Source organism: Panthera pardus, unplaced genomic scaffold (genome assembly GCF_024362965.1).
Source record: "Panthera pardus isolate Hobbes unplaced genomic scaffold, ASM2436296v1 HiC_scaffold_22, whole genome shotgun sequence".
NCBI lineage: Eukaryota > Metazoa > Chordata > Mammalia > Carnivora > Felidae > Panthera > Panthera pardus.
Window position 1 is genome coordinate 19,759,026 of NW_026526788.1, and position 576,716 is coordinate 20,335,741.

The 576,716-nt window shown below is 37.6% G+C and overlaps 1 protein-coding gene and 1 pseudogene across 5 annotated transcripts; both read left to right on the forward strand.

Annotated features, from left to right (window-relative positions):
* The first annotated feature begins 29,572 nt into the window (after positions 1–29,572).
* Positions 29,573–318,726, forward strand: BICC1 (BicC family RNA binding protein 1). Of its 5 annotated transcripts, XM_053910293.1 has the most exons (22): positions 29,861–30,311; positions 134,896–134,942; positions 207,812–207,881; positions 279,516–279,595; positions 281,220–281,378; positions 283,247–283,300; positions 283,740–283,934; positions 284,151–284,402; positions 286,449–286,580; positions 288,991–289,177; positions 291,017–291,178; positions 291,780–291,976; positions 292,114–292,246; positions 292,774–292,930; positions 294,899–295,064; positions 297,693–297,732; positions 298,190–298,344; positions 304,075–304,231; positions 307,986–308,146; positions 310,761–310,860; positions 313,585–313,663; positions 316,070–316,180. In XM_053910293.1, the coding sequence occupies exons 1-21, from the start codon at positions 30,122–30,124 to the stop codon at positions 313,638–313,640; spliced, it is 2,850 nt and encodes a 949-aa protein (XP_053766268.1). In that variant the 5' UTR covers positions 29,861–30,121; the 3' UTR covers positions 313,641–313,663; positions 316,070–316,180. The 5 variants fall into 5 exon arrangements, with proteins under 5 accessions (XP_053766269.1, XP_053766268.1, XP_053766266.1 ...); XM_053910294.1 differs by lacking the exons at positions 29,861–30,311; positions 313,585–313,663 and adding an exon at positions 29,573–29,663 and having other exon boundaries at positions 316,070–318,726; XM_053910291.1 differs by lacking the exon at positions 313,585–313,663 and having other exon boundaries at positions 316,070–318,726.
* LOC109258867 (5-hydroxytryptamine receptor 3C-like) lies at positions 185,078–187,469 on the forward strand (annotated as a pseudogene).
* Positions 318,727–576,716: the final 257,990 nt, after the last annotated feature.

A 576,716-nucleotide genomic window follows, 5' to 3' on the forward strand; every position in this document is an offset into this window, starting at 1 on the left:
AGTTTGAAGAGTATAAAAATGTATTGAGGAAAAGAGAGTCTCATATAACCTCACCTACAAGAGACAACCACTGATAACAGTTTGGGGCATTTTGGTTCAGTTGTTTGTTTGTTTGTTTTCTGGCAATGTTAACTTCAGAGGTGTAATTAAGCATAATGGAGAACGGTTGGTTTCCTGAAACTCTAAAAAGCCTTTCAAAAAGCCCAGACCTACTTTTAAAAATCAGCATAAAGCTTCCAATAAAATCTGTTCTTCCTCCAACCAAGCATTCAAATACATAAAAAGAATTATTACTCAATTTACTGTTTTGTTTAATAATTACCACTTCTACAGTATTGTATTGTATTTTCTTAATAAACAAAATGGATTTCAGACTCACAATAGGTAACGAATCTTGAAATTAGTTGAAATCTTGAAATAGGGCCTAATCTTGAAATTTGTCCACCATTAAAATATTATTTCTGCAAGAAATGTGTACCAAAAAAGTTTTGGAAGATAATTTGGGAACAGTTAATATTTACTTCCAAGTGAATGCAGATTTTGGTCAGATGCAAGCAGAAAAGGACCAGATTTGGACCAGATTTCACTTTGTTAGGTGGTAAAGAAACCTGGCTTAGTATCAAGTTCTGGCTTAGATGACAAAACCTTGGGCAAATCATTAAACTTTGCTTGGTTGTTTGGATCTTGCTGGGTAATATTGTAGAGGATATCATCTTTATGCATGAATATTACATTGTGGCTGCCAGGAAGGAAACAAATAATGGCTTGAGAATGAAAAAGGGACTTTTTTTTTTAAGTCCAGTCAAGTTATTTTATTTTATTTTTCTTAATATGAAATTTATCGTCAAATTGGTTTCCATACAACATCCAGTGCTCATCCTAACAGGTGCCCTCCTCAATGCCCATCACCCACCCTCTGCTCCCTCCCACCCCCCATCAACCCTCAGTTTATTCTCAGTCTTTAAGAGTCTCTTATGGTTTGCCTCCCTCCCTATTTTTCCCCCTTCCCCTCCCCAACTTTTTTTCCCCCTTCCCCTCCCCCATGGTCTTCTGTCAAGTTTCTCAGGATCCACATAAGAGTGAAAACATATGGTATCTGTCTTTCTCTGTACGACTTATTTCACTTAGCATAACACTCTCCAGTTCCATCCACGTTGCTACAACGGGCCATATTTTATTCTTTCTCATTGCCATGTAGTATTCCACTGTGTATATAAACCACAATTTCTTTATCCATTCATCGGTTGATGGACATTTAGGATCTTTCCATCATTTGGCTATTGTTGAAAGTGCTGCTATAAACATTGGGGTACAAGTGCCCCTATGCATCAGCACTCCTGTATCCCTTGGGTAAATTCCTAGCAGTGCTGTTGCTGGGTCATAGGGTAGATCTATTTTTAATTTTTTGAGGAACTTCCACACTGTTTTCCAGAGTGGCTGCACCAGTTTGTATTCCCACCAACAGTGCAAGAGGGTTCCCGTTTCTCCACATCCTCTCCAGCATCTATAGTCTCCTGATTTGTTCATTTTGGCCACTCTGACCGGCGTGAGGTGATATCTCAGTGTGGTTTTGATTTGTATTTCCCTGATGAGGAGTGACGTTGAGCATCTTTTCATGTGCTTGTTGGCCATCTGGATATTTTCTTTAGAGAAGTGTCTATTCATGTCTTCTGCCCCTTTCTTCACTGGATTGTTTTTCAGGTGTGGAGTTTGGTGAGTTCTTTATAGATTTTGGATACAGCCTTTTGTCTGATATGTCATTTGAAAATATCTTTTCCCATTCTGTCAGTTGCCTTTTAGTTTTGTTGATTGTTTCCTTTGCAGTGCAGAAGCTTTTTATCTTGATGAGGTCCCAATAGTTCATTTTTGCTTTTAATTCCCTTGGTTTTGGAGATGTGTCAAGTAAGAAATTGCTGTGGCTGAGGTCAGACAGGTTTTTTCCTGCTTTCTCCTCTGGGTTTTGATTGTTTCCTGTCTCACATTCAGGCCCTTCATCCACTTTGAGTTTATTTTTGTGAATGGTGTAAGAAAGTGGTCTAGTTTCATCCTTCTGCAGGTTGCTGTCCAGTTCTCCCAGCACCATTTGTTAAAGAGTCAAGTTATTTTAGAAAAAAGACTATTTTAGGGCTAAAACTGTCAAAGGGCAGCAAATTAAAAACAACTGAGTCATACACGCAACAAAAGTGAAAACCTTTTCAAAGGCAGCATGGTCTGCATTTTTGCACTTTTCTCTGCACACTGGTTATCTCTGCTCTCCCAGAATTTTGACTTATAGGTAGTTGATCACTCTGGCCATGAGCTGGACACTGACTCAGATTTTAATGTCCTTTGAAACTTGGTTTCCCCAGCTAATTAATCTAGTCTTTCAGTGTCCCAATTTCAAATTTACTGGATGCAAAAATCTGATTGGCCCAGGTTGTGTCAAATGCCCATCTATCATCCAATGACTTGTGATAAGAGATGCAGTAGCTACTGGGAGTGGAAGTAGATTCTCTTGGAAAAAGTTGTGGCAGCAATGGCTGCCATCTTTGATATAACTTAAGAGAAATAAAATGGGGCTTTATATATTCTAGTTCTACTTCTTCTTTGGAGGGTTTTTATTTTATTTTAATTCAAGTCAACAAATAATCAAATCTCTTCAATTCTAAGACATCTTTTTTTCAATTTTTTTCAAAATTTAATGTATGTGATATCCAGTCATGCCTCACAATCAATGTGTTCATTTGATAGTTTATGTTGTAGTATTTCTCCTTCTTCCGCCTCGACAGCCAAAAACTATTATTAAACTGGTGAGATTTTAAAACCAAGGAATTACCAAATATATTATTGACAGAAAATCAATTGCTCTCCATGGAGGTCATAATAAAGTTGCCACTAGATATTGGGCTGGGTTAGAAGGTGGGGAAATATTCCTCTATCTTATTTCCACCACCCCTTAAGTCCTGCACCAAAAGAAAAAAGACACTGTATTCCTCTTTGCTGTAAGAAACGAAGTCCACGGAAGAGCCTGAGGTGGTCTCAGGATGTATAGCCCTGGGAAGCAAACACTTATTTTATAGAATAATAACTATCTTTGCTGACTGAACAGGAAGTAGACACTAGAGCACAAAATGTAGCTTTGTATGCATCCAAGTTCCAGGTAATTGCCTTGTCTAATTTACTCAGAAATTTAAGAAAAGAATGCTTCCTTTGGAACTGAAGTTCTTTCTACTTGGTTTCAGCCCAAAGGTGAGAATTTTTGGAGGTTAAATCTTTTCAGATGTTTTCTGAGGTGTACAAAGAGGAAAAGCTAAGTCATTCTCTGTTATGCATACTTCTAGCTTCTGTTACCCAAATGTGTTTAAACTTTAATATTTTTATTCTAGTTTGAGAATCCACGATGTGCTCAAAAAGTAGCTTATGGAAAAAAATTCATCTCAAATCAGTCCTGAAAATAGTTATATTTGCACTTGCTTAGAAGTAAACTTTTCAAACTATGTGAGAGGTATACATAAGATACGCCTATATATAGAAACTCATCAATTGAAAAACTGGCAGAGAGAATCTGTTAAAGTTGCAGAAAAAAACCTTGAATCAAGTTAAAAATATATAGTTAACCTTTAAAGCATACATGGATTGGAAAAACAGAGCACTCACACTAATTATTAAGACTGCACTATATAGTGGGTCAACTTTGATGTGTATGGTTGCTTAAATTGCTTGTTCTTTCTCATTTATAAGAGGATCATAATAAAAGAATCTATTTCAAAAAATTGCTGTGAGCAATAAATAAATCAGGTAATAAATATAAAGCACATACAATAGTGAGTGACACATTGTAAGCTATCAATAACTATTTTCTATTAATTACACTAAAACGACCTTAAGCACATAACATTTAATTAAGAACTAGACATTGCCGTTTTAGTGATCACTCAGATTTTAACTCATCATTTTCAAACTCAGTAACATCTTTTTTTTTTTACATTTTTTGTTTTTTTTAATTTTCTTTTTTCTTTTTTAAAATTTACATCTAAATTGGTTAGCATATAGTGAAACAATGATTTCAGGAGTAGATTCCTTAATGCCCCTTACCCATTTAGCCCATCCCCCCTCCCACAACCCCTCCAGCAACCCTCTGTTCACCATATTTATGAGTCTCTTCTGTTTTGTCCCCCTCCCTGTTTTTATATTATTTTTGTTTCCCTTCCCTTATGTTCATCTGTTTTGTCTCTTAAAGTCCTCATATGAGTGAAGTCATATGATATTTGTCTTTCTCTGACTAATTTCACTTAGCATAATACCCTCCAGTTCCATCCACGTAGTTGCAAATGGCAAGATTTCATTCTTTTTGATTGACGAGTAATACTCCATCGATGGATGAATGGATAAAGAAAATGTGGTATATCAATAGCATCTTTTTTATTTCAGTGATTTCAAGTTTTTCCTTGCAGTGAGTACAAGTTCTCCCTGCCAAATTGCAGATAGATTGGACGATTTGAAAGTGGGAGAGTTTTTGAGTATGAGCATTCCATATGCACAGTAAAAATTCCATGATTCTCACTAGACCATACATTTGGAGATACTCTTCTGACATTTGATATGGAAAACAAATCAAAACAAAAGATGACTCATGTCGGAACAGTAGATTCTGTTGGCTCCTGGGCCCATCAGTGCTCCCCAGTCTCCTAACTCCAGTGTTAGCTTTGCCTAAGAACTAAAAAAGCATAGGTATCACTAATACCACCATTTAAAGAACTTTAAATTGTTTAATACATTTATTTTGTATGATGTATGGAACAAGGCAGCCACTGAATTTGATCAATGTGTTAATAAATGAAGGACAAATTTCCACTACAGATGAATGTTGATTTCCTATCATATATGTTCCTAAAATTTATGCTATATATTATTTTTTTACTAAATGGAATACGTGCAGTATTGCCTTTTCATAGACATAGTTTCAGATAACTTTACTTGTCTACAAACATTTAAAACTTAAGGTTTAAAGTGTTTTTTCCCTTTTCTAATTTTGTGAACTACTAACCCTCTCTCTGTCAAGAAGTTCATGATATGTGGGCATCTCTTTTGAATTAGAATAACCAGCTCCTCCAATTTTAATTTCCAAGTGAAAGGTTGTCTTAAAGTAGGGGCATACTTATAAATATATTAATTTCACCATTATAAGGCAAATAGAAAACAAATTTCAAATGTACATAATGTCTCAAGTATTATAACCTAAAAATTTGTGGTTAACAACAGTATCATCCTGACAAAATAAAAGATGAAAATTTGGGGTAAAATTTCTTAAATGTAACAAAAAACCTTGTTACATTTATGACACAAAACCAGGGTATCTATTTTCACTTGGCATAAATAATATGTATTGGCTGGCTAGCAATAGTTGTAATTATGTGGTACACAAGAAAGAATTCTGCTGATGCCAAAAACAGAAAAATGGGTGAAGCAGACCAGAAACCATGCATTGGGTAAACAGATTCTTAGACAAGTGAATTTAGCTGATTTTAAGAAAGCAATTTCTTTTACTTTCAGTTTTATGAGCTTTATGAATAGATCCAAACTCTTTATTTAAAAAAATTGAAGTACTAAGGGTGAGTGTCACATATTTAATTCCATGAAATTGTGTAGTCACATGTTTAACAGAACAAATTGACTACACTTCGGATACTATTTTCAGGACTTTAAATACTAACCAACTTAAAGCTAATCTTTGTGTAAGTTATAAAACAGGATAGGGAGCTGGTTGGGTCTCTGAATTATGACATTGATATCTTGAGGGTTTTGTCTGTTTGTTTGTTTGTTTGTTTTTAACTTCTTGAGAGAAAAATTGAAGTCAATTTAATTCTCTTCGCTAGGAAGACGCATAATAATTATGATTTTAAAAAGTGATCATCTGGGACAAAATGTATATGTATATGTTTAAAGTTCAAAATTTCAGATAATCTGTATTTTCTTAGAAGATAAAGTAGAAAATACAAATAAGCACCCTCCCAATTTTTATTCTATAATCTTATTTACCCAGAGATAATCACTGTTATTGGTTAATTTTAATACATATACATCTATACCTTCATTCCCCCACCATTTAAAAAATAGCATTTATTTATTTTTTATTTAACTTAAAAAAACTTTTTAAAATTTCAGTATAGTTATCATATAGTGTTATATTAGTTTCAGATGCACAATACAGTGATTCAACAATTCCATACAACACTCAGTGCTCATCACAAGTGTGTACTCCTTAATCTCCATCACCTATTTAACCCATTCCCTCAACCTGCTCTCTGGTAACCATCAGTTTGCTCTCTATAGTTAAGAGTCTTTCTTGGTTTGTCTCTCACTCTCTTTTTTCCCCCTTTCTTCCTTTATTTTATTTCTTAAATTACACACGAGTGAAATTATATGGTAATTATCTTTCTCTGATGGATTTATTTCACTTAGAATAATACTGTCTAATGCAAGATTTTATTCTTTATTATGGCCTAATAATATTCCATATCATATATATATATATATATATATATATATATATATCTCACATCCTCACATCTTTATTCATCTGTTAATAGACACTTGGGCTGCTTCCATAATTTGGCTATTGTAAATAGTGGTGCTATAAACATAGAGGTGCATGTATTTCTTTGAATAACTGTTTTTGTATTTTAGGAGTAAATTGCTGCATTGTGAGGTAATTCTATTTTTAACTTTTTGAGGAACTTCCATACTGTTTTCCACAGTGGCTGCACCAGTTTGCATTCCCACCAACACACATGAGGGTTCCTTTTTCTCCACATCCTCACTGACACCTGTTGTTTCTTGTGTTGTTGATTTTAGCTAATGGAGGTGAGGTGATATCTCACTGTAGCTGTGATTTGCATTTCCCTGAAGGTAAGTGATGATGAACATCTTTTCATGTGTCTGTTGGCCACCTGGATGTCTTTTTTGGAGAAATGTCTGTTCATGTGTTCTGCTCATTTTTTAATTGGATTATTAAATTTTGGGGTTTGGAGTTTTATAAGTTCTTTACATATTTTGGGTACTAACCCTTTATTGGATACGTCATATGAAAATATTTTCTCCCATTCAGTGGGTTGCCTTTTAGTTTTGCTGACTGTTTCCTTTGCTGTGCAGAAGCTTTTTATTTTGATGTAGTCTCAATATTTTAATTTTGCTTATATTTACCTTACATTAGGAGAAGTATCTAGAAAAATATTACTACAGCCTATGTCAGAGACATTACTTCCTATGTTCCTTTCTAGGATTTTTAAGGTTTCAGGTATCACATTTAGGTCTTTAATCCAATTTGAGTTTATTTTTGTGCATAGTATAATAAAGTGGTCCAATTCATTCTTTTGTATGTAGCTGACCAGTTTCTCCAACACAATTTTTTGAAGAGACAGTCTTTTTTCCATTGGATATTCTTTTATGCTTCAACAAATATTAATTGGCCATACAGTTGTGAGTTTATTTCTGGGCTTTCTATTCTGTTCTATTGATTTATGTGTCCTTTTTTTTTCTTGTGCTAATATCACACTGTTTTGATTACTACACCTCTGTAGTATAACTTGAAGTCCAAAATTGTGATGCCTCCAGCTTTGCTTTCCTTTTTAAAGATTGCTTTGGCTATTTTGGGTCTTTTGTAGTTCCAAATGAATTTTAGGATTTTTTTTTCTAGCTCTATGAAAAATACTGCTGGTATTTTGATAGGGATTGCATTAAATGTATGTATTGCTTTGGTTAGTACAGGCATTTTAACAATATTTGTTTTTCAAATCCATGAACACGGAATGTCTTTCCATTTCTTTGTGTCATCTTCAAATTCTTTCATTCATGTTTTTATAGTTTTCAGAGTACTGTTTTTTTTTTTTTCCCCACCACCTCTTTGGTTAGGTTTATTCCTAACTTTCTTATTTTTGGTGCAATTGTAAATGGGATTGTTTTCTTAATTTGTCTTCTGCTGCTTCATTATAAATATGTAGAAATGCAATAGATTTCTGTACATTGATTTTGTATCCTGTGACTTTCAGGATTTCATTTATCAGTTCTAGTAGTTTTTAGGGGAGTCTTTAAGGTTTTCTATATATCTATATCATGGTATCTCTACCTAGTTAAAATTTTATTTCTTCCTTACCAATTTGGATGCCTTTTATTCCTTTTTATTGTCTGATTGCTGTGACTAGGACTTCTGATAGTATATAGAATAAAAGTGGTGAGAATTGGGATGCCTGGGTAGTTCAGTCGGCTTTGTGTCTGACTCCTGGCTTTGGCTCAGGTCAGGATCTCACAGTTTAGTGAGTTTAAGCCCCATGTCAGGCTCTGTGCTGGCACCACGGAGCCTGCTTGGGATTCTCTCCTCTCTCTCTAACCTTCCCCCACTCATGCTGTCTCTGTCTCTATCAAAATAAATAAAATAAACCTAAAAAGAAAGTGGTGAGAGTGGACATCTTTTTCCTGTTCCTGACCTTAGCGAGAAAGTTCTCAGTTTTTCCCCCTCTGAGTGTGATGTTCACTGTGGGTTTTGATATGGCCTTTAAAATGTTGAGGTATGTTCCTTCTAAACCTACTTTGCTGAGGGCTTTCATCATGAATTGATGTTGTACTTTGTCAAATGCTTTTTCTGCGTCTATTGAAATCATCATATGGTTTTCATCCTTTCTCTTATAGATGAGATGTATTATATTGATTGATTTCCAAATATTGAACCACCCTTGCATGCTGGGAATAAATCCCACTTGACTGTGGTGAGTGATTTTTTTAATGTATTGTTGGATTTGGCTTGATAGTATTTTGTTGAGGGCTTTTGCATCTATGTTCATCAGAGATATTGGCCTGTAGTTCTGTTGTTTTGTGGTGTCTTTATGTCATTTTGATGTCACAGTAATACCGGTCTCATGGAATGAATTTGGAAGTTTTCCTTCTGTTTTTTGGAATAGTGTGAGAAGAATCAGTTTTAATTCTTTAAATGTTTGGTAGAATTCACCGATGAAGCTACCTGGTCCTGAACTTTGGGTTCTTAGGAGTTTTTTGATTACTGATTCAATCTCTTTGCTGGTAATTGGCCTGTTCAAATTTTCTGTTTTTCTCCTATTTTACTTTTGGTATGTTATGTTTCTGGGTATGTATGCATTTCTTCTAGTTTGTCTAATTTGTTGACGTATGTTTTTTCATAATATTCTCTTACAGTTGTTGTGTTTCTGTGGTGTTGGTTGTTATTTCTCCTCTTCAATTTGTGATTTGTTTATTTGAATCCTTTCTATCCTTTTTTTTTGATGAGTCTATATAGAGGTTTATCAACTTTGTTGATATCCTCAAAGAACCATCTCCTGGTTTCCTTGATATGTTCTATTGTTTCTTTGGTTTCTATACCATTTATTTCTGCTCAAATCTTTATTTCCTGCCTTCTGCTGGTTTGGGTTTTGTTTGTTGTTCTTTTACTAGCTCTTTTAGGTATAAGGTAATGTTGTTGATTTGAAATTTTTCTTCAGAACAGATGCTTTCAACAGAACAAGATGCTTTTCTGTTGTCAGAAAAGATGCTTGGTATGACTTTGTTCTTTTGAATTTGTTGAGGCTTGTTTTGTGGCCTAATATATGATTTATTCTGGAGAATGTTCCATATGCACTTGAAAAGAATGTGTATTCCGCTGTTTTAGGGTGGAATATTTTGAATATATCTGTTAAGTTCATTTGGTCCAGTGTATCATTCAAAGCTGTTGTTTCCCTGCTGATTTTCTGTTTAGATTATCTATTTTTTTTAAAGTTTATTTATTTATTTTGAAAGTGTGTGTGTGTGTGTGTATGGGGGGGGAGGGTAGGGCAGAGAGAGAGAGAATCCTAAGCAGGCTCTATCAGTGCAGAGCCCGAAGTGGGGCTTGGTCCCACCAAACCATGAGACCTTGACCTGAGCCAAAGTCAGAAGCTTAACTGACTGAGCCACTCAGGTGCCCCTAATCTGTCCATTGATGTAAGAAGGGTGTTAAAGTCCCCTACTATTATTGTATTGCTATCAATTAGTTCCTTTCTGTTTGTTATTAACTATTTTATGTATTTGGGTGCTTCCATTATTGGTGCATTAATATTTACAATTGTCATAATCTTTTTGTTGAATTGTCTCCTTTATTATTATATAGTGTCTTTCTGTGTCTCTTTTTACAGACTTTGTTATAAAGTCTATTTTGTCCAAAATAAGTATTGCTATCCTGGCTTTCTTTTGACATCCATTTTCATGATAAATGTTTGTCCATTCCCTCACTTTCAATACAGATGTCTTTAGGTTTTAAATGAGTTTCTTTAGGCAGCATATGGATAGGTCTTGTGTTTTCATCCGTTCTGTCATCCAGTGTCTTTTGATTGGACATTTATTCCATTTACACTCAAAGTAATAATGGATATATATATATATATATATATGCACATATATATATCCATTTTTGTTACTTGTTTTGTGGTTGTTTTTGTACTTTTTCTCTGATGATCTCTTTCTTTCATGGTTTGTTAGTTTTCTTTAGTGATATACTTGGATTCCTTACTTTTTATGTTTTGCATATCTATTACTATTTTTTGATTTATGGTTACCGTTTGGTTTATATATAATATCTTCTGCATATAGCAGTCTATATAGGGGTGATGATCACTTTATTTTGAACTCAGGTTTTACTCCTCTCTCCTCCACATTTCAAATATTTAGTATCATATTTTACATCTTTTTATTCTGTGCTTCTCTTTACTTATTTCTACAGATATTCCTCAATTTTCTTTTGCATTCATCTTCTTCTCTACACTTAGTTGTGTAGCTTGTTATGCCATTCTTCCAAATGCTCTCTGGTTTAATTACTCAGATATGAGTGATATCTAGTTGCAAACAGGCAGAGTGAGATTAGTGTCCTCCTACTCCACCATCTTTTCAAGCTCTCCATAGCATGTATTTATAACATGATGCCATTAATATCTTTTTTTTTTAACGTTTATTTATTTTTGAGACAGAGAGAGACAGAGCATGAATGGGGGAGGAGCAGAGAGAGAGGGAGACACAGAATCGGAAGCAGGCTCCAGGCTCTGGGCCATCAGCCCAGAGCCCGACGCGGGGCTCAAACTCACAGACCGTGACCTGAGCTGAAGTCGGACACTCAACCGACTGAGCCACCCAGGCGCCCCATTATCTTAAAGCTTAAAGATTCTTAAAGCTGCTTTTTAAACCTAATAGTATATGGTATAGACATGTTTCCATGTCACTGTTTGGAAATTTCGGCATTTCCTACTTATGTATAGGATCCAGAAGGTCAAGGAGTATTGATGGCTTTGGAGGCATCCAGTTACTATAAACTTAGCATAGACATTAGCACTGAGATATCTTCAAAACAGTTTTGTGAAAAGTGGACATGGATAAGTGGGACCTGGGACATTACATTACTCACAATGGATTGTGCTATTAGATTGATATGTGCCCATCTATAATGTCCAAATAAACTTCTTTAGCAGGTGAGGAAGTGTTTCTTTATAAACGTGACCCCCGTTTACATCACAATCTGCTGAAGGGAGACCAGATATCTTTGTTTCCTTATGTATTAAATATACATTTACCACCACAATCAAACAAGGCATCAGCACCCAGTCAAGGAAACAAATAAAACCATACCAATTATTTTTAACAGAGTATTTAATAAAGAAAATTGGTTAACAGTATTGGATGTAACCAAAAACAGACGTTAAAGTAAAGCAGGTAAATACTTGCAGGGAGAAACTATAACCCTGTGCCTGGGAGAACATAGGTAAGAGTTAGATTAGCAAAACCTGCAAGCTTGGAGAGTCCCTGAAAGCTGGGAATAAGACCTCTATAGAGGGGATGCCACCACTTGCTGGTGGTATCTCTGAGTATAAGGCTGGTCCCAGCAGTGATGGAAGAAGATCAAAACTAGAACTACACTTTGATACTAGGGCAAAATGATATTGCTGAGGCAGCAATGACAGGAACAAGGGGCACGAGGGAAAGAGAAAATCTCTTCTTCCTTCAGGTTTCTTGTCTCACTCTATTGCTTCCATTTACAGAACCTAAAAGGAAGTGCTCTCTCAAAAGAGAATGGCATTTGCAGAGCCCAGGTCCCAGCTTCCTGGAGTAGAATAGAAAAAGGTAGGTTTGTAGCTGAGAGAAAATAGGTTAATCCAGAACAGAGAGTGCTTGGATGTAAATGGGATTCCCATTTTGTAGTCACAGGGTGCTAAAGCAGATTTGGACATTCCAGTTTCTCTGGTTATGAATTATTCACAGCCACAAGCAAAGAAGACTATGAAATAGACAAATTGTCTAAGTAAACATAAGTTCATGGTAATGGAGTTCTCCACTAATCTATGCTTAGTAAGTAAATCTAATTGACTTGTCAATAAACCCATAGCAGTAGTTTCCAAAATAATTTTAAAAACATTTTTGGTAGAAAAACTTAGTGAAGAAATTCATATATTAATTTAATATTTTTAAATAAATTAGGGGAAAGTTTGTATTATTTGGACTTGAAAATTTCAAGGTTTAGCCCAGCACTGCATTCTACCATACATATTTAGAAAACAACATCAAGCTAGTAGTAAATGGCCAAAAAGTTTAATAGGCACCATATACCAAACAAAGGCTATTCCTTTTTATCTACTTGTTATTCTACTTGTTACTTTATTTCTTCCATGAGGTACCTTTCCTTTTAAAGTCCATGAAAACAGCCAGCAACTTGAAAATAAGGCAAGAAAGAAATCTTATGTTACTTTGTGCTTGAGCAGCACTCTTGGTTATTTTATTTTTTTAATTTTTTATTCATTTTTGTTGGAAAGTAGAACATTAACTCATTTACTTTATTTAATACCTTCAGTGCAACTTTAAGTACTGGAGATATGCAGATAGAGACCATGCACTTAAGGGACTTGTGACCTAATAGATGAAGATAGATATGTGTGCAGCAACTGAATTATCAGAGATACCATGACACAGTCAGGTAGGCAGTGCCATGAAGACATTAGAGGAGTGGTCAATTCTGTCTTTGGGTTGGGGATGGTCAGGAAAGCCTCCACTGAGGAGTAACTTTTTGAGAATAAATCAAGTAGATAGTGAACATAAAGGTAAATAGCTTTAATTGATTCTTCTTTTTACTTTGTGATCAGATATTGTATGTGGAAATGTCAGAGATACTCTACTGGTGAAAGAGTTAGAAGAAAACCACAGTGGTATCAGGGCCAAAAGGAAGAAGAAAGAATTCAGAAATATAAAAATATTTACCAAGAAGAGCAAGTTTTTTAAATTGTTTGAGAAATTTCTGTATTAAATTTGTTGGCATTGAAAGAAGTAGCCAAAGATAAGCTAAGCTTTTGTATATCTGACCTTGAGCTCTTATAATACATTATTTTATATTCAGCTTAGCTAATCACATGTCCCCTTTGAATGTTATTTTAGCCATTTTGCCTTTGGCCTTATAAAATACAAATTATACTGTACAACAGCAATTTTAATGTAGAAATTAAATACAGACTCCGTTTGTTTTCACGTAGTATGTGCTATAATCAGAGAATATTGAGCTGTATAACTGATGGTAAATTTTGGCTGGAGTTAAAATATGGCAGTAACTGAAATATTTGAGGAGAAATTCAATTACAAATATGTAGGGTTTGTGTAGTTTGGATTTTTGAACAGCGTCTTTAAGCATGGATTGAAGGATAGGTCTGGGAGTTTTCTAGTGATTTTCAATAGGAAAAATATCATCAAAAGGTTTAAATTCTCTCTCTCTCTTTTTAAAGATTTATGTAAGTAATCTCTACACCCACTGTGGGGCTCAGACTCATAACCCTTAGACCAAGAGTCACAGGCTCTACCAACTGAGCCAGCCAGGTGCCCCTCATTTCTTTTTATTAAAAAAAGGAATACGTAATTGGATACCTTATTACTTCAGTGAAAGACATATTGCAGGTACTGATTATATTCCATTGCAATTTGATCTCCAGCCAGCAAGACCGGGCTTTAGAGGAAGGGATTATACCTGGACATAGAGATTGTTTTTTGGAGTAAGACTTCAGAGTAGTGATTTTCAAAGGACTTTTGGGCCTTCTGGAAAACATGTTAATATGTAGATTTTCAAGTACTCTCCCTTCACTTTCACTGTGAGATTCAGATTCAATTGGTTTGGGAAAATTTCCATAAGTATGCATTTTTAAAATAAGCACACCAAGTGATTCTAATACAGATGCCCTTGTACTATATTTTAAGAAAAATCATAGAAATTTCTTCCTTCTAAATTTTTTCATATCTAAATTTATTTTTCATAGTGCGTAATAATGTCTATAAACATGAGGGTGATGATTGTGTATGGCCTTGTTGGTGATGTGTTCCATTTCTTTTTCTTCAGGTTTTTCTATTTTTCCTTTAAAAAATTTTTTTAAATGTTTATTTATTTTTGACAGAGAGAGAGACAGAACGAGTGGAGGAGGGGTGGAGAGGGAGGGAGACAGAGAATTTGAAGCAGGCTCCAGGATCTGAGCTGTCAGCACAGAGCCAGACATGGGGCTTGAACTCACAGATCGACAGATCATGATCTGAGATGAAGTTGGATGCTTAACCAACTGGTTTTTCTATTTTTCATACACTCTCCTGATTCTTCCTCCTTTCTTTAGTTTGTATTGTGTCTACATTGTCAGTATGTATAGACATTACATACTATACTATCTCCTTTATGACCATCATTTAGACTTAGCTCTATAGGTAATGTATATTTAATGTTAGGTCCTTATGTTGGATATCTCCCATATCATTTTGTATGCTGAAAGCTTAAAGTAGATTCTTTAGAAGATTCCGTAAGAAGGGCTCATGGGAGCAATATTTCCTAAGTATATTCATAACAGTTTACCTGTAGCCTTTTTATACTAGTAAATAAGTTTAGCTCTATATAAAATCCCTGATGTGGGACTTTTCTTATTTTTTTTTTTTGGAATACCTTAACTTTTCTCTTTTTGAGTACTTTTGTCTTGTGGCATAAAGTGTTGCTGCTGAACAGTCTAATGACAATTGTATTGTTATTCCTTATAAATGACTAGGTTCTTTTGTCTGGTAGTCCATAGGATTTTTTTTTTTTTTTTTACTTAAAATCTAATACCTTTTACTAGAATGTGTCTCAGCATTGGCTATTATAGGTTGATTTTTCTAGGTTCAAGAAATTTCTTTAAAATATGTAGATTTAGGGCAGGTTGGGAAGATGGTGGTGTAGGAGGATGCTGGGCTCAACTCATCCTGCTGATCACTTAGATTCCACCCAAATCTGCCTAAATAACCCAGAAAACCACCAGAAGACTAGCAGAATGGAATTTCTGGAGCCAAGCATATACAAGAGGTCCACGAAGAGGGTAGGAAGGGCAGAGATGGTGCATGCTACATGGCCTGGCAGGAGGGAACTGGGGCAGTGGAGGGGTAGCCCACCCAGTAAGGCAGAGCCCCCGAAGTCTGATTTGCAAAAGCGGAGGGGCCGGACTCCATGAGTTCTGACCGCCAGTAGGACTTAACATCTGGAAAGTTAAAAGTCAACAGCCCTGAGCGTGGAGGGCAAGAGGACGCTGGAAGGGAGAGTAATTGAGACCCGGAAGGACAGAGCTCAGCTTGGCCGGAGAACAAAGGCGCTGGCAAGTGCCATTTCCCTCTCCCATCCCCCAGCTGAAATTCCAAAGGGAACCAGGTCCCCTCACCGAACGTGCTTGCATCACGCAAACACCCAATGCTGTGCTTCCGTGGATCCATTCCTCCCACGGGCCTATCTCCCTCCTGGTGCTGCAGGGCACTTCCCGAAGGGGACCACCAATGGCAAAGTGAGCTAAGCCTGTCCCTCCCACCCCTGTGCACCTTGTGGATCCACCTCAGCTAATACACCCTTGGCCAGATCCCATCAAAGCAGCACCACAAGCCTGGCAGTGTGCAAGTAGCCCTGACAGGGGCCACACCACTCCACAGTGAGTCCTGCCCCTGGGAAAGAGGAAGAAAAGGTACACACCAGTCTGACTGTGGCCCCAGCAGTGGGCTGGGGGCAGACATTGAGTCTGACTGCGGCCCCGCCCACCAACACAAGTTGTTCCAGACAGCACAGGGGAAGTGCCCTGCAGTTTGGAGCTACCACAGGGACTACCCAAAATGATGAAGTGGAAGAATTCTCCTCAAAAGAAATTCTAGGAAGTAGCAACAGCTAGCGAATTGATCAAAACCGATTTAAGCAATATAATGGAACAAGAATTTAGAATAATAATCATGAAATTAATCGCTGGGCTTGAAAAACACATAGAGGACAGCAGAGAATCTATTGCTACAGAGATCAAGGGACTAAGAAATAGTCATGAGGAGCTAAGCAATGCTATAAATGAGGTGCAAAATAAAATGGAGGCGACCACAGCTCAGATTGAAGAGGCAGAGGAGAGAATAGGTGAATTAGAAGATAAAACTATGGAAAAAGAGGAAGCTGAGAAAAAGAGAGATAAAAAAATCCAGGAGTATGAGGGAGGGGAGAATTAGAGAACTAAGTGATGAAATCAAACGGAACAATATCCGTTATCATAGGAATTCCAGAAGAAGAAGAAGAGAGAGAAAGAGGCTGAAGGTGTACTTGAACAAATCATAGCTGAGAAGGTCCCTGATCTGGGGAAGGAAAAAGGCATTGAAAACCAAGAGGCACAGAGAACTCCCTTCAGACATAACCTGAATTAATCTTCTGCACGACGTATCATAGTGAAACTGGCAAAACACAAGGATAAAGAGAAAATTCTGAAAGCAGCTAGGGATAAACACGCTCTAACATATAGAGGGAGACCCATAAGACTAGTGGCAGACCTATCTACTGAAACTTGGCAGGCCAGAAAGGAATGGCAGAAAATCTTCAACGTGATGAACAGAAAACATATGCAGCCAAGAATCCTTTATCCAGCAAGTCTGTCATTCAGAATAGAAGGAGAGATAAAGGTCTTCCCAAACAAACAAAAACTGAAGGAACTCATCACCACTAAACCAGCCCTACAAGAGATCCTAAGGGGGATTCTGTGAGTGAAATGTTGCAAGGCCCACAAAGTACCAGAGACATCACTACAAGCATGAAACCTACAGACATCACCTTGACTCTAAACCCATATCTTTCAGTAATAACACTGAATGTAAATGGGCTAATTGCTCCAACCAAAAGACATAGGGTATCAGAATGGATAAAAAAACAAGACCCATCTATTTTCTGTCTACAAGAGACTCATTTTAGACCTGAGGACACCTTCAGATTGAAAGTGAGGGGATGGAGAACTACCTACCATGCTACTGGAATTCAAAAGGAAGCTGGAGTAGCCATACTTACATCAGACAAACTAGACTTTAAATTAAAGGCTGTATAACAAGGGATGAAGCAGGGCATTATATAATAATTACAGGGTCTGTCCATCAGGAAGAGCTAACAATTATACATGTCTATGCGCCAAATACAGGAGCCCCAAATATATAAAACAATCACAAACATAAACAGCCTTATTGATAAGACTGTGGTAATTGCAGGGGACTTTAATACTCCACTTACAGCAATGGCTCGAGCATCTAGACACAGGATCAATAAAGCAACAAGGACCCTGAATGATGCAGTGGATCAGATGGACTTGGCAGATATGTTTAGAACTCTGCATCCTAAAGCAACAGAATATACTTTCTTCTCGAGTGCACACGGAACATTCTCCAAGATAGATCACATACCGGGGCACAAAACAGCTCTACATGAGTGTAAAACAATTGAGATCATACCATGCACACTTTCAGACCACAAAGCTGTGAAGCTTGAAATCAACCACAGGAAAAGTCTGGAAAACCTCCAAAAGCATGGAGGTTAAAGAACACCCTACTAAAGAATGAATGCGTCAACCAGGCAATTAGAGAAGAAATTAAAAAATATATGGAAACAAATGAAAATGAAAATAAAACAGTCCAACGCTTTGGGGACGCAGTGAAGGCAGTCCTGAGAGGAAAATACATTGCAATCCAGGGCTATCTCAAGAAACAAGAAAAATCCCAAATACAAAATCAGACAGCACACCTAAAGGAACTAGAAGCAGAACAGCAAAGACACCCCAAACCTAGCAGAAGAAGAGAAATAGTAAAGATCAGAGCAGAAATAAACAATTTAGAATCTAAAAAAACTGGAGAGCCGACCAATGAAACCAAGAGTTGTTTTTTTATGGGAAAAATAAAATTGATAAACCTCTAGCCAGGTTTCTCAAAAAGAAAAGGGAGATGATCCAAATAGATAAAATCATGAATGAAAATGGAATTATTACAACCAATCCCTCAGAAATACAAGCAATTATCAGGGAATACTATGAAAAATTATATGCCAACAAACTGGACAACCTGGAAGAAATGGACAAATTCTTAAGCACCCACACACTTCCAAAACTCAAACAGGAAGAAATAGAAAACTTGAACAGACCCATAACCAGCAAAGAAGTTGAATCAGTTATCAAAAAACTCCCAAGAAATGAGAGTCCAGGACCAGATGGCTCCCCAGGCGAATTCTACCAGACATTGAAAGCAGAGATAACACCTATCCTTCTCAAGCTGTTCCAAAAAATAGAAAGGGAAGGAAAACTTCCAGACTCACTCTGTGAAGCCAGCATTACTTTGATTCCCAAACCAGACAGAGACCCAGCAAAAAAAGAGAACTATAGGCCAATATCCCTGATGAATATGGATGCAAATATTCTCAACAAGATACTAGCAAATCGAATTCAAGAGCATGTAAAAGGAATTATTCACTATGATCAAGTGGGATTCATTCCTGGGATGCAGGGCTGGTTCAACATTCTCAAATCAATCAATGTGATGCATCACATTAAAAAAAGAAAAGAAAAGAACCATATGATCCTATCAATCAATGCAGAAAAGGCATTTGACAAAATTCAGCATCCTTTGTGAATAAAAACCCTCGAGAAAGTCGGGATAGAAGGAACATACTTAAACATCATAAAAGCCTTTTATGAAAAGCCCACAGCTAATATCATCCTCAATGGGGAAAAACTGAGAGCTTCCCCCTTGAGATCAGGCACACGACAGGGATGACCACTCTCACTGCTGTTGTCTAACATGGTGTTGGAAGTTCTAGCATCAGCGATCAGACAACAAAAGGAAATCAAAGGCATCAAAATTGGCAAGGGTGGAGTCGAGCTTTCACTTTTTGCAGATGACACAATATTATACATGGAAAACCCAATAGACTCCACCAAAAGTCTGCTAGAACTGATACGTGAATTCAGCAAAGTCTCAGTATATAAAACCAGTGTACAGAAATCAGTTGCTTTGTTACACGCTAATAATGAAGCAACAAAAAGACAAATAAAGAAACTGATCCCATTCACAATTGCAGCAAGAAGTGTAAAGTACCCAGGAATAAACCTAACCAAAGATGTAAAAGATCTGTGTGCTGAAAACTATCGAAAGCTTATGAAAGAAATTGAAGAAGATACAAAGAAATGAAAAAACATTCCGTGCTCGTGGATTAGAAAAATAAATATTGTTAAAATGTCAATACTACCCAAAGCTTTCTACACACTGATTGCAATCCCAATCAAAATTGCACCAGCATTCTTCTCGAAGCTAGAATAAGCAATTCTAAAATTTGTATGGAACCACAAAAGACCCCGAATAGCCAAAGTAGTTTTGAAGAAGAAGACCAAAGCAGGAGGCATCACAATCCCAGACTTTAGCCTCGACTACAAAGCTGTCATCATCAAGACAGCATGGTATTGGTACAAAAACAGACACATAGACCAGTGGAACAGAATAGTAACCCCAGAATTAGACCCACAAAAGTATGGCCAGCTAATCTTTGACAAAGCAGGAAAGAATATCCAATGGAAAAAAGACAGTGTCTTTACCAAATGGTGCTGGGAGAACTGGACAGCAACCTGCAGAAGGATGAAACTAGACCACTTTCTTACACCATTCACAAAAATAAACTCAAAGTGGATGATGGACCTCAATGTGAGACAGGAAACCATCAAAACCCAGTGGAGAAAACAGGAAAAAACCTCTTTGACCTCAGCCGCAGCAATTCCTTGCTTGACACATCTCCAAAGGCAAGGGAATTAAAAGCAAAAATGAACTATTGGGATCTTGTCAAGATAAAAATCTTCTGCACTGCAAGGAAAACAACAAAACTAAAAGGCAACTGATGGAATGGGAAAAGATAGTTGCAAATGACATATCAGAGAAAGGGCTAGTATCCAAAATCTATAAAGAAGTCACCAAACTCCACACCCGAAAAACGAATAATCCAGTGAAGAAAGGGACAGAAGACATGAATAGATACTTCTCTAAATAAGACATCCAGATTGCCAACAAGCACATGAAAAGATGCTGAACATCACTCCTCACCAGGGAAATACAAATCAAAACCACACTGAGGTATCACCTCATGCTGGTCAGAGTGGCTAAAATGAACAAATCAGGAGCCTATAGATGCTGGCAAGGATGTGGAGAAACAGGAACCCTCTTGCACTGTTAGTGGGAATGCAAACTGGTGCAGCCACTCTGGAAAACAGTGTGGAGGTTCCTCAAAAACTTAAAAATAAATCTAACCTATGACCCAGCAACAGCACTGCTAGGAATTTACCCAAGGGATACAGGAGTGCTGATGCATAGGGGCACTTGTACCCCAATGTTTATAGCAGCACTTTCAACAATAGCCAAATGATGGAAAGATCCTAAATGTCCATCAACCGATGAATGGATAAACAAATTGTGGTTTATATACGCAATGGAATACTACTTGGCAATGAGAAAGAATGAAATCTGGCCTTTTGTAGCAACGTGGATGGAACTGGAGAGTGTTATGCTAAGTGAAATAAGTCATACAGAGAAAGACAGATACCATATGTTTTCACTCTTATGTGGATCCTGAGAAACTTAACAGAAGACCATGGCGGAGGGGAAGGGCAAAACATGTTAGAGAGGGAGGGAGGCAAACCATAAGATACTCTTAAATACTGAGAATAAACTGAGGATTGATGGAGGTTTGGAAGGATGGGAGGGTGGGTAATGGGCATTGGAGGAAGGCACCTATTGGGATGAGCGCTGGGTGTTGTATGGAAACCAATTTGACAATAAATTTCATATTAAAAAATGTAGATTTATGCCATCCTTTATATCATGAAAGTTTTCTTAGTAAAGTTTTTAGTGTTTGTTCTGCCCCATTGCTGTGATTTTCTTCTTCAGCGACTCCTATTAGATAGAAGTCCCCTTCCTTATATTCTATCGCTATTACTTTCTCTCAAATGTCTTAAAATGTTTTTAAAATTACTTTTTGCCTTAAAATATTTTATCCTTCCATTTTCTATTTCTCTTCAGGTATTTTCCACCATGTTTGCTTGCACCTCAGTATTTTCTAACATAATGTTAATTTCTTACTTAAACATGTTCCTGAGTTCCTTATCCTCTTTTTTAAATCTCCCCTTTCACTATTCATATTAAAGTTTTTTTTTTTTCAATTCGAGTTATTTCTTCTTTTATAGCTTCTATTATTTAAAACATTTCTTTTTGCTTGTTTTGAAATTTTAAGTTGGAGTGCATGTCTTCCCGGCATGATTTCATGATCTTTAGGGATATCTTCTACATTATTTGACTTCTTTTTTTTCCCCATAATTTAGCCTCTGTCATTTTCTGTTGCTCATTTTTAAATGCAAGTAGATTTCCTTAGCAAAGTGATAAAAAATATGTGTCCCCATACTTCTAAGGTTTACCTCTTCTGTTTATTTCTTCACTTATATCCTGACCTTTTCTCTTGGTCACTATTTCTCTGTCCTACTTAATCTGATCCTATTTCCAGGAGTTTCTACTCAGTATATGAGGAGAACTTTGGTTTCTTAGTTTTGAGAGTTCAGCACCAGTCATTCTTGTGCCCTGAACTACAAATTTGATCCTTCCGGGCTCCTGCTTAGGTTTAGCTAGGTTCAGATTAGATTTTTTGCTTTCCAAGGAGTACTTGATGGAAGTTTTGGAGTTTTTCTGATACTGTTCCCATTAACCTCTATTCTGAGGTTTGTGGGGATATGTAGTCATCTATTTTTCTTGTATACATTCTTTGCGGGTTTTTGGGTTTGCTAACTAGTTGTTATGTCTGGAGTGTTTTTGGAGGGGGAGGATTCAGAGTTTCAGAAAATGCACTTCTAATCCCACCTCAATCTTCCTTTTTATCTTTTTCACGTATATGAACATGTCTTCCTTTTTCAAGGTGATGTCTCGATTTCTCTAGGTATATACAAAACAATTATGAAAACTAACATCCATTATTTATTGAGTACTTACTACATCCCATGTACTGAGTGGATTAAATGCTTTATAACATGTTCATAATCTTTACAACTATCTTTGGATGTAGCTACTTTATGCCCATTTTAAATAAAGAATAACTGAGGTCTAGAGAGTTAAAATAGTTGGTTCCAGGTTGGGATAGGCAGCTTCTAAAATAGCACTAATTACCCTTCTCTCTTGGTAATCATGTCCTTGTATAATCCTTTTTCCTGACATGTGGGCTGGACCAAGTGACTTGCCTCTAATGAATAGACTGTGGAAAATGTGATGTTATGTCACTCTGAGATTAGCCCCCCCACCCCCCCCAAAAAAAATTCTGGCTTGAGTACTCTCTCTCTTCCTTTCGCTTTTTTGTTTGTTCATTCTGATGGAAGCCAGCTGCCATGTTATGTTTTGCCCTAGGAGAGGCCCATGTGGAAGGAATTGAGGGAGACCTCTAACCAACAGCCAGCAAGGAACTGTGGTCCTTCACCCAATAGCCATTGAGGAACTGGAACCTGCTAACAGCCATGTGAATGACTTGGAAGTGGATCATCCCTCGATTGAGCCTTTGAAAGAGACCACAACTGCAGCTGACAACCTGATTGTAGTATTGTGAAAGATTTGGAGCCAGAGGCATGTGGATATGTTGTACTTGGATTCCTGACCCACAGAAATCCACAGATAATGTTTGTTGTTTTCAAACGTTAATTTTGGAGTAATCTGTTACATGAAAAGAGATAACTAACATAAAGGTCATAAAAGTAATAAGTGTTCCTGTTCTCTTGGAACCCAGGGGATCTGATTTCAGTGAACAGTCTGTTCACCTGTATGTGACACTGACTTTGATTAATCTGTACCTTTATAAGACACTATTTCTACTACACTGAATTTGACAATGTTACAGTTCTTTGATTCTATTCATTCTTCTTTGAAAGAAACTTTTTTTTTTAACGTTTATTCATTTTTGAGACAGAGAGAGACAGAGCATGAACAGGGGAGGAGCAGAGAGAGAGGGAGACACAGAATCCGAAACAGGCTCCAGGCTCTGAGCTGTCAGCACAGAGCCCGACGTGGGGCTCGAACTCACGGACGGTGAGATCATGACCTGAGCCGAAGTTGTACGCTTAACCGACTGAGCCACCCAGGCGCCCCAAGAAACTTTTTTTTAACATTTATTCAGAAACTTTTTTTTTTTAACATTCATTTTTTGAGAGACAGAGCATGAGTGGGGAGGGGCAGAGAGAGAGAGGGAGACACAGAATCCAAAGCAAGCTCCAGGTTCTGAACTGACAGCACAGAGCCTGATGTGGGGCTCAAACCCACAGACCATGAGATCATGACCTGAGCAGAAGTTGGATGCTTAACTGGCTGAGCCACTTAGGCACCCTTGAAAGAAACTCTTCTAACTGGAAACTGCTTGTTCCTGAACTGAGTAATAAGTATTTCCTTTAAGTCATGAAAATTTATAGTTAGGAGGAACCTGAAAATTCACATAATCCAAATCAATCTGGTCCTAATTTTTACAGATGAAAATCCAGTTTAGGGCTGTGAGCAGGTCCATGCTGATAGTTCTACATGGTCATAGCTCACTACCACATTCTGAACGTGGAGTAGATTCAGTGTGATTCCCATTAATTTTTGCTGTACCAAAACATAGGGATCCCTAAGGGAACAGCTGACAAATAATGAGTAGGATATTTATTTCCTTTGCTTTTAGGCTCACCTCCCCTGAAAGAGGGATCAACAGCCTGTATCCATCTTCCAATCCCTTAACCACAGCACTGAATCCAACATGGCAATGAAATTTCATACTGAGAGCCAACTCCAAATGATTTGTCTTGGCTCTTCAGACTGTTCATTGAGAAGTTATTTCCTGAGCTGGAGTGGAATGGGGTTGTGTTCAACCAGTAATGTCAGCCATGGGAGGAGGTTGAGGGTGTGGTGGAGCATGTGCCATGTATTTGCCCATTGACATTTCTGCAGATTTAGCAGCCTGGTCCTTCCTTTGATGCCCCACACTTTTCCTGCTATGAACACTTCTTGCCTGCCTATGAACCCTTCTTAGCTGCCTAAGAAGGGTCACTTTCAATGTTCCATTGGCCTGCATTTCTGGAATCTTTCTTTTCTCATTTGATGGTGAGCTTTAGCATATAAGTGGCATGGGTGGAATTTACTTTGTAACTGAATGTAGTGTTAGAAGCAGAGCCAGTTCTCACATCCCTGAGGTTGGATGTTTTTATAGCTTCATAGACTTCATTTCTGGATGGAGCTAAAAGTCACATTTCCAGCAGACTTTCAGCCCATCAAAAAGAAATGCAGGAAGATACAATTATGCACATGCTTATATTGTTGTTTTTTGCAAAACACTCCATCTTCCTCAATCCCAGGGAGTCATGAGAATAAATTTACAGGTGAGTGTTAGTCCAGGTCTCCTGGATGACAGGGTAAAATATTGATCCTGTAGATCAAAAGCACAATTAACGTGTGCCTTGGAACTTGGACAACTGCAGGAGTTGTGAGGCTGGGGCTGAAATATCTCCATGGGTGGCAGTTTCAACATAGTACTATCAACTTTTTCTTTTTCTTTTTTTTTTTTTCCACTTAGGCAAAGCTAAGTGTTGAAGTGTTGGGCAATGTTAGAATTCAGGTAAATGCCTGGGGAAGTTAATTTCCTTCTATTCTTCTGCCTGCTGCTTAACTTTCTTCCAATTCAAATCATTCTATTTTCTTTTCAGTGACTCACGTTTTCTCTATTACTTTTCAGCGTTGGGGTATTGAAACCTCCATGAAAATTTTTACTTTTCCAAATATTTTTTTTTAATCAGAAGTCTATATTATTGAAATAGTAAAAGAACCCGCGGATGCCTTCTGGCAACTAGATATTCTCTGCTCTTGACTTCTGGAAAACACAAAACTGCTCCTCTTTTGATGAGAAAGCAATAAAAGCCTGAACATGACTTGTGCTTTGTGTCATGGAACTTGGGCAAGTCACTTTGGATCTATGTGCTTCATTTGTCCATAGGTACAAATGTGTGTGTGTTGGGGAAGAAAGACAGATTAACAGAGAGCAAATGAGATCAGTAGTTTTCTGAGCCTTTAAAACCCTAAGATTGTGGAAGAAAAAGTTTGAGCTAGTGAGAATCCTCTGTCCTTTTTCAGCTCGAACAACTCTGTTGTTATTAGTTTTCTGTAAGGCCTTTCTGTGTTCGAGTTTATTTGAAAGATGGTTTCTGTTGTTTTAAATGTGAAAACTACCAGCATCAATGAGTCTTAGACTCCTTCCACTTCTAATATTTTATGTTACCTACATGTAATCAGATAGTCCCAAATTGGTGAGAAAGCACTGTGTGGTTAAGAACACCATCTCTGTCAGATGTCCTTGTCTTTGAATCATAACCATACCCTACAGAGGGTCTTCAGTAATGTTATCCTCTCAAGGACCTAGTCATTATCTTATTTATAATGGAGATAATAGTTGTGTCAGTCTCATAGGATTGTGGTGAGAACCAAATTAGATAGTTAACAGTGTTCAGCAAATCATAAATATGCAATATGTGATAGGCATTATTATTAATCTGAAGAAACATTGGCTTTATCCATGGTATACAAATCTTCCTTTATTACATCATTTATGTTTATTCCAAGTAAGCTTCTCCTAGAACCAATTCTCAAAGCATTAAAATAGAATATCTAATACTCTGCTACACGTTTATCTTGACATCAAAAGTACATTTATATAATTTTAGAATGTTCACTTAAGTGCAAACTGATCTGTAAAATATAATTCACCATAACATGGCTATGTAGGTTTTCAGCCAAAAGTTTTGAGTGAGAAGTTAGAATGAAAAAAATTTAAGATGAAATGAATGGTTTCTATGGATGATGTTTTGCTGAAAATCAGCTTTTCATAAAATTTAAGCATATATTTGCAGAACTTTATTTTTCTTTTAGTCTTTGGGTCTCAATTTCTTGATCTGCAAGGTAAAGGGACTGGACCTAGTAATTTTTCAGGTTCAATATTTATGATTTTCTAGGTTTTCAGATTATTGTCATGGAATATGGCATTCCAATCAATTTGTCTCATTTCTCCAGGCATCTGTCTCCTCAGCTGTAAATTGAGAAAAGGATGTTTTTAGCTTTCAGCTACATTTAATTCCAGCATTAGAATTTTGACTTTTTATGATGGTCCTCAGTAACTCTTTAGATACATAATCATCTGAAGTGTATCACAAAATAATTTCTAGGTTTAAATTTCTAGGTGCATAGTTAAAAGCTTATTAACCTGTATCAGGCAAAATCTGGGTGCCCACCAGGACAAAATGATGGAAGGACACATTTTCTGCTATAAGGAACTCAGACATCAGACCTATGATGATGATGTGATAATGATGATAATCATGGCTTACGTGGGCTTACATGATAAAACTTTATTTTTTATTTTCTCCTTCCCCTCTTACTACTACTCCTTCTAGCTCCTTTTCTATTACATTGTCATATCCTTGATCACAAATGTTAGAATTTGTGAAAGGCTCTTTCCTTGGTTCTCCCTTTTTCTAATTCTCTTCTCTTTCCCTAGACGGTTTTACCCATGCGTATGGCTAATTACTAACCTATAAACAAATAAAACGTTTTTATCTCCAGTCGAGATCTCTTTTCTGAACTCTGGACCATATATCCAGTTGCTTACTTGATATATCTTCTTGGGGGTCTCAGTGGCACCTCAAATTCAATATGCCCAATTCAACTTCATCTTTCTTCCAGAGAAGTCAATCCCTTTCCAGTGTTTCTATTTTAGCTAATGGTACCTATCTTTCTCCAATTATGTTAGCCGAAACTTGAGAGTCATTCTTGACATTTCTCTCTCCATCACCTCTTGCCCAATCAATCACCAATCAGTTGGTGACATTTACAATCACAATATTTCTCAAATCCTCTCAGATTTCTCACCTTCACCACACTAGGTAAGCTACCAATATCTATTATCTAAACTTCCTAGATAGTCTCTTAATTGGTCTACTTCTGTCCTTGTTCCTCAATCTACTCTGCATATTGTAGCCATGTCATCTTTTTATTTTTTATTATTTTTAATTTTTTTAATGTTTATTTATTTTTTGACAGAGAGAGAGAGACAGAGCATGAGCAAGGGAGGGGCAGAGAGAGAGGGAGACACAGAATCTGAAGCAGGCTCCAGGCTCTGAACTGTCAGCACAGAGCCCTATGCGGGGCTTAAACTCATGAACTGTGAGATCATGACCTGAGCCGAAGTCAGTTGCTCAACTGACTGAGCCACCCAGGCGCCCCAGCCATGTTTTCTTTTTAAAATGCTATCTAAGAGGCTTTACTTAAAGCCTCTACATGGCTTCTTTCTGTTCTAAGGATAAAGACAAAACTGAACTACAGGGCTTACATACTCTACTCTTTCCTTCTTGTCCCTCAGCTAGCACCATCTAATTCCTTGTTTTCTTGTGCCAGCTTTGCTGATTTTCTTTTAGGTCGTCCAATGGAGGAATGTACACTGTCTCCTCCAACCACAGGACCTTTGCTTATGCTGATCCTTTTGAGAACCAATATAGTTTAGTGGCTAAACATACAGCACCTGAAGTCTAATATTTAAGGGAGACTTCCCGGGTTCAAATCCCGATTTTACAACTTACTTAGTAGGGTAAACTTGGGTAAATTATTTTACCTCCCATGCCTCAGTTTTCTCAACTGGAAAACAAGGATAATTGCAATATCTACAGTCAGGGATGTTAGGATGATCAAATAATCATTTGCAGGGAAGGCCCCACTCTCCTCTTTCTTGCCCAGTTAATTTCTTCTCAAACTTCTGTTTAGTCCCAGGGTCACTTTCTTTGAGAAGCCTCCACTGACCTCTCTGATCGAATCTAATTATTCCTTTACAGCTTTGCTCATATCTTGAATGTCTTATTTGTAATGCTTCATATAGGTACAATTTTATATTTTTCTGAATGATTTATTTTGGTCAACAGTCTTTCTCCCTGGAATGTCAGCTCCAGGAGCCTGGGGATGGTGTTTGTTTTTGTTAACTCTTCTTTCCGCCTAACACAAAATCCAGCACACTCGTTTCCCCCAAAATAGTTCTTGACAGAAAAAGATGCTAAACATCCCTGATTGAAGGCTCCTTGATAACCTCTTTCCGTGTTTAAGTCAGTGCTTTGCATACTAATTAATAAGTTCAGAGAAGGAAAGCATGGTAGTCAATCAAGCAGTTAAGCTGTATATCTGCTGCCAGTTCTTCAGCAAGGGACTCTGAGCAGGAGGGTTTTCTGCTTAATAAAGTAGGGATTTTGTGGAAATTATGTGTCAGGTACATGGACCTGGGTTTGATTCTTGGCTCCATTATTTGATGCTGTGTGACCTTGGTCATGTCACTTGACTTCCCACAGTCTTAGTTACCTCATCTGTCAGTACACCACAGTACACAGCACAGTCAATTGTTGTTACCTAGGCAACTGAGCCTAATGAGTTTCGATTGACCTGAAGTATACCTTGCCCCTTGTGTAATCCAGTAATTCTCCCTCTGTGGCGCAGTAAGAAACTGCCTTCCCATCCAACCCCCACCCCCTAAAAGAGTTAAACAAAAATTCCATGCTTTTGGTCAGAAAACAAACAGGGATACATCAGTGCGAATGCAAAATAGAGTCCCAAAGGCATCCCTAATCAAGGAAGTTTCTTCTCTGGTGCTTCAAGTCTCAAGTTTGAAGGTGACAGTGGGTGGGGCGGCCTGGGCAGTTAGGATTATAGGGTCATTTGCTGGTTCTCATCTATGAGACTGACCCTGAGAACAGAGAAAAGCCCTCCGTCCCTGAGGCTGCGCAGATGCCAATTGGATCCAGCTAACCACCATTTCGATCTCTGAGGTTCTTTTATCCGCCCCCACCCACTGCCCCTTTTAAATCAGCTGAATCCATTTCTTGAGAATCACATAGAAAATGACTCCTTACTCATCTCATTCAGGAAAAAAAATCCCTTTCCTCACAATAAAGACTAAGCCCCTTGTCCGCTTCTCTTGCAGCTGGCCACTTTGCTGTGATGAGAGGAGTAATCCGGGTTTGAACTTCAGTGAAGGAATGAACTGCGTGTAAGCAATGACCACAGTGATGTCTGCAAGCCATGGATATTGTTTCTTCCGCTAGTCTTCTCTTTTCTCCCTCCTCCTGTTTCAAACTCGTGCAACCAACCGGGGCTGTGAGTTTCAGGGTGTAGTGTAAGTAAAAGGGAATCGTGAGGGCGCTTGGTGTGCGTTCAGAAGGTGTTGTGCTTAAACCTGGCGAGTGTCTGTGCGTGAAGAACTATTAAAGTATGCGTGCGGGACAAGACTTGTGCAAGTAAGTGCAGAAAAGCGGTAGTGTGTACGTGGTGAGTGTGCGCGCGCGAGTGTGTCCGAGCGCCAGGGGCGGCCCGCCCGCGCGCCCGCCCGCCTCGGCTTCCCGTGGGCCGGCGGGGCCAATGAGCGCGCGGCGGCAGGGGCGGCGGGCGGGGAGGGGGCGCCGGAGCCCTGCGGATGGAGGCGCGGGCGGCGAGGCGCGTTCATTCCGCGCGGGCGTTGCTGGCTGGGGGAGGCGCAGTCACTGGCCTGGGATTGGGGCCGGGACTTGGGGTGGCGGGCGGCTCCCGGGGCTGGGATGCGCCGGGGGCTCCGTGGCAGCAGCGTTGGCGGAGGCGTCGGCGGCGGCCGGGGGACGAGCTAGCGCCGCGGCGCGGGGAGCCAGTCGAGCCGGGCCGGCGAGCGGAGGCGGCGGCGCAGGCAGAGCGGCGGCCGGAGCCCGAGCGCCGCGAGCCCACCATGGCCGCCCAGGGAGAGCCTGGCTATCAGGCGGCTCAGTCGGACCCGGGCTCCAACAGCGAGCGTAGCACTGACTCGCCCATGCCAGGTTCCGAGGACGACCTGGTCGCCGGGGCGCCCTTGCATAGTCCTGAGTGGAGCGAGGAACGCTTCCGCGTGGACAGGAAGAAACTTGAGGCCATGTTACAAGGTAGGCATCCCCCGCGTTCTCCGACTCCCCGTCGGAACCCGTACTCCTTCCCGGACATCCCTGTCCCGCGCCCAGCTCCCTACTCCAGGGACAGCCGACTTAGTTCCCCGGTCCCCTCCCCCGCGGAACTGCAGGACACCCAAGGAGTGAAGACCTCACGGGACTCTCCACCCTTCCACACCTCTCCGGTCTCCAGGCACCGGGAGCCTTGTGCTAACTTGACCCGGCTTCAGAAAAGCCAAAGGCCGAGTTTGTACCGGCGCGCCCGAGTTGTGTTCTTGGATACTTTGGAGATGCCAACTTTAGTCCGGACACCCGGGCTGTGCCATCAGGACCCACTAGGACCGCACAGAGTATGCGTGACTCTATCCCCACTCGCTGATAGCCTTGAATTCTACCTCTGAGCCCCTCTCTGTTTCTCCTCTTGTCAGTATCCACTTCCTCCAGCTGAGGGGCCTTGTTTAGCTATTGGGAAACGCTGCCCGTGTCAGAATTTAAGATAGGAGTTCCCTCCCCTCCACCCTCCACGGGGCGGTAAAGAGGGGCCTGGATGGGGGTAAGCAGCCAGAGTGTGGGGATTGTGTCAGCTCAATGCTGCTGGGTTGGAGGACACCGTGTGTTCAGCTCCTGACAGGCTTATAAAACAGATCCTGAGTTACACTCAGTTCATGAAAATCTTCCTGTACTATGAATATCTGTCTTACACAATTTGTGTGTGTGTGTGTGTGTGTGTGTGTGTTTAATTACCTAGTTTCTCTGGGACTTTCCCAGGCACAATAGCTTTAACCATATCGGACTGGAAACAAATGGTGAGTTTTAATGGGATGGTTGGTTTCTCAGAGTGAATGCTAAAATGTCCAAGGTCATTTTGACCTTCCTTAAAAATGTTAATTACTAGCCTACCTGTAAAGCCACCAATGTGGTCATTTCCCTTCTCCAGAAAAATAGAGTAGTTTGAATGACTGTGATTCTGTAGAGGACCAGGCATTAATTTGATTAAGGATGTATGATGGGTTCATTCAGTGGCTAGTACCCTTATATCATTAGAGGATTGGAGCTTTCCAACTATCTTTTGTGGCTTTGTGCATAACCTACTTTGACTTTATCAGTCAATGCATCACAACATGGAGATTTTTAGCCCTCCCTGGAGATTTTAGCCTCCCCAGTGGCTTTTAAAACAATTAAGCGGGTTATTTTAAGAGAGAACAACATATTTTCCAAGACAATAACTGGGTAGAAACAAACGGCAGGAGTGTTTGGCTGGCGATTGTGGATGAACTGCAAACTCATCTCCCTTGTTGCTTATTGTTATTGATAAACATCCCTAGTGCTTAATGTGTCTTTCTCTCTTGTTCTCTCCCCCGTCCCCGCTTTAAATTATATAATTTTCTAGAGAGTTACTTCTGTGATAAACTGTTCAAATATGGATAATGTATTGCAGATTTAGAAATTAAATTATAGTAGATTTGGAAATTAAAGTTGTATTTCAGTAATACATTTTATTTCATTTGTTCCCTGGTTCTTTTTCCTAGTTTCTGATTGTAAAACAAAGTATTAAGTTTATTCGTAAAAATATTGTGAGATTGTTTGGATCAAACTGATAGAGTACATACCCATCCTTTGACCAAGTTTCCAGTTTGTTTCCTACACGAGTGTGGAATGATGTGAAAGGTGGATCTTATAATAATACTATATCTTCCTTACCTGTTCACACAGGTAGTGACAGTGATGTTAGTTTCTAGGAAACCCTCGTGTATGACTTGAGCTTTAGAAGTGGCTTTCTTTGTTTTTTTTTGTTTTTTTTGTTTTTTTTTTTGAGAGAAAGAGTGAAAGAGCAGGGTGGGTGGGGGGAGAGGAGGGGAGAATGGCAGAGAGAGTGAAAAAGAATGAATCTTAAGCAGGCTCCATGCCTTGTGCAGAGCCAAACTCCGGGCTCCATCCTGTGACCCTGGCATCATGACCTGAGCCAAGATCGAGTGTTGGTTGCTTAAGTGACTGAGCCACCCTGGCTAGAAGTGGGTTTCTTTTTTGAATAAATTAATTTTTTCATTTCGAATAAAATGAAATATGGGTGATACATTTCTTAAATTTGAAGGCTATCCCCTTGTAGATATATTCTGAGATGAGATGGTTTAAAATTGCTTCACAGAGATAGTTTCTTTTATAGAAAGTCCTAAAAGAGTTAATATTTATTCAACAATCTGTATATAATGAAATATTTACATTTCAGCCCCAAAGAATTCTTTAATGCTTGAACATAGCGCTTTGATTAGCTTCCTAGAAATCATCAAGAAGTGGATTATGCATTCCGAGAAAGTAAATTTTGAACACGTTTGACAACAGAACCTAGTGCACAGTGTACCAAGGCATTTTGTGATGCATGCTTCCTAGTGTTAAATTATGTAGAACTACTGTGTTTGAAGGAGTAAGACTGGTTTTCTGAACAAAACATAATCCTGTGTCTCTTTGTTTTAAACCAGATGATTATAGCAAGAGTGGGCAGTAGAATCACTCAAACCTAGATTCAAATCCCACAGACCTTGGGACAGTTCCTGGGCTTGCCTTTGTCTCAATTTGCTCATCTCTAAATGGGACTGATAATTAGTATTTCTTTTACGGTAGGTACTATGAGAATTAAAAGAGATATGCCTGATAAGCTAAAAACTTGCCACACTGTTGGTAAATAAGAGCTTAATATAGATTAGTTGCTTTTATTATTATTAATAGTAAGTGTTACAGCATGGATTCAAAAGATTTCCAGCACCTGTTATAATTTCTGACCTGTAGTGCAATTTCATATTGTAGAAGTAAAATATACACCAAGATAGGAAGTTTGGTAAGTCAACAAATATTCGAATATTGTTAGATATTCTTGGGTGTAAAACTTTTCATTTGGAAAGTTCCAAATTAGTATTTGCCTGGTTGGATTTCTCATTATTGTGAATTTGGTTTGCCATTTTTCTTTCCATAATTGCCTTAAAATAATGTGTAGAATTCCAGTTCAAATCAGGATAAATAAGATGATCTGTCTTTAAGTCTACATAGTACAAATTGGTGATTATAATGCTTGGAATTTGTTTCTAGAGAGACTGTCCTGGGGGCAAGTTAATCTTTAATGGGTTGCATTTTTATTAGTAGAGAAATTCTTCTACGCAATGGACCAAAAATTCAGTGATGTTAAAATATGGGCAGTAGGGCACTGATCAAAGAAATTAAATACCATTCTTGGATGATCAGTGAATCTCAAAAGAATTGATACACATAAAAACCACCAGGCTGAAAATGAAGGGAAAAAATCAGTAATTTTTCTTTCTTTCTTTCTTTTTTTTTTTTTTTTTTGGTTTAATAACTACTTTGGAACAGCCATGTAGAGTATCTGACATTTTTGTTCAAGTGTAAATGAAGATTATCAACTTTATTAGTCAATGGTTTTATAAATGGGAATTATTTTCAAGTTTATTTAAGTTAATGGTCAGCCTTGGAATGGATACCATGGACAGCACTGTTTAATCATAAAGAAAAATTGTTTTTAATTTATTTACTAATTTTCAAAAATTAGATTTCATGCCTTGTGTGAGATAATAGTATTAATTCATTTAAGTCAAGGAAATGTGAGTTATAGTATAGAAAGATGGAGGAGAATGGTGTAAAGTCAGAAGAGTCAGATATACAGTTTTGGTGTTTTCTAGAGACCCTGAGAGGCAAATGTAGAATTTGTATATTTATACTTTTCTCTCTCTTTCTGTCTCTCTTTGAGGCTGTTTTACATCTTACTGTTACACTTTTCTTTTTATGTTGAAAAACATAACACATGTGCCATATAATTAAAAATTCCAATAGGTGCCTGGGTGGCTCAGTTGATTAAGCATCTGACTCTTGATTTCAGCTCAGGTCATGATCTCCTGACTGGGTTCCTGAGATTGAGCCCAACATAAGGCTCTGTGCTGGTGGCACTGAGCCTACTTGGGATTCTCTCTGTCCCCTTCTCTCTCTGCCCTTCCCTCACTGGTACTCTCTCTCTCAATAATAAATAAACATAAAAAATTAAAAAAATTCCTACATATAGTTTAGAAGCATAGGCATTTTCAAAATTTCAAATCCCTTGTTTCATTATAGAAAGAATGGAGTGTTACAAGGTAGGAAATGTCCTGTTTTCATGAACTGAGGTTGACATCTGGTGGGCTTTTAGGATATTGCTATTAAAGACTTTAAAAACCATGTTGCATTTTTACAATGATAGGCAAAATGGGAATCATTTACTTCTGCTTGCTTGAGTAGCAGAACTAGCCACTAAAACAGGTTATCACACATCATTGATTAAAAGTAAGAGCAGCATTAATGTTATTTCTTTAATTCAGCAAGTAAAATGAATCTTTAGTGAAGATGGTCTTATTTTTTAGATGTTTTGTGTGAGAAATACGAAGCACAAATATGTGAAAATTAGGGACTACTGAAAAGGAAGATAAATACGAGCTCAGCTGAATATAGTTTTCTAGCTAATGCTTGATTAAGGCTAATACAACAAGAGCAAATCTAATAACCTAATGAAGTTTAGTGGTTAAAAGCACAAGACTCTGGGCCCAATGTGGATTTGAGTCTCAGTGCTGCCTTCTAATAGGGAAATAGGGAAAATTCATCACCTTCACTCCTTTTTCTAAAAGGAGTTGTTAATAGTTCTTGCATCTTGAGGTGGTTGTGACAATTAAGAGAAAAAAGATGTATGTAAAACATTACGGGGCTGGAAGTGCTGAATAAATGGATAATAACTCTATTATAAACCGTAATTCATAAAATGAACATTCTTATATTGAAAATAAAAATCAGGTGTACTGGAAAATGAATTAAAATGGTCTTATGATAAGTTAATAATCATAGCTATCTAAATATTATTGGCCTTCCTGGCAGCTCACAGTATGATGAGTATATTAGCTTCTTGTAAAGGTGGTTGAGTATATACTGAGTAAAATTATATTAGACATGAGTGTGAAATTCCAGATTTTGCTCAGGATGAGATGGCTTTACACCCTGTTTAGTTGTCCTTGCCTTAAGTATTTTTCATTTTTTGAAGGGTCCTGAGCCAGTCACTTCTGAAATTTTTACTAAAGAGTAGATGAAAAATCAATCTCCTTTCTAGTTTTATGTTGCTCTGAATTTGTCATTCATCGGTATCTGGAAAGACACTTCTTTCAAAGTCTGTGTCTGGGCTTACATGTTCTATTTGCTCACTTGTAAAATGGGGACAGCAGTAGTCCTATCTTCTGGGAATGTTGTGGGCACTGAATGAGACACTGCATGTGAAAACCTTAGCCTAGTTCCAGGCACATGGTGCTTAGTAGGTGTTAGTGCAACAGCAGCTCTGTGCCCTGTGATGGATAAAGATTTCAAAACCTTAGAAAACAAATGCTTGCCAGTTTTGTTTGTTTGTTTGTTTGTTTGCTTGCTTGTTTTTTCAAAGCTGCCTGTAAGTCCCTTTTGTTTAGGGGAAGGGGAGATTTAATTTTTAGGTGTAGTCTTTCTCCAGTCAGAAAGTTAGGACAATTGTAGTGGAGTCAGAGAGCAGAACTGAAGGTTAAGATCACTTTATAAACAATGAAAATGTACGTCAGTGGTTGTGTAGCTTGACAGTAAAGAGCTCAGGAGCTGCCGTTAGAGTGGCCCATATTGGGGTCTGCACTTTGCCTCTAGTAGGGTTCCTGTAAGGATAAAAGGAGATGGGTGTTAAGTCCCTGCCCTCATGGACATCGAGGACACACTCTCAGTAAATCTTAACTTTGTGAAGACTGGAGTTTTGGTGAAGTTGATCATTGATAAGTTAAAACAGAAAGGTTTGTCATATTGATGATTTTAATGGGTGGGAATGTATTTGGCTGTGACTAACAGAAAACTCAACACAGAGTGGCTTAAACAAGCCAGAGGTTTATTTTCTCCACCTAACACAGAACCTGGAGCTAAGAGGTCTCAGCCCTACAATAGTTGTCCCAAGGGCATCAAGGAGCCCAGCGACTACTCTCCTCACCTCCCCACCCTCAAGTGGCTTTTGGCCTCATTGTTGTAGACTGGCTATAGCTATGCCTGGAGGTGCATCTGGGGGTCTGTGCAGGGGAAATGAGAATAAACATTGTTTTCTATTTAAGATTTTGTCAAAGAATTCTCTCTCCTGAAACTTCCATCTGTATTTTTTTTGGCCACTCTTTGCTATAAGAGATGCTGGAATTATAACTTTTTTTCCAGCTTCTCTAACCTAAGTAAAGGAGAAAGGGAACCAGAATGGATCCAACCCATTATTTCCCTACAGCGGATGAAGCAGGGGGAATTGTAGCAAAATACGAAGTTGTGATTGAAGCAGCAGAGGCTTGCTTGTATTTGGAGACTGGCCTGCATGGAGAATCCCTAGAGATTTAGATTATTTAGTGGCATTATAGGTAGGTAGAGTTTCTTTCTTGGCATAATCCAGGAATAAACATAAATTCCAAAGACAAAATATCTTTGATCATATAAAGCTCTTCTCATCCTGCTACTGCTTTTACAAACAGGACCTAAGGCCACTAAGTATTGTAGCTTTTTCCTCCACTGTTTTCTCCATATCAGGTACTGGTTTTTTTTTCTTTTTTTGATTGATAATTACACAACAGTACAAATGCCCATTTTTCCTTTTATTACCCAAGATATCCTTTCTCTCTTCCCTTTTCCTTCCTGCTTGTCACCCATCTCAAATTGCTTTTGGAATTGACAGGTTCAGTGTAGTTCATGTTTCTCTCCTTTTGGGTTTTTGTAGATTGGTTACTGCAGTATTCCGGAATTTGTTCAGAAAGATGAAGTCATTTTGGAGGCAGTTTGATAGTAGAATTATCATCAGATTTGTGCCATGTTTTGCTGTTTGAAATTTTCCAGAATGATGAGCTATTAAAATATACCAGTTGGCTCATTCTTGTTTATTCTGTTTATTTTAAATATAGTTCTTAAAAAATGCTTGGGATAACAGTGACCATATGTATTCCTTTATGTAAAATGCTTAATAAACTACCAGGGATGAGGCACAATTGTAATGCTAACTTATAGTGGCTTTTGCTGTGCATGGGGATGACCTTGGCAAGAAACCCTTGTTTTGCTGCAGAAGCCACCAAATTTGATTTTTAACCCTTGTGATACTAACATTTAGGGCAGTATCCAAAATGCATAAACCATTAATAGAAACATTTTGTAGATGTTATTTATACATTTGTAAATACATTTCCTGCCTCCCAAGCTACTAATAACTGTAGGCGATGAAAGCATTTAGTTGTTACCAGTATTAAATCGGTGCTGGCGTATAAAAAGAGAATGCTCACGTTCTAACTGTAAAGTAGTTTTTCTGTTAAAATGAGTAAGATAAACCAGACGTTAGTTTGCATATTGAGTTTATGTGAAGCTTAATTGCATCTCTTGTGTAGCAAGATGCTTAAATCTAGGATTTGAAAATTAGCCGTTGCAGTTTTTTTTCTCATTATGAAAGTAATGTGAACTTCTTATAGAATATTCTAAAGTACAAACAAATGTAAAAAAAAAAAAGAGAGAAACCAAATGTCATTCCTAATCTAGCAATAACCACTGATAATATTTTGGGAATCTAGCAATAACCACTGATAGTATTTTGGGAATTATTTTCTGGTCTTTAAAAAATATGTCCACACATAATTTATTTTTACAACAGATATTGAGTTCCTACTATATATCAGGTACAGTGTTAGGCTTTGGGGATGCAGACAAAACCAAGGTGGATATAGTCCCTACCGTTCTGTGTCTTGTGTCCCTTGCATTCTAAAGTGGGATCACACCCAGTTTTCACTTAACATTGTGTCATGAGTATTTTCCATTTCATTAAAGATTTTGAAGAGCATGGTTTTAAATGGATATGAACTCTCCCCTTGACATATCATACTTTGCTTAAACATAGCATTTTTTTGTGTGTGTCTGGGAGTGGGAAGAGCCTATTGTTTTTACTCAGGTTGCCCAAGATTCAGATCCTGAGCAGATTAATAATTCCTGCCCGGACCAGTAAATAACTTCTCTGAGCCTCAGTCTTCTTATCTCTAAAAGGGGGATAAAAGTATCTTCTAAGTTGTGAGGATTAGAAATACTGTGTGTAAAGCACCTACCAGTGCCAGATGCAGTGCATATACTCAAAAAATTGCAGATGATAAATATTAATACTGCTGTCCTAAACACTCTTGCCTAAAAATGTTTTTTGCATCCTTGATTATTCACATAGGAAAAACTCTTACTAGTGAAATTTTGGGGGTAAAGGGCATGGGCATTTTAAGACTTTTGATAAAGTTTGTAAAATTATTTTCCAGAAAAAGTTTCACAGGTTAGGCAAGAAGAGACAATAGATTTGCAGGATGTCTGCTCCTTGTGCTTGTGCTCTTACAACCTGGCTTGTTTGAGCTGATAGTGGTGAGAAATTAGGATGTAATTGAATTACCTATCTAGAGTTAGAGCTCTGTATGTTTCCTTCACTGAAAATTTTGAATGGTGTTTATTTTACTGGATTAACATGTCTTTGGATCAATAGTTCTTAAAATCTGTATGCATAAAAATCTGTATGCATAGAAAGGCAAATTCTGGGCCTCTCTTGGAGATTCTGATTGTGTAGGTTTGAAGATTGTAGTGGTGGTTGGAATCTGCATTTTGAAAAGAATCTCTTGTGAGTCTGATGTAGGTGATCCTAGGACTTTGTACTCTTTGAGAAATATTGCTACATAGATGATGATGATCAGAATTAAAAAGCTCCAGATCCTTTTCTTTCTTTGATTTCCTTTATGTTTGAAGCCAGTACTTTCTCCATGTTAAACCATCTTGAAGCATTTTAGTCTAGCATAATTTGTTACTGGCACACCATCGTTTACAGTGGCTTGTTGTAAGGGACTTGAGAAGAGCCCAAGCCTATATATTCCTTTGCGGGGGTATATTGTCTTTATTATTGCACAGGAGTCTCAGAATAAATTTAATTTTCCTACAGACTCCCATTAAGTTAGGTGTAACAGACACCTACCTATTTAATATATTATGAAATAATCTAAAAGGACACATTTGTTGTTACAGAAGTTTAAAAAGCAATATGAAGGGAACTTTTTTTAATTTTGTTTTTTTAATTTACATCCAAATTTAGCATGTAGTGCAACAATGATTTCAGGAGTAGATTTCTTACTGCCCATTTAGCCCATCCCCCCTCTCACAACCCCTCCAGTAACCCTCTGTTTTTTCTCCATATTTAAGGGTCTCTTATGTTTTGTCTCCCTCCATGTTTTTATATTATTTTTGCTTCCCTTATGTTCATCTTTTGGTGTGTCTTATCTCATATGAGTGAAGTCATATATTTGTTTTTCTCTGACTAATTTCACTTAGAATAATACCCTCTAGTTCCATTCACATAGTTGCAAATGGCAAGATATCATTCTTTTTGATTGCCAAGTAATGCTCCATTGTATATACATACCACATCTTCTTTAACCATTCATAATTCGATGGACATTTGGGCTCTTTCCATACTTCGGCTATTGTTGATAGTGCTGCTATAAACATTGGGGTGCATGTGCCCCTTCAAAACAGTATACCTGTATCCCTTGGATAAATGCCTATTGGTACAATTGCTGGATCATAGGGTAGTTCTATTTTTAATTTTTTGAGGAACCTCCATACTGTTTTCCAGAGTGGCTGCACCAGCTTGCATTCCCACCAACAATGCAAAAGAGATCCTCTTTCTCCACATCCTCGCCGTCTGTTGTTGCCTGAGTTGTTAATATTACCCATCCTGACAGGTGTGAGGTGATATCTCATTGTGGTTTTGATTTGTATTGCCCTGATGAGGAATGACATTGAACATCTTTTCATGTGCCTGTTGGCCATCTGGATGGCTTCTTTAGAGAAGTGTCTATTCATGTCTTTTGCCCATTTCTTCACTGGATTATATGTTTTTTGGGTATTGAGTTTGATAAGTTCTTTATAGATTTTGGATACTAAGCCTTTGTCTGGTGTGTCATTTGCAAGTACCTTCTCCCATTCTGTTGGTTGCCTTTTAGTTTTGCTGATTGTTTCTGAAGGGAATTTTTAAGAATAAAAACAATCATCAATTATCTCACTATCCTAATGGCTGTTTTCACTTTTCTGCCTTGAAAAGTAGTCTTGACATAGAATCCTTGACTATTTGCATAGAGTTTATGTAGTTCATGCTGTAGCATTAACTATTTTGTATTTAGCATTTAAGCTAATAATGCTTTATATTTCTTTTTGATTCTTTTCAGAATTAAAATTTTATAGTTGAATACATTTGGTCAAAAAAATTTTATAGACCACCTTATAGTAAACATGAATTACATTGCTTTTTTTTTTCCCCTTTGGAACTGTATTCTGAGGGAAAAAAGTTGAGGAATATGGTTACCGAAGAATGGTAGTGATTTTGAAAGCAGCAGCCAACTTTAATTGAGCACTTATGTGTGAGACACTGTTCTGGTGCTTTAGGCCTGTTCAGCAATCCCCACCTCTTATGCTACAATCTGTGAGATACCAGTGCTGTGGGGATCCGTGTTTTACAGACAGAAAGGCTATAATGATCCCTTTAAACTTGGGGCCTGGTTTCTTTTTGGAGTTTTTAGTGGATTTAGATACTCATTTTCTCCTTAGGGTTGTTGTAGAATTGAAGCTCTTATGCAGTGTGGAGACATACCACATCTGGATCTAAGATGAGAAACTGTACTCCAGAATAGGTTCATGTTTCCCCAGCTCCCTGCAGAAATGCAAAGGAATGTGGTGGTAGGCACAAAGGTAGGTTAGAATTCTCAGTGAGAATGCACGTGTTCCAAAGCTCTGCCTTCTAGTAGCTTTGGTTAACTCTTCTGGTTTCTTCTTCATGAAACAGGGTAATCACATCTCTTTCCCAGGGCTGTGGTGAAGATTATATGATCATGTATACAAAGTTGGCTCACAGTTGTTCCCTGTACATGGCCTATATGTTTCAAATTCATCTCCCATTCTCTCCAGCATCTAGTCCAGTGCTGTGTTTATAGAATAAATGACCCATGGTGGAGCTCGATTGAAAACTGTTCTATTTTGGGTTGTGGACCTGGCATTGACCTCCTGGAATTGGACTTTAAAGGTAGGGCATGTTCTTGGCCTTAAAAAATACCAACAGTTCTGCCTTACACAAGTAAAGCATAGTAATTGACCACATGCAAGTTAGTTTTACTTTACCTTTATTCTAGGGACTGTGTAGAATCTTGTATGGTTAGTGATAGTATTTTAGTGAGAGTATTAAATGAGAATATGCAGAATAATTCAGGGAGGTTAATGTTGAATAATTTGTATCTGTATCTGATCTCAATTAATTGTATACATTGAAATTTATCAAGGTTAGCCTAATTATTTGCAGATACTGGATTATCTTTTTCTTACAGGAATACATCTTCAGATACTTGTTTAAATATGATTTTAAAGCATCTCAGATAAGAGACCATCCATTCTTGACATAAGTGGTCTTTTATGTTAGTTTGCTCATTGCACTAGGATACTCACTGAAGTCCTTTTGATTAGAAGGAAATAAACCATTCCTCTCAGAAGAGTGGGTTAGTCAGGCAACTTGAGTTCATGATCTAGTCTTGCCATTGACCATGTACAAATCATTTAACCTCTCAGGATTTTGGATTAGATGCCCCCTCAAATGCCCTCCAGTTTTAGTGTTCTGAGTCTTTTGCACAGCATACACTACAAGCCCAGCAGTGCCTGGCATGTGGTGTTGGAGGCTGAGTCTACATACATGAGTGGTTTGGGTAGGATACCACACATGAGCTTTCACAGCAAATGGGGGAAGAGGGTACAATGAAAATGTTTGGAATATCTTGGTTTTGGAGGAGCAACTGCTCAAAAGACAGCTGACTGTGAGCTGACATCTTGGCAGTCAGGTTTACAGTGCCTATGGGCTAGATGTTAGCTAATTTAAGGTTTTTGATAGTAAGGTTTAAGGTTTTTGATTTAAGGTTTTGCATTAGATGAGCAAAGGATATTGTATGCTTCCCTAAGTAGCATATTCTGGTCACATTTTCCTTCTCTGCCAAAATGTCCAATTATCAAGCTTCATGTGCCAAGATTTGCATATGTCATATAAACCACTAGAGAAGTATAGTAGGGGAATATAATAATGTTCATTAGAGTAAAATCTCAATTAAAAAGATATCTATCTGTATGTCCAAATTTTAAGTATTTTCAGAATTATTTTAATTGCTTGTTCATTATTGAGAACTAACACAATATTTCTTTTGTACAGAAGACCACCATAGCTTGTGTTGTTTATTTTTTGGGTTGGTCCCTTTATCATATTCTGAGCTTTTGAAGTACCATTTAGGCAAAATCAGTATTTTGGCAAGAAATTGTTATCTCTTGTGTTTTTTTTAAAGGTTATTTTATCTTGAGAGAGAGAGAGAGAATGCGAGCCTGCTCAAGTGGAGGAGGGGCAATGAGAGAGGGAGAGAAGCCCAAACAGGTTCTACACTGTCAGCATGGAACCTGACACAGGGCTCAATCCCATGAACCATTAGATCATGACCTGAATCCAAATCAAGAGTCAGATACTTAACCCACTGAGCCACCCAGGTGCCCCTAGATATTGCTATCTTTTAAATTGTTTGATTATAATGATCTAATTTAAAAAGCCAGAAAAATATATGTTTAGCTTGAGTGTTGCAGGAGGAATCATATAATGGAATGTTTATTTAATCCAGGGGGAATGCTTTTCTTAATTTTTTTTTTTATATTGGTAAATGAAACCCAAGATTAGCATCAATCTAAAGTTTTAATTTTTATTTTTTTATGGGATTTATAATTTAGTGTAACATTGCTGGCAGTCATATTTTCACCTAAAAAGAAAGATTGCTTTCAAAAATATATTTACAATCAATGAATGGACTTCTGAGATGCATTATCTATGGAAAATATGTTTGACCAAGTCAAAACATCTAGTCTTGAGCAACAAATTTATAAAAGTGGATTTGAATTTGAAGGAAGTTCTGCATAAATTATTAGCTTTCAAGCTTGTAAAAATTATCTTTTATTATAAATCATTAGGAATAGTGAGCCATCTGAAAAACCCAATGGGAAATTACTGTATGTGTTAAAAAAATCATGAGGTCATGTTATGAGACTTCACAAGTGAATAAGGATTTTTACCTTTAAGAGGAATACAGTCAGGTGGAAGAGAAGAAACCCACCTATACTCAATAACAGAAAAGAAAAGTAGATCCCATGGAGTAAGGCCCTGCTTACATAATGTGCTTCTTAGCCTGGGGTCGCCTACCTCTGTCCCTCAAGGCTAGTACTTGTAGCAGCTAGTTTATTTGGGAAATAGTCTCAAGGAGAGGAGGTGAGGGAATAAGGAGAGTCAAATGGGGAAGAAGAAGCCAAAGCCAATACAATGATACATTATTGACTTGGTTACTTCTGAGGGTGACTATTATTTCTGCTGAGTCACAGAGACTACATCCCTAAATCACCCATCCCAGGGATTAAAAGGAGAAGCCATTTGTCTAAAAGTTTCTATCCCTCTTTCAAAAGGATTGAGGGTTGCCCCATGAAGTTTGCCTTCTCAGAAATTCTAGGTTACATATGTGTGATACCTCTTGACCTTGCATGCATCCAACAAACTTCGAGAACAGGAAGTGATAAGTCTGTTTGGAGTAAGATTGAGATGAGGCACTGTTAGCACAAAGTGGGTTGACAGCTGCACAGAGTCATTAACTATAGCTGACTGGAGTCAGAGATGAAGTGTGGTGGAGGTGAGATGGTATATAACATAGTCTGTACAGTATAATAATTTTGTATATTTTAGGTGCAAAAAAATTCAGAAAGAGAAGTGGGTGTTTGAAATATGTTATACCTTTTCTAAATCAAAGACCAGTCTTCACTATAAATTTTTGATGACTGCTGTTGTGTATGTTTCCACTGAGTTTGTTATAATGTGACATTACAGAGATAACTGGTCTGTTCTCAAAAAGAAGGTGGAGTAGACAGCTCTAGAACTCACTCCCTTACAGAAACACTGACTTAGCAATATACAGTCCAAAAATCCATTATGAGAATGCTCAAAGACAGGAGCATCTGCATTGAAATGGGTCAGAGAAATGGTTTCATTTAATCTCCATCAGCCCTTCCTGTAGGCCAGTAAAACTCGTAATTAAAAGGAAAAGCCCCATATTCTGCTCATCCCTTGGAAGGGAAAGAGAGTAGTGGAACATGTATCCAATGTCCCAGGGTTTTTTTTGGGGTGAGGGGCTAGGAGGGGTTTGTTTATATTTTGCTTCACTTGGAGTGCTGATGGGGAACTGGCATACTTTGGATGCTGGGGGCTATTTAGAACCAAAGAGAGCTCAACTGTATGTGGTAGTGCTAGAGAATCTGCACTACTCTAGATAGACACCAGAAGGTGAAAGAGACTAAACCCTCATGAAAAAGAAACTGGAAAACCTCTGTAATTGGAAAATTACACAAAGTCCATAGAATATGTATCCTTATAAAGCGTTTGAGAATCTCTAGCCAGGCTGATTGATAGAAGTCTTCCCATATACAAAGCCACTGGGGAGGTGGCTGCTTCTGTAAAGTGCAAAAATCACAACAAAAAAATATGGCAAATAACAAGGCACATGAAAGCAGGGAAACGTGGCCCAATCAAAAGAACCAAATAAATCTTCAGAAACCAACACTCAAGAAATAGAGATCTGTGAATTACCAATGAAGTCAAAACAATTGGCTTAAAGAGGCTCAATATGCTCCAGGGGAACACAAGTAAATAAACAAGTAAATAAAATAAGGAAAATAATGCATAAATAAAATGAAAATATCAACAAAAGAGGTAGAAACTAAAAAAACTAAGCAGAAATTCTGGAACTGAAAAAGTAGCTTAATTGAAAAAAATTTAGTAGAAGGGATCAATAGCAGACTTGATAAAGCAGAAGAAAGAATGAGTGATCTTGAATACAGTTCATTTGAAATCAGAGGAATGGAAAGAAAAAAAATGAAAAGTCGAAAAAAAAAGTCTTAGGGACTTATGAGACACTGTCAAATGGATCAATTTATACAACATCGGAGTTCCTGAAGAGAAGAGAGAGATGAGCAGAGCTCTTTTAAAGACATATGCCAGGAAACTTTCTGAACAAGGGAAGAAATGAACATACAAATTCAAGAAGCTTAAAAGATTCCAACTAGGATGAATCTAAAGAAGTCCACACTGAGACATATTATAATCAAACTGTGAAAACTCAAGACAATCTTGAGAGCAGCAAGAGAAAAATATACAAGGAAAAATATATAAGGAAGCTCCTGTACAATTGTCCGCAGATTTCTTATCAGAAACATTACAGGCCAGAGTGCTGAAAGAAAAAAACCTCTCAAACAAGAATACTATATGTGGCAAAACTTTCCTTCAGAAATGAGGGAGAAATAAAGACTTTCCTGGATAAATAAAAGCTGAGGAAGTTCATGACAACTGGATATGCCTTACAAGAATGGATAAAGGGAGTTCTTCAGGTTGAAAGGAAAGGACAACATGAAAGCATGTATAAATATAAAGCTCTCTGGTAAAGAAAATACCTATAGAAGATGCACAAAAGAAGAAATGATAAAGGAAGCAAAACATGTCACTGTAAAAAAAAAAATGAAACACGAAGGCAGCAAGAGAGGAAAGAGGGATAAAATGCCTATAAGACATATGGAAATCAGTTAACAAAGTGACAGTAAAAAGTCCTTCCCTGTCAGTAATTATTTTATTTCACTTTAGTTAATTTTTAAGTGTTTCTTTATTTTGAGAGAGAGTGTGATAGACTGCACATGTGTGTGTGTGTTGTGAGTGGGGGAAAGGCAGAGAAAGAGGGAGAGAGAATCCCAAGCAGGCTTTGCACTGTCAGCATGGAGCCCATGTGGGACTTGATCTCAGGAACCATGAAATCATGACCTTGTTAGCCAGGAGTTGGACACTTAACTGATTGAGCCAGTAATTATTGGAGTCCCGTCATTACTGGAGCCAGCACTCCAGTAATTATTTTCAACATGAACAGATTAAACTCCCCACATAGAGTGGCTGAATGGCTTAAAACAAAAAAAGGCCAACTATAGTGGTCTACAAGAGTTTACTTTAGATATAAGGACATACACAGGTTGAAAGTGAATGGATGGAAAAAGATACTCCCTTGCAAATGGCAACCTAAAGAGAGTAGAGGTGACCATACTTACATCAGACAAAATAAACTTTAAGGCAAAAAATGCCACAAGGGATCAAGAAGGTGATTATGTAAAGATAAAAGGCTCAGTTCCTAGGAAAATGTAACAGTTGGAACAGGAGGGAAGATGGCGGCGTAGGAGGATGCTGGGCTCAACTCATCCTGCTGATCACTTAGATTCCACCCAAATCTGCCTAAATAACCCAGAAAACCACCAGTAGACTAGAGGAATGGACTCTCCAGAGCCAAGCGTAGACAAGAGGCCCACGGAAGAGGGTAGGAAGGGCGGCGAGGTGTTGCACGCTACACAGACTGGCGGGAGTGAGGCAGGTGGTGGAGGGGCAGCCTGCCCGGCAAGGCAGAGCCCCTGAAGTCTGATTTGCAAAAGCGGAGGGGCCGGACTCCATGAGTTCTGACCGCCAGTAGGACTTAACATCTGGAAAGTTAAAAGTCAACAGCCCTGAGCGTGGAGGGCAAGAGGACGCTGGAAGGGAGAGTAATTGAGACCCGGAAGGACAGAGCTCAGCTTGGCCGGAGAACAAAGGCGCTGGCAAGTGCCATTTCCCTCTCCCATCCCCCAGCTGAAATTCCAAAGGGAACCAGGTCCCCTCACCGAACGTGCTTGCATCACGCAAACACCCAATGCTGTGCTTCCGTGGATCCATTCCTCCCACGGGCCTATCTCCCTCCTGGTGCTGCAGGGCACTTCCCGAAGGGGACCACCAATGGCAAAGTGAGCTAAGCCTGTCCCTCCCACCCCTGTGCACCTTGTGGATCCACCTCAGCTAATACACCCTTGGCCAGATCCCATCAAAGCAGCACCACAAGCCTGGCAGTGTGCAAGTAGCCCTGACAGGGGCCACACCACTCCACAGTGAGTCCTGCCCCTGGGAAAGAGGAAGAAAAGGTACACACCAGTCTGACTGTGGCCCCAGCAGTGGGCTGGGGGCAGACATTGAGTCTGACTGCGGCCCCGCCCACCAACACAAGTTGTTCCAGACAGCACAGGGGAAGTGCCCTGCAGTTTGGAGCTACCACAGGGACTACCCAAAATGATGAAGTGGAAGAATTCTCCTCAAAAGAAATTCTAGGAAGTAGCAACAGCTAGCGAATTGATCAAAACCGATTTAAGCAATATAATGGAACAAGAATTTAGAATAATAATCATGAAATTAATCGCTGGGCTTGAAAAACACATAGAGGACAGCAGAGAATCTATTGCTACAGAGATCAAGGGACTAAGAAATAGTCATGAGGAGCTAAGCAATGCTATAAATGAGGTGCAAAATAAAATGGAGGCGACCACAGCTCAGATTGAAGAGGCAGAGGAGAGAATAGGTGAATTAGAAGATAAAACTATGGAAAAAGAGGAAGCTGAGAAAAAGAGAGATAAAAAAATCCAGGAGTATGAGGGAGGGGAGAATTAGAGAACTAAGTGATGAAATCAAACGGAACAATATCCGTTATCATAGGAATTCCAGAAGAAGAAGAAGAGAGAGAAAGAGGCTGAAGGTGTACTTGAACAAATCATAGCTGAGAAGGTCCCTGATCTGGGGAAGGAAAAAGGCATTGAAAACCAAGAGGCACAGAGAACTCCCTTCAGACATAACCTGAATTAATCTTCTGCACGACGTATCATAGTGAAACTGGCAAAACACAAGGATAAAGAGAAAATTCTGAAAGCAGCTAGGGATAAACACGCTCTAACATATAGAGGGAGACCCATAAGACTAGTGGCAGACCTATCTACTGAAACTTGGCAGGCCAGAAAGGAATGGCAGAAAATCTTCAACGTGATGAACAGAAAACATATGCAGCCAAGAATCCTTTATCCAGCAAGTCTGTCATTCAGAATAGAAGGAGAGATAAAGGTCTTCCCAAACAAACAAAAACTGAAGGAACTCATCACCACTAAACCAGCCCTACAAGAGATCCTAAGGGGGATTCTGTGAGTGAAATGTTGCAAGGCCCACAAAGTACCAGAGACATCACTACAAGCATGAAACCTACAGACATCACCTTGACTCTAAACCCATATCTTTCAGTAATAACACTGAATGTAAATGGGCTAATTGCTCCAACCAAAAGACATAGGGTATCAGAATGGATAAAAAAACAAGACCCATCTATTTTCTGTCTACAAGAGACTCATTTTAGACCTGAGGACACCTTCAGATTGAAAGTGAGGGGATGGAGAACTACCTACCATGCTACTGGAATTCAAAAGGAAGCTGGAGTAGCCATACTTACATCAGACAAACTAGACTTTAAATTAAAGGCTGTATAACAAGGGATGAAGCAGGGCATTATATAATAATTACAGGGTCTGTCCATCAAGAAGAGCTAACAATTATACATGTCTATGCGCCAAATACAGGAGCCCCAAATATATAAAACAATCACAAACATAAACAGCCTTATTGATAAGACTGTGGTAATTGCAGGGGACTTTAATACTCCACTTACAGCAATGGCTCGAGCATCTAGACACAGGATCAATAAAGCAACAAGGACCCTGAATGATGCAGTGGATCAGATGGACTTGGCAGATATGTTTAGAACTCTGCATCCTAAAGCAACAGAATATACTTTCTTCTCGAGTGCACACGGAACATTCTCCAAGATAGATCACATACCGGGGCACAAAACAGCTCTACATGAGTGTAAAACAATTGAGATCATACCATGCACACTTTCAGACCACAATGCTGTGAAGCTTGAAATCAACCACAGGAAAAGTCTGGAAAACCTCCAAAAGCATGGAGGTTAAAGAACACCCTACTAAAGAATGAATGCGTCAACCAGGCAATTAGAGAAGAAATTAAAAAATATATGGAAACAAATGAAAATGAAAATAAAACAGTCCAACGCTTTGGGGATGCAGTGAAGGCAGTCCTGAGAGGAAAATACATTGCAATCCAGGGCTATCTCAAGAAACAAGAAAAATCCCAAATACAAAATCAGACAGCACACCTAAAGGAACTAGAAGCAGAACAGCAAAGACACCCCAAACCTAGCAGAAGAAGAGAAATAGTAAAGATCAGAGCAGAAATAAACAATTTAGAATCTAAAAAAACTGGAGAGCCGACCAATGAAACCAAGAGTTGTTTTTTTATGGGAAAAATAAAATTGATAAACCTCTAGCCAGGTTTCTCAAAAAGAAAAGGGAGATGATCCAAATAGATAAAATCATGAATGAAAATGGAATTATTACAACCAATCCCTCAGAAATACAAGCAATTATCAGGGAATACTATGAAAAATTATATGCCAACAAACTGGACAACCTGGAAGAAATGGACAAATTCTTAAGCACCCACACACTTCCAAAACTCAAACAGGAAGAAATAGAAAACTTGAACAGACCCATAACCAGCAAAGAAGTTGAATCAGTTATCAAAAAACTCCCAAGAAATGAGAGTCCAGGACCAGATGGCTCCCCAGGCGAATTCTACCAGACATTGAAAGCAGAGATAACACCTATCCTTCTCAAGCTGTTCCAAAAAATAGAAAGGGAAGGAAAACTTCCAGACTCACTCTGTGAAGCCAGCATTACTTTGATTCCCAAACCAGACAGAGACCCAGCAAAAAAAGAGAACTATAGGCCAATATCCCTGATGAATATGGATGCAAATATTCTCAACAAGATACTAGCAAATCGAATTCAAGAGCATGTAAAAGGAATTATTCACTATGATCAAGTGGGATTCATTCCTGGGATGCAGGGCTGGTTCAACATTCTCAAATCAATCAATGTGATGCATCACATTAAAAAAAGAAAAGAAAAGAACCATATGATCCTATCAATCAATGCAGAAAAGGCATTTGACAAAATTCAGCATCCTTTGTGAATAAAAACCCTCGAGAAAGTCGGGATAGAAGGAACATACTTAAACATCATAAAAGCCTTTTATGAAAAGCCCACAGCTAATATCATCCTCAATGGGGAAAAACTGAGAGCTTCCCCCTTGAGATCAGGCACACGACAGGGATGACCACTCTCACTGCTGTTGTCTAACATGGTGTTGGAAGTTCTAGCATCAGCGATCAGACAACAAAAGGAAATCAAAGGCATCAAAATTGGCAAGGATGGAGTCGAGCTTTCACTTTTTGCAGATGACACAATATTATACATGGAAAACCCAATAGACTCCACCAAAAGTCTGCTAGAACTGATACGTGAATTCAGCAAAGTCTCAGTATATAAAACCAGTGTACAGAAATCAGTTGCTTTGTTACACGCTAATAATGAAGCAACAAAAAGACAAATAAAGAAACTGATCCCATTCACAATTGCAGCAAGAAGTGTAAAGTACCCAGGAATAAACCTAACCAAAGATGTAAAAGATCTGTGTGCTGAAAACTATCGAAAGCTTATGAAAGAAATTGAAGAAGATACAAAGAAATGAAAAAACATTCCGTGCTCGTGGATTAGAAAAATAAATATTGTTAAAATGTCAATACTACCCAAAGCTTTCTACACACTGATTGCAATCCCAATCAAAATTGCACCAGCATTCTTCTCGAAGCTAGAATAAGCAATTCTAAAATTTGTATGGAACCACAAAAGACCCCGAATAGCCAAAGTAGTTTTGAAGAAGAAGACCAAAGCAGGAGGCATCACAATCCCAGACTTTAGCCTCGACTACAAAGCTGTCATCATCAAGACAGCATGGTATTGGTACAAAAACAGACACATAGACCAGTGGAACAGAATAGTAACCCCAGAATTAGACCCACAAAAGTATGGCCAGCTAATCTTTGACAAAGCAGGAAAGAATATCCAATGGAAAAAAGACAGTGTCTTTACCAAATGGTGCTGGGAGAACTGGACAGCAACCTGCAGAAGGATGAAACTAGACCACTTTCTTACACCATTCACAAAAATAAACTCAAAGTGGATGATGGACCTCAATGTGAGACAGAAAACCATCAAAACCCAGTGGAGAAAGCAGGAAAAATCCTCTTTGACCTCAGCCGCAGCAATTCCTTGCTTGACACATCCCCAAAGGCAAGGGAATTAAAAGCAAAAATGAACTATTGGGATCTTGTCAAAATAAAAATCTTCTGCACTGCAAGGGAAACAATCAAAAAAACTAAAAGGCAACGAATGGAATGGGAAAAGATAGTTGCAAATGACATATCAGAGAAAGCGCTAGTATCCAGAATCTATAAAGAAGTCACCAAACTCCACACCTGAAAAACATAATCCAGTGAAGAAATGGGCAGAAGACATGAATAGACACTTCTCTAACGACGACATCCAGATTGCCAACAAGCACATGAAAAGATGCTGAACGTTGCTCCTCATCAGGGAAATATAAATCCAAACCACACTGAGACATCACTTCACTCCAGTCAGAGTGGCTAAAATGAACAAATCAGGAGACTATAGATACTGGTGAGGATGTGGAGAAACGGGAACCCTGTTGCGCTGTTAGTGGGAATGCAAACTGGTGCAGCTACTCTGGAAACAGTGTGGAGTTTCCTCAAAAAATTAAAAATAGGTCTACCCTATGACCCAGCAACAGCACTGCTAGGAATTTACCCAAAGGATACAGGAGTGCTGATGCATAGGGGCACTTGTACTCCAGTGTTTATAGCAGCACTTTCAACAATAGCCAAATGATGGAAAGAGCCTAAATGTCCATCAACCGATGAATGGATAAAGAAATTGTGGTTTATATACACAATGGAATACTACCTGGCAATGAGAAAGAATGAAATCTGGCCTTTTGTAGCAACGTGGATGGAACTGGAGAGTGTTATGCTAAGTGAAATAAGTCATACAGAGAAAGACAGATACCATATGTTTTCACTCTTATGTGGATCCTGAGAAACTTAACAGAAGACCATAGGGGAGGGGAAGGAAAAGAAAAATTAGGGTGGGAGCCAAAACATAAGACACTCTTAAAGACTGAGAACAAACTGAGGGTTGATGGGGGGTGGGAGGGAGGGAAGGGTGGGTGATGGTATTGAGGAAGGCACCTGTTGGGATGAGCACTGGGTATTGTATGGAAACCAATTTGACAATAAATTTCATATTAAAAAAATGTAACAGTTATATGCACCTAATAGAGCACCCAACTATGTGAAGCAAACATTACATTGACAGAAATGAAGGTAGAAATAGACAGTAACATAATGATAGTGGGAGATTTCAACACCCCACTTTCAGTAAGGGGATAGGTCAAACAAACTGAAGGTTAACAGGGAACAGGATTTGAACAACACGATAGACCAATTGGACCTAATAGACATATATGGAACACTCCACCCAACAATAGCCAAATACACATTTTTCTCCAGTGTATCTGGAACATTCTTCAATATAGATCACATATTAGGCCACAGAACTATTCTTCACCAATTTAAGAAGAATTGAAATCATACCAAATACCTTTTTCTGACCACAGTGGAATGAAACTAGACATCAGTAGCAAAAGGAAAACTGGAAACTTCACAGAAATGTGAAAATTAAACAGCACACTTCTGAATGAATCAGTGGGTCAAAGGAGAAAACACGGGTAAGTGGAAATTATCTTGAGACAAATGAAAATGAAAACAATATAATAAAACTATGGGCTGCAGCAAAAGCAGTACTAAGAAGGAAAGTTATGATGATAAATGCATATATTGAACAAAAATTTTCTGTTTGAGAGTCTAACAACTCAAGAACTAGAAAAAGAAGGACAAATTAAACCCAATTTTTAGCAGAAGGAAGTAAATATTAGAAGCAGAAATTGATGATAGAATAGAAAAACAACAGAAAAAGGACATTAAGAGTTGGTTCTTTGAAGATTCATGAATTTGAAAAGTTTTGGCTAGACTGAATAAAAGGAAACTCAAGAAAAATCAGAAATGAAAGGAGTTCTTACATGTGATGGCACAGAAATAAAAAAGATCAAACAGGAAAACTGAGGAATTATATGCCAGAAAATTGGGTAACCTAGAAGAAATGGGTACATTTAGAAACATATATTATCTACCAAGACTAATCATGAAGAAATAAAAAGTCTGAACAGAGTTATAACTAGTAAGGCGATTGAATCAGTAGTAACCTTACAACACGGAAAAGCCTAGATCCATACCAAACATTTAAAGAATTGATACCAGTTGTCCAACTCTTCCTAAAATTTGAGGAGGTTGCAACACTTCCATACTCATTCTGTGAGGCCACCTGATGCTGAAATCAAAGATACTACAAGAAAAGAAGACTGTAGACCAATATCCCTAATGAATATTGATGCAAAGATCATCAACAAAATATTAGGAAACTAAATTCAACAGCATATTAAAAGGAGTATACGTTATGTCTAAGTGAGATTTATTTCTGGAATGCAAGAATGGTTTAACTTGTGAAAATCAATCTGTATAATATACAACATGAACAGAATGAAGGACAAAACCGATATGATTATCTCAAATGGGTAGTAAAAAGATTTGACAATATTCATCATTCTTTCATGATAAAAACATTCAATGAACTGAGAATAGAAGGAAATTACCTCAATGTATGGAAGGCCAAATATGAAAAGCCACAGCTAACATCAATCAGTGGTGAAAAACTTTCAGTTTTTCCTCTAAGGTTAGGATGCTTATTCTCACCACCTCTATTCAGTAAAGTACTGAAAATCTTGGCCAAAACATTCAGGCAAGAAAAACAAATCAAAAGGCATCCAAATAGGAAGGGAAGAGGTGACATTATTTCTGTTGCAGATGACATGATCTTATATATAGAAGGCCTAAAGATTCCACACACACGAAAACTGTTAGAATAAATGAATTCAGCAAAGTTGTAGGTTATGGGACGAACATACAGACATAAATTGCAGTTCTGTACAATGACCAATCCAAAAGACAGCTTCAAAAGAATAAAATACTTAGGAATAAACTTAAGAGGTGAAAGATTTTCATATTGAGAACTACAAAACATTGCTGAAAGAAATCAAAGAAGACACAAATAAGTGGAAAGACATTTTGTATATATGGTTGGAAGACTTAATATTGTTAAAATGCCCTACTACCCAAAGTGATCTACAGATTCAATGCAAATGCTATTGAAATCTGTGTCATATTTTGCAGAAAGAAGAAAAATTCTAAAATTCATATGGAATCTTAAAGGACCCCAGGTCGTGAAATCAGTCTTGAAAAAGAAGAACAAAGCTGGAGGCCTTACACTTCTGACTTCATATTATAAAGCTACAGTAATCAAACAGTATGGTGTTGGTATAAAGACAGACATATAGACCAAAAGAACACCATAGGGAACCCAGAAGTACACCTTCCCTTATATGGTCAAAAGATCTTTGACAAAGGTGCCAAGGGTACATGATGGGAAAGGATAATCTCTTCAACATGTATTGTTAGGAAAACTAGAGATCCACAAGCAAAAGAATTAATTTTGGGGCCTTACCTTACACCATACACAAAAATTAACTTGAAATGGTTCAAAGACCTAAATGTAAGACCCCTAAAAGAAAATATAGGGGAAGGGCTTCCTGTCACTAGGTTTGGCAAGTATTTTTGGATATAACACCAAAAGCGTAGGCACCAAAAGCAGTAATCGACAAATGGTATGATATCAAACTTAAAAACTTCTGTGTAGCAAAGGGCACAATCAACAGAGTGAAAAGGTACCCTACAGAAAGGAAGAAAGTATCTGCAAACTGTGTATCTGATAAGGGATTAATACCCATATTATAGAACTCCTGCAACTCAGTAACAAAAAATAAAATTGTTAAAAAATTGATAAAGGTTTTGAATAGCCATTACTCCAAAGAAGATATACAAATGACCAACAATCATGAAAAGATGCTCAACATCACGTAATTATTAGGAAAATGCAGTTTAGAACCACAATGAGGTATCACCTTACAGCCGTTAGGATGGCCATTATCCCCAAAGCAGAAAATAACAAGTGTTGGCAAAGATGTGGAGAAATTGGAACCCATGTGCACTGTTGGGAATGTGAAATGGTGCACATGGAAATATGGAAAATAGTATGATGGAAAATAGTATGATGTTTCCTTGTCAAATTAAAAATGGAATTATCATATGGTCCAGCAGTGCTACTTTTGCGTATATATATATATAAAAGAGTTGAAAGCAGCCATTCAAAGAGATAGGTGCATATCCATGTTCATTGGAGCATTATTCATACAGTAGCCAAGAGATGAAAGCAACCTAAATGCTCATCAGTTGATAAATGGATAAAGCAAATGTGGTGTATATATATGCACAGTGGAATGTTATGTAACCTTAAAAAGAAGAAAATCTAGGGGAGCCTGGGTGATTCAGTTGGTTGAGCATCCAACTACTGCTCAGAGCATGATCTCACTTTTCATGAGTTTGAGCCCCACATCAGGCTCACTATTGTCAGTGTGAAGCCCACTTTGGATCCTCTGACCCCCTCTGTCTCTGCCCTGCCCCTGCTCACTCTTTCTTCTTCTTCTCTCTCTCTCTCTCTCTCTCTCTCAAAATAAACATAAAAAACTCTGCTTGGTAAAATCTTTAAAAAAGAAAATCTTGTAATATGCTGCAACATGAATGAACCTTAATAAGAACATTAAGCTAAGAGAAAATTAAAATAAGCCAGTCACAGAAAGATAAATACTGTATGACATGATTCCGCTTAAATGAGGTATCTAAAATAGTCAAAACTCTTAGAAAAAGAAAGTAGAATGGTGTTGCCAGTGGCTGGAGGGAGTGGAATAGAAGAGTCTAGTCTTTGCTTAGTTACAGAGTTTCACTTTTGCAAGATGAAAAACATGTAGAGATCTGTTGCACAACAGTGTACATATAGTTAACGCTATTGTACTCTTCATTTAAAAAATGGTTAAGATGATGGGGTGCCTGGGTGGTTCAGTCAGTTAAGCATCCAACTTTGGCTCAGGTGATGATCTCCCGGTTAGTGAGTTCGAGTCCTGTGCTGGGCTCTGTGCTGACAGCTCAGAGCCTGGAGCCTGCTTTGGATTCTGTGCCTCTGTCTCTCCCTGTTCCTTCCTCCCGCTCACTCTCTCTCTCAAAAATAAGTAAACATTAAAAAAAAAAAATTAAAAAAATGGTTAAGATGGGAAATATCACATATTTTTGTCTAAAACAAAAACCGAAAGGGGCGCCTGGGTGGCTCAGTCATTTGAGCCTCCGACTTTGGCTCAGGTCATGATCTCACGTTTGTGAGTTCAAGCCCCACGTCGGGCTCTGTGCTGACAGCTCAGGGCCTGGAGCCTGCTTCAGATTCTGTGTCTCCCTCTCTCTCTCTGCCCCTCCCCCTCTTGCACTCTGTCTCTCTCAAAAATAAATAAACATTAAAAAATAAAATAAAATCCTGTGTGTTGCCCTTTGATTTTTACCCCATAGGACAGATTTGCCTCAGGTAAACCTTTTGAATAGTCATAATTTAAAAAAAAAAACTTTTTAAAAGTTTTAAAAATATAAGAGCAAAGGCATTTGAAAAGTCATAGTAGTTCTTTACCTTTCGTTAATAGTTTAAAAGGGAGAGCACTTTCTGTATTTCATAAGGGTGAAAGCACTCATCCATTGAAACTCAAACCATGAGTATTTCCTTCTGAGAGATGCATAAAAATAAGTCGGCATGAAGGCAGAGTCCTGCGGTAACTGGAACCTCGTAACAGCATTTACATTTGGTGTTAGCATGCACACACAGGGAAAAGGATTCAGTTATTTTCAAGCTCTCAAATCCCAAATGTGCTGAATAGATATTTCTTTTAAAAAATAAATACACAAAATAGATTTGTGTGACTTGAAGTTTGAAATAAATGTTCTTACATTCCATAGTTAACAATTGTAACAATATCACTTTCTCAAGTTTCCATATTTTTAAAGTGGACTACTATGGTTTGGCTCAGCTACTAAATTAAATTATTGCTGGCTTGCACATTCCTATTGGTTACACTATAATCTTTACCTCCATTGGAAAATATGCCCTATTTTCTGTGTTTTCAGGCTCCTTGGCTTGAAATACCTCTGTTTAGCAACAAAACATGGATTTGTATGTGTGATCTGTGTTATGTGTATAGAAGGAAAAGAAACAGAAATGTGTTACTCTGTGAATGTTACAAATACACATTCAGAAGTGGCATGAAAAACATTTAGTGCAATTATTTTCTTAATTGTTAGGAGTGATTCTAGTTATATACGTATATACATACATAATATATATAACATACACACGTGTATAGATGTTATATATTGTGTCCACCAAAAATTCATATGTTGGAATTTTAATTCCCAGTATCTCAGAAAGTGAGCTTGTTTGGAGATAGGGTTTTTATATAGGTAGTCAAATTAAAGCAAAGTCATTAGGATGGACCCTAATGCAATGTGACTGGTATATTTATAAAAAAGGGGAGATTTGGGCATAGACACACAATGGAGGGAAGATTTTGTGAAGAGCCATAGGGAGAACCTGGCCATCCCTCATAGCTCTCAGAAGAAACCAACCCAACAGCACCTTGATTTTGGACTTCTAGCCTCCAGAACTGGGGACAGTAAATTTGGGTTGTTTAAGCCACCCAGTTTGTGGTATTTAGCTATGGTAGTACTAATAAATTAATGCAGTATATTTCTCTGTTGTGAAAATCAGGATATACCCATTTAGCTGAAATAGGTAGTCTTTGAACAGTTTAACATTTTTTACTTTGTGTCTTGTAAGTACTCTTACGAAATTCAGGTTGGTCATGATGATGGAGCAATTGGATTTGGAAAGTGGGTCCAGGACTTCTGACCTTACTTTGCATAAATATAAATCAGACCTGTTTTTAAATCATGAGTTTATGAGTTTGTGCAATTTGTAGCAGTGCCAGAGTCTACCAGAGACCTAATCATTTGGAGAGGCAGGATCATAAATAAACCTGTCCTCATCTAGCACCAAAAAGAAAAAAAAACAAACCAAAACAAAACCTTCGAAATTACACATACTAGATTTAAGTTTTCTGCAGATTAGAAATAAAATTGTTCATGTGACCAGATTTTCCACTGCCCTAAGCTGTAAGTGCCTTTTTATTGTGTTCATGTTATCATCAACAGAAGGGACACTTGAGTTCAGTGCTTGGAAAAGCGGAAGAATAAGCATTCTTTCAGCTGTTTGCCTCTGCCTTTCCGTGGCAGACCCAGACTTCCCATACCACACATCTGAATAAACCCCCACCTGAGTTAACTATGTTCAACCGATGTGGGAACATACCAGCATTCCCCAAACCTCTGGGGAAAAAATAAAGATAGTGATTGGGAAGAATTTTAAAATGTTAGGTAGTTTTGTTGTTGCTGTTGGAGGTTGGGAGAGGTTAATTTTTGGGTGAAAAAGTTCTATATCCACTTGACTTTTGTAGACTAAGATAATGAAGGCTGTTAAACTGGCTTGACCAATGATTTTCACATTAATTTTTAATTAAACAAACAAAAGAAACCATATTATACAAAGCTAGAATTCTTTAAATCATGTTATTGGCTCTTTAAGTTGTCCAATATTTCCAGTAACTCAAAATATACCAAGGTATTTTTAAAAGGTCTTACACTGATGTTTAATGTAAGACTATAAAGTTTTGGAGTAATGAAGAACCCAAACCTTTGGGAAAAATTGACCTAGTCATTGGTAAAATTTTGTTATCTATTCTAAAAAGTGAATTTTGTATTTAGAAAATAGCTAATCAAGGGATGTTATATGATTTATTATGCTTATGAATATGAGAATTTTGTGATAGTTACTTTTGGGGTAGAGTTATTCTGTGTATTATCACCACAAATGCCCTTTTCAAATACATATGCTTTTTGTGCTTCTCTTATGACTATTTCCATTCTATCATTTTCAAACCCACAGTTTTTAGTTATGAAATGATCAAGTCTGTTCAATTTTATGTTTTTGTTTTTAACATTTTAAATTGTGACATATAACACAGATACAGCAAATGTAGCAGAATAATGAATTATTTACACCAGTGAGGTCAAGAAAGAAAATATTGTCAGTACCCTAGAAGCATTCTCTTCATTCTATACCTCACCTTTGAAGGTCACAGCTCTCCTAATTTCTCTGCTAATGTCTTAGTTTGCTGTGTAGTTTTACCACTTATGTGAATCCCTATATGCCTCGGTAGGTTTTACCTTCTTTTAAACTTCATGTAATTATACAGTATGTAATCTGTTAGGTCTGGCTTTACTCCCTCAAAATTGAGATCTATCCATGTTGTATGTAGCTATAGTTTTCATTGCTGAATGTTTTCTGTGGTGTGAACATACCATAGTTTATCCTTTCCAGTCTGTTAATCCTTGCCATTTAACTGGAGCATTTAGCTTCACAAATATTTTATGTAATTATTGATATAGTTGGATTTAGATCTGTAATTTTATTAAGCATTGTTTGTCTCATCTGTTTTTATTTCAATCTTATTTTAATTTTTAATAGACTTTTATGTTTTAGAGCAGTTTTAGCTTCACAACACAATTGAGCAGAAGGTATAGAGATTTCTCATATATTCTGAGTCCCCACACATGTATATTCATTATCAGCATCTCCCACCAGAGTGATACATTGGTTCCAGCTGCTGAACCTGCATCGACATATCACAATCACCCAAAGTTTATAGTTTTATGTTAGGGTTCACTCTTGGTGTTATACATTTTGTGGGTGTGGACAAATATGGTATGTTCTTTGATTTTTCCTGTCTAGTCTACTTTTGGGTTAATTGATTACTTATAAAATTTCCACCTAACTTAATGTAGTAGTTTTTTAATAATAGCTTTTTTAAAAAATTTGTAAATTGTTGCTGTAGGATTATACAGTATACATCTTCAGGTTGTCACAGTCTATTTAGGATCATTATTGTACTACTTTATGTGAAAGAAAAGCCCTTACAACCATGTAGGTTCATTTACCATCATCCTCCCTCCTTTATGATGTGGTTACCATATGTGTTATGTCTACATACATAACATACATAGTACGATGGTACAGTTTTTTAAGTAATTTTTTATTTTAATTCCAGTTAGTTAACATACAGTGTTATATTAGTTTCAGGTGTACAGTCTTGTGATTCAGCAATTCCATATATCATCTGGTACTCATCAGGACAACTGCACTCCTTAATCCCCATCACCTATTTAACCTACCCTCTACCCCCTTCTTCTCTGGTAACCATCAGTTCTCTATAATTAAGAATCTGTTTCCTGGTTTGTCTCTCTCTTTTTCCCTTTGCTCATTTGTTTCTTGAATTCCACATATGAGTGAAATCATGTAGTATTGGTCTTTATCTCACTTATTTTGCTTAGCATTATACTCTCTAGTTTCACCCATGTCATTGCAAATGGCAAGATTTTATTCTTTTTTATAGCTACATAATATTCAATTGCATATCTATATACCACATCTCCTTTAACTATTCATCAATTGATAGACACTTGGGCTACTTCCATATCTTGGCTATGGTAAATAATGCTGCTTTAAACTTGGAGGTGCATATATCCTTTTGAATTAGTATTTTTGTATCCTTTGGGTAAATACCTAGTAGTACAATCGCTGGATTGTAAGGTAGTTCTTTTTTAAAATTTTTGTGCAACCTCCGTACTGTTTTCCAGAGTGGCTGCACCAGTTTACATTCCCACCAACAGTGCAAGAGGGTTCCCCAATCTCCACATCCTTGTTAACAACTGTTAACAACTGTTGTTTCTTGTGTTGTTGATTTCCTTTCTGACAGGTGTGAGGTGATCTCTCATTATAGTTTTGATTTGTATTTCCCTGGTGGTAAGTGATGATGAACATCTTTTCATGTGCCTATTGGCCATCTGGATGTCTTCTTTGGAGAAATGTCTGTTCATGTCTTTCCATTTTTTTAAGTGAATTATTCAGTTTTTGGGTGTTGAGTTTTATAAGTTCTTTATATATTTTGGTTACTAACCCTTTATCAGATATGTCATTTGCAAATGTCTTCTCCCATTCAGTGGGTTGCTTCTTAGTTTTGTTGATTGTTTCTTTCACTGTGCTGAGTGTTTTATTTTGATGTAGTCCCAGTAGTTTATTTCTGCTTTTATTTCCCTTGTCTCATGGGACCTATCTAGAAAAAAGTTGCTACAGCCAATATCAAAGAAGTTACTACCTGTGTTCTCCTCTAGGATTTTTATGAGTTCAGGTTTTATATATATGTCTTTAATCCATTTTCTATTTATTTTTGTGTATGGTGTAAGAAAGTGGTCTAATTTCATTCCTTTGCGCGTTGCTGTTCACTTTTTCCCAATACCATTTGTTGAAGAGACTTTTTCTTATTAGATATTTCCTGCTTTCTCGAAGATTAATTGATCATATAATTGTGGGTTCCTTTATGGGTTTTCTATTCTGTTCTGTTCATCTATGTGTCTGTTTTTGTGCCAGCACCATTCTGTTTTGATTACTGTAGTGTTGTAATATACCGTGAAGTTCAGAATTGTGATTCCAGCTTAGCTTTTCTGTGTGAAGATTGCTTTGGCTATTTGGGGTCTTTTGTGGTTCCATACAAATTTTAGCATTGTTTGTTCTAGTGTGTTAACTAAGTGGAAGGAAAATAAAAACTTAAAATGTAAAAAAAAGGAAATTTTGACTGATTATGTTTAGAGTATATATCACCATGGGCATGAATTGTGTGGGTATCTTATGACTCCTTTGTTGGATATGAAAGTATAAGATTTGACATGACTTGTTCTGTTTTCCTGAATCTGAGATTTGCTCATTAATCCTGTCTGTTGGGTTCGAATAGTTGTGACTAGCTTGAACTGGGTTGTCTTCAAATTTTTTCTTAGACTTTTTAGAGTTATATAATGGAAATAGAGAATGTCTAGATAAGTATGTGCTCCTTTCAGGGTAACATTGGCTCACACTCTTTAGCTATTGGTTGGACAAACATTTCCTGGAGAGGCAAGGCACTGTATGAAGTTAGCCTTCCAATGACAGATCCAGGCGTGCATGTGTGCGTGTGTGTGTGTGTTTCAAGAAATTTTGCTGCTGCCCAAGCTGGCATACACCATCTAACAAAACAAACCCACCTACTCATTTAACTAGTCCTGTTTTCCCCCAGAAGCCTCTTTATGATGTCCTTTGTGGAATTCACATTCTATTCTTAGCTTATGTAAAGAATCAGTAAAGTGGGCTGGAATACAGAAAATAGGGAAGTGCTGGGGGTTAAGGCATGTTGGAGAGGCTGTGCCATGCCTTAAAGGGGCCACCTTTGCTCTGCTACATCAGATGTTGCCTATGGGAATGCAGGTGAGACATGGCCAGATCTTCCTATGATTTAAATAAAAAGGTAGAAATTTGTAGTTTTTGTATGTAGTCTCTCAGATTTTATTGTTGGCAACAAGTTCAGATTGAAAAAATTATGGCCAAATTAAATACCATCTGTTTTCAGCCTCCAGTTTAGCTTATATGAAGCCAGCTTGTTGCTCTTTTAGGTAGCAGGTGATACTCACAGAACATTGCCTTCACTGGGATTTCATGGTAACCAGTCCTTGTAGGAGTCAGCCCTGGGGCGTTTTGTAGTGAATGCTTCTTGTAGTTGCAGGAAAAATTCAGGTCCAAATGATACCGATGCATGGTTGACCACAATTTTACCTAAAGTGAAACCTTTATTGTTGTAATTATCTAATATGAACTCTTAACTGTTGTAATTTATTTTGTTATCCTGTCTTATCAGCAGTTTCAAATGCTTAAGAAAAAAATCAATAGCAAAGTATCAGTTTTGCAATCCAGAGGATGTTTTTATTTTTTTTAAATAATAGACTTTACAAACTGATAACATTGGCTTCTTGCCTTATGAATATATCAACTTTTATTTTTTAATGTTTAAGGAATGAATCAGATTTTCAAGTGTGCTCAGTTAAGTTGGTACCTACAGAAATAATGGAGGATTCTTATTTTCTTCACTGGTAAGAATTTATAATTCATTCCAGTAGAATTTTTTAAAATGTTTTATTTTAGAGCAATTTTAGATTTACAGAATAGTTGCAAATATAGTACAGAGAGTTCCCATATGTCCCACAGCCAGTTTCCTCTTATTAACATCTTACATTAGTATGGTATATTTGCACAATTAATGAACCAGTAATGATGCATTATTATGACCCAGAATCCATATTTTCTTCAGATTTCCTTAGTTTTTACCTAATGTCCTTTTCTTGTTTCAGGACTCCAACTAGGATACCATATTACCTAATTGTCATGTTTCCTTAGATTCCTCTTGGCTGAGAGTTTCTCAGACTTCCCTTGTTTTTAATGATTTTCACAGTTTTGAAGAGTACTGGTTAGGTATTTTGTAGAATGTTCTTCAGTTGGGATTTGATGTTTTTCTCATGGTTCAACTGGGGTTATGTGTTTTGGGGAGGATGACCAGAGGGGTGAAGTGTTACGGAAACCAGTCTGGATCACCCAGCAGAAGAACCAAGCAGCACTTGGAGATCTTGGAAGGCAGGAGGTTTATTTTACACCAGTGGGCTCAGAGTAGATCATTTTCCAGAGGTCTGAGCCCAGAGCATCAACAGAGGGGACAATTTAGTCTGTTATACTTCTGCATTCCTCATTATTAGTAATTTGGTGCTTGAAGCAAGCAGGGTTGGAAGAAGAACCCGGAAGGGAAGTCTTCAGGCAGAGATTGAAATTCCCTTATCACTCCTGCCGGCCATCATATAACAGATTTTTCCCTATCAGAAGTACACCATATCAAGGGTACACACTGCCAATATGACTGATGACTGTTGATAGTAATCCTGGTTACCTGACTAACTTAATGTTGGCCAGGTTTATCCATTGAAATGTTATTCTTCTTAAAATTTTGCTTTTCTGTACTAGACTTTCTGGAGGAAGTCATTTTGTGCAGCCCACACCAGTAGGGAGTCCTGCTGTATACCCCCTTGAGAGGAGAGAACCTACACAATATGATGAAATCCTTCTTTGTAGGGCATTGGCCATATCAGTATGGACCATGGGTATTTATTTTATTCTTTTGGTAGTAATGTAATACTGACTTATTTTCTTGCTCAGATTATTTTGGCTTTGAGCATTGAAAGCTCTTTCAGTTGGCTTCTGTGTCCCTTTGACATACTCTCATCATTGTGCTTTTTTTTTTTTTAAGCACCTTTGTACTTCGTGGCACTGCATGATACTCATGCCCATCCTTTATATTCCCTGTCCCAGCTCTAGAAACAGCCATTTTCCCAAAGAATGCTGGTTTCTTTTATTGGAGAATGGTATTAGAAACCAAGATCTGGTGTCCTCCTGGATACTGAAATGCGTTGCTTCTAGGCCCTTTAAGCTGACAGAACAAGAAGTTGTGTATAGTAACCAACATGTATGCACATATTTATAACTGTTTCCACTTGTATCCATGTGTATCTATATTCAGCTAAATTCCCTCCAACCCTAATCTGTTACCACATGGATCATTGGAGCTTTCCCATTGTCTGTAAATCCCAACTCTGCAGAGGGAAATCTGGTTTCTGTGATCCATTTACTTAATTCATTTACTTAATTGTTCAATTTCAGTATGCAGTGTCTATTGGTTTTAGAATTGTTTACTAACACCACTTGTGAAAAATAATTTTATCAATTTTACTTGCCTTTCTTTTCTCTTGTTGAAAGTTAGGTGTTAATGATCATGCCAGGTAGATTGTGTGACTTTCTCCCCACTGAATTTTGAGTTCCTTGAATTTAGAGACCAAATCTGTTTATCCTCATAGCCTTGTATAGGGATTGAGGCTTAGTTAAATTAAATGTTGAGGGGTGCCTGAATGGCTCATTTGGTTTAGCATCTGAGTATTGATTTCGGTTCAGGGCATGGTCCTGGGATTGAGGCCAGGGCTGGAGTCTGTGCTGAGAAACTCTGTGCCTGCTTAAGATTCTCTCTCCCTCTGCACCTCTCTCTCTCTAAAATAAAATACTAAAAAAATAAAAAAAAACCCAAGATTTAAAATTGGGAAATGTTGAAAGAGTGAAAAATGACATTTATTTTTTAGTATACACAGGTAAGGAAGCAAGTATAGTTCTCAAGGTGCTTAGCCTAGATGTAAGGAAGCATCGTTCTTAAGATACTTAGCATAGACATTCTTGTGTGTGTCTCTTCTGGTAATGAGAGTTTGAGAGTAATTATGGAATTACTGTTAATAGATTTATATTGCATACTTATTGCTTTATTTTAATGACTTATAATAATATTCCTAATAACATTTTAGAAGCCTGAAAAAAATAATTGTTTCCCTAAAGGTCCCTTAAGATTGACTTCTGTGCATGTTGGTGGGAATGCAAATTGGTGCAGCCGCTCTGGAAAGCAGTGTGGAGGTTCCTCAGAAAATTAAAAATAGACCTACCCTATGACCCAGCAATAGCACTGCTAGGAATTTATCCAAGGGATACAGGAGTACTGATGCATAGGGGCACCTGTACCCCAATGTTTATAGCGGCACTCTCAACAATAGCCAAATTATGGAAAGAGCCTAAATGTCCATCAACTGATGAATGGATAAAGAAACTGTGGTTTATATACACAATGGAATACTACGTGGCAATGAGAAAAAATGAAATATGGCCTTTTGTAGCAACATGGATGGAACTGGAGAGTGTGATGCTAAGTGAAATAAGCCATACAGAGAAAGACAGATACCATATGGTTTCACTCTTATGTGGATCCTGAGAAACATAACAGAAACCCATGGGGGAGGGGAAGGAAAAAAAAAAAAAAAAAGAGGTTAGAGTGGGAGAGAGCCAAAGCATTAGAGACTGTTAAAAACTGAGAACAAACTGAGGGTTGATGGGGGGTGGGAGGGAGGGCAGGGTGGGTGATGGGTATTGAGGAGGGCACCTTTTGGGATGAGCACTGGGTGTTGTATGGAAACCAATTTGACAGTAAATTTCATATATTAAAAAAAAAAAAAAAAAAAAAAAGATTGACTTCTGTGCAAAGGAGTATAAACATAAAATCCCATAACATAAACACAGTCTCAATGGTGATTGTCATTTGAGATTGTAAACATTGCTTATCAAAGTATGTAATAGTGAGCCTGTTGCGTATTCCCTACTTACAAATGTACTCTAAATGTGACTTTAAGCCACTTTGCAAAACAGTGGCCAAAAGAGTTAATTTGTCACCCAAATAACCTGATTAAAGGAGTAGTTGAGGTTCTAAATAGAGTCCTTAATTTTACTTATTCATTCAATTTAAAATAAACTCCCTCCCCCCCCCCCCCAATTTTGTAAGGTTCTCTTCACTAGGGATTGCTTCAAACATATTGTTCTAACAACCTAATAAATATTTTGTTGAATTTAATTCTCAATTATGTACACAACCTAACATATATTGTTAGTGAATGGACACCTGAATGATGTTAATCTTCTCTATTCATAAAATGGATAACAAGATAGTAATTCAAATTTCAAGAGTTTGTTGTGTCTCTCTATTATCATAAATCACTTACAGTTGTAAAATGTTGTGTAGATCATACTTTGGTTTGGCTATCAACTGATATTCTCAGAATAAACTTTCTTAAAGACATTGTGTGGATATTTGTTTTGCTTTTTAAGGTTTTTGTTACTGTCATTAAGTAAAGGTTTTTCAGTTTAGGATTGATAACTTACCTGTTTCCAAAAAGGAGTTGTTGGCTTTGTTAAATTAAAAATTAAGAACATGGAACCAATTGCACAAAGATACTTGAACACAAAAATAGATTTTGTTACAGTTGAGTAATAAGAATATATTAGAGTTCTGCTGTCAGTTATATTTTATGTTCTTTGATGAAATAAGGTTGCATGAATCATATTTTATCGAAGAACATTTCAGTCATTTCTAAGAATACAGTGTGTGTGTGTGTGTGTGTGTGTGTGTGTGTGTGTGTGTGTTTTAATTGTAAAAGTAGTACATGATCTTTTAGGAAAAAAATTCAAAAGCATAATAGTACCCTTTCCTCCTCCTCTCCATCTCCTAGGGATAGTCACCAGTAACTATTCCTCCTGCATCCTTTTAGGTTTTTGCTTTTGGGCACATAAGCACACTAACACAACTCTGATTTTTTGTACAAATGCATGTATCAGCAACTTTTGGTTTTCATTCTGTATTATGTAGTATATCCATATTTTTGTGCTTATGAGACACTTCATTCTTTTAAGAAACTGTTGTGTTAGGGGCACCCTGGGTGGCTCAGTCAGTTAAGTGTCTGACTTTGGCTCAGGTCATGACCTCGTGGTTTGTGAGTTTGCCCCCTGTGTTGGGCTCTGTGCTAACAGCTCAGAGCCTGGAGTCTGCTTCAGATTCTGTGTCTCCCTCTCTGTCCCTCTCCCACTCATGCTCTGTCTCTCTCTCTCAAAAATAAGTAAACATTAAAAAAATAATCCGTGGTGTTCTATAGTATGGATGTATCATAATATAACTATTCCTCTAGTGGTGGATTTTTATATTTTCACTATTTTTTTGTGATTATAGATAATGTATTAAACATTTTTGTACATTATAGTACACCTTACACATCGTGCAACATTTTCTATAGGGAGGTTTCACCAAAGTGTAATTGCGATCAATTTAAATTCCCAAAGCTTGCCAAAGTTAGCATGAAATCCATTTTCTGTTTTAACATTTGACATGTACCATTAATTTCTTTCAAAGGTCCTTAGAGCTTCAAAAAAATAGTTGAAATCTGCTATTTGTTTCCTGATCCAACTAAGGATATAGAAATGAGGTAGTCTATAGGTAAAAGAAGAATTTAAACTGATGTCTATTTTGGCTTATGGTCTATTTTATTAGATATGCTCAGAAACTAATTGACTTAAAGTAATTTGAAATTTACAGAAAAGTTGCAAGAACAATATAGAAAACTTAACATTTTGTGGAATTTCTCTTTCTCTTTATGCCCATTATTTATTTTGAGGGAACTATTTGAGAATAGGTTGCATATATCTTGCCCCTTTACACAGTAGTACTTCAGTGTGTATTTTCTTTTTTATTATTTATTTATTTATTAAATTTTATTTAAATCCAAGCTAGTTAACATACAGTGTAGTAATGGTTTCAGGAGTAGAACTTAGTGATTCATCCCAGTGCCCATCCCAACAAGTGCCCTCCTTAATGCCTATCACCCATTTAGCCTATCCCCTCACCCTCCTCCCCTCCAGCAACCCTCAGTTTGTTCTGTACTTAAGAGTCTCTTATGGTTTGCCTCACTCACTGTTTATCTTATTTTATTTTTCCTTCCTTTCCTGTGTCCATTTGTTTTTTTTCTTAAATTCCACATGAGTGAAATCATGTTTGTTTTTCTGACTTATTTCACTTAGCACAGTATCCTCTAGTTCCATCCATATTATTGCAAATGGTAAGATTTCATTCTTTTTAATGGCCGAGTATACTCCATTGTATACCACACCTTCTTTATCCATTCTTCAGTTGAAGGACATTTGGGTTCTTTCCATAATTTGGCTATTGTTATAGCACTGCTATTACTTATTTTATTTTAGAGAGAGCAAAAGAGTGAGTGAGCACATGTGCGAGAGGGGGAAGGACAGAGGGAGGGGGGAGAGAGAGAATCGTAAACAGGCTCCATACTCAACACAGAGCATGATGTGGGGATCAATTCCTCAACCCTGGGATTATGACCTGAGCTGAAATCAAGAGTTGGACACCCCCAGGCCTGTGTCCCCTCCCCAGAAAAGAAAAGAAAAAAAAGAAAAAAAAAGAAAAAAAAAAAAAGAGTTGGACACTCAACTGAGATACCCAGGCACCCCCATACTGCACTTACTTTAAGGATACTTAGAACCTTCTCACTTTCTCCTTTAGTGAGTTTATTTAATACATTTGTTAGATTCCTTTGTGACAGTCTGCATTCCATCCTAGAATTCTTCAACTTTTTATTTATTTAATTTATTTTTAATGTTTATTTATTTTTGAGAGAGACAGAGACAGAATACAAGTAGGTTAGGGGCAGAGAGAGAGGGAGACACAGAATCCGAAGCAGGCTCCAGGCTCCGAGCTGTCAGCACAGAGCCCCACGCGGGACTCGAACTCACAGACTGTGAGATCATGACCTAAGCTGAAGTCGGACGCTCAACTGACTGAGCCACCCAGCTGCCCCTCTTCAACCTTTTAAATAATCTAAAATGTGAATACTTTAAGGTTTGCTCTGTATGCTGTAAAGTTTTATGGGTTTGACAGATGCACAATGTCCTGTATCCATCATTGTAATACCTTACAGAGTAGTTTCACCATTCTAAAAATTTCACTTGTTTTACCTGTTCATTCCATACCCTTTCCCAATCCTCTGGCAATAGTTTGTGCCCTCTTCAGAATGTCACATAGAAGTAATGATATAGTATGTAGCCTTTTCAGACTGGCTTCTTTTATTTAGGTATGTGCCTTTAAGAATCATCCTTGCTTTTGCCCGGCTTTTTTTACCCCTACCCCCTCCCCCCCCCCCCCCCCCCCCGCCCCCCCCATAGTATTCCATTGTATGCAAGACTACAGTTTGTTTACATATTCACCTATTGAGATTGTTAACATATTTTTGGCCATTATTAATGAAGCTTCTATAAACATTTTCATGCAGGTGTTTTTGTGGACATAAATTTTCCTGTGAATTGGGTAAATACCTAAGAACAGGATTGCTTAATTGTATGTTCAGGCTACATTAGCCTTATGGCACTGCCAAACCACATTCCAAAGTGTCTGTACCTTTTGCCTTGCCACCAGAAATGAATGAGAGTTCTGTTGCTGTGAATTTTTGCCAACATTTGATATTGTCAGTGTTTTGGATTTTAGCCATTCTAATAAATATGTAGTGGTATCTTATGGTTTTAATTTGTCCTGTATTTCCCTAATAATGTATGATGTTAAGCATCTTTTCATATGTTTATTGGCCATCTGTATAATAGTTCTTTGGTAATTTTGGCCCTTTTTACATTGGGTAGTTTTTTTCTTGAGTTTTAGAAAATCTTTTTTTTTTTTTAAACATTGGAAGATATTTATTTTCTTTAAACAAGGTCATAAATAACAAAGAAACAAAGTAGGTCCCAGACTCTGGACCGTGCAGCAGGACAGGGATAGGAAGTTGTTGGGTGGAAAGGTGGAGGGGGTTACGCATCACCTAAGACAGTCACAGAAAAGATGGGCTGCAGGAGACTGCCCCTTCCTGCCCTTGGAAATGGCGTGCCTGGGCAGTAGGGGGAGGCCGCAGTGCTGTGATGAGGCAGCCGGAAGAGGGCAAAGATTGAGGATGCTGGGCTGTACTGTTTCCATGAAGAGTGACATGGAAACCACAAATAGTGAAGATAAGCTGTGGGTCTAGAAGAGGCAAGCGGGCACTCTGCACACCTCCAGGGACCAATTATGAAAATGGTTAAATTTGATTCTTAAAAACAACTCCACAGGCTTTGGCCTATGGCTTTGTGCATGGGCTGTATTTAACCTGGGTTGTTCTGTGGTAGGTGAGGGCTCAAGAGGCCCCTGGAGCAGCCTGGCCTCAGCCCAGGGCAGGTGCCCAGACATGTGGGAGAGGGACAGTGGGCTCTCCCCAGATGGGAGGCCATGTGCTTGGACTGGCTGGACCTGATTTTCATAAAGAAGTTATGTACAACTTCTTTATTAGATATGTATTTTGCATTGGGTAGTTTTTTCTTCTTGAGTTTTACATTGGGTAGTTTTTTTATTCTTGAGTTTCAGAAAATCTTTGTGTATTTTGTGTGCAACTTCTTTATTAGATATGTATTTTGCAAATATTTTCTTTCAGTCTGTGGCTTGTCTCTGTTCTCTTACTAGTGTCTTTCACAGATAAGTTTTAAATTTATCAAGTCCAACTTCTCTATTCTTTTGTAGATAGTGTTTTCGGTATTTAAAAACTCATCACTGAACCCAAGGTCATGTAGATTTTCTTCTGGAAATTTTATAGTTTTGTATTTTACATGTGGGTCTGTGATCCATTTTGTGCTAATTTTTTTAAGGTGTAAGGTCTAAGTTTAGGTTCATGTTTTCTTTTTTGCATATGGATATCCAGTTGTTGTAGCACCATTTGTTGAAAACACAGTTCTTTTTCCTTGAGTTACCTTTGTGTCTTTTTCTAAAATCAATTGCCTGTATTTGTGTGAGTGTCTTTCTGTTCTGTTCCATTGATTTGTGTGTCTGTTCTTTGCCAATTCCACTATCTTGATTGAGTTTGACTCAAATTATTTGACAAAATAATTGGTATTAATTTTCAGTTAGGAGTTGAGAAAGGGGTTCTCGTGCAATTTTATGACAATGCTTGTGTGTTTGAGTGTTCTTAAGGCATTAGCTGTTGAATCTCCTTCATCTATCATAAACTCTTTTTTTTAAAGTTAGTTTTATTTATTTTGAGAGAGAGAGAGTGTGAGGTGGGGAGAGAGAGACAATCTCAAGCAGGCTGTCAGTGCAGAGCGCAGCGCAGAGGTTGATCTTACAAACTTTGAGATCATGACCTGAGCTGAAACCAAGAGTCAGACACTCAACCGACTGAGCCACTCAGGCACCCCTCCATCTTAAACTCTTAACATTCCATATTGTTTGTTTTCAAGTGATAATGAAAATGCACATCCCTGGTCTTCCTTCATATCCCTGTAATAGTAAATATAACCTCTTCCTGACATGCAATTGTATTTATTTATTTTTCATGTATTCCCTTTATCTTTCACTAGAACTGAAGATCTATAAGAACAGGAATTTTCTTGTTTACTGCTGTAGCCCTTTGCCATAGGATTTTCCTGGTGTATAATATCTCAACTATAATGTGAGCTAGGTGAATGAAATACAGTGTTTCATATTTGTAACACCCTTGTGCAATAGGAAATTATACAAAGGTGAATTTGGAGAATAGCTAAACATGATTTAAAATTGTAAAAGCCTGCAGTTGGTAGTTTCAAAGTGGTATTGCATGTTACCCTTATTTCTTAAACTGTACTGAACTTGATTGATAATGACTCATTCTTTGTAGATTATCATACCAGGTACTTTTCCTCAAGATGATAGTCCTATGTGTAGAATTATTATCTGTAACAGCATGTGGCTTCAGACAGTATTTTTAATTACTTAAAAAAAAATCAGGGACACCTGGCTGGCCCTGTTGGTAGAGCATGTGACTCTTGATCTCAGGTTCAGGCCCCATGTTGGGTGTAGAGCTTACTAAAAAATAAACTTAAAAAAAAAATCTCTTGTACATCTGCCTTTTGTTACTAAGTGTTCCTATGTTTATCTCTATATGTTTCTCCCTGAATTTAGTTTTACTTATTTTTTTGTCATCCTCCTTAAAGTGAGTCCCATAGGGCTTGTTCATCTCTGCTCTCTGTTAGTAGGCACTCTCAATAAATGTATGACAGATGTTGTGGGTGGAGTAATGGCCTACTAAAGTTACCCACTGCCTAATCCTTGAAACCCATGAATATGTTATATTGGCATGGGGGCGTGGTGGATTAAGGTTGCAAGTGGAATTAAATTTGTTAATCAACTGGGAGATTGATTTGTTAATCAATAGGGAGATTATCCAGGTGAGCTCATTGTAACCATAGGGTGATAAGTGACAGAGGGAGGCAAGAGAGTTAGAGTCATAGGGGTACAAGGGAAAAAACTGTACTGACCCTTGTTGGCTTTAAAGATGGAAGGGATCCTGAGCCAAGGAATGTGGGTGGCCTCCAGAAGCTGGAAAGGCAAGGAAACATTCTACACTAGAGTTTCCAGAGGAATGCGGCCCTGCCAACATCTTGACTTTAGCCCAGTAAAACTCAGTTTAGACTTCTGACCTTAAAAATTGTGGTATAATAAATTTGTGTTTTTTTTTAAATTTATTTTTTAATTTTTAACTCTTGAACCGTGAGATCATGACCTGAGCCAAAGTTGGATGCTCAGCCTACTGAGCCACCCAGGTGCCCCAAAATTTGTGTTGTTTTAAGCCATTAAGTTTGTGGTAGTTTGTCGTAGCAGCAATAGGAAACTAATACAAACACAGATATCTAGTACAAAGAGCACTGTATAAATTAATTTCAAAAGTTAACGTTCTGAAAACATATAAAATATATCAAGACAAATAATTTTGTGGGTCTCCCTATTTTTAGCTTTCTTTAATGAACATCAGGATTTTAATCCTATTTTTGTATGCAGGAACTTCTTGTGTTATTTTCAGGGGTTAGCTTTTGAGTAGTTTTGCCAATAAAGTATAAAACCTATAAGAAATTTGAAGGTGTCTGCCTAATGGGTTTGGATGAAAGGGAGTTCATGTGATAATGGTTTTAGCTTCCTTGTTACTTCCAGTATTTGAGGGGATTGGTGACCTATACAATTAAAAACATTGAGGGGCACCTGAGTGGCTCAGTTCGTTAAATGTCCGACTTCAGCTCAGGTCATGATCTTGCAGTATGTCAGTTTGAGCCCCGTGTTGGGCTCTATGCCAATAGCTCAGAGCCTAGAGCCTACTTCACATTCTGTGTTTTCCTGTCTCTCTACCCCTGTGCCGGTCACAGTGTCTCTGTCTCAAAAATAAACATTAAAAAAATTAAAAACATTGAATAATTTATATGTGATTTTGGACTCTTGGGTAATTTAGAATGAGGATTTTATTTTAAAAATAATTTGTATTTAAAAAGTAGTTAATATTAAAATCAATTATTTTTTTGAGATTTTAAATGGACAGATTTCTTACTGAGTGGTAAGTGGAAGTCAAGATTTGATTGAATTCAGAGTTGCTAATCCCTTATTAGAATCAGGAGGAGCTCTGAAGATTTGTAGATGTCCCACTAATTCCATGGTTGAGGAATGCTGAGATTCAGAGAGGGTAGTGTAAGGGATTAGCTCATTAGTTTACCCTGAGCAGAATATAGGTCTGGGTTCTAAATCCAGTCTTTTCCTGTCTTGCTGCACACAAAGGTAAGGTAAAAATTGGAAAGTTTTAAGCCTTAGAGTTGCACTTCATTGATTCAGTCAATTCTGTAGTTATGTGCTTTTAATAAAAGGCCTGCAGTATATAGATTCCCTTTTAATATACAGCAGCCATTATAAACATCGTAGACAAACAGGCGTTCTTACTGTATTGTTCAGTTTCTGAATTTCATACTTTTTTGTTTTTCCTGTGATGCCATTCTAAATTGCAGTAGTTTTCAAAGTACAAAAAGGAAAAGAATCAGACAAAATGCTGGTTTGTTGGGACAACATACACAAGATAAGAATTATTTTCTTTTCTAGACCCATATAATGTGGGCATTTAATATGGCAAAAAGAAAGACCTAATTTTTAAAATGTAATATTAATATTGGTTTAACTATCAGATTTTTAAAATTCGTACATGACTTACATGTGGATATTTTGCTTCCCCAGCTTTTTTAGACTATTTGATTATGGTATGAATTCTATGTATACTTCTTTTTCTATAATGTGTATTATTATCATACTACTTTATTTCCTCATAAGCTTAATTCAGTTACATTTGTTTCTTTCTTGGCTTTCTGTCTGATCAAGAATATAAAAGAATATGTAAACTCTGAATTCATTAGTTTCAATTTCCATGTTTGTCCAGATTTTGTGGTAAATACTTCAAAGTCTTTTTTAAAAGTAAAGAGCTATTAAGTAACACACACATGATGGGGAGGGAGAGAAAATCACTGTCTTAGTTCATGTCAATTAGATCTAGGAAAATCACTTGGGAAAAAAGTGCCTTTTTGAGATTTTTTGCTTGAATTGCCATCAGATAGTGTAAACTCCGGAAACTTGGTATAATGCACATTCTTTTTTTTTTATTTCCTTCTTTTCCTTTTTTTTTTTTTTTTTTGGTGGTAGAGGCTTTTTATTTTCTAATTTTCATTCTTTTTAGGTTTTTATTTAAATTCCAGTTAACATACAGTATAATATTAATTTTAGGTGTATAACATAGTGATTCAACACTTGCTTACATCACCCAGTGCTCATCACAGGTGCCCTCCTTAATTCCCATCACCTATTTAACCCTTCCCACCACCCATCTCCCCTCTGGTAACCATCAATTTTTTCTGTATAATTAAGAGTCTGGGGCTCTTGGGTGACTCAGTCAGTTGAGTGTCTGACTCTTGACTTAAGCTCAGGTCATGATCCCAGGGTCATGGGATTGAGCCCTACATAGGGCTCCCTGCTGAACATGGAGTCTGCTTAAGATTCCCTCTCTTCCTCCCTCCCTCTCCCTCTCCCTCTCCCTCTCCCTCTCCCTCTCCCTCTCCCTCTCCCTCTCCCTCTCCCTCTCCCTCTCCCTCTCCCTCTCCCTCTCCCTCTCCCTCTCCCTCTCCCTCTCCCTCTCCCTCTCCCTCTCCCTCTCCCTCTCCCTCTCCCTCTCCCTCTCCCTCTCCCTCTCCCTCTCCCTCTCCCTCTCCCTCTCCCTCTCCCTCTCCCTCTCCCCCCCTCTCTGTCTGCCCCTCTTCCCCACTTTTTTTCTCTCTCTCTAAAATAAAAAAAAATCTTTAAAAAAGTCTGTTTCTTTGTTTATCCCTCTCTTTTTTCCCCCCTGTGCTTTTTTGTTTTGTTACTTAAATTCCACATATGGGTGAAATCATATGGTATTTGTTCTTCTCTGACTGACTTATTTTGCTTAGCATAATACTCTCTAGCTCCAACCATGTTGTTGCAAATGGCAAGATTTCATTCTTTTTTATGGCAGAGTAATTGTGTGTGTGTGTGCGTGTGTGTGCGCGTACACACCACATCTTCTTTACCCATTCCTCAGTTGATGGACACTTGGGCTATTTCCATAATTTGGCTAGTGCAGATAATGCTGCTATAAACATTGGGGTGCATCTATCCCTTCAAATTAGTATTTTTGCATCCTTTGTGTAAATACCTAGTAGTGTGATTGCTAGATTGTAGGGTTAGTTCTATTTTTAACTTTTTGAGGAATCTCCATACTGTTTTCCACAGTGGCTGCCCAGTTTTCATTCCCACCAACAGTGCAAGAGGGTTTCCCTTCCTCTACATCCTTGTCAACACCTGTTGTTTTTTGTGTTGTTGATTTTAGCCCTTCTGACAGGTGTGAGGTGATATCTCATTGTAGCTTTGATTTACATTTCCCTGATGGTAAGTGATGATGAACATATTTTCATGTGTGTTGGCCATATGGCTGTCTTTGGAGACATGTCTGTTCATGTGTTCTGCCCATTTTTTTTAAATTGGTTATTAGTTTTTTGATGTTGAGTTTTGTAAGTTCTTTATGTATTTTTTGGTTATTAACCTTTTATTGGATATGTGATTGGCAAATATTTTTCCCCATTCAGTAGATTGCCTTTTAGTTTTGTTGATTGTTTCCTTTCCTGTGCAGAAGCTTTTTTATTTTGATGTAGTCCTGATAGTTTATTTTTGCTTTTCTCTCCCTTGTCTCAAGAGACATACCAGGTAAGAAGTTGGTATGCCCCACGTCAAGGACGTTACTGCCTGGGTTCTCCTCCAGGATTTTAATGGTTTATCTCACATTTAGGTCTTTAATCCATTTTGTACTTATTTTTGTGAATGGTGTAAGAAAGTGATGCACTTTTTTGATTCCTGTTGTGACAACCTAATGGATGTCAGGATTTTGTTTTATAGCTGAAGAGATTGGAGGCCATTGGATTTTTTTTAGGTGATTGCCTTAGGACATGAGTAGCATATTAAAAGTTGCAGCTTGTGGTCTTAGACATTGCATCTATTTGACTGAATCAGTTACTCCAGCATTGCTTTTGTGTGGTGTCGAGGACAGAATTGACCACCCAGGTAGTTAAAAAGTAATCAGTAATCCTGGCAGGAATCCTAGAAACATCAGTATAAATAAGCCAATTTTCTCTTCTGATCATCAAGATCGAAAAAGGGAAGCTGAGGTCTGGGTAATGACATTCTCTGTATGTGAAGTCAGTTAATTTTCAGTGAGGTAGATCAGTATTTTCATCTCTTATGGTAATGATTAGCAACTCTTGTTCAGGGAAGTTTCAGTGAGTGCTTGAAAAATATGGGTCAGTGAAGTCTCTCATGTGAAACTCAATGTTGGTCTGGCATCTCTGGAACTCAAACGATGGCCAAATGGGTTTGGCCTCTGTTAAACAGTTTTAATCATTAAATGGAAATGGATAAAATTGGTGAACAAATACAGTGGCTTCAAAGCCCTGATTTGGTTTTTAAATAGCCCCTAACTTTGGTTGGAGGAGAGTCAAGTGAAATATTTCACCACTGGAGTTATCACTAAAGAGAATTAGTTTGGTAAATGGTGCTAGTTTCTCTAAACATAGTGTTCTACACTAAGAATCAGAACTGTCATTCCCAGTTAGGTAGCATTTGCATGGAGAAGTAATATGAAATTATATGTTTTATAAAAATGCCTTCCATTTATTTGTTTAATTATGGTTCTTTAGATAATTTATAAATTATAGAATGAGAAAATCTATTTTGTAAGCCTGTGGAACTTCTATTTAGATGTGATGGGGGATTGTTAATATTATGGCAAACTATTAACTTGGGATGAAAGTTATATCTCCAAGGTTGTGTGCAAAATGCATCTCTTATTGCTGAACAGGAAGCCTTGATATAATTTTATTGGCATGGGTGTATGCGTGCAAGGTAGAAAAAGAATATTAATCATTTACAGTTTCTCAAATTCTGAAATTGCATTACTAGTTCTAAAGTAAATATTATAATAAGTCAATTTGGTGATGCATTGAAGCATTTCATGTAAGGCAAGAATGTTAGAGTTATTAGAATTCTTGATGGGCTATAAATTCACTTAGCATTCAAGTTTGCAACTTGGTTGACAGTATGAAGGGGAAAAGAAACTTTATCAAGAAATATGACTTACAACATAATTGACCTAGAGTTAAGTTAGCATAATTTCAACCCCTCAAATGCCAAATTTGGTCATTGAAACTAAGAGTAATTTGGTTGAACATTGATGCAGCAGGAACCTTAGGTTTTTTCAAATCACTGTTCTGATTATTTTTGAGTTATTTTTGTAAAAACAGAAATTGCAATGTTATAATTATGTGGATAGTATTTGCAGAGATAAGTATTATAGTTGGAGTGGTTAGGAAGAAAACAGTCTTAAATTACTAAATCTGCAGGTCAAAGGAGAATATCCAGGCATCAAAGTCCAGAGGAGTCCCACTTAATTTTTTCTCATGTCTCCTTCTTCTCAGTTATACTCAGTTTCTAATAAAAAAATAGTCTATTTTTTTTTCATGATTTTTTGTTAGTGGAGTGTCTTCTTGAGTAGTTTCTTCATATGGGGCACATGGTTGGAAAAATAGTCTCTCAAAGATATCCGTGTCCTCATTCTTAGAACCTGGAAATGTTACCTTACGTTGTAAAAGGAACTTTACAGATGTGATTAAATTAAGGATCAGGAGACTATACTGGATAATCATTTCTTCCCTGAAGAATTTCCTTTAATATTTCTTATCCTTTACCATTATTATTTTGGTTTTATTTTTGAAAGAAATTTTCATTGACTAATTCTAGATTGACAGTTTTTTCCTTTCATTACTTTACAGATGTTCTACTGTCTTCTGGCTTGCATTATTTCTAATGAGAATTTGGCCATTAAGTATAAATTAAATTTGCTCTGTAAATAATGTGTATTTTTTACTCTAGTTGTATTAAAGATCTTTTCTTTAACACTGGTTTCAGCACTTATGATGGCATATGTCAGTATTGTTCTTTAACACTAGTTTCTGCACTGTGATGATGGCATATGTATCAGTGTTGTTTTATTCATGTTTCTTATGCTTTGAGTTCATTGAGCTTCTTGAATTTATAGGTTTATATTTTTTCATCAGATTTAGAAAATTTTCAACCATTATTTTAAAAAAATATTTTCTGTTCCCCTCCTTTGGAGACTTGATTTATATTTATACTAGTTTGCTTGAAGTAATTCCATAGCTCACTGATGTTTTGTCCATTTTTCACCAGTATTTATTTTTATCATTGTATTTCATTTTAGATAGTCTTTGTTACTATGACTTTAAATCCACTTATCTTTTTTAAATTATTATTATTATTTTTTTTACAAATTTTAATGTGGCTTTTAATCCTATCCAGTGTGAAACCCCATTCATTGTAGTTTTTATCTCTAGAAGTTCAGTTGGAATCTTTTAATATCTTAAAAATTTCAAATTTTCTTTGCATTTTTTCGATCACACAGAAACCTTTAAAAAATATTCTTGTCTGCTATTTAATTTTTTTATGTTTATTTTTGAGAGAGAGACCAAGCATAAACAGGGGCAGAGAGAGAGGAGACACAGAATCCAAAGCAGGCTCTCGGCTCTAAGCTGTCAGCACAGAGCCTGACGTGGGGCTTGAACCCACGGACTGTGAGATCATGACCTGAGCCAAAGTCTGATACCCAACCGACTGAGCCACCCAGGTGACCCTGCTATTTCTAATATATGACAGTTCTGGGTTGGCTTTACTTAACTGATTTATGTCTTTATTATGGTTTGTATTTTCCTGTTTCTTTATATGCCTAGTAATTTTTCATTAAATGCCAGACATCGTGATCTTATCTTGTTTAATGCTGCATATTTTTGTATTTCTTGAGCTTGGTTATGAAATATAGTTAAGTCACTTGGAAAGGGTTTGACCCTTTCATGTCTTGTTTTTAAGCTTTCTTAAGTAGGACCAGAGCAGCATTTAGTCTAGTACTAGTTCTACCTTCTACTGAGGCAAAATCCTTTAAAATTATCTACCTGATGTCCTGTTAATTATGAAACTTTCCACTGTAATGGGAAGAGGAAGAACCATTCCCAGCCTGCGTGAGCTTTGGATATCATTTACTCTCATTCTTTCAGGTGGTTCTTGGGTAGTTTCCTTCTATATATGGGTTGATTAGGGAAGACTGGAGGTGGAACCCCAGCATATCTTCAGAATTCCCCTGTCTTCATAGGTTTCTTTTCTCTGGTACTCTGTCCTGCCAACTCTCAGCATCTTGGTCTTCTTGCACTCCCAGACCCATCTCCTCAGCTCAGGGAGACCACCAGGCTCTGCCTGGCTCCAGGTTTTTTGTGCTGTAATCTTGAAATTCCCTCCAGGCAATAAGCTGGTTCAATTGTGTGGTTACCTTGTTCATTTCCATCTCTCACTGCCCTTTGTTGTTCAGTGTTCAATGTTTTAAAACTATTGTTCAAAATATTTTGCTCATTCTTGAGTTGTTTCAAGTGTGTAGGTAAATCTGGTGCCTGTTTCTCTATCTTGGCTAGGAGAGGGTGTCTCCAACCTATGACATCTTAATTATTTCCAAGCAACATTCTCAGGACCACCTTTTTGTTGTTAACTTCATTGTGCAGTTTGTTTAGTAAAGATACCCAGACTTTTAGTCTTACTTGGGACCTGAAAAATAATGTCTTTATATATGTTTAAGATGATTTATGATGGCTTATCTGAAGGTGTATAAAATATAGTAAAAGTGTTTAGAGTTCAGTTATAATGCTGAGATATATTAAATTTTGAGTTCTAAATGGTTTACAAAACTGAAAAATGGTAGCATACTTTGTGTGTGTGTGTGTTTTAATTTAATATTGAAATACAGCCATTGGATGTGTTGATATATTTGTTTCCTGGAATACATGAAATTTAAGTTCAGAAGCAATGTAATAAACTTTGGTGTCACTTAGTTTTCTTTGGATTGCATTTTTATAAGTGATAACATTTTTAGTGATGCAGTGAGATATTTGAAATTTTTTGAAAAAAGTTGCCTGAAGTTTTCCTACTGTTTGCTATAAGAAACACGTTGCATTTGGAAGCATGCATTTAATTATTAATAGAATCCTGTGCCACATTTTATTATGTACAACTTTTTCCTTTGGCTTTCAAGTAGAAAAAAAATAAAAGCTCTGTGCTGTTTTGTGATAACTATGTGATCAAAGTTTGAGGTGAATGAAAGCTGATGACATAGTTTAAGCTGATTTCAATTAAAAATCCTTTCGTTTTAGCTTTATTTTTGTTGTATATCTAGTCACAGCATAGTGATTTGGGGTCATTTGCAGTCGTTTTCTTTTTTTCTCTTTGTGGACTGCTTTAAAAATTAAATGGTTTTGAAGCAAAGTCTTTTACAAAGTGCTTTGCTCTCAGTTATTGTTTATTTGCCATGGCTCTAAATCAAGTCCATAAATGAGAAGATGGTTTTGGCTCCCTGAGTGAGGCCAGAAGTGCTGATTGCAGTGGGGCAATCTGAAACAGTGGGGCTCTCCTTCGTTTTGCAGGCAGCAGGCACTTTATATCATCTCAGAAGCACTGTGGGACATGCAGTTATCTCCCATGTTACAGATGACGGACATGATTTTCAGTGAGGTCACAGCAAGCTGCCCCTTAAGTCATTCCGGTAACAAAGGGCTGACTCTGTAACACTCATAATATTATGCTGTCTCCTACTGTTTCCCCTTGGACATGGGCAGAAGCAACTGCTGGCTGTTCTGGTGCCCCTTGTCCATTGGCATAGAGCTGTTCGTACCCTCATCCAGGGGAGCGCTGGGCTGTCAGTTACAGTCCTGAACTAGTCAATAGGGAAGACCATTCATTTATTAAAAGGGGCTTTAAAAACATCATACATGATTTTAGTAAATGTGGAGGTGAATAGTTCTGGCTGTTTAAGAAAAATCTATGAAATGAGGTACTTTTAGAAATAATCAAAGAATATACATGAAATGACATACTTTTATGTACAATTTTATCTTTCCCATTTTAAATAGTATTGGTATAAAAAGAGAATAGGAAAGAAGAACTTATTTAAGAATCTGAGTACTGATCATTTGAACACCATCTTTTTTTTTTGATTCTTACCAGATTTACCTATGTATAATTTTTGCTTCATTTCACCTAGCTATTGGAGAAACTTATCATAAGCCAAATCTTCCACAACTTTTCAGTCACTGATTCACCTCCTAGATATAATGTGAATATTCTGCTTATGTCTTTCTAGGTGATATGATTCGCGAATTGATAGATGCATTTTACATTTAGGATTTTATGGGGTCTTTATGGTTAATATATAGCATTCAGGGGATAGGCACATGTGAAGGACTTCTACCAGTCATTCCTTAGATCATTATTTTATGTTTGTGCTTAGGGAGAACAGTGTGAACAAGGCAGAGCTGGGCTCTCATCTCCAAAGTCAAGGATTGCAAGTTTTGAAACTTAGAGCAGGTGTTGAGCAGAGCCTCTTTTCATCCTGTCTGCAGGGGAGCTGGTCAGTTAAGTGAGCCAGGATGCTCTGTCTCTATGCAGTCTGTCCCTTGGGTGATTAGGAAAGCGGGCACGCTTCTGAGCGAGAAAGCAGACCACTCCTCATCTTCAGAGTAGCTGGGCATTACTGACCCCCCATCACTCACTGCCTGCCCTGGAAGGACAGTACTCAATTATAACAGAAAGGCAAAATAACTGGGATCTCTTTGTCATAGTAAGTAGATCTCTCTTTGCTTCAGGCTGTAAAATTGACTAATGTTCTGAAAATCCTTGAGGAGTCTATGCTAGCTATTTTGACTGATCTAGAAAGAAAGGGGAAAGATGGCATTTTTAAAATGAGAGATTAAAGTGTTAGTTAGGCTGGTCCAGATAAGTGTCCAGGGCAAAACTTGATTTTTCTGTTTTTTTTCTTCTTTCATTTTTCTCCTCCTTTTCCTGTTTTTTCTTTCCTTCTTTCTCTCTCTCCTTTTCCCCCCATAAAACAAGAGGGATAAGCAGTTCATGAATAAGTGTGCTGTCTGTTCAGTATTCCCCATTTATAAATGGAAGTGTGCACATATGAATGAAATTTCAGTGAGTGTAAAGATAGGGTATTGATTTTATATCTTTTGAGGGTGTGAATACATATATAATTTAGAGAGAGAGAGAGTGCATGCATACACGCAAGCAGGGGGGAGGGGCAGAGGGAGAGAGAGAGAATTTTAAGCAGGCTCCATGCTCAGCACAGAGCCTGATGTGGGGCTCCATCCCACGACCCTGGGATCATGACTTGAGCTGAATCAAGAGTTGGATGCTCAACTGTCTGAGCCACCCAGACACCCCTGAGGGTGTGAATATATTAATGCTCAGCTTACCAGTGTTCTTCTTCTTTGGTCCATATCTATCAATTGACTTTGTGATCTATAAACATGTAACTATTAAATATTGTGTATATATGTGTACATAAGTCTGATAATCATATTAAAATGCATTCTTTTTTTTTTTTTTTAATTTAATTTTATTTTTTTTTTGTCTTTAAACCTTCATACTAGCTTTATTTTTTTTTATTTATTTTTTTATTTTTTAATATATGAAATTTACTGTCAAATTGGTTTCCATACAACACCCAGTGCTCATCCCAAAAGGTGCCCTCCTCAATACCCATCACCCACCCTGCCCTCCCTCCCACCCTGCCCTCCCTCCCACCCCCCATCAACCCTCAGTTTGTTCTCAGTTTTTAACAGTCTCTAATGCTTTGGCTCTCTCCCACTCTAACCTCTTTTTTTTTTTTTTTTTTTTTCCTTCCCCTCCCCCATGGGCTTCTGTTATGTTTCTCAGGATCCACATAAGAGTGAAACCATATGGTATCTGTCTTTCTCTGTATGGCTTATTTCACTTAGCATCACACTCTCCAGTTCCATCCATGTTGCTACAAAAGGCCATATTTCATTTTTTCTCATTGCCACGTAGTATTCCATTGTGTATATAAACCACAATTTCTTTATCCATTCATCAGTTGATGGACATTTAGGCTCTTTCCATAATTTGGCTATTGTTGAGAGTGCCGCTATAAACATTGGGGTACAGGTGCCCCTATGCATCAGTACTCCTGTATCCCTTGGATAAATTCCTAGCAGTGCTATTGCTGGGTCATAGGGTAGGTCTATTTTTAATTTTCTGAGGAACCTCCACACTGCTTTCCAGAGCGGCTGCACCAATTTGCATTCCCACCAACAGTGCAAGAGGGTTCCTGTTTCTCCACATCCTCTCCAGCATCTATAGTCTCCTGATTTCTTCATTTTGGCCACTCTGACTGGCGTGAGGTGATATCTGAGTGTGGTTTTGATTTGTATTTCCCTGATAAGGAGCGACGTTGAACATCTTTTCATGTGCCTGTTGGCCATCCGGATGTCTTCTTTAGAGAAGTGTCTATTCATGTTTTCTGCCCATTTCTTCACTGGGTTATTTGTTTTTCGGGTGTGGAGTTTGATGAGCTCTTTATAGATTTTGGATACTAGCCCTTTGTCCGATGTGTCATTTGCAAATATCTTTTCCCATTCCGTTGGTTGCCTTTTAGTTTTGTTGGTTGTTTCCTTTGCTGTGCAGAAGCTTTTTATCTTCATAAGGTCCCAGTAATTCACTTTTGCTTTTAATTCCCTTGCCTTTGGGGATGTGCCGAGTAAGAGATTGCTACGGCTGAGGTCAGAGAGGTCTTTTCCTGCTTTCTCCTCTAAGGTTTTGATGGTTTCCTGTCTCACATTCAGGTCCTTTATCCATTTTGAGTTTATTTTTGTGAATGGTGTGAGAAAGTGGCCTAGTTTCAACCTTCTGCATGTTGCTGTCCAGTTCTCCCAGCACCATTTGTTAAAGAGACTGTCTTTTTTCCATTGGATGTTCTTTCCTGCTTTGTCAAAGATGAGTTGGCCATACGTTTGTGGGTCTAGTTCTGGGGTTTCTATTCTATTCCATTGGTCTATGTGTCTGTTTTTATGCCAATACCATGCTGTCTTGATGATGACAGCTTTGTAGTCGAGGCTAAAGTCTGGGATTGTGATGCCTCCTGCTTTGGTCTTCTTCTTCAAAATTACTTTGGCTATTCGGGGCCTTTTGTGGTTCCATATGAATTTTAGGATTGCTTGTTCTAGTTTCGAGAAGAATGCTGGTGCAATTTTGATTGGGATTGCATTGAATGTGTAGATAGCTTTGGGTAGTATTGACATTTTGACAATATTTATTCTTCCAATCCATGAGCAGGGAATGTCTTTCCATTTCTTTATATCTTCTTCAATTACCTGCATAAGCTTTCTATAGTTTTCAGCATACAGATCTTTTACATCTTTGGTTAGATTTATTCCTAGGTATTTTATGCTTCTTGGTGCAATTGTGAATGGGATCAGTTTCTTCATTTGTCTTTCTGTTGCTTCATTGTTAGTGTATAAGAATGCAACTGATTTCTGCACATTGATTTTGTATCCTGCAACTTTGCTGAATTCATGTATCAGTTCTAGCAGACTTTTGGTGGAGTCTATCGGATTTTCCATGTATAATATCATGTCATCTGCAAAAAGCGAAAGCTTGACTTCATCTTTGCCAATTTTGACGCCTTTGATTTCCTTTTGTTGTCTGATTGCTGATGCTAGAACTTCCAGCACTATATTAAACAACAGCGGTGACAGTGGGCATCCCTGTCGTGTTCCTGATCTCAGGGAAAAAGCTCTCAGTTTTTCCCCGTTGAGGATGATGTTAGCTGTGGGCTTTTCATAAATGGCCTTTATGATCTTTAAGTATGTTCCTTCTATCCCGACTTTCTCAAGGGTTTTTATTAAGAAAGGGTGCTGGATTTTGTCAAAGGCCTTTTCTGCATCGATTGACAGGATCATATGGTTCTTCTCTTTTTTTTTGTTAATGTGATGTATCACGTTGATCGATTTGCGAATGTTGAACCAGCCCTGCATCCCAGGAATGAATCCCACTTGATCATGGTGAATAATTCTTTTTATATGCTGTTGAATTCGATTTGCTAGTATCTTATTAAGAATTTTTGCATCCATATTCATCAGGGATATTGGCCTGTAGTTCTCTTTTTTTACTGGGTCTCTGTCTGGTTTAGGAATCAAAGTAATACTGGCTTCATAGAATGAGTCTGGAAGTTTTCCTTCCCTTTCTGTTTCTTGGAATAGCTTGAGAAGGATAGGTATTATCTCTGCTTTAAATGTCTGGTAGAACTCCCCTGGGAAGCCATCTGGTCCTGGACTCTTATTTGTTGGGAGATTTTTGATAACCGATTCAATTTCTTCGCTGGTTATGGGTTGAAGCCTGTACTTTTAACTGCTAAATTATTGAAAATTATATTTCAATGTGTATTTTCTGGTTGTGAAGATAATGCATGTTCATTATAGAAAAAATCAGAAGTGGTAAGAAAAAATAAAATTACCTCTATTTTAACTGTTCAGCAATACTACTAGTAATTGCTGTTAATTCTTGGTTTTATCTTTGTAGCCTTTTTTTCCCCATGACTGTATTCATATGTTCATGTACTATAAAAATCAGTCATGCTGCAAAGCATTTAAAATTTTTATTTTAGATGCTTCTAAAATTCTTTATACACATCTCTGTCTTCTTTATACACATCACTAACCTTCTTGGTGTTTTAAGGTCACTATGTTGTACTCTAAGGTGTCTGCCATTTTATTTTTATGTTTCCTGTTCTGATGTTAGTCTGTCTCCTAAAGTTAGCACCCTAAACTGTCCTCTGTTCTTCAACTTTGTGGTTCACTTGTGCTGTTACCTGGTTTTAGTAGGTAATTGAACTTCTTAGGAACTTTGTTAAAATTTGATAAGATTCACAGAGAAAACTTGAAAGAGTGGGATCCTGCTGAAATTTCTGGTTTTATTTCCATCAGTCTCCTGTGGGAAGCTGAATAATGGTTCCCCAAGATGTGCATATCCTAATTTCCAAACCTGTCAATATGGTAATAAGGTAACCCTGTTACCTTGGCAAAGAGACTTTACAGATATGATTAAGTTAAGGATCTTCAGTTTGGGAGATTATTTTGGATTATCCAGTGGTCCCCGTGTAATCATCAGGGTCCTTATAAGAAGAAAAGTCATAGTAAGAGAGGAAGAGATGGAAGACAGAAGCAGAAGATGGGATGTTATGCTTTGAAGCTGGAGGAAGAGGCCATAAGCTAGGGAATGCGGATGACCTCCAGTAACTGGAAAAGACAAGGAACTGATTCTCCCTGGAGCTTCCAAAAGTAACATTATTATTTTAGCCTGTAAGACTTATTTATGATTTCTAAACTCCAGAACACTAGATAAAAATTTTGTGTGTTTTAAGCCACTAAGTTTATGGCAATTTGTTAACAGCAGCACTAGGAAATGAACATACCTCCAAACCAGTGAGGTGTTTGGAGGACAGAACTATAACCCTTACATTTTTAAATCCAGTACAGAATACAGTGTGTGCTAACTAAAGGTGTAATAGAAAGCATGAGTGAATAAATAAATGAATACTGACTTTAACACTTGACTTTTTAAATGTATAGTCAAGACATTGTCAAAATTCACAAGAATAAGATTGGGAAGTAGTGGGTTTCAAAAAAAAAAAAACACCTTCCCTAAATTTAGAGGAACTAGTAATAGATATCTGTTAATGAATTAAAACTCACCTGTGCTCAGAGATGTAATTTCCCTGTTCAATTAAAAAAATGTGTGAGGCAAAGTCAAATCTTATGAAATTGCCAATATCACCTATTTTTGACTGAAAGGAAGGAAGAAAGGCAGGCAAGCTTGAAGAAGTCAGAGCTGAAATTAGATAACTACTCATCTGTTCTGCTCTTTGATAATAATTATTATAGTTGATTGAATGCTTTCTCTGTACCAAGCAGTGAGCTGAGCAGTTTTACATATATCATCTCACTCAGTGATCACAGCTGTGTTAAGTCCTTCCCCACTACCCAACCCGTTAAATTATTCCTATTTTTTTCCTTTCTCCAAATTTTAATTTAAATTCCAGTTAGTTATCATACAGTGTAATATTAGTTTCAGGTGTAGAATTTAGTGGTTCATCTCTTAAATACAATACCCAGTGCTCATCACAAGTGTCCTCCTTAATGTCCATTATCTCTTTAACTCATCCCCCAGCCCACCTCCTGGTAACTATCAGTTTGTTCTCTATAGTTAAGAGTCTGTTTCTTGGTTTGCCTCTCCTTTTTTACCCCCTGTGTTCATTTGTTTCTTAAATTCCACATATGCGTTGAAAGCATATGGGATTTGTCTTTCTCTCACTTATTTCGCTTAGCATAACTTGTTTCTCTAGCTCTATTCATGTCATTGCAAATGGCAAGATTTCTTTCTTTTTTTAAAATTTTTATTTAATAATTTACATCCAAGTTACTTAGCATATGGTGCAACAGTGATTTCAGGAGTAGATTCCTTAAGCTCCTTACTCATTTAGCCCATCCCCCTTCCCACAACCCCCCCCCCCCAGCAACCCTCTATTTGTTCCCCATATTTAAGAGTCTCTTATGTTTTGTCTCCCTCCCTGTTTTTATATTATTTTTGCTTCCCTTCCCTTATGTTCATCTTTGTATCTTAAAGCCCTCATATGAGTGAAGTCATATATTTGCCTTTCTCTAATTTCGCTTAGCATAATACCCTTTAGTTCCATTCTCATAGTTGCAAATGGCAAGATTGCATTCTTTTTGATTGCCGAGGAAAACTCCATTGTGTATATATACCACATCTTCATTCATCCATTGATGGACATTCGGGCTCTTTCCATACTTGGGTTATTGTTGATAGTGCTGCTATAAACATTAGGGTGCATGTGTCCCTTCTAAACAGTATATCTGTTTATCCCTTGGATAAATACCTAGTAGTGCAGTTGCTGGGTCGTAGGGTAATTCTATTTTTAATTTTTTGAGGAACCTCCATACTGTTTTCCCGAGTGGCTGCATCAGTTTGCATTTCCCCCAGCAATGCAAAAGAGATCCTCTTTCTCTGCATCCTTGCCAACATCTGTTGTTGCCTGAGTTGTTAATGTTAGCCATTCTGACAGGTGTGAGGTAGTATCTCTGTGTGGTTTTGATTTGTATTTCCCAGATGATGAGGGATGTTGAGCATTTTTTCATGTGTCGGTTGGCCATCTGGATGTTGTCTTTGGAGAAGTGTCTATTCATGTCTTTTGCCCATTTCTTCACTGGATTATTTGTTTTTTGGGTGTTGAGTTTGGTAAGTTTTCTATAGATTTTGGATAATAACCTGATACTAATCTGATATGTCATTTGCAAATATCTTCTCCCATTTTGTCAGTTGCCTTTTAATTTTGCTGATTGCATGATCTCCTTCACTATGCAGAAGCTTTTTATTTTGATGAGGTCCCAGTAGTTCATTTTTGCTTTTGTCTCCCTTGCCTCTGGAGACGTGTTGAGTAAGAAGTTGCTGCAGCCGAGGTCAAAGAGATTTTTGCCTGCTTTCTCCTGAAGGATTTTGATGGCTTCCTGTGTTATGTTTAGGTCTTTCATCCATTTTGAGTTTATTTTTGTGTATGGTGTAAGAAAGTGGTCCAGGTTCATTTCTCTGCATGTCGCTGTCCAGTTTTCCCAGCACCGCTTGCTGAAGAGACTGTCTTTATTCCATTGGATATCCTTTCCTGCTTTGTCAAAGATTAGTTGGCTGTATGTTTGTGGGTCCATTTCTGGGTTCTCTATTCTGTTCCATTGATCTGAGTGTCTGTTTTTGTGCCAAGATTTCTTTCTTTTTTGATGGCTGAGTAATATTCCTTTGTGTGTGTGTGTGTGTGTGTGTGTGTGTGTGTGTGTGTGTGTACTACAACCTCTTTATCCATTCATCAGTTGATGGACATTTGGGCTCTTTCCATAATTTGGCTATTGTTGATAATGCTACTATAAGCATTGGGGTGCATCTATCCCTTTGAATCAGTATTTTTATATCCTTTGAGTAAATACCTAGCAGTGCGATTGTTGGATCATAGAGTTGTTCTATTTTTAACTTTTTGAGGAACCTCCATACTATTTTCCATAGTGGCTGCACCAGTTTGAATTCCCACCAACAGTGCAAGAGGGTTTCCCTTTCTCTACATCCTTGCTAACACCTGTTGCTTCTTATGTTGATTTTAGCCTTTCTGACAGGTAAGCGGTGATATCTTATTGGAGTTTTGATTTGCATTTTTCCCTGATGGTAAGTGATAATGAAGATCTTTTCGTGTGTCTGTTGGCCATCTGGATGTTTTCTTTGGAGAAATATCTGTTCATATCTTCTGCCCATTTTAAAAAAAATGTTTATTTATTTTGAGAGAGAGAGAGTGTGTGAGCAGGGGAGGGGCAGAGACAGATGGAGAGAGAGAATCTCAAGCAGCCTCCATGCTTACTGGGAACTCAGTCTCATGACTGAGATCATGACGTGAGCTGAAACCAAGAATTGGATGCTTAACTTGACTCAGTCACCCAGGTGCCCCCTGCTCATTTGTTAATTAGATTATTCATTTTTTGGGGTATTGAGTTTTATAAGTTCCTTGTATATTTTTGTTACCCTTTACTGGATATGTCATTTGCAAATATCTTCTCCCATTCTGTATTCCCATTTTAAGGATATAAAAACTGAAGCTCAGAGTTGTCAAGAGACTTACCCAAAGTTCTTTAACATTTGACCACAAGAGCCTGGCCTCATCTGCTATATGAGAAGGAAGACAGACAAACCATTAGCATCAAACAACTTCCACCACCTTTTTTAATACTGTATATTTGTGGTTATTAGAGTAATAGTGTTCAGTACAGGAGATTTGAAAAAATGTAGAACACATGATAGAAAAAATAAAAAATGACATCAAACCAAAGATGAATTCTCTTAAAAAAAAATACTTGTATCTTTTACAACACTTTAGCAGCACAAAAAGTGAAACACATTTTTCAAGGGAGAAATTCCTCGTGACACTGAATTTTCTCAGGTCTTACCAAGAAGTGGCTAGAGACATCAAGAATGGAACTTACTTTCTCATTGCCAGCTGGTGCATGATCACTAGCAGTGTCGTTAGTTGGAAAAATGACTCTCAACACATTCTCCTATTTCACAGGTCAGTTGAATTACCTAAGCAAGAAGTTCTGTGTCTGTAGTTACCATCCATGTCTGTGAGATTCTGGCTTCTGTGAGAAGTAATTGATGGGTGATGGTGCTACTTGGCATGGCCATTCTTAATGACAGCCATGTAGTTGTCTTGTTGGCAGGTAACCCTTTCCTGTCCACGTATTTATGAGAAAGGTACTTACTTGGAACTTGTGTGTATTCTTCTATTACTCAGTTTCAGCAAGTTTTCTTACCTGGCATTTAAGTTCACAGCCAACTTAAATGGAGAGTTGATACTTAGGCCAACTACTGACATCATCAACATGAAGTACAATTGAAAACCTGAGCAAAGAATCATAAAAAGGTGTAAAAACGGATGATAGGCTGGGGCTGCTGATGCTCACATCTCTGGAGTCCACATAGCATTGTCATTAATGTCCATGATGATGACTTTACACCTTATGAAAAATATGGAAAAAGTGTTTAACATGTTCCTAGAACACTACACACTTAATGGTTAACTTAAATGTTGTTGTTTTGCTTAAGGGTATAAACTTTTCTATGATGACTTATTCCCTAGAAGTTCCCCAAAGCTGAGTTTTTAGTGCATATCTTGTGAATCAGCCTTCACCATAAACTCTTAAAAATGATTTGAATTCACTTTTCTCCCCTATGAAAGCTATGAAGAGAAAGAAAAATGATTTGTCATCCCTTAAAAATAATATATTTATAGATTTTCACTCTCTCACCTCATAATTGGTGTATTTGACCTTGATACTTCAAAATGTGATTGATCTGTTAGAAGTTTTATTTGATTCTTTTAAAGCTCTTTCTGAATGCTGTGACCAGAGTTACATAGCCAAGTAAGAATTAAGATAGCCACTGGCAGTTTGAAGTTGAGATTTAAATGAATTGCTTATAGTTAAATAGATTACTTATAATAGCATTTTTCAAGTTCCTGGTGTCTAAGGATCCTTTGACCAGCTGTACCTGGAGAGGTGGTAGAGGCTTACAGGGGAGGAGATAAAATCATCTGATTCTGAAATAGGCTTCTTAAGGCTATTCAGGTGGAAGAAAAAGGCCTGGAGTTTGGAAAGGGTGTGGTCTGTTTGGAGAATACTGAGAGATGTTATGTGACCAAAATCCTGCAGGGATGGAATGTGGACAGGAAGGAAAAGAAAAGAAAAGAAGAAAAAAAAAGGAAGGAAGGAAAAAAAGAAAGAAAGAAAGAAAATGTTAATTTTCTTTTTCAGAGTCAGAATTTTACAGCCAGTGACATTTTTTTTTAATGTTTATTTAGTTTTGAGAGAGACAGAGACAGAATGCGAGTGGGTTAGGGGCAGAGAGAGAGAAGGAGACACAGAATCTGAAGCAGGCTCCAGGCTCCGAGCTGTCAGCACAGAGCCCGTGGCAGGGCTCGAACCCACGAGCTGTGAGATCATGACCTGAGCTGAAGTCTGATGCTCAACCAACTGAGCCATCCAGGCGTCCCCAGCCAGTGACATTCTAATCCCAATAACTTTTTGGTCGTGTGAGTTTAGGTAATTTACCCTGTGGCTCTACCTTGATTCTACATCTGTGCAATGAATGGTACTAATAGTGTCTGTCTCTAGGAGAGCTTCTGTAAAGAATAGCTCACAAGACACAGAAGCCTGTATATTATGCTACCTGAAATTGAGTGCTCTCCATGGGTTATTCCTCTTTTTTTTTCCTTTTTCTTTCTTTTCCTCACCCCTGGTGACCAGGAGGCCAGATCAGACTGGCAGGTGCCAAACAGAGCTCCAGGTCTTTGATGGGAAATGTATGGCTTGGGAATGCCCTTTTATAAGCAACATTTGGTTTGTTCATTCAATTTTTTTTAATGTTTGTTTTTATTTTTGAGATTTTTTGAGAGAGAGTGAGAGTGAGAGAGAGAGAGAGAGAGAGAGAGAGAGAGAATGCGAGTGGGGGAGGGGCAGAGAGAGAGAGGTGGGGGGAGGGGAGATACAGAATCAGAAACAGGCTCCAGGCTCTGAGCTGTCAGCACAGAGCCCAACTCAGGGCTTAAACTCATGACCTGAGCTGAAGTTGGCTGCTTAACTGACTGAGCCACTCAGGCACCCTGGTTTGTTCCTTCAAAGAGGAGTTCTCCTTGAGAGCATCATACCCTAAACCCATGTCAGATTTGCCCCAGGACCTTCTAAAGCTAATTTTGCATTATGTAGCATTTACTTAAATGTTTCAGCGGGTTATCTCTTCACCCCAAAGTTTAAACTGAGAAATCCTTCTGGCAAGGATGAAAGGAAAGGAAGAAGGGTTGCTGGCCAGCAAAAACAGAAGAGAAACTTGTGCACAGATCGCCCACATCAGCACACCACATCCACTCCAAGGAGGCAGGAGGTTTCTCAATTCCCAAAATCCAGCCAGGTTTTTTTTTAGGTAAGGACTGACCTTTGTGTTCAATGTTTATCTTGGACCTCTTCACACATTTCCTACTCCTGGCGCTCTGTCCTCTTCTCCCCATATCCCCTGCCTTCTCTTCACTTAGTGTGTTATCAGAGGAGACAAGGTAAGAATCACATCTGAACACCCTTTGTAAGAACTACAGGAAAATACAGGTTTTTCTAAGGAAGTGGGCTTTTGCCCCAAAGCTGCTGGGCTGTTGGCTCACCATGCAGTGAAGTGCAGAGACTTCCCAGGCTTCCCCTACTTCTCTTTTGTGTTCCTAAGGGAAGGTTTTTGCAGAAAGACAAATCAAGACATTTCACTTCTTAGGTTATGCTTAAGAATTCTCAGTTTGGGCTTTAAAAGTTTTTTTCCTTCTCCAAATAGCATTGGCAGGGAAATGAATGTGGATAGGTTTGGTAGAAGTGCAGTGTAAGTGCTGTTTGGGTGTGTTTTCAGGTTACACTGGAACAGAGAAAGTAGCACATCAAGTTAAATAAGTTTCATGATGATACAGCCAATAACATTCATTTGAAGATGGTGTAACTGGTGTCTTTCTGTCTGCACAGAGTTTCCTGGAGGTTCTCCAGTATCAAACCTTTTTAATTATAGTGTTTCATTTTCCTTCTTGTTGCTGTTCTCCTCACCGAAGGAATATGAGTCTGTGTTATAATATTAAATGTCTTGAGGGTTCTATACTGCAGTTGAAATGGAATGTTGGGAACCTTTTGGGGGAAAATATTTACTTTTATGAATTTCGTTTAGGCCGGTAGTTTTGGGAACTATAACTTAAGGTAATTTAAAAAAAGTGTTTATTTATTTATATTAGAGAGAAAGAAATAGAGAAAACACACAAGCAAGGTAGGGGCAGAGAGAGAGAGAAGGAGACACAGAATCCGAAGCAGGTTCCAGGCTCTGAGCTGTCAGCAGAGAGCCTGACGCAGGGCTCGAACGCACAAATCATGAGATCATGACCTGGGCTGAAATCAGATGTTTAACTGGCTGAGCCACCAAGGCACCCCTTAAGGTGATTTCTTAATCACCTGCAGTAGTCAGTAAATAAGCAACATGACTGCCTAGCTAGAGAGCAATAGGAAGAGGAATGTCTATGTATTTCTTGGTTCTGGGAAGCTGAAAGCTTGCTCATAGGAAACTTATTTAAAAACAATAGATACAATGTCTAGTTTTAATGTCAAGGTTAGAGAAATTATCTTTGGCTAAGGTTATCTTCCATTTTGCCTTGTAACATTGAAATGCATGCTGTAGCATGATGCAGACATCTGCTTTTCCTGGCTTGCTGCTCTTATAGGTTTGGCCGTCATAGATTTAAAGGTTCTCCAAGTTGGCCAACCCTCATGATGAACTCTTTGAGCATGATAGGCTGGTTGCAAAGGCAGGAGCAGCCAAGATGACTGGAGCTCTGAGTCTGGTGTTGATAGAGGATGAAGTGGAGCTATTCAGAACAGATGCAGACTCACATATTTCAATTGATCCCATCTTTGTAGGCTTCTTTTCAACTTTTAGAACTGCTTCTTTGGCTTTGCATGTTTATCTTTCCCTTAGCTTTCTAGCCATAATATATTTGAGCCAGCGGAACTTGGAATTTGTGCTTAATTTGTCTGAATACAGTTTGGAAACTTAAAGGTTAGGGAAGTTATGTGTGAATAGGATATTTAAATTAAACCAAAACTGTTTGTGTGTATCTCCCAGACCTGAACCCATTTAATCTGGAATTAGTAAGCCAACCGCTCATTTAGCATTGACACAGCCTAAAGAAAAATAAATGGGTAGCAAGTCAGATTCTTCCAGATGCTCTTGCTTCCAGATGCTTCTAAGCTTTATATAATATAGGATCTTAATCACCTTTGTTAGTGAAATGTTTTATGACATCATTTTTGTTTTGTGTTTATAAAGGTAGTTCTACTCATCTTCCTTTTTTGTTCTTAGTAGAAGTATCTGCTTGACTCTGGTCTGTTTCAGTACTCAGCAAAGGTATCCACTTCACCAATTTCTCATTTCCTTTATTTTCATCTGTCATTGCTATGTATCCAGTGTATCCTAGACATCAAAAAATTTGAATTATTAGTCCCACTTCTCAGATTTCTTATTTCTGCTACACCAACTGCAAGTTTTTGGAAAGGCAGTCTGACCAAATTCAGTTTGACTATTCTGAATGAAGTAATGATAATTTAGAGACTTGTATAATTTTATTTGAAAGAACCTCTGTCATTTTACTGAGCCTATCAAAGTACCCACCTAATGGAAGATGCTTGATTAAATACTTGTTGAATTGAATGGATATGGTCAAACAGTGCATTATTTTTCTAGATGGTCATGATGGAGGCCAGACTTATGGAGATTACCTGGTGGCTAAGGATATATTATTTCCATGGGAATTCCATTATTGATGTAATGTGAAAATATTGTTGCTTTGAACAAATTTCATTAAAAATATTGTTACAATTCTTAACATATGCACAAAACTGAAAAGTGTAGAAGTCTCCTCTAAACATTGATCTGTCATGGGGTGCCCTGGATGGCCCGGTTGGTTAAGCGTCTGACTTTAGCTCAGTTCATGATATCATGGTTCATGGGTTTAAGCCCCATGTCGGGCTCTGTGCTGACAGGTCAGAGCCTGGAAACTGCTTCAGATTCTGTATCTCCCTCTCTCTCTGCCCCTCCCCCGACTCACACTCTGTGTCTCAAAAATAAACAATAAAAAAAATTTAAACATTTATCTCTTATATTTCTATCCCTATCTATATATGTGGAAATATATAGCACATATATTTGTATTTAAATATATAAAAGAAAAAATATAAAAAGAAGAAATAGAAGAAAAGCTAGAGAGACAAAATATCAACAAGGAATATCCCTGGTATTGGGGAGTGTGAGAAAAACAGCCATCCAGAGGAAAAACACCATGCTGTGTGTAGCTGGTGTGCGCTCCCACTTCTTGGTGGGGTATGAAATGTGGTGAACATTTTTCATTGTCATTAGGGTTTTTTTGTAGGATGATTTTCTGTTGTGTGATATTCCATTATTATAGATATTTTGTTCATTTTGGTTATATAGGGAATGAGAAGATTTGGTGCTTAACTATTAACAGTTTGTTCATCAATATTTATGGGAGGAAGCCAGAGCAGATAGTTCATATTTGACTATGGATTCCATATCATGTGAGGTTTTACCCCAAACAAAATGATGGCACAACACCTTGAATTTTGGAAGCTGCAAATTTTCCTGTTGGAGCATGTGTTCCTCAACCACCCCCCCCCCCCACTACCCTCCCATCCTCTGCCACCAGCTTTGTTTTCTCCCTTCCCTGCTTCCTCTACTTATAAGTAGGGCTGTCTTAGTGGTTGTGTAATGCTGCCTTGAGATGAATTGCTGTCTTCTGTGACATTGGGTCATTTTGTAATATTCTTATAAAGGTATAGCTCGATGTTGGCATGTTAGAGAATTCAGTAAGTGTTTATTCCCTTAATTCCTTTTTTTTTTTTTTTGAAGAGGTACCTAGATTCCTCACAAAAGGCTGATAACTAGGTTCTGTATTTCATTCAGTGGAAAATAAAATTTGGCCTTTGAATCCTGCAGCTTTTGAACCGTCCTGGGAGTTCTTTGCTGTTAAATGATAGTCCGGGACAAGAAAGAATAAGCATTTCTGAGGCTCAGATGGTCTGAAAGACATTTTACCAATACTCTGAAACTAAACTATTTTGATGGTTTGTAATCTTTCTGGTAATTATCCATAGCCTAATAGCATAGATGAGGGCTGTAGATTTCCTACTCAGCAGCCTTGTTACTGGGTAGTGTGTAACTACTAAGGGTCCAACGTGTTTATTTCATAAGCTCAGTGAGGTGTGAGCTCCCTCCTTTTGGTGGTGTTGCTGTCCTTGTAGGAAACGTTCACTTGAGGCAGAAGGGAAGTTGCCTAATTGTCCTTTGGTCTTCCCTCAGAGTGAAAATACTAAACCTGGGCTGCCAGTCCAAAGGGCTTGGGCCAGTGGACTTTCTCAGTGCATATACCTTGTTTACTCAAGGACAAGGGGTACCCTACAGTATTTCCAGTCATTCACATTTTAAAAACATTGCTATTTGACCCATGAAAATAATTTTTAGCATCCATTTTGCTAATTAACAAAACCTCTGATACTTATGAAAGTTACAGAAAAATTCAGACTCTTCAACAGCATGTCCTGAGTGGCAGCTTTCAGATACTAATACTCCTGGACTGTGTTCTTAGCTGGAGTAACCAACCATTCTGGGATATGGGTCAGAACCAACCAATAGGCATTTGTCACATGAGCTGTGCTGAAATATTTTAAACATAATTACAGACAACACAATAGGAAGATGTTTTGTGATTATTCTTGTATGTGAGAACCAGATTGGGAGATGCATTTGGGCACAAAAATGTTGAAATATAAAGAGCATTTTTGTGGTTGATGGGAAAAATTGGAAACACATTTGATGTTAAGACTGGCCTGGAAACCTGGGACACATGGTTGCCAGAGAACAGACCCTTTCAGTGCTTTTTTTCTGGATGGTGGCAACTTGAAAGTGAGGTAAAAATAGAGGATACAGTCTAACAAACTTCTTTGCATAAATATAAATTCATACTAAAGTGATACATACTAACAAATACAAACTTAATTATATTACAAGGAATTAAAATGGATTTTAATATAGTCATACATTTAAACATAACACTAACCCCATTGCAGGCTAATGAAAATTATTTTTTATGAAACATTCTATATTTTCTAAAACAAATTCAGTAAGACAGGTTAATCTCTTTTTCTGTCTTTGTACATCTCTTTAGTATCTGGTGTCCTAGAAGACAACTGGGTTTGTGTGACTTACGTGTGCCGTCTGTCGCAGTCACCCGACACGTAGCCTTTGGAAAACTCCAGTGTCCACTTGTGAGGAAATGAGAATGAAAAAGGCAAAGAATACAGCAGTATTATGAAAACCATTTTGATCTTGCAGATCATCCTAAAGGCCTAAAGGGTATCAGAGAACACCAAGGGTCCTGGATGGCCCTCTGAGAACCACTGCTCCAAAGTTTCAGAAAGTGCTCTAGCACCAATTATTTGATCTGGTCCTTAAACTAGCCCTGAGAAGTAAGGGATCTCTCTATCACTGAGGAAGAAGCTGAGACTCTAGCAGGCTTGCGTTTGAGTGCTGTGAAATTTCCTCATGACTAGTGCAGCCAGTTTTTAAATGAAGGTCTTTTGATGGTTCTGCTTATGTGATTGTTCTTTTTCAGTGTATGTCTTTGTTTACCCTAACTTGTGCCACCTCAAACTGAGAATTCAGGGAGGTGGAAGCATTTGTCATAACTGATGCAACTTTGTGGTATTAGATTAATTGTTTGCAAAGACTTACAGCTTTGGAGGTGATATTTCAAACATTTTCATATCGAGTTCTCACTGTAAATTTTAATGCTTGATGAACATGTATGACAAGAATAAGTGAAACTATTTGCTATTTTATTTACTTATTTCTGGTGTGTATCTTAAATAGGTTATTTGAGGGCCATTTTTATTTTTTTGCCTTATGTGGATTATATTTCACACATTAGAAGAAGATTTGGTAGAATGTCACTGGCCTCTAATTATTTACGCTCTCTACAAACTTGTGTTCTCTGGGGAGGTCAGAGCAGGATCCTCCCACCCCAAGTCTTTTAGGAATGAATCTGTTGTATAGGATTGGTGTTTTGAAATTTCAAAGTTGCAGTTGACAGATACTTACTGTTCAATGTACTTTTCTTATAATATTCAATGAGAATGAATTAGAAAAATGAAAATTACTAGAAAAGCAACAAAGACAAGTCCCAATATTTATTAGTTTATTCCATATACTTACAACTTCTTTTTAAGTTACTGTAAAAGTTTCTATGGGCGCCTGGGTGGCTCAGTTGGTTGAGCGTCCAACTTTGGCTCAGGTCATGATCTCACTGTCTGTGGGTTCGAGCTCCACGTCAGGCTCTGAGCTGTCAGCACAGAATCCTGCTTCGGATTCTGTGTCTCCCTCTCTCTCTGCCCCTGCCCTGCTCAAGCTTTGCCTCTCTCTATTAAAAATAAACAAAAATTTAAAAAAAGTTTCTAAGTGCTTCCCCTCATTATCTGTATTACCTGTATTATCCTGTGTTGTCTCCTTGGTGTCTGGGAATACACGGTTCACATCCTGGCAGCAGACCACACTTGGAGTAGACCTGATGTCTATTATATCCACTGTGCCTTCTCATGTAATTCAAACCTGGAAATTTTTTTTATCCATTTTATTTCCTGCCTCCCATCTTCAACTTCAGTTTAAACCAGGGAATTCTTATTTATTCTTTTCTGATTTTTTCAAATAATATTTAAATAGGTTTGTACATTGGAAACTATGTTATAAAAGTAAGGTATGTGTATTCAAAGTATAATATTAAAAAGGATCACTATTATAAAAATATAATGAAACATAAGTTCAAATAACATTGTTCTGAACCTTATTTTCTCACTTAACAAGGTGAGCAGCTCTGGCTTATTTGTTTGAGGAAGACAAAATAACAAGGTAGAGAGAAAGAGAAAGTTATCCCAGATGGCTTGAAGTAAGGGAAGGAATGAGTGGTTGCTTAGTTTTTCTTTATGGGGTCCTTTGCAAATCATTTCACTGAAGACTTTTGAGTAGGTTAGGGAACAGAGCTACAGCCAATCAGAAGGGATAGCAGCTGAGAAAGAGAGAGAAAACAGTCTGCTAGGGGCAGAGGAGGAAGCTCTAGGGAAAGCTACTTTATAACAGATGTGGTTGGTTTCCAGCCTATCCAAAGGTGTGCTAGACCTGTGGTTATCACAGTCAGTGCTGGGGTTTCTCTGAGCACTTACTATTTATTGTGGCCTGCCATGTGCCAGGCAGGGGTTGGTTCCTTTTCATAGAACCTCAGTTCTCACAATGGACCCAAGGAGGACAGGAGGATAGTGAGGCTCAGTTGGAGGTAAAATATTTGTTCAAGGGCATACAGCTAGTCTATAGTGAGGCTGGGATTGCAGCCTCACTGAGATGTCAAAGCCTCTTGCTTTTTCCAGATCTGCAAATTTAAAAGACTGGGGGTTGAGACTGAAATAGGCCCTGGTGAGAGCTGTAGCATGTCCAGTACTCACTTGCTACAGTGTAGTTTCCTACCAGTTTTTACGCTACTTCTCCAGATAAAGAAGATGGAAGATGGTGGAGTATCTGTTTCCAGAAACATTTTTAAGGAAATCAGAGAGAGGCCAAAAGGGACTTAAATTTCTCCAGAGAGGAAGTTGAGAAACTCAAGTATAGCAAACCCCTAATGCCAGATGTTATTTATCCAAAGGTTTTTGGCTACATTGCAATACTTTCTGGATCTCTGCTAGTTCTCTGCAATCTTTCTGAAGCTGCTTTGAGTTTTAAAAATATACATACCTGAATTTGAAACCATAGTCATTTAATTCAAAATATGCTTTTAAAACCCTAAATTCTTTGCAATAACAATGTTGGAAGCACAGAAGGAATCACTCCAAATGATTATTTGAAGTATTATTTTATTCCAAGTGGAAAAAATATTTCTGAACTGGCAACTGTTTCAGCTTGAGTAAGCTGTGTTTTTGCCTTAAAAAAATCACATTTAGCACTCTCTTACTCCATACACATGGAATGTTTTCTACTTAAATTTTTAATTATTATTCCTTAATGGAAGGCTAAAAGATTTCCCTGTAGCTGTCTTTGATTTTTCTACCTAAATGATAGCAAAAACTTTTATATTTGGTTGTAAGGCAAAAAAAGAATTACTTATTACCCTGTAGAAGCTGTAGAGAGGTGGATGGGAATAAGGGCAATTAAAATTTTCTCTTATAATAAGGACTATTGATTTGTAGTCTTAAATCCCTAATTATCCTTTTCCTGAATGGCACTTTCAGAAACATTCTAACTTTACTTTTAGTTTTGATAATCTTTTTCTCTTTATTTAGAGAGTATTTTCAAGTTACTATTTTTTGCTCCTAAGACTTTAGCTAAACAGTCTCTTCTAATTACTTTTTTATTTTTCTATCAGCACAGTCTGCTCCTCTGTTCCCCAATAAAATCCATACATTCCTGGTCTAGGGCCCACGTTGTATTCCAGTCACTTCCTTAATTGATAGGAAGCTTAGGGGAATGTATTGTTCTAGTTAATCTATTTTTCTTAATAAAGAATGATACAGAAACTTTTTTTTTTCTTTGACTCTGGTTGTTGAAAATGTTCCTAAAATAATAGCCCACATTCCTTCCTTAGTAAGCACAGTGGAAATGATTGCCTCCTGATGGCTGCAAACCTTGTAGTGTTTGGGAGCAACTTTTCCAGATACCACTTCTTTCTAAATGTGTGGTAAGTGGAGATTCAGAAGGATTGGGGATAAACAGCTTCTGGCATCATTTCCAGAGAGGCGAGGGATCTGGTTGCTGTGCCCTCCCTCCCCTGCATCAGAGAAAAGCTCAAGAATTCATGTCTGAGACATGCTCTTCTCCCACCTGTGTGTGCACGAGTTCAGCCTCCCTTGGTGTGCATATGTGCCAAGTTCTCTCTGCTGCTCCTTCTTGAAAGCTAGTACTCTCTACCCTGTCCCTTGTGAATAAGAATTGGCATAGGTTGAATGGCCAGGAAGCGGCTATTTTGAAATCCTCATGACACCAGATTTCTTATGAGTTTGTTTCTCATGAAAGTTTGGGCTGATGAAGGGCCCAGAGCTCTCCCCATGTGGTACCACTGATGGTCAACCACACTGGAGCCCTGCCGTGCTCCTCCTGGGGCCTAAGGTCTTATTCCTGGTGAGTTCACAGTTTCTGCCCTGATGTCTTGGCTCAGTCTTGCCCCTGGCCTTGTTGGGACTTTCCTTCTAGCTGCTTTGAAAGTGAAGCTCAGGGTGTGTCTTCAGGGGAATGGCTACTCCATGTTGAGGAAAAGATTCTGTGCCCTTTTTCTCAGGTTATGCTGCTTGCTCTTAGGTTCCTGCTAGTGCAGAGGTGGTCTTGCAGCCAGAGTTAACCTCTGTTAACTTTTCCTCACTAAAGAAGTAGTTTGCACTCATTGGTGACAAACACCTGAACAGTAAGGTCATAACCTTACTGAACACGTAAATGGTCATATCTTAGAGCCTGGCCTGGTGGGGAAGAGTGTTTTCCTGGTGGTATGGTTCTGTCTACTTTTACAGTCCATCCCTGGGCAGAGAAGTTCAGAGCTCTTGCTGGGTGTCATCACTACGAGGATATTATTTCCTTCTTTCAGGAGAGAGGCCAGGGGGGCTGCTCATTCTTAATCCTTCCTAATTTTTGAGGTAATGAGATTTTTTTTCTTCTCATTTGCTGAGCCAGTTGTACAATGTAAAGAACTGCACTTTTTCCCTTTCCACCTAGATGGTTTCTGGCTGACTCTGCCCATTTGGTTGAGTTGATATGTTTTTAGAGGGAATCCAGGCTAATTTTGCTTACAGGGAATTTGTTTTATAAAGGTCAACCTACAAGGCAAAGAAAGCCTGGATGTTTTCCAAAGTATAAAAGAACAGGTTTTTGGATTAGCTATTATTTTGGATAACAGGATGTATACACTGTTGTTTAATCACTCCATGGGACCAGTTTAGTTCCATGGCTGTGTGAGAATTGACTCTCTTTTTCCCTGAATCTTATGCTTTGGAGTTTTGGTCTCTCCCTGTCACCAGCTTTCTCTTCCCAATATCAAGCAACATTTCCATGAAATTTGAAAGCCTCAGTTCCCAATGAAGTACAAACAAGAGAAATTAAACTCAGTGTATAACAGAACTGGTGGTTTTTCAAGATCAGACAATATCAGAGACTTCTGTGTTTGGTAAGTCTGCTAAGGATGTCTTAATGATGGGACTAAGAACAGAAAAAAATTGACAACTACAGGATTTTAGGAAAAGTTTTAATCAGTGAAGAGAGGTGGTATTCAAGTTTTGAAGGTACTTATGTGCAAAAAAGTTGCTAGAAATAGCTAAGAATTTTATTTTCCTTAAAAAAATAAATGGCAGCTTTATTTCTAGGGGTCTTGAAAGCAGGAAAAATAGTTCTATTGTCTGTACTCATTAATTAAAGGAAGTAGTAAGAATCTCTCTATACTCCTTTTTTAAAAAGTGTATTTATTTATTTTGAGAGAATTAATGCACAGGACCGGGGGTGGGGGTGGGGATAGCAAGTGAGTGAGAGAAAGAAAGAAAGAAAGAAAGAAAGAAAGAAAGAAAGAAAGAAAGAAAAGAAAGAATGAATCCCAAGCAGTCATTGCACTGACAGTGCAGGGGTTTGAACTCACAAACCATGCAATCATGACCTGAGCTGAAATCAACAGTCAGCTGCTTAACTTAGTAATCCAGGCACCCCATATATAGTCCTGTTTTTTATAAGAATGGTTTGAAGTCTCAGATAATGTAGCCTAATTGTGAAAGTTTTATGTAACTGTTTTTAATAATTGTGCTTTCCTAAATAGTACTGAAGAGCTACAAAAAATTAAGTGGTAATAATATTTATATTCAGAATATTTATTTATTATATTAAGTTATTCATGGTCAACATCTTTATTACCATACATATACATGCTTAGTACTACTTTTAAGTGTTTTATTTTTCTTAATCCACATATCTAGATGGGTACAGTCTGAGAGAATGTAATAAAAATATGCCAAGTTTTTTAAAGAAGGCATTTCAACTTTTCATGTGCCTGTTTTGTAGTTTTTTAAAAAAAATGAAAACAAGGGAATAACAAACATGAGCAGGGATTCAGTTCCATTTTGGGGAGAAGGAGCAAATGGATATGAGATACTAGAAATATTTCAGGTTTTGACATCAAATGATGGATTTCAGCTATTCATCATTAGAAGCAAAAAAGGAGGAGGAAAGTGTTGAGGAACTGACACCCTTCTCCCCATTTGGGAAGAATTAAAAAAGCATATCTATTTGCTTTGAATGGGTAATATATGCACATGGCAGATTTCTAAAGATAAAAAATATATAAATTAAAAATCATAATTGTTTTATATTCCTTTAATTATCAAGTTACTGTCCCCTCCCTCCTTTGTTTTTGAGGTAACCATTTTAACTGTGTTTGTATGATGTTTCCCTCCGAGGCCATCTATTCATATATAAGCATATGTTCCTATAACCTGTTTTGTTTTCAGACAACAATTGTAGCATTCTCTACACACTTGACCTAGCTTTTTATTTTTTACCTAATTTCTCAAAGATTTTCTCTTATGAGTACTCATTCTTTCCAATGTTTGGATGGATAGACTAATAATATTTAGCTGGTGCTCTATTGGTGGACATTTCTGTTTCAGTCTATTTAGGCTGTGTGCATATCGATTTCAAATATTACAAAATTGCTCTCCATAAACTGCATTTTTTTATTCACAGCAAGGAGGGAGAGTCCTTAGTTTTCTACATTCTCACCAGCATGAGGGAGTCTAACTTTGTGACCTTTTCTAATCTGATAAGGGCAAAATGGTATTTTAATGAAGTTTAAATTAGCACTTCCTTCGAGGGAGGTTAAACATAAAAGAATATCTTTAACTGTCAAGATAATAGATTTGATTGCCAGACTCTTGGGCCCCTTTCTTTCCAGTTTATATTCTTTGTGTAGATGATGTTCTATATTCCTAATTAATTACCATCCACTTAGATGTCTCAGAGGCCACTTGTATTTGTTTCCTTCGGCAATAAATCGCCACAAACATAATGGCTTAAAACAGCACCAACTCACTATCTTACAGTTAATAAATTTTGGACTTCTGACCTCTAAAATTTTATTGTCTTACAGTTTTAGAGGTCAGAAGTCCAAAATGGATCTCACTGGGCTAAAATGAGGGTATGGGCAGGGCTATGTTCCTCCTAAGGGCTCAGAGGAGAATCCATTTGCCTTTTCTAGCTTCTAGAGGCCACCTGCTATTCCTTGCTGTGGCTTCTTCTTCCATCTTTAAAGCCATTAGTGAAGCCTCTTGAAATATCTCTGTGACCGACTCTTCCATCTTTAAGGACACTTGTGATTTGTGTTGGGCCTACACAGAGAATCTAGAATAATCACCTTATTTTAAGGTCACCTGTTAGCAATCTCAATTCCATTTGCCACATTCATTCTCCCTAACCATGTAACATAACATACTGAAGGATTTCAGGGATAAGGATACAGGAGCCATAGTTCTGCCTACCATACTGTTTAAACTCCACATACCCCAGACAGAATTCATGGTTTTTTCACCCTAAACTTTGTTTTCCCTTAATGCTGTGTGTCTTACTTAGTAAATGATGCTATCAGTTGTTTACATTGCTACCTCAGAATTATCCTTGATTCTTTCTTTTCCTCACTTTTCATATATAATGTCATCAACTTTGGTGGATTTTGCTCCCAAGATAGCTTTCAAATCAAAGACATTTGTCTCTGCCACACCAAGATGTATAGGAACTTCCTAACTGGTCTCCCAGAATATTTTATTTTTCAGCTTTACTGAGGTATTATTGAAACACAAAAATTGTATATGTTTAGGTTGTACAAAATGATTTTTAAAAACTTTTTTGAATGGTTTATTTTTTAGAGAGAAAGACAGAGTGCAAGCTGGGGAGGAACAGAGACAGGGGGAGATACAGAATTGGAAGCAAGCTCCAGGCTCTGAGCTGTTAGCACAGAGCCCAACATGGGGCTTGAACTCACAAACCATGAGATCATGACCTGAGCCAAAGTCAGAAGCTTAACTGGCTGAGCTGCCTAGGTGCCCCATAAAATGATTTTTTTAAAGGTGTACAACAGATGTTCTTTTGACCTCCTTCAGGTGTTCTCCATACTTTAGCTACATAGATCTTTTAAAAATGCAAATATACTAGCGTCACTTCTCAAAAGCTTAGGGATAAAAAAAAATCCTGATGTGGTCTCAAGGTTCTACCCTTTATTCCTTATCCTGCCATTCTCTGTTGCCCTCCTCCCAGTCTCTAGCCTGCCTTAGGGGCTCTGCATAGGCTCTTCTCTCTGCCAAGGAGTCCTCTCATCTCCCCACCCCTTGCTGTCTTTATTTACACTCATTCTTCATGTTTTGATCAACACACTTCTTCAGGGAAAACTTCCTTTTGCCTGTTGGTCTGCAGAAGGACCCTGGTTGAATGCTTTCAATTTATCTGTACTTTTCATTCCTAACTGTTGCTACAGTTTGTGGTTGTGACTATTTGTAACAGTTTTATGGAGTAGTTCAGTAACCCTCCTTTGAGTGCAAAGGTGAAATGGTCATATTCATAATCACACACGTGTGCACACACACACACACATACTTTTTCAGTAATTTTTCTCAACTGGACTATGTTGAAATTCCTTTTTTTGTGATGTAGAATATACCCTATCCCTTAATGATAAGTCAGCCAAATTTTATAACTTCCTATCTCTATGTTTAAAAATCAATCCTATTCATTCTAGCTTCTCTGTCTGCAAACCTGGAAGGGTAAGAAATAAGCTCTTCCCCCATGAATTTCATTCTCCTTAAAAGGTATCTGTCATGTGTCTCTGTTCTCTTTTTGTATTGACTGGAGTTTGGACAGGAAAATGGGTGGTGGACTTAGGGCCAGGCTGGTGTTTCTTAGTATAAACTCTGGGAGGAGGGGGGTTCCCCATATCTGTGCTACTTGGCTTACTCTATGAACATGTGTTGTGGTATACTTAGTTCTGGGCTTTAGCCATTATTCTAGCATAAGAGGATCATTGCTGTGATGCTACTGCATAGTTTCTCTTTGTGATTGCTAATTCATTTCTCTTTCCATCATTGGGCAGTAAGGTTCATGAGTGTAAGAGCCATACCTGTTTCTTCTTTGTCTTCATTTATTTCACAATGTAGGGTGACCAACTATTCTAGTTTATTTAGGAGTGAGGGGATTCTGAGGACATAGAATATTCAGTGCTAAAATGGGGGAATTCTTCGGCCAATTGGGATGCTGGCCAGACTGCTTTAGTGGTTTCCTAGCATTGTGACTAACAAGGTCGTATAAAATGTTTGTTTGGAATAAATGAGCACAATAGTTTGAGGCTAACGAAGCAGGTTATAAATTTATTAATAATTGTGTTTCTGTTCTCCATTAATAAAAATCAGAATAAATAGAAGTAGTCCTTGTTCAACCTCACCTGATAGTTACTAATGTCTTTCCTTTTAGATCTCTAATTTACAGGTGTGCTTGACAAGTGGTAATGGGAAGTTACAGAGATAGAGTATGAAAGTGGAATTCAGTTGACTTAATGCTGTGTGACCCGGGTCAGTAATTTGTGATATTTAACATGCTGGAGTAATGGAGATAGCATTGTAGCATAGCTATTTTTCTTTTTTTTTTAATGTTTGTTTATTTTGAGAGAGTGAGTGAGTGAGAGTGGGGGAGGGGCAGAGAGAGAGGGAGAGAGAGAATCCCAAGTTGGCACCATGCTGCCAGTTCTGAGCTGGACACAGGGCTTGATCTCACGAACCATAAGATCATATTCTGAACTGAAATCAAGAGTTGGATGCTTAACTGATTGAGCCACTCAGGCACCCCTAGCTATTTTTTTCCTTTGGTTTTGAAGAGTGTTTTTCACTGGCACAAAAGGATTAGGTAGTCTGTGTGGTCTGTCTTTATCCAGGACTATGAAACAACTCTTTAGTCATTTAAAATTCAATTTTTAAAAATTCAGCTATGATTCAGTTTTCTCAATAATTAAGTCGTTCATTTAATTATAAAAACTTAGGTAGTGTAGGTATTATTCTCCCACTGTGACAGATAACAATGTACTTTCAGAGAAGTGGTTAAGTTGGTCTGTTACTACATATTAACAGACACACAACTTTTGTTCTGAAGGATAGGGGTTGGTAAGCCATACACAAAATATACAATATTGCCGATACTAACTTTGCTTATTTTCTTCTAGTTAAACTTTATCATTTAAGAGATATCTTCACCTTTTTAAAATTTTTCTACAACTGGATAATGATAGTTTCTATGTGGAGTTTTCCCTGAGTATTATCAATCCATTATAAGTGAATACTACTTATTTGATTCTTGATTTCTTAAGCCATCTATCCATCCATCCATCCATCTATGTAATTTGTACTGTATGTCTGCTACATTTCAGATATTGGTATAGATTGGGGGACACATGGGTTAAAAAGTAAAGTAATTAAGATCCAGTTCCTATCTGGATGAATTCAATTGAATATTTTGGCGACCTCTTATTGACAAGCAGTTAATGCTATAGATATTTTCTGAGTACTTTGTGTCAGACATGGTTGTTAGGTGCCTGGAATACAATGCCAGTAAGAGCTGTGTAGAATTCCTATCCTCACATGGTATATAGATATAGACACACTCATGCAGTACATGTGTGTGCTATTCATGTGCACTGTACACATGTACCAGACTCTATACACACACACACACACACACCATACACACACATGCAAGCACATATATAGTCACAAAGCACATAAAAATTTGCATATCATTTGGAAATACATATATTTGTGTGTGTGTGTGTGTGTGTGTGTGTGTGTGTGTGTAGGTGTGTAAATCAGTGAGCTCACTGAATTGAAGTGAGTTTAGGAATTAGGCATCAGCCGATATCATTAACTTGTGGACTGGATCTTCTCTGGTCTGGTTTGTCCACTTGTTCTCTGCGAGAGTCACAGGCATCTGCCAGTTAGCCTTCGATAGCTATAGGTTTTATTTGTATGTCTTGTGCAGAGGAAGAGAGTGGATGTTACCCTGGGTAGCCTAATTAAGATCTCATGAATACTGATTGCCATATGTCTCATATATAGTTTGTGCATCATGAATATTTAGTGCTGCAGGTGCCTCATGCATATTTGTTGCCTTATGAATATTAGGTGCCTCTTGTTTGGTTAGTGTTTCATGAATTATATGTGCCTTTTGGTTCTTTCATCCCTTTCTGTGTTCTCACTTTATCACATCCCATTAAGTATCTGTGTTAAACACACCTGATGAGTTTCATCTGTCCATTTATTTTCCTTTGTTACTGAGCAGCATTTCCTGCCTTATTGAGCAGAATTGAATTTTCTTAAACATAGCAAGTGTATATTACAGCTCTCCAGTTACAAAGTTCCACGAGCCTACTGCCCAGGAGATTCAGGGAAAAGAAAAATATTTTTCATTTTCAGAATTTCAAGTCAGTAATACACATGTAGATTTTTTCTTTTGTTTAAATATAGATATTTTCTAATGTAGGAATTTTCAGAAAAAAGAGTATAATAGGGGAACCTGGGTAGCTCAGTCAGTTAAGTGTCCAACTTTTGATTTCAGTTCAGGTCATGATCTCAGAGTCATGAGATTGAGCCCTGCGTTGGGCTCTGCACTGAGCACCGAGCATGGAGCCTACTTGTGATTCTGTCCCTTTCTCTCCCTCTATCCCATCCTTGTTTGCATGTGCTCACTCGCTTGCTCTCTCTCTCAAAAAAAAACCACCCTTGAATGTAATAAAGCTCAAAAATAAATTGAAATTCTTATGAAAAAGACTATTCTTGAGCAGTTTGTATTACTTTATGGTTTTGCTTAAACTTGTATCATGAAGTTAGTGGAAGGAGATGGCACTGCCAGTTAATATTCCTTACTGCCTTGTGGGTTTTGAACTTGAACTTGCCAGTTTTACTCCTCTCTGTCATAAAATTTTTTGATATGGTTATGATTCAAAGTTATAATGTATGCAAATGTTATTTTATAAGATAAACTGGCAGACTAATGTGAGTAGGTTTTAGGTGGCTAAGAAGCTCCAATTCATTGTGACCAAGAGCCAGATCCTAATTAAGTTCCTGGCTTTTTAATAATCTGAAGGCATGTTTAAGGTTGGCAGTGATTGATAGGATGGTTTGTATTTTCTTTGTATCATTCCATTTCACTAATAACTGGTCAGGAAAGGACCTAGGATTTGGTGTCTTCTCTACCATCTTCAGAGAGGGTCTCACATAGATTGTTTGAGAAGATGCCTTGAACAGACACACCAGCTATCCCATATGTACTGGAGAAGTGGTATGAGAGATGGTTGTGTAGAGTAAAATGTGATTGAAACCAAATAAGCTGGGAAAATTTGGGGAATCATAAAAAACACTATAAATACTTTGTTATACCCTTAAAATATAAATATACATTCACTTTTTTGTTATAGGGCCAAGGCCTTCTCTGAATATGGGGGTCTGATTGGAAACATTCATATTTTTCGGGATTATTTATTTGACAGATATATTTGGGAATACACGCAGCTGGCTCTTGACACAGCTGGTGGTAGCCAAGGATCCCGGGGGTACACAAATGTGTCTTGCAGCCTTGAGGGTTTAAGATCGTATTGTGCATAGGTCACTTCCTTTTGCAGGAGAAAAGGGGATTGTTGGTGATGTGGAAGATGATTAGGAAATCTCCTGATTTTAACATCTTCAGTTGTCTTTTATGTCTGACTTAAATTTCATACTGATATTCTCTGCTCCGTGTCAGTGGCAGAGCAGGTAAGAAGGCATTTCTTGTATCAGCGGCTCTCATTTGTGGCGTTCGGGAGCCATTTAAGCAGGCAGGGCTGGGCAGCTGAACCCTCCAGTAGACCCAGGCTCCAGAGGGCATGACACCTGTCAGGCACAGCATGGCACATGTGTTGCATGTTTCCTATGGGGTGAGAACAGATCCATGATTCTTAAGTTGTTTCAAATATACAAAAAGAGCTAACATCCATTAGTGACTGCCCCAGGCTAAGTGCTCTGCAAGGAGGAGCTCATCTGATCCTCATAACATTGAGGGGCAGAGCAGAAGCTGGCCCTTCCCACACCCCTTGCCACTCAAGCACTGGATAGGATGAGCAAGTCTCCTGGTTTTCCCGGGACTGAGGGTTTTCTTGGGAGGCTGGACTCTCAGTGCTAAAATCTGTTCATGAGTTAGACTGCTAACCCCTGTGACTCTTGTCTAAAGGCTCTGTGGCCAGAGTCGCTCCCTCACAGCAGATGCTGTCCATAGCTAGTGACGTGCTGGAATTGGTGGATGGATAGCAGCGTCTGCCCCCCCCCCCCCCAGGGACAGCTCTAAAGCATCTCCCCACAGTCTCTGAGAGGTCAATGCAGAATGGGCTCCAAGTCCACAGAGAGACACCACTCAGACATCTGTGCAAACTTCCCTCTTGCTGTCTTTCCCAAACTTCTCTAACAGCAACCCTTGGAATCAACTTCTAAGTAAATTACTTTTACTCAAGTACTTGTCATAGAGTCTACCTTTGGATCAATCCAATGAAAGATATGAGTAAGAACTATTTTTACCACTACCTTTGGATCAATCCAATGAAAGATATGAGTAAGAACTATTTTTACCACATTTCATGGTAAGGAAAATGAGGTGTTCTGGGAACTTAAGTCATTTTGCTCAAAGTTGTTCAGCTAGCAGAATTAATAAAGAATACTAGTTACTACATCATATATAGTATACTACATCATATATACTACATCATATATAGATTTTGTTCCCATCCCCCCATTTGTAATTATTTCCAGAAAACCTAAAGGTCAGTTTTTTTTTATATGTAATTAACAATAGGAAACCATCAGTTCATGGGATTATGGATGGTATGTTATTCTATCCCTACTGAATTCATCATCAGAGAACTAAGTGTAGAGCAGAAAATACCTCTTAGAGGATTTGGGCTGCTTTTTTTTTTTTTTTAATCAAGGAGAAATCCATTTTATATACATAGAATTTCTAAAACCAGAGCAACTGACTAAGGACCCAGTTCTGACCTTAGCGATGATCAGTCTGGCCTTAGCTGGAAGTAGGACTTGTGATGTCTCTGGATGGGATGTAAATGGCCTGCTTCTGCTAAGAGTTGTGTCTTTTAGTTCTTGGCTGTCATCCTCGAGATCTCTATTTATGAAATGACTCATTATAAGGAAGTCTATTAAAAATAAATTTCTCCCTGTTTTAGAACATCTTTTAAAATTTCTGCTTAAAGAATTTTGAAGTTTTAGTTCCAGTTACTGCCAAGAAATGAAGTGTGCATTGATGAAATATAGTACTTCAGTCTTGTAAAGATGGATACTTTGGGAAGTGAGTGCATTTCCCTCTTACTTGAAAGCAAGAAGCTTGGGAATTATAACAGAATTAAAAAAATAATTTTTTTCGCTGCAAAACCCCACAGTGTAAATGAATGTGCTCCACATTTCTCTAGTAGAAGTGATTCCACTTATCTGATCTCTTAGGATTCTTTCCCATTGTTCTCAATCCTTTGTTGTCATTTTACAGGTTCTTTAGATTATCTATTTTTTAAAAAAGCTGCCTGGCGAATGATCCACAGAAATAAAATAAGATAGTGCAGAAGTGTAGAATATAACCATATGTCCATGTTTAGGAATCAGTGGGAAGTATTTTGCTTTGGAGAAGCTGATCTTTGACCACAGGTGCTGTCTCTGATTTGAAATGGGCTTGCCTTTACTGGACTGTCTTTTTTTTTTAAGTTTATTTATTTTGAGAGGGAGAGAGTGCACAAGCAGGGGAGGAACAGAGAACGAGAGGAGGATCCCAAGCAGCGCAGAGCCAGATGCAGGGCTTGAACTCACCAACTGTGAGATCATGGACCTGAGCCAAAATCAAGAGTTAGATGCTTAACTGACTGAACCACCCAGGCACCCCTACTTGTGTTTTCTATTAGTACACTTGTTCCTTTCCTCAAGGATCTAAAAACACACTCCCCAATTTTGGGAAATATCCCCTCACTGTCACACCTGGCTTTGCGTTTTTCAGCTCCACATCTGCTTCCCATCCTGTACTCTGAAGGTGCCATACACACGAGTACACTTTCATGTTGCTCTCATGCTGTTGGGTTGTAAGATAAGAATTGCTAAGAAGGACTCAATCCAGTGTGGATGTGTGGTTGAGACTTCAGAGGAGATTCATTTTACATGGTGCATGGTGAAAAGTATAGAAGTGTGGCCTAACTGGTGGGAAGGTTAGAAGATGCAGCAGGAAAACTGTATTTTCCAGTGCTCTGAATATTAGGCTCCAAGAGTTGTTTTCAAAAGGCTAGTATGTCCTCAGGAGTTGGCGTGGGTGCTCTTTCACCCCACAGACAGCCAGCTTTTCCTAACACACTGCCTCTGTGGATTGCTGAGTGAATGAATTGCTCTGAATTCTTCTTGAACTCCTTTCTGTTTCTAGCCTCTGCCATCAACTTTCATAGGTTTACTGTAACCACATATAAAGTAGAGCTTTGTAACGTTTCTCAATATGGGGTGGTGGTATTATTTTTCTAGAATATGTAGAATATATTTTTCCCAGAGTATGGCAGACCTTTGTATTCTCTCCATACCCTTTATAATTTAATTTTTATTTATTTTATTCACTTTGGGAGAGAGAGTGAGAGCATGCGTGTGCACTCAGGTGGGGGAGAGGCAGAGAGAGAGAGAGAGAGAGAGAGAGAGAGAGAGAAAGAAAGAAAGAAAGAATGAAAGGGAGAGAATCCCTAGCAGGCTCTATGCGTTAGCAAAGAGCCTGACACAGGGCTCGAACCATGAAATCATGACCTGAGTTGAAACCAAGAGTTGGACACTCAACCAACTGAGCCACCCAGACACCCCCCTTTATAATTTTATAAATGTGATTTTATAATGTCTTCAACTTCTCCTTACCAGAATGAAATCATCCACAGAAAACTTTGTGAGAGGAAAAATATCCTCTAATAAATATCTCATTTATTATATTAATTGCCCTTGTCTGGACACAGACCTTTCTTTAGGTGTTGTAATGAGAAATACAAGCAGTATTACATGTGGCTGAATATTAGTTTTGATTGAAATTGCGGTAATATTCTTTGCCCTCTCCTTTGCCCTTGTCAGTTTGTTGTTTTTTCCTTTTGTTGGGGGAGAGGCTGTGGAGGATGTTGGAGACAGATTTTGAGTTAATATCTTTAGAAAATAGTCTGCTGTGATGTTGATTTTCTTCCTATTGTAAGTCCTTCAAATAATTAAAGAACCTTCTGAATTTTCTTTTAGTTACCTGTCCTCTGCCTGTCTCTCTCCTCTCATTCCCACTGGGAAAAGGGTTGGACACAGTATCAGATCCATGTTGATTGCTTGATCAAGGCATGGTCTTTTGTACATAGAATTTCTAAAACTAGCAGAGCAATTGACTAAAGACAAAGTTCTGACCTTAGTGATGATCATTCTGGCCTTAGTTGGCAGCAGGACTTGTGACATCGATTTAAAAATTCTGAGACCGAAGCACCTGGGTGGCTCAGTTGGTTGAGAGTCTGACCCTTGATCACAGTCAGGTCTTTATCTCAGGGTTGTGAGTTGAGGCCCCGTGTTGAGCTCCATGCTGGGCATGGAGCCTACTTAAAAACAAAACAAAACAAAATTATGAGACCAGTTTCTATCCATTTCGGGGACAGGAGGGTCATGGATAAGGGATACTTTTTTTTTTTATGGGAATATTTCATCATAAATGGTAGCCACCTGATTGTAGCCACCAAATAACACTCTTGCTCAAACCAATGCAGTTTAGGTTGTCTTTCGCAAGATCTAATACAAGAGAGATGGGAGGAAACAGTGCACTTCACTATATTTTGTGGTTCATTTTTGAAGTTCTTTGGGCAAAGATTGCTCAAGGATTACTTTAAGATGCATCCTCTAAAGCTTAAGTTATTCTTTCCTAATTGCTGGCAGTGAACCTTTTGCTTTGTGTTTGTCTCTGTGTATGAGTGTCAGGGGAATTTCTTATGGTTCACACAGCAGCACTATTTTGAGAAGTTGACTCCCAGCCCTTGCTGTTATAACAGGCATGTAACATAGCACCCCATTTTTCAAAATCATTTTTGTTGGCTTGTGATTGTGCTTGTAAAAGGTGCTTATTTGGAAGCCCCCCAGCTGTAGTGTTCTGTTTATAACCACTGAGTAGGTACAGTTAAGCTGACAGCATTGTACACAGGGCGAGTGTGTGTGGATTCAGGGCCAGGGAGTGAGGAGGCAGGCTGTCTCTCTGATAGCATGGTGGGAGAAGCTTGGCAGGACCTACAGAAAGCAAGCATTCTGGCTTGGATAGACAATTGAAGAATTTTGGCAAAGTACTATTTTGTACATTCATTTTGACTTTGTTAATCTTAAAATATCCTTTGGAAATCAGAACTTACTGGGTTTAATTAGGTACATAAGTGAACACAAATTCGTAGAGACCTTATTTTCTCATGAATAGATACTTTAAAGTGATTTGACATGGTAAAGACTCAAGTTCTTTTTACTTTTACATATGTATGTGTCTATACTTTTTTGGGGTCATTTTCAGAGTATTATAGCTATACCCCAAGAAAATTTGGGAAATAAAGATAAGATATATTATAATACTCATTTCTAGCATATACATTTTGTCCTTTTGATGAAGTCCCTAGTTTTGTGTCTGTATTTAAAGGATAATAGTTATAATCGTATCACACATAGAATTTTATGACTTTTTTCTTTTTTTAACTGCATAGTTTATTGTAATCATTTTTCTTTCTGCATCAGAGCTTTTGTAAATCAGCAAAAACTGTCTTTTAAAATAACCTTAAAATGTTTGAATAAGTGCCTGTGTCTAAATTTTCTTCATTCTCATATTGCTTTTTCTATGTTCTTACTCATTTTAAATATTATGAAAATGAATACGAAAGTGAACATGTTTGTGCCAGTAGTTTTTCCTCTTATATTTTGGGATAGTCTTAAGACCTAATCTCCTAGAAATAGAATTAATGGAAAGTACATGGAAACGATAGTTATTCTTTATATAAGCCAAATTACTTTTTAAAATATTTGCATGAATTTATACCTCTACCACTGTAGAGTCACCAAATCCTTATTAGTGCTTATGGTATTACTGAATTTCAGGGTTATTGTAGTATAATTATATAAATTACATAAAACCTTCAGCTGAGATTAAAATCTTTGTATTCTCTGCAAAAATAAATACACCATTTTAAAAAGGATGGATTCATGTATTGTATCTGACCCATTAAGGAGCAGAAGATTTTTTCAAATATTTCTGAAATTAACCTGAACTTGTTTAGCAAAATCAGGAAGATATTCTAGAGAGTTTTTACACTGTATATTTCAGGATAGGTACCTCAAGCATGTGCATTCAGAACTTGATAGAGCATTGCCAACTGTCATTACCTTTTTAGAAAGCCTTGAATGTTTTGAGACTGGTGAATAATCTAGGCCTAAGACATTTCAGTTTCTTGAACTTAAGAAAAATAAGGTTAAACTTTCCAAAGTAAACAGAGCACAAAAAACAGCTGAAAAGATAGAACTGTTTAAGAAAATGAATACATACAGGCCACTATGCTGTTATAGCAGATTTATTTCAATTGAGATAGAATATGACTCTTTAACCAAAGCTAAAATTCTGGGAATAAGAATAAAGCTATGGCTTAGAATGCGACCACTGTGTTTGCATCATAAATATACGCATATATTTTATGAAAGGAAATTGAGGTAATAGTGTCTGTTACAACTTTTATCCTAGGCCAAAGACTATTACCTTAAAATTACTCTTCTAGCATTGTTTGAGATGAAAACCACATTTAAAGGTGGATTCTGCCTACTGATGAAAAATGAATTCATGTTAATAAACCAAGGATTTTAAATGAAATAAATCATAATCAGATGTTAGATTTTGATCAGCTTCAACAAAAACAAATGATTCTTTTCAGAGATGAGAATTGATGGGTTGGCCCTCAAAGAGTCTATATTTATTTCAAATTAAATGTTTTGAGAGGAGGGAATTTGTTTAATTTCATAAAAGTAGACTTGTGATTTATCAGCAGCAAACTGCTGAGTTTAAGAAATAAGAGCTCCCCTAAATGTTTCCTAGACCTTCTGAATGAGGATGCCTTGATCGGTAGTAACTTGGTTATGCAGAGCCACATTTTACAGAAGGTTGAGTTGTGCAGGTAGCTATGGAAGCAGGACCCAGTAGGATTGTAGGTCAGATCCCTTCTCAATGAGTACCTTTGCTGCCTTCTTTTGCATATTAGCACTCATTCCTTAAGCCTGTAGATTATAGCCTTGGTCCTCTTGAGTGGAGAAATAAGTCTTTCAGGACTGCTGGATATCTGCTGATTGTCTTAGCACTTCAGACCTCTTCTTTTTTTAAAAATTTTTATTTAATTAATTTTTTAAATTTATATCCAAGTTAGTTAGCATATAGTGCAACAGTGATTTCAGGACTAGATTGCTTAGTGCCCCTTACCCATTTAGCCCATCCCCCCTCCCACAACCCTCCAGTAACCCTCTGTTCTCTATATTTAAGAGTCTCTTATGTTTTGTTCCCTCCCTGTTTTTATATTATTTTTGCTTCCCTTCCCTTATGTTCATCTGTTTTGTATCTTAAAGCCCTCATATGCGTGAAATCATATGATATTTGTTGTTATCTGACTAATTTTGGTTAGCGTAATACCTTCTAGTTCCATTCATGTAGTTGCGAATGGCGAGATTGGATTCTTTTTGATTGCCAAGTAATACTCCATTGTATATACATACTGCATCTTATTTATCCATTCATCCATTGATGGACATTTGGGCTCTTTCCATACTTTGGCTATTGTTGATAGTACTGCTATAAACATTGGGGTGCATGTGCCCCTTCGAAACAGCATACCTGTATCCCTTGGATAAATACCTAATGGTGCAATTGGTGGGTAATAGGGTAGTTCTATTTTTAATTTTTTGAGGAACCTCCATACTGTTTTCCAGAGTGGCTACACCAGCTTGCATTCCCACCAACAGTGCAAAAGAGATCCTCTTTTTCTGCATCCTCGCCAACATCTGTTGTCGCTTGAGTTGTTAGGCATTCTGACAGGTGTGAGGTGGTATCTCATTGTGGTTTTGATTTGTATTTCCCTGATTATGAGTGATGTTGAGCATTTTTATGTGACTTCAGACCTCTTCTAATGACATGCAGTGTGAGGCAGTCTTGGCTCAACTGGCTTTGAGTAGAGCAAGTTTAGGAAAGGAAGAAAACAGTTTTAATAATAAATGTGAGTCAGTTACTGCTTCTGTCATACTTTGGTTAAGCCTGAAAGTCAGCTTTTCTAGGTTGTTTTGAATTATGTGGAGTGCCGAGAGCAATGTCATGACTCTAATGTGTACAGTGATTTATGTTGTCATATTTATGTAGATATATATGTACAGTTGACGTAACGTTATATAAGTTGTGTTGTTGTATTTAAACGTTTTACCTGCCTCAAAGTAATTGTATTTCTCTGTGGTCCTGGGGTTAAGGTAAAAATGTGGCATTGTCACCATGTGATTTCAGTGACATCACGATGCTTTGATACTTAACTGTGTAAGAATTTTCTGGTATGTTTACAAGAATGCAGATTCTTGGACTCCCACAAAGATTAAGATTTGGTGGGATCTGTGGGTGGGTACAAGGATATGATTTTTCTTTTTTTTTAAGTTTATTTATTTATTTTGAGAGATGGGCAGGGTTAGTGGGGCAGAGAGAGAGGGGAAGAGAGAATACCAAGCAGGCTCGGTGCTGTCAGCACAGAGCCTGATGCGAGGCTCAAACTCATGAACTGTGAGATCATGACCTGAGCTGAAACCAAGAGTTGGATGCTTAACCGACTGAGTCCCTCAGACACCCCAGGAGTGTGATTTTTTTTCATGAGCATCCCTTTCTCCCACCATATCTTCAAGTTCGTTTGCCTTCAGTTTGCTGGAATAATAGATAATCCTTATCCAATTGGTATGTTTGCTTAAGCAGCTTTGTCTTATTTGTGCTTGTGGGAACATCTGATGAAAAAGATAAATTTTGTGATCTAGTTAAATTTATTGACAACCTAAAAGAGTATGGAAGGATCATGCTAATTGTTCATTTGGTAGTTCATTGACAGTGTAGAAAGAAGTGAATAGATACATATTATTTGGAAAATCATTGCCTGAAGAAAGGATATTGTTAAAAGAAACACCCTATTAGTAATGCTCAACTAGTGGTATTGCCATGATGGATGGGACAGTTCTTCATTGAGCTAGACTCTTTTTGACTGCCCCAGCCCTAGACACTAAATGTCTGCACCACTGTCCCCAGCCCCCATCCTGTGACAACAACACGTTATGTGTTTCCAAACGCTTCTCTGAGGAGTGGTGCTTACCCTTGTAAAGAATCAGTGTGAGCCAACCTGAAGTATTCATGTCTCCAGTCCCTGGAGAGCTCCCCTTTCTCTCTGCTGTCCTGACCTGTGGCCCCTTCTAGGAACAGGTGCTGTTTCAGTGCTTTGAGTAGACAAACAGACATGGGTATTCACAATATTCTCTCTGCCCGGAATTCACATTCCCCATTTCCCATGTTTTAGTCTTTTCCCATGCTAAGCAATCAGCTCTGAAGCTTCTTACCATGTTTATTCTTTGAGTTTTCTTTTTATCTGTGATTCTCATGTAATGTTTAACATTTTAGAGAATTTATAGTTGAGTGAGACTGTAAGTTCTTTGAGGTCAAGGTTGATGGCTTCCATTTATCAAATGCTTAAAGAGTGCTTATTTACACATTTTTCAAGATGAAAACAGAGCCTTAGGGAGGCTAAATCATGTGCTTGGGGTTATCCCATTAGTAAATTGGCAAACCTAGAGTTGAACCCAGGTTTCTCTGACTCTACAATTTTTAATCTCCTCTTTATATGCCTCAGGTGCTAAGTAAGTTTTGTTTAAATGAATCAATAAATGAGTTTTTTAGCTTTAAGATGAATTGGGGTATCCCCGATGAAAGCCAGTGTTATCTTTGTGCCCTCCTAACCCTCACACATTGGTAAGGAGAATAGCAAAACAGGCTGCCCTTTCATAGAGTTTTGCACATACTGAATTGTAAGCATGCCTGGAACACATTTGGTTCTGATTTAAAACAAGTTGGCTTGCCCCAGTGCCATGTTATTACAAACACAAAAGAAATATAAACTTCATTCCATTAAATAACCATCTACATAAACTCTTAAAGAGTTTCACGGTTTTGGGTTGGGCCAAAGCTAGATATTAAGGAAATGGTTATTAATGTTACGTATTTTATTCAAACTACTCTAATTCTTTAACCCTCTCTCCACTCCCTCACCCCCAACATACTAACCAATCTTTTCCTTCCTCAAAATGTTTACAGGAGGTTAAGACAGGTACAGGTTGGATTATAAGCTGCTGACTCCTGCTGTTTGGAAATACTCTTTGTAGCCTGTCATACTGTGTTCTCTATTGAACCTTTTTCAGTCGTCTTTGGGTAATAGCTAAGTAAGTTATTATCCCCTGTAGTAGCATTGTATAATGGAAATATAATGTGAATTACAAATGTAACTTAAAATTTTATAACCACATGAAAAAGAAAAAGTTGAGATTAATTTTAATAATAGTTTTCTCTAACCTCATATGTAAAAATGGTATCATTTCAATATATAAGGCAAACATTAGTGAGATTTTTACTTTTTTTCTGTACTAAGTCTTTGAAATCCAATGTGTTTTTTTACTTTTACAGCACATCTGGATTCAGATTACCTATATCTGAAGTGCTCAATAGCCACAAGTGGCATGTGGCTATTGTTTTGGATGGTGCAGCTCTCTGGGAAGACCAGCATAAGCCTACTGTGGTGTATTAAGTTTTCATAATTCCATTAAACTGTATAAAGGCCATGAACATGCTTTAGCTTTTGATAAAGCTAGAAGAGTGTTGATTTAGAAAAACCCTAATATGTAAATACTCAAAGTTGTCAAATAGTGTTTATGACCCAGGCCAGACTAAATGGTGCTTCAGGAATTTCTTATGTAAGAAGAAATAGAGCCTAAAATGAAAACATTTGACATTACCAAAGTTTCTGTTAATCAGTTGGACTGAGATTATGTTGACATATGTTAGGGTCATCAGTCCACAAGGAAGTCTTCATTGTCAGGTCAATAAATTTGAAGTCTGAGTAAACTCTTAGCCAGAGTTGCTTGAAGAGTTCAAATTAAAAGTTGCTTGAAGCAATGAATAATGTAATTTAGATTTTCTCAGATTTTTGTGAATATTTGTTTTCCTGCACTTGATAGCAGTAGATGCTTTCTGAAACTAAAAGCCTATAGACTAGAGAGTGTTGGCCTTTGCTTGAGGCTGCTGCTGTATCCTAAGTGTGGCAGGGCCACCACTGTCTTAGATTTTCCCCAGCACTGGAATGAAGGCAAAGCTTTACTGCCCTCAGATTCAACATGTGAAAAAATCCTGTGCAGTCTGCATTGTGAGAAGTGTACTTCTACAGAGGAGTTAATTGTTGGGGTTAATAGATGTAAACCTTAAAGAGGCAACAGCAGTCCCATTGTTAGAATAGATTAGGACTGCCCCCCAACCTCCAACATTGTCTTTGTCATTCCTGTTAGACTGGTTGAATATTTGGTGGTAAATGAAATTTTTAAAAAAAGGTCTCACAGGATGTATTGGATTATTGGTGTAGTTCCAATAATGGCTCATGCTCTTGGCCCAAATAATTATAGACGATCCCCTCTCTTTGCTCTCGTAGTCTTAGCTATTGAGCCATTTTAGAATGTGGTAAATTAATAAGGTGTTGTCTGTTTTATTTCATGTTTCATTTGATGTGACATTCCAGTAAAAGTGGCCTTCTTTTAAGCAGTCTATAATTAGAAATGTATACATAGATTTTTCTCTTTTTGGTTCATGCATTTCAGAGAGTATCTCTTTCTTGAGGCTAGAACTATAGTTGGATGTGAATCACAGATGTTTTCCAGGTATTGGATTGTTTAGGGTTTTCAGCTGTGAAGTTTCTTAATGTGGCATAAGTTGTTAAAAGTCTTCCACTGAGAATTTCACAGAATCAGTATTTCAATCTAGAAAGTGGTAGGTTAATTAAGGCCTATGATAGTCTATCTTTGGTATGATTTCATTGTCCATTATTCATCTCTGGAATTGCTTTAGTCATTCCATCCCTTAGGTAGCTTATATCCACATTTGACCTTCAGACTTTTGCCAGATTGTTTATACCTTGTGGGCTGAAAATGATGCTGTGACAAACCAGTGCAACCTTGGTTCACTCACAAACAGGAAGAAGGATCTCAAATATTTTACTTGATTTATTTGCATAATTAAAAAGTTCAAGCTATTAAAATTTTTTTGTTTATTTATTTTTGAGAGACAGACACAGAGTGTGAGCAGGGGAGGGTGGAGGGGGAGACACAGAATCTGAAGTAGTCTCTAGGCTCTGAGCTGTCAGCACAGAGCCTGATGTGGGGCTTGAACCCACAAACTGTGGGATTATGACCTGAGCCAAAGTCAGACGCTCAATCAACTGAGCCACCCAGGTGCCCCAAGAAGTTCAAGCTGTTTAAAGGCATTCTGAAAAATACAGAGGTGAAAGTGATAAATGACCTAGTAATTCCACCACTCAAATAATGATTTTTAATATTTTGATGTTTATCCTTGTCTTTTTTCCCCTAGCATGTACATTCTATGCATATGCATGCAGTTTTGATATAGAATTGAGGTAATTTTGTACATCCTGTCTTATAGTCTCCTTAAAAATAATTTATTGCATTTTTAAAGGTGGGGATTTTTGTGTAAATTTTTATGTTAATTCCAGTTAGTTAAAATACGGTGTTATATTAGTTTCAGTTGTATAATATAGGGATACAACAGTTCCATACATCACCCGGTGCTCATTACAAGTGCATTCCTTAATACTCATCACGTATTTCCCCCATCCCCCTACTCACCTCCCCTCTGGTAGCCATCAGTTTCGTCTCTATAGGTAAGAGTCTTTCTTTGTCTTTCTCTTTTTCCCCCTTTGCCTTTTTTTTTTTTGTTTCTTAAATTCCACATATGAGTGAAATCATATGGTATTTGTCTTTCTCTGACTTATTTTGCTTAGCATAATATACTTTAGCTCTATCTGTATCATTGCAAATGGCAAGATTTCATTCTTTTAGATGGCTGAGTAATATTCCATTGTATCTGTATATACACTGCATCTGATTTACCCATTCTTGAATTGATGGACACTTGGGCCGCTTCCATAACTTCGCTTTTGTAAATAATGCTGCTATATAATACATCAGGGTGCATGTATCCCTTTGAACTACTGTTTTTGTATTCTTTGGGTAAATACCCAGTATTTTGACTGCTAGATTCCACAAGAGTCCTATTTTTAACTTTTTGAGGAACCTCCATCCTATTTTCTGCAGTGGCTGCACCAGTTTACATTTCCACCAACAATGCAGAAGGGTTCCCCTTTCCTCACATCCTTACCAATGCCTCTTGTTTCTTGTGTTGTTGATTTTAGCCCTTCTGACAGGTATAAGGTGATATCTCATTGTAGTTTTGATTTTCATTTCCCTGATGGTAAGTGATGATGAACATCTTTTCATGTGTCTTTTGGCCATCTGGATGTTTTCTTTGGAGAGATGTATGTTCATATGTGCTGCCCATTTTTTAATTGGATTATTTGTTCCTTGGGTGTTGAGTTTTGTACGTTCTTTATATATTTTGGATACTAACCCTTTATCAGATATGTTGTTTGCAAATTATGTCTTCCATTTCATAGGTTGCCTTTTAGTTTTGCTGATTGTTTCCTTCACTATGCAGAAGCTTTTTATTTTGATGTAGTCCCAATAATTTAGTTTTGCTTTAATTTCCTTTGCCTCAGGGGACCTATCTAGAAACAAGTTGCTATAGCTGATGTCAAATAAGTTACTGACTGTGCTCTCTTCTAGGATTTTTATGGTTTTGGGTCTTATATTTAGGTATTTAATCCATTTTGAATTTATTTTTGGGTATGGTGTAAGAAAGTGGTCCAGTTTCATTCTTTTGTATGTAACTGACCAGTTTCCCCAAAATAGTTTGTTGAGGAGACAGTCTCTTTCCTTTGGATATTCTTTCCTGTTTTGATGAAGATTAATTAATAACAACTATTAATATAGTTGTTAGCTTATTTCTGGGTTTTCTATTTTGTTCTATTGATCTATATGTCTATTTTTGTGTTAGTACTGTACTATTTTGATTACTACAGCTTTGTAATACAACTTGAAGTCTGGAATTGTAATACCTCCAGCTTTGCTTTGCTTTGCTTTGCTTTGCTTTGCTTTGCTTTGCTTTGCTTTGCTTTATCAAGCTTTGGCTATTCAGGGTCTTTTGCCTTTCCATACAGATTTTAGGATTGTTTGCCCTAGTTCTGTGAAAAATGCTGTTGATATTTTGACAGAGATTTCATTAAATGTGTGGATTGCTTTGGGTAGTATAGACATTTAACAATATTTGTTTTTCCAATGCACGAGCACGGAATGGCTTTCCATTCCTTTGTGTCATCTTCAGTTTCTTTCATCGATGTTTTCTAGTTTTCAGAGTACTGTTCTTCCACCTCTTTGGTTAGGTTTATCTGTAGGTATCTTATTTTTGGTGCAATTGTAAATGGGATTTGTAATTTCTCTTCTTCATTTTTAGTGCATACAAATGCAATAGATATCTGTACATTGATTTCGTATCTTGTGACTATTCAATTTGTTTACTTCTAGCAGTTTTTTGGTGAAGTCTTTCAGGTTTTCTATATATAGTATCATGTCATCTGCAAATAGTGAAAGTTTTACTTTTTCCCTACTGATTTGGATGACTTTTATTTTCTTTTTGTTGTCTGATTTCTGTGGCTAGGATTTCCAGTAGTATCTTGAATAAAAGTGGTGAGAGTGGACATCCTTCTTTTGTCAGTATTTCCTCATTAAGGATGATGTTAGCTGTAGGTTTTTCATAGATGGTCTTTATTATGTTGAGGTATAATCCCTCTAAACCTACTTTGTTGGGGGCTTTTATCATGAATGGATGTTGTACTTTGTCAAATGCTTTTTCTGCATCTATTGAAATGATCATATTGTTCTTATCCTTTCTTTGATTGATATTATGTATCACATTGATTGATTTGTAAATATTGAACCACCTTTGCAACCTGGGAATAAATCCCACTTGATCATGGTGAATGAATTTTTTTTTTAAGTTTTATTTATTTACTTTGAGAGAGTGAGCAAACATACAAGGAAGGGCAGAGAGAGGGGGAGAGAGCCAAGCAGGCTCCACGCTGTCAGCACAAAGCTTGACACAGGGCTTGATCTAATGAACCATGAGATCATGACCTGAACTGAAATCAAGAGTCAGACGCTCAACTGAGTGAGCCACCCCAGTGCCCCAGGGTGAATGAATTTTTTAATGCATGCTAGATCCAGCTTGGTAGAATTTTGTTAAGGATTTTTGCATATATGGTGATCAGAGATATTGGGCAATAATTCTTTTGTGGTGTCTTTATCTGGTTTTGGTGTCAGTAATACTAGCCTTATAGAATGAATTTGGAAATTTTTCTTCCTTTTCTATTTTTTGGGACAGTTTGAGAAGAATGTTGACTCTTCTTTAAATGTTTTGTAGAATTTGCCTGTGAAGCCATCTGGTCCTGGACTTTTGTTTATTAGGAGTTTTTTAAATTACTGATTCAATTTCTTTGCTGGTTATGGGTCTGTTTAAATTTTTCTCTTTCTTCCTGTTTCAGTTTTGGTAGGTTATAAGTTTTTAGGAATTTATGCATTTCTTCCAGGTTGTCCAATTTGTTGGCATAATATTCCCTTATTGTTATTTGTATTTCTGTAGTGTTTGTTGTTACTTCTTCTCTGTCATTTATGATTTTATTTATTTGGGCCCTTTCTCTTTTGTTTTTGAGAAGTTTGGCTAGCAGTTTATCAATTTTATTGATTTTTCCAATGAATCAGTTCCTCATTTCATTGATCTATTGTGTTTTTAGTTTGTATATCATTTATTTCTGCTCTAATCTTGATTATTTCCTTTCTTCTGTTGATTTTAGGTTTTGTTTGTTCTTTTTCTAGCTCTTTTACATGTAAGGGTAGATTGTTTGAAATTTTTCTTGCATCTTGATGTAAACCTGTATTGCTATAAACTTCCCTCTTAGAATGACTTTTGCTACATCCCAAAGATTTTGAACCATTGTGGTTCATGTTCATTTGTTTCCATGTACTTTATTTGTTTTTTTATTTACTGGTTGACTCGTTCATTGTTTAGTAGCATGTTATTTTATCTCCATGTATTTGTGGTCTTTCCAGATTTTTCTTGTAGTTGACTTCTAGTATCATAGCCTTGTGGTCAGAAAAAAATGCATGATGTGACTTCGATCTTTTTTTAATTTGTTGAGGCTGGTTTTGTGGCTGGCCTACGATCTATTCTGGAGAATGTCCATATGCACTCAAAAAGAATGTGTATTCTGCTATTTTAGAATGGAAATTTCTGAGTTTATCTGTTAAATCATTCTGGTCCAGTGTGTCGTTCAAATCCATTGTTTCCTTGTTTATTTTCTCTTTAGATGATCTATTGTTGTAAATGAGGTGTTAAAGTCCTCTATGTTTGTTACTATTTTATATGTTTTGGGTGCATTAATATTTACATTTGTTATGTGTTCTTGTTGGATTGCCCCATTTATTACTATATGGTGCCCTTCTTTTTCTATTATTCTAGTCTTTGTTTTAAAGTCTAGCTTGATGTGAATATTGTGAGTTTGGGTTTCTTTTGACCTCTATTTGTATGATAAATGTTTCTCTATCCCCTCACTTTCAATCTGAAGGTGTTAGGTCTAAAATAAGTATCTTGTAGGCAGCATATAGATGGATCTTGTTTTTTTTTTTTTTAACCAATTCTGTCACCCTATGTCTTTTGATTGGAGCATTTAGTCCATTTAATTATTTATTTATTATTATTTAGTCCATTTAATTATTGGTAAGTATTTATTGCTATTGTATTATTTCTTTTGTGATTGTTTCTAAAGATTTTCTTGGTTTCTTTCTTGTCTTTCTCTTTCCTGGTTTGCTGGTTTTCATTAGTAAGATATATGGATTTCTTTTTCTTTATTTCTTACATATATATTAGTGATTTTTGATTTATGGTTACCATTAAGTTTGCATATAACATCTGCAGATAGCAGTATATATGAAATTGATGGTCATTTAAATTTGAATCCATTCTTTACTCTTCTCCTCCCTACATTTAGGTATATATTGTCATATTTTTCTTTCTTTTATTTTGTGAGTACCTTAACTGACTTTTTATAGAAATACTCATTTTTAGGGGCACCTGGGTGGCTCAGTCAGTTAAGCATCCAACTTCGGCTCAGCTCATGATCTCATAGTTCGTGAGTTCAAGCCCCATGTTGGGCTCTGTGCTGACATCTCAGAGCCTGGAGCCTGCTTCAGATTCTGTCCCTCTTTCTCTGTCCCTCCCCCACTCATGCTCTGTCTCTCAAAAATGAATAAACATTAAATTTTTTTTAAATAAAAAAAAAAAGGAATACTCATTTTTACTGCTTTTTTGTTTGTTACCTTCATACTTTCACTTTTGGTCTTTCCTTTTTTCTCGCAGAGTTCTCTTTGGTATTTCTTACAGGGCTGGCTTAGTGGTCACAAATTCCTTTATTTTTTGTTTGTCTGGTAAACTCTTTATCTCTTCCTCTGTTCTGAATGATAGCCTTGCTGGATAGAGTATTCTTGGCTGCAGATTGTTCTAGTTCAGCACTTTGAATATATTATGCCACTCCCTTCTGCCTTGGAAAGGTTCTGCAGAAAAAGCCACTGATAGCTTTATTGGTTTTCCCTTGTAAGTTACTATCTTCTTTTGTCTTGCTGCTTTAAAATTATTTTTTTCTTGGGGGGCACCTGGGTGGCTCAGTCAGTTGAGCTTCCAACTCTTGATTTTGGCTTGGGTCATGATCCCAGGGTTGTGGAATTAAGCCCTGTGTCAGGCTCTGCTCTGGGTTTGGAGCTTGCTTAAGATTCTCTCTCTCTTTCCCTCTGCCTCTCTCTTCCATTTGAGCATTCTTTCTCTAAAATTAAAAAAAATTTTTTTCTTTATCACTATATTTTGCCTTTTTAATTATAATATGTCTTGGTGTGGATCTGTTTTTGTTGATTTTGTTGGGTGTTCTCTGTGCTTCCTGGATCTGGATATGTTTCCTTCCTCAGATTAGGGTGGTTTTCACCTATTATTTCTTCAAATAAATTTTCTTCCCTGTTTTCACTCTATTCTTCCTCAAGGACTCCTGTAATATGAATGTTACTACTTTTGATGGAATCATTGTGTTCCCTATGTCTACTCTAATTTTGCATAATTCTTTTTTCTCTCTTTAGTTTATCTGGATAACTTTCCATTACTCTGTCTTCTAGGTCATTGGATTTTTTCCTCTACTTCTTCCAGACTGCTGTTTATTTTATCACGAGTGTATCTGATTTCGTTTATTGTGCTGTTAGTCCTTATCTTTGTGTTAAGTGTTTCACTCATTTCTTCTACTCTTTTCTCAAGTCCAGTGAGTATCTTTGTAATCATTACTTTAAATTCTTTATCACGCATATTACTTATATCTATTTCACTTAGATCTCTGGCCGTGGCCTTGTTCTATTCTTTTATTTGGGACAAATTCATCTTTCTCTCATTTTGTCTAAGTCTCTGGGCCTGCTTCTCTGTGTTAGAAAATTCAGCCATGTATCCTACTCTTGAAGGTAATAACCTTATGACAGAGAGGTCCTGTAGTGCCCTGTAGTGTTGTATCTCCTGTTCCCAAGGGCCTCGTGCTTCAAGGAATATCTCTAATGTGTGCTGCATGTGCTCTTTGATGTGGCCTCTTCTCTACCTTGTGTTGTGGAGTTTTTTCTGACAGTCTTCAGGTTGATTCGTGGGGGATTTAGCATGATTTAAAAGTTACCTAGTTGAATTTTTGGAACAAGGTAAGCATAGGGACCTCCTGCTCTGCTACCATCTTTGTCCCATCTCTCCTAAACGTGGGAATTTTTAACTGCAAAAAACCCTGACAAAAAAACCCTCCAGTATTTAAGAAGAACATTGAAGAAAACTGTCCTCAAATTATCAGCCACTGTTTTGAGAAAAAAAATTATTTTCGACTGTTTCCCTTTTCTTAACAGGCCTACATGTGTTTTTTGTTTGTTTGTTTTGTTTTGTCTTTAGAGCAGGTGAGTTTGATTTGTTAATTGTGGACTCTGAAAGCAGGTAGGGAGTTTTAGGAAAGATGAGGCCTGAAATTCCTCATTCTTAATGTGATATACAACATTCAGAAGACACTATTCATTACTGATGTTTAAACTTGGAGTGTTTTGGTTGACTAGGGTATTTGAATGACTTTGAGAATTAAAGAAACTTTAAAAATAAGCTTAATGTCTATTTCTTCAATCAATTCTCAGAACTTTTTATGCCACTCTAGAGTGTTAGATATGAATCATGCATGTAAAGTTTTCTGGGAGTATATAGCAACTGCATCTTCTACATCTTTTTGTGATTCGTCTTTCAGTGAAGTTGGCCCAATTGTCATGGAAGTTTTCTGAAAACTGTGTTATATAGAATAAAGTATCTGGCAAAGCTCTTTAAGCATATTGATTAAGTTGATATAATAAGTGAATGTTTTGAAATTTTAGTGAAGTATTTTTGTGGGAGAATGAGGCTACCTACATGGTTACATTTATCTTTCAGGTGACCTTAACATACAACAGCCTTCTTAGTTGCAAATATGCTACAGTTGGTTTGTGTTAAGAAAAAGGGAGGAATGCCTTGAATCTTTATAAATTTGAAGTATTATTTCTCATTTATTTTATAATTTGAACTTTTTTTTTGGCTCAGTTTCCACAGGGTTAAGGGAAAAACCCATTGCCTATCACGGGAGTGTTTAAAGATACTCCATACTGTTTTTAGTCCTTGTGTTTTTAGATTTGACTCCAGAAAGCATCAGATGTTATAATGGAAAAGCATTTCAGAGTGAAAAGGATATTTAAATAAGTTTCCATATGCCCTACAAAGAATTTAAAATCGAGCTTACCCCCTCCCCACCCTTTAATTCAGTAATTAACTAGACTTGCCCTGTAGTTTGGGGGAGTATAATAGTTTACACCTGTTTCAACTTTTGCTATTTTTATTGGCTATGGCTTTTGCCATCCCATATTTCTTGTGAAGCAAAAATATCAAATAAAATATGGCAAAACATTGGAGAAATTATAATAAACATAAAAATGAATTGTTCAGCTTAAAATGTGAAATGCTTTACCTGCACGATCTATGAAGCTATGTTTCAGTAGTATTGAAGTAATTTATTCCTGGAATTCTATGTCATGAAAATAAAGACAACTGCTTTCATTGGCAAGTATAGTCCAGGGATTTTACAATCAAATGATTACATTTTGGAACATCAGGCAGAAGTCTGTTATAAAGACATTAGGAAAAGCCTGCTAAGTCATTATGTGTGTATTCCTGTTACTATGGAATATAAAAGGTAGGAGTGTATCAGTGTGTAAGAGTGTGAGGACTCAGTAGAACTGTTATACCACAGAATAGAATTAGACTTCAAAGATCAAGGAATGCTGTGACATCAAGTATGTCTTGGCTCATTTCACAGGCAACATTTGCCCCTCCAACCATAATGAAAGACAACCATTGAGTCAAGATATTATCATATCTCATGTTTTTCTTACAATCCAGTTCTTAGATGGTCTTCCTAGAAGCACCCTTCACTCTTCAGGCCTGGCAGTAGCTGCCCAGCTGTAGTGTTGGATTTAAGAGTAAAATGAGTAGCTTTTTAGTACATTGTCCCAAATGAGAACAGCTAAGTTAAATTTCTAATAAGTTTAGTTTGGATAGAGTTGTGATTGTGAAAAGATATTTGGGAAAGTTGTCACTAAAATTAAATTTTGATTTTGGCTTTATCTCACTAGTGGGAGGCTGTGAAAATATAGGCCAAGATCGTAAGTTGAATGTCAGGGCCTTGCCAATGTTGATTCACCAGCACAGGACTTAAATATTCATGGAATGAAAGAGTGAACTTTTTGTTCTTTTCTGCATCTCTAAAATGAACATATTAACCATGGCAGCTTTGCTTGCATGGGGTCAGTAAAAGTCCTTCAGGAGACCCAGCAACCCGGAAATGAGATAAGGAATAGTCACTGTAACGTGCCAATGACTGGGACTAACCATGGTTTATACCTAAGACAGTGATCTCATTAAGTATCCAACCAGAGTCTTTTTATTAGGGTAATTGTGGGCTTCAGGAATGGACATTACTCTAGATTTAGGGGAAAATCTGTCTCAGATTTGGAGTTTTTTATACATAAACACTTGGAATGAAAAAGGCCAAAGAATTTTGGTATGAGTATTTTTGGTGCTAATGAGTATCCCTGCCTCCTCTTCCCCTGGAAATCGTAAGGTGGTTAAATGTGCAGGTTTCTGTTAAATTTTAGATATTTTTCTGGAACATAGTTATAATTTGAGCCTAAGGAAATCCCACCGCCTCCATTTTTTTATTCATCCAGGGATTGAAAGGCCATTCTATGAACTCTATTTAGCTGGACTTCAAATGAAGGGGGATTTAAAGGTTGTGACATAATGAGTTTATCATGAGCAAAATAAATGCCCTAAAGGAAATGTCTGTAATGAACTATAATTGTAATATGAAATTTAAAGTGATGAATTATAAGTTGTGAAGGAGTTCCCTGTGGGTGAATCTTTCTTGCTTGATAGGCTTTTGGAAATATCTTTGATTCTAAAGTTTCTTTTCAAAGAAGAGTTTCCTTGGTGTCACTAGAATTTTCTCACATCTTTGTGCCCTGCTGTGCAATTTTCATTGCCAAGCAATTTTGTTATCGAGTAGGGCCCCTTCAATTTTTTTTTTTTTTTTTTTGCTTTAGAGATAAAGGCAGCCTAAGAGATGGCTGAGTTGAAGTTCCCCCAAGGCACTTGTTATTAGGTTTGTGTCATTAGGTTTGGGCACTGTCATTTTTATCTTGCCTAGGTTGTCCCTTTAGCTACAGTCAGCCACATTTTCCAGTTTATTTGGAAAGTATGAGCTTTGCTTTTTTGGTTCAAATTTGCTTTTTGTATTTTTAAAAGTTTTATTAATATTGACATATTTCCAGATTAGAGAGTAGAAATCATAATTTGTAGAGTTAACTACCAAGAATGTATTTGTGAAAATGTGTGCTTGAAATGCTCACATGTCTTTGCTCAGTTCATGCTGTAGAAAGTATGGTACTTGTGCAGAAAGTAAAAATAGTATTGGCATTATGTATTAGGTTTGTTTTGTTTGTGTGTGTGTGTGTGTTTGTTTTTTTGCTTCTGTAACAAATTGTCACAAGTATAATGGTTTATAACGTAAATTTATTATCTTACAGTTCCAGAGGTCCAAAGTCTCAAATGGGTTTCATTGGGATATACCAAGGTGTTGGCAGGGCCATGCTCCTCCTGGAGGCTCCAGGGGAGAATCCATTTCCTTGCCTTTCCCAGCTTCTAGAGGCCACCTATGTTCCTTAGCTTGTGGCCCCTTTCTTCATCTTCAAAGCCAGCAGTATAGCATCTCTAATGCCTTTCTCCTCTGACCTCTCCTTTCTTTGTTACATGTCCTGCCCTCCCTTTGCTTCTGTTGTCACATTGCCTTCTTGAATTCTGACCTTCCTGCTTCCCTCTTACAATGAACCCCATATGATGACATGCGGCCCACCTGGGTAATTGAGGATTATCTCCCTGTCTCAAGATAATTTAATGTAATTTGATCACACCTGCAAAATCCCTTTGGCCACTTAAAGTAACATATTCAGAGGTTCCAGGCATTAGGACATGACTATCTTTGAGAGGCTATTGTTTAGCCTACCATTAGAATACAGTTTTAAATTTTTTATTTCTTTTTAGCTCTTGTTGTCATACATTTATTCAGAATGTCTTTGGAAATCACAGAAACATGTACTCTGAATTGTTTTTTGGATGCAAACATGTGGATAAAAATACACATTTTGCAAGACTGTAGAAGGTGTCTTTAACTGTGAGATTAAAATTGGTGAAAAAATTTATATTTTAGTACTTGCTATTTTTTTTTTTGAGGGAATTTATTTGAGTTTTGAGTCTTCCACTTAACAGAATCACCTGCCACATTTCTTGGGTCATTAATAATTTTTTAAATTGAAGTATAGTTGACACACAAGAGTCTTCAATAATTTTATAAGTGTCCTGGACACACATACATGCATGTATATGCATGTACATGCAGTGCCCCTTGATAGTGTTGACCAGTAAGTGTTTGGGGTACCATGGTCTTCCAGGTTTCATTGCCTAAGAGTTCTTGCTCCAGCTTGTTTCCTTGTCTTGGCCAGTGGCTTCTCCAGTTAACCACTATTCCACCCTGCACCTGAATTTGAGACCCGTTTGGTGTTTGCCTTCTGAAAGATGCAATTTGAGGCTATTGTGAGCAAGGCGCTTTTGTCTCTTTGGTCCCTCTTTCCTTTTAGTCAAATTGCCTACTCCTCTCTACAGATTTAAAAAAAGGTTCACATCGGGTGCCTGGGTGGCTCAGTCAGTTAAGCATCTGACTCTTGATTTTGGCTCGGGTCATGATCTCACGATTTGTGAGATTGAGCCCCACATCCGGCTCTGCACTGACAGCACAGAACCTGCTTGGAATTCTCTCTCTCTTCTCTCTTCTCTCTCTGCCCCTCCCCTGTTCACACACACATTCTCTCTCTTAAAATAAATAAACTTTAAAAAAAAAGGTTCACAGAGTTGTAAGACTTTCGAATGTAGAAAACCGGGTTTCTCATGTATTTATAGGCTACCATTTACATATAAAAACAATTTGTTCAAATGTAATGACCTTTTAATTAATCTCCCATGAAGTTTTATTGTTGTCTGTGACCTTCGCTATTACTATTTAATCCTCATGTTGTTTTGTCTTTATCTTATAAATGTGAATTAAAGTGTGAATTGAAGTAGTATGATGCCAGCTGAAACCCAAGTAGATTATATAGTCTCTGCAAAGCATAGAACAAAAAGGAAGTGCTTAGAGCACTATAGTTGGTTATATTGGTAGTTGCATTTCTTCATGTAGTTCCTTAACTATGAAAGGATGAGATTATAATCATCAATGTGTGAAAAGAGAGACCTGAATCTTTCAGACCAAAAAAAAAAAAAAAAAAGTGTGAAATTATCTAAAGATGTATAATTGATTGGATTAGTGTTTTGTTTTTTACCAGCTTTGCATCAGAAATGAAGTCTGTTCTGGCAGTCACTGAGCAAGAATGGCATCTTGCTTACTTTTGTATTCTCATACCTGATACTTGAGAGGTTTTTGAATACAGAGATTGAAAAAGAAACTATTTTAAATGTGTATGTTTTTATTTACAGCTGCTGCTGAAGGAAAAGGCAAAAGTGGGGAAGACTTTTTTCAGAAGGTAAGTTGCTTTGTACTCCTGCCTTGGTGATAATTAAGGAGAAATCAGCATGTTGCAGTGGCTATACTCAAAACTCCTAAAAACTCCCCTTCCATATGAAGGGGAATAGATTTTCATGAGACAGCTGGAGACGTTTAGGGGAAAGAAAGGGTGAGATGCTCTTTGGGACATAACCATTCTAACTTCTTGCTCCTCCTGAGCAAATCTAAGGACATTTTTGCTTGGAGGCAAAGAGGCAATGAAGGCTGCCGGGTGGGCTGTCCTGATTATATTCTTTCTCTGCTGCCCCCTATTTCTTTTTACCCCTATACATACCTGACCTGAGACATGGAGAGGAATCCCTCACAGCTTTCCTCATTTCCAGTAAGCATGACCACAGGTGGGATAATATAATCGACAAAAGATGCACCTTTAGACCTGCTTGCTCACTCTTGGTAACCATATTCAATCTGTCCCTGTCTTCTGAGAGTTCTGAGTTTCAGTGAAGCCAGTCTGGCTAGTCATATATAACAAAGGGAAATGAGAATGGACCTGACTGAAAAAGGAATAAGGGAAACTATGAATAGCAGTTGATTATTTCTAGTCAGCTCTGTTTTAAAATAAGTGCTTTATATAAGGGAAGATGTCTGTCCTTTCAAAGAAATTGACTCAAGTGCATGTTCTTCTTTCATTTATTTGGATTTATTATATTTGTGTCTTTGTTGTTGGGATTCAGAAAGCATGTATGTAGAAACAAATATACAGGTGTCCTGGAGTGAAATAAAGCAGCAAGTATAGATGAAGTTAAATAACGCTGGGGAGGGTCGTCAGCCTTTGGAAAAATCAACCTGTGTGTAACCAGATGTGGCCTTTTATGGCCTCTTTATTCTCTTGCCTCTGTGTGAGCTACATGTTTTGTTTGCTAACTTTTGCATTCTCTTCCAGGAATATGTAAGCAAATATTTTCAGAGCCGATGCTTGTGTTGGCATTTCTTCATTCTGAAAGTATTTATTTACTACTTGCTTTATTCCACACACAAAAGAGACTAAAACGAACAAGGCATAGTCTCTGCCTTAAAGAAATTAGTCTGGTGTCTGACAATATTCATATAAATAGCAGGAGAGTCTGGGGCTATAGAGGGTTAAACACTTGACTGGGGCTTTAGAAGATGAGAAAGGACTTCTTGGGTTCCTGAGATGAGGTAGGCTTGGGAAGGCATTCTAGGCAGAGAAACACAATGTAAGAAGGCTAACCAGGGGTGGAAGGATTCTTGTGGCATTCACACTTCAGACCTTTGGCTTGCACACAGGACATCTGAGGAATTCATAGTTCATGGTGAGATATAATATCCTATATGATGAAGTTCCTTATTTGAATGGGGGGGCCCTTTTCAAAAGGGAGTTAAATTTTTAAAATTTAAAAATGCTGTGCTGGCAGAAATAGTTTTCCAGCCCTTCTTTAGGCTCAGGCTGTTGAAGTTTCTGTACTATACCGGAAGCTCCTTACTTGGCATTATCTCTTAGTGATTAATATCCAACATATCAGTACCTGAGCATTTCAGAATGCCCTGCCCTGCCTTTTACCTAAGGCAGGCTTGCCGTGAGGAAGAACAAAGAAGACACATAGCAAAAATGACAGATCTGCCTTGGGTTGACTGAGAAGGTGCAGATAGATGTGATCTGTGGAAGGATTTTATTTCATTGTTCTTTAACTTGTGGATAGATGGAAAAAGCAGATTGTTCAGCTTTGTGTGACTGAGACATTTTAAAAGCTGAATCAAAACACGGTGTATGTGGTCATAAAGGACCTTCATTCTTAGAAGATTTGCTAATATTTATCACTCTTTGTGGAGCCATATATACATTCCAGCAGTTTAAACAGAAACACATGTTTGAATCCAGGAACATGTGTGCGTCCACCAAACCACGAATTGGAATCATAGATTCCATCCTTGGTCACAGGTTAATGAGGTCCTGAATAACTAAATGGGAGTAATTTACATCTCTTCATTTTCTTCTTTAGTTCAATAGCGTGTCTTCCTGATAAGTGTCCATACAGGATTTGGATAAACACCCTCGGGAAAAAAACCTGTAACTTAATAAAAGGCAAACACCCCAAATTCCAGAAGAGTACTTTTCAGTGTTTTGACCAGACAGAAGTAGACACTATGGTTCATCTACAGTAGAATGAAGTAATGGAGAAGTATGGAATTGTTCTCCAAGAACTTGCTTCTAGTTTCACACGTATTTCAGTTTCACATAATGGCATTTTGGAAGAATTTAAGAACAAGAAATAGGCCACATTGCTGGTCATTAGCATCTGTGGGAAATTAATTTTCTTTTCTCAGAGTAAGGCAGATATGAAGGCTCCATATGCTTATTATTAAAATATGTTTTGGTTTTCACTCTAGGTGTGTATCACAAACCCAAATTAAAACCTCTCTTGAGTTGATTTTAAAACTTGACCACGCTTATTATTTTATAACCTCTAAGTCTGGAAGGCTACCTTCCTATCTTTATTCTGGCTTTCCCTAGAGAGGAGATTGGAGGAGTATGAGACTTTTATATGTCACTTTGTTGTTGTTGTTGTTGTTGTACCATTAAAATATATGTAAAATCATATACTAAATCTATTCTCATGAAAATATTTGAAATTAAAAATAAATTTAAAATATCATTAAGAAAAAAAAAACCTTTAAGAATAAGGATTGGCAGATTCCCTCAAAGGTTTTCAATTGTAGCTTAATGACTACTAAGATCATCACATACATTGTTTCAGATTTGGAGCTGTAGCAGTTTATACTTAAATTTCTCCTATAGAGTCACATTTATTGTTTCAGAGATTTACCTGGTTTTCTATATGCTCTTTTACTGCATGTGTTAGGAATATTTTATTTCTCCTGATGCTCTCTTAGAGCAAAAGACTAACCTGGTATTGCAGAGAAACCCAATAATTTAGTGGCTTAAAGAACAGAGTTATTTCCTTTACTTTCATGTGACATTGTAAGGAGCATATTCCTGCTTCATGGGTGGCTCTGTCCCATGCTGTCAGTTAAAGACTCACATTCCTTCTAAGAAGTAGCTCTGCTACTCCTTAGGGCATGGATCTCATCTTTGTGGTTGATCTGGGTGAGTGCCATGTTCAAATGTGAGCTGGGAGAAAGAGGAAGAGTATGAAGGGGGTGTGCCCCAGTCTTAAAGCCTGAATGTGGTGTATGTTACTTCTCATATTCCAAAGGAGAAAACTTAGTTATGTAGCCTTCCCTAAATGTAGCAATGGACAGGGGGGAGGAGGAGCATATGGAAGGAGGATTGATTTTGCAAGCACTATCTACCAGAAGACCAATAGTTATGACAAAACTATTTGTGTGTGGTCAAAGTGTAATGTCTTCCTGTGGTGTGCTTTGAAACCTTTTGTGTTAGTTTGTTAGGGCTGCTGTAACAGTGTACTGCAACCTGGGTGGCTCGAACAGCAGAAATTGGCTGTCTCACAGCTCAGGAGGTAGTAGTCAAAGATCAAGGTGTCAACAAAGTTGGTTCCTTCCAAAAACTGTGAGGGAGAATCTCTTCCATTCCTCTCCCTGAGCTTTTGGTTGGTTGCTTGGCATCTTTGGTGTTCCTTGGCTTGTAGATGTGTTAGCTCTATCTCTGCCTTTGTCTTCACAGGCATCCTCCCTGTGTGTGTCTCTGTATCCAAATTTTCTCTTTTTTTTTTTTTTTTTTTAAATTTTTTTTTTTTTTTTCAACATTTTTTATTTATTTTTGGGACAGAGAGAGACAGAGCATGAACGGGGGAGGGGCAGAGAGAGAGGGAGACACAGAATCGGAAACAGGCTCCAGGCTCCGAGCCATCAGCCCAGAGCCTGACGCGGGGCTCGAACTCACGGACCGCGAGATCGTGACCTGGCTGAAGTCGGACGCTTAACCGACTGCGCCACCCAGGCGCCCCCAAATTTTCTCTTTTTATAAGGACAGTGGTCATATTGGATTAGGGCTCACCCCAGTGATCTCATCTTACTAATTATATCTGCAGTCACCCTGTTTCCAAATAAGGTCACATTCTGAGGTGCTGGGAATTAGGATTTCAACATAAGAAATTTTGTGGGGCACAATTCAACCTATAAACACTTCTTTTTTTTTTTTTTTTAATTGGGTCATATTCTTTTTATTTTTTATTTATTTATTTTTTGAACTTTTATTTTTTATTTTTATATAAACACTTCTTAATGGAGGAAATCATTCTGTAGAAAAATTTACTATAATTAGAAAAAAATTGCTAAAACTGTAAATGTTATTTATCACATTTTCCTCTGTATATTTAACTGCCTAGTCGTTTGTACTAAATTTGTTTTTTTTCCTTATTACAAGTCATTTCTAAATTGTCTAGAACAAATCTATAATTAACACACAAGAAGGATTAAAAAAATGTAATCTGTCATCCCATCCTTGAAAGAGAACTACTGTTTATAAACCCTTAGCATTTTTTCTGTGTATATTAAAAATGCATATAAAGTGCTTTTCAAAAATATTCTCTGATTGGCTGATGGAATTATAAATCAGAATGTTTTCATTGGATACATTCCAAATGTTTTCCTATGTGAATACTTTGCAAGATCTCCAATAATTGTACTTTTTATTCTTTGGCTTCTAACTATACTTACAAAAGGGAGGGAATGGATACAACTTTATCAATATTCTCTCTAGTTCATTTTCCACCTCTCATGGCAACTTTAATTGAAACACATGGAAATGATTCTGCCAGGATTTTTACAGCTCTTTGGGCAGTTGTTCATGGCTTACTCACTGTCTGTCCTGTTTCCTTTTAATCAGTTCTTTTTTTTTTTTCCTTGTGAAATAACTATGGCCAGATCTGGGAGGGGAAAATGTGTTACAGTGTATTAGGTGGGGATGAGTGTAGTGATTGTGCTGCAAATGTGACTCATCAAAGCACCATGCTTTATTTAGGAATCCTGAGTCCCAATGGCTGAAGAAGACTAAATCCAGTCAGCATCATAATTGAAAGCCAACTTTTCCATTGCATCAGATTATATACATTATTTCTCCCCAAAGTATACATCACACATTTTTAATGTAGGGATATTTTTATAGTCTTAAAATGTGTCAGTTTGGAAAAATGACCCATAAACTATGGCTTTTCATGAGAGCTAACAGTAAGACTAACATAAATAAGATACTATTTGGTGGCTTATGTAGTGTATTTTTAGTACCCTCAAACTCATCCTTTTAATTCAGACAGATTACTTTTGTCATTTGAGACTGGAAAGTAGGAAGTGTTGTCTTTGGGGGAAAATTGTGGAAGGAGTATTTGTTTCCCTCTACTCTACCAAATGAGTGTTTCAGGTGATCTTAGATGAGGAATTCTTTAATCTTTTTACTGGGGCGGGGGCTAAGGCAGAAATTAAAGAATTGCTTCTACTTTTTCGACTGGTCATTATTTGTGTATGTTGAATAGATCATATTCCTCTGGTAATAGAAATAAGTTTGGGTTTAATTATTTAAAAATGAATTCAATTAACTCACACATGATATACTTTCTCTAACACTGAGAATTTATACTTAAACAATTTAAATCAAATTTAATTAATTAAAATGTTTGTTTATTTTGAGAGAGAGAGTGTGTGCATGTAGGAGCTGGGAGGGGCAGAGAGAGAGAGAGAGGGAGAAAGAGAGAGAGAGAGGGAGAGAGAATCTCAAGCAGGCTCTGTACTGTTAGTGCTGAGCTAGACACAGGGCTCCATCCTATAAACCTTGAGATCATGACCTGAGCCAAAATCAAGAGTCAGACACTTAACTGACTGAGCCACCCAGGTGCCCTTGAAATTTGATTTAAGTAAAATTGGTATATTTTAAAATTCTAATCTTACAGGTAATGTTTTAATATGGCTCACAATTCAAATGTTATGAAAAGATGTGTATTCAGTGAAGAGTATTTGGTGTCATGTTTCTGAAGATATGTGGAGAGGGCTGTTACAGTGTTAGTTCTAATCTTATGCAAAGGTGATCATTAATGGATGTCATTACTAATGGGCAGTTAAGCCTTGAAGCTAATGTTCAGAGATTATGAGTGGCCCTAAGAGTGAGTTTCAGTGAGAGAATTTGTCATCATGGTTCTCTCCTATTACTGGCTAACTAAGGATAACTGACCATGTATAAGACTTAGAAAAACGGAACAACCCCTAAAAGCAGGTTGGTTATCTTTTTGAAAGTTGTCAAAGATAAAAATCAATCCTATTTTTATGCCTCATAATTTTCTCTCTCTTCTGTCTAGCAGATAAAGGTGAGTGAGAAAAGATTAAGAAAAGGACCATCTCAGTGACTTATTCATCATCCATTCTTCTGGTCTTCTCAAGTCTGCCTTGGTGTTTTATCTGGCATGAGAAGCTTAGCTGTTGGGCCCATATTTGTAGCATGCTGTATAATCACCTGTAGATTTCCATCATCATATTGTATTTTGGCTTTCATTTCTGGCTGCCATTTCATACAACTGCTTTATGAAAACCGTATTTTGTTTTTTATTCCTCTTTCTGCAACCATGGAATGGGGAATGTCATTAAGATTCCTGTAAAATGTATGTTGATGGTAGTCAATATGCCCTAATTACTACCACAGTTTTTTTTAAGTGACTAATAATCTTAAATCAGTAGCTGGTGAGAGTTTAGGTTTTTCCAGTAAAAATATTCTTCTTTCTTCTTGAAACCAAACTCAAAGCATTGGGTCATATGGAAAATCCAGTTGAATTCATGAACATAGGTTTGTTTAAGAAGGGTCACCAGGCAGGACTCTGGATTAAATAGTGACACTCAGCATACCTGGAGTAGAATTACAATTGAAAGGTCTAGTTAAATGATTTATTGGTCTTAGTTTAAAAAAAAGGCTTTTGTATTATTTTGTAAAATGTTCTCCTTGAACGGATTAAAGTCCTTAATTCCTATAATTGTCAGCATTTCTCTTAAAATATTGAGATACAAACTTCTTTATTTATGGTTGATACTAAGATTTCAGGACAATATTCACACTATACAGATAAGCCAGAATTACACTAAAAAATGGATATAAGCATATTTGTGTGGGTCAGAAGCAGTTTTTCAAGATAGTGGCATTACCTGTTTCTGAGGAAGGATTAAGTTTGATTAGTTCTCGTCACAGGAACCTTGCTTTTGCTGTGGTAGTCTGTATCTGTGTGTATATTTAATTATATCCTTTGGTTGTCATATGATTCAAATTGTTTTTATACCTAAGATAGCATAAGACAAATTCAGTCTTGTACATACATACAGCATCATTGGAGATGTGTCTGAAGATCAATCTAAAAGGATATTCATTGTGATAATATTTGTAATAACTAAAAATAACCCAAGTGCCTAATGTATGCTTGAAATATGCTAATATGCTATATACAAACTTTATATTTCTAGATAGGCATTAAAAAATCTTGCTTTTTTTGGTAAATATTTAACAACTTGAGAAAATGATCATATAAATGCAAAAATCAGGACAAAAGGTATAGCTTGACTCAAATTTTCTTATATATATTTATGCCTTGAAAAATGATTGGGGCAGGAATTATGCCAAAGGTTAACAGTGATTATCTTGGCTGTGAGATTATGGTTCTATGGTTTTATTCTTTCTCTCTACTTTCCTGCAGTGGACAGCTAATATTTTTAAAACCAAGATCAGCCACTACCAACTCATGGAGCAAAACAAATCATGATTGCTAAAAGTTTGAGGTTTGCTAAAAGTTTGAGGTTGCTCATGGATGCATGAATTGTTGTCAGTTTATAGCATATACAGTATTTTGGTGAAAGAAGTCTGAGAAGTCATCTGGTTCTGCTTCCCATCAAGTACTGAAGTTCCTTCTGTATCACAACAGTTGCACACTATATATATATATTTTATATATATATATATATTATATATATATATATATATAATATATATATATCTGGCACATCATTTTTAATGAATGCTAACTTTTTAGAAAGGCTCTCCCCATTTGTTTTTGTTTTGCTATTTGGAGGTGTAAAATTTTTTGAAGATGGTTTTTTACAACATCTCTATGCCTTCTTTTCTTCCAACTAAAGATACTTAGTTTCTGATTTATCATATGACTTAATTTTCAGACCTCTCACCATTCTCTTCACTTTCAGGAGCAGGATCAGTGTTCCATCTTAAATCTGACAGTGATATCTGGGTACAACATTTTGGATATACCCTGTACCGTTATAGGGAGGTCATAATATCTGTGATATTGATAGGATCCTCAAGTAGCTAAAGATTATATAATCTTCAGGTGCTGTGCATTGGTACAGACATGAAGAATTGGCATTTATTGCTATTCTTCACCCAATTGAAGAAGAAAGGCTGGCCCCAATTCACTGCTAGCTAATATTTATGCTAACATAAAATGAAGATACTTGATTTCAGACTGGCAGGTCACGGCCCACTTAGGTATTGCTTACTGCTCTGTCTCTCACTCTACTCTCTCGACCTAACATTCGGCTTGGAGATGATGTGGCCATTATGGTGGCCAGCATATGGAACTATGGAAAGCATCTCTCTGAAAGGTTTCATCTGGCTTCTGTGACTCACTAGTCAGAACTCCTGTATGATTTTCTTTCTTCACTATGGACTCCATAAGGTTGTTCTAGAGTAAAGGACTCAGTGGAAGGATTACAGTCCATAAAATTGATGGGGTCATTGTAGTGCCATTTAGTGTGACTCAAGTGAATGCCGTGATATTTAATAAAGAGCTTAAACTTTGTTGACCTAAAATGGGCTCACAGAAGAATTAGCACATTTTAAAGTTGGATGTGGTGATGGCATATTTTTTCTTCTAAACAGTGCTCTGAATAGTCTTGGATTGATTTTTTTTTCAAGGTCAGGCAGCTAGTTGGTGGCAGCTCACTTGAAGAGTGCTTTTCCAACTTTGTTTGACTGGTTTTTTTTGACTCCTGTTAGTAAAACATAAATGATTTTCTTTAAATCAGCAGTTCTCATGCCCTCTTGGGTGGGCTATAAGCTTCTATAGTTGAGAGAAGTTCTGTCAAGCTACAAGTTTTGCTAGGTAGGGTTCTGAGTTAGGGTTGTTGTAGTGCATGAGAGGAGACAACTAAAAGGCTGGAGGCAAATTAATGCAGTAAAATAAATGGCATGGATTTTGTAGTCTTTTATACCTTGTGTAATCAGATTTCAAAATCACATTAAGTTGGTTGTTGTGAAGTTTGTACCTCTGATACTTTGCTATTATAAAACTTGAAATAATGGTTTGTTGTAATCTCCTGAATCAGCCCTTTCTTGAATTTTGGGACTCTTTTTTTTTTAAGAACAACTTTTTTCTTGATGTGTTTAATATTTTGTGTTTTCTTTTAGAAAAGGTAGATTATTTTTGGAATTTATTCTTTGGGGAATTCAACCCTTAACCTTGTTTGTATGTCTGAATCGTACTTCATTACATGCCTGCCTTCCTACATAGCCTACCGTGAAAAAGAAGAGGAGCAAGCCATGTTTTGTACTACCTTACTCTGCTTCCCAGCTCATCTAGCCACCACTGATGGGTCTAGATGTGGGATCCAGTGATGGCCATGACCAGTGTGATGGGCTCTGAAAACTCACCTAATGAGATTAATCTCTAACAAATTGGGAAACCCAATTTGTTTCCCAATGGTCTTGGGAAACCCAAGACCCAGAGTGATAGTGGGAACAGAATGGAAAGGTCATGATGTTAGCACGGGGTGAGGGAGAATCCAGGGGGACTGAGTTAGACATTTAAAAGCTGGAATGATAAGGGAGAAGCAGCTGTGAGTAAGCCGAAGAAGCCCATCCACAGAAGGGAACATGGAACAAAAGCCAGAGAGAGAAGCAGATAGGCCAGAAGTGAGAGAGCCCCTACAGAGAGCAGGCAGTTTGTGCTGCTTCTTAGATTTTGATCTGTAGGTGTACTTGTAGCTTCACCCCTTCTGATGTAGTTGAGAAATAGTGAGGCCTTGTATTCAAGATTTGGATTAAAATGCATAAAAGCCATTCAGTTACTTGAATAATTGTACAATTGCCCTCTCTTCAAAAGGTTTAGGCATTCACACTTAACAAAATTTGGTGTGTGTGTGTGTGTGTGTGTGTGTGTGTGTAGAGTAGTTTAACTCCTCAATGAATGGCTCCAATTATATTTTGTGTTTGGGGTGCCTGGATGACTCAGTTGGTTAAGCATCCGTCTTCAGCTCAGGTTCCTGAGTTCGAGCCCTGTGTCGGGCTCTGTGCTGACAGCTCAGAGCCTGGAGCCTGCTTTGGATTCTGTGTCTCCCTCTCTAGCTGCCTCTCCCCCGCTTGTGCTCTGTCGCTCTCTCTCAAAAATAAATAAACGTTAAAAAATTTATCTTTAAAGGAGCAGTGCTCTTTAGATGGGGCATAAGAAAATTTTCTTAAAACCTGTCACTAAACTATGTATATAGCAGCAATACCATAGTGTGTTTAAAGCATGAAAAAAAAAAAAAACCACTACACCAGTGTATGATGAACACTCTTTATATATGTACTATATATGAATAGTACTCTTCTTTAGGGTGTTTCTTTTTGCTAGTCAGTTGCCAGCATTATTCAAGGAAAGGTCACCACTATTAATATCTTAGGTGGAAAAAGCTTGTGCTGTCCCTGTTTTCCAAAAAGATTTTGTTGTGGGATTTCCTTCTTCTTGGCCATTAACGTTAATATTGTTTCAGTCAACATTATACCATTTGTGGGAAATTGTAGTCAGCCAACATGCAGAGGGATTAGTACAGCATGAAACGTTTTCTGTTCTTAATTGTGGTTGAGAAGAACTTTTTGTTACTTTACGTCTCTTTATGTAACATGATCCTTGAATTAAATTATTAAATCCTCTGAATGTTATTCTCTTACTTTGTATGTTTAGCAGTTGTGGCTTATCCTAAACTAGTTCTTTTGTAGTTTTTTATTTCTTTGGGCATAAATTCCTTCTTGAAAGAGCTGTCTTTACACTTTAAGTGGTAAAAAAAAAAAATAGGTTACATAGCCTTTCTTTTTTCTTTTGTTTGATGTAATCAGAATGCTAGGAGAAGTGTGTAAATAAATATGTGTTTTCTTTGTTAGCATTCACTACTTTTAGTACTTTGGTCGCCCTAGAATATCGGTCAGTCATTCAAATTTTCTACTTCTTAATGGTTAAAGTGATGATAGGTGGGGAGTGAAGGAATTTAGAGATGAAACCAACTATTGGCAAATCTATAGAACCTTTAGTGTTGCTTTCTCAGTTTTTTCTTGACTTCACCATCAATTACTTTTTTTAAGAGGAAAAAAGAAAAACCCAGTTTCAATTCCCATGTGCCTGTTTACTTTGAGAGTTACCAGGAAACCTTAATCCCCTGTGAATGAGAAAACGTTTAACTTAGTTTGAAGTTGTTTTCTTAAATAGAACTTATTGTTAATTTTTCTATGAGATCTTTGAAGACAATGGTTGTAAGTCAACAGGGGGTGCTGTTTGAGAAGCTCTGTATATTCCCTAGGTTTGCAGGTTTGGAGAGCCTGTTTTCTTGTCTTCAGTCAGTACCTTGAGAGGGAGATATTAACAAAATTGAGGAAATAGTGTATTTCAGTACTTACTGGGAACATGGATATGTGTTTCTTCTCATTTGAGTACCACTCCACTTTAGTATCCCTCTCATACATGAAAAATATGATGAGCTAACTCATAATCTGTGAATCTAAAAACTTTCCTGTTGTCTACTAGGGTCCATGGGATTGCTAAAGAGGAAATAATTACCACCTTAAAAGGGTTTTCAAGCAAAGGGGGGAAATGCTTATAAGAAGGGGCTAGAGTGAATGATTGTGTATTGGCCTTACAATAGGATGACACTCATGAGATACTGCCTTCCCTGGGAGCTAGGCACCGTCCATGTGCAGGACTGTAGAGGGAAAAGGTGGCCATATAGCTTCTGTCCTTAAGAAGGTCACAATCTAGAGGAGAAAGTGTTTGAGTAGGATATGAGGGATAGGTGAAATGAGTATGTTGAGTATATTGGGTAAGATTAGATTAGGACTTTGTGGAAAAATTTCTGACAGAGAGCAGGGATTAGATTAGGTTAAAATGTCTTCCAGACCTGTGATTTCATGACTTCAGTGTCTTAATGGAGGCAAAATGGAAAGTCATTCCTGACAGAAAGAACCAACTAAGTGCCTTTGCAAAGGCAAAACAAAGGATGGGGAGACCATTTCTCTGTCATATGGTCCAGAAATCAAATGAGTTGAAAGTGATATATATATATATATATATATATATATATATATATATATATATATATATATATATATCATCATATCATTTCATCTAAGTTAGTTATGCACAGATCCAAGTGAAAGGTTGAGAGGGTGAGTAGAAGGATTTGAAATTCAGATTAAATTTAGGAGATCCTGTTATCTATATTCATTGTCTACTGAAAGATGATGAAATTTAAAAAGATAACTACACATTTTGCAATATAAATTGTTTTGCAACTTTTGACTTCTTTGTAAGTGCTGGGTTTAGTGACATGTTATTACTTTCTTCTTCCCACTACTTTCCTGGATGATAAATGCATTCCCAGGAAGATGAGTTTTTAACTATGCTTTGAAACTATGAAGTTTTGACTACTGTAATGCCTTCATTGCATTTTGGGTGATAAAATTTCTAAGTTTGGAATGATGGCTATAAAACAAATAGCATCATTTAAGTAAGTCCTGAACCTTCTTTGATACGTATTTTTTTTTTTTAAATGTATTTTTCAGGAAGACAGTTAAAAGTTTTGGCTTTGCAGTTTAGTTCTGGCTGTGTTTTATGGAAATCAAACTAAAACTTCTGAGACCAACAGTTCAAGTTTGGCAAACAATAGAAAATTTGATTCTATTTGTATAAAATTAAAGACACCCTTAAAGAAATCTTTGACTATCAATTTATCATTCTGTAGTATTAGGATGAAACCACCAACATAATGATGAACAAATAGAAGAGAAAGCCAAGAATATTTGAGATCCAGTATCATGTGCAGAATAAATATAGCCAATACTCAGTTTTTCAGGAATAGATTTTCTAGTTGAATTAACTGGAATTCTTGTTCCTATTCTCATTTCCCAAACTCTGAGCCATTTTAGTGTTGGTAAACTGAACCTATAGCAGTGTTCTTAACTGTCCTTGGTGTGTGTTTGCCTGAGGACCTTTTAAAAACTCTTGATGTTCAAACTTAGAGATTCTGACTTAATTGTTCTGGAAGTAAAGCTAGGGCATTAGTAATTTTTTTTTAAGCTGCCAGCGACTTTAATATACAGCCAAAGTTGGGAACCAGTGATGTGGAGAATGACAAGTGCAAACAGAAATTATAAGTTCATGTTGATCTCTAATGCTGATAAAAGGGAAGTAATTGTATGTTTTGTGTGTGTTTGTGTCAGTTATTAATAGATTTCATTTTCTCTTGAGTATCATTCTCCTAGGACTAAGTGTTATTTATTGGTATTATTTCCAAGAGGGTGTACTGTGAAACACTAGTTCTGCATTATGTTAATAAGTATCATATTTTTAAAAGTTCCATGATAAGTTTTGAGGAATGCTGTCATAGACAGTTAAAAAGATTCTTTCCTGTGAGACTGCTTATAGCCTCTAATATGCTAGTTATTTGCATTTTGTGAATTTGTTAGGTAAATCTCTTATATGCAGCACTTCACAATATCATTTGATGAAAAACTTTTTTGGGAAAATCTAGTCTACAGAATTCAGCAATCTGTGAATCATTTGGAAATTCCTTTTGTTTCTTTTGTTTTCTTTTTTTTTAAAACCAAGATGTGTTTTGGGACTGGACGTGATATAGTTTATACTTTTTTAAAAGATATTTTTTAAGTATATTTTTACTTTTAGTAAAAAATATTTTTGCTCAGTGGGCCTCATGACAGGATGAGAGTGTAAATCATTTCAGAGTATGTGATTCTTTTCTAAAACACAACTGTTATCATTTTATATCTGTGCTCTGAATTTCTTTAACATTTCTCCATTGCCTCCCAGATAAAGCTAGCTTTCCACTTTTGGCACTGAATATTAATTATATTTGGTTCTTTCCTACTTATGTAATTTTGTCTCCCATTGCTCCTCAAACCATTCCAGTTTCATAATTTTAACTGGTTGATATCAGCTCTTGGCATCCCCAAGCCATGATCATTCTTTTAAAAAAATTTTTTTTAATGTTTTTATTTATTTTCAAAGGAGAGAGACAGAGCATGAGCAGGGGAGGAGCAGAGAGAGAGGGAGACACAGAATCCAAAGCAGGCTCCAGGCTCCAAGCTGTCAGCACAGAGCCTGATGCAGGGCTCCAACCCATGAACTGTGAGATCATGACCTGAGCCGAAGCTGGCAGCTCAACTGGCTAAGCCACCCAGGCACCCCCAAGCCATGATCATTCTTGACTGTAATGGCTATAGATCAAAATATCACCCACCTAGAAAGTCATTTTCTCATTTTGATCTCTGACCTTTCCAGTTGTATAGCTAAAAGTCCCGCCATTTTGTGGCATCCTCTGGACTGGCCCATCACACATTGACAATTTTCATTTGTTTACGTGTTGTATTAATATGTCTGCATCACTTTGGATTTTATTGAGAAGTTAATTTGCTTACCTGTTGTCCTGTTTCTTGAGTTGGTATACTAATAGTCCAACTAGTTTCTGATGAGAGACTCAAGTATTTTGGGGCCTAACACATTACTTTGTGTGCATGGTTGGAGCTGAGTAACTTCTTAGAATCATGAATGAAATTGTAGGACTGAAAGGGACCATAGAGATTTCCTAGTTTAGCATACAAATGAGGAAAGGCCTAGAGAATTTAAGCAATTTGTCCAAGTCTTATAACTGTCTGATTGTTGAAGCATGGGAGGAAACTCAATTCACCATCTTTCTTTTCTTTTTGTTTTTGTTTTTCTTTTTAGTTACACTGACAAGTCACATCTTTTAAAAATCTTTGTGCTCATCAGGAAAAATAAAAATCTCATGTCTTTGTTGTTAGTGGAAAAACACAGTAAATTAAATATTGATATTTAAAACAGATAAAAGCAATAAGAGATAGAGCTGTCTTATTCCCCACTCTGCCAACATACACAAAAAAGATGCTTTGGAGGTTCTTAGGGAGCACTTGTCTGAGATGATAAGACAGTCTAAAATTTGAATGTTCCAGAGGTGCTTATATTGTATATTTCTTCATACCTTCTCCTCTTTATCCCTTTTTCTTTACCCTGATTCAATGTCATGCCATGCTTCCTTTTGAAGCAGTCAGCAAGTGAAACAACTAAGAGAGATCAGTATTAAAAAGAACACTAAACCAGGAGCCATGAGATCTGTTGAATCTCAGCCCATTAACAAATGACTTGGGCAAGTCATTTGTCATTTGAGATTCCATTCTCCTACTTACAAAATGGGGACAATGCCTCATAGATTTGATGTTAAAATCAGTTTAAATTGAACAGTTTCAAATCATTTGAAATTGAAAAGCATTGGGTGAGAGATTATGTGATTTTTCAGAGAGACCCTTCCATGTCAGTGCTTAAGGAAAGGCTGCAGGGTTTTATCATTTTGGGATGGGACTCCGTGATTTTAGTTGCTTGGAAAAAAAACCATAATACTGTTGGCAACTCTTCTTAGTTTAGAACTGAATGATTATAACTTTTATTTTGGGATACTACTTTCTGGATTCTTATGTTGAGAAAAGATTTCATTTGTTTATTGAAACATGTTTATATTTTTTGCATTTTACAGTAAATGTTTTCTTTCCTTAGTGGAGTTTTTTTTTTTCTTTCATTTTTTTCTTGTGGTGGTGTTGATGGTGTTCAGTTCTCATGCAATAGGATAGTTCATTACTATTAGAAATACTGTTATTCCTTTGTTATGAAAATGAAAATTGTCAGGGAATGATAGGCTGTGGCTGGATAAGGTTTGCTATCAATAAAGAATTATCGGGGCATGCTGAACTTTGATTCTGGATCCAAAACTCTTTTAGTTTTACTTGGCATAAGAGGATAAAAAAAAAATCCAAGCAGCTTGATTCAGGAGCTGCCAGTTCTCTCTGTGGCTCAAGGAACATTTCATGTCTCAGCCACAAGCATCTGCCATCTTGGTTCTGATGTGCATTGTCTTCCTTCCTCACACAGGCTCTGCTTTTAGCTTGTGGCTTCATGGCCCTTTGCTCTGAGGCAGGGAGAGTCCTTTGAAGACTACTTATGAACTCCCCATTCTATAGCCCATTGACCTGCTGGGATGGGTAGTGGGAGGCACGTATCATTACTGGTGTGTAGGCTTTTAGTGAATATGGAATGCAAAGCACTTTTATACCTCTGCAGGGACATGCTAAGACAGTAGATTCTATTAGTTGTTGACTGTGAGTGGCAGTACTTATTGGGAATCTATAGGTCTGGATGTTGTAACTGACAATTAAATTAGTACAGGCACAATTGACTAGATGGGGGTCAGGTAACTTAGTGTTGTGGTGGCTGGAGGAAGCCACTTAAATAGTATCTGTAAGGGGAAGAAGGCCTGAGAACTTTGGGGAGGTATGAGACAGGCAGGAAGATAAAGGGATGGATATGAGGAAATGGGAATGAAGAATGTCTTTTATGTAATTTTTATTTTTTAATTTTTTTCTGATTGAAATATCATTGACACAATGTTACATTAGTTTCAGGTGTACAACATAGTGATTTGACAATTCTGTGTTATACTGTGTTCACAAGTGTAGCTACCATCTGTCACCATATAGTGAGTGCTGTTATATACCATTAACTATATTCCCTGTGCTGTGCCTTTCATCCCCATGACGTATAGGAATCAGAAATAAAATGAGGAATATTGGTAGGATCTGGTGGAATGAAGAACACAGGAATTAAGGATGACTTCAAGGTTTCTAATATGAAAGGGCAGACATAGTAACACCTAGTAGGAAAGCTATTCTAGAGAAAAATGTTGACTTGAAGTCATGGTGGATATGTAGGTAGAGTGCTCAGGAGAAAGATCAGGGCTGAAGAAATTGTGCCTTTTTAAGAATCACATGCATTCTAGAAATAGTGAGGTGCTTCATGTAAAATTGCCTGTAAGCTAGGAGTTTTTGTTTTTATTCATCTCCTTAACATTCCAGAAAATAACAGTTGTGTTTCATAGTAAGTATGGCAAGGTTTTTAAAAGACCATTTGAAAAAATGTCTAGAAAATATCCAATAAGAAATGTGGTTCTGAATTTGGAAGAACTCAAGTTGCAGTTAAAGAACACTTGATTTATTGGACTCTTGCCTTCTCTGCTCTCTTCCTGCGTCTGGCTCCTCTCCCCAAGCTCTCCTGCCCTCCTTTTGGTCTCAGAGCTTCCAAGACATAGAACAGTGTCTCACTGCCACATATGCATCTATATGTGGTCACCCAGAGTTCATAGATTTGAAAGTTCCTTCCTGCAAAAGCTATGTGTGTCACATCAGCCTCCCCAGTGTTTTTGTGGCATGGTGGTAATGAGAAAAGAGGCTCCAGGCTACTGTAGCCGTTTACTGACAGCTAGTTGTTATGAAAAGAGCATTGGATGAGGGGAAAGGAGGAGATAATCCCAGTGCCAGATATCTCTTCTAGGTCTCTGGTTCCTTATTCATTAAGGGAGGGCCAGAATTATCCAGTCTCTAAAGCTATGATGCTCTGTTTTTTAGTGCACAGAAGTAAGAGCCATATCTATATTGTAAGTGTTCCCAGTAAATCAAAGCAGGGTCCAAGTAGCAGCTCACAAAACAGATTTGTTCTTCATGTGAGATTTATGTAGCATTCCTAAATTTTCTAAGGCTTTTCTTTTCCTAAACTTCCCAGTAAGATAGGGCAGCAGGAAGGCCTTCAACTGTTAAAGCAGTTTTGATAAGCAAGCCCCCTGTTGAAATTAATCCAGGTTAATCTTCCTGGAAACCATGGGGGTAATGAGAAATGGGGTCAGGTACAAAAAAGGGTTCAAGATTTGTCCCTGGCCTCACAACTAATTCTTGTTAACTAAATTTTAAGCAGAAATAGTAATTTCTCATTAAGCATAAGAAAACATTATTTTGTATTTCCTTTTCTGGTAGAGGCAATGTATATTAAGTTAAGCAATATAAGTGGCTCGGAAAGGATTGGGTGAGAAAAAGAATCCACAGTTTAGTTTTCACTCCAGGCTCATAACACAATGCCTGCCTTTGTTTAGTGACAACATTTCTTACAGATTTTGTTTACTATTTGGATATTGAAAGGTATTGTTTTTATAGAAAGAATCATTATTGTAGAGTGTTTGTACTAAAATGTTCACCTGTATCAGGTAGGGCTATCATGAAATGTAATAACTAGTCTTAATTCATATGAAGGAAAGCTGTATTGTGGCTTCTTTACATGTAAAATTTTAAGGTGTTATAACTTAATTAGATTCTAAAGAAACTGCAGATTGTCTTTCTCTGCTTTTTCGGAGTTCTTGAATCCCAGAGACCAAAATGCAGCTTATAGACATTTGTGAAATCTTAATATGGTTGTTGTAGCTATGGAGTAAAGTTACTCAATACATAATTGTGGATCAAATGAGTGAAGTGATGAATTTACTCATTAAAAAGATTTTTTTTGAGCCTTTTAGTGTGTGCCACTGTATTGGGCCTTAGGAATACAAGTTTTGGTGAACAAATCAGACATAAGTTCTGCTGTTATAGAACAAATAGAAATTTTACTGAAGGATACATACAAAATACAAGAAAATAAGCAAATCAAATAATGAATGCTTTTGAATAACTATGAAAGGAACAAGGTACTGAAATGGGGAAAGGCTTGTTAAATGATGAATGCATCAAATAGAAAAGAACTCAGTTTTTTTAAACAAAGGCATTTTAGGAGACAGCTAAATTTTAATAATTTGCTTTGAATAGACTAGAAACTTTAAGTATTTACTTCATCTTTCAAAAGCAATTCTTTACCCTCCCACTTAAACCAATACATTTAAGGAATCCTACCCATTAAGGATATAATTATATTTTCTTTCATTTGTCTTTATTGGAATTCTTTTACAGTTCTTCCAAAACACTAATACATTCCTTAGAGTTAAGCCTCAGCAGGAATAATGAAGCATCTCATTTGATATATTATTCCATTACCTATGATGTTAAGACAGTTGGTAAATAATTTCTTTTTACAGAGCAGCCAAAGTGCGGGGTGGGGGGGGGTGAGGGGGGGTGGGGGGGGTGGGGGGGTGGGTGGGGAGTGAGGGAGGGAAAGATTTAGCCCAATCTAAAAAGCCTGGTCCCCAGAAAATGATTTACGAAAGGTCTGTCATGTGATGGCTGCTATTCATTATCAGGGTTTTGTTTGCCTTTTAAATCAGGGCAACACTTGGATTGTGGTTTTGCTGTCATGCCCTTTCTTCATTTTGGAATTTTTCTAGGGCTTTTTGCAAATTCTCAGGCAGATGTTTGTCTTCCTGATGTAAGGGGGTGATTTGGCGCCATCTAGGTTGATTTTTTGCTTTGCCTGAATGAACACTGTTGCTGAATAGTTTCAAGCAATGACAGCATCTGAAAGGAAATGTTATGGCGGTGCCTTCATGCCCTGGCTAGTCAAATATTGATTAGTCTTACAGAGACTAATCAATTGTAATTTTAAGTTCTAATAGTACAGTGAAGGTTATCACTTGTATTTTAGGAAACCAATAGCTTTTATACTTTCCAATGAAGAATAAATTGGCCACATGGTTAATAATGTGGTTATATGGAGAGAACCTCACTTAAGGGTTTTTTTTTCTTTTGGGGTAAAATACACATAATTAACATTTACCATTTTAACCATGTTTAGGTGTATAATACAGTGGTGTTAAATATATTAACATTTTTGTGCTACTTTAAGAGATTCTTGCTGTGAAATAGCACCCCACCTGAATTGATATTTTGACATTAAGGTGGCCATATATTTATTAAACAATATAGGGAGAAAAGTCTAAACTTGAATGACAGGTACAAAATACTTTGCTGGGAAGATAAACTTTGAAATTGTAGTAACATTGTTGCAGATTTACAGTAAAACTGGAATAGCCAGGGCTCTTAGAGTCTAGTGTTGCACATTTAAATGAACAGTAACTGGTCACTCTAAAGCTGACATTTAAAATATTAAGTAGTTGGTAGGCGGTTGAATGCTTAGAAAAAAGTAAAAGGAGTTCTTTGCATTTTGTGAGGAGTGGGCTAGGCTCTGTGTTTCAGGGGTACATAAACATGAGTGGCAGCTGCTCCCTGTGACTTCTTAGTTCCACATTGTGAAAGATGGTGGTGGGCAGTCACAGAGTACAGTCACATGGAAAACACCCTGTCTTTCCTGACATGTTTATTGTATCCGTGTGTTTTGTGTTCTGGGATGGAGCATAGAGACTCTGGTAGGGCAGAGGAGGAGGTCAGAGAGATGAATTCTAGGCTGACATTATTCCTGGAACTCTGTGGAACTTCTGTAATGAGTTCCTGGTGACTTGAGACTATCTGCAAAGCGTTGCCCTCATGTCTGGGCTGTACAGTCACCATTTTGATTCCACTTGTCTATCTTGTTGTCCTCTGTACAGTGAGTGGTCTTGCAGGAAAGTGTTGTTGAGCCCAACATTTAATTGGACAAATCAGCAAAAACACTCTTGCTCCTAAAAATATGGGCCATTCATTTGTATTATTCTTATACTTTAATGTTTCCCAGGTGATATTTACTAATGGGGCTTATAAACCAGGTTTCTCTTCTCTTGGACACCACTGAATGAAATTTTGGCTTTCTCACCTAATATTATTGAAAGGGAAGCTAAGTTGGCTCTCTCAACTTAAAGCTGGGGAGTTGAAAGCCCTCCTGGTCTGTCAGTCTTCTGAAGGCTTTGTGATGGTACCACTGTCAGATCGGGACACGAGCATTTGAGGGAGGGATAGTATTCTTCCTTAAAGGGTGACTGCATACATCCATGAGCATTTGGCAACATTCATTGTTTTGAAGCATCCTCCTTTGATTGCATAGCTCTTTGCTGGCTTCTTCTTTTGCATCTAATTTTGTCAAGCTCCCCAGATATTTCGTGAAGCACTTTGCTCCCTTGTTGTCTATCTCTATATGCCCATCAGAGAAACCTTTCCATTACTGCCAAACCTGAGTTTGGCTGGATTAGGTGGAATTCTTGTATTTTTAGTGTGAATTCAGAATGGTCAAACTTTAAGATACATTGTGTTATCTCTTCTTTCAAAAACAGATTTGAAGTGGCTTAGTAACCTGCATTAGTAGCATAGACTGAAAAATAAATCCAAGAGGAAATTGTTGTGAAGGGAAAGTAAGGGTTGGAAAATAGTTTGATGTGAGGAACAATAAGTTTATATACAGTGCATCAGAATGTCAGCTTCCCTCATGGCCAGAGCTGAAAAGGAAACTGACGAGTTATAAGAATCACAGGGTCTATAAGATTAAAATGGAGTCAGTGGCTCAGGAAGATCACAGGCTTATTTGCTACAGGAAACCTCAGAAGACCTGTGAGTCTGCTAAAGGAGACACTGCTGCATGTGTCTGGTGGAATATGTTGTCAACAGCAACCATTCTAGCTGCAATATGATTCTTTCTTGCTATGTTTCAGTATAGGAAAAATAAAGTTGCTTCTTTTTATGTCCTAATGTGAGTTAAAATAATTCTACAAAGGTTAGAAATTAAGAATATCTAGGATGACCTATACAATTGTGGATATATCTATATCTACATCTATATCTATATATGAATATATGAATATATATAAATGTATGCATATATATATATATATATATCCTGTGAATATTATTTCTCCCAGCTGAGTTAGATAAAGTAGTTTTCTAGCTTTTAGTATTGTTGATTTCTGTTACTAATAATTCTAAAAATAGCAGCGCTTACAACACATAGCTACCCTTTTCTGAGTACCTCTGGTGTGTCAGACATTGTACGAAGACACTTGCTGCAGAAGAGATCTCTTAATCCTCACAGAAACCCTGTAGCTTTATTCTTATTTTAGAGAAAGGAAATTGGCTCAGAGAATTTGACTGACTTGGCCAGGTTCACATGGCTGTTGCTGCCTGTGTGCCTTGCACTCTCCACCACCTGAGACTGAGACATTGTTGTGCAGGGGGAGCCAGTTTAGCTCATTTGAGCCAAATCTCATAAACAGTCTGGAGAACAGTGCTTTCTCACATTAGCCCAAGCAGCACAGAAACAGACCCTGGCCGCCCCGTGCCCTGGATGCCTGTTTTCGGTTCAGTCCCACGTGTCACATACGAGCTGTGGCATTCTGCAACTGCTTCCCTTTAAGACTCCTTTAGGGTTGTGCATCCAGGGCCACATTCCAGTGATTGGAACTAGATACAAACAAGGATTTTCTCTGACTTGTAAATATCCTTAAGCTTTGAATATATAATTGAATTTTATTTGGCTAATGTTGTCAGGAAGGGCAGTCTTATAAAAAGGAAAAAAATAGCATTCCATCGAAAGATATTTGAAATCTGATATTTTTACCATGTCCTCTTGATTAAAAATTTAAATGAAAAACAATGTAGAGATTGTCTCCTTCCATCATTTTGACAGTATAGTGTATGTTCAAAAGTACTGTATCTTTAGTACGCCCGTATGTATTTTAAGCCACAGGCAAGGTTACTTTGAAATGTCAACTTTTAATAACAAAAGTTTCAGCTGTGTTTAAACAAAGCATTTTCTCTTTACATGGACAGAAAGGCATCCTCCCTCGCCCCAACATATGCAATTTGTTGTACCCAAGTCAAGGCAGGGAATCTGATGATAGGTAAAGTTTTAAAAGGAAGGAGGTATGTAGTTAGAACCATATTGGCATTTTGGCAGCTCTTTATTTTTCCAGGGTGAACGTGCTCTCAGAAATGGCTAGTAGTTGCTAGGCAGGCTTCAACAAACACAAAGGACACTACCCAAGTGTCCAACCTGGCTGGTTTCTCAATTTAAATTTTGTGATCCTGGCTCAAAATGTAGTAAACTCTATTACTATTTGAACTTGGAATACAGAATTTTGCCAGAAATCCTACTGGCATTCTGAGGCAGAAGTGAAGTTAAGTTTTCTTCCCCAGGAGGCCACTGACTGACTTTAAAAGCAAGGGCATGCTGTCCAAGATCTCAGGCCAGGTCATTTGAACTGCCTTAAAGGTGAATGGAAACTATATAAAGAAAACAATTCCATCTTTCCAGGAGCACTTGCCTTTTCATTTGGTGCTTTCCTTTCTGATTACTGGATTTTCCTGCTGAGTATATGCTGGGTTTTTGTATCTTTCTCTTTCTTCTGGCACATGTACAGAATTTTCACACACTCAGTTACATTCAGTCCTTTGCTTAAATAACTTTTCTAGATGAATTTGGAGCAGCGCCAGTGAAACTGAAGAAATACATGTTCTTCTGGAATAGCCATGAGATGGGCAAAGTTTTAAAAAAATAATTGTTTAACCATAGGTCTGTCCATTGTTTTCTTTTGGTTTGCACCGCCTCTCCTGGCCAACTTTTCCTGAGAATAGCACTGTGCCATTTACTATTAGATGAGAAATGCAGACTAATTATGAAGTGTAAAAGTTTAAAAGACATCACCTTTTAAATGTGTCTTTTGTGTAAGGGGCAAAATGCTGATAAATATAACTTTCCTTTCAGCTTTCCCAAATGGAATAAACATGCAGAGTTGGGATAGCAATAATAAGGTGACATATGAAATTTACCTTGATCTGTGATGGGAATCGGTAACCTATTATATATCTGGGCTAAAATTCTCCATAATGCACTAACAGAATTAGCTTTACCATGTTTCCTACTGAGATATGAATATCATACATCCTTCCAAATAGGCTTAAGGTGTTTTAAGCTGCCTACATTATTTGTTTGAATATCATTACATATACATGAGGTTGTGGTGATTACTGTAAAGATGGATTTCCTTCTGATGTGTAAACTCTGATTGCTCATAACCCTTTTTCTTTAGGCTTCTGTATCTGGAACATTTTGCTTGGGACTAGCATGGTATCTGCATGTCTCCACAGAGCTTTTTAGAAAACTCACAGGAGAAATAATGGAAGAAACAGCCTTATCCTAGGCCATGGGTAAATTCTCTTGTGAAAAATGCAGGAGGTAGTGCTGCATTTGGGAGATGTAGTCTCTCTTGCCAGCTCCTGTATTAATGCTGACTACTCTGTTGTAGTGAGTTTACATGCTAATATAAGAGAAAATGTTTCTTTCCATAACTTTATATTCTATTTGGAACAAATAGCTTTTTTGTTATGCACTCATTGAAAAAAAGTACAGGAAAGTACAGAACAGATAAAGAATAGCTAAATTCCTCCCAAAGATAGTATGCACATGTTTGGAAGCATCTCTAATTCTCTTCCTATGATAGATATACGTATATATAGCTTTGTTTGCCATTTACTCTGTAAACTAGTCTGCTAGCTAGCCACCAACTTTTCTTGTTCATAGACATAGATTTATAGCTTTCTACTTGGTGATCATGGAATCATTTAATCATTTTCCCAATAAAAATGTGAAAATCCTTTATTTAATGAGGAAATTAGCATTAAACATTGAATATTTGCCTTCTACATATGTAGTGACCATTGAAAAGAGGAGATGTCAAATTTTTGCTGAAAGAAATTCCAGTTTATAAAGCACTGAAATTACATTGTTTCAGGGAATAGCACGAATGTCAAAATCTCTTTGCTGCTTTACAGAATCAAAATCCTTGGCCTTTAGCTTAATTCAGAAATTTGAATGAAATTAAGGAAAGTTCAGGGTTTAAGGAATATTTTAATATTCTATAACATACTAGTTATCTGAAATCCAGAGGAATGAATCATAGTGGTTATAGTATCAAAGACTGAAGGACTGATTTTTCCCAAGATGATTTTCCACACTCCTGAAAACCATTGTCTTCACAATAACCTGTGTCTTTTGGCTTGTCAGCACTTTGAAAAATAAGACTTTTCCAAGTCACAAAACCTTCTTTGGCTACTCAGAACTACTTTTTGTCTTGCTGGGGTATAAAGGACTATCCTTCACCATTACAAAACGTGTGCTTAAGGGATTCAAGAACTTTCTTTAAAAAAAAAAAAAAGGTGTGTGTGTGTGTGTGTGTGTGTGTGTGTGTGTGTGTGTGTGTGTAATCATGGGAGAGTAGCATAGCTCTGCAAACAAGAAACTGGCTAAAGTTTTCCAGGTCCCTTTGGTGTTTAGCTTTGACTAGAAGTGCAGAGAAAAGTTGACAGGAACTGCCATGATTGACTGATTTTCTAAGTGTTGTAAAGTGTTCAGAGGATACACTACATTCAACAATGTATTTTCCAGAAATCACAACATTTTTTTTCCCAGCTTTAGGACATGCTGAGTTTTTTCAACTTGATCTAGTATTTTCATGCCTTATTTGAATTGAAGTAAATATGGCCCACTCAACCGCATTAAAAAAAACTACTTTGCTTTTCTGCTAGCCACTGGGCCATCTCTAAGGGTAGTATTGGCACTTAGGACTGAGACCCTGTCCTACGTTAGAGAATGGCTGAAGTCATCTGCTTTAGGAGCTTGTGGTACTTGGCAATGTTAGATGCTCACAATATACAAAAATACTCCCAACAACTATCCTTTTCTGAGCTGTGCTCTCATATGCATCACAGTGTGCATGGAGTCAATGTCCCAATATTGTACAGGTCCTTCAAATTTTTCTTGTGTTCACCCATTGGAAATGCCATTTTCTCCTGCCCTTTGCCAGAGAAGCCTTTGAATCCAAGCCATAAAAGGCATTTATCATACAGAGTTTTATGTTGTGGTGTGTGCAACACTCTTGTGTGCTAGCCACTGTGCCATGACTTAGGTTATTACTGTAGAGATATGATTTCAAAGGCTATGGTATGGAGAGAATAGTACCATGTTTAGTCTCTCTGTCTCTCTGTCACTTTCTCTCACACACCCTGTATCTTTGACTGCCAGAGCACTGAGGTACAGGATTCCTCTCCATTATTAGAAATCCTTTCCATGATCTGAGCATAGGGCTACTTGGCACTCCTTTCTCTCCTAATCATGGTCACTTCTAATCACTTGCTCTCTCTTTCCTTTCTGCTTTTCTTTTTTCCTTGCTTGTTCCCCTACACAGGATTTGGGTAGGACCTTTTCTATTACCCCATAATTGGCAACTAGGATGCAGATCGAAGGGTCTATGGCCCTGGTATTTTGAAGAGAGCTTTGGAAAAACTGCCAATATTGAGTCTGCACACATTTGAGTGTGTTACATTTCCTAATGGGTGTTAGAAATTGCTCTGATACCCATAGCCACCACTGCAAACCACCCTGCTTCCCTGCAAACCCCACCCCTAATTAAGAGTGAAGTGGGAAGAAAGAGGTGGACTATCATTAGGGATATTGAGCTGGTGGGAAATGGGTTAAGAGATTATTTCTTGGGAGAAGGGGCTTTCCAAGGAAATCTCTCAAAGATTAGGCACACGTTCAAAAAGAGGAGATCAGCGTTTTATTACCCAGTGGCATAGCTGCTTAAGCAACAGGCTTGCTGATGTGCCCTAATGCCTGTGTGAGACTGGGCAAGAAAACTGGGGAGAAACTCTCCCATTGGTTAGTGTGAGCCAAGTAGATACCACTCAGGGTAGCTGGTCTTGAGCTGTCCTTCCAGTAACCCACTCATGAAGCCTGACTGCTAGGTGAGTAGAGGCCAGTGTCTAGAAACCGTTAGGTATTCTGCTGGTGTCAGGGGTAAGGAGACATGGAGGATTTTGGTTCTCTCATGTCAGGGAAGTGTGCAGTGGGAACCCTCATGAGTGCCTCTCAAAAACTCAGAGACTCTGCACAAGAGAGCTTCTTGCACACCTTCCCTGTAGAGGCTGTTAGTAGCTTGTTGGTGTTAGAGAAGCACTCGAAAGCAGTGGAGAGAGGATTGCTGCTGCAATCCTTTCCTTCTCCTTTCTTCCTTTCCATCTCCTACCCCAAGAGCTGATCTCTACTGGCATATTTGATAGACTATCATGTGTTAACTCCTCTAATCCTCCTAACAACTTCATGATATAGGTTTTATTATTGTTCACATTTTATGTATGCAGGAAACTAGGATATGGAGAGATTTAGTACCTGGAATTTGGATCCAGGTGGTCTGGCTCCCAAGACCATGTTATAACTACCATATTGTATTGTCCCACCATCTGAGATAGAAGGAAAGGATTTCTTTTTTTCTTTCTTTTTTTTTTTACTGTAACCAGCAATAAAAACATCTTACATCCTGACCCACTACACATCTACCTAAAAATAAAAAGTTAAAAAAGTTTAATGAGATAACACATGTTCTACAGCGTGATTTTTTTTTTCCATTTTCTATTCTGTTAAAAAAATGCTAGTTACCACCTACTAAATAGATGATCTGGAGCTCTGAAGAAGTTTTGAGGTGGGAAAGAATAGCTCGCCCTTCCCAGTGTGCCTGTCTCTCTGTCCCTCTGTCCCTCTCTCCTCCCTCTTCTCCCCTGCTATCCTGAGTTTCCTGAGCTGTGTGTGAATCTAGCTGGTCATGGAGAGTGGGATTAACTCTGAATTGGTTGTCAGAATGGAGTCTTACACTGCACTGGACTGAGTTTCTTTTTTTTTTTTTTTTTAATTTTTTTTTTAACGTTTATTTATTTTTGAGACAGAGAGAGACAGAGCATGAACGGGGAGGGTCAGAGAGAGGGAGACACAGAATCTGAAACAGGCTCCAGGCTCTGAGCTGTCTGCACAGAGCCCGACGTGGGGCTCGAACTCACGGACCACGAGATCATGACTTGAGTCGAAGTCTGCCGCTTAACCGACTGAGCCACCCAGGCGCCCCTGGACTGAGTTTCTAATACTGAAAGTGACCAAACCTTTATGGACTCTTACTTCATAATAAGAGATGAGGAAGGAAGAGGGATTCCAGAGAGCACAGTTAAAAATAGTGATGGTGGGGTTCATGTTACTATCTCTACTGAATAGTGATTCCATTGTGGACTAGTTATATCAGGCTTCAATTGTTTGGACTATGTGGGTTGCAGTCCATCTAGGACAACCCTGTCTTCCATGGATCATGCCTATCCTCCTTGAAACAATGGTTGCACTCTTCTCACGCTCTGTCAAACTGGAGCTGTTGGGTTCTGATTTTAGACCTCAAGCTATGTGGTATTATTAGCCCAGAGCAGGTTTTATTGAAATGGCTTATTTTGCTAATTTGGACTTATTTATTACTCTGTTACTTACAACACATCGTATTCATTCATTCCTCCTTTGTGTAGAATTTTTTTCAGTAAAACTAAGCCTCTGTATATCCTTTTAATGAGATTTTATAGCCAACCTGGAGCTTCCTTTGTTAAAAAGAAATAAGATGAAAAGATGTCATAGCAGGAAAAGATGAAACCAACTGCAGTTAGTCCTTGAAAATTTATGAGAAGTACAAATATTAATGGCAAAACTTCTGTTAGAATTTGTTGAATCATGCTTTCTAGAGACTAAAAAATTACTGGGCTCCCTCTTCACCCCACCCCACCCCCAACTTACAAATGACTTTTGTAGGCAAGGAGGAATGCCTACCTTGAACACTTTCCAGACTAAAATGATTGTGACCAGGCTCTCAGCTTTGTGACCTTAATCGCCCATTTGTCTGGGAGTTGGAGTGAAGCCAGACCCTTCTCCAAGGGAGATTTGGCCTCCCTTGCATGCGCTTCCACAGCCCAGCGAGATGGGTTGTCTCTCTTTTATTTGGCACTGTGCCATCAGCCTGTGTTGAGAAAGACTGTGAGCAGGAAAGTCCCAGCACATGCCAGTATTGTGGAGGACATCCACCCCATCACAGACAGGACTTTTATGAGGAACCACTGGGGAAATTGCTTGCAGAAATTGCTTACTACAAGCAACCTCTGTGCTTCCACCCTGGGAAACTGGCTTACTTTTTAGCTTATGGACACTGTGAATCCTGTACAGATGTGGTTTCTCTGAGAGAGGCAGGGATCAACCTTGCAGCCTAGGATAGTGACCATTTAAGCCCTGATGTGTGAAATTCTGTGTTCCAGTCTTCTGTTTGGCCTTACTATTCTCTTATCCTAATATTCCTTCTGCAATTCTCTCAGTTTTTCATTTGATGCTTTTGTTTCCTACGTGTTTTTTAATACACCTACAATCCTTACGGTAAAGTACTTGTATCCAGAGGGCTTTTGCCAAGTAAATATAACATGTGTTTTTAAAGCCTTAGCCTTTAAAAAAAAATCTACTGCCTTAGGGGCGCCTGGGTGGCTCAGTCGGTTGAGCGTCCGACTTCAGCTCAGGTCACGATCTCGCGCTCCGTGAGTTCGAGCCCCGCGTCGGGCTCTGGGCTGATGGCTCAGAGCCTGGAGCCTGCTTCCGATTCTGTGTCTCCCTCTCTCTCTGCCCCTCCCCCGTTCATGCTCTGTCTCTCTCTGTCCCAAAAATAAATAAACGTAAAAAAAAAAAAAAAATTAAAAAAAAATCTACTGCCTTAAATAGTGGTTAGGATTGAAAACAAATTATGGTCTCAAAATGTATGGTGGAAGAGCAGGACCACAGCTTTTCTAAAACCTTGAAAGCTGGTTCCAGGATTGGCAAGTTTGGCATAACTAAAAGAAGAATGAAGTTTTCTTGAGGTAACAAGATTAAGATAATTGAAAATCCATGTTAATTACACAGTAGAATCACCTGATACTAAGTTTTAAGGACCCACCCAGAGGGGCACTCCAAATGCAATAATGAATTGGGACAGAAAATATATTTAAAATTCATACTCACCAGTTGAGAAAAGAAAAGTGGAATGAGAGGTGTTTCTATTGAGAAAGAAGAGAACTGTTAATTAGCCATGCTACTTTGAGAAACCATTTTCCCTTTTATAAATTGGTGCTCTCATCTATTAAATGAAGGAATTAGATTAAATGAATATAACAATTCTGCCAACTCTAACGTTTTCTGATTTTTCAAATGCGGTTAAAATAGAACCTTGAAAACAGACCATCGCTACTTACATAAGTGAAAATCTGAGAGTCCTGAGTTTTGAGGCCCTTATTGGTAGCTGAATTAACATATTAATCCACAGACCCTCATTGTCCTCTCTTGGCACAATGATTGGACCTTCATTTGCTTTACTAACGAAGGTAATGATATGTGCTTTACTAATGAAGGTAATGATTATAGTCCTTCCCAGGAAGGTTGCTTACTCCTAGTCATGTTTTTGGTGAGCTTTGATATGCCCATCATAGTTATTCAGTAAAGGTTTATTGTTTTGACTTGGTATTTTACAGCATTATCCATTTAAAATGTTCAGTTATGTAATGCCTTGTTACCTTACTTTGGAATTAGTTTTTAAAAACTTTATAGAGATGCAACATTTTAAAGTTTGAAGGGACCAGAGGGTACTACCTTGTTAAACGTTTTTGTTTCGTTATTTCTGGGAGAAGGGTATTTAATATTGATACTGTCTGGCAGGATGTAGCTTGTTTTTACTTGTTTATTTGATTACAGGACTTTTAAGCACTCTGTATGTATAATAAAAGAAAATAAGCTTAGTTGGAGCTTAGTGTTAGTTCTTTTCTTCCTTAAGTGTGTTTTGCTGTTAGTGGAAGGCTTCATAATTTGAAATTTGTACACAATGGAGGCCGAGCAGATAGCCTATTGTATATACTAGAACATTTTGGCCATGCCAATAAAGATATTAATATACTAGGTCACACAGCAGTACATAGTTACTGCCTTTAGAACCTAATCACAGATTAGTTTTAATAGAGTGAGAATATTGTATTTAAAAAGCAAGTTATTCTCTAAAATGTGGAACATATTTAGTCAAGGTGAGTGAACCTTGATGTTTTGTCCTGCTGATGGTAGCTGCCATATTTCACAAAAGAGAATGCATTTTCACTGAGATGGGCAGACACAAACACTGCCCTGAGTTTGGCCAAATAGCCAGAAATAGTTTTAGGATTCATGGAGTTGTCTCCAAAATTCCAGGGATATTGCATCATCTTCATGGGCCTGGTTTGTTTTCAGTTCTTTTTGAAACTGAGCCCTGCTGGTGGGATAAATACTCAATAAATTACACTCACACTAAGACTGTGCACACCAAAGACAGTAGCAGAAATTTAAAGCCCCTTTCATAAGCATCAAACTTCTCTGCTGAAGTGTGGCTTTTTTTCCCTTGAAAATGTAGTTTAACATTTCTTCAAAGTATGCAATGTTTGAACTCAAAATAGTCCAGTATGGAAAATTGATGAAGTCTATTCCTGATTGGCTCTGTGTTCAGTCCACAGGTCTGTTTGAATCAGGGTACTGTTTATCCTTTATGAAGTGTCACTGTCCTTGCTTTGTTCCAGTGAGTATATGTTTAGCAGGCACAGAATTTGACCTCACTAAGAGGATATCATTGTGTAAATCATAGAGGTTCTAGTAGGTTTGGTCTTCCAGAATTTTTATTCCTTAAGTTCCTTGATCTGAGAACACAACTCTATTAATTTCTTCGTTTTTTATAACCAGCTGAAAGAATTAAAATAAATGACATCTTAACATACTGCCAGGACTACTTAAAACCTTCAGTAAATTGCAGATGGTTAACTGCATCTGGGCATGCTGACAATTTACAATCTTGACAATGTCTCCATGACTTACAGTGTTAAATATGTATTGAACATCTATTATGAGCCAGGCACTGACCAGGGTAATTTAAGTGCCTCTGCCTTTTGCCCTAGCCTCACTTTCCAGCCTTTTCTGTCTCAGCTTCTTTATACTAACCATGTGCTGTGCCAAATGGGCTGCTAGCTATTCTCTGAATTCAGTGAGTCATGTCATTTCATCCATCTTGAATGTCCTTGTATCCCAACTTTTGCCTTATTTTTGAAAGGCCAACTTAAATGCCATCTTTTTCATAAAATCATTCCTAATCACTGGGAGCTAGACGTGATCCTTCAAATGCTCTGTGTTGTGTGCAATCTGTTCCTCATTGGAGTTTTCATTTGCAAGCAGCACTGCATTGTAGTATAGTAGATGTGCTATATCCAGATAAAGGCAGGGATTGCTGTTTTGCATTTTTGGTATGTTCCAAAGGAAAGTGCCCTATGGTAGTTTTTGTGTCTCAGTAGGACTCAGTGTAATTGAATGAATGAACATTCCTATAATTTAAGGGCACCTACTTAATATACACAGTGATTTTGGAGAAGAGTGGGAGTAGTCTGGAGCCACTGAAATTACCTTAGGGTAGGAAGATTTCTCAAATGTACTAACAGTCCCTGACTTACAATGGTTTGACTTAAGATTTTTCACCTTTACAGTGGTGCAAAAGTGATACGCATTCAGTAGGAACCATACTTCGAATTTTGAATTTGGATCTTTTCCCTGCGCTGGGCGGGGCTGCACTGCCCTGGTGACGTGTGGTACAATACTCTGTTGTGATGCTGGGCAGTGGCAGTGATCCGCAGCTCCCAGTCAGCCATGCAGTCTTGAGGGTAAACAGCTGGTACACTTGCAATGATTCTGTACCCATGCGTCCATTCTGTGTTTCCCTTTCAGTACAGTATTCAATGTTTCATGAGATGTTCAACACTTTATTATAAAATAGGCTTTGTGGCTTTGCGTTAGATAATTTTGTCCAGCTGTAGGCTAATGTAAGTGTTCTAAGCATGTTCAGGATAGGCTAGGCTAAGCTATGATTTTGGTAGGTTATGTGTATTAAATGCATTTTCGACTTCAGATATTTTCAACTTATAACGGATTTGTTGGGTTGTAACCCCATTGTAAGTTGAGGAGGAGCTGCAAAATTGTTTTATGTATATGTTAGTTAAAATTTTTGCTTAGTTCTGTTAACAGGAATCAGGATTCAAAATAATACAAAAGCAGATGTACAAAGTAAAATGATCTTTAGTCTCTTTTCCCTTCCCCACATTCTAGTTTTGCAGCTTGCTGTATTGTTAACTTTAAAAATATATATGGGAATCTATTCCAATTGAATCTGAAAGTTACCTTCATTTTTTTCTTCCTGCTGCATATTACATGTTACATTGTGTGGATGCAGTTTAAGGCAAAAAAATCTTAAAAGGCTGGGGAGCGTTTTAGCTGTTTACAGCTGTTTATTCTTACAAAGATGAATTTTTAGCCATTTGCAAAAGGAGGAGAGAAAACGAAAACATAGAAGAGGTATAAAATCTTGAACTAGGAGGAGAATATTCTCTGAACCTAGAGACAGTTTTAATAAGGTCTTGCTTGTTTTATATAAATTCTCTTTTTTAGTAAAAAAACCACAAACACCCAAATAAAGTAAAATTTAAGTTTTAAAGAGCCATTCAAAAACGCATTTGACACAGTAGCTGTCAGTTATATTTGCTCATTTTGTTTCCTATTTAAATTGATATTTGTAATTTCTGAGGATTCTGTGGGCTAATGCTTGTAATAATTTATATCCTTGTTTGACATCAAATTCAGTAACTGTTTTGTGATACCAGTAGACATTTGAGAGATTAAAGACTTGCTTTCCTATCATTATTAATATTTTACTTATAAATTTTTAGTGCTGTCTTTGGTAACAGTATCATCAACCTCATTGCCTGTGGTGGATCTGTGCAGTTTCAGATAGGTCACAATTATTCAAGATTGTCTTCTTAAAAAAATGTCAATATGTTCTGCATATAGACGTGAAGTTATGCTAAAAAGTTTTATGTAGCAGCAGTATCAACCATTTATTTAGCAACTACTATGTATTGTAGAGTACAAATTTGGTGGATTCTCCTAGGTGCATTAAACACTGGCCTCTGATTTCCACCACAAGTGGTTTATTTAATTGAGGTAGTCAGGGTATTGTGATTTTTTAGCAGATTCCCCAGATGATACGTTGATTTTATTTTATTTTATTTTATTTTATTTTATTTTATTTTATTTTATTTTATTTTATTTTATTTTATTTTTTATTTATTATTATTTTTTTTTTGGAGAGCCCGCAAATTTATCAAGAAAATGCCTTTTTTTTTAATATATGAAATTTATTGTCAAATTGGTTTCTATACAACACCCAGTGCTCATCCCAAAAGGTGCCCTCCTCAATACCCATCACCCACCCTGCCCTCCCTCCCACCCCCCATCAACCCTCAGTTTGTTCTCAGTTTTTAAGAGTCTCTTATGCTTTGGCTCTCTCCCACTCTAACCTCTTTTTTTTTTTTTTTTTTTTTTCCTTCCCCTCCCCCATGGGTTTCTGTTAAATTTCTCAGGATCCACATAAGAGTGAAACCATATGGTATCTGTCTTTCTCTGTATGGCTTATTTCACTTAGCATCACACTGTCCAGTTCCATCCACGTTGCTACAAAAGGCCATATTTCATTTTTTCTCATTGCCACGTAGTATTCCATTGTGTATATAAACCACAATTTCTTTATCCATTCATCAGTTGATGGACATTTAGGCTCTTTCCATAATTTGGCTATTGTTGAGAGTGCTGCTATAAACATTGGGGTACAAGTGCCCCTATGCATCAGTACTCCTGTATCCCTTGGGTAAATTCCTAGCAGTGCTATTGCTGGGTCATAGGGTAGGTCTATTTTTAATTTTCTGAGGAACCTCCACACTGCTTTCCAGAGCGGCTGCACCAATTTGCATTCCCACCAACAGTGCAAGAGGGTTCCCGTTTCTCCACATCCTCTCCAGCATCTATAGTCTCCTGATTTGTTCATTTTGGCCACTCTGACTGGCGTGAGGTGATATCTGAGTGTGGTTTTGATTTGTATTTCCCTGATAAGGAGCGACGTTGAACATCTTTTCATGTGCCTGTTGGCCATCCGGATGTCTTCTTTAGAGAAGTGTCTATTCATGTTTTCTGCCCATTTCTTCACTGGATTATTTGTTTTTCGGGTGTGGAGTTTGGTGAGCTCTTTATAGATTTTGGATACTAGCCCTTTGTCCGATATGTCATTTGCAAATATCTTTTCCCATTCTGTTGGTTGCCTTTTAGTTTTGTTGGTTGTTTCCTTTGCTGTGCAGAAGCTTTTTATCTTCATAAGGTCCCAGTAATTCACTTTCACTTTTAATTCCCTTGCCTTTGGGGATGTGTCGAGTAAGAGATTGCTACGGCTGAGGTCAGAGAGGTCTTTTCCTGCTTTCTCCTCTAAGGTTTTGATGGTTTCCTGTCTCACATTCAGGCCCTTTATCCATTTTGAGTTTATTTTTGTGAATGGTGTGAGAAAGTGGTCTAGTTTCAACCTTCTGCATGTTGCTGTCCAGTTCTCCCAGCACCATTTGTTAAAGAGACTGTCTTTTTTCCATTGGATGTTCTTTCCTGCTTTGTCAAAGATGAGTTGGCCATACGTTTGTGGGTCTAGTTCTGGGGTTTCTATTCTATTCCATTGGTCTATGTGTCTGTTTTTGTGCCAATACCATGCTGTCTTGATGATGACAGCTTTGTAGTCGAGGCTAAAGTCTGGGATTGTGATGCCTCCTGCTTTGGTCTTCTTCTTCAAAATTACTTTGGCTATTCGGGCCTTTTGTGGTTCCATATGAATTTTAGGATTGCTTGTTCTAGTTTCGAGAAGAATGCTGGTGCAATTTTGACTGGGATTTCATTGAATGTGTAGATAGCTCTGGGTAGTATTGACATTTTGACAATATTTATTCTTCGAATCCATGAGCAGGGAATGTCTTTCCATTTCTTTAAATCGTCTTCAATTACCTTCATAAGCTTTCTATAGTTTTCAGCATACAGATCTTTTACATCTTTGGTTAGATTTATTCCTAGGTATTTTATGCTTCTTGGTGCAATTGTGAATGGGATCAGTTTCTTTATTTGTCTTTCTGTTGCTTCATTGTTAGTGTATAAGAATGCAACTGATTTCTGTACATTGATTTTGTATCCTGCAACTTTGCTGAATTCATGTATCAGTTCTAGCAGACTTTTGGTGGAGTCTGTCGGATTTTCCATGTATAATATCATGTCATCTGCAAAAAGCGAAAGCTTGACTTCATCTTTGCCAATTTGGATGCCTTTGATTTCCTTTTGTTGTCTGATTGCTGATGCTAGAACTTCCAGCACTATGTTAAACAAGAGCGGTGAGAGTGGACATCCCTGTCGTGTTCCTGATCTCAGGGAAAAAGCTCTCAGTTTTTCCCCATTGAGGATGATGTTAGCTGTGGGCTTTTCATAAATGGCTTTTATGATCTTTAAGTATGTTCCTTCTATCCCGACTTTCTCAAGCGTTTTTATTAAGAAAGGGTGCTGGATTTTGTCAAAGGCCTTTTCTGCATCGATTGACAGGATCATATGGTTCTTCTCTTTTTTTTTTGTTAATGTGATATATCACGTTGATTGATTTGCGAATGTTGAACCAGCCCTGCATCCCAGGAATGAATCCCACTTGATCATGGTGAATAATTCTTTTTATATGCCGTTGAATTCGATTTGCTAGTATCTTATTGAGAATTTTTGCATCCATATTCATCAGGGATATTGGCCTGTAGTTCTCTTTTTTTACTGGGTCTCTGTCTGGTTTGGAATCAAAGTAATACTGGCTTCATAGAATGAGTCTGGAAGTTTTCCTTCCCTTTCTATTTCTTGGAATAGCTTGAGAAGGATAGGTATTATCTCTGCTTTAAACGTCTGGTAGAACTCCCCTGGGAAGCCATCTGGTCCTGGACTCTTATTTGTTGGGAGATTTTTGATAACTGATTCAATTTCTTCGCTGGTAATGGGTCTGTTCAAGCTTTCTATTTCCTCCTGATTGAGTTTTGGAAGAGTGTGGGTGTTTAGGAATTTGTCCATTTCTTCCAGGTTGTCCAATTTGTTGGCATATAATTTTTCATAGTATTCCCTGATAATTGTTTGTATCTCTGAGGGATTGGTTGTAATAATTCCATTTTCATTCATGATTTTATCTATTTGGGTCATCTCCCTTTTCTTTTTGAGAAGCCTGGCTAGAGGTTTGTCAATTTTGTTTATTTTTTCAAAAAACCAACTCTTGGTTTCGTTGATCTGCTCTACAGTTTTTTTAGATTCTATATTGTTTATTTCTGCTCTGATCTTTATGATTTCTCTTCTTCTGCTGGGTTTAGGCTGCCTTTGCTGTTCTGCTTCTATTTCCTTTAGGTGTGCTGTCTGATTTTGTATTTGGGATTTTTCCTGTTTCTTGAGATAGGCCTGGATTGCAATGTATTTTCCTCTCAGGACTGCCTTCGCTGCGTCCCAAAGCATTTGGATTGTTGTATTTTCATTTTTGTTTGTTTCCATATATTTTTTAATTTCTTCTCTAATTGCCTGGTTGACCCACTCATTCGTTAGTAGGGTGTTCTTTAACCTCCATGCTTTTGGAGGTTTTCCAGACTTTTTCCTGTGGTTGATTTCAAGCTTCATAGCATTGTGGTCTGAAAGTATGCATGGTATAATTTCAATTCTTGTAAACTTATGAAGGGCTGTTTTGTGACCCAGTATGTGATCTATCTTGGAGAATGTTCCATGTGCACTTGAGAAGAAAGTATATTCTGTTGCTTTGGGATGCAGAGTTCTAAATATATCCGTCAAGTCCAGCTGATCCAATGTATCATTCAGGGCCCTTGTTTCTTTATTGACCGTGTGTCTAGATGATCTATCCATTTCTGTAAGTGGGGTGTTAAAGTCCCCTGCAGTTACCACATTCTTATCAATAAGGTTGCTTATGTTTATGAGTAATTGTTTTATATATTTGGGGCTCTGGTGTTCGGCGCATAGACATTTATAATTGTTAGCTCTTCCTGATGAATAGACCCTGTAATTATTATATAATGCCCTTCTTCATCTCTTGTTACAGCCTTTAATTTAAAGTCTAGTTTGTCTGATGTAAGTATGGCTACTCCAGCTTTCTTTCGGCTTCCAGTAGCATGATAAATAGTTCTCCATCCCCTCACTCTCAATCTGAAGGTGTCCTCAGATCTAAAATGAGTCTCTTGTAGACAGCAAATAGATGGGTCTTGTTTTTTTATCCATTCTGATACCCTATGTCTTTTGTTTGGCGCATTTAATCCATTTACATTCAGTGTTATTATAGAAAGATATGGGTTTAGAGTCATTGTGATGTTTGTATGTTTTATGCTTGTAGTGATGTCTCTGGTACTTTGTCTCACAGGATCCCCCTTAGGATCTCTTGTAGGGCTGGTTTAGTGGTGATGAATTCCTTCAGTTTTTGTTTGTTTGGGAAGACCTTTATCTCTCCTTCTATTCTAAATGACAGACTTGCTGGATAAAGGATTCTCGGCTGCATATTTTTTCTGTTTAGCACACTGAAGATATCGTGCCAATCCTTTCTGGCCTGCCAAGTTTCAAAGAGAGATCAGTCACGAGTCTTATAGGTCTCCCTTTATATGTGAGGGCACGTTTATCCCTTGCTGCTTTCAGAATTTTCTCTTTATCCTTGTATTTTGCCAGTTTCACTATGATATGTCATGCAGAAGATCGATTCAAGTTACGTCTGAAGGGAGTTCTCTGTGCCTCTTGGATTTCAGTGCCTTTTTCCTTCCCCAGTTCAGGGAAGTTCTCAGCTATAATTTCTTCAAGTACCCCTTCAGCCCCTTTCCCTCTCTCTTCCTCCTCTGGGATACCAATTATGCGTATATTATTTCTTTTTAGTGTATCACTTAGTTCTCTAATTTTCCCCTCATACTCCTGGATTTTTTTAATCTCTTTTTCTCTCAGCTTCCTCTTTTTCCATAACTTTATCTTCTAGTTCACCTATTCTCTCCTCTGCCTCTTCAATCCGAGCTGTCGTTGTTTCCATTTTGTTTTGCATTTCGTTTAAAGCGCTTTTCAGCTCCTCGCGACTGTTCCTTAGTCCCTTGATCTCTGTAGCAAGAGATTCTCTGCTGTCCTCTATACTGTTTTCAAGCCCAGCGATTAATTTTATGACTATTATTCTAAATTCACTTTCTGTTATATTATTTAAATCCTTTTTGATCAGTTCATTAGCTGTTGTTATTTCCTGGAGATTCTTTTGAGGGGAATTCTTCCCTTTGGTCATTTTGGATAGTCCCTGGAGTGGTGAGGACCTGCAGGGCACTTCCCCTGTGCTGTGGTGTATAACTGGAGTTGGTGGGCGGGGCTGCAGTCCGACCTGATGTTTGCCCCCAGCCCACAGCTGGGGCCACAGTCAGACTGGTGTGTGCCTTCTCTTCCCCTCTCCTAGGGGCGGGATTCCCTGTGGGGTGGCGTGGCCCGTCTGGGCTACTTGCACACTGCCAGGCTTGTGGTGCTGGGGATCTGGCATATTAGCTGGGGTGGGTAGGCAAGGGGCACGGGGGCAGGAGGGGCAGGCTTAGCTCACTTCTCCTTAGGTGATCCACTTCAGGAGGGGCCCTGTGGCCGCGAGGGAGTCAGATCTGCTGCTGGAGGTTTGGCTCTGCAGGAGCACAGAGTTGGGTGTTTGCGCAGAGCGAGCAAGTTCCCTGGCAGGAACTGGTTCCCTTTGGGATTTTGGCTGGGGGATGGGCGGGGGAGATGGCATTGGCGAGCGCCTTTGTTCCCCACCGTACTGAGCTCTGTCGTCCGGGGGCTCAGCAGCTCTCCCTCCCTTTGTCCTCCAGCCTTCCCGCTTTCCGAGTAGAGCTGTTAACTTATGACCTCCCAGACACTAAGTCGCGCTTGCTGTCGGAACACATTCCGTCAGGCCCCTCCGCTTTTGCCAGCCAGACTCGGGGGCTCTGCTTGGCCGGCGAGCCGCCCCTCCGCCCCGGCTCCCTCCCGCCAGTCCGTAGAGCGCACACCGCCTCGCCACCCTTCCTACCCTCTTCCGTGGGCCTCTCGTCTGCGCTTGGCTCTGGAGACTCCGTTCTGCTAATCCTCTGGCGGTTTTCTGGGTTATTTAGGCAGGTGTAGGTGGAATCTAAGTGATCAGCAGGATGTGCGGTGAGCCCACCGTCCTCCTACGCCGCCATCTTCCCTCTCCTCTCCGTTGTTTTTATTTTAAAATAGTGTTGGATTTCCAAAAATGTTGCACAGAGCTCTGGCATTCGTATGACTCAGATTCGCAATTATTAATATTTTATTTAACTCTCCCCCTTTTCTGTTAATCTGTGTAGGCTTTTTCTGACATGTTCCATCACCCCTAAATGAGGAGGTTGGTACTGTTACCAGAGACAGCACAGTGAGAGAAGATGGGAAGGCGTGGACAATTGTCTGTTATTGTCAGGAAATCAGTGTTACACAAAACCACCATGCAATCCACACATCCCATTCCAATTTCATCAAATGCCCCCAGTAGTGTCTCTTTTTCCCTGCCTGGGCCAGGACCATATGCAAGAATATGTGTTGAATTTAGATATCATGTGTGTCAGTCTTCTTCAGTTTAGAATCTATTCCTCTGTCTTTTCCCTGTTTCTCATGTCTTTGAAAGGCCTTTCATTCTGTACAACCCTCAATTGGAACCATCCAGTGTTTTCTCATGACCAGATTCAGGCCATGCTTTCCTGGCAGGAATGGCACCATGCTCTTTTCAGTGTATCACATCAGGAAACATATAGTGTCAATCTGTTTCACCACTGGTAAGTAATATTAAATATGATCACTTTCTCAAGTTGGTAAACAGTGCTTTCTCCATTATCACCATTATCCCCTTTCTATTGAACTAGTATTTTGTGAGATGTTCCCATATTATGCCAATATCCTGTTCTTCATCAAATCTCCACCTGGCTTTTTTTTTTTTTTTTTTTTGAGACTACCATGATAGTTACTGAATGATAATTATTTTCAATGTTTCATCCACATCTATTAGTTGATATTCTATAAGAAAGAACTTTCTTCCCTATTTATTTATTCATTTGCTTATTCATATCAATATGGATTTATGAATTACCCTTTTATTCAGTGGATTATAATTTGATAATCTCATTATTTTGATACTGAAAATTGTCCTAGATTTGAGCCTTTCCTAATTGATTCCTGTTTTTGTTTGTTTGTTTGCTTGCTTTTGACTCATTCCTATCATTCTTTGAGCATTGGGACAAGATGTTCCAGGCTTGTCTTTTACTTCCCTGTCCTGACCCTCCTTCTTTTGAGTAGATTATGGTAACTAAAATTACAATCTGGGTCTCAGTGCTGTCATTGCTCCTACACCCTCTCAGCAAACAGAACTAGGAGATGTATATGTGTATACATAATACACACATGTATATCTGTGCTATTTCTATACCTGTATCTGTATAACTTTAGAAAGATATGTTTATTCTGATAATTCAAATTGTAACCCAGTACCTCCAGTGCTTTTTCTAGCCTTCCCTCTTCTTCAGAAATTGAGAAAGCTGGCTCCCATTATCCTCAGTATATTACTTTTTTGTCCAGTTAATTAATTCTGCTTCATGTAATCAATATTCCAATCACTCAGGAATCCTCCTTCCTCTGCCACCTTTGTGTTCCCCTCACCTAACCCCTTTCCTTAGCTGCCAGGCATGCTGCCCAAGAAGCCTCTTCATGGCACCCCCTCCCATCATGGTGCTATTTCCTAAGTCTTTCTCATCTTCACGCCAGGGAGGAGGAGAAGGGAAGGGAAAAAGAAAAGGTCCTTCTAAGTGACTTAATGTGCTGTAAGTTGAAGATCACTGTATTAACATGTTACATGCATTGTCTTTTTAAATTTCAAGCCATGTATTCTTTCCTCATGAAGTATTTGAGATTTAACAAATATATATTTATTGTCAGCTTCTCTTTTTATAATTTGTCCATTTCTCCCATACATGGAGTAGAGGTAAATTTTTACTAATCGTGAGACTATAGTGGGGTATTGATAGCTGGATTTTTATTTTAATGTTTTAAATTTCCTTAGTGGTAATAGGATGTGGTTTCTAAAATGACATGACCTGGTATATTGGTAGCAACCTGGCACTGTCAGGTTTTTTAAGGAGGAGATTCTTTTCTTCAAATGTGTGACATTAAAAAGGCTCACATACTGATCTTGGACTTTTTTTTTCGCTTCTGAAATCTCTCATGCTTCTTCCTGCTTCTTCACCGAATTCAGGGGCATTGTCATCAAGAGGTTCCCTGTTCCTTCTCCCTGGAGCTTAGATATGGCATTTAAAGAGGTCAGGCACCCCTACCCTAATTGCACCCCCTATCCTAACCTCATTGCCTTCAGGAAATCTGAAGGGAGAAGTAGTCTGGAGCCACTGGCTTAGATTGTAAATACCAAAGCCTAAACCCCATTATAGTTAGAAGAATCCTAGGAGTGATCTAAAGCTAAATTCCATTGCTGTGTGATTCATGATGATCTAAGACTTTTCATCTGTTTTTCATTTTCTAAAGATTGTTAAGTTGGTTGCTATTATCGACAATGTTTAGGTTTAAACAATTAAAATTAAGGTATAGAGTTACCTTTGTATGCCATGCTCAGATTTTGCTCATTTGTTGGTACAAGTTCATTTATGCAAAGGTTATATGGCACAGGTTTACCTTAGATAATCTCTTACGTAGTGGAAAATACCTGAAGTCAGCTGGAGGGTAACTGAGTACTTCAAGTAAAAATTCACTTACTTAAAAAATTGGATTAAGTATTATTGAATTTATACAGATTTAAAATCTGATAGGATTTGGATTTTTAAATATGAGGCTTTGTAGTATGATTCGTTTGACCAAAGATTAAATTCTGTAACTTTGATTTGTTAGAGTTTTGAAAGATTGAAATCAAGAAAGCAAAAACATAAAAATTAGAGTGGAGTTTGAAAAAAATCGGAAAAGTAGAGAAATATACTTTTTAACATTGAGAAAGTTCATATTTTGGAATTATAAATAATTGTTATGAAATATGAGGGGTAAAAAGTTCCACCTCTTACATTCTAAATTTCTGTTCATTGTTTTCTCTGTAATGAGGTCCTTTGTGAGACACAGATGGTCATGCAGCTCTCATCATCCATAGTGTGTACATTTATGCTGAGTGGCAGCTGTCATATAGTGGGTCTGAAGCAAACTTCAGTGACTCTGGAATTAATTATTAGCCCCTCTACAGGCCAGAATACTATCATCGCAGGTCATGAAAATATCCTACCAAAAGGATATAAATGTCCCAGTGGGTTATAAAAAAAAGTGAAGATAGTGTTAAAGTGCAAAAATTGTATTTTTTTCCTGAAATTATCTGCATGAATTATACTATCTAAAATAGATTCTTTAACAAAATGGTATTTCATGTCATTTTTTGATTCTGGAAAGTGTATTTATTTTTCATAGGAATAGTCTATTTTAAAATGCCTGAATTAAGAATGAATTAAACTTCATGTTTTCCACTAATGATAAGGAAGCTAAGTATAAGACTTTTAACTAAAAATGGGAGTAATTTTGTTGTCCTTTTTAGTTCTTATGTCAGAAACATGAAACCAGAGGTCAGTTAAGTCTCCATAGCAATCATCTCTGTTTACAAGATGAATAACACATTTCAGTCCAGATGTCGGGAAAGTTCTTAACAAGTGAAAAAACAAAACAAAACAAAAAACACTCACCAAAAATATCAGGTGTTTTGACCAGAAACTAAGCTAGTACTTTGCATTACAATGAGGAGAAGGTGTGACATTACCACTGATGACTCCCCTGGCTTCTTAGGTCTTGTCTATGGGAATACAGGAAAGAAATGTTTTGTTGATTACATTGCAGTTTCATATGGTTCACCCTAATAAATTTGTAACAAACTAGCATGCGAATATATAGGATATTTTGTGAGAATCTGGAGTATTGAGTTCTGACAACATTCAATCAGCATGTAGAAAACTTGTATTAAATGAGTTTTTGTTGCATTTGTTCCCATCACTTCTGAAAATTCATACTTGTGCAACTGAAAGAAACTTTTTTTGGTACAGTGTCTGTAATAGTGCCTGCTACATTGTGGGCGCTCAGTAAATATTTTTTGAATAAACAAATGAAAGATATTTTTATTTGTATTTACACGTCTTGAAAATGCAATTTATAAGTTTTTATTAAAAGAACAGTTTCCTTCCCATAAACTTCCAGTACCTGACAGCCGCTGATCTGTTTCTCTCGCTGCAGTTTTGCTTTTTTCAGAATGTCATATAAGTAGAATCACACAGTGTTTAGTCCTTTGTGTCTTAACTTAGACTAAATCTTTGGGATTCATCTAGGTTGTTGAGTGTACCAATAGTTTATTGCTTTGGTTCTGAGTAGTAGTCTGTTGTGTAGATATACTAGAGTATTTCTTGTTGGTCATTCACCAGTGGATGAACATTTGAATTGTTTACATTTTATAGCTATTATAAATGAATGTGCTGTGAAATCCACATACAGGTCTGTGGACAAATATTTTCATTTCTTTGGGTAAATGCCTTGGAATGGAATTGCTGGCTCCTTTGGGAAGTATATGTTTCATTTCAATCAGAAAGTGGCTCTTTTTGGATTCCCACCAGCAATGTATGAGAATTACCATTGTTTACAGCTTTTCCAGCACTCGGTAATTTCTTTTTAAGATTAGCCATTCTAGTGGATATGTAGCAGTTTTTCATCATGGATTTATGTTTTTTTGAAGATTGATGTTGAACAGTTGTTTATGTGACTATTGGCCATTCTTATGACTTCTGTTAAGTGTTCAAAATTTTGCTACTATGTTGTTGGGTTGTTTACTGAGTATTAAGAGTTTTGGATACAAGTCTTTTATTGGATATATGATTTGTAAGTATTTTTTTTTTCCCAGTCTATGACTTTGTTCTGCATTTCAAGCATTTTTATTTGATCCTTTACATAGTTTTCATCTCTCTGGTAAATCCCTCACCACCATAAGCACATGTTAATCTTTTTTTTTTTCAATTAGATTTTTATCATATTTATAATGATTTTAAATGTCCCTTATTTTATTTACAATACCTGGGCCATATTGGAGTCTGGTTCTGTTGACCAGGTCATCTGTTAGCAATGGTTTAATTTTCCCTTTTTGTGTTTAGTAATTTTTTAACTGAATATAAGGTTTTGTGTCCTAAAGAACAATAGAGACGGGGTAAATAATACCCATAAATGGCCAATTCTGTCTTTCCTTCAAGGCTGTTGATATAGGCATTTGTGTCAGTATTATCAGTAGTTGAGCTAGATTTGAATTTTGTTGCTGCTATAGTTACTTTGAGGCCAACACAGACTTCAGATTTCTCCAGTATTAAACTACTAGTACCTTGAGCTTAGTAGGAGGTCTCAGTGCATTAGGGGTTTCTCAGCATTCCTAATCTACCCTCGGTTTTCAGTCCACACTGCATACCTGGGCCCCCAGCTCTCTCCATGTTCTTGCTTCTTCACCAGCAGTGGGCTGCTGCTGCTGCTGCTGCTGCTTGTTACTTGGTGCAAGGTTCTTGGTGGGTGGAGGGTGGATTGGTATGCCCCCTTCTCCCCCAGCCTCAGGTTTAGGTAGGTCTTATGTACCTGAGCTTTAGGAAAGGGACTTACTCAGTGTTCCTGTCCTTATAACTAATTATTTTTAAAATCTGCATGATTAGTTTTGATAGTATCTTGTTCCTTCAACATACTTGTAATAAATCACTACTCATGGCTTTTCCCCTTGTACCTGTAGGGATTTTTTTTTTTTTATTGTAAGCTCATGTACATTAGAATTTTATCCATGAGACTTCTTTGAACACTACTTTTAAATTGCTTTAAAATTTTTTTAATTCTGTCACCAAGAGTGCATGAATATAGACTTGTATTTAGGAATTCTCAGGAGACGTTTTTCTTTTTTCTCATTCCACTGAGGCAAAGCCAGACACTCATTTCTACTGTTGATCACTAAGGGGGAATTTATATTTCAGTCTCTGGGTGGGGCTTTATGTGTTTCTGTTGTGAAATTTATTTTCTGTTCTCTGAACTTGGTTTGTTAAAATCCACACTATAGGCCATGAGGTAAGAGACATTTCTATGGCAAATGCTGACTCTAGCCTTCACTTATTTATTTCTTATCACTTCTGATCTAAGGAATATTCTTATTTAGCAAAATATATTTTTATTTAAGATGTTTTCTACTTAAATAGCTTTATCTGAATGTCCAGCTTACCCTTTTCTACAAGCACAACTTGTATATGCTATCTTCTCATACCTTTGGTGTAGCAGTTGATATAGTATATCATAATCACATGGTTCTTTTTTCTTCAGCCAAAACTAAAATTTTAATAAGTTGCTGAATGTGACTTTTTAGTTTTTGAAACCCCTGACCAAGCACAGAGAAGGTGGGGGGGGAGGGGTAGTATAAAGAGCTTAGACTTTTCATTTAAGTATATATTCAAATATATTTGAGCTGGAAATACACCAGCATTTATTAGCTGTGTGACCTTGAACGAATTACCTAGTTTTTGAGTCTCTTTCTTCACCTGTTGAATGCAATATGATTCCTACCTTTTTTAGGACTAAATTAGAGTGTGATTATTGTACACCTGAATCTAGTATAACACTGTATGTTAACTGTACTGGATTACAAAAATAGACTGATTAAGCAAGGCAACCTACATAAAACCTCCCTGTCATGTCACATAGTAGGCATTCAAATGTTAATGTTGTCATCTTCCTCTCTTAAATACCTGGCGAATTATTCCCTATATTTTTCCCTTGATTTATTCCCTGCAAGGAATTTTATTGTAATTAATTAATTAATTAATTTAATGCTTATTTATTTTGAGAGAGAGAGGGAGTGCATGTACAAGGGAGCACGAGCTGGGGAAGGGCAGAGAGAGAGGGATAGAGAGAATTTCAAGCAGACTCCATGCTGTCAACACAGAGCCCAATGAGGGGCTCCATCTCATGAACTGTGAGATCATGTGGGCCCCAAAATCAAGAGTCAGATCGTTAACCCATTGAGCTACCCAGGCACCCCCTTGCAAGGAATTAATAAAATAGTAAAAATATCTCAGGCATTTGCTCATGTTTAATCTCTCTCCTGTATTTAATAAATAACCCCCTTTGACAAATATATTGGAAGTGATGGCTTTTTCTGACTTTTCAATAATAAACAAGAGGTTTGTGATTAGGGCCAATGGAAAATTCTCAGTTCAGTTCAGCTTGTCAATTTCAAGGAAGGCACAGATTATTACTTACCAAACTAGAATTTTACTTTCTAATTAATTGCTGTGAGTTTGTACCTCTGTAGATTATAAACAAGATATAGAAGGAATTACTTAACTCTCTTTGGCCTTCTAGTCCTTTAAAAGCTAATTTGTAAAGTAGTATCGTAATAGCATTGTATGGTGACAGATGGTAGCTAACACTTGTGCTGAGCAGAGCATAAATGTACAGATTTGTGGAATCACTGTGTCATACACCTGAAACTAATGCAACATTGTGTGTCAACTGTACTTAAGTAAAAAAAAAGGTAATTTGTTAAGAATGACTTAAATTTAGTCTAGACACACAGTTTCTTACTAGCTACTATGATGGTTCTTTACCACTTGTTATGGGAGCACAGTAATATTTTTTTTTTATTTTTAAGCAAAGATGTCAGGCATTTGAGGGAATTTTATGAAGTCAGTTCTCATTTGTTCACTGTAATTATGAAAAAGTACAGGGTAAAGTCATTAATGCTCTAGTTTTAGGAATTAGTTTTAACTTCTCTGTATGAGATTTTTCTCCTTTAAAAGTTAGATGTGTTATCAGGTATCTAAAACAAAACTTTTGGGGTGCTTGGGTGGCTCGGTCAGTTAAGTGTCCAACTCCTGATTTCAGCTCAGGTCATGATCTCACAGCCATGAGACTGAGCCCCTCATTGGGCTCCACACTGAATGTGGAGCCTGCTTGAGATTCTCTCTCTTTCTCTCTCTCCCTTTCCTTCTCTCTTTCTCTCCCTCTCCCCTGCCCCTTCCCCACTCGCACATGTGCTCTTTCTCTAAAAAAAAATTTAAGTAAAACAAAACTTTTAAGTACTCTTTTTTTTGGGGGGGGGGCAGAGGGAGGGCAACTCCCTTCCCTACCTTCTTGTGGAATGAGTGAGGAATAGTAAAATTGGATAAAGACAAGGAAGGGTAGAGGTAGAGGGAAATTAGGAAGTCTGACCATCTGTTACCAGTCTCTAAAAGATCAAAATCACCTTTTAATGTAGTTAAAATATTCAGTTGTCTTTTATTTTGCATATGAGTGTCAGGTGACTTATACTGATAAGAACATATAGCTAGTTAATTGTAGAGCCAGGAATAAAAGCCTCTCCAGACTCAGCTTTGTGATCCTAAGCAAGTTCTTTAATCTCTCCAAATGTGCTTTTCAAGTGTCAAATGGGGATCATGCCTGCTTTATAAGGTTGTATGGAGAAAGTGGAGCTCATGTATATTTGTGTTTATGAAGTGCTGGTGCATACCAGGTACTCAATAAATGGCTTTTTTCCCCATTGTATCATCTTGGTTTGCTGTAAATTAATTTTTTTGTGAACATAATAAATAATAAGTTTGCCAGTAAACACAGAATTGAAAATTTTATGGTCTTTCACTTTTTAACAGAATGTACAGGGTACAGACTGGGAGTAAAACTTGGTTTAAAAGATTCCCTGAATCATTTTAGCTTGAAAAAGTGGAAGTTTTACATTATCTTTAGATGCTCTGATTTTGATCAGTGCATTATTGCCTTGGGTCAGATATACCAATTTATACAAAGAGCATTCTCAAAGACATTTCCTTGCCTTTTCCTCTGTGAATTTTTCTTATGTGAGCTTTGATGCTCACTTGAATGACCTTATAAAAGAAAAGGAAAATATCAGTGATGTTTAAAACTTACACTTTCCACTCAATTTTTTTCCAGATAAATTTACAGTGTTCTGCATCTCACCTTTCTGTTTGACCCTGGTTGAAAAACTCAAAATTTTCCTTTAGCATAACAGCCCGTATTCCACTGGTCACATTTGAGCTTTACACCATTTCATTTTTCCTTTTAACAAACACACATTCCAAGGATTGCATCAGTTTAAAATGGATGGAGTGAGTTGACATTCTCTTATTTGGGAAAACTTGGTTTTATTGATGAAATGGAGTTTGATGTTTGTTTACCACATTTATGGAAAGCATTTTGCTTTAGGCTGGTTACAGGGTGCAAAGCAAAACCCAGCAACTTATAAAACAAGATTTCTCTTCCCTCTCTAAAACTTGTGGCTGTACCTAGTTCAATATTTTTTCTGATCAGGCCAGGGAAGAATTTAAAAACTGAGAACTTGGAATTCAGAGGGATACATGCACCACTGTATTTATAGCAGCATTATTTACAATATCCAAATTATGGAAGCAGCCCAAAGTGTCCATTGATAGATGAATGGATAAATGTAATATTATTCAGCCATAACAAAAAAAGAAAACTTGCCATTTTCAAGGACGTGGTTGGAGCTAGAGAGTATAATGCCAAGTGAAATAAGTCAAAGGCAAATACCATATGATTTCACTCATATGTGGAAGTTAAGAAACCAAACAAGCAAAAGAAAAAAAAAAAAAGAGAGACAAACCAAGAATCAGACTTTTAACTATAGAGAACAAACTGATGGTCACCAGAGGGGAGGTGGGTAGAGTGTTGAGAGAAATAGGTGATGGGGATTAAGGAGTGCACTTGTGATGAGCATTTGGTGTTGTATGTATGAAATTGTTGAATCATTATATTGTACATCTGAAACTAATATAACACTGTATGTTACCTGTACTGGAATTAAAATTAAATTAAAAAAAAAACTGAGGACTTAGAACCAACGTTAGGCTCATTTAGCTATTTCTTTTTTTCCTTTAACAGTGGGGCTCTGAAAAAGACATAGTATCTAAATGTTTACTTGAGAGATTAATATACCTTTCTTTTGACGTTTAAAGGTATTTTATTTATTTTTGAAAAATATTTAATGTTTATTTATTTTTGAGAGATACAGAGACAGAATGTGAGTGGGAGAGGGGCAGAGAGAGAGGGAGATACAGAATCCGAAGCAGGCTCCAGGCTCCGAGCTGTCAGCACAGAGCCCAACACAGGGCTGTGAGATCATGACCTGAGCCGAAGTTGGACAATTAACCGACTGAGCCACCCAGGCGCCCCTAAAAGGTATTTTAAAAGTTTAGTATAGGGTTGCCTGGGTATTTCATGGTTTGTGAGATGGAGCCACATGTTAGGCTCCACACTGGCAGCAAGGAGCCTGCCTGGGATTCTCTCTCTTTCCCTCCCTCCCTCTCTCTCTCTCTCTCTCTCTGTCTCTCTTTCTCTCTTTCTCTCTGTACCTCTCCCTGGTTCATGCTTTCTCTCTCTCTCAAAATAAATAAACATTAAAAAATGTTTTGTACAGTTAAAGTCTAAGTTGATGGCATGTACAGTAAGGAAAGCTACTTGTCTTAGAATATTCACCAGACTGTATGTTAAAGACTTCGTGTACTGAAAATGAGCAACATAATATCCCAAGCATAGTGTATATGAATATGTAATTCAAACACTTGTGCTACTAAGTGAAAACTCTTTTCTTATAGTAGTATCTATAGTTGTGCTTGCCATGTTAGAAACTCTCTGTATCACCTGAAAATAATAAATGAATGAGAGTTGATTTTGAGCTTTTTAATTGGTAGTTGGTTTTGAAAAATCATTTCATAAGCTTTAATTAAAGGGATAATTTGAGCCAGCGCTCAAGGTGTGGCCTGTGGTCTGTTAAGAACAGTATTGTTGCTGTGTCTCCAGAAAAGAGCCAAGGAAAGGAAGATGGAAAGAGATTGGCTGCATGGGAAAGGATTCCTCCTCTGCCTTATTCTCCACTGGCTGCTTCAAGGAAGAGGAGACCATTTTACTACCAATCACTCAGGCTTTGACCAGCAGTGGGGGGAGTCCCTATTATTTTCTAAGCAGTGTTTAACAGAAAAGTTTCCATCCAGCCATCAACTACAGGATCCCCACTCATGTCTACATCTCCATCACCCTGTCTGACATCCTGGAAGTGGGTGATGCATAGCTTTAACTGATGACACAATTCCTGTGGCTAATTATGGTCTGGTACAATCCATTCATCAGGTGGAATCCAGAGGAATATGGGGGCATCAGGAAGCTCAGCATGGCAACTAAGGAGCTATGACTTCCGGTTATCTTCATTGAGTTCATAGATGTGGATTAGGTACCTACAGGTCACATGGCTTATGTCACCTGTGAAGGTTGCAGCAGATTAGATAAACCAGTGTGAGTCATCAGCAAATGTAATATGGACTATTTTCCATTTACCCTTTGATGAACAGACCTGCACACTCACCTTCAGCTCTTTCATCTCAACAGGTAGCCATCAAGGCACATCCCAGCCTATATATGATGAGGCTTCTGGTATCCTTCTGGTATCCAGTGGCTTTCTGGCTGTCATCCATGCCTTCAGCTTCTACCTACCAGCAGAAAGAGAATCATGCCCCATTCAAGACAGCACTGCTACCGGACTACACTGTCTTTCTGCTTATGACAAATGACTTATTCCCAGACATTGGCATCCCCCTCATCAGTATCTCCTTTGCCCTGTGTTCTTCTCTGATGGTGCAGATCAGCCAACTGGAGACCATTTTTATCACCTCCCTGCTACACACCTGGCTACCACCCAGCTACCACCCATGAGTTGGTGGCTCTAATGCTTGTTTCTGCATTGTACCAGCCCAAAGAAATGCTGCCCCACTGCAACCCAGAGGGGAAGTAAGGGCCTGTGTCTCATTCCTATCTGCCTGCCTGGCCCTAAGGAGCCAGTGGAGTTGGTGGGGAGGGTTCCTGGTAACAAGGAGGCAGAGTTAAATGGATGCTCTGCATCAGCAAGGGCCAGTAGGAACACAAGGCTCAGAAGCAGCACCTGGGAGTGCAGTTCAGCCACAGGATGGACATTGTGCTCTTCCACCTCTGCCTGCTCTTTATGGCCTCTTATCATCATGGTCACTGTCCTCTGGAACACTTCTTCAGACGCCCACCTACAAACCCCAGTCTTGAGCTTCTCTTGCCTCTAGAAACCATCCAGGCTCTCATGCCCATCCAATCCCAGCCCCTAGCCTCAGCAACCACCTTGTTGTTTTTAACCCAGTCCTTCCATGTGGTTTCAGACCAGACCCAGGTAGTTCCCAGAACTTCGCTCTAGAAGTTACTGAATGTCATCAACTCCCCTCAGCTCTCCCATGAGTTCTGCCTCACTCCTCAGGATTCCAGTTCCTAAAATACTTCCTTGGTTGAATCACCCTCAGTAGGCCTCATTTCAAGGGGAAAAAAAAGACAATTTGTCTTTATTCTTTGAGGATAAATTTTTAGTAAAATGCAACTAAGTCTCTAATAATTTTAAGTAATTTTAGTTGCTAATTTTTGCTAAGAAAGACATAGGGGTTTTCTTTAAGGGAAAGAATTTGGGTTTGATAGTGGAAATTAAGGATATAAACAGTATTCCTAGGGAGACATTTAAAAATACATTAATGAATAACAATGTGACATTTGGTATGCCAGTGATAGTTATTTCCTTATTAAATGGGTCCTAAAGAGCTACCAAAGTATGGAAGTAAGAAAACAGTATACCTTAAAATGTTACATGATTCAGAATGACCATTATTTTCCCTGTATTAGCTGAAATTTTCCCGTTTCTTTATTCTGAATTATCATGGTTTCATTGCTTAAAATGTGGTAAAATATTTCTATTTAAGTATTTTTCTGCAAAGTACATATTTTAGATACTTGGTAATGATTTCAAATGGTATTAAAATGATAATATTTCTTTGTGATTGAATTGGTTATGAATTCTATAGTAGTGAACATTTATAGATTCACAATAATAGTGAAGACGTGAAGGAAAAGGAGGAGGAGGATGTGTGCTTGAATCTATTATTGTTAAGTTTTAGTTAGTGCTTTCAAAGAAGTGCAGATTAGTTACTTAAAGCTTTTCTAACATTTTATTATAAAAATACAAAAAAGTTGTAAGACTCAGGGAATACCACATACCCACTGATTAAATTTTACAATTACTTCTTTATATTTGCTTTATCTCATATGGATGTATCTATCCTTCTATTTATTTATCAATCTATCTTATTTTTTTGTTGCATTTCAGACTAGCAAGCAGACATCAGCACACTTCACCCCTTCCCCATGCATACCAGTAATCAGCATTCAATATTTGGAGTGTTTTGTCGTTGTTAAAGTAAATGTACTATTCATTGTTTTTTGACAAATGTGTACATCTGTGTAACCCAAACTCTTATGCAGATATAAGCCATTACCATTACTTGAAACAGTTTCCTCCTATCCCCTCTCCCAGATCCACCCCCAATTTACTGTATCAACCACTTTTCTGAGTTTTTTCACCAATGATTGTTCTAGAATATTATACAAATGGAAACACGTGGTATGTACTTTATGGTATAAGGCTTCTTTCACTGAGCATTATGTTTGTGGGGTTCCTCCTATCGTTCATATATCAGTAGTTTGTTCCTTTTTAATAGTGAGTTGGATTACATTGCACATCACAGGTAATCTGTTTCCCTGTTTATGGACACCTGGCTATTTCCTGTTTTTCACTATTATGAATAAGCTAGTGAGAACAAGTCTTTTACTTGCTGGATATTTATTTACACTTGGTTGTCTCAGGAACTTAAAAATTAGAATGTTAAAAATTGAACTTACCCAAGTGTTTAGCTTTTCCACAAGTCCCCAATTCAGTGAGCTATACCACTATTCACAGTGTTGTCCAGGTCGTAACCTTGGGTGTCATCCTTGACTGCTTACTGTCCCTGATCTGTCATGCATAACACATACAAAGTGCTGCCAGTGCTGTCTTCACATTTACTCACTCTGCCATAGGCCATAATCATTATCTTGCCCAACCCCGTATTTCAGGTGGATTGTCAAAACAACTTTCTACCTAGTCTCCTTGCCACCTGTCTTGGCCCTCACTTCATTCCTTTCTTCAAATTACTGTCAATGATCTTTGAAAAAAAATACACATTGGGTTATATTACTTACCTATTAAAAATATCTAGTTTCCCAGTGCTCTTAAGATAAAAAAGTAAAATCCTTATCCTACTTTGCAAGTCTCTGCATGATTGAACTCCTCCTACATCTTACCTAGTCTCATCTTTCTAGCTGTGCTGGGTTTGCATCTCTCTCATGCTTTTCTCTTTAGATCCTGCCCCCCTCTGTCATGAGTCAGGCTTTCTAGTTGGACCATCCCCATTTCACACAATTGTGTTCTGTTGGCTCACATACTAAAGATAAAAACTGCCTATGTTAGTTGAGGTTAGAGTTGTCTATGGAAACAGAAAATCAAAGCAAACCCAAATGATTGCTATTTAATAAGTTGGAAGATTACGTCTCATAGTACAGGCCTGGTGTGGTGACAGTGCTTCCCAAAGACTTAGCAAATCAAGGTGCTTCTGCCTACACATTTTCCTACTCCTAGTTTATGGCCCTTATCTTCATAATCCAAGTTGGAACCGCAGTCTAGTGAGCTGGATGGAAGAAGGGACAGAACATATTGAATCATGGGATTCCCTAGAATCTCCTAGCATCCCTAGGCAGAACTTAGTTTTCTGGCCATCCCTGTCTTCGAGGAAGTCAGAGTACTTAATTTAGGTGTCCATGTGCCCAGCTGAAAATTGAGGGTTCTAATTGGGAGAAAGTGGACATTGGAGTAGGCTCCTTAGAACTGTCATATCTCCCTTGGCATCACATTCTTCTCCAGCCACCCTCCTGTTTTTCTGCTTTTTGTCAGAGTCAAAACTTCTTAAAAAAGTCATCTAATCATATTCTACTTCTTAACTCACTCCAACTCCTGCACTTACCCTTCCACTGATGTTTTAAAATTCCAAGGGATACTTTGAAGTCTTTCATTTGACTTAATTTCTCAGGAGCTTTCAGTTCTTCTTTCTTTAAGGAACTCTCCTGTGTGGGGATTAGTCTGGAGTTTTCCCTTTGTTCTCTATGACTTCCTCATTGTCTGCTACCATTCTGGAAGCTCATTCCCTCCCTGGTGTTTTCAGCATCTCATGTTCTACCCAATGTCTAAATGTTGGAATTCTTGAGGTTTAGTTTATTTTTTTATTAAAGTCACACTACGTAAGATTATTTTAACCATTTTTAAGTGGCATTAAGTATATTCACCCTGTTTTGCAACCGTCACCACCATCCATGTTCAGAACTTTTTCACCTTCCCAAAGCGAAACTTCGTGACCATGAAACAATACCTATTCCCTATTCCCCTGACCTCCATTCTACTTACCATTCTACTTTGTCTCAAGGTTAGTTTCACACCCAAATTAGGAGGACCTTTGTTTTTTCTGTCTTTAGTAGGTGAGAGTCTCAGATTCCATGATCTAAAATATCTAATTCCAAATTTATAGTTCCAATTAAATTTTTTTCCTTCTGATCACTAGATTCTTATCACCTTAGCCTGATATTTCCACTTGGCTATAAATCTACTAGAGTGGCTCATAGACTTCAAAAATGTAACTTAACTAAAACTTTTATTTTCTTAGTCTCATTTGGTCTCTTTCTTTCTTCTAGTCTCCGTGATTGCATGAGCCATCTAGTTATTTGAACCAGAAACCTGATTGACAACTTGATAACTCCTCTTTCATCACTCCTCTCCAATCAAATCAATCAGTAGTCTTGTCAGTTCCACCCTCAGTATATGTTGATTTGCTTCATTTTTCTTTGTCTCTGCCATCCTGACCCTTCTTCACGCTCCCATCATCTCTTGCTGGACAGTTGCAGTGCCCTCCTAGCTCTTCTCTCTACTCCCAGTCCTGCCTTCTTCACTGTGATCTGTAAAAGACAAATATGGTCATGTTCCTCCAAGGCTTAAAGCCCTTCATTGCCTTCCTAGCTCTTTATATTGAGATCCAACCCCCTTATCGTGGATCTTTGGACTTGGCCCTTACTTCCCTCTCCGCCTAACCTATTGCTGTTTCCTCCTGCTTTCTGGTTGCCTTTCAGGCCTTTAACACTGAGTTCCCTTCTGCTTCAGGGCCTTTGTGCTGTATTGTACTCTCAGCTTGCAATGTTCTTTATGTTTTCCTTGGCATCTTTCAGTGACGCTCTCAGAGAGGTCGTCTCATGTAGTATAAAGTACTGCCCCTCTTACTGTTCTGACTCAGAGCATCCTGTTCTTTTTTAACCCCTACCACACTTAAAAAATGATTTCTTCCTGCTGCCTTTTCTTCATTTCTCCCAGTAGATTTATTTTATTATACCTGTTCATTTCCCCCAGTAGATTATAAGTGTAATCAGGGACTATTTAAATTCTATTCACTATTTATGCCTAATGTTTACTGCAATGACTGACACATATCTGGCATGCAGTAAATATATTTAAAAATGAATGAATGTTGCTCCCTCTCCCAGGCATGATTTTCATTACCCACTTTGATGTAACTATGCTTCATATTGTGGCTCATTTCATCAAGGCATAGCCTTCCCTTGATTAATAGACTACATGGCATCTCTATGTTAGGTGAGATCATTGCAACATGTAAGTTTCTTTCATGAAACTTCTTACACTTTGTAGTTAAGGGTGTAAGGGTTCGCTGTTGGTTTCCCTGAGTATAATATCAGCCTTGTGAGAGCAGTGGCCATAGCTGTCCATCGTTGTTGCTCGTAGGTTGAGCATAATGTCTCATACTTACCTTGTTTGATAAATGAATGAATGCATAATGGTAAAAATATACCTCACCAACTGGTTCATATTTCATAATATAGGATAATTATGCCATTTTATCAGGTGTGAATAGGTTTTGGAATTTGAGTTGTATCGAAAGAATCTTAATTTCTTGAAACCAGCATTTGGAAAGTTTGGTGGTTTTTAATTGGATTCTTTTTAGATGTTTAAGAACCTGAAAATTCACAAGGGAAAAACTGTTTGAAACTTTTATTCTAAGAATTACATGAAGACATCTGAAATATTGCCAACTCTAATTCTACACTTTTGCAAATGAATGAAACCTTAGTATATCTGTATGTTTGTCTTTCCAAGTCTCCCTTGTGACATCGTTAGTGCACTTAAGTCTCCGGAGTAGCTTCTTTGGAAATTTTCATAATCAATTAAAATAATTTTTGAAATGTATAAATCCTTTGAATATTACTCATAACTTTTTATGAGCTCTATACTTTTTCCTATATCAGAAATATTTAAAATTACTTTTGCAGAAAAATACATTTATAGTACAGTAGATATTTTCTGTCATGCTGTACCAAATTCAACAGGGTAATACTTTATTTTTCTGGCATCCTCTTGGAAGTGTTAATTTAACATTAATTCAGGAAAATTTAGTGGTTTAAAAATTTCTACCAAGTGCAAGGGAATTCACATATAACCTTGTATGAGGCTTAATTGATCTCAGCTTCCCAGCAGCCTTTAGCCCTGGGCCTCCCCACCAAATGCCCTAGACCCGTAGTCAGGTGCTGGCTTGTAAAGCTGCCTGTTCCTTCTTCCTAAGATCAAAGCCCAGCTCTTTATAAAATGCCTGGGGCACAGAATTTTCTGATTCTGATAGAAGCACCATCTATTCACTTTTTGAGTATTACCACATTCTGTTATTTCTCTTTTAACCCATCTCAGGTAAACAGAAAACAAGAGAATGGCTTGCTGGTTGTATTTGGTATATCAACATTTAGTTTAGGCCATATCATATTTATCTAAATAGTGATTTTTAAGTAAATTATTTAGCTGCGTTTTAAAATTAAGGAGATTTTACATGCCAGTCTGGTTTGATAGCTTTTCTTGGAAAGTTGGAAAGTCTGGCTACTTTGGGCCAGTGTCTACACATGCTGGTTGGAGCTAGTGATGTGTCTCTGTTTGCCACATGCTCTTCCACTCCCTCTTATTCTGTGACGGTTGGTGTCAGTGCACTGTTGGTTTTCTCATGGTGGAGTAATTCTTGTACTCATATTTATAGATCAAGGGGAAATATGAATAAGGGGGTGGTGAATTTCAGGAAAATGAGAGAAAATGTATTTGTTTGGGGCAATGAATAATCTTTGTCTATTTGTGTGTGTGTGTGTGTGTGTGTGTGTGTGTGTGTGTGTGTGTGTGTGTAATGTATATTTGAATTAAAAGCATGCACTCTGCCCATCCATTCCTAACTGTTCCTTGCCTGACTCCAGTTGACATCTGAGCCAGGGACTCTTGATTTAGATATATGATCCTATTAAAATAATGTGATTCTACCTTTGGTTTCCTCAAAGGGTAATGGATTGTTCTTCTAGAAGCTTAAAACTGTCTTGCAAATGAAATGCCCAGACATCTTCTTTGTGATTGTCAAAAGTGTAACTTTCATTGGCTTACCAATAATTAGGCCTTGCAAGACCTGGCAAGTTCAGTATAAGTAAAATAGACTTTTCCCTCAAAGATAGTTTATTCTAGAAGGGGGTTGATCCAGTTTAAAAATAGAAATATAAGTGGCATAAGAAAGACAATATAGCAGCTCAGAGGAGGGAAAGATTGTATTAAATTGAGGGGATCTTGAAGTTGCTTTTATGCTTTGTGATGAACAACAGATAGAAATTGAGTGCAGGAGACCGTGAAACAATAGAACTGCTTATATAATGCAAGAAAACCATAGGGATTGGGTGTGGGCAGGACAGTGGATAGTGGTGGTGATGAAAGTAGAGGAGACTGAGGAAAAGTAAAACCAAAGAGGTGGGTCGTGGCCTGGTATGGACAGCCTTAATGTTAGGCCAAGAAGTTTGTGCCCGACTTAAGAGATAATGAATAAACACTGGTGGATTTAGAGGAGGGAAATATCCGCACTTAACGACTTGAAGGGGAGAGAGCTGGAAGTGCTGCTACCACGTGTGAAGCCCTTTGTGGAAATGCTCAGGAGTGGTAATTACCTGGATGGAAGGTTGTTTTAGGTTCTGGGCACAGTTTGGGGGAGAGAATCACTAGGTCTGTGCAACTGATTGGGTACAGTAGTATGGGCAGCGAGGGAGAAGCTATGGGAGGTGAGAGGACAGCTTTGAACACATATCAGAGAAAAGTGTGGAAGTCAGAAGGAGGACCAGGTTTGGAATGTGCATCCAGTGGGATGCTTTCCATTTCCAGTAACAGGCTGGCTTCACCAACATGAACGTGTACCTGCTCTCATTACTGAAGTGTGCACAGGTAATGGCTTCAGGGATAGTTGATCAAGAAGCTTTGTGATGTTATCCAGGACTCAGATGTTCTCTGACTCAGCTCTGTCTTCCACCCTGTCAGTTTTATCCCAGAGCTGATTCTCTTCTTGTAGCATCAGGGCTCCATGTGTCTTTGTTTCCCATCTAGTGGGAGAGAGAGAACCTTTTCAGAAATTCTCTTTAAAAAGCCAGAAAGCTTCATTCTCAAAAGTGCCCATCAAACCTTTTCTTATTTATCTTTCACCCAAATTGCATCACATGCCTGGCTGTTCTTTCTTTCTGTCTTTTTTTAATTTTAATTTTTTTTTTATTTGAGGGAGAGAACACACATGAGAGGGGGAGAAAGAGAATTTTTTTTAATGTTTATTTATTTTGAGAGAGAGCACAAGTGAGCAGGGGAGGGGCACAGAGAGAGAAGGCAAGAGAGAATCCCAAGCAGGCTCCATCTCTCAGTGCAGAGTCCGATGAGGGGCTCTGTCCGACATACCATGAGATCATGACCTGAACCAAAATCAAGAGTTGGACGCTTAACCAACTGAACCACCCAGGGGCCCTGAGAGAGAGAGAATCTTAAGGCCCCATGCTCAGCACAGAGCCTGACACAGGGTTCGATTCCATGACTCTGGGATCATTACTTGAGCTTAAATCAAGAGTTGGATGCTCAATTGGCTGAACCACCCAGCCACTCCTCTTCTTTTAATTGTGGTAAAATCCACATAACATAAAATTTACCATCTTAACCATTTTTAAGTGTCCAGTGGTAATAAAAACATTCATATTGTTGTTCAACCATCACCAGCAGCCATCCCCATAGCTTTTCGCATCTTGTAAAACTGAAACTCTGTACCCATTAATAAATCCTCATTGCCCCCTCCCTGTAGCCCCTGAAAACAAGCCACAATTCTACTTTTTGTCTCTATGATTTTTGACAACTTGAGGTAAATTTTCTCATGAAATGGAATCATACAGTATTTGTATTTTTGTGACTGGCTTGTTTTACTTAGCATAATGCCTCAAGGTTCATCCATGTTGTAGATATGTTAGAATTTCCTTCCTTTATAAGGCCGCATACTGTTCCATTGTATGCATGTACCACATTTTGCTTTTCCATTCATCCATCGATGGACACTTGTATTACATTTCCACATTTTAACTATCATGAATAGCACTACTATGAATGTGGATGTATAAATATCTCTGTGCGACTATGATTTCAGTTTTTGGGTGTATAACCAGAAGTGAAATTGCTAGATAATGTGCTAATTATATTTTTAATATTTTGATGAATTGCTCTTGGTGTTCCACATTGCTGTTTTCAACAGCAGCTGTACCATTTTACATTCCTACCAACTGTGCACAAGAGTTCTAATTTATCCACATCCTTGTCAGCATGCACTTTCTGCTTTTTTTGTGTGTGATAGTAGCCATCTTAATGGGTGTGAGATGCTGTTTCATTATACTTTTGATTTCCACTTCTGTAATGATCAGTGGTGTCAAGCATCTTTTCATGTGCTTATCAGCCATTTGTATATCTTTGTTGGAGAACAGTCTATTCAGGTCTGCCCATTTTGGGGTCAAGTTGCTTAGTTTATTTTGTTGTTGTTGAGCTTTAGGTTCATGCCTATTCATGCCTATTCTTAAATCAGTCCCTGGCATTGGGAGTGGCATCACTCTATTAGGTAACCAGGTTGATTCCTGGATCCTGGATAGACAACTTATAATGTCCTGTTGTGTGGAGAAGATTGTGCACAGTTTAAACATGTCTAAGGAGCTGGTGGGATATCAAGGCAGAGATATGTTTAGGAGGTTATGTGTACAAGTCTGGATTCTGAAAGGAGCAAGAGTAGGTTTTACTATATGATGTTGAAGCTTTTAAAAGAACCATCTGGCAGAGGCGACTGGGTAGCTCAGTCAGTTAAGCTTCCAGCCCTTAATTTTGGCTCAGGTCATGGTCTTGCAGTTTGTGAGTTTGAACCCCACATTGGGCTCTGTACGGATAGTGCGGAGCCTGCTTGAGATTCTCTCTCTCCTTCTTTCTCTGCCTCTCCTTGCCTGCCTCTCTCTCTCTCTCTCTCTCTCTCTCTCAAAATAAATAAACTTAAAAAATAAAGAACCATCTGGCAGAGACAGTAATGCCCAGCAAATACTCTAATTGCCCCCTGCATGACCCAGCTCCTTTTGAATTGGTAGAGCTATGTGTGTAGTTATGGTCAATGGAATGTGAGGGAGGTAATGTGTTTTTCTTTGAGGCCAAGGTAGTAAAAGTTCAGCACAGGATTCTTCCTATTTTTCTTCCAAAAGGAGATAGGAGGCCATGGATTCTAGATGGGCAGCCATAAAATGGAAAGGCCTCCATAAGCTTGGCTTGCTGAATGACTGTGGAGAACCAAGCCCTTTGCTGACCTATGCAGTCCATTTAACAGGAGAGAGGAACTTTTGTGTTCATCAACTGACATTTGGAGTTGTTACAATAGTAGCATAACCAATATGTACCTCTTCATTATTCCTTTTTTAAAGCAAACTTTTCTCAAACCTAGTACTTCGTTTCCTATTTACCCAGTACAGCCTGCATAGAATTTTATGTTATTAATGTCTTAGGGATGCCATTATAGATCTGCTTTTGTGCTAATCTGTCATTATCAGTCAGCATTAATCCTACTGGGGTTTACTGAGCTAAGTAGGATTGTTTGCTTGAAGAAGATTAAGGTGATGTGGATGGTAAAATGTGTTGCCTAAAAAAGCATATAATGTGAAATCATGTAACTAGAATAATGGGCTTATGAAAAATTAGAGGCTAGAAAGTTAACAAAGTTTGGTAACTTGATTTTGTTAGAGATATCAATACTATTACATTTTTTACCCAAGATATGTACTATTAAACCATTATATTCAAGTTATATACAACTTAGATAGTTCAGGTTTAACCTTTTTATTATACACTTGTGATAATAGATATGATAAAGATATATTTAAACTTTCTGGGGAATTATAATAAAGTGATAGTTGGGGAATGAAATAACATTAAGAATCACAGATCCTTATGTCCCAGGGGAACCAAGAAACCTGTTCTTCATTAACATAGATCATTACAAATAACCCACTCATACCCCATGAAAATTCTTGTTGGTTTGGAGCACAGGTCAGAAAGTAGTAGGGTCCATGCTTTCTCTGGCCCACAGTGTTTTTTAAATAATTGAAATAGGTCACATTTAGAAATCAGGAGATTTAGGGCACCTGGGTGGTTCAGTCAGTTGAGTGTGTGACTTCAGCTCAGGTCATGATCTTGCAGTTCATGGGTTCAAGCCCTGCTTCAGGCTCTGTGCTGACACCTCAGATCCTGGAGCCTGCTTCAGATTCTGTGTCTCCTTCTCTCTCTCTGCCCCTCACCTGCTTGTGCTCTGTCTCTGTCTCTCAAAAATTAATATTAAAAATTTTTTTTAGAAAATCAGGAGACTTAATACAGAAATCTGGCTCATCTTTTACAATGGGCAGATGCGGGCCCCTGAGCCTGTGCCAGCCATTGGCTAGAGTGGAAATGACAGAACTTAGGCTTCCCACTGTCCACAACCCGTACTTGGCCCAGCTTGCCACTCACTGTACTTCTCCACCTCAGACATTTTAGTTGGAGAGTTTCTTTATCCATTAGTATGCAGACATACCCTGGGAGAATGAATTCTGTCAGTGATACAGAATTTACCTTCATTTAAGGAATATTGACTCAGTTCATTTATTTTGATAAGCAGATTCCTAACAGATACCATTTTTTGTATGAGTTAAAGGAGACTGTGTAGATGGAGCTGCTCTACTCTGTCTGATTTACCAAGTGCCAAGTAATTGGAAAGTCTTAGATAATTGTTGCCTCTCCTTTTGACCTTTCTTATCTCCATCACTGTATTTTAACAATGCTTCTTAGATCCTAAGTGCTAGATTCAAATGTTTAGAAGTGAACAAGATACAGTTTGTTGGCCATTGGGAGGCCACTTTATTGGTGGGATTGGAAAAACAAGCAAAGAAATAAGTACTATAATGTTGCCACAACAAAGTTAGAGTGTGGAGGGGAGAGAGAAAGATGACTTCTGGCCAGGAGGGTTGGGAGAGTGTTCAGAGTGGAGGGTATATTTGAGCTAGATTTTGGTTGATAAGGGGGAGTTCTCTGAACTTCTAGAAATGAATTATTTAAGCTTGCCTATGGTGTGGAACAGTGTGAAGCCCCTTGTCAGTTATTCTCAATAGGACATAAAAGGTAGTCCTCAACTTGCACAGCAACGTGGGACCATAAAAATGACTGTGCAGGCTGAAACTGCAGAGTGTTTTCAGTAATCACTGGGAAACTTGAATGATGTTCATTGTTCTAAACACTTTTAAACATGTTCTAAACATGTTCAAACTTCTAAACATTTTTGTGAAAATATTAAAAGTTTCTGTTAGTGATAAATGTATAGGAAAATGAAGATATTAAAGCCAATTATTTAATGCACTGTATTTAAATGTTAGAAATATTGAGAATGAATGTATTTCTTTTTTTTTTTTTGGTAAAAAAACTTGTCAAAAATAGTTGGAACTTGGGGCGCCTGGATGGCCTAGTTGGTTAAGGGTCCAACTTTGGCTCAGATCATGACCTCACAGTTCATGAGTTCGAGCCCTGTGTCAGACTCTGTGCTGACAGCTGGGAGTCTGGAGCCTGCTTCCGGTTCTGTGCCTTCTTCCCTTTCTGCCCCTCTGCTGCTCATACTCTGTCTCTGTCTCTGTCTCTCTCTCTCTTTCTCTCTCTCAAAAATAAATACACATTAAAATAATTAAAGAAAAAGAATAGTTGAAACAGTGCTTTTTTTATTGTATAGCGTATGATACTGAGGGAGCATCTTTTCTGTGCCTTGGTAACCGTAAGTCTAGATCCGACTCCAACATGTCATCCTTTGTACTTTGAAAGTTGTGAAATATCTCCCAGAGTTTCTTTAATGTGTAGTATTTTGCCGGCATCAGCTCCTCTTTGTCACAACCACTTTCATTATTTACGTCACTAGGCTTGTATGCACTGAGTTTCCTCTGGCTGCATATCACAGCCTCTCTAATAGCGATGGCGTCTTCATTCCCAGCATCCCAGATTCTGTACCCCTGACATTTGACTCAGATTTCACTTCCAATCTCACTGTTTGTTTGCTGTACTTTCATCTTGGTTGGCCAGTTTCCACTTTTGATTATCCATTTTTTGTAAAATGTCATTGTTTCTTACCTTGGGAGACAAGGAGTCAGTACAACTCCTTGGTCTGCCATCTGTGCATGAACTGATTACAGATGTGCAGTGAGTAATCCCCCACAGACTTTGAAAGAAGTGGCATGACTGGTCAGTGATAAAGATGTAGTGATTTGTATCCTGAAAGAGAGGGCAGCAGAATGTGTATTTGATGCAACTACTCACAATTAATGTACTTTGTTAACTGGTATGTAATCTTGTCTTGTTGGGGGATTGGCACCATTTACTTAAGCTATGGCAACTTTATGGCTCTTGGAACTGTGCCAAGCCAGGATGCGTATATGGACATCTTGAGTGGGTTTGTCCTGCTCTTTGTTGGAAGTTCAGCTTCTGTAGCCCTGGCCAGTGAGTGCCAGTGTGGCCCTCTGTTGTGTCATTGTGACAGCCAAAATGCATCCGATATGCTGCATATGTTCATGGAGGTGGTGATCCTTTCCTGGATTGAACCATTCTGGGGCTATCTCTGGATTATTCTGTCATTAGTTAATCAGAGTGTTGAGGGGCAGCCACTCTGCTGCTAGTGAGCACTTCATGGTGGAATTCTGGGAGGTTGGGCTTTCAGATGTCCCCCCCGCCTCCATAAATATGTGGTATTTTTCACTTACTTTGTAAGCCAAGTGGGGCAGAAATTTCCCTTGCCAGGGAGTCATGTGATTTAGATTCTCACTGGACTTTGCCACATGCCTATCTGCAAAATAGGTTACACTTATCTGATTTCTAAGATTATTGTGAGGAATACATGGGAAATGTATAAGAATATTAGACAAATGTGAGGAATTGTTCTGAAGATGACAAATAACTGAGTCGGTGAGATGCATTTCGTGGATTTAAAATGAAATACAACAGAGCCTGCTAATGTCTCAGCAAAATAAACATCCCCAGCTTTTAGACACCCCCTCGTGTGAGAAGTTCACTACTTTCCCATCTCCACTTTTCAGGGCTTTCTAGTTGGCTCTTTTCTCACGTAGCTCCCTTCATTGTGAAATGCAGCAAATTGACTCACAACCCATTAGTACCTGAAGTAACTTGAAACAGCCTTCTCCATGAGGATAGACCTATTTCTCTATTGATATAAGGAAACTAGAATCACAGATGAGCTAGTTTTTTGGGGAAGCAGGCTGCAGATGGCTCCCAGCTGGCAGCCATTTTGAATGATGAATTTTCAATAGTTTAGAGTATAAATGTCACGTTAGAGTGTTCAGTGTTCTTTTCCTGGTCCAAGAATAAATATTTCGAGTAAAGACAGCGTAAATAGACTTGTCGTTGGTTGATCTGAGATGCTGTGTTTACTTACCTGTGGATTTTTAACTTTATGTCTGGGTTGAAGAATTTGGTGAAATAAGCATGTTAGTAGAATTGTTGGTTTGGCAAAGGTTTCCATCATCTGTAAGATATTATCCTGTAATTGCTGCAAACTTGCAGAATCTGTAGTATAGTGAATATTGGTAGATATGTTCTCTTTCCACATGGTATATTAATATGGAATTTGTTGGAGATGGAAAAAACATTTATTATGACTTGAGCATTGAAAAATATAAATTATTTTTTTTATCATGGATGAAACTCCATGTAGATTTTGATTGGATTTTAACTTATTTATTTTATTCTAATTTTGGCAAAATATTTTGGCTAAGTGAAATTACTTAAATTATCCCTTGTAAATAAATCTGTGATGAAATTTTTTTCAATAGCTGATAGAACTTTCTTCCAATTAAAAAAATTTAAAATTCCAGGCCATGTAAACATTATGCTCCCTTGCCAACTTTCCTTCTCATACTCCCCATAGAAACTAAAACCAAAACAGGAATATATGATTCCTTGTTTATTAGGTACCTTTTTAATATAAAAAAAAGCAGTGCTATTACTCTTTGATCAGGGTACATTATGCCCTATTTACAAAATACAAATATGAATTAAAAAGATGTTAACAGAGCTGTTACATATCCACAGGATACTATCTTCATCACATTTTTCATCATGAAAAAGTAACTTTTATTTGGTTTTTATTTTTAAAAAAATATTTTAAGTTTATTTGAGAGAGAGAGAGAATGCACACATGAGCAAAGGAGGGGCAGAGAGAGAGGGAAACAGAGAATCCCAAGCAGGCTCCGTGCCGTCAGTGAGGAGCCTGATGCAGGGCTCAACCTCATGAACTGTGTGGTCATGACCTGAGTTGAAATCAAGGAACAGATGCTTAATTGACTGAAACTGACTGAGCAGGTGCCCCATGAAAGAGTAACTATTAAAGATGAACTAAAAAGTATATATTCTTTCTGATGTCAACAATCTTAATTGCTTTATATGTTTCAAAATTGATATTCTTGGGTTAAATACTTTTGTTACTGTAAATATTTCTGTTCATCAGATCTGAAATTAGCATAAGAATTAAATTACATTTCCATTATTAATCCTCTGTTAGTAATGAGTATAGCAAGTTTGACAACATAAACTTAAAATAGTTATTTTTCAAAATATTTCATCTTTAGATAAGCTCCTCTAAAATCTCATCTCTCCTCATGACATATAGAATTGCTGCTTATAATGAAATAAAGAAACCTAGCTGAAATTGACAGAATTGAGAAGATACTGTCTTGACAATGGAGGTGTCCTAAAGTTGAAATTGACATATTTGAAATGGCTTAAACATATAGCACCCGGAATTATGAGTTAGAATAAACATTTAAGGTGTCATTTAGTGTTTACTGAAAATGATTCAGTAAACATTTGAGCTTCGATTTTTTTTGAAGGTAGAAACCAGGGCAATGATAATTAAAAACAAAACCAAGAAAACTAGCTGGAACTCACTCCAGGATTTTTCTCCCTGAGACAGAAGATAATCATTTTCTTCTTGGAGATTTTGTGGTTTGCACACCAAAGCATTTGCTTAACTGCCATGATAATGCATGGCGACCTTGCTCTACAAGGAAGCATTAGCCATTTTAAGTGTGTTTCCCAACTTTCAGTTCAAATTTCACACATCTTATTTTTTTTGGAGAGGGGTTGGTCACTGTTAGCCACTTAATTGAATTATTCCTTGAATGCAAATTGAACATTTTGGACAATATCCTGACTTGTTTAAGAATTAGGGCATAACATGGGTTTCTGTAAAGTGATTTCCTTGTAGAAATTAATTGGATTGTGGAAAGTATATAATGTTTTTTTGAAAAGGTGTCAGTGTTTTCATCCATTATGAGATCCTTAAGATTAACTGCTTTAGTGGTCCCATTTCTGTGATTTTTAAAAAACATCACTTTAACACTTTAAACATCACTGGTCAACAACCCAGTCTACTCAGTGACATTTATATCGCTTGTATCTACACCAGAGCTCTTAAAGCAGACATGGCCTCTTTGAAATGGAAAGTAAGCACTTACGTCAGGGTTGTCTGGAAGCCCAGGGACATCTTAAAAAATATATGTAACTCATCTGTAAGCTTTCTAGCTGCTCCCCGCCCCTGCCACCGCCGCCACTTTTTTCCTCTAGGAGAAATCCCAGTTTTTCCACTGATCTCCTTTAGCTGCTTTATTAATGTACATCATCCAGAATAATGAGTTAATATAAGTCTTTAAAATATTTAAAGTGTGATTTAATGTGTGTAGAAAATGATTCAAAATTAGTAGTGTGTTCTTTGGGCTTTGATTTTGTGAAGGTAGAAACAAGGCCATAATAAGATTGTTTTTAAAAAGCTAGCTGGAAGTCACTTTAGAATTTCTTTTTTTTTCCTTTTTTGAGACATAAGAGAGTCATTTTCTTCCCAGAGGTTTTGTGGCTTCTTTGATTTCAGGCCTCAGCTTCTGGACCTCACCTTTTCCAGCTCCCTTATTTACCTTGATTTACCTTCCTATTTGTCTTGATGTCCATTTAAGACATCTTTTTAAAAAGTAGCTTGCTGTACACAGAGCCTTTCTTTCACTTGCTTAGTGCCCTGATTTCTGCCTCTGCACCCTGCAGTCTAGGTCCTCTTCTACCAGGGCTCATGCTTCAGCCCCTGCTCTGGTAATCCAGCTTCAGTCCTGGCCTTCCTGGACCATCCTCCCCCAACACTCCCACCAGAGAACTGGTCTTCCTCCTCCCCCTGATTAGAGGCCCTTTCACACTCTACTATTCCATAACTGGCTGAGGCTAAAACCAACTATTAGTATGCAGTGACTGTGCTGTAGGAACTGACTTGGAGTCATTGGAGGTGATAGTTTAAAAAGCTTCATTGATAACTTCCTAAGGGGAATTTTGACTTCCTAAAAGTGAAGTAAGTATTGCCTCTTCCTATTTGCAGTTACTTTCCTGGTTCTTAGAGTAATGAGCAGTAGCCAAGCACAGGTCCTGTATGTCTTTGATTTATGTCATGTCTTCAAGTCTTTGTGAGCATGTCCATGTGCACATCCATAGGAGGGAGGAGAAGACGTGAGACACATTTGCTGTCCTGGATTTATGAAGTGAGCCTTGAAGCACCTCAGCCACACTGAATCACCCTCAAATCCTCTGGAGTACCTACCCTCCTTCCTTCTAGACCTTTCTTTTTTTTTATGTTTATTTATTTTTGAGAGAGAGACAAGAGTGAGAGCAGGGGAGAGGCAAAGAGAGAGGGAGACACAGAATCTGAAGCAGGCTCCAGGCTCTGAGCTGTCAGCACAGAGCCTGATGCGGGGCTCAAACCCACGAGATGTGAGATCATGACCTGAGGCAAAGTCGAACACTTAACCGACTGAGCCACCCAGGCACCCCTTGACCTTTCTACATGTACTCGTCTATGTGGGATGCTTTCTCCTACCTTTTATCCAGCTAGCTGTTTCTCTTCCTTCAGGTGACAGCATTAATAGGCATTTCTTTGGGGTAACTTTCCTTGACTGCCCATGACTGGGCTAGGACTCCCTCTATATATTCTCATATTGCCCTGTCTCATTCTGAAACTTGACACACAGTACATAATAATGGGTTAACCTGTCCTCTCCCTTGTTAGACCATGAGATCCTGGAGGGAAGCACCATCTTGTTTGCTGTCATATCCCTAGTTTCCAGGACGGTGCCTGACCAAAAGTAATGTATGTGTAATTAACACAGGGGTTAATATTATCTAACAACCACTGTGGGCCATGTTCTGTGTTTGAGGTTTTCCACATGTTTTCTTATCAAAACCAACGATTCTATGAGTAGGTACTATAATTATAATTATACAGAGAATAAAAGGCTGATAAAAGTAATTTGCCCAAAATGATAGCTAGAAAGTGGCAGAGCTGGTATTTGACTCCCTCTCTGAATGACCAGATTACACACAGTGATGAACAAATAAAGGGATGTCTGAGAAGGCATCCATTTGGAGCTCTGTATGGGGACTGCAGCCTGGTGAATGACCTGTGTGGGTGGCATTGACTGGCTACACATGATATTCAATGGAGTCGGTTTTTTTGTTTGTTTGTTTTTTTTCCCCCTAAACATAGAGAGAAGGTCAGCTACAGGTGCTAGATTCCAACAACTAGCAATTTGTTTTCTCTGTAAGGTTTGACATTGACTGCCAGTCATAGAACTTTGGAGAGCATGTGGTGTGGAAGATGAAACTCCGGTTTTAGAGGTAGGGATACTAAGCTTGGGATAGTCTCTTTTCCCCTCACAGAGGGTGTCGAGGCGGGTAGGTTGTGGAGACTCCAGACTGGTGGGAAGCTTAGAGGGAGTGTGTGTAAAGTAGCATTTTGACTTGATGGCTGTTATTTACTACTAGGGTATTATCTCTGGCATATTATTTTCTATCATGGAGCATCTATTGGTATTTAATAAAAAGATAATACTTATGCAGGGTGATTTCTAGGAACTTCTGCAAATGATTAAGATTTTAGAAAGTTATGTCTTGCCACCATATGTTGACAAGGAGACTTCTCTATAATAGTATTATAATTGTGGCACCCAACATAACTTACTGGATTAAATGGACAAGTTATTTAATTCAGAAAAAGAAAAGTATGCAAATTATAATGCTTCCCCACCAACAGCATTATATATAGTATGGTCTCATTTTTCCATTTTATGTCTTTGGCATAAAGCAACTTAGAGGAAAATTCTGAATAAATTTTTAGTCACTTTGAAGATATATGTACGTATAGTAGCTGGAACTATAGCTGGACTATAGGAGAAGTCCCTCCTAATTGGAGCTTCCTCCCCTCATTCAGTGACTGTTGAACTTACCCAGAAATTTACTTTTACTTGGCTTCAGGACTTAAGTGATTTTATAGATTATATTTTAGGGAACCTTTATTAACCACCTCCCTTAACTGGCCCTTTCAAGATAGTGGCTGTGAGCTGCCCTTGTGAGCAGATCCTGTGCTAGCAGCTGGTTTACTGTTAAGCAGTTGGCTTTTTTATCTGTGTCCTTGACTGGACTGTAAGCTTGTGGATGCCAGGAGTTGTATCTTATTCATAGCTGTGGGTCCTGGAACTTGTGGAACCTAGGTAGGCTCTTGATAAATATTTGTAAGATGTTAAAGCCACTTGTTATGCACAAATATTAAAGCATATATACATGTTTTAAAAAGAGACCCTATGTTCTGTATGGTTTGGTCATTAAAATATGGTCTTTACAAATAGCCTGGCATTTTTATCTCCACTCTACTGCTTCCTGCCTGTGTGAGGAATAAAGAAGTCTGCTTTGTAAGCATGCTATGAAGATTCATTTACCCAAATATATCCTGTGCTTGCTGTGCGTAGGATAGAGAGCTTTTATTTTGCAGAGACAGATTATAAACAAGTAAATACAGAAAACAGGAGAATTTCAGAATACAGTAAGGGATAGGAGAGAAGTCAGCACAGAGAGATGGGAAGAAGAATTCCAGTTGGGGTCATGCAGGAGTGGAAAGGGCGAGTGAGCGTGGACACAGAAGCCCTATGGGGGAAGCCTGCTGGCATGTTCCTGGGAAGCAGAAGAAACTGAAGAGGATAATATTTATTTACTTAATTTTGAAATATGGATTAGAGCACATTAACAAGGACAACATGAGATGGGAGGAGAAGAAGCAGGTCCAGGTCTTATAGGGTCGGGGTAACAAGTTCACCTACTTTCAGGGCCAGGCCAGTACATTGACTTAGTGAGGACTGTGTGACCTCATTTTTGTTTTTCAGTCTTTAATAGAGATACACAGGTATAGAGAAATATTTCTCTGAGAAAAATAGCAGTATAAACACCATGATAAATGGCAAGTGAGTAACACAAATGTGATGATAATGGCAAGTGGCTCTTGACCTCAGTGTGAGAGACCCAGTGGGGGCTGTGGGGTACAGCCCAGAACCTTCCTGGACCTGACAGAAGAGGGCATCTGGTCCTCAGTGCCAGCCAAGTGTTGCCATGTGGGAATGTGAGCTCCAGGTGCTAATCTGTCAAGTTTTCCAGAGAACCAGAAATCTTAATTTCTATGTGAAATTCCCAGGGTTAAAAATGTTGGCTCACATTTTAAAAACCTTATGATGGGTAGACAAAGTGCATCTGTGAGCTGCCTGTTTGAAACATCTGCTGAAAGTTCTTTTATGCTGTGAAAAGGGGGATTAAGTGAAGTACAGTGCACGTTAACATGTTAAGCATGTAGCCTTATGTCTACATAAGACATAGACTGTGCTGAAGGGATAAAGGTATTTTTTATTAATCTCACTGTGTTTAGTTGTCTTCACCTTTAGTTTGTTTAGTTAACTAACACTAAGTCCATATTAAAAAGTATATATTACTCTACTATTTGAAGTGGTTAATGTATGCTAGTTGCTGTTATTTGCCTATTAACTTGTTTAGTTGTTTGCTCTATCAATTTCTTTGGTGAATTTTGTATTCATGGTACAAATGTAAACCTTAATCTAGTCTTATTCATGTGATAAGAGAGGAACAAGGATGAACATTTTTTGGTTATTCTTTTTTAATTGCCATCTACTGCCTTTGCTCTGTGGTTGTTGTTTCCCTCACTTGTTCTTGCACCTTGGCACATTTGGGTCCAAGGCCCCCTGGCCTGTGTTAGCTACATGGAAGCAGAAAAGAACTGGGGCAGAGATGCCATTTTGCACTAGGCGAAGGATGATGGGAATGCAGCCTTAGGACATGATGTCGTATTTAGAGGTTTTTCATCAGTTTTAATGAAATACAAATGTGACCAGAGCAAGTTGTTATTTTTTTTCCCAGAAAAAAAAAATCTTCATTTAGTATGGCCTAGCCCACGTAGTTTTGTATTACAAGGATTATGTTTGGTGTGTTGCAATCTGTTGGCGATGGTCTTGGGGAATTTTATTCAGCGCAAGCATCTCTGAGAGTTCTGGCGTCAAGTGGGGTCAATTACTTGTTCATGTACTTTTGGTTTTGTTGTCTCTATGCTAAAATTCTGGAGCACCACGGAGAGGAACACTGGGAGTAACAAAATATACTTGAATATTTTTAATAGATTAAAGGCTTATAAAAATGAGTATCTCTTTTCACCAAGTTTTTCTTTTGCATTATTTTAAGATGAGGTCACTTTATCAGCATGAGACTAAAGACTTGAAAATAATTTTTTTAGAAGAATCTTAACTGTAAATACAAGCTCTTAATTGAATCAATATTTTTCTCTCTTAATTTTTGTTACAGATCATGGAGGAAACAAATACGCAGATTGCTTGGCCATCAAAACTGAAGATTGGAGCCAAATCCAAGAAAGGTAAATCATGAGAGATGGTGCAATTGGTGGCTTTGATAATGGAGACTGGAATTACTGGGGAAAAAAACCCTGGAAGTTTGCCGGGAGAAAATCAACCTTTATTCTTACCACATATGTCCCAGAATATTTGTGTAATAGCAATATTTTGGAAGGCCTATCATAATTGAAAATTATGCCTTTTATCCAACAACCAAAAAAATTAAGTATTTTATTATAATGGAAATGTTTTTATAGGAGATACCATAGCAAATTATAATTTCAGTGATGCCCTTTCATTCAGTGGCCATAAGTAATGGTAACTCTCCACGTGTAATAAAGTGTTTTCAATACATAAACTTCCAGTGTTTATACAGTAGGCATCTTTTTTTGTACCACACAGATTTAATAGCTAATTTTTTTTTCTTTCCAATGTAGTACAAACCTTAGATTTCCTTTCTTGCACGCTTCTTCTTTTCATCTGTCAAAGAGTGACGAATGTGCTACATTTCTCTTTTAGGCTGAGAATTTCCCTTGGGTGGCCTTTCTTCTGCTTTATTCTAGAACACACTATCCAATGCATGGATGGTCAGGAATGGAAGTACAGGCACCTTGAGTTTTCTTCCAAGGTTACATAGTAGTTTCAAGTGACCTGCCAGTATATGTTTTTATGAATCGTTTTCCAAAGTATAACCTTAGTCTGAACAAACTTTGTTGTGTATACAGTCATTAGGAGATAATGAGAGATACCATCAAACAATTCAAAAACAATGATTATGCAAGCTGAACATTATCTGTTGTGGTCTAGTTTTTTTGTTGTTGCTGTTTGGTTTCATATTTGCTTCCCCTTCTCCCTATGACTTTTATTGCTAAATAATAATAAACATTGCGGGATTTCTCAATTTCTTTTCTTATTTTAGTTTAGAATGCCTTCCTTTAATCTCATTTTATTAGTTACTCATCACATGGAATGTAAATTATTCTACGGTTGTTGTTGTGAGTACTGTTAGCGGGACTTCAGTGGACTGATTGTGGTGGCAAGAGCTGGGAAGCCTGGGTTCTCACCAGTCATAAGAAAGCATGGTGAATTTCCAAGTATAATTACATAGCTAGTATACACCTTGCATTTGCCAAGTGCTGTAGGATATATGCTCAATCTTCAGTGTGTTGAGATGTTTTATACTCATCATGCTGAAGAAGAAATTACTCATTAGTGGATTACCTACCTGTTTGGTTGTTTGTGGCCATTTAAAAATTCCTAGCCTACTACTTGAATAAATTGGAACTTGAGCATAAATTGGATTCTTTTTCCCTATTGTCAGATATTTTTACTTAAAAAATGTGATGGACTTCATTACTATCCTAATCAAAATGTAATTTGATCAGTCTCTAAAAATCCCCAAGGAAACATGAATATTAAAATGATTTAAGATAATTTTAGATGGCTTATTCTCTTGCATTACCCATGCTGTGTTTTCCCCCAATTATCATGAGAAACTTGGAATTGATTTTTTTATTCAAAATGTGGTTACAATTTTAGAGATTTTTAGATAATATGGAGAAAAATAGATGAGGTTAATGTTTTAGCTTAGTTTCCAGTCATTGACACACTTAACCCATTCAGAATAGCCAACTATATTCCACATTTTGATTATAAATTTTTCTTTGAAAATAAAAATATTTCGGCAGTATGTTTTGAGGGCATTTAGCATAATTTCCCCATGGTTAAAGTTAACCATTGGAATTGTGCCTAAGAATTGATCCCTCCAGGCCTATGTCTACAGACATCATTTTATTTTTCTATTATTTATGAAGTGCTATGAATGTACACAGTACTGTATTATGAGTAGAATGTGCCAAAAGAGAGAGATTGAGCTCAAGGAAGAGAGAAAAAATCAAAAGTTTTCCTCAGAGGAATTTACTATTCAGAATTTATTTGAGTTGCTCTTGTTACTTAAACACACAGCTGCTGAATCAGTTTTGGCTAACATCCCTGATATGTGTATACCTATATTAAGTTAAAGTTTTTTAAATTCAGAGATGAAATTTGTTTAATTATGATTTTTAATAAGTAAAAATAAAATGAAAATGACAGGAGGCACTTTTGAAGGCAATTCTCCCATTTGATGTGGGTATCTGCCTCTGAATGTTGTATAGAAAACAGTTGTTAGTCTTTATTTTAAACCTTCTTTATTCTAAAGTATTACTACTCAAGATATCCAATAACATAAATGTATCTAGGGATTCATGCCATGTTTTAGATGGTTATTAAATTCTAAATCCCATGGTGGTGTGATGACTTGGAATATACAGACGATCCCCAGATGATGCTAGAGAGAATATAGCCATGGATTGTGTTGTATTTCACTCTCTAGACTTTTGATCTTATTGGTTGCACATATAAGCCTAGAGATACATTTTTCATGGCTACTGCTACCAGTCTGCCCCTTTCTTTACCCCATTGGAATTTAGTCCTATGCTTTATGTTTTAAGCCATCAATCCTTTAGTAGAGTGGCCAAATGAGTGGCTGTATGGCTACTTTGGTTGAATTGCTGGTAGGGAGCTGCCTGGCAGAAAGGCAAAAAGCCAACTACCTGAATTTGCCATCACTTCAGAAATTCAGATTCTTCTCTGGAGATTCTGGTTCAGTACGTCTATGGTGAGATTAGGAAACATATACTTAACAAGTTCCTTTGGTGGTTTTTATGGTTAAGCTGACTTTGTAAGCCAAAATCTCACCATCTGACTTGGAAATACTATGACTTAGTTACTGAGAAGACCATGTTGAAAGGTAGTGGGTGATGATTGCTATTGAAAAACAGGCAAAAGTCCTTCAACAGTCAGTCCTTTTTTTCTTGATAATGTCCATCTTGGTTTCCAAAAACTGCACTTTTATGGATTCATTAATTTTATGTTTCTGTCATCTTTGTAGTTAGCATGAATAAGTTTAGAGTGATGAACCATTGTTCAGTGCCTGTGTAAAGAATAATTTTGAGTAAAATTTGTCCCTCTCTCTACCCCTCATTCGTCCTTCTCTCATTCCCTTTTACTCCTCCATTCTCTTTAACCATATAGAATACAGTGAAAAAAATGTATTAGAAATATTTCCACTTAGTAAGCATGGCATTTTGGGAAAGGGCATGTTTTGTCATACGAAACTAAGGACTATGGAACTTTTAAAAATTTATAAGCATTTGAAATTATTGGAAGGTTGATTCTCATTACAGCTAGAAAGAACTAAGAATTTAAGATTCAATATAATTAACATTGAAGTAGGCAATTCTAGGGTTGTCCTAATGGGGGTGTCATGAAGAAGAAAAATAAAGCAATATATAGTATTTCTTCTATATAGCATACATTTATTTTGAGTGGAAGAAAATAAAAATCTTTCCAACTCTTAGGTTCAGAGTACTAGAATATTCTGCTTTGAATAGAAAAATCAGTGGTTTATGTCTCTGAGGACAGCACTTAAGGATTAAGGTGTTTAATACTGTAAAACCTTACTAACAGAATAACTTCAGGCACACATTAAAATTTTTAATATGCTATTCTGAATCACAGCCTATTTTAAAGTAAATGCAGCTTCATTAAAGTATAGATAGCATTTTGAACAAGTTTGACTGTTTTTCCAGCTAGAAGTCCTTCCAGACCTGCCTTAATAGATAAAAGTGATTTATAATGAGAATTTATCACACTGTTATGATTGTGTGGCATGCAATGCTAGATGAGTTTGTTCTCTCTTAATTAAGGTAAACATTTTTCTTATGGTCTTTTTGTCCGTAATTTGCTCATTAGTCTCTTTCTTCCTAGACTGGCAAAGTTGTAAATGTGGGTGAAAATTGTTTAAAGTTTTTATGCCAAATTCCAAATAAATGTGGCCAGCATTAGTGAAGCTTTATTGTCTTTTGTTCTGGGAAGTTGTCATCTTACAGAGTTGAAGTGATAGAAACTGTTTCTTTTATGACTATTCAGGATGCCCCAGAATGATCAGGAATGAGAGGTGTGGCTAAATTGCTTGATGTTTCCTAGTTTCGAGGCGATTTGGCACCAAGTTTGGCTGTTCTCTTCCTCCTGGAATAAACAAGAGGATCATCAAAATTAGGTTTTATTATTTTTGGTTGCATTCCATCAGAACAAGTGATATGTAATAGGAAATCTTAGGTTGAGAAAAATTGAAGACTGTTCATTTTATTTTTTCCAGAGGAAAATGTTGAATGTATGTACACTTTTGTTGAGTATTCACATTGAACTAGTTGAGGCTTTTAACACTGTACTGCTCAAATGGGGCAGAGAACAGAGAAGAGGCATGGCATGGTGTGCCATGCTACAGTGTTTCCAGTGGTGAGTTAGTGTCTCAAAAATTATTTTAGTCATCACAACCAGCATATAAAAAAATACCACTAGATTAGAAAAGAACAGAGTGTAAGAGTATTGTTTTATGTCATATATGTCACTATTTACATGTATATATAAACATATAAATATTACTAGCTCATGGTGTAAAATGAGTGACAAAGACAGGTTGGAGAATGCTGTTCTAAGTGATCAGTTACCCAAAGGGTAAAGAGTATCCTTAGCACTGTAACCAGTACATAGTTGGCACTCAGTAAGTATTTGCAGATTTTCTGATACCTCGTTCAGCTCAGTCATGGTTAAAGTGAAACCACTGGTAGAGATGGAGTTGTAAGCCACTAAGCTGTGGTGTGTAGTAGAAAGGTTTAAAATCATGGCCTTTACACAGGAGTGGCATTTACTATTATGAAAAATGCTAATAATGTCTTTCCTATAGATCTTTTAAGTGAATGAATGTGACATAATTTTTGGCTGACACCAGTGTGTCTAAAGCTCCTTTCAGTGGTTTTGAGTAGTAAAAGGAAACTTCAGGGAAACGATGAAATGACCTCATCTTTGTCATTCATGGGGCACCTGAATGAAACTCTCTGCCTTTCCTAGTAAGCTTGTAAATGAAACTTAACAAGATGCAGCCTCCTGGTTGTCTTCCAGCCAGAGTTGTTTTTGTTGTGGCTGCTTTATTTATAAAAAAAAATTTTTTAACATTTACTTATTTTTGAGAGACAGAGCGCAAGTAGGGTAGGGGCAGAGAGAGAGGGAGACACAGAATCTAAAGCAGGCTTCAGACTGCAGGCTCCACAGTGTCAGCACAGAGCCAGAAGTCAGGCTCGAATGCATTGACGGCGAGATCATGACCTGAGCCGAAGTCAGATGCTTAACTGACTGAGCCACCCAGGCGCCTCTGTTGTGGCTGTTTTAGTTAGTGTTTGGTTACATAATTGACATATCACCAATAATATTGAATACTACTGTTTGTTGAGACTGGCTGGGGCCACATACTGTGCTGAATATTCTATATATATAATCTTATTTAATGATCAGAGCAATCTATGACTTCGATGGTGATATTTTCAGTTTATAGGTAAACAAACTAAAGCACATGAAATAGAATAACTTGCCCAAGGTTTTATGTTTAGTAGGTAGCAGACCCCAAACTTGAACTCAGGTCTATTTTCAGAGCCCAAATCCACCTCGGTGAGAGTGTACCTTTCTTAATACCTTTCCTTATTCCAGGGTTTTCTTAGATATAGTATTCCTTCGGTGACCATTGCCATGTACAACTGATTATAATTAGTACTGATAATAATCAGTTTCATAATGCCTCAATCCTTGGGAATTACAGTAATTTGAAAGTAGGCTAAATTAGGCATATCCTTACTCTTGTAGATAACATCTCCTGTTTTTCAGGAGGAGTTAGATTTAACAGTTAAGAAAAACATGAAACCATTCATAACTGTATACATATTTTAAAAATGCCTGCTTCTGAATTTTATCTTTATATTTCATATCTTCATGTGTTGTTTCATTAGGAAGAGACTTTTTGATTTGTCAATAAACTAAAACAACTTCTAAGATGAACTTAAAAGGAAAATAATCTCAGAACATGTTATAAATTCCTTGGAGGATTTTTGCTTGCTTTTTTGCTTTTCAGTCTTCAATAGCAGTTTCTTTGACCTGCTCAGTAGCCATTGTATTTCTGCCGGGGAGAAAGATTTTGTATTTAACATATTTGTATATATTGTTAATGCAACTGATCGTCAGTTGGTCAATGATAACTGGGAACCAAGAGTAGGAATTCATCCAAAGAACTAGATAAGTTGTATGCGGTGTACTAATAGTCACTCTGGTTAGAGAGAAGTACATCTCTTTCTACATGAATGACCCTATTTGTAGACAGTGCCAAACATGCAACTTTGAAATCCTTTCTGAATATGACATGTGCTCACACACACAGACACACAACACAAACACTTATGTGTGCGTGCACACACACACACACACACACAGTCCTGCAAGTGAAATGATTTATGCAGTGTGATACATTATCATAACTGAAGGCCCAAGTTTGGGTTCATATCTTGACCTCTCACTGGCTCCTCTTTCTTCCCTTCTGCAGCCCCCAAGAGTTGGCTTACTCATTCATCTCATAAATGCTACAGGCTAGCTGCTGCGTCCAGTCTCTCCTCTCTCTCCTATACCAGGGCCACAGAGGAAGGTGGTTTTAGCTTTTCAGTTGTTCTCTAAGCCTGAAATAAGCAAACATATCTGGAAAAATTTTTAAAAAGATTTCTAATTAATTAGGAAACAAATTTGGAGTGGAATGGAGAGGTGAGAAAGTAAGTAGGAAAAGTGAAAGCATCAAGAGAATGAGAACACATGCCAGAGACAGGGAGAAAATACTTGCACAGGCCCTATATGACAAAAGAACTATTACCCAAAATATACAAAGAGCTTCTAAAACTCAACAATAAGGAAATGAACAACCAATTAAAAAATAAGCAAAAGACCTGAACAGACACCTCACCAAAGAAGATGTACAGATAGCAAATAAGGTTATGAAAAAATGTTCCACATCATGTTTTTAGGGAATTGCAAATTAAAATAATGTGATACTACTATGCACATTATTAGAATGGCCTAAATTCAAAGCACTAATAACACCACATGCTGGCCAGAATGTGGAGCAACAGAAACTCTCATTTCTTGCTGGTAGAAATATAAAATGGTACAGCCACTTCGGAAGAAGGGTTGGCAGTTTCTTAACAAAACTAAACATATTCTTTACGTAGCAATTGCAGTCCTTGATATTTCACTAAATGAGTTGAAAACTTATGTTCACACAAAATTACACACAGATGTTTATAGCAGCTTTATTCATAATCACCAAACTTGAAAACAATTAAGATGTCCTTCAGTAGGTGAATGGATAAGTAAACTGTGGTACATCCAGACAAAGGAATATTACTCAGCACTAAAAAGATGAACTATCAAGCCATGAAAAGACATAGAGAAACCTTAAATGCATATTACTAAGTGAAAGAAGCCAGTGCTCATACTGTGTGATTCCAACTATATGACATTCTGGAAAAAGCAAAACTATGGAGATAGTGAAAAGATTAGTGATCACTAGGGGCTTGAGGGAAAGGAAGGGTGAATGGGCAGAGCACAGAGGATTTTGTAGGGCAGTGAAACTATTCTTTGTGATCTAAAATGGTATGTGTGTATATGTGTGTGTGTGTGTGTGTGTGTGTGTGTGTGTGTGTGTTTGCATGTGTGTCTCTCTATATGTGTATGTATGTATTTTTTGAAACCCTTAGAATAGTGAATAGTTTTTTTTTAATTTTATTTAAATTCTAATTAACATATAATGTCATATTGGTTTTAGCAGTAGAATTTAGTGATTCATCACTTACATACAACACCCAGTACTCAACACAAGTGCCCCCTTAATGCCTAGAATATGTTTCGATGTCAATATGATATTGGTGGTGGGAAAGGTGGTGCCCGTGTGTGGGGAGGAACATATGGAAACTCTCTGTACTTTCCACTCAGTTTTTCTCTGAACCTGAGATTTCTCTAAAAATTAAAGTGTATTTTACAAAAAAAAAATAGTCCTAGATCCTGGGCACAACACTTTAATCAGCATTTTAAAGTATATTACATGAAAAGATAATGTTACAGGAATCCCTGGTAACTCCTTAAGTGTGAGCTTAAAAGGACCATAAAATCTCTGAAGAACCAATGAAAAGTTTTATGAAATTAAGAATGAAAGAAAGATGGTTAGGGGTGTCTATGTGGCTCAGTTGGTTAAGTGTCTGACTCTTGATTTTGACTCAGGTTGTGATCTCATGGTTTGACAGTTTGAGCCCCATATTGGGCTATGCACTGTGCTTGGGATTCTCTCTCTCAAGAAAGAAAGATGGTTAAAGAGTGAATCCCACTCTGTTATTCCTCGAAAGGTGACTGGAGCCAAATCTTGATCTTCCATCTCTCACCTGCCTCTGTGACCGCTGTCTTTCTTTTTGGGATATCGTCCTCTCCCTGTCTTCCTTTTTTTCTTGAACAGATGTTTTTAAGTCCCTTTCCTTTAGTGAAGAAAGTACCATCCCAGGATTCCATCTGCAGTTCTTTCTTCTGTTAAATCCTGTGAGGAAGAAGGATGAAAATACTTTGCCTACCTTATAATAGGCATTGTGCTAGGTGTGTTATCTGTATCTCTTAATCCTTATAATAACCCACATGAACAACTGTTATCCTCAGTATACACATTAGTGAGTGATGTGGAGAGATGATATAACTTCTTGAAGGTCATAGAGTTTGAAGTGATGGAAGTAGCATATAACCTTTGATTTAAAGATCAAGGTGTTTTCTGTCAGTCCATAGCATGCACATAGGTTGCTAAAGGAGGAGTGTTTGGTCACTAAAGGAAGGGATATTCACCAACACATTCATTTAAGAAAACTCAGAATTTTTTTTAAACTTACTTACTATTTATTTATTTATGTTTTTAATTTACATCCAAGTTAGCATATGGCGCAACAATGATTTCAGGGGTAGATTCCTTAATGCCCCTTACCCATTTAGCCCATCCCTCCTCCCACAACGCCTCCAGCAACCTTCTGTTTGCTCTCCGTATTTAAGAGTCTCTTATGTTTTGTCCCTCTCCCTGTTTTTATCTTATTTTTGCTCTCCTTCCCTCATGTTCATCTGTTTTGTATGTTAAATTCCTCATATGAGTGAAGTCATATGATATTTGTCTTTCTCTGACTAATTTCACTTAGCATAATACCCTCTAGTTCCATCCACATAGTTGCAAATGGCAAGATTTCATTCCTTTTGATTGCCGAGTAATACTCCATTGTATATATATACCGCATCTTCTTTATCCATCCATCCATCAATAGACATTTGGGCTCTTTCTGTACTTTGGCTATTGTTGATAGTGCTGCTATAAACATTGAGGTGCATGTGCCCCTTTGAAACAGTACACCTGTATCCCTTGCATAAATAACTAATAGTGCAATTGCTGGGTCATAGGGTAGTCTATTTTTAATTTTTTGAGAACCTCCATACTGTTTTCTAGAGTGGCTGCACCAGTTTGTATTCCCACAAGCAGTGCAAAAGAGGTCCTTTTTCTCCACATCCTCACCAACATGTGTTGCTGCCTGAGTTGTTAATGTTAGCCTTACTCAGAATGTTTCTTAATTAGCTTCAAGAAGAAAGCAATCCTAACTCCTTATCCTCATTTTAGAAGCTTACTGGATGTCCATCTTTTTAAAACTTTCAATCTAGATTTATTTTAATCATTTTTTGTGCTGTTTTGCATCATCTTTCTTTCCTTTTCTCCTCTTTTTAAATCCATTAATGGTTTTACCCAAATTTATACTTTTTTTTTTTTTTCTGGAGTATTGGTTATCAACCTAGCATAATTTTATCCCCCAAGATACATTTGGGAATATCTAGAGATATTTCTGGTGTCACAATTTGGAGGTGGTGTTATTGGCTTCTGATAGGCAGAGCCAGGGATTATGCTAAACATCTACAATGCACCAGACAGTTCTCACAAGAGTAATCTGGTACAAAATGTCAATGTGTGAGGTTGAGAAACACTGAGCTGGAAGAGCAGGCTTGACATCAGGGGACTGCTGTGTGCATAACACTGGATTCTTAGCACATTTCAGGAAGCTCAGTGCATGTGTAACTGGTTTCCTTTTACAGCACTAGAGATAGGATAGTCACCCCTAAAGGTTCAGTGCACATATGTAACATAGGTGAACTGACAGAATTCCAGTGAAAGATAAAGCATGGTCATGGTTAGGTTGGCAGGTGTACACATTTGGAAAGTCACTTGGCAGTCAGTTTTTAATTATATAGTTTGTACATCTTTAACTGCTTGTTTATTCTCCATGAATGTTTTAAACAGCATCCCCAGTTGTGCCTTCTGGCTCCACTGCTGTGGGGATGGATCTAGTTCTTGCTTGCCTGTTCTTGCTTGCTCTTTTCTGGAATGTGTAGCTATGATGTTGTGATGGTGTCTGAGACTTGTGACTGTATTTGAACACCCTGATGGTGCACTTGCAGACATCATGACCTAACCATGTGGCATTTTTCATTGACTAAAGGAAATACCTTAAATCATGATGGCATCCTCATTTCTTCAAATGGCCTTTTTATGCCATTATGGCATGGTTTGAGGTTTACTATAACTCTTTTTATAAACATGTTTTATACAACTATACTAACAGACATTTTTATCAAAAGATATTAGAGAGATTTCAGGAATGAAGAGTTACATTCTCTTTATATCTTGTTGCCAAAAATTACTCTTAAAGCAAAATAAGTCCTGCCTGAAATAAAAATAAAATGAGAACACAGCATATGTATGTTTTGGGCTGTTTGGTCTATGCAAATAGTGATTTTATTACTTTATGAAAATGGGTTCACTTTATACAGGTATACATTTCTGCAATTGGATTTTTCCTCTTAAAAAGTAATAGAACATCTTCCATAAAGCACAAGTAAAGAAATACCATTGGGTGTGTGTGGGTAAAGATATATCAATAGTATATTTTGACAAATCTGTTTTGATGGACATTGGGTTTTTTCTTTTTCTACAGTGAATGTCAAATGTATTGGTCTACTTGTACAAGGTTTTCCATTGCAAACATTCTTACAAGTAGAATTTTTAAGTCACAGGTAATGAACAACTTTAATATTTTTTTACAGTTGCCACCTTTTCCTCCAAATGATTGTTGAACTCCTGACAGGCAAGGTCTGGATTCTGGAAAGGGAAGATTCTTACCTCCCATCTTTGTGACCATCCTTGGCCAGCCTTGATAGTGTAAAATATGGTGTCTTCTGTGCTTCCTTAATTAATAGAAAAGCTGTGCATTTTTTCATGTGTTCATGGGACACTTATTTGTACTACTATGTGGATCATTTTTCTTAACCTTGGTTTATTAATATCCTTTCCCTATTCTAGTTAGTTTTTCATCTTTTTGGCTAATGAAATAATTTTTTAAAATGAATTTTTTTTCTTTAATTTTTTGTATTCAGAAGTTTAAGATTGTTAATGCTTCTCTCTAATTTTAGTATAGACACCTCATTTCTTACCATTAATATTTATTTATGAGTAATTTGTGGATCATTTCTATTTCAAACTAGAAAGAAATGAATTGACCTTAAATAGTAATAATGTATTAATTTTTGAAGGATTGTAGAAAAGTATGCATTAACTTTTAGGACATTGGATTTACAAAGTAAACTATTTAAAGTTTATTTTGAGAGAGAGAGAGAGCACAAGTGCGTGCTCAAGTGGTGGAGGGACAGAGAGAGAGAGGGGGAGAGAGGGGGAGAGAGAGGGGGGAGAGAGAGAGAGAGCGAGAGAGAGAGAGAGAGAGAGCGAGCGCATCCCAAGCAGGCTTTGCGCAGTGCAGGCCCGAACCCAGGAACCATGAGATCATGACCTGAGCCAAAGTCAGATGCCTAACCAACTGAGCCACCCAGGCACCCACAAAGTAAACTATTGAAAGATTATATCTTCAGTATTAGCAGTATGGAAATTTAATATGCACATATACATATATATGTATCTGTGTATGTTTATGTGGCAGATGAGAAATACTTAATTCAGTGATTCTTATATAATGTTATAAATTGTTTGACTTTATTTCTGTGTATTGGGCTTTGGTTTTGTATATTAGAAGTTTCTGAAAATTTTTCTTTCCTCTCATAGTCAAGGGAAGGTTGTGTTCTGTTTCTACACATTTCTATAGTGTATCCGTAAAAAAGAGTATTTAGGTTTTGGAATAATTTACTTCCTCTTCAACACTCAGCTTACTTAAGAAAATAAAAACCACTTTTGTGTATTCCAGAAGTACCCTTTTCCTTTCTTAGTCTGATCCAAGCTCTTTCTCAAATCTGACCCAGCACCGAAGGCCTGATTTATTTCATTTACCTTGGAGGTATATGTGAATTTAGGAAAGTGAGGGAGAAGAAAGGAAAGAGGACTTTCAGTCCAAATATAAATATTTGAAATCAAGCAGTATGTCCCTGTTTCCTTTGTTTTCACCATCAAATGCATATATACTACTCTAACCCTCTTCTGTTTTCTCCTTAGGTCAGTGACTAATTGAGTTTTTACATTATAAATTATGTAACAGTCTCTCTTTCCACACCTACAAAATGTAATATCTACATAGTCAAGGCTTGAAAATTCATTAAATTCCGTTGCAAAATATTTTTTAGTTTTGAGTAAAGTTTGTTTCGGCAACACTGACTTTACATTCTGTTTCCCAATCCATTATGCCATCTCACACCTTTATATATGGTGTGTCTGCTGCAGAAGGGCATCCTCCACCCATCTTTTTCCAGGTGATCAACTCCTAGTCACTTTTCTACATCCTTCTCAGATGACATGTCTTCCTGGAAAGCTTCACTCACCCTCCAGATGGAGTTTAATACTCTGTTCCCTGCACTAACTCAATACCTTCTACATATTTAGATTTTGGCACTTTTTGTGCTTGTGTTGTGTCAGCCTAGATATTTGTCTTTCCTTCTGGACTGTGAGCTCATAGACCCGTGTCCAAGGCCAAGATGTCTTATTCCCTTCCATGTGCATGGTGCCTGCCAGGAAGGTGGAGTTAAACATTATAAGTTAAAGCTAGCATTATCATTTAAGTTTAGAATAAATTTGAAATTAATTCAACAATGATTTAAGTCATTCTGGTATCTTTTGAATAACCTGTGAGAAAGTGAAAAATGACTCTGGCAGCTAGGCCACAGTGTTCCCAATTGAACATAAATGCCTCTCACAGAGTATAAATAATCACACAAGGCTACTTCCTTGAGTATACATGAAGCAAGGTGGAGACAAGGACACTGAACCCAAAGAAGTAATTAAACATCCTTCTCTTATAAGTGATTGCTGTTGCTTTACCAATGATGACTCCACCTCAACTTCAATCCTCTGTCTTCTAGATTAAATTTGCCAAGATAATGAATTGCCCCTACTTCCTGATAGCTTCCATTCCAAACCTGGCCTCTACTTTCCTAGGCTATCTGTGGAATCACCCAGAACGAATCTAAATTCTGCAATAAGCTTCTTGCAGTTTCCTCTTAAGATGCCCCAGTTCCTTTGGTGAACTCTTCCTCTTGCTGCAGCAAGCTAAAGAAAGCTTGTTTTATTTACTACAAATGTGTTCCTGGTGGTATTTGGCTAGTGGGCACTCTAGTGAGTGTTGGTGGAACTTAAGAAAGAAGTATTGATCTCAGTTTCTGCCTGTTGGATACTTAGAGTTTGGCCAGGGCTTCCTGCCCTACTCACTTTAAACATTTTTTTTAAATAGTATTGTTTGACATCAGGACTAGAGTAGTTCACAGGAGGAAGAGAGTGCAAGCCACAGCCAAAGAAACTCTTCAGGAGTTGATAGTTCCTAGTATGGGTCTCAAAAGGATGGGTAGGGGTGGGGCATTCTGTATAGGAAAGGCTCAAAGCTTAGAGGGATCATTGTTTGATGGAGGAAGGGAACAGGCTGTTTGGTGAAAGGGAGAAAGTTGGAAAGTTGGTGACCTGTAAGGTTGGACTGGTGGGGGCAGGTCAGTGAGGGCCATGACCTCATGAGAACCTCATCCATTGTGTAGACAGTGGGGAGCCTGGGGTAGGGGTGGTCACAGAAGGTAATTGATAGCTGTCATGGGAATGGGGTAAAGACTGGAAGATAAGTATAGTAGATTGTATTTAGATCATATTTGGTGATGGTGCAATCAAGGAGATTTATTAAAAAGTGCACAGCAGGACGTGGTGGCTGGACAAAAACAAGGAGTTCGCTGCTGTAGCAGATGCTGTTGATACGCTTTTTGCCCATCCCTGAGTTTGCTGGGGGTGGGCATTTCCCATTCACATTGACAGCTTCCCACTCTAAGTGCTGGGTCCCTAAGCCTCTCCACCAGAGCACTTCGTGCACCACTGTGGGAGCTTCCTCTTCTAGTTCAGAGCAGCCTAGAAGTGCGGGTGCTGCTGCTGGCAAGTGAACTCTCCCAGGGACAGCCTTCAGCCAGTGAAGGACTGGAGTCAGAAAACGAATGTTCACTTCCCCCTTTTGTCTGTGGGACAGTTGTGAAGTACATTACTCATGTCTCCTCAGAATCCCCCAGGGGGATTGAGTCCCAGTAGTGACTGCTCCATACCACTCCCTTCACTGGCTTTCCTGTCTCTTCAGTCATATTTTCCTTTCTTCCTAACTGGTGCTCCCTGGGATCACCTCCCAAGTAAACTATCTCAAGTAATACACGCTAACCCAAGTCCTTGTCTCAGTGTCTTTTGCGGGGAAACCCACACTAAGATATGTCTCCTGGATGATTGGGATAATCATTATGCTGTGACAAATGGAGTCGGTATCCTTTCCATTGTTAATTAACGACACTGTTTAGTGAAAAAATGACTGCAGTCATCCCAAGTGTACTTTATATGTCAGTGCAGAAATATGGCAAAAATGATTTAGAGTTCACGGCTCATTCTGAGAAAAAATAATGCTCCAAACCATCTGCAAAAGTATTAAAATGATCCCAAGTGTAACATAGGCACTTGAAGCAGTTTCCAGGCACATTAGATTGTTGTCGACGAAAGGAAAAATGTATACCAAAGGGAGAAGCAAGAAGAGAGAAAAGGTCTGAGAACTCATGATTCTGGCAGGTCAGGGAGAAGAATGTCAGTGGGTAAGCAGGGCAGGAGCCCTGGCTCCCTCACCTGGGTATGATCCAGGTGGTTTAAGGATCCCAGGCCATTGGCAGCTATACTGTGATTCTTGCCTGGTTAGGGGAGCATTGATTATTGATCACAGGGGAAAGAACCCAGCCATAGGCCTATTTCTGTCCACTTGTACTCTCCTGAAACTCATGGTGATTTGCGCCAAGTTAGGAAAAATATTTCCGTTACTAACAATATAGTTGTTAAGTGTGCTCTGTGGGGATTCTGAAATATTTACTTGACAGTAATAAGCATTAGAATTTCATTCTTTTCCTATTTTTCCTCATGATCACATTAGCATCAAAATATTTTAAAAGTCAGCACTTGATGGAGTTTTATAGATAAATGGCACAAAAATTGCTTATAACTAAAGGAAGCCGTGTATCCATCTGGTTTCCATGAATAATCATACCTGTGTTCTTCAGCATTTGGAACTGATGCCTGACTATAAATATGCCCACACAGGGGTGGTCCTGTCCATTACATTCTCTGAGGAAATGAAGCCATGGCTTTCTGGAGCCTTGTGTTGTATGTGAAACTTTATTCTAGAAGGGAAAGAATAGTGTTTCTTGTTTATTTTTCCTTCTAAAATCTATTAGAGATTCTTAATTCTGTTGAAACAAGTTTAAAACATGTATTTTTTGTTCATTTAATTTTGGAGAGTTCTTAGGTATTATTTATAGTCTCATCCATCATTTGAATTAAAAGGAATAAAATAAACTTACTTGAATTCTTTTTAGGAGCACATTCTTTAAAAAATCAGAAAAAGTACACCTCCATTGTAGAAAACATCATATGCAGGAAATCAAATTAAACTCATGGTCACGTTAATGACCATTGAGGGAACAACAGAATCTAGAAAGGAATAGGCAGCAACTGATATTTAGGGGTGCCTGTCTATGAAAGAAAATGTTAACAGATGGAGTGGTTGCTTGAAACCGTTGTGAAGTAAGTTTACTTTTATTTTCCTGTTTCTTATTCATATTCTTTTATAAGAATAAAAGTTACTTGAGTGAATTAAGTGGAGAAAGTATAGAGAATGAGAAAATAGGGCAGAGCTTAGTATCGAGTTACCTCTTGCAGGGTGGATACAGGCTTTAACAGGTGTTGGGGCTGGGTCAATTAGCCCTGGGCTGTTGACCTCACTTTGTGGGTCCTTCTACTGGCACTGTGCTCATTTTAGTGAAATAACTCCGATTTCAATTTCTGATTTCTATAGTCCCCATTGGACTCTGCCAGGTATGCTCATGGATTTAATGACTGAGGTCACTGATTCGGCCAGGTACACATTCAGTAGAATGCTTGGCTTATATAGCATGTACTACATAAAATGTTTATTAAACTGGTTTGAACATATATTCCTGATTTGGTGAGAAGAAAGAAGAGTAGTAATTATGATAGATTTAAGGTAAAGGGGAGAAAACTGAGTGTAACTTTCCTTACTTTGATTAGTCTATTTGGAAATAAAGTTATCTCCTAGGAGTATAGGGGGTTGGTTTGGAGACTTGAAGAAACTAGGAGAGATTCAGAACAGCTGCTTATGTAAAATGCAATAGAAATGATTAAAAAAAACTTGTCAAGCCAAATTAGTATCCAGCTGAGTCTGCATAATATGACTTTGTAGTCAGATTTTTTAGAACAGTTATATGATTTTTCCAGTTCTTTGACTTATCAGCAATGGAAAACACAGGGGGAACCTATGGTGGAGGGTGATAAGATGGGTATGTCAGAAAACCAGAGAGCAGGAATTTTAGGGCATGTGGTGAGAGGGCACAATGGTTGATCTTGGAGTGTGCTGGCACAGGGAACTTTGAAGCCAGCAGGGAAGGTGGAGAGAGGCAGGGAACTGGGAGTCATACCAACCTAAAGAATTTACAGGGTTGAAGAGTATTCAAGAGTTGCATTGGTAGGAGGTTGTGGCCACAGAAGTAAGTGTCAAGTTAGAAGTCTTAAAAGCGGAATGGTTGGGATTGTAATAAGGTCTGCTTCAAGGCTGGGTTTGTGGGTTACAAATGTATGACCAGTTTTACAATTTGGCAATTCTCAGCACCTTTAGGACGATTTAGCAAAAATAAATTGGATTCTTTAAACAAGCAATAAGAAACTTGTTAATGAGTTAAAACCAAGTAAGATGGAAACAGTTAAAATCGATATGACTCCAGTTTACTAAAATGTGATTTTAAAGCTGAGTAGCCAAGCTAGTATTCCTGTAGTAATTGACTTTCACGTATGGAAGAAAAACTTATGTAATAGCAAGCAGTGCTTTTGCTAGTCAGTTTTAAAATGTTACATGTGCAACCACCTCATAACTTATGCATGTTTTCCAGTGAGAATTACATCATAGGTCGAAAGAAAATAAATGCATCCGTGGTTCTTGAATGTTACATAATCTAGGAATTTCATGACTTCCTAGTTACATAATCTGAAGTCATTGTATAATCTCACGGCTCCTTACAAGAGGGAAAAAAGTTATACATATAGAAGTTCAATGAAATGATTGGATAAAGAAGTGTGTGTGTGTGTGTGTGTGTGTGTGTGTGTGTGTGTGTGTAATTTTGAAAATACACAAATACTTAAGTACTAGTTAGGGTTGATCTGACATCTCTTTGGCTGCTTCCCAGTGAACATGTAGGTCTCCTTTCATTTCCACAACATCAAAAGCTGTGACCTGTGTCAGCCCAAAGCTATGCACAGGATTCCTTGGGGTTACAGGGAGTGTTCTCCACCCTCTCAGCCTTTCCTTCTTTTCCTGGACTTTGACTCTGCCTGAGTAGCCATTTTTGCTCATCCTCTGAATTGGTTGAAGAGGCAGGGTCTGTTGGTGGCTTCCAAGATGTGTAGGGTTTGGCTTTCAGACTGGTAGTCCCTAGAACAGATCTGCCCAAAGCCATGGCTGCCTCTGTTCTGGTGAGGCAGATGGTGTACCTTCAGGTTTTTTATTCTTTTATACCTCCAGTTACTCATCATCGGATCCAGCCTCCCTTGAGAAGGATTTTCAAGAGATGAGGGCAGTACAGAGTCTCTGAGGATCTTGTTGTCTGTCTGGACTGTCTGTCTCTCTTCCTTTACTGCCTAGAGTCTCATTTGAACTCAGAATTCTGTCTGATGCAGGTGTAAGCTGCAGTACACTGAAACTCCCTTTGAAATACAAATATACTTTGCTCAAATCTCTCCCCATTTGCACTGAGAATTGGAGTCTTTTATAGCAATTTGGTGAGGATAGGTTTTGGGACACTTTCAAGTAGTCACTTCTTATGTAAAGTGTGGCTTAATTTCCTGTCCTGTACCTGTTACTATGTATTAAAGACAAGGACACAGCCTTTTCTTTTGGGTTTTCTTCTTGCAAACATCAACCATACAAGACGTGCATTTGTGGCTGACATAAATGTGTGCAGCAGCAAGCGATTTTGCTTAGCCTGCTCTTTCTGTCTGAGACTTTTTCTGGCAGCCCCACCCTACTGTAGTCCCCCGACTCCAGGCTATGCCCCTGTGTAATTCAGCAGACATTTAAAAACATCAAATTATCTCTCTACCTTCATTTTGTCTCAGGTCCCTATTTGGGCTTCTTTGAAGTATAGATCATCTGTTCTAGGTCCTAGCTTGTGAAATGATCTTCTCTCTCATTTGCCAGTCTTTAAAAGGAGCAAGGTGGAAATGTATTCTGTCACTGGTATGAGCACATCATATAAGAAAGGCAGGATAAAGCTATTTTTGGAATTAAGTAACATGTGTTTGTGTTTGTATATTTGCTTGTTTTGCCTTTACAAATCCACATGATTCTTGAATCTTTTACATTGTGGACCTGTGGTCCTCTGTCTAATCCAAGGTGCCTTCCTGGCTACCTCAGGTTTGTTAGCCTGGATTGCTACTCTTAATACAATAAATGTGGCACTGTTTGAGGAGACATTCTATATAGGCTCTTGGCTTTTCAGAAACATGTTTTTAGGGAAAAGTTAGTAAAAAAAAATTTATACTGTAAGTTATTGAGGACTTGCCGTGTTTCAACTGATGTTTCTTAACAACTGTGGGGAATGGTTGCACACTCTGCATTAAAAATGCTCTTTATATTTGGGGATGCCAAGACCAACTGTAATGTCAATGTTAGTGTTATTTTTACTTCTAAAATTTAATTACTTAAAAATTTCTACTATTTTTTCATATCCACAAAGGATTAGAATCTGTTCCTTGTGTAATATAATTTTAATTAGACTGAAAATTTACTAGTTTGACCACTCTTCCCTTCCCATTAAAATTAAGTCTTTGCAGACTTAGTTGGGAAGCATTAGAAATAAAATGAGATCAGTTGACAAGCATGTCTATTTTCATCTAGATAGGACTATGTTAATGTGTTGAATCTTTTAACCTGTTTCAATAATACTAATATTAATAATAAAGTCAAAAAAATAACCGCTATCACTGATTGGACACCTACCAAATCAAGCATTGGATTATGTGAGTTTTATAATTTATCTGACTCTTACAAATAATAATTCTCTGGAGTGAGCATCTCAGCTGCAGAAACAGAGGCTCAGAGAACTTTGTATGGTTATACAACTTCAGGTTCCCTGACAGGGATTTGCAGTTACTCTTCGTTTGGCTGGGTAGTTCATCCTCTTCTACAGTGCTTAGAGCTTGTGGACTAGAACCCTGGACCTGATGTGTACTCAGATAACACTTGCATATGTTGAGCACTTTAATAGTTTAAATCTTTCTGATTTAGCAGATAATGTTTTTATCACATGTCATATGCAGATGTGCAGCCCCCATCCGTCCTGTGTCTAATATTTACACACTGGAATTAACTGATTGCATTTTCTTTTGGAACAACTGGAATTGTCCTCTCTCCCACTTTATGTATGTATGTATGTATGTATGTATGTATGTATTTAGGTTGTCCTCTTAAAAATACACATCTATTATCAGGGAATGTTCTGCAGTTACTTTTTAAGGTTGAATAACTCAGTTGATGGTAAATATCTTTTTGTCTGTGAACAAAGGAACAAATTTCCCCGGCAGAGAAAATCAGATCTTCAGGCTATTGTTATGTAAAATGATACTTTTTCCTCCTAGAATTTGGCAGAATTGAATCTAGGAGGAAAAAAGTATGTGTGTGGGTGGGATATGGAGGAAATCTGAAGAAGCTGACTGAGAAATGTAAGCAATTGATTAAAAAAGCAAGTCTAAATGCTAATCTTAAAAAGCTTTACAACTGTATCTCACTAATGTTAATGTTGGCCTTTAAAAGATGATAGAATTTGGTGTTCTTTTGTTATAAAACCCCACTGAATTTTACAGACAGAAAATGGAATTTTCTATGGGATAGTAACAAAATATTATAAACATGATTAAAATGCTATATTCTGGCTATATTATATGCATTTACTTCTCCTTAAAAAGCTTAATGCCTAAGTGTCCAAAGTTTAGCCAGATAGATAGTGGTTTTCATACTTTAGAATTGCAAGAGGATTCATAGCAAAGTTCTGTTAATTTCATCCTGAGAATCTTTAAAAAAACAGATTTATATTCATTTAGCACACCTGAGTCATACCATTTAATAAGTTCTTAATCAACAAACTATTAATGTATAAGGAGATTAGATAATCATGATGTAGCTAAAATAAGGATAACCTATAATTCTCATTTTTATGAATCACTGAAAATAAGACTTTGTGAAACAACCACCAGTCCTTGAAGTAGTGCCTTGTGCAGAATAGTTGTTCAGAATGTTTTTCGTGTGTAAATGAATGAGAACGTGTGTGATTGATGCCTGGATCATTGAGTTGACGTATGAATCCATGAGCTTAACACCACCTTTTGCTACGATTACAATTTCTTGTGATTCTAATATGCAACAAACTATCCTTCTTCTCTTCCTTGTCTCTTTATTCTGGTATATTTAGATTCATGCTGATAGAACATGTTGGCTTAAAACTAGAATGATAATCCCAGGCCTAAAATCCAGATACACTTTGGTGGAGATTTATGTTATGGGGGAGTGGTGTTGGTGGAATAGCCTGAAATTCGCCCAGAATCGCCTCAGCCCCCTAGACAGTCTGATGCCATAAGGTTTGGCTGGTTTCTGTGGCTTGCTGCTGATGCAGATATTAGTGCTTATTCTCTTGATGACCTGCTTTACCCACCTTTTAAGATTCAGTTAAAGCTAAATAAGTCAAAATGGCTAATTGGCCACTGAGTGTTGCGGGGTCAGTCATTCTGGCTTTGTGAATACACATCTGGCTGGCCTTGACTGTCCTGGAAAGACTTTTTTCCTGCCATAAAGATCTTTCACTGTAATACAGGTAATGGTTAGGAGCCTGATGTCTTGATCCAGAACTGCATATATTGGACTTCTGGCTTATTACTGACTAGCCATGAAACAGTGGGCTTACTGTAAACCTCTAGATTCCTCGTCTGTAAAATACGAACACAAATAATGGTTACTTCTTAGGGGATTTATATTGATGTCTGCCTTAGTAGAAACTATTCTTCCATCCATGGGAAAAGTTGTTGAGTGTTGTCACTAATCTGCACAGGGGTCTAGACAAAAATGAGGAAGATTTTAACACATAGCCAGAGCCATATTTAACTATTTGTCTGTCATTGCCTTTCATCATCTACAACTATTAGGGAGCAAACACCCTTTCTTTGTGAGTTGCCAGCTTGGCAAGGACTTTAAGTCACTGTTTCCATCCAAGTGCCAGTTTTTAATTAAACTCATCAGAGTCTGTGATCATTATGATAAAAATGTCCATTCTGGAAAAGTTTGAAAATGCTTTCTGGTTAGAATGAGATTTTTGGCATGCTTTGATTGTGGTCTTTGGCTATAAATTCTTGAAATGCTGACATAGTTGAATTTATTTTGTTTAAACGAGATTGCTAACATTTCCAAGTGTCCATATGGACTCGATAAATACTTTGCTTCTGCTTACTGTATATGTGAACTGGATGAAGAGGAATGATTATGATTTGGGGAATCCTGAACATTTTTCTTCATTTAGCTTGATGCTGAAGTGAATTGGAAATATTTCTTTGTCATCATAATTTTGGGGTTTCAAAACTGTTTGGATTTTCAGGAAATTGGTGGTAACTTTATACTAACTGAGAAAAGTGACTTAAAATTTTCAGTGAAGAGGCAAATGATCCATTTTTCATAGGAAAAACTTTTTCAAGGGAATTTGCTGCCAAGTTGTCTGCAGCGGCTTCAGGCATTATTTGACCTTCTGGCACATCAAGAGATTGTTTTCTTTGTCTAAATATTAAATAAATATTTTAGGAAGGCTGGGTAGTATATGGTATGTAGTGCAAGGGCACAAAAACAATCAGCCATGTGTATTTCCACATCTGCCAGCAGATTTGGTTTCTGTAACTGTCAGTCAAGCAGATCTTATGGAATGAATTTTCATTCCCTCATTGGTTGATACAAATTCTAGTTCTCCAGTAAATAAATCACAGTGGCCTTTCTGACAAAGGTAGACAGTGAAAAATAGTATAAGGATACAGTACCCTCACTCTTAAGCAGAAGTAAATTGCTTTTTTGTTTCCTTTATGCTATAAAAACAATTTAATAAAAGTTTCTTCTAAATATGTGTTATCTATAATGTGATGGACTATGTTCTTCTCGTGGCTGTTTTTATTTCTGACTGCAGTAGGTACTACTTGGAACACGTAGGCTCCTGTTTGGATGCCATAGTTAGGATGTGTTTTCTTCTTTTTGCTTTTGTTACTAGAAATACCCTCTCTGCCTTAGCTGCGGCCTATGTGGAGACGCCTTCAATTGCGACATGCTACACACTGTTAAGGCATTTTGATGCTAGCCAAGTTTTACAGAGCAGTTCTTACATGTGCATTTAGGACCATCTAATGAAGGGGTTAGTATTACTTGTGCTTAACAAGCATGTTTATTGAGATAGGAAAAAGAATACAAAATAAGCCTTTAAGAAAAAAAAAAAGTGCCAGCTATATCTCTGTCAACATACTGGATCACAGTCACCCTGTCAAGTAGGAATTACCACCCTCAATTATGATTGGGAAACTCTCCAACTAATAGGTGCTGGTTTTCAAAGCTGTGTCTTTTAGAATCTAAAGTCCACATACCACATCAGCCACCTGACTGGAATTCACACTGAAGTGAAATATTCAAAGTCATTAGTAAATATTGTCAGGCTGGAAAGAAATTCACAAAATTCCAGTCTGCTTCCCAAACTACACCCTTTGTACCCTTAGGTCAGTGGATGAAGGTGGATTTTTCAAAAATACCCTACTCTTAGCCTGACCCAGGGTAGACTTGGAATCTCCTTAAGAGATTTGTTCTTCTTTCAGTGTTCCCATTTCAGGTGCCTAAGCCAGAATCTCAGGAGTTATCCTTGACCCCTCTTTCTCTCATCCCCCACATTTCATTAGGACTAATGGTTCTCCATGGTAAACATCACTGTGTGTCAGTGGCAGGAATGCCCACAGTTCAGATCTGACTCCTGTGAAAGGAAACATGGTGGGGGAGGGACAGAGGTAGGACAGGACTGGGCCAAGACCCCCAGATTATGATGCAGATTTGACAGCATCTCAGCTGGTCCAGCAAGAGCACTGGAACAAAAGTTGCCTTTACAGAATTCCCGTTTTGAGCAGAAATGATGAGATCCTAATATGCTGCTGTTCTGGGGGCTGTTAGGGAAGAGTGTGGCCTGGGCTTAAAAGTTGAGGTGAATCCTGAAGACGCTGCAGCTGGAGACAGTCCACTAGCTACCCTCTTGCAGATGTTCTACAAGTTCTTTCTTAAAGGGAGATCCGAACAGCACCCCTCAGCAGCCACCATCGCGGCTCTTAGTCTCTTCACCCACAGCCAGTAATCTGACCAGTGGGTCCCTGTTGGCATTCCATTGTAATCCATCCACTATGCTCAGACCTTTGTTTTCCTTTGATTTTTAAGAAGGTGGCTTTATTAAACAAATGCAAATAAATCAAAAAGTTGCTTCTTGTAGGGTATATCTTGAATTTGTACAGGTCATATTGAAGAAACTATCTTTGCCAGAATTATGGCTTATTTGCTAACACATTTTAGGTGACTTGTACACTGAGAAGTAAAGCCCCCAAAGTAATTAATTACAGCGTACCAAATGGTAGTAGCAACGGGGAGAAATTTTCAATAAATTTTTTCTGCTGTGAGTTTTACATTGCATAAGATATTAAAATCCCAAAGCCTTATTCAACATGAAAGGATTTCTTTGTTCTTCTTTTCTCTTTTTTATTTTTCTTTTCTGTTATAGTGTTTTCCCTAGAAAATACCTGCTTTGAATGGGATCTGTTTTATCCTCATGTAAGTCCGTATAAGAATTTTTTAATGAATACTATCTTATGCTTCTAGTATTTCCAACCTAAAGCCTGGAGCATCATAATACCTGTATGACAGCCAGGGTTGGATGACTACCAGGACACAAACTGAGGTATAGTCCTATTATATCAGAATTTCAAGGTAATTTCCTTCCCATTTTAGGTGTGTCCACCAGGCCTCATGGCTCAGGGAGAAATTCCATAGTGGGTGATTATTTCTTTTTTTCTTGTCCTCTTTTTGGAGGACAATGATGTACTTGTGTGATCTTGTCACACCTTTATTTTAAACCCTTGGGCTGAATTTCGGATGGGGCCCTGAATGAGTTGTCCTCTATCTGCCTTTCAGCCTTTCATTCCAACTCACACTAGATCCCGGAGTTGGAGAGCACTCTGTGAGGGAGTTTCTTGTGTAAGAATTTGTTTGGGGAGTGCCCTTGAGATCAATACTTTTGGGAAAGAAGGGTGGAGAAGAAAGCCTAACTGGCTAGAAGGAGAAGTCCAGCTTTCCCTTATGCCAGTGGAAGCTTTGGAGTTGGGAGGCCCTTGAGAGCTGCTCCAGGTTGAGTCGAGGGGCCAGGTATTATACCTCTGCATTGGATAGTCCGTAAATGCCCTTGGAAGGAGGCATGACCAGGCAGGGTAGATTTCTTTAGCAGAGGAAATCCACAAAAGAGGGTTACAGTTGAGGGATGTTGGCTGGCAGTACTCCCAGAAATCTTGGGGGGATGAGCCCTTCAACCCAAGATGAGCCCTTTAATCCTACAGGATCTCTTTGGCTCACCATATGTGCTTTTCTCCAGGCACACTTGACTTCTCCCTGAAGCCTCTGGGCCTTCTTGTCTGTTATTTCTTTCACTTAAACTTCTTGTTTACTATTTCCCCTTACTTTGTTTACTTAACTCCTGTTCATTGTTGAGATCCTATCTTATAGGTCTCTCCACAGGGAAGCTCTTACAATCTAAACTCTTTGTTATGCAAGCCCCAAACACCCTATATTTCTTTTCCATTTTAGTGTCCATCATATTTTCAATTATTTGTTTACTGTTTTTATTCCCTATGTGAGTACCTTAGGAGAGGGATGGTGGTAACATATCCATCCCACTGCATCCCTAAGGGGTAGTAGTACGTGGTCTATATAACAGGCACTCAACAAATACATGTTGACTCACTAAAATGGTAAGAGTATTAAAAAATTTTAAATTATTTTCTGCTTACCAAATATCCTATCATAGAAAACAATTTAAACAATATGCAGAAATCTGTGATTACTTTTCATACTTTATTCAGCACTCCATCAAGTGTAGCATGCTATTTTTTTCTTGCACTCCTTATTCTTGTGAAAGATCAAGTACCATATAACTCAGGTGAGTCATCACAGAAGTGAAAATACTGGTCAGTTTGGAGTATTTATGACTGACTAAATTTCCATAAGATATGAGAAGCACTGCAATGCTATCTTTCCATTAGAATCTCTATGATTTATTGATGCATTTTTAGAAAGTATAAACAAGCAGACATTATCTTCAAATTATCTCCATTCTTATTAAAGACTGTATGAAAATAAATATATACGTACAAAATAGTTAAATTCAAGGTCCTTGTTATGGTGTGGAATTCTTGTGTTATCAGAGGACTTAATGTTAGAAAGTGGGGGTGGACAGTAAAGTATCACCCAAACTGAGAAGGCACTTTGAAACGGGGAGCAGGCCACTCTGTACAGTTTGCTTAGAATTTTATCCAGGGTAAAAATAGAGTTTTATTACAGTGGGGATTGGACAGATGATGATATAGCTGAGAATAGAATAACTATTCTCTGCAATGTCCAAACCTTAGTCCACAGACTCTATAGAGCAATGGGACACATAGAAGATCTCATTGTAGTGAGATCACAGGGTTCACATGCACCTGAAAGAGTTTGCATGGGCCTAATTGATAGCGAATCTTTAATTAGATCTCATGGTGCCACCTGTGCATCGGGAGGGAGAAAGACTATGTTATCTCTGCCAAATTCATGGGAGGCCAAAACAGGCCACTCCCCATCCTGGCCTTGGTTGGCATTTCTAAGGTATGTATATTAATCTCCAAGGGGTGCAGAACACATACCTCAAGAGAGGTCATCAGGTGAACATGGACAAGATGGAAGGCCGAAGATGGAGCCAGTACTGTCAGCATTCTTGCACTTATTAAAGCACAGTACTCTTTGTTTACAGTTATCCAGTACTTGTCAAAGAGAAGTGAGTTGAGTAGTTCAAGGGAAATATAAATCAAAATTGTCATGTTCAGCCAGGATGAGAAACACTGATTTGGTTGAAGTGAAGAAAATACAACTGGATTTACAAAACCTTGGCTTAATATTTTCTATACTTTATTTCCAAATTCAGTTGCTGTCCAACAATTCTTACATGAACTGCAAGATTTTTCCCCTACTGTTTGTTTTTGAGATATCATAGATAAATTTTAACTTAACAGACTCCTGTGTTCTTAGAACTAATCTTCCTTATATTGAGTTTATAGGTCTATCAAAATAAATAGAAAATAGACATATATCCCCTTTAAGGAAGTTTTATACTTTATAAGGAAATAAAAATAATTCTGATAATTTCTTTTAGTACTGTAGGAGATTAGTATATTAGTCTGAGGTGAATAGCTCCTGTTAAATCCCTCTAGCTAAAGAAGGCTGCCTCTGTGAAGTTCACAATCTGAGCAAGTCTTTGGTTATTTGCTTCGAAGAGAAGTTATCCAATCAGCCTAGCTTTTTCATACTCTGTTGTAGCTTATAGAATATGCACGTGGGCCAGGGAGTCCGAAGGTCTGGATTTGGGTCCTGACCAGACAGTGTCTAGCTGAGTTCAGTTAACCTTTTTGACCAAATTCCTTGTCTGTAAAATAGGAATAATGGCTCCTATTTCATTGGGTAGCTGTAGGATTTAAATGCAGGAATCTGCAGGAAATGCCCTGAGGAGTTCTGGCACTAAGCCCCCTAGCGAATGGTAGCTATTATTATTATGACCAGTGCCTGGAAATAGCATATGTTTTTATTTCCCAATTTCAAAGTTAATTTTTGAAATGAAGGTTTATGTCCCCATTGAATTCTAAAAGTTTTGCACATGTATAAAGAAAAAATTATTACAATTTAGAAATTATATTTTGGAAACTTATGAGAGTCTTAAAATTTTTTGGCTGTTCCCTGAAACTCCTTTGACATTTAGAAGTTGTCGAGACACCATCAGGTATTTCAAAATGAGATCAAGTCTGATTCATTTGGACAAATCTGATGGTTTCTGAATTTATTTGATTATGTTGAGGATTTTGTTCCCAGTATTTCTCTGGATCGTGTGTGTGTGTGTGTGTGTGTGTGTGTGTGTGCGCGCGCGCGCGTGTGTGTATATGTGTAGAGAACAGTATGCAGTGGCTTGGATTTGGGTAAAAAAATCTCTTTAGGAGTTAATAATTTCTAAATCACTGTTTATGTCTTTTTCACTTTTATTCCTGAGTTTTAATAGCTCCCCAGCATAGAGTTGAGAACAAAATGCCATGGGAGTCCACAGGAGTGACTAACTCATTTTGGAAGACCTCATAGAAGAAGTGACATTTGGGTTGGCTTTGAAGGATGAATTGTTTGCCAGACGGAGAAGGGGATGGGTGTGGGGTGGCTTTTATAGACCAAGAAAGTAACATGTGGAAAGGCAGAGCCTTGAAAGCACACACATTTCATTAACAGAGAAACTAGTTGCTGGGACCCTAAGAGATCACACTGTGAATGCTGCCCCCAGAACTGTGCTGGAATGGCCTCAAATGGGAGAGGGTACATCAATACACTGGGAAAGGACTTGGAGCCACATTGAGAAGGGTGTGTATTCTAAGGAATTTGCTCTTTACCGGGAAGACAGTGCTCACGTTTGTACTTTAGAAGGGTTTCTGAGTGGAGAATGAGCTGAAGAGGTGAGAGAATAGATCAGATGTTGCAAGGTGTTGCTCACAAACCAGATGAGACATGAACTGTGGTGATAGGAATGGGAACAGAAGAGGTCAGGAGTGTGACACTGAGGCAATAAAATGGATTTTCAGGAGAAAGGATTTTTATTAATATGAATGGGATATATGTGGTAGAACATGAGCTTTAACCTCATGACAACCCCATGAAATAGGTTAGTATTCTGTGACTGATTTTTTTTAAGAAGAAATGTTAATACATTCCTTAAACAGGAATACTGTATTGATGGACACTGGGGCTGCTTCCATAATTTTGGCTATTATAAATATTGCTGCAACATTACTGCAACCATGCAATGCTGCAACCATAAACACACGGTACATATGTCATTTCAAATTCGTGTTCTTGTATTCTTTGGGTAAATATCCAGTAATGCAATCATTGGATCATAGGGTAGTTCTACTTTTATTTTGGGGGGAACCTTCATACTGTTTTCCACAGTGGCTGCACCAGTTTAATTCCCATTAACAGTATAGAAGGGTTCCCCTTTCTCCATATCCATACCAACACTTGTTGTTTCTTGAGCTTTTGATTTTAGCCATTCTGACAGATGTGAGGTGATATCTCACTGTGGTTTTGACAGATGGATAAAGAAGATGTGTGTGTACACACACACACACACACACACACACAAACATAGAAATATTAGTCAGCCATAAAAATGAATGAAATCTTGCTATTTGCAACAACATGTATGGATCTAGAGAGTATTGTGCTAAGCAAAATAAGCCAGTCAGTGAAAGACGAATACCATGATTTCACTCATATGTGGAACTTAAGAAACAAAACAAATGAACAAAGGAAAAAAAAAAAAAGACCAAAAAACAGACTCTTAACTATAGCAAACAAACTGATTGTTACCAGAGGAGCGGTTAGTAGGCCAATGGGGGAAATAGGTGATAGGGATTAAGAGTATCCTGTAATGATGAGCACCGAGTAATATATGGAATTGGTGAATCACTGTATTGTATCCTTGAAACTAATACACTACTGTATGTTAACTACACTAGAATTAAATTTTTAAATTTTAAAAAATGAATACAATTGGAAAAGAGTAGATTGAAGAAAATGAAATAGTTTTTGCTATAATTATATTTTTTCTCATAACCATTAATCTGATATATTTTGTGAATTCCAAGAGAACAATGTAGAATAATGGAAGTATATCTCAAAATCCATTTATTTCCTTTGCAGTGCAGAAGCTTTTTGTCTTGATGAGGTCCCAATAGTTCATTTTTGCTTTTAATTCCCTTGCCTTTGGAGATGTGTCAAGTAAGAAATTGCTGCGGCTGAGGTCAGAGAGGTTTTTTCCTGCTTTCTCCTCTAAGGCTTTGATGGTTTCCTGTCTCACATTCAGATCCTTTATCCATTTTGAGTTTATTTTTGTGAATGGTGAAAGAAAGTGGTCTAGTTTCATTCTTCTGCAGGTTGCTGTCCAGTTCTCCCAGCACCATTTGTTAAAGAGACTGTCTTTTTTTCATTGGATATTCTTTCCTGCTTTGTCAAAGATTAGTTGGCCATACTTTTGTGGGTCCACTTCTGGATACAGGAGTGCTGATGCATAGGGTCACTTGTACCACAATGTTTATAGCAGCACTTTCAACAATAGCCAAATTATGGAAAGAGCCTAGATGTCTAGATGTCCATCAACTGATGAATGGATAAAGACATTGTGGTTTATATACACATTGGAATACTACTTGGCAATGAGAAAGAATGAAATATGGCCTTTTGTAGCAACGTGAATAGAACTGGAGAGTGTTATGCTAAGGGAAATAAGTCATACGGAGAAAGACAGATACCATATGTTTTCACTCTTATGTGGATCCTGAGAAACTTAACAGAAGACCATGGGGTAGGGGAAGAGAAAAAAAAAAGTTAGGAAGGGAACCAAACCATAAGAGACTCTTAAAAACTGAGAATAAACTGAGGGTTGATGGGGGTAGGAGGGAGGGGAAAGTGGGTGGTGGGCATTGAGGAGGGCACCTGTTGGGATGAGCACTGGGTGTTGTATGGAAACCAATTTGACAATAAATTTCATATTAAAAAAACCCATTTGATTTTTAAAGAATTTTCTTAAAAGACTCATATTGAGAGAACTTTTATAACCTCACTTTAGAAACTGGGAAACTGAGGTATCTTGTCCAAGGATTTTATAGTTCATAAGAAGCCCTTTATATTTAAATCCATGCTGTTTATATTACAAGATATAGTTTCTCTACTGAAATTGTTGGGTTTAGGGCTTGAGGTTAGGAAACAAATCAAGACTAACTTAGAGGCTTTTGCTTTGATGACCACAGTTGTTGGCATTTTCAACTAAAATAGAAAATATGAATGAAGGAGCAGTTTTGTTTTTGTTTTGTATATGTGGGAATGGAATGGGTAATCATTTAAGCTTTGAACTTGTTGCAATGGAGGTACTTGGTGGAGATGTCTAGTGAGCAGTTGGGATAGCAAAAAATGAAAAGTATATTTTTGGACTTGACAGAACTGTAACTTTTTTGTTATAAAATGGGCCATTGAAATTTGGATATTCAGTTTTATTATGGCTTTAAATAAATGTTTCTAAGTTGGTGTCCAAAAATGCCAAAGTAGTCACTGTAAAGACTTTGTGGTTTTTTCTAGACACAATTTTTACTTCATGCCCAACTATTGTATTTGATTATGTGTGTGTATGTTTTATTAAAAAGCTGTCTGGAAGAAACTTTAGGAGAAAAATCTTCAATCATTTTCTTTAGAATTATACTCAGTAGCCCTTATAGAGTATTTTAAAGATTTCTTGACACCAGTAAGTGTCCATGTGAATGAATTGTTGTATCTCAGTAGTATTCTCAAGAGCTGTTCACCTCTGCCATGAGGTTAGCTATATTTAAACAAAAAACTTTTTTGCTATTAGTGTGTCTCCTACAACTTTGGTTTGATCTGCTTAAAGGTTTATACTTCAATATTATTAGATATTTGTTGGTTGAAGTTAATATTCCTTAATTTTTTGCCATCCCTTCTATTATTATTGTCATCAAGTTACTGGAGAACTAGCTATTCGATTACGAGCTTTAATCCTCTCTCCCCTCAAATGGTCAACATTATGGAAAAGTGAGGGAGATACCTGCATTCTCTAGAAAGTATAAAGTAAATGTAAGCAATGTAAATAAAATAATTATGGCAATTTAGAAGGCACTTTTGCTAGGTGGGGGTTGGTCATGGTTTTTTAGATCCTTTATTTCTTGCAGGATGAGGGCTCAAAGGGCATTCAGGTGGTGGGTATGGTGAGGGAAAGTCCGAAAGGCACACAACATATGTATGGGACTACAAACAGGCTCAGGTGGCTGGGATGCAGAGTTCATGGAATAGTGGAGTTGGGAGACAGGCTTAAAATAAGGTACCTTGGAACCATGTTGAGAAGGACTTTGTGATTTGTGATTTCTTAAGAAAATACAATCTCCAGGTGTCTCTGTGCTTCTGGGTATCACCCTTCCATGGACAAGTGGGAGGTTACTAGGCCAGTGAAACTGGAGCTGATAAAATGTGTACATATGCTTTCAACTAATTGGGAACCAGGTCTTCCCTTCTTTCCACTTGAATTTTTATTTCTCTGATACCATTTAATTTCATCATTTGGGCATCACCATCTATTCTGATGGTGATTTTCTGATAAACTTCAAGGAAAAGATGAAGTTCGCTGAATTTCTTTTAAAATACCAACAGTAATAAAACAAGGAGACAGCAGCTGTGAAAAACATATGCCACACTTCTCAGTTATGGTCTTATCATTCTAGCTTTGGTGCAGGCTCATGATGTATACTTCTGTTTCCATGGATACCTGCTAGGCAGCAGAATCCCCCAGGCTGGTATGCTCTAGTCTCAGAATTTTTCATGGAAAGGAAATTCAAGACTTTGAAGAGTGAAGTCAATACCTTTTTTTTTTTTTTTTTAAGCAGATGGGTTATGCATTTTTAAAAAACAAAAATGGTTACTACAGTTTTGATTTCCAAGTTATAAGTGAAGCCAGACTTGAAGGCAGTGTTTTAAGGAGTTTGAAATTCTGGCATTTAAATGGTTTCTCCAAGATGGTCCCCATGACAACAAAACTCAGTGCAGGTATCGAGTATCATCTTTGCTGTGAAACAGTCATGCCACAAAAATGCGTTTCATCCTTAAAGCTACTCTAATAAACTCAGGCAGAAGAATTTAGCTTATTCAAGGTGTTACATGGATGAATATTTCAAAATAATTTTTAAGAGGTTAATAAAATGCAATTATAAGTGAACAGTTAAAAAATTGAGTGATGATATATCGTATTCTTAAATTGATGTTTTGTTCACCAAAAACAAGGAAGTATTATTTCAGTTGCCAAATAGAAAAAATAATACTGTTTTATGATAGAAAAATTTAAATTTCTTAAGCACAGCTGAAGATTGCTGTTTTAATATCACTTGTTTTGTAGTGTAATAAATAAACTCAGTTTTGGCATACACCTTCTCCCCCCCAGTTTTTCTGCCAAAGAAAAATTTCATTTTTAAGCTAACACCTGATGAAGCCATATATTTGTTAAAGATGTAATTTTGAAAAGTTTCAGTGTTTTAGTTTAATGGCCATTGTAATACATACTTTTTAAAGCTTTGTAGAGGACTAAACTGGCACCAAGGTATATGGTGCCATCTAAGGGAATAGCTATTATTCATTAGCCAGCATCACTTGAATATTAATAAGATCTTATTTTCTAAAACTGAAAATTATTTTTCTTGTATTGTTAAATTTTATATATTATTTAATTAACTATTGAGACAAAAGCATAAAGTCTTCAATTCTGTGATAAACTTTTTCTGATTTGACATCTTTATCCTTACCTTGGGCAAGAAATCATTTGCTGATATATCCCCCTTGTTAAATTCAGATGTGTCTGTCTGTATTCAGTACAGTAACCACCTCTGGACTGTGGCTCAAGAAGAATAGATGTAGGAAGTTGTGGAAAAGATATTGGTGGGTAGAAGGCACTTGAAGGTGAACAGGGCTAATTTTGTAGGAACTGAACCATGGAACGGAAGTGAATTATAGCAAGTGGATAGGATTGATGGTGTGGAAGAAATTAGAAAGATTGACTCGTCTTGAGAGATCTTACAAGGTTTTTCTTTTTTTTTGTTGTTTTTTGTGGGTCTTTTTTTTTTTTTTTTTTTGGTCTATTTTTACAGTTTCATTCAGGCCTTAAATTAGATTTTCTCTTGTCCTCTATTATAACACTATTCTGCTACCTCCATATTCCTGAGTAAATGTTATAACAAACCACTTCATTTCCTTTGACCACATGATGTCTCTAATCTTTCCATGACTCTCCATGACAAAACTTCACATTTTAACCACAGGATATGGTTGTACTTAAGGAGTTCCCTGCAGCATTGTATCTTTCATGGTGCCAAGTACTGGCTAAGAGTGTGGGCACTGGGGCCTGACTACCTGGGCTTGAATGCTGGCTCTACCACCTACTAGCTTTGTTACCTTGGACAAATTACTAACTTCGCTTGTTACAGTGTCTTCATCTGTGAAATGGGAAGACTAGTAGTACCTGCTTAATAGGATTATATAAGAATGTATCAGAGGGGTGCTTGGGTGGCTCAGTGGGTTAAGCATCCGACTCTTGATTTCAGCTCAGATCATGATCTCATGGTCGTGAGATCAAGCCCCAAGTTGGGTGCTGGGTGTGGAGCCTGCTTAACATTCTCTCTCCCTCTCCCTCTGACCCTCCAATTGCTCTCTCTCTTTCAAAAAAAAAAAAAAAAAAAACATATACCAGAAATACCGACTGTTTTCTATTGTTGCTATAACAAATTACCATAAATTTATTGGCTTGAGACAATACAGATTTACTGTCTTACAGCTTTGTAGGTCAGAACAACAAAGGTCTGACTGGGCTAAAATCAAGGTATTGACAGGACTGTGTTCTCTTCAGGGAACTCTAAGGGAGAATTCATATTCTTGCCTTTTCTAGCTCCAACAGGCCACCCACATTCCTTGGCTTATGGCCCCATTTCTTCATTCTCAAAGCCTTTTCTGTAGTCACATCTCTCTCTGAATTTACTCTTCTCCTCCCTCTTCTACTTTTAAGGACCCCTGTGGTTGTAGTGAGCCCACTTAGATAATCCAGGATAATCTCCCCATTTTAAGATCAGCTGATTAGCAACCTTAATTCCATCTGCAACCTTAAATATCCTCTGCCTTGTAACCTAACATACTCAGCAGGTCTAGGAAGAAAGGACGTGGAAGTCTTTGGAAGGGCCATTATTTTGTCCCCTTTCCCTTTTTACCTCATTCTACCCCTAGTGTTCTAGGGTAGATATTTGTATTTTTCCATACTTCTATTTTAGAGGAGATGTGTTACCACAACAGATGAGAGGGGCCTAAGAGAGGGAGGAGTGGGAAGAATAATGTGCTGATGCTATTTTTTGCAGCCACACATAATTGTGGAGATAATTCCTTTGTCATATTTTTATAGCCATCCAAATTGGTCTTTCCCTTCGGCTAGTGCCTCTGAAGGTTTGCTAACAGTTAAGAAGATATGGACAACATTTAATCTATTTATCCATGAGAGGTCATTTTCCTACTGAAACTTACTTTTCTTGCTTTCATATCTATAAAATATGAACTAACTATATCAAATACTGTGATTTAGAGTGGGCAAAGACTCAAACAATGAAATAAAATATATTAGCAGTTGTGACATACCTCACAGTTTACAAATGTTTTTATAAAAATTATTTTATGGAGCCTATCAGCATTTTGAGAAGTAAAACAGTTCAAATCCTTTGGACAGCAAAGTCTTTCCAGAGATTTGCTTGCTCATTTCTTCTGCTAAAGAGGACAGGGAGATGAAAACACCTACCTCTCCCTTAATTAGAATTTGGCAGAAGTGGGGCACCTGGGTGGCTCAGTTGGTTTAAGTGTCTGACTTCGGCTTAGGTCATGATCTTGTGGTTTGTGGGTTCGAGCCCTGCGTCTGGTTCTGTGCTGACAGCTCAGAGCCTGGAGCCTGCTTCGGATTCTGTGTCTGCCTCTTTCTCTGCCTCTCTCTGTCTCTCTCAAGCTCTCTCTCTCTCTGTCTCTCAAAAATAAACATTAAAAAAAAAAGAATTTGGCAGAAGTATGATTACTAAGAAGGGGGGGGGGGGGGAATGAACGAGTAAATGAGTTCCCAGTTTTGCAGTCAAAGAAACTAAAGGAGAAACGTGATGGCTGCCCATTGGTTGTGGCTATGTTTCTATCTCAGTCTGGTTCTGTTTGTTCCTTTCTGTGAATCAGTTTGCAGGAGCATGATGGGGGAGAGAGGCATTCTTTTCCTGTCCTAAAATGGGCCATGAATATATTAAGCCATTGTTTTCTAGTACAGTGCACATTTACCAGCACACTCAATGATTGCATTTAATAAAAAGGTGGTAGAGGGAGATGCATATTCAGAGTTCATAAATTCATTCTGTCTTGGAAAAATGAATGCCAATAACAATAGCCATGATTCTGGCAACAGAATAGTGCTTGAGAGGATGACTTTCAACTCTTGGCTCTCTCCTTTCCCTCCATTTCCAAAGGACAGTCTCCCCATCAACAGAACCACGTGATTTATCCTTGCTTATGTCAGCTGCTGAGGTTCATGGGACCACACAGTGTGGTTGTAGGGCCTGGTCTTTCTTCCTGTGGCTATAATCACAAAGGAAGTATTCTTTTTTAAAAAGAGAAATATAAAGTGATATATCTGTTTGTTATTAAAGCACTTTTCTATGCTATGGAGAAGATTAACTTTAGCCTTGGGATGCCAGAGTAAACTTGGATTTAATAAACTATGGCCATTTTACTACTATCTTCATTGCCCCTGAATTGTATAGGTCAGTGAATGAAGGAGGCAGCCTTTCGTTAATATCCCCTTTGATTATATCTGTTTATTAAAAAGATATGGGAATGAACTTTATATTGACCAATTTAAAGAAAATAAGTAAATAAGTAATTGATATTAATAAGTAAGTCTCCACAACTTTTTTCATTTTCTTAGGAGATATGGTATAGATTTTAAGTAACATAAACATTAATGTGCTCTCTCTAAAAATAGGTATTTGAAAGGTGCTTATAGCCTCTTGTTTGTATCTGTCAACTTAATTCGATTTTGAAACTAATAAAAGTGATAATAGTTGTTACTTTTGTGGCTTTGATCAGGGGTCAGCAAAACTACATTCTGCAGGTCAATTCTGGCCCATTGACTGTTTTTGTAAATAAAATTTTATTGGAATACAGCCCATCCATCATTTACATATATCACTATCTGGCTGATGTGGGTTCAATAACTATTTAAGACTGAGTCTCTAATAGCTTACAGTATAGTTGGAGAAAAGGTATTCCAAAGTTTAAGTGCTAACACAAGTTAATTTTTAGGTTAATTTATTCATTGACTCAAATTAAGTGGGTTTTGAGTGCCTCCTGTGTGCCAGGCAGTGTTCTAAGCATTTGAGGATGTAGAGGTAAACAAAGAAGAAAGATTTCTCTCCTTATGGACTTACAGCCTAGAGGAGCAGGTAGATAATAAAGAGATGAACATGTATAGTATAATGCCGGGTATGTGCTATATGACATAGAGATTCAAGCCCAGACCACACTAATGGTATTGTCTTTAGCAATAAATTAATTTTCCTAAGTATCTTCATCTCCAATGAGTTTCATATTTTTTTAAAAGGGAGCAAATGGAGAATGAAAATAGCTCAAGCCAGCAATTCTTTCTCTGAGCTTTTACATGTGGCTCAAAATTACACTTTGATACAGAGTGGCAAATAATATATGTTGTGTTCTGCCATGGTAGAAGACTATTTAATTGGGCAGCAGGAAACCTGTGTCTCTTTTTTGGCTGAATGGCCTTCAAAAATTTTTTCTGCAACATGTCAAGGGTCGCAGAAGCACTCCATCAGTGCTTCTTGAACTAGAGTGTGCATTAGTATCACCTGGAGGGTTTTTTAAAAATACAAATTGCTATCCCACCCCCTGAGTTTCTGATTCAGTGAGTCTGGGTGGGGCCTAAGAATTTCCACGTCTAAGTTCCTAGTTGAGGTCAGCTGTGCTGCTGGCCTGGGACCCACACTTAAAGAACCACTTCCCTAGGTGATTCTAGTTCCTACCAGTTCCTCCATTATTTTTAAACGCCCTGAAAAAACCTTATTGCTCTTTGAACTAGACTAGGAAGATCCCACTAAGTAATAGTTTGGCCCAAATGACTGCTTAATATTCAGGGATGTTTAGTGAAGAAGAGCTTCCAAAGAATGAGAATTTTTAAACATTTGCTTTGATTACATATAAAACCCTTTAAGTGGGTTTTATGGTTTCTTTGGAAGAAGTATGCTAAATTCCAAGGGTGGAGGTCATAATTGATCATGATTTCTTCCTTTTTGTATCCCAAGTATGCAGGTATGCAGTAGGTGCTTAAAACTGATCTGTTTATCTGATATGAACTTAAAGAGGGACAGGATGCTTCTTATGGTCATCTTCCTGAGGTGCTTTTGGTTTTACATTAAATTCCATTCTGAATTAAGCATTAATTCCACTGTTGGTCAAAACTCTAAAACTGTTTACAACATGTACTCTGTTCCTGAAAACTGTAGTAGTGTTGTTTTTGTAGAAACTAAAAACAAAACAAAAACAAACCAAAAAAAACCGCTCATTGATACTCAGTTTGTCTCCTCTCTTGAGTCTAAACATACAGCAAAACAAATAAGCAAATACAAAACAGCCAGCATAATAAGGTAGACAAAGGCTCATTGTGTTTTCCATTGCAAAAAATAACCTATGCAGTTACTTCAGTGTACCTCAAGAAATTAACGTTTAAATTGGACTCTTACAGAGCATCCTCCAAAGCTCTAACATTATTAGAATATTTAAAGTAAATATGCATTTCCTCTTCTGCTCATAATTACCTTCTATGGGTCTAGGATAATATGTAAGATAGAATTTCTTCCACTAAGAGACTTCCATACCTTTTGTTGGATAAGGCAGGGATTGTAAAATCAAATGTCTAGGGAGCCAGGCACCCAGTACTAAGATTTTGGATTTTTGTGAGCTTTTAAAACATGTTGCTCAAGTTAAAAATAAAACAAAAACATAATATCAACCAACAAAACCTGTATTCACCAGCTGAATTCCAACATCATATCTTCAGTTTGTAATTCTCAAATATGGATCATCCAGATGGTATTTGGAGTGTTTCACAGGGTGGGGGATGAGAACAAATTCAGATGCAGAGATCAGAAATGGTTGTTTAGATAAGTTGGTACTTGGTTTGGACTTTGAAGATAATTAAGAGTTCAAAATCTAGAACAGCGTTAGGGTAGTGGGTCCTAGCAAGAGAGAGCGTGAAAAAATACTGAATGCAAGTAGATGGAACAAATATTGAGGCCATCACGAACACTTTCTAGCAGCAGGACAGCAAGAATAGTAGCTAGTGAGAGAAAAGCCTAGTTAAGTTTATTTGGGATTCTGTGGTGTGGGGCCATGATGGCTAGTGGGAAAGCTTTAATACTTGTTAGGCAACTTGAAACACCAGTCATGGACAAGTATTAGGTATCTGGATTATGTTTATGCCCTATTTCATTTAATCTATAATGCCATTGAATGTTAGAAACATATAGCACCAAGAAAGAAAAAAATGCTGCCATTTAAACTATGACACAATGCTTTATCATCATTTGGAATTATTTTATAAGAGCTCTTTTAGATATGTTTTGACACAAGAAATGTGAAAATATTTGTGTCCTTGTTTATGCACAGACAGTGGAACTGTCAGGACTGCCAGTGGACTAAGAGCTATGGTAGCTGTCAATTTTAAGATCCATCACTCTTTCATTGGTGTTGAAATGTGCATCTTGCAACCAATGAAATACAATAGGTGAAAAATTCTACATGCTGGATATTATGCTTCTGCCGATAAACTGGATTGAGTAAAAGATATTTGAAGCTAAACAGCTAGATCATAACTACCATTACCATCCACCTATTATCACTTGCAAGTGAAAAGTTTTGTTAAAACCTAAGTGCTAGAAATCCAAAAGGCACATCCCTTTTAGTTGGAATCAGTCTTTACTGTTTTGAAGCCACAGATATTTTCTTACATGAAGGATTCTCATTGAACACAAAAAACCTGTGATTCCTATTTCATGTTTATGTTCTTCCTTTGGAAAAGTCTTTTGCTTCCCCAGTTTTTTTTTTCCTTTTTCTTTCTCTCTCCCCCACCCAAAGAAATGTTAAGACTTTATGAAAATGAAACACAACCCTAGAGAATAGACTATTAATCATAGGGCCCATTGAAGAGGTTTGAAATGGAAGATGCACATACCCAAAATTAGTAGCAATGAAATGTACAGGCTGTGAGTTTCCAGAAACCATTCTTAATTCAGGAAAACCAGGAAGAGCCACAGACTCCAAATGATTAAGATTGGTTTTTGTTCTCTGTTATTTTTTTTTTATCACTCATTCCTATAACTTACCTGAAGTCTCCTTTCTTATTTCTGTATTAGTAAAGTGATTCTGACATATATGGTACACTTGCTAAAACATTGATCACAACCATTTCTTAATGTCTCCACTGTGGTGATTTTTGACTGGTGTCAGCCTAATGTGCTGTCAGTTTTGTGATGTTATTGGTAATATTTGTAATGAAAATATAGCTATAAAAACAATGTCAACCATAGATTTCCTTAAAATTTAACTCTTTCATTCATAATACCTGGGCTATGTTTTATATTTATGAAGTAACATGTCTAGTAGGAATAATTTCATCTTTTTCTCTCTGTGTGTCTGAGATGCAATACTTATCAGTTAAGATACAAAATATTTGATTATTAAAGCAAGCAGATCAGTACTGCTAGAGAAGAATAATTCAAGGCCCAGGAAATAATATAGCCCAAAATATAACCGGGATTTACCCCTAGTCAGAATGCATATTCTTGTATTTTAATTTTCCTTTATTGAATTATGAATATTTCAAATTTTGTTTCTAGGAGGCAACTGAGATTCACTTTTTAAAGTGCCTGCAGCATTTATTCATTCACATGCAGGTTTGGAACCAAAAATCCACAGGCTGTATGATTTTAGGTGATCTAATTCATTTGGAATTAAGACTATACATGTAAAATGCCTACAGGGTGCATTTATTTTTTTGAGAAAACCAAGTAAAAAGAAAGTGTTAAAATGGAAACAAGCCACATTTGCTATTTTAACTTTCTCTGCAGTATACTTCATGATGATTTAGCATGAACAATTGAACTTTTTCAATTTTTCTTATTTTTAGACATAGAATTGAATTTGTGTGCATTTTTTATTTTATACCTCTTCAAGTAAGAAGGGAAAATGGTAAAAACAAAAAGCAATTTGGTATATATTTCTGAATCTAAGGCATTTCTCAATTGCACAAAAAAGTCTGAAAGAACTTACCTGAGGCATTGTGGGCCCGCTGTGTGAGGCATCTGGACTATTATGGAGTTGTTGAGTAAAACATATAAACCTAAGTTTTTGTCATCAGCATTATATTCTTGGCATTTACAGTGTATTGGTATGCAATTTTCTGATATCAGAAGTTCCCAGGGACAGAGTTTGAATATCTACTTGCAGAAGATCTCAATAGATAGGATGGGCCTGACTCTATAACAGTGCAGGATTCAGACCTTCCTTGACTGTCTTCCTGTCCATCCAAGGCCAATCCCATGTGGAATGCCCCCAGACCCAGGACTGGCAGTAGTTGAACCAGACCTCAACAAGGGGTGATAAGGGAACAGGTTGTCTCTAACATCCGTATCCTGTTTGGCTGCTAGACCTCTGTCTCTCATGTCTCTCCCTCTGACAGATCCTCCCTTAAATATTTTATGGGCACTGTTGATTGTGGAATAAGTTTTGATCATTTTCAAGAGCACACCTGTTCTGTACATTAGGAGACATTTTCAAAAACAGCAGTAGGCATTGTCTTATTCCCATGAGTAGACAGCATTTACTTTATCATGGACTTCCACTCATTTAGCTGCAAAGAACAGAAATCCCAGTTAGCAGTAGTTTCCAAAGGCAGAGGTTACTTTTTCCTCATCACAAGAGATCTGGAGGTCAGCAGCCCAGAGCTGGTTCCACTGATGTGAGATGTCCAAGGCCAGGGACCTAGGTACTTTCATTCTCTCTGTAATGTACTGTTTTCTTTGTGCTTTGTAATATGTGGTCACAGGATGGTAGCTGCCACTTTAAGCAGTCAGGAAGAATGGGAGGGGGAAGGGCTGCATGGTGCTCCCATCACTCCTTCCTCTGTTGATGGAAATTTAGACACCTCTTGTGGTCTATCCCCGCAGTGGCTCAGTTTATTGGGGTTTTTTTCTGTTTGTTTTTTTACTTTTCATGCGTTGATCTTTGTTCTACCTGCAGTGTAGTTTTGTATTAGGATGTTAGTTCAGGATCCAATTTTATTTCCTTAAAAGGAGGCAGTTTTCTCAGCACCACTTTCTAGATAATCTTATCCCAGTAATTTGTGATACCATTTCTCTTGTTAACAAAGTTGGTATATACACACTCTCTCACTTGCTCTTCCACCCTCCCTCATATTTTCTTGGAATTTCTGTTCTTTTTTGCCTTAGACTTTATAAATATTGTGTGTGTGTGTGTGTGTGTGTAAAACATACCTTAATATATTGTAGGAAAGACTTTTTCTTCTTTTTCTGTCCTTGTCTGCTCCTTTCTTTCCATTCCATTTGCTATTCTGTTCTATCCTAATTTTTTCTTTTCCTTGTCCTTTCCTTTTTTTCTTTCTTTCCCATCTTTACACTGACAGGGTGGTAGTAGATGGTATCACTGCACCCTATGTGACAGGTCTTAACTGTTCAGTTTCTCTTTCATCGATCACCAGTTTAAAACCCAATGTTGAGGTGTTAGGTGTATTAGAAGCCTAGATTCAACAATAATCCCCTAAACACAGCAGTGTGAAACTCACAATGTACTGGCCATGATGGAAGTTTCTGGTTTGGGTTGGTTTGCTTTGTGTTTTACTGCCAGATGAATTTGAGCCCTCACCATACTGCCATAATGTAGCTCCGTACAATGTTGCTGTTTTCTGCTCTTGTCTCCTTACACGCCTTATCTGACTGAAAAGTGGTGTGTTGGGAATTTAGAGTGAAGAACTTTGAGCTGAAGAGCTTATTTTCTATTATTCCAAGTAGAAAGTAACTTTTTTGTTTAGGTGAATAGTACTTGAGAGACTGAATAAACTTAGTAAACTCTATCAATAAACTGGATAATTCTGAAGCCGAAAACATGGGGTCTGCAAAAATTGGTCACAGAGGATTAAAGCCCCTTTGGTTACAAGTTGTTGAAGGAACAAAAAACAAAAACCCTGCAGCCGTTTAAAAGTGGGCATTTCCTCTTGGAGAGAAGTCCAAAGTCTCTTGCATTTCTATCTGATTTCTTCACAACTTGCCAGAGGTTAGCAACCTCTGCTCAGTTGATGTCCCACACTGCAGGGAACAGAAGGAATGTCTCATCTGTGTCTGGAGCAGGTGGTCTCCCCAGGGGCACCTCAGGTGTGACTGGGAAATTTTATTTCTATAGCTGTCTTACCGTACCGGCTTTAGGGACTGACCTCTGAGTGTGTGTGAGTGTGCAACACTCTCCTTGAGCTCTGATTTCCAAGCTAAAATTGTTTACCTTCCAAATACTTGGACAGAAAAGAGGAAGCCAGGAAACGGACTCCGAACATGAAAATGTTTCTCTTTTAGCAGACCAAAATTGCAAATGGGTCCCCTACAGACCTGAGGTTTATTGCTTGCAATACCAGATGAATTACAGTTTGTATTGCAGTCATTGTATTATAGGTTACATCTGCTTTCTCTTAAAGTTTCTTGGTAAACCAACACTGTTAGTGAATTGAAGCCTGACTCTGAAAATTTTGAAAAGCAACTGTGTCCAGATCACAAGATTTTTCCTTCCTTCCTTCCTTTCTTTCTTTCTTTCTTTCTTTCTTTCTTTCTTTCTTTCTTTCTTTTTTTTTTTTTTTTTTTTTCCGTGGAGGAGTTGTTCTGGGTTTGGTGACTGTTTTATTTAAACCAAGTACAAATGCAGGGAGTAAATAGACACCCTTATTTTAGCCTTATGAACTTTGGTTTGATTCCTTCTTCTTCTTCCTTCTTCTCCTCCTTCTCCTCCTCCTCCTTCTTCTCCTCCTCCTCCTTCTCCTCCTCCTCCTCCTCCTCCTCCTCCTCCTCCTCCTCCTCCTTCTCCTCCCCCTCCTCCTCCTCCTCCTCCTCCTCCTCCTCCTCCTCCTCCTCCTCCTCCTTCTCCTCCTCCTCCTTCTCCTTCTCCTCCTTCTCCTTCTCCTCCTTCTCCTCCTCCTCCTCCTCCTCCTCCTCCTCCTCCTCCTCCTCCTCCTTCTCCTCCTCCTCCTCCTCCTCCTCCTCCTCCTTCTCCTCCTCCTCCTCTTCCTCCTTCTCCTCCCTTTCTCCTCCTCTTTCTCCTCCTCTTTCTCCTCCTCTTTCTCCTCCTCTTTCTCCTCCTCTTTCTCCTCCTCTTTCTCCTCCTCCTTCTCCTTCTCCTCCTCCTTCTCCTCCTCCTTCTCCTCCTTCTCCTCCTTCTCCTCCTTCTCCTCCTTCTCCTCCTTCTCCTCCTTCTCCTCCTTCTCCTCCTTCTCCTCCTCCTCCTCCTCCTCCTCCTCCTCCTCCTTCTCCTCCTTCTCCTCCTCCTTCTCCTCCTCCTTCTCCTCCTTCTCCTCCTCCTTCTCCTCCTCCTTCTCCTCCTCCTTCTCCTTCTCCTCCTCCTTCTCCTTCTCCTCCTCCTCCTCCTCCTCCTCCTCCTCCTCCTCCCCCTCCTCCCCCTCCTCCCCCTCCTCCTCCTCCTCCTCCTCCTCCTCCTCCTCCTCCTCCTCCTTCTCCTCCTCCTCCTCCTTCTCCTCCTCCTCCTCCTCCTCCTCCTCCTCTTTCTCCTCCTCCTCCTCTTTCTCCTCCTCTTTCTCCTCCTCTTTCTCCTTCTCCTCCTCCTCCTTCTCCTTCTCCTTCTCCTCCTCCTCCTTCTCCTTCTCCTCCTCCTTCTCCTTCTCCTCCTCCTTCTCCTCCTCCTCCTTCTCCTTCTCCTCCTCCTCCTTCTTCTCCTCCTTCTCCTTCTCCTTCTCTTTTTTCTAACTGCCAGGGCACACATTTTTGTGTCTACCCTGCTTTTTATTTTTTATTCCACCTCTAATGTTTTGATTTTGGTCATTTTGGGGAAATATGGAGCTTTTATCATCAAACTATATAGTTTCCACACACCAGGGTCCCAAAGTCAGTGGGGCTATTAAATTAAAAACTGAAAACAAAGCTGGTTGCTTGGTGGGCAGTGAGACTCTTCATGTGATTTTGGTTTACATTTGGCTGGTTTTCACATCACAATACATTTGGTAAATTATTTCTTAAGCTCTGACAACTCTGTACCATTTTCTTTATGTTAGGGATTTTTCCATCTGAGGTCTTGAGGAAAAATTCCACAAAGTGTGTGGAAACCCCAAAGTTCGAAATGGACAAATGAAGAAACACCTCAGGTTTGAAAGGGAATTTTAAAATTATATTTCTGGATTGTGCCTGTGGTGAGTGTGTATACTTTTTTTTCTTTAAAAAATTTTTTTTTTCCTTTTCGCTGTATTAAGTGACATTCTGGAAGGTGATTTAAATTGGGTTTTGGGAAAATCTTTCCAGCAGCAGCTGAGTCTGGATTAGATCCCACAGTGAACAGTGGAAGCTTCTCTCTCTATTGGCCACACCTGCTCTCTTGAGCAACCTGAGAGATGCTGCTTGTGGACATTTTCCACTACTTGGTGATTAGTCACCCCTCAGTGCTGCTGTTTTCACCATGAGATAATTTCACATTGCCCTTCAGTGCACACGAGCCCTCTGTGTCTGCGTTCACCTACCTTTGCTTTCTCATTTTCCTCCAGGTTTGTTCCCCTCACATTTCTTTGTACCTTTGCCTCTTCTTACCCTTTGAACATCATGCCTCTGCCTGTTCCATTTTCACTTGGGTCTTGAGGTTTTGCATATTTTCCTCTGAAAGATGTTTCTTTTTTCTTATGTGATCTGCTCCAACATCATCAAGATGGAGACTTTTTTTCTATTCACTTTCATATCTTAGAAAACAGTAGCTTTTCTTACTTTAAGACCAGCTGGAAAGGCTGCTTTTTGCTTTTCTGCTTTTCGCTTTTCCTAAGTAGACTGGATTGCCACTTACTTGAGAAACCACAAGCATTCCTGTGTGGAATTAAATTCCCTGTTTTGTGATTCTGTGTGTGTGGGTTGATGTGGGGGGCATGGTAATATTTAGAGTCACTGGCCTTTGCCTCCCACAGGCTTTCCGTTAATGTTTTGTTGATTTTAAGCTATTCCTACATTTAGGGCTAGTTTACTGAGTTCACCTCTCATTCCCTTTCTGGCAGGACACCCAAGGGACCTGTTTGCTTGCTTCCTCTTGTTCTGGTCCCACCCCAAGGTTTTCCATGTGATCACACTCTTCTCACGGAGGTTCTTGGTCTTCAGGACTCTTTTAGCACCTATTATCACTTTTTTGCCATAATGTTCTCCATAGTAACTATAGTATCATATTAAGTTAGCAATTAATTCCTTTGTGAGGAAAATTTTATACATAAAATTATATTTGAACAATTATTTCCAATTTAGTATTTTGACAATATTGAGATGCCTTTAAAAATGGATCTATCTTGGGGTGCCTGTGTGACTCAGTTAAGTGTCTGACTCTTGATTTCAGCTCAGGTCATGAGTTCGCAGTTGTGAGATTGAGCCCCATGTTGGCCTCCACACTGGGTGTGGAGCCGGCTTAGGTTCTCTCTCACTCTCTCTCTGCCTCTCCCTCCACTGTCTCTCAGTCTCTCTAAAAAAAAAGGTTTCATTTCACAAAAGAAATAACTTTCTAGCCTTTGTACTGTGTTATGCAAATCATGCTATCAAAATAAAAACTCAGGGACCCAATAGATTCAGATAACATACCCTTTGCAGTTGGATTTCAGCAACATCATGGACTTTGATAGTGATGAGTGCTTATATTTGCAAAGAATTTTCATTTTCATAGGTGCTGACATTAAAATTTCCAACTTATTTTCTTGCTGCTTTAATTTTTAATTGTTATTATAGGAAAAATTTTATTATACATAGAAATAACCATATGTTGTGAAAATGCACAATGCTGAACACAATTGATATGTATAGTTAGACAATATATCACTTTAGAATATGCAAGGGCTCTATGGCTCTGGCACAAAATCAGCCTCCTTGTTAGATGTTAATACTACATGATGTATATTATTATGTTATGTGGATTTATATTTGCTCATGAGTAAGTGGACATTTCTCAGTGGAGAAACACAAATTTCAATAAGTTCTTTGAAATCATAGCATGTTTCCTGTAGGACGAGTATTTGACATTACTATTAGGTGTACTACCAATTCATCTGCCCAACTGTTACATTACTATATTTCTACATTCTATACTCTACTAATTGAGATTTGGGTGGTCAAAAGTACACCAAATAGTAAAGTGCCTTGTGTGAGCATCACATTATGCATTCAAGATGCAAAAGTAAATATCAGAGAGTCTATGCCAAAGAGTAGCTTATGATCAATAAATGGATGTTATGAGGGATGTATATATTCAGGGTCTCTGACTGTTTCAGTTGCTTTAAGAGGTCTTGTCTGCAAAGAGGGATAGGAAGGGCACAGGCCTTTTCTTAACTCCCTTAGCCTGTGTAATCTCTGGCCCTATCAGAAGGGCTACAACCTCATCCACATCAGTCATTCTAGGTATTCTGAGTTAAAGAATAAGGGATGTGGCAGGACTGGGACCACGGTAGGAATTCCATCAGTGATTGTTTGTATGTTGAGGTTGCTTGTGAATAAAGTTTGTTAGAACAAGAGATACCATAAATACCAGGGCAGTTTGTCCTTAAACCTGAAACCTCCAACTCAGAGCAGGTGTATGCAGCTGGTTTACACATCAAAGGCTTCTCTCTTTATTCTCATAGCAAGAGGTTTCAAGCCCTTGGATTTTGATGACACTGAGACCTGCACTCCTAGCTCAGAGACAACACATAGCAAACAATATTAGAAAAGGTGCTTAGTTTCTAAAGCTGTTGTGAGGAACACAAAATGTACTGACATGAAATTGCAATAGGTTTACTATCTTTAAGAAATATGTATCTAGGTTTTTTTTTTTTACTCCGTGGATTATTAGGCTTTTGGGAGCCAAATCTAGGACCAGAATCATCATGTAAATAATTTGGGGGGGGGGAGCTGCAAAAACATTGTGTATTTCATACACCAATTCACAAAAACATCTGTAGAATGTAACCTATTCATAAATTTGTGTGTCGCACATAGTCAAAGGTGAGAACTCTCACTGTAGGTGCTACATGGTTGCTAGATGATTTCTAATGCCCTCCTCCCCTGCCAAACTGACAGTTCTATTCTACTGAATAAAAAATGGTATGTGTGTTGGATCCTGGCAGAAGCAATTAGACTTGCTACCATGAGTATGATATTCACCAACAAAGTATTTCATGGCATAGTTCATCTAGTTTTTCTCCCCTCCCCTGTTGGGACTGTGACATAAAAGCCCATTATCCCTTCTTGTCCTCCGTCTGGCAAAGACAAGGTTCATTCTAATAACCAAACTGCCAGATTAGATAGTAATTTCATTTGGACCCTATAGATCATTACCCAAAACTGACAAGTGTCAGAAAAATTTTACCAGCCATTTCTTCTCACCATTTGTAGGTCCAAGATAATGGAACAGATGGCACCAGATTTTTTTATTTCTTCTTAAAAATTTCTGTTGCCCTTGGGAATAAAAACAATTAAGTTCTGTAAATTGTGATCAGAGAAAGGGCACTGAAATTAAAATTAAAAATGAGCATTCATTCCAGCGATTTTTTTTTAAGCTGGTTACTTGGTGAAAACCCTTTTTTTTGAAAAAAGTTTTTATTTATTTTGAGACAGTGACAGAGTGTAAGTGGGGGAGGGCAGGGAGAGAGGAAGACAGAGAATCCAAAGCAGGCTTCAGGCTCTGAGCTGTCAGCATAGAGCTTGACTCGGGGCTCAAACTCACAACCGTGAGATCTTGACTTGAGCAGAAGTCAGACTCTCAATCAACTGAGCCACGCAGGCACCCCTGTGAAAACCCATTTTAGATTCCAAGGACAACAGCTTCAGTCATTAAAATATTTTAAGAACTGTGCACATTTCAGTAAAAAAAAATCTGTAAAATCTAAAATCTTTGCAAACTTTTCCAGAGAAAGAACATCAGGCTAAATATCTGGAAATATTTAGCTCTTTTGCTGGCACATTGAAATTATTAATTGATATGAACAGCTTTGGGTATTAATGTATGTATTTGTATAGTGCCATAAAGCATTCTCCACTAAATTACAAATCAAAGTAGGGAAGAAATTAAAACTACTAAATTGTTTTTTTATTAAGCTAATGCTTTCTGCATACTCCTTTTCTGTGGTGTAAAAGAAACACAGTGTTGATCTTCTGCTTTGTGAAACCTAAAAATAGAATTACATTAAGAAGAAGGGCAAAGGAGTGAGAAAAATTGGTCACTTTTGGAGGGAGTTGTGGTCATTTGAAAAATGACATAATGTTAGCTGCTTTCCATAAATACGTTTTAAGCTAACATATTCTTAGCTCTGTTTTTGGTTTTAATAATAAGTCCACTGTGAATTTGTATATTGTGGAAAGAGCGAATGGTGTTAAAAGGAACCTCCTTGTTGCCAGGTCTGAGAATGCAAATGGTTTTCTCCAGAAACCCTTATTCCATCAAAGGTGTTAAATTACTGTAAATTACATTCATTCAGCAGATTGCTGAGTCCCCAAATGACAGTTTCTACTATTTTCCATCTCCTTAGCGTATCTATCCCTAATAGTTATGCTTCTTATTAAACTGTAGAACTCATGTATTATGATCTCTTCCACAGAGAAGCTCCCATATTCATTGCAGGTGAAATCTCACCACAGTAGATACATTACCACCAAACACCAGAGAATAGATTTTTCTAAGCCATTTGTTTAAACTAATATTCAATGCAGAGTAATTTTTGTTAGCCAAAATAGGCTTTTTGGAATTTATTGTAATGGGATTTAAACTGTTCTTATTAATGGCTTTAAAAATTGTTTTAGTATTAAAGGATAATTTTCCCAAAAAATGGAAAATCATGACTCTTACACAGATTAAAAAAAAAACACAGGTTAAGGATTTTATTTATCTCATTATTAATGCGTGAACCAGGGAATGATAGCACTCTTCAAAGGAGAAGCATCAATTTATTTGGAGTAAAGGAATGTCAAATGAATTTACAAATGGATCTAAAGCTGGCCTTTTCTAATGAAAAAGGGAAGGGAATCAATTGAAATACCAAGGGAAAGAATTTATTTGCATGTCTGCATGCAACATTTATTTTGCTTTGCTCCCAGTTACATGAAATTTAAACAGTTATAAAATAGTAAGGCATCTGGGTGGCTCAGTCGGTTAAGTGTCTGACTCTTGGTTTCAGCTCAGGTCATGATCTCATGGTTTGTGAATTCGAGCCCCATATCAGGCTCTGTACTGACAGTGCAGAACCTGCTTGGGATTCTCTGTCTCCCTCTTTCTCTGCCCCTTCCCTGCGCTCTCACTCTCAATAAATAAGTGAACATGGAAAAAAAAAAAAAAAGAGTTATAAAATAGTTCAAAGGGAATGGAAAAGGTCGAATCAGAGAACCTGGAAGGATATTTCCAAATGATGTGTAGTTTTCTATTATAGATATTCAGTAATCCTTTGCTTATTTTCTTACATTAGTTTTGAATGATATAAATGAACATTTGATGGTACCAGAAGAACGAGTTGAGAAGTAAGTAACACATAGTCATCTTTTAGTTATTTCCTGAGAGACAGAGGTTATTTCAATTACTTTCAGACAAAGACTTCTTCATTCACTTTTATAAAATATGTAAAGTTTGTTCTTTAAGGGTATGATTTAAGATTTTATAAGATAAGAGACTAGGAATTTATGAAGAGATGATGAGTTTGTGTGAAACTAGAGGATGCTGAGATACAGATGAAGTCACTCTAACTTTGTAGCTGTCTATAGAGGGAAAGGGATGGTGCTGGGAAGAAAGTTGATTCCTTTCTAGTTGAAAGAGGAGGTATACCAATGAGGGGGCAGTGACAAAGTTTAAAATTTACATGCAAGAAACACTACAAAATGAATCCGTGAAGAACTTTAAGCTCCATGAGGCCTAAATCAACTTCCATTTAAAGGAACTGGCAGAGATACCCATCAATTTAGAGTTTTACAGATGATTTATTATGACTTCCCATGTGTATTAATTAGTTCTGTCTGTCTTTATTTATTTTGATAAAATGTCTTAGAAAAATGTGGAAGTATTTGTGGTTCAATATTATAATACAGCTGGAAAGGGAGATCTGTTCCTCTGGATAAAGGTTGTTGAGAATGGACAACTAACACACAGTTCAGGGTGCTGATTTCTTAAGTCTGTGTAAGAGAGAAAAATAACTGAATGAGGTGATTTGGGCCTCTGGGGAATGCAAAGCAAGCATTGGCATGGGAATCTTTGATTCTTGGGAGTGTGCCTTCATCTTCTAGGAGTTTAGAGTAAGTGCCTATATAATCTGTTTTTTTTCCTTTTCCTTTTTTTTTTTTTTTTTTTTTTGAGGATAGTTGACACACAATATTATATCGGTTGCAGGTGTACAACAGTGGTTTGACAAGTTTGTCCACTGTGCTGTGCTCAGCACAAATGTAGCTACCATCTGTCACCATACTATGACAATATCATTGACTGCATTCTCTATGCTATATCTTTTATTCCTGTGACTTATTCATTCCATAGCTGGAAGCCTGTGTCTATATAATCTTTCTCATGAACACATTTCAAAAACTGATGTGTTTGAAGTTCCTATCAGTCACTATTAAAAGCAACCACTCCCATAATGATTTTTGTAGGAAAAAAATTCTTACAAAACGTTTCCATCAAAAAAAAAAAAAAGTGGGAGCCTACAGTTAAATGAAAATAGATCAAGTTGTAGAAGTTAACTTTGTTCTGTAGGTGTAATCCAGGTTTTGGTTTGAAACTAGACTCCTTTTTAAATGATCATTTTAGCTTGGCACCACATTCCCTCATGACACTAGTTTCCCAACATGTCTTTGTTGTTGATTTATGCCAGAAAGAGCCTGCACATGCTACATACCCAACCTCACGTGGGCCAGTTCCTTCTCACTCTGATAGAGATTTGTGGCCAGAAACTCACAGACTGATCAAATCTGAGGCCAACTAAGTGAAAGCTGAAGAATGTACAAACATAGAAAAACAAAAATCATGGAAACTTGAAGAGAACAAAACGAGAGAGTGTAAGAGGTGCCACCGATGTGAGGGAACAGGGTCAGACATGGAGACCTGATTTGAAGCCAAACTTGATGGGAATGTCTGTGACATATTAGGGAATGTAGTTGTCAGGTTTGCTGAATACAGCAAAAAAAAAAAAAATGTTTAAAGCATGCAGTGGAAGTGCCAAAATCAAGATCCATAAGGTCTTAACATGATACATTATATTGTGGTAATCTGGCCAAAAATGTAGTCAACTTTGTTTTCTTTTTCTACACTATATGGTAAAAGAAGGAGGAATAGATTGTAAAGTAGCCAGCATTTCTTTTTGCAAACTCTGGAGTCTGAGTCAGCCCTGCTGCAGAAAAGGATTAGTTACTGTAACAGACCATTTCAGTGCCAGGTAATGGTGACATACATGACATTAAGCTTCTGTACATTCTCTTTACATGACAATTGACATAGTTTTTATTGTGAGGTGGAACTTAATAGGCATTGGTCAGACTTGCAGGTGTACTTTGGAAACCTTAAAAAAACCAGAGTTTTAATCTCTTTCTAGATTATCCTTACAGGTACATCATAGTACTTGGGCAATTTCTTCCTAAACAAAGGACACTCAGCACAGTCTTCATTGCTAAGCAAATCTCCATATATTGGTGAGATTGAGTAGAATAGAAAGTCTATCAGAATTTCATAGGTTCTTAAATGTAAAATGGAGACAGCTCTACTATGCTTGTTTCAAGACCCTGTGACCTTTTACCTTTGTGATTTAGGGAAAAGATAGGGGAAGCTGTTGAATGTTGAATTGATAATGTGACATGATTTTCCTCTTAATACCCAGATGTAGTTCTGTAGAATCCTCAAACTTGTACAACCTTGACCGTCTTTAGCAGAGATAATAATAATAATAGAGTCTTTCAATAATGAATAAGCCCTGAAAAGATGTGGTAGTTACTTTAAAAATATTAGAGACTTTGGGAAAAGTTATTGCCTAAAGTATGTTACCTTTTTTTTTTTTTTTAATATTGTTTAGGCACCAGACCATGTAGCTGATAGCGTGGGTTGGTCCACCTTCAAAGGTGATTTAAAAATCATGAGTATAGCCTTGAGCTTTTCCCAAGACACCATCCCAAATGACAGGTTAAATCTGGGTTAGATGGAGGAGGAAGGTGTTTTCAAATATAAGTGAACCCAATAAATTTTAGAGTTTTTCAAAGAAAAGAAACCATGATGATTCCTAATAATGGACAATACCTTCCTGACCAGTACTACTGAAATTGAATGACTCACATGGGAGAGATTCAGGAGGGGTTTAGTTCTGGGCACAGACTAGTGTTTGCATTAAAGTAAGACAGGATCACATGCTGATGGTGATCTGTTAATCTTTGAATTGCTTTTTGCACAAGGATATACCTGTCTAAGCTGTGGAGATCCCCATTGCTGCCAAAAGGATAGAAGACCGTAACAGATTTGGGGCCTGCCATGTTGAAATTAAAGAGTATGAGGATAGTGAGAAGTTGTTTACTGGGTGGCTGGAAGTATAGAGAGGTCAAGGTTGGGAACCTGGAGTTGGAAACCATCAGAGTATTGGTTGGGAGTTAAAGCTACATGAGTAGATGGATCATTCAGGTAAATTACATACAAGAATGTCAAAGGCGTACCGTGGGAACAGAAGAAGAGAAGCAGGAAAAGAGACCGGAAGGAATACCAAGCGAAGACTCAAAGTCTAAGTTTAGTGCTGTTTTGGGGCCCCCAGAAGGTACAGGTACATTGACACATACTAATGTTTACTAAGCACTTATTATAAAATAGACCATATTATCAAAACCATTTTAAGTGAGGAAGCTGAGTTCACATCAACAGAACAAGGACTCCTACCTGATAGTAACCAGTTGTCTACGTCAGGCTTTTGAATGTTTAATTAGATAAATGATCAAACAAAAAGAGCTAGAAATTACTGAAAATTGCCAGAAGCACATTTCCATCAAGGATCCATAATAATTCAGCTTACATACCTAGAGACCTTAGACTGAGCAGCAGAAGTGGAAAAAATCTGGTTTATATGACTATGGAGAAAATTCTCTATGTGGAATGCTGTATCCTGTTCTGGACACCTTATTGGCAATGAGATCTATTAACTTGGAAGGGACCTGGAATTCACTTGTGGTTAAAAAGGGAAAGAAATAAATGCTTAAGGCTATAAAATCATATAGAAAGTGAAGAAGGTGATAAATGTGTGTGTATATGCTGATACAGCAGAAAGGGAAAAAGATCTGAGTAAGCATAAAACCCACTCCAGGCTCAGGGGAGAGAAACACACAGCCTTTAAATTGATCAGTAATTTCCTTTTTTTTGGTTCCAGTTTGAGCATTTCCCACTTTTGTCCCCTTAAAACAGGAAAGGGGGTAGGTTTTAAATTTTATGCCTTTAATTTTCTTTAATCCTTGCCTGATGGAGATAAAAGCATAAAATCAGTGAGATGAAATTCAGGGACACTGAGAAAATGAAAATGGAATACTGAACTCAGGCAAGTTTGACGTTCTGTCAGGATAATCAATAGATTATATGAGAACAAACATTTTAGTAAATCATTACTGATCTGGAATAATCAGTGATATCTGTGTCAATTAAGGAAAATATGAATGCAAAAGCTCTTTTTAAAAGAAAGCTTTCTTTCACTCCCTTGGATTACATAAGGATATTATGGCCTAATATTCCTGGGGAGACCAGTTCGTGATTAGTTATTATGATTTTATAGATACTATGTGGTTTAAAATATACAAATTTGGCTTCTAAGGGACTTTATGGTGTTTGAATAGCACCTTTTTGCCCAGATGTTATTTACATTCATTTACTTATAAAGCACTTTATTCCTTTCTAAAGAAAAGCTAAATCCCAGCATAGCTCAAAACCTTCATGTTGTGAATTAGTGACATTCATGTTAATGAGGTTGCACATAGTAATCTCTCAATATGAATCCTGAAACATGTTCTCTGTCAAGGGCATGAAAATTCCATTAATATCTAAAATGTAAAAACTTATCTAAGCAACAATTCACATAGGTCAAGGGAAGCATTCCGTCCTTTCTCCAAGTAAAATTTTGGATTCTAAGATAAGGACCCACAAGGGGAAAATTCTTTCTCTCCTGCTCTAGAAGGGTACTTCTAATGCTTTTGTAGTTGTTAATAATCATGTCAGAAAAGCTGATGCCAACTGTATTTCTTCTCTCACCCTATTAAGAACTGACCCTATTAAGAGAAAATATCTTACTAAAATTTAATCAGCAAAAGCAGGTGTTACAGGGAAGGGTAGATCTGTTGAAATCTGAAAGTGAGTCCAAATACCCTCTCTTTTCCAGGTACACAATAAATTAGTCCACAGGGCATATGAAATCTTCCCAGTCCATAATAATATTAGAGTATGCATTGTGTTATTGGCTGCAGCACAGAAATATCCTGATTTGACTCAGTTTAGTTCTTAGTCACCTGCCCCAAAGCTGCCCCTGCAGATTTGAAAATTTTGATAATTTCTGGCAGTGCAGTGTTACTCCTCCCCAATTATGTTACCACTTATTGTCTGGTAGTTGCAGAAGTGGCTCATGCTGCATTATGTTCCAAGAAAACTCAATCTGTAAACCAGATTAAGGCCAGATCTGGTCTTGGACACAGTTCTGTGAGGTGGGAGTAGAGGGTGATGGCAGGGGCACTGCCAGGTGGGAAAGCTGGAACTTGCTGGGATAACACCGTAGAAGAATGATCCCATGTACATAGTGTTTTCATTCATCATTCCCTTGAAAATGGCAGAGAGTAAGTGGGTGTGGGGGCAAGGAAATGTTTCAATTTCTTAGCATACACATTTTCATTTCTTTGGTGATGTGTAAATCATAGTAAAATTTGGATCATCTCAGAATTATCAACTGAAGGACTAATAAAGGTATATTTTCAACAAGGAAAGTACATCATTTTCAAAGAAATCCCACCTTTCATGCTCATATTTCGTATGGGAAGGATTTTATACCATCATGAATATAAGTACCATGTCCTGTGTGTGTATTCTTCGATTTTAATTAGTATTCTCTGAACTGTTGTTGGCCCAACCGTATTTGCATGATCAGTCCTGAACTCAAGGACTCAGTAATTGTTATTCTTCTTGGAAAATATTTTTGTGAGTATTGGTGGCAATTCAGTTTGAGGTTCTCCCATCATACATTGTACTTCACTAACTACACCCTGTTTATATCTTAACATCTAGGGAGTTAAAATAATTAATATTTGGGGCCTCATTTCCTACAAGTAGGCAGTAAAATAGGAAGTATTTAAGTAGTGGGGGTTGAGGACTTACATACCAAATTGTGTGAACTGCCAAAGAAAAGTTTGAAAGGAGTACAAAGTGTTTCAAGTTTAAGTGTCTTTATTATATGTTTATTCAAAGCTAAATTAGTTCTCTTAAGTTTTAAATTAAAATGCAAAATGGAAAACATTTTCTGAGTAATCTTTTATAATATTTAGCAAATATGACCTAGTTTAATTTTTTTAGAAATCTCGCTTAAAACACCTTTGTTGTACTTTCTAACATGGAAATATTACTTGTAGGCTCTGTTGTGAAAATAAATATTGTAGAGATGTTAGATTTATGCTTAATTAGTCTTTATCGATTTTTAGATTTTAGAATTCTTATTGTGGCCATAATCTAATTTCTTTCTTTCTGTCTTTCTTTCTGTCTTTCTTTCTGTCTGTCTTCTTCTTCTTCTTCTTCTTCTTCTTCTTCTTCTTCTTCTTCTTCTTCTTCAAGGAATAGTGAGGTGATGGCAAAGTGAAACAGTGAATACATTCCATTTTTATTCTTGCTTTTCTAATCTTTTCAAATATTTTCCTCTCATGAGCTGCAGAGAAAACCTATCTTCATCAAGGAGTTACCATGCTGATATGTTGAACATTCCCAATACTCCTTAAAAAGTGAGGAAAAATAAACGTATCAAATGTCAAATAGCATATAAAAATTTCTCCTAAAAAACCAAGAATAACAGTTGATCATATTCTCGCTTATCATATGTCCAGTAGGAGTTTCCCATTAAAAAACAAAACAAAAAACAACAAACACTAACAGAATAAAGCTGATCTCTGAGGCATTTTAATATAATTTATACTAAAACCATAGTTAAAACGAAGTTGTTTGCACTTGATGGGACAGTCCAGAGAGGGGAAATGCAGGGCTTAACACCAGTTGATATGTGAAGGCTCTGAGGGTTTCATTGTTCAGAGTCACTGTACACCAGCTATGAGTGTCTATGATACTGTGACAAACACTGTCTTAGGCAGCTTTATCAGAGTGATCAAGAGCTTATGTAGACCTGTTGGACTCTGATAATCATAGCACATCTCTAAAAGAAGTAAGAGCAAAGAAGAATGTGTCTAGAGAAGAGCTAGAATGGTAATCCTTCATTCATTAATAATAACTGACACTTATGGAGTACTTACTATGTTAGGGACACTGTGCTAAGCCCATTGTGTTATCCCACTTACTGTTACTTAATTCTCACAGTTATCTGTGTGTGTGGACACCTCCTTTACTCCATAACCTGTGTCAGAGATTGAAGATTCAGAAAATTAAAGTTGATTCACTTAAAATCAGTTCATAGAAGGAAGAGCTGAAGGAAGCAGGGGTGATTTCCCAAAGACAAAATGGGAGCATAGTTGATGGCTGTGCTGGAGTCCAAAGGGCTGTTGTGGGTGTGCCAGGGGGAGTGGCTCTTCAGTGCGGAGGAAGAGAGGATAAATGCATAAAAAGATCAGAAAGCAGATATCGGTTACTCTAGGGAAATGAAGATAGTTACCTAATTTGAAGATTCAACAAATAGTGTGTTCTGTGGAGGATATAAAAACTGGACACGGTGTCTGCCATGAGATCAAGAAACCTGCAGACTTAAGGAGAATAGTAGGTATGTGGGCAGGAGGGTAGCTTGTGATAGGAGACTGAGGACTGACCTGATGCTTGTCTTCTGTTTGGGCACTGGGCAGTGATAAGAGAAGCCAGCAGAGATTTATGTTGCTCTGGAGGGACCTGGTAAAATATGACACTTGGGTTGACCTTAAGGTGGTGAGGATGAGACAGATGAAGCCAAAAGTAGGAACAGTGTAGTGTCAGCTGGCTTCAGGCACAGAGATGGAGGTAAGAAGCCATTGACATTTTGTCAGTGGGAAGTGTTTAGGTTTGCTGTGGCACAGGCTATCAGAAAGGAAGGAAAAGAAGTGAAAGCTGAACAGCTGGGTACAGTCCTGATCATGAGAGCTTTGAAGGCCACAATAAACTATCAACTCTTAATTCTATAAGGTTGGGAAATCATGGAGGATTTATGATGAGAAAGATGGTTTTAGGAAATTATTGTTAACAGCTAAATTTTGCTTTTTATAAAATGGTGCACTTCTGTCACTAAAAATGTGGCAGTCAAGATGACATTTGGAGGAGGCATGCTGGAAAAGGGAAGGTTTTAAAATCTGTGGTCACTTACATGCCTCAGACTGACATGTCCTCATCATGGTGACTGGATTTTGTGGGATGTGCCTGGCCTATTCTGGGGGCACTCCATGAACCCTGATGAAGGAAGACTACATCTTTGATGGTCTTTGATACAACTGTAGGGGATGATCTGAAACAAAATTTTATATCATCTGTTGAATAAAGATACATTTCTGTAGCAGAATGATAAAAGTTCTAGGATTTTTACTATAATAAAATATGTAGGATTGTTTTTAAAAGGGTTTGCTTGATTCAACTGTTGCTTCTCCAGACCTTTCATTCTTTTTGTTACTATTTTCTCCTTTGTCTCTTAGAATAACTGAAAGAAAGTAATGATGAACACAAATTTGCTGTCATCCTTTTGGTTAGCTTTAATGTTTTTTTTAAGCGTTTTTAAATGTTTACTTATTTTTGAAGGAGAGAGAGACAGAGTGTGAGCAGGGGAGGGGAAGACAGAGAGGGAGACACAGAATCCGAAGCAGACTCCAGGTCAGCACAGAGCCCGACACAGGGCTCGAACTCGCAAGCCACGAGGTCATGACCTGAGCCGAAGTCGAATGCCCGGCCGACTGAGCCACCCAGGCACCCCAGCTTTAATGTTTTAATTATAATTGCTGAAATTATATCCAAAAATGTAATTATTGAACATTTCTGAAAAAAAGCCAAATAGCAGCTTGCAGTAATGCCAAACCAAAGTTGAATTCTTGAAGTATTTTAAAATATGCTTTCTTAATGTCTCTATGAAATTCCATACTGCTTAGATGAAGACTTCTCAGCTGTTTCAGCCTTTTTGAGAATCTGTAGATCCATTCAGAAAAATTTACCAATGAGTATGTGAATAGTCTTTGAAGGCAATTACAGGCAAGTTCACCAGCCCCACGAAGGTGATCCATTGAGTTCCCCTGCTTCAGTAAGAAACTCTGACTTTAGAAGGATTTAATGGCTTACAGAAATCTCACTTCCAAAGATTTGAAGTTGGCACAGAAAGATGTATGTATATAGTTAAAACAGTGGTTTTCTTGAGGGGTGGAATATGCAAACAAATGCCTTTAGAGGTAAAAAGTTATATGGAAGCCAAGAAAAAAATTAAAGAAATTTTACAATCCTGCTGAATCCGCACATATTTCTCAAAGGTCCTGTAAACATTACAACACATTTATCAAGGAATATCTGAAGGTGCCAAGATACTTCCAGTAATGTACCAGAATAAACATGACCATATGATAAAAATACATTTACATAATAACCTGTGAGGTCAGGGTGAAGACCAGAAAGAAGATGAAAGGGGGGAGGGGAGGGGAGAAGAGAGGAAGGATGGGAGAGAAAAGTGCACTGTAGGTCTCTGCTATAGTTGTGGAATTGACTTGTGTTGAACAATAAGAAGAAATCAATCTTTTCAAAAGAGTGTCTGCTAAGACCTAAGGAATAGTATTCTTTAACCTATATAAGGCATGGAGTCTACCCTCTAAAAGTTAGAGCTGTTATGAAGAAAAGAAACAAGCCCAAATATTGAATGGGAGCTTCTCTACTTCACCATGCCCAATCCTCTGTGCATTTTGTCATCAAGAGAACATAAGGGGGGTGCCTGGGAGGCTTAGTCGGTTAAGCGTCTGACTTCGGCTCAGGTCATGATCTCACAGTTCGTGGGTTCGAGCCCCGCGTCGGGCTCTGTGCTGACAGCTCAGAGGTTGGAGCCTGTTTCAGATTCTGTGTTTCCCCCTCTTTGTGCCCCTCCCCCATTCGTGCTCTGTCTCCCTCTATCTCAAAAATAAAGAAACATTAAAAACAATTTTTTTTAGGGGCGCCTGGGTGGCGCAGTCGGTTAAGCGTCCGACTTCAGCCAGGTCACGATCTCGCGGTCCGTGAGTTCGAGCCCCGCGTCAGGCTCTGGGCTGATGGCTCGGAGCCTGGAGCCTGTTTCCGATTCTGTGTCTCCGTCTCTCTCTGCCCCTCCCCCGTTCATGCTCTGTCTCTCTCTGTCCCAAAAATAAATAAAAAAACGTTGAAAAAACAATTTTTTTTAAATAAAATTAAAAAAAAAGAGAGAAGATAAGAAATTGGTGGGAAAGGTGTTAGCAGTCTTGGTCTGAGAGAAAACAGAATTAACTCCAAAAGATTTAAATAAACTCTAATGACAGAGTAAAGGGACCAGCAAATGGAGTTGCACTCATGCAAATGTTGGTTCAGCTTCCTGGTCATAAAGTGGGACAAAGCCAATGATGGAGAGAGAATGGCCCTGAGACAGTGGCTAGTAGAGTACAACCATGTACATTCTCAACTCTTGGACTTCCCTGCTGAGAAGACAAAGAAAGTGTTATTGTCATCCTGGTGAAACTGTTATGAGGGCACCATCCTTTGAGGTTATTATTTATTTATATTAATGGGTGGTTTAATCACACCCTGAGAATGATATGTAAATAATGCTTTTCTTGTGGGGACGTTGGAGAATTCTTTCAAGAAAGAGCACTAAATTCCCATTACCAGGATTGTTGTCATTTCCATTTATTTTGGAAACAGTTGCTGAAGAAAGAAAAAGATGTGGCCATAAATGTTTAAAAGAATTCCATGTGTAGTTAGTGGTGGCTGTAAACATATGGCCTTCACCAAGTATTTGAACTCTGTTCCAACCATGTCTTTCAACTGCTGTGAACCCCATCATTATATATTCCTGCTCCATTTTCATTGATGAAGTCTGTGTTCAGAGCCAAATTACATTGATAAAATATTAAGAGTAATGGCCCAACAAATAAAAAGAGGTAAAGTTCATAAACTGCATGGCAAAAAGTCTGCCACAGAATTGTAGATGAGAAAGAAAGAACTTTTCAAGCTGAAAAAACACTTGCCATTATCATTAACCTTTGTAAAGGTCTAAATTTTGTAAGGGAATTCTTAAAACATGCTTAGAAAACAAGGACTTTTGACTTAATATTTAAAGTATAAGAATGTGATTTGATTTCAGGACTTTAGTGATACAGGTAACCTTCTTTTAAGGTGTGAGGGTTTTTTTCCACATTATAAATGTATACTTTTTCATGTTAAGAAATACAGAAGAGTTTCAAGCATAAAATAAAATAAAAATGACCTGAGAACTTAGAAGTAATCATTATTGGTTGTTTTCCTTTTTATTCTGTTCAATATATGTGTATCCCTACAATAAAATTATGGTACTGTGATTCTTTATTAATATTTACAGTGTGGGGCGCCTGGGTGGCTCAGTTGTTGAGCATCCAACTCTTGATTTGGGCTCAGGTCATGATCCCGGGCTTGTGGGATCGAGCCCCATGTTGGGCATGGTGCTGGCTTGGAGCCCTACTTAAGATTTTCTCTCTCTCTCTCTCCCTTTGCCCCTCTTCCCAACTCACACAGTCATTCTCTCTTTAAAAAAAAAAATTCAAGTACTTCATTATTCTCCAGACATTTTGTGCCAGTTTTTATTTCCATAAAAAGTATATGTTATAAAAATTATGTTAGTATGCCTAATTATATTTTCATTGGCCTTATAATTTAAAGTCACCCCCCAATTTTATGAATAAAAAATGTTTAGTAAGGTTGAACTTTATTCAAGTTTATATATTTTATTGACCATTTTTCTTTTGAATCATTTATCCATGTCTTTTGCTTATTTTCCTATGGGACAATTAGTGGGGGGTTTTGTTGTTTTGTTTTTAACTTATAGGAGCACTTTGTAGAGAGACAAATATATTTAATAAGATCAATTTCACAAATACTGTATGATTCCACTTCGATTAGACAGAATCATAAAAGAGAGAAAGTAGAATGGTGGTTGCTGTGGGCTGAGGCAAAGGAGTATTACCTTTTGATAAATGTCTGGTAAATCCTGATTTAAAAATTTTTAGACTTCAAGGTAACTTTAGATATTTTTTTTTAAGAAAAATAAAGGACCATTTTGAAGTTATTTGATAATTTAATTTATATTTTTTTTGCCCCAGAAGATATAAATGTCTTAGGACTAAGAGATTAAGACCCTTGGTTCCAGCTTACTCAAAACAGTCATCAAAAAAGTATGGAAGAAACAAATAATATACAGAATAGTGTCGCAGTTGAAGACAGGGGTATGACAGTTGTCTTCAGTATGTGTGACTGCATTAAAAAAAAAAAACTATTAACAGCTATTCAGCTATTCTGTAGAAAGTGGGAGTAAGAAGAACAGATTGGCAGATAGGCATTTTTCAAATAATTTAAGGCTCATTTACTTATTAGATACTTTTAGTTTTCATGAAAAATTAACTTTCCTGATACCACGAACAAGCTGGGAATAGTCTAACACCTAGAGTTGTTACCCTTAATTAACTGTTCTTCAGTGCAAGCTATGGAAATTTCTCAGTAGATCTTACAACAAAGAAGAGAGGAAAGGTGGAGAGTTTTTATGCCAGTCTCAGGCTGGCAAGTTACTTTTAGAACTGAATTCCTGGGGTGCGTGGGTGGTTCAGTTGGTTAAGCATCCGACTTTGGCTCAGATGATGATCTCACTGTCTGTGAGTTCAAGCCCTGCATCAGGCTCTGTGCTGACAGCTCAGAGCCTGGAGCCTGCTTCAGATTCTGTCTCCCTCTCTCTCTGCCCCTCCCCTACTGTCTGAAAAATAAATAAACATTAAAAAATTATTGAAACTGAATTCCTAAGAGTTTCGCTGTTTCTTACATACATTCTTAATTGTACCTCAAATATCTTCAGAATTTCTAGTTTTTAAATTTCTTCTCTTAGTAGGCCAAAAATAAAACAAAGAAATCGTGCATGTGGTATGATGTGGTCAAGTCTTCATTTACAGGACTTTCCTTGTCTAATGTGTGTGAACCCTTAAATGCATAGTTGCTTTTGGTAATGATAGCCAGCAGTTGTATGTTAGGATTATTCATGAATAGTCCCAGCTGTTGTAAAAAAGAACAGTCTGCCCTGGCCACAGATAAGAGCACTTTGGGTTTAGACCACAGGCCGTACCATGGGGACCTGCCATGTACACTGTGAACATCAGTATTCCTTGGAGAGAGAATGACAATTAGTCACATCTGGCTCCTCGAAATTCTTGCATAACTTGCTGTTATCTCAGTACAGTCTCCTGGGAAGGCTTTATCTTGGCACATGCCTGCATCCCCACTGCAACATTCCCTCCTTCATTAGACTGACCACTGCGACTCCTGTTCCATTTCAGAGGGCCAGCATTCAATTTGGGCTCTCCTTCTCATCCTGGGTACTGGGTTATTGTTTTTGTCATGTCTTATGTCTTGGTTTTGTTTCCACTGTCACAAGTGTCCTCCGTCTCTAGCACCCTTGCAGTAACCTAGCACTGCAGAAGCTTTCTGTAGAATTGTTACATACAAATCATTCAGACTATCCCAGATTTCCTCCTGGCATTTAAGTTTCCTTTTCTCCCTCTTCCCAGAATCCTTGTCCTTATCTCTGGAGTATAAAGCTCAGATGCCAAAAGACTTCAGAAAGTAATTGAGTTAGGCTTTGTGTTTGTAGCTTTCTTTTTCCACGCTCCATGTTCCAGAGCTAGATTTCTCTTGTGCTTTGGATTTTTCCTCTCCTCTTTCTGCCTGAACAGCAAATCTGCAGTTATGCTTGGAGTTTAGTTTATAGTGCATAAGATAAAGTGGTTTGTAAGATAAGGTAGTTTACTGTTTCCTAATTCTCACACTTCTTAAATCCATCTGTTCTTGATTATTTCACCTATTATGCCTTGATTTTGCTTTATACTTTGTTTGCATTTTGTTCTTCTCTGAAATTGTTTCTAGAGTCCATAATTGTTTCTAAGTCCATAAAACTTGTTTCTAACTACATAAAAGCTTTGATAAGGCACATAGGAATCTTAAACAGAGAAGAGACATATGCCAGTTTACCTCTTCCTTCTCTCTTGCCTTATTTCCTCCTAAAGTTAAAACAACAGAGAACAATTAGAAGAGTGTATTGTCACTGTATTTTGAATGCTTTTATTGCTGATTATATTGGAGATATAGGCATTCCATCAGTAAAAGTTCTTGTATATCTTATAACTAGCTGTGAATTTTCTCTGGCTAAAAGCTCTTTTCTACCTAGTTGGTAAAGGATCCATAGGCTCCATCTTGGCGTGTGGACACACTCTTTCATTTAGCAAGAACCTGCCTAAAATTGTCATTACCATAGTGTGAAGGCACCTCCTCCCTAGTCATTGCCAAATAGTCGAACTGAGAATTGTCTTCAGGAACTAGTTATACTTTCTATTGATTTGTTCATGTCACGTATGCCACTATCATGTGAAGAATATACTTCCTCTGGAGCGCCTGGGTGGCACAGTTGGTTAATCATCCCACTCTTGATTTCAGCTCAGGTCATGATCTTATGGTTTGTGAGTTTAAGCCCCACATCTGGCTCTGCACTGATAGTGCTGAACCTGCTTGGGATTCTCTCTCTCCCCGTCTCTCTCTGCCCTTCCCCTGCTTGATCTCTTTCTCTCTCAAAAATAAATAAATAAACATTAAAGAAAAAAGAATACACTTCCTCTGTTGAGCATTAAGTTTCATTCGGCCATATGGAATTTTGAATAGGAAGTTATCCTGAGGCATCATGGCATGTAAACTGATTGTGGGTATCAATGGAAACATATTTTTCTCATGAAAACTAGGTTTTTATTTTGAAACACATTTGCTTTTGCACTTCTCTCTCTTTTCATTCCCCTTCTCTTCTAATTGACTAGGAAGGAGATTGATTTTTTCTGTTTTAAAATAAGGCAAATACGGATGATTTTATGCCTTATTCTAAAGCAGCACAGTAAGTTTGGGGAATGCCTGCAACAGGTAGATTTGTTTTTTTCTTGATCCCAGTTGTAATATCTGATGTGTTATAGGTGCTTGCTACTATTTTCCCTTAAATACTTAAAGCTTCAGTTCTTCCACCTACTCTTCAAATATACTCCTTTTTATTCTAACTCAGTTTATTAGAATTCTTGTCAAAGAGCATTCCTTGAAAGAATCTGGAGTCTGTATTACTGGCTTCAAAATTAAAGTGTGTTGACTTCCTGTCATTCTGTTTCATTCCTTTAAAATAATTTCTAGTCAGATTTAATGAGTCAGTTCAGGTTTTCTCTATCTGTTGATAAAGTATATCTTCACTTAAAAATGTGATATTGGTATGTTATTTGACCTGTTATAACATTTTTCTAAAGGGAAGTCTGTATCTCAAGAGGTTAGAAGGAAAATTTTATTTCACAGAAAAATGTGAGTTGTGGCCCCATGATTATGAGTCAAATTCACTTTTGCTGATCAGCAGTGATTTGCCAGCTTAAAGGAAAAGTGATCAAAGTAGCACGTGGATTGGGTGGTATCTAATTTTGAACTGTGACAAGGCTCAGGTAGAGTTTGAAGTAGACTCCCATCTCCATAGAGGGTTTTCACTGCATTTGTTTGGTGCCTACAAGCACATTATTCACGAAATTTCAGTGGAGTGAACACCAAATTTCACCTATTTTGATGCAGAATTAATTGCATTCTTAGAGTGTGAAAAACAAGAGGAAAGCCCAAGCTGCCACTCTGAAGCTGGTCATGGATCACGGCAGATCACTATTTCACACATTTGTGTTTACTGCCAGTTTAAGTAAACTATAGTTTACTTAATAGTTTAAGGCTCTTGGAAACATTAACATTATGATGTCTTGGGTAAGCTGCTTATCATGAAATACCAAAAACTTGGAGAACAAAGTGTTTATGAAGTTAGTTTTATTGAAGAATGTTATAGTACTGCTTTACACTGAAGACATTTGGATTTATTTGGAAGTATAATAATGTTCTGACCAAACTCCCTCATTGAAGAAACTCTACTCCAGAGATTCAGTGACTTTTCCAAGGTAACAGACCTTGTTTATGACTTACAATTCAGAATTTATTATCATAATTGTGGACTTTACATATTTCCCCCCACAATGCAACCTTTTACTTTTGCAGAGTCAGTCATTAAAACTTTTAATACATCCTGCATGATATCTGCTGGCTTTTCCCTATGTAATCCAAGTCAGTCAGTACCCTTGAGATGTCCAGGGCTTTTTTAGAGTTTTGGTTTATATTTGCTGTTTGATAAAATCCATACCCTACAGTCATAGTCTTCCTTATAGGAAAAAAAAATTGACCCATTACTGCTTTAGAACTACTTGCTAGTTGTGGATATATTCCCAGTATTATGGGGAATTTTGGAGGAAGGTGGAGATACCTCTCTGCCTTTCAACACTGACAACTCCTGATGGTGTTGATGGATCCAGTCCCAGCCAATGCCCTCCTTTTTAGACAGTTTTAAAGGCTAAGGCTTCTTAGAAAGAACTTGAAATAAAACTGAAGAGGTCTCCCAGCCAAAAGAAAGTGAATTCTGGGGCACCTGGGTGGCTCGGTCTGTTAAGCATCTGACTTTGGCTCAGGTCATGATCTCATGGCTGATGGATTTGAGCCCCACATCTGGCTCTGTGCTGACAGCTCAGAGTCTGGAGCCTGCTTTGGATTCTGTGTCTTCCTCTATCTGCTTCTCCCCTGCTCATGCTTGCTCACTCGCTCTCTCTATCTCTCTCTCTCAAAAATAAATAAACATTAAAAAAAAAAAGGGAAGTGAATTCTGTCCACTCTTATGGATTTGAGGCTAGTTTGATATACATGCATAAAATGTACTAAAGCCATCTTGGTTTCAGGCCATGATATGGAACTTTTCTTCATAAACAAATGACTGTAATATGATCTTTTATTTTGGGTGTTGTGGGTGGGAGGAGTCAGGTTAGTTAAACAAGGGATTTTCTGTTGTTTTCTCTCTTCAAGAGAACATGCTGAGAAATGAAAGCATTGCATTGAATTTTGGGTGTTGAATCTTTTCTCAACCGTACTCAATCATGGAGACAAGAAAGTAGCTACAAACAAATCATTGGTGAAACAGTGATGGCTTAAATCTATCATATGTCAACAACTCATTACTTTTTTTTCTTAATTTTTAAAAAATGTTTATTGATTTTTGAAAGAGAGACAGAGAGAGTGGGGCAGAGAGAGAAGGAGTCACAGAATCTGAAGCAGGCTCCAGGCTCCAAGCTGTCAGCACAGAGCCCCACATGGGGCTTGAACTCATGGAGTGTAAGATCATGACCTGAGCTGAAGTCGGACGCTTAACCAACTGAGCCACCCAGGCGCCCCTCATTACTTTCTGTAGCATTATAACTACAATGAAAATGGCTGACATGAGTCTTTTCTATAGATTTTGCTCTGGGACAGGAATGAAAGGGAAAGGAAGTTTAAACTTGAGGAAAGAAGGAAAAGGCAATAAAAATTTCACTGATGTTTCCAGGAATGGGAATGATTCCAAGGGTGGGAAACCAGAGAGTACAACCAGAGTACCAAGAGATAATCTTTTAAAACCATTACTAAACTTCACTTAAGTTCATATAACATCCCAACTCTTTTAAATATTTATCTTTACTGAAAATATGGTTTTTAGTATGTATTCTTATAAGAACAATTGTTGCCTTATCAACTCCTTATGAATTTCCACATGGAAGTCATAGAAACCTTTTTGCTCAAAGGTTTACCTCTTTTGCAGTATGCACATGTAAAATACCCATTTTATACCCATCTTCATACAGCTTCATACAACCTATTGAAGGCTGGACCACCCTCTGGTCTTCCTCTGTTCCATAGGGTTACACCACAGATTTGGGAACAAATTGATGGGACAGGAATCTAAAACCCCAAAATCTGGAAGGACATCTGACAGTTCTCTGTATTTTTATAGAGGTACTGAGATCAGGATATTTGAAGTCAAAACTGTCTGGGGAAGTGCAGGACATATGATCACCTTAGATATGAAGTTTAGGCTCTTCCTATCGATTTCCATCTCCTTCCTCTGTATAGGTAGCCATTTCCAAAAAATAGGGGCACCTTCAGTCCATTCACCTACTGTTTACTTATTATCTACTACTTTGCTGGCATCATGGAAGTTATAAAACCAATTAAGACAATCCTTGTGTTTAGAGCACTTGAGGGTTGATTATAAAGCAATGAATATTATTTTTAGAGCAAATATCTTAAAATTTTCATACCCAAATTGGTGTTGTCCTTCAAAGTAATTATTTTGAGGGAGGGGAAGACTATACACTTAATTCCCTATTACTGTACCATCTTTCAACAATCTTTATAGCTGGGCTTTTCTTTACTTTTATATTTATTAATATAGTTAATTCTTTGGCTTTTCTCCATCAAGTATTTCCAGAATGGGTCTTAATAAAACCTCAGTCCCATGTAGGACACATTTAAACTGTGAAATGGAACATTCATTGAATGTGGAGAACTGGATTTCAGGATTTAAAATAAGCATGTTAAGTTCAGCTTGGAATCAGAGTTCACATCCTATAGATATCTTTTGAGCAAGGACAAAGGAGGGAATGAAGAAGACACTATTTTTGGTTCATTAGCAGTATAAACCAGAATTTTGTCATGTTTATTTTTCTCTACACTTATGAGACTTGATTATTTGAAGAACCATTTTCCAAACAAGTGCTAATTTGGGTCCTGGATACGATTTGATGTTACATGTTGGTGACTATGTGTTGTGTGTGTAGCTCTGTGTCCATTGATAATTTATATTTTTGGTCAGTAGATGGTGCTCTTTCACTTTGAAATAAAATGTATTTTCTATTGAGGCTTTTGCTTTTTATTTTGCTTATTGTTTTGTTCATACAGAGATGGTAGAAATCAAATTCTGTCATAAATTGGATCTGGGTCTCCTTGTCCGCCTGGAGATGCATAGGAATTTTAATGTGATTATCCAATGTGTAAAGTAATAGGTTTTCAGATTAGCATACCACTCAATACTTAACTGTTAATTTGTTAGTAAGAAAATAGATGTTTTCCCCTGTAGAACCATTTTATATTATATATACTTGCCTGATACATAAGACACTACAATTATATCTTTTATGTGGTTTCATCTGCTGTGTCCTGTATTTGATTGAAGAATGACTTGGGAAACAAACAAAATGCCAATTACTGGATCCTGGAGACCCAGGAACGTATATTTTAGCAAGTGCTACAATTCAGTGTGATCAGGTATGTTTTCAGAAGTGCCAGATTCTAATCCCCCAGGAGTAAGCATTTTCAATAGAGAATAACATCAGAGTCAGCATACAGTAATTGAAACCAAAGTCAAAGATAGCTGGGATAAAAATTTTGAATGTAGACTGCTCGGAATATAAATATTGCCTACAGGAGTTATAATGCATATAATAAAAATTATTGAAGAAAATGCTTTTTTTTTACATTACTATGGTAAAGTTGGTGATAATCCTACAGAGAACAAGTGGTTTCTGTTAGAATGCACCAAAGAGCAAGCAATGTGGACACAATGCCATACCACCTTGAGTTTGTTGGACATCGATTTTGCCCTACTTTTAGGACCCTTGCCTTATAATACTTGATACTTTAAACAAATTGTAAGGTCTTTCATATTCACAGTGTCCCTGTTACATGGCAAGTATCAGAGGAGGGATTAAAGAATGGGTTAAGGAAAAGAGTCTAAGGCCAAGGGCAGCTCCCAGGAGACAGTCTGGGGGGGTTGGTGGGGGGCTAGAGGTGATGGCATTGACTCAAAATACAGTTGCTGGAATGTCTCCCCAGGAAGCCAGATGCATTCCTTAGTTCTGAAGCTTGGTGGTGCACTGTTGTTGACTATGATTGTTCTGTCCTGGTCCTAAGAGCCAGTAGCTTTAGGACAGGGTTTCCTCCCTCCTTCCCATCTCTCCCATCTCTCCTATCCATCCATCCTTCCTTCCTTCCTTCCTTCCTTCCTTCCTTCCTTCCTTCCTTCCATCCATCCATCCATCCACCCACCCACCCACCCACCCATGCATCCATCCTTCAGTTGCTCATTTTGACTTTGTTAATGTGACATGCTCATCATGGCATTGATTTTCAGATGGACTGCTGGTTGAGGATGGGTAAGTCATGATACCAGGGAAGTACATGTACTTTGATAAAATTCCCACCAGGTGATTCTCTTTTCTTATCCTAGAGAACTGATGGTTTGGAATTCTCAGCTAATATTTCCTGACCCTGTTGTTGATCTGAGGTGTAGTTCAGTGTAGGATGGACTCCACAGAGAAGGTGGCATGTTATAGGCAGTCAGTAAGATTGACATCACTAATGATGGTGATGATGATGCTCTGTTATCCAGCTTTATTGCTTTCGTGATATCACTTTATCATAAGGCTAGTGGTATGGAACTTCTGGCTTACCTCAAAATGGTCTTGGTCTGGGTCAGGCTACCCATGGGGTAATAGAGGACCCTATTATGGCAGAGACTTAGAAAGAGAGAAGAGACACGTCCTCACCTGAGAGTTTTAGCTGTGATATTTCCCTTCTTCTGAAGATTCTAGCTTGGCCAGCTGTCTCCTCTCCTCAAAGCTTTTACTCAGACCTCACTTTCTGAATCAGGCCTAATGCACTGACCCCTTCCCACAGCTGGTCCTCCTCATGCTTTTGTCTCGTTCTCCTCTTCATAACAGTTATGTTATAATATACTAGATAATTTGTTTATTTGATTCAGTTTTGTCTCCCTGTACAAGACTGTCAGCTCCATGTGGACAAAGGTATTTTTCTTCACTAATATATCCCTTGGCCCCTAGAATAGTGCCTGGTACAGGAAATACTTGCTGAATGAATTAATGCTTTCCTTTATAACATTCTGTGGCTGTAATAAATAACACCTATAGTATATATTAGCCATTTAACACTAGTTCTGAATAAATATTAAATATTACTGAATGAAGATTATGTTTTATTCTGTTAACCCTGACCTGTAAAGATACCTTCTGAATTAGGTTAGCACATGGTTTAAAGTCTGGATGCAGAGTTGGAAGACATGAGATTATAATGAATGAGCCTATTGGTGGTTTTCTAGGGCAAGTTACTAACCTGCTCCGTGCCTTAGTTTCCTCTGGAAATAACCTCACAGAACTGTGATTAAATTAGCTTATGGATTAAATGAGCTCATGATTCTAAAGCCTTAGATAAGGGCTTGGAGTATAGCAAGAATGTAGTCATAAATTGAATTTATAGATTCTTGTTTAAAAAAAATTATATGATAAACTTACTTTGCAGGTAAGTGATTTGGCCAGTTGTCAGAAGGAAAAGACCACACAGATAAATGTACAACTTGGGGATTTTCCATATTCCTGTCTTAATTGCAGTGTTAACACACCTAGAATGAATCAAATATTGAATTTCTTATGGATTCTATTTTCTTATATTGTAACATCAATTTTAAAACAAAGAGTTTTAGGGGTTTCACATGAGCCCTTTTTTGATTTCTTATAGATCCCCATATTAAGGTTTCTGGAAAGAAAGAAGATGTTAAGGAGGCCAAGGAAATGATCATGTCTGTCTTAGACACAAAAGTAAGTGAATGTTAAGGACACTCAGATGTCAGAACCTTGTCTCTGCAAGGGCTACTTCATGCTGTTATGAAAAGAACCATTTGGAGAAGAAAAACCAGGAGAAAGTAATGGTGGGTTTTAAAATAAGCATGTGTGTTTCTACAATGGATGTAAAATTCTGTTTAAAATTTGAATGGGTTCTGTCATGCTGGGTAATTGAGTGATATTTTCAGAAATCAACACTGACCCTGATTAGTGTGGGGCAAATAATGAAGTTTAGAAGAATTAGCATATTGCCTTTATGATGCCAGAATGATCTTCTATATAATTGTGCGTGATGGCATGAAACCTGGCAGTTTCTTTTGTAAGTTCTTTCTCTCTGCATGTATAGGTATAGAGAGGTAATAGGGAAATTTAGATGTGTAAAAATATACACTCCCTTGTGAGAATTTATTCTATTAAATATTTCTAAATCACTTAGTATATCTCAGGCACTTTGCTGAGCATTTTACAAATACTAATTTGTTTAATGCTTATAACTAACTCAGCACAGAGATATTAGGGAATTTTCCCAGAATCTGTAGCTAATAAATGGAGAAGTGGGATTTAAATCCAGGCTGTCTGGTTCTTAACCACTGTGTTTTGCGACCTGATATTCCATTGAAATAGTTTCTGATGTCTTCCTTTTTTTTTTTTTTTTTTTTCTTTTCTTGTTCTTTTAATTTTTGGAATTATTCACCTTCTAATTATTAAATATTCTAATTTTTTCCCAAAAAATAATGTATGTTCCCTGTATTTAAAATGTTAAACTAAAAGAAGAACAAAGTTTAAAGACCAAAGTATTTAATGGATATGTTTAAAATTTAAGAATTAAGATGTAAAAACTATTGATATTTTTAATGTCTTATTTTGACTTTTTAATTTTACTTTAAAAACTGAAGGACTGAAGAACTTCGATATTAGTCTTATAAATGAGGAAATATTTCATGTGTTTATAATTGTACAATACTGAATTTCCCAAAATTAAATACATGACCACAGTTATTCATTATGTCTTAGAATTTTACATTTTGCTTTATTATAACTAATCTTACACTTTGTACTGGTTTATGTAAGCCTTGTTACTGCTAGAGAGCTGTGCTTTGTTTTCCTTTCCTCACTCTTCTTCCTACCAGCAAGAATAGTAGATCTGCTCTGTAGTTTGGCCTATAGTAATGGACTGGTTGTGAAAACAATGCTTACAAATACCTTTTTAGTTTTGAGTTTTATTTTTATTGTTTTCTGTCACAGTTCAACAGTCCTACTAACATACATATATTCAGTCTTGCAGTTGTTTTCATCTGTTTTTAGTTATTTGAATTAAATGTTTCATGAATAATGTCTGTTAAAGATAAAAATGAGATGAGTAATTTATTTGTAACTCTGCCTGACTTTATTTAAATGATATTTTCCAAATAAATATCTTGTATAGCCAAAGAGAAATGATAGAAATTGCACATTTATAGATTAATATGATTCCAAAAAATTTGTAAGATTTCCCACCAGGTCACTTGTTTTTAGTACTGTCCCCTTGGATAAAACGTGTTTTAAGGAGTTGTTCCTTCCTTTTGCATGCATCAAGAAATAATACATTATTTCCATGTAGAGCAATCGAGTCACTTTGAAGATGGATGTTTCACATACAGAACATTCTCATGTAATCGGCAAAGGTGGCAACAATATTAAAAAAGTGATGGAAGAAACAGGATGCCACATCCACTTTCCAGATTCCAACAGGAATAATCAAGCAGAAAAAAGCAACCAGGTGCTTTGTCTTTTCACATGAACTGTTATGGGACAGATTAAAGCTTTGATTTTCCATATGCATATCTTTTTTGGGAGATGAAAGCAAAAAAATAATCATGGAGATACCATATTGATTTTACTAATATGTGACTATACAGAAATGAATGAATAAGCAAACACCAGAATCAGACCTTTAAATGCAGAGAACAAACTGATGCTTCCTAGAGGAGAGGGGGGATTGGGCAAAATGGGTGAAGGGGAGTGGGAGTTACAGGCTTCCAGTTATGGAATGAGTAAGTCATGGAAATAAAAGGCACAGCATAGAGAATATAGCCAGTGGTGTTGTAATAGCAACATATGATGGTAGATGGTAGCTATGGTGAGCATAGCATAATGTATAAGCTTGTCAAATCACTGATGTTGTACACCTGAAACTAATGTAACATTGTGTGTCAACTATACTAAAAAATAAAAATAAATAAGAATGTATGACTCTTTCCCAGGAGGTTGAAGGTGCTCTACTTTTTTAAAGAGATGAATTATAGGTAGGCCATAAAGTGCTTATCTCTAACTGGTTGGTAGAAGAGAGGGGAGCAACATAAATGTGATAGCAATATAAAACGAAGTCCCTAAGGAAAGGCCCAGGGAGCATTACATTAGGAAAGGACCTACAGCCTTGCCTGGTCCAAGAACCTGTTCAGTGTGGGGATTCTGTTGGTAGCATCATACCCGCGGTTCTCCAGGGTACACCAGATCACCTGCTCAGAGGCCACGCACGAGTGCCCAACTTCCTCACGTTGGTGGAATTATGTTTCTCTTTAGTTTATACACGTTTTTTCTAGTTCTTGTATTTGAAAACAAATGAAACTTACCTATCCATACAAAGCACTTTCAGTACTTGAAGAACAGATAGTATTATTTGTGTTATTTGGAAGTTTTCTCTCTAATCACAATACTAGAAACTGTCAGCCTCAAAGATGAATAGGGTAGTCTTTTCTCTATGAGGACTAATGGTGATGGTGACACACACATAAGGAAGATAGATAGAAAGCAAGGGCAGTATTCAAAACATTTGACAATTGGTATGGCACGGGGCATGGTCCATTAGGAGCAGTGTCCTGGAGCCCTACACCCTTACTCTCATGCCAAGATTAATTCTTTTTTTTTTTTTTTTTTAATTTTTTTTAATGTTTATTTTTGAGAGAGAGAGAGTGCAAACGGAGGAGGGCAGAGAGAGAGGGAGACACAGATTCCGAAGCAGGTTCCGGGCTCTCAGCTGTCAGCACAAAGCCTGATGTGGGGCTTGAACTCATGAGCCATGAGATAGTGAGATATGACCTGAGCTGAAGTTGAACGCTTAACTGACTGAGCCACCCAGGCGCCCCCAAGATTAATTTTTTACTTGATGGATTGTGGGAAAGTTCAGGGGATCCCAGGAGAGAGCTGGAGGTGGTGTTGAAGCAATAGTTTTTTTTAACCAATTAGCATGAAGTGGTTCAATATTTTGAGTACCTACTGCAGCAATATCATTGTATATTGATATATTGTACAGAGTTGATATACAGTATGCAGAGTTTAAACAAAAGGTAGAAAATGCAGTAAATGAGAAATGAGAAGGGGAGCAGGATGGCATTATGGGGGCTGTGAGGCTTACATAAGTCTGGGGGTTGATGTAAATCAGTTGACACAAATCAGCTGAGGAGCTTGTTAAAATGCAAATTGTGATTAAGCAGGTCTGGGTTGGTGCTTGAGACCCTTCATTTTTAACAAGCTCCTAGATAATGGCAGTGCTGTTTTTCCTGGATGACACTTTGAGTGGCAAGGGTGTAGATAGCTGGAAATGCAGATGTGGGCTCAAAATAAATCTGTATTTTCTTATTTTTGCAGGTATCTATAGCAGGACAACCAGCAGGAGTAGAATCTGCCCGAGTTAGAATTCGGGTAACTATTTATTACTTTAATACTGTAAATCAGTATCAGCAGTGTTTGCATCATAAGGCAATAAAAATATCTTAGTGTGTCAATTTATAACCAAATCATATGTTCAATAGGTAGGAAATAGTGACAGAAGTTGTTTTAATGTGTTGAAGATGTTTCTTAGTGATGTTCCATTTTGTACCTGACTCCGTTTCTCTGATGATTTTGAGATGGTCAGAAAGAGGCCTGAGGAAGAATACCACAGGCAGTTTAGGTTACAAACTCTTTGGTTTCACAGACTCTTTTTATTCGAGAAACTACCTAGTTTGCTCAAGCTTATATCTGTAATAAAAGCAATTTATGTTTTAGAATTCCATCCTCAGAAAAAAAAGAACAAGTTATGCATATCTCTAAGCATGCAGTCACTCAACTGTCTGCCTCGGGCTCTAATACTTTCATTTAGGAGCTGCTTCCTTTGGTGCTGATGTTTGAGTTACCAATCGCTGGGATTCTTCAGCCAGTTCCTGATCCTAACTCCCCCTCGATTCAGCACATATCACAAACATACAACATTTCAGTGTCATTTAAACAGCGTTCCCGAATGTATGGTGCTACTGTGATAGTACGAGGGTCTCAGAATAACACCAGCGCTGTGAAGGTAAGTAATTGAGATAATTATGAACATTGTAAGTGTACAAATTATGCAATTTTATTTTCAGAGGATTTTAGACTAATCTGTTTTCTAGAATTTTTCCTTGTATTGCATTATGGGTTATAGAATTCTTTGAATTTCTCTGTAGCAATTAGAAGTACACTAGAATCTTTCCTTGTATATGGACATTTTATAGGATTATTTCCCACCCTTTTCTCCTAGGAAGGAACCGCCATGCTGTTGGAACATCTCGCTGGGAGCTTGGCATCAGCTATTCCTGTGAGCACACAACTAGATATTGCAGCTCAACATCATCTCTTTATGATGGGTCGAAATGGAAGCAACATCAAACATATCATGCAAAGAACAGGTGCTCAGATCCACTTTCCTGACCCCAGTAACCCACAAAAGAAATCCACCGTCTACCTCCAGGGCACCATTGAGTCTGTCTGTCTTGCAAGGCAATATCTCATGGTAGGTTTATTGATATTAGTGTTACTATTTTATTTTACTTCGTTTACTTCTTTGAGTACAGTATATGTTGGCGCACATACCATACTACTGGTATTTATGAAAACATTTGGAAGCCTGTCAGATAAGGAAGTTTCTTGGTAAAAGGAAATAAAATAAGAGTAAAGTATGTAGTACCTCAAAAGCTTAATTTCATTGCATAAGTGAGTAATTTATTTGCTGTATTTTTTTTAACTTTAAACACAAAAGAGGATACAGTGAAATAATGGGCTGTATTTTGTAGGAGGTGATTATTTTCATCTGACATGTAGTATTAGTTTGCATTTGACAAAAAAAGTCTGTTTAAATAGAAAAGTAAAAATAACTTTTTACCCTCAAAGACATAAATTTTAGTGGCCTGAAACATTTGAAAATTTCAAAAATCTCTAATACAATTTAAAAAATGGAATTTAAACCTTGAATTTGAGTCTTAACGCATTGAAGAAAATAGCAATTATATAATTTGATACTGGTTCCGATTTAAAATTTGCTGTTTCTGTCCTTCCTATATTCATTTAAAAACACAGTGTGTAGGTTGATACATAGTAACAAAGTGGATTGACACAATGTGGACTCATAAATATTCTTATTAAAAACACCATTTTATTCTGTTCAAGAACTTGATCTGTAATGACATTTGAATCAGTAACCTTCGGATGTGATCTTTGCTATTGTTAACTCACAGAATTTGTTTTTGAGAAACTTTCAGAAAATCCAAATTTTTATTGTTGATTCCATTCCTCTGACAGATAAGAACTTGTTACAATCATTAAGCATACATAATTATTTTGTTGTGAATGATTTTTTTTAGCCAAGCTTAGTTTACCAGACTACTTTTAAAATATCACTAGTTAGGTAGCATATTTGTATCCAAAGATTATTATGATTACTTTTCATAATTTTCTTTTTTTCTGATTTTTAAGTTCTTGAAGTATTATTTTTAGTGAACTTTTTCAGTCATTCTATGCAGTTAGGAGTTCATATTCATGCTTTGACCGAACCTGCCAAAAATACAAGTGTGCAATGAGATATATTATTGTACAATATTGAAAGAAGTGAGGAAGAGAGGAGTAAATTAAAAGGCTTTTAATCTATATTTTAAATCCAAAAATCACTTTTATCCACAAGGAAAATGAAGCACAGTAATTTCACTTTAATTCCAGTGTATTTGGCTGTTATTTCTCCTGATACTTATATACAGAACCCAGCTAGTACTGGGCAGGCTAGTACTGAGCATCCTGTGACTCAGTAAAAGTATGGGATGTGGTTCCTAAACGTAGTAGATTCGGGGCCAGGAAGAAAGCATCAGAGAAAGAAACAAGTGCTAACCTGTGCAGTGCTAAAAAGTGAGAAGCCTAAAAGAAGGAACAGTAGTAGCAGTTTACCTCAAGAAGGAGATAAGGTTGGAGCTGCAGCAGAAGAGAGGTAGGACTTTGGTTGGTGAAGAAGCCTTTTGGTGAGTTGAGACCAAAGTACAGTATCTGTTTGAACAGTGGTCAAGAGGCCGGTCTAACCTGGGGAAGGGACAGATGTATAGACATACAGACCTGTGATTGCACAAGCAAAGGGCCAGATTGTGGACATCTCTACTGATACATGTTTAGATTTCATTCAGAAGGCGATAAAAAATCACTACTGTAAGTCTTTGAGCAAAAGCACAAGATTCATACTCTTGATGTAGATGAGAATCTAATTTCTGGCATCTGTAACAAAACTGAAGTCAGAGAATGGAAGAGTTTTCCAAGGTGGAAAGTGAGTAAAAAAATTCAGAGCCAATAACAGAAAACTTCAGACATGTACAATGTTGTCTTTTAAAAAATAGTTTGTGCCCTCAGTATTATTTCCACACCAGTTTTCTAAGCTTTGTTAAAGTATGTAATTTAGCTTTAATACTTGGGTTTATTCTTTAAGCCCATAGAATATTGCATTATTTGTAGGCACGTTAAGTTATCAGATGTTTAAATGAGTAATGTTTTTACCTCTGACACTCTCTTTTGTGACATTTCTTAGGGTTGTCTTCCTCTTGTGTTGATGTTTGATATGAAGGAAGAAATTGAAGTGGACCCACAGTTCACTGCCCAGCTGATGGAACAGCTTGATGTCTTCATCAGCATTAAACCAAAGCCGAAACAGCCAAGCAAGGTGGGTTCAGAGTCCAGACCCAGAGCACCACGTTCCAGCTAGTTCTGTTTTCATATAAATGTTATTTGCATATACACGGAATTAAATATTCCATATAATATATATATCATTATATATTATACTTAGTTATTTAAATACATAAATTTGTACCATTCATTATTGATCATCATTTTATTTAAATATGGGTTGGTTTTGGAGTCCATATTGAATGACCATTATTTTTTACAAATATATGAGAAGAGAAAATATGTTTTTATTAATTTGCAGTCTGGTAACTTTCAGCTTTGTTAAGTTATCAGAGAGTTAAGGCTAAATAAACATTGTGTTAAGTGTGCATGTGTATGTGTACATATCCAGTGCAATTCAAAAATATTTAGCTTACGTACTCTGTGAGCCACTCTGCTGGACCTGGAGGTTTAAAGAATAGGTGCCCAATGAGAAAGAATGAAATATGGCCTTTTGTAGCAACGTGGATGGAACTGGAGAGTGTGATGCTAAGTGAAATAAGCCATACAGAGAAAGACAGATACCATATGGTTTCACTCTTATGTGGATCCTGAGAAACTTAACAGAAACCCATGGGGGAGGGGAAGGGAAAAAAAAAAAAGAGGTTAGAGTGGGAGAGAGCCAAAGCATAAGAGACTCTTAAAAACTGATAACAAACTGAGGGTTGATGGGGGGTGGGAGGGAGGGGAAGGTGGGTGATGGGTATTGAGGAGGGCACCTTTTGGGATGAGCACTGGGTGTTGTATGGAAACCAATTTGACAATAAATTTCATATATTAAAAAAATAAAGAAAGAATAGGTGCCCATTCTCTTTAAGAAAATAAAGTGATCAAAAGTAAATAACGAAGTATTCCCAGTTCAGCCTTCTTGGAACTTCTCCTCTAAGATCTTGCAGAATTTCAATAATTACATGTATAGTCAAAATTTAATAGGATAAACCTGATGATGTTAAATGCTAGTGAGAATGTGAGGGAAGAGGAATGTTCCTACATTAATGTTTGGTAAATTGGCACAGCCACTTTGAGGAACAATAGCGACTGTCAGATCACACTGAAAATATTGATAGCCTCGACCCCCCAGTATTTATGCCTAGTTATACACCCTGAAGAGACCTTTGTACCAGATGTCAGAAGACAAGAAGCAGGTTGCTTCTTTTAACATGTACTAATGAAATCATTTATGAAAATTTTTATTCTAGTAGTTAAAACACGTAACAGTTATGCTTTCCATTTTTTAATTTTTGTTAATCTTGTTATGTGTATCATGGTGTATGTATAATATGTATCATGGACAATTTTGTATATATGTAAAATAACATGGCGTTCAGTGTCTAAAGAGAAACAATCATGCCTTCTTCAAAAGTAAACTTTAAAGGAAAAGATAGGACCGATTCTAAGTGAGCCTAATATAATGAGTTTAGAGTTAGAGAACAGGACATTAATTTTATGTATCTTGAAGCTTCATGCTTGACTAATTTGAGTTGACTGAAGTCACTGTAGATACCAGGACTAAAAGCTAAAGACAGAAGATATTTTGTGCATATAAAGAGGGTCAAACACACGAGAAACTCCTGGAGCTTAGTAAGAAATGAGCACAGATCAGGGGAAAATAGATTGTGAGAATTCTAAAGCCTTGTAGCATCCCAGGGCTATTTAATTCTTCCTAGCTGGCCCTGAAGCTGACTACTGCATTAACTGCTTTCTCAGTCACAAATTTTCTTTATTGCCCATTTAGGCTCTCCCACTTGAGTTCACAGTTCCAATTTTCTAGATGAGTCCATTGAGAAAAAATATATTGTTTAGAAATTTATTTTACCATAAGCTTTGCCATAGATATGTCATCAGTGAGGAATAGTGGTACCTTAAAGTCTATTAGTTAACTAGTAGGCTATAAATGTCAAATGTAAGTGACTGTTATTATGCAGTCTGTATGTAGTGACTAGTTTGATTTGTTTTGTAAAGATGAGATAAAGGGCAGAAAGCCTTAATGTAAAAAAAGGCAAGTGGACATAAAGAGAATGGGCTGTAGATGCGAACGACCTGAGGTCCAGTCTTCTCGCTGCCCCTCCAGCTAGGCTGTGCCTGTGGATAGGTCCCTTATCCTCACTAAATATGAATATTCATTCCCACCCAGAAGGTGTCTGCCAGGCATTAAGATGTATGTGCAGTTTCAATCACAGTGCCTGGCACACAGGACATACCCAATAAAATGTCACTAACATTTTATGGTTTTACCAAAAGGAATAAACATAAGAAATAAGCAGTTAGAATTTTTAATTGATTTTAAAACAGCATTGATTCCCTGACTGGAATCCTTTTTACCATATTCGTTTCTCACCCACCTCCCAATACATTGTAGACTACTTGCATATCACCTTTTTCTTTCCCATTATGTGTTTTCATAGTCTGTGATTGTGAAAAGTGTTGAGCGAAATGCCTTAAATATGTATGAAGCAAGGAAATGTCTCCTCGGACTTGAAAGCAGTGGGGTTACCATAGCAACCAGTCCATCCCCAGCATCGTGCCCTGCCGGCCTGGCATGTCCCAGCCTGGACATCTTAGCTTCAGCAGGCCTTGGACTCACTGGACTAGGTATAAAATTTATTATTATAGCGCTTCTCAGTCACTGGGGGATTGCTTAGCCAGTTCCCTTTCTTTCTACCTTTTGGGGCTACATTTTAAAGGCTTTTTCTCTCATCAGGCTCTAAGATCAAGTGAAAAAGCAACAAAACTCACATCAATCCATTTTGGGTTTTTTTGTTAGAATATAGATTTTTGTTACTCAGATTCTTTTTATTTCGGCATAAATAATCGAGGTCTGTTTTATTTTCAGTGGCTGTGTTTGTTCTTTTAAATTAAGAATGCCATTGAGAGTGAAGTGAGCAGGCTAACTATAATTTATGTGTTTGTTCTCTCTTGCATTTGCAATATTGCCATCCATCCCTAGAGGTAAAGATTATCCAGTGTGCTTTTCAAAAAGTAATTGCAGATCTGTATGAGGGGTAGGGAGAGGGGGAAGTGAAAGTGAGCAGAACCCCCAGTCACAGAGGTCAGAACTGCCTCATCCAGATGCAAAGGAAATCTAGCCTGCGGCCACCAAGAGGGGCAAATGGACTTGTATTTATATCTAAGGTGAAGAAGATGAAAAAGAAAAATAGAAGATGAAAGAGCATCACCCCTCAGTGCCTTAGTTCTTTGCGAAAGTGAGGCGAGGCGTTTCATGGTTGTGACGATATGTACTGCCTCATTTATGGATTTCCATCTGACAGGCTAAAGTTCATTGCCATGTTGCAGTTATGCTAGTTCACTACTTTCTTGCACATTTTTCAGTAGCCTTAATATAAAAAGTGAATGTAATAACCCTAGAAAATCATTCTGCCTCACTCAGTGTTGATCTGAGACAGAAAAAATACTCTCAGCATTCTGTAAACTTTTTTCCTAATGGTTATTTCATGCTTTTAAAATTATAATATGGTTATAATATAATTAAGATTCCAAGTACCCCTGTCTAGGCATCATTACAGTAAAGACAGACTCTTTTTCCTTTGGCCTCTAATCTCCCAAAGTTGTCCGTTCCACTGGAGACCTGGACAGTCATAATAACATATGCATGTGAATCAGGAAGTGGCAGGTGAGAGAATTTAGCCGGAACCAAGTTGTTCCTACACTAGAGAGAAAAAAGTGAGCAAAGATTCAGTTACTCAGGTTTTTAAATGTTTTCATGTCTGTACCTATCCTGTAATACTTAATACTTTAAATATTCCTGGAAAATTGTATACAATTTCATATTTTACTTTAGAATATATTTTAAATGCCTGAAGGGAAATTTTCATTACTTAAATCAAACATTAAATCCTTTAAACAAGCAAGAAACAAAAAATCGTTTCTGAGGAAAGTTTCATACACATTGAGATGGAGTACCAGAGAGGTTGTTTTGACACATGAATGAAAACTGTTCCAAGTGGCTCGGCCTATCCACAAATGGGCCAAATGAAGTTATTCTGCTGCAGGAGAACATTCCCCTGTTCTCTGCTAATTGCAGGTGGTTTGAAAAGAGTTAGTTTGGAGACCGAAAACAGTGAGTTATGCAGAGAAATAAAAATGAGCTTCCACTTGAACAGAATTTGGTTCATCCTGGCTAGTTGAGATGAATGCAGAGCAGCTGGCAGTGCTCAGGGACCCTGATCGTTTCCCTGGTTTGCACACACCTATCTCCCATTTTCTGACCAGCATATGTTTGTGGATAGTCTGAGTTCTGTGTCGGAGTTGTATCATGCAATATTTCACGTGGATGTTTGAAAGAAGGTAACCTGTTCTTTATATTTAGAAAATATCAGATTATATCTGTGCATTCCAACTGGCAATATTGGTGCCATCTGTATTTTCAAATCTTGAATTTTTGCATATTGACTTTACATTCATTTATTGCAGGTCTTTTGGGGCCTACCACCTTATCTCTAAACACATCAACAACCCCAAACTCACTCTTGAACGCTCTTAATAGCTCAGTCAGTCCTTTGCAAAGTCCAAGTTCTGGCACCCCGAGTCCCACATTATGGGCACCCCCACTTGCTAACACTTCAAGTGCCACAGGTGAGTATAATTCAAATACAGTCAAAGGCATGCATTCTTAGGTATCAGTTTTTAAGTAAAATTCACTAATGGCTCTGTTTCCTTAGAGAAAAATTATGGTTCAAAGCATACTGCAGGTAAACACAAATTCCCCAATGTGTAAATTAGTTAAAATGAAGCATGACAAGCAGTGGGTTTTTCATAAAAGTGAAATACAGTCTTCAGACCTGACAAGCAGATCAGGAAGAAGAGTGCGATGAGCAGGAAGCAGTGGCAAAGACACCAGAAGGTCACTGACCTGGTAATTAACAAATGTAGGTTCCATTCGGACAGATGTGCTTGGTAGTCATATGGACATGCTAAATCTAGCTTGTTTCCTCATCAGTACTATGAAGAGCTTAGATTAAATTTTCTCTAAAGTCTTGTTCCATTTTAACATTATTTTGTGTTTTTATAGTAATGTTAAACCTTTTTACAGAGGAGGTATCAAAATTGAATTCTCTTCTGAATTTATAGCAAAAAAATGAGGGGTATTTTTGTTTTTCTGAAAATAATAAAGTAATGTTTGTTGAATCTGAGTTTTTTCCGGTCTAATATCTGTCTTCATGAAATGTTGTTACAGGTTTTTCTGCTATACCACATCTTATGATTCCATCTACTGCCCAAGCCACATTAACCAATATTTTGTTGTCTGGAGTGCCCACCTATGGGCACACAGCTCCATCTCCCCCTCCTGGCTTGACTCCTGTTGATGTCCATATCAACAGTATGCAGACAGAAGGAAAAAAAATCTCTGCTTCTTTAAATGGACATGCACAGGTAATATCCTTTGCTAGAGTAGTGTGATCTATGCTGTTTCTAAGAGATAAGCCACTGGTAATATGTTTACACTTTCACCTGCAATGAATTTTAGAATTGTGACCATATCTGTATGTTATTTTCTATTATTATTTTAGTCTCCAAATATAAAATATGGTGCAATATCCACCTCATCACTTGGAGAAAAAGTACTGAGTGGGAATCACAGTGATCCATCTAGACAAACAACTGGACCTGAGCAGGCATCTCCCAAATCAAACCCTGCAGAAGGTATCTTCCCTTCTGAACTTCAGCCTGGTCTGTTACTTGGATAAAGGGGGTTGTAAAAAGTCTCTGCAGTGATTTCAAGTTGGTTTTGCTAACCAGTTATGACTCATCTTGCCTCAAGGATGCAGAAAGACATCTTGAATAAAATTCCAAAGAACATGGAAAAGATAAACTGAAAAACACTTCCCACAGAAAGAAATCACTTCCCATTACATTGGAACTTCCTAAATTGAAGTGTAATTATGTAAGAGGAAGGCGTCAATTTACTAAATGTACACACATGATTTTTTTCCAAGTAGAGTTATTTCTTTTTTTTATAACCCTTTCACCCCTAATAATCTTTTAAAAATTATGAGGGTCTCTCTTCATATTTCATCTTGGGTGAAATTTGAGACAGCTTGAATTTAAGCTGCCTTCTTTGCAGTTGAAAGCTGGTATGCCTGGGTCTTCCTAGAGTTGGGTTCTGATTTGTTTCTGTCATAAGTGGTCGTTGACGATAAGCTGACACTTTCACTTTATCCCTTCTGCAGGTTGTAACGATGCTTTTGTTGAAGTAGGCATGCCTCGAAGTCCTTCCCATTCTGGGAATGCGGGTGACCTGAAACAGATGATGGGTCCCTCCAAAGTTTCCTGTGCCAAAAGGCAGACAGTAGAACTATTACAGGGCACGAAAAACTCACACTTACAGTATGTATTTTAATCTTTAAAATCCCTTGATCCTTTGAAATAAAATGTAATGGGCTGAGTTTGTTTTAATCAAGTGGATTTGATCTTCTTCAAGAGTGTTTTTTATTTTTCTTTATACTTTTCTTTTTCCTTTTAAAAATTGTATTAAGGAATAGCATCTGGTAATTTTCACTCATGTCTTCTCTATAACTGGCTAGGTTTATATCTGGGTCTTCTAAACCCATCCCTATTGTTCTGAAACTTTAGCAGGGCAATATTTACTGTCTGATTTTTCTGTTAGAACTTTTCCTGCTGTGAATTTTCTATTTTGCTTTGAGTCTTTAACTTAAACTCTGGCTTCCTTATTTCAAGGTAGTTAATTGCTAATTTTGATAATAAATATTTGACAGTTTCATGATTTTATTTATTATAAACCACAGTGAGTACAATGTATTAACTGTAACTCTCCTTACCATAGCACAGTTACAGACGTGTTATCCTTACTCTATTTTCTTTTCCCATTTACTTTATTTTCTTCAAATAGACAATCTATTCATACTTCAAAAATACAGTGGAAAGCTTCTGTGTTTAAAGGTTTTGCTCCCATCCATCTCCATCCACCCAATTTCCTCTACTGTCTTACTAGTTTTCTTGTATATCCTTACAGAGGAGAATATCTTAAATATAGCCTTTATATTTTTATTTCCTCTTTTTCTTACCAAATTTTTTTTTTTGCTTTTATAAACCCTTTTGTCAGTTAATTACTGTTGTTCCCATTTTGTCCAAATCTGCTTTATCTGTGTTTTTCTTCACATGGTACTAAGAGCCACAGTGAACATTATTCAGCATAGGTTAGAGAGGTAAATTTGCTTTTTTCCCTGTATTGAAGCATTTGAAGGGAATGCCTTTTCCTTTCATCATTAAGTATGTTCTGAACTTACCTCTCATTTGAATTAAGCTGCAACCTCCAGAACAGTCTCCCTGCCTCCACCCTCTCAGCAGCTCAGTCAGTCCTTTATTTCCTTCCAGCAGTTTTTTGAACACACAAGTCTCATCTTATTACACTCTGGCTTTAAATGCACCAGCTGTCCACATTACCTCCTTCCTTTCCTTTGCTTGTGCTTTTCTCCTGTCCTTCATGCTGGTAAACCTGCAGATGCCCTTTAAATTCCAGTTCTGACGTCCTATGTGAAGCCTTTGTGAACTTTTGTCAGCAAACAGAGTTCATTGCTCCTCCTTTTCTGTTCCAATAGCCTGTTAAGAATTCTTCTGAATCCCCTGGCATGATATAATAGTGAGTGATAAAAGAAAGAATGAATGAACAGATCAGCTCTTTGACTAATAATACTGTTTCTTATTTCTCCTTTACTTAAGCTTAACCTGGAATTAGATTTGAACTTGAGGTGCATTTGTATAGGGCATTACCAATCTTTAATTCAGATCATTTTTCCTATTTTACGGAGCCGTTATGTTCATCCATGCACCCTGAACAGGTGTTGGAAATACTTATTTATCTGCTATCTGTATCTTATTAGATTTGTATCATATGCATTTCACATACACAAATTGGATCATCTACATGCCTTCAGATTGACTCTTTTTAGACTGCGCATGCATGACTCATTGCTATCTTCTTGATATGTGCAAATTAGAAATCTTGTCTGTGTGTCTATTCCATATGTACCATATAGAATATGTCATACATACAATGTTTATCAAAGTGTATCATGAAATCATTTCAACTGCAGCTCTAGAGTCATATGCTTGGGTTCAAATTTCAGCTTTACCATTTATCAGAGGTATGACCTTGGGTAAGGTACTTCCCTTATCTGTCTACTACTTACCTCAGAGAGGGATTGTGAGGACTAAATGAAATAATACATATAAATAGCTGACAGTGGTATAGATGTATAGTAAATGTGGCACATAGGGGATGTTCAGTACATTTGTATATAAATATGGAGTGTTAAATTCCAAACTGTTTCACAGCAGTACTGACAGACTGCTCTCAGATCCTGAACTAAGTGCTGCAGAAAGCCCTTTGGCTGACAAAAAGGCTCCTGGAAGTGAGCGTGCTGCTGAGAGGGCTGCAGCTGCCCAGCAGAACTCTGAAAGGACTTGCCTGGCCCCAAGGCCATCATATGTCAACATGCAGGTAATGGTAAAAAATGAGAGAGTCTTCCAAATGTAGGAGGTTGGGTTAGGGAATGGGAAATTCAGTGAATGGTTAACAGTAGAGCAGAATTAGGGGTTCCTTCTGCATTGTAGTCAAAATTAAATTTAAATGTATACACAGTAGTTAAGAATTGGTATGCCATAAATGTTAAAAATGAAAAGCAGGAGTTAGCTTAACCAAGAAGAATTCTTTAAAATACAATATTAAAATTGACATAAAATGTTTTACATCACTGTATCTTACACAAATGACATCACTTATTGGCCACTTAAAAAAGTTTACATACATGTGAAAGCTGTTATTTTTAAGTATTACTGCCTCATGACTTAGTCTTGGGTAAATATAATATTCTTCTATCTATTTAATGGAGATGATAAATTTAGTGTCATTTAGATAGTTATAAAAATAACTAATCTGAAGCTTTAGGTTTTTGAAAGTAAATGCTAAATATTATTGATGACTATGTTAGTTGAGAGAATTTTATGATTATTTCCTAAGCAGGGATATTCTTTCTATCCATTTTTAAAGTATTAGGCTAGTTATTCAGAGTGGACTATTGATCATGAAATTTGAAAATTTGATTTCCATGTAAACTACAATATGAAAGGTAAAGATTTTGTACTTTGTGCTTTCAGAGATTCGTATAAACATCCTATTTCAGTATCAGAATTGCTAGGTAGACTTTCCTACTTCATAGTAAAAGATGTGTTATCCACAACCCTCCCCGAACCTCCCAAAGAAGGGCATAACTTTTCACAGAATCCTAAAAACAAGCTATCACAGGTATGTCAAAGAAATTAACTCATGGAACTAAATTATACTTTTATGATGTTAGTGAAAGCTACAGTTCAGGCCTGTTTGTTTTTTTAATCCTTCACATTTGAACATTTTTATGAGTTTTTAGATAAATGTTTTTATAAAACATTTACATTTTCTCTGGTGGATTTATTTTAGTTCACAAATTAAAATTTTCTTATATAAGCAATTTCTAATCCCCTATATTATCCCTTTTTCTAATTTTTGTCCATCTGGTGCTTCTTTTCTGTCAGGTTTACATCTACAGTGAATCATTTTCATGTTCCTTTCTTTTGGGATGGATAAGAATGTTCTTGGTGATAGGGTTTCAACTTAAATAGATTTATTTATGTCATTAATGAAGAGCTAACTTTTAAAGTCACTAAGAACTGAATGATAATAGTCACCAAGCATTGACAGAGGGAGAGATTGAAGACTTAACTGATGATTCCTGCAGCTAAAAATGATCTCTGTCTCCTGACCATTCTTGGAATGCTGTATCTCCAGCTCTCTCTTCACACTTTTCTCACTTCCTAATTTTAGTTGTTTCTTTTACCCATCCCCACTAAGATTATACGTTTTGAGGGTCTAGACAATTTTTGATGCATTGTTATATTCTTCCACAAAGAGCGGCACAGTCTCTTTAACCAGAAGACACTCAATAAATATTTACTGAACAAGTGAATTTAAGATCTCCCCACACCTTACCGATAGACATTAATCATTACAAGTTGATTTTAATTCCCAAGGCCATTTTAGACCTAGGATTTCAAAAACATTATCGACCTGTGTTATCTAAAAACCTGGCTCTCCTGATTTACTGTCATGTTCTTGGAGTTAATCACACATCCTGGTTTGTCTGGATGAGCCCATTGACTTTTATAATTCTGGCCTAATTTTTATGTGTAGCACATTTCACTCTCAGAAGTATCCTGTTTCAGACTGCAACATACATGGGCACCCTATATATGATGGTATAGTCCTCCTGGAGGAAGGGTCAAAAGAACTCTCCCTAGTTGTTTCTTGGCCCTCCTGGTAGGCCTTTGAGACATTCTTAAGTCTTAGCTATCCCCTAAATTGGAGAGCTGAGAACACTGAAGTAGCATTTGAGATGTAGCTATGTCTGGACTAATTTCTTCAAAATGCCCTGCCTTGGTCCCTACTAGACATGACTGACTGAATACTCATTTATTCAATATGAATGGAAAGAATGAATGATGACCTCCTAGTCCTGTACAATAAAAAGTAACTAGGTTTAATTTTATTGTATTGCTTAATGTCATTACAGATCAAAGCTAGACATTAGTCATTTATCCCACTTCAAAAGCAAAGACTGTGCCAATTAGGCCAAATAATTTCTTAAGTTGTCTTAACATCATCCCATTTCATGCCATCCTTTACTTAAATGAGGAGAGGATGTACAGAAACAAAGAGGCCAGTAGATAACCAGAAAGCATTTGGGAGATGCGTGTTTTGAAACTTAGCTCTAATACTTTTAGGTTATTCACTATACTTTAGCATGTATTGGCCCTAGTGCATTAAATACAGTAAGTAGGATATTTTTTTCTTTTGAAGGAAAATTTCTAAATCTATCACTGTCATGTCAGAAGTAGTTAATTTATTCTAATTAATTAGTTTGAAAACATGTTGAAATGTATCAGACTTGCACTGGATTCACATTGTGGTGCAAAGCTTAGCATGTGTCCCAGGCGGATTCATGGACTATAGTCAAAACCTTTGTTCGTAATTATGGAGTGTTGGCATGACATTTGGATAGACTGGCAATAAAGATATTTTCTGTTTTATTTTCAGGCATTTGACTATGAACAAAAGAAACTATTAGCAACTAAAGGTTTGTGCTATATTAATGATCTATATTAATATATATTAACATAATATATAATTATATATAATAATATTAATATATATATATAATATATATGTTTTTAGTAGAGCCATAAAAGGCTTTCTAGTATTCATGTTGAATTGAGCAATTGTACCTTCATAAAAAGAAATTTAGAATGTTTAGGTTCAAGTTGTACACATTTTGTTGAGGTTGAATGTATTTTGTTGATTAGAATAGCATGAGATCAATTAAGAAATAATGTAGCATTTTTCAGTTTACTTGGTATTTAGTGTTTTATGAAGCTGTTTTAAGGTATTTTATGTTAAGAAATAATTTTCAGTGATAATTTCTTTACATTTTATCAAAGAAACAACATTCATCAATATTTTTTTTTTCATCAATATTTTATTTAAGAAAAACATTGAAAATACCAAACATTTGTTTTATGTTCTGTTTCCCAAAGCTATGTTAAAGAAACCAGTGGTGACGGAGGTCAGAACACCCACAAATACCTGGAGTGGCCTTGGGTTTTCTAAATCCATGCCAGCTGAAACTATAAAGGAGCTGAGAAGGGCCAACCATGTGTCCTATAAGCCCACAATGACAACCACTTTCGAGGTTTGTACAGTTGTGCCCTACCCATTCTTCCTGTCTGTTCTTTCAGCAAACAAGAGAGGTACCATTCTTTATTTACATAAAGAGAAGTCGTTAATGGTGATTTGTTCTAATTTCTATTCCTGTGAACATGTTGCTATCAAATTGATTCAACGTAGTATGTTACTATCTTTATATACCTTCTTTAAAAGTTGTTGATAAGCTGTTACAGAGATGTAAATTTGGATAAATGTGTTTTTGTTAGGGGGAGAAAGTGTCATAAATGATAGAGCAGGGCTGAGATTAAGCAAAGGACAGATGTACTATTCCATAAAAATATATAAAGAATCCCTTTATTTAAGAGTATCACTAGCAGGCACCAAAGGGGGAAAAAGCAAATATTCAACAAAAATAAGTTTTCAGATATGAGTTAAATATTCAGCATGTTCAGATGTGCCAGGAACACAGCGGGAAGTATCATAAACAAGAGCTCCAAAATTTTATGTTTCCCAGATGTTGGCTGCACTGCTCAGGGTGAGACTGGGAAGCTGGCATCCTTGCCACATGGGGAAAGGATCCAGCATTCCATACTTCTCAGCCAGGCTCCACGTGACTTGCTAAGCAAGGCCTTTTCAATCTGACAGTATCAGATTTTGGCCGTAAGCCTTTTGTGAGCCAGGGTGGAATTAGAGTACACACATGCATACACAATACTGGGGATAGAATGCAAACCCAAACGTGGATAAAAATGATTAATTCAAGAATCACAGTGTTCAGCCAGAACACTGTAGGCTGCAAAACAATTACTGGTTAAGGGTTTCAAAATCATTAGCCATTGTAGATTGACCTTTTTTCTGCACCAATTTTCTTTGTAATAAATTAGACTGTTGAAGAATGGCAAAAGGAAATATGCAATTTTTTCATTGTTTTTTAGTGTAAAAGAAAATACTAAAAAGAACAGTCTCATGTGAATTTCATTGTCAGACTTCTATCTAGTAGCAACCTGGCAGGCTGTATATAAAGATTGAAGTTACTGTCAGCAGCTAGAACACAGGAACCATTATGAAAAATTTCGAGGTTCTACGAGGCATACTCCACTCTCTGCCATTATAGTTCTGACAGAAAATTAACATTTCCTTTTGTTGGTAGAGACCTTAAAACTGCTGTGCTAATTCTTAGGCTTTCAGTTGATACACCTATGGCCAATTCTCACGCGTGCCTTTGGCAGAGTGAAGTGTTAAGTGGTTGATCGTATTTCTCTAGTTTCAGAGATAAAATATTTTACTCAGGAAATGCTAATTCAGATGTATGCTTAAAGACCAACACTCTGTTAGTTTGAAATGATGACCATTCTAATAATGTAGTTGTCAAGTGAAGGGGCTGTGGGATGTGACACCCACCACTAATAAGATGTTCAGCTTTGATGAGTGACTTCTCTCCTCTGTACTTGTTTTCTAATTTGAGTTAATTTGAAGATGACCTGGAAGAAACCCTCCAGTATGTAGCACAGTGTGTGGTAAGTTCTCAGTAATATTTGACAGGTACTATTCTTTCAAATTGGAGAACTTTACCCTGAAGAAGACCAACCACCTGCTGAAAGTTGAGATTATGTCCAGCTAGATATGCTTTTTATTTCCAAAGGAATGCCTTGGAGTATTATATGAACACATAATGTGCTAGTAACAATTATCGTAAATCACATAATTTGTTTGTAGTTAATAAGGTGCATTTTCATCCTCAAGTTTATTCAGTCCCTACAAGCTCCCAGTGAGGAAAGAAGGGCCCTGATCAGTTAAGTGTTTTACATGAGATCATGGCAGTAGGTGTCACAGAAAAGACTTGAATTTATTTTACAAAATTTCCTTTATACTTCTCTTCCTAATGGTTTAACCCAAGAGGGTACATAGCAAAGGTGATAAGTAAATGATCTAGAACCATGTGGCCATATTTTAACAGACATAAGATTCTCTTTAGAGAGCTTGATAAAAATGAAGATACTTTCTCCAGGATCTCATTCATTAGATGGGGAGCAAAAACCAAGAATCTACATTTTCAGGAAAAGTCTAGTACAATTCTGATGCAGACACCCTTCTGGAAACACTGCTTTACAGAGATGTAACACTAGGAGGACAATGCAGAAATTATTTCAGAACTTAAAAGACTCTTCTGCTCCAGCACTTGTCAAAGGATGGATAGACCACCTTCTGTGGGCAGGGATGTGCCAGGGTCCTGACTCAGTGGCTGAGTACAGTGGCTCCTGTAGCTTTTTCTTTTGGCTATCTTGGGCTAGTCTGTTCCACCTTCCTAGTTAATATCTAGCAACCTATTCACACTGGAAGGTGGGGGAGAGGGTGTGAACACCTAGATTAGTGCATGGGCTTTCACCTTATAACCTGTTTTTGTTTATAGCCCCTTCAACAATGCTGATGAAAAGATATAACCAAGATTTCTTCGGTAATAGCATTCCTTATTTTCCCTGTTGTGTAGGACTCGAACTTTTCTTCATTCATCCCAAATCCATTGAAAGGGGATGAGAGAGTCCTTTACGATAGCATGATCTGATATTATGCAGCAGTTGCTATCTGCACATGCATGCCTTTCCCTTTATTCTGCTATAGCTCAGAAGGATTAAAAACTGAGCAGTGAGGATTGCTTCTTTGGGTTAGGACATGGAGACAGGGTGGGACAGAGAAGAAAAGTAGAGAGAACTTAAAAATTTTTATTGAAGGATTGACCACCTCTCTGCTTATACATAGCACTAATATTTTGAAATTAGATGACATGAAACACTTTTTTTTAACATTCTAAAGAAAACAAAACAAACCCAAATAGACAAGTAGAATGCTGATCTATGAGGAGAAGCATGTTTGTTTAGCCAGTAGGTTCTGATGGGTATGGGCCAGGGATCAAGGCTCATGGAATTTCCTGCCCTAGGAAGCTTGCTTGAGGCAAGAAGTTGATGCTCTGAGCTTCTTATTCAGATTTCTGAGAAGCTAGACTTAAGCAGTTGTTTGCAGTTTGAGGGCAGCTTTGAGAAATGAGCCTGTTCCAAAGAGCTCCTTTAGATAAGAAGCAGGCAGCTTGAGGCATTTTTTTTTCCACTACTCAAAAATATGACCCAATTCACTTGGTCATATACTGAGACATGAAAGGTGGAACAAAAGGCTGCTTTGACCTGCATTATCTCTGTAACATCAACAGATCTACAAAAGCTCTGGGATTTTCCTTTTCTATTTGCCACTCATCTCTGCTACATGTTCTCTAAAGCCAATAAAAACATGCCTTGAGAATCAAAGATGATTTTTAATTTCTCCACCACTAAGAGTAATGAAGTTGTCTGATTATTTTCAGTCTTACAAATCCAAGAATGGAGATGAGCTGTGCTTTGTGACACTTTGGATTAGTGAGTAGATCATGAACTAGTAGGTATCACAAGAGAACGTTTTACTTAATGGTTTTAAAATCACCATGTTTAGCCAGATCTGATATAGCTGTGTGCGTTAAGTCAGCTTAGATCTTAGATGAGTGGTTTTTTTTTAATACTCAAAGAGTTTAGATGTAGAATTTTAAATATACATATAAATACTATAATAATGATCTCATTGACGTTCTGGTAATTGCCAGTTTTGAGCATGTTCTTATTTCCCTTGCTACATTGGATTCATTTTGGTTGAAGTATGATGTTAAAGATAGTTTTAACTGAAAACACCATTCTTTGGTCTCAGGAGCTTTCCTTCCCTCTGCCCCTTCCCAAAAGTCAACAAAGGGCATCCCATAGCAAAGGGAATTAGAATTCTTTATAGATGTATAAAAAGGTAGGTATCTCTAGATTCAGTAATTCCGCAAATATTTATGGAGCATTTTCTGTGTTCCAGACACAATTTGAGGGATACAGTGCTTAAATACAGGTTCTTGGTTTCATGGATAGAACTTTCTGTTTGTTAGGTACAGAGAGATACAAAACAAACAAGAAGCCATTAGGTAATAAAAGTCCCTGATAAATAAGCAACAGAGCCTGCTTTAGAGTGGGTAGTCATAGCAGGCCTTAATGAGCAGATGGCATTCAAGCTAAGACTTAGATGACAGGAAAGGGTCAGCTTTGTGAAGATCTAGGGAAACAGTAATAGGCTTTGATCATCCTGGCATAATCATCCTGAATTCAGAACCAGCTGGTAAGTTCATGGAGCAGAAGTTGGGTGGGAAGGGCAGTGGGAAGGGAAGACAGAGAGGCAGAGGATCAGCTAGGGAGCATCTTAGCCCGTGACAAAGTACTGGAAAAGCATTATAAGACTTTACACAGAAGGTATCATTTGTTCTAATTTGCTTTTAAAAAATCAGCCTAGTTGCTTTCTGGATAATGGATATTGGGGTGGGAGGCAAGAATAGAATAAAATGTTCATAAGGAGTCTGGCTATTGGCTACAGTTGTGGAGATGGCAAGAAGAAGGTAGATTTGGGGTATGTTAAGAGATTATAGAATTTGCTGATGAATTGTTTGTGGTGCGGGGAAGGAGGAATGAAGATGACTCAGAAGTTCGGCTTGAGCAACTGGGTGAGATGCAGGAATTCTGGGGCAGGAGTGTGTGTGGGTTTAGCTGGTGGGAATGGGTCGTCAACAATTAAATTTCAAGCATTCCAAGTTTAAAATGCCTACAAGGCAATTCCACAATTATAAATTTCAACAGAAAAGTCAAATCTGGAAGTAAAACGTTGAAAGTCATGGTTGTCATTAAGCTCTGAAAGAGGTTGAGATTATTTAATGAGCAAGTGTAGAGAGAGACAAGAAGGCATGTTAGGGCCAGCCCCAGGATAATGTGATATTTGGAGTGGTAAAGTGGAGGAGGATCCTGCAAGGCTACAGGGAGTGGGCAGAACACATGGGGAGTGTTTGAAGAAAAGGGTGTTAAAGGGGGGCATGGCCAGAGATGAAGAAAAAAAAAAAGGAGGGCATGGCCAGTTGTGGTTACGCTGCTCTGAGATTGAACGAAGTGAATTTATGGAATTGTGAAAGATCCTCTTAGAATTCCCCAACAAACAGTGCTCACTTTGGCAGCACATATACTAATTAGAATTTAATTTATCTAACAAACAGGATACTTTGAAAACCGGGGAATCCTGAATTCAAACCTCTAGATATAGTACAAAGTAGATTGCCTTTGGTTAACTAAATGAATAAATAAATGCAAATCAGTTCAAACTTTGAGATCTTTTAAATTTTTATTTGGGGGAATTAGAAATATTTCCAGGTATTTGTAATTTATTAGAAAGACCATATAATTGTTTGGATGAGGGTAACACGGAAGAAATGCCAACCCTCTCTCCACTCTGACTCTAGTAGCCTGGGAGCTGTATACTTGTTAGAGCATTAGGTCTAGGCACACCGCCTCCCATGTGTCCTTTTTGGGTGACACAAGGCAGAGAATCTCTGCTCTACCAGATGGAAGACTTACTGTGTGGTTCTCCATAATAGGGAGGAATCTCAGTATCCATTGCTCCAAATCTAATAGGACTCAGTCTTTGTGCTGGGGGCTCTCATAATGAAGGAGGAGTGAATGAATACTGTGTATATTACCAGGTGTCCTTGGTGGCTGGAGGATAGAAGGCCTATAGACAGATGGCATGGCCTCTTCCTGAGAATCAGCAGTGGTGAACAATAGAAGTAAATGGTGGTGGTGTAACGTGCATTCTTTTCTCCTCAAAGCTCAGGATACCTACCTTATTAAATATTTCCTCATCTGGTTTTGATTGTCTACAGGGTTCGTCAGTGTCCCTCTCGAGGTCCAACAGTCGTGAACACTTGGGAAGTGGAGGTGAATCTGATAACTGGAGAGACCGAAATGGAATAGGACCCACAAGTCCTAGTGAATTTGCCGCTTCTATTGGCAGCCCCAAACGTAAACAGAACAAATCAAGTGAGCTTTGACTTTTCACAATACTTTTAGATGTAATCAGTCTGGAATTTGTCCATTTGATTTAGGGTGATGCTCAAATATAAACTCTGAACCCCATGCCTTCAAGTATTTGGCATCACATGCCACCTTCTCTATGAAGCCTTCCTTATTTTTCCAGGTGAAGCAGATGGTGGAGTTCTCTGTTTCCACTGCCTTTTTTCTGTGCTTTCACTTAGCACTTGTCACACTCATTCTTGTTATACCTGTGGATAATTTGAGCTCTACAAGCTAGGAACCATAGTTATCTATTCAGTAAAAACTTACAAACTGCCCGTGTGCCGAGCATTGTTAGGCAGAGGCTTATTTGTTATTTCTTCCCAAATATCTAGCAGTTCTGACACAGATAGGCATTCAGTAAATGTTTGTTGAGTGAATGTATGGATGAGTCATGCTCCCACAAACATCCAGATGATAAGGAAAAGACAGGGATGTAAAGGAGTTGAGCCAAATGAGATCAAATTAGCATCTTGGAAAATAAAGTCTGCCCAGTGGGTAGCAACTAAAGGTGAAGAGCAAGTTTTAATTTTTTAAAATGACAATATGTAGCCAGGTTGGCATAAATAGGAAGAAAAAGTTTAAAGCATACAGGTTCTGGCTTTGAACAAATGTGATGAAGACTCAGCATGCATCTATTGGTTTTGTCTGTAACAGCTCTCACACTTCTGGGCTGTATAAATAGGTAAGCAGACAAGAATTGACAATAGTAATCACAAGATATTCCCCTAATGGCCTTTTTCAGGGTTTTTGATGAATTTGGGATCCTGAAACATAGTTTGGAGTATTTGAAGAATACTTGAAGAAAGGCAATCTAAGTGAGTGTAGTGGACACTTGGCAACAGTCAGTTGTTGCCATCAATTAGGTTGGCCATTTTTTCAAGAGTCTCCAATTTGAAAAGGCCAGTCATGGTGTCAGCCAGCTCTAAAAAAAAAACACATTCCAAGTGTATTATCAGTAGTAGCCAGGAAACTTGTGTGGGCAGGGCACCTCACCACTGACAAGAGCATGGAGCTGTGAGGCAGGCTGGTGCCAGGTGCAGATCTAGGGGTGGAAATAATCTCTGTTCTGTGGCTCAATATAAATTCGTTTTGTGCTTCTTTTTCAGTCTTTATCTCCTTTCCCTTCACTTAACACTGGATAATTAAAATTGACTGTACAACTTAGCTGCATTGCAGTTCAGGATGAGAGTTAAGATAGGGAACTCATTAATAAAAAGGAATGATTAAGGAAAAACAGGTGTTTGGCTTTTGTGAGATGCTTTAAAAACATAAGGAGTTTAAAAGAGATTATAAAAACTATAAATAGTTACGATAAAAAGAAATATAAGGGAAATTATGTGTCATAATAAATATCACTAAGAACATTTAATTTTGAAACCTCTGTTTTTTCCCCAGTTTTACTAACATATTTGCTTAACCCAACATATGTAAAATATTATTTAAACATGTAATCAATGTAAAGACATTTTTATGAGATATTTTACATTCTTTTTTGTACTAAGTTTTTAAAATCTGGTACGAATAGATTTTATAATCTTGCAGAACATTTTAATTCCCACTACCCACATTTCAGGCATTCAGTAGCCACATGTGGCCAGTGGTTACTGTATTGAAGACCACAGTTGTAGATGATTTTTCATGACATCCTTTTCAAAGTTAACAATGTCTAGGTTTTTCTCAGAGCCTGTTAACAGGAGTTGTACCATTGTGATTCTCAGTAGCTCCCTCTTCTGTTCTCAAAGAAAGTAAATTTATTGTTTAAACAGTAAATTATATGGTTAGCCTTTCAGTAGCCTTCATCTTGTCAACTCCAGTGGTTACTCCCATGTGCTCTTTGCATTCTTGCTTTGTGTCAACCTCGAGCCAATACCTCACTGGGTTGATGACTTTGGGTCTTCCCTTTAAATGGTGGAACGCTCCAGGGCTTGGTCCTAGGTTCTTTCATCTACACTTTCTCCCCACAAAAGATAAAACATCTGTTTTTTAATGTATATTTTTAAATTTTTGTTTTTATTATTTTTTTATTATTTTTGAAGGAGAGAGATAGAGCGTGAATAGGGGAGGGACAGAGTGAGAGGGAGACAGAAGATCTGAAGCGGGCTCTGTGCTGACAGGCACTGTGCAGACAGCCTGACCTGGGGGCTCCACAAACTGCCAGATAATGACCTGAGCCAAAGTCCTATGCTTAACTGACTGAGCCACTCAGGCATCCCTTAAATTTTTATTTTAGGTAGGCTCCACACCAAATGTGGGGCTTGAATTCTACCCAGAGATCAAGAGTTGCATGGTGCACAGACTGAGCCAGCCAGGCACCCCTAAAACACCTATTTTTAAGAGAAAGAGAAACTTGATCAGGAAATTCCTTCCCCTTGAAATATAGAAAGTATATGTACTGTCATTTGGGAAATGAAATGACCAGAGAAGGTGATTAGTGGCAAACAAAACAATCTAGAACAGGATTCTTAGATCTGGAGAATGCATTGGCCCGAGGAGATAAGATGTATCTGATTAGCTAGGTGAGCATCCTCTGCCCTCATCAACCTTGGAATCATTCCTGCAGCTGCAACTTTGGTATAAGGGGAAGAATTCCCACATGGATAAGAGCTAGTTGTTGGTCAGGGAAGTAGGGATAGCTGCAGGGCTCTACTGGGCTCTCCAAAGCAGCTCTGAGAGAGTGTTTCAAATATTCAATATTTGGTCAAGTACTTGGTATGACTCACCAGTCCATCACCCAGCAGTGAGTGTTATTGGGTCTGAGCACCACAGACAATGTGGAGAAATCTTTGCCCGCCAAATCAATGACGGAGGCAAGGTTAAGTCTAGTTTTGCTGTCTTAGAATTTTTTTCAGTAGACAGATTCATTTTTTTATTTATTTATTTATTTATTTTTCAATATATGAAATATATCATCAAATTGGTTTCCATACAACACCCAGTGCTCATCCCAAAAGGTGCCCTCCTCAATACCCATCACCCACCCTCCCCTCCCTCCCACCCCCCATCCACCCTCAGTTTGTTCTCAGGTTTTTTTTTGTTTTTTTTTTTTTATTTTTTTTTTATTTTTTAATATATGAAATTTACTGTCAAATTGATTTCCATACAACACCCAGTGCTCAGATTCATTTCTGTCATAATCCAGAAACTCCAGCGCCATTCTTAAACTTTGCATTTGCTCTTAATTTTGGAAGCGCTCTGTTTTGTGAACTCACTGCCTAATTATATTTTTGTAAGGGATGAGATTTACACGTTGCAATATCCTGCAATTCCTTTGACCACAGGAAAACACAAGTGTGAACACAGAGGGCTATCCTGCTTTCCAAAAGGAGCCTGGACTCACAGTAACTTCCCATACCTTTATTGTATCCTGGGGATCTTTCTTCCAATTTCTCATTTAATTCACATCAAATCAATTATGAAGAGCAAATGTTTCTGAATGCTCAGGAGAATATGATTAATGATTATTAACTACAGAGGTACTGTTGGTGAATTGCTGCCTCCCAAGTGTAACATTTTAATGGCAAGAGCCTCTCTAAAGCAATAACCAGCATTTCATTAATGAAAAGCCAATGTTTCAGTAAGGAATTACAGTATTTCTGCAATTACTGCTCTATTCAGTCCAACAGTGAAATCTAAAATATTTGAGTGATTAAAATTTTTAATTAAACTGTGTTGTCTCTGGGCATTTTCACTTGAAGCCTGCCTCTCCTTTGTCTTTCAGCGGAGCACTATCTCAGCAGTAGCAATTATATGGACTGCATTTCTTCACTGACAGGAAGCAATGGCTGTAACTTGAACAGCTCTTTCAAAGGCTCTGACCTCCCTGAGCTCTTTAGCAAACTGGGCCTGGGCAAATACACAGATGTCTTCCAGCAACAAGAGGTCAGTCATTATTTATTTACTTTCCTGGGCATCTTTGTTTTGGTTGTGTGTATGACTACTTCTAGAATGAAATGGCTTACTGACCTATGGCTGTGCTTTCACTGAGCACTTATTAAAGCCTCATAACTTGTTTCCACTGCTAAGAAAAATGTCATCTCATTTCTTATTTATTTAGTGCAACTAGTAAACACAGGTTAGCAGAAATATAGAAAATTGTGTTTCCAAAAACACACCTCCACTAGTTTTAGCTAAAATACCCAATCGGTGTATTGATTCATGGGAACGTTTGATTCACGACTCCCCTAACAGCAAAATCTGTATTTAAGATTATTTCACTGTTTAATCCGTATTATCTTTATTTGTGGTTCTTAAATAACAGCATCTGAAATAAATATCCGTGGTTGTTTTTGACCCCATCCTAGTCATGTTACCGAATCTGTTCTCACAAAATAGAATGTGCTTTTTATATATGTTAATTTATTCATTAATTTACTGTTTGGGTTTTGCCTGAACTGGGACAGAAATAAGATGTTTTCTGAAACATCACTACCATGGATTTTGACCAAACTGATCAGCCAAATTATTATGCACTGACTTAAAGAGAAGAGCGCCTGAACACGATTCTTTCTAATAATGTTGTCATTATTGCTAGGGCATAGCTAACCCAGTGCAACATAAAATTAGAACACTTCAATAAATGTATGTATTTTTCAAGTCCAGACATGGTTTTTAAGTTTCATTCCAGTTTGGCTTACTTCATGTTAGAGAACATCTGATTAAATCCATAATTCCCAAGCATGTATCTCTCAAAAAGAATCTAAGGTTAGGCCTTTGTATCATAAATTTAATGTATTGCCCATGGTTCAATAACTTATTAAGTGTAATTGCTGAACCTTGTTTTTTAACACCAAACACAAAAAAAGGTTGTCATCTGTGTATTGGATTTCAGTGTATTGATTTCATTGTCTTTTCCCGAAATCTGAATTAGTGTTCATTTAACTGAGGATTTTCTAAGTTGCACTCATCAGTGTGTTAAAAAATTGCATTTACGTATTTAGCTTTGCTGGTTAGACAAGTGTAGCTGATCGAGAAGCTCAAGGACAGAAGTATTTTAATTAGTCCAGAAAAAGAAGGTTTTGAAGTAAAAGACTGGGTGTTATTCAGTGATATTCTGGATTTTTTAAAATTTATATTTATTTCTTATTTGAAGAAGCATAGAAATAAATATATTAAATGTACTTCTTATTGAATTAATCTAAGAAGGAAGAAAACATAATATAAAGCCAGACTGCCTTTATCTAATATTTATTCACTACAGCAGGGGTCAGCAAACTGTAGCCTGCAAACCTGCCTTTGTTAATAAAGTTTTATTGAAACACAGCCACACATTCATTTACATATTGTCATATTGTCTATGGCTGTTTTTGAGCTAAAACAGCAGTGTCAAATAGTTGCAACAGAGATAGTATGGCCCACTAAACCCAAAATATTTCATCTCTGGCACTTTAAAAAGAAGGGATCCCTAAAATAAAGAATATATATTTAATAGAATTTCTAAAAGCATATCTTTAGACATGATAAATGAAAAGGTTTTCCAAGATCTGGATGTACTTTCCAAAATGAAAACAGAAAATCTCAAATTAATTTCTATATCATTTGAATGAAAAGTATAAATTCGGTTCTGTTTCCTTCATGTAGGATATTCTCTAATACTCAGATACGACTTAAAAAGAATTTCTTAAGTGAGTTTGTGGGATTTAGTTTACTATAAGCAGGTTGAAGATTTGTTTAGCCGCTTTCACAGATGATATGTCTAAATACATAATTACTAACCATAACTGCCAGTTATTCACCACTGTGGTGAGCCCACTGCTTTATCTCTGCGATCATACTTCATGTCCACTACAGCCCTGCAGCATGCAGTATGTCAGCCCTGAGTGCCCACAACTACTAACAGCAGAGGCAGAATAGAGAGCCAAATCTCTCTGGCTTCAGAGCCTATTACCTTTCTTCAAAGGAAGGGTGGGATCCTTGGGCTTCCTCCCTTCACAATTTGTTGCTGATGCCAGAGTGTGCAATTATATACCAATATATACTTGTAGGCCACTTTCAGAGATAACATGCTGGACCGAGTCAAGTGAATCATGGGTCTGATGTAGTCTGGGAATTCTTCTACCATTCTTATGTAGAACACAATGGAGGATAGCATTTATGGTATTATTCAGTTTCTTTTTATAGAACTACACTTAATTCAGAATCCAAAGCTAAGAAATGTTTTCTATCTTCTGGACAGGCATGTATTCTTTTATCAGTTCACAAAACCTGTGGAATTTGTGTTTCCCTTTTTGCTCTGGCTGCCAGGATGCTAAGACCTAACGTTTTAATCTTAACTGCAATAAATAACTGGCTTAGACTAAGTCTCCTACTAGAATCATTACTTTCATTTCACCACCTTTATTGTCTCTTGTCCCCTAGATTTGTGACACCATCATTCTTTTTTGGAAGTAGGCAGAGCATAATTAGAAAATGAAAGATGTGTAGTAATGAGTTGAACTTTTAATGCACAAAAGTAAGTACTTAATATATTGGTTATACATTACTTTTTCACCCACAGATCGATCTGCAGACATTCCTCACTCTCACAGATCAGGATCTGAAGGAGCTGGGAATTACGACTTTTGGTGCCAGGAGGAAAATGCTGCTTGCAATCTCAGGTGAATATAAATGCTCATACTCCTATTTTAAAATCTGAATAACCTCTGCCAGTAGCCTCAGCCACTGGGGCTGGTTCTGTCCATCAACCACTTGCTTACTATGCTGGCACCTTGTGGTTGTGGTTCTAGAGTGTTTTCCCACTAACATTGTGACAAATGCCTAGAACATCCCTACTCCTTCCTCAAGGCATTGCCTGAAAGCCTGCCTTGACAATGTCGTTCTTTAAAACAGATCTCTTCAGAAAGACCGAATCAAAGTTGCCCTTTGCAGAACATAAGAATGGGGGAGAAGTTGAATTCTCCTTTCTGTGGTTGTGTTAAGCAAGTATGATTGGACTAATGAATAATTATTCTGGATTGGCTGTCATGTTTCAAATGCATGTATCCTTGCATACCAGCTAAGATAATTGCACCAGAGAAGGAATGATTCTTGGTATAGCTGGAATCTAGTAGTATTGTCTTAGTGCTTTTAAGTTTTTCCCAAACTTTTAATAGAATTTGTGAGACACAGAAAGGTGTGGAATCCTGAATGTAGTCACAGAGTGAAGGAAAATAATGAAGGAAAATAATGTCCCAGACGACTTTTTTTGGTGCACTTATTACATATTCTAGGTATTAGAAAATGCTTTATGTGTATTTACTGGGTATCTTCCATTTATGAGGAATTGAGCTGCATGATAAGTACATAACCATGTACTTCCAAATGGTATATAGAAAAATATGACAGAAATTTTAGGGGCAAAAAATGAGGTTACTTTTTGAAGAAGTTCTGATAAAGTTCATTAATGTCAATGTTATATATGTACCAGTTTCTCAAAAAGAGAGACACCAAGGGCAGAAGCCAAGTGTCAGGTGTGGTGGGAGAATGACTTTGCCTTTTCAAAACATTGATTTTGCAGGCTATGCCTTTGTGAAGCCAACAGTGGCATCTAACCAAGTGCAAATCCTTTCCAAACAATATTCACTAATCAGATCAGCAAATAAAATGGAAACCACTGGTTTTCCATTTTATTTTAGCAGGAGATTGCATCCCCCTCCCAACTCCACAAGAAAATCTTATATATAGACCTAATACCTAAAGCAGATATAAGCAGAACAGCTTTGAAATAAGGGTGGAAATTCAGCCATTGGGCAGCCTGTTAGGCTCCTTCATGGGTAGAGTTCTACACGCATCAGTTTGATGAGTCTTCTTCCATCCTTCTTCCAACCAAGTGGTTGCATTAATGGAACTCCACAGGGAAGATGCTTTTTCTTGTTAATAAGATTAGCTTGGTAGAGTGGAAAGAGCACTGTATTCAGATAAAGAGATATGGGCTTTCCTCTGCCAAGTCATTAGTCCTTGGGTGAGTTTCCAAACCTCTTTTGGTTTTGGTTTCTTAAGCATTAAGGTGGATTGGAATAGATGATTGTGTAAGGTTACCTTCCATTTCTGAGGTCTGTCCTTCCCCATGGTATGTCATCAGATGTAGTGGAAATAAACTACAGTTTTAACAGTGTATGGTTATTAGCAGTATATTCTCTTGTTCTTTCTTTTTTTACTACCTCTAGCAATAGGATAGTTTTCAACTTGTTTATAACTCAGCCTTAAAGGGCTATTTCTAGACCCAAATTAACTTTATATATGTTCACATTCTTTTATTAATTAAAAAAATAACTACTTGAAATTTAATTAACTCACATAATCACCAAGCCTGTAGTGTTAAAATATGCTTGTGGGCCAACACATTTATACCGGGAAAGTATCTGTTCTAGAATTTGGTAATTTTTCATTAGAGATTTATGGAATGTCAGAGACCATATAATGAAAATTCTTTCTTTGTGCACCCAAACTTTGTAAAGCCTCCAGCAACAGGCAGATCTCTTTAAGTCATCAGGATCTTTATTCTGGAACACATTTGTGATGTATTTCAGGTGGGTTTGGGGGAGTAGAGTTGGAAAGGAGGGGTTTTGAAGCTTCTTTAAAAATTTTTTTTTCTCCAGTCATTCTCTGTGTGGTTCTGTTGAGATTGCATACTATTTCTTTAGACCACCTCTCTCAATGGGGTTCACAGGTCTTCTTGCTTTTAAAGGGAATTAGAGGCTTTGAATAGATGTCTTATGAATGTCCTGCACAGTGTGAAGTACTTGATTATTTTAAGGATGATTTTGCCTTACTTTGTTGAGTCCATCTGTTTGAACCTGGTAAATTGTTTTCTCTGCAAGTAATAAGTTTTTATTGAGAAACCCTTCATCAAAAGCCTTCTTTTTCCAGTTCAGCTCATCTGACCACAAAGGCATCCATTTCTAGTCTCAGAAAATTCCATTTCCAGGGGTGGATGCAGGGTAGCTGGGCAGCTTTTACTCACGTTTGTCTTGTGGTTACATAGTTTGGTTAGGTACAGAGTTTGTTCAAAATTCCTTTTAAAGATTTTATAGGTTTTTAATCTGTGATCAGGGTTGTTCTTTCAGTATAGGTTTTATTCTGTTTTTAATCTTGGGCCAGAAGACATTTCTTTTAATGTCATAGAAGGAGATGAGATTTATCTCTAGTATAGATGGATCAGAGAAAAAAATGATCTTTTTTTTCAAATCTGTGATTTTTTTGAAAATTCTTTGATTTTTCTCAGTATTTTAGTGAGTGATTAAATTGTACAGGGACAAAGTAAAAGGAACTTTAACATCCTATTGACAAGCTTCCCACCACGGCCTCAGGTAGATCTAACATTTCCCGACCTATTCTTTTAGTTTGTGACTCTGTTCAGACCCGCAACAAGATCCTGAGAGCTGCCAGGATTGTGTGAACCTTGGAATTTCAAAGAAAAAGGTTGGTATTTTCCCAAACTATCTCTTAGGCTTACTTGAAAAAAAATCAGGAGGGAGTTTACTTTTTAATGTAAAAAACAACAACAAAAATAAAGTCTCTTCAGTAGGACTTGATCTTTGATAGTCTCTCTAGTAGATTTATCTCTGCTTCACATTTGGAAATATACACCTTAGAAATTATATCTTTAGGGAATGGCCGAATTCCTTCATGATCATTTTATTCTCTCAAAAATCTAGTTGATGTGACTTTTCAGAATAAAGTTTTCAATGTCTTTTTAAAAAATGTGTATGTCTTCAGTGGCCCAATTTCTTCAATTGTGCATGTTAAGTATGCTAGGGTAGATGCATTCCTATTCCTTCTCTATAGCATGGGAATGTTCTCCTGATTCATGCATTACTCTCTCAGGAGAAAATGAAGGCCAAGACAGTCTTGTTACTAGAAGGTGGATAAAACTTTCACAGGCTGTGTGCTTAATGGGATTCATTTATTCTTAACTTTCTTACAGTTGCCTTTAAATATATTAAATTCTGTCTTGATTTATGAATTTCTGTTTGTTTTTTAAAAACAATACATGTGTTCAGCTTTTAGTAGGAATGTCATTGCTACAGTGTTTTTGCAGAAATTTGAAACAATAGCCATCTATAAGCATGCATGCATGCGTATATCTTGCTTATAAAGATACCTTCCTTGCTGTTCCAGAGTTTTAAAGCTATGTTATTCTATTTAAAACATAAATTTAGTATAGTAAAATATGAAGTGCAGCTCTGTTATCTGGCATACCTGAAACTACCAAGTTTTCAGATTTGTATTCCTAATGCCTTGGTTGGTCTTTTCTACTCGATGGATGGATCACTGGAGCTCAGGGCCCAGAGCACAGCATTTGCATAGGCAGGCAGAGTTTCAGCCTGTCACTTGACAGCTGTGTGGATAGGTTACTCTTGTCTATTTTGAAAACTCAGTTTTCGTGTCTAAAATGGAGAATGGTAATATCATTTATTCCTTAAGGAGGACTTAAATAGGACAAAACAAATTGTAAAGTGCTTGTTGTTACAATCGCTACTAAATTACTTATTTTTCTTCTCCACTAAGACCTAACTGTGAACAAAAGAGAGATATCTCCACTCGTGCATCACCTCAATGGGGCAGATGTTAACATTTTGGAAGGCAGTGGGGTGAAGTGTTAGGGTGTTGGTTCATGTTCCAGAACTCAGGAGATAAGTGCACATCTGGCCATATGGCTGTCCTTAGCCACCCGTGACTGCTCTGCAACTTGAGTCTGTTGTTTTCAGCTCCAGCACTAATGTAGTCATAGCTTATGCAACCTCAGAATTGGAAAAGGAGATTGTGTGTGTGTGTGGTTAAAAAAGTTTGAGTACTGTGCAAATGCACATGCTGAACCACTGGCTCCACCCCCTCAAAAAAAAAAAAAAAAGACAACTTTAAGCACATCAACTATATAATCCCATTATTTGATACTTGCGTTTGGTGGCTGTCAGAACCCTAATATCCAGAGTCTGACAGTTGTCTTTATTAGCAAGAGTTACATTGGTTTATTTGAGGATTTGTAAGTATATGTGGTAGAGGGTGGGGAGGAGTGATGTTGCATAGGGATAAACAAGATGGGCTGCCTCTGTTAATTTTTTACCTTTCTGATTAACAGTTTCTATTTGACAAAAGACAAAGTAAACTTTTTTTCTAAGTACTCTGGTTTCTTTACAATTAAAATAAAGCATCTTAGTTTTTCCTCAGAATTTGGATTCAACTGTTAGTATTTTTACTAAGTTGATTATTATATTCAAAGAAAACTGCTGCTGATAGACTTCTTCATATAACTCTTTCTGACCCAAGGAGCAGAGGCATCAGTGGAGCCACTGGGCTGTGGCTTAACACTTCAGCGTGCTCCTCCATTATTTTCTTGTTTGTGTGTGAGGTCTTCTTTTCATGTCTGACTTCAATAATCTAGTGATGGCTGTGTTTCACATGGATGAGTTCAATAGCTGTAATAATTTTCTGTGTCGTTGGTAATACATTCTCTCTCATGCCTTTCACCAGCTTTGATGGGCCCCTCCCTTTGCCTCTGAAATGACATTTGGGATAGTTCAAACTGTTCAATTTGTATATCTGGAGTACAGAGGGTTCTGAGAATGACATATCTCCCAGATAGTTTACAAACTGCAGTAAAAATGATTTCCTGTCCTTGGTTCTCCTGCTACCAAAATGCTGTATTTAATATCAGACCTTCTAGCAATTTCAGAAATGTTTTGACCAGCAACTAAAACTTTTCCTTTTGATACTAGATTTGACTTCCCCTCCAAAACCCTACTGTCACCATTTTCTGAGCTCTACTGCCATGTCCCGTTGAGCTTCTCCATTGATCTCCTAACAATTCTCCCTTTTTCTTCCTAGAACTGAATAAAAATCGAAGAAAGCTTTTTGAACCACCAACTGCACGCACCTCTTTCCTGGAAGGCGGAGCAAGTGGGAGGCTACCCCGTCAGTATCACTCAGATGTTGCTAGTGTCAGTGGCCGCTGGTAGCAGTACGGTACCTCCAGGTACACACCGCCACCTCTGTCGAGTTGGACACAGGAGATCTGTGAACTGCCTTCACTGCACACCGTCCTCAGTACTCTGGGTGTCTGGTATCAGGACCAAAGCATCTTATTCACACCTGAACTTTGTGCCAAAAAGGAAGAAAAGAGAGGAGATGATCTTATGGCATCATACAGACTGCCACACTTGGATGCCTTTTTTTTTAATGGCAATTGGACAGAATTTGCAATTTGAGGGTAGGGCTTTATTTCCTATTTTTATTTACCTAAATAACATATGCACTGATTTTTTACTTAAAATGAAGGATTAATTGACATCTGGAATACCAGAAAACATAGAGGTTCTTTTGTTTGCTTGTTTTGTTTAGGCATTTGGGGATTTTAAAAAATAATCAAAATGGAATTTTCTGGTACTGCTTTAAAATAATTATTGAGGTCTTTCAGCACTTTACACTTTCTAATTTCTTGTCCTGTGGAAATTATCCCTCTTTCTCTCATTTTCATGTCACCTGATGTATTGGTACAAATCAGATTTAGTCATATTTTTCTGACTGTAAAATTTTTATTTGAAATGGTACTGGATTATTAGTTTTATGCTGAGTATTCTGTGACTTTGGGAAATGCAAGTGACTCCACTTGGTTCTGGACCAGTTCTGTTCATTGATGTCAGCATCCTAGAAACAATTAGCAATGAACCTATTTCACATAACAGGTGCAAAGAAAGACCAAGTGAACTTTGCAATATTAACCCTTTGCAGTCATCATATTTAGCTGCTGCCTGTATTGCTAAAATGATTTTAATGGTTGTCTGAAGGCAAAGGGCTATTCTTTAGTATACTGCCACTAAAGGACACTTATTTATATCAAACTTTTATTTTTAGATGTTATAAGCATACAGTACATAACTGATTAAATTGATATCTACTAGAGATTTATGGTAGAGAATGGACGGCATTCAATAACTGGAGCCCTAGATTGTCACTTTATTTAAAAAAGACAAATAATCATCTGACAAGACAGCACTGTTGCCATTAAGAGGAGAAATAAATTGCTATCCTTATCATGTACATATTAGCTGTGCTCCATATGGTCCCAGGACTTTCTAAAATCATATCTGTCTGCTTGAAGTAGACTTGTGTTTGTTGAGAACAGAAAGGCTTTATTTAAGTTTCCAGGGTGACAGTTTATAAAAACAGCTGAGTTCCAAAGGAAAGCAAAAAGTAAAAAAAAAAAAAAAAAAAAAAAAAAAAGACTGTTTTCTAAGTGGCTAGACTCATTGTTACTATCTTATACTGTGAAAGTCCAAGAAATCAGGCAACATTGTTTCTTAGGTCTTTTCAGACATTTTATTGTAGATGAATGAAAGGTTTTCAATCCATGAAGAAAATCGCCAAGTGCCTCTCCTTTCTTCAAAGCAATATTATTTCCAAGTGTATTAATTTGTTGGAAAATTTTCCCATAGGAAATGTTGTGAATTACCTGTACTGTAATGACTTATTTATGTTCAGTATTCAAGACTTTCTCCATGGACGTAAACCACTGTCGTATATTCTCAGCAGAAGGCATTACATAAGCGTACATAATTGACGACTTTCATACAAATGTGGGATCAGACAGATTCACCAGACATTTTTCCATGACTAAGTCTTACCATTAAAGTAAGAAAAAGAGTTGAAGAGAAGTTTTGCACACAGAAAAATTTTCACCTTAAAAAATAATATTGGTAACCTAGAAGGTATAGATAATGGGCCTGTCATAAAATTATGTCAGTTACATTACCAAGGGGATGCCCATTTCTAAACTAAATCTTACGTGCTTAAGTATAAGAACTAAGTTGCTCCTTTTGCAAGTACAACAGAATCACCCTGTGCAACATGTCGCTCCCTGCCTTACATGGCTATATGAACACATCATGCCACACATTCAGCACAGGGTAGGAATTCAGACTTGTTTCCTATTGAACAACTCAGTGCCTTAAATTTTACTTAATAAGAGCTTCCAAAAAAAAAAACCTAATGATTTAGAGCTCTTTCCCAAGCTCTCTATCATGCAGTTGCAACAGAGGAAGATGGAATGAATTTGCAGTATTAAGTCAATACAGGTTTTATGAACAGTGCTTTGATGCTATGCCAAAGAGAAAACTGTCCCAATTAAACTAGATTAAATAGGGTGGCTAAAAATAAACAAAAACACTGGAAATTACTTTTCTCACTTTCTCTTGATGCAATGAAGGGAATATGACACTACAGTCTATGGTGTTGTCAGTGTTATATGATGCACAAAATATTTGGATTATTTGAATAAATGTTAGTTTTTAATCAATCTGTGCCTTAATAGTGACCGGTTATCTGTAAATAGAGAACAGATACAGATTGTATTTTTGTGTGGGTTTTTGTCCTTTTAGTGATTTTTTTTTAATGACAGATGGAATTAAGCATTGAAAATGGGAATTTTTTCTAAAGTAATCAATTGTTATATGAAAAATAAATTTATATAACCCCTTTGTATTGCCCTTGCTAGATGAAATGTGTCTTTCTTTAGAAAAAAAAAATCTTTATGCATAAACCTTATGCCTGTCTTTGTTTTCTAAGAAAGCTTTTGTTTTTTCCCATTTTCAGCAGGATTGAAAGATGTTTCTGCAGTAGAATTGAGTTTGCATTTTCTCTCCTGTTGTTTTGCGTTAACTATCCTCATTTTCAACCAGAAGCTAAGGTACTTTATTTTAGCCAGGGAGTCCAGGACCAGTAATCAATCATTGTTTCTCTGGCCACCCATACATATATACAAAAAGAGTAAGATTACAGAACAGATTTTATTATTGTTCTTCTTTGTTTTATAAAGAGTCAAATATCTGACCACTGTGACAATCTCATCCATCAGGAGAGGAGCTCCTTCCTAAAGTCAGCTGGGCTTCTTGACCCAGGTTCCTGTTCCAGACACTGATCATGGTGCTGTCACACTGCACGCTGAACACTCACTGCGCCTTGCCCTGAGATTCTGTGTGAACTCATTCTCAGATGGAATCAGTGTCTTATTACTAGTCCTGAGATTTGTGAACTCTCAGAGAAACCCTAACCTTCCAGTTACTATGCTTCCAGAAATATCTCCACTTGAATTACCTGTGCCAGTGGTTTTTTAAAAATAGACAATCTTTGAAAACTGAAATATCACCTATAAACCCAATAGTAAATTATTCATCCAATTACTCATTTTTTACATATATACATAGGGATTAGTCAGTACCAGGCCCTGTTCTAGGAACATCAGTAAATGGAACATACGCCCTTGTCCTTATGAAGCTTACATTTGAAATGGAAAATGGTGGAGCCAATGGGGAGGATGAATTATCCCCAGCCTTCAACACAGACCTCCACAGGTTTATGGCACCAGGATTCCTGCATCCATCTAGAAAGCCCAGAGTCTCATAAAACTGCTGAAAGGGCCCATCTTGTAGCAATGTGCCTGTGCTTTCAAATGCAGTATTTCTGTCATCTGCCTTGTGTTTTCAGAGGTTTACTGAGATCCTCAAAAGGATTGTGGCCAAAGGGTTATGACCCACAGCTTTATAGTTATACTATATGACCCATAATTTCTTAGATTTGACTCCAAGTGACTTTGCAATATTTAGAAGTCAGGTTCACCTTGAGAGAACATGAGTCTGCTACAACTGAGGACACTCTGAGAATGTAGTAGTGGAGAGTGAGGCTACCTAGATGATGACATACATTGTTCCTGACTTTTCTCCCCCTCACAAGAACAACTAACAACTATTCATGGACAAGACACCACTCAGAAAATCCTAGAACACTGATATCACACCACCCCAACACTGACAGTTCAGTTACCTTTCCCCTAAATAGACTCCAATAGCAGGCCCCACTGCCCAAGAATGTTACTCCAGTACACAGGTCCAGAAACCCAAAGTGAGCTGACTGGTGAAGTACTGTCTCTGCAAAGTGAACTTGTGAAGTCTGGAAGAGGAGACAACTTCAATACTCAGATACCAATGTAAGGATCACAAAATCAGGTAAATATGACACCACCAAAGGAAACCCAAAGCTAAAACTAATAACTGACCTTAAGGAAATGTAAATCAATGAACTATCAGGTAAAGAATTCAGAATAATCCTCCTAAAGAAGTGTAATGAATTCGAATAACACACAGCTAAACAAAATTAGGGTAACAATGCATGAACAAAATAAGATGTTCAGCAAAGAAATAGTAACTATAAGAAACAAATCCCAGAGCTGAAAAATACAATAACTGAAGAATTCTCAAGAAAGAGATGGAAAGGGAGATTCAGCTATGCAGAAGAAATAATCAGAGACCTGGAAGATAGGACATTTGAAATTATCAAGTCAGAGGAGCAAAAAGAATAAAGAGTGAAGAAAGCTTAGAGGACATATGGAACACAATAAAAACAATATTAACACACACACAAAAACACATGAGAATTCGAGAAGAGAAAGGAACAGAAAGTGTATTTAAAGAAATAGCTGAAACTTTCCCAAGGAAGGGAAAGAAATAGAACATCATACTCAATGGTGAAGAGTTGAAAGCTTTTCCTCTAGGATCAGAAACAAGACTGTAGTGCCCACTTGCACCACTCCTATTCAACAAAGTACTGAAAAATCTTTGTCCAAGCAATTAGGCAAGAAAAAAGAAAATATCAGTATTGGAAATGAACAAATAAAATTTTCTCTATTTTCAGTTGATGTGATTTTATATTTTGAAAATTCCTAATGACTTCACCAAAAACTTAGATCTGATCAACGAATTCAATAAAATTGCAGGATATAAATTTCATATACAAATACCAATTGTGTTTCTATTTATGTGCAACAAATTATCAGAAAAAGAAAATGATACTATTTACAATAGCATCAAAGGCAATAAAATACTTAGGAATAAACAACCAAGGAGGTAAAGCTTTATAATATGAAAACAACAGACACTGATGAAAGAAGTCAGACACAAATAAATAGGTATTCTGTGTTCATGTGTTCAAAGAATATTGTTAAATGTCAATACTACTAAAAGACATCTATAGATTCAATGCAATCCTTATCAAGATTCCAATGGCATTTTTTTGCAGAAGTAGAAAAAACAACCCAAAATTTTAAATGGAACAACAGAAGACCCCAAATAGCCAAAGCAATTCTGAGAATACAGAATTTAGTTGAAGGCATCACACTTTCTGTTTTCAAGCTATGCTATGAAAGCTATAGTAATCAAAACAGTATGGTCCTGGATAAAAACATAAATGCAGATCAGTGGAATAGAACTAGAGCCCAGAAGTGAACATAAGCATGTATCGTCAACTATATTTGATAAGAGAACCAAAAATACTCAATGGAAAAAAGATGATCTGTCTAGTAAATGGTGCTTTAAAAATTTGGTTATTCATAGTAAAAGGAAACCTTAGGTTACACCACTCACAAAATTTAACTCAAAATGGACTAAATGTACAATCTTAAGACCATGAAATTCCTAGAAGGAATCACAGGAAAAAAAGCTTGTTGGTCTGGGTCTTGGCAATGATTTTTTGGGTATGACACCTTTAAGTGTCAACACAGTACAGCAACAGAACCAAAAAGAAGTGGGACTAGCATCAAACTAAAAAGTTTCTGCACAGCAAAAGGACCAATAAAGTGAAAAGACAACCTAGGGAATGGGAAAAATATTTACAATCATATATAAAGGGTTAATATCCAACATATATAATGAACTATGACTCAGTAGCAACAACCAACAGCAAAACAAAAAAAATCCAATTAAAATAGGGGAAAAGACCTGAATAGATATTTTTCCAAAAAATATATATCAGTGGCCAAAAGATACTCAAAAAATACTCAATATCTCTAGTCATTAGGGAAATTCAAATAAAAACCACAATGAGATATCACCTCCTGTCTGTTAAAATGTCCATCTTCACAAAGAGGAAAGATGACTTGCATGTAGCCTAAGAAGATTCTGAACTCAAGTTTTCCCACAGACACACCAAATCTATAGCTACATATGTCTTTTTCCTTCTGAAAAAAAGAGACCTGAAAAGTAGATGAACTCTTTCTCTATAACAAAAGATAAAAAGATAACATTGAAACATGTAGGAGGGGCAGAGACAGTGTCGCCAACCCCCCTCCCCTGGTTTGGTGACACAAAATAGGGATATCACAAGTCTGGTTGTTCCAGAGGAATAAGGGGCTGGTATCCCACATCAAGCATCCCAACTTCTGGGTCTGTACCAAAGAAACAAGCCCCCCAAACATCTGGCTTAGAAAAACAATGGGATAATGTCTAAGGGATCCAAAGTACTATAGGAAACTGATATTTCCCTTTCAAAGGGATCATATGGGATCTCACTTGCCTAGAGACCCAGTTAAAAAAAAAAAAAAGCCAGCAGTTTGAAAGCTCTTAGACTAAATTTGAAGGAGATTGATTTGCTAGTCTAAAAGCATCTGCTGGAGGGGCAGGGGAGAGTTGATTATCACTCTGGATAAGAGGTGTTAGTGGATGCCATTTTTGCACTCTTCACTTACCCCGGTAGCATGAATTGGCAAGTTCAGACACACAATTCTGTTGCTTGCTAAGAGTGTCAGGGGTTAGAGGTCATGGTGCTATCTTGCTTAAGCATGAAAGAGCAGGCAGTTGTAGCACCTCCTGCTTCCTGGCTGGGGCAGGTGAGCATGGTTGTAGCATTCTCCCATTCCCTAGGTACAGTCTGCAACCACAGGTGGTTGTCACCCTCCCCCGCTCGATGGCTTGGACTGGTGAGTATGAGTGGTCATGGCATTCTATATAGATATTCTACATAGACAAAACACTCTACTGCTGCATTCCAGAAGCCCATAAATATGTTCAGTCAATATATTTTCCCACTGCCTTTCTATAATTGGCCAGTAAATCCCTCCACCTACATTCACAGCTGGTTAGCTAAAGCCAATGGGCTTGCAAAATCTACACAAAGATGCCCTATTACTGCCTGGCCTTGGTGGCCAAGGGAGCTGGCATGCTTGAGATCCATAGGAATGTAACAGACAATTTTTAACAGGCCACCCTGCCCTGCACCAGGCATTGCACAGACAGCACACTAAAACACAACCCCAGTCTACCTAGGAAAAGGACTATTAGCCTGAAACTTCAAACTGAAGGCAGACTTCAGGTTTCCCACACATCTAAAGCATATGGAGGTGCTTCCAGGGAATGTAAACAAGGAGACACCATTGTTGTGCACTCTCCTGGACTCACTACAGCTCGAAGAGACCTCCCAGAAAGTTTATACATTCATCCGGAACCCAGAATTTTGCAGCTGTCACCTAGAGGATACCTCATGATCTCCTGAAATGGAGGCCAGCATGAATTTTGACTGTAGCCTCCAGGACTGTATATTTTTGTATACTTTAAACTTGCTGCCCTGAGAGACTGGCTTCCAATTACCCTGAAACTAGGTACTAAATGAGATTCTTCCCCTTGGAACACCCCCAGTTCTTGGCACAACCTCAGCAATAGGGATATATCAAGAATAAATCACAATCACAAAGGTTCAAAAACAACGAAGAACAAGGTTGAATGAGATGGTTTATTACCTACACAAGGCCGTTCCTTCAAGAAAAAGAGAGGTAGCTGTTTTATCTAATACACAAAAACAAATACAGAGACTCAAACAAAAACGAGAAAACAAGAAATATGTTCCAAACAAAAGAACAAGACAAAACTTAAGAAAAAGGCCTTAATGCTATGGAGGCAAGGAATGCACTTGATAAAGAACTGAAAGTAATAGTCATAAAAATGTTCAACAAAATTGGGAGAATAGGTGACCACAGTAATAACTTCAACAGAGAAAATATAAAGAAATACCAAATATAAGTCACAGAGCTGAAGAATAAAATAGCTGAACTGAAAAATACACTAGAGGGCTTCAACACTAGACTGATAAAGCAGAACTGATCAGAGAGCTGATAGACTAAGCAACAGAACTTATGATGGTAGAGCAGAAAAAAAGACCAAGAACAACAACAACTTGAAGAACTTACAGGACAACATCAGGTGGAGTAACATTTGCATTACAGGGGTCCAAGAAAGAGATAAAGGTGCAGAAAACTTACTTGAAGAAATAATGGCTAAAATTTTCCCTTACCTAGGGAAGAAAACAGACATCCAGGTTCAGGAAGTCCCAAGAGTTCCAAAAAAGATGAACACAAAGAGAGCCACACCAAGACATAGTATAATTAAAATGTCAAAAATTAAAGAAAGAATCTTAAAAGCAGCAAGAGAAAAACAAATTTTTATGAACTAGGGAAATCCTATAAGGCTATCAGCAGATTTCTAAGTAGAGTCTTTGCAGACCAGAAGAGGGTGGCATGACATATTCAAAGTGCTAAAAGGAAAAAACTTCCAACCAAGAATATTTTACCCAGAAAGATTATCATTAAGAATTGAGGGAGAGATAAAAGTTTTCCAGATAAGCAAAAGTTAAAGGAGTTTATCATTACTAGACTGGCTTTATAAGAAATGTTAAGGGAACTTCTTTAAAGCTTAATACACCAATAAGTAACAGGAAAATATATGAAAATAGAAAACCTCACCGGAAAAAGGTAAATATATAACTAAGATAGTAGATTAATCACATATTAAGGTACTATGAAACTATAAAAAGTAGTGAAGTTAACTAAAATTATTAATAGATATATCAAATAAAAAGATGTAAAAAGTGACATCAGAAGCATAAAATGTTGGTGGGAGGGAATACAAATGTAGAGTTTTGGAATGTATTCAAATTTCAGTTACTGTCAACCTAAAATTGACTGTTAGATACATAGGATGATATATGTGAATTTTGCAAACGGCAAAGCAAAACTTTACACAAAAGAAAATGAGAAAAATATCTAAACATAGCACTAAATAGACTCATCAAGGGATGAAAGAGAAGAAACAGAACTACAAAACAGCCCTAAAACAAAAAAATAACAGTAAGTACGTACCTACCAATAATCACTTTACTTTTTTCTTAATGTTTATTTATTTTTGAGAGAGAGAGAGAGAGAGAGAGAGAAGCTGGGGAGGGGCATAGAGAGAGGGAAACACAGAATCCGAAGCAGGCTCCAGGCTCTGAGCTGAGAGCACAGAGCCTGACACAGGGCTTGAACTCACAAGATGTGTGATCATTACGTGAGCTGAATTCAAACACTTAACTGACTGTGCCACCCAGGTGCCCCCAATCAATAATCACTTTAAATGGCCCAAATTTGCCAATGAAAAGACACAGAGTGGTTGAATGGAGAAAAAGCAAAAAATATCTATATACTGCCTATGAGAGATTCATTTCAGAAGGACATGCACAGACTAAAAGTGAAGGGATGAAGAAAGATATTCTGTGCAAATAGAAAAGAAAGGAAAGCTATTGTTGCTATATTTCTATAAGACTAAAAAAACTTTAAAACAAAGACTATAATAAAAAACAAATAGGGGTAATACATAATGATAAAAGGGTCAACACAGAAAGAAGATATAACATGTATAAATTATGTATGTACCTAACACAGGAGGACCAAAATATATAAAGAAAATATTAATAGACCAAAAGGGAGAAATTGACAGCAATAGTAGGGAATATTAATAGTAGAGGATAATTAATAGTAGGGGATATTAACACCACACTTACATCAATGGATCATCCAGACAGAAAATGAAGGAAATATTGGCCCTAAACAGCGTGTTAGACCAGATAGACTTAATATATAGAGAAAATTCCACCCAAAAGCTGCAGAATACACATTCTTCTTAAGTGCATATGGAACATTCTCCAGGATACATCACATGTTAGGCCACAAACAAGTCTCAGTAAATTAAAGAAGATTAAAATCATACCAACCTTCTTTTCTAACCACAATGCTATGAAATTAGAAATCAATTACAGGAAAAAAACCTAGAAAAAAAAAACCACGGAGGCTAAACAACATGCTACTAAACAACCAATGGGTCAATGAATAAATCAAATAGGAAATAAAAATATACCTGTAGACAAAGGAAAATGGAAACACAACGTTCCAAAATCTATGAGACATAGCAAAAACAATTCTAAGAGGGAAGTTTATAGTGATACAAGTCTACCTTAAGAAGCAAAAATCTTGGAGCGCCTGGGTGGCTCAGTCGGTGGTTAAGCATCGACTTTGACTCAGGTCATGATCTCATGTTTCATGAGTTTGAGCCCTGTGGTGGGCTTTGTGCTGACAGCTCAGTCTGGAGCCTGCTTGGGATTCTGTGTCTCCCTCTCTCTCTGCCCCTCCCCTGCTCTCTCTCTCTCTCTCTTTCTCTCTCTCTCAAAAATAAATAAACATTAAAAAAATTTAAAAAAAACAAGAAAAATTTCAAATGAATAACTTAAGCTTACCCTTAAAGGAACCAAAAAAAGAAAGCAAACAAAACACAAAGTTAATACAGGGAATGAAATAATAAACATCAGAGTAGAAATAAATGCTATAGAGACTAAAAAAAAAATAGTAAGGATCAACAAACTTATGTTTCTTTGAAAACATAAACGAAAATTGATAAACCTTCAGCCAAACTCATCAAGAAAAAAAGAGAGGTAATACATAAAATCAGGAATGAAAAAGAAGTTAAAACTGACACCACAGAAATACAAAGGATTATAAGTGACTACTACAAAAAATGATGCACCAACAAACTGGACAATCTAGAAGAAATGGATAAATCCCTGGAAACATACAATATTTCAGGACTGAATCAGGAAGAAATAGAAAAGCTAAATAGACTGATTATATTCATAATGAAGTTGAATTGGTAATTAAAAAAACCAAAAACTAATGAAAATCCAGAACCAGAAAGTTTCACAGGTGAATTATACCAAACATTTAAAGAACAATTTATACCTATTTTTCTCAAACTATTCAAAAAAATCTGAAAAGGAAAAACTGTTTCTAAATTCATTCTACAATGCCAGCATTACCCTCATGTCAAAACCAAAGACACTATAAAAAAGGAAAATTACTGGCCCAAATCCCTGATGAACATAGATGCAAAAATCCTAAAAAAATATTAACAAACTGAATTCAACAATATTATTAAAAGAATCATTCACCATGATCAAGTGGAATTTTTTCCAGGAATCCAAAGATGTTTCAATAAACATAATCATGTGATACATCACATTAACAATAGCAGAATAAATATCATATGATCATTTCAATAGATGAAGAAAAAACATTTGAGTATATTCAAAATCCATACATGATAAAAACTCAACAAAGTGGTTATCAATGAAATATACTACAATAAAATAAAAACCGTATATGACCAATTCACTGCTAACTACGTAATGGTGAGAAGCTGAAAGCTTTTTCTCTAAGATCAGGAACAAGAAAAGGATGTCCATTTTTGCCACTTTTATTAAACATAGTACTAGAAGTCTTAGCCATAGCATCAGACAGGAAGAAGAAATTAAGGGAATGCAAATTGATAAGGAAGAAGTAAAACTTTCACTATTTGCAGATGACATAATATTATATATAGAAAATCCTAAAGACTCCACTAAAAAATATTAGAATAAATGAATTGAGTCAATTTGCAGGATATAAAATTGATATACAGAAGTTTGTTGCATTTCTCTACACTAATACACTATCAGATAAATTAAGAAAATGAGTCTATTTGCAATTATATCAAAAAGAACAAAACACCTGAAATAAACTTTACCAATGAGATGGAAGACTTGTACTCTGAAAACTATAAGACACTGATGCAAGCTATTGAAGAGGACACAAATAGATATACTGTGTTCATAGATTGGACATATTAAAGTTGTTAAAATGTTCATACAACTCAAAGCAATCTACAGATTCAGTGCAATCCTTATCAAAATTCCAATGACATTTTTCACAGAACTCTAGAAAATCATTCTAAAATTTGTATGGAACCACAAAAGACCCTGAATAGCCAAAGTAAGGTTGAGAAAGAACAAAGCCAGAGGTATCATGCTCCCTGATTTTGAACTATATTACAAACTTATAATAAACAAAACTGTAGGGTACAGGCACAAAAAGTAATATAGATCAACAGACAGCCTGGAAATAAACACATGCATATATGGTCATTTAATTTAGAACAAGAGTCAAGAATGGACAATGGGGAAAGGAAAGTCTCTGATAAATGGTGTTGGGAAAACTGGATATCCATATGCAAAAGAATGAAACAAGACCACTTTCTTATATCATATACCAAAATTAACTCAAAATTAATTAAAAATTTGAACATTAAGACACAAAATCATAAAACTTCTAGAATAAAACAGGCAGTAAGCAACTCGACATCAGTGTTAGTAATGGTTTTTAATATCTGACAACAAAGTCAAGGGAAACTAAAGCAAAAATAAACACGTGACTACATCAAACTAAAAAGCTTTGGCACAGCAAAGGAAACCGTCAAGAAAATGAAGAGGCAATCACCGGGTGGGAGAAGATACTTGCAAATGATACATCTGATAAGAGGTTAATATCCAAAATATGTAACAAATTCATGCAACTCAGTAACAGAAAACAATTCAATTTAAAAATGGTCAGAGAATCTGAATAGACATAATTCCAAAGAAGACATACAGATGCTCAACATCACTAATTATCAAGGAAATACAAATCAAAACCAAAGTGAAGTAATGCCTCACATCTGTCAGAATGGCTATTATCAAAAAAGTGTTGGTTAAGATATGGAGAAAAGGGAATCCTGTGCTGTTGGTGGAAATGTAAATTGATGCAGCCACTATGGCACACCATTTGGAGGTTCCTTAAAAAATTAAAATTTTTACCGTGTGATCCAGCAATTCCACTACTGGGTATCTATCTGAAAAAAAATACAAACACTCATCTGAAGAGATGCATTCACTCCTATGTTCATTGTAGCATTAATTACAATAACCAAGATATGGAAGCAACCAGAGTATCTACTGAAGGATGAATGGATAAAGAAGATGTTTTATATGTATTCAATGGGATACTACTCAGCCATAAAAAGAATGAAATGTTGCCATTTGCAACAACTTGGATAGATCTTGAAGGTTTATGCTAAGTGAAGTAAGTCAGAGAGAGACAGACGAATATGATTTCACTTATATGTAGAATCTAAAATGTAAAGCATACAAACAAAATAAAACAAGATCCAGACTCATAGATACAAAAAGAAGATTGGTGGTTGCCATAAAGGAGGGGGGTTGAGTGAAATACAAAATGGGTGAAGAGGAACAAGAATTATAAACTTCCAGTTATAAAATAAATAAGTCATAGGGATATAATATACAGCATGGGGAATATAATTAATAATATTGAATTTACTTTATATGACAGCAGGAAGTAACTAGATTAACTGTGGTGATCATTTCACAGTATATACAAACATCAAATCACTGTTGTACACTCAAAACTAATATATTACAATGCATACCTAGTTTTTTTGCACTTTGCTCTACTGCACTTCACAGATACTGTGTGTGTGTGTGTGTGTGTGTGTGTGTGTGTGTGTGTGCATTTAGCAAATTGAAGGTTGTGGCAACCCTGGGTCAAGCAAGTCTTTTGGTGCCATTTTTCCAACAGCATTTGCCCACTTTGTGTCTCTATGTCACATTTTGGTAATTCTCTCAGGTTTCAAATATTTTCATTATTATTGTATTTGTTATGATGATCTGTGATCAGTGATTTTTGATGTTACTATTGTCATTGCTTTTGGGGTGCCATGAACTATGTCCATAAAAGACAGTGAACTTAATCAATAAACACTGTGTGTGTCTGACTGGAGATATAGTGGAAATAGCAAGAGAACTAGAATTAGAAGTGACTAAGCCTGAAGATGTGACTAAATTGCTGCAATCTTACACAATCTTAAAACTTCAGTGGATGAGGAGTTGCTTCCAATTGATGAGCAAAGAAAGTGTTTTCTTGAGATGGAACCTACTCCTGATGGAGATGCTGAGAAGATGGTTGAAATGACAACAATGGGTTCAGGATTATTACATAAACTTAGTTGATACAGCAGCAGCAGGGTTTGAGAGGACTGAATCCAATTTTGAAAGAAGTCCTACAGTGGGTATAATGCTATTGAACAACATCATATGCTATGGAAAAATTATTTGTGAAAAAAAAGATTCAATTGATGTGGCAAACTTCACTGTCTTATTTTAAGAAATTACCACAGCCATCCCAACCTTCAGCAACCACTACCCTGATCAGTCAGTAGCCATCAACATTGAGACAAGACCCTCCACCAGCAAAATTAGGACTCACTGAAAGCTCAGATGAGGGTTGGCATTTTTTAGCAATAAAGAATTTATTTATTTATTTTCAGAGAGAAAGAGTATGAGCGGGGGAGGGACAGAGAAAGAGGGAGAAAGGGAATCCCAAGTAGGCTCCACATTCAGCAGAGCTGGGTGCAGGGCTCGATCACATGAATGTGAAATAATGATGTGAGCCAAAATCAAGAGTCAGTTCCTTAACTGAATAATAATAATGGGTAGGGAAAAAACAAGAGAAACAAATGCTGGCAAGGATGTGGAGAAAGGGAAACCGGTTTGCACTATTGGTAGGATTGTGAACTGTACAACCACTATGGAAAAAATACAGAGGATCTCAAAAAATTAAAAACAGAACTACCATATGATCCAACAATTCCTTTTCTGGGAATATATCTAATGAAATGAAATCAGTAACACAAAATGTTATCTGCACCCCCATGTTTATAACAGCATTATTTACTGCAGTCAAGACATGGAAACAGCCTAAGTACCCATTGATGGATGAATGGATAAAGATGTGATACACACACACACACACACACACACACACACACACACACACAGGATTATTATTTAGCTATAGAAAAAACAAGAAAATTCTGCCATTTGCAACAACACGAGATGAATGTTAAGGGCACTATGAATCTAAGGGCTAAGTGAAAAACCCCAAAGAAAGACAAATACTGCATGATATCACTTACATGTGGAATCTAATTAAAACAAACACTCCTAGAAAAAGAGATTATATTTGGTAACCTCCAGGTTACCAGACCTGGAGGGGGGGTGGAAGGGAAATTCTAGAAGGTAGTTAAAAAGTACAAACCTTCAGTTATAAGATTACCTAAGTACTTGGAATGTAAGGTATAACATAAAGACTGTAGTTAATACTGCTGTGTGATATATATACGTGTTGTTAAGAGAATAAATCCTAACAGTAATCATCCCAAGGAAAAATTTTTTCTTTTTTCTTTTTCATTTTATTATATCTATTTGAGATGTTGGATGCTTACCAAAATTGTTGTGGTAATCATTTCACAATATATGCAAGTTAAACCATTATGCAGTACACCTTGAATTTATACAGTGATGTATGTCAACTATGTTTCAGTAAAACTGGAAAAAATGTAATAATATTTGGAAATTAATTCCAAAAGTAGACCTCCCAAAAAACATTGGAGAATGTAATAAGTGGAGTCTCCTTAGTTGCCTGTTTCCAAGGGAGCTTGACTATGTAAATCTTGATATACATTATTAAAGTAGCTCAGAATTTGTCCTTTTCTTGAGTACTTATTAACTACACATATTCGAATATGTTATTGTGCATTTAACTTCATTTTGCTAATAAACTGATATTTATTCAATATTATATAATTCCAGGCAATACCAGAGGCCATGATTATGTTTTCTCCTATAATCCTACTCCAGGTAAGTCACCCTCCTTTCCTCAGCACCAACAGCCATTCAGATACCTTTCAGGTAATCTGGCTGAGAAATGAGAGCTTGGAATTTGTAGTTTGACAAATGTGCATTTAGATCTTGTCTTTAGATCTCGGGAAAATTTCTCTGTGTCTCAGAATCCTTATCTGTAAAATGGATATAATAACTCCTAGAATGGTTGAAATGGTAGAGAGAGGACTTATGTAAATCCTCCCACATAGTGAGCAGTGAATTAATAGCAGCTACTATTATTACTAACTGGCTATTCTTTTCACTGCCTGGGCGTTTTTTTTTCCCATCAGGGATTGTCACTGTGTTCATCTGCCTTTTGCATCAACAGGGGAAGCCCATTTCTCGTGCCAGAACATTAGTCATGAGAATTGTAAACTCAACTTCAGGGGCCTGCCTCTAGACTGATAGGGTTAAAGTCAGAACACTTTCCTGAAGGTGAAGGTATAGATAGGGTCTCATACTTTGTACAGAAATCTGTACTGTGATTACTTTTTATTTTGATTCTTTTAAATCTCTGACTCACCAGAACACTGATAACCCAAGCTCCCCACACCTGTGGAAAGGGTTAGTAGCTAATTCTAAGAGTCATATACTTTGTGTTTAATTGTTATGTTCTCAGAGTGTTGTCATTACTTCCAGATGGCATTTTCCCTAAGATCACCTCAATCTTACCCCGTGGTTCTGCTCACTTTCCCCACCCTCATTTTTGGGGGGTCTACCACACCAGGATTTCATACCCGTTTCTTTGTGTGTGTATAAGAAGCTTTTAGTTTCTGTTGAAAGGAGCCATTTGCCTATATTTGTGCTAAGTTTAGTTGTTTTCCACTTTAAAAAGTGAACTGAGTTAGATAATATTTGACTATTCCTACAGATGTGGCCAGGGCACTTCAAAAACACTTCATCAGGGGATTTCACATTTTTGTTGCTTTTTAAAATGCTTTGACTCATTCTGAAAAGAGACAAGTGGAGCTTAAAATTCTCTTTCTCAAGGGTTAGGCCACGAATGTGTTTTGGAGCAGATTTTGGGAATTGGATTCTGAATCTGACTTTGGAGGCAGAATTTCAGTGTGGGAACCAGAACCTTTAGGAAAAAATTACAGTAACTGAAATGTTTCAACTACATAATAGAATGTTTGGATGGGTTACAAGAGGAAAAAAAGGAGTAGCTCAATAATTTGGTGTGTGTGGCCTTTTTTTCCCTCCAAGTCCAGGGAAAACAAATGATTCTTAACTCACAGTGTTCACTGCTTCTCAATCTCTAATAAAGAGGTTGTGGGAATTAGACATTAAAAGACTTTAGCAAAACATCTAGAAAACAATGGATGTTCAAACAAACTTTTCACTGAAGCACAAATGACTCTTTGTCCAAACTGCCAATGCAATTTGATACAAAGTAACTATGGATAAAGTTTTCCAGCTTTTTAAGTTTGGTGATGTGGGTGGGTGTCACTTCCTTTGTTTTTACCCCTCTTTGCCAGAATCTTAAGCTGACATTAATAAGGGCCACATGAAGTTGCTCTACATAAATTCTTCCTATAAGTTGAAAAAGTCTCCACAATGAAAAATTACACCACTTTCTGCTTTACAAAGCTGAGTTGAATTCCTAGGTGAGGAAGGGAAATCCTATCTTATTATTTTCTTTATATGTTTAAAAGCTTTTAAAAACACATAAAATTACTTTAAATATTTCCATCAGAAAATGTGAGGACACAGTGGCTTTAAGGAAAGTTAGCCTTACCTGTCATGTAATAACCTTTAAATTAGGCACTGCAATATAATGAAGATATTATTAAAGAACCGACTTGTTAAAAAATATCAGAGGACACAGAATTGAGTTAGAAAAGAGGGTAACAGAATGAGAATACTTATCTCCCTTGCATCTTTATAAGCCGAGTGTAAATACAAACTTTTTGGAATATCCATGGAATATCCATGTTAGGAAGTGGAAATATGCAAAATGGATCCATTCCTTTTTGGCCACACTACTTTCAAGGCAACGAAAAGTTAATGAGACTGAGAAACTAGTTAAAGAAATAACTTAAAAGCAAAATTTTAGCTGCATAATTTTATGTCCCCTTCAAAGAGTATTTTTCTATGAGTTATTCTATATTTCTGCCACTTTGTTAAAAACAATTAAATCTAGGTGATGTAAAATTTGATGGTATGCCAGTACTTCTCAAACCATATGTGATGAAAAGCCAGTTTTTAAAAATTCACTTGAAAAATGAATTTATTTGACTAATACATTTGCAAGATAAAATGATATGGCAGTATAGAATTGTCATAAAAGTTTCTAAATGCTTTTGTTCACTTCCTGTACTTACTGCAGAGAACAGTTTTTGTATTCACACCTGTCCATAGATGACTGTTAACAGGAGTACTCAATTATAAATTTCTCATAATAGAAGAGCTACAAAATGTAGTTTTAAAAGATACATGGAATTATCAAGTGTCATCCGCATGTTTTATCAGCTGCACCAGCCTAGAAAGAACCTGGATATGCTTTCTAGTGTCTTTAAGATACAGTAAGTTGTGTATAAATCTCTTGGAGAAATCTTGAAATGTGCCTCACATGTGTGCTCAATGTAAATGTGCTTTTCTTTTGATTTCTGTTCTTTTGCCAGCCCTGTGGCTACTACAGCTGCTTCCCGTGTGTTTAATGTATCAAATTCTCCCTCTTCTGGTTTCTCCATCTCACGCTGTCCCATTTATTTATGCTTTCCCACAATTGAGGGGAAATAGCATTTTCAGTCACTTGGAGGGGAGTTTATTTTGTGTGGCAGTACCTCTAGGATCTGGCATGCTCTAGAAGTGGAAAATATTTCCTTTGATCTTCTCAAGATGGTGGTTTGTAGGGTTCCAAGACAGAGACCAGCAGGATGTGCATGTAATATTATAGCATTTTGGAGGTGGGCCCATTGCCATTTTCACCCTTACAAGGCTGATCCAGGCCACTTTGTTCGGAGCCATTCTTTATTAGTAGATGTGAGAACTTCACCTTTTTTAGGATGCTCTTGGAATTGATTTTTTTAATGTTCTGCTAAAGCAGAGGAATCATCCTAGTACTCAGAGCAGTCAATGATAAAGATACAATTTCAGCAGCAAAAAAGGAAACCAAATCCCAAACAGTGGCCACTCCGGCTTACAGCCCAGAGAAATGAGTTGACAGCTATGCGAAGATGTCCAAACTAGTGTGCCTGCTGGAACCATGTGTAGTGACGGTAACAAACCAACTACAAGCTGCTTGGGGATTATGAGGACCAATTATTCACACAGAAGGAAAAGGAACCAAATAAAATACGAAAAAGGAGAAGAGGGAAATTGGAGGAACATACTACATCGAGACCTACAGGTCACAACATAAAAGAATGAAATCTACATAATTTGGCTATTGCTAAAAGCACTGCTATAATATATATTCAATGGAATACTACTTGGCAATGGAGAAAGAATGAAATCATGCCATTTGCAGCAACATGGATGGAACTGGAGGGTATTAAGCTGAGTGACATAAGTCAGTCAGAGAAAGACAGAGATCATATGTTCTCACTCATATGTGGATTGTGAGAAGCTTAACAGAAGACCTTGGGGGAGGGAAGGGAGAAAAATAGTTACAAACAGAGAGAGAGGGAGGCAAACCACAAGAGACTCTTAAATACAGAGAACAAACTGAGGGTGGATGGAGGGGTGGGGGGTGAGGAAGGAAAATGGGTGATGGGCATTGAGGAGGGCCCTTGTTGGGATGAGCACTGGGTGTTGTGTGTAAACCAATTTGACAATAAATTATATTCGTAGAAACAAAAGGAATGAAGTCTTTGGGTTTGTGTCTGTGGACCTTGGATATGTTGTGGTCCCCCAGATCCTCCAGCAATGCAGTGGGAACTGCTTCAGCCCAAAAGAGACTCCTGAAATGAGATTCCATGAAGTGGCTTCCTTTCCAAGGGTTACTCAGGCCTTCCAGGATTTTCCCCAGTTAGTTGGGGGCAAGAGAGGGGACAGATGAGAGCCCCATTGTCCTTTAATGGGAGGAATGAGGGAGATGCCATGGCAAGTTTGATGATGAGCCATGGCCAGAGCCTGGACACAAAATCTTCTATAATAAATAAATACATGTCCTGCAGCCACAGTTCTGCCTGGTTGTGTGGGCCTGTGTGTTGTGTGTCTGTTTCCGAGTGGAAGGTTTAATATGACGATGCTCTTACTCCTGGCTCTCAGCCCCAGGTCAGCCTGTGACTTACAAAGATTAATGCCTACTTTGTGCTTGGCTTTTTCACTTATGGTGTTTTTGCCTGTATATTTATTTGTAATGTTTATTAAATTAAAACAATCTCTGTTTTATAGAAATACAGAGTCCCCAGTTACACTCCAATGACTGAAAAATTCCTGGGGGGAGGTTGAGGCAATCTGTAGTTTCCTAAAAGCTTTCCGCATGGTTCTTTGGCATCAGGGCTGGAAATCCAGTCTTTGGAACCATTGAATGAACTGCTGTTAAGTGTTATTTTCAATTTAACACTTTTCTGTGATTCTAAATTTGAATCTTTTATATACTATTTAAAGACTTCAGGCAGGGGATGAATTGCAAATTTGGTTTTGTTTGGCAAATCCATTCTTCAAAGTGTAAATAAAAAGGGGCAAATAAGAGCTCTGAATGGAGCAATCATGAGGAAAACATACTTTATGTTCCCTCAAGCTTTACTAACAACTACTATGTATACATTAGTTGCAAAATAATCCAAAACCAGTCACAGATTTCCTAAAGATTTGCATAAAATAGTGGTTTGAAGAGTAGATTAGCAGGTTGAACACTGTACTTGGGAGGAATAAAAATCACATAATTAAAATTCTTCCCTTTACTGGCCTCCCCTCGCCCAATCAGTGAAACTCCTCCCCCTTAAAAATTGAAGTCCATGCTACTGAAGTTCTTTTTATATGCTAAAGTTCAAACCTCCATGTGTTTAGGTTCATCGTAGAAATAATGATTTGCTATATTCTATCAGAGCCATATTCTTTCTCTCCTTTTCTTCCTGTGAAGGGAGATGTTAGTTGTGACCCATAGCAGAAAATGGGCTCTGGACACTATATGCTCTAAGAAGGCAGCTCTCATTGTAGATATGGGAGTCCACCTGCTGAGGCTGAAAACATTTATCTTCCCTGGACTGTCATGGTACCTGACATCCACCATTAAATCTGTCTCTTTGAGCCAAGATGGGTATGTTTCCAAACATTCAAAAACAGGATGTAGAGATGGGAATTTGTATTATTGTGCCTCTTGTTATCCTTTCTACCTGGATGGATTCCTTGATTCTGGGCCGGGCCAGCTTCATAGACATGTGACCAGTACAGCTGCACAGGATACAATTCTTAGATGGGCCTTGGGCTTGGTTTAATTGCTATCGCTGTCTTGACGTTCTTAATAATCTTTGAATAAGAGACCCTGCATTTTCATTTTGCATGGTTCCTACCTCTGAGGTTGATTGCCACATGGACTGAGTGGGAAGGGGTAGTTACCCAAAAGAAAAAGAGGGCCTGTTTTTGGAAGAAGGTGAATAAATGACAGTAAGGACAACAAAAACCTTCTGTTATATATAGGTAGGCACTATTTTCATCCCCTTTTGCAGATGGGGGATGCCGAGATGTGTTACCTAATTCGCTGAAGGCCATATAGCAGTGAGAGGTTTAGATATAAGATTTTTGACTCTAGAAGTGGAACTCTTTTGCACTAGGCTGAGCTGCAAAAGATCTGGGGCAATGTGGGCTAATTAGGCTGGTCACGAATTAACTTTTTAGAGGGGAGCTGTGGTCAAAAGATTGGAAAATGACTTGAAAATAGAACAATCTTTCTGTCCCTGGGAGCAGACAGGTGGGTGGAATTCTGTGCAGCATACCCATTCCAGGCAATGCTGAGAAGTATTGATGAGAGCATATTGTATAGACGAGGGTCATACTTGAGTGTGCAAAGCTTAGAAGTGCTGCACCTCCAGACTGTGTGTTGAAAACTCTTGGCTTGGGTGTCACATGGGGAGTAAATGTGGAAATGTGCTCTCCTGGCACTTCAGCCCTCTTAAGGGATTCACATGCTCTGATTTGTCAATTGTTATGGAACCTAAAGAAGTCTTGCATGGAAAACAATGTAAGGCTCTGGTTCCTATGTGGACTTTCTCAACCAGTCAAGAAAAACTTGTAATTGTCACAAGAAAGGGAAAGAAGGCAGGGAAGGATCCATGTCTCCCTTATCCCACTTCTATCTCTACCCTCCATTTCCATCCCTTCTTCACAGTCAGGGGACGCGCTCATGTATCTTTGAATTCTTCCAGTAGCATTGCTATGAAAGTGTGCACATATTCTGCTCTGCTGCTCCTAGAGATCTGAGGGAATTTAGCTTTGCTACTAAAGCTTTACCATAGGATTTACTTCACTTATCAGATCTTCATTACTTTGAACAAATTATTTGGCTTCTCTGACACTTGGCCTCCTCATCTATAAAATGTAATTAACAAATATCCACTGCCCAGGGTTATCCTAAGGATTAAGTAAAATAATTTGTATTAACAATCTCATCCAGGGTCTTTCAATTAGCATGTGCTCAATAAGTGTTGATTTCTTCTCTCTTGCCCCAGTACAGTGATCTTTCTAGGGCAATACAGTTGGAAAAAAACAATTGCTAAATTGATTTGCATAGAAATGACATTTCAGAATCTGACATACAGGGTTCCTTGCCTCTCCTGAAATGAATTTTCCACAGAAGGTGGCCATTGATGCCCTCCAGCCAAAGTTTGCTGGGAACACACTTGTAGCTGACAAATTGGATTTATTCTCCACTGCAGGGAGAGCACACAGCTTGGAGAACCGTGAGGGTGTCTCAGTGAGTGTTAGAAAAGCCTTCTAGGATTTGGGCTAGTGTTAGGTGATTTGGAGGGAAGTTTCAAAGGAAAAGAGATTTTGCTCTAAATTGGATGCTGTCAGGAAACAGGGGTAATTTTGACTGGGCTTCTTAATACATCTTACCTAGAAGGATATAGAACAGGATAAAACTGTAATGTGTAAAGAAACAACAAGCAGTAATTCATATTATCTAGGAGAGGGGGATATTTGGAATTTAGAAGTTTGGATAATGTTCATGTTTTGTCTGTGTTCAAATATGATTATGGGATGGTCTTGTTTTTGTCTTGATCCATCTTGGTCACAGAATGGCCTTGTCTGATGTTGATGTTTTACAAGATGTTTATGTTCAACAAGAGAACACCAAGATCTGTCTATGAGTACCAAGCCAGCTTCCAGATGATAGGGGATACCTTTCTCTTTCTTGTGATTTTTTCTTTTTTTGTTTTAGTTATATGCTTTATTTATCATAGTTATTTATAGCACTATTTAGTACATGACAGGAATTGTTCTGAGAGCTTCACAGACATTAGGAATAATACCCTTAAAAACTTAGTACTTTCATTACCCTAATTTTATAAATGGGGAAACTAAGAATCAGATAAAATAACTTTCTCAAAGTGACACAGCTCATGGCTGACAGAGCTAGGATTGAACCCCAGGCAATATGGCTCTTTTCAGGGTTCCTATGCTATACCAAGGAAGGCAGGATTGTGTTTGTCCTAGAAGGCAGCCTTCAGTGTTTTTATGGGTTTTTTAAAGCTATTTAAAAAAAATTGTTCCTTCTTGACACTTCTCATTCCATTATTGATTCCCAGATTCTCTGCATTTATTAAAAAAATCTTGATGGAGTACCTACTGTGTGCCCACAGTGTGTGTGTGTAATACAAATGTTTCCATGCCTCCTGTGGTCAGTCTCCCTTCTCTGCTGCTCCTGTGTTAAAGAATCTATACTCTGATATCTGTTTATGCAAAGCAAGAGACAGGTTATTTCATTCTCTCTCTGTCTAGTGGTGGACAAGGGAGATAGTGAATCTTGAGGGCATATCAAGTAACAGACCTGCTGCCAACAATTTCTGTGTTGTCAACACCTGAATAAATGGGATGAGATATTCACATTCCAGAGAGCACTACAATAGTTCTAGGACAGAGTGGAAGATGGATTATGTTGGCAGATGAAGTGCTTACTGCTGTTTGGATGTTGGGGTCAGAGACAGTGGAAAGAGCCAGAACACTCTATGTGATCAGTTTATAGACACAGTGACACTTTTTTCCTTGACACTTCTCTTGGCAGTACATCCTCCAAAGGAATTAAAATTAAGACTCTTCCTGAAGCTATAATCTAAACCCATCAGTAATCTCTAGTATTTCTCTAGGGCAAAAAAATGAAGACAAAAACCCAAAAGGAAATGTCAAATGCATGTGGAAATAGGAAAGATGAATTCAAAGCTGGTAAAGACTCAGGATGTTTGATTCTAGGGAAAATATCCATGAGCAAAAAGCTTGCCTTCCTTCTAGTAGTCCATCTAGTAGCAACTACTAGAAGGAAGTTCTTCCTCATATCCCACTTAATTCTCTCATGCTATAGTTAATTCACTTCTTTGCAGGCTTAGTCATAAGACAGAAGCAAAATTATCTGTTGGAAAAAATCCTTGACAGGCCCTGTGCTCAGCTTTTCCTCAATATTCAATTTCCCCTCCTAGATATACTTTCACTGGCTCTCCAACCTGGAATCCCTTCCTCAACAAATTGGTTTTGCTTTCAGGTCAAAGTCACTTTGGGAAGAGAGGGCGAACAAATCATGTTGGAATGTGAACTGCAAGAAATGCTTTTAGTTCTCAAAGTGACTGTTAATATCTTGTCCAGAAATAATGGCTTAATCCAAAGGGATGAAGAACTAGTTTTGGAATATCAAGCATCAACTATTGTCCTTCCTAGAAAAGACTGTCAATCTGATTTTCATAAACCTTTGCATGGTACCAAGGAACTGGGTACCTGTTCAATCCTCATAGGAGGTGTCCTCTGTGGAGGATTGACGATCATGCATTAAATAATGCATATGTAAAGTACTTATCATAGATTCTATTTCATGGTTAGTGCTTAATGAAAGGTAGTCAAGCATTATAATCTATTAAATTGTTTTTCACATACTTTGGCTATTACTTATATGGCACACTGGTCTCAGGTAATTCAACCTGCAAACTTGAGGTTATGATCTTGAGGCTATGATCCCACATAAGAGATTCATGTGGGATTTGGTGTCTGGGAGTGCCACTTGCCCCTCCTCCATTCCAGGGCATCCTGTCCTCACAGGACAAATATGTTTGGTCCTTTCTGTGCTTTCTGTAACCAATGTTGGTGATCCAAATTTCTTTTTATTACTATATGACTTTTCTACCTTATACTTTGGCAATCTGAGCTAAAATATTGTGTTAACTTCAGCCAGTTCAGAAGTTGACAGAGTCTCTAGTACTCACATTGGACATACACCAAAGATATCTGAAACCAGACACTTTTATAGAGAGCTGTGTGGATTTAGGTCAAGTTGTGCCCTAATTCTGACATAATTATCTGGGATAAGAGGTTGCCATTGAATTCCTTTGGGGGAAGTGAAGCCTCTCTTATAGCTCTCCTGGTAATTGGAATCATGATCCTGAATGAGGCTTTCAGGTCAATACAGAAGGACAAGAAAGGTTTAGTTGCAAAATGCAACATGGAAACCTCCTGGGTTAGACCTAATGATATATGGAAAAGGTTTCTTTGGGATGATTATGCTCCTCATTTAAGGACCAACCTGAGAGTAAATTATAGTAGTCTTAGAGGAGGGATCATTAAGGATGTGGCATGAAGTCACTTATTCATGACTATAGTAAGAATAATGTAAAAATACAAGTAGAAGAGGGCCAAATATCCAGTGGTTGTTGTGGCTCCTTTCTTAGCCTGGGTTCCCTAGAAAACAAAGGGAAATCTATTAATACCTCACTGGCAGTGCATTCACAGGTAAGGAGGAGTGAAGATAAAAAGATAAAAGTCAGAGAAGGCAGGATGAAAAAGATAAGGTAGTACATTCCCAAGCTGACCACAGCTTTGTAACAAGATGACCAAAGGGTCTTACAGAAAGTCTTTGAGAGACTTTATAATTTATTGTCAAATTTGTTTACACACAACACCCAGTGCTCATCCCAACAAGGGCCCTCCTCAATGCCCATCACCCATTTTCCTTCCTCACCCCCCACCCCTCCATCCACCCTCAGTTTGTTCTCTGTATTTAAGAGTCTCTTGTGGTTTGCCTCCCTCTCTCTCTGTTTGTAACTATTTTTCTCCCTTCCCTCCCCCAAGGTCTTCTGTTAAGCTTCTCACAATCCACATATGAGTGAGAACATATGATCTCTGTCTTTCTCTGACTGACTTATGTCACTCAGCTTAATACCCTCCAGTTCCATCCATGTTGCTGCAAATGGCATGATTTCATTCTTTCTCCATTGCCAAGTAGTATTCCATTGAATATATATTATAGCAGTGCTTTTAGCAATAGCCAAATTATGTAGATTTCATTCTTTTATGTTGTGACCTGTAGGTCTCGATGTAGTATGTTCCTCCAATTTCCCTCTTCTCCTTTTTCGTATTTTATTTGGTTCCTTTTCCTTCTGTGTGAATAATTGGTCCTCATAATCCCCAAGCAGCTTGTAGTTGGTTTGTTACCGTCACTACACATGGTTCCAGCAGGCACACTAGTTTGGACATCTTCTTCGCATAGCTGTATATTTATTTGTAATGTTTATTAAATTAAAACAATCTCTGTTTTATAGAAATACAGAGTCCCCAGTTACACTCCAATGACTGAAAAATTCCTGGGGGGAGGTTGAGGCAATCTATAGTTTCCTAAAAGCTTTCCGCATGGTTCTTTGGCATCAGGGCTGGTTAGAACAAAAATGAAACATAAGTAGGAGCAATTGGGGAACTAGCTGACAGTTGAAGATCATTCTGGAGTGTACTGGGAGTCAGATCTGCTAAATAATGCACTTAGTAGTGAAGACTTCTGTTGGCCTGAGAAGAGGTTGGTACTAGAAATCAGGAAGTCTATGTTCTTTTCATAGCTCTAATCTTCTTTAGTAATTAAGTTCAATTGGTTTCCATTTTTCCAATTACAAAATGGCTTTGAGATATTGCAAAGCATCTATGTCCCAGAGAATATAGAGTACACAAAAGATACTCTCTTCTAGTTCATATTCTCAGAACCTCTGGCCTTTAATTCTATTAGAACAATGGCTCATCCAGAGTAATATTTGTGTTCATTGACTGCAAAGTTATTTTCTAAGGTGCAACTGTGTGCCAGGCTCTTCAATATGTTCTGGGAATGAAAACATGAATAAGACAGACACCTTTGAGGTCAAATAGTATTTGGTTCTAGCCAAGTCTTCTTTATGTGTGAGAACTTGGCCACTGTGATTTCCATATCTAAGCCCTTTTTCTCATCTGTAAAAGTGAGATGGCAATAGAACACTACTTAAAGGATTGTAAGAATTATGTAACATAAAAGTGTGCAAAGCTTTCCACAGAATGTCTGGGGCATAGAAGGCCACTAACAAATGTAAGCAGTGATGGTGGTAATAGTTTCATTGTATCAGAATGACAGATGAGCTGGGAGCTGGAGGGAGGCATAAAGAGCAAGATGAATTAATCATATGAAAACTTTAAAAATTTTCAGGGGCACCTAGGTAGCTTAGTCTGTTAAGTGTCCAAGTCTAGATTTTGGCTCAGGTCATGATCTCGTGGTTCATGGGTTCAAGCCCCACATTGGGCTCTGTGCTGGTAAGCCCCATGTTGGGCTCTGTGCTGGCAGCACTTCTCTCTCTCTGCCCCTCCCCTGCTTCCTCTCTCTCTCAAAATAAATAAACACTAAACATTTTAAGATAAGCTGTGGTACATTCAGACAATGGAATATTATTTTTTGGAATATTATTTAGTGCTAAAAAAAAATGAGCTGTAGAGTAATATCACCAGATGGTGAAACAGATCATTCCTGAATTTGTGTTAGCTCACAAAAAGAGCTGACAACTAGTCATGGACAAGACACAACTAGAACATGGAGGTGAAGCTGAAGCACCCTGCATCGCAGAGATCAAGACAGCCTGCATTGGAAAGCTAAGAGAAGTGGCTACAGGCTGACTGCATTGCCCCTCCCCATGGCCAACACAGCACCATGTGGAGAGGTCTCTCCAGAGCTTATGGTTTCTCCAGTGGGAAAAATGAGGGCATTCCAGTGACCCCTCCCAGTGCTATGTGTCACTTCATGGGAGCCCATACTCTTGTCTAACCTATGAGGATTGCTGGGGAGTCTGTGGGCTCAACCATGGAAAATCTGACTATGACAGAGAAGGGGGAGGAGTTTCTAACAACCAATATGCAGAACCAAGTTGGTGGTATATAGTGCCCAGGGAACAAAGTGGGGTGCAGCTATGCCTGATTTAGGTTCTCAAGCAAGTTTTACTGGTCCTAGAGCATGGTTTGCCCATTCCCAGTCTCCATGTACTGCTGTGGAACATGACTCTTGGCCCCATATAAGCAGAACAGCTGGTGAGAAAACCTGGAAGCTCTGTAGTCTAGCAATGCTCAAAATGAGAGGCAGACAAGCAGAGCTGATGGTATGCAGTACAAAGCCAGTGGCCCTAGGCAGTGAGGGAACTTGGAGCATGGGTTGGCTCAAGAGCACACAGAGCCTTATTGGCTTTAGAGCTCCTTCTCCTGCTGTACCCAGACAAGGAAACTAATTCATAGCCCCACTTATTGCTGAATAAGCCTTCAGACTACCTGACCAGGAAACCTAACCAGGACACATGGGAAGCTATGTAGTCTCTACAACTCTCATTACAGTGGTACTTGAACAGAGAGCATAGCCATGGCTTTCCGCATCTGCAGAGCAAAACTGGTAACCCCACTTGACCAGGAAATTTAGTGTACATTTTTGCCTGATTCCAATCTCTAAACAACAAGCCCTTATGCTGGTCCTGGGTCTTATTCTGTTGCCCTGACAAGACAGGGAAGCTAATTCACAGCCTCATCTATTACTGAGTACAGTAACCAGTCAGGATTGAAAGCCTGACCACAGTATCCAGGCAATTGAAGAGTCCTTCCTACAGCTTTAGTTGGTCAGAGAACAAACCAACGGTCCTACCTAGCTTCTCTTAACCAGTGGCACACCACCCAACCCCTGACCGAAAGCTCAAACAGTTGCCTTGTCCAAAAATAGACCTTAATAGCTGGGCCCACTTGCCAAAGACCATTTCTAGCAGACATGCCCCCAAACCCCAACTAAGCTGAATGGTAAAGAACTGTCTTTGCCACAGTGAACCTGTAATGTCTGGAAGAGGAGCCCATTTACTCAAATGCACAGATACTAATGTAAAGAATCAAGAATTACAAAAAAAAAATCAGGTAAATATAACACAACCAAAGAAACCATTAAAACTCCAATAACTGACCCTAAAGAAATGAAGATATATGGCCTTTCAGACAAAGAATTCAGGATAATTTTCTTAAAGATTAGTGAACTACAAGAACACACAAATAACTAAATGAAAGTAGGAAAACCATGAATGAACAAAAAAAAGTTCAACCAAAAAATAGAAACCATCAAAACAAATAAAAATTCGAGTTGAAAAATATTTTCTAAATTTAACTAAAAAATTCAGTGGAGAGCTTCAAAAACATACTTAACTATTCAGAAGAAAGAATCAGTGACATGAAAGATGGGATATTTGACATGATCCAGTCAGAGGAGAAAAAAAAAGAGCAAAGAGAGTTTATAGGACCTTTGGAATACAATAAAAACAAGCAACATTTACATTATAGTGACTAGAAAAGAAGAAGAAAGGGAAGTATGTTCAACCCCAAATAGGTTGAACCTAAATAGGCCTTCACTGAGTCACATTAGAATTCAATTGTCAAAAGACAAAGACAAAGAAGGTATTCTAAGAGCAGTAAGAGAAAAGAGAGAAAATACAAGGGATAAACCATAAGATCATCAGTGGATTTCTCAAAAACAAAACAACAAAAAACATTTTAGGTTAGAATAGGGCTGACATATTCAAAATATTGAAAGAAAAAAAAAATCCACAGAAGATCCTATACCTGCTAAAGCTGTACTTCAGAAATAAAGGAAGAATAAAGACTTTCCTGAATAAACAAAAGCTGAGGGAGTACATTACCAGTAGACCTGCCTTACAAGAAATTCTAAAGGAAGTTCTTTAAATGAAAGTAAAATAACGTTAATTAACATTATAAAAACATAAGAAGATAGTGTAAAACTCACTGGTAATGGTAAATATACAGTCAGAATTAGATTCTGTAATGTGGTAATGATGGTGCATAATTAACTTACAACTCTAACTTAAAAGTTAAAAAACAAACAGTAAAAATGTCTATAAATACAATAATCTGTTTTAGTTACACAATAAAAAATATGTACATTGTAACATCAATAATCTAAAATGCAAGGGGGAGAATTAAAAGCATAAAGTTTAGGAATTCTTTGAAGGTGTAATTAGCTTAAAATATTTTAAGATATTTTATGTAATCCTCATAGTAACCATAAGGAAAAAACTTGTAGCAACTGCACAAAAGAACATGGTAAAGAAGTCTAAGTATACTGATACCAAAAGATATCAACCCACACACAAAGACAGCATGATAAGATAAAAGGAACAATGGATCTACAAAACAACCAGAAGACAATTAACAAAATAGTTGTTAGTCCTTACTTATTAATAATTAAGTTAAATGTAAACATCTTAAATTATCCAATCAAAAGACACAAAATGGCTGAATGGATTAAAAAACAAGATCTAATGACATGCTGCTTACAAGAGCACTTGTACTTCACTTTACTCTTTTTTTTAAGTTTATTTTGAGAGAGAGAGAGAGTAGTTGATTATCACAAGTTTTTACAAGCAGCAGAGCTGAAAGTCCAAAGTCTTAGAAACCCATGCCACCACCAGGTGGAACCTGGTGGGCATAGCGGTACTCCTGTGGGGAAGGAAAACAGAGGCCTGGGAACAGGCAGTGTGGTTTGAGGATCTGGGCGGCTCTGGGAGAGACAGTTCCTCTTCTTGGAGTGCATTTGGCATTTGGGAGAGGCAGCACTGCCTCTCAGGGGGCAAAAGAAATGGCGGGTGCCAATGTGTTGCCCTGTTCAGTAGCATAGGAACATAGACACCTGCTGAAGGCAGCAAACTTTGATGCCAGCTTTTTGCTGTGCTTTATCATAAATTCTAACCCTGATGCAATCACTTGACTGCTATTCTGGCACTAACTGGCACCAGTCACAACATGGCATGACCCTCCCCCAGAGGATTAGCACAGGTTTGCTCCACACCAGATCCTTATATTTGGAGTTTTGAAACCCCGCCATGTGCTTGAGATAAAACACAGGAGTACTGTGCTGCCTGGAAGACAGTTTAGACACAGACAGGGAAAAGGTAAGGATCTGACAGAAGCTGGGGACACAAGGAGGGAGATTCTTCATTCTTCTGTGAGGGCTTTCTGAACAGTGGCAGGCATGAATTCCCTGCTCCTGAGGTGAGAGAGCAGGGCAATGCCATTTTATGCATCAGCATGGACAGACCTCAGTGAGCAACACAGCACCCACAGTGGAGGCTGGGGCCACTTACACCAAGCCCCACCCCCCTGTTCCCTGCAGGTGCATCTTTACTAGGGCAAGTCTGCCTGAGAATCAGTGCATCAGGCCACTCCTACAGAAGACCAGCATAAACCCCTCACATGCACCAAGTCTACCGATCATGGAGTGTTGTAAAGCTCCAGCTCTAGACGAAATAGGATCTAGCCTCTTTTAATAAGCAGATCAAAATACACCTAGTGAAAACTTGCCATACAGTGGACAAGGTCCAAACACTCCTCAGACAAGGAGAAACTCTGCAGAGGACTGACCCAAGGAAAAGAGAAGCCACAACAATGGCAGAGTGCACACTCTGAAACACTTCCTGAAGCTCCAGTTCCTGGAAAGTATAGGACTTTTTAATATAACCATTACTCTCAGGAGCAGGAAATATAACAGGCTTTCCAAATACATACACACACAATACAGTGACGTAAACAAAATGACAAGATGGAAGAATTCAACCTAAAATAAATAATAGGAAGTGGTCAGTGGCCAGGGATTGAATCAAAACAGATATAAATAATTTTCCTGAAAGAGAATTTAAAACAATAACCATAAGGATGCTAACTGGGCTTGAGAAAAGGATTGAAGACACTAGAGAATCCCTTACTGCAGAGATAAAAGAACTAAAAACTATTCAGGCTGAAATAAAAAAAAAAAAGCTGTAGCTGAGATATAAAACTGATTGGATGTAATGACAACAAGTATGGACAAAGTAGAGAAATGAATCTATAATATAGAAGATAAAATTATGGAAAATAATGAAGCTGAATAGAAGAGGGAAAGAAAAGTATTGGATCATAAATACAGGCTTAGAGAATTCAGCAACTCCATAAAGCATAATGACCTTTGTATCATAGGAGTCCCAGAAGAAGAAGAGAGGGAAAAAGGAGCAGGTTTATTTGAGCAAATTAAGCTTAAATCTTCCCTAACGTGGGGAAGGAAACAGACATTGAAATCCAGAAAGCACAAAGAACTCCCTTCAAATTAAAAAAAAAAAAAGCTGGCTAAAACCAAGACCTATCATAGTAAAAAAAAATTAAATATACAGATAAGGAAAGAATCCTGAAAGCAGAAGGGAAAAGAAATCCCTAACCTACAAGGGAAGACAAATCAGGTTCACAGCAGATCTCACCAGAAACCTGGCAGGCCAAAAGGGAGTGGCATGATATAGTCAATGTGCTGAATGGGAAAAATATTCAGCCAAGAATACTTTATTCAGCAAGGTTGTCATTCAGAAAAGGAGAGAAAGAGTTTCCTGAACAAAAACTCAAGGAATTTATGACCAGTAAACCAGCCCTGCAAGAAATATTAAAGGAGACACCTTGTGTTGGAAAGAACAAAAACTAATGAAGACTAGAAAGGAACAGAGAAAATCTCCAGAATCAGCAACTTTACAGATAATAAATGGCATGAAATTCTTGTCTGTCAATAATTACTCTGAATGTAAATGAACTAAATGCTTTGATCAAAAGACATAGGGTATCAGAATGGATAAAAAAAAAGGGAAGACCCGTCTATATGCTGCTTACAAGAGGCTCATTTTAGACCTAAAGACACCTGCAGATTGAAAGTAAGGGGATGGAGGACTATCTATCATGCTAATGGACATCAAAAGAAAGCCAGAGTAGCCATACCTATATCAGACAAACTGGGTTTTAAACCAAAGACTGTAACAAGAGATGAAGACGGGCACTATATCATAATTAAGGGGTCTATCCAACAAGAAGATCTAACAATGGTATTTATGTTCCCAACTTGAAGCAACCAAATATATAAATCAGTTAATAAAGAAAACACAGAACATAAAGAAACTCATTGATAGTGAAACAAGCATAGTAGGGGACTTTAACATCCCACTTACAGTAATAGACAGATCATTGAAGCAGAAAATCAACAAGGAAACAATGGCTTTGAATGACACATTGGACCAAATGGACTTAACAGATATATTCAGAACATTTCATCCTAAGGCAGCAGAATACACATTCTTTTTGAGTGCACATAGAACATTGTCCAGAATATCATGTATTGCATCACAAATCAGTCCTCAACAAGTACAAAAAAAATAGAGGTCATACATATATATTTTCAGACTACAACGCTGTGAAACTTGAAGTCCACAACAAGAAAAAATTTGGAAAGACCACAAATATATGGAGATTAAAGAACATCTTACTAAAGAATAAATGGGTTAACCAGTAAATTAAATAAGAAATTAAAAAATACATGGAAGCAAATGAAAATGAAAACACAATAGTCCAAAACCTTTGGGATGCAACAAAGGCAGTCCTGGGGGTTGGGGGGAGGGGAGTATATAGCAATACAGTCTTACCTCAAGAAGCAAGAAAAGTCTCAATTACACAACCTAAACTTACACCTAAAGGAACTAGAAAAGGAACAACAAATAAGGACTAAAGTCAGCAGATGAGGGGAAATAATAGATATTAAAGCAGAAATAAATGATATAGAAACAAATAAGGTAGAACAGATCAATTAAACTAAGAATTTGTTCTTTGAAAGAATTAATGAAACTGATAAAGCCCTACCCAGACTTATAAAAAAAAAAAGGATCAAAAAAAATAAAATCATGATTGAAAGAGGAGAGATCACAACCAACACCACAGAAATACAAACAATTACAAGAGAATACTATGAACAATTATACAACAAAAAACTGGGCAATCTGGAAGAAATGGACAAATTCCTAGAAAATACAAACTACTAAAACTGAAGAAGGACAAAAGAGAAAATTTGAACAGACCCATAACCAGCAAAGAAACTAGGTCAGTAATAAAAAATCCAACAATTAAAAGTCCAGGGCCAAATGACTTCCCAGGGGACTTCTACCAGATATTTAAAGAAGAATTAATACCGATTCTTCTCAAACTGTTCCAAATAATAGAAATGTAAGGAAAACTTCCAAACTCATTCTACAAGGCCAGCATTACCTTAATTCCAAAACCAAAGACCCCACTAAAAAGGAGAATTTATAGGCCAATATCCTTGATGAACATGGATGTAAAAATTCTCAACAAGATACTAGCAAATTGAATACAATAATACATTAAAATTATTCACCATGATCGAGTGGGATTTATTCCTGGACTGCTGGGGGTGGTTCAATATTTACAAATCAATAAATGTGATATACTCATTAATAAATGAAAGGATAAGAACCATGTGATCCTCTCACTAAATGCAGTAAAAGTCTTTAACAAAGTATAGCATCCCTTCTTGATAAAAATCCTGAAAAAGTAGGGAAAGAGGGGAAAATACCTCAACATTGTAAAGGCCATATATGAAAGACCCATAGCTAATATCACACTCAATAGGGAAAAGACTGAGAGCTTTTCCTTTATGGTCAGTAACAAGACATTGTTCAACAAGACAATCTCACCATTGTTATTTATTATAGTACTGGAAGCCCTAGCCTCAGCAATCAGGCAACAAAAAGAAATAAAAGCATAGAAATTGGTAAGGAAGACAAACTTTCACTATTTGTAGATGATGTGATGTAGAAAACCCAAAGACTCCACCAAAATTTTACTAGAACTGATACATGAGTTCAGCAAAGTCACAGGATATAAAATCAATGTACGGAAATCTGTTACATTCCTATACACCAATAATGTAGCAGCAGAAAGAGAAATCCATGAATCGATCCCATTTATAATTGCACCAAAACCCATAAGATACCTAGGAATAAATCTAACCAAAGAGACAAAAGATCTACACTCTGAAAACTATAGAATACTTATGAAAGAAATTAAAGACACAAAGAAATGGGAAAACATTCTATGATCATGGATTGGAAGGACAAACATTGTTAAAATGTCTATGCTACCCAAAGTAATCTACACATTTAATGCAATCCCCATCAAAATACTACCAGCATTTTTCACAGAGGTATAACAAACGATCCTAAAATGTGTATGGGACCACAAAAGACTCCAAATAGCCAAAGCAATCCTGAAAAAGCAAAGCAAAACTGGAGGCATCACAATTCCAGACTTAAACTGGCACAAAAACAGACACATAAATAAATGTAACAGAATAGAAAACCCAGAAATGGACCCACAATTATATGTTCATCTAATCTTCAACAAAGCAGGAAAGGATATCCAATGGAAAAAAGACAGTGTCTTTAACAAATGGTGTTGGGAAAACTGGACAACAACAAACAGAAGAATTAAATTTTCCTAAGTTTCTTTCATAAGAAAGGACCACATACACAAAAATGAATTCAAAATGGATGAAAGACCTAAATGTGTGAGACAGGAAACCATCAAAATCCTAGAGCAGAACATAGGCAGGAACCTCTTTGACCTCGGCTGCAGCAACTTCTTACTAGACAGGTCACCAGAGGCAATGGAAACAAAAGGAAAAATGAACTAATTCGGACTTCATCAAGATAAAAAGCTTCTGAATAGCAAAGAAAACAATTAACAAAACTAAAAGACAGCATATGGAATGGGAGGAGATTTTTGCAATGACTTATCAGATAAAAGGTTAATATCCAAAAATCTATAAAGAAATGATCAAACTCAATACCCTAAAACCAATAATCCAGTTAATAAATAGGCAGAGGACATAAACAGACATTTTTCTAAAGACGACATGCAGATGACTTCCAGAGACATGAAAAAGATGCTCAACATCACTCATCATCAGGGGAATACAAATCCACAAGGAGACACCACTTCACACCTGTCAGAATTGCTAAAATTAACAACACAGGAAACTGCAGATGTTGACAAGGATGCAGAGGAAGGGTAACCTTTGTGCACTGTTGGTGGGAATGCAAAATGGTGCATCCACTCTGGAAAACAGTATGGAGTTTCCTCAAAAAATTAACAATAGGACTACCCTATGACCTAGTAATTGTGCTACTAGGTATTATCTAAAGGACACAAAAATACTATCAACACTATTTCAGCACTATCAACAATACCCAAATTATGGAAAGAGCCCAAATATCCATCAACTGATAAATGTATAAGGAAGATGTGGTATTCGGGGGGGAAGAGCCAAGACGGAATAGCGTGGAAATTTCTTTGTGTGTCTTGCATCCATGAAATACAGCCAAACCAACACTAAACCATCCTACACACCTAGAAAATTGACTGGAGGATTAAAACAATAATCTGCACAACCTGAACACAGAATTCAGCAAGTACATGGCACAGAGAAGTGAACTTGGGGGAGTGAGAAGGTGCAGGAAGGGAGGTGCTTGTGTGAGTGGAGAGAGGATGGAGACTGGGGTGGGGGGAGAATACGGGAAAAGCACCCCTCCCCGAAAACAGCTGGAGAGAAAGTGGAAAATTGGAAACAGCTGCAGGGACTAAACTAAAAAGGGAGAAAAGAGAAAGGAGAGGGTTTAAATTCCATTAAGACCGTACACAGGGGGAGTGCAGTCTGCAACTCCGCAGCTTGATACCTGGAGGTGCTCTGGTGGGAAGGGTGAATACCCAGGAACAGAGTGGGGTCCGGGAGGTTCTTGGGCCACATGGGGAAAAGCAGTTCCACTGCTGGAAGGACACTTGGTACAGACTGTTGAAGCCACCTGGTCCCAGCAGACCCTAGAAAACAGCCACATTCACTGGTGCTGGAACAAGGTCATTACAGGTGAAGCCTGGTGCCAGATGTGTGTTGTGATTTTCCATAATCCCCGAAACACTACTGCTACAGTATCTCACGAACTTTTTCTGGGGCGGGCTGGCACCTGGCCGTAGTCTCGGGGCACCGGCAGCAGGGTCCAGCAAGCGTTCCTGGGTGCAGCCGACATTTGGCCATTGTGCATTTGGCCATTGCTCGGTGAGACCCTCCCAAAGAGGGGCAGAACAGGTCAAAGCCACAGTCCTTCAGAAGGGGTCAGGGAAAATAGCTGCACCTGAGACAAAACTTGGGAGAGAGGTACTGCCTGGGGCCTGGTCACGGAGAGTGAAAAAGTGGGGAGTGGATGAAAGCTGAAGATAGAGGACAGGTGCGTGATTGCTGATCTGGGAGAACAGACTGGGTGGCTGGGTGGCGCCATTTTCACCACTCCTGCGCATGCGCATACGCACCTAGAAGAGCTGCAACAATCCACCCCAGTAGTCTCGCAGCACCACCTAGTGGAGAATGGAGCCATTACACTGAGCCCTGCCCAACTGGGCCAACTTCGCTCTCAAGAAAAGTCTCACTGCCGGCTTAGTTTATGGACTATAAAGTGCTACATAGACTGACTTCTAGGGGAAAACGAAGTAATTTGAGTCCTACTTCAATTTGTTAGCAGGTCCATCTATTCAATTTTCTTTCTTTTTTTTTCTCTTTTACACTTCTTTTCTTTTTCTTGAATACAGAAAGAGAAAAAAACTCATTTTTTATTTTCAATTTTTATTAAAAACATTTTTCTTTAATTTTTATTACTATATTTTTTACTTTTGTGAAAATGTTTTTAAATTCTATTTTACTTCCATCATTTTAGTCTACTTCAGTGTATTCACCTTTTCAAATTTTCAAACAATTTCCCTTTGTTTCTTTTTCTTGTTTTCTCTTTTTCATTTCTTTTCTTTTTCTTGAATGCAGAAAGAGAAAAACTTCATTTTTACTTTCAATTTCTATTAAAAATATTTTTCTTTAATTTTTTTACTATATTTTTTGCTTTTATGTAAATTTTTTCAAATTCTATTTACTTCCATAATTTTATTTTAGTCCACTACAGTCCACTACACTGTATGAAAATTTTCAAATTTTCAAACGATTTCCTTTTTTTCTTTTTTAAAATCTTTTTTCTCTTTTCTGTTTCTTTTCTTTTTCTTGAGTATAGGAAAAGAAAAGATTCAAATTTATTTCTAATTTTTATAAATTTTCTTTAATTTTTTCTACTTTATTCTTTACTTTTGTGGGGTTTTTTTCAAATTCTATTTTACTCCCATATTCTCATTTTAGCCTACTTCAGTGTATTCATTTTTTCAAATCTCAAATGATTTCCCTTTTTTTCTCCCCATCTTTTTTTCTCTAATCTGTCAAACCACTTCCAACACCCAGACCAAAACACACCTAGAATCTAGCATCATTTATTCGATTTGTGTGTGTGTTTAATTTTTTAATTTTAATATTTTTTAATTTTAATATTTTTTAATTTAATTTTTCTACCTCATTAATTCCTTTGGGAGGAATTCACCCCAAGAGAAAAAGCACGAAGAAATGACAGCCAGGGATTTAACCAACACAGATACAAGCAAGATGTCTGAACCAGAATTTAGAATCAGAGATAAAAGAAGTAAAAAATAGCCAGAATGAAATTAAAAATACTATTACTGAGCTGCAATCACGGATGGATGCAGTGGAGGCAAGGATGGATGAGGCAGAACAGAGAATCAGTGATATAGAGGACAAACTTATAGGGAATAACGAAGCAGAAAAAAAGAGGGAGATTAAGGCAAAAGAGCCCAATTTAAGAATTAGAGAAATCAGTGACTCATTAAAAAGGAACATCAGAATCATAGGGGTTCCAGAAAAGGAAGAGAGAGAGATAGGGGTAGAAGGGTTATGAGAGCAAATCATAGCAGAAAACTTTCCTAACCTGGGGAAAGACACAGACATCAAAATCCAGGAAGCACAGAGGACTCCCATTAGATTCAACAAAAACTGACCATCAACAAGGCATATCATAGTCAAATTCACAAAATACTCAGGCAAGAAGAGAATCATGAAAGCAGCAAGGGAAAAAAAAGTCCCTAACCTACAAGGGAAGACAGATCAGGTTTGCAGCAGACCTATCCACAGAAACTTAGCATGCCAGAAAGGAGTGACAGGATGTATTCAGTGTGCTGAATCAGAAAAATATGCAGCCAAGAATTCTTTATCCAGCAAGGCTGTCATTCAAAACAGAAGGAGAGAGTAAAAGTTTCCCAGACAAACAAAAATTAAAGGAGTTTGTGACCACTACACCAGCCATGCAAGAAATTTTAAGGGGCACTCTCTGAGGGGAGAAAAGATGAATATATATATATATATATATATATATATATATACACACATATATATATGTGGTATATATGGTATACCAAAAGCAGCAAAGATTAGAAAGGACCAGAGGACACCACCAGAAACTTGAACTCTACAAGCATCATAATGGCAATAAATTCATATTTTTCACTCTAAACATCACTCTAAATGTCAATGGAATCAATGCTCCAATCAAAAGACATAGGGTAACAGAATGGATAAGAAAACAAGATCCAGGTATATGCTGTTTACAAGAGGCACACTTTAGACCTAAAGACACCTTCAGATTGAAAATTGGGGGATGGAGAACCATCTATCATGATAATGGTCAAAAAAGAAAGCTGGAGTAGCCATACTTATATCAGACAATCTAGACTTTAAAGACTGTATCAAGAGATGCAGAAGGGCATTATATCATAATCAAGGGGTCTATACACCAAGAAGACCTAACCATTGTAAACATTTATGCGCCAAGTGTGAGAACACCCAAATATATAAATCAATTAATCACAAACACAAAGAAACTCATCAATAGTAATACCATAATAGTAGGAGACTTCAACATCCCACTCACAGCAATGGACAGATCATCTAATCAAAAAATCAACAAGGAAACAACGACTTTGAATGACCACTGGACCAGATGGACTTAACAGATATATTCAGAACATTTCATCCTAAAGCAGCAGAATATACATTCTTCTCCTGTGCACATGGAATGTTCTCCAGAATAGACCATATACTGGGATATAAATCAGCCCTAAGTAAGTATAAAAAGATTGAGATCATACCGTGCATATTTTCAGACCACAATGCTATGAAACTCAAAATCAACCACAAGAAAAAATTTGGAAAGGTAACAAATACTTGGAGACTGAAGAACATCCTACTAAAGAATGAATGGGCTAACCAAGCAGTTAAAGAGGAAATTAAAAAGTATATGGAAGTCAATGAAAATGATAACACTACAACCCAAAACCTCTGGGACACAGCAAAGGCGGTCATAAGAGGAAAGTATATAGCAATCCAGACCTTCCTAAAGAAGGAAGAAAGATCTCAGATACACAACCTAACCTTACAGCCTTAAGGAGCTGGAAAAAGAACAACAAATAAAACCCCAAACAAGCAGAAGACAGGAAATAATAAAGATTAGAGCAGAAATTAATGCTATTGAAACCAAAAAAACAGTAGAACAGATCAATGAAACCAGAAGCTGGTTCTTTGAAATAATTAACAAAATTGATAAACCACTAGACAGTTTGATCAAAAAGAAAAAGGAAAGGACCCAAATAAATAAAATCAAGAATGAAAAAGGAGAGATCACAACCAACACAGCAGAAATAAAATTAGTAAGAGAATATTATGAGCAATTATATGCCAATAAAATGGGCAATCTGGAAGAAATGGACAAATTCCTAGAAACATATACACTACCAAAACTGAAACAGGAAGAAATAGAAAATGTAAACAGACCCATAACCAGTAAGGAAATCGAATTAGTAACCAAAAATCTGCCAAAAAACAAGACTCCAGGGCCAGATGGCTTTCCGGGGGAATTCTACCAAACATTTAAGGAAGAGTTAACACCTATTTTCTTGAAGTTATTCCAGAAAATACAAATGGAAGGAAAACTTCCAAACTCTTTCTATGAAGCCAGCATTACCTTGATTCCAAAACCAGAGACCCCACTAAAAAGGAGAATTATAGACCAATATCCCTGATGAACATGGATGCAAAAATCCTCAACAAGATATTACCCACCGACTCCAACAATACATTAAAAAAAATTATTCACCACGACCAAGCAGGATTTATACCTGGGATGCAGGGCTGGTTCAATATCCACATAACAATGTGATTCATCACATCAATAAAAGAAAGGACAAGAACCATATTATCCTCTCAATAGATGCAGAGAAAGCATTTGACAAAATATAGCATGTTTTCTTGATAAAAACCCTCAAGAAAGTAGGGATAGAAGGAGCATACCTCGAGATCATAAAAGCCATATATGAATGACCCAATGCTAATATCATCCTGAATGTGGAAAAACTGAGAGCTTTCCCCCTAAGGTCAGGAACAAGACAGGGATGTCCACTGTTGCCACTGTTATTCAACATAGTATTGGAAGTCTTAGCCTCTGCAATCAGACAACACAAAGAAATAAAAGGCATCCAAATCGGCCAGGAGGAGGTCAAATTTTCACTCTTCACAGATGACATGATACTCTATATGGAAAACCCAAAAGACTCCACCAAAAAACTGCTAGAATTGTTTCATGAATTCAGCAAAGTTGCAGGATATAAAATCAATGCACAGAAATCGGTTGCATTCCTATACACCAACAATGAAGCGACACAAAGAGAAATCAAGGAATCGATCCCATTTACAGTTGCACAGAAAACCATAAAATACCTACAAATAAATCTAACCAAAGAGGTAAAAAATCTGTACACTGAAAACTATAGAAAGCTTATGAAAGAAATTGAGGAAGACACAAAGAAATGGAAAAAGATTCCATGCTCCTGGATAGGAAGAACAAATATTGTTAAAATGTTGATACTACCCAAAGCAATCTACATATTCAATGAAATCCCTATCAAAGTAATACCAGCATTCTTCACAGAGCTAGAACAAATAATCCTAAAATTTGTATGGAACCAGAAAAGACCCTGAATAGCCAAAGCGATCTTGAAAAAGAAAACCAAAGCAGGAGGCATCACAATTCCAGACTTCAAGCTATACTACAAAGCCGTAATCATCAAGACAGTATGGTACTGACACAAGAACAGACACTCAGATCAGTGGAACAGAATAGAGAACCCACAAACGGATCCACAAACATATGGCCAACTAATCTTTGACAAAGCAGGAAAGAATATCCAATGGAATAAAGACAGTCTTCAGCAAGTGGTGCTGGGAAAACTGGATGACATCCCAAAGAATGAACCTGGACCACTTTCTTACACCATACACAAAAATAAACTCAAGATGGATGAAAGACCTAAATGTAAGACAGGAAACCATCAAAATTCTCGAGGAGAAAGCAGGCAAAAACCTCTTTGATCTTGGTCGCAGAAACTTCTTACTCAACATGCCTCCAGAGGCAAGGGAAACAAAAGCAAAAATGAACTACAGGGACCTCATCAAAATAAAAAGCTTCTGCACAGCGAAGGAAACAATCAGCAAAATTAATAGGCAACCAACAGAATGGGAGAAGATATTTGCAAATGACATGTCAGATAAAGGGTTAGTATCCAAAATCTATAAAGAACTTATCAAACTCAACACCCAAAAAACAAATAATCCAGTGAAGAAATGGGCAAAAGACATGAATAGACACTTCTCCAAAGGAGATGGTCATCCAGATGGCCAACCGACACATGAAAAAATGCTCAACATCACTCATCATCAGGGAAATACAAATCAAAACCACAATGAGATACCACTTCATGCCTATCAGAATGGCTAACATTAACAACTCAGGCAACAACAGATGTTGGCAAGGATGCAGAGAAAGAGGATCTTTTTTGCATTGTTGGTGGAAATGCAAGCTGGTGCAGTCACTCTGGAAAACAGTATAGAGGTTCCTCAAAAAATTAAAAATAGAATTACCCTATGACCCAGCAATTGCACTACTAGGCATTTATCCATGGGATACAGGTGTACTGTTTCGAAGAGACACATGTACCCCCATGTTTATAGCAGCACTATCAACAATAGCCAACGTATGGAAAGAGCCCAAATGTCCATCGGTGGGTGAATGGATAAAGAAATTGTAGTATATATATACAATGGAGTATTACTTGGCAATCAAAAAGAATGAAATCTTGCCATTTGCAACTACGTGGATGGAACTGAAGGGTATTATGCTAAGTGAAATTAGTCAGTCAGTGTAAGACAAAAATCATATGACTTCACTCATGAGGACTTTAAGAGACAAAACAGATGAACATAAGGGAAGGGAAACAAAAAAAATATAAAAATCCTGAGGGGGACAAAACAGAAGAGACTCATAAATATGAAGAACAAACTGAGTGTTATGGGAGGGACACTAAGGAATCTACTCCTGAAATCAATGTTGCAATATATGCTAACTAATTTGGATAAATTAAAAAAAACACAACTGAAAATAAACAAAAAAAATAGAAATGGAAAAAAAAAGATGTGGTATTTCACACACACACACACACACACACACACACACACACACACTGGAAAGTTACTCGGCCATCAAAAAGAATGAAATCTTGCCATTTGTAATGATGTGGATGGAGCAAGAGTATATTATGCTAAATGAAAACAGAGAAAGTCATATACCATATTATTTCTTTCATATGTGGAATTTAAGAAACAAAACAGATAAACATAGGGGAAGGAGGAAAAAGAGAAGGAAACAAACTGCAAGAAACTCTTAACTATAGAGAATAAACAGGGTTGATGGAGGGATATGGGCAGGGGATGGGCTAGATGGGTGATGAGTATTAAGAAGGGCACTTGTTGTGATGAGCATTGAGTAGTATATGTAAGTGATGAATCATTAAATTCTATACCTGAAACCAATTTTGGCTCATATGTCAACTAACTAGTATTTAAATAAAAACTTGAAAAATAAAAATTTGAAAATATAGGTCGAAAGTGCATTTAATATGCCTAACCTGCTTAGCTTAGCCTACCTCAATCTCTGAACACTTACGTTAGCCTACAGTGGGGCAAAATCATGTAACACAAAGGATATTTCATCATCAAGTGTTTAATATCTCATGCAATTTATTGAATACTGTACTGATAGTAAATTAACAGAATGGTTGCATGGGCACAATGGTTATACGTGCATCAGTTGTTTAGTCTTATGATCATCTATCTACTGAGAGCTGCAGCTGGTGGCCTCCTTCCAGCATCATGAGGCAGTATCTTGCTGTTTACCACTAGGCCAAGAAAAAAAGCAAAATTCAAAATTTGAAGTATCATTTCTACTGAATATGTATACTTTTGCAGCATCATAAAGCAAAAAAAAAAAAAAGTAAAGCAAACCATCATAAGTTTGAGACCAAGTGTATGTATGATCAAGTAATATTTGATAAGGGAGCCAAGAATACTCAATGGTGAAAAGATAAATGATGGTTGTAATTGCATATTCATATGTAAAAGAATGAAACTAGCCTGCTATTTTACACCACTCACAGTGATTAATTTAAAATGGATTAAAGACTTACATATATGTCCTGAAACTATGAAACTTCTAGAAGAAAATATGGGAAAAAATCTCCTTGACATAGGTATTGGAAATGATTTATTTTTAGATATGATACCTAAAGCACAAGGAACAAAAGCACAAAAAGTGAGACAACATCAAACTAAAAAGCCTCTGCACAGCAAAAGAAATAATCAGCAAAGTGAAAAGACAACCTATGGAGTGGGAAAAAATGTTTGCAAACCATATATCTGATAAGGGGTTCATATCCACAATGTATTAAAAACTTATATAACTCAATAGCAAAAAAAAAAACACCCCAAAATAATCCAGTTTAAATATTAGCAATCAACTTGAATAGACGGTTTTCCAAAGAAGATACATCATGATCAATAAGTACACAAAAAGATGTTCACATCATTACTACTCATTTGGGAAATGCAAATCAAAACAATGATGAGATACCACCTCATTTCTGTTAGATGACCATAATAAAAAAGATAAAGAGATAACAAATGTGTCAAGGATGTGGATGAAAGTGAACCCTTGTACACTGTTGGTGGGATTGTAATATAGTACAGCTACAATAGAACATAGTATGGAGGATCTTCAAAAAATTAAAAATAGACCTACCATGCAATCCTACAATTCCACTTCTAAGAATATATTAAAAGGAAATGAAAACACTAACTTGAAAAAAATACCTGCACTGCCAATGGTCATAGCAGTACTATTTACAATAGCCAACATATGGAAACAACCTAAGTGCCCATCAACAAATGAATGGATAAAGAAGGTGTGGTATATATATAGATGGGTGTGATATATATATATATATATATATATATATATATATATATATATATGAAACTAGCCTGCTATTTTACACCACTGACAATAATTAGTGTAAAATATATATATTAATATATATACCACACACACAGTGGGATAATATTCACCCATGAGAAGGAAGGAAATCCTGCCATTTGAGACAACATGAATGGACCTTGAGGACATTATGCTAAGTAGAATAAGTCAGAGAAAGACAAATACTGTTTGATTTCACTTATATGCAAAATATAAAACAAGGCAAACAAAACAAAAAACCCACCAAACTTGAAAAAGAAATCAGATTTGTGATTACTAGACCTGGGATGTGAGGCTAGGAAGGGGAATTGGAGAAAAGTTGTCAAAAGATACAAACTTCTACTGAGAAGATAAATAGGCACTATGGATGTGATGTACAACGTAACTACAGTTGGCATTGCCATATGATCTATATGAATGCTGTTGAGAATAAATCCTGAATTCTCATTAAAAAAAAAAAAGAGCTACCTTGCCATGAATAGACATGGAGGAATCTTAAATGCATTTTACTAAGTGAAAGAGGCCAATCTGAAAAGGCTGCATATCATTCCAACTATGATTCCAACTATGTGACTTTCTGAAGACAATAAAAAGGTGAGTTGGAAGGGGTTGGGAGGAAGGGAGAGGGATAAATAGAGTACAGAAGATTTTTAGAACAGTAAAAATGTCTTGTATGATATTATAATGACGGATGTATATCATTATACATTTGTCTAAACCCACAGAATGCACACCAAGAGTGAACCCTAAGGTAAACTATGGATCTTGGGTAATTATGAGTGTCAATGCATGTTCATCCTTGGTAACAAATGTACCATTCTGATGAGTGATAATGGGGGACGTTATTCACATGTAGTGGCAAAGGGTATATGGGAAATCTTTCTACCTTCCTCTCAATTTGTAAACCTAAAACTACTCTAAAAGATAAAGTTTTAAAAAGATACCAATGCCCTGAATATAGTAATTTTCTTGGGTTTGGTGGCTTAGAAATTCCAAATATTTCTAGTCTTGGCAGGCCCTTGTAACTGCTCTGTATAATGTTCCTGAGTTCTAGGATTCAGTGCTTCAGTGTTGAGTCTGTAGCTTCTGCTGTTGGGACTCATAAACTCTGAGTAGACAGGATCATGGTTCATGACAGCTTCCCATCCTGGGGAATGCTGAGGAAGGGTAGAGAAATAAGTAGGCAAAGCCCATGGAGAACACTTGTTTTCAGCTTCCAGCTTCTGCATGGTGTCATTTTCTGTATTTGAGAATAATAAACTTCCAGGAGTGATAGAAATTGAGATTCAGAGAGAGTAAGTGACTCGCCCAAAGTTATTCATTAATGTCAAGGTTAGGACTCAAACCTAACTTTGCTGTTTCCATTGTGGTGCCTTTCACTGAGCCAGTTAAATGATGAACAATGGAAAAGGAGCAAGGAAAATTTGGTGAACTTAAATCCCTATCTCTCTTGATGTGTTCTCGTCATCAACAAGTTCAAATAAATTCTGAATTTTACTTTGCATAGTATCTAAGATAGTATAGTTCTACTCTGCATTCTAGAGGAGTAGTCCCAGTCTCCTTGTGCCAAAACACTCATGCTTTTCAATGTGCTAAGTTAAGATGGGCCCTTCCTCTAGGCCCAAGGAATGACTAAAGCTCATCACAATAATCTCAATGATCATTTTGGTTGTGGCCAGTAAAACATAAAGATATATCTGTTGGAGATTTGTAGGAAAGAATTTCCTCCATGACCAAAAAAGAAAGGCTTCCTGTCAAATTCCTTCTTGTACCCCAAGCAATGGAGATACGGGGAAACTCCCTTTTGCTTCCTGCCTTTGGAGATTTTCATGATGTTGAGATGCTGTGGAAGCCATCTTGTGATCATGAGACAAAAACCAAGAGAATTGGAGAGAAGTCACTGAGTTGTCGAATTGCTCAACTCTGGAACTTTCTATCTTCACACTGCTTTTTATATGAAGTAGTAAGAGCACTAATTGTTTAAAAAATGTCACCACTTATAGTCAAAGGATTTTAGCTGATTTTGAAAGCCTCCTACAGAAGATAAGAACTAGACCTTGAAAGATGGTAAGATTTAGGCAGGCAGAAAGGAGGTGGAGGGATCTTATATTGGAAGATAAGTAAAGGCAAAAGAACAGGAACTAGCCTGGCCAATGTGGCAGCAGGGGTGGGGTGTGGAGGAGAAATCTCCAGGCTGCTTTGTTTCTCATGATCAGCACTATTGACTCTGGGCCAGATGATCCTTTGTTGTGAGAGCTGTCCTGTGCATTGTGGAATATCCCTGGCCTCTACTGTCTAGATGCCAGTTATATACATTTCTCCTGAGCTTTGACAATTAAAAATGCCTCCAGATATTTTGAGAACCACTGGGCTAGAGAAATATGGGAAGAATGTGTGTAGTGGTAAGTAGTAGTAGTGGAGAAAACCAAATATATCTGTCATTTACATTTATATTTATTGATCACTTATACTTCTACCTTTTTACTTTAAAAAAGCTTTTTTAAAAAAAATTTCCTTAGTTTAGTATCTTCATTTTCTTGGGGCACTCGGGTGGCTCAGTTCATTAAGCATCCAGCTCTTGATTTCGTCTCAGGTCATGATCTCACAGTTCTGTTAGCTTGAGCCCACATCTGTGCTGTAGGCACAGAACCTGCTTGGAATTCTGTCTCCCTCTATCTCTCTCCCTCTCATGCTCTCTCTCTCTCAAAAATAAATAAATAAACTTTAAAAAAATCTAAAAAAAATCTTTATTTTCTTGGACTAAATTCCTAGACATGGAATTGCTTGGTGAAAGAATGGCAGCTTTAAAGTTAACTCTAAGGACTAAATGACTTCAAGAAAGGCTTTTCAGATTTAGATTTCTATCAAATTTGACAATTCTTTTTAATCGTTACAGAATTTAGTATATAGTTTTGCACATGGCAAGTGCTCAATAAATACTTGGTAGTTGGCTGATTGTTACTTGTAAATTTCCATACCTCTTTTTCAAACAAGTATCTGGGCATATTGGTATATGTCACTTCACAACAATTTCTATATGGGCTGGACCTGAAGAAGGTACTCATTATATGTAAAAAGTATAGTATTATATTTGTTATATAGGATTATTTCCTATATAGTCCTCTTAAGTATGGTCCCTGAACCTGTGGTCCCCACCTGGGAACTTGTTGGATATTCAAATTCTCTGGTGCCACCTGGACCTATTCTGTATTTAAAAATCTTCCTACATGATCCTCCAAAAGCTAAAATTTGAGAACCACTTCAATAGACTATAAAAATGAACAAACACTGTTCTCATCAGCATTTAAATGGCTATACCCTAGACATTCACTCTATAATGGCTTCTCCCTGATGGGAGTTGGCCAGCCAGCCGCTTGTTTATCAGAGATTTTGAACCTTCACAAACTAAATGTGTGTAATGCTATCTCACTCCATCTGGTTCCCTGGTTGGTCTCTTAGAGGCTCTTCCAATGCCAATACCTTACAGTGAGGCTCAGCTCAGCCTGATTGATATCCCATGGCCTGAGAGCCAACAGCTGGGATGTTGAAATGAAGAGTTTCGCTTGCATGTTCAACCTCATTTGCTATATTGCTCATTAGATAGATAATGCCCTATCTTGGCCAGATATGAAGTCCACTGTGAGTGGTGGCCATCTGTTCAGGAATGGATCCTTTTGATCTAATCAGATATTACAGACCTCTAGCAGGCACTTCTGCCAGAGAGAAGAGAAGCAAGGTCCCTGGGGCTGAACTGCATGGGTGGCTGTGAGCAGAGTAGAAGATTAGGTGGGGGACTACATGCACCTTTGAAGGCTAACTCAGCTTTTCCTCCATATGGGACAACCAGGGTACCCAGATGCCTTTCAGAGTGTAGGAGACAAAAAGTCAGAAGGTCAATTTGGATGAGAACAGCTGCAGTTGCCAGGAACTTTGGTGCTTGAACTCACATCTGGTTCTTCTCCTCCCCTGTGGTTCAGAAATGAGTTCCTGTACTAACAGCTCCTGACATCTGTAGTCCTTGTGGTTTGCAAGATTGTGTGTTTGTGTGTGTGTGTATGTGTGTGTGTGTGTGTGTGTGTGTGTGTGTTCACATATGTGCCGTTTTCTAATTAGACCACGGCATCTATTAAAGGCAGGGACTATGCCTCTCACCACATGCTTAGTCTTGCTTATAATGAGGATTTTTAAATGGGATGGAGTGTACTTTAAATGCTCATGCACAAAGATACCTCATCTTCAGGTTTCCCAGGGAACAGTGGGTGATTCAGCTTATAAGACACATACTTTTGAGAAGCTAATTATGTAAGGGATTGAGAAACAATGTAAAACAATCAGTCAAAACTCTTCACTGGGGCAGTTCTAGGCACTGCTTTGTAACTGACAATTTTTAAAAAAAAATTAAAAAATGTTTTTTATTTATTTTTGAGAGACACAGAGCATGAGTGGGAGAGGGGCAGATGGAGAGGGAGACACAGAATCCAAATCAGGCTCCAGTCTCTGAGCTGTCTGTACAGAGCCCCACGTGGGGCTTGAACCCATGAACTGTGAGATCATGACCTGAGCCTAAATTGGACACTTAACCAACTGAGCCACCCAGGTACCCCTGTAACTGACATTTTTTTTAATGGTAAGATGCATCTTATTCATGTCTGGCATCTCTATCCCAGGTCAAAAGCAGCTTATCCCAGGTCAAAAGCAGCAGAAAGTAGGTCAAAGGGATGGGGTTAAATTCTAAATAAACCAGAAAGCTCTACCTCTTCTTTGTGAGGCAGCAACTAGTGAAAATAATCCTTTCTGATTTGAGCAGACCAGGTCAGTGAATCAAGCAGCCAATCTGAGGAAATGGGTGTTGGGGTTATAGCAGTAAGAGCTGAAGTGGGAGTCAAAATAAAATGCTCAGTCAGAACACATTTGCATGACCAGATGCCTCTGTAGCCGTGCACAACACAGCATGGCATGAATGGATACACTGGAATGAAGAAAAATCCCAAGGGTTCTTGCTAACCTTAACACAAGTAGAGAGTGACGAACTGTCCTGGTTTTAGCCCTGAAGATCCTGTCTTTAGAAGTTCCCCAGTCCCTGGCAGACCAAGATGGTTGATCACTTTACTTGGCTTCTGAAAGTCTTGACTCACATTCTTCCCACAGTGGCCCTTTAGAGATAGCTGAATTCTTCATGAGATATATTTTAGGAAAATAAGAGAGCCAAGTAAGTTATTTATATATGAACTTCTCTTCTCCCTATGAAATTTGTTTTTGGTGTTTGTAGATTTTATGTTTTTCCCACTTTTCAGATCTATATCAGGGAAGCAACAAGTAGAGCAGTGTGATAGGTGCTCATGCTGGAAGTAGAGACTGCCTCAACAGTGGAGACCAGATTTTCCCAGGTCCTTTGAGGCTTCTCCAAGTGCCTGTCCTTAACCTCTGGAGTTCCAGCAGGAGATATTGGGATGAAGTGAGATTTCACAGTAGGAGTGGGCAATGCAATTATAATACTGCAAGACATTTCAGCATCTTCTCATTCAGTTTTCAGGTTTATCACCTCTCTTATCCCTAGGACTCTGTTTAGGCATGTTTCCCATGAGAAACTTACCAATGCTATTTTGGACTTTGTGAGATTCTCTGTCTAGAAAGTCCAAAGTCCTGAAAAGCACTTAGTTTCAGAATATTTGAAAATAGAACATTAGAATGTATTGAGAATATAGTGCCTAGAGTCACACTTCCTGGGTTTGAATCCTAACTCTTCCCCTTTAATTGTATGACTATGGGCAATTTACTCAAACTCTCTGAACTTAGTTTCCTTACCTGTAAAATGGGGATAGTGTCTTTTTCATAATAATAGTGCCTTTTTCATAAAGTTGCTGTGAGAATAAAGTGAGTTAATATATATAAAGTGATTTTTTAACTAAAAAAATTTAATTTGGGGGCACTGGGCGGATCAGTTGGTTAAGCATCCGGCTTGGGCTCAGGTCATGATCTCACGGTTCCTGGGTTTGAGCCCCATGTCGGGCTCTGCGCTGACATCTCAGAGCCTGGAGCCTGCTTCAGATTCTGTGTCTCCATCTCTCTCTCTGCCCCTCCCCCACTTTTGTGCATGTGTGCTCTCTCTCTTAAAAACTAATAAAAAAATTAATTCATTTTTTTTCCAGTTTTCTTGAAATGAACCTGATATAACATTGTGTAAATTTAAGGTATTCAATGTGTTGATTTGATGCACTTATATATTGCAAAATGACTACCACTAAGTGTCAGCTAACACCTCCATCATGTCACATAATTATAATTTCTTTTTTTGATTGAAACATTTAAGATTTACTCTCTTAGCAAGTTTCAAATATATAATACAGTATTATTAACAATAACTACCATGCTGTGCTTTAGATTCTCTACAATTTATTCATCTTATAACTGGAAATTTGTATCTGTAGTTTAAGCCCTAACAGTTTTTCTTTTTTGTAATACAAGGGTCTTACTTAAGCTTTGATTGCTGAGGCATCCACTTCAAAGAGACATCCACTTCAAAGTCAGTTATCTCAAATAAACACATTGCCAGCCACATGACTAGGTAAAGAGCCAGGCTGTGCCATCCCCCCTTCCCCCAGTCAGGCTCCCATATTTTAGTGATTTCTGTTATGGATCATTTGGGGTGTTTTTTTTTTTCCTCTTCCCACACTTTCAATTCCTATTCTAGGTTTTAAATTCACCAACAGAGTATGTCCTTGAAGCCCTAAGCCTCTACATACAATCCTAATAAAATACCCCAGGCCCACAACCTCTTTCTCTACCTGTTCCTTGCTGTATGGTCCTAGGTGTGCTGTGTGCTTCCCAGGCCTGGTGAGTAATAAACTTTTTTCTCCAAAGGTTCCTGATGGTTACTAGAAAGGGTATCTCACAATCATAATAAGAACCATGAGGGCAAGTCCAGCCACAACTTTCGTTATTGATAGATTTAGACTGGCACAAAACCATTTGTACCATTTGACCAATATCTCTCCATTTCTCCTACCCCCAGTCCCTGGTAACCACCACTCCACTCTCTGTTTCTATGAATTTGGCTTTTTTAGATTCCACATAAGTGATATCATGGAATATTATTGTTTTACTTAACATAATGCCTTCATGGTCCATTCATGTTGTGGCAAATGGCAGGATTTCCTTTGTTCTCATGAATGAATATTATTTCATTATACACACACACACACACACACACACACACACACACACACACATATACCACAGGTTCTTTATTTATTATCCATTGATGGACACTGAGGTTATTTTTATATCTTGGCTGTGAATAATGCTGCAATAAACATAGGAATACAGATAGTTCTTTGAGATCCTGTTTTACTTCCTTTGAATATATACCAGAAGTAGGATTGTTGGAACATACGCTGCTATATTTTTAATTATTTGAGGATTGTTCATACTCTGTTCCATAGTGGCTATACCAATTTAAATTCCCAACAGTGTACAAGGGTTCCCTTTTCTTCACATCCTCACCAACACTTTTTTATTTCTTGTCTTCTCAATGATAGCCATTCTGACAGGTATGTGGTGGTATCTTGTTGTGGCTTTCATTTGCATTTCCTTGATGATTAATGAGGTTGAGCATCTTTTCATGTACCCATTTGCCATTTGTATTTCTTCTTTGGAAACATGTCTATTGAGTTCCCTCACCAATTTTTAAGTCAGAAATTTTTGTATTGAATGGGTTATTTATATATTTAATATTTTCTCTCATTATGCAAATTACCTTTTACATTTTGTCAATTGTTTCTTTTGCTATGCAGAAACTTGATGTATTCTGCTTATTAATTTTTGCTTTTGTTGTTGTGCTTTTACCATCACATCCAAAAAAATCACTGCCAAAAATCAATGTCAGAGAGGATTTTCCTATGTTTTCTGGTTGGAATTTTATGGTTTCAAGTCTTATGTTTAAGTCTTTAATCCATTTCAAGTTAATTTTTTGTGAATAGTATACAATAGAGGTCCAATTTCATTCTTCTGTGTGTGGGTTATCCAGTATTCCCAGCACCCTTTATTGAAGAGACTATCCTTTCTCCACTGAGTATTCATGGCTCTTTTGATAAGTATTAGTTGACCCTATAGGTTAGGACTCATTTCTGGTCTATCTCTCCTGTTCCATTGGTCTATGTGTCTATTTTTATGCTAGTATTATATTGTTGTGATTACTATAGCTTTGTAGTACAGTTTGAAATCAGGAAGTATAATACCTCCAGCTTTGTATTTCTTTCTCAGGATTGCTCTATTAACGGGTTTTTGTGTGTTTTTTTTTTTTTTTTAGATTAAAAAAATCTTTATTTTTGAGAGAGACAGAGACAGAGCAAGAGTGGGGGAGGGGAGAGAGAGAGGGAGACACAGAATCTGAAGCAGGCTCCAGGTTCTGAGCTGTCAGCACAGAGCCCGATGCGGGGCTCGAACTCACGGACTGTGAGATCATGACCCAAGATGAAGTCGGATGCTCAACTGACAGAGCCACCCAGGGACCCCTTGTGTTTTGTTTTTAAACAAATTTTAGAATAGTTTTTTTTTTCTATTTCTTTAAAAAAAACACCATTGGAATTTTTGATAGGGATTGTGTTAAGTCTATAGATAGTTTGTGTAGTATAGCCATTTTAACAATCTGAATTCTTTGAATCCATGAGAACAGAATATTTGTCCATTTGTTGCATTTTCTTTAATTTCTTTCATTAAAGTTCTATGGTTTTCAGGGGCACCTGAGTGACTCAGTCAGTTGAGCATCTGATTCTTGATAACAGCTCAGGTCATGATCTCACAGTTGTGGGATTGAGCCCTGTGTCAAGCTCCATGCTGAATGTGGAGCCTGCTTGGGTTCTCTCTCTCTCCCTCTGCCCCTCTTCCCTGCTTTCTCTCTCACTCTCAAAATAAATAAACTTAAAAAAAGTTCTATGATTTTCAGTCTACATATCTTTCACTGCCTTGGTTTAATTTATTCCTAAACATGTTATTGATTTTGATACTACTATGGATGGGGATTGCTTTCTTTATTTCTTTTTCAGATGTTTCATTGTTATTGTGTAGAAATGCAAGTGGTATGTTGATTTTGTATACTTCAACTTTACAGATTTCATACTTCTAGCTTTGTTTTGGTTGAGTCTTTAAGATTTTCTCTATACAAGATCATGTCATCTGCAGATAAAAACAATTTTACTTCCTCCTCTTTGATTGGATGTTTTTTCTTTGATTGATCTTACTAGGACTTCCAAAAACTATGTTGAATAGAAGCGGTGAGAGTGAACATCCTTGTCTTGTTCTTAATCTTAAAAGAAAAGCTTTCAATCTTAATCTTTCATCATTGAGTATGTTGTTAGCTGTGAATTTGTCACATATGGCCTTTGTTAAGAGGCCATATTCTTTCTATACCTATTGATTTTTTAATCATGAAAGAATATTGATTTTGTCAAATGCTTTTTCTATGTCTATTGAGATGATCATATTCATCCACTAATGTGTATCACATTGATTGATTTTGGGATTCTGAAACATTTTTTTATCCCAGGGATAAATCTTGCTTGTTCATGGTATATGATTCTTTTAATGTGCTGTTGAATTCAGTTTGCTAATATTTTGTTGAGAATTTCTATATCTGTATTCATCAAGGATGTTGGTCCACAGTTTTCTTGTAGTGTCCTTATCTGGCTTTGGTATCAGGGTAATGCTAGCTTCTACAATGAGTTGGGGAGTGTTCCCTCCTCTTAAATTTCAGCAAGTTTTAGAAAGATTGACATTAACTCTTTAAATGTTTAATGCGACTCACCATTGAAGCCAACTTGTCCTGGACTTTTTTTTGTTGGGAGTTTTTTGATTATTGATTTAATCTCTTTACTCATTATTAGTGTGTTCCAATTTTCCATTGTTTCATTATTCAGTCTTGGTAGATTATGTGTTTCTAGGATTTTACCCATTTTGTCTAGATTGCCCAATTTATTGACCTATAATTTTTCACAGTAGTCTCTTTGATCGCCTGTATTTCTGTGGCATCAGCTGTAATGTCTAATCTTTCATTTCTAAATTTCTATTTTTCTTAGTCTAGCTAATTGTAAATTTTGTTTCTTTGAAAAAAACAACTCTTAGTTTCATTGACTTTTTCTGTTGTCTTCCTATTCCCTATTTCTGCTCTGATCATCATTGTTTCCTTCTTTTTGATAACTTTGAGCTTAGCCTTGTAGGGGTTTCCTTTACAAAAGATTTTTTTTCTCTTGCTTTTCAAATTATTTGTCCTAAATTTTTGACAGTTTTATTATAATGTGTTTTGGAGAGGGCTGAAACCTTGTGGATTGAAATCTTAGGGTGATATATTAGCTTTGTAAACTTGGATATCCAAATATCTCCCCACATTTGAGAAGTTGTTGGCCATTTTTTCTTAAAATGAGCCTTCTACTCCTTTCTCTCTTCTCTTTCTGGGACTCCAGTGATATGTAACACCATTAAAAGAAAAAAAATGTACACAAGTCCCATGGGCTTCCTACATTCCTTTTCATTCCTTTTGTTCCTCTTATTGGATAATTTCAATTGACCTGTCTTCTAGTTCACTATTTTTTTTTCCTGATTCTTCAAGTCTACTGTTAACAGACTCTCTATTGAATTGTTGGGTTCAATGATTCTGTTATTTAGCACCAAAATTTCGATTTAGTTATTTATGTTTTCTAAAAATCTCTTTGTTGTAATTCTCATTTTGTTCTTGTAATGTTTTCCTAATATTGTTAAATTGTTTGTTCTCTTGTAGTTATCTGAGCATCTGTAAAAAATTATTTTGAATTCTTTGTGGGAGTACTAACTAGATTTCCATTTCTTTGGGACTAATTACCAGAGGCTTGCTGTATTTCTCTGGTAGAATCCTTTCCCCCTGATTCTTCATAATCCCTGTAGCCTTGGAATAGGTGTCTGTAAATTTGAAGAAGTAGTCACCTCTTCCAGACTTTATGGACTGATTTTGGAACAGGGAAGCTTTCACTTTCAGGTGGGAGTATCCTGGAACATACTGTGATATTAGGTCTAATGGTGCAGGGTGCCATATGTGGTGGCAGTGGCAGCACTGGATCTAGAGGGGCATGATGTCTTTTTTCTCAGTCTGTTGAGGCTCACAGCATTGATAATTGGGTGGTTCTTGGTGAGGACTTCAGGGAGTTTACAGTGGCTGAGCAAGCTTTTGTGGTTCTCAGTGGACCAAAAACGAGGACCTCTGGTTCCAGGTATAGGCCAGAGCAGGAAGTGGTGATGGCTGGAGGTGGTGGTATGTACATATTTGGTTGTGGGGCAGCCATAGGTATCCATCCAGTGGCAGGGGCTGGCTGCAGATACACATGTAGTAGTGGAGGCCAGGACACTCAGCAAAGGCCAGGGCCTACTATGGGCTTACTGGCCACTATGGAGGCTTTGGCTGTCAATGTGCTGTCTCATGGCTAGACAGTATCCCATAGGGCATCTTCTCTGCAATGGAGACGTGTGAGGAGGTTTAGGCTGGGGCATTGAGGTGCACAGCTAGAGGGGCTAGCTACAGGTGAACATGGTGGTACTGGCCAGTGACAGAAAATAAAGTCTGATCTGGGCCCACAAGTAGTTGCAGGGACAACATGCAGTAGTCAGCATGCTCTCCCTTGGCTGAACACTCTCCCCTCAGGTATGCACATTATAGTGGAAGTCAGTGACAGTTGTTATGCCAGCACCATGGCAGTGCATAGCTGGAGGCATGAGCCCCAAACACATGGATAGCAGTAGGGTTCAACTATTGAGTCTAAGCTGGCATTTGCATTTGCAGAGACACAGAGGCTTGGGCTGGCTGCAAGAACTATTCCTGGACTCTAATGGGAGCAGGAGGGAAGGAGTGGAGAAGCAATCATGAAGCTGGTATCAATGTATGTGAATATCTGTGAGGCAAAAGATAGTGAAATCTGTAGGGGGTCCACATCAGCTGTGCTGGCCATTAGTTTCTTCACTAGTAAAATCTGCAAGGTGTGTCTGCAGAGTGGTCAATCTGTTTACAAGACGGCTCCCACTGTGTGGCTGTTATTGGTAACTCCTGATTCTCTTCCTTGTTCTGGCTGGCTCCGTATAGCTCATCTTTGCCAGTCCAGGTGGGATGAATTGGGGCCTAGAAAAGCTGAGGAAGGTTGCTCACCATGCTCTTACTTCCTTGGCAAAGGGAACTCTTTCTTGCTGGGAAGTTCCTTCTTGGCTTTGAGCAATGCCATCTTGGGGGATGCAATAACAATGTAGGCAAAATGAAGCTGTCTTTCTTCTTTTCTTCTGTGCTTATCCTCAGCTTTTTTCCCTCCGACTGTGTTGCTAAAGTTTCCCAAGTGAACTCCAGAACTCCCCCAGAGCTGCTTTGTGGATAACTAATTGTTGATCTTGGTGTGTGTGGTGGGGGGGGTGGGTGAAGGCTGGTGAGATGTCATCTCAAAGAGTGTATATCTAATACTTAGAATACAGAATGAGTACATTATATAAACATTTGCTGTTACTATTAGTACTATTACTACTAATGTTGCAGGTAAAAAGAATTTAGCAGACATGGCTCTAAAATACACCTATTATTTGCTGGGTACATGGTTGTTGGTAATTTCACTCCTCAGAGCTTCACTTTCTTCATCTGCAAACTCATACCTCATATTTGTTATAAGAACTAAATGAGAAAGCTAATTAAAATATTCAGCAAAATACTGGCATCTTGTTTGCTTGATAGATGATGATTTTTTCCACCCATAGTAAGTTAACATAGACTTGGTGTCAGAATTATATAGTCATGTTAATCAGGTAAATACATACAAGGCACTAATGGATGATCAAAGCTGGTCCTTGGGTTGTCATTATTCCTGGTATGGTGCAGCATGCACTAACCTTTATGCTTCACTGAAATTGACATTCAGTCTCTTTGAACTTCAATGGCAAGAGCTACTAAAAAATTTCTCTAAACCCTTTAGCTCCTGAGAAGATACAGCCTCACTTCATAATAAAACATATTCATGAGGGGTGCCTGGGTGACTCAGTCAGTTAAGCATCTGACTTCAGCTCAGGTCATGATCTCAAGGTTCATGAGTTTGAGCCCTGCATAGGGCTCCACACTGATAGTTTGCAGCCTGCTTGGGATTCTCTCTCTCCCTCTCTCTCTCTGCCCCTTCCCCCACTTGCTCTCTCTCTCAAAATAAATAAACTTAAAAAAAGCAAACTTTCATGAAAGTTATGGAAATTGTTTACCAGCTCCCCGAGGAATTGGTTTACAGCCTCAAGATTGCCTCTTTATCCCACTCTTTGGGTGAAGATTTGTTGTTACCTACAGCATGCCATGCTTATGCTGAGCCCTGTGAGAACAGGTCAAAATAAGACACACCATTTTCTTTTTTTTCTTTTTTTAAAAAATATATGAAGTTTATTGTCAAATTGGTTTTCATACAACACCCAGTGCTCATCCCAAAAGATGCCCTCTTCAATACCCTTCACCCACCCTCCCCTCCCTCTCACCCCCCATCAGCCCTCAGTTTGTTCTCAGTTTTTAACAGTCTCTTATGCTTTGGCTCTCTCCCATTCTAACCTCTCTTTTTTTTTCCTTCCCCTCCCCCATGCGTTCCTGTTAAGTTTCTCAGGGTCCACATAAGAGTGAAAACATGGTATCTGTCTTTTTCTGTATGGCTTACTTCATTTAGCATAACACTTTCCAGTTCCATCCATGTTGCTACAAAGGGCCATATTTCATTCTTTCTCATTGCTACGTAGTACTCCATTGAAGACACACCATTTTCATGTGACATTTGCATTATGGTGAGAGAGAGAAATTTATTGGTGATGAGAGGACCGCATAGTAAAATCTATTTCAGAGGCATGCTGAAGGAATCACATTGAATTCTAGTTGAAGGCAGGGGAAGATAAAACAAGGAAGAGCTTTTAGAACACAATCACACTACGCTGACTCTGGAGCAGTGTTTCGTAGAAACCAGATAGATGAAGACAGGTGGAAGAGAGACCCACATCTCCCTTAGCCCTCTGTCCCTTCTGTTTTTGTCACTGTAGAATGTACTTTATTCCTGACATCTCTATGCCTTAGGGACTCCAGAACTTTCACATAAAGGGATACAAATCCTTCAGGTTCCCATAGTATAGTAAAAAAAAAAAAAAAAAAAAAAAAATCTCTGTTCTTTAGAAAACAGTTACTCACTGTTTAGTGTAGTTTTGCTCCACCCTATATTCAGGCATGCCCTGTAATTTTAGTTTTTGTTTGTTCCCCACCAACTCCTCATGATACTAGGGTTACAGCTGGAGTAGTTTACTTACTCTGGATCTCTGTGCTTTAGAATACATACTATTTCTACACTGCTTCACACCCTCATCTTCAGCACTGCTCAGTGAGTATGTAATCATGGGAACAAGGCAAGCAAATTTCATGAAGAAGATTTTTTGTGTGTGGAGAGTTCAGGCTTGTATAAATAGCAAAAGAAATGGCTGGGCAGTCAGGGAACAGTATAAGGGCTCAGAATGCTAGGAGAATACAGGAAAAGAGGAGGAGGGAGCTTATAAAGGCAATAAGGCAGCTTAAATATAAACTTGGCCTGCCTTGGGGCATTTCTGTAGGGTTCCGAATAGGTCACTGGCTAAGTTGTTCTGGCCAGCAGGAAATGAGGCATAGCATCTCTCAGGAGACAAGAATGCTTTAGCAACAGAAAACACTTGTAGTGGAATTGCAAAACTTCCATTCAAATTACCAGCTTTTTTCTAGGGAAGGAGATTATTTTCTGGAAATAGCGATTGTTCCTTGAAAATTAAAAAACTGTATGTAGTCTTCTAGGTCTGATTGGGTTTGAAGTTTTAGTGTTGCTGAGCTGCAGAGGGATATACCTAGCAGATGGGGGGGGGGGGCCTGTCCTCTGGGACTCAATTTTGCCTGAAGCTCTCTAATACCAACTTCTTGCCAAGTTTTCAATGACTGTTTATGACTATAACTAACCATTATCTGAGTCTGAGAACCTCACATAACCTTACCAGAAATCCAGAGCTGGGATAGAATTTTGAGTCCAGTGTTAGAATTTCATACAAGGGTCAATTAGAGAAAATGTTGCATCACTCCCCAGTTCATGCTGCAGGAAAAGTTCAAAACAAAAACCACAAACTGTTTGTGATTATTTAAAATATTGTTCTTGTACATGGTCTACTCAAATACAAAACAAAAATGCAATTTATTCCATTACACAGAGAAATAAAATAAAGCATATTATAATTAGCAGAATGTTAGGAGAGAAGATGATTTAAAGGAATTTTTTTCTTTTAGTCAAAGTCGCCTTTTCCAATGTATGCACTTCTAAACTATGTAACTGAGACCTATTCTAATTATTTTAAGCAATAGAAGTAAGAAACAGTGGATGAAAAAATAATTTCCTTTTTGAAGGATAATCTAATCAAAATAACGTTGCACAATAATTTTGATAGTAACACTAAAATCACTTGGGATAACAAGTTTAAAGTGCTGTAAATTTAAGGCAGTAGGATTATGCAAGAAGGAAATAGAAATGAGACAGTTAAAGATTAAGGAGTATATATTTGCAAGGAACTTCAAAAGGAGATTTCAAAAATATAGTTATAGTTCTCAATCTAAGGTAATAGTTACAGCTGACATTTCAGCACCTCTAGAATCTGTTCTGGTCTGCTTTTGCTTCTGTTGGAGTCTGTCCTGGAGACTAAGTAAAGATTCCACTCTTCTTCTAATTATCTAATTATTTAAAGAGGAGTAAGCAGACTAGCTGAACATTAAGAACTGAGTATGACCTCCAAAAGATGAGTCAGGAAATAAAATAGGGAGCACCTTGAATCATGACTGAAGAATACTAACTGGGGAAATTCAAGCAGCTCCTGTTCAGACATTGAAAACAGTGGGCCTTTACCTGTTATCATTGGTGAAATAGTTTCCCAAACACAGTCTGGTAGATTTGGGAAAGCTGAACTCAGTAGATATTATCCCTTTCCTTATGCATCCAGAACTCCCTAATGGGAAGAAACTATTTTCCCTTCTGGCTGATGGCCTCTGGTAATTATAAGAGCTTAAGGATGGTACAGCTGTGGTACATGCTAGCGCTCTGTCAGGGTTGATGTGAATGATCTGGCTGGTGTGTCCTCTTCCTCACTCCTCATACCATGAGTAACCCTCATGAAGTTCTGTGAGGATGACTTTTCCAAGTAGAGAAGGTTTATTCTTCAATAAAAGGAAAACTATCATAGCACTTTCCTGAAAGGAACTCTGTGTCAGTTGAAACATCACTGGCTAATTTAAGTAGAAAATGGGATTATTATGAAGGTATTGGGAACAATGTTAGAGATAAATATAAAATAATATTTTTACAATATTAGGAATGGTGAGAAAATATTTCTTATACAAGATGAAAGCACAAAATATGTCAGAAGGTTGATAAATTTGACTACATTAAAATATAATTAAAAATCTGTGTGCTGGTGGCTTCTGGGTGGCTCAGTCAGTTAAGCGGCCAACTCAATTTTGGCTCAGGTCATGATCTCATGGTTTGTGACAGAAAGAAGCTTCCTTGGGATTCTCTCTTTCCCTCTCTCTGCCCCCCCCCCACTCATGTTCTCTCTCTCTCTCTCTCTCTCTCACTCACTCCAAAATAAATAAACTAAAAAAAAAACCCAAAGAACTGCATATCAAAAGACACCAAGAACTGAAGCAAAACCAACCATAAACCTTGGGAAAATATTTGCAAAAAAATAAGTTAACTTAGAGCTTAACTGTAGAGCTCTACTTAACTGTAGAGCTTAGCATCTACAATGTGTAAAGTACTCTTATGAGTGGAGGGGTTCAAGACACTGGAATAGAATGACCCTGAACTCTCCTCTTTCCCCTGGATAAAACAAATCTGAAAATACATATGGAATAATTTTCCTCTGTAAAGGACCTGAGAGCTAGATGAACAGCACCTCCATTACAAAGATAAAAAAGACAAATGGAAATGAATAAGAGAGGCAGAGACTTGTATCACCTGAAATCCCATCCCAGGTGTGGTTACCCCCAGGTGTGGGTTAACCACAATTGAAAACCACTTCCCTAATTGGGAAGTGGTTTTCAAATATGTAATTTTTTCTTTATGAGTGAAGGTATAGCACCTCATATCAAACATCCTGACCCTTGAGCCCAGCATTGGAAAAATGAACCCCCCAAATGTCTGTTTTTGAAAATCAATAGGGATTAAGTCCAGGGTAACCATAGAACCGTAGGGACTGGAGGCTTGTGCATAGATGCACTTATCTTGAGATTCATTGCAAAAGTAACAATTTGAAAAGTACCTAGAGTATAAGAGAAGAAGATCTACTTACTAAACCTAAAGTGGTTGCTAGAGAGACAGAAACCTGAACTGACTTTATTATCCAGGGACAGAAGGACTAGTCAGTACTATTTCTGCAACCTCATTTATTTTATTTTATTTTATTTTATTTTATTTTATTTTATTTTATTTTTTTAATGAAATTTATTGTCAAATTGGTTTCCATACAACACCTAGTGCTCATCCCAACAGGTGCCCTCCTCAATGCCCATCACCCACTTTCCCCTCCCCCACACCCCCCATCAACCCTCAGTTTGTTCTCAGTATTCAAGAGGTTTGTCTCCTTCCCTCTCTGTAACTTTTTTTCCCCCTTCCCCTCACCCGTGGTCTTCTGTTGAGTTTCTCAGAATCCACATATGAGTGAAAACATATGGTATCTGCCTTTCTCTGCCTGACTTATTTCACTTAGCATAACACTCTTCATTTCCATCCATGTTGCTACAAATGGCCAAATTTCATTCTTTCTCATTGCCAAGTAGTATTCCATTGTATATATAAACTACATCTTCTTTATCCATTCGTCAGTTGATGGACATTTAGGCTCTTTCCATCATTTGACTATTGTTGAAAGTGCTGCTATAAACATTGGGGTACAAGTGCCCCTATGCATCAGCACTCCTGTACCTCTTGGGTAAATTCCTAGCAGTGCTATTGCTGGGTCACAAGGTAGATCTATTTTCAATTTTTTGAGGAACCTGCACACTGTTTTCCAGAGCGGCTGCCCCAGTTTGCATTCCCACCAACAGTGCAAGAGGGTTCCCGTTTCTTCACATCCTCTCCAGCATCTATAGTCTCCTGATTTGTTCATTTTAGCTACTCTGACTGGCGTGAGGTGGTATCTGAATGCGGTTTTGATTTGTAATTCCCTGATGAGGAGTGATGTTGAGCATCTTTTCATGTTCCTGTTGGCCACCTGGGTGTCTTCTCTAGAAAAGTGTCTATTCATGTCTTCTGCCCATTTCTTCACTGGATTATTTGTTTTTTGGGTGTGGAGTTTGGTGAGTTCTTTATAGATTTTGGATACTAGCCCTTTCTCTGATATGTCATTTACAAATATCTTTTCCCATTCCATTGGTACAACCTCATTTTTTTTTATTTGAGAGAGAGAGAGAGAACGCATGAGTGGGGGGAGAGGGGCAGAGGGAGAAAGAGATTCTTTCTTAAGTAGGCTCTATGTTCAGTGTGGAGCCTGACTCCACACTGGGGCTCAATTCCACGATCCTGGGATCATGACCTGAGCCAAAATCGAGTTGTACAGTCAACTGACTGAGCCACCCAGCACCCCTGCAACCTCATTTTAACTTGCTGGTGAGGTAAATAACATGTACCATTTTTAGTGCCCTCCCTCCCTGTATTCTGCTAGCCTCATTAGGCATGTTCCATATCCTGCCCATGTATCAGCCACACCACTACTGGGCTAGGTGAGTGCATGGGCCTCCACCCTTCTCACACAGTAGCCAAACCACAGCCAGACAGGATGAGGGCCTCACAGTCCACCCATCCCATAGCCATATCCCTGCTGGAGCTCGTGTGCATACCCAGTCCACATAAGGGATGCCACTTGACTGCCTGGCTCTGAAGGCCAGGGGACATTGTGCTTCAGGACCCATAGACCATCTCCAACACAACATCATTTCTTCAGGACAGAGAGGTAGCTGCTTCACCTGACATATATAGACAAACACAGAGAGTCAGGTGAAGTGAGGAGACAGGGGAACCTCTTCCAAACCAAAAAACAAAACAAATTCCCAAGACCTTAATGAAAAGGAAATATGCAACCTATCTGCTAAAGAGTTCAAAATAATGGTCATGAGCATTCCAAACTTGGAAGAAAAATGGATGAACACAGTGAGAACTGCAATAAAGAGGTGGAAAATATGAGTACTAAACCTAAGTTATAACTGAACTGAAAAATGCACTAGAGGGGTTCAACAGCAGAATAATGAAGTGGAAGTAATAATCAGCAAACTGGAAGACAAAGAAATGGATCTCAACCAGAGAGAGCAGCAAAATGGAAAAAGAATTTTATAAAGTAGGATACCTTAAGGGAACTCACATTGAAATGGTGTCCCAGAAGAAGAAGAGAGAGAAAAGCCAGAAAAATTATTTGAAAAGATAATGACTGAAAACTTTCCTAGTCTTGGGAGGGAAAGAGCATCCAGGTCCAAGATTCCCAGACAGTTCTAAGTAAGATGAACCCATACAGAACCATTCCAAAACACAATATAATTAAAATGATAACATTTAAGGATAAAGGGAGAATCTTAAATGTAACTAGAGAAAAAAATTATTATATACAAGGGGAACCCTGTAAAGCAATCAACAGATTTTTCAGAAACTTTAAAGGCCAGAAAGGAGTGGAAACACATTCAAAGTGCTGAAAAGAAAAATTAATCAAGAAATTCTCTACCAGGCAAGTTTACTATTCACAATTGAAGAGGAGTTTTAAGAGTTGTCCAGATAAGCAAAAGGTAAAGGAGTTCATCACCAGCTGTATAAGAAATGTTAAACGGATTTCTCTAAGCTGCAAAGAAAAGACACTAATTAATAAGAAAACATATGCAAGTACTAATCTTACTGGAATAGGTAAATATATGGTAAAGGTAGTGGATCAACCAGGTATGAAGGCCAAAAGACAAAAGTAGTGCAATTAACGAAAATTATGATAATTAGTTAAGGGATATATAAAATAAAAAGATGTAAAAGGCTATCAAAAGTATAAAATATGGGGGAGAATAGGAATATGGCAGAGTAGGATCCTGAGATCATCTGATCCCATGGACACACAGATATAACAGCTACATCTGTAAAATTAACTCTGAAAACTGGAAGAATTGACTTTACACAGTTAATTATAGAGAGAAGGCCTGAAAAGGGTAAGAGGGGCAGAGACATGGTCAGGAACCCCCAGTGAGACTAACCACCAATGAGAGAGACATCACAAACAAGGAAAAGTGAGAGGATCAGACCACACCAGGCACCCCTAGCTCTGGAAACCTGCAATGGAAAGACAATTTCCCATAACAACTGGCTTTGTAAAAGAGTGGAGCTTAAGTTCAGGGGCTTTAAAAATCAGCAGGTCTTGGGGCACCTGGGTGGCTCAGTTGGCTAAGCATCCAACTCTCGGTTTCAGATCAGGTCATGATCTCACAGTTCATGAGTTTGAGCCCCCTGTCAGGCTCTGTGCTAACAATGTGGAGCAGGATTCTCTCTCTCTCCATCTTTCTCTACCCTGCCCCTGTTGGAGCTCACTCTCTCTCTCTTTTGCTTTCAAAATAAATAAATAAACTTAAAAAAAAATCAGCAAGTCTTAACTCCAAGATAACTGAGGGTCCATAGGAAATTGAGTTCTCACTCTTTAAAAGCCAGCACAATAAATAACTCAGCTGGAGACACAACACAGAAGCAACAACTATGTATACATCAAAAAGACTTATTGACTAATCTTAGACCATGGAATGGAGGGGCTTTAGATTTCTCCAAGAACAAAAGTGCTGGCAGATGCCATTTCTGTGCCGCCCTCCCCACCCAAGGAAGGTAGCTAGATTCTTGTTGGAGCCAGCATTAATAGTCACCATCTACTTAGCCAGCACTGCAGTTCCTGCTCTGCTGTTCCACTGCATAGCCACATCATCCAACATGCTCACCTCAACAGGCATCCTTTCAAAGTGTCTCCTGCCCCAGTACACCCTGTAGGCAGCCCCAGATTGGTACTGGCACCAATCTAAAGTGATTCCTACCCAGGGAAAAGGGAGAAGATAACCCCATGCACCAGTGTGCCTGCCATTCCAGCAGCCCAGCCTCTTCGCAGGTCACTCAGGGAGCAGACCTAGGCCTTTGGCACTCCCACAACTGTGGCAGAGAGGTTAATTGGAGACAGTTAGTCTGACTGCCAGCCCCACCCATCAAAAAGCCTCTTGTATTCTCAAACAGGACAGGCTTTTCAACAGTTCAGGGACCAAACACTGGAAAAGGTGCCCAAGCAGGAAAAGTGGATCCTTGCAGTTGGCTGGGCTGCAGGCAATTACAGTTTAGCCATAACAGTAGGGCACACACAGCTCATACACGGGGGATACCACTGGAGGCCCTGGTTCTGGTTACCAGAGGGGATTGTGCTACAGGGTACCACAGGACTTCTTCATAAGGCCACTATTTCCAAGTCCAGAAAATGTAGCTGACCTTCTTAATACATACAAGAAAATACAGAGAATTAGACAAAATGAGGAGGCAGAGGAATGTGTCCTGAATGAAAAAACAAGACAAAAATCACAGTAAAAGAGCTAAATGAAATGGAGATAAGCAATATGCCTGGCAAATAATTCAAAGTAATGATCATAAAGATACTCACTGGACTTGAGAAAAGAGTGGATGAACTCAGTGACAACTTCAACAAAGAGACAGAAAATACATTAAAAAAGAACCAGTCAGAATAATTCAGCAACTGAAATTAAAAAAAAAAAAAATCAGCAACTAGGGGCAACCAACAGAAGATTAGAGGTTGTAAAAGAATGGATCAGTGATATGGAAGACAAAGTAATGGAAAAAAACAAGCTGAAGAGCAAAAAAGAGAATAGGTTAAGGGAACTCAGGGAGATCATTAAGCATATTAATATTCACATTACAGGGATCCCAGAAAGAGAACAGAAAGCGAGAAGGGGTCAAAAAGTTTATTTGAAGAAATAATAGCTGAATACTTCCCTAATCTGGCGAAAGGAAATGAACATCCAGATTCAGGAAGCATAGAGAGTCCTGAGCAAGATAAAACTAAGGTTGTTCCACATAAAGATGCATAAAAATTAAAATGATAAAAAGTAATGATAAAGAGAGAACTTTAAAAGCAGCAAGAGAAAGCAGTTACATATAAGGGAAACCCATATCACCTGATTTTTCAGCAGAACTTGTGCAGACTAGAGGGAGTGGCATGATTTATTCAAAGTGCTGAAAGGAAAAAAAAAAAAACAGCAAAAAAGTTATTTTTCAGAATAAGAGAGATAAAGAATTTCACAAACAAAAGTTAAAGGAGTTCATACCATTAAACCAACCTTATAAGAAATGTTAAAAAGATTCTTTAAGTGGAAAGAAAGCCCATAAATAGAAAAAAATTATGAAAGAAAAAATTTCACTGATAAAAGCAAACATATAGTAAAGGTAGTAGATTAATCATTTATAAAGCCAATATGGAGTTTAAAACACAAAAGTAGTAAAATAAATTATTCTGTAAAAAAAAATCAGGGATATACAAAATTAAAAGGTATAAAATATGGCATCATATATATAAAACATGGAGGGGGAAATAAAAATTTAGTGCTTTCAGAATGTATTCAACTTAACATAGACTTTTAAACACATAAAATGTGATATGTGAATCCAGTGATAATCACAAATCAAAACCCTTAATACACAAAAAATAAAATGAAAGGAATCTAGGCATAACACTAAAGAAAGCCATCAACCTATAGGGAAAAGAGCAAAAGAAGAAGAAAGGATCAAAGAACTACAAAAACAACTAGAAAGTATTAACAAAATGGCAGTAAGTACATACTTATCAATAATTACTTAAAATGTAAATGGACTAAATGCTCCAAATAAAAGATGTAGGGTGACTGAATGGATAAAAAACTAAGACCTCTCTATATGCTGCTTACAAAGTGAAGGAATGGAAAAACATATATCATGCAAATGGAGTGAAAAAAAAGCTCGGGTAGTAATATCAGACGAAATAGACTTTAAAACAAAGACTGTAGGAGGAGATAAAGAAGGGAACTACATAATGATAAAAGGAACAATTTAACTGTAAATATCTATACACCAAACATAGGGGCAGCTAAATACATAAAACAAATATTAACAGACATAAAGGAAAAATTGACAGTAATACAGTAATGGTAGGAGACTCAAACATGCCACTTACATCAAAAGATAGACCATCCAGATAGAAAAATCAACAAGGACACAGTGGCTTTGAATGAAACATTAGACCAGATAGACCTCAAAGATATACACAGAGCATTCCATTCCCAAACAGCAGAATATAAATTCTTTTCAAGCACACACAAAACATTCTCCAGGATAGATCGCATGTTAGATAACAAAACAAGCCTCAATAAATTTAAGAAGATTGAAATCATATCAAGCATCTTTTCTGACTAAAATGATATGAAATTAAAAATCAATTACAAGAAAAAATCTGGAAAAATCACAAATACATGGAGGCTAAATAAAATAACATATTATCAAACAATGAATGGGTCAACCAAGAAATGGAAAAATAAATAAAAAATACATGGAGACAAACAAAAATGATATTATACTGGTCTGTAATCTTTGGGACAGAGCAGAAGCAGTTCTAAGAGGGAAGTTTATAGTGATACAGGCCTATCTCAAGATACAAGAAAAATCTCAAATAAACAGCTTAACATTAAACCGAATGGAGCTAAAACAAAAACAAACAAATCCCAAAGCTAGTATAAGAAAGAAAATAATAAATATTAGAGCAGAAATAAGTGAAATAAACACTAAACAATGGACATGATCAATGAAACCAAGAACTAGTTCTTTGAAAAAAGAAACAAAATTGGTAAAACTTTAGCCAGAGTCATCAAAGAAAAAAGAGAGAGGATGCAAATAAATAAAATCATAAATAAAGCATAAATAACAGCCAACATCATGATTATAAAAGATTATTATGAAAAATTATATGCCAACAAATTGGACAACCTAAAAGAAATGGATAAATTCCTAGAAACATCTAACCTTCCAAATAGAAAATTTGAACAGACTGATTACTAGTAATGAAATTAAATTAGTAATAAACTCCAACAAAAAATATCCAGGATTCTATTTTTATTTTTTTGAGGAATCCCCATACTGTTTTCCACAGTGGTTGCGCTGATTTACATACAAAGCAGCAATACATGAGGGTTTACTTTCCTTCACAGCCTCACCAAAATGTATTATTTCTTGTATTTTGATACTAGCTATTCTGACTGGTGTGAGGTGACATTGTGGTTTTGATTTGCATTCCCCTGATGATGAGTGATACTGAGTATGTTTTCACATGTCTTCTTGGGAAAATCTTTATTCAGTATTTTGGTGTAGTCTCAATAGTTTATTTTTGCATTTGTTTTCCTTTCCTGAGGAGACATATCCATAAATAGGTTATTAAGGTGATGTCTGAGAGATTACTGCCTACTTTTTTTTTTTTTTTTTTTAGGAATTTTATGGTTTTAGATTTCATATGTAGGTCTTTAATCCATTTTAAGTTTATGTTTGTGTATTGTGTGAGAAAATGGTCTGCTTTCATTCTTTTGCATATAGCTGTCCAATTTTCCAGCACCATTTATTGAAAAGACTATACAATGTGGAAAAGACATTTGTGCCTCTTTCATCATAGATTAATTGGCCATATAGGTGTGGATTGGTCAATGTGCCTATTTTTGTACTAGTACCATACTATTTTGATTGCTATAGCTTTGTTGTATGTCTTGAAATCTAGGATTTGGATATCTCTAGCTTTGTTCTTTCTCAAGAATATTTAGGCTATTCCAGGTTTCTTATGGTTTCATACAATTTTAGGATTATTTGTTCTAGTTCTGTGAAAAATGCTTTTGGTATTTTGATAGGGATTGCTTTCAATCTGTAGATTGTGTTGGATAGTATGGGCATTTCGGTTATCATAGCCAGAATGGCTAGTATCAAAAATATAAGAAATAATAAATGTTGGTGAGGATGTGGAGAAAAGGGAACCTGCATGCATTGTTGGTGGGAATGTAAACAGGTGCAACCACTGTAGAAAACAGTATGGAGATTCCTCAAAAAAATAAAAATAGAAATACCACATGATCCAGTAATTTAACTATTGGGCATTTACCAAAAGAAAACAAAAATGCTAATTTGAAAAGATATATGTACCCCTGTTTATTGTGGCATTATTTATAATAGCCTAAATATGATAGTAATCCAAGCGTCTATTGATAGATGAATGGATAAAGAAGATATGGTGTACACACACACACACACACACACACACAGAAACACACAAACACTAGAATATTACTCAGCCATGCAAAGGATGAGATCTTGTCGTTTGCAAGAACCTGGATGGACTTGGAGTATATTGTGCTACATGAAATAAGTCAGACAGAGAAAAACAAATACCATATGGTTTAACTTATAGGTGGAATCTAAAAAACAAAACAAAAGAAAACAAACAAACAAACAAAAACAAACAGACTCAAATACAGAGAACAAAGTGGTGGTTGCCAGAAGGGAGGTGGGTGGGGAAAGGGGTGAAATAGATAAGAGGGATTAAGATGTACAGACTTTCAGTTATAAAATAAATAAGTCACAGAGATGAAAAGTAAAACATAGGTAATATAAGTCAATAATATTATAATAACATTGTATGGTGTCAGATGGTGACTACACTTAATTTGGTGAGCACTGAGTAATGTATAGAGTTGCTGAATTGATATGTTGAGCACCTGAAATACAATATTTTATGTTAATTACAGTTCAATAAAAATTTTTAAAAAATACACAAAACATGGGGAAGGAATAAAAATGTAAAGATTTGGAGTGGGTTCAAATTTAATTTGCTTTCAACTTAAAAGAGACTGTTACATATATAGAATGTTATATGTGAACCACATGGTAACCACAAAGATAAAACTTATAGTAAATACACAAGGGAAAATGAGAAAAAATCAAAATATAAGAGTAAAGAAAGCCATCAAAGCATAAGGAAAGAGAGAGATAAGAAGAAATAGAGAACTTCGAAAACAGCCAGAAAATAATGAACAAAATAGCAATATGTATATTTCCATTAAAAACTATTTTAAATGTAAGTGGATTAAATTTGCCAATCAAAAGACAGTGATTGAATAGATAAAAAACAAAACATGTCTGTATACTGTCTAAAAGAGACTCACTTAGGAAGTAAGGATACACACAGACTAAATGTTAAGGGATGGAAAAATTTTGCATGAAATGGAAAAGAAAGTTGGTGTAACTATACATTGTCTAGCAGAGAGACTTTAAAAGAAAGACTGTAATGAAAGATATAGAAGAGTTCCACATACAGATAAGGAGTCAATCCAGCATGAAGATGTAACATTTATAAATACATATGTAACTATGTACATATAAAGCAACTATGAACAGACCTAAAGGGAAAAACTGAAATTAATACAATAATAATAGAGGACATTTTTTCAATATGTGAAGTTTATTGTCAAATTGGTTTCCATACAACACCAAGTACTCATCCCAAAAGGTGCCCTCCTCAATACCCATCACCCACCCTCCCCTCCCTCCCACCCCCATCAACCCTCAGTTTGTTCTCAGTTTTTAACAGTCTCTTATGCTTTGGCTCTCTCCCACTCTAACCTTCTTTTATTTTTCCTTCCCCTCCCCTATGGGTTTCTGTTAAGTTTCTCAGGATCCACATAAGAGTGAAAACATACGGTATCTGTCTTTCTCTGTATGGCTTATTTCACTTAGCATCACACTCTCCAGTTCCATCCACGTTGCTACAAAGGGCCATATTTCATTCTTTCTCATTGCCACGTAGTACTCCATTGTGTATATAAACCACCATTTCTTTATCCATTCATCAGTTGATGGACATTCAGGCTCTTTCCATAATTTGGCTATTGTTGAGAGTGCTGCTATAAACATTGGGGTACAAGTGCCCCTATGCATCAGTACTCCTGTATCCCTTGGGTAAATTCCTAGCAGTGCTATTGCTGGGTCATAGGGTAGGTCTATTTTTAATTTTCTGAGGAAACTCCACACTGCTTTCCAGACCGGCTGCACCAATTTGCATTCCCACCAACAGTGCAAGAGGGTTCCCGTTTCTCCACATCCTCTCCAGCATCTATAGTCTCCTGATTTGTTCATTTTGGCCACTCTGACTGGCGTGAGGTGATATCTGAGTGTGGTTTTGATTTGTATTTCTCTGATGAGGAGTGACGTTGAACATCTTTTCACGTGCCTGTTGGCCATCCGGATGTCTTCTTTAGAGAAGTATCTATTCATGTTTTCTGCCCATTTCTTCACTGGGTTATTTGTTTTTTGGGTGTGGAGTTTGGTGAGCTCTTTATAGATTTTGGATACTAGCCTTTTGTCCGATATGTCATTTGCAAATATCTTTTCCCATTCCGTTGGTTGCCTTTTAGTTTTGTTGGTTGTTTCCTTTGCTGTGCAGAAGCTTTTTATCTTCATAAGGTCCCAGTAGTTCATTTTTGCTTTTAATTCCCTTGCCTTTGGGGATGTGTCGAGTAAGAGATTGCTACGGCTGAGGTCAGAGAGGTCTTTTCCTGCTTTCTCCTCTAGGGTTTTGATGGTTTCCTGTCTCACATTCAGGTCCGTTATCCATTTTGAGTTTATTTTTGTGAATGGTGTGAGAAAGTGGTCTAGTTGCAACCTTCTGCATGTTGCTGTCCAGTTCTCCCAGCACCATTTGTTAAAGAGACTGTCTTTTTTCCATTGGATGTTCTTTCCTGCTTTGTCAAAGATGACTTGCCCATACGTTTGTGGGTCTAGTTCTGGGGTTTCTATTCTATTCCATTGGTCTATGTGTCTGTTTTTGTGCCAATACCATGCTGTCTTGATGATGACAGCTTTGTAGTCGAGGCTAAAGTCTGGGATTGTGATGCCTCCTGCTTTGGTCTTCTTCTTCAAAATTATTTTGGCTATTCGGGGCCTTTTGTGGTTCCATATGAATTTTAGGATGGCTTGTTCTAGTTTCGAGAAGAATGCTGGTACAATTTTGGTTGGGATTGCATTGAATGTGTAGATAGCTTTGGGTAGTGTTGACATTTTGACAATATTTATTCTTCCAATCCATGAGCAGGGAATGTCTTTCCATTTATTTATATCTTCTTCAATTACCTTCATAAGCTTTCTATAGTTTTTTGCATACAGAACTTTTACATCTTTGGTTAGGTTTATTCCTAGGTATTTTATGCTTCTTGGTGCAATTGTGAATGGGATTAGTTTCTTTATTTGTCTTTCTGTTGCTTCATTGTTAGTGTATAAGAATGCAACTGATTTCTGTACATTGATTTTGTATCCTGCAACTTTGCTGAATTCATGTATCAGTTCTAGAAGACTTTTGGTGGGGTCTATCAGATTTTCCATGCATAATATCATGTCATCAATTGTAGGGGACTTTAACACCCCGCTTACAACAATGGATAGATCATCTACACATGGTCAATAAAGAAACAAGGGCCCTGAATGGTACATTGGATCATATGGACTTGACAGATATATTTAGAACTCTGCATCACAAATCAACAGAATGTACTTTCTTCTTGAGTGCACATGGAACATTCTCCAAGATAGATCACATACTGGGTCACAAAACAGCCCTTCATAAGTATACAAGAATTGAAATCATACCATGCATACTTCCAGACCACAATGCTATGACGCTTGAAATCAACCACAGGAAAAGTCTGGAAAACCTCCAAAAGCATGGAGGTTAAAGAACACCCTACTAAAGTATGAATGGGTCAACAAGGCAATTAGAGAAGAAATTAACAAATATATGGAAACAAATGAAAATGAAAATACAACAATCCAAATGCTTTGGGATGCAGCTAAGGCAGTCATGAAGGAAAATACATTGCAATCCAGGCCTATCTCCAGAAACAAGAAAAATCCCAAATACAAAATCTAACAGCACACCTAAAGGAAATAGAAGCAGAAGAGCAAAGACAGCCTAAATCCAGCAGAAGAAGAGAAATAACAAAGATCAGAGCAGAAATAAACAATATAGAATCTAAAAATCTGTAGAACATATCAACAAAACCAAGAGTTGGTTTTTTGAAAAAATAAACAAAATTGATAAACCTCTAGCCAGGCTTCTCAAAAAGAAAAGGGAGATGACCCAAATAGATAAAATCATGAATGAAAATGGAATTATTACAACCAATCCCTCAGAGATACAAGCAATTATCAGGGAATACTATGAAAAATTATATGCCAACAAATTGGACAACCTGGAAGAAATGGACAACTTCCTAAGCACCCACACACTTCCAAAACTCAAACAGGAAGAAATAGAAAGCTTGAACAGACCCATCACCAGCGAAGAAATTGAATCGGTTATCAAAAATCTCCCAACAAATAAGAGTCCAGGACCAGATGGCTTCCCAGGGGAGTTCTACCAGATGTTTAAAGCAGAGATAATACCTATCCTCCTCAAGCTATTCCAAAAACTAGAAAGGGAAGGAAAACTTCCAGACTCATTTTATGAAGCCAGTATTACTTTGATTCCTAAACCAGAGACCCAGTAAAAAAAAGAGAACTACAGGCCAATATCCCTGATGAATATGGATGCAAAAATTCTCAATAAGATACTAGCAAATCGAATTCAACAGCATATAAAAAGAATTATTCACCATGATCAAGTGGGATTCATTCCTGGGATGCAGGGCTGGTTCAACATTTGCAAATCAATAAATGTAATACATCATATTAATAAAAGAAAAGAGAAGAACCATATGATCCTGTCAATCGATGCAGAAAAGGCCTTTGACAAAATTCAGCAGCCTTTCCTAATAAAAACCCTCGAGAAAGTCGGGATAGAAGGAACATACTTAAACATCATAAAAGCCATTTATGAAAAGCCCACAGCTAATATCATCCTCAATGGGGAAAAACTGAGAGCTTTTTCCCTGAGATCAGGAACACGACAGGGATGTCCACTCTCACCGCTGTTGTTTAACATAGTGTTGGAAGTTCTAGCATCAGCAATCAGGCACCAAAAGAAATCAAAGGCATCAAAATTGGCAAAGATGAAGTTAAGCTTTCACTTTTTGCAGATGACCTGATATTATACATGGAAAATCCGATAGACTCCATCAGAAGTCTGCTAGAACTGATACATGAGTTTAGCAAAGTTGCAGGATACAAAATCAGCGTACAGAAATCAGTTGCATTCTTATACACTAACAATGAAGCAACAGAAAGACAAATAAAGAAACTAATCCCATTCACAATTGCACCAAGAAGCATAAAATACCTAGGAATAAACCTAACCAAAGATGTAAAAGTTCTGTATGCAAAAAACTATAGAAAGCTTATGAAGGTAATTGAAGAAGATATAAATAAATGGAAAGACATTCCCTGCTCATGGATTGGAAGAATAAATATTGTCAAAATGTCAACACTACCCAAAGCTATCTACACATTCAATGCAATCCCAACCAAAATTGCACCAGCATTCTTCTCGAAACTAGAACAAGCCATCCTAAAATTCATATGGAACCACAAAAGGCCCCGAATAGCCAAAATAATTTTGAAGAAGAAGACCAAAGCAGGAGGCATCACAATCCCAGACTTTAGCCTCGACTACAAAGCTGTCATCATCAAGACAGCATGGTATTGGCACAAAAACAGACACATAGACCAATGGAATAGAATAGAAACCCCAGAACTAGACCCACAAACGTATGGGCAAGTCATCTTTGACAAAGCAGGAAAGAACATCCAATGGAAAAAAGACAGTCTCTTTAACAAATGGTGCTGGGAGAACTGGACAGCAACATGCAGAAGGTTGCAACTAGACCACTTTCTCACACCATTCACAAAAATAAACTCAAAATGGATAACGGACCTGAATGTGAGACAGGAAACCATCAAAACCCTAGAGGAGAAAGCAGGAAAAGACCTCTCTGACCTCAGCCGTAGCAATCTCTTACTCGACACATCCCCAAAGGCAAGGGAATTAAAAGCAAAAATGAACTACTGGGACCTTATGAAGATAAAAAGCTTCTGCACAGCAAAGGAAACAACCAACAAAACTAAAAGGCAACCAACGGAATGGGAAAAGATATTTGCAAATGACATATCGGACAAAAGGCTAGTATCCAAAATCTATAAAGAGCTCACCAAACTCCACACCCAAAAAACAAATAACCCAGTGAAGAAATGGGCAGAAAACATGAATAGATACTTCTCTAAAGAAGACATCCGGATGGCCAACAGGCACGTGAAAAGATGTTCAACGTCACTCCTCATCAGAGAAATACAAATCAAAACCACACTCAGATATCACCTCACGCCAGTCAGAGTGGCCAAAATGAACAAATCAGGAGACTATAGATGCTGGAGAGGATGTGGAGAAACGGGAACCCTCTTGCACTGTTGGTGGGAATGCAAATTGGTGCAGCCGGTCTGGAAAGCAGTGTGGAGTTTCCTCAGAAAATTAAAAATAGACCTACCCTATGACCCAGCAATAGCACTGCTAGGAATTTACCCAAGGGATACAGGAGTACTGATGCATAGGGGCACTTGTACCCCAATGTTTATAGCAGCACTCTCAACAATAGCCAAATTATGGAAAGAGCCTAAATGTCCTTCAACTGATGAATGGATAAAGAAATGGTGGTTTATATACACAATGGAATACTACGTGGCAATGAGAAAGAATGAAATATGGCCCTTTGTAGCAACGTGGATGGAACTGGAGAGTGTGATGCTAAGTGAAATAAGCCATACAGAGAAAGACAGATACCGTATGTTTTCACTCTTATGTGGATCCTGAGAAACTTAACAGAAACCCATAGGGGAGGGGAAGGAAAAAAAAAAGAGGTTAGAGTGGGAGAAAGCCAAAGCATAAGAGACTGCTAAAAACTGAGAACAAACTGAGGGTTGATGGAGGGTGGGAGGGAGGGGAGGGTGGGTGATGGGAATTGAGGAGGGTAACTTTTGGGATGAGCGCTGGGTGTTGTATGGAAACTAATTTGACAATAAATTTCATATATTGAAAAAAAAATAAAGTCCCCTGCAATTACCACATTCTTATCAATAAGGTTGCTTATGTTTGTGAGTAATTGTTTTATATATTTGGGGGCTCCTGTATTTGGCACATAGACATTTATAATTGTTAGCTCTTCCTGATGGATAGACCCTGTGATTATTATATAATGCCTTTCTTCATCTCTTGTTACAGCCTTTAATTTAAAGTCTAGTTTGTCTGATATAAGTATGGCTACTCCAGCTTTCTTTTGACTTCCAGTGGCATGATAAGTAGTTCTCCATCCCCTCATCTCAATCTGAAGGTGTCCTCAGGTCTAAAATGAGTCTCTTGTAGACAGCAAATAGATGGGTCCTGTTTTTTTATCCATTCTGATACCCTATGTCCTTGGTTGGCACATTTAGTCCATTTACATTCAGTGTTATTATAGAAAGATATGGGTTTAGAGTCATTGTGATGTTCGTAGGTTTCATGCTTGTAGCGATGTCTCTGGTACTTTGTCTCACAGGATCCCCTTTAGGATCTCTTGTAGGGCTGGTTTAGTGGTGACGAATTCCTTCAGTTTTTGCTTGTTTGGGAAGACCTTTATGTCTCCTTCTATTCTAAATGACAGACTTGCTGGATAAAGGATTCCTGGCTGCATATTTTTTCTGTTCATCACATTGAAGATCTCCTGCCATTCCTTTCTGGCCTGCCAAGTTTCAGTAGAGAGATTGGTCACGAGTCTTATAGGTCTCCCTTTATATGTTAGAGCACATTTATCTCTAGTTGCTTTCAGAATTTTCTCTTTATCCTTGTATTTTGCCTGTTTCACTATGATATGTCATGCAGAAGATGGATTGAAGTTACATCTGAAGGGAGTTCTCTGTGCCTCCTGGATTTCAATGCCTTTTTCCTTGCCCAGATCTGGGAAGTTCTCAGCTATTATTTCTTCAAGTACACCTTCAGCACCTTTCCCTCTCTCTTCCTCCTCTGGAATACCAATTATGTGTATATTATTTCTCTTTAGTGCATCACTTAGTTCTCTAATTTTCTCCTCATACTCCTGGATTATTTTTATCTTTCTTTTTCTCAGCTTCTTCTTTTTCCATAATTTTATCTTCTAGTTCACCTATTCTCTCCTCTGCCTCTTCAATCTGAGCCGTAGTTGTCTCCATTTTATTTTGCAACTTGTTGATAGAATTTTTTAGCTCCTCCTAGCTGTTCCTTAGTCCCTTGATCTCTGTAGCAATAGATTCTCTGCTGTCCTCTATACTGTTTTCAAGCCCAGCGATTAATTTTATGACTATTATTCTAAATTCACTTTCTGTTATATTGTTTAAATCACTTTTGATCCGTTCGTTAGCTGTCGTTATTTCCTGGGCATTTTTCTGAGGGGAATTCTTCCGTTTCGTCATTTTGGATAGTCCCTGGAGTGGTGCAGGACTGCGGGCACTTCCTCTGTGCTGTCTTGAATAACTTGTGTTGGTGGGCGGGGCCTCAGTCAGACTGGTGTGTGCCTTCTCTTCCCCTCTCCTAGGGGTGGGATTCACTGTGGGGTGGCGTGGCCTGTCTGGGCTACTTGCACACTGCCAGGCTTGTGGTGCTGGGGATCTGGTGTATTAGCTGGGGTGGATCGGCAAGGTGCACAGGGGCAGGAGGGGCAGGCTCAGCTCGCTTTTCCTTTGGAGATCCACTTCAGGAGGGGCCCTGCGGCACCAGGAGGGAGTCAGACCTGCCGGAGGGATGGATCCGCAGAAGCACAGCTTTGGGTGTTTGCGCAGTGCAAGCAAGTTCCCTGGCAGGAACTGGTTCCCTTTGGGATTTTGGCTGGGGATAGGCGAGGGAGATGGCGCTGGCGAGCACCTTTGTTCCCTACCAAGCTGAACTGTGTCATCAGGGGCTCAACAACTCTCCCTCCTGTTGACCTCCACCCCTCCTGTTCTCTAAGCAGAGCTGTTAGCTTATAACCTTCCAGATGTCAAGTCCCGCTTGCTGTTGGAACACACTCCATCTGGCCCCTCCGCTTTTGCAAGCCAGACTCAGGGGCTCTGCTTGGCCGGTGGGCCGCCCCTCTGCCCTGGCTCCCTCCCGCCAGTCCATGGAGCGCGCACCGCCTCTCCGCCCTTCCTACCCTCTTCCGTGGGCCTCTCGTCTGCGCTTGGCCCTGGAGACTCTGTTCTGCTAGTCTTCTGGCAGTTTTTGGGTTAGTTAGGCAGGTGTACGTGGAATGTAAGTGATCAGCAGGATGCGCAGTGAGCCTAGCGTCCTCCTATGCTGCCATATTCCCAGGATCCTCCCCAATAATAGAGGATTTTAACGCTTCACTTATAACAATGTATAGACCATCCAAACAGAAAATCAGTAAGGCAATATTGGTCTTAAACAACATATTAGACTGGATGGACTTAATACATATATACAGAAGATTTGCTCCCAAAGAGCAGAATACACATACTTCTCAACTGCACACAGAACATTTATCAGGCTAGTTCAAATGTTGAGTCATAAAACAAGTTTCTATAATTCAAGAAGATTGAAATTATATCAAGCATCTTCTCCAACAAAAATGGATTTGAAACAAGGAATCAATTACATTAAGAAAACTGGAAAAACCACAAAACAAACAGGGTACTCAAAAATACTTCAATAGGCCACTGAAGAAATGAGAGGGAATAAAAAAATACATGAAATGAAAACAAATATAATAGACCAAAATCTATGGGATATAGCAAAATTGTTTCTAAGAGGGATATTAATAGTAACACAGATTACTTCAAGAAACAAAAATCTCAAATATACAATTTACTTTTGTACCTAAAGGAATAGAGAAAAGAAGAACAAACACACAGCTTGTAGAAGGAAGTAAATAATAAAGATTAGAGTGGAAACAAATGAAATAGAGGCTAAAGGACAATAGGAAAAAAAATCAGTAGAACTAAGAGCTACTTCTTTTGAAAATCTAAATAAAATTGAGAAAAGTTTAGCCAGACTCATTAAGAAAAAAGAGAGAGAGGACTCAAATAAATATCAGAAATAATAGAGGACTAGTTACAACTGATATCACAGAAGTACAAAAGATCATAAAAGACTACTATGAAAAATTATATGCTAATGAAGTGGGCAATCTAGCAGAAATTGATAAATTCCTAGAAACCTACAATCTTCCAAGACTGAATCAGGAAGAAATAGAAAATCTAACTAGAGCAATTACTAGTAAGGAGATTGAACCAATAAGTTAATAATTAACAACAACAACAACAACAACCTCCCAAAAAACAGAAGTCAAGAACTAGACAGCTTCACTGGTGAATTTTTATAAATGTTCAAAGAAGATTTAATACCTACTCTTCTCAAAGTCACTCAAACAATTGAAGAGGAGAGAATGCTTCCAAAAATATTTTACAAGGTCAGTATTATCCTGATAACCAAACCAGACAAGAACACCACAGAAAAGGAAATTTACAGGCCAATATCCTTGAAAATAGATGAAAAAATCCTGAACAAAATATTAGCAACCCAAATTTAACAAATATTTAAAGGATCATGTACCACAATCAAATGGGATTCTTTTCAGGGGTACAAGGATGGTTTGACACCCTCAAATTAATGTGACACATCACTTTAACAAAATGAAGAATAAAAATCATATGATCATTTGAATAAAGAAAGAGCATTCTATGAAATTCAATGTCCACTTATGATGAAGACTCTCAACAAAGTAGATATAGAGGGAATGCTGCTCTCCATAATAAAAGTCATATATGAAAAACCCACAGATAACTCATAGTCAATGGAGAAAAGATGAAAGCTTTTCTTGTGAGATCAGGAATAAGACAAAGATGTCCACTCTTGGAAAAACTGGACAGCTACATGCAAAAGAATGAACCTGGACCATTGTCTTACACCATACACAAAAATTAATCTAACATAGAATAAAAATTTGAAACTAAGGCCTGAAACCATAAAATTCCCAGAAGGAAACATCTGCAGCAAGCTCTTTGAAATAGGTCTTGGTGATAATTTCTGAATCTGACTCCAAAAGCAAAAGCAGCACAAGCAAAAATTAAGTGAGTGTTTATCAAACTAAAAAGCTTCTGCACAGAAAAGAGACTATCAGCAAAAGGAAAAGGTAACCTGCCAAATGGGAGGTTGTAAATTATTTATCTGATAAAAGGTTAATATCCATAATATATAAAAAAACTCATATAACTCCATAGCAAAAAAAAAAAAAACCCACAAACCCACAAAACATCCAAAACAATATGATTAAAAATGGGCAGAATATATGAATAGACATTTTTTCTTTTTTAAATTTTTGAAAACATTTCTTTATTTTTGAAAGACAGAGAGAGGCAGAGCATGAGTGGGGGAGGGGCAGAGAGAGAGGGAGACACAAAATCTGAAGCAGGATCCAGGCTCTGAGCTGTCAGCACAGAGCCGGATGTGGAGCTTGAACCCATGAACAGTGAGATCACGACCCAAGTCAAAGTCATGATGTTTAACCCACTGAGCCACTCAGGTGCCCCTGAATAGCCATTTTTGTAAAGGAAACATACAGATGGCCAATGGGCACACAAATGCATCATTAATTATCAGGGAAATACAAATCAAAACCACAATGAAATATCGCTTTGCATCTGTTAGAATGGCTATTACCAAAAAGATGAGTGTTGGTGAGGATGTGAAGAAAATTGGTTCAGTCACTAAGGAAAACAGTATAGAGTTTCCTCAAAATATTGAAAAGAGAACTACCATACAATTCAGCAATTCCACTTCTGGGAGTTTATCCAAAGAAAATTAAAACATTATGTTGAAAAAAACATAGCACCCCCCCCCCCCCCCATATTTATTGCAGTGTTATTTACAATAGCCAAGACACGGAAGCAACTTAAGTGTCCACAGAAGGATGAATGGATTAAAAAATGTGGTGTGTGTACAGAATGGAATATTATTTAGCCATAAAAAGAATGAAATCTTCCCATTTGCAACAAATGGATGGACCTTGAGGACATTATGCTAAATGAAATGAGCCAGATAAAGACAAATACTTTATGATTTTACTTATAAGTGGAATCTCAAAAAAACAAAAACAAAAACAAAAGCAAACAAACCCCAAAACAAAAAAATGAACTCATAGAGAATATATCATTTGTTGGCAGAAGTAGTAGTGGGGGATGGAAGGTTGGAGAAATGGGTGAACATGGGAAAATGCTGCAAACTTCCAGTTATAAAATAAAAACATCCTGGAGATATAATGTATGGAATAATGATTATAGTTAATAATACTGAATTGTATATTTGAAAGTTGCTAAGAGTACATCTTAAAAGTTCTTATCAACAGGAAAAAAATGTGTAACTGTGTGGTGATGAATGTTAACTAGACTTGTGATCATTTTGCAATATATACCAACATTGAATCAATTTGTTGCATTTGAAACTAATGTGGTGTTATATGTAAATTATATCTCAATAAGAGAGGAACATCTTTAGGATAGGTTTAATTTGGAGAAATTATTAATAAACAAATGGTACAGGAAAGATGAGAAGACAGGGAAAAAATGGATATTATCTAGGACACTTCTTAAATATAGGAGTATAATAGTTGTTTTCTGTTTTGGGTTGACAAATAGCTTCCAGTCCTGAATGGTTTTATCAGTAGATCAGTAGTAGAGAATTAATTTAGGTTGCATATAGAGATTAGTTTTTTTTAAGTTTGTTTATTTATTTTGAGAGAGAGAGAGAGGGAGACAGGGTGGGTGGGGGAGGGGCAGAGACAGAGGGAGAGAGAGAATCCCAAGCAGGCTCTGTGCTGTCAGCACAGAGCCTGATGCAGGGCTTGAACTCATGAAATCATGAGATCATGACCTGAGCTGAAACCAAGAGTCAGACATTTAACCGACTGAGCCACCTAGGTGCCCTAAGATTAGATTTTTTTGAGGAGGATCAAAAAAAATTTAATATTACAAAGAGCAATTAAATAAAACTATTTCATAACACATAATTAACAATGTTTTATCATATTTGCTTTTCTAAGAGAAATTAAATATCAGTAAAACAAAAGGCTTTATGTATGTCACTGTTCTTATTTGTAAACAACAGAACCTACTCTATTAAGTTTAAGCAGAAAGGGTTTTTTAAAAAAGGTAACAAAGATAGTACATACAATCTTGAAGAGGGAAGAGAACCAGGTTTGGATGCTACGCAGCCAGGATTAATGAAGCTAGAAGGCCTGACCAATCATACTGTGGGTCTCTTGTAGCAGAAGCAGCACTGCTGTTGCCACCCATTACTCAGCACCTACAGTGCTAAGGTTTGAAAGCTAAAACTATGCCACAATGCTTCAGAAGAATCAGGTGCTTTACCTCTCATGCACGTGCCTGGGCAGAACCACCATCTCACATTGCTCACTTCCCTCTTGCAATTACAGGAGGTCTCTGCTTGGCAGAACCTGGGCCCTGTAAGGAATCCCAGGTGCAAGACAAACCAGAAAGGGAGGGCATGAGTAGGGAACAGCCAATCAACAGTGTTTTCTCCAGTCCCTTGACTACTACTTCTGGCCCCTTTTCCCTGTAACCTTTCCCACCTCCAGAAGTAACCAATGTACATATTTATCTGTAAACAACATACATTTTAAATTTATATACATTGCGTTTTCTTGACATGTTTCTATAAGCTGATTTTTCTTTTTCACATATTTGAGACCTATTCATTTGGATATATTGTTGATTGGTACTTTCCATCTGAATATATACCATTTTCTTTTCATTCACTTTCGATAGATATTTAGTTTGTTTTTTTTTTTTTTGCTTTTATAAAGACTAGTAAAATTAATATCACTATACACATTTCCTTAGGCATATTTATTCAAATTACTCTAAGATAGAGTTTTTTTTTTAAGTCCCCAGAGGTAAAATCACCTGGGGCCACTTATTACAAATATAGCTTCCCAGGCTCCTCTAGGAGTCAAGAGCAAGCTGGAAACCTGAAGAACTCAAAACAAAATAACTGAAACAAGTTTAATTACAAGAGACTAGGTCATGGTTGGGAAAACTTTTCTGTAAAAGGGCCAAATGGCAAATATTTTAAGCTTTGTGGGTCACATGTAGTCTGTTGCATATTCATCTTTCTTTTTTACAACTGAAAACCATTCTGAACTTAAGGGGTATACAAAATAGGCTAGTAGTTCACTGACTCCTGGTTTGGTGAAGAAAGGAACAGTACAGTCAATTGCAGCTAGTAGCAACAGAACTTTTACTTACTCAGACCTGAAGGATGAGAGAGGTTACTAGGACTTGAAAGGAGAAAGGATGTTCTTTAGAGTCAGGTGCACTGCTTGAAGGAGACTGTGAGAGAGCCAGCCTACAGAGACCCTTCAGAAAGTAATTAAATATATAACCCCACTCCTCTGAGTTCCTGCCAAGGCTCCCCATTTGGCCAAGCCAACCCTGAAGCCAAGGGAAATGGAGTTCTGTTGTTATCATGGAGTCCAGTCTTCTGGGACAGGGAGTAGGGTTTGTGAGGTAGGGAGTGGCTTTGGATGAGTGAAAAGAAGGTACCTAGGAGGATTCTGTTAGAGATTCTGAGGACACCTGAGATAGAACCTGAGATCTTGTGCTTTTAACAATAACCCAGCTGATGCTGACCAAAGCTTGAGAAACATTGTTTAAGGGTATACAACTGGAAGTGAAATTTCTAGATCACAGTATATGTGAATTATCCATTTTAGAGTGAAATTTCCAATTAAACTACACTAGTAGTATACTGGTGTATAATTAATTTCCCCTTCAATCTGACCCAATACTCAACTTTTCCATTTATACTAATTTAACGGGTTAAAAAAGTAAAAAATAAAATTAAAGTAACATTTTTAAAGTAGCGTAATTAAAGTAACATTTAGCTGATTGCCAGTGAAGATGAACATATTTTCATATATTTGTCATTCTAATATATGCCCCTTTTTGAACTTATATTCTTTGCCCATTTTTGTGCTGTATTATTTTTGTTGTCTTTATTGATTGGTCAGAATATATATATATATATATATATATATATATATATGTATACACACACACACACACACACACAAATGTCTAATATCTACTACAAACACCTTTTTCTAATCTGTGGCTTATTTTCTTAATTCTGTATGTCTTTTGCCGTATAGGATTTGAAAACTTTCATGTACTAGGGCACCTGGGTGGCTCAGTTGGTTAAGTGTCCAGCTTCTGCTTGGATCATGATCTCACGGTTTGTGAGTTTGAGTCCCGCATGGGGCTCTATGCTGACAGCTCTGAGCCTGGAGCCTGCTTCAGATTCTGTGTCTCCCTCTCTCTCTGCCCCTCCTCCATGCATGCTCTCTCTCCTAAAAACTAAATAAAAACATTTTTAAAAAAGAAAACTTTTGTATAATAAAGATTTTTAAAAATGTTTTTATTTATTTTTGAGACAGAGAGAGACAGAGCATGAACGGGGGAGGGTCAGAGAGAGAGAGGGAGACACAGAATTTGAAGCAGGCTCCAGGCTCTGAACTGTCAGCACAGAGCCCAACGCAGGGCTCAAACTCACAGACTGTGAGATTATGACCTGAGCCAAAGTCGGAAGCTCAACCGACTGAGCCTCCCAGGTGCCCCTGTATAATAAAATTTTTAATCTTTTAAAAATTTTATGTGCTTTATGACTTGTTATGACTTTCCCATCTACAGTTCATTAATGTGTTTCACTACTTTATTATAAAAATGTTATAGTTTTGTTTTTCATATTTAATGTACCTGGTATTTGGAATTTTTGCCAAACATAAGAATATACTAAAATACATATAAAATTATGCTGAATTACAGTATAGATAGATTAGTATTCCTTGGATTTAAGATTTATTAAAGGGCTTACATTTTTGTCTAGGACAACATGAACAAATTATTAGACAGTAGATGTCTGAAAATACCAAGTAAGATAATTTTGAAAGAAAGGAGATATTCGGCTTTGGCAGTCTTTAGCTAAAATAAAGAGTATTGCACTAAAGTCAAAGGAAGTAAAAGCAATTTAGTCTTGTTACTACTAATGAAAAAAAATTTCTCAATGTTATGTTATCATGTATTGTAAGAACAATCTAATATAAAAGTGTTCTAGTTCAGTCATTTGGCTAATAGCTTGTTATTTCTGTTAAAATTATGGAAAGGGGGAAGGGGGATGTTTTTACAGATAGATAATGATAGTAAGAGACTTTTGGAATCTTGCCAAAATGGTGGCCAGAACCGACTGAACCACCTAGGTGTCCCACAGAGGTCATTGTTATAAGCACATTAATCTCATTCATGAGTTCCACTCTTGTGACCTAATAACTTCCCAAAGGCCCCACCTCTGTATCCCAGCACAGTGGGGATTAGGTTTCAGCATATGAATTCTGGGGAGACACATTCAGTCTATACCACTCCCACCCTGAAAAGCCATGCCAGAGAAGCCTTTCACTTACCCTTAACAAAGTCCTCTGGGACAAGTCCTCATTATTAATTTATTAAGCAAAAAGTTAAAGCTGAAGGATTATTCTTTAAAAAAAATTGATTAATCAGCTGGAGGAGAATTTTTAGAGTAGATGCTTTGGCCTAAAATTAAAGCAGAGCAAAACTTAAGGTAATTCAGACCTACCTGTCAGAAACTGTATTTTTTATTTTTAAGGTCAATCCTTTCAAGAGTAAAATATTTTTAGTTGTTTTACCACAGAGTAAAGTGCTCTTTGTTTTGGCAGTTTTGGGGTTCATGGTTTGCCTGATTTCTCCATTCCTGTTGATATGTCCCACTCACGTAAAGCTCACAATGGGTCAATCTTTCATTTCACAAACAGGTCTTGAATAGTCAATACCAGAAAATCTAAAAACCAGGAACTGTCTAAAGCGACTACTTCAGGGAGACATGGATTTGAAGATGAAAAGAGAGGGAGATTTTAGATTCTTCTGCATGGTTTGAGTTTTTTAAACCACATCAAGGTATTACTTTAATTAAAAATTAAACCTAGTTTAATAAAAATATTGTTTGTATTATACAAATGATATTAGTTAACACCTGCCTATGTTCAATTTTTAACTAAGAAATTATATTCATTTGGGCTCAGATATTCAGGAATCTCCGAATCTCGTTCCTGACCAATGACTCTTCCCCTAGGGTCCACACGTATGAAATACGCACTCAGGAGGCAAAACAGAAAGCAAAATAGCAGTTTAGTTTTATCTGTGGTTTTATTTGAGAAACATGCTGAATACGGTGACACTAGTTATTTGGGCTTGACACATTTGGTAGGCACTTTCTTTCTAAATAAGTAGGGAGTCAGCCAAGCAGGCTGTGACACAGACTTCATCTGTTTTTCCCTGCCTATGCCAAATTCAGATCATACACGCAGATGGAATAGAGAAGTCCAATCCCAAGCACACCTGTCATCACCAGAGAATTTGAAGCCTTAGAGACAGAGCCCAACAGAAATAATTCCCTTCCTACCAAAATGATGCAGGGAGGGAAAGTTTACCAGTAATAGTGAGTTGCCTGTAACTCCTCCACTTTGAAGCCATCCCTAGCCCTTCCTGTTTCAGTCACATGGAAGCAAACAGCAGCGAGAGAAAGGCAAAATATCCCACCCATGTGTGCTGACCTATTAACCCAATGGTTCTCAGCCTGGCTATACATTGAAATAGTCTGGGAAACTTTAAGACTTTTAAGGCCTGAGATGCATCTCCAGAAAATTGATTTAATTGTTCTCAGGTATATTGGATATTAGGCATTTGAAAATTTCCCTAGCTGGGATATGAATTAATAATTCTGAAACTATTTCTTCTGTATACTAGAATCAAAAAATAAGTAAATGAATGGTGGCTGGTGAGAGTCAGTTTTCTCAGTCAGAGAGGGAAATTATAGATAAGCAAGAAGCGAAAGCTAGAATAAACTTTGTGTGCTAGAGTTGGAGACATCAGTATGAACTCAAGTTTAGCTACACACACAGAGATAAATAGAATTACAGACAGGTGTTGATACATAGGCTAATATGCAAATATATATTACCTAGCTCTGTCTGTTGAAAGCAATGATATTCCAATAGCAATGACTGTCCATTCCTAGATCCTAGATCATGGTTTCTAATTACCATTCCTCAATTAAAGTAAGAAGGTCTCCTTGGAGAAATGTCTGGTCCTGGGGAAAAGGCAGGGAAAATACAAAATAAGCTTGAGGCATCTTATACTACCAGGTAATAAAGCAGTGTTCAAAAAAAAAATGATGGGGTCATGTCAAAAGAACATAGGCACCAATCTGAAAGAATTCCCAGTAGCTGAAGCTGGAAATGTTTGAGCAATAAAATAAATAACATAGTATTGGATTGTAAACCAAAGTATAAAATGATCAGGCATGAATCCATATTGATATAATTAAATGACTTAGTTAATAAATAGGGAGAAAGAGACAGATCTTTCTTACAGCATATTTCTAAGTAATTTATATAGATACTTCTCCTTTCACAAGGTGGAGCTTAATTTTTCCCTCACCTGCCTGAGGATGAGCAGACTTTGTGACTTGCTTCCAATTAATAAAATAGGGAAAGGAAAAAACAATAACTTTATGGTACAGGAATCTGAAAAACATGAACCAAGTGATGAAGGTTAACACTGCCTGTAATGTCTTGTGACTATCATGGATCCTCTGATGTGGTAAGAAGGACATTTCATCTCTGTGGCACACTCTCCACAAATCTATATACCAGTCTAAGTATGAGAAAATATCAGATACCTAAATTGAAGGACATTCTACAAAATACCTACTAGCACTCCTCAAGGTTGTCAAGAAAAACAAGGAAAGACTGAGAAACAGTTACAGACCAGAGGATATTGGGAGACATAATATTTTAGTGCAATCTGGTGTCCTGAATTAGATCTTGGAAGAGAAAAAGGATGTAATTGAAAATCTGATGAAATCTGAAAGAAGTTTGGATGATAGTTAACAGTAATGTACTGATGTTGGTTTCATAGTTTTGACAAATGTATCACAATATTGTAAGATGATAATATGACAGGAAACTGAAACCAGATCAGAGGCAGAACTCTTTGCATTATCTCTGAAGCTTTTCTGTAAATCTAAAATTATCTGAAAACAAAATGCTATTAAAACAACAACAGCAACAACAACAAAAATGACAACAAAACAAGCAGGTAAAGTATTGGCCAGGAACGCTAAGGACAGGAGTAGACATGTACACAATGATCTTTTATAAAATAAAGCTCTGATAATGTAGTAAAAACAAATTCTCCAGATGATTCTAATTGCAACCAAATTTGAGAACCACTATTTTAACTCCTTTTAAAGCTTTGTCACTAGGCTATGTGACTGAATTGGAGTCTTTGATTTTGACCAAAGATTCCTTCTCCTATTGAAGGGGAAAGTGGAAGAGGCTTGAGGAAGTGAGAACAAGGTCTTTGAACTATTTACCATACAGACCAGTGATCTATATCAGGGCTGCAAAGGAACATTGAGGATTGTGGATATTCAATTTTTCTTATTTTTCACTAAATAGGCTTTACGGGCATATTTAGAGAAACATAGGAGAATTTAGGATTAAATCAGGACTGGTGTATAGTGGGAACCACTGTTGATAGATAAGAGGTGCTCATTTCTACTATTTAAGTAGTTTCCAGAGAAACAATGTACATTCTGTACATTCTGTACATGTTCACTGGCACATAGAAAGCATCCAGTGTATATTTATTGAATAAATAGCTTACTGTCTTCCAGTGGCCAGTGCAAGAGATGAGAAAAAATTCTTGATCCTGATTCACAAAAATATTACTTATGAGGTAAAATGGCAGGATATACCTAAAAACTTGAAAAGATATATAGTTCTGTCATAAATCAAAAGGGCTTAATTAATACTACTAAGGTCCCATTAATACTACTGTTACCAACCTTTGTACTTATGTACTATACCATAGGGGAAAGAAAAAATGCTCCTAACATGAGAAAGAGCTACTTTTTGTTTTTCAAGGATTTATTTGATTTCACTTTCTGAGGTGCAAACCTTATATTCAAAAAGCACAATCTTCCCTCTTTACATATCTGTTAACAATACACTTTCTTAGAGCTCAAGAATTCTTGCCATCCCCTGGGAAATGTGGTAGGACCCTTTTTTATTCCTAAAGCCAAACCCATCTTGGTAGAAATCTCATGGTTTATGTTGTCTAGGGGAGAAACAAGACTGAAAGTAGATCAGAAAGAGGTAAGAAGAAAGAAGTGTGAGAGTGGCTGGGATTGAGTGGTGAACTGTGAAGCAAGAGAACCAGACTGCTCCACATGAGAACGAAGAGTCAGCCTTTCATTCCTATGTCAGAGAAATCGGTCCCGCCCTAACAGGAGGCTTGGAAAGGACAAGGGGTTAGGAAATGCCTTGAGAAGATTTGGTCTAGGACCTCTCCAAAGAAAATATTGTAGAAAATTTAAACAAGGAAACAGATATCTGAGACTTGTTATTCCCTAGGGCCTTTAATTTTGTTGTTTTGAGCTGAGAAAAAAAGGATTGAAGAAAGGTAGGCTCACCACAAATAGAAGTGCTCACAGATTGCCCACTCCCCAAATTCCTAAGCATGTAGGACAAATGTGGGAAGTTTGAGTGATGGAAAATGTAACCCAAGGATGAAACAAGGAAACAAGGTATATATTTATCAACCTCAAGCTAAACATTGTAGAATTTGTCTTCCCAGATCCTGAGTATAATGGAAAATTTTTTCATTATTTGAAATAATATCTAATAAGAAGTTCCTTTTTTTCCACTATGGGCAAAATATTTTTTGACATACAGAAGTTGTACATAATTAATGTATACAGTGTGATGAGTTTGGAGGTAAGTAAACATTCATGAAACCCACCACAATGTAGGCCATAAACCTATCCATCACCTCCAAAAATTTCCTTCTGCCTCTTTTTATTACTATTTTGTGATAAGAACACTTAACATAAGACTTACCCTTTTAGCAATTTTTTTCTTTATAGGCCAGGGAACTGAGTAGATAGGGGGCTAAGAGCTAAATGATTTCATTAACTGTATGGAAACATTGATGATTTCTGAATAACAGTGTGAGAGTCCATTGGATCTGAATCACAATATGTCAATCACCTCCCATCTTTCAGAATAGCTAAAAAAGACAAGACATAAGAAGTGTTGTTGAGGACATGGAGAAAAAGGAGCTCTCCTGCACTGAATGTAAATTGGTGCAGCTACTATGGAAAACAGTATGAAGGTTCCTCAAAAAACTAAAAATAGAAGTATCAGATGATCCAGTAATTCAGCTTCTGAGTATTTACCCAAGAAAAAAGAAATAGTAATTCAAGAGGATACATGCACCCCTATGTTTACTGTGGCATTATTTATAACAGCCAAGATATGGAAGCAACTTAAATGTCAGATGAATGGATAAAGAAGATAAGGTATATGTATACAATGGAATAGTACTTAACAATAAAAAAGAATGGGGGCACCTGGGTGGCTCAGTCAGTTAAGCGTCTGACTTCAGCTCAGGTCATGATCTCATGGTTTGTGGATTCGAGCCCTGCCTCAGGCTCTGTACTGACAACTCAGAGCCTGGAGCTTGCTTTGGATTCTGTTTCAACCTCTCTCTCTGCCTTCCCCTGCTCATGCTGTCTCTCTCTGTCCTTCAAAAATAAATAAACTTTAAAAAAATAAAAAGAGCAATAAAAATAGAATGAAATCTTGTCATTTGCAACAACATGGATGGACTTACAGTCTGTCACTTATGCTAAGTGAAATAAACCAGACAAAGACAAATACCATATGATTTCACCTCTATGTGGAGTATAAAAACAAATAAAAAACAAACAACAAAAAAAGAGAAACAGAGTCATAAATATAGAGGACAAACTGGTAGTTTCCAAAGGGAAGGGTTTGGGAAATGGTGAAATGTGTGAAGAGGATGAAGAGGTACAAACTTGCAGTTATAAAATAACAAATTCATGGGGATGAAAGGGCAGCATAAAGAATATAGTCAGTAATATTGTAATGGTATGCTTGAATATGCTTGTGGTGAGCATTTCATAAGGTATACAATTGTTGAAACACTGTGTTGTACATCTGAGACTAATTTAACATATGTTAACTACACTTCAATTAAAAAAACAAGGGGCGCCTGGGTGGCGCAGTCGGTTAAGCGTCCGACTTCAGCCAGGTCACGATCTCGCAGTCCGTGAGTTCGAGCCCCGCGTCAGGCTCTGGGCTGATGGCTCGGAGCCTGGAGCCTGTTTCCGATTCTGTGTCTCCCTCTCTCTCTGCCCCTCCCCCGTTCATGCTCTGTCTCTCTCTGTCCCAAAAATAAATAAAAAATGTTGAAAAAAAAAAACAAAAAAAAAAAACAAAGAACACAGACATGTTGGAATTGTGCAAGGGGTAAGAACAATTCTACTAAACTTGACCAGTCTCTGGCATTTTATTTTATTTATTTTATTCTTTTAATGTTTATTTGTTTTCGAGAGACAGAGAGTGAGTGGGGGAGGAGCAGAGAGAAAGGGAGACAAAGAATCTGAAGCAGGCTCCAGGCTGCGAGCTGTAAGCACAGAGCCCCACGTGGGGCTTGAACCCATGAACTGTTAGATCATGACCTGAGCCAAAGTCAGATGCTCAAATGACTAAGCCACCCAGATGCCCCAAGTCTCTGGCATTTTACAGTGAGAGTGACACTTTTGGAGATCACTGCTGTTTTACATAAATCTGTGAGAGCTTGCAAAATTACTTATTGCCTAAGCCCCTGTGTCCTAATGTGTGAAATTGGGATAGGAGCTACTTCACAGAGTAGTCATATGAATAAGAATAATATGTACATAGCACTGGGTACACAGCTGATCCTCAAGCTTGTTGATTTTTCTTCTTTTCATTTTTCACAATTAAATGGCTGATTTTTGAAGTGGCAATTTCCTGTATTGGAAATGTTCATACCTAAGAGGCTGGAAGGAGTAGTAATTGACAGAGATGATGTAGGGACAAATCATTCATCAAAAAGGGCTAGAACACAACTGAACTGTTTTCCAATTCTGAGATGCTATAAAAATCTTGTTTAGATGTTGCCATGGCACTGTGGTTTCTTCTTCCTTACTTAATAAGCAAGTGTGGACACCCAATTGACTATAGGTTCAGATGGGCCTGGTTGCTTATCTAGCATCTGATATGGATGCCACATTTCCAGGTGCATACAATACATGGCATTCAATCCTTCCAACACCTTGGTGGGAAAGGGATTTTAAAGATGAGAAAAAAAAAAGCCTCAGCAAGATAAAAATTCAGTGTACATTCAACACAATAATATTTAATATAAAAATTCAGCATAAATTCAATAAGTGAAAGTGAGGGTTTGAACTCAAGACTGTCTATTAATTCGCATCCATATCTTTCCTCTTCTATACTAGGTTAGGATGGAATTAAGTTGGAACTTGATTTATTTGGAGATGGGACCAGAGGTGGTGGATATTTTAAAACTTTTGTCCCCTGGTAACCAATCTCTGCATATATATCCTCTGCTAATTTCATGGCAGCAAGGGCCACCTGTGTTTCTCCCAACTGCTGAGGCTACTTGGACAGCATGTTACCCTGTGGGTTCTGGGAGCACAGGTGTGGGAACTAGAGTAAAAGCCAAAAATCTAATGATTTTGAACTCCCAAAGCATGTGGCTCTGGGCTCTCAAGTCCTCAACTGAAGACACAGTAGAAATAATGAGAAGCAGTTGCATTCTTTTCCATCTTTTTAAGGTTTTAGTAGGGTGCAGGGCAAATGAGGTCATTGTGAGTCGTGGTTTTTGCAAGTCACTGTGTATTAAAAATGGCTTTTAAATATTATGTCATGTCATGGTTGAATATGGAATGTGAATTGCACTTAGAATTTCTCATCAAACCTGTAGAAAACAATTCTGCCCAAAGGCATCAGTTTGCAAGTTTAGTAAACCAGGCACCGGTTGTATTTACTAGCAGGCTGAAGAGATACCCCAGAAAACAAAGGTGCTCTGGCAGAAGTGCTAATTCTCATTAGGTCGCCCTGGATGGTAAGAATTCTTCTGTGAGCACCTTCTGTGGCCTTTGCAGGCTATTTATGCATGAAGGAAGCTCAGCCTAAAGTTCTCTTTTCCTAAATGAACAACAGAGACTAAGAGAGTTGAAAAAGGTCTCCTGGGCTCTGGCAGTTATACCACAACATCTAGCAAATTATTTAGACACTATTTTGCGTACTGAACTCTAGCTTTGCAATATTTGCAGCACAGGGGGCATTATGCATAGAACATTAAACCTCTGAACAGAAAATTTTCTACTGCCATCTGTCTAAGAAGTAAACAAATTCTACACCCGTATATGCTATGACCTGTGTGTTGTTGGTATCTTGTGCAGTTACCATGGAAACACCAGTTCTGGAGGAAAAAAGCGCTATAATTTCTCTTAGTACCATAAAAATGACCACACTTAGCACTGTGAATTGATTGAACTCTACCCTGTAATTTGGTAAAAGGCTCAAAGGTCTCCAATGTCTTTCACTGCTCTTCTTATGAAAAGCAGTTGGCTCAAATAGCTTGTGTTAGAGAGTATTAAAGAAATGCAGTGGTTTAGCTAAAAGCTAGAGCATATATTTAAGGCAGCATATTTCTTTAGAATTATGATATCAAATAATGATTCACTTATACTGGAAGTTTAGGAATGTGAAATGGTTAGTCAGCCTCAACTGCTTGTGTGCCATTTAATTTTATTTCTCAATGAAAAATTATCATTGTTATCAATTGCAAAGTTATTCTCAGGCTCCAAAATAGGCAGAGAAAAAAAATGTTTAGTGTCTGGGTCACATATGAATTAGCTAGGAAATTACAGAAGCAAAATAGATGAGTTGTTATCAGATTTGATATTTTCATCATTTGAAATGTGTCTAAACTCATTACTTTCTTACTGCGCTTTTCACTGAAGGAATTGACATGTAAATTCTACACCACAGTGATCTGAATATTAGAGAGTTGCCATCTACCCTTCCCTATTGGCTAAAGGGGAAAAGAACCCTGCCAGGAAACAAGGAGGGGGTAATATTTTGTTTTGAGTTTTTTGTTTGTTTCTACACCTGGGTACCCAATTACTCTCAGATGTCGGGCAGTTTTCCCTAATTTCTTTAAAAATTTGATCTTTCTGGCCCTGTTATTTCATTGCAATCCCTCACCCCCCACCCACCTAACATACACTGATTCAATTCAACCCCTCCTCTAAGTCCCAGATCCTATTGTAAATTCTTTTTGATGCTATCTCAGCTAGTCCAGGCAGCATCATTAAAACTTCTACAAATAAAACTTTTTTCCAAACCACTAAGCCACTAAGCATTCTATGGAATTCATCAGGTTTTCCCCAGTGAATACAATAGTCTGTTTTCAGTATTTAGTCTCATCAGTATCTCTGCATAATTTAACACAGTTCACCAGACCTTTCTGCCCATGTCTGCTATGATTCTGGCCTCTCTTGGTGGCCCCTTAACCTGTCTTAATGCTTCTTCACAGGCCCCCTGCTGTCTTCTCTTCCTTTACACACACCATTTGTTCATTCATTCATTAAACATTTATGGGGGCACTTATCCAGTGCTAGGCTAAGTGCTGAAGCTATACAAATACAAAGATGAATAAGGTGGGTTCCCCTCCATTAAGATGTTTACAGCTTCATAGAGAAGAAGAGTAAGAAACCAGCAATTGTAGTTTGAGGATTTCTTTTGTAGACATGTGTAAAGTCCACTGCTCATGAGAGTATAAAGGAAGAACTTCTAAAATCCAGGTAGGAGAAGGAATTAAGGAAGGCTTCCTGGGGGAGATGACCCTTGAGCTGAGTCTTGATGAAGAGGTAAATCTTACTCAGGTGAAGGAGAGGATGAGTTTTTCAAGCAGAAGGAAGAACATGTTTAGAGAAAAAAGAAGCTTGTGGATTGGGAGACAGTATAGTATAGTGGGGGAAGACTATAGTCCTTGGATTTGGATATGGGATTGCATCCTGCCATGTGACCATAGACAAATTACTTAATCTCTGAGAGCCTAGTTCTGTCATCTACACAATGGGAATAATATCTACCTTGTGGTGTTTTGGGGAGTAGTTTAATAATAAATAACATATGGCAGCTGCATCATACCTGGATAATAGATACCTAGTAAACTGTAACTATGATCATCATGGTGATCGATGGTGTGATGGTTAATTTTATGTGTAAGCCTGGCTGCACCACAATGCCCAGATATTTGATCAATATTATTCTAAGTGTTTTCCGTGAAGGTATTTTTGGATGAGATTGACATTTAAATTGGTGGAGTAAAGAAGAATACCCTTTATAATGTGGGTGGGCCTCATCCAATCAGTTGAAGATTGTAAGAGAACAGAGTGACTTCTTCTGAGCAAGAAGGAATTCTGCCAGCAGATTACCTTTGCACTTGAACTATAGCTCTTCCTTGAGTATCTAACCTGCTGGCCTACCCCATCAAATTTTGGACTCATCAAGTCTCTACAATTGTGTGAACCAATTCCTTAAAGTAAATCTCTTCCCCACCTTTCTCTACACACACACACACACACACACACACACACACACACACAGTTGGTTCTGTTTCTCTGGGGAACCTTAATACAGATGGCTTACCTGAACCCATATCAAACCGCTTACTCAAAATCTCCACTTAGATATCTAACAGGCATTATTAGTCGAAAGTGTCCAAAGCTGAACTTCAGATTTATCCTCTCCACCAAACCCTAGTCATCCTGCAATCTTTCCCATTCCAGTAAATAGTAACTCCATTCTTTTTTTTAAACTCCATTCTTATAGTTGTTTGGGCCTTGAACCTTGATGTCATTCTAAACTCTTCATTGTCTCACACTCTACATCTGATTTATTGGCAAGTCCTGTTAGTTCTATATTCAAAACGCATCTGAATTCAACCACTTTTCACCACCTCCACCACTATCTCCATGGTTCAAACCACCTGGACTATTGGAATACCCCCTAAAATGGTCTTTGTGCACCTCCTTTCCAGGATCCAGAGACATCCTGCCATTCTCTGCTCAAAATCCTCTAGGATCCCTGAGATTAAAAAGACTGAAGTCCTTCCCTGACCCACAAGGCCATACACAGTCTGGTGTCCTTCCCTCTGGCTTCATGTTCCTCTTGCTCATTGTTCTCCTCCTTGTTGTTCCTTGAACTCACCACATTGCAGACATCTGAGGGCCCTTCCATTTGCTATTCCCTCTGCCTGGAAAGCCTTCTCCCTTTTAGATTTCCACAAGGCTGTCCCCTTCTCTCCTTCAGCTTAAGGCAGTGAAGCCTCTGAAAATTCCTTTCTAGAATTGTAACTCCCTTCTGTCATACCCTCTCCACTCACGATTCCTTTCCTCCCTCTTTTCTTTATTTTTCTCACTACCTGACCTGCTAGGTTTCATTTATTACCGACTTTACCTCCCCCCCCCCCCGCCTCTCCCCACTAGAATTAGGCTGCATGAGAGCAGGGGTTTTAGTGTCTTTCATTCAAAGCTGCATCCTCAGTGGCTAGGACAAAACCTAGCACATAATAGGAGCTCAATATGTATCTGTTCAATGATCAAATGACCAAAACGATGATGATGAGGAAGAGGATAGGGAATACCTAAAATAGAGGATAGAAAGCTCATCAGTGTCCTGATGTATTATTTGTGATATGAAAGCATGTCCATTTCTCAGATCTCCCAGTCTCAGAAAATCCAATACCTCAATGTTGGGCTATACTCCCCTTCTATTTCTATCATGAATATTTACTTAAAAGTATTGATCACTGGGTCTTAATTTGAGATTTGGATTCAGTAGGTTTGGGATGGGCATGTAAATCTCCAGTTTAAAAAATGACATTGATGCAGATGGTCCTTGGACCATACCTTGGGGAACATTGACTAGGACTGACCCCCAAATTATATAAGCCACATCTGGCTTACAGATGTATTTTATTTGTTCCAGAAATTGTTGGCTTGTGAAGTGCTTAGGAAAAAGCACATTGCTTAACAACACTTAAAAATTAAAATATTGCCTATATCATCCCTATTTCAAGATTTCTATTTTAAGTTGAAGACCTGGCAATATTGGACCTATGTTTGTAAATGGAAACAATAGGCTAAAGCTGGGTGGTAGCTGCATATTTCTTTTAAAAAAGAGTTGTGAACCCCAGGTTACCACAGATGCCACCCCTCCTCAAAATGCCTTAAACACCATGTTCTTCTGATTTAGTCACAAAGCCTCAGAAGACATTTGAGTCTGGGATCCTTTACCTAACCAAACCAAGCCCAGAATGGGAGTGGTCTTAGGTTGGCACAATTCTATATATATCCTGAAACTCAAAAAGGCTGTTAGCCACTGCCTGAAGCCAGGAACCCCAGAACAGGAAACACAAAATCCATTTCTGTGAGGGGCATGAAGAAAATTGCCTTTTTATTATTTTTCTCACTATTCTGTTATAGGAGAAAAATAGTTTCTATATCATTTAGTACACTAGCCAGTAGTTTTATTGGTAAAGAGCAATTAGTTTTACATAAACATGTTAAAGATGTACATTGAGTTTTTCATTACTTATCCATAAAAAAGTGAGTGATCAGTTATTGGCTCCTCAGAAGGACCCTGCTCAGCTAACCAGAAGAAAGCCAGATACACTTCGAGAATCATGCTCCAGAAGGAATATTCTGATTGAATCAGGACCTGCTTTGAAGTACCAGAGTTCTCTCTCTCTCATGGTTAGGTTGTCAGGACAGGTTTGGTTGTGATCTGGGATGTGCCACTCAAATATAATCCAACCCAGTCCTAAGTAAACTTGTCCCAGTTTCCTTAAGAATGGATTAAAAGAAAACAGGTGACCACCCTTTAGAGAGCCCAATATAAACACACATAAACCCCCAGTCTGGGAGTCCTAGCCTCTAAAGGAGTAGCAGTCCTATGGCAGTAGGAGCCACACCTGTGACACTGAAGGACCATTATTGGTAGAACTGGTGGCTTAACAACCAGGCTGACAGGCACTTTGGTGAAATGTGACTTTAAGGTTGATAGTAAACAAAGGTAATGAGTTTTCAAGGGGCACATTGAGGCATTTGGGACCATGCTAAAGGAAGGAAGGATACCCCAGCTTCTAGCGACTATAATTGGTGGAGACTTAGTCAAAGATATTTCCCATTGTCATTGTTGTCTCTCCCCTTGACCACCTCCCCCCAGCTTCCAAGGCCTAGAAACATGTGGCTATATAGACAGTAGAGTCAGTCTTAAATATGGATTCAAGTGTCACTCTTTCCCTATTCAGGAACACTGAAGATATTTGTTCCTTCATTTTCACCGAAGTTTTAAAGTTATAAGTCTACACTAAACCCACTGTATTAAAATTGTTAGTCACTTTTTTCATCATCCAAGTATCTGTTGTAGGATTTCCCTAGGACTACTTAGTGCATTAGATGAGTGTCTAGGCTGATGTGATCCTTGGCCATAGTTGGCAGCCCCACCAGAGTCAACAAATTTTCAGAGGAGTGCCATTTTTACCTTATCATTGGTCACAAAAGGAATTCAACAAATGGGTGTAGATCAATGAGAGGAAAGACACTCAACTCCTGGAAAACAATCTGAAAATGAATGTTTCATTTTCTGTTTCCATACAGAAGAGCAGCATAACAGGCTTTGAAGGTTTGAAGGACTCAGGATAAGATTCAACTTATGACACTTCTAAGAAGTATAGCCTTTAGCACTTTATTTGCTCTCCTGAGTTTTGGTTTTGTCATCTGTAAAATAAGGATAATAATGCACATTCCATATGGTTTGGGCTGAAATAAAAAATAATAACATGTGTAAAGAATCTAGTCTATTGCTTGCTTCACCAATGCTCCATAGAAGATCACTAATTTGGTTGTTGTGGTTGTTCCTACACAAAGAGTGTCACGGGGAATCCGAGAACCATAGAATTGAAAGCAATGCAAAATTTTCTAATCCTACTCTTTTTAAGAGGCACAAAGCCTTTCAGATAAGGAGTTATCCAGCCTTTGCTTCACATTGTCATTTTCATTAATTAACATAAATAACAGTATCATCTAACATTGTTTGAGTACTGATTTTGTGTTGTGTTATTTAATGCTGCCTCTGAACATATGACATGAGTACTATTATTATTATATCCATGCTGTATAATTGAGGACCTGGAGGTTTAGGAAAGTTGCATCACTTTCCCAAGGTCACACTGCTGGCCTTGATCCCTGATGCTCTCACTACCATTTATGCTGTCTCCCATGTTCAGACCCTCAAGGTCAGTCTTGCTGCCCATATAAGCCCTTCTCTTCTTGTCTTTCTAAATAAAAACCAGGCAAATGGAACACACGTACCTTCCAGGCATATAAAGGTCCTGCTGGTACTAGAGCCACAAAAAAAGTAAACGGACCTGATTCATCAGCCTTCTGCTACTGTGATCTCTTTTCATCCTACTTTTGTTCCACCAAATTCAGAAGCTAAAATGATTTTAAATGCTGTTGACTTTTTCTGTGATGATGTGCACTAGTGCACTCTCTCTGAAATCTCTTAGAGTTTCTGGTCTGATTCCACCTCATAAATTTATATGTTGAGGGACTCCCTGACTATATTCAATTGGGTTATTCCAATGCAAGTCTAGTGGTAGTACCTATTATTATAAGTATAGCTGTGAAATGGTGACTAGGGAATTTGAGGGACAAGGTGAAACTGGCAGAGCCCTTGGGGGTGGAGTCTAGTGATAGAGATGCTAGGGTGCAGTTCAGTCTTCAAGGAGGTAGCGTGGTGTTCATTTGCACAGTCTGAGTATGGGCAGTGGACAGCAGGCAGCTCTTTGGTAGAGACCTTTTGTGTCTTTAGGTTCAGGGGTTCAGATCATCAACAAAGGTAGTGGTCTGGCTCTTTGTTGTAAAGAGTGTCTGGTTTATACTAGCAATATGTACTTTATCAATATTTGTGGGATCAATAAATAAGAGTAGCTGAAGAAAGGAGGGAAATGTGAAGACATTTACCAGCAGGAAATGGTCTTACCAGCAGTGGCAGCAAAAAGGAATAATTTTGGGGTGATAAACAGAGAATGAGGTGACTTTTCAGGTCAGGTGGTCAGTCATAAATGACAAATTTACTACAAAAATATGACACAAAACTCCACAGTGAGTTGTGGGTGGATAGATGGATGGATCCATCTATAAAAAAAATCTATCGTGTTTATAACTGTGGGGTGGGGATTACTGACAGTTTATTTCCTTTTTGTTTATCACTGTTTTCTTATTTCATTTTCTTATTCATGTTTGTTAGAGTTTACCTAAACATTTTGCTTGGGTCTATTGCATCTTACAACTAACTCTGACGAAGTCCTTGTCCTTTTTTTTTTTAATGGGGAACTGACTGAAATCTATAGGTGAATGGACCTTAGTTAGACTTTTTCCTAAGTTACCTAAGTTTGCTTACCTCCATCTGCTTATCCACATCAGCCAGCAGTTGACAAATGTGCCATTTTTTTCATAAATTTTTCTGTAAGTTCTTCACAGCCCTTGTTTCAGGTGCTTTTCTAAGCTTTCCCAGATATCAGTTAGGAAAAGGAGCTTCACAGTATGTGATGGACAATGCCCTATTTTCTTATATGCAACCCCATGGATAATAAAATCCTATTAAATTTTGGTAGCTATAACAGATGCTTATAAAATATTATATGAAAAGCTGTTTCCCAGCCTAGTCACTGAAATTATTGGAGAATACTGTTGCCAATGAAATGTATCTAGCAAGAACCTTGACTTGGGTATTTTCTTCCTTCTTTGTCTTGCTTTCCGCTTTTAGCCTTAGAAACTGTGTCACCTGGGACTTGATGCCAATTTCTTGGTGCTCAGCAGGATAAAGAAGACTGGGGAGAATGTTGTTTGACATTCAAGAATGTTTAAAGTTTATTATTTCTGAGTGTGCTGTTGTGTACAAAGCAATTATGCTATACCATGCTGACTCCCCTTTTGCTTGCATTATATCTCATCTCTGACTTGTCTGGTATTTATCTACATTAAAGTTCTCTCTCTTTCTCTCACTCTCATTCTTGTGTCTTTCATAAAAAATTATCTGAAAAAAAGAAACAGAGGTGAAGAATAAGATGGAGAGGAATGTGTCTGGAAATTTTTCTGTAGGATTATTATACTTTGTAGAATAGATATAGAAGAAGGTTCCCTTATTTTGTGTTGAATGTAAAATTCAGGCTTGTGTGTAAACTTTGGAATGTAATTTCCATTTTTAAAGAATAAAGTACTGGTGTGGTAATCAGCCATAATTTATAATGGACTCTCCGTACTCTAGGTCAGAGGTGACCAAACACAAAAGAATGATGTAATAGGTTTGGCTGTTTGCTTCCTCTTGATGTTTTCTTTCTAAGATAAAAGATAGGGATCTTTCCTTTTCCAAGGTACTCCTGTCTTTTGGAAGGAATTGGTATCAGACATTTATACCTTAACATGAACAGAAGTCTCTGTGAATCTCATTCACATTTGTGATTCTCATCTCTCATTTTGTATATAAAGATGGTACTCTGAGAAAGCATTTAGAAAAAGATAAGAGGTACAAGTCAAGTCTGATGAAAATTGGTTAACTCCTCCAAAACCTTATATCTTTTAAAATAGCAGACATCAAAGGTACCAAGGGAGCAATGAGCAGGTTCTATTCAGGTGCAGATAAGAGAGCAGCAATGCTATGATATATTCTCACGTGTTTTTATATAAAATAAGAATTACATATTAAGAGAATGATACCTGTTTCTTTTCTTATTTTTATTATTTTAAAATATGTTTTAAACATTTTTTTAACAAGTGCAGGGGACAGGCAGAGGGAGAGAGAAAGAGAAAATCTTTAGCAGACTCCAAGCCCAGTGTGGAGCCTTACAAGGGGCTCAGTCAGGGCTTGATCTTATGACCATGAGATAATACCCTGAGACAAAATCAAGATTCAGACACTTAACTGACTAAGCCACTTAGGTGCCCCTTAAAACATTTTTTTTTATTTTATTAAGTTTTCTATTTTAATTTCAGTATAGTTAACAGCGTTATATTAGTTTCAGGTGTACAATACAGTGATTCTTTTTTTCTTTGCTCATTTTTTTTTGTTTCTTAAATTCAACTTATGAGTGAAATCATATGCTATTTGTCCTTCTCTGATTGCCTTATTTCACTTAGGATTATACTCTCTAGCTCCAAACATGTCATTGCTAATGGCAAGAAGATTTCATTCTTTACTTAGGTTGCTTCCATATCTTAACTATTGTAAATAATGCTGCTATAAACATATAGGGGTGTATGTATCCCCTTGAGTTAATGTTTTTGTATTTGGGTGTAAATACCCAGTAGTGCAATTACTGGATCATAGGCGAGTTCCACTTTTAACTTTTTGAGGAAACTTCATACTGTTTTCCACAGTGGCTGCACTAGTTTGCATTCCAACCAATAGTGCATGAAGGTTCATTTTTCTCCACATCCTTGTCAACACCTGTTGTTTCTTGTGTTTTTTATCTTAACCATTCTGATAGGTGTGAGGTGAGAGCTCATTGTAGTTTTGATTTGCATTTCTCTGATGATGAGTGATGTTGAGCATCTTTCAATGTGTCTGTTGGCCACCTGGATGTCTTCTTTGGATAAATATCTGTTCATTTCTTCTGCCTATTTTTTAATTGGATTATTTGGTGTGTGTGTGTGTGTGTGTGTGTGTGTGTGTGTGTGTTGAGTTGTACAAGTTCTTTATACATTTTAGATACTAACCCTTTATCAGATATGTCATTTGCAAATATTTACTTTTATTCTGTAGGTTTTTTTTAGTTTTGTTAATTGTTTCCTTTGCTGTGCAGAATGTTTTTATTTTGATGTAGTCCCAATAATTTATCTTTGCTTTTATTTCACTTGCCTCAGGAGACATATCTAGAAAACTGTTCCCATGGCCAACGTCAGAGACATCCTCTTCTAGAATTTTTGTGGTTTTTAGGTCTCACATTTAGGTCTTCAATCCATTCTGAGTTTATTTTTGTGTATGGTATAAGAAAGTGGTCCAATCTTCTTCTCTTGCATGTAGCTGATCAGTTTTCCCAACACTATTTGTTGAAGAGACTGTCTTTTTCCCACTGACTATTCTTTCCTGCTTTGTTGAAGATTAATTAACCATACAGTTGTGGGTTCTTTCTGGGTTTTCTATTCTGTTCCATTGATCTATGTGTCTATTTTTGTGCTATACCATACTGTTGTGATTACTACAGCTTTGTAATATAACTTGAAGACTGGAATTGGGATACTTTCAGGTTTGCTTTTATTTTTCAAAGTTGCTTTGGTGCTTTAGGATAGGATATATATTTATTAACTTACATTTCCTGATCACAAGCCAAGTGCAAGAACAAGAATTAAAGGAAATTAAAGGTAAACGTTATGTATAAACTAGAGTTTTTGTTTTTGTTGTTTTATTTTTACTACTTCAAAGTGATAAGCTAAATATTTTTTATATGAAGAAGGCTATTACTATAAATCTCTGTATCTGTGTATTTGTTTTGTCTAATAATAATAATAATAATAAATATTTCTCTTTTCCCCTTACCTGCTGAAGACTTTTTTAAAAAGAAGTTTATTTATTTATTTTGAGATAGAAAGAGAGAGTGCATGAGCAGGAGAGGGGCAGGGAGAAAGAGGGAAAGAGAGAATCCCAAACAGCAGGCTCTGTGTTGTCAGTGCAGAGCCTGACTCAGGGCTTAATTTTATAAACCATGAGATCATGATCTGATCTGAAATCAAGAGTCAGAACCTTAACCGACTGAGCTACCCAGGTGCCCCTCACCTACTGAAGACTTTTTGATATTTGTCCATTTCAACTTGCTGTCTCTCTCCCTCTCCCTTCCTCCCCCCACTTCTTTCTTCCTTTCTCTCTCCCTCTCCCTCACCCCCTCTTCTCTCTATCTCTCTCATCAGACCTCTAATGAAAATTCTCTTTGAAAGCTAAGTTTCTGGGTCTTTGTAATGCAGAAGGGAGCTATCAGAAATGGCCAGTTTAATTCTCAGGAGCAATAATTTCAAGAAAATTGATAAAGGATGAAGAAAGGAGAAGTGAGGAAAACTGGGTGGGTGCAAGGGAGAATAAGGAGGGTTTGAGAAAAAGACTTGGAAGCATGGAATTGGGAAAGAATTTCAAGAAATAAATTAGAGTTATACATTGGTGTTCTTTAAGAGAATGGAATAAAAATTTTTATTATTTTCAATTGCTGGTGTTTTCATTTGAATACAAAATAGTGTATATTTTCCTAATATATATTTTCCTAAATATAATTCACAAATGAATGCATATATATTCTGTACTTCAGATTGTATGAAGTTATTGTAACCATCTAATCTGTGATTATTGATTTTAACAGGCACCATTATTTCACACACATACCTACCTTTAAGAAAGAGAAAAACACTTCCAATTATTATTTTAACAAGTCATCAATTATAAGATGCATTTGTTTCAGAGATGTTAGAAAAGTGAAAGAGAATGTCAATCAATAAAAGAACATGCAAAATAAAATACACCAAAATATCAATAAATTCTTATCACTAGATTTTGGAATTGGAAGCTATTTTTTGTACTTTTATGTATTTTCAAAGTGTTTTACTCTGATCATGAGTTTCTTTTCAATCAGAACAAAAAATATGGTTCAGATGTAGTTTTGCCAGAAATTCATAGGGAATGAAGTGCTTCACTTCTGGAAACTTCTGATCTCACTGACAAAATCTTACAACTGTTACCACCATCAGATAATTCTATTCCGAGGTCCAACAAAAAAGTCTTTGAAATTATCACAGTTTGTCCTCTAGATTTCCCAGGATCTACTGAGTGTCCCTGCCAATAAAATATATAACTCTACTTAGCATAAATTATTTGTGCATCTGTAAATGTAGACATATGCAAGTTGACTCATGTAATAGTGGGTTAATATCTAAATGGTGCACTGCATGATTTCATTTAAATGGTCAATAAAATGTTAAAGATGATAAATGTTCCTCAGTCCTCTCTGCCTCTTATGCTTTCTTTAGTTCATCTGGATTCAAGCTTTGAAGACTGCCATGTAACCTGAGGGTTTAACTCCAACTTCCAACCATACTAATATACTCTCTGGAATACTGAGGTCAGGGGGCTGAAGGGTACATGTACCACCTACTACCCTCCCTTAGTGAACAGTCCAATGTAGTAGAGAAACTCAATCAGGAAAAATCTTTTATGTTCCTTATGGCAGGATTTTGAGTTTGAATCAAGCTCTGTTTGTCTGGAATATAGATGAATTTAAATCAGAAGGGTAGCTTGGGAAGAAGGAGGATGGTGATTTCATTTCTGGAAAACTTTTCCCCAAAACATTATCTTCTAATGATTTTTTAAGATTCTCATCAAAAAGCTCTAGAAAAAGATATGTGACATATGCAATAAAATAAATTAATGGTCAGACAGTGAGACATGCAATCAGAGTGGTAGCTGTTTTACACATTTTTCTCCCAACCCAAAGTGCTCTCACTCCTGGCACCATCAGAACCTCACTTTGCTTAGAGTCTGGGCATGTTTGGAGGGCCTGGAAGGCTGATCCCCAGGGCATCCAAAAGGAGAGACTCATCCAACTGGAAGAGGGAGTCAGGTTTTCAAGTTCAAGCCAAGAAAAATAGGTTGGAGTCAGAGGGCAGAGGTAATTTTGAGTATAGTGTAGTGTCTGACTCTCAATATGTCCTCTTGATTATGTCTTGCAAAGTCATGGATGGTTTCTGGAAACAGATTACTTCTGTAGAAGAAGTTTAAAGAAAAAAAATAACCCAATTCTAATGAAACCTAAGCAAAACCAGGAGAGTAAAAGGCTATACTATCTAGCAGTATGTGCAGTGGGGGATAAAAGGAATCTTCTTGAGGAGGCCTTTGGAACCTGGAATACACAGGCTTATATCTGGACTGGAGATAAAAAGTCTGGGAGTTGAGCATGGGGCAGTTTCCACACAAGAAGCTCTGTCAGAGGAAGGAGAGTTTACCTCAATGGCATGATCAGGAGCAGAAAGAGGACAGAACTTAAATGGTTGCCTCCAGCTTAGGCTAATAAGCATATGATGCTTTCTGTAAGGAAGTTTGAAGAGGCAGTTGGAAGTGGTTGGGACAGGCTAGCGTTGCATAAACACCAGTGGGACAGAACCAGAGAAGTAGTGTTTTGTTACTGTTTTAATGATGCCATTATAACTAACAGAATTTGGGTTGCACACTTAAACTTGGTGCAAAGTGACTATAGTATCTGTCCAGTGATCTTATCCCTGAGGTGGTGTTTTGTGTCAGAGATGAGACTCATTGGTGAGCATTGTTCCTCTTCGATAAGGCATAGAGGCTTTAGGACTTCAGAATTCTTAATTTGACAACCTCCACATAATTAAGAGTATCCCAGATTTCCATGAGTTCTCTGGCTTTCAGAAAGATTCCTTACCTTAACAAGTATTCTAAGTTCCTATCTGCTGAGCCTTGGGAAATCTTTTTTTTTTTTTTTCTTTTTTCTAATGGAATCCATACTTTCCACTTATTTCCTGGCAGTTTCCAAGGAACATTTAAATACTCTAAAACCAGGCTCTGGTTTTTTGTCACCTGAGAAGAGAACTACAATGCAGGGGGAAAAAAGGATAGAGCAGGATATAGACCTCACTCTTTCTTGAGCCATTGTATATGCCCATTCACACCCTTCTTTACTTGACATTGGCCCAATACCAGGTTCCAGAGCTAAGCACAAACCCTGTCAGAAACAATGCTTTTGATCAGAAATTCCCAACGTTCTGGCTCAACAGCTCATAGCCCCAGGGAGAAGAATGCCATTTTCTTCTCCAGGTTAAGGCCTACCCCAGTTTCTTTTAGATGATTTGATAGAGAAGACATACACTTTCTGTATTGTTTTAAAAAATTTTCTTTTTTATTGGGGTGCCTGAGTGGCTCAGCCTGTTAAGCGTCTGACTTCGGCTCAGGTCATGATCTCACGGTTCTCAGAGTGCTGCTTGCACTCTGTCTCTCACATTGTCTCAAAATAAATAAACATTAAAAAATTTTTTTAAAAAAGTAAATTTTCTTTTTCATTTTAATGTTTTTAATGTTTACTTATTTATTTTTGAGAGAGAGAGGCAGAGCATGAGCAGGGGAGGGGCAGAAAGAAAGAGAGGGAAACACAATTTGAAACAGGCCCCATGCTCTGAGCTGTCAGGACGGAGCCCTACGTGGGCTCTAACTAGGGAAATGATGAAATCACGACCTGAGTCGAAGTCGGATGTTTAATTGACTGAGCTCCCCACTGGGCACCCTGACATAAATTTTCTTTAGGAGAATATCCCACTCTATTTATAGGATGTGATCTGGCCCTGAAGTCATGGGCTAAAACAAGTAAAATAATTGACAGCAAGAGTTATTATAGTCTTATTAAAGTATGCCACTTTTGGGGGTTTCAGAAGGCTAGTAGAAAGTGGGTGCTGGCAAGTCCCATACAGTCTGTTTTATGATCCAGCCACCAGCAGGAGGTAAAGATGTGCCAGATTTGCTGCCTCACCTTTCCTGCCATCAACCAGTCTCAGCTTCTAATTTCTTGTGGGTTGTCCTTAGAACACACACTTTCTCTCTCTCTTACATACACACATTCCCTCAAGAACAATACACTATTCTTTTTATGGATATGGATGTGTAGATAAAAACAAAAAAAAAGGTTTTAATCTGTGAAGGTGCAATTATATATCTAGTTTATATTACTTACTAATTGCTAGTCAGAAGCAGTGTTCTCCAAGAGAAATGGGTGGGTACTTGTGTTAAATCTAGATAACTAAAATCACCTGCCCAAAATGGCTATTCCCAAAGGCAAATTCTGATTTTTACTACAGAATAAATAATCTAAACTCAAAATAGCAGATTTTAACTTTGATGATTTAAATTTTTCATCCTCCACTGGCACTTTCCTTATAAAATAAATTAAAGAACACAATCAAATAAGACCTTGAGCGACTGCAGTTTCAAACAATTTTAAGGCATATTTGAATGGTTCTGGTTATGGATACTTTATTAAGATAAACATATAGATAAAAGTGGTGTTCTTCTGGCCTGCTTCATTTCCAGAATATTATGAGTTAGGATCTATGAGGAGGAAGAGAATAAGCACTTGGATATTATTTTGGAAAACTTTCTTACGAGCCAACTGAAATTTGTGAACTAATAAATATTTCTATGGCCACCATTTTTACATTAAAAAGAGCTTCCTTCTTGTCTTTTAAATGTTTATTTGGAAAAAAATATTTTACACCCTCTTGAGTCTTTTTAATATTCCAATTCTTAGGCTAACCTTTTGAATCACTGCTTTCTGGCTTATCTTTGGGATCATGTTTTTCTGTTTGATTGTCCATAGTTATAATATAATAAAAGGTTGTATAGTTAAATCTGTGAAAATGCTCCTAGGTGGAGTTCTTCAGTGCTTATCAGGACAGGAAGGGTACTTCTGAGGTTATGTTATGTGGAACCTTCATGACCTTGGAGATAAAAATCTCTGCATTCTATTTTTATTCATTCTCCTAAAGTTCACTATATCTCCACTTTTCCCCCTCCAAGGCTCTTTTGTTTCTTTGGTTTTTGCTTACCACCTAGACAATGATATATCTCCTAGACATTATCTTCTAGACAATGCATAGCTGCCTGAGTGTATTTTATTAAATGAAAATATAATGTTTTGCCCAGTTCCCCTTTCTTGCAATAGTTTTCTCTCCTTTCTCCTTTATCTAGTAAAGACCTAAGGAGATAAGGGAGCCAGCCATATGGATGGATATCTGGTGAGAAAACTTCCCCAAAGAGGAAACAGCAAGCTCAAATCCTGGAAGAGGGGTATAGTGTGGCTGGGATGGATTAAGTAAGAACAAAAGAGTAGAAAAGATGAACTCAGAGATCAATTAGACCTTTGTAAGCCAAGAAGGTCTTTGGCTTTTCCTCTGAGTGAGGTGGAAAGCCACTAGAGGGTGAACACCCACAGTAACAGACATGTTGAGAGTATACTACAGCTGACAAAGATGGAAAGGTACAAGGGTGGAAGCCAATGGAAATAATCCAGGAAAGGGATAATGGTGGCTTGAACCAAATAGTACTAGTTAAAGAGATTTAAAGAATTGTTTGGATTATATATATATATATGTGTGTGTGTGTGTGTGTGTGTATATGTGTATATATAACATATATATTACATATATATGTAATATACATGTACATATGTAATATATGCATGTACACATGTAATATATATACATATACACATACCTATGTAATGTATACATGTACACATATAATATATATGTACATGTATATGTAATATATATGTAATATATATAATCCAAACAATTCTTTTATATATTACGTATACATTGCATATATATACTATATATACATATATATACACACACACATATATATATATATATACACACATATACATATACATACATATATACACACATACTGGATAGAGCCCACAGGATTTGATAACCAATTAGATGTGTGGTGATGAAGAGAAGAAGAGATATAAAGGATGAATCCAAGATTTTGGGATGTGAAACTGGGCAAAACTCCTTTCTCTATATTCAGAGATAGAAATGGCTGAGGGTAAAACAAATTTGTGATAAGAGCAAGATGAGGAGCTCAGTTTCCATGGATTTATTCACATTGTGATCCCTAAGAGGTATCCAGGTATAGATGTCAAGCAAGCAGATGAATTTATGGGTCTGAAATCCAGGGGAGTATTCCAGATTGCATATACAAATAACAAAATCCTCATCATACAGATAGTATTAAAAGATGGCAGAATGAATAAAATTATCAAAAGAGTAAAAGTACAGATAAAAAAGGAGAGGAGGTCCAGGAATAGTAGCCTAATTTCTCCAAGAGTTTTATTTTGGATTATGTCTCATTATTGAAAATGTCTTACTGGCATCGCAATCTGTCCTTTCTTTAAGGAAAATGCCCAGAGAATAAACATTCCATCGATGATTTTTCTTTCTACTATAGACCATACACACGCATTGGCAGTGATTCAAGAACAGGTGTGTGTCTGCCTGTGAGTCTGTATGTTTGTACATATTTTTCTTCTGATTTTGAAATATGTTGAATGCACCAGAGTGATTGGAAAGGCAATCTATTGGAGGAGGAAATGATATCAAGATTTATTAGAAGAAATAAAATAAGTTAATTGATAAATCTAGAGGCAACAGTACACAGTTCCTGAGTCATTTTGGAGAAACTGATTACATAAGGAGAAGGGAGATGGATTCTGCTGAACTTGCTGCTGCAAGAGTGAGGTGAGTGAAAACCCTGTTGCAGCCTGACCAGATGGAGAAAACACTTGGCTGACTGTACAAGCACCACTCCTAGTTGCCTTGGTTACAGGCTACTCATAATATGCAAATGAAGTCAATTATAATTACCAGTGGAGCAACAGGTGACCTAACTAGCACTAACTTGGAGGAAGGTCATATGGCAGGGAAAGAATGAGGACAAGAAAAGGAACTCATTGTCAATAACAAAGGCAACATTGGGGCTACCTGTTCAGGAAACTCTCAGTGCAGCAGAACTTTTTATATCTTCCACTAACTTTGGTCAGCCTCAATGTAGGTAACTTGCAGAATTACCACACTGGTCCTGTCTAATGCCATTGCTGACCAGAAGGACACCCTAGGAAGAACAAGATGGGTAGGTAAACAAATAATTTGTATAAATCTTGTCCCAAAAGGGAAGAGGACATTCTGAAATGCACCCAAACATTTTAGCATTAATTTCTTTGTAAATCTCTGTGGGTGCATACCTCCAGATATTAGCTATACATTATTATAAATTAAAGTGAAATGGAAAATACAACATTTGATAGAATCTATGCATGTGGTTTTGATTGCTCAATCTGAAAAGTAAGAAATTAAGAAATGAGACTATTACTGCCATTAAAAGGGATTTGGTAGGTTGATCTGAAACAACTCAGAATTTATTTGAAAGCCTGTGCTTAAAATTAACTCTCTTCCTTTCTGGCAGGCCTCACTGGGTTAATAAGGCCCCAGGAAGAAGTCTATACACTTGCTGTGAGGGTCATGGCACAGTTTTCCAATTTGGAGTGATCAGAAGCCATAATAACAGTATTAAAGTTGAGGCTCTTTCTTGAAGCATTCAGAGCCAATTTGATTTTCATTGTGCTTTCTGGCACAAAGTTACTTTGGAAGTTATAATTTGGACATTCAATATTGGATTTATAGAAATCTTTTCTAAAATGCTTTGAGGGTTGGATTGAAGAAATAAAGGAAGAAAGAAACAAGGCATATATTTCTCTTTCTAATGTTGATCTTCTGCCACCTGGATAGAGCATTTGTGAGAGGGAAATGATGCATAGTGTAGATTTGGGACAGCAAAACTGAGAAGTTGATTATTTTGTATTCTGTATGGTTTCACCAGGGGAGGAAGAAGTTGAGCTACTTAAGGAGTATCAGGAGAGACTGCCAGTTCTGAAACATTCATCTGCAAGTGACAATCACATTGGTCCCATCCTTTGAGCAAGGGCAGAAGCTCCAGACATAAGCACAAGCAGATGGTATTCCAACTTTTATTCTTGTCAAAATAATACTCTCAACACTTCAAAGCTTTCACAGCTTTTCAAATAATTGAACATCTTCAGGTCCTCACCCAAACATCAATTCTTCCTGTTAATGTTTATGCTGATAGGAAGAAGTACCTCACGACTAAATAAAGCCCACAGATAAATTACCAAAGTACATTAGGGGTGCTCTATTTAAGGGAATTCTTTAAATAGCTGGTGTCTCTTTGCCATGATACAACATATATTTTCTCCCTGTATAATCTGAACAAGAATACTAATACCTGCTTTCCTAGAAATGGCATTAATAACAGCTTAAGAAAGAAATCCTTAGGTGTGGAAGCTAACTGCTCTGAGAAGACTCATTCTTACTCAAAGCAAACAAAAGTATTGGGAAATCAAAGGCAGAATCCTGTTTTCTTTAAATCAGATGGAAGGAAGCAGAGAGGATTTATTTAAAGCTTCGTTTGGTTGCATATATACTTTGAAAGAAAGAATGTTGAAAGATGCCATTTCTTTGTCAGGTGACTTTTCAAATAGAGATGGTACACGATTGTTCAACCCACACATTCTTTTTCTGTAACAAGCATTGATTGACGTCATTATTATTCTCTTTATAAAGGGTCTGTGTCGGGGCGCCTGGGTGGCTCAGTCAGTTAAGCGTCCGACTTCAGCTCAGGTCATGATCTCATGGTCAGTGATTTTGAGCCCCTCATCTCTGCACTGACAGCTCAGAGCTGCTTGGGATTCTTTCTCTCCCTCTCTCTTTCTGCCCCTTCCCAGCTCACACAAGCGTGTATATGTTCTCCTCTTTCTCTCTCAAAATAAATAAACTTAAAAATAAAAGACATTTAAAAACACTAAAATAATGACCAATCCTCCCAAAAGAAAATCAGCTTGCACCTGCTATGTTGTCCTTAGTTTTCTTTTCTCTCTCTCTCTCTCTTTTTTTTTTCAGATTACTCCTGGAAAGAACAAGTCCTCAGACCCACGTTTTGGAACCAGAGGAATTAAGGATATGAAATTCCTTCCAGAATTTATATTCTCTGATTTCTAGTATAGAGTACTAATTATGTAGAATGGTTAGTAAACACAACAAGAGATCCAGAAGGGAGATAAGATGGCTTAACTTTGTTGAGAAAAGATGCAAAGTGAAGTCAGACCATCAACTGGAGCTGGTCTACTTCAGCATAAGAATAACCTGGGGAATTTAAAAACAAATCCTTCAAGTCTCAGGCCAGTGCCATTATGATTTGGCCTGGGGTGGAGCTCTGTTATGGATAGATTTTTACATGTGTTTCAAATGAACAGCCAGGGTTAAGAACCACTGTGCAAAGAAACTTCATGAGCTTTGAAATCATAAGGTTTGAAATTTAGGCCTAACCTCATTACTTACTATGCAACCTTAGCAAGTTTTTTAAGCTTTCTGGCCCTTAGTTTCCTCATCTGCAAAGTAGGGATTATAAAACCTATTTCACTGGATCAGATAAGATCAAATGAGATAATATAACCCCTTTGTGAACTATAAAATACTGTGCAATAAGTGATGTGATACTGTTCTTAACATTAATTGTCCCAGTGAAGGCAGAGAGGCCATGGGGGTGCCTCGTGTGTGGAATAGAAAAAAAAAGCCTGACTATAATGGGAAATAGTAAAAATAAAGATTGATTGAGCTTTGAGTATTTGGCAGAGAAGTTTTAACTTAAAATTTTTGTATTAACTTGCCAGAGTGCTGAAAATATTCCTGTGCAATAGCTATGATTGAGTAGGTTTTTTTTTTTTTTTTTAATTTGGTGCTAGGTGCTTTACCTGTGTTCTTTAGAATCCTCAAAATAACCCTATAAAATAGATCTTATTATCATCATTTTAAAAATCAGGACGTACCCCAGGAAGCAAAATTAACCTATCCTCCCAGCATATATAGAGAACAGAACCAGGATCTGAACTCAGGTCTGTCTGGCTCTGACTCTGGTGTTCTTTGTGTATGTCAGGACACCAGAGTGGCAACCCAATTTTGGTTTGGTCAACAGTCACTTTAACACCTTATTTTGTAAGTGAAATTGTCAGCTCTTAGAAGAGGGAAATGTATTTTAAGCCAAATAACACAGGCTAGGTGGAAATGAGGCCTGCAGGCAGACACAGCCCGGGGTTTGGGGAGGTCAAAGTTCATAGGATGGAGATAATCTAGGAGGGTTCTCCTTCCCTCCCCCCATCAGGTAATCAATCTTCTCATTTTCCCCATCGGTTCTCATGAGTTTCACTAGCAAATAAAACAAAACAAAACGTAGTTTGGCAGCAGTTCAAAATGTTCCCCTTCCAGATTTTCTTGCAGTTTCCCAGGGGATTCACCAAGCTTGAAATACCTTCAGGACCCAATCAAATGAATGACCTGTCATAGAGTTTTAGAAACTATGGTCAGCAGTTGGGAAGATATTTTAGGACAAAACACTTTCTGAGATCCCCTGGAATGATACCCTCAAATGTAATGAAAAACTGCAGTCTATTTCTATTAATAGTGTTTGAGAGAAGGAAAAAAAAGAAAAATGAGAAACACTTCAGGATTGAATAGTCAAGATTCAATGAAAGCAACATTGTCAGCATCACAATTTAAGATTCAGTAGCCACAGGAGTTTGAATCCAGTGCCGTGATCTAGACACAATTCTGATTTCTAAAATAAACTACTAATTATGACTCAGTGTTTGATGCTCTAGAGTAAAACTCTGCCACTCTCCACAGGCTGCTTTCTCCTACTCTGCTTCCAACTGCTTCTTGACTCTTTTTCTGTACTTTCCTCTACCTCTGCCTCTTCTCTCTGAGATTTCCTAACTTATTTGCTCTCTGCTTATTCTCACTGTAAATCCAAATGCTCCAAAAGATGATTAGACTGATGTGAACTGTTACCATCTGGTATGAAATGCCTCTGCTGGACAGAGGTCTCAAGGCAGATCCCCTCAAAGGCCACAGACCATAGATAACTTTCTCTGGCTCGCATGTCAAGCCAGGTTAACTGGAATGCATGGTACAAAGTGAGTGACTTTTGGGTGAAGAACCACTAAAAAGTGATTTTAAGAATGACAGGCACTTGGGGTGCCTGGGTGGCTCAGTTGGTTAAGCAATTAAGCGTCTGACTTCAGCTCAGGTCAGGATTTCATGGTTGGTGAGTTTGAGTCCCGCATCTGACTGTCTGCTGTCAGCACAGAGCCTGCTTCGGAGCCTGCTTCAGATCCTCTTCCCTCTCTCTCTCTGTTCTCTCTTTCTCAAAAATCAATAAGCATTAAAAAAATATTGATAGGCACTTGCTGTGAACTGTTAAATACACATTCCATGTAGACACAAACTTGCTCCACCTACTTCACATCTGATTCTGGTCAGATGTACTACTGAGCACAGCTGGGATCAGGGTGAGGCAAGAGAGGCCTGGATGCAGAATTTCAGGAGGCACTCATTCTCAAGGTTGTGCAAGGGCAGAGCTGGCATGTGAGGGTGAATACCCCCTTAAATTTTGTACTTCATTTGCCTCACACTAGTTCTGGCCACACTGCTGAGAGACAGTTTCCTTTGTTTTGACTCCCTTTTACATTCTACTACTTGAATTTTCATGGTGTGTCTACCAGTAACACTATTATTTCCAGTATAAAAATTTGTAAGAGTTCATATATCCTGTCCATAGGGTTGCATGTTCTATGGAGAGGAGGTAGCATTTAGTAAGTGTTCCTAAAGGAATCCTTAAAAAAAAATTCAACTACTGGTTTCATTTTACCTTGGTAAAGGTTAAGGGTTAATTAATGATAATAGACAGTTTGAGAATTTCAACATCAATTTTGTTTCCTCTTCTGTTGAGAGGGAGGTAACAAACAAGCTGCATAGTTATTTTCGGAGCTGAGCTCCAGTGAACTGCACAAACTTGAACTCTGTTTCAGAGGTGAAGAATGAAGTATCTTGTGGGCGGAGGTCAACTCTTCTTCACAGAACAGAAAAACAAAGATAGTTTTTTCCCCCCACAATGGATTGCTTAAAATATTTGAATCATGTGGTCTGCTGGTAGAATTATTTTCCTAAAAGCTATAAGCTGTTGGAAGTAACTGATGTGTCCCTACAGAGATAGACCATTACATGATAGCTTAAGGGGCACATCTAAACCATAGTGGACTTGAAAGTAAACCAAATGACAACTATAGGGCAAGCACTAAAGGTAAATGGCAATTTGCTTCCCTAGTCGATTAAATGTGGATCATAAAAGCTTTCTTTGGTAAAATAAAATAAGATCTGTAGTGAATGTACCAACCAGATCACCCTTTAGTTATTTGTTTCTCTAGCTGGCAAGGGTGTTAGGGGTTGGAGGTTCAGGACTATGTCCGTATTTTGTGAATTGCCCTCAGGCTGCTTAATGATACTTTGGCCAAGGTTACTTGCTCCTCCAAAGGAGCAGCCTACGTTCGGTAACTGGCTGATACAGAAATCAAAAGCCTGAACCTCTTGCCTCTATTACAATCATCTCTACAGGATCATCCCACCTGCAGAGCATCCTGTAAGCTCACTGAAGGTATGGCAATTGCATCACAGTTTGACTCTCCTTCTGCCCAGTGCTTCTTACCTTATGCCCACACAGGTGTTTTTCCTGAAAGCATTCCTCAAAAAATCTCTCACATGAAAATCTCAGAATTTCAGTGTCTGTTTCCTGGGAATCCTGATCTATGACAACTGGAATCAGAAGTCATCCTAAGAAAGAAGACTCTAAAATGAGATTTTGGAGCTGGAGAACACCCCAGGTGAAAAGCATTGAGAACTATTATTTTATACACCTCCCACTGATACATAGGAACTATATCTACTCTCCTTGAATTTGAATGAACTTGTGACTGCTTCACCAGATTATGGTGGAAGTGATCCTATGTCACTATAAGAATATGTCAAAGAAGTCCATGTGGTCTTTCTAGTCTTGTTTACTTTTTTTTTAAACAATAAATTTTTATTGTATTTTACTTTATTACCATTTTAATCATTTAAAAAGTTTGTTTTAATGTTTGTTTATTTTTGAGACAGAGAGAGACAGAGCATGACAGGAGAGGGTCAGAGAGGGGGAGACACAGAATCCGAAGCAGGCTCCAGCCTCCAAGCTGTCAGCACAGAGCCTGATGTGGGGCTCGAACACAAAAGATGAGATTATGACCTGAGCCAAAGTGGGACGCTTAACCAACTGAGCCACCCAGGCGCACCTACCATTTTAATCATTTAAAGTGTACACTTCAGTGACTGCCTTGTTTATTCTTGAAACTGTGCCACCATGTCAAAAAGTCAACTACCTTGAGGTTGGCATGCTATGAGGAAGCCTGTCATATGGAGAGGTGCCATATGAACCCAGAGTTTGAGTTATTCTAGTTCAAGTGCTTAATATATGATAGAAAAAGCCTCCAGAGCAGGATATCTCAACCTCAGTACTATTCTCATTTGAAGCCATGTAATTCTCCATTATGGGAGGACTATCATGTACACTGTAGAATGTTTAGCGATATCTCTGGCCTCTACCACCTAGATACCAGTAGTATTGACTCTCTTCCCCCCAGTTGTGACAAACATATCTCTAACATTTCTATGTTCCCTGGGGACAAAAATCACCCCCAGTTAGGAAGAGCTCCTTCAAATAAACTCAGCTCTTGACCCTTTGAGTAATTCCAAGATATCTGAAGCTTCCCAGTTTATATACCAAACAGCATGAAGCAGAGAAAAACAATTCCTACCTACTGTGCCATGTCCAAATTCCTGCCCTATAGAATCTGTAAATATACTAAAATTATTGTTGTTTTACAGCAGTGATTTTGGGAGTGATTTTTTAATTCAGTATTAGATAACCAAAACAAGGGAATAGTAGTAATTATAATGACCATGGAATTGGATGACTTTAGCTTGACACAATCAATAATTAGAGAAGATAATGAACACTGAGAATGTTTAATTACCAATTAAAAAGTGAGTGTGAAAGCAAGAGGTTATCCTTTGCAGCATGTAAAGAAACTCTCATCTCCAGAAAGCTGAGGATCAGGTTAAGTACGAAAGTAGTAGAACTATAGAAGAGGCTGAGTTCTCAAATTTGGCAAGTTTTCAATGCCAAAGACAGGGGTATATTTGGAGAAGTAGGACCCTGAGACATGGCAAGGGGAAATTTGGGTTGATAATCCCAAAAGTCTTGAATCTCCAGATTCTTCTTAACTCTCTGGGCCTGAAAAAAGTGTTCCAAGCCTCTCTGTTTAGTTCAGCTCTCTCCATTTGCTTGAAGATGATGTATAATCCTTTGCCTTGACTTCACTTCCCTCCTTGGCCAACTGTGGAAGTTCTGGGACTGATAAGAGAGGAGATGGGCTGAAGTGGAAGGAGATGCAGGTCCCAGCCAACAAACACCAGTAGTCCCTGGGAGAACATCCCTGGAACTGGATCCTGAGGCTGCTGGATCAAGCAGGAAAGAACATAAAGGTAGATAAAGGAGTACTTTTATGTAATAAGATTTAACACCCTGGAAAGTACCTTAGGAGAGGGTGCTAATGCTAATTTTAAGGATGGCTCTTTGGAGGAAGACAACACTAGTTAAAAATGCCATATGTATCATGGCAAAAGGAGACGGCATCAGTAAGTTAAATGAATTACACCTGCTGGAGTAAGACATGACATGTAATTTAGGACAAGGCACCAGCCCACTATGTTCTGTGGGAGAGCCCAGAAAACTCTCTGTCAGAGACATCAGGAATATACCAATGAAAAGGGGATGGTGATCACAAAAAGCTTAATTATGACCTTTCTCTGTAGGTCATGGCTGAAAGTATAAGACACTATGTAGAACTAGCTCCCTCTGATAGCAATAGAGTTGGTAGGAGACTGGTTTCTGGACACCGATTAGTACACCATTAGCTTCCATTCAGTGTCAGTGATAAAGAATTTCTGTAAGGTTTAAATTAGAATAAAATATGTCAAATTGTTTCATAAACTGTAAAATGCTATTCATAAATATCCAGAATTTTTATCTATTAAGTTATAAGACTGAGTCATGTTAACTCTGTATTTCAGTAAAACAGCACAGTGCCTGGAGCCTAGGAGAGGCTCAATAAAGATTTGTTCATTAGATGATTATGAAAATTGCCCATTAATATGCCAAAAAGTCTCAGATATGTTGATGCCATAAAAAGGTAAAATACTTCTATTTTATTACTAAGATTACCTGGCAACAGTCAATCCACATGCTGATCACTGTGAAGTTCACTCAATTTTATCAAAAATAAACATGCAATTTTTAATCTTTACCTTTGAAGACAGATTCTGTATTTGGAGACTATAGTTGGTGAGATTAGACTCACAGTAGAAATAATAAGAGAATAAGACAAGTGAGTATATTAAGTGTTCTGTAGTTCAGAAACAATGGGGGATCAATACAGGTTGAAATGGCCATGAAGGCTTCCAGGTGGACGTGGGATTTGGGTTGGATTTAAATGAGAAGAGGGGACACTGGGCAGAATGGGTGGAGGTGGGGTGGTGGTGAGGAAGAGGTTGAGGGTGAGAGGTCAACTAGAATGAAGGTCTAGAGGCAATGTTGAGACTAAAGCACTTATGGCCAGAGAGAAAACATACTCTACCAGAAACTCTGGTAGAGTATATGTTGAAGAGTAGTGGAGGATGTGCTAAGGTAAGAAATGAGGAGTCATTGAAAATTTTTAAGCACTGGAGGTAGTCTTGTGCTGTTTCTAACTCAGTCATTTAACCCTGTCCTTACACAATTTTTTTTCAGGCACCTCCAGTCACCAAGACAAATCATTCAGTGCATTTAAGATTTCTCTATATTTTTTCTTTATGTGTATGGTTTTAATGTTTATTTATTTTTGAGACAGAGAGAGACAGAGCATGAACGGGTGAGGGTCAGAGAGAGGGAGACACAGAATCGGAAACAGGCTCCAGGCTCCGAGCTGTCAGCACAGAGCCCGACGCGGGGCTCGAACTCACGCGCGAGATCATGACCTGAGCCCAAGTCGGCCGCCCAACCGACTGAGCCACCCAGGCGCCCCTTTATGTGTATGGTTTTTATGATAATGCTCAGTCTATATCATTTGGGGATAAAATTAATGTATTTTCTCTATATTTCTTCGGTAACTTGCAGCTCATGTATAAAAATGTGAAGGACGTGGCTCTTAGCATCCATCTTTGACCTGCTTCACCAGATCCTTCTCACTGGCTGGGTACATTCCTATTTATAATGATCATTACTCTATAATTGCAGTGAGCTCTTTTTGATCTAGTTATTGTTCTTTCTTTCTAAGTATTTTTCACTAAACTTTTCTGGGGTAAAGCAGTAAAGGATTTATTGAAATTTAGAAGGGCCAATGTCTAAAACAATATTTAGAAATTGTTTCATCATCCAAATTGGTTCCTTATCATATGTTAAAAACATGTGCCCTATTAAATAAGTTCCTTGAGCTTACATATTCCATAGAATATATAATCTATGAATAAGAATATTTCTTTAAAATGTACTGAAACTTAATAGTTTTTGCTTAAAGGACAAAAATAAAGAGAAAAAAAGGAAGGAAAGAAAATAACAAGGAAGGAATAGAGGAAGAGAAAAGGGAGGGAGAGAGGGAAAGAGAGGCAAAAGAGTCATGTCTGACATGGGATCTGTCAAGTCCCTGATACTTTTCCTCATGTGTATCTGTGTGTTCGTCATTATGCAAGAAGTCTGCATTTAGAAACGTTATCCTTTAATGGCTAGTTTGCTCATGGAGTTTGGCTAAGAGAAAGCAGGCAGAAGATTTTTTTCTTTTCAGGGTAGAATGGATTTCTCTTTGCACATTATTCCAGGCCTGAAGGGTAAATGACAGACACCAAAGAGTACACTTCTGTGCTCAAATATATCTCAAAAAACTTTAAAATACAGCCCTTTATTGTTTGAATACTGATTAAACTGAGAAAAAGATGGAATATGATGTAAAGAAATGCCATTAGAAAACATAAATTGGCATATTCTCTATTCTCAACCATTTGAAATTATTGATCATCTAAAACTGGTAGTCTCTGTGATCTAAGCTTAGATTGCTTTTTTAAAGGATTTTCTTCAATGGATGGGTTACAGAGTCCTTTCCAGCTCCTTGGTCACTTGCATTTTTGTTGTTGTTGTTTACTTAAATCTCCTATTTTGGACCCTGTCTATCTGTGTCACATTAATGTGTCATCCTACTGGTCTTCGGGAGGGAAATGCATTTTCATGAGTGGCCCATTTCTTTAACCTCTGAGTAAAATTTGCTATTTTGTAGTTTGCCACCTCAAATAAGATGGCAGTCCACAGAGGCAGAGAATAAAGAAACATAGCGATAAAGGCCTTTAGACATCTATAGTTCACATCTTTTATTTATATTGTTAACTGAGAGACTAATATCTGAGATTCATACAGAGATGGGAGAACTCAGAGTTCTTAACTCCTGGGTTAATTGATTTTTCCTGTGTTTATATTCTCTACTTCCTATACGTTTCTCTCATCAGCTTGCTCTCAGTTGCTTCCCCATCACACACAGACATCATCGCTGGGATGATTCTGTTAAAACATTCATCTTGGCACATTCTAATGTGGACTTAGCAAATATCAGTGGGTCAGATAAATTTCCATTGGAACATTTTCTGAAAAGGGCTTCCCTGGCCACCATAATTTAAATATACAATATTTATAAACAATATACAACAATATGTGAGGGGTTATATGTGGCCTTTCTTTTTTATAATAGTCTAGTCACCAAAAACTCTTAATAGTTTTTTATTCTAATGATCTCAGATAAAAATATTTTATGGCCCTCTATTAACTAGTCTTCAGAAGTTTAATATTTTTCAGGTTACCAAAACTACAGTGCTCTTCATTATTATTATCTTTATGTTAAATTTTTTTTATTTAAAAAAAAAATTTTTTTTAACATTTATTTATTTTTCAGACAGAGAGAGACACAGCATGAGCGGGGGAGGGGCAGAGAGAGAGGGAAAACACAGAATCGGAAGCAGGCTCCAGGCTCTGAGCCATCAGCCCAGAGCCCGATGCGGGGCTCAAACCCGCGGACCGCGAGATCATGACCTGAGCTGAAGTCGGACGCTTAACCGACTGAGCCACCCAGGCGCCCCATTAAAGTTTTTTTAAAGTTTATTTATTTATTTTGAGAGAGAGAGAAAGAGAGAGCACACGTGCATGTGCACACGGGAGGGGCAGAAAGAGAGGGAGAGAGAGAATCCCAAGCAGGCTTTGAGCTATCAGTGCAGAGCCCTGTGGGGGGGGCTTGAACCCATGAACTGTGAGATCATGACCTGAACCAAAATCAGATCGTTAACCAACCATGGTTAGATGCGTAATCAACTGGGTCACCCAGATGCCCCAAGTGTTCTTTTATTTAAACACTTGCCTACCCCTCACCACCCTTCCTTACTAAGCATAAAGTTTGGATTATTGATTTTGGACTATCAATCTCCTTCTGTAAAACTTTCTCTTATCTCAACTTTGAGAATTCTTCAGGGTTAATTAAATATATGGATCTTTAGAATTTTGGTGTTAGTGACAGAAGAAAGATAGCTTTTCATTAATTCCACTGTTCTGGAATAGCTCTTCTATGGTTGCCTTTCTTGTATACCAGAGATCTTCTTTTTCATTTTGACTTTTAGTCTTATTAACCTTGAATCACATTTGGCCCAGGTTAATGACAACAATTCATTGAATTCCAAATTATACCTAGCAGCCAGATTGAAGGACCATTACCTAAAATAAACTGCCCTGAGGGTGTGGGCAGTAGAGGGGAAACATGACAAAAAGCCACAATTCTATACCAGGTACAGATCCAAAGAGACTCCTTGATTGAAATTCTGTCAGGTTTTGCTGCTTATACTAAAGACCATTTCATTAGGGGAGTAAAAAAGCTGAAGTACATATAAAGCCAAATTTTTAATGCTTTTCTGTTGTCTTAAAGTTTAACACCATGATGTTTTTCTGTAGATTTGGGGGTTTCTCTGAATTAAATTTTTATTAAACAGTTTCACAGGTGTTTCTATGATTATAAAAATAATATATTTTCCTTGTAAAATGCCCATAGTTTACTGAAAAGCAAACTGGTAATATTTTGATATATAGCCTTCAGACTTTTTCCATTCACATGCACACATATGCATATTATAAAAAAGTGAATCATACTGTAATGATGTTACTTTCACTTGATCATGTTTCTATATCAAAACTATCAACTTCGTGAATGGTCTCATTGAATTGTGTTTTATGGATATGGCCCAGCATCATTAACTTGTACTTCTATTTAAGTAGCTTCTAATTTGAAGCTGTTATAAACAACATTGTGTGACCATCCTGTTCATTCATCTTTGCCCATTTGTCTGATGCTTCCTTAGGATTAATTTCTGCGTGTTGAATTTCTAGATCAAAGGGAATATATTTTTTAAGATTTGGAATGTATACTGCCAAACTACCTTCCAGAAAATCTGTGCCAATTTGGATTTCTGGCAGCAGTAGAAGAGGTCCCTTTTCCTCACAGTGCACTCCACACTTAGAAATGAGAGTTAGTCTTCCTTCTACATTTGCTAACCTGAAAGGTGAAGAGGGAGTTTTGCTATTTCAGTTTGCTCAAATATTGGCAAGATTGAACATCTTTTCATGAATGTTTTGAGTTAGGTCTAACTAGAAAGCAAAGACAAACTTAAGTGCAAATTGTGTCTAAAGTTGATTTCACTGAACTAAGTATAAGGGTGAATGCATTGCTTGAGGGTTATTAAATGAACTGAAATTAGGTGAAATTTTTCATTGCTGAGCCTCTTAGTAATAGGTGATATTTATTGAGTGCTTGTTTTATGCCAGGAATTTTTCCACTTTTGTTGTGAATTTAGCCTTCACAACAGTGCTATAGTGTAGGCATGCTAATTTATTCATTTCATCTGTGAGGAGACTGACACACAAGGTTAGCAACTTGCCTAAGTTAGGTAAGTGGCAGAGCCAAAATTTGAACCCAGGTCCTGCCTCTAAAACTCATGCTCTTAAGCTCTATGTCACTCTGGTGTTTACATGCATATATACCCAAGATATCTTGGTGAAAGATTGTTAATAGTATTTTCCTCCACACTATATGTTATTAATAAATTTTTTATTATTAAAATAAAGTCAATAAAATAAATTTCTTCTTAGAATTTTTTCAGAAGATATTTTAAATTCTCTTACTTTAATTTTAAATCTGATGTATATATTTATATATAAAAAACTAAAAGTATATATATATATATTATATCTACATGGCAAAAATCTGTGGTCTGCATTTGGGGCTGAATACCAAAAGCTTCAGAAATACAGATTTAAACTTTCATAAATATATATACTGTAGGCTAAATGTTGAAGCCTTTGCTGGAAAAAAAAGCTCTTTATTTTTTTTGCTGACTTCTATTCTGCCCACTAATGAACTAGTTTTCTCTTTTCATAAATACCTGAATTTTCAAACTGACCTGCTATTTCTTGAGATTTGGACTTCATACCCAGAGCTATAAGATTGGGTGTGAATATATAAGACAAATTTATGCTTAAAAATTATTTAAATGCATAAGCAAATGTGTGTGTGGTTGGTGATACATAAGTAATGAAAAGGCTGCTACCATGAATGACAGGAAAAGTCAGGATGAAAAATTACTTGATATTGGCTTATGGTAATGAGGATTGGAAAATGAAAAACATGGTTTTGATGTAGAAGACCAATCATCCAACAAATGCCAGAAGATGCTAATAATTTACTCTAAACCAGTACAAAATAAGAGCTCTAATTTCCAATGGGCAAAGACCTGCTTTCTTGATGGAGCCTTACTATTCATGTCACTCAGGCCTCACTGAATGTATTAAGTACACTTCCTACACTCATGGAAATCAATCTTTTCTTTGGATTTAGGAGGCTTTGATCTCAGTTTTTGTCTGGCCTTGCTGGGGTTACAAATCACTGTAAGTACAAGGGGACTCTAGTTTATTTGTGCCAGTGATGCTTCATTTTCTGTTTGCTTTGCAGATCTGAGGAAGGCAGCGATACCAAACACTGGGATATGTCACTTAGAGTGTCTCCATTACACATCATAACACCCTTATTTACATATGAGGACATTCAGGTTGAGGAGATGAGGTCCTTGTATTCAAGGGGCAGAAAGATTGCTTGGGAGACTGGCAGGCACTTCCTCTGTGACACTCCTCTCCTCTCATCCAATTTCTGCTTTTTTTTTTTTGAGAGAAAAAAATTATTTATTTATTTATTTTGATTTGTGGCTAAATACTCTTTATTTTTTACATTTTTAAAAAGTTTTTATTTAAATTCTAGTTAGTTAACATGTAGGATATTATTGGTTTCAGGAGTAGAGCCCAGCAATGCGTCACTTACATATAATACCCAGTGTTCATCACAAGTGCCCTCCTTAATACCCATCACCCATAAAACACATCACCCGCCCACCTCCCCTCCAGTTTGTTCTCTTAGTTTGTTCTCTATAGTTAAGAGTCTCTTGGGGATTTTTTTTATCCCATTCCCTCATGTTCATCTGTTTTGTTTCTTAAATTCCACATATGAATGAAATCATATGGTATTTCTCTTTCAGTTAGCATAATAAACTCTAGCTCCATCCAAATTCCTGTAACTTCTTAGATATTTAGTGTTAAAAATCTTGGCCGCAAGAATATGATAAAAATAACTACAGCAAAAAAAAAAAAGACAACTCTACTGTTACTCTTAAAGATACCGTAGTTATCATACTGAGCTCACAGGAGGTGAATAAGGTGCAAGCACTATCATTTTAAAAATTCATGTTTTACCAGATGTACATCTCAGTTAATTATGAGCTTTATACAAATTGTCTTCCTAATTCCAATTACTTCTCTCTTCTTCACCCCACACAGCTACTTGAAATGTGAAAATTTATGTGGTTATTTCTTGCTGTCTCTCTTCATTACTCCAGAATTCCCCTTTCAGTGTTAATAATACAAAATAGTTTATTTGGTTCTTTTCTTTTATTATTGCAATGAGATGGGCATGTAGAAGTTGTGAGTGTTAGCCTCAACGTGGTCTCTTTTTCCCAGAGGACTAATAGCAACAATAACAAACAGCTATATATACAGTGCTACTCTGGGTCCTAAGTGCTTTATTTATAATTCAGAATTCCTCTTTATTGCAGTTAGTGAGCTCCAAATAATTCAATATGCCAGAAAAGCATTATTGAAGACTTATTATTAGCTGGCTAGGAATTCCATGGGACAATTCTAATCCACCCTTGTTCTGGCTGTGGATTGATGCCATCTGGAGCAATAATTCTCGTCCTGAAATCCTGAATGATACTTCTAGAGCAGCACGAGTGATTCCATGAATCCCCTAATTAGCTGACACCTATTTCTTCACCTCAGTCCTGGGATATATGGCCGGTAGAATTCTGGAGGCATGGACTGGGCAGAGATGGGAGTGAAGTAGGTTATGTGTGAATCTGCATTATCATGAAATAGTCATTCGTGGAACTGTTTTCTGTATTAACTTACTAAAATTTTAAGGCAAGTACTATTCTTATTATCCCCATTTTTCAGATAAGGAAACTGAGGCATTGGAGGCTGAAAAATTTACCCACATAGCTAGTAAGTGAAAGAGCTGGGATTCTAGGCGGGCAGTTTGACTCCACTCAACTGCCTCTTTTATCTTTGTCTACCCTATGATTCCAAAGGGAAGACTATGTAATTACCTAGTGAATTATTATCCAGGACCCATCCTCCAGTATTCTTCAAGCATTTTGCTAATGGCAAAGGGATTTATTATTGATGTAGGCAACAAAAGAAGATGATTACGTCTCTGAGAGAAAAAAGAGAAGAGGGAGAAATGGCCACCTCTCTGATACTAATAGCAGAATGAAGCTTTGGGAGGGCTAGCATTGGTGAGGACTGACTCAGGAAGTCTGTAAAAGTCAGTCTGCAGTTTGTGAAGAGTCATGATCCTGCCATTGGTTAGACCAGAGTCCCCAGAGTCAGATCCATCAATATTCCTGCAGCATGACAAACCCAGCAAAGTTCCAGAATGCTAACCAGTAATTATTACTATGCTAGGGTTATTCTTGTTTTCTTTATTTGCCTAAAAAATATAAATGAAATTATGTTGCCATTTATTTTATTCTTTATGTCTTCTTACTGTTAGGTTCTTTCTTTCTGCTCTTTCCCTGCTGTTAGCGAGATGAAAAAGGCTGCATATTCCAAGGCTTTCTGTTGACCTTTGAGACTTAAGAATATCCCACAAGGGAAAGAAAGTATCTCTGAAATAAATGAGAATTCATGAAATATCTCAGACTTGTGGAGGAAACAAACGACTCTCGGTTCTCTTCAACCCACAGCACACAGCAGGTAGAAAAGCAGCAATTTGAGATTTCAGTGAGTCTGGGAGTCTCACAAGATAATGCTGAGGGTTGGCAAAGATACTAGTGAAGTATTAGTGCTGTAAGTTTAAAATGTTCATACTTCTTAGGGCTTGAAAAAATAAGTCAGCCATAAACTTATTAAATTCAGGCCCTCAACAGAATTTCTTTTTAATTTATCAATTTGGGGGGATTTCCCTTGTTTTGGTTAGGCAAAAAGACATCACCAATTGCATACACTCATAAAGGATTCTAGTGAAATAAAATGTTATGCTATAATGGAGAGGCAGCATAATGTAGTTCATCAGCTTGGAAGGAACACACATTTGTTTAAATTACAGACTGAACAATTAATAATCTTATTTTATTGGAAGAGTCATTTAATGACATCATTGTTCCTGAATTATCTAACTTATTTTCCTTCTACTCTTACCTGGCACACTTAGGTTTAAATCTAATGTTAAATATGTAGTTCTCATGATGGTCTATGAGGATCTACACATCTTGCCTTATTCCTGATTAATTTCCTTTTCCCTATACCCTGCCCTAGCTGTGTTGGCTTCCTTGTTCTTTACATACACCAAGCACAGATCCCCCTTGGGGCTGTGGACTTGCTGTTTCTTCTGCTTGAAATTATTCACTCACTGGCTCCTTCACTGTATTCATTTCTCTTCTTAATGTTAACTCTTAAGAGTAGACTTCCCTACACTAGTTATCTTAAAAAGTACCCCTGTCATTCTCAATTCCCTTACTTTTATTTATTTTCTTTCTCAGCTTTTATCTATATCTAAAGCTGTATTGGTTTATATGGTTGTCATTCTCCTCCACTACAATATAAACTTCACATGGGCATATTTCTAGTCTCCTTTGTTCGCCACTCTATGCCAACTGTCTGGAACAGGACCTGGTACCTAAAAGGCATGTAACTATTATTTATCAGACGTGTCTTGGTTTCCCTCTTTATAAAGTGAAGATAAGAAAAAACCTCCTTGCAGTGTTTTCATAAAGATTATAAATAGTGTATTAAATGGAATCTCAAAGTTCTCTAGCACCTTGAAACAAAATCCGTGCCTCATCCTTTTCATTCAGACCACTCGTGTACTGTAGTGGACTTCCAGCTGATAATGAATGTCACACTTTGCCTGAGTTCTATTTTTGAAGCCTTTAAAGGACAGAAGTAACACTCCCACCCGAATCCCTCAAATTGTGACTCTCAGGGATTGATGCATAAATACTCCAGCTCCCTCACCCCTCAGGATGGTTCTGAGGCTTGCATTTTGCACCCTTCCCAGAGTTTCTCCACAGGTTCAAGCTCTAACGAATTACAGTGGTAACTAGCTTGATGGCGGATCCTTTATCAGCTGCTTTCTCTTTCCTTTACAATTACTCTGCTCCCCTACTGTGATTTCTAAATAAAATAAAATAATTTTACTGAGTCATTGTCTAAGGATGTGCTTCTGGGGGAACTCAAACTGAGATATTTAGAAAATGGTAGTTATTAATGTATAATAACTTCTAATATACCAGGTAGAAGTCAGACCTCTTAATATAAAAATCTGCATAAATGTGTGCCACTCTATAGAGCTTAATATTATTAAAAATAATAGTGTATTTATCTGATATTTAGCTCATTCTCAAATATTTTGCTTTGCAGTTCTTACACCTGTATTGTATACTTATTTTCTTATGCTCCTTTCATAATGATTAAGCATGTTTGATTATTTATATCCAAAATATCCATTTGATTGTTATGTGGTTCTCAAACCTGGACACATTTCAAAATAATCCCTATCTTTGGGGGATCAGGTATTGATACTTTAAACAATGTCCCCAGTGGTCTCTTGTGCAACTAATATAGTCAACTCTGGTAAGTCTTCCATAATTTCCCCCTTTTTTCATAGTATCAATACTTTTCTTTTTTTCTTCAGAGTTTTCTGCAGTTTTATATGATCACGGAACTTTATTTTTATCTTAAAAGCCTCTTTTCTCTGTTTTGTTAGCATTTGTTTGTGGATTATCAGTTTTAAATTAAGTGATTTTTAAATATTACTTGAGTCATTTAAATCTTTAAGCACTAAGATTTTGTAACTCAATAAACTATTCATTTCAAAGTGTGTGAAATATATTTAATTTATCCATGTTAACCTTCATTTCAAAAATATTAAGCATTCATACAATGTGGTATTCACATAAAGATAGAAATATAGATCAATAAAAAAGAATAGAGAGTCTAGAAAGAAATCAATATGATATTTGACAGAGGAATTCTGGTTCAAGATGGTGACCTAAGAAGATCCTGAACTCACCTTCTCATACAGACACACTCAATCTGCAACTATATATGAAATAATTTCCTCTTAAAAAAGCCTAAAGCTTGGCTAAGTGATGACTACACATTAATAAACAAGAAAAAAAAACCACATTAAAGCAGGTAAGAGAGGCTGGGACACAATCTTGCAATAAACTTGACGAAGGTGCCAGGCAACGCAAGGAAGAAAGGAGAGTCGTTTCAAAAAATGGGATGTAATATATATATTTCTGGCTCATAACTTGTACCAAACACAAAATGTAACAAAAATGAACCATAACCCTAAATTTAAGAACTCAAACTCTAACACTTCAAAGAGAAAACAGTGGAGAAATTTTTGTGACCTTAGGTTAGGCAAAAATTCATAGATATACATTAAAAGTCTAATCTCCTAGAAAAAATTAGTAAATTGTACTGTATCAAAATTCAAAACTTCTACTTTTCAAAACACACCACTAGAACAATGAAAAGATAACCACATACTTGGAGAGGATATTTACAAAACATATAGAAGATAGAGGAATTATCCAGAATATAAAGAATATTTATAACTGAATAATAATAAGGCAAATAACCCAATAGAAGAATTGAGAAAAAAAAGTTCAGAAACCAGTTCTCATAAGTGGACACTGCTTACCTTCACGTATTATCAGTATCATCATTTCTAAATTAACCTTTGTGGTTTTCATGTGGCCACTGGATGCATTTATGTTCATTTGGTTAGCATGATCACATAAAAATCATATTGAGCTGAATATTAGGCAATGATACTTAAGCAGTTTGCAAGTAAAGGTATTTATTGAAAGGTAAGAAAATGTATAGATAAAGGTGAATCTTGTGGAGATTCTCATTTATCACTGCTTTTCTAAAGGGCCAATTGCAATTATGTTCTAAAGAACAGGTAATGTGTCTCCCACTCCAATCAAAATATAGTAAGTTGTTCATGGTTGGTCATGATAGAATGTAGTAAGTTATGCTCACTGCAACTAGAATGACTGGAAAAAGCTGGACAAGGAATAAAAAACATATTTTAAAAAATATCAGAGAGATGTGGAAATCTAAGGGACTACTTTGGACTAAAATTCCAGAGATGGGGAGAATAATTTACAGATGAATAGACAATTAGCTACCAGTTTTTCCCTGGAACAGTTATCTATTTTAGGTGTAGGCTGATAAATGCAGCTTGATCCAGGCATAAAGCTGATACTGAAGAATGGTGAAACCAGTAAATATTTTAAAATTGGAGATTTCAGAAACCCCAACTACTTGGTCATTTTTTTTTTTTCAAAAGACATTTGCTGAAATCTGAAGTTGCATGGGGGTTAGGAGCTAAGGGAAAAAACAAAACAAAGCAAAACCACAACCCTGATAGGCAAAATGAAATTTCTCAAAGATCAACCAGGGAAATCTTGAAATTAAAATAAGCTAGAAATGAAATCCTTGGGAAAGTAGTGACTGGATTGACACTAAAGGTCTATATCCTCTTTTTACCTGGAGACACCTCTGAGGGGAGGGAGAGGGAGGACTGAAACCCAGATTGGGCTCTGACATAGGCTGCTGTTGGTGGACACTGGTGGAGATTTTGGCATTCATGCAAGAGTAGTGAATTGAAATGATTCAAACACCTGACTGGTTTCCCCCTCAAGCATTTGACACATTTGAAGCTATGTCAGGAGGCTAAAGAGCTAAACTGAAAAATTCTGAATAGGAGAACTACTGAAGTCTTACAGAGTCAAGAAGACAAAGACTTGGGCTCCTGGATGGCTCAGTCAGTTAAGTGTCTGACTCTTGGTTTTGGCTCAGGTCACGATCCCAGGGTTGTGGGATTGAGCCCCACACCAGGCTCTGCACTGACAGCATGGAGCTTGCTTGGGATCTCTTTCTCCCTCTCTCTCTGCCCCTTCCCTTATGCACCCTCTTTCTCTCTCATGATAAATAAATTAATTAAAAAAAGGAAATCTTATGAATAGTCTAGAACTATAGAATATAATAACAAAAATTAAGAACTGAATGGGTGAATTTAATAGCTGGTTAGAAAAAGAAGAACCCAGCATCAATGAATAAAATAGGGTCTAATGTACATGTAATTGGAGTCCCAGAACAATGAGAAGACAGTGTAATGGTAGCAGTTTTCTTAGGTGTTTTATCCAAGAATCCCCCTAACCCGATAAAAATCATCATGTCACAGATTTAAAAATCTTAGCAAATGTCTAAGGAGAGTTTTAAAAAGAAACCTAGACACATCATTATCAAACTCCTGAAAAAACAAAGGTAAAGGGAAATTTTTAAAACTTACCAGAACTTAAAAGACAAATTTACTTCAAGGGCCGATAAGCTGAATATCAGCCAATTTCAAACAGAAACAATGAAGAGCAGAAGAAAATGGGAAAAGGGTCTCTAAAGTGCTGAAAGAAATTTAACTGCGAACCTGGAATTACATACTTTGCAAAAATATCCTTCAAAATGGAAGTGAAGTAGACATGTTCAGATAAATATATATTGTTAATATGATTACATTAAAAAAAAGCAGGAGGGTTTCCAAAAGAAGGAAAATGAACACAGACAGAAACATGGAAATGCAAGAAGAACAGAAAAATACCAAAAAAGTAAATATTCAGGAAATAGAAATAAATATTGACTAAGTAAATTAATTATAATGTTGTTATAGTTCAAAGTAAAATTAGAGCTAAATGCGTGAGAACAATAATGAAACATTTGATAATGGGGGATTCAAGGAGTGAAAATGTTCCAAAGTTGAATTGAGAAAGTAATAATTACTTTAGCAGGTATAATAAATCAGGAATGGATGCTATAAGTTCTATGATGGAGGGAGGTGGGTGGGAGATGGGTTAGATGGGTGATGAGATTAAGGAGGGCTCTTGTGATGAGCACTGGGTATAGTATGTAAGTGATGGATCACTGAATTCTACTCCTGAAACCAATATATATGCACTGCATATTAGCTGTATATATTAACAATGTATATACACAGTGTATTAACTGTACATTAACTAACTAAAATTTAAATAAAAAAAAGTTAACCACACACACACAAAAAGAATGCATACTATAATCTTTAAGGTAGCCATTAAAAGAATAACGAAATAATGTTTTAGTACATATCTAATATTAAAAGGAGAAAACTGCAATAATAAAAAAAATGACTGATCCAAAAGGACAGAAGGAACAAAAGAAATATGAAACATGTGAGAAACAGAAACACATGGAAAAATTGTAGCTATAAAATCAGTTATATCAGCAATTACATGAAATGTAATTGTATTAATACTTCATGTGAATCATGAAGACTAATTGGATTAAAAACATAAAACCAAACTATATGCTTCTTATGAACAAAACAGTTAACTGAATAACATTACAGAAAAGTCAAAAGTGAAAGGATAGGCTTGAAGGTCTAGAGATCACAAAGAGTGTTACTTCCATTCTTATAATAAGAACAGAAAAAGCTGAACAATTTGCAAGTTCACCACTTCTTTGAACTCATCTGAGTGCTACAGTTGCAGGGTTGAAAACTAACCTGAAATATGGACCAAGATGGAACCTAAGAGCTTGCTTACCAGGGGAGATGCAGGCAGACACCAGTAAGAAGTACTCAGCTACAAGAGTTAATGAATTGGCAAAAGTGAGTGTGGGCCAGAGGGAGAATTGGAAGACCTTGAAATCCATGGGAGAAGGGAATCTCTACAAATCACAGTCACTCACAGGAAGACTAGGGAGTGTCCTGAGAAGAATCCATGGTGTAGGCCAGGCAGAGAAGAGCATCTTCTGTGGAAAGGGCACAAAGCTCTACCTAGATGTTTCTCTATGGGACAAAGCCTTACTGTATACAGTTTTTGTTGCCTCTAGGGTAACTGTAAAAACTCCTCACAGTTGGGGGAGGGAAACAGAAAAAAATACCTTCTACCCCTGAGGGAGGAGCAAGAATACATTCTGAGCCCTGAAAAGCTGGGCTGGAAGATAGGCAAGAGAATTTTAAAGGGTGTACTCCCCAAATCCAGGGAAATAGTACCTATTCAAGACTGAAGTTTAAACAGAATGTCAGAGAATGCCACCTCTGCCCTGCTTCCTCCACAAAGCTAACAAGCATTGAGTAAAAGACAGTGGAGTATTGCAGACAGAACAGACCCTCTGTGTAGTACAGTGTAAAGGGAAGACCTAAAGCTGACGGTGGAGCAGATGAGAAACAACCACCGGTCAGCCAGCCTCCAATCTAAACTTTATATTATCACTAGAGGAATTTGAGCCCTGCATGCTCTCAGAGTAAGAAAGCAACAAAAAATCTCAAGCTCAAGATGATGCTTTGATTAATATGAACTCCCATACTAAAGGCCTAGCATAAGGAAACATGTGCCCTTTTCTAAGCTCAAAACCTATTTACCCCTAATGTTCTACACAAATCACACACACACACACACACACACACACACACACACACTCCCAAGAGGCAAAATAATCAACAGAATCAGATGTGGCTATTCTAGAGATGTTGGAATTATCTAACAGAGAATTTAAAATAAGTGTAGTTTCTATAGAAAAGGTTCAGTGGAAACATTGGACAATGTGTAATGTTATATGGATAATTTCATAAGACAAGGAAACTATTAGAAAAAAATCAAAATGGGAATGATAGAAGTGAAAAACACAATAATAGAGATGAAGATTGCCTTCTGTGGACTCATCAGTAGACTTGGCGCAGCCAAGGAATGAATCAGTAAACTTGAAGATATGTTAATAAAAATAACCCAAACTGAAACAAAAGAGTAATAATTGTAAGAAGAACAAACAAACAAACAAACAAACCAGAGCATCCCCAAACTGTGGGATAATATCAAATTGTTTATATGAATTATTGGACTGTCAGAAGGAGAAAAGAGAAAAATGCACAGATGAAATATTCGAAGAAAAAATAATTGACGATTATTCAAAATTAATGACAGACACCAAACCACAGATTCAAGAAGTTCAGAGAACACCGAGAAAGATAAATATCAGTCACACAAACAAACAAGAGCACACACTTAAGCATATCATAACCAAACAGTTGAAAACAAAAGATTAGAAAATTTGAAGTTAAAAGAGACATTATATACCATTGTAAACCCGTAGGCAAAAAGAGAAAAAAAAAGGAAAACCATATTTCATATCTTGCACAAAAACCAAATCAAAATGTTTTATAGAAATAAATGTAACATAAAACTAAAACTTCTAGAAGAAAACTTAGGTAAAAATATCTGTGACTTTGGGTTAGCCAAAGAATTTTGAGATATCAAAAACAAGATCCATTAAAGAAAATATTTATAAGTTGGATATTATCTAATTTGAAAACTTTTGGTCTGTGAAAGGCATGGTTAAATACAGGAGAAGGTAAGCTTGAGATTGGAAAAAAAAAATGAAAATCAGACTTCTGACAAAGGTTTTGTGTCCAGAAAATATAAATAATTCACAAAACTCCACAATAAGGCAACAAACAACTGATTTTTTTTTTTTCTTTTTTAGCTTTCTCGGTGATTTAAACTTATAGCCAAGTTTGGAAACCTCTGCTCTATGGCATCCTCTCTCACTTTTCTGAGAAACAACTCTTCTGTCTTAGACTATTTGGTTTTGAAACATGAATCTAAACCCCAGACTCACTCATTCCTATTCCTATGAATTTGTCTGGGGTGGCATTCTGGTGTGTATACTGGCAGCCTACAGGCAGTTGGGCTGATGTTTTACATTTGGTCCTCCTGTCACTTCTGTTTATTCTGTTCTTTCTTGGCACCTGTAAATTTAAATGTGACTTTAGATTTCAGGCAGGCACATCTTTTGAAAAGAAAAATATAGAATGTAAAATACCTGACATTTATTTTGAAAGATTATTAAATTAAAATGCAACTGAAATTGTTCATGTGACTTATAAATTGGTGAAGTCAATATACCTCTGAGTACCTCTCCAGGAGTAACTTGAGCATGGCCTCTTTCATTCAGGCAAATCCACTAATGGTGCATGAGTTGCAGTAAACTAATATTTGTAATATTTATTTTTATGATTTGCTCATGGAATTCTAAGGACAATTTTCCATTATAATGGTAACATTTGAATTTTAGTGGGTATGAAAATCATCTAGGGAAGGAATTTAAAAAATGTAGATTCTTGATCCCCCATCCCTACAGATAGATTGAATATAGTTAGCATTGAGGTGAATTCCAAAAACGTGTATTTAATTTTAATTTTTTTTTTTTTGAGAGAGAAAACAAAATCAGTGAGCAAGGGAGGGACAGACAGAGAGGAAGAGAATCCCAAGCAGGCTCTACACCTGATGCAGGGCTTGATCTCACCACGTGAGATCATGATCTGAGACAAAATCAAGAGTCTGACATTTAACTAACTGAGCCACCCAGGCACCCCCAAACCTGTATTTTTAAATAAATAACTTTCCATGCTTCTAATGCAGCTGGGACCAAAGAACACTCCTTAAAAGTCCTAAGTAAGAAGGTAATCTCTGAGAATTTTTTATGTTTATGTGTGTCCTGTAACAGAGTTGGCACAGCCATTGAATTTCACCAAGGCAGACATTCTGAGGCAAAATAGGGCTTGGTAAAATAAAAGGGGAGAAAAATCTAGCTTTGAAAATAAGCTTCCCTTTTACTGCCTTTTTAAAGTAACTGACAACTTTTGTGAAATAACTCACTGGAGAGTTATTATGGGCCAAGTATGATAACAATCATTAATATTCTGGCCACAAAGGCAATTCATTTGGTAAATGTTAGGCTCTTTGAAGCATACAGTACCTTATGTAATTGCATTTTGCAACAAGGTTGTGACAGTGGACCCCTGGGTGGCCATGTGGATCTCTCCCTTGAAGTGCTGGATGGAAACTTTGCTGTGTGGTCCTGAAGTGGAGCTCTTTGAGTTTCCATACTTCCTCCCATCCCATTTTCTGAGTTATCAGAATCAAAAGGAAATATTTTTTTTCTGTCTTTTTCTCTTACGGTCCTGACTAAATGTGAAAATATTCTGGTTGTTTATAAGGGTGGTGTAAAAAAAAAAGCGGTTTAGTTCCTCATATGTATGTAACAATTATTCTGAAACCGGCAAGGGGAAATGTGAAGGCAATTTGATTATCACCACAGTACTGTATTTCTTTTTGCTTTCCCCCCTAGATTTTAGCCTTTTCTTTAGTGAGGAATCTTATATCTACCCCTCAAATACTTTCCCCATCAAATGCATTTTCTTTTTTTACTTCATTTGCCATTAGCTTTTGCTAAGTACAACTGGGAACGACATATGGTCTTGGATAATAGAAGAAAAATTAAATGTATTAAAAAGCTGTCTTATGCCTTTTCTAAGAGAGTGAGGCTCATTGTCATGCATGAGTATATTGGTTGATTTCTAATGGAAGTCACAGCGGTATGATTCTAGAAAATCCTATTGTCAGTTTGCAGAGCTCAAGCAAGGCTCACGGTTGCCACTGCTCAGGCATCCCATCCTTTGCATTTGTTAAATTGTATTTCTCTTTAGAGATAACACTTGTAACAAGCCAGGGGAAAGTAAGTCTTACTGCAGCTTAATTTGAGAAAATTGATTAAGATAAATTTAAGATTATGACTATCTTAGAGAAAAATGAAAAAGCTCATTATGAAAAGAATGGACTGCTTGCTGTTATTCTGATAGGGAGCAATTTAATGAGCAAATTTATGAACTGTTGAAGCCAAATTTTTGGCATTTGCATTTGGCTTGGTGGTTCCCAAACAAAAATATTAACCTACATTAGGAGGAAGTTAGCAGATATTGACATAGAAAAATTTGGAAAATACACAAGTTATAAAAGAAAGTTAATATTACTAACATTTTGATGCGTGTGTTTTTGGCCTGTTTTCTATGTGTGTATGTATATATTTTTGGCATTGTATTTTATACACTGTTCTGTATACTGCTTTTTTTCCCACCAAGTGTTAGATTTGCCTATGCTATTAACATTTTTCACAGACGTAAATTGAATGTTTATATAATGTTACCTTTATGCACTATAATTTAATTAACCATTCTTTTATAATTGGACCTTTATCTATAATACTGTAATAATCTTGATCCATAATAGAAGGCCTAAAATATTAGCCATATGTCCAACAAATAAATTAAATGGCAGATGGAGGATTCTGGATCTCCCTGTGTGTAGTAACTAGCTCACTTACTGAAAGAATTTAAAATGTTGAACAGGACTGTAGGCCTTAAGAACTGCTTATTTGGGGGAATGTCTTTCTGTTACATTTGGGCAACCCCAAATGTTATCTGTTGTTTCAGAGTTGCTTCTATGTTTGAAATCAGTGGACTAAAGAGTCTCAGGTTTTTCTGTAGAAGGAGAGAAGGGAGGGGAGAAAGTTTATACCTCCAAATCTACAAAATTGTGGGATTTCATTGTAAAGTCTCTGGGCTGGGCATTGAGGAGATCTGGTCTCAGTAACTTCTCTGATTAGGTAGGAAAAGGGAGCAATGGCTTATGGTGAGAAACATGGAAGTCTGTGAAGTGATTCAGGTTTGACATAGAGATATTTTTGGGGAGAGATGATAAAGCCAACTTTTTACCAGATAAAACTTGAGATCTTCTCACCCTAAGGTTTTTAGCTGACTATGTTAAAGGTTAATTTGGAGTTGGGAAGAGGACTCACCTAGACTCCCAAACTGAAAGTTTGAGTAAAGTCTCATGAATAATCAAAATCATAAATAAATGAGTGAACAAATGAATGTCTCTGATTTTCTAGTTCTCTGACACAAACTGGGTGTCTACTATTTCTATTAAATTTTGACACTAACTCCTGGAGTTAGCATCAAACCCTATAGGTTAAGGGCTCAGTTTCACAAGTTTGCCTCCCACCTCAGATGGCAGTTGCAATGAAGTGCCCAGGCTATCCGCACTTCTGTCTGATTTGGCTACTAATTTGAGGAATCCCACAACCCCCTCTTTAGATTTGATAATTTGCTGGAGTGAAAATCCTATATTTAATATTACACTTTATTATAAAGGATAAAAATAAATAGCCAGATGAGCAGGTACATAAGGTAAGTTCCAAAAGGTGTCTGAACACAGGAGCTTCAGTCTCTGTGGAACTGGGATCTACCACCTTGATACCTCGATGTGTTCATCAACTTGGAAGTATTGCCAGGTGAACTGGGGAGATCCCAGGCCTTGGGGCCTTGCCCAGCCTGTCCCAAAATGTTACCGAAGGTTCTTGGTTTCATCAGAGATAGAACTCAAATATAGATACAGCACAGTAAATTAAATGACACAAGCAGGAAAGGTTATTAGAGCAAAAGTATAGTCTGAAGGTGTGAGAGTGGGTGAGCTCAAGAGAGAGAGAGCTGTGAGCACTGGGGTTGGCATTTCCATCTTTTACCGACAGTTGTTAACTAGGGAGTGGAATTTCATTACTTGGGGTGGAGATTTCTTGGAAGCAAGGTTTTCTGCCTTTTCTTCCTAATTAGGTCAGGGGTTTCTGTCATGGCACCTGCCATCTTGGGCCTGTCTGGCATGATCTGGCTTCTTATGGAATGCTACCATGACAGGACTGACTTTCCTGATAGCTGGCCATGACTTCCTCTATGTCTGCCTCCAGATATCCTATTAGAACCTAATTAACTGCCTACTCTAAAAGAAGCTCTCCAGACTCCATAATTTGGAGTATTTTATGGAGGCTTCATTATGCAGGAATGATTGATTAAATAAATGGTCATTGAGAATGGAACTCAATCTTCAGCCCCTCTCTCCTTTCAAAGGGATTTATTTATTTATTTATCTATTTATTTATTTTATTTAGAGACAGAGAGCCTGAATGAGTGAGGGGCAGAGAGAGAGGGAGAGAGAAAATCCCAAGTAGGCTCTGAGCTGTCAGCACAGAACCCAACGCAGGCCTCAAACCCACAAACCATGAGATCATGACCTGAGCCAAAATCAAGAAAGAGTCCAATGCTTAATCAACTGAGCCACCCAGACATTTTAGGATTTTATTTTAATGGATAAAGCAGCTTAAGTCAGTTAAACTTTACCTGTGAAAAGTCCTTGAGACTTCTCTACACCTAAAGAGGGGATCTCTTCAGGCTTTGCCTGCTACCTTTTCTCCCAAACCCATTTTCTCTGCCCCAGGGGCATCAGTTCCTGCTTTGATGCATCTTAGGTAGGGCTCTTAATAGTCACATTTTATCCCAGTCCTCATTTACTGCACAGGAGAGCTCCTGGATCTGCCTCTGGCCCACACTCTGCAGCCACTGGCAAGCTTCCAGTGGCTTCCATCCCAGGATCCTATAACCCCATCCAGCTCCAGTGTCTGGGGTGGTTTGTCTAGGATAAGGAAACACACAAAATGTAACATACAGAAGTAGTTCCATTCAGAATTGCAAACTGGTACTTCGCAATAATGATGATGATGATAATAATAATAATAATAAAACAAAAAATATTAAAAGCCATCGATATTTATAGGGAGCTTACTAAGTGCCTGGTATTGACACTTACAAAGCTGGGAGTGGGGATGGGGAGAATATTTAACAACAGGGGATCAGTCAAGGAAATCCCCTTATTTTTGTTTTGCGTATGAAGAATGCCAGAGTAGCTAGTGAAGTACTTTAAGCACTTTATATGCATTATTTTAATAAATTCTTACAACAGCTCTGTAAATTGTTACCACCATTTCATAGATGGGGAAACTAAGTCACAAATAGGTTATTCAGATGCTAAGTGAAAGTAATAAGATTCAAACCCAGTGATTCTTACTCCAGTGCCAAGGCCACATGAGGCTACAATGATAGATTGAAAAAAGATAGGAATAAATTAAGAAAGGTTTCTTGGAGGAAGGCATATAATTTCTCTAAGCAAAGAAGACATGCCTGAGAACAAGATGGGAGAGGGCATTTCAAGTCAAGAATATACTATGTTCCCCTATTCCTAGAATCTACTGGGATTTCTCTCAGCTTAATGTCTTTACACATACTAGTTTCTGTACTTGGGATCCTTTCTCCCTTTTATTCACTTGACTAATTCCTGTTCGTTCTATAAAACGTAGTTAGATACCACCTTGTCTTGAAGTTTTTCTTGCATGCAATGTCTTTGACTTATTGTTTTCTACTCACTTTGTGCTGACTGCTGACATAGCTTATGGTAGATTGACGATAAAAAATACCACCAGCTTACACTTTTGTCTGCATCCATGCATCCATATAACTTTACAGCCCCATCAGGAGGTGATATCTATTTCCCCTGACTCCTTGAGCATGGTCTGGCCTTGTGACTTTCTATGGCCACTAGAAAGTAGTTTGCCCAGTTTTAGCCTTGACTTTTATGACTTCTAGTATCTTAGAGCTCTGCCTCTCCCATGAGAAGAGGCTGGGATGCCTTGCTGGAGGGTGAAGAAGCACATGGAGAGAACTGAGGTAACCCCCAAGAAATAGAGCCCTTGGCCAAACCACCAGCTGATTGTTGATGCATGAGGGAGCCCAGAAAAGAACTGTCAAGTCCAGTCCAGATTAGCAAGGCCGCCTAGCCAACCTTCAAACTCATGAGAAACATGAGTATTGTTTTAATCTGCTAAATTTGGAAATGATATATTGCATAGCAATTACTAGCAGATATAGAAATAGATGCCTATAATGAAATCTTGAAATATGTAGCATTGGCTTTCTGTCCAAGTGGTAAGTGGAGGCTAGAAAAATGATGGGCAAACTGTAAGCTCAGGCTGGAAAAATGGTGAGGAAATTTTTAGAGAGGCTGGGAAAATAGCAACCTATATTATATAGTAAAGAAATGACTTGCAAATTGTCTGTGGTATCTCCAAGAATGGAACATATCCTTAATGAATTTTTGGATTTGGCTGAGAAGGTCTCTAGGTACAACGTTGGAAGCATCAGTTAGTTGTTAGTTGCTGCCTGATAAAAATGAAATAAGATGAGCTTTAAAAAAAAAGGCTAATCAGTTGCAAAATGTGAAGTCTGGAAAATTAAAATGTTTCTCATCTCCAACCTCTCAAGCCAGTAAAAGATAAAATAAAAAGTATTTCAGAAAGATATGGCCTTAGGGTAAAGATGGACATGGAAACAAGGATGTAAAGAATCTAGGCAAACACGTTTTGATCAGCACATTTTGAAAAACGTTAAGTGGTTAGTAATGAGAAATTAATATGCAAGAAATCTAGAAAGATATGAGATATTTTTAAAAATGTGAATATGTACTTATTTCTAAACCTGCCAACTTCTTTTCTCTCTTTTAACCCTGTAATTGTTGTCCTTCTTTCCTCTCTCATTTGTTCTATTTCTTTTTGCTTACTCCTTACCTATCTCTCAATGTTAGGAGCAACATAGCAATTTAAATATAATGATACTTGTAACATTTTCCAAACCATCCATTTTATGCAATGGACACTGCATGTTGAGTTTTAAACATACTTAGTATAACTGAATACGTGGTAATTGTATTGCTGAGTAAATTTGTAAATTTAAAATAGAAAAAATAACTTAATACCCTAAGTATTATTGTGGTGGGAAAATATCTTTTAAATTGGAAACTAAAGGCAAAGCAATTTATCAGGTACAAGATGTCAACTGAAAGTCCCTTACAATAGAACATACTGGGTTTTTTCCTTTTTCATTTTTTTGGCAAGCAAAAGAGTTCAACGAGTACTTTTTTTCCCCTTTTAACTACTTGTGGAATTGAGTGTAGTTTGTTCCCTAGCCTTTTGAGTTTCTGCACTCTACAAGTCACAGGGTGGGGATATTTGTGTTTGCCAAAATTGGAAAGACCAGAATAAAAGGAAATTGTATGTTGTAATATTCTGTTCTAATTGCCAGAGCAGGCTCAGTTCCTTCCTGATCAGATGAAGTCAAAGGGCTACCTCCTTCTGAGTCACTTTGAGAAAAATCTAATTGCAGTGTCCACGTGTTTTCAGTGAACATATGATGATAATGATAATGATAATGATGATGATGATGATAAATTAAGGATTTTCTGAATAATTCTTGGAACACAATTTCTTGCTGCATAAAATGGATTCAGAATAGTTGACCAGTGTGTGGGGGCTAACAAGGGAAAAAGCATCACAGGATGCATCAGCAAAAGAAGCAACAGTGAAATATGAAAGACAGAACAGTGAAATATGATAAGCAAGTCTCTTCTTTCACCTCAGTCATGACTGAAAATTCACCAAAACTAGCAGCCAGGCTTTTGTCTCTGTGGTCTGGAAGTTGTGAATATGTTGGAGGGGTATAGAAACAAGTAGGTAGAGTCAGAAATTGAGCCTATAAAGGATTTGAAGAAAAGATCAAAGAGCATCTAAGACTATTAAGACTGAATGTGTACAGCATCAAGAAGTTTGAACTTCAGGACTTCTGTTTCTGGCATGATGGAATGACTTGTATCAAACTAACTCTCTTGCAAAGACAAACTGTAAAAGCTGGATAAAACAATAGTTTGAAGGCGCTAGGGTGTAGCCAAGTCAGCCAAGACTCCATGAGAAATGAGGTATGCCGGGGACAGCCCATCTTTTCTTGGGAGATTGGCCAGTTTATAGATTGGAGAATAGAAGCCTAACAGATAGATGCACTCTGGAAGTTTTACATTCTCACTTGGGTGAGGAAACAGATGTTGGAGCTCGAGCCTGCCAAGATAACAAGGAATTGAAGACCCAAAGTCCTAGAAAGAAGGGGATTTTAAAGAAATGAGCCTGATATTATGTGTGAAATTTCATGAAGCATTTACCAACTCTTAGCTTTGTTTGCATGACATAAAGTAAACCAAATCTCTGAAGAAAATTGTGGAATTCAGAAGCTGAGCACAGATTTTTGACAGTCATCTAACATTGAGTAAATACAGGTTGGGGTTCAGAGCTCAACAAAACAGAGAAGCCCTGGGAAATACCCTGAAGCCTTTAGCTGAGACTTTAGAAGGGAAACACACTAAGGTTAGGGCTAAGCCATAGAATTAAAGACAGTCCTGAAATAATGTTCCCATTATTTATTTTGTTTTGCAAACCATCTCAAAACTTAGAAGTTTAAGACAATAATATATTATCTTTCACAGTTCTAAAGGTTGGCAGATTTACTTGGTTGGCTTTTGATTGGTGTCCTTTATGTGCAACCCTATGGTGTTTGAGGCTTGATTCACTTGAAAGCTACTTCACTAAAGTCTCTGGAACCTGGGCTGGAAGTCTGGAATAGCTGGGGAGTGGTTGGACATTTATCCATATAAGAATTCTCTCCACATGACTAGTTTGAGCTTCCTCAGACATGGAAGTCTTGGAGTAGCTGGATTTCTTATATGGTGAACGGCTTCCCCTAGAGTGGGCATTTTAAGATATAAGAAGTAGAACTAGTAGTCTTTTAAGACCTGGACCCCCAATGGGATAGAATCATTTCTGCCTTATTCTGTGTCACAGTCCCAGAGCCCACCCGACTGTAAGAGAAGAAGAGCTAAACCCCTCAGCTCAATGGGAGGTATGTCAATGAATTTGAAGCCATCTTTTTTTATGCCACAAAGTGGCTGTAATAAAACTTTAAGCCTAGTCTTGATTGGATGAAGTTAATTTTCACATACTCTACCTGCCTGTCAGAAAAAAATTAAGTCCTCCAAAGAGAATGAGTACTTCATCCAGAGATCCTACAAGTTGTTCATGTACAATGTTTGGCATTCAATGAAAAATTCTTAAGAATGCCAAGAAATAAGACCAGATAAAAAAACAAAATAACAGACAGACAGTAGGAATAGTCAAGATGTTGGAGTTATAATACTAGGAATTTTTAAATAACTGTGATTAATATGATCAAAAGTATTTTTAAAAAGATGGAGAGTTGTGTCAGAAAACTAGTATCTGTAAAAAAGAATAGAGTCAAATGGAAATTCTAACCTTAAAAATACAGTATCAGATATTATGAATTAAGCAGATCAAGTATGGAATAATAATGAATCATTAAACAGAAATACAGAGTAATAGAAAATATTCAGATCTAAACACACAAAGAAAAAAAGGATTTAAAATATAGAATGAGTATAAGAAATGTATGATAGATGGTTAAAATGACTACCATATGTAACTGGAGTTCCAGGAAAAGAATTGATGAAAGGAAATAGAAACAATTCATTTGAGAGGATACCGGTCAGGAATTTGCCATAAGTCGGAAAACTTCAAGCATACAGAGTCAAGAAGTACTGAAAACCCCAAGAAGGATTAATATAAAGAAGACCAGTCTAGACATATTATATTCAAACTGATAAAGCAAAGTATAAAAAGAAAATTCTTTATAGTAACAACAAGACATCCTTCTTCAAAACAATAAGATTGAAATTTGACTTTTCAATACAAATGTTGAATGCCAGAAACCAATAGAATGATTAATATCTTTTTTTTATTTATTTAAATCCAAGTTAGTTTACATATAGTGTAATAAGGACTTCAAGAATAGAATTAAATGATTCATCACTTACATATGACACCCAGTGCTCATCCCAAGTGCCCTCCTTAATGCCCATAACCCATTTAGCCCATCCCCCAACCCAACACCCCACCAGCAACCCTGTTTTGTTCTCTGTATTTAAGAGTCTCTTATGGTTTGTCTCCCTCTCTGTTTTTATCTTATTTTTGCTTCCCTTTCTCCATATTCACTTTTTTTGTTTCTTATATTCCAAATATTAGTGAAATAATATGATAATTGTCTTTCTCTGACTGACTTATTTTGCTTAGCATAATACTCTCTAGTTCCATCCACGTTGTTAGCCAGTTTGATCAAAAAGAAAAAGGAAAGGACCAAAATAAATAAAATCAAGAATGAGAGGAGAGATCACAACCAACACAGCAGAAATGCAAACAATAATAAGAGATTATTAGCAATTATACGCCAATAAAATGGGCAATCTGGAAGAAATGAAGAAATTCCTAGAAACATAAACTACCAAAACTGAAAGAGGAAGAAATAGAAAATTTGAAAGACCCATAGCCAGTAAAGAAATTGAATTAGTAATAAAAAATCTCCTAACAAACAAGAGTCCAGGGCTGGATGGCTTTCCAGGGGAATTCTACTAAACATTTAAGAAAGAGTTAACACCTATTCTCTTGAAGTTGTTCCAAAAAATAGAAATGGAAGGAAAATTTCCAAATTATTTCTATGAAGCCAGCATTACCTTGATTCCAAAACCAAAGACCCCACTAAAAAGGAGAATTATAGACCAATTTTCCTGAAGAACAAGGATACAAAACTCCTCAACAAGATTAGCCAACCGGCTCCAACAATATATTAAAAAAATTATTCACCATGACCAAGTGGGATTTATACCTGGGATGCAGGGCTGGTTCAATATCTGCAAAACAATCAATGTGATCAATCACATCAGTAAAAGAAAGGACAAGAACGACATGATTCTCTCAATAGATGCAGAGAAAGCATTTGACAAAATATAGCATCTCTTCTTGATAAAAACCTTAAGAAAGTAGGGAGAGAAGGATCATACCTCAAGATCATAAAAGCCATGTATGAAAGACCCAACACTAATATCATCCTCAATCGGAAAACTGAGAGCTTTCCCCCTAAGGCCAGGAATAAGACAGGGATGTCCGCTCTCACCACTGTTATTCAACATGGTATTGGAAGTCTTAGCCTCAGCAATCAGACAACACAAAGGAATTAAAAAGCATCCAAATGGACTATGAAGAAGTCAAACTTTCACTCTTCACAGATGACATCATACTCCATATGAAAAACCCAAAAGATTCCACCAAAAAACTGCTAGAACTGATCCATGAATTCACCAAAGTGGCAGGATATAAGATCAATGCATAGAAATCGGTTGCATTCCTATATATCAACAATGAAGCAACAGAAAGAGAAATCAAAGAATCGATCCCATTTACAATTGCACCAAAAACCATAAAACACTTTGGAATAAATCTAACCAAAGAGGTGAAAAATCTATATACTGAAAACTATAGAAAGCTTATGAAAGAAATTAAAGAAGACACACACACACACACACACATACACACACACACAACCAAAATGGAAAAAGATTCCATGCTCCTGGATAGGAAGAGCAAATATTGTTAAAATGTCAATACTACCCAAAAATTGCTTCTTTGGAAAGATTAATAAAATTGATAAGTCCTTGGCAAGACTGATCAAGAGAAAACCCAAGTAATCAAATTTAGAAATAAAAAGGAGTTATCAGTACTGACTCTACAGACATTTAAAGATATTATGGTAACTTTGTGCTGATAAATTTCACAATTTGGATAAAATATACAAATTTCTTGAAAGAAAGAGAAAATCTAGACATTCCTTTAACTAAAAAAGGAAATTCCAGAGCTGGCAGATGGTTTCACAGGCAACATCAAGGCCCCCAAATTGGAGCAGAGCATCTGTACTTCATCCTGAAGTCACAGCAGGACAATTGGATGTACTGGGAAGACCAAGCCAATAACCATTAGAGGACCCAACAAGGTCTATTATATTGTTCATAGAAGCTTCCCATTACGTGGAGAAAAATCACAAGGAGTACAACGAAGCCTTCTGAAGTCAGGAAAGGCCTCAAATGGGTGTTTTTCACTGTGACCACCCAGAAAAGAACAGATTATAAACACGTTTGTTTTTAAAAAGAAACAAAATTACCAAACCCTGGGGAAAATGCTGGCCTTTTACATCATGTAAGCTATATCGATATGAAATCAAAACAACCAATCAATGCAGTGGATGCAATGCTAAAAGAAAACCAAGTTTGTTGTTTAATCAATTTTTTTATTTGGGTTTAACAAAGCTTTGAAGAATCTCTTGTCTTCAGAAAATTGGGGAATGTTCAGTCATTCAAAGGGGTTAGTTTCAAACGAATAGTTTTGAAGTCCCAGAAGTAAGACTAGAAGTAGGGCCAAAGACCTTGAATGCTCTTTGTGATTTTTCTCTTGATTAATTGGCCTTGGCCAGACTTTTGTTGTGTTTTTGTCTGGGGTTATTTTGGATGACATTCCACTTGTCACATATCAAGACTTTTTAGTGGGATGCTGCTTGGTTCTTACTAGTATCTCCATAAATGCCTTCTGTTTGACATCATTTTCTCTTTCTCCCAAAGATGAATTCAATAAGCCAACTGAAAATGTCAAGAATATTGTGTGTAGTTGACATTAGGAAATGCTTGGCTTCTTTTTGCCCAGCTGGCACTAAGCTCTGGACCAAAGCACTCTAACTGCCTGCAAACATTTTGTTGACCTGAGAAAAATAGGTTCATGGAACCCGTTTGCATTTTCTGATAGGGAAATTCTGTGCTAAAAGATTTTGTTTCATAATTTTGGCTTCTTGTTCACCAGTTGGGGTTCACAGGTTGGGCAGTGCATTAGCTTTCTAACCCTGCCATAACACAGTCCCACAAATTTAGTGACTTAAAACAACACAAATTTATTATCTTACAGGTCTGAGGATCAGAAGTCTAACAGGGGTCTCAGTAGGCTGAAATCAAGGTGTGGCAGGCTGCATTCCTTTCTGGAGGCTCTAGGGGAGAAACATTTTCCTTGTGTTTCCAATTTCTAGAGGCCACCCACATTCCTTGGCTAGTGGCCTCCTTCTTTGATCTTGAAAGCCAGCAATGTAGTTAGCATCCTGTGACCCTGTTTTTGTCCCACATCTTTTTCTCTGACCAAAGCTGGGAAGACTCCCCACTTTTAGGGATTCATGTGATTAAAATGGACCTATATGGATAATCCAGGATAATATTCTTCAGTGTCTGTGATCTTAATCACATATACAAAATCCCTTTTGCCATGCAAGATAACATATCCACAAATTCTAGGGATTAGGGTGTGGGAATCTTTGGGTGGGGACAGGGGTCATTACTCTGCCAACAAGGTAGGCAAGGATCATATCATGGATGGAAAGCCATATGTTTCTGCCATGCATTGGAAGGAAGTTCTGATTTTCTCTTTCTAGTTTGGATTGACTCCCTTGCCAGTGCTGTGCTATTTGGGGGCTGAAGATGGTTTTTAGTCTCTGTGGCTCATTGACAAAAAGAGTAATTGAAGACTGATTGCTATTCATTACCTTCACTTGTCCCCCTGACCCCAGGCAACTTTAACTCCTGTACAAGAGTAATTAAAAAGCTATTATTATCTCTTCATTGCTTATCTTAAGACACACACAAAGAGAAAAAGGACTTTGCCTTCCTACAGATTCTACCAAGAATTTGTTTCTGTCATCTATTGCTATCTGTTCCTTTATATTAAATTTTCAGGTAAGTGAAAATAAAACAGATGTTGCAGAAAAAAAAAGATGTGACAGATTCTACGTATATTCCTTTCAATGGACTTAATTACATGAATTTATAAAAGTGAAATTATTCTGTATCTTAATGAAGAAATCTTTGAGAAAGTCCAGTATTTCTCAAGTTTTTGTCCTCTTCCCACACTGTTCCCATGCTTAATCAATCTTCCTCAGTAACAGGGCTCATTAAAAGAAGCTATTCTTGATGGAATATAACCCACAATTTGAGAATAGCTGATCTAATCAATCTCCATAATTTTATGAAGTAGGAAATGGCTACTTCAGATAGGTTAAGTATGACTTGACAAACATCACATAGCTACTTAGCTGAAAATTCAGGCTTTGACCCCAATATCACTTCTTTCTACAGTTTTAAGCTTCAGACTTACATCAATTTAGTTTAAAATTTAATTTTATCTCAGGCTTTCTGATTTTCCCTTTGTTGAAAGCAATTTTTTGTTTTTGCATTTCAGTGTCTGTTTTGTTTTGTTTTGTTTACTTAGTCCTATATTTTAGAGGCTTTACTATCTTTACTAGGAAAGTAAAATTCAAGGAGCAAACATTGACATACAGTCTTATTCTATGCTCCACATAACCTTTTTTTGACAAGGAGAGATTAGCTTTGTTGAAGAATGTTTCTTTTTTTATCTTGTTCTTTTTTATCTTTCTTGTAAAGACTTACACTCCCCTCACTTCCTCTCAATTTCTAGTTCTCTTTCCTTTAAATATCCCACACTCTACACGCCTCCTTGTTTCCTCCTGGGTCTAAGACTAACAAAGGGTAGACACAAATAGCTGCAGCAGTGGATGTTGATTTAATTGCTTGGCCACGTTTTCACTTGGGTCCTCTCTGAGTCTTTCTTCCAGATGCTTACCTAATTTTCTTCCTCCTTGGTCTATTTTCTCCCTTCTAAAGAAAATGTACCCACCTCCATCCACATCACAGTTTTCTGTCAATGTAAGCAAGAGTTAGTTTCCCCAAAAAGATGGCTATATTGAGCATTTATGTCACACCTTCCCCCTCAGCAATTGAAAACCTTCCATAGGAGTGATATTTACCATCTCTATTACATTGCTGATGAAAAACGGAGTCAGGGAGTAGGAGGATAATGATACTAGAGAGTGGGAAGAAGATATATTATCAGTTACACTTTATGGATGGAGAGCAACTCAAATACAGATTAGGTCTATCCAACTATTTCCTTTTATCATTTGGGGCCTTGAGGGAAGTCATAGTGTTGGAGCATTGATCAGTAGATTGGCTTGCCAAGAAATCAATCCAATCTTCTATGAAGATACCTAGAATAGAGAGATCTACATGGCCCATGGATGAGAGTGCCTTAATACTTAGGCAAGACAAACTCCTCAGAACATAGCATAGCACCATAAGTAAAGGCATTATGTATGGCTGTAATGTCCTGAATTTGGACACTATTCTGTCCTTTTCTCTTTAATTTCCATTAACCTCCATTTTATCATCTGTGAAATGGAGAAAGGTAAATAAGCATTTCAGGGTTTTTTTCAAATTTAAGTGATGAAAAAGCTTGAACATGTTTAAAAGATGATGGTAATAATCCAGTGGAGAGCAAGAGACTTAAGACAGAAGAGAGAGGGGATAATTTATAAAGCAGGATTTCTCCCTTGGTAGCAGACTGGTGGAGGGATAAGCTTTAATTAGAAAAAAGGTCCTTTTCTATAGTAGTAGTAGGCAAGGTGGAAGAGTGTCTGCATAAGCACCTAGGTTTGTAAATGTGGTAGTGGGAAGTGAAAGGGTGTCTCCTCTGAGGATCTTTACCTTCTCTGTGAAGTAGGAGTTGATGCCACCTGCTTTGAATATTGGGGGATGTGAGGAAGTTAGATAATTGAAGACAGTGGAGAATGTATGGAATCCTCACTATGGAGAATAGGAAAGAGAACTGATAAACTGATAAAAATGCAGTAGTATTTCTTGTAGTGTTTCATGTCCTGTTGAAGATGCTGATCATGAACACATGACAACAGTCTGCCCTGCTGCATTTTCCGCCATGATACTCAGCAACCTTGGTTGATAGTTGGATTCACTGAAAAGAGCCAAGTAGATTCAATGAAAGAATAGGAAAGGAAGAGTAAGAAGCATCCAGATAAACGAGAAATTGTAAGGGTCGTCAAATGCATTCAAAGAGTTGGTTTAACAGAAATAACTGAATGAGCCACCTGAAAGAATAAGAGTTGTGAGCTATCTAATTTCTTGATTTTGAAGGTAGAACTTTTCTGGGTGATAACAAGGTTCAGAGAGTGGTAATGAAAACACACAAGCAACGTTGGGAGTGGTGGAGAAGGTGACTAGAGATGAAAGATATAAGAAACCCAGAAGCCAAGATGTTTGGTATTAATATAAATGTTTTTTAGGGTGTTGGTGTGAGGCTCTGGATATAGAGATAGGAGATAATAGTGACAAAGAAGGGTAGAGGATGGTAGAGCTAAAAGCCTAAGTCTTGATGGAGCAGGGGTTTTTATAAGAAGGTGCAGGAACAATAGCGTAGAAAACGGAAAGGAGGGTGCTGCCCCTGCCTCTGGACTTTGGGGTATGTGGTTGAGAAAATTCTCTATGGGAAAGCTGTGTAGAAAGTTGTATCTTTAGGAGAGAGACAATATTCTCCAAAATGGGAACAAAATACCTACATTAAGGAGTTATCAGGAATAAATGAGACAGTGTATGCTGAAATGCCTGCCTTATGAAATGATGGTTTTATATATTAAAAAACACACAGTTTACAATGCACGAGCTACTGTACTAAGTGCATTTTGTGCATTATCTGATATAATCCCAGACAGTCTGATAGGCAAGTATTATTATCTGCATTTTATAAATAAGAAGCCAGGTTTTGGAGGGGTTAAATGCCTTGCGTGGGTCTCCTAACTCAGAAGTGGCAGACATGAAGCAGAGCCCACACTTTTAAACACTGTTACATACTGACAATTCTTGTTTTTGCTTTTTAATTATTTTGACTTTTATTTATTTTTTGAGAGAGAAAGAAACAGAGTGTGAACAGGGGAAGGGCAGAGAAAGAGGGACACACAGAATCCAAAGCAGGCTCCAGGCTCTGAGCTGTCAGCACTGAACCCATGTGGGGCTTGAATTCATGAACAACGAGATCATGACCTGAGCTGAAGTCGGATGCTTAATCTAGTGAGCCACCCAGGTGCCCAGTGACTATTTTTGTTTAAAAAAAACTGTATCCAATTGTCCATGTGAATGAACTCAAGAACTCAAGAACTTAAAATCACTTAAGGTAATCCTTAATTAGGCAAAAATTTTTGGATAAATATGAAAATTCTCAAATGTATATATAGTGTTTATGTTATTTTCAGCAGAAAAATCCCACTACTGTCATATCCTACTTATAGGACCAGGAAGAGGGATTAAGGCCAGTTAATATTTTTGGTCCTGGTGCCTCAGGGTAAATCTGCAAGGCTACTCTGGACTGTTTGATCTTGATTGTTGACTATGAAATAAAAGGGTGAGTCAAGGAAGAGATGAAAATGAATTTTGAGTAAATGTAGCTAATAGTAAGAGTAGGTAGAAACAAAAGGAAATATATTGACAGGTGTGGAATGATGAGAGGGCTGAACTTCTGTTAGAACCAGGAGCTCTCATTGCCTATACTCTTTAATATGGATCAGAGAAGGTATGGTGGATGGGATGGGAGCTGTTTGTCTTTCACGGGTATTTCAAGGGGAGGACTGTCACTTGCATTAAGCAGTGTTTCTAGGCTATCAGAGAATTCTGAGCATAATTTGGAGTCCAGAGAGTGTAAGAACTCTGAGTGGTAGTAATGGTAAAGTCATAAGAACTGTCATCTGCCTTGGACATTCATGTGTACCTCCTGGTCTTTACATAACTCATACTGAAATTCTGGATAAACATTCTCTTTTCCTTCTCCAAAGAACAAAGGTCTCCAGTACCTCAATGCAGTGCTCTATAATTGTGCCATCAGGTCAGTGCCATTGCCCTTGGCCATGGGCACTGTGTTGAGATGGAAAGGGTACACAGGAATTCAGATTTAATTAAGGACATTCCAGATCATGTCTGGAGGATGGTGAGCATCATTCTCCATGTTTGTGGTTGAGACTGGAAGAGAGACTGTCATTAGAATGGAATAATTGAATGAATATTGACATTTTCCTTGGTATTTTTCCTCTCAAAGGGAAAGCTTTTCTTTGTTTGTTTTGTCCCAACCCTGAATGGACCAAAATAGTACCTCAATGGATCCTTAACCCATTCAGAACCCTGTGCTATTTTCATTATCAGGTTTTTCCTAAAGGTATGAAGTAAAGGTGTTACTTTTCCAACTTAATGGAACAAAATGATCAGCCTGAACATGTTCATTAGCTGGTGGTACTATCTTGAGTAAGGAAGATTTTAAAAAGTATATTCTGAGCCTAAGAGTTCCAGAGAAATTTTATGAGATACCCAGTGAGAACTTCCAGACAGCCACGTCTTTTTTTTTGTTTGTTTCAGAAGCCCAGCCCCTGAAGCACTCAGTTCTGAGAATTGTTAGGGAAAGATAAAACTCTCCTGGCAGGTACTGAGTTTTTGGGTTTGTTATGAATCTGCATTGGTCCCAGGAATGTTAAGAAGCATGTTTCCTTGCAAACCACACTTTAATAAAAAGCTGACTACAGTTAAATCCAGTCCCAATGGGGTAGCTAAAAAAATAAAAATGTGTATATATTGGAAAAACTAGTGCTTCTATAGTCAATTCTGCCAGGTACACAGAGGAGGCATTTCTGGAAGGTTTTACACTAATCCTGTCTATTCTGATTAGGAAGGCAGTTCCTACCTCTTTCAGTTATGGTTTGTAAGTTTTTCCATTAAAGATCATGGCTTCTTGGAACACAAACCTCTGGTGTGTTTCTAATCCCTCAGAGTCTTGCTAACGGCAGGCAATCCATTGGCACGCAATACACATCCTGCACCATATCTTTGCCTAACTTTTTGGTGTGAAATTCCAAGTTTTGTAAGTCTAGTTTTTCCCACATGATCCCAAACAGCTGTCTTTAGATCCAGAAAATACTTAGACAGGAAGTAGAAAATAAAGTCTTTTGCTTTTCTTACAAAGGGTAAGAGATTCCTGGTGTATAATATGGAACAAGTATAATTTATTCCATTTCATTTTGGAAAAATTACACATAGTTGAACAGATGTAATTGTTACCATCCAGAATTATGATTAAGAATAAGAACAAAAAAGAGTCTGATTTTGTCAGGAAGGCTACGTTAGTGTTTGAGCCCTTCCACTAACAGTATAGCCCTGAGTGATCATATACATATCATGAGAAATGGCTTTGTCTTTGGAAAAATGAAGTGGTCAGATGTGTTAGAATCTAAGCCCTTCCTAGCTTTCACAATCCAGAAGATTCCAGAGAAAATGAAAATGTCTTGTCATAGGATTCACAGTACTACCCCATATGACCAGTAGATGTCAGACTCGCATTATAGTCTGAAACAGATATGGAATGCGATCCTGGTAGTCCCAATGGTGATGAAGCTTATCAAGGTAGATACAGTATAATAACCATTAAAATGTTCTTCTTAATCAGAAAGTTCATGGACCCCTAGGCAAAGATTGTCTGTTTCTATTAAACCTGATGAGGTCGCCACACTTGCACAATGACATCCTTTCAAACCATGCTTTGAAAAGCAATAGACTCATTGGAACAAACCATTTATTTCTTCTCTCACTCACTCTCATTTATTAATTCATTCAACAACTATTTATTGAGTTCACTGTGTTACAGGTCCTGGGATAAGTGCGAATGATACAGAAAGAAACATAAAAGATACAGTTTCAGTATTCGGCAGCTTAACCTGCAGAGTGATACACATGTTATTGAACAAGTCATTGTCATTGTGATGAAAGTTTACAGAGAACTACATAGCAAACTATGTAATAACCATGCTGTGGGGAGAGGAGTATCAACAAAAACTTCCCCAGTGAAGTACTGGATATTTCAGAATGTGTTAGGTTTGGTTTAACAAGAAATTAGTTCAGGAAAGAAGTGATCCAGGCAGAAGAACAGCATGTGCAAAGATTCATAGGTAAGAGAAGGTGAAGAGCAATCCAGGAGCTAAAGGAAGACAGAATGAATGTGGTCCAGGCCAGGCAGAGCATGGTATCAGATGAGGAGACTAGATTTCAGGGGGCCTTCCACATCATGAAAAGGAGAAAACTGGTTTCACAGAATTCTTGATTTCCCCATAATACTGTTGGCAAGGGCAATTTTATCAGTTTAGTGAGCTGGCATCTTGGTGGGTTTCATCTAACAGTAGAAAAGAGAACAGGCTCATTATGAATGTGAAGTAGAGGAGAGGAACTTGGAGATTTGAAAATCAAAATTGAATCGGATCAGTTTAGATGAAAAGAATTCATTGAATTTCTTTTTTTAATATGAAATTTATTGTCAAAATGGTTTCCATACAGCACCCAGTGCTCATCCCAACAGATGCCCTCCTCAATGCCCGTCACCCACCCTCCCATCCCTCCCACCCCCCCCATCAACCTTCAGTTTATTCTCAGTTTTTAAGAGTCTCTTATGGTTTGACTCTCTCCCTAACTTTTTTTTTTCCTTCCCCTCCCCCATGGTCTTCTGTTAAGTTTCTCAGGATCCACATAAGAGTGAAAACATACGGTATCTGGTGTTCTCTGTATGACTTATTTCACTTAGCATAACAGTCTCCAGTTCTATCCACGTTGCTACAAAAGGCCATATTTCATTTTTCTCATTGCCACGTAGTATTCCATTGTGTATATAAATCCATTCATCAGTTGATGGACATTTAGGCTCTTTCCATCATTTGGCTATTGTTGAAAGTGCTGCTATAAACATTGGGGTACAAGTGCCCCTATGCATCAGCACTCCTGTATCCCTTGGGTAAATTCCTAGCAGTGCTATTTCTGGGTCATAGGTTAGAACTATTTTTAATTTTTTGAGGAAACTCCACACTGTTTTCCAGAGTGGCTGCACCAGTTTGCATTCCCACCAACAGTGCAAGAGGGTTCCCATTTCTCCACATCCTCGCCAGCATCTATAGTCTCCTGATTTGTTCATTTTAGCCACTCTGACTGATGTGAGGTGGTATCTGAGTGTGGTTTTGATTTGTATCTCCCTGATGAGGAGTGATATTGTGCATCTTTTCATGTGCCTGTTGGCCATCTGCATGTCTTCTTTAGAAAAGTGTCTATTCATGTTTTCTGCCCATTTCTTCACTGGATTATTTGTTTTTCGGGTGTGGAGTTTGGTGAGTTCTTTATAGATTTTGGATCCTAGGCCTTTGTCTGATATGTCATTTGCAAATATCTTTTCCCATTCCGTTGGTTGCCTTTCCCATTCCGTTGGTTGTTGATTGTTTCCTTTGCAGTGCAGAAACTTTTTATCTTCATGAGGTCCCAATAGTTCATTTTTGCTTTTAATTCCATTGTCTTTGGAGATGTGTCAAATAAGAAATTGCTGTGGCTGAGGACAGAGAGGGTTTTTCCTGCTTTCTCCTCTAGGGTTTTGATGGTTTCCAAGAATTCTTTGAATTTCTGACATCAATTAATACCCTTTTTGGCCAGCACCCGATATGGCAGCAATTAGCCTGTCAAAGGGACACAACAACCACTATCATGTCTGTGTACCATTGGCTTTATTCCCCTTAACACTAATTGTAGGTACTAGTATGTCAGACAAAGGGATTGCCACCTTCACTGCAAGACTTTACAAACACCTTTGCAATCACAGAGCCTGTCTGAAGAGGCCTGTGTCACCCCTTATTGGCCAGCTAGCCCATAACTCATTATGACTCTGTATCAATTAACCAATTGTTTTTCTGTGAAAATCTCAGCTCTTCAATAACATTGCCACTTAGCAAATGACTCTGTGAATTAGTTCCTGGAGTGTTTCTACACAGTAGAGGGAACAAGTAACATGCTATTATGGATTTTCTGACTATAAAACCAAGATACGTATTAGATTTTAAAGAATTACAGGCTGAAGACAGGCTATCACTTAATTTTAAAAGCAAAGTTAGGTTTGTGATCTGCTGTGAATTTTGGAGTTCTAGTGAAGAAAGTAAACAAAATTGTATCTTTGAATTTAAATGACTAGTTCATACACTGCCCCCACCCCCGCTTCTGTCTTAAATGCCCATAATAGTGAGTTTTGTGTATCTAGACATTTACTTTAAAGCATGCAAAATCCAAAGTCAATGACTCTTTTTCTTACTGCCTTCATGTGGAGCTAAGCACATTTACATAATGCAAATCTGTGTGTGAGAAATCAGAATGCTTTGGGGCTAGTGGAAATTTCTCATTAAGTTTGTAGGGACATTCTTAGACCACTCAGTGAAAAAATCAAGAACTATGGTATTTTCAGGACCTGGATGCAGTTTGGCAGAATACAGTGACCAGTCATTAATTTTACACATCTTGCTTCATTTAACCATATGTTTAACTGTAGGTTACTATAAATATAATGAGTATCTATTTGGGGATTTAAGCCCAGAGTCTTAGTTTTATTAGCATTCATAAATATTTGTGTTCCAGATGTAATCATATTATTATAGTTTTGTATATACTCACACATAAAATTCATGAGGCTACTTATTATATCAACTCAGCCATGCCCCCACACCTAGCCAGAAAATATATTAGAGATGACAAAAATAAGGACTTGTCAGTAGTTCAGCCATATTGCTTCAAATAGAACCCATTTTTACTAGAACCTTCTTGCTTAGGGTCATCCTGACTCACTGGTGGATCAAAATGCCTTCCCCTCCCCAAAACACTCTTCTTTCCTTCCTGGCCTGAAATCCTCACCTTTAGAGATAATCATGGGTAATACCATCTGTTAAGAGACTGTTTTTCCACTGGAAGAGACATGTGGATGACCTTTGCATGCATTACACATAACCATGGGCTACCTCAAGTTATGTACAATTCTTAGTGCATTAGTTAAACTCCACTTTCCTTCTTCCACTCACAAAATGTAATTGTATCCACTCTAATTTATATAAAAAGTGAATTGTTAGCAAACCAATACCTAAAGTAGTAGTAGTAGAAAAAAATAATCTTGGTATATCCCATATTATTGAGTCCAGGTCATGGTCTTCAAACTGTCCAAGGTAAGAATCCAGAAAAGAGCCTAAAGGTGTCACTGATTATCTGAACAATAATGAACTTACAGCAGTTATTGTCAGTGGAAGGGAAGGGAAAGAAGGGAAGGGAAAGAAGCAGCACTGGGCAACTTCTTACAAAGTAGAAATGAAGATCGAAGCACTTTCCTAACAGAACTGTGGGGACATGCCATCAGAACATGAAGTTTTCTCTGCATATGCTCAGGCTCCCCTGGCTGGACAAAATGGGGGCACATATATTGATGAAATTACTTTGAAAGTTCAGATACTGGAGAGACCAAAGAGAGCCATTTCCTGTGTGTTGTTCTATGAAAGCTGACAAAATGTTAGAATTAGGAGAGATTTATTTTAAGTCTTCCTCAGTTTCCATGTAATTGAACCAAATCCCAAGAGACTGAAGGTCATATGATAGTTGTGATAGAGAGCTGGGCTGTGGTTTGAACTTGCTTTCCCTAGTTACTAGTGAGTCCCAATTTCCTCCACACTGCATAGTAAAGCAAGCAGGAGAAGCAAGAGGAATAAATTAATGGCAGTTTAGTTGCATGCCCAGGAATTCCTTAGTTTGCTGAAATAAATGCTTTCAGGAAAGTCAATTCCTCTAAGAAAAAACAGTAAAGTGCAACCCTCAGATCACCCTTGACTAAATGATGTAATGGACATTAAGTCTTTGGTGGGACCTGTTGGATACAGTCTACAGTCTACAGTCCTTTCTCTCAAATAGGCCATAGGCTAGGATCTGTGGGGTTATTTTTTGTCCATTTGCTTTATATACACACACAATCCTGGACCCCATGTCTCTGTTGAAATTTCCTAATTTCCTTCTTCTTTTGGCCAAAATGAATAGTTGCTTCCATATGAAACATACATCTTCTAAATTTTGTCCTTCTTGGCTGGATGTCTTTTGTTTTCTAGCTATGTAATCTTGTTAAGCCTATACAAGTCATCATGTTGAGGGAGACTAAAAGGCACTCCCAGTGCCATCCTTCCTTAGCTAGCCACCATGTCCTGCCTATCTGTCCAACAGCACAATGGAAAGAGGAATTGGAAGATAGAACTTAAATCTTAGCTCTATGACCTTGAGCAAGACAGAATGTTGTTCAGCTTCAGTGTCCTCATCTGTACAATGCAGATCAAAATCCCTCCTGTCTATGCATTACTGAGTGGTGAGGTCCAAATGTGGAGAGGTATGTGGAGGTGCTTGATAAACTGAAAGCACTTTGTAAATTCAATGCACTGTTTGTAGCCCATAGGAGTAACACCACAGTAGGAATCTGAAACCAGGTATGGAGAACTCCTAAGTATTCTTAAGATCCATGCCCTTGTCACTCCTTGCTCAAATTGCTTATAGAACCAGCTGTGCCTCTAAATTTTCTAAGAATCATCATCTTCATGGAAACACACAATTTTACACTGTCCTTAATACTTCATAGAGATAACCTCTTCCCACTGCTGCTACTAACCTGGGAACAGAGGTAGTTCAGGAGAGAAACAACTTTTTCTCATTATCAGGCAACCATTTAAGTGTTCCTTACAGTATTTTTTCCAGAAGATGTTTGGTACCTCAAAACTTTCCGGTGGCTCTCTTGACTATCTTGCTAATTCCTTGATATAAACTTCGTCTGGTGTCCTCACTTTTCACCTGACATGTGCCCTGTGCAATGGGAAAAATGTTTTTATGTTTTTTCTCATTGCCTTTTAAACCAAGAGTACCAAAATCTGGTGCCTGTATTTTCTGAACAAATTTCCTCTGAAACAAATCTTTGTAGTAAATTTCTCTTGAATCTGGTATATCCTTTTCTTTTCATACATTTACCCTATAAATTCACATCTTCATTTTCTCACCCCTCTGCCATCCTGACAGATAGTATAATTTGCACAGTGAATTAAAGCTGCTCTGTCTTTGCCTTCATGGGATGCCATCTGAACATAAGCCATACACCTGCCCTTTCTCACCTGTGACATTTATGGCAAGAGCGCCACCAACTCTCTCCTTGCAGACCCTGTTTATGCTTGACAATCTTAGAAAACAACTAAGATCAAGTGTTAAGCATTTGGCAGATAGTTTGAACTACCAACTCAATCTGTTCAGAACCATTGGGAAATAGGCATTTTCAAGCATATGAAAAATATTAAAAGTTTTAGATAAATGGGAGCAGTATGTATGCACAGTAAATATTAGAAGACACCTGATGAAGTTCAGGTAGTAGCCCAGGAAGTTGCTGGAGGCATCCTGTATCTCAAGCTATGTTTCACCAGAGTTCTTCTGAGACTATGATTTTTAAATTTTTTTGTCCTGAAAAATGATGAATTGAATAAACACATTCTACAATAAGAAATGTGTAGAGGAATAGACATTTCTACATATGACAAACTAGAGAGAATGTGCAGTGGTAGTTAATTCAGTTTCCATTCCTCTTATTGAGGAAATGATGGCTCAGGAGAATAGTTTCTGTCGTTGGGCCATCAGCTGCCTCCACAGCCAGTGAGCCAGTGAGGTCAGACAAGCTGTGGTGGCAGAGATTACACCAGCTTTTTGCATTTGGCCTGGAATCCCAAGGGGCATTCAATCTCCTCTCCTGAGGTGTCTTTGTGGGCCTTCCCTTAACAAATGCCTACTTGTTCTTCCTTAAAGCTCACAGGGTGTCAGAAGCCAAGACTGAGCCCTCGTTTGCATTCCTGGTGCCCACTGGCATGACCTCAGGAATCCTGCAGCTGCAGCATGAATGGGGCCATTTGATGGGTTAGCTGAGGGCTTAAGTGGGGTTGGATGGCACAGAATCCTCCCATTTAACAGCATTGTCAAATATTCAACCAGAGTCAAACTAATGCTCTTTGGAAAAAATCACTTGCTTGTCTGAAATTCCCACCTTGTGACTCTCTGCAAAGAGAGAGCATCAGAGATCTCGATTCTACTCCCACTGCACCAGCACGAGGCTTCGTACACAGTGCTCAGGAAAATATTGGTTAAACTGAATGGTGGAAGCTAAAGTGGCAAAAAAGTCTTCTAGATTGGTTGGTACTATAGGAGATGGAAAAAGTCTTTCTCCTCTACCTATTTTAGCTTCTCTGGCCAGGGACCCATAAGTTAGACTGACAACAGACATCTTAGGAAGAGAAAACAAACAGAAGCATCATGCATACCGATGAAATACTTGGGGATTAGTACATCAAAGGGGCGGTTAGAACTTGGGCTTCTGTAACATCTTAACAAAGGGATGTGACATCTCTAGAGAAGAGGAAAGATAGGACTTTGAGTTTCCAGGGGTGGCAAATTGTGAGAAGGCAAATATATGGGGAGACTAATGGTGGATAAGGGCTACTTTTAGTAAGATTTGTTGTGTAGATACTTTTGGTGCTGTCTTTGGGCTGATAAGGGTCTAGAGTTGTCTCTGTTGATTAATTTCTGTTCTTCTTGGTAGAGAGAGGAGGGGTGCTTTTGTAAATTTATGTCCTGTTTTAGACAAGTAGGGAGAGGGCAGAGAGCTTTTCTTGTATCTGCTGCTTCTCAATTGCTCAAAATAATCCTTATGCCAACGTAGCATATATTGGGGCAACATTGTCTGCTACCCATCTGTACTATTTTTCTTTGTCCCCACCCTTATCCTTTTGCCTCTATCTTTGGTTTAAAAAGCAATTTCTTCCAAAGGAATAATTTTTGGTAAGAGCAATAATATGTGTTTCTTTATAGTCAAAGAAGTGGCAGCCTTAACACAAGGCATATTGTTCCCATACAGCTAACAAACTGATCACTGTTAAAAGGCAAGTCTGAGTGCATCCACTCCTGAAAGAAAACTCAAAGACCTTTGACAGGTTCTGGAGTCTTCCACCACTGGCCTCTGTAACCCTCTTCTGTCAAAGTTTGTCAATTTTCTTCTCTAACACTATACACTGAGCTCACCAAACTCCTTTCCATTTGTGGAACCTACTTTGCTCTTTCTGACACTGAGCCTTTGCACATTCTGCTTTCTGTAATATTCTTCCTGCTTTTCATTGTGGGGCTAACTCCTACTGAGGCTGCATTTAGCTTAGGCCAGTGTTTCTCAAAATTTGTTGTATATTATAATCATCTGTATCACCTGTGAGAGCTTTTCATACTCTATACCAATTAAACCAAGATCTCTGAGGATGGAAGCCAGCCATCAGTAATTTTTAAAAACGGCCCATATGATTCTATTGTGCAGCCAAGTTGGGGAGCCAGTGGTTTACAGAGGTGTTTCTCACACTTGAATGTGCATAGGTATCACCTAGAGATATTGATGTAGATTCTGACTCAGTTCATCTGGGGTGAGATTTGAACTTCTACATTTCTAACAAGTTCCTAGGTAAGGCCAATAATGCTGGTCTGAGTAACCTTTGTTCCTCTAGGACAGTGGTTCTCAAAGTGTTTTCTCCAGGTCAGCACCTTTGGCATCATCTGGAAACATGTTAGAAATGCAAATCAGAAACTGGGGTGAGGGCCATTTTAATAAGCCTTGCAGGTAAGCCTATGTATACTCACATTTCCATTACTCTAGGAAAATACTCCTCAGATGCCAAGACTCAGTTTATTACTCTCTGTCTAGCCTCCTTTGTTTTTCCAGAGCAATCTGTGCTTCCTTCTGCTGTATCATAAATTATACGTACTGTTTAGTTGTGTATTCATTGGCCTATATCCCAAACTGGAGGGAAGAGCCTGTGATTGTTGGGCCCATGGGATCCCCATGACCTCGCACTGTGGTTGGCACCTAATAAGCACTCAGTAAATATTTGTTGAATGTATTACAGTACAGAATGTTAAACTGCACCTCATTTGGTCATTTTTTCCAGGTAATTTCTTTGTAGCTGGCATAAAGAATGGCAAAAAGAGAAAGAACAAAGTTATAAAATACTTGCATCAAGGGCATCTTGACATCTGCACTCTGTCCAAAGAGTGGCCCTTAGAGGGCAGGGTTCAGGTTTCCATGATTGCTGTCTTGAGTGAAGCTACAAGTGGCAGTTTAATAAATACCTTTCTGTGAGGAGGGTGAGCCTGGCAAAAATAAAGGTTGGTGAAAGGGGAGGGGTGGTTGTCTGGAAGACTTTCTGCAAAATTACCTAGCAGTAGTTTCTTCCCTTTTATCATGCAGCATGATGAAATGAGAGAGCAATCCAGATTCCTTTCACACTCCACTGTCTGAGGTTTTCTCCCTTACCTGATGGGTCATCTCCCAGATACTCCTCCCACTGGGAATATCTCCACTTCTGCCAGGGAGCAAAGGTGAAGGCCTACCCGCCCATTGCTAGGGCCCATAAGCACTGGTTTTTTTTGTTTTTGTTTTTGGTTTTAGCAGTAAGATAAAAGGAGAGAGACTCTGGGAAGTCTCTCTAGCAGAATCATTTTGGTTGGTATAATTCTGTTGGAAGATGTAGAATTACATCTATCAGGAGAGGCATAGCAGGCACCTATCATTTATCCCTGTCATCACAGAATCTCAAGGCAAATGACCAGCCCCAACTCCAGGCCAATGAATTTAGATTCTCTGAGAACAGGGCCTGGATATCTTCATTTTAATGTGCCTTGGGTGATTCTAACGTGCAGCTTAGGAACCATTAGCTTGATGTTAAGACCAGGAAAGGGCTTACAAATCACCTAACCCAATGCCAGACAATGGTTAAAATGAGTGAACTAGATCTCTATGCAGAACAAAACATCACAGTGTGGAGTGCAAAAAAAACAAGATGCACAATACAAGTGCAATGAGATATAAATTATACAATGCACCCCCAATATTGTATATTCTCTCTATTGTTTATGTTTAGGTAAAAGTCTTCAAGTGGATTAGAAGAACTTGCTTTAATTTCTTTCAGGTAGTTGCCACTGGGGGAGGAGATGGGGCTAGGAAGCAAGGAGGAAGGGGTTATAAGGGGAGTCCATTTTGTCTTGCTTTATTTCATTTATATTTTAAAAACAGGTCTTGAAACAAACATTACAACATGTTAACAATGAAAAAAAATGTTAACAATGGTCTCTTTTGGCTGGAAGGTTTGTACACAATTATATTCTTTTGTGCTTTTTTTTTTTCAAAATGTTCTTAAAACAAAAATGATAATTAATTTTAAAAATAAAGATCTAGCACCCAGCGTTTTCTGAAGGAGAACTATGAGGCCCGGAAGTGTAAGTGACGTGATAACTGTATCAGTGGCATGGCTTCTAGACTCCCACCTGAGGTCTCTGCCATCCATCTCTGCTGAGTCACAGATCATCCTGCCTGGAGATCCCTTCTCTGCGCCCTCGCAGCATCCCCTTAACCTCCTCTGGTAGTGGATCGCAGCCTCCCCCACGTAGGGGTTCTCTGCTCGGCTCGGCTCCGTGTCTGCAGGCAGCTTTCTCCGTCCGGGCCTCTTTCTAGCGCAGAGCATTCAGCAGCGAAGGCTCGCCAAGGCCCCTGGGCTCCTCCGGGGCATGTCGGCGCGACCCCGCTAGGCTGTCGCAGTAGCTACAGCAGAGGCAGCCTCAGATGGGCGTTCCCGGGCGGGAACCTTGCAAGGAAGGCAATCAGTTTGCTTGTATGCAAGCTGAAAAGTCCCCTGTGAAGGCAGCGACTCAGACCTATAGCTGGATGAATGTGCTTCGCTGCAGAGCACGCAGCTTGATTATTGCTCTGGGCAGAGAAAAGGCATTGAAATGAAATCTAGAGACTGAAGAGATCTGCTTTTTTGATTTGGGTTCTTCCAGAATTTTGCAGGCTACAGCCTGCCCTCGCCAAAGCAAAAATCTCCCTGTGATCCTAGCAAAAATTTTGGGGTGCCAGTGACACATAGTATTTTCCTCTTAATAAAAAGCGAACGCACAGTAGCAGTAGCACATACTGGGTGCTCACCGCCTTTCCGCCCCCCCCCCCCCCCATGTTCTGATTTGGTTGACTCACCTGTCACTGAGCTATTTGAATGCGCTGGGTTTCCCCTCTTCCTTAGCAAGCCCTGGTGTAAAAGCAAGCCAGTGCCTGTGAACAGGTGAGAAGCCATGTTCATCAAGTAGGGGTACAATCTGACATTATACCAGAACCCATCAGAGGCTTTCATGGATAAATAACTGTAAAAGCAGAGCGGGGCATTTGATAACCTCTATGGCTGCTTAATGTGAGTAGAAACCACAAGGTGAAAAAAGAGACAAGGATGGATAAGCTTGTGTTTCTTTCCCTTTCTTGCTTTCAAAGAATTTGACAATAACTGCCAAGTACTCCCTGGGGACAGTGCTCTTAGGGGCAAGTAGGATTCTGTTCTGAGGAAAGAGGAAGAGAGTCACATAATTAATGAAGGAAAAGCAGAAACTGGGGGCAGGGACACACATTTTGTGCAGGAATTCAAAGCACAGAAGTCCCATGGAAGGGAAAGGCGAAGAAGCCCTTAATCCGGTATCCCTAGAGGAGGAACTGGAGAAAGTAAGATGAAACAGGATCCCCAACCAAAGTGTCTGAACAGAAAATAGGGAGGTGGAAGCGTCTGCTTCATTTTTGAACCTGTGTCTCCCAGGATTTTGCCAGCTCCAGCAATTGAACTCAAGTGGTATTCTAGGCATCAGAGTGTTTTATTGCTGGATTGCAGTAGGAGGAATTTTCCTTAATGCCTAGACAGAGGAAGACATTGACTAATGCAGAGACATAAGATAGAGATCCATTTGCATGCCAGCTCTAGCTGAGTGGTAGTGGTTGGCTGGAGCATTCGGGCAGGAAGGGTTTTAAGGCCAGATCCAGGCTCTAAGTGGGAAACAGTGCCTGACTGATTAATAATGTCTGTTTTGGATGTGGGATGCTAAGGGCAGTATGTGCTCTTCCTATTTGTCATCTCTGCTTTGAGATGCTTTTCCTTCTGTAGTGGCACTGCATCAATGCAATAATATAATAATGTATATCAATGTAATAATCTCAATGTGATAATTTTTGCTTTAGAGTCTTTTGCTAAGAAGATTTCAGCCTAAAAGGGAGGCAAAACAGGTCAGTAATACTGTTTCTTCCCCTAAGTCTGCTAGGTCCTGCAGAATTGGCCAAGTTGATTCAAGTTGCACTGAAATGCTCTTCTACTGGCTTGCCTCAGTGACCAAAATGTCTACAGACCTTTGTTCTTAGGTCCATCCTCTGAAAATTAAACAGACCCCATTACTTAGGCTCATCTTTCCAAAATTAAGCAACCAGCAATTTGCTATATGGCTAAAATAAATGTTCAGTGAATAAGTCTACTTTTAAGGGTCTGATATAGGCCGTTTTGAGCACAAATCCAATTACTCAATGGGTCCTCGGGCTTCTCCAGCACTAATAACAGTTATGGTGCAATAAATAAGGAAAAGAAGCTGGAACAGAACTCTGCCTCCAGTGTCTTGCTGCCTGTGAGAGGAAGGAAATACCCAGAAAGGATGACTCAGTCCTTGAATACAGAGAGAGATGACTCTGGAGAGAAAAGAATATGGGAGGAACACAAGTCCTTATTGCAGACATCCCCACTTGACAAAATTGTGAAATGTCTTTAGACCCTGTGATAGGCCGAATAACGGGCCTCCTAAAGACATCCAGATCCTAATCCCTGCTCCCTGTACATGGTAAAAAGAACTTGGCAGATGTCAGTTAAGGTCCTTGAGATGGTGAAATTATCTTGGATTATCTGAGTGGGTCCAATGTAATCCCAAGTGTCCTCATAAGAGGGAAGCAGGAAAATCAGAGTCAGTGAAGGAGATGTAATAATGAAAGCAGATATGAGAGTGACCAGGGACCATCGGGCAAGAGATATGGGTAGCCTCTAGAAGCTAGCAAAGGTGATGAAGATTCTTTCCTAGAACCTCCGGAAGGAACACAATACTACAGACCCATTTTACACTTCTGATCTCCAGAACTGTAAAAGAATAGTATGTGTTGCTTTAAGCTACTAAACTTAGGGCATTTTTAAAAAGGATATAATGCGATTTCTCTATATTTTTTCATTTTAATTCCTGTATAGTTACTATTCAGTGTTCTATTAGTTTCAGGTGTACAATATAGTGATTCAACACTTCCATATACCATCCGGTGCTCATCACAAGTGCCCCGCTAAATCTCCATCACCTGTTTAACCCATTTTCCATCCTCACTCTGGCAACCATCAGTTTGTTCTCAAGAGTTGAGTCTATTTCTTGGTTTCTCTCTCTCTCTCTCTCTTTCTCCATTAATCATTTGTTTTGTTTCTTAAGTTCCACATATGAGTGAAATCATATGGTATTTATTTATCTCTGACTGACTTATTTCACTTAGCATTATACTATCCAGCTCTATCCATGTTGTTGCAAATGGCAAGATTTCATTCCTTTTTTATGGCTGACTAAAATTTCATTGTGTGTGTCTGTGTGTGTGTGTGTGTGTGTGTGTGTGTGTGTGTATGACACTTCTTCTTTATCCATTGATCTATCCATGGACACTTGGACTGCTTCCATAATTTGGCCATTGTAAAATATGCTACTGTAAACATAGGGTGTATGTATCCCTTTGAATCAGTGTTTTATATTTTTGGAGGTAAATACACAGTAGTGTGATTATTGGATCATAGAGGATTTCTACTTTTAACTTTTTGAGGAATCTACATGCCATATTCCAGAGTGGCTGCACCAGTTTGCATTCCTACCAACAGTGCAAGAGGGTTTCTTTTTCTCCACATTCTCATCAACACTTGTTGTTTCTTGCGTTTTTGATTTTAGCCATTCTGACAGGTGTGAGATGATATCTCATCGTAGTTTTGATTTACATTTCCCTGATGATGAGTGATGTTGAGTATCTTTTCATGTGTCTGTTGGCCTTCTGGATGACTTCTTTGGAGAAATGTCTGCTTATGTCTTCTGCCTATTTTTAATTGGATTGTTTGTGGGTTTTGGTGTTGGGTTGTATAAATTATCTTTTTAAATTTTTATTTATTTATTTTGAGACAGAGAGTGAGAGTGGAGGAGGGACATATGAAGAGGAACAGAGAGAATTCCAAGCAAAGCCACGCTGTAAGTACTGAGCCTTATGTGGGACTTGATCCCACAGACTGTGAGATCATGACCTGAGGCAAAATCAAGAGTTGGATGCTTAACTGACTGAGCCACCCAGGCATCCCAAGTTGTATAAACTTTTTATTTTTTTAATTTTTAAAAATTATATTTATTTATTTTGAGAGAGAGAGACACACACAAAGCACGAGCAGAGGAGGGGCAGAGAGAGAGGGAGACACAGAATCCGAAGCAGTCTCCAGGGTTTGAGCTATCAGTGCAGAGCCAGATGTGGGGCTCGAACCCACAAGCTGTGAGATTATGACCTGAGCCAAAGTCAGACAATTAACCAACTGAGCCACCCAGGCATCCCTATAAATTCTTTATATATTTTGGACACTAACCCTTTATTGGATATTTCATTTGCAAATATCTTCTCTCATTTTGTAGGTTGCCTTTTAGGTTGTCTGCTTTGCTGTGAAGAAGGTTTTTATTTTGATGTATTCCCAACAGTTTATTTTTGCTTTTGTTTCTCTTGCCTCAGGAGACATAACTGGAAAAAATGTTTCTATGGCTAATGTCTGAGACACTACTGCCTGTGCTCTCCTCTAGGATTTTTATGGTTCCAGGTCTCACAATTAGTTTTTTAATCCATTTTGAGTTTATTTTTTGTATATGGTGTAAAAAAGTATCCAGTTTCCTTCTCTTGCATGTAGCTGACCAATTTTCTCAACACCATTTGTGGAAGAGACTATCTTTTTCCCATTGGGTATTCTTTCCTGCTTTGTTAGAGATTAATTGACATTATAGTTGTGGGTTCATTTCTTGGATTTCTATTCTGTTCTATTGATCTATTTGTCTATTTTTGTGCCAATGCCAAACTGTTTTGATTGTTACAGCTTTGTTATATAACTTGAAGCCTGAAATTATGATACCTCCAGCTTTGATTTTCTTTTTCAAAATTGCTTTGGCTATATGGGGTTTTATGGTTCCGTATACATTTTAGGATTGTTTGTTCTAGTTCTATGAAAAATGCTGTTGATATTTTGATAGGGATTGCATTAAATGTGTAGATTGTTTTGGGTAGTATAGACATTTTAACAATATTGATTCTTCCCATCCATAAGCATGAAATCTCTTTCTATTTCTTTGTGTCATTTTCAATTTCTTTCATCACTGGTTTGTAGTTTTCAGAGTATAGAATTTTTACCTCATTAGTTAGATTTATTCCTAGGTATCTTATTATTTTGGGCACAATTGTAAATGGTATTGTTCTCTTAATTTCTCTTTCTGTTGCTTCATTATGAGTGTATAGAAATGCAACAGATTTCTGTATGTTGGTTTTGTATCCTGTGACTTTACTGAATTCATTTATTAGTTCTAATACTTTTTGGTGGAGTCCTTGGGTTTTCTACATACAGTATCATGCCATCTATAAACAGTTAAAGTTTTACTTTTTCCTTACCAATTTGGATGCGTTTTATTTTTGTTGTCTAATTGCTGTGGCTAGGACTTCCAGTACTATGTTGAAAAAAAGTGGTGAAAAAAAAAAAAGAAAAAAAGTGGTGAGAATGTATACCCTTGTGTTGTTCCAGGCCTTATTGTATGATGTCACTGTGTGTTTTATTATGTTAAGATATGTTCCCTCTAAAACTACTTTTTATTAAAAAAATTTTTAATGTTTATTTGTAAGAGAGAGAGGCAGAAATACAGAGACAGAGGGTGAGCGGGCAAGTGGGAGAGAGAGAGGAAGGCACACAACCTGAAGCAGGCTCCAGGCTCTGAGTTGTCAGCACAGAGCCCAATGTGGAGCTTGAACTCACAAACCGTGAGATCATGACGTGAGCTGAAGTCGGACACTTAACCGACTGAGCCACCCAGGTGCCCCTAAACCTACTTTTTAGAGGGCTTTTTATCATGGATGGATGTTGTACTTTCTCAAATGATTTTTCTGATCTATTGAAATGGTCATTTGGTTTTTATCCTTTCTCTTATTGATATGATGTATCATGTTTATTGATGTGTGAATATTGAACCACTCTTGCATCCCAGGAATAAATCCCAGTTGATTGTGGTATATGGTTTTTTAATGTATTGTTGGATTCTGTTTGCTAGTATTTTGTTGAGGATTTTTGCATCTATATTCATCAGAGATACTGGCCTATAATTCTTTTTTCTTTCTTCTTTTCTTTTCTTTTTTTCTTTCTTCTTTCTTTCTTTCTTTCTTTCTTTCTTTCTTTCTTTCTTTCTGGTGTCTTTATCTGGTTTGGATATTAGGGCAATACTTGCCTTGTAGAATGAATTTGGGAGTTTTCCTTCTTGTATTTTTGGAATATGTTGAATGGAATAGGTATTAACCCTCTTTAAATATTTGGTAAAATTCCCCTCTAAAGGCATCTGGTTCTGGACTTTTGTTTGTTGGGAGATTTTTGATCACTGATACAATCTCCTTGCTAGTACTTGTCTGTTCAAATTTTCTATTTCTTCTTGCTTCAGTTTTGGTTGGTTTTATGTTTCTAAACATTTATCCATTTCCTCTAGGTTGTCTAATTTGTTTTTCATAATATTCTCTTACAATTGTTTGTATTTCTGTGGTGTTGGTTGCTATTTTTCCTCTTTCATTTCTGAGTTTTTTGGATTCCTCTCTCTCTCTCTCCCTCTCACCCCGCCCCCCCCCCATCTCTTTGGTGAGTCTGGATAGAGGTTTATCAATTTTGTTAATCTTTTAAAAGAACCAGCTCCTGGTTTCATGGATATGTTCTATTGTTGTTGTTGCTATTGTTGTTTTTAGTTTCTATCTCATTTATTTCTGCTCTAATCTTTATTATTTACTTCCTGCTGCTGGTATTGTTTATTCTTTTGTTTATTCTTCTTTTTCTAGCTCCTTTAGGTGTAAAGTTAGGTTGTTTATTTGAGATTTTTCTTGCTTCTTGAAGCAGACCTGTATTGCTATAAGCTTCCCTCTTAGAACCACTTTTCCTGCATCCCAAAGGTTTTGGACGCTGTGTTTTCATTTGTGTTTGTTTCCATGTACTTTTTGATTTCTTCTTTGATTTTTCTTCGTTGATGCAGTCATTACTTAGTAGTATATTATTTAAACTCCATGTATTTGTGGTCTTTCCAGATTTCCTTCTTATGGTTGCTTTAGAATTTCATAGCATTGTGGTCAGAATAGATGCATGGCATTACTTCAATCCCTTTGAATTTATTGAGGCTCATTTTGTGGCCTATTGTAATCTATTCTGGAGGATTTTCCATGTGCACTTGAAAAGAATGTGCATTCTGTTGTCTTAGGATGGAATGTTCTGAATAGATCTGTTAAATTGATCTGGTCGTTTGTCACTCAAAACCACTGTTTCCTTATTTGTTTTCTGTTTGGATGATCTGTCCATCAATGTAATTAGGGTGTTAAAGTCCCCTACTATTATTATATTATTATAGATTAGTTCCTTTATGTTTGTTATTAAGCATTTTATATATTTTGGTGCTTTCATGTTGGGTGCATAAATATTTATAATTGTTATATCTTCTTGCTCAATTGTCCCCTTTGTAATTATATGGTGTCCTTCTTTGTCACTTTTTACAGAATTTGCTTTAAAGTTTATTTTGTCTGATGTAAGTATTGCTACTCTGGCTTTGGCTTTCTGTTGACGTCCATTTGCATGATAAATGTTTCTCCATCCTCTCACTTTCAATCTGCAGGTGTCTTTAGGTCTGACGTGAATCTCTTGTAGGCAGCGTAGGGATGGATCTTATTTTTTTGTTTTTGTTTTTTTAATCCACTCTGTCATCCTGTGTCTTTTTATTGGAGCATTTAGTCTATTTACATTCAAAGTAACTATTGACAGGGGTGCCTGGATGGCTCAGTTGGTTAAGTGTCTGACATTTGATTTTGGCTCAGGTCATGATCTCCTGGTTTGTGAAATTGAGTCTTGCTTCGGGCTCTGTGCTGACAGTGCAGAGCCTGTTTGGGATTCTCTCTCTCCTCCCCTACAAAACCTACAAAAACAATCACAAAACAAGTAACAAAATGGCAATAAATACATTTCTATCAATAATTACTTTGAAAAATTTTTTAACAGTTCACGCTTATTTATTTTGAGAGAGAGAGCATATGAGCAAACAGGGGAGGGGCAGAGAGAGAAGGAGAGAGAGAAACCTAAGCAGTCCTCTTGCTGTCAGCATGGAGCCTGACACAGGTATTGATCTCATCAACTATGAAATCATAACCTGACCCAAAATCAAGAGTGTGACGCTTAACTGACTGAGCCACCCAGGCACCCCTGTGTTTCCTTTTTTTTTTTTACTCTCACTTATGGTTTTTGTTTTCCACTCACAGAGTCTCCCTAAACATTTCTTGTAGGGCTGGGGTAGTGGTCATGCACTTTATTTGTCTGGGAAACTCCTCATCTTTTCTTCTATTCCGAATGATAATCTTGCTAGATAAAGTATTCTTGGCTGTGCATTTTTCCCTTTCAGTACTCTGAATACTTCATGCTGAAATTTTCTGCTGGAAAATAAGCTGATCACCTTATGTGGTTTCCTTTGTATATAAATGTCTTCTTTTTTCTTGCAACCTTTAAAATTCTTTATCACTATGTTTTGGCATTTTGATTACTATGTGTTTTGGTGTGGACATCTTTGAGTTTAATTTGTTGGGAGAATCTCTGTGTCTCCTGAATCTGGATCTCTGTCCCCCCCCCATCCCCCCCCGCCCCCCCCCCCCACTACACACATACATTTGGGAATTTTTTGTCTATTATTTCTTCAAACAAATTTTCTGTCTTCTCCTTCTGTCTCTTCTCCTTCTGGGATCCCTATAATGTGACTGTTATATGCTTGATGGAGTCACTGAGTTCTCTAAATCTATTCTCATTATGCATTATTTTTTTGTCTCTTACCTGTTGATCTTGATTGATTTCCATTACTCTATCCTTCAGGTCACTTATATATTCCTCTGCTTTCTGTTGCCTACTATTTATTCCATCTATTATATTTTTAATTTCATTTACTGAATTCTTCATCTATGATATGTTATTTTTTTATCTCTTTGTCAAGGGTCTCACTGATGTCCTTCACCCTTTTCCAGTGAGTATCTTCATGCTCATTACCTTAAATTCTGTGTTAAGCATATTACTTTATTTCTGTTTCATTTAGATCTCCTGCTGATTTTTCCTGTTTTTTCATTTGGGACATATCTCTCTGTCTCCTCATTATGTCTATCTTTCAGTGTCTATTTCTGTATGTTAGGAAAGTCAGCTATACCTTTTGGTCTTGAAAAAAATGGTTTTATGAAGGAGAGGTCCAGTGCAGTGTCTCCTGTTCACCAGAACCTGGAACTTCAGGGAAATCTGCTTTATGCATTGTTTACATCCTGCTATTGTGTCCTAGTCACTTTTCCTATTGGTCCAGATATCTGCAGAGACTTTCTGCCTCTTGTGAGCTGTGCTTGCTTTCTGTGATGTTAGTGAGACCTAGGTAGGTTGGCTTTGGGGGATCATGACCACAGAAGGCTTTGGGGCAATGCAGAAGAGTTAGCAAAATTTGCCCTAGCCACTAGTCCTAGGCTTGATCACCTGGAGCATGGTGGCAACCTGTGGTGGGGTGTGGCATGCAGCAATGGTGGGGGCCTGGGGCACCCTTCATCTGTGCTTGTGGCAGCTGAGCATGACCTGTGGCATCTGTGTGTGCAGTGGCTGGGCACAGGGTGAGATGGCTGGGGTGGGATGGCTGGGGGGGGGGTGACGTCTATGCATGTAGTGGCTGGGTGGGTGTGCATGGCATTAGCAAAATTTGTGCTGAGCCACTCACTATTCCTAGGCCAGATCCTCCGATGCGTGGTGGCTGCTGAGGGTCCAGCACAAGGAGATGGTGGTTGGGTGGGGCACACGTAGAGTTAAGAAAATTTGCCCTGAACCTAGGGCCAAAGCCAGCAGGCTTGTAGCAGGTTGGTCCTCAGGAGAACTCATGGGCAGGTTAAGTAGCAAGTATCTGTGCAACACTGCTTCCTACAGGTGGCTCTGTGTTTTTGCTGGGGCAAGGAAGGAAAATGGCACCTGCCAGCTCCTTTGTTCCTAGAGAAGCTCCCCACCAACACATGCTAAAATTAGTATAAGCAGATCTCCCTCCCATTGTGCAAACGGTTGCTTATCCTTGGGTTGTTGTCTCTTTAAGGACAGGCACCTGGCTATCGCAGGGCCTTCCAGCTCCCCCAGTGCTAAATTAGCTGACTTTTAAAGCTCCAGGATCCAAGTCCTGCTCCTCATACACACTCACAGAATTCAGCCTCTCTTGTTTTCAAGGCCAGACATTGTGGGGATTTGTTTTCTCCATGTGGGCTCCCTGGTGTTTTCCCCTGAACACAACTACAGCTCCCTCCCTCCTGCAGGCAGCTCTGGCCTGACCACCGTTTCTGCCCTTCCTAAAGGCTCTGGTGCAGCCTCTTCTCTACCTTTAGTTGTAAAGTTTGCTCTACCAATCTTTGGATTGTTCTCTGGTTTATTTACTTAGATGTGAGTGATATGTAGTTGTAAATGTGGGGCAAGGTGAGTTTAGTGTCCTCCTACTCTACCATCTTCACAGCTTCTTTCAGATAATCTCTTGTGGCAATTTGTTATAGCAGAAATAAGAAACCAAGAGAGTGCCCTGGCTAATTTATGAAGTGTCTCCTCCATTCCTACAGCTTCAGGCTTCTGGTATGATAATTCCTATAAATATCTGTTCTTAGGAAAGAAGTCCCCATCATGTGTCAATTAGAATGAATTTTAGTCACAATTTTCAATCAACTTCAGCAGTATTTGACTGATGGCAAATTTTGTCCATGTTAAAGGAATCCTAAGTACAAGTACCCATTCCTAATCCCTGTACATGTAAGGCTGCCAGTTTAGTACTCAGGATAGGAAGAATCTTTGAGGTGGGAAATGCCTAAAATTCAGCCTGTGAATTGTGTTTGCCATAAGGTATAATAAAACCTGCAATTTTAAATAATTTTTGATTGCCCTCTGTCAGTTACCAGTCTGTAAGACCCATCTTTATATTAACTCTCCATCTATCATATTGAGGGAAGGAATTACTTTAGTTGGACATATGAATAAAAGCATTGGTATTTTTTTAGCGTAGTTAACTTGAAATACATTGAAAATTTCCTTCAAAGAATTAGTTTGTAGATTCCATGAGGCTAGGACTGGCCCTGTATTTTTTTTTAAGTTTATTTATTTATTTTTGAGAGAGAGAGAGAGAGTGAGCAATCATGAGTAGGGGAGGGGCAGAGACAGAGAGGGAGGCAGAAAATCCCTCATGTGGGGGCTCGAATACTCGAACCATTAGAGCATGACCTGAGCCCAAATCAAGAGTTGGATGCTTAACTGACTGAGCCACTCAGGCACCCAAGAACTGGCCCTATATTTAACCTTCAATGAGTTCTAGAAACTAACTGAGCATCTAACACAGAGTAGACATTCAAAAAATAAATACCAGTTGATTAAATCAATGAATTAAAAAATAAATATTTGCTGGTGATCATTCACTACATGGAAAATAACACATGTAGAAAATACTAGAGACTATTGTTGATTTTTTGCAAGAAATATAGTGGTCTTTAAATGGAAGAAAAATAGATTTCTCTGCATATGATCTTTGGTATAACTACAGGAAATTTTAATTTTCTCCTTTATTCTTGTCTGTGTTTTTAAATTTTGCATATTGAATACGATTTACATTTATAATCAGAAAAACAGTTGTTTTTTAAAAATTAGATCCTTAGGGAATATGGTTAGTTGGCTAGCATTGGTTGACTTTCCTTGGGGAGGAGTTTAGCTGTCAGAGGGAGGCATTAAGCTTATAAATATGCTTGATTATTGATTTCTGGTTTTCTTACAGAAAAAGTGACATGTGGAAATAGCCAGGAGATATGGTTTAGTGTTATGGTAAGGAGCAATGACTGGAGTCTGTCCCTTACTAGCTGTTTGACTGTGAGGCAGTTACCTAACTTCTGTCAACTTGGATGTTCTCATCTGTAAAATGGGGTAAACATACTTTACAGGACTATTTAGAGGTTAAATGAGATTTAGGTTGTAAATCATTTAGCCCCATGCTTGGCACATTATGAGTACTCAATACACGTCAGCTCTTATGGTTTTTATTATGAACAAATTGAACATCTGTGGCCTTGATGCTGACATTTTCTGCTGATATGCAAACTGATGCACTGAAAAGTGCACACAAATGGATGGCCCTGAGAATTTCCATATTTTGTTTTGTTTTATTTTATTTTATTATTTTATTTTATTTTATTTTTGGCAATGATTAGGAATGACAGAGTCATTAGGTGGTTAGAGGACATTATTAACCTCTCTGGCTCTCAACACTTTTCTGTAAGAGAATGAGATAGAATGGGAAGAACTTTAAGATTCCTCCTTGCTCTAAGATGTTATGTTAATAAGATTTATTTTTGCATTTGAAACCTTCATTTGAAGGAAAATGACTTTCCATAAAATTTACTTTTTCTTATGAACTGCAATCTATTCTCTCCTACAATCTATTATCTCAGATGAATATCTGGGAATATAATAATAAGAAAGATCCTGGTATCTGGCCAAATGTCTTTGCTGGAGGTAAACTCTAATTTTTTTTTTGGTCGTTGTTATTTGGGAAAATTAAATTATATTTTTCTTGGAAATGGACTAGAGGATGAGGAGGGCTAGGAATGAAAAAAAAACAAGAGCATGAATTGTTAAAGTGAGTGAAAGCTAATTATTTCATTTCAAGGTAAGCAATGTCCAACTTTGTGATGGAGAAATTTTAGATTGTACCTCATTAAAAATGTATAGTAACTTTTTTTATAGATGACTGCCCCATGACTGCCCAGGACTACCAATTATGGTGCCACCTTGTGTAATTGCTCACTCTGTCCCTTATCCTTCTCATCAAAACTTACCTGCCTAATGTTTTATTCCCCCTAGGGCCTTGCCTCTAGTTACTATGGCAACTCCTGGCTAATCTAAGCTTAATATGCCCTTCCTGCCTTCTCAAGCAAGAAGGATGTCTGGAGACAATCTCTTCCTGGAAGTGAAATGACATTAATGGGGGAATCTCAAATTAATACTGAAAGAATGATATTCTGAAACAAGTAGCCAGTGGTACCTCTCAAATTGCAACATGGAAGCAGTCTTCCTCCCTACGTATATGGTGCCTTGTAATTTTTGCTCTTTTGCTAAACATCTATGTCCTATCTGCTGTTGTAACAATGACATGCTGGGTGTGGTCTGTCCTATAGAGAGCTACTGAAATGTTGTGACTGCATGGATGATATTGAAATCCAATCAACCAGCACCTCTTCCTGGACTCTCACTAATGTAAGAAGAAATGACACTGGAGTAAAGTAAAACAGAAACAAAAACAAAATAACTGCCGCCCACCCCCCCCCCCCCAAAAAAAACCTCTCAGTAAATAAAACCTCTGTCTGTTTCTCATCTTGCACCTAACTTCTTTTACACATGAGGGAGGTATTATCAAACCACAATCCCCCAGAGCTGTGCTGTCTTGGAGATGCTAAATTGCAAAGTGGAAATATCTCAGTGTTAAGGAGTAAGAGAGCTCTGGATGTGGAATGAACACAAGGCAAAGTAACCTTTCGCAAAATACTGCAGTATCTCATCAGTCTCATTCACTGGTATCCTGGTTCTAAGATCTCTCATCTCAGGTACTCAGACTTCCAAACTCTCCTTCTCCACAACACTATTTCCTAGTTGACATGCACCAAAGAAAAGTAAATGACTAAAAACAGTTTAATGTTACCCATCCCCAGAGGTATTTGCATTTTGACCAGAAATAGAGAGGCAGTTCAAAATATAGAATTTAACCATAGAAGCAGGAGAAGATGGGATAGAATTAGAGATAGAGATGATTCTATAGTAACCTACAATGAATCCCATCTGCACTTCTGCTTTTGGGTAAGTTACTTAACCTCTCTAAAGTTTCATTTTCTTACCTATGTTAGGAATCATAATTGTTCCTATCTCACAGAGGATGTTCTGAAGATTGAATTATATTATCCATATAAAGTGTCAAAGGATCGAGTAAATGCTTAATAAATGATGGTTCTTATTATAAATAAAGGTTTAAGGGAAGGAAATTAAGACTGATTGTGGAATTTAAAACATCCTTTATTCATTTATTCAACAAGTACTTATTGAGAACCTGTCAAATGTGTCTAAGCACTGTTCTAACTTCTGGGCTGGGAGAACAGCAGTGAATAAGATGGGCTAATGCTCTGCCATTACTGAGCCTACATATTAGTGGGAGGGGAGGCAGATAATTAATAAATATATGTATAATATAGTTTCAGGTAATGATAAGTTCTATGAAGTAAAACAGGCATGACAAGGAGATAAAGGATGATATAGAGGGAAGCTATTTTAGATGGAATGGTCAGGAAAGATTATCTTTGAGGAGGGGGCATGTGCACAGGGCTTTAAATGAAATATGAGAGTAAGGAAGATGAGGCTCTTTTGGAAAGACTCAGCAAATTGGTCACGTTTCGTTGGATTGCTTATTTTTCTGGGAATATCCTGCTACCTCTAGAATTATGTATATGGAAATTAACTGGGCTAAAGGTAAGATAGATCTTGGATCTGAAGTTAGGGCTAGGTGAAAGAAGGAAGCCAGAATTTTCTGAGTTCTTATTGCCAATGGCTACTCTCTGGTTTAAACAGGTTCATTTTGTCCTCTAACCATGTAATCACTCTCTCATTTTCCAGAACAGCCCATGATATAATTATTACTCTCCCACTGTGGTAGCTGAGCCTTGAGAATTTTCAGCAACTTGTCCCCAAATAATATAGGGCTGAAGCGGAATTCAGCTAGATCCCACCAATCACTGGCAAGTTCTCCAGATAGTATTAGGACATAGCAGGACTATGTCCTGAAATGCCTTGGAAAAGTGGTTATCTCCCACCCAAAACATATGGTTGTGTGCTCATTGAGAATGTATCCAAAAGTTCCAAGACTTTACTCAGCACAAGCATAGGTTACAGCAACATGGCCTTGAGCCATCTTTAAAAAGAGTATGGCTCCTACTTAAAAGCAGACAGCTGCCCAGTTCTAGATTCAACCAGGAGAGAGCTAGCGTGTTGACATTCCATTGCTACAAGATGACGTTCTATAGCTACCTTCCAATGCCAATATTTGTGGGCTCAAAGAATTTCAAAGAAGAACAGCTGTTCTGCTGTATGGAGTTTTCAGAGGAGTTAATGATTTTTTGAATGTGCAGTTAAGCGGAAGATTGCTAACATATGGATCTTTGGTCACCTGTAGGAGACATAGGTAAAAAAAAAAAAAAGAACTTTTTTATTGTGTAAATAAATGCACAAGCAAGTGATTATAAAACAAAGAAAAAAAAAGCTTGACACTTAGGAAACTCCACACTTATTTAAGATGCTGCTTTTGCTTAAAATATTCTTCCTGCCATTTTATCTTGTCTTTTCAATCTATGAGGTAGGGGATTTTATCCCCTTTATGCAGATGGAGAATCTGAGATGTAGAAACATTTGCTGAGTTAGGTAATATTAGTCATCCAGCTAGGTTAGATTTGAGCCCATATCTGTCCAGATGTACCCAAATCTCTACTCTTCAAAGCTATCTCTTTTGTAATTTACCTTCAGAATAGGCAGCATATTCTTTCAAATAACACTACTGGTAGCTGACTATTATCCTTTCAAAGTAGATTTAATTTTGGAGAGTCAAATTCATCGGAAGTCACGACTGAGTAGATGATCATTTTGTATGATGCCATTTTTGTTATTTCAACAAAAAACAAGAAGGGCAAGACAACTTTTCATTCATCTTTGCTTTTCTCTAGTACAATAGCAGTGTGTATTTTTTTATTAAAAATTGTTGAAATAATGGATGTATCATCAGCTGTCTGTACTTAGCATTTATTTGTTGAATGGATTTTTTGTTAGAGAGAACCTTGAAAGAACAGGTATTAGTACAGGTGAGTTTTTATTGTAGGGGTAGGATGCAGAAAGACTAAACCTCAGTGGACTAGTTCCAGGAAGGGAATGGAGGGGAGGAAAGGGGGTGGAGGGGAGGTAGACTGGGGCTAGAGGTGTGGAGTATGAGAGCAATGATGACTTGCAATGTAGGACTAGACCTAGTCCTGCATTGTAGGGACTAGACCCTACAAGGGGCTGAAGGGTAGAGTATAGAAGGACTAGGGAAACTTGCCTTCACAGTCTTAAGAGAGGAAAACACTCTAGGAGTAAAATATAATAAAATGTTACATTAAATTGTACTTCCAGTAACTACTTAGTGCCTCATAAGAGGTCATGATAACCTCATTTTGCCTCAGAGAGGACTATTTTTCTCACCTGATTCACCATGGAATTAACTCCACCTAAAATATAAATCCCTCTGTTTTTTGAGAGCCTTAATAACCTCCCTACTTAGTTGTGGCTGTTGAGGAATGATGATCTATAACCTCATCCATCACCAATACCAACAAAAAGAAAGTAATTAGTAAGTGTCTGAATATGCTTTAATTTATTCAGGCTACTCAGTTTCATAAAGTAGAGACATGCAGGCTTCTCTTTCCAGTTAAATGTTTACTGAGAGCAAGTAAGTACATGTTAAATCACAGAATTCTAAAAACATACACATAGAAACATGTATACTTTACCTTAAGTAGGGGATAATTTTTGGAAATGGAACTTCAATAACATTTGTGCATCTATAAAAAGCAACTCCAATTTTAGTGAGCCACCTAGAATATGTTATAAAATGTCAGCTTATAACTAATTCAAAATACTCTGTCATTAAATCATGTAATGATGCTTTGTGAACATATATAAGCTTAATTGGGAGATGAAACTAAGGAGATTGAGATCCAGACTGCTGTAAATAAAATAAGTTATGAGCTCCTGCAGTCTAAATTTAGATCATTGGGTAATATTGCAAAGTTTCTAAGGTTTATTCTGAATTGAAAGCCTCTCTCTTTTGTGTGAAGACAACAAAAAGATTATTAAGTCTCCCAACTGGAAGATCTTAAGAATTTCAGGCCTGTGGGATTTCTGTTATTAGTCGGTACAGGATTGGCATGTCAACTGACGCAGCAATCAGTGAGCTGCTCGGTTTGCAGTGGATGAGTGGGTAGAGGACGTTTGAGGGCGAGATATGATACTGTAGTGAAAAGAGATCTGCAAGTCCACAGACAACATATGTGATTTCAGTAATTTCAGTTTCCTCATCAGTAAAATGGGCAGAGTTTTTTGAGAATCAAATGAAAAAGTTCATGGAGTACCTTCATATAATTGTTGGCATGTAGGAGGTATTCAATAAATGCTATTGGTTTTCCCATGCCCCCAGCACAGAGTGTCCTGTACAGTGTAAGAACAATAGATAATGGCTGACATGACTGAAGTGCACCCGTTGAAATCAATTCCCCAAGGGACTGTCCTATATTTTCTAGTCAGACATTAAAGGAACAAATGAAACTCAAATCAGATTTAAGACACAGGTTAATGGCAACAGAGAGACTGGGGAAAAAAAATCACAGGGTCAGTAAATGGTAGCATGTCAACTCCTTGCTTTCCCATGATGGGATACCAAAGCTGAGGGAAGAAAAGCAGACATATGGCATTCATTCTGCCATTTAACTTTCTCATGACCATAGCTGTCTGCCCTTTCTACCCAGATAGGTCCTCGGACTCCTGAATACAGGATTTGGCAGGCAGGCATTCAAGATCCTTTAGTGTTGGCACTTGTGATAAAGCCTAAACATTTGCTATTCTGGCAAACACGTGCAGACTGCTGCCTGACTGACCCTATTAGTTGGCTCACAAAAGGAGAACACTATTCTTTCTTTCCTCTTTGTGAATCCCCCCCTAGCGCAAGAGGAAAAGGGCTTTTTTCCTCTTCTTTGTAAAGTGATGTTTTTGTATGTAGGTTATTCCTTACTCCTGATATTTGATATTTGGATACCACTTCAGGATTTATATAATATTTTAAAGTGCACTTAATCCTGATAATAACCATGGGTGAGAAGTGGGTTACATATTATTACCTTCATTATACATAGGAGAGAACCAAAGTTCTGAGAAATTAATGAATTTACTTAAGATGACGGAATCAATAAATGGCATAGCTAGAAGTTGAACACTGGAGTTCCCAATGCCAAAATATGGCAGTTATTTAGAAAAAAATTCTACCATTAATATGTAATGTCAGAGAGAAGACTATAGTCAGTGATGACACCTACTGCTTCATAGAGGAGATGTCAGTTTTCAAAGAGAGGATAAGATTTGGAATTGACAAGACACAGCACAACCAAGTTATAGGCAAGGTACCATGACTGGTAAGGAAAATCAATTTTGTGGGCACGACAAAGACTAATGGTGGGTATCAGTCACAGGATGGAGACTTCACAACTGGTATAGGAGGTCATATAGGGATTCTGAGGAATATTATATGAGTGGACCAGGAAGCTATATCCTCCAAGGGAAGGCTTTGAATGCAAGGCTAAGCATTTTGCTTTACTTTTTTTTGATTACTTATCTATAATCTATGATTTTATCTAAACCCTTTTGGAGTTTTGATTTTGAATTTATATTTTTAGTTTGTCAAATATGGTCATTATCTAAATTTCATTGCCTTGATCCTAAAATAATACCTTTAAGATTCAAGGTGGAAAGAAGAAATCCTTTTTTCTAGAGTTGGCAGACATATTTCTCCATTTGCTCATACTCCTCTAGTGACTTTTTATACTGCTATGTTTTGAGGCCATTTGTCTTTCCTGGAAAATAAGAATACTGAATGCAAATTCAATATATAAAAATCAATGTTTCACATATACAAATCCCAGCAAATTAAATTTTATAAGGAAAGAAAATATCTCTTTCAAAGCCTCAAAAAATAAAATGACCCTGAGCCCATGAAATAACTAAAAATGAGACCTAAACAAGAAATTGCAAGATTTTTGTGAAAACATTTGTAAATATTAATGAGAGATACAAAATATACTTGAAAAAATAAAAATACCTTGTTTTTGGAAAGACTCATCATAAATATATTATTTCCCCTTTTTAAATATATATATTTAATATAATCATGATCAAAATGCCTTCAGGATTTCTTTTAAGAACTAGATAAGCTGATGCTAGGTTAATATGGAAAAATACTAGGAGAAATAGTGGCCAGGAAATATTATGAAACAGAAGGGTAATGAGGTAGGCTTAGTTCTATCAGATAGTAAACTATGAAAGATAATAATTAAAATAGACAAATTAATGGACTTGAAATACAGTTCAGAAATAGATCCAAACACATATTTAGAAACAGATCCAAACACATGTATAAAACTGGCATTGTTTATCAATGAAAAAAAGAGATGTTCAGCAAACATTAAAAAAATAGAAAAAGAAAAGGAAATAAAAGTAAAAATCAGAGAAATGCTAAAAAAATGCATATAGATACAGATGTATATCTACATATCTATCTATCTATCTATCTATCTATCTATCTATCTAATTTGCAGAGAGATGAAGGTTTTTCTAGGTCTGACACAAAATCCAGAAATCATAGAAACTATCAATATATTTATTGAAATAAATATTTTAATTTACAAGAAAAAAACCCAGTACTAATAATGTTAATGGACACCTGAAAAAAAAATTGAATCCTATATTATAAACAACAGACTCATTTTCCTAATTCATTAACTAAAAGTATGAGAAAAAATAATTAAATGGAAAAACCAGAAAAGAAAATAAAGAGTTCTTAAACACATGAAAAGATGTCCAATCTCACTGATCATGAGAGAAATGCAAATTAAAACTACAGTGATATTCCATCTTCACCCAGCAGAATGGCAAAGATAAGCTAGTTTTATGCGCATTGTAGAAGTGAGGCTATGATGAGTCCATTTCAGACATCAGTGGTGGGATAATGACTGGCACAATTCTGTGGAAGGCAATTTGCAGTATCTTTCAAAATTATAAATACATATTCCCTTTATTCCAGAAATTTTACTCCTAAGAATTTGTCCGATAGGTATCTAGTACATACATTGTAGAATATTAATTCCATGATTGCTTATAAGAGTAAAAGATGAAAACAGCCTGTATGTCTGTCAGTATGGTGCTGGTTTATTAAACTTGGTGGTGGATGTATATAGTGAAATACCGTGCAGCTATTAGAAATTTAAAATAATGAGTTTTGAATATTAGGTCTGTTTTTACCACTGCACAGCTCCAAGGTCTCTTTTCTTTTGGGAAAAAATCTCAAAAAGTTGTCGGGAAGATGAGAGGGGCTATGAGTGATTACTTCTCTCTCCACTTAAATTCATTATAATAAAGAATAATTTATTAGAAGCCCAATCTGTCAAATTTTAGACAGGCAGAGTGAGTAGATTGTGGCTGCCCTTTAATGTACATCCCTGAGAGTGAGAAGGAGAGGATGAAAAAGATAATTGTATGTCATATCCAGAAACATTCCTGGAAAGTCCCTAAGGATATATGAATAGAAAATCCCCAGGTCCAGTTGTACAAGAGGTTGTATAACTTGCAATACAGACACAGAACAAGAGAGATGGTTTCAGTACATAATAGCAAAATGTCATAATAGCAAAATAGCAAAATAGCAAAATACCAAGACCCCAGAATTTAAGCCTGGGGGCCATGGCTTGCTAAAAGCACAATGCTTGCCTTTCTGGTAGTTTATGATGCTTCTAGGTACTGATATGAGTGGGAGGAAGGGCAGCTGATACAAGTCTGGGAGCTCTTTTCATAGAGCTGCTCAGCCTTGGTGGATACCTTACTCCTCATCAGCTTTCCATTGCCACCATTCTGCAAGCATCCTTGGGAGGAACAGAGGGGGACATGATGAACCCACATTTTTGCAGATGTATCCTTTGATTACTCCAAGGGTTCTTAACCCTGCCTGACCATTACCTGGGGGAATCATCTGGATTGATAGTAAAATTTACTGGTGCCATGACTCCTCCACCAGTGGTTCTTATCTAAGTGGTCTGGGGAGACCCCAGGCATTGGTAAATGCTAACTATTCCCCAGGTTATTCTGTGCAACTAGGTCTGTGAATCTTGGGACTGTGCTCTATTCTTCTCATATCTTTTTTTGGAGGGGGGATGCTCAATAATGCTTATGAATAGAAATATTTGGTGTTTGTGAGTTTCATTTTTTGTTATTCTCCAAACTCATTTGGGTCTCCTATTGGGCCAAGATGGAGGAAGAAAGAGGCAGACAGAGTGAATCATGAAAGAAAAAGGAAAAAAAAAAGTTAAAAGGGAAACATTGAATTCTTCACTCCAAACTTACTCCAGAATCTTTGAGCACAGAACCCATAAATTTTCAGTTTATAAACTTCTGAGTTGATTTTTATGCATACTTTAAGTTTGAAAGCTCTGATCTGTTGGGAGATCCATTTAAAGTACATTCAGTGAGGGAGCAGATAGGGATCATGTGCTGACTGGGGAAAGATGATAGAACAGAGGGTTCTCCAAGGAGACTTGGACTAAGCAGAGAACTTGTATAGGCTGGTTGGATTTTGCATAAACAACCCCGTGTAATTGGGAGGCTTTACATGAAAACCAAAACCTAACTGCATCCATTTTTCAATAGTAAACCTAACTAAGTTGGACACTTGGAATGAAGAAGCTCATCAATGACACCAGTTATTGGATTTAAGGCCCATCCTAACCCAATATGGTTTCATCTTAACTTGATTATATCTACAAACACCATCTTTCCAGATAAGGTCATATTTACAGGTAACAAGGGTTAGCATTTCTATATGCTTTTTGGGGGAACACAGTTCAACCCACTATAGACACCTTGTGCAAAGCTGCTTTCATTTTGCTGAAAGCTGTTTTACCCATGAGACCAGCAGTGACCACAGTTTTGAGATCCATTTATTCTACCTCTTCATTCACAAACTTGTAAATTATTCTTTTTAGAGTTTTATTTCCACTTGGTAAAAGTACAGTTAAGAAGCAAGTGATGGTGACACCTCATCACTTTCTCCATCACCAGACTGATAGGCATTAAATTACATTGACAAGACAGATGCTCTGGAAGCAAATGCCCAGCTTATAGAGAAAAAGAGTAGCAATCAAAGTACATATAAAGACAGCTCATTTTAGAGCTTCTTTTTTCTCCCCCACACATTGGAATACTTATTAGAACACAAGAAGTTATTTGGCTTCACATAGCCATCAGTTTGTTCTGTCTCCAGTACCTGAATATCAGTTTGAAATAGCACAGAATACCAGAGAGGCAGGCTAAGTGGCCTTTTGGGATTCCTTGGGAACATTTTGATCTTTCTTTTTTCCTGTTAAAAAGAAATTATTGTATGAAAACTCTCTAAGTCCAGTTCCAATCCAACTGCTTTTAGGTCTATGTAAATACTCAAAACAAAGGAACAGCTTTGCTATTTGATCATTGAGTAGGAATAGAGTGAGTTCTTAATGAGCTTTTATTTCCACAGGGGATTTTATGCATGATACATTTCATGTGGACAACTATAATTCCCAGTTATCAGTGAATATAGCCTTTAGGATATGGTTGCCAGATAAGTAAGTATGTACAGAGGAAAGAAATAGAGGTAATAAGGAGGAAGTAAGATTAGGAACAACTGATATCAAAATCAGAAGGACTAGGGAAGCTCAAGGCTCTGAATTGGATCAAGATAGATTATTCTTACTGAGAAGAAGATCTCATGCTTCCCATAACTGGCTGGACCTGGGGATTTCTCCTTTATCCTTACTGTGCTCAAAGATGGCTTCTATAATAAGAGGGAAGTATTATAGCAATCCAGGCCTTCCTAAAGAAGGAAGAAAGGTCTCAGATAAACTTATACCTTAAAGAGCTGGAAAAAGAACAGCAAATAAAGCCCAAATCATCAGAAGACAGGAAATAATAAAGATTAGAACAGAAATCAATGATATATACAAAAAACCACACAACAACAACAACAACAACAACAACCAAACAGTAGAACAGATCAATGAAACCAGGAACTGGTTCTTTGAAAGAATTAACACAATTGATAAATCCCTAGCCAGACTGATCAAAACAAAAACGGAAAAGACCCAAATAAATAAAATCATAAATGAAAGAGATCACAACCAACACAGCAGAAATACAAACAATAATAAGAGAATATTATGAGCAACTATATGCCAACAAATTGGGCAATATGGAAGAAGTGGACAAATTCCTAGAAACATATAAAGTACCAAAACTGAAACAGGAAGAAATACAAAATTTGAACAGATCCATAACGAATCAGTAATCAAAAATTTCCCAACAACCAAGAGTCCAGGGTCAGATGGCTTACCATGGGAATTCTACCAAACATTTAAAGAAGAGTTAATACCTATTCTTTTGAAGCTGTTCCAAAAATAGAAATGGAAGGAAAACTTCCAAACTCATTATATGAGGTCAGTATTACCTTGATTCCAAAACCGGACAAAGACCCCACTAAAAAGGGGTCTACAGACAAATTTCCTTGGAATATGGATACAAAAATTCTCAAAAAGATACTAACCAACTGGAACCAACAATACGTTAAAAAAATTATTCACCACAATCAAATGGGTTTATTTCTGGGATCCAAGTCTGGTTCAATATCTGTAATTAAATCAGTGTGAGACATCACGTTAATAATAGAAAGAATAAGAACCATATGATCTTCTCAATAGATGCAAAGAAAGCATTTGACAAAATACAGCACCCTTTCTTGATAAAATCCTTCACAAAAGTAGGGATAGAAGGATCATACCTCAAGATCACAAAAGTCATATACGAAAGACCCACCACTAATATCATCCTCAATCAGGAAAAGCTGAGAGTTTCCTTCCTAAGGTCAGGAATAGGATAAGGATGTTCACTCTCACTACTATTTTTCAACATAGTTTTGGAAGTCCTAGCCTCAGCAATCAGACAACAAAATGAAATAAAAGGCATCCAAATCAACAAGGAGGAAGTCAAACTCTGACTCTTCACAGACGACTCTGTGTGGAAAACCTAAAGACTCCACCAAAAAATTGCTAGAACTGATCCATGAATTTATCAAAGTCACAGGATACAAAATCAATGTACAGAAATCAATTGGATTTCTATACACTAATAATGAAGCAGCAGAAAGATAAATCAAGGAATCAAACCCATTTACAAATTGCACCCCAAACCATAAAATACCTAGGAATAAACCTAATCAAAGAGATGAAAAAACTATAAACTGAAAACTATAGAAAGCTTATGAAAGACATCAAAGAAGACACACACGCACAAAAAAATGGAAAAAACATTTCATGATCATGTATTGGAAAAACAAATATTGTTAAAATGTCAATACTACCCAAAGAAATCTACATATTCAATGTAAGCCCTATCAAAATAACACCAGCATTCTTCACAGAACTCTAACAAACAATTCTAAAATTTGTATGGAACCAGAAAATACCCTGAATAGCCAAAGCAATCCTGAAAAAGAAAACCAAATCTGGAGACATCACAATTCCAGGCTTCAAGCTATATTACAAAGCTGTAATCATTAAGGCAGTATGATACTGGCACAAAAACAGACATATAGATCAATGGAACAGTATAAATAACCAAGAAATGGACCCACAAATGTATGTCCAACTAATCTTTGACAAAACAGGAAAGAATATACAATGAGTAAAGATAGTCTCTTCAGCAAATGGTGTTGGGAAAACTGGACAGAGACATGCAGAAGAATGAACCTGGACCACTTTCTTACACCATATACAAAAGTAAGCTCAAAATGGATGAAAGGCCTAAGCATAAGACAGGAAGTCATTAAAACCCTAGGGAAGAAAATAGGCAACAGCCTCTTTGACGTCAGCTGCAGCAACTTCTTACTAGACATGTCTCCGGAGGCAAGGGAAACAAAAGCAAAAATGAACCATTGGGACCTCATCAAGATAAAAAGCCTCTACACAGCAAGGGAATAATCAGTAAAACTAAAAGGAAACCAATGGATTGGGAGAAGATATTTGCAAATGACATATCAGATAATGCATTAGTATCCAAAATCTATAAAAACCTTATCAAATTCAACACCCAAAAAACAAATAATCCAGTGAAGAAATGGGCAAAAGACAGGAATAGACACTTTCCAAAGAAGACATGCATATGACTAACAGACACATGAAAGAATGCTTAACATCACTCATCATTAGGGAAATACAATGAGATACTGTGTCACAGCAGTCAGAACAAATTAAGAACTCAGGTAACAGCAGATGTTGGCAAAGACGCAGAGAAAGAGGAACAATTTTTCACTGGAAAACACTGTGGAAAACAGTATGAGCTTCCTCAAAAAATTAAAAATAGAACTAACCTATGACTCAGCAATTGCACTACTAGGTATTTATCCAAAGGATACAGGTGTGCTGTTTTGAAGAGGCATATGTACCCCAATGTTTATAGTAGCACTATTGACAATAGTCAAAGTATAGAAAGAGCCCAAATATCCATTGACTGATGAATGGATAAAGAAGATGTGGTAAATATATAAAATGGAATATTACTCGGTGATCAAAAAGAGTGAAATCTTGCTATTTCCAACAACGTGGCTGGACCTAGAGTATATTATGCTAAGTGAAATTAGTTAGTCAGAGAAAGGCAAATATCATATGACTTCACTCATATGTGGAATTTAAGATACAAAACAGAAGAACATAAGGGAAGAGAAGGAAAAATAATATAAAAATAGGGAGGGGACAAACTGTAACAGACTTAAATACAGAGAACAAACTCAGGGCTGTTGGAGGGGTTTTGGGTGTGGGGATGGGCTAAATAGGGAAAGGGAATTAAGGAGGACACTTGTTGAGATGAGCACTGTTATATGTGTGTGATGAATCACTAAATTTTATACCTGAAATCATTAGTATACTATATATGTTAACTAACTTGGATGTAAATAAAAAAAAAAAAAAATATAGGAGCTCCTGGGTGGCTAAGTCTGTTGAGTGTCTGACTTTGGCTCAGGTCATGATCTCGTGGTCTGTGAGTTTGAGCCCCGCTTTGGGTTCTGTGCTGACAGCTCAGAGCCTGGAGCCTGCTTCAGATTCTGTGTCTCCCTCTCTCTCTGCCCCTCCCCTGCTCATGCTCTGTCTCTCTCTCTGTCAAAAAATAAATAAACATTAAAAAGTTTTTAAAAAATAAAAAATATAGCAAGATGTCAATTTTACTAAACCAGTTCATTTTAAAGGGATCATCATATGCACATTGTAGGTTTTGTTCTTGCATGTTATGAGAGTAAAGAGAGGTGGAAGAGGATTCAGGACTTCAGTTTCTTTGCTATTTAGTCCCAAATACATTAATTTTTTAAATATGTAAATTTCTTCTGTTTCTGAATGAATGGATGTTATTTTATTACCTTCTAGCTCCATCCTACAGGTGTGTATTACAGAGTTATCTTGTTTTCTGATTTATCAGAGGTCAAGGAAGTTCCCTAAAGATGGGAGAACATGAAAAGCCCTGTACTGAATGGCTGGAGTGGGGAGGCAATCCAAATAGTTTCTGACTCTGTGTGTAGAGCCAATGTTACAAAGAAAAGGAGCCATTTTGCATGGCAGACTTCCCCCTCTCAACAACAGGCCATAATACCTATGAGAGACTAGGGAGCCATTGTTTGAATTGGGGCTTCTGTGCTGATGCACATGGAGAGCTTAGAGTAAGCTGGCTTCTTAGATTGACTCATGGTACTAGGCAGAATTATTTGATTCCTATTTCTCTCTGGCCCATAGAGTTGTGCTATTGAGTCTAAAATGTTATCTGTTAGAAAATAAAAAGGAAGATTTTTGAACTGTATAGGAAAGGGGGAAATATATAAGTACCTTAGATATGCTTAAGGGTATGAATGGGATATATTATAGGATGAATTATTCAAAAGTCTTAAATTGAGACTATTTTGCCATTATTATTAAGAATGGGTTTCCTACATATTGAGATTTAAGGAGTCCCCCAAAAATGTCCTCCTCAAAAAAATTTTACTAGTGCTCCATAAAATTCTCATAGCCTGAACTTTGCAGAAAGTCAGGGCTTCCCAATTAAGAGATGTGAAGCTACCGAAAAACTTTGCATCCTAGATAGTGGCTCTCCAAACCAGTTGACATTACCATCTTCATTGTTGTTCTGTCTCCCCTGGTTGGAAATCCCAGGGTATGTTATACAGGAGGAACACTGCCTTCTCATCTGCCCTACTGACCAGCTCCTGTGAGCACCATCCCTCCAAGTTTCAATGAATGAATAGAAGTTTCTCCTCCACAGGAAAGTAAGGGTCTCTTGTGTTAAAGCATTCAAGTCACTTGTTAAATTTATGTAAGACATTTAAGTCTTACCATTATTTAAAATATTAGAGTAAATTTAGAAGAGACTTGATATGGAGCAAGCAGACTTAGATTTGTACTGAAAAGGCCTGAATTTAAATCTTAGCTTTTCATGTCATGGCTGTGATGATTTGGGACAAGTTACATAACTTTTTTGAGGATCATTTTCTCATCTGTAAAATTAGAGTAATAACATTTATCCCATAGAATTGTTCTAAGGGTGGGATGACAATTATTTAGCTATGCTTGGAATGGATATATATCCATATCTATTTATGTATATATTATCTATACATATCTATCTCCCACTTGTTCTTCTAAGACCCTCCAATAAGGCAGACAAGGTAATAAGGACAGAACCAAGATTAGAACCCAGGACTTCTGAATTCCCAGTAGTAGATCTGGTGTTTCTCAATGATGTAAATCTAAAGGGAATAATGGGACAGCATGTCCATCTACTTAATTACTAAAGAGATTGAAATGGTCAGGGGGTGAATGGACTTTTGTTTCTCCTTATTTGGTAAATACATTCGTCTGCTCCCAGGTATTGGGTTGTGTCTTACCACTGTTCAATTTAGGTTGCTCATTTCAGGAGCTTAGGACAGCAAGTTTCCCATATATAAGTCCCAAGAGGCCATTTGAAGAATCTAAGCATTATAGCTTGAAGTCAGTGCTGTCAGGCACCTCTGGGGCAGGTGACACAATGACTGACTTGTTCATTGCCAGCTCATCTACATCAAGTCATAGGTTTTCCCAAATCCCAAGATGGACTCATTTTTTTTTTTCCTGCAGTTAATGTGCACATTTGGCAAAGATCCTTTGGAGGGATGCTAGTCCTCTTCCTTGACCCAGGAGATTCAGAGAGTTACAATCACCTGGCTCCAACCTGAAATGTTATCTCTGCTGGAAATAATTATTCTCTTCAAGTGCCAGAGTGAGCAGCCAGGAATAATACTGCTCTATTTGGGGTACCTGATAAGTGAGAAATGTGTCTGACCTAGGGACAGTTCTCTTCCATTTTTACATTATAATAATTTACAACAGATGGGCCTATGAATCCAGCTTTTGAAATATTTAGTTAATTGGAAATGAAAATCAGATAATCCCTTAATGGCATCTCAGAAAAAGGGTAGTTTAAGTTTCTGAAGAGATTTTTATTTTAAAGGCCATCTAGCAAAAAATCTCAACATAAACTTTTGTTATTCTCTTTGAAATGGCTCTAAATAGTGCTGGAAGTGTTTAACTTGTTTCAAAGATGCTAATTTGAGCCTCAGACAGCTGCAGTGGTTATTAATATGAGCACAATGGCTGACAATTTGACAACAGCCTCTAGTTTTCATTTACTGCTTTCATACTAAATGTCCCTTTTGTGCACAGGGCGTAAAACCCATGGTCAGATGACTGACTTGGGAGACATGCCTATAGACTGACCAGCATCTGAGAGCATTTTTTTTTAAGAGACTGATACACTTTTAAAGGGAAACTGGTAGATCTTATACTAGATTATAAAGCTTTAATACATTATTAGTATTTCTATGGTGACATCTCTACAGAAAAATTAAGGAAAGAAACTTATTAATAAAATTAGTGAGGAATGATGTGTTCTTACTCTAGATAAATTGATACATGAAAATTCGTGAGGCACTGACCTAGAATTAGGATAAACATTTCTCTGTCATTTGACTGAAATGTGGTTTAAGGGTGAACATTTTAAATCAAAGTAATTTTTTGCTTGTTTATTTATTCTTTATAATTTTCCAGCTATCTAAATGAAAAAGCAAAAAACAACAACAGAAATATATCTGATGGTATATATATATTTTTCTTAGTTGGGTTTTATGATTGATGCCAGATCGATGTCCATTTGTATTTGGTCTTTGGGTTTTCTTACAGAGCACCATTTTGCTTCATTGAACTTTGTTTTGTAAATGCACAAAGACTTAAATCATCCTTTGGGCATCTCTGCATGTGTCACATTCACCAGACAACTTGTCTAACTCTGTGAATATGTTTCTTTTGAAGGACTCAGCTGATCCATTGTTTGAATAAAAGCAAATAATCAACTGAACACTGACAGAGGTATAACTTAATATCTCTGACCCAGGCTGAGTCAAAGGCAGAATTATAAAATATAGGCATTTTCCTACAGTGTCTACTGGAACTGGGTGTCTTAAAAAGTTACTAAAGGGATTGATTAATTAGGAAACACATCTTGCATCAAGCAGCCTCTCTTTCCAGCCAGAAGATAAGCTAGAGACTCAGGGTAGGGACTGCTTTTTCACTCTTACTCCTCTGTGTGTAGTCCAGTGTCTGTTCCATGAGCAGACCTATAGGCCTTGAATATTTATATGGGGCTCATATATAAGTTATTTAATTTAATCCTCACTACTCTGGGTTTTCTTATTTTCTCATTTTACAGAGAAAGAAATTTATAATGATTTTCCTTTGTGTTATCCAGCTAGGGAGAGAAAAGGTGAGACTTGAATCACTGTCTTTTCACTCATAAGTCTAAGAAATTTCTCAGTCTTCATAATGTCAAATCTCTGTCCTTAGAATTTACTTCAGTTGCTATGTTGATCTCATTCTAGAACATGCTTTATCCTTTCAATGTCAGCAAACTTTCTGCAAAGGGCCAGATAGTAAATATTTAAGGTTTTACAGGCCATGCAATCCGTCACGCAGCTCTTCAGTACTGCCATTGTAGCACAAAGGTAGCCATAGACTATCTATATATATCAACAAGTGAGCATGCATGTGTTCCAATAAAACTTGATTTATAAAACAGGTGGTTGGCTGGATTTGGCACACAGGCTGTAATTTGCAGTCCTCTAGTTACAATAGAACAGAGGACCATTCTCAGAGAATATCAGAGGATCTAAGTTCTAGCTCAGGCTATATTATTAGAAATGGAAATAATAAGACAATAAAAATAAAAACAGCTAACATTTATTAAGCAATTTATAAGATATGTGTGTTTCATCCAATTATTCTCATTTCATAAACCCATGTATAGAAAAGTTATGCCACTCATTCAAGGTCACCGAGCAGTTCATTGCAGAGCTGGGTTTACACTAAGTCTGCTTACCTCAGCATCCCCTCAAGGCTTTGTAACTATGATAGGAAGCTCCTGATCTCTCAAAGATCAAGCAATGACAGTGCCAGATCCGAAAGAAGTAAGTCAGTCATCTTTGGGGAAATGAAATCCAGAAAGAAATGACACTTTATGTTTTCACAGGCTGAAGCATGGGGATGCTGGCTGCCTAGTATGAGCCCACTGCTGAATGATGCATCCACTGGTGACATAGGACTCTGGTGAGAGCAGACTCTGGGGGATGTCTGCTGCTCCCCTTAGCATTTACTACTGCTCTCTCTGGGTCCTGATTGTTTTATAATACAACAATCAATGTGAATGTTTTCCTTTCTTTGAATATTTAATAATCCATTTAAATAGAAATACACAAAGATTATATAAAACAGAGTATGATAATGTCGCTGTGCCAAATTCAAAGATGTGCAAACCTGCACCCTGGGCCACAGTGTCTTCTTACACTCCCTCATCTTCAGGGAATGCATATCTGGTGCCAGGGACAGACAGCCTCAACCCAGTGGGCATGGCCACCGGGTAGGGTTTCCTGGACTGGGCATGTGTATATTATCTTCATGGAGCTTTGGAAGGATGCTGCCATAAAGTTGTAGTACTAGAATCCTGGCCACAGGAATGTGTCTGGGTGGCATAGTGAGAATTTTGGACAGGCATGACTGATTTTTCAATGAAATAATTGTCTATATTGAAAACTTCCTTTAACATAGACAAAATAAACAGGTGCATTTCCAGCATTACGGAACCATACACTTCCATTATTTTCTTCCATTAGCAGTTCATTCCTTATTGTTTGCTTCACAGACTCCGCAGGGAAGGTAAAATACTGAGTGAGACCTTAGAATCTTCAGGTCACTTTCCTCACTGTTGGAAGAGACCAGAGCAGCTTAAAGTGTATGGTATCAGGAGAAGGCAGAGAAAATAGAATGGTAAAGGAGAAAAATATAAGCAAAAAAATACCTTTGACTAGTTTATAAAAAGAAATTGAGAGATGCCTGGGTGGGTCAGTTGGTTAAGTCCAACTTGATTTCAGCTCAGGTCATGATTTCAGCATTCACAAGATGGAGTCCTGAGGCCTGCTCTGCACTGACAGCACAGAGCCTGCTTGGGATTCTCTCTCTCTCTGTCTCTCTGTCTCTCTGTCTCTCTGCTCCTTCCCTGCTCATGCACATTCTCTTTCTCTCTCTCACTCTCTCTCTCTCTCTCTCAAAATAAATAAATAAACATAAAAAAATTGGAAGATGGTCTTCAATGGGTATAGTTTCAGCTTTACAAGATGAAAAAGTTCTAGAAATCTGTTGCACAGCAATAGGAATATATATAACAGTACTGAACCATACACTTAAAAAACAGTTAAGATGGTAAGTTTTGTGGGATTTGTTTTAACCACAACAAAAAATTTTAAAAAGAAGAAGAAAAAGTGGTTTGGAACCCAGTGTGTGACTAGCTGTGTGAATCTGAGAATGCGTAGGAGCCTTGTGTTCCTTGCAGGTAAAATCAGGTTATGATTCTGACCTCATTAGGTTGATGAGATATTGTACTTACAGTGCCGAGCACAATATTTCATACTTGTAGAATCTCGATAAAAGCTAACATTCTTTTCCCTCTTTTCTCACTCTGCTCCCACACCTCCTTTGCCCAGCGCTTTGGTAGCAGATTTTGTCTTCTTATGGATTATTTTTTCCAGGGAGATACAAAATATTGCCCACGTAATTTAGCTTGCTTCTCTTATCCCTCATTAGTCAACCCATACACATGTGTTGTGGTCTACCCATTACAGTGAGTAACAAGCTACCAGATATTTTTACTTAGCATTTGTGCTCAAAACGATTGAATTGCAAAGTGTGAACAATTCAGGGAATGTGGGATGAAGTGAGGTAGACAAGCACTTCCTGAGTCTCCCAAGGAAAAAGATGAGCTGTTGAGCAGTAACCAAAAGTTCTAAATCTCTAGGCATGACAAGATTAAGGGAAGTTAAATATAGAATGTGAATCAGGAAATCTGATCCGAATGCACTGCCAGATGTCCCTTCAAGGACAGCAGGACCCAGTGTTTGAGAACTATATGTAGTGTTTACTAAGAATTCATTGTTCACTGATGTTTACTAGGGGTAAGGTAATTCACCTTAGTTTTCTTCATCATTAGTTTGACATTGGCTGTTTGGTTGTAGACGTATGTGTGATGCAGTTTTATAAAACTTTTGTTTTTCCCAGTGGCCCTTGGCTTTTTGCATAACTTTGTACCTAGCACCTACTCTGGGCATGACCTAACTCTGAGATCTGAGGGAATAGTGAGAGAATGCCAGCAGAGACACGTGATGGCCTCTGGGGAAGGAGTCAAGAATGGAAGTATGTGAGCATGTCACAAACGCACATGTATCGGTTCAGCACTGTGCAGAGCATGTACATTAATAATTACCAAACCCTAAGCCTCAGATAATCAATGCTTCAGATATTTACAGAAGTGAAAGAGTATTTCTCAAACTTTAATGTGCAGTGAAATCCCTTGGGGATCTTGTCAGAATGCAGATTCTGGTTCATTAAGTCTGGGGGGACCGAGGATTCTGTGTTTCTAATAGGCTTCTGGTCTACTTTGTTTATTCATGCATGTGTTCACTATTGAATCTGTCATACACTGTGCATTATTGCTATAAATTGGGGATAAAACAATGACTAAAATATAGGCTTCCTTTAAGAAGGGGTCAGGTAAAGCAAAGATTACAGCTTCATAATTGATAGAAATAGTTGCAGAGTTCTTTCTGAACTTGTTTTGTAATGGATGGATAATAGCTGTCATGATAGATAAATTGTTGTTGGGAGGTTGGGAAAGGTGCAGTTCAGGCAGGAGGAACAGTATGTGCGAAGGCCTGGAGGTGTTTAACAGTGCCACTGAGGTTAAGTCTTGTGATATGGCCAAATAAAGGCTGTGGGTAGAAGAGCAGAGGGAGAAAAAGCTGGACAGTAGTCAGGGGCCAGGCCATAGAGGGTCTGTGTGGCAAACCAAGACATCGGTCTCACATCCTGGAAGCTAAGGTGAACTGTGGAAGGGAATCCAGAGATAGCTCATAAGCATCCCTATCCAGATGATGTGTCCTTGTCCTTGTTCTCTCATTCACAGATAACCATGTCAACTACTTTCTAGGACTTAAACAGTTGATTATATTTTACCTGATTTGTGGACACCCCTAGCCCCCAGCCCAAATATCTGAACCTCTAATACTCTGGTTTCTGCTGCTCCAGTGGTTTCCTTCAGCAGAGGTTAGTAATGTATAAAGCAACAAAACTGATTTGCCCAAAGTGGGGCTTCTCAAAGGTTAAGAGAAGCTACAACAGCTTCCAATGTTTGAGCCTCTTGGTTTGTTTAAAAAATAAACACAAATCAAAATAAGGTGGTGAAGTTTTCAGTTTATTTTAAATGTTTTCTCGAAGAAATTAAAACTTTTACCGTAACAAATACACCACAAGTGTATGCTGTTTTAAAGATAATTATAACTTTAAAAACATTAAAGTAAATTAGCAGAATGGGGCACAAGATTATGCCTGCTTTCAATTCTGTATCTCTGTTATTATATATGTAACCTAATTTATAGACAAAAAGTGAAAATATTAGGACTTTTGTAAATGTAAGGCTAGGCCAAACTTCCATCCTATTCCCTACTTTCCCTACCATCCATTTTAATAGACTCTGATCCAAGAGCTTCAGAGATTCTATTTTCTTGTTTAATTATTGGAGAAACAAAGCATTAGGCCTCACAGATAAAACACTGCATTGACTGAAGGGTATGCAAGGTGACTAATGACCAAACATCAGGGACCTTCAAAAACCACCTTAAGAGCTGACCAAAGAACCCACTGGGCTGTTCCAATCTAATCCCAACATGGGCACATTCAGCAAAATGACAAAAACCACTGAAGAGGAAATGGGCACATCATTGTGTGAAAGACAGACTAGCTAGTCCTCTATCATCACCCTTCATTTTTTTAGCTTAGTGCAAAATTTTCTGATTTGAAGAGACAGGTTTATTTTGGAGACAGTGAAACACAAATGAATGCACAAACAAAAGGCCTATTTGGCAGCATAAGACAGTTTTCAGTTTAAAAGAACAATGCTACAAACCAAATTTAGCTCCCACTCATTGACCCAGATGAAAAAGCAGCCATTGCATGTGCCTGGCAAGCAGCACACAGCACACCAAGCTGGTGCATTGACCTGGCCTGTACGTTCAGATTACAGATCTTTGTAGGAATGGTTCCTGTGCTTTAGGGAGTTTTTTAGAAAAATAAAACAAGATCTGTATGTATATAGAGTACTAATGGAGAGCTGAGAGCAAAGGGTGTCTTGTGAGTTATGAGGAGCAAAGGGGCATCCCAACAAGGAAAAAAATTAAACTACTGTCTAGTCAGTTTGATAAATTAAATTTGTCCAACCTGGGCAAAGATCTGACTGGTCAGAGTTAATTCTGGAGTGAAATTTTATGGTTATGTCTTTTAAAAGCCATGTAAATCGGCAAACATAAAGCTGACAGGACCTTGCAGTCTTCTGCAAGAACACACTGTCCCTCTCATTTATTTCAGAGAACGCTGCCCCTGTTCAAAGCCCTGCAGTGAGCTGTGCCAGAACGTTTTGGCCATGAGTGCCTGATGCAGCCTAGTGGGAGGGTGGGGGTGGCACTGAGAGTATCCCAGTGAAAAAGGATTCTGCTCTATAGAGGCAAAGGAACCACAGTGCCACAGATATCAGACCTGGAGACTCATCAGCTGTTGTCTTTTCCAATGTAACAAGAGGATTTCTGTTAGGGCAGAGAACTGAAACTTCTTTCTGAACTCTTGCTTTTGGATGTATGTTTTCAGGGCCCGACAAAGCTATAGTGATCAAAGTAGGTTAAATTGGTCACTCTGATCAATCTGTAATTAAAGGCCCTGCAAGATGAAGAGATGGGTATCTCGTCCAGAGGAGGATGATAAGACTGGAAACCATGGTTGAAATGGGAACAGAGAGGCTCTTACACTATGAAGATATCAGAGGAGAAGGGGCTTTAGAAGTAATCTGGTTGGAAACCTTCATGAAGACAGATGAGGCAATGGAGGGAGACCTTGAGTGATTTGCTTAGGGTCATACAATAATATGTGGTTACTTACAGTAAGTAGAGCTTCTGATTCATGTGAGTGTGGCAGATTTATTGCAAAAGTGACTCTAATTCTTTTCTTCTCTGCAACCAGAGAAATGTCCAGTGAGGCCTGACCAAGATCAGCAGAAGCAGCCAGCTAACTGTGGATTTATGAGCAATAATTATGGATATTGTTCTAAGCCTCTTGGTTTTGGGATGATTTGTTTATGGCAGTCTTGTGGCAATATGTAACTGGCCGGTGGTGCTGTAATGAGAAGGTGGTCATTGAGAGGAGAAAGAAGGAACAGGATAATCCTTCAGTGAATTAAATCATGCAGTTTTTATCTCTGGGAATAGTGGCCAATTTAGGGGATGAGGCTATGTCCTGGAAATGGAATCCTGGAGAAACTTCCTCAGAGCCATTGTGCATTTCCTCATTGTGCAACTTCCTCAGAGCATTGTGCTCCCTAAATGCCAAGTGATCCCAAAGGGGTTGTATCCTCACACCCTGGAATTAAAATGATACTGGAGATCTTCTCTTTCTGATTTTATGGATAAGGAAACAGAAGCTGATGAGTGCTAAGGCACAATTACATAATTTATGGGACCTGGTGGAAATGAAAATGTAGACCCCCTTGTTAAAGAATTAAGAATTTCAAGACACTGACAGCAGAACACTAAACCAAGTGCAGGCTCGTCTAAGTGTGCATTCCTTCTGCGACTGTGAAGCCTGTGCACCCCAAAGCCAGCCTGCAGTTAAGCAGTTAGTCTAAGGATGCCCCTTCAGAAGTTCATCTGGCTTACTTTTACCTAAAGTTGTAACTAAGTGTATTTGTTAATAGCTAGTTCAAGATGTAGGGCAGAAACCTAAGACCTTTAGTTCTACTCCAGTGATTCCTTTTCTTCATTTTTTGATAGACTGATAGAAAATCTGAACCAGAAGCAATATGGTAGGCTTGGGGTCATTGACTGAGAGGGAAGAATTTATAATTCTTCATAGGATATATTGAAGCATGGGAATTTGAATTCAAGCAAGTAAATTCTGAAATTAGGATTCTTATGTCAAGTATTTTGCTGCGTCCAATTATATCTTTATGATATTTTCTTTGTGGAAGTTGATGTTCATTATAATAAATTACTTGAATTGTCTGTTTCTTTATTTAGCTATTTATTGTCTTTGCTTTCTTCTCTCTCCCTCTCGCATTTGAATAGAAAATTCTCAGGTGCTAAACAAAAAGAATTTAATTTTTTTTATTTCTCCCAAGTTTTACTTTACTTTTGACATTAATTATTTTCTAGCAGCTCCAAACTCTTCTCTTTCCTTCAGAGGTCTGGAAAAATAATAGCTTAGGATGTGCATGACCCTATCCATAGCCAATTTTGTCACTATTTTGAACACACTTCTTTTTTTTTAATTATATGGTTAAATATTATTGGAATCTTGTATCTGTGGGAAAGCAGTCTCCATTACTTTATTTTATAATTAATTGGAACAGAAAATGGAACTCCATTATTTTATCTTATAATTAGAAAAAAACATAAAATGAAACTCTGGGCTTTCTAAGGTTTCCTCTTTTTTCTGACAAGCTTATCACAGGAAATTCAAAAAGGTCCCCTCTGGTAATAGTTTGTGGATTTTAAAAGAAGTCTTTTAAGAAATACAAGGTTTCTGTGACCTCCTTTTTTTTTTTTTTAAGACAATGAAAGTGACAAGGCAAGATCTTCGATGATAGAGTTAAAGGCATCACTAAAGGCAAAAGCCAGGGATGAGAAACAACTGTGAGCACAACGTAAAAGCTAGTGATAACGTCATGAGGAGCAAAGCTTAGTTTCACTTGATGCCAGGCAGAATTCTTGCTGTGTTGAGGCTGGTTGTTTTCAGCATTAGCATGAATTCTTGCTCTAAGGATTATTTGCTAGCTCCCTACAGACACCTGTGAGCCCTGGTATCTATAGCATTCCTTTCTCAAGGCTCCCACCCATCTGGTTTTGTCTTTGCAGGTGCAAGGGAAGGCAGGGTTCTCAAGATATGTGCCGCCTCCCCACTTCTCCTCCAAAAATTACCATTCTGGAAAAAAAAATTACCAATCTGGGTTTATCTTTGGCCAGTGACCTCTAACTGGATTAATGGAAGGTCTGATTTAGTTTGGAACAATGAGCTTTGATTTTACTTTGGTTTGTTATTTACTTTGGTTTGTTATTCAGGTTCTTATTTAATCAGAATAAATTTTCATTGTCCCTAATGGAAATGCTAATTTTCTCCATTAGAACATCTATTTGGCAATAGATGTTTCCAAACCAGTTTCCAAAGGAAGTCCCATTGTGGTCACGATTGTTCAAAGAACTATGGGTCATAACAATCATGACCTGGCTCTGGTTGTTATCTTTGGGGCACGGTTTCTTTTCTGCTCTCTGTTGTGTCTACCCAATCTATTTCTAACCTCGCTCCCATTTCTCTTCCCAAGTGCCAAAAATGTGATCCTTGTGTTTGCCAAGGTCACATTGGCACAGAAATCTTTCTGCAGGCTTCCCTGGAGGACAAAATCAAACTGAAACTTTCTACCCTTGAGCTAAAAGCTGTATAAGCCTCAAACTACTTGGCTTCTGTTTGGCTTTTATTTTCTCTTCCTTTTTTACTCATTACTTTCTGTGTCCCTCTCCTAAACACCAAGTACCCTAGGTTCCTTTCTCTTTCTCTTGCTTTCTTTCATTTGACCTTGAAAAACAAAATGCTGATAAGCTCCCTTCCATTGCCTCATTTAAAAAATTGCCATAAAATTTATAACTGGCTTAGGCTGGCCATCACTGATCTTCTTGATTTAGCTACTGCCAAGAAGTATTTTATTATTATCCTCTGACTTATTTACAACAAACACACAATGTCCTTGGTGTTAGGAGCCTCTGATTTGTTTGGAAAATTGAGTGAGTACTGGAAGTTCCCTGTGTCGAATAGGGTGATTTTGGTTGTAAGACTTACACATTTTATACAGGAAGAAAAAATCCCCAAGCCTGAATATGTAATAACAGCAAATAATTTTGCTGCCCTTTATAAAATGTAAACAGCCTTGAGACAACACAGGAAACTTTCCAATACTTCCTTAAACATTAGTTTCAGGAGGCCATTAGTGAGGCTGGTAATTGAAAAGAAATTGTGTTGGTGATATTGAAATTGGCTATTGGTGGAAACTGTTTAAATATCTGAATGCAATGAGGTTAATTGATTATGTAAGAGTGATTTAGAGGCTGATGTAATGACCACAATAATAGCAGTCTTGAGTTCTGCTATTTGAAGGATGAGTCAGGGCAGGAATGATTTAAATGTTTGAAACTTGAATTGTGCTGATTGTTCCATTGTAAATTTGAAATATATGAAAATGATCTCTTCCTCCTATAACTTCTGGTATTATATTGGTCACTATATAAATTTAAGTTGTTTGGTAGCTTTCTAACAGGTGATATTTTGTCCTGAGCAAAAGAGTGTGATGGCCTGGAATAGATCCATGAAGAAGAATTCTGATGTGTGTTTCCAAAGAGAAATATCAACTGTATATTTTGGAAGTTAACCCAAAACTATGGTGCCATAGTTGAACTTGAGCACTTTAAAGCCAGGGAAGGAATCTGATGTCTGAGTTAAAGTTGTATTTTTTTTTTTGCCTTCTCTAGTCACTTTCCCTTACCTGGCTAAGGCTAGGTTTGGGACGAAGGGTAGTGGCAATAAGGATTGTGCGTCTACAACTGCACTATTGATTATTGTATGTTATTTTGCTGAGGCCAGTGCTATTTTATAAGGAGCTACTGGTAAAAAAGAGCTTTGTGGAAGAATAAAGGTTTGTTTACATAAATTTAAGGTGTGGTTCACCCAATACACAGAGGAGCCAGGAGGAGGCGTGATCATGTCATGGCAAATCTGTCACAGCAGTGTTAGAGAAGTGCCACTTGATAACTCAGGAAATGTGACTGCATGAACCAAGTACAAACTGGGGCCCACATTGTCCAATCTCCCCATGATGCTCCATTACAAAGCACAGTCTAGAAATCAAAGTAATTATTACTGAAAGCTAATCTTTCATCTCTTAAAGATTCATGAAAGTAGATTAAATGTATAATCCACAGTAAAACACCTTTTCAAAACTGCCTTTGCTTCTTTCTCAGTTTCTCAGATTCCAAAGCTGCTCCAGAGACCCTCAAAAGGCTATTCTCGTATAACATGTGGGTTTTTTTTTTTTTTAACCTCTTCTTTTTAGCTCTTCATTGTGCAGATATACTCAGCTTCTCTGGCTGTTTTTATTTCTGCCTTTTGTTTTATGTAATTTGGCTCTGCTTATTCTTACAAAAAAGGTTAGGAACTAGTTTGGCAAAATTCTCTTAGGGCATAAGTTTAAGGGAAGAGAAGAATCTGAGCTGATAAAGAGCAAGTTCTCTTATTACTTGGGTTGGGAATAGGGTTCTTAAATTATTTCTAAGATTATAGGTAATCTGTTTTGTCCTCATCACAATCTATAATAAAAGCCAACATTTGTTAGTAGTTAATATGTTCCAGTCATTTTGCTAAGTATTTTACATTAATTATGTCATAATAACGAATGTTATTTTACAAATGTGTAGTGTTACTGTAAAAAAAATAAACTGTAGTTTAGAGAAGTTGAGTGCCCCAGGTTATACCACTAGTCAATGGCAGAACTAGGATTTCTCAGTTTGGCTTGTTTCCTTCCAAAGCCCCTGGTTTTAACCATCAGAACTTTAGGCATCAGTGGCCCCCAGTGGCTGAGGTTATATGAGAATAAAGCAATAATTTAAATACAATGACACCTATATGTATATAAGAAATGCAGTTGAACTCCATTTTTAAGTTTTTTCTTCTTTTTTATACAATTTTTCAGCTAAATTCACCATTTTGGACCCATATCTATGTTAACATACTGGTTACCAAATGTTGGACATTTGTCTGCAAATTAGTACTAGAACTTACCATCCATAAATGCTTGTCATTTTGGGAGACAATTCAAAATGAAATTTTCCTTATGTTTTTTCCCATTTACAGTTTTCCTCCCAAAGTTCAAAGAAAATTCTGTGGTCCAGGGTTACAAACTTGAGTCCATTCCCTCTGAGTAGTATATTCATCACCACTGTGCCTCATCTGTGAGGTTGGAGAAAGAATTTAGGAGGAAGATTGAGAGCTTATCAGAGCATGGCAGTGATGAGCAGTGCCCAGAGTGTGTGCAATGAAATTCAAATGCAGTTGTCAGCTACAGTGTCAGATATGCAACCTCCAAAATTATCTTCCCATTTAATCTCTACTTTTTAAACAAATTTCCCTTTTGGTATAAATGTTTCTTTCCTAGTTTTGTATCCTGATTGAAAGTGAAGTGCTATGCCTCTGATGAGATTCATCATCATTCTTTGAAAGATAGGTCTCAAACCAACACTTTCTGTTTCTCTTTTGGCAGATGCCTTCAACCTGGAGTATGTGTCTTAAGTCAGTCCCTTTCATTTTCAGTGTCTGCGATCTGTGTTCACTCATCATCTTGGCAGTTAGTCTCATGTCAGCTCCCTTGGCTGCTGGTTAGTTCTCTTTCTCTTGAAACTAGAGTTTGAGCTAGGTATGTAAAGGAAACAGAAACAGAAGAATGGGGGAGGCTGAATGCAGGATTCTGACGTTACATTTGGAGGCTTTGACTTTTTGAGTTAAGACAAACACTAGAGCTACAAAAAGAATCATTCTAAGTCATCTGTCCCCAATGTTTTGATTCTATTACAGAAAGGGCTTGTGAAATTATTTCAAGAGATCTGCATATCCGTATACAGATGGAATAAATAACTTTTACACATACATGTACTATTTATTTTTCACATGGAAATAGGTGCTGTTTTAATTAATATAACTTGTTTTAGTAATATTAAGTTTACTACATTTATTTGGTATTATACATTTTCTTAGTCAATATATTAATAAAGGCAAGAGATTCAACTACTATATGACATTTAAATATACATTCTTATGTGTGAAAGGATTTCTCATTTTTAAAACATTTGGGAATCACTAATCTAAATAATGGTGGTTCCCATCTGGTCAATAAAATGGGAAGAAATGTGAAAGAGGTCAGAAATATGAAAGCACTTTTACAAGAAAAAAGAGCAGGAAGTCGCTACCCAAAGCTATCACTTCCTGTCAGGAGATTAGCTGACACATCCTTGTTTTACCTTGTAGCTATGGAAGTCTGTGGCTTGATTTAGCATGGGTGTTAAAGTACCCAGTGTCAGCAAACTAACAAGAAGAACTTGTCATTTCTACTGGTATTCTGAGCTTCAAAATGGCACAGCACTCAGGTATATCATAATGTATCATAATGTCTTTGACATTTTCCTAAGGAAAAATAATAGAGTATGAGTCAATGTGCAATGAAAGAATGACGGGCTATCTCTGATCATGAAATGGTTACTTCTAGTTGATAATCAAAAGGATCATCCAAAGGGCATAGCAGCTAAGTTGTTTTGTTGGTTTTTACCTACCCTGATTTCATGTTTCCTGCTTGTGGTAAAAGAATATCTGTTTTCCGTTACAGAATTGTCTGTAACAATTGCTGGCATATAGCCCAGGCCTGGTTTCAAAACTGCTAGAATTATTGAGAAGGAGATGAACTCCTCCAGAAGAGGTTTTGAAGCTGATTATAAGTCAGTTTTATGAGGAAGTTTTAGAAGTCAGGTACTTATGGTCATCTTTGCTATCATGAGGGAAAGCCTGCCTATGAATACAGCAAGGTAGGAAAGCTGGCCAGCAGATGGAGAGAGTCCAAAACACATCATTTGAACACAACTGCTCTAAGTATTCCTGATTTTGATTTTTGGGTTATGTATGTCAATCAAGGTTCCTTTGTTGCTTACATATTTGAGTTAGGGTATCGTCACTGACACCGTAAAGAAGACTGATTAACAGAGGTTTTCAGATGGCATTTATTATCCTCTTTGCATTGCTTCTTTCCACATTCCAACTCTAAGTGAACTCCACTCTGCCACATAGAGACTGTCCCAGTCTTTCTCCATCGTGGACCCCTCAGTGTGGAGCAGAAGGACTTTTCTCCAGTTCACCAGTTGACTTCTAGGGACAAGGCATTCCCAGCCACACTGAGCAGGTCAAAAAAAGGTGGTGAGAAGCAGAGATTCTATATTTCTCCTGGGAAACTTGACTTTAAGATGGCAAGGAAAATTCACATCAAACTAGAATGTTCTAAAATGTAAACTGTAACTTTCTTTCTAACTGGCAATAAATAGTGTGTGATGCATTGCAGCATACAAAGGTTGCCAGTTTTTGATAGAATAGCTTAGTACCTCAGCTGGGGATTCTGCTAAAAGGGGAGCCTATAGTAAGCATTATTTTATGGAGATGGGATATTTTGATGCTGACCCTTTGATTTTGCTTCTATTCCTTTTTTTCTGCTCTTTTTTTTCACTCTTGTTTCCCCTGCTGTTTTCTTTTGCATTATCACTCTTTTCTTTGTCTGAAATTGGATCCACAGAAATAAGCCTGTAATATGGGGACATGAGAAGCCCTAAATTGCTGTCATTTTGATTTTCTACTTTATTAATATTCCAGAATATGAAACATACAGGAGGTATTTTATTTAGCTCACTGGCCCTTCAACTTAGTCATGCTATCTAAGCCTTTGCATGGAAAATTTGAATATGCATCATAGCATCTAAAACCGACATTTCTAAATCTGTTTGTGGTACATTATGTAGGAAATTACTTCAGTCTCACTAGTACTTGAGAAGTCTTCATCACACATCATTCCAACATCTTAGAAAAAGAGGCAAGTGCGAGATTTGCATATAAGGGAAAAGGAGGAACATCAACATTGCGACCCATTGCTGGAGATTAAACTGGCTTCCTTTATTAATTGGATATGGCTCATGTTTGATTTTTCTTTCTCGTGTTGCTTAATGCACAGCCAAATAAGATAATTGTTCTTCATTGATCTTTGCATAAGCGTTTTTTTTAAGTCTGAAATTAAAATCTCTTTATAGCAAAATTAAATGCCTCCTCCTCCAAGTACATGCAATAGCTTCCAGTAAGTTTTTAAAAATAACACTTAAAGTGTATGGGGCACTTACTATATGCCAAGCATTTTACACGTGTTACTTTATTTGGTCTTTAGAACAATCCTACGAGACAGGAACCATTAGTCTCCTCATTTTATAAGTGAAAAAACTGAGTTAGAGAGATCTACCAAGCTGTTCAGAGCCCAGTATAAGATCTGTTTCAATCCAGAAATCAAGCTCCTAACAACTACAGAGGATTGGCAGAGGGAAGGATGAAATTCCCTGTTCTGTTAGTATCTTGTGAATTCTTAAGGACCCCTAGAGTCAAGGATGAATGGGGGACAGAACAAGACAAAGTCACTTCCTGCTTGCTGGTTTGAGGCCATTCAGGAGCAAGCTACCAGGAATAAATGAAGGCTAGATCTTGGGGGGAGGGGGTAGGCACATACTAAGGTAAATTTGAATTCAGTGAGTACTTTTGCAGCAATTTGCAGGTTTGGCAGTGGTCTCTTTCCTTGTTGATGGCCTGACAATACCCTGTGCCTAAGATACCCTGCCCTCTTTGCCAGCATGTGGGTCCATCATGGAAACACTCTGACCATGATGGGTTTTCAGTAACTTGAACTCACTTTCCTTTCTCTCACTTCTGAGTCTTTATATGTTCTTTCCTTCTGTCTAACATACTTACCCATGCCTGTCTCTTCTTCCCCTGTATATCTCTTGCTCACCCTTCAGGCCCAAGTTTAAATGTGTTTTTCACTGTGAAGATTTCTATGCTACCCCTGAAATAATTCAACTATTTTTTTGGCTCATTTGACTGCAGTGTCTTTTTGTTTTTATCCTACATACTAGAATATAAGATACCACAGGACCCCTTATGTATATTCATGAAGACTTACTGCTTTAATTATAACTGTGTGTTTGATTTCTGGTTTCCCCACTGGATTGCAGCTCTTTGAGGACAGGAACTATGCTTTTTGTTCACCATTGAATCATTTGTCCCTAGTATAATACCTGAAGCATAGTAAGAACTTAATAAATATTTACTAAACAAGTGAATAAATAAATTAATAAAATAACTCATTAAATTCACTGTCACTGAATATTGGAATGGCTCAATAAGTAGTTATCAAACTCCATGTGAGCAGGTGACACTAAACACAACAACAACAGCAACAATAACTTGCTCTTATGGACAAAACAATTTGACATATTACTTGGAAAGAGAAGAGAATGATCCATTATTGAGAACCTATTACTTAAGGAAAGTATAATGCTGTGTATGTAATATTTTTTTTCTTAACCTACAGTAAGAAATACAGCAAGGCCCAGTACTTGTGCACACAAAACTAAAACAAAATTTTCACAGGATATTTACCTGTGTTTGGTGGTGTTTAGGATCAGCCACATCTGGATTGTATACTTGAATCCACCACTTAAGAACTCAGGAGTTGTGTGCAATTTTACTTATACTTTCTGAGCCTCAGTTTCTTCAATTTTATGCTATTGATAATATAAACTTTGCAGAGTTCTTGTGAATAATGAGCTGCATATAATAACAGTTTTTATTGTCTGACAAATAAGTGCTCAACAAATAGAAGCTATTTTTATTAGATGGAATTTACTTATATGGCATGTGACTTAGAGTTTAATCTCTTAACAAGGGCTTAATTAAGTTTGTAACATGTTGGCTTCAATTGATGCAGTTTGCAGCCATATTGGGAGCATGGGTAAAAATATACTGTGCAAATGGATCTGGTAAGTTTTATTATTAATCACCTTAAGCATTTCCAAATAGAATGTTTATGAGTGACATTGAGATTGCAGCTATTGATTGTACTTCTAGTAGTAGAACTTGTCCAACATAACCTCTTCCAACGTACTGGTAATCTTGTTTGGCTTCCTGAGGTTAATGTAAAGTACATTTGCCTCACCTAGGAGCCATCAGAACTTTCCAGTGGCCTTTTGACAAGTATTATAGAGTATCATATGACAATGGGGCCAACTTGCCAGCATTGTTCATTTCCATCTTAGCTTAATTACCAACTCTGCTGCCTGCTCTTCAAGCTTGGGCCCAGAGATTAATCAAATACTAGAAATAGAAAGTTGGCTTCTGTTTCTTCCCCCTCTCATTTTTACTGTAGTGGATGTGAAGACAGAGAAAGCCAAATTTCTTGTTCCCTAGGGTTCTACTGAAGGTGTGTTTTACGACTTAACTGGGCATGTTGCTTCAACTGCTACTCAGTTCTGGTAACTGTGAAATCATTCAGTTTAATATTTCCCCTGTGGACTTCATGGTGTATTAGGTGGTTACTAAACCCCTGGACATCTGAGGTGGGGCACAGCTGTGATTCTGAAGGGCTCACTCATTGGTGGAGAATGGTGATGGCAGAGCTCATGAATTTGGGATGCCATTTTAAGGTTGTTAGCTACCCAATCAACCCTGTACAAACTCTATCCTGCAAGAAAATTATAGAGATTCAGGGAGAACAAATTTTTTAGTCTCTTGGGCAATTGAAATATTCTACAGACAGAACTACCAGGAGAGCTGAAATTCAGAAAGACAATTTTACACACATGTATTTTCTTAGGTAGGAATATGATTCCACATACCAAAGAGGGTCCTGAGAAGTTTTTTGTGTGTTTGGTGATATAGTGAAAAATGCGTTAGCAAAACATATCCCCTGAAATAGTTTATTTATTAACAAGAAGCAGTAAAACCACTGAAGTCTAAGAATGGGATTTAATTCTTTATTCTACTGCAATGGTGTGTGTTGACTTGTGTAAATCATCTATGTTTTGGTCCTTCCCCCCACCTAATTTGTAAAATTCAGATTTAACTGCATGAAATATAGAGTACAGTTCCAACATTATAGTATAATTCTCAGATTACTTCTCTGATTTTCTGAAAGTCTAATGTGATCAAGCTGAAGTGTTTTTGGTTTGGGTTTTTTGTTTTGTTTTTGTTTGTTGGTTGGTGTCTTTTGATTGGGATTAAACTCCACTAACATTTCTGAAACAGAAGAAAACTTTTGCACTGTGCTAAGGGACTCCACCTTAGCATGTGACTTACCAGGCAAAAGAACCATGTGTGAGATGCTTCAATAAAATATACCCCTTCAAACACTACATTTATTAATGAGTAGCAATAAAAGAATGAAAACTAGAGTTTTCAAAATTTACACACATTATCTCATTTGTAAAACCTCTATTTAAGTCATCATTCCAATTTATTGGTAGAAGAAAAGAGCTGATATTTTAAAAGGATTAATTTCTCACCCCATAGAAATTTTTTATTTCTATGTTTACATAATTAAGTGGCAGAGATGGATGGTAGCATTCATGTTCTTGACTTTTACCCCGCTGTGAAATACCAGTGGGCAGGATATTAGGAGTCCTTTTGTACTTCCCTTTGTACCTTTCAACTTTTAACCAGACACTCATAACTATCCATACACATTTGGAATAGCTAAGGCAGACGAAGCTGTTAATCTGTGCGATGCAGAAACCGAGGGAGGTGGTTGGTCGGTTATTTTTAAAGGCCTCTGAATCCTCATGAACACTAAGTATTTACCTGTTCACCAAATATCTCAGTCAGTTCAGGCTCCTATAGCAAAGTACCACAGACTGGGTAGCCTATAAACAACAGAAATTCATTTCTCAGTGTTCTGGAGGCAAGAAGTCCAAGATAAGAATGCCACTATGATCAAGTTCTGGCGAGAACCTTCTTCTGGGCTGCTGTCTATTGACTTCTTGCAGTATTCTCACATGGCAGAGAGTAGAGAGAGCTCTTTAGGGTCTCTTTAATAAGGGCTCTAATACCATTCACAAGGGTAAAACCCTCATGACCTAATTACCTACTTACCTCCAAAGGCCCCACCTCCAAAGACGATAACATTCAGGGTTAGGAGTTTCAACATAAGAGTTTTGGGAGACACAAACATTCAGTCCATAACACCAAATAAGTAATACCTCAAATATGTGTGAACAATTCTTCTATTACCCAAATATTTCTGTACAACTGTGATTATTAAAACAAATAATTATGTAAAAACATAACTGAATTAGTAACAATTTTATGTAGTATGTATTTTCTCTATCAATGGATTCTGAGAGTACAACTAATATTGTCTGGACTCTGTGAAATTTTGGATATTAAAATGAGGCCCTGTGACCTTCTGGAGGTTATGAAAATGTTCTATATCATGACTTGGGTGTTGGTCAAATGGGTGTACACATTTGTCAAAATGCATTGAATTATATGCTTAGGATATATACGTTTCACTAGTATGAATTTTATGTCGGTTTTTAAAAATGAGGCCTCACGTACTTAACACAAATATACAACAACTTCCTAAGTCCTAGTTAGCTTTCCCCTTGTAGGCTGTATTTGGGGTGACAGTAAGGTGCCCTTCCCTATGTTGCCTTCTGTGAACTAAACCACCAAAAATCAACATCAGTGGGTGAAAATGGCCACCTGTGAGTGCAAACCAAGAAATTTCCTACAAAGATTTGTCTGAAAAGTGTGAAAACAGCTGTAAGGACAACCAAAATGATCAGGATATAGATTTGTGAAGGCAGAAAGAGAATGTGATTGCAATTTAGGAAATGGAATCTAATTAATTGTTTGGAGAGAGCCACTCAATTGATTAGGTATATGAATAGAAGGATAGTCAATCTGAAGCACTGAAAGGAAGTCTGAGGAATATCTAATGCTGCCCAGAGAAAAAATGTCCTGGACCTAGTAAATTCAAAGTCAGATGTTGTTTTCAGCAGTCTTGGTCCAGATAAAATAGGCCCAAATCCATTCCCTTTCTATGTTCTGATTCTCTGTCAGAATAACCTTTTTGGACACAATCTTTTTTGTGTGTTGGTTTTGCTTTTCAGATAACCTAATTCTGGGAAATGAGTGCCTTAGGTAGAAGGGGTGCATATTTTAGACACTTGGAAAGATGTATTCAATTAGTATTCTATGCACATCAGTCTCGTTTAAATTTGGCTGATGAGAGTCAATTCCTTTGCATCTGATCATTTCTAAAGATTTCAATTTTAAGTTTATGGATTTGCAAAACTGTGATGATTCCTTGTATTAGTAAAAAATTTTTGGTTTTCCAGTGACAGAAATACAAATCAAACTTGCTTAAGCAAAAGCAGAAATTTTCTGGCTCATTTAACTTAGAAATTCAAGGTGGCACAGCCACCTTGATCAGGATCCAGGGGCTTAAATAATTCAGTTTGGAATATTGCATTGCTAGGCTCTGCTTTACCTTCCATTAGCTCCATTTTTATTCAGTCTTTCCTTGTGTCTTGACAAAATGGTTGTCACCAGATCTAAATTAGTCCTAAATTCTAAGACATTCTAGTGAGAAAAGAACCTCTATTTCCAACAAAATCCTAGACCAATATCTAATTGGCTTGATTTGGATCAAGTGGCTAAGCCTGAACTTATAAATGGGGCCAAATAAATAGAACGTGCTGATTGGCCTGAGATTGGGATCCCAGACCTTTAGTGCAGCTGAACTATGGGACAGCTCCTCCCATTTTGCAAGATGAAGAATGGAGAAAGGAAGAGTTCTCAAATGGGAAGTAGAGGTACTGATATCAGGTGAGTAAAGAATGGAAGTTCGGAAGGTAAAACACAATAAATACCATACCCTTCAAAGTCACACTGGATTGTGAGGCTTTGCCTGGTCTGCTAATCAATAACCCCTGACTTGTTCTTGTACTCTTTCCTTTATCCCCCTTCTTTTTCCCCAACCAGCCCAGGAGACTAAGCAAATATCAGTGGTCACAGTTTCTAAATGTCTTTTTAAAAAACAATCTGTTCTAAATTTAATTTCAGAAGTAAATCAAATATAATACGGAGATTGTATCTTAAGGGCATAACCCCAATAATCATCCTTATATAAATGGAAATCTGCTGAGAGCAAACAGATATTTTGAAACTAAAATAACATTTTTTGAGATGCTATCTTCTGCTTTGGATTTTCTATTGCCCTCCTCCTCTTCAAGTTCTTTGAGACTGGGTTTCTGTTTGTTGTTTTTGTTTGTTTTTGTTTTGTTTTTGTGATGATGAAGCAAACAAATAAAGGCTACTTTGTAACAATGGATCATCTATTCATTCTTTCATTCTTTTTTTTTAATGTTTATTATTTATTTTTGAGAGAGAGAGACAAAGCATGAGTGGGGAGGGACAGAAAGAGAGGGAAACACAGAATCTGAAGTAGGCTCTATGACAGCTCAGAGCCTGACACAGGGCTCGAACTTATGAACCGTGAGATCATGACCTGAGCTGAAGTCAGAAGCTTAACTGAGCCACCCAGGCGCCGATCTCTCATTCTACACTATTTATTAAGCACCTGTGTGTGCCCAGAACTGGTTCTAAAATAACATAGCATAAAAATTCCATATATGTTATTGTGAACCAGAAGTAACTAGAGATAAATGTGATTTTGGAAGTTATTTTGTCAATGTTCAACATAATATGGTCGTAATTAAATAGTCAGGAATGGAGCAGGCCAGAATAATTCAACCAATATTTATTAAACACCTACTATGTATGCTAAAAGTAAGGACACAGAAATATGCCATAGTTATGGAAATATAGGATGTTGGGCACATAAAGTGGGTGCTTATATTAATTTCTATTCCTGTTATAACAAATTATCACAGAATTAGTGACTTAAAACACCATAGATTTATTTTCTTATAGTTCTGGAGGTTTGGAAGTCTAAAATGGGCCTTGTTGGGCAAAAATCAAGGTGTCAACAAGGCTGCATTCTGGAGCTCTAGAACAGCATCTGTTTTCTTGCATTTTCCAGCTTGTAGAGACTGCCTTCATTCTTTGGCTGATGGAAGGCCATCTTCAAAGCCAACAATGACTATTGAGTATTTCTCAAATCATATTCTAGATCTCTTTTTCCTCTTTCTTCCCCTTCTGAGGACCCTTTTGATTATATTAGCTCTTTTGGATATTGTAAGATAATCTCCCCATCTCAAGGTCAGCTGATTAACAACCTTAATGCCATCCACAACCTTAATTTTCCTTTGCCATATAATCTAATGTATTTGCAGGTCTCAGAGATAAGAACATGAACATCTTTGAGTAAGGGGGGACATTATTCTACCTACCAAAAGGTTCAATCTGGATTTGGGGATCAGAAAAAGCCTCCTGGAGAAATTGATACTTAAGAAGAAATTGAAAAAGTTCATATTTCTTCTGGAGAGAAGAGGTATTTGTAGACAGACTGCAGCAGCTATGAGTGCAACAATTGGATCTTTCTTCAAGAAAGAATGTGTTCAGCTGCAACAAATGAGTTATCTGAGTGTCCAGCTATAGTGTCTTTGTATCTGCCTCGGCTTCTGAGGCCAGGGAATGCTTTTTCCAGGTAGCCCAGTCCATGACTGAGCACAGCAACAGTACTAAGTTCTGACCATTTCCACCCAATGTGGGACTCCTCCAATAGGCAATCATAGCTCTGGAGCTCCCTATTGGGTTGGCCAAGACTTTGTCAAATCTGAGGCCCTTCTTGTTTTCTTTCATAAGTGTCAGATCAGCACTGTGGTCTGAAAGTTTTCTCAGGTCAACTCTGCTTCTTCCTTCGTTATCATTCACAGGTATTACCCCCACAAACCACTTGTACTCTTACCTTGGTATCAGTTTTCTGGAGGACCCAATTGGGACACAGAGGCACCACAGGAACAGAGGCTCAAAGGTGAGAGATAGCATGATCTTGCAAGTAGTTCAGTATACCAGGAACACAAGATTCAAGGATGGACCTGGTCTTGAAATTATACATGCTCACTTGGGTTTTATTTGTCAGTATAAACTAACTGCTATAACAAAAATCCCACATTTCAGTGGTTTAACACAGTAGGTATTCTTTACTCTCCAGTGAACATACCACGCACCTATTCCCTGTCAGGTACCTTTCCCTGGGACTCTGCTTCAAATAGCAACTGTGGAACCAGGGGTCCTTTAGTTTCTTTTCTTTTCTTTTCTTTTCTTTTCTTTTCTTTTCTTTTCTTTTCTTTTCTTTCTTTTCTTTTTTTTTCCCCCTCTCTCGGATCTTGAGTTGTCTCTCTGCAGCCAGCATTCAAGAAAGCAGACAGGAGGATCATGCATGTGAAAGTTTTATGGATGAGTCCAGAAAGTGGTGCATCTCACATTGTGGGAGAACAACTACATATATCCCTGAGGCTTTAGGAGTTAAGTAGGCTTAAGTGGAGAAGGACCCAACCCAGCTACAGCTGATGAAGGGATACTGATATAGCATAGTGTACCAGATAACCCAGAACTTTGTGGACATGTCATAAATGTTTGTTGAATGAATGAATCTGGAGTCAAATGGACCTGAGTTCAAATCCCAGATCTACTACTTGGCCTCGAGCAGGTAGGTCATTTACTTCCAAGCTTTGTTTTCTTTATTTGTGAAATGGGTATGAAAATGTCTATGGCATAATGTTGTTATGAAATTTTTTTGGGATTGAGCATCTGATAAGTATAACTAACACTCATTGAGTGCCAATGAATGTTTAGGTGATTTATATTTATTACTTCATGGATTCTTTTTTTAATGTTTATTTTATTTATTTTGAGACAGAAAGAAACAGAGCATGAACAGGGGAGGCACAGAGATAGAGGGAGAGAGAGAATCCTAGGCAGGCTCTGCACTGTCAATGCAGAGCCCAAAGAGGGTTTCAAAGTCTCAAATAGTGACATCATGATTTGAGCCGAAATCAAGAGTCAGATGCTTAACTGACTGAGTTACCCTGGCGTCCCATACTTCATTTGATTCTTAATGAAACTCTAAGTTGTAGGTGGCATTATTATCCTCAGTTTATATACAAGGAAGCTGAAACTTTGAGGCACTAAGTGTCTTGCTTTACACCATATAGCTAATAACTGGTGGAGCTACAACTTGAACCCCACCTTCAGAATAGGTGTTCTTAACTACAGCACTATTCAGTACTTATAGCAAGTTAATTGCCAAGTTTGGTGTCTGATACATAATTGATGCTCAAGAAATTGCAGGGCAGAATTATCAGCAAGTCCAGGAGCAGGTGATGTACAGTAATCCAGGTAACAGGCTAGTAACTGATATTAGCAAGGTTTGAAACAGGTTTATGGTGAAAGTCTAGTTATTAGAAGGGTTTGACAGGAATGAAAGTGAGCATCCATCCTGGGAAACTGCTACATGGTATAGATTATGGGTACAAAGACTGTGGCACAGGGAACCAAAGTAGGGACTGAGGTCCTGAAATAGTGTCACAAGATGGGAATAATGTGGAAACCAAGCAACTAAATTGTAGCTAACGCTTAGAAATGGACTACCAAGAAGCATGGGTGATTTTATGCCATTCAGAGAGCTCTGACCAGCAAGGAGTCAGTCTAGAGGATACTGAACCACAGCTGGGGATTAAGGGTCCAGATAAGAGGAGCAAGAGAAAGGCAGTGAGAACCGTCATCAGGCAAGTAATCCCAGCCATATTTACTGATTACAGTAAATTGCTGGTTTAGCAAAACCGTGTGTGTGTGTGTGTGTGTGTGTGTGTGTGTGTATTATTAATCAGTCTTCTAGTGTGTATGGAGTTATTTTTAGAATGCATCCTTCATAAGCATCCTTTGGATTCCTAAGACGTTTCTACAGCTACCTTATCAAGATAATTCTCCAGAAAAATAAGCTCACTTCTTGCAGCAAACAATCAACAAGGGCAATAATAAAAGAATAAATTAAAAAGCCCTCAATCATTACAATAAAAATAAGCCTTTTTTGTCAAAGAAAAACTAGATTTTCAATTAAGTAGCTATTTACACATCATCTTTAAAATATATTGGATCTTCCTAACTTTTCACCATATGAGAAAATAATGCAGTGCCTTATAGAATGACTAACCAGGGCATATTCATAGGAAAAGACTGAGGAAATCAGTCAGATAACAATATAGCCCCTTCTCCCATTTTCACCTTCCTTCCTTCCTTCTTCCTTCCTTCTTTCCTTCTTGCATTTCAATGCAGAATTAAAAAAAAAACCTGGCCTGGAATTTGGGAGGGAGCACTGGATCCTAGTTCTTAGGAATGTTTCTTCTCCTGGCATCCTCTGAAGGAGAATGTGGGATTGAGCTAATACTGGCAGGGTGAAAGGTAGCTTCATTTCCATTCAAGTTTGCATCTGTTTCAAACTCACAGCACAACTAATTGTGCTTCTCTGGTATCCTACTAAAATTTAGGTTCTTTGAGTCTTACATAAGTTTTCCATGAACTAGTTGTTAAGGAATGAAAAAATACAAATTCTAGTCTATAATCTAGTTTGGCGAGTATCTTAAATTTTCTGTTCCTCCGCAGACCAAGGAGTTTTGACTAGATTCAAATTTTTAAAATCCTGGCATTTTGGCAACATGGTAAAGCTTTTATATTCATAGACTAAATACAGAGAACATGCCCACATATGGCAAATTATAACGAAGCAAGAATTACACCACTCTAATCCTATGATCCATGAATTAAAAAATAATTCTGCAAGAATAGTTGGAAGACTCCAAAAATAATAATATCAATGTTAACAAAGTATTAAAAATAAGATTGGGGTCAACATTATCTTTCTCCTTTCTTTTCATGTCATTCCCTTTCTGAGGCATGTAAAATTAGGCATTAATTTTTTACTTACAGTTGGCAAAGTATAACAGTCTGGCTTAGACACTTGGGCCAATAATAGTAATAATATCAGACATTTCTCACCATATGGCAGGTACTGTCTCAAACAATGATATTAATTCTTATCATACCCTCCCCAACACACACACACCATTTTACAGATAGGGAAACTGAGGCCCAGAACTAACAGCACCAGGCTAATGAATGGAGACCTTAAGCATGAAACCTGGTTTGCTTGGCTTCAAGTCTATGCTCCTCCCACTGCACCATATGGCTTCAATATTGGAAACGTGTGCTGCACTGAAGGGAAGACAAGAGCCTACTTTGGGAATTAAAGAGAAGAATAAGGCTACAACAGAACAAAAGCCCTTGCACAATATAAAACTTATTAAAAATTTGTAATTTCACAAAAACGCCAAAAACTTAAGTCATTTTGCAAAACAACTTACAGATCCCTAGCAAGCATCCAAAGAGACTGCAAGCATCACAAAATGGTTTTGAAAATCCCTGTCTAGATGATCTTTAATTAAGAACTTTTCAGTGTTAAACCTGCATCTGTCCTTGGCTGATCTTTAATTATTAATATAGGGTAGTCTCTATCTTTAGAAGGGCAGATATATTACCATTCTTAGTTTTTTGTCTAGGGCTCTACCCTTCTCTCAGAGATTTGTACAGTAACCTTCAACACAAATATAAACCTAGGTGAAATTTGGGGTGGGTGAAGCAAGACAAGGAAAAAATGAGCACCTGATTTAGCTTTGGGTCCAGCAGTGGAAGAAGGATGGACTAAGCAATTGACCCTTTCCAATCTAATCAATCTCCATTTGGACAGGGGAATTCATGTGTGAGGGCCTGGCTGGTTCTACTTGCAGAATGGGGCTGCACCCGTGGCTGAAAATGAGACTGAATATCTGCTTGAGACTCTACTAGGGAACAGAATCAGCCGGATAGAGTCATTGAACCAAGCAGACACTAAATGCTGGCCAGTCCCTAGAGAGGAAATCCACTCTTTCTGGGGCCTGGGCCCTAAAGGTTTTGCATGATGCCTGAGGATTTTATTTGGAAGAGTAGGTCCTGGGGTGCCTGGGTGGCTCAGTTGGTTGAGCATCTGACTTTGGCTCAGGTCATGATCTCATGGTTCATGAGTTCAAGCCCCTCACTGGGTTCTGCTATCAGCCCAGAGCCTGCTTGGGATCCTCTGTCTCTCTGCTCCTCCCCCACTCACACATTCACACACACTCTCTCTCAAAAATAAATGAATAGTTTTTAAAAAAGGAAGAGTAGGTCCTAAGAATTGCTTCCTGATCATATCTTCCCGGTTGGCTTCCTAATCCCAGTTCATCACAGGGTAACCTTGACAGAAGCTCAGATGTTTTGAAGTATTTCTGGCACAAAGAAGAGCAGACTATTGCATCCTCAAGAAAAAAGTACACATACATATATGTATGCATGTATGTACTGATGTGTAGCTCTCTATACATACATGCGCATGTACACACACGTGAGTTGTTCTTCCCTAAGAAGGAAGAAGGAGTCTTTCAGGTAACATGGAAAGCTTCCAGACTCATTCTGACACCAATAATGTGTAGTCTTACACATATTAAGGTCAGACTCTGTCTGAATAATGATCTCCTCTTAATGTAGTATGTTGTTACAGAATCATAAAGTCTGAAGGTTGAAAATTGTAACTTAAAATTTAACCACACTATTTTATTGAGGCATCACCACAAGTACACAGTATTTGGGAAGTGGAGGATTGAAACTTTGACCGAGGACAGGTCTGGCTTTTCCTGGGTCTCTTGATAGCTCCCTTATTTCTGCTTGTCAAATAATCTAAGTCCAAGAGGTGTTTTTCAATTTGGAAAGTGCAATGATCTTTTCTGAATGCACATGTGTACATGAGTGTGTGTGAGTGTGTGTATGAACGTGTGTGACTACCTATTCTTTCTACATAGTTGGAGGCTGTCAGTAGTCTGTGGCTTCCTACACAACTCATCTTGCGGCAATCCGTCACAATGAGCAATTGCTGTTTTACTGATAATTGCAGCCTATGAAAGAAAGGGTAGAAACTGCCTGAGAGAACACATAGCATTTTGCTTTAAAAATTCCCGTTCTCTATTTAGCTCCTAGATAAATCCTCACTCCCACTGGATATATTTTCCCCATGTAGGCAGTTCTGCTTCTCTTCTCAGCTTACAAATACCACAGTTCAGAAAAAAAAGACTGGTATCTTGCTGAATAGCTACCATGTAAAATCCAGGTAAAGGAAAATTATGTTAAAAGGCATCATGGCATCATGTACTTAAATGTATAGACACATTATTTTCTGAATACTGTACTCATAATACACATCTTTATCTTCTTTTTTCACAAATATGTTCTTTACTTTTTCATGTCCTTAAATATGCTCCAAGAAAACATGATTTTCAATGGCTTCCCAATAAGTATATGAACTCTTGACATAAGAAAAGCAGTGTGGGTGTGACATGGACCCCGGGAAATGTATGATGATCCTCATCATAGGACACTGCATGGATCTTTATCATTAACAACCCTGTGAGAGGAGTCTGGGTTTTCTCCAAGAGAGCAAGAAGGAAATAGTAAACGTAATGCCAAGGCCTCATTTGTGCTCTCCATTAATTATCCCATTTACTGCTTAAAAAAACTTAATGAACTATTATTATCTCATTTTACATATGAGGAAAGTGAGGTTTAGAGTAAGATAGCTAGTAGATCTTGAATTTGGGACCAGAATTGCCTGAGTCTAGACTCTAGTTCTTTCTATTTCACCACAGTGCACCTCTGAAAGGTAAATAGAGTCTCAAAATTAAGTCACATAAAATGCCCCATAGAGCCACATGAAACAAATTTTTTTGAAAGTATTATGAGTGAGAATAAGACATTCAGTTACTCGGAATTAAAGGGACAAATGCAATGCCATATATAGTTTCTGAAGCCTAAAATAGGAGTCTTGTGGCCAGGCTGGGAAGCCTTTCTCTACATGAGTGGTTGGAATCAGGGAGACTGGACAAAGATAGAGTAGCTGCTAAGATGATGTGTAGTTCAGGCTGGAGGAGTGGAGCCAGCTCAGCTCCAGATGAGCCAGGCACTGGAAGGGACAAGAATCTAAACTCTTCATCACTTCTAACAAGCAGATTTGCTAGTATAGATAGCATTCCAGCAATGTAGGATTGAAGGCACAGTGAGAGGTCTTTTAATGTACGTCATTCAAATGTCTTTGACAATATTTAATAACCTTGGCAATAAACTTCTGTACTATATAAAATCATGATTTCTTAAAACATTTTTAATAATTTCATTTTCTCAGTTTGTATTTTTCACCTTTCTTTCTGCTGATCTACCTTTTTACTGGGCGTGACTTTCTGACACAAGCAAAGACCAGGTCAAACATTCAAGTAAGTAAACTACCAAGAAGACCAGCAACCTATACTGTCTTCCAAAAGCCACCAGTAGAATCAGCTCCCCGTCTTCACTCCAGGGCTTCTGCCATCCAGTGATGGCGGCAGGTGGGACAGGCAATTACAGGTGCCACTATGCTTGCGCTACTCCTTAAGCTGATGCAGAAACAACAAACATGATGCCCAGAGGGTCTCAAGTATGCCACTCTTTAAAAATTCACAGTCTGAGATGTTCCCTCTCAACTCTCAGTAATGGGGCCCAGAATAGGCTGGGAGAGACATGATCCTGTTACTGATGAGCTCATTTTTTGCCTAGTTCTACCACCTTAGTACATTTTTTTGACCAAAAAATATAAAATATTTCCAAGCATGGACAATCACATGAATTATGGCTATTATGTATAGAACCTAATAAAACATGTATTTCTCTTCACATGGTTTAAAGTATCAATCTCCCTATACCAGGATACAATAAATAGCACCACTACCATCTGCATTCATCTTTAACAAACTTAGGGGAAAGGTCACTACAGCCAGGGACATGAGAACAGCACCAGAATGTGCAGTGCCAGGACTGGGATGAGGATAAAGCCAGTGGCATTGGTAAAGGGCTAGATATAATGACAACCTTGGCAGCTGGTAGGGTCAAGAGATAGACACAGTTATACAGTCCCTTTTCACTGCTTTCTGAACCTTACATAATGCCATAGTCTCCCCGGGCTGAACAGAATATCCTGTCAAAAGCAGGGGTATCAGAGAAAAGAAGACAAAGAAACATTACAGAGCAGATTCACTAGCTCCCTTGAGCCTTGTCACTGATTTCTGTCATCTGGTAATAGCTTGAACTCCCCATTTCCCAGCCTGCCCTCCTCCAGAGGAATTTACATCTCTACAACCCAGACAGCAATTACAATGAACTGCAGACATGCAGGGTCAAGAGAGGACTGACAAGGTTAGCCTCATGTTGTGAGAACAGGGCCTTAGAGACATAGCCAAGGGCTTTCCTTTGCTCCAAAGTAGCATTTTATTTCTATTAAAAGATCAGATACTCAAATTCTACACCTAGATATATACCCAAAAGAATTGAATACAGGTACTTGTATTGTCAATGTTCACTGCAACATCATGCATAAGAGCCAAAAGTTAGAAACAACCTTCAACATCAACAGAGGAATGGATAAACAAAATGTGGTATATACATACAATGGAATATTATTCAGCCATATAAAGGAATGAAGTTCTAATATGCTACAATATGAATGAACCTTAAAAATATTATTTTAAGTAAAATAAGCCAGACATAAAAGGACAAATATTTCATGGTTCCATTTGTATGAAATATCTGCAATAGTCAAATTCATAGAGACAGAAAGTAGATTGGAGGTTACCTGGGGCTAGAGAGAGAGAAATAATGAAAAGTTATTTAATTGTTACAGAGTTTCTGTTTGGGATGATTAAAAATTTTTTGGAAATAGAGTTGATATCACACAACATTGTGAATGTAATACATGCCATGGAATTATATGGTTAAAAATAGCCACAGGTTAAAACAGCAACTTTTAGGGTATATATATTTTACTACAATAAAAAAAAGATCAGTTACTCAGAAAGCATTTGGTTTTTTCCCTTGTTATTCAAAAACAGTCATTTTAGATTCTTGCAACTCGCTGAAAATTTTTTGATGTCATCATATTTGCACATATTTTCTCTTTCTGCATTTCTCCATTGTCTGATCTGAGTAACTATTAGTAAAAGTAATTACTTAACATTTATGTAGTCTCAGCACTCTTCTATTCTATATAAATTAACGAATTTGATTCATGTGAAAAGTACTGTTATTAACATCCCTATTTTACAGAAAGGGAAGCAGATATTCTCAGTGTCACACAGCAAGGGAAAAGACAGAACTGAGTCCTAGACAGGCCCCAACACTCTTGACTGTTACTATGTGACATCTTTGGGACCTTGCAATAGACAATTTTAGGGAACTTGTGAACAATCAGACTCATGGTCTATTCCATGCAAATTGAATCAGAATTTATAGAGGCCCAGGAATCTACATTTTAAAAAAGATCCACATGTTCCAATTTCAAAATTTACTACAAAACTGCAGCAATCAGTGCCAGTGTGGTCCTGGCATTAGGATAGACATATAGATTAATGGAATAGAAGTGAAGATGTTTTACATTCTGATAGAGCATAGAGAAGAGGTTGACAATGGTTGGAGGTGGTTATGTGAGACTGTAGGAAGAAGAAGTCTCAGGAAAACTCAGCACAGTAAATTCTCCAATTGGGAAATGATCAAGACTGAACTATGACAAGAAGTAGGAGAGAAGAATTATTCAAAAATCACTCTGTGTTATCTAGCTTGGATGACTATTAATAGAGTAATAGAATAGAAATAGGAATAGAAAATGGGAGAAAGCATATCTTTCTTGAGGAAGAAGACCGTGAGTGATTTCATTTATTTTTTAAATATAAGTAACTTGTGAAGCAATCTAGAGTGGCTTGGAAATACCAGTCAAGAAGTATGGGCTAGAGACAAATTTAGGATTCAGGTGCTTGTAGGTACTAACTGAAACTATGGAGGAAGTGAGATTCTCTAAAAAGATCAGAGAGAGAGAGAGAGATGGGTTGTGCACTAAGCATTAGGGAGTACCTATATTTAAGGAGCAGTCAGAAAAAAAGAGGCACAATTAATGGTGGTTGAAAACTAGATGAAGAGGTAGAGGAAGAAGTAAAAGAGATTTCAAGGCAGATATTTCAAGAAGAATGTGGACCCAACAAACCCATTAATAAAGTACTTATTACGATAGTTTTAGTTGCAAGTAGCAGAAACTCACTTGAGCTAACTTAAGCAGAAGAGAATTTAAAAATAGGATTCAAGAGTGTTTCACTCAATCTAAAGGCAGACTATGTGCCTAGACCTCACAAGGGGCTGAAATCAGGAACTGAACAGTTGTCAGGAACCCAGGGAGATACCTGTTTAGTTCTCTAACCAACTGCTTCATTCATCTCTCTGCAGACTGTCTCTATGCTCTTGCTCACCCAGCAGTGCCTATTTACATATTGAGTAGTTCTCTGAATCCCAATTCCAAATCATTAGAAAGAGAATCTGATTGGCCCCAGTGGGTCAGCTATCCAACCATGATCCAATCAACCATGGCCATGGTAGTCATGAGAAAAAACACACAGAACAAACATGGCAGCCATGATTCACTTCAGTGAGTAAAGGGAACAGTTCTTAGAGAACACTCTAATTTGGGCAGATACCCCCCAAAATATCTACTACACGATTAATCAAAATGACTGCACAAAGATTGGTTGCTCTTTCATGGAGGCATCAATTACAAGGAAAGTAGTGAGAATCCTGACTCTCTGTTCCTGTTTCCTCTGTTAGCCCAGAAGGAAATTTGCATTAATGTCTGTGTTGTTTTCTCCATAACGGAGACAAGAATAAAAGAAATTGAATGCGAAATGCCTTGACATCCTAAGGTCAAAGAAACTAAAATAAAAGATTGTTTTTAATAAAAAAAATAAAGATTGTTTTTATTTTTTTCTAGAGACAGCTAGAGCTTCCCAGTTGTTTTTGCCTTTGCCTGCCCTCATTGACTTCCCAAATTGTACTAGCTGCTCTCTGGCTTTCATTAATCAAACTGCCACCTGTGATAGACTGCTGGTCCCTCGTCTTATTTTGATTAATTCCATTCTCACATTCATCTCTCTCCAGCACAGTTTGCAGTGGATGATTTGTTAGGAGCAGAGCAGAATGGCGGGGGGTGGGGGGTGGGGGGGGGAGTGACTAGAGATTTGGAGTAGTGGAGTCATCTCCTGAATCTGATTGAATTTATCTGTTAACAGAAATACTTCCTCCCCCTTCATTCCTTCCAGCTCTAAGAATAGCAGTGCCAGCTGTACTTGCCTGAGCCATATCTAAATTAATAAAATAAAGTGGGATTATTGACATTTTCTTGCTTCAGCCAGCAAATGTGCATCTTTGAATTTTTATCAACCAAAAATGCTCTTATAATGGAGCATTCACAGAAATGGGCTTGACATAAAAATGATAATGCATACTTTACTCATGCTAATTATGCATTTGTATTCCTTTTACTTATGTTGTCCTTTTATCTACTTAGCATTTCAGAAATTAGTATTAAACTGAGGCAGCAAAAGGACAGCAATGTAGCTTAGTAGTCAGGAAGGCGGTTCTGTGGTCAGGCTTGTATCTATTCCCAACTCTATTACTTAAGACCTACGTGACCTAAGGGCAATTATTTAACCTTTCTGAGCCTCCATTTTCATACCCACATAATTATGCTGTATTGAGGTTTAAACTACACACACACACACACACACACACACACATATGTATAAGTATACGTATATGCATATGTATATATATGTATATGTATATATATGTATATATACATATATATGTGTGTGTGTATATATATGTATATATATATATATATATATATATATATATATATGGAGAATGCACTATAATATCTGACACATAGCAAAGACTAATTAATGTTATTTCAAAAAAAAAAAGCTGTTTTGGTGGGGAGAGAGTGACTTTTCAGCCACACTATTCAGAAGCATTAAACACTGAGATAGAGGAAGAGCTTAATATGTAGATAAGCCCAAGAGAGATCTGGAAGCCTGGTTTAGCAGGTGAAAATAATGGAATCCTTGCTGGTGGGAATGGGGTCGTGCTGTCTACGGCGCCTCTGCACTACTTTGGAGAGTGTGACAAAATTAACTGCTTGAGAACCTGTGCATTTTTTACACTTGGTATTGAACACATCTGGAGGTCTCTGGGGCTGACCCACCTTTATTTGTGTGAAGGCCTGAGGAAGCTCTTGAGCAAGAACTCCTGAGGTTTGAGAGACTGGAGGTCACAGGCCAGGCTCAGTAAGAAGGGAAATACTGAAAACATTTGCCACTCAAATATCCTGTGGTCCAGACTATGGGTCTCATTCTTGACCTACAAGTAAGAGAGAAATGACCTTCACTCACACCTTTGTAGGGCTTCAAAGCATAAGTCCACATCATTTTGTGACCAACTTAATATTACAAATCAGGGTGAACTAAAATTTCCCACCTTGAAATAACTTTTAGGGCCTAAACAGGTTAAGAACCCAGTGACCTGAGTAGCACATTTGATCACCCAGAAGATGAAACCATAAAATAAAAAAACAGCTTAAGGACCCTTAGCAGGTGGAGGGATTAGCTTGTAAACACAGGCAAGACCCAGAGACAGAAGCTGCCTTGATGGGGGTATGGGCAGAGTGAAGAAAATGCCATTTGTGACTGTGGCTCTGACACTAGTATTACCCTCTTGTGAGGTACCCTGAGAAATAACTGGCACCTTACAAATTTTGGGGAATAAATTCCTAGTAATTAAGCAATTTATATGCATCATGCTTGTGTATTGTTCTTTTTTATTTATTTTGCTTCTAGGGATTAATATTGAAGTTAAAAGGCTCAGTGGATGGGGTGCCTGGGTGGCTCAGTTAGTTAAATGTCCGACTTCAGCTCAGGTCATGATTTCACGGTTTGTGGGTTTGAGCCACGTTTTGGGTTCAGGGCTGACAGCTGAGAGTCTGGAGCCTGCTTCAGATTCTGTGTCTCCCTCTGTCTCTGCCCCTCCCCTGCTTGCTCTCTCTCTGTCAAAAATAAACATTTAAAAAAAAGTCTCAGTCGGGGCGCCTGGGTGGCTCAGTCGGTTAAGCGTCCGACTTCGGCTCAGGTCACGATCTCACTGTTCATGGGTTTGAGCCCCACATCGGGCTCTGTGCTGACAGCTTGGAGCCTGAACCCTGCTTATGATTCTGTCTCTCCCTCTCTCTCTGCCCCTCCCCTGCTCATGCTGTCTCTCTCTGTCTTTCAAAAATAAATAAATGTAAAAAAAATTAAAAAAGGCCCAGTCGAGTCTGTGTGGTAGAAACATGGGCTTTAGGGACTGAGAGGACTTGGGCAAGTTACTTTGTCTCCTTGCCTTGTTTATTTCATCAATAAAATAGGAATATTAGAAGATTTAATTAGACGATGTGTGAATATGTTCCTGGCCTTAAAAATGGAGTTTTTGGCATAGCAATAATCGCCATTACTGCGATTCCCTTAGTTTCACAGTTGAAGGCAGAAACATAAGAAAGGACATTCGAAATTAACGTACGGTTAAGAGAAAAGAGGTCTGCAATGAGAGGAGCGATTTGATTCATTTGTGTTACAATTTATAATTATTTAATTGTATGGAATGTGCCTCACACTTGTTTTGTGTTTTCTAAAATTTTCAGCATGGCTCTAAGGGTAGGTGCTTAGTAAATACATATTAGTGTACTGGTTCGGGATGCCTCTCTCAATCTGGGATAATAATAATGCAGCAGCAAAGCCACTGCCCTAGGAGACAGGAGACTTGGGTCAAGACCCAGTTTTGCCACTAATTCGCTGTGTCAGCTCGGACAGGTCTTCAGTCCTTAGCATATTCTTCCTTAAATTAAGGAGTTTCCCCCCAAATCGTTTCCAGCTCAAATGTTCTGTATTTTTACATAGGCTCTGAGGACCTGGAAGAGTGTTGTTTATGGAGAACAAGAGGAACATAAAAATAGCACACAGAAAGGCCCCATTATGAAATTCCTGGTATCGTGGACACTGACACTATGTGAATATCAGAGAAATAATAACAATATAAACAATTTGAGTATCTATTAAGTTTCAAGCACTGTGCTAAGTGCTTTACATACATTATAATGTATGTGAACATTTAATAATGCTGTGAAATAAGTATTAACATTCCCAGTTATAGCCAAGGAAAATGAGGTTTAGGCACTCAAAATTTTCCATTAATTAGGCTAACATTTCAGTGACCCTTTGTCTCATATACTAATCAGGTAATCTGGTTTGTCTTTCTTATTAACAAAGAGAACTGGAATTTAATATTGGGATTACATCCATAGCTTTTGTCTCTTTATTTTGATTCTTAACCTTCACTGAACTGTAAGTTCCTTAGGGAATTTAATGAATGTTGTGCAGATGGCAGCAGAAGTCATAGATCCTTTGAAGTAGTACATTTATAGTTACGACATCTCTCAGATAAAGAGTCAAACTTTGTCCACAGTCTTCAATGGCAGCCTGAAAGGATTTAAGAACATCTCAAGTAACTGTCCAGAGAGTGCTTCAAAGGTCTAACAACATGATAAAAATCACTGCCACTATTATCCTTTCAGAATAATATGTTTTCTCATTTCTTAAGTTCCTCTACCCACATATCTATTTCATAGAGTCAAGAGTGCTTGTTTTGAAGCAATAAAAAGTGAATCATTTGTCCTAGATTTCTTCACTGCCTTTGATCTGCTTCTCTATGGGCTTTAGTTCTGGATCTTCACCACATCCCCTCTGGATTCTGTGGGTAGAGATAATCACTGAATACTTACAGGGTATTTGTGATAAGCTTGTTGATAGCACTTCAGCCTGCTTATTACATCAACTGCAATCTGTCCAGGCAGAATTAGATTATAAAGAGCTGCCATCTTGACATTTAAAGACCCTTCAAATGAGAATGGTCCAGGGCCAGATGATGAAGGACCTTGTTTGCATTGACAGGGAGTTTGAATTATACACTGAGAGAGAAAGCATTAGAGAGTTTGAAGCAGGGGAAATGTGACCTGATCAGATTTGGTTTTTCAAAATGGCATTATGACCACAGGAGAAAAAGTCTTAGAGAAGATTAAGAACTGGCATACTAAAACTAACTGGAGACTTTTAACTCCCATTTCCCTTAGAGCTCCCTGAAGGAGAGAATTTGTCATTGTTTCCCAGGTGTTCTGGTACACAGAGATTAAGCAATGAAAACTATTGAATTAATCTGTGAATGAATAAAGAACTCAAAGCTGCTTGAAGGCAAGAAGAGTTCTTTGTCACAGATCAATTTGTGAGTGGCTACTGTTTGCAATGAGTGGTCTTGGTTCAAAAAGCACAAAGTGGCACTGAATCTTTTTCAGTAAATTATAAGCTACTGAAAGGCAGCAGCTGTAACTGTTTTGTTTGTTTTTGCTTTTGTTTTTTGCATCTCTGCTTGCTCTTCCTCCTAGCACCTGGCACAGTTATTTGTACATAATATGCCATTAACAAATGTTTACTGAGTGAAAAATTCTATCTGTAGATTAATGGAATCCTGTTTTCAACATCTTTTCTACATTTACCATTGCCTGTCAGTGTGGCTGATTCTGAGAGTATACCTATGAACAATGGACAGAAGTAGAAACAAAGAATGCCCAAATTGCAGGAGGCTTTAGAGGTCATCGGATCCACACAGCCCTATACTGTGGGCATCAGTACAACTGCTGTGGGTATTGCTTTCTATTCTGGTCTTTTGCTTGACCCCTGCCTGACTTCTCTAGCTCTGTCCTCATTTCTTTTCAGTCCTGGATAGTACGTATCTGCACTCTACTAGATCCATTTGAAGCTGTAAAAATAGGATGAATTCCTGGTATGATCCAGTGAGTGTCCTTCATCCTGGCTCAAATCAGCTTTTTACTATCACTTAAAGGAAGGCCCTTTAGGCCAAGGAGTACTGGGAGTTCTAGAAGTAAGAATGTATCATCAGTATACTTGAAGTAGCTTAGTGGCTTTTTGCATGGTGTACCAATTATGCATGGATTTTGCATGGTGTACCCTTATCAATTGCCTTAATAAGCAAAGCCAACATAGCTAAGATGGATGTTAGGGTTATATAAATTCACTAATAATTTTATCACTAATTTATCATTCCTGGGGATTTCACTGGGACTTTTACACCTCTTATCTAGTCACAAAATATTTTCATAGATCTTATTTCTCTTTGACGGCACTAGTTTTTTCCATTTAAGTCTTTTACAATGTCACTCATGAACATTTACTCTGTGACAAGCACTATACTTTGTGTGGTGGCCCTGGTATCTAGAATATTTGCCCTTGTAACAGTTGTTACAACTAAAACAGCATGTTTTAGTTGCCAGAAACAGAACAATTGGCTAACTTATTCCAAGGCTATCAGGTAGTTAAAAAAAAAAAACAAACTAGCCTAGCATCCTTAGTCAGAATAGTATCTGATAGACTTAGGAGGCCAAGGTAGCAGAAGGCAGACAATTTCCCCTAGAAGAAATCTAAATCAACTCTTTTCCCTATGTATGTGATACTTTCTTCAAATTTCAAAACCCTGGGAGACAAATCCCAACTAGTCCTGAGTTACTTACTTATGCTTAGGGAAAGAAAACGCATAGAGCTTTGAAGGACTGCCCCATCAAGACTGCATGCTGTGGGAGAGAATTTCCACTCCCCAAAATAAGCTGCTGGTACCAAAGTAGGAAAATGAATACTGAATAGCTAAAAGCCACAACTTGTTTCCTTGAAGACTCTACAATTGGACTTGGGATATATCACACACCTGCATGAACAGTTAAATGAAGGCACAGGGATTCAAAAGCCAGATAAAACAACAGTGCGTATACCTCAAAGTAATGATTTTGAGTTCAGAGAAAAAGAATGACAAAGGAAAGTCAGGTAGCTTTCACAAAGAAGAGAAAGTTGAGCTGGGCATGGAAGGATGGGTAGAATTTGATTAGGTGAGGTGTTCATCGTGCATTCTCTCCTGGGTAAATTTAAAATCAAAGGTCCAAGGTGTGTCTGGATAGGAATAAACAGTCAAGTGCAAAAACTCATTACTGAACAGCAAAAGATAAGACATATAACATACTTAGAATAGAAGCTTTCACTTAGTAAGTACTTAATAAATGTTAGCTATTGTTATTAACATTATTATCATTATAAACAAAAACTATTCTTCCAATTATGCATCACATTAATTTGTATAAACATGTCTCCCAAAGGCTGGGTATATATCTCTGCCCTTAAGTGTTAGAGTCTGGTATGAGCATCTGTCTAAGACTGTCACTGAACTGATTGAAAGTTGATCTCTGGGACTCAGATTTGAAAGGTCAGCCGGGGCAGCCACAACTAGATCTTCACCTAAATTAGCCAGGATATTTTTAGGTGCACGCAGGCTGATATAGCCATACTTTTCTAGTGTTCTGTTCTACTGTTGTCACTCCCTGACAAGACATTCTTATTGTGTCAAATCAAGTTATTTTGCTGTAATCTTTACGTGTGCTAACCCCTGTAGGAATGGAAAACAACCTGTCAGCCTCCTTCTCATAATAATTCTTACACTTGAATGCTGTTGTCACTTTTTAGCTTCCTCTTCTCCAAGCTAAAAACACTCTGGCTCCTTTCATCTTACTTTATAGCTTCCTAGCTTTTAAAAATACCTTTGTTGCTTTTTTTTCAGGATCACTCCCAGTTTTTCCACATCTCTTTTTCTAGACTAAAATTATATTGATTAGTTTATCATAGGGAGTTTCAATGAATGGGGTTAGGAAACAATAATAATGAACAATTGTGGAGAGCTTATTATTTGGCAGATATTGTGCTGAGCAATATATGTATACATATACATATATGTATACATATATGTGTGTATATATATATATATATTCTTTAATATTCAAAGTATTCCTATGAATTAACTGTTATTATCCCTGCTTCACACTTATGCAAGGTTTCAGAGCTAGTAAATGGCATAGATAAGAACTGTTCCATACTAGGTCTTTTCCATACCAAAGCCTGTGCTCTTAACCTGCACAGCTTTTTAAATTTGGAACCATGGTAACAAACAGATGATTGGATGATGGAGGCCCCAAGTACCCTTCCTCAGAGCAATGTTTCTTCTCCAACTCCCCTATCCTCATACTCAGAGGATATGGGGAGATCACACTGTAGTCTACAAGAAGTAGGAGAGATTCTTTGGGAACTCGTCTTTAATCTTAAAAATTCATCTATGTTTTTAATACATTCATGTTTATTCAAATATTAAAACATTAAAATTAAAACCACCAAAGTGAAACTGAATCTCCAAAAAGGTACGTCATATTTATTATGTTACTTTGAGCTCTTCAGGACTGTGAGAACCTCAAACTGAGAATTAGAGGATGTAGCAATGGCTACAATACCTTAGCGTGGGAAATATTTCAAAGGAGTTGTAATGCTTCTCCCTAGAACCCCTTTCCCCATATCATCTTAATATAGCATCATAAGAGATAAAGCATAACTCAGAATTACATCCTGATTTGCCCTCTAACATACACTGTTTACAAAATGTCTGTTAATATAACTCAATGTCTATGGTATAGGGATATTCAGAATAATCTAGGCAAAATTTGGGGACATTTGCCTAAAATGATGATTTTTATTTTAAGATCATTGATCTATTGCCTTTAATTCTGATAATTAATATAGTAGAAGAGGCTGAAATTTTTAAGTTCATACTGACTTTGTAACAAAAGACTGTGTCACCTGCCTTTAAGAGAAGGCTTTTCCTTCTATTCAAAGAGTGGGACTGGAGTGGGTGACAGTGCATCAAACTTGTCCAAAAGTGTTAGCAAATAGTTATCATGTGAAGTTAAAGAGAGGAAAAGTGTTTTCTGCTTCATCAACTCAACTTTCATAGTAGTATTAGTAGTACTGTTAGCTCTACATGAGTATCAGTTGTTGGACAGGGAGGGGAAGTCTGCACTGAGCCCCTGAAGTCTGGCCCAAAACAAGGATGATTCTATAATTTATCATTCAAACTGGGGCACTCTGGAGAAAGAAAGGGGGCACAATTCATAATTAGGCTTAGACAACAGTCATAAACTGGGACTGTCCTGGGCAAACTGGGACACACAGTCACCCTATCCATAATCAATTCCTCATATGGAGTTAAAGGCCAGGGATAGTTGATTATACTGAAAACCTAATGCTACCCCAACTAATTTCAGGTTGCTTCTTTGCTGACACTCATGACTAATTTTTAGATGTGGGTGGGACCTCTGGGCTTTCAAATTTAACAAAGCCCTCTTCACTGAACCTCCACCAATTTCTGTAGCAGTATGCCTTTCTTCTTCCCATACCTTAAGTATTTGTGTGTATATGTCTATTTACCAGTAATTTCATCTAAACTAACAACATTATTGCTTACTCATATTCAACTTGTGTTTCATTTTGACCATGAGATGTTTTCACAGCAATAAAATGGTTAGTCAATTTCTCATCATGGATTATTGAGTATGCAAGTGTTTGTTCCTAATTGTATTCTATATAATTGAATTTCTATTTCACTTTTGATGAATTTTTTCATAAACAATTTACAGTAAATTTGATTCGTGTGTTTGAAAATGTTGGCAGCCCTTGCCAACTTAATCCAGCTGCCATCTTAATTAATGGTTGGTGATATCAATCACAGGACTGCTTGGTGTGATACCAATGAAAAAGGCTTCCGAGGTCATTCTAACTGCCGTAACAGGTAAACTCTCAAATCTCAGTGGTTTAACAAAATGGTGTTATTATTATTTTTTTAAATTAAGTATTCCTAAACTAGCAGGAATAAATCAATTAGGTATTCCTAAGTAGTAGCATGACTCTCCTCTGAGCAATGACTGAGAGACCTAATTTCATTCCATCTTCTTGCTCTTAGGCTAGGTCTGGAGATGGAACACATCACATCTGCTCATCTTCTGTTGGCCAGAATTTAGTCAGAAGACCATGCCTCACTGCTATGATCTCAGGAAATGCAGTCTAGCTGCATTCCCAGAAGGAAGAGGAAATGGATCTGGTGAATATCTAGGTAATCTATGCCACAGAGGTGATTCTTCCATACTATGTGCTTGGCACATCAGGCAAGAATTGTACTTAATAAAATAAATTTATAATGTAGTCTATACCATATCTTTTTGTGTGCAAATAGCACAGACCTTAAAAAGTCCTTGCAGGGGCGCCTGGGTGGCGCAGTCGGTTAAGCGTCCGACTTCAGCCAGGTCACGATCTCGCGGTCCGTGAGTTCGAGCCCCGCGTCAGGCTCTGGGCTGATAGCTCGGAGCCTGGAGCCTGTTTCCGATTCTGTGTCTCCCTCTCTCTCTGCCCCTCCCCCGTTCATGCTCTGTCTCTCTCTGTCCCAAAAATAAATAAAAAACGTTGAAAAAAAAAAATTAAAAAGTCCTTGCAAAGGCAATAAATCAAACAGACTTGGGTATGATCCTGAGTAATTCGCTTTCCCTCCATGGGCCTCAATTTTCTCATCTGTGAAATTTAGGTAGAAGTGCCTAGAACTATTTCTGGCAAATAGAAAAATCTGATAGCCAAGATTATTTGTTATGGCTTTCTAATGGAATATGCTATGCACCAGTATTTGATTCATTATAGTTTCTTTTGTTTTCTATCTTTCCTACTAAGGAAGCTAAATTAACCTCTATTTAATGGACATATACACCCTAAGGCATACTGTTAACCTTCCCAGTGCTTACAGCTTCCTTCAGTCTTCCAGAAGTTAAGCAAGCACCAGGGGCCCTAGGGGCCCTGCACATTCCTAATGATAATCCATCTAGTTTTTCAACACATGGTTCAATTATTTTTCTTTATTCTAATCAGGCTTTCCTTTATGAAAGCACTTGATTCTGGGCTACCTCAGAGGCCCTTCATCAGATACTTTTATAGGATACAATAAATATCAGTTCAGAAATTACTGGCATTAACAATTGTAAATTGTTCAAAATCAAGAACTGTCTTAGGGCCAGATTCCCATTAGACACTGTTTTCTGGCACTGTATACACTGTCATTTTTACATTTGCCTTCGGGAAAGAGAATGTCATGGGTTTATCCATACAGCAGGAGAGGGGAAAACACCTGATAATAGGCAATTACATACATTAACTTATTTTTTCCAGTGTTATTGAGACATAATTGACATATCACATTGTATTAGTTTAAGCCGTACAACATAATTATTTTATACATATATACAAACAATAACTTACTTTGTTCTCACACATTTAATCCTAGTAGACATTTTTATTTCCTGATTTTAATAAAACAAGTAAGCAAAAATTCAAAGAGATCAGCTACCTTGTCCAGTTCTGAGAGAAGGTTTAGGCTTCACAGAAGACACATGTAACTTTCTAACCCAGAGTTTCTCAAGGTGTGGTCCAGAGACTACCTCAAAATCATCAGAGCCCCAAGCAATATCTTTAGGACAAAATCTCTGAGGGTGGCTCTCAGTAAACTACATTTTAAATAATCGTGGATATAATACTGAAGCCACACTAAAATCCAGCTGGTCTCCACTATCCTACTGTTCCACAGAAATCTGTCTAGGTGATGAATGATATGATTTGTTGATACTAATTCCAATGGACTTTTTCACTCCTAATCTTACCGAGTCTCTTAGCCTCATTGGATGTTATTGACTACTCCTTCCTTAAGAGTTTTACTACCTTGTCTTTTGTAACAATTCCTGCTCATGGTTCTACATGCTTTCTGTTTATTCTCTATTTTTTTCTACACACACGTTAAATGCTTATATTCTCCTGGGTTATATCCAAGGCCTACTATTGTCCTCATTCACATTCTGTTTCTACAGGATCACTAAGATGTCTTCCTTACTCCTGTCCATTTTTTCCTGCCTGGAGATTCAGACACATACCTAGTGATCCATTATGTGTCTGATAATCTACTTAAATATTTAGTATATCCCAAACAGAATAGATCATTCATATACACATGCTATTCTAGCTCTGTAAGGAATTCATTAGAAAATTTATTGAAGTGTAATACACATGTGGATAAAAACACAAATCATAAGTCTTGATGAATTACTAGAAAGTAAACATATGTGAATAGCACCCATGTAAAAAATAGGCCATTACTGGCAGTCAGAAGCTCTTGCATTGTCTTCTTCTAATTGCTATCCTCTTCACTCTAAAAGTAACACTATTCTGACTTCTAATACCATAAATTTGTTTTGCTTGTCTTTTAATATTCTATAGATGGAATGATATAGTATATTCCCTTTGTGTCTGGCCTCTTTAGCTTGAGACAGGCATACCTCAGAGTTACTGCAGGTTTGGTTCCAGACTACTGCAATAGAGCAAATATTGCAATAATGCAAGTCAAATGAATTTTTTGGTTTCCCAGTGAATATAAAAGTTATGTTTACATTATACCATAGTTTTTAACTGAGCAATAGTGTTATATGTAAAAAAATAATGTACAGATATTAATTAAAACATACTTTATTGTTAAAAATACTAATCATTTTCTGAGTTTTCAAAGAGTAGTAATCACTAATTACCAATTACCATAACAAATACAATATGATGAAAAAATTTGAAATGTTGCAAGAATTACCGAAATGTGATACAGAGACATGAAGTCAGCAAATGCTGTTGGATAAATGGCACGGATAGACTTGCTCAAACCTTCAATTAGTAAAAAACACAGTATTTATGAGGCACAATAAAGCAATGTGCAATAAAATGAGGTATGTCTGTATTATGTTATGAGATTCATCCATGTTGTTGTATGTAGCTGTAGCACATCCATTCTCATAATTGTGTGATGTTCTGTTATAATAATAAACTATAATTTTTTTTACATTATACTTCTTTTTTTAATATAATTTATTGTCAATTTGTTTCCATACAACACCCAGTGCTCATCCCAACAAGTGCCCTCCTCCCTGCCCATCACCCACTTTCCCCTCTCCTCCACCCCCCATCTACCCCTAGTTTGTTCTCAGTCCTTAAGAGTCTCTTATGGTTTGCCTCCCTCCCTCTCTGTAACTTTTATTTTCCCCTGCCCCTCCCCCATGGTCTTCTGTTAAGTTTCTCAAGATCCACATATGAGTGAAAGCATATGGTATCTGTCTTTCTCTGCCTGACTTATTTCACTTAGCATAATACTCTCCAGCTCCAACCATGCTGCTATAAATGGCCAGATTTCATTCTTTCTCTTGCTAAGTAGTATTTCATTATATATATAAACCACATCTTGTTTATCCTTTCATCAGTTGATGGATATTTAGGCTCTTTCCATAATTTGGCTATTGTTGAAAGTGCTGCTATAAACATTGGGGTACGTGTGCCCCTGTGCATCAGAACTCCTGTATCCTTTGGGTAGATTCCTAGCAGTGCTATTGCTGGGTCATAGGGTAGTTCTATTTTTAATTTTTTGAAGAACCTCCACACTGTTTTTACATTATACTTCTGATGGACCTTTTTTCTTATTTCCAGTTTGGGACTATCATAAGTAGTAAAACTATACATTGTTGTACTTTTTTTGGGGGGTGGCAAACATATGCACACATTTCTATTACCTAATTCTGTTGCCTGTATCCAAAAGTGGGATAGCAGGCTCAAGGTTTTACATAAGTGTGACCTTAGTGGATATTTCTCAATGCTTTTTGAAAGGGTTGTGCCAATTTATATTACTATCAGCAGCATATGAGAGTTCAATTTCTTGGTTCTCACCAACACTTGGTATCGTCGGTCTTTTTTTTAATATGGTAATTTTGGTGGATGTGTGAATTTAATCTGCATTTTCCTGGGGATTAATCACTAATCATTTTTGCATGCTCTGTTCCATTGGGTTGGTACCACCATCCATCCAGTCACAAGCTAGAAATCTAGACATCATCCTTGTCACCCCCCCATCCTTTACCCTCACATGTTAATTTTACCACATACATATTTCTTAAATCCCTCAGCTCCCTACCATCAATTAATGCCCAAATCTTTATTCAGAGCTTGTTATTTCTCAATTTTTCTATCTCCATGGCCTCCTATGGGGTTTTACCTTCTCTTACTTCTGAAATAAATTACCCACAAAGCCATCAGAATGATCTACCCCAAACCTAAACCTGTCATGTTTAACCATTTGTGTGCCTCCTCACCTCCAGTAAGAGAGAAGCTTGTCTCTTAAAAAGCCTATAAAATGCACCAGCATCTGGGTTCCACCCCCTCCCATTTGACCTAATAGCTCATCATTTTCTACCACTAGCTCCAAGATCCAGCAATATCAAATTCTCTGCTCAGTGTTTCTTTTCCTCCAGAAATGCTATATCTTCCAATCCTCAAAAATTTTGATATTTAAAAATAGAACTACCATATGATCTAGCAATCCCACTTCTGGGTATATATCCAAAGGAAATGAAAACAGGATATAGAAGAGATATCTGCATCACCCTGTTCATTGCATCATTATCCACAAGAGTCAAGATATGGAAAGAACTTGAGTGTCTGTCAACAGATGAATGGACAAAGAAGATGTGATATGAATATATGAATATATATGAATATATATATATATATATATATATATATATATATGATCTAGTCATGGCAAAAGGAAATATTTTCATTTTTAATAACATGGATGGACCTGGAAGGAATTATGCTAAGTGAAATAAGCCAGATAGAGAAAGACAAATACTGTATGATATCACTTATATGTGGGAAAAAATAAAACTCATAAAAACAAAGTAGAAAACTGGTTTCCAGGCAGTGGGAAGAGGAGGAAATAAGAACAGATTAGTAAACGAGCATAAACTGTCAGCTATAGGATGAATAAAGTTTGAGGTTTTAAAGTAAAACATGGTGATTATAGTTGATAACACTATTTATTGTCTAACTGTAATGTACTGAGAGTAGAATGTAAATGTTCTCATACACAAAAAGATAAGTATGTGAGGTGATAGATGCATTAGTTAACTAAATGGTGGGAATCCTTTCACAATGTATATCAAGTCACCACAATGTACACTTTAAATAACTTACAATTTTATTTGTCAATTATACTTCTTTTAAAAAAACCCAAACCAAAATTCATCCCACACATCTTGTATTGCTCCTAGAAAAGCTTCGGTTTACACCAAGTCAAAGAAATGATTGCCAAACCTCGAAGTATTACCTCTTCATAGGATATTTATATTTTAATTAAGGATTAAAAACCAATCTCTAATTGTGGAATTTCTAGCATTAGTGTGCATGTGGAAGAAATACAAAATTACACCATGAAGTTTGCAGACAATGAATAAAAATAGTCCTTTGAAATAACAATTTTTAGGTATATGTAGGAAAGAATACATCTGTATCATTATGTAAATTGTTACACTGAATTAAATTCCAGATGGATCATAGGTTTAAATATAAAAAGGGAAAAAGAAGAATGTTAGAAGAAAATATATTTAAAAATAACTTTATGATAGAGAAAGCTTTTCTAAACATAATAAAAAAGAAACAATGAAAAAATGGGGAAAATATGGATAAATTCCATTGGGAAAAAAAGCAAAACATGAATGTAAAAAAAAGTCAGTATAAATATGGTCGGCAATGGTAAGGTAATGGTAAATCAGATGTAGGGCACTAGGTTTTCTACACATAGTTATTGCCTGCTCTAATTGGTGCAGACTTTGTGGAGAACAGTGTGGCAATTTTGTGCTGAAATGTAAAATGTTCATTCACTGAGCAATCTCATTTTGGAGCCATTAACATTGTGATCTATATTGATGGAATATTTATGGTTTATTATTGAATGGAGAAATAGATTACCAGGTGATTTTAAAACAATTTCATTTGTGTAAAATGATAAATGATCTAACATATTGTTTTAAATTATCAATACCTATGTACATCTGTCTATGTATGTGTGTGTTTATGCACAGGGATGTGAAAATCTTAAAGGACAGCTAGATTCTAAAGCATGAGGACAGAAACACTATTTTCTCTCAAAAAATTTTTAATGTTTATTTATTTTTAAATGAGGGGGGTGGAGGGGCAGAGAGAGAGGGAGACAGAATCTGAAGCAGGCACCAGACTGAGCTGTCAGCACAGAGTCTGATCCAGGGCTCAAACTCAAGATCTGTGAGATCATTACTTAAGTGAAGTCGGACACCCAACTGACTGAGCCACCCAGGTGCCCCAATACTGTTTTCTCTTGCACATATCTTTGAAACTGTAGTGCCTATTACTGTGTTCCATGAATGCTTGAAAGGATATAGGAAAGCTGGAAACAAGGGCAGGAATGAAAAGATTATTGCCAAAATGTTTATAGTAGTTTCTGGGTTTCTGGGTTGTATTTTACTTTTACCATTTTACTTTTCTATATTTCCTTAATTTTTTTTCCTCCAAGGAGCATATAAAATTAGAAAAACAATAACAAAGCTATTTTTAATAAATAAAAGCCTTGAAACTTCATATATACTGGTCAGAGTTGGAAGGTCCTTGAGAGATTCCAGACTAGTCAAAGACTGAGGAAAAGGGGCTTTCATAGAAGCCAACCAATAAGAATGGGTTTTCATTTTAATTGCAGTTTCAGTGCTCTTGCTACCCCAAAGTTAACCATTTCATTTTCACATAAAAACAGGAGACTCTCCTAAACATGGCAGTTGGTCCACAGTTCCCAAAGCCTACTTTCTGGGGATAATGCAAGTTCCTCCAGCAAGCTGACCCCAGCTCAGCCTCCTCACTAGAGATATTTGCTCTACTCATGGGATTTACATTGCTGATCTAAGTTAAAGTCACTCAGCCCTCCTTCCTCTCCCCTGCCACTCTTATGTAACTTCCCTTGCAGTTTTTCCCTTAGTCACTGATTTCCATCTTTTAAGTATCCCAAGCACATGATCCAGTTCTAGTTTCTGTAACAGACAAAAAGAAAAATGTCTGCCTGCCAGGAGAGGAAACAGGATGCTAAAGTGAAGCTTCACTTGCCCCACATAAAGTGTTTCTGTCTGGATCTTTTCCCAGAATTCTTGGGAGAAGAGGCTGCCGCCAGTGGGGTGTGCTTTTTCAGATGGGGTTTGGCAAGTCAGAGACAGTCTCACTTCCCTCTGTGCTATGGGAACGCTCAGACTCAGGCCAGATTACAGGAATGTGGTCTCTGGGGTTTGCCCTTGAGAAGCTGAGGCCAGTGCTTTAGTGTGTTATCTGCCCAGGACTGGAGACAGACAGGCTCCATCAGCTCAGTTGGGTAACTCAGCACTCTGCTTGCAAAGGCCTTTTCAACCTGACCCTCAATGTTGACAAAGACCACCTTTTCCTTTCTAAATGAATGGAAGCCAAGTTTAATTCCAGGACACTGTTTCAAGCAACTAGTCTTTGGCCTAGATGCACTTTGCCTTTGACTTGATATCTTAACATATATTCTGAATATTTATTTCTGTATTGGTCAGTGGGATTTTTTGGAAGCAAGCATGATTTCTTTTTTTCTTCCCCTCTCAAACTGCATTTTTTTTCAAACTGCATTTTTTAATTTTATTTTTTCCAACTTTCTTAAAACATAATTGACATATGACATAATGTAAGTTTAAGGTATACAACATAATGATTTGATATATTGCAAAATGATTACAATAGGGTTAGTTAACATATCTACAATTTGTGTGTGTGTGTGTGTGTGTGTGTGTAGGGGTGGATGGGTGAGGACTTTTAACATTTATTCTCTCAGAAGCTTCCAAATATACAATACAGAATTATTAACTGTGGTCACTATGCTATATAATACATCTCCAGAACTTATTTATCTTATAACTAGAAGTTTGTACCCTTTGACAAGCATGGTTTCTGATTCTTCTACCCATACACTGGATTAACTCACTTTATACTCACTTTGAAGAATTACATACAGCACAGAAATTCTCCAAGAAGTAAACCAGGAAAATATTATTAAAATGCACATCTGATCATGTTACTACTGTATTAGGGTGGTGGAAATAAAGGCCACAGACATAACCTTCCAAATTGCGTCTGTGTAATCTTCAAATAGGTAGACTAAAGTTGGAGAGGCTCACCAACAACAGTGACTCCATGTCCCTGCCTGCTCGGTGTTTTGAAGTTACGATCGTACTTATATTTGCTTCTTGTGCAACTGGTTTAGTAGCTTAAGAACTCGGTCAGGGTTATACTTAACAGCAGCTGTCATTTTTTTTGTTGTTGTCAGGAGTCTCTAAGAATGGCAATATTTCTTTTTTAGTCAAAATATTTTTTTGACATGGAGCTTTGGACTGAGATTAAGACATGGGAGCTTTGCCTCTTTCCATAAATGCTGGGAAGCTGTGGGCATTTCTGGTAGAGGAGGGGTGGATGAGGACTTCATCATTAGTCCACCTGGGTGCTCCTGTCAAAAACCCAATTCAAAGTAGTTCAGAAGGCTAAGGAGATGTAGGGTGAGTGGCTGGGATGGCAGTGACACAGAGTATAAGAAATCCCTGGAGAATCAAGTTTTAGGAAGGGGAAAGCTTTGGTGACTTCCTAGTCTAGAAGGAAGGCATTAAAAGCTGTCACAATTCACTCTCAATGGCTCATGTTTCTGCTTTTCTCTGTGTGCCCGAAACTGTATAATTCTCTTCTAGATACACATTAAACAATTCTCTCTCAGTGGCTCATGTTTCTTCTTCTGTATGTGTGCCCCAAACTGTATATTCTCTTCTAGATACACATTAATAATTTTCTCTACCAGGCAGAGGAATGTCCTTGGGCTGCAACACCCTTTGGTTCAGGTTCTTCTGCAGCAAGTAAGGAACACCACGTGACCCCCTTTCCTCTGAGCCCGTGTGTGTTACTACTTACTAAGCCCCTGGTCAATCACCAATGCAGGGGAGCTGAGGTCCTGTGACTGGTCCACTGCTGGTCAGTCCTCCACTGCCAGACCAATCATGGAGGTCAGGGAGGTGAAGTTGTGAGGTCTCATGAGAAGATGGCTGCTCTCATTCAGAGGATTTGTTAAAGTAGTTCCCAGGAATAGGATGGCGCTGAGTGGACTCTAAAAGTCCTCTCCAATTGTCCCACAGAAGACCAGAGGCTCCTCACTCTACAGAATGTTCCTCACAAGCCTGCTCATCCTTCAGGTCTCCTTTTGTAGTTTCATGCCTTGCTCTGCAGTTCTGGACAGATTTCAATTCCTCAGTTGAGCTGTTAGGTTCCCCTCTGCACTTCCCTGTCTCAGTTACTTAGCAAACTCCTATGTAGTTTCCAAGATTCCATTCTGTTGGTGCTTCCTGGGAAAGAATTCCTACAATATACTTCCCCAGGGCAATTTCTTCCTCCTATGGGTTGTCATAATTTCTTGTTCACATTACTGTAGTTCTTAGCACTCATATCATTTGTTTACATGTTTTACTGTCTGTCCTCCTTCAAGACATATTGGGCTCTATTCATCTTTGAAGATCCTTTAATTCTGACCAGGTTTAAAGTACTTTAGAGAAGAATTTACAGAAGGTTGGTTCTATAATTCCAAAGACTGCATCATCACAGAATTTGTATTGGAACTATGTTTGTAAATTGGAGGGTAGTAGTTGCAGAGAAATCCCCAACACTGCATTTAAATTAAGCTATACCTAGCAGCTGGTATGCTGGGGGCGGGGGAGGTGAGAGTGGGGAGGGTAGAGAGCTTGGAACAGCTGAGAAATATAATTGTGGATAAGAAAATGAAAGAATTTCAGACAGAGGAAAGCATATGTTTTGCATTTTTCAGGCAGTTCTGATTTTAAACATTCTGAACCATTATCTTCTTAAGCATACTACTTCCTGTTGGATGGTTGTTCTGATATCTGGGTAGGGAAGTATGTATATAAAATTAATCTCTCTTCTAGTTGCTAATAGAAAAGAGAGGCACGAAAGTGAAAGCACAAAAGGATGAAGGGAATGATTCAAATTTCTCCTAATTTGAGCCTTTCAGCCTTGTGGTTTGTTGATATTAGGCAGAGAAAAGCAAATCTATGGAAGTTATTAAATTGCACATCTAACGTTATCATCTAAGGATAAAGCATGAAGATATCACATTTTAATGAGGTACTTGTTATAAAAAATGAATATATATTTTCACAAAGAAAAGCCTATTGTTTCCTTTCTTTTTGCAGACTTATGGGAAGTCTGGCTCCAAAATCAAAGAGTTAATTCCCAAATGTTGATAATAATTTTTAATTTTAGGAAAACATATGACTTATAACAGTGGTCCCTAATTCTAGATGATTCTTTAAATCTACAGGTATACCTTGCTTTATTGTGCCTCACTTTATTGCACTCCACAGATACGTGTGTTTTACAAATTGAAGATTTGTGTCTCCCTTGTCTTGAGCAAGTCTATTGGTGTAATTTTTTAACATTTGCTCACTGTGTCTCTGTGTTACATCTTTGTTTCTCACAATATTTCAAACTTTTTCATTATTACTGTATTTGTTATGGTGATCTATAATCAGAGATTTTCAATACGACTATTGAAATTATTTTGGTATGCACATTTTTTAGATGTAATGCTATTGCATGCTTATTACACTATAGTAAACATAACTCTTCTATGCATTGGGAAACCAAAATATTAATTTGCTTTACATTATTGCAATATTTGCTTTATTACAGTGGTCTGGAATTAAATTGGCAATATCTCTGAGGTATGCCTGTGTTCCTTGTCCAGTCTTCACTAAGATGGAGAAGTGGGATGGGACCCACACACAAGAGCACTGAGAAAAAAGAAAGTCCACTGTGGCTAGAATTTGAGGGGAGGAGCATAGTGAGCCCTGTGTGATGCTGAAAGGATAACATTCTTCCAAGCACATGAGATGCAAGTGCTGAGGGATTTCTCTAATCACTGGGGAAGATTTTTGAGGGGGTGGTTTTCTTATAGGTAGTAGATGTGCATGGTGGAGAAACACACCTTTACTACTGTTTTCATGAGATTCATAATGGTTAAGGAAACAGAAATTTTATATGGTTTTATTGTTGGAAATCATTCTAAAATGCTATGTTCCTGCCATAGTAATTGGAGTAGAGAAGGCCAACTTGCAGTGATAAGCAAGAGCACTAGACTGGATGTCAGAAACACAGCATTCCAATGCTTTGGCTCATGCCCTGCTGTGTGACTTTGCGCAAGTTGTAGTCTCCATTGTGATCTACCACCCAGGGTTCAGCTATGATTAAACTAAATAATAAACGGGAAAGTGCTATACAAATAGAAGGTGGACTGATTATAATTGAATTTAATCTTGATTGAAGAACCTCGGTGATTAGTGAACAGTTCTCTAGAGAAGTTGTTCTAGAGGTTGTATCTAAATGCCTTTAGGACTTTAAAAAAATATAAAAGATGCATTAGCCCTGACACTGGATATTCTGATGTGGGGGAGGGAAGACATTTACATATATATTTACAGTTCTTTGGGTGAATCAATCTTAGGGACACCAGAAGCTGAGAGCCACTGCTTTAGTGTAAAGGTTGGTGGTGAGTGGACAGAGTGCTGGCAACTTGAGTCCCAGCTCTGTCCCCACAAACATTTCTGTGCTGTAGGAGGAGACTTGACAGATCTTGAAAAGGTCACTAAACTCTCCATGCTTCAGTTTACCCATTTATAAAGTGCAAAGCTAGACTAAACAGTGAACATTTACCTTTTTAAAGCCACAGACTCCTTTATTCAATGAGAATTTTACTTGGAAGTTTTAACATATAAAACAAAACAAATCTGATTCTTCTTAGTGGTTCCTCATCAAGGATTTCAGAAACCATTGGTCTGGATAGTCTAGCACTGTAAGTCTATTCAAAACACAGAAAATTTTCATAAATTTTTACTAACTCTATTTGGGAAGCTTAAAGTTTAATTATATTTATATTCTGAGAACTGTGAATTAAGGTAAGTGGTTAGGCAGAGCTAGACTTTAATCTGTTTGTTGTCTTGTATTTTACCTGCCCTGTCCTGATTTTCAGATGCATTTGCCAACTGGCTGACAGATAAGTTGGCCAAAGGGTGAACTGTCAGGAGACTGGAGGCAGGAGAAAATGTAAACAAGAATGTTTCAACCTTTCTCTGCATTGGATGATGTCTCTGGCAGACAGAGGCTCTCCTCCCTCTTTTCAAAGCCAGTCTGCTGGGCCAAAGTGTTCAGGTACCCTTTGACTCTAATAACACCCTCTCCCACTGTCCCACCAGCCCTAGGGACAGAGGAGGCAGCTTCTATCTATAATTATCTGTTAATATCTATGTGTCCTCATCATCATCCCCTTTGGCCTTTTAGCTCTTCTAATACCTGTAAGACAAATTTCCTGTGTTATTTTTCCTCTCTTGAAACACCTGGAAAAGACTCTTTATCTGACAAGATTTGATATCCTAACTGATAGTAGTATATTCAGATTACACCATGAAGACCTTGAAAAGCATGCTAAGGAGTTTGCATTATATGCCCTAATGTTGGGAACTTTGTGTTAAAGGAAAGTTAGTGGTCCCAGCTGGACTAGAAAAACCAATGAGAGAACCCAGGGGACAACTGATGTTACCATAATACAAACAACTGTTTTCACTATTCAACTTTATCATAAAATGTTTGAACCATTTCTCAGGGAAATTTTTTTCTAGCACCTTGGGGGAATTCTGCCCTCAAATATCTCTTGGCTACCTGATCCACACTTCCTTTTCACTTTGATTTTCAAAAGGAGGATTTGGGTGACACATAGTCACCTGAGTCACCCTGTTAATGGAATTCCACACTAATGGAAGCAAAGATAAGAAAAAACCAATTTCACTCCTAGGAATCTACCCAAGAAAAATGAAAACCTACAACCACACAAAGACTTGCGCACTAATGTTCTCAGCAGCATTATTCATAATAGTTCCAAACTTGAAACAATCTACAGGTCCATCATCTGATGACTGAATGAACAAAATGTGTATATTCATACAGTGGAATACCATTGAGCAATAAGAAAGAGTGGGAGATATCCCACAATGTTGATAAACTTCAAAAACATTATGTGAGGTAAAAGACATAAGACACAAGAGATCACATATTATATGCTCCTCTTTACATGAAATATCCACAAAAGGCAAATATGTATAGAAATAGAAAGTATATCAGTGGTTACCTGGGGTGGGGTGGGGGTGGGGATTGACCTAAAACATGGCATGAAAAATCTTGGGTCAATGGAAATGTTCCAAAAATTGATTTAGAGTGGTGGTTGCCTAACTTAGAAAATGCACTAAATTTGTACACTTGATGTGAGTGATTTATATGATATGTAAAGTATGCCTTAAAAAGTCATTTTAAAAAGGAGAAAGATAATAGGCAGCAGCACTGTTATTGATCTAGGCCTTTTTAGAAACCAATTAATTAGTTACTATGTTAGTTTCCACTATGTTGTCCACATATCTATGTCATTTTCATGGACTTTCATCTCCAAACACTGTTGAGAGCTTTATTGAAGCCTAAATAGCTTACCATTAGTCTGGTGCTCCTATGCATCCATTCACTTCCATCCAAAGAGACAATTATGGTCAGATGGGTTCAGGCTCTTATAGATGTATACTGATTAAAAAGGGGGATCATTTTCTTGGAGGTTCAGGACTGTAAACCCCCATCATCATCTCACCCCCGAATGATCCAGAATCTGCTAGTCTAATACCAATTCTTATCAGATGTTTGGGGAAATGATAACTGGTGCCACATAGTACTCAGGGGTTTGGAAGAGAATGTTGCCTTTGTTCTCTGCACCCAATAGCTGGGAGATAGATGATAAATGCTTTTAAAAATGATTTCTGCTCGGGGCACCTAGGTGGCTCAGTCGGTTAAGCATCCGACTTTGGCTCAGGTCATGATTTCAAGGTCCGTGAGTTTGAGCCCTATGTTGGCCTCTGTGCTGACAGCTCACTGCCTGGAGCCTGTTTCGGATTCTGTGTCTCCCTCTCTCTCTCTCTGTCCCTCCCCTGCTCACATTCTGTCTCTCTGTCTCTGAGAAATGAATAAACCTTTTAAAAATTAATAAAAAATGATTTCTTTTCAACATGGTAGTAGCTTTAATTCCTATGATCTGAAGAAGCCTTTTTTTATCTTGCTGTGTTGTGGCAATAAGGTGCTCGTTGTGAAGGCTGCTGTTCATAACAAAGCTCAATGAGTCACATAGTAATCTATTGATTCTTCCCACACTGAGTTTGTCATTACCTTCAGGTTAAAGCCCCCACTTCTGACTCTATTGTTCACAGATCTGCCATCACCAGCTCAGTGAGCATCACACCACAATCTGAAATGGCTGAGCTGGAGTTTCCTAGTTTTATTATTCTTTCATGCTTTCTCTCTGGGAGGGAAAATAATAGGCCTTCATCTCTTCACACCCAAACCTGTACCTCAGCATAGCTAGAAGAGGGGGATTTTATTCAGCTGTAGCTCTGCCATCATCAATTGAGAGACCTCAGGAAAATTACTGGACCTTAAATTCTTCATTTACAAAACACTTCTTACAGTGCCTGTCTCCTTCATAGCATCGTTGTGGAGAGAAATATAATAGATGTAAACATTTTTAAAATATTTACTGGAAGACAGATTCAGAAATTTTTGATTCTGGGCTGAATTCAAGCTGAATTTCAGAATTTTGTGGGTATATAGGAGGAAAACAGATTATAGAATTAACCTGAAATATTTTTAAATGATTATTCATTTCTGAGAGAGAGAGAGAGAGAGAGAACAGGAGAGGGGCAGAGAGAGTGACAGAGAATCTGAAGCAGGCACCACACTGTCAACACAAAGCCTTGATGTGGGGTTCAAACCCACAAACTGTGAGATCATGACCTGGGCTGAAGTCAGACACTCAACTGACTGAGCCACACAGGCGTCCCTAACCTGAAATTTTTTCAAGTGCTGCATCGCTTTCAGATTCTGTTTGGTGCTCCTCATGCCAGGTTCTTTACAGCTAATTGGAATAAAGGAGGACAGATGGAAGATCCTTTGACAACTGAAATAAGAAGACTGGCAATAGATGCCACTACATCCCCCACCAGCCACACATTATTCCCACTAGCAAGATATCCAACCCCAATCAAAATGCTGTCCCCTGAACTCTTCTCTGTTGCCTCTCCTCTCTCCTGCCACATCTATATTCTTTTCATCTCCACTTAGTAGATGCCTAAATACCTGACATACAACAGCAATGCCTGTTTCCATGGAGTTGCTGCTTCTGAGAAGGTTCACAACAGACAAAGACAAGGTGGAAAATGGCCTCCTCTCTGGAGATAAAAAAGAAGCTTTCCTAATGAGGAAATCTATTTCCAACTCCTGTCACTGAAATTCCCCTCTTCTGCCTCTATTTTTCTTTACTGTGCACCCCCCAGAAGCACTTATTCCATCACAAACCAATACACACAATAGAGAAAATATTTATTCTATAACCTGATTTTGGTGAATGCTACCAAAGTGGAAAGAATAGTTTACACAATAGTTACACAAGATAGAGCCTCCTGTTACTTTAAGATTAAAGTCTCATCTCCTATTGTGCCTTTTTATTGTTGGAAGAACTCTAAAGATCAAATATATATTTTAGAAAAATTGGAATAAGACAACCATTACCTGTGTATCAGCTTTTACAGGTGTGTCATATACTTGTACCTGTGTCCCTATCACCCTATCACCCTATCAGCTTATTAGAATCAAGACACTTTAAAGTAACTGACACATGTCAGATACAATTCTGGGCTCTAAGGAAACAAAGATGACAGGGATCCTGCCTTCCAGGAGCTCACAGAAAGGTAGGCATATGAATAGCTATCTGTAGAATATTCTGCTAAGTTATTTAAAAATGTAATAGGAGTACAGACAAGGTAGCAAAGAATTGTGGTGAAGAGAGGGTTTGAGAACAGCTACAGGAGAAAGGGTATTTATGCTGGGCTTCAGAGGAAGAGTTGAAATCTTCCTGGTTGGATAAAAAGGAAAAGCATTTCAGCAGAGGGAAACTGAATAATGACCTTGAGACATGGCATGTCTAAGGAACCTGTAAACCTGAAAGGTTGAAATGGTAGGTAATATTTCACCAAGTGTGGTCATCAGTACACTAAGTGTGGTCATCACTGGGATGTTTAATTCTAAAGTTTCCTGAGCTCCAGCCTAAGACCATTGAATCAGAATATTGAAAGTGGGGAGTAGGATTCTGAATTTTAGAAGCACATGTGGTGAATAAAGGCTGAGGACCATGTGGCTTTGGCTATTCTAGGTACAGTGGGGAATTAACTTATGACTCCAAGTCATTCTGTGCCTATATACTATCAGACACACTGGTCAGTTCAGTTCCAAATGTGATCAGCGAAATAAACGAATTCACTGTTTGTAGATATATTATTGTAAATTGTAAAATTTCTGTAAACAGAAGCCAACTTGTAAAATGAAAAGAATCAAAAGGCAAAGATCTAACCGACCCTCTTAAAAATGCAAAAATGTTTTCCAGCGTGTTATCAACTCCAAAAAGAATCTCCTTCTCATGTGACACTGGGGACCTTCATTAAAATCTCTCCCTGATCAGAAGTACAAAACTCTCTCAAGGATTCTCAAAAGAGAGTCATCACAGAGTTTGTCACAGCAGTCCCTCCATTCTTAAGTTCAGTTGTACAGATTTGGGTGACAGTAGAGCCACTGTGAGGAGGACAGGGCAGAGAGCAAGCTGGGAAGACAACAGAGTCCTGGTCTGAGACATGGATCCTGGACCAGAAAGACTGGATGCTTCAGAGAGAGATGGACTTCTTCTCAATCAGCATCAGTGCAAATTGATGATCCCAGATAAGAAGTAGACAACATAAATCTGGCAGAGCAGCATAATAAAGCCAGAAAGAGGCAAAAATGTTGGTAGTCACTCATAGCTATGCACTTTTCCAACTATCCTCAGAGTGATCTGCTGCTGATTTCAGAGCCAAATAGTAGTCCTAGATACTTACATTGCAAAAAACAGCACATATAAATACCAGCTGTTAAATTACTGGCTTAAAATTGATACATAATTCAGTCAGTTTCAACTTGATGTTTCACAACAAAACCCTTTCTCTCTAAATAGTATTTCTCTTATCATGATCAACAGACTCCTCCATCAGACTCTTAGCTGAGCTTGTGAGAATGCAGGCTTGGGTTCTCCCCCTTGCCTTCAGAACCATACTCTCTAAGGCTAGGGGCCAGGAATCTGCATTTACAAATCCTCACACAGGTGACTCTTAAGCACATGAAAGTTGCAGAACTTCTACTCTAAAGTCCTTGATTAAATCACCCTTTTCAGATACTGTTGAAGTAAGGTAACTGAACTGGCAGCCCTCACTGGGACCAGTCTAATGATGAAGAGCTGGTGGGGAAGCTGAAAGGAATTGGCTCCAACCATGTGCAGTTTCATTCAATAAATGAATGGAACTGACCAGCTGTGAAAATATCTGAATATTTAGTTAATTGAATTAAAATAATAAAGTCATTTTGATATTGTGAAAACAGTAAAAATTCAGCTCTTTATAATGCTCTTGCATCATTGGAGCTGAATGTATTCAGGAGACTAATAAATCAAACATGGCTTATAAAGATTAAAAAGGAATCATAAAATACTAGATCTGGGAGAAGCCTTAAAGATGGTGTGGTCTGGTGTTTTATTTTACAAATGAAGAAACCAGAGCCAGGAGAGACCCAGTGACCAAGGTTCTACAGCTCATTAGTGGTTGAGAACAAAAACATCCTGACTACTGGCCTATGGTAGCTCCCCTGAGACTAGAATAAATTCCCACTGTTGGACAGGTAAAATAATATTTCTTACCCTTAAAAAGTAGCCTTGTTTTCTCATTGAAAGAAAAAAAAAGTCACTAAAATAATAAGCATAGGCAAGGATGCTAACTCATGGACCAAAAGGAAACTTAAGTGATTTGATGATCCTGGGTTGAAATAGTCATTCAATCATTTAGTCATTCATTCAATCATTTAATCATCCCTACTGAAAGAAAGCAGGAAATGCTCTCCAGAGTGAGAAAGGTAGTGCTATTTTGGTAAGATGACACTGTGGAAAGCTTGCTGTTTGAGTGTCAACCCTGCCTCATCTGTCTTCACCTGCCGCATCTAATTTTCTCTCTCACACCGTCACTCAGATTGGACTGCCCACTCCAGGAGGCCAAGCACATTCTCTACACGTTTTCACCCACTTATGGTACGCTTTCCCGACCTCTTTTTGGTTCTCCGAATTCTCTAGTTCAAAGATCAAGCTTGAGAATCTTTTCCTCCTTCAAGATTGTTCTTTCTTGGATCTCAAGGACCTTCCATTCAATGAACTCCTGTTATAAGTCTTACACTCCTGTTATACCATTCTAAATAATATACTGCTATTTTTGTTTTCTGCTAGTTAGAATTTTGCTAGTGTGGCTTTCGTAGGCAACAGGATGTGGTTGAAAGAGCACATGGATTGTAGCTGACATGTTTACCTAATTGCCTGGGTTCCTTGTAACATGTAAGGTATCTCAGCAACTTTCCCACCCTTAGTCTATCCCCTGACAAACCTGCTCCTCTCCCTTTGTTCCCTGTCTCATTAAATTATATGCCACATCTAGCCAGAAACAGGGGGTCTTTTACCATTCTCTCTCTTTCAGAGTAACAATCATAAAGCATAATTTTCCCTCCTAACATCACCAAAATCCACCCTCTTCTCTTCACCATCACTACCATTCCTAGCGCTGCCGCCTCTTCTTACCTAGGTCATTATAATCATTCCTAATTCCAATCTTGTCTCCTTCAATGTTTGTTTCATTCTGTAGTCATGATGATTCTTCTTAAAGTCTCATACTGTCACTTCCCTGCTTAAAACTTTTGGCTCTAAAGATAAAGTCTCAACCATTAAAAACCCTTAAGCCCCATCTCTTTTTACTTTCCTACCTTGAACTTCATCTCCAGCAAGACAAAACTGTTTGCATAGTGCATCAGGTTCTCTGTTGTGTTGGACCTTTGAACATACTGCTTCCTATGCCTGGAATGCCCTTCTTTCATGTTTTCGCTTGACAGTCCACTGATGATTTTAGGGAGTTATAAATGTCTCTTTCTAAGCTAGGAAGTTCTTCTGGCCCAAGTGTAACTCCTGTGTATTTTCCTAACACTCTGAGCTTATTCCTTGCTGTGGGTTGAATTCTGTCCCTCCAAATTATGTTGAAACTCTAATCCATGTATTGTAAATGTGAACTTATTTGGAAATAGGGTCTTTGCAGATATAATCAAGTTAAGGTGACATCAATAGGGTGGGCCCTAATCAAATATTACTGGAAGAGAAAGATGCTATGTGAAAACGGAGCCATACAGGGTGAGAATTATGTGATAACAGAAGCAGAGACTATAGTCATGCAGCTGCAAGCCAAGGAATGCCAAGGATTGATAGTCATGCCTAGATGTTAGGAGGTGGCAAGGAGGAGTTGCACTCAGAGTCTCAGAGGGGGCATGGCCCTAACGACACCTTGATTTTAGACTTCTAGCGTCTAGAACTGTGCGAGAATAAATTTCTGTTTTCTCAAGTTTCCCAGTTTGTTACAACAGCCCTAGGAAACTGATATACTCCCCTGGGGCTTTCCAACCATTTGGAGGATGCAAGAAGCATTCTCCAGCTTCCCTGCCTTTTAGGGTTAGGGCCATATACTGGATTCTGGTCAATGTGCTATGAATAGAAGTGATATTAGCCAAATCCATCCCGCTTAATCCCCCAAGGGCTTTTACCCATACAATGGCAACCTTGGGGGCTCTGTGGCAGCTTTAAGGGCCCACAATTGCATAGCTACAAGATGAAGGAGGGTGATCCAATATGCAGAGGGTTAGAGTTTTGCATTCATGAGAAATAAAACTTTACTGTGCTAGCCACTGAAATTTGAGGGGCTATTGATGATCATAGCAGAGCCTAGTCTATTTTGACTAATATACAAAGCAGTGTGGACACATGGGAGGTGCTGAGAAGTGCCTGGTTTTTGGCTACTTAAACAATCACAACAAATAAAGATAACAGAGTTCTGACTAAATAAAGACTGAGAAATACAGGCATCTCTATGTTTCCTTTTGGCATGCTTTGCTAATTTAAAAAAGTGTCTGGGACTTGAATGTTTTGACTGAGAAGAAGCTATCCAGCCAAGACAGCTGCTGTAGTGAGTCTGTCTCGCCATGACACAGGACTGGTCCATGTGCCTGAGCTTTAAAATAAATTTATTTAGCAGGACCAACTTAATTGAATGCTGCCTGCTTCACAATCTTCTTCTTTCTGCAGGTTAAAGGGTTATAATATTTTATTATCAAGCATGTTTTTGTAAGAAGTTATTTTTGTGCTGAAACTCTTGCCATAAAGTTAATAAGGATAGTTAATTAATACATTAAAATCTAAGCCACAGTAATTATCTGGGAGTAAAGTAAATGTCTAGTAAGCTAGAAAACAGCATCACCAATAAAAGACACAAATTGATCAGAGCAGACATTCTCTAGTAATACAATTAAAATTTAACAATGTAAATCAGATAGCCACTTGTTACTGTTACTAAAATGTGAATCTAAAGGTTTATTTGCACAGAGACATAAACCCCAGAACATTTGGGCAAAAGTGCTAGCACTTAATTGATGAATAGGATCCACTATATTTGACCATGCATCAAATGTTCCTGGGATGAGAAAAAGAACTTGTTACCCACTTGGGTCCTTAATGCCCAGAGGACCAGAGCCATAAGCATTCATTTATTATGATTGACTCATGAAGGTCATTTATGAGTGTGTCCTGCTGAATTCTCACTCTTAGAACTGCAGCTGTAGTGACATCCATCAATCCAACTGTTTTTCCCATGTCTACACTCCCTCCTACACACAGATGACTATTCTGTACCTTTTTCCTCTCTCTTAGGTCTCTAATATTTCTTCCCCAACTTCATTCTCAGCTAATGAAAATGCTTCTCATTTCACCGAGGAGCCAAAGCAATGGCAAAAGAAAGTCCACACATCCCAATAACCATACTAATTCACCTACTTGCATCTGTTCCCACATATTCTACATTGTTCTATTACTATGGAAGAAATGCCTAAGATCCTGTGTTTATGCATTTGATCCAGCTCCTCTTACCTACTCAAGACATTACTACAGAAATCCTCCCTTCTCTCTTCTCCAGTAGTTTTTTCTTCTCTACTTGATTGTTATCAATATATAAGGGTCAAGAACTGAAGGGTCTGAGATTTTAACCTACATCAAACCACAAGTTAGCCTGTCACAATTTCATGGCTACAAGAAGAAGCTATGAGACTCCTGGGTCAGAAACAAAGGGCTTTATTATTGATAGCAATAGCAGTAGTCAGAGGATATAAACATTTTATTGTGCTAGTTCTCTGAGCCTTAATACTCATGTGGTGATGCAAAAAGAGCCAGGTGACACCTGCATACACAGTAAATTGCATTATAGGAGAGGAATTCTGAGCTTAAGGAACTTGAATTATTTATTATACTGGGCAGTAGATATGTCTGCCCTTTGTTCTGGAGGGAGATACTTTCTTTGTCTTCGAAAGCTGTTCATTATACAAATATCCTTGAAAAGAAAACCAAGAACAGAGGCAACCATTATCTCTGCTCACTAGACATGCATAAATGCAAGAGACACATGAAAAATCGCCTTCTAACAGAAAGCATGCTTTAATGTCTCCCACCATTAATAAAAACTTTGTTAACCCTATATCCTCTCTATTTACCACCTCATTTTGCTCCTCGTCTTTATAGCTATAATCCTTGAAAGACTTGTCTATGATTGCTGACTCAAATTTATCTCCTGTTCTCTCTGGAATATACTACCATCAGGCTTTCATGCCTGCAATGCTTTGTCGAGGTCACTAATGATCTTTGTGTGCTAAATCCAAAGCTCAATTTTCTTTTCATATTTCTTGTCCCACCTGAAGAATTTGACACAGTTGATCACTTCCTCTTCCTTTAAACACTTTTTCCCCTGGTATTCCTGGACAACATTACTTTCCTGTTTTTGCCTCCTACCTCACTTACTCTTCCTTCTAGTTTTCTTAGCTGGTTTTTCCTCATCTTCCATTATGCTATAGTGCTTCTAGGGTCAGAACTTGAGCACCTTATTTTTTCTATCTACCAGGAGAAATATGGATATCTATATCCAGGATATACAATCAAGATTGGGTATGTAAAACTGTTGGATATTCAGGATTATAGCTTTAATGGGATGACAACACTCCAGTCCAGGCCTGTCCTTTGAAATCTAGACTAATATTTCTAACTACCTATTTCACATCTCCTCTCAAATGTCTCTTTGACATCTCAAACCTAATGGGCACAGTATAGAACTATTGATCATCCTACTCCCAAATCTGCCCCTCCCATAAGTGCTCGCTCATTTTATCAAATGGCAATTCTATTATACCAGTTCCTTAGGTAAAAGTACTTGAATTATTCTTGCTTCTTCCCTACTGATTATGTACCCCATTTCATCAGCAACAAATTCTGTTGGCTCTACTTTTAAAATACCCAGAATCCAATCACTCTTCAACTTCCACTGTTAACACTCTGGACAAAGCCACTGTCATCTCTTCCCTGGATTATATAAGCTTCCTAATGGACCAACTTCTCCCACTCTTGTTTCCTTTCAGTCTATGCTCAACATAAAACAAAATCCTTTTAAAACATAAGTCAGATCATGTCACTTTCCCACTCAAGACTCTCCAGTGACTTCCCACTACATTCAGAGAAAAGGCCATTGTCTTTACAGAATCTTCTGCTTTCAATTCAGTCTTTGACTTCAGCTTCTACTACTTTCTCTTTTGCTGCACTGGTCTCCTTCCATTCTTCTCCCAGCTTACATCCTTCATGATTACTCTTCTCTCTACCTTCTATGCTTTCCTCCCCACCCCCAGATATTTTCATGATTTCTTTCCTAACCTCTTTCACATCATCACTCAAATATCACCTAAATTTATAATTGTTATTTAAAAGCACACCCCCACACTGAATACTTCTAATACACCTTGTAACTTTATTTTTTTATCCATAACATTAACCAAAATCTGATCTAATATGTACAGCTGATTCTCATCATTCACGGTAGTTATTTCTCTGTGAACACTGAATTAGCAAACACTGAACCATAGCTCTTGATCTCCATGCTTTCTTCAACCATCAATATATAACCCTACTTTATGTGTGATTGTGTTTAAAGACACACTTATCATATATCGCTGATTAATTAACATTGAACTTATAATTCATACCTTAAAAAAGCTTATCTAACACACATTTTCTGTGTAAGAGACATCAGAGCCTTGTTGCACTAAGAAACACTAGACAGACTAAGAACTATGCTTGCTGGGGGAGGGATGTGGTGTGAATTTTAAACAACAACCTCATTAACGACACAAAAATGAGAAAAACATGGCACTAAGTAGACCAAGAAAAGACACTTATTAATAGGAGAGCAAAGCATTCATAGGGAAAGCATTGCCTTGTTTGACCTCACTTAGGAATGTGCCTGTTAGGTAACAAGTTTTTCACTGCTCTGGCATGTTTACAAATGATCATGAAAACACTGTGAGCACTGATTTCTGAGTTACAAATAACTTTTAGCAAGTAGGAAAATTTGCAAATATGAAATGTATGAATAATGAGAATGGACTGTATTTATTGCATATATTACTTATGTGTTTGTGATGTAACTATTATATATTTATTGCGAATCTCCTCTTACTAAAATGTAAACTCCAAGAGCCTGGGGATATTTGTCAATTTATCTCACCGATGTATTCCCAGTGCCTAGAATAGTGCCTGGTACACTTGATAATGTTGAATGAATAAATTAAGGTGCTTCCTAGGTTGGGAACTTCTGTGCCTTAGTAGCACAGAAGGCCAGAACTGTTGATATTGGGGGCCAGAGCTTCAGAAGCACCAAAAACATGGGAACACTGAGATTTAAATGTCCAGGGACATATGTGAATTTTGTATGCCAGAGAAATAAATGCAAATGGGTCACCAAATCCAGAGGGTAAGAAGCAGATATGGAGAACTAAAGGATGGAGCTGGGTTGCTGAGAGCCAGTAGAAGAATGTACTGAGCAATGAGTTAAAGACAAAATAGGATAGCAATCTGGAAAATCTCTCAAAGTTTAGTGAATGTCTTAGGCTGTATATTTCACAACTATGTGAACTTTTTGGGAAGGCCAGCTGTGTGTAAAAATCCAGCAATATGGAATATATGACTAGCTGTGGGCTGCTTGAAATCAGCACATGTGTCTGATTCAACTTTGTACCTCCAGCTCCTGGCAGCACTTGGCATACAGTAGATACTAAAACAAATGTTTATTGCATTGAAGAAAGTTCTATTATCTATCATACCCCTCTTGGGCCAGAGAGAAGGAAATGTTTCTGTAAACTCTTGGATCCATGGGTCTTAAAAAAGAAGCCCTCCATTCAGACTGCACTCCATGTTAAGCAGGGTTCTAACTAAGGCATAAGTTTCCTCCTCCTTGTTCTCAGTCCCACTGTAGCTTTCTGATCAAGATTTCTCTGGATTTCCTTACCCCTGCCATGTCCTGGAGTAGACCCATCAAGACAAAATGTTGAGGTGCCTGGGTAACTCAGTTGGTTAAACATCGGACTTTGGCTCAGGTCATGATCTCGCGGTTAACGAGTTCAAGCCCTGCGTGGGGCTCTGTGTTAACAGCTCAGAGCCTAGAGCCTGCATCAGATTCTGTGTCTCCTTCTCTCTCTGCCCCTCCCTCACTCATGCTCTGTCTCTCTTTCTCTCTCAAAAATAAAGAAAACATTAAAAATAAATTAAAAGACAAAACGTTTACTGAAGTTGATTGACTTAGTTACCTCTTCCAGGGTAGCAGTTCTTAATGTGATATATGAATTAGCCTCAAGTCTGAACTTCCTGAAATAAAAAAAATATGCATATGTGCCTGTGTGAAATTATCTAGGGAAAGGATTCACAGATT

What these genes read in the sequence shown, in the direction of transcription:
- BICC1 (XM_053910291.1), top strand. Translation starts at nt 30,122, where the DNA reads ATGGCCGCCCAGGGAGAGCCTGGCTATCAGGCGGCTCAGTCGGACCCG. An exon ending in CATCATATGTCAACATGCAG is followed by an intron (nt 295,065 to 297,692) that starts GTAATGGTAAAA and finishes TTTTATTTTCAG; the next exon opens with GCATTTGACTATGAACAAAA. An exon ending in CAATGACAACCACTTTCGAG is followed by an intron (nt 298,345 to 304,074) that starts GTTTGTACAGTT and finishes GATTGTCTACAG; the next exon opens with GGTTCGTCAGTGTCCCTCTC.